The sequence below is a fragment of the Mesoplodon mirus genome (genome assembly GCF_964341445.2).
Source record: "Mesoplodon mirus genome assembly, chromosome: 8".
NCBI lineage: Eukaryota > Metazoa > Chordata > Mammalia > Artiodactyla > Ziphiidae > Mesoplodon > Mesoplodon mirus.
The window spans coordinates 10,045,240-10,621,955 of record NC_138984.1 but is presented as its reverse complement, the minus strand read 5'-3'; the positions used below and the strand labels follow the sequence as shown (position 1 = coordinate 10,621,955).

Sequence of the window (576,716 nt, the reverse complement as noted above, 5' to 3'; positions counted from 1 at the left end):
GAGTACAAAAATTTTAAGAAATTATTTTTCTGAAGTCCAAGTACAAAGATATTTTTAATGGAAAATATTCCTCTGTATCCAAGTGATCTAATATAGATTTCTTTTTGGCCTTGGCTACCTCTTCATGTTTTTAAAAAATGTACAATTAATGCACGGCTACTATGTGTTTGATGCTCATCGAACTTCACTGTGTGTTTTACATCTTTGCCTCAATATAATCCTTATAAAATTGCTTCAAATTGGATATTACTTATGAACATTGTTACAGGGAGGAGATGATGGAAAGGGTGTTGTTGAATGCATTGGTCTTGAAAAATGGAAAAAAAATTGAAATTTCAAGCTTACTTCTGACATTTTTAAAAATTGGGCTCCCAATTGCTGCATATATTATACCTCTGAATACAACGGACATGCAGAATATAGTTGTAACACATATATATACCATGTAAATAAGACATGCAAATATGGGACAACTATGCTTAAACTGTGTACATATTCTAAATGTACATGTGTACATGTTATGATTCCCTAACAGAGGCTTCTGATTTAATTTTCAAGTCTTATCTCTGCACCCAACGTCTCCTTGTCAGCTTCTGTATTGACCTTATTCAAAATAGATTGATTGAGGTCCTCTTTTTTTTTTTAATGGGTCTCTGAACCAGAAATCAGGTAAGCTTTGTAAAACTTTCTGCTGCTCTAGACTATGACTTTTCCAGCTGAAAGGGAAAAGAACACAAGGGCTGATGCAAGGGCTTTGGCTCTCATCTGATAACCATTTGCAGAGGGCACAGAAATGTGAAGCACTCTTGTTTACCTTCTGGGCATAGTCTTATTAGTGTTGTCATGTAAAGCATCTGGATTCTCTCACTTTGGGCTTCTGTTAAAGATGTACACAATGTGAATTTAACGCCAAAACAGACCTATCAGAAGAACTGACAGTGAGTGATGAGCGGTTATAAAATGAATTTGGTATTTCCCATAGGAAAACCCTTGGAAGGGGGGTTAAGGGGTCGGGAGAGACAATTCTTTATGTACTGGCTATTCCTTTCAGGATTCCTGTGAAGTTGAATTAATTGACATTTGAAGATACATTTTCATTCTCAGGAATAACTTTAACACACGTGGTTTTAACAATTATTCAATGTTAACCTCTTATTAAAGGTCCTGAATTTGGGTTTTTAACTGAACGTCTGTTTGAGGTCTCAGACACAAGGAATATTACTCCAGGAAGAAGAGTGGAAGAAAAGAGGCTTTGACATTCTAAAAAACTCTGCATTTTTCAGCTGTGCACTAGAAGTCTATAAGCTTGGCACTAGAATCTTGCCTTCATCATAAAATAATAATAATATTTGATGTCAGATTTCCATTTGATCCATTTCAGTGAGTATTTAGTACTTAATCCTATGGTGTTGTGAGAAGCTATAAAATCATACCGTTCCATGCATATGAGCTCTTGTTGTGACCAAAGGCCTGAGCATTCTGTAGGGAAAACCTAAAAAGTGAAGCAGAATATGAACTTGTAAAGATGTTCACCGATGCCGAATGCTGTTCCAAGGAGTCTAGACTAACTTTCAGAAAAATCTCTCCTGATATTGAGCTAAAGACTACGTCCCCATAACTTCCACACACCAAAGTATGGCTTCTGTCTTTACCATGAGGACGAAGCTCCTACCCCTCAGGCACTCTTCTTCAGTTCAAGGAGAAAGGAAGGGAGAGACATTTTTTTGCATAGGAAGCAATTATGTGTCAAAGTGGTGGTGATGTGTATGTGTGCACCAGGGCAGGTAGATGTCAAAGAAACAAGCTATAGAGCTGAGCAGGCTGCCGTCCAAGCAGCTGATCTGGGTTTGATTCCTGGCCATCGTGTTAGTTAGGGCTGGAGAGAGCCAAGTTCCTGAGTTTGGAACCAATTGGATGAGAAGCAAATACCATCCCTACTGTGAATAAGGTTGAATTGATAATGTGGCTTGAGCATTGATCACAGAGGGGCTCCCTGACATGCTCTGATAAGATTAGGGGACTAATCAGCAGAGAAGATCTGTGTCCTTAGAGACCAGCCTTTCACAAAGTGATAGAAAGTCTTGAAAGGGCTGAGACATGTAAGCTGATTTTTTTTTCTCCCAATGTCACCAGTCAGAAAAGTCATTCTTCCCCTCACAGGGAGAAATGAGAATGGTAGTAAAATGAAATAGAACAGAAGTTTTCTTCCCATTCATTACCCTCCCTCTGTGGCAACAGACGTTTCCTCCCCTTTAAGGAAACATGAAGAATGGAGGAGAAGAACTCTGCTCTAATATTAGTAGCTGCAAGAAACTTTGTATCTTTAAAATCACTTTAATATACTCTGATATGCAAATATATCCTATCAGTAGTGGTGAAATCAGAATCATCCAGAGTTTGTAAAAAAAAACAGATGCCAGGGCTTCCCTGGGGGCACAGTGGTTGAGAGTCCGCCTGCCGATGCAGGGGACACCGGGAGGATCCCACATGCCGCGGAGCGGCTAGGCTCGTGAGCCATCGCCGCTGAGTCTGCGTGTCCGGAGCCTGTGCTCCGCAGCGGGAGAGGCCACAGCGGTGAGAGGCCCGCGTACCACACACACACACACACACAAAAACAGAAGCCAGAAACCACTACATTTTTAATAATTACTCCCCGGGTCCACTCCTTTTGCTTTTTTTTTTTTTTTTTAATAAATGTAAGTTTTGAAGCTTCATTCATCCTTCAAGAATCACTGCATTTGAGCATTTAAACCAATTTTGCTTTAATATTAACAGTGTTTACTGAACCCATGAATTCTGTACCATAGAATCACAGAGGAAGTTGTAATTGACCATGGAATCTGGCTTCTGATTCTCAGAATGCTCCTTTAGTTATATTTGTATGTGTACATCAACGTAAAAAATAATGAGACGTTAAACACAGAGATAATCATAAAAGTCAGTGGGCTTCCCTGGTGGCGCAGTGGTTGAGAGTTCGCCTGCCGATGTAGGGAACACGGGTTCGTGCCCTGGTCCGGGAAGATCCCACATGCCACGGAGCGGTTGGGCCCGTGAGCCATGGCCGCTGAGCCTGCGCGTCCAGAGCCTGTGCTCCGCAACGGGAGAGGCTGCAACGGTGAGAGGACCTCGTACGGAAAAAAAAAAAAGTCAGCAAAAATGTTTAGTGTTTCACAGTGTTTTAAGTAAGTGCAACAAAGTAAAGAATGTGTCTCTAATCAGAGACTTTGTTTTCTGCCTGAAATAACATGATGATGAACATGTCCTGTCTTATCCTTCAAAAGTGAGTATAGGGCTTCCCTGGTGGTGCAGTGGTTGAGAGTCTGCCTGCCGATTCAGGGGACACGGGTTCGTGCCCCGGTCCGGGAAGATCCCACATGCTGCAGAGCGGCTGGGCCCATGAGCCATGGCCGCTGGGCCTGCACGTCTGGAGCCTGTGCTCTGCAACGGGAGAGGCCACAACAGTGAGAGGCCCGCGTACCACAGAAAAAAAAAAAAAAGGGGGGGGGAGTATAATTATAGTTGCTTTAGAGAAGCACTCTTCCATAGGAATTTCTGTAATGAGGGAAATACATTATATCTGTGCTATCAAACATGGAAACTACCAGCCACATGTGACCGCTGAGTTCTTGAAAGCCCACAGTGCAACTACAGGACTGAAATTTTAATTTCATTTAATTTTAATTAATTTAAATTTAAGTAGCCATATTAGACTACTGGGTACAACGTTGGAGAGTAAAACCTTAGAGCATATTTTTCAAACTATAGGTTGAAATGCATTAATGGACTCAGAACACTATTTCATGTTTCATGCCAGCATTTTTTTTTTTCCCACACTGCCAGGCTTGCAGGATCTTAGTTCCTTGACCAGAGATAGAGCCCGGGCTCCTGCAGTGAAAGCACTGAGTCCTAACCCCTGGACCACCAGGGAATTCCCATGCTAGCATTTTTTAAAAAGGAATTAAATAGTATAGATAATATCAAAGTTCCTCACTTATAACAAAATAGTTTCTGTGTGAGGAGAGAGAAAATGAGTCCCAGCTCATGGTAGAAAATGGGTTTTGTGTGATTCACTGACCACTGCCCTCCAAGGTCAATGAACTAGTAGGTGTAATTTGGGGAGCAAACCAAAGAAGCGACAGGAAAACTGCAATATTAGCTTTGCTTGCAATGAGGGAAGAGCCAGTGAGAAACTATGTGATGATGGCTCCCCCTTGAGGTTTGGTGATAATATTTTAAGAGGGGGAAAACTAAAAAGAAACAGTAGAGTCAAATGAGAAGAAACACATTAATTTCCTCGTGTTTACACACAATACTTTCCCTTTCTTCTGCGGTCCTCAAACAAAGCCCCACCTGTGCCAACCTTCCAGAAGTTAAATTGGCCACTTCAAATATAGGTGTTTTTGTTATTGTTGTTTTTCGGTACGCGGGCCCCTCACCGCTGTGGCCTCTCCCGTTACAGAGCACAGGCTCCGGACGCGCAGGCTCAGCGGCCATGGCTCACGGGCCCAGCCGCTCGGCGGCATGTGGGATTCTCCCGGACCGGGGCACGAACCCGCGCCCCCTGCATCTGCAGGCGGACTCGCAACCACTGCGCCACCAGGGAAGCCCCAAATATAGGTTTTAAATAGTGTCTGTGTTAGTAGACAGAGCCAGTCCGCTGATGCTCCTGCCTATGTTCTGGTTCAGCTTTTTGATGTGGCATTTCAGCGAGAGACATAAAATCCCCCTGGGCTTTAGCTCAGAGTGAGCTCAAAAGTAGCCTTTGAAAGTGGCTATGAATTTGAGACGATTAATACTGTACGTCTCACTGTGTGGAGAGATGAAAATTACTAAACCCTCAGAATGTGGTACAAATACAGAAGTATGACATCTCTGTACTCTGAAGTTGATTATGTCGTAGTCGACCAATAGAATTTGTTGTTGTTGTTATTTGCTTATTATGTAATTGTATTAGAGAATCTGGGGGAGCAAGTTTTTGAAGAAAGAGGAATAGATTCCATATGAGACAAAAGGAAATTGTTTTTCTTTATTGAGGTTTAATTTATGTTAAAGGAAATGAAGTGCTCTTGAGTGCTCAGTGAGATGAGTTTTGACAACTGTATATAACAACCAACCAAAACGAGATAATGGACATTTCCATCAACCCAGAAAGTTCCCGTCTGCTGCTTCCCCATTTAACCCCTGCCTTGCCATAGACCATCACTGTACTGTTTTCTAGCATCAGAGACTAGTTTTGGCTGTTTTGGGAGTTCAAATAAATGGGCTCATGCACTATCTACTCGTATGTGTCTGACTTCTTAGGCTCAGTGACATGTTTTGTGATTCATCCTGGTTGTTCCACATGTCATTAATTCATTCCTTTTTCTTGCTGAGTCGTATCCCATTCTATGAATAGGCCACCTTTTGTTTATCTAGTATCTGTATGGTCATTTGTCAGTTTTTAATTTTTAAAAAGTCTGCTATGAACACGCTTGTGCAAAAAAAAATTTTGTATATGTGGCTCTGTATTTTCTTTTTGCTCAGGTAAATACATAGAGATGGAATTTCCAAGTCATATGATAAAAGCATGTTTAACTTTATAAGAAACTGCTAAAAAAATTAGCATAGAGAGGACTCCAAGCCTAGATGAATTCTATCAATCATTTGGTAGGAGTTCCTTGTACATTCAGGATACCAGCCTTTTGTCAGATATAAGTATGACTAAGAATATTCTGCAGCCTGTGGCTTTGCTATTCATTTAATTTGGGTCCTTTGATGAGTGAACCTTTTAATTTTGCTGAAGTCAAATATATATACCTATATATTTTTTCTTTTATGGTTGAGGTAAGATTGTTACTATTTGTTACCTGAATGTTTGACAGAAAGCCATCTGGGCTTCTTTGGGGAAAGTTTTTAATTGTGGATTTAACTTCTTTTTTTTTTTTTTTTTTTTGCGGTACGCGGGCCTCTCACTGTTGTGGCCTCTCCCGTTGCAGAGCACAGGCTCTGGACGCGCAGGCTCAGCGGCCATGGCTCACGGGCCCAGCCACTCCGCAGCATGTGGGATCTTCCTGGACCGGGGCACGAACCCACATCCCCTGCATCAGCAGGCGGACTCTCAACCACTGCACCACCAGGGAAGCCCAACCCACACAATTTTTGATACATCATATTTTTTAACCTCTATCTTAAATATAGTTAAATATATCAATTTCTTTTTTTTCTTTGATCCTTGGGTTATTTAGAAATGTGTCATTTAATTTTCAATTATTTGGGAATTTTCACATATATTTCTGTTACATTGCTAATTTATCTGCACTGTGGTCCAAGAACAGACTCTATTTGATTTTGATCACCTGAAATTTAATGAGAAGTTATATGGTCCAGCTTATAGAATATATTGATAAGTGCTTCAGGTGCATGTGAAAGAATTTTGCAGTGGTGGGTATAGAGGTACATACGTGTCAATTAGATGAAGTCGTTTGAGAGTGTTGTTCAACTATTTTGTATCTCTACTAATTTATCAGGTTTTTCTATTCAGTATTGATAAAAAAGAGTAGTAAAATCTTCAACTGCATTTGTGAATTTGCATATTCATCCATATGTTTTTATCTATAGTATATTCTATTGTTATTATAATTATGCCTTATTGTGGAATCGACATTTCTGTCACTATGAGGTATCAGTCTTGGCTTTTCTCTAGTAGTACTTCCTTTAAATATCTAATTTAAATATCCTCTAAATACTAATATAGCCACAGCAGCTTTCTTTTGCTTAGTGTTTCCAAGATAGCTCTTTTAACTTTTTGATTTTAACATGTCTGTGTTTTGCATTTACAATAAATGTGATTTTCTTGTAAAAAGCTCATACTTGCAATTTTTTTCCATACTGAAAAATCTTTTATACTTACTTGCATTGTTTAGGCTACAATCTGTTCTCCACATTAGCAATCAGAGTTATCCTTGTAGTATATAACATATTTCATTCCTTTGGTCAAACCATCCATTGGCTGCCTGTCTTAACTCAGAGTAAATTCTGAAGTCTTTACAATGACCACCCAGGCCTTTTGTGATCCATCCTCAGCTCTCACCCCAGCTACATCTCTGCTCTCATCTATTCTCTCTCTACCTTGATCACTCTACCCCAGGCCTCCTAGCAACACATCAAATACACGAGGGACACTCCTCCCTGCTATGTTCCCCTTCCGGATTTCTCTATATCCCCCTCCCTCGCTTCTTCTCAGGTCAATGTCACTTCCTCTCTAGAAACCTTCTCTGACACCCATGCCTAAAATAGTACTGCTTCTCCCATAACTGTATTCCTTTGGCCTTGAAACATTTTATACCACATACCACCCGCTTTCGTGTCATATATTTACTAATTTAATGTATATCTCCCCTACTATACTATAGGGCTCATGAAAGCAGAGGCACTATTTTGCTGACTATTGTCAGTGTCTAATGTGTAGTAGGGGCTCAATCAATGTGTTGCATTGAATGAATGAATAAATGAATGAAACAGTATTCTCTCAAACCCCATGAATTCAACTAAGGTGGTCCCGCTACATAGAAAATCACCACCACTCTTTCCAATTTTCTAGACAAAGACCTATAAAACAATTCTGTAACTGAGCCAGATTCAATATTAAATATATTTAGATTTTCTAGGGCAACTTTTTTAAAAATACACTGTTCCTTTGTATTCAGACATAAAATAGTACTTGATAAATGACATGTCCTGAATTTTTTGTTTTAAAAAACAGCCTTCATATTTCTAAAGACCCTTCTAGCTGTGGCCTTCATTGTGAATGTTAAAAATGTCTCCTATTTATGTGGACCCCCCAAACAAACACCCCATCTCAGCATGGTATTGTGAAAGCTCCTCCTGTATGGTCCCCTGCTAAGTATCCTCTGATTTAAGTATCCTGTGATTCCCTCTAGAAGGGAATTTATATTATATTTTAATAATCTGTTTACTTTTCTGACTTCCTAACTAAACTAAGAGTTTAATATGGACAAAATTCATATTTTCTTGATCTTTCATTTTCAGTGACTAACCCTGTATATGGCACATAACACGAGCTCAATAAATTTTTGTCTGTAAATGAATAAATTCCATTTATATAATACTATTCTTTCAGTTTTACCACAACTTCCTTCTTTTAAAAATGGAAGTAAATTACCCAAGATTTGAGTTAGGTGATATCTGAATGGCATAATCCATGATAGTTATTCTCCCAGCCAGAGATATAGAGTCTGAGCACTTGAGTTTAAAACTGAGTCACATCAGCTGACATAACATATATTTAATGATGTTTTATAGCACCAGTTATCTTAGGACTTTTAATTCTTATGAAGTATTCTTTCTAACTTCAAATTTCTGAGAATTTCCTATGGTATCTCATATGCAAAGAGCCCTCAAAACCAACAGGAGTCAGACTTGAATGTACATAAAAACTCCTGGGGGCCTTGTTAAAATGCAGGCCCTGGTTCAGTAGGTCAGAGGTGGGTGGGTTCTTATCATCTGTGTTTCTGGCAAGATCCCAGCTGATGCTGATGCTACCAAACCTTGGACCACACTGTAAGTAACAAGGCTATAAGCCACGATATGCAGGTGTCCACTAAAGGTTCTTCATCACAATTTGACTTAGAACAGAATCAATTTCCTCCATGGAAGTATAGAGTGGTGTGTTCACCCAATCCCCTGACCAGAGGAGGTGGCTTCAAGGCTAAAATACATTATTCCAGGGACATTTAAAAGTAAATATCTTGTAGCCTTAAGATCAGAATCTGAACTTCTAGATGGGTAATTGATTTTTGATAGAAAAATACACTGGAATCTGACCTTTTCATCATTTTATAAAAATATAATTTGTTAAAGTCCAAAATTATGGGAAGTTTTGGGAAAAAATGTCATCTGGACATCAATAGCACATCAAGATGTCTCAGAATATCTTGATCTTTTATAGTATTTCTTCTACATTCTGCAATTAAAAAAAAAAGTGAATCAGATATTGCCATTGAAAATAATATAAAAAATGTTTGAGTCTTCCCAGGTGGCGCAGTGGTTGAGAGTCCGCCTGCCGATGCAGGGGACACGTGTTCGTGCCCCGGTCCGGGAAGACCCCACATGCCATGGAGTGGCTGGGCCCGTGAGCCATGGCCTCTGAACCTGCACGTCCGGAGCCTGTGTTTCGCAACGGGAGAGGCCACAACAGGGAGAGGTCCGCATACCGCAAAAAAAAAAAAAAAAAAAAAAAAAGTTTGACCAGGAAAGATCATAAAATCAGGGCTGCTAATTAGGGCAGCTGCCTCAGTTAGGAAAGCAGTTTGAGGATATTCTGTTAGCTGGATGAAAAATATGAGGCAGGTGATACCACCTCTGTTTTGACTTCACTGGCCTGTAAGCTAAATTTATGGTGTGACAAGTGCTGTTTGAATTGAATGTGAAGACAAAACCAAATCACAAATGTGGTGTTCCAGAAGAAGGAGGGGGGAAGGGGCAGGTAGAAATTTGGGTGAGGGTAAAGGAGCTGAGGGTTTGTCTTATCTTTGATCTTGTGTCTGGTCAATGGAACATCCGTGACTGACTGTCGCAGAATCCCCAGTCAAGGCACAAATACTGTGATGACAACCTCTGTATGATGGAAAAGGTTTTAAGGGGGAGGCCATAGGCTGAGAAAAGATGAAGCTGGACAAAGAAGAGCGCTTTCTTGCATGAGATTAATTTACTGAAAAATTAGCACAGCAAAAGGGAGTCCTTTCAGAGATTTTGGTTTTGAATCCTCATTAAAAACATACACTGCTTGGGAATTATATAATTTTGCAAACTATGTGTTTCCCTTAGCTAACATTTGCATGACATTGCAAAGCAGTTTACAAATCAATTCAGCAAAAGTTATTTCTATTTTAGAGGTGAGAAAATTGAAAGGTAGGCAGATTGTGACTTGGCAGGCAGAGATAAAAACACTAATATTATCTAGATATCTCCAAAATCTGTTATCTTTTTAACAAATTATGTTGCATGTGCATAGATGTCCACATACCATGTTTTTGGAAAGTTCCAACTTTTGAGATCAGAAACTTATACCTTACAAGCTTCATTTTAAAACATTTACTATATCATCAATAGTCATCATGTTAAGAGTTCCAGCACTACAGAGTTGAAATACTAAGATTCGTGTTTACACAGCTAATGGATGGGGATTTTTGTCCAGGACACAGTTATGTATTGGCAAACTAGAGAACTGAATAAATCCTATCTGTCTCTGCTTCCTTGAAGGAGTTCAGTTCCATTTCTAATCTGGCAGCCAGTCTTGCCCAAAGTATTTGGAGCTTGCAGCAGCCTCCAGACACCTGGTGAGTTTTTCCACAGGAGTGCATCCAGACACTAGCCAGATGCACGCCTTCCTTTTCCTGTCTCCTTGCATTCCACCAGCAGCTGGACCAAAGATGACTCATTCATGCCAACTATCAAAACATGATGTTTTGCTTCTTCAGAAATCACAAGGCTCTGCAAGGATCAGGACATATTTTAAAGTAGTTTAAAAGGTGAGTTTCTGAAGAAGAAAGTGCTTATTGCAATTATTCAGGATTTTTTTGAAAAGAAAGTTTTGTACCGATCACAGACCATCTTATTCAATTACTGGACAAATTCTCCACACCGTTTCTTGTTAAATAACATTTTCCAGGTTAAGAAAAAAAACTTTGCATGCCTACGTATCAGAAGAAAATATAAGTCAGAGAAAAGTGTTATTGCAATAATGTATTGTTTCTCCATTTACAAAACTAACATGGAACCATGAAGAGAGATGTAGGTTTTTTCCTAGCCATACCTAGAAATGCTGATCGTGATGTTTGCTTAAGGATCTGCATATATATCTACAAAATACAAGGTGAGTCTTAGACTGGGAGTTGGGGGCAATGTGTTATTGGCCACAAGTACACAGAATAGAACTTCTGTTACACTTGATTCGAGTCTGTGTGTGTGTTGGGAATGGGGGTGAAGACGGTCATAGCACAAATGCCAAAGACTCTTGCTGTTCCTATTAATATTTAGTAGATGTTCTTAAATGAATGCTTTTTTGTTTGCTGTAGGTCCTTGGGACAATTTCTAGTGACATTAAATAATTAACTTATTTTCATAATACAATTTTCACCAGTTATGATTGTTTCACCGGGGTAAGGATCCATGGAACTCCTCACACCACCATTTCAGAAGTCTTTTCTTTTTTTTATTTCAGTTTTTTTATACTTTGATTTTCAGTTTGAGCAGTTGCTCTTGCTATATGTTAAAGTTCATTGATCTTTTATCCTGCAGTGCTTAATTCGTTGTTAAATACCCAGTGAAATTTTCATTTTATATATTACATGTTTTATCTCTGGAAGTCCTATTTAATTCCTTTTTGTATCTTCCATTTCTCTCATCATTATATTTATGTTCTCCTTGAAAACTTTGTTTATATTTAGTACATTTATAATAACTGTTTTAAAGTCTTTGACTGCTAATGCTATCATCTCTGTCATTTTTGGTCCACTTTTATTGACTTATTTTTCTTCTGGTTATGGTTCACATTTTCCTGTTCTTTCGTATGTCTTGTAGTTTTTTATTACATGTTGGGCACTCCAAATTTTATATGCTTGGACTCAGCTTGGAGTCACTTTTGTGTACCGTGGTCCAGGGTGTGTATGTATAGGCAAAAAGCCATGATTATGATGAGACTCACCTCGTACGTTTTTTTCTAGAAGGTGTAGTTCTATGATACCTGCAATCCAGTATCTAGAAACACTTGTTTTATATATTTTGTCTTGTTTTCTAGTTCTTTACAGTAGAACATAAGTCTGGTCCATTTATTACATTATGAAATTAAATCATCTGAAATTAAATCATCATGACAAAATTTTAAGAAAAGGAGCCGTTTTGTGAAAGCAAAAGCTTAAGAAAATGGGTTTGAAATTGGTGGACAAGGAAAAAAGTACAAGTCAATCCCTGACCTCAAGGAATGCACAGTTTAACGTGAACTTTTCAAGATTCTTCTTTTAAAATGTATCAGAAAAATGTTTCCTCATTTTAAAGACTTTCTTGTGTATTTCTATGTCCTGTACCAGTGATCTCCATAACTGACTATAAAACAAAATCATTGGAGAACTTGAAAATAAATTACAGATAACAAGGCCACACCCCAGACAGCTCTGATACAGTTGGTCTGGATGGGACCCAGAAATCTATATATATATATATTTTTTTTGCTTTATAACAAATTTAATCAGTTATACATATACATATGTTTCCATATCCCCTCCCTTTTGCGTCTCCCTCCCACCCTCCCTATCCCACCCCTCCAGGCGGTCACAAAGTACCGAGCTGATCTCCCTGTGCTATGCGGCTGCTTCCCACTAGCTATCGACCTCACGTTTGGTAGTGTATATATCTATATTTTTAAATAATCTCCTCAGGTGACTTTTACATACCCAAACTTGCACATTCTGAATGCAGACTTAATTGCTTTACATTGTTTCTGGGAACCATATAATTCTCAAAGTTGTTCCTGATGAAGTAGATACCAATCTGGGGACTCTTTTGCCTTCCTCTTCTCTCTCCTGAGACTATCTTATTATTCAGCTTCTAGACGTGTTGTAATATTTCGTGGAAAGCTTAGGTGGCTCCCCAACTTTCCAACCTTTGTAACACAACCCATATCAAGTCACATAAGGAGATTTGCAGATCCGCCTCATTCCACTACCACTGCTCTTTGGAAAAGCATCTAGTGAGTTCCACTCAACACTTCTGTAAAATGTGGGTTTATCCAAATGAAAGCCTTTTGCCTTTGCAGCTGGCCTTTCTGCTTGAATGGCTCTCACGCTCTGGGGCCTGAACATAACTCCAGAATACCATTTCATGACTCCGAAGATCGCCAGGACGCCTGTTCCCAGGGCCCAGCCTTTCCTTTAGTTTGACTCTGTTTACCTTTCATTAAGACCTAACAGTTTGGATTTCTTTTTCTACCAACACTATTTTCTAAGGAAACCCCAAATTGACCTCTGCTTTTAGAAACTTTAATAGGGAAAGACAATTGGCCTCTTTCTGGGTCCCCTGGATGAGCCAGCTGGCCTGCATTCCCTCTTCTGCAGCTGTGTGTAAGCTCCATTTGCATTTCAACCTTCAAACCACAAAAAGTCAATTCTGATCTGTGTAGTCGGCCAGTGTCCCTTGGTAGTGAATCATGTCACCTTATCTTTCACGTTTGATCTAGGAAACCATTTAAGTTCAACTGGATAATAAGAAAGGCCAAATAACTTCTAAAGTCGCAATTACAAACACGTCTCAACCAAGTTCAGTGCCGACCTAAGTCTGAGATTTGGGAATGACATGATAACGGACTAGATATGCCAGATGTGTGTTTTCTGAGCTTCTTTTTCAGCTCATTCTGACCAACAAGAAAGTAAACCCTGGCAATATTATAAGGATAAGAGAAGACCATATGCTAATTTCCAGAGGGAATTTCTGCTAATTGAAATATTGATGAAATGGGATGAGAAAGATGTTCTTGAACAGCATGTCACATGCATTAAACTCTGAAACAAACAAAAAACTGTCCCAAAAAGGAAGGTAAAAGTAGTTTGCTTCAGCACTCTCCTCCCTTTGCCTATACTATCTGAGGTATGCCCTGATCATAAAAATGGGTAGCCCTCTTATTAATTTACATTAATTTTTTTCTGAAGCCATCCACTTACCTCCACCCATATCCCTACCAGTTTCTATCTTAATCCATTTATTCGGAGACTTGAAGTGACTAAAATCAATAAATATAATTACTAAAAAATTAAGGAGAATACAAATAGGTGTATTCCAACCAAGGCTTGCTGGTTCCATAAGGAAAAGTTTTGAGAAAAAGTATAGTGGTGGAAGGAGAGTGTGCTTGTCATGTATCGTTCATTCTTTCATGCATTCAAGTATTTATTTTGCAAAGTACTTGGTACACGGCAGTCAACAAAAGAGATCCCGTCCTCACAGTAGAGGGAAAAAATAAAAAAGTAAATAAAAACAATTAATACAAGTGTCTTTTAATATCACATCTTATCATGAGTGTTTTCAGTGAGAGATATTATTTTGCCTGAATATAATTTGTTTCTGTGTTTTGAAGAGTGAGAAGGGAAAGTTCGGATGCAAGGGATGTATCTAAAAATTTATTCAATTCTGTTCAGGTCCTGAGTTTTCATATCAAGAGTTAGAATAGCAAGAGATCAGGTACCATAGATACCTGTGCTTGCAAAATATGGTAGATATCATGTGGGAGAAAAGCAGGGCAAGGTGGTAAATAACAAGGTGGAAGGCCTGATTTAGGGTGATCAGAGGACTCCTCTCTAATGGGGTTATATTTCAGAGATCTTAAGAATGAGATGGAGCTAGCTGAGTGAAAAGTGAGAGGAATGTTTTCCCTTCTGACAGTCTTTGGTGTTCAAGTCAGTTAAAATGCCATGTGCAAAGGCTCTCAGAAAAGAGTTGGAAGAAAACCAGTGTGCTTAGCGTGGGGTGAGGACCTGTGTTGAGGATGGAGATACGGGGAGATGACTGACATTGCAGTAGCCTGTAGGATTGGACCAATATCTGGATTTACTGTAAGGGAAACAGCTAGCCACTGCAGAGTTAGCCATTTCCCTGACAACTTGAAGATACAAATAGTAGCATAACATCATTATAAACAGTATTAGATGCTTCAAAAGCAGGGACCAACTGCAAAAATCCAATGAGGCAAAAGCAAGGCTGAAAGTCTGTTTCAAACTGGAGATGAAGAGGAAAAACAAAAGAAGTGAAAACCAAAAAAAGAAAAAAAATAGATATTGTGATCAGACCACAGAGATCTAACAGGCAGATAACTGATATTACTAAAGAAGGAATAAGAAAAAACCTTCTTAGACATATTAGTAAAACCCACTATGTTCTGTTATTTCTGGCCATGTCATAATTAAACACCGAGTGGGGCACATTTAACACTTATGATATGGTTGAGATTTTGGTCCCTTTTGTGTGTATTTCTAACTGCTTTGTTTTTATAGGTTTCATTGCTGTTATTTGCCATACTATCTTTCACATATGAAGAGTACCTTTAAATCAACAAGAAAACAAGAATATACTAACAGAACAATTGAAAAGGAAAGTAAATTTTTTCTACAAATATGAAGAAATAAAAGCATGCAGTAAATAGATGAAAAATGATACACCTCACTGTTAATGAAACACAAGTCCATGAAAAGGAGAACAGTTTTCATCAATTTAGTTGGTAAGGTTTTAAAAATTATAATATCCTATTGAATCAAAGATGTGGGGAAATGAACATGTAATACACAGCATGCACAATCAATGCAACCTTGTTGGAAGGGAATTTGGGAATATATTTAAAGAGCTACCAAATACTTATATTATTTGACCCTTCAATTAAAGAATATTGAAAAACTTTTAAAAATGTACTATTGTTAAGAATAAATAAAGATTGTCTTGAGGGGAAAAAAATGGAATCAGACTCCCTGACTTCAGACTCTACTACAAAGCTACAGTAATCAAGACAATATGGTACTGGCACAAAAACAGAAATATAGATCAATGGAACAGGATAGAAAGCCCAGAGATAAATCCATGTGCCTATGGTCAACTGATCTATGACAAAAGAAGCAAGGATATACAATGAAGAAAAGACAGTCTCTTCAATATGTGGTGCTGGGGAAACTGGACAGCTACATGTAAAAGAATGAAATTAGCACACTCCCTAACACTACACACAAAAATAAGCTCAAAATGGATTAAAGACCTAAATGTAAGGCCAGACACTATAAAACTCTTAGAGGAAAACATAGGCAGAACACTCTATGACATAAATCATGGCAAGATCTTTTTTGATCCACCTTCTAGAGTAATGGAAATAAAGACAAAAATAAACAAATGGGACCTAATGAAACAAAAGCTTATGCACAGCAAAGGAAACCACAAACAAGAGGAAAAGACAACCCTCAGAAAGGGAGAAAGTATTTGCAAACAAATCAACGGACAAAAGATTAATCTCCAAAATATATAAACAGCTCAAGCAGCTCAGTATTAAAAGACAAACAACCCAATCCAAAAATGAGCAGAAGACCTAAATAGACTTTTCTCCAAAGAAGACATACAGATGGCCAAGAAACACATGAAAAGCTGCTCAACGTCACTAATTATTAGAGAAATGAAAATCAAAACTACAATGAGGTATCACCTCATACCAGTTAGAATGGGCATCATCAGAAAATCTACAAACAACAAATGCTGGAGAGGGTGTGGAGAAAAGGGAACCCTCTTGCACTGTTGGTGGGAATGTAAATTGATACAGGCACTATGGAGAACAGTATGGAGGTTCCTTAAAAAATTAAAAATAGGATTACCATATGACCCAGCAATCCCACTACTGGGCATATACACTAAGAAAACCATAATTCAAAAAAACACATGCACCCCAATGTTTATTGCAGCACTATTTACAATATCCAGGTCATGAAAGCAAACTAAATGCCCATCAACAGACAAACGGATAAAGAAGAAGTGGTACATATATACAATGGAATATTACTCAGCCATAAAAAGGAATGAAATTGGGTCATTTGTAGATTCGTGGATGGATCTAGAAACTGTCATACAGAGTGAAGTAAGTCAGAAAAAGAAAAACAAATATCGTATATTAACACATATATGTGGAAACTAAAAAAATGGTACAGATGAACTGGTTTGCAGGGCAGAAGTTGAGACACAGATGTAGAGAACAAACGTATGGACACCAAGGGGGGAAAGCCACAGGGGGTGGGGGTGGGGGTGGGGGTGTGATGAATTGGGCTATTGGGATTGACATGTGTACACTGATGTGTACAAAATTGATGACTAATAAGAACCCGCTGTATAAAAAATAAATAAAATAAAATTCAAAAATTCAAAAAAATGAAAACAAAAACAAACAAAAAGAATAAACAAAGATTATTAAACAATCATGCTGTCTATCATATATTGACACAAATATGTATAATCACATAGCTATTAGATGATGAAAAGGGGGAATTCAAAAATTCCTGAATGCTTTTTTTTTTGTATTACATGTAATTTATGTATTCTTTGTGTTCTTTATAGCTTTCAAATTTTCCAAAATAAACATTACTTTTTTAATATATGAGATTAACTGGGCAAAAATGAAATAGTGAAGAGAAAATAGTTCCCAAGTACTAGGCCTTATAAATTCAACTTGATCAAAGATAAACAAGGACATGCTATATATGTACAATGTAAATTATAAAGTACATTCAATGGGAATCCGCCTTTGGATTCTGTAGATAGAATAAAAACCTCCCATAACACACTATTTTTTAAAAATTTTGAGTGGTTCATACGAAGACATTAGACCATAAATAATACTGAAAAAGTTCCAAACTGTCAAATATTCACACCACATACTGTCACCACAGTGTAATTGAAATGGAAATGTTATTAAGGTAAATCTATATGAATAAGAAAATTCTATGAATTGTAGTTTTTAAAATACTCTAAATATCTAGTTGGCTGACTCTCACATTGGCTCACAGATTTGAAGGCCATGGCCAAAGGTGAATTCAGAGTTAAATCATTTATTTACACTTTCTTCTCTTTAAAAAAGTGGATCAAGTATTCATCCTTCAAAATGTGAAAATAATCTAAAACTCTAAAAAAATTGATATAAGTTTAAATGATGAATTAATAAATATAAAAGAATTAGGGTAGTAACACGAAGAAATAATATGGGAGGAAAAATAACCTCGAGCCTTAAATCAAATTGAAATGAAAGGGTGATATAAGTGAACTTATTTACAAAACAGAAACAGACTCACAGACTTAGAAAGTGAACTTATGGTTGCCAGGGAGGAAGGGTGGGGGGACAGGATAGTTAGGGAGTGTGGGATTGACATGTACACACTGTTATATTTAAAATAGATAACCAGCAAGGAACTACCCTATAGCAGAGAACTCTGCTCAATATTGTGTAACAATCTAAATGGGAAAAGAATTTGCAAAAGAATAAGTACATGTATATGTATAACTGAATCACTTTGCTGAACACCTGAAATTATCACAACATTGTTAATCAACTACACTCCAATATAAAATAAAAAGTTAAAAAGAAAAAGAAAGGAAATGAAAGGGAAAATAACTGACAAAATTAGATGCAAGATGTGGACTTTATTTTTAATAAGACATTAATTTTCTGTTCTAATACTTCTGCCTCCCAAACAACTGACTTGACTTTTCTGACATATTAAAATGAAGAAATGTAACCAAATGACCCCAAAAGTCACATTTAGCTTTTTTACTTTTGGGATTCCAGCTGTCTTTAACGCCGAAAAGACTGCATGTGTAGTACCTGATTTCGAACACTAGAGGGCAGAACAACAAAGGAAACGTGGAGGCAGGCGAGCAGGCTCCACCAGCAGGAAATACGGTCGGATGCAGGGAGGAGAGGCAGTCCGCATTATGGAGACCGACTTACAGTTTAGGCACAAGCTCAGCCCCGGAAGGTTCCAGATAACAGCAAAAATAATAGTCAGGCCTTGTCGAGCAGCCTCTATTACCAGGAGCCTCTCTTCTCACCATGCGTTCATTTTGGGCAAACGCAAGAATGAGCAACTAACTATAGATATTTAACCTGTATTCTGTTGGCTTTGTATGAATTTTGTGAAGCAGACTGATCTGTCGCCTCTCTCTGCAGACAGGACAAAAGTACCATCTTGACCCTTGATCTCTTCTCCTTCTAGTCTCTTTGGCAGGAGTCGCTTACTAAAAACAACGTTTTTGTTCTTTAGAAACCTGTTCTGGCCTTTATTCAGGACCTTAGTGCCATACAATGGGGTGAGTGTGATGCAGGGAGAAGAAGCGGAGTTTGGGAACTGTGTGTCTTTGGAGGTTGAAGAGGGCAGTGCCTCTGCAGAAACAGCCTGAGGAGGCCAGTTGAGAGTTTCTGCAGAAACGGAGACCCCAGATTTGGACCAGCTCTACCCCTTAAGGTGGCAGGACCAGGGGAGGTCAAGTCTGTGTGAGTGAGGGCTAGAAACCAGTCCAGTGACCTTGGGAGCCCCCGTGAAAGACCTGCCCAGGTCCTCTTAGTGGAGAGGGCTCCTGCGAGGGTGTCCTGACCCCAGAGCAGAGCAGTGGTGTCTGGTGCACCTGCAGGAAGACCATTCCACCCATGTTCCAAGCCTAGTATGCCCACCGGTTCTCGTCTAGAGAAAATATGTGGGGAAAACTCTGACAAGTTCACTTTCGCTGAACTTGATGCCTGAATTTCAAAACTGGATTCTATTTTGCCTAAGTCCAGGCAGAGGCCCAGAAGTAAGAAAGGAAATAGTCAAGAGAAAATGTGCTTTTATTCTTAATGTCATAACTTATACTGTGGTTTATGAACACAGCTTAAAATTAATACATTTTTAATGGAAAAAATCACAGTGAAATGAATTCTTTTAGTATCATGAAACACTTAACACCTGATAAGCATCCTTATCTCGCATAATCCCTGGGGCATGAGGGAATGATTCTCATCTACTTTATACATGTAATAAAACAGGAGCCTATGGGGTTTAAGTAAATTTCTCAGAGTCACCCAGTATACAGCACCGGGCTGTCTGTTGGTCTCTTAACTCTGCACAGAGGTTTCAAAACTTCTCAAGAAACACGGAATCAGACACAGCTGCCTGCTGGAATTTTTTAACACAGAAGAAAAGGCCCTCCTGACCCACTGTGCCCACCCCCCAGGCAGGTGTCCTGGAGCCTCCTCCGGGCTCACCATCTCCCTGGGCTCACCTGCTGCAGCCTGAGCGCTCTGGGCTCTTGGCATCTGAATGCATCTGGCTCTGTCTTTGACTGGGTCTAAGAGGAACATGCTTTCTCCCCAGGACCGTGGGCAAAATCTCACAAGAGGGGAGGGCTCTGTAAATGTGCACGAGCTTCAATTACTGCATCCCCAGTGTTTTTGGGGACAGAAGAGGTGCACCCAACTCAGCTTGGGAAGGCAAGTTCAGAGGTGAGAGGGAGACTCTTGCCTCGGTCCTAAATGCATGAGCATCTACGGACCAGGCTTGGGGGAGTTGGGGAGGGGAAGCCTGGAGGCTTTCCCCAGCACAGTGAGCATCCTATGATTGTATTCTGGCATCATTTCCTTGTAGTCTAGGGGATCCCCAGAGACACTGGCCTGGGGTGGAGCTGAGTGGGTGTTGACAGGTGAGCAAGAACATTGGCTCCTCCCCCAGCACTTACTCCTTGCTACCACTATAGGGTGACGTGAGCCCATTTATCACATCCATCCCTGCCTCCAGGCCACACCCACCCTACATCTGGACTAAGAGATGACCTTCATGGGGATGGCTTCTGCTTTATGGCTACATTCGTGTCCAATCACAAAATTGTCCCAAAGCCAAGCTTTTCTGAATAAGTGGTTTGCAAATACTCATAGTATCAGAATAATATTAACCACATTTAAAAGAACTCTTTGCTACTTTGCTTGGAATATACCAGGCACAGTGCTAAGTGTTGTCTACGTGTGATGATTCAGAACCTTCATAAATGCTCCACAATGCGGAACGTCTTGTTATACCCATTTGTCAGATGGAGAAAGTGAAGCTCAAAGAACCAAACGTTTCGTCAATTCATGCAGCCTCGTTGGGTGCAGCCGACGAGCTCGGTAGCCATCCTAACCTCCACACTCCACTCCCAGCAGACGGTAACAATTAGGCGTTGTCTGGGGGCAGCAAGAGGGAAGGATTCCCTTAGGAATGAAGGAAGGATGGGCCAGACAGTAGAGACCCTGGGATCAAAGGATCAGAGGAGAGAAGAGGCATGGTGTGCTCGTTGAGCTATCACATGTGTGATTTTGCTGCGGGAAAATGGACTTTGAACAGGGATCATACTGACCATTTTGGTGGCTAACCTGAGCCACTCTATTCCAAATATCTGTCAAGTTCCTTCTAAGTGCCATACCCGTTTCTAGGATATAGGGGAAAAGGAAGAAACACAAAGCAACAGCAACAGCAAAGCAAAGATCCTGGTCTTCCTGAAGCTTCCATTGCAGCTGCAGGGAGAGTAGAGGTCCAGAAGTGGAGTGCGGGCAATTCAAATGCCACTCAAATTTGAATTTCAGAGAAGCAACAGATCATTTTTTAGTATAATTTTGTATCACACAATATTAGGGTCATACAAAAAATCTTTGCTGTTTAGTACAAGAATGTGTCAAATATTGCATGGAACACACTCACACTAAACCTTAATTTTTTCTTTGGCCAAGCCTTGGGGCATGTGGGATCTTAGTTCCCCCACCAGGGATCGAACCTGTGCCCCCTGCAGTGGAAGTGGTTATGGAGCCCTAACCACTGGACAGCCAGGGAATTCCCTAAACAATTTTTTTGAGTGTGTATCCCAAATATTGCATAAGACATATTTATACTAAAAAGTTATTCATTAATCATTGGGAATTCAAATTTAATTGCAGCCTGTATTTTATCTGGCAATTTATTTGGAGGGTGAAGAGACACATAAGGAAAAATTTAATAAGACATGGTAATAAGTGCTGTTGAGAAAAATACAGCCCTTCATTTAGAGAAAGGAAAGGAGTCATGTTATGGGTCTAAATACCAGTCACGCATGGGTCTCTCCTTATCCCCAGCCCTTGGCCCTCTTATTTCCAGGGGCAGATTATTATGTCCTAGAAAGAGGGAAGATGTTCTGAAATTAGCAGAGAGTGGTGAAAGTATCCAGAGGAGAAGTCATTTCTCTTTAGGTGAAACTGTTTCAAAAATTATATTTTGGATCTAGTCTAGAAAATCTGAAAGCCTAAAATCCCAATCATGTGAAGCAAACATAGGAGATAAGTTAGATCTCCTAAGCATTCTCCCAGCTTGGATGGTCATGTCTTTTAGATTTTTATTTGATATTAAAACCCATAAAGGTCAAGGATTCTGTCAACAGGGCCTGGAACCACAAATGTATCCCTTCTCTGCTTTCTCCTAAAAGCACATCATAAAAACTAGAACTGTTTATTAAGGGCTCAGGGTCACTGAGGACTGTTTAATCAAGTCTGCTCTGCTGTGTCAGAGACTCAAGAGAAGCTCTGATAGAGTGGAATTCCCAGGAATTTGGATTCTTCCTCGGTACCATGCACGGTGCAGTATGGCTGCACGTGAGGTGAGGCCCCTCACATTGCTGTTACTACTACTATAGGTACGGCTTAAGGTTATTTCTACCTCAAGAATTTTATTCAAAATCACAAAATACATAGGAAAATGCTTTAAAAACTGTAAGCACTAACTAGCTACTAGGTATTATTGTTACTGCTAGATGCAGCTAGGGATTCAGCATGGATCAATTTGAATGATGTTAAAAGCTACTCAATATTTACAGGTTTATGAGAGCTTTTCCCTAATAAAAATTAAATTACTTATATATCTAAACATTGATGTGACCTAGATGTGTTTAGGGTCTCCATGAGTTGCAACTTGATACAAGCCATTAACTGATCCTATATTCTAGAAGGACCTGATGGAAAAGCTAAGTGTATCATCTGGGGTCCAGCCTGAGAGACAGAAGGCACACGGTAATTAGAATAAGGAAAGGTTAATGTAAAGAACTAGTAGCTATAACAGAGGATTTGTGTAAGGAGGGACTGGTTTACTCAAAGAAGTAAAGAGAACTGTGAAGACTAGAGAAGTAGCAGGTATTAGGAGCAGCTATGCCCCTTAGGTCTGAGACAGAGTACCCAGGAAAGAGGTTCCCCCACCTCTTCACACTCCTCTGGGCAGAATCCCTGTCTTTATTAGAGAGGACGTGCCATGGCTCACTGGATCGCAGAGAAGTCACAGAGTTTCTATACAGGTGCAACTTGCTAGAAATCTGACTTCAGGGTTGCTGGGAAAATCTGTCCACAGAAAGATGCTGTACCTGGAGACTTACTGCAGAGCTGCTGGAGGGAGTGAAGGGTTCACGGGGTGGGGGGTGAGGGTGGCGGGGGGGTAGGGTACCCATGCACTCTACTGTGATGATGCCCAAGGTGGTGTCAGGGATGCTGCTGACTGGACAGTGCTGGCCACCCTGCATGGACAGTGCTGTATGTTGGAGGGTCACACCACAACCAGGAAGAAAGACCCCTCCATCCTACAGCATCCTGCAACAGCATGCTCCGCTGACAACTTGGTGCCAGCCGACACAGGAGAACATGTACAGGGCCCACCTCCTTACAGTGGAATAGGGTGATGAAGGGTGATGTGGAGCTGAGAGGCAATACACTAACTGCCACAATGTGTGTCAACATGAGGTTTTGCTCTTTAGGAATAAACTACCTGAAGACAGTAAGCAACAAGGTCTAGCATGGGACTCGATCATTGCTTCTAAAGCTCTAGCATGCATGTGAATCACCTACTGAGCATGTTTAAATAAAGATTTCTGGGCCCCATTTCTTTCTGGGAGTTTCTGAAACAGGAAGTGTACTACAGGGCCTGATCATTTACCTTCCTTACCAATTCCCAGATGATGCTGATGATGTCAATCCCCAGAGAAGTATTCTTCTCCCTCTCTGTCCTTAGGAGGTTTATTCTAAATGAAGAGCATCTTGTTTTTAACACTTGGTTTCATAAGCAGGATCTCACTGTAAGTAGCTTTCTATTAGTCCCCATATTTAGTTATCATATATAAGCAGCAGAGAACCCTCATCTTTCTTAAGGCACATATTTGGATTGTTTTTTAATAATATTATTCCCATCCAGTTGTGTACTTGATTATTTTTTCTTAATTATCTATTTTAATTTGGGATTTTCTGAATGGGTTTTAAAAAGCAATAACTTCAGCAATATTTTCTCAGTTATTCTAATGAAAGGACTATTCAGATCATTCTTTGAATATGAGTTGGAATTGACAATTTCACACATGATTTAGCAGCAAAACAATTTCTAAAAACCGCAAAAAACTATTACAGATAGGTTTTTATATTGAGAAATTGTGATGAAATGGATACAAAGCTTTGGGGAAAAAAAGTAAAAAGTGTTTTTGGCAGTTTCTTTCCTTTTCTTCAATGTGGGATCGGGTGTTAAGACCGAAGATAATTCAGCCTAGCTCTGTTTTTCCTATATAATTCCTAGGGGTTATAGAGTGTTTTTCTTTCACATAGCTAAAAAGTACAGCAACTATGACATATATCATTTGCTTTAATGAAAATATTAGTTATATGACAGTAATGAGCTTCACTTTGGGCTGAAGCACTGCCCTGAGTTTATGTCTCCAAGATTTTCTTTTCCCCTCCAGGCAGCAAACCTCACTTTGTACACGTAATGTTATTTCATGGGACCTTTAATTTTAGTCCATAAGATAATTGAGCTTGTTTCATCTTGCTAATTATTTCCATAACTTCCTGACTCACTCTCCAATAAATTGGTGAGATAGTTTTCTTAACGAATGAAGCCAAATTACAGAAAAATCCCTGGCTGTGAGTCACAGTTCCTGGGGTTTTAATCTGAACTTAGTAACTAGCAATGAGGCCTTCAACAATTGCTTATAATATGTTTTCCTTTCTGGGTTTAAGTTTTCTCACATGCAGAATGACAAATTTAAAGAAATTATTTGTAGGCAACCCTCTACCTCCCAGATTCTATACATTTTTATCATAATATCTTTAAAATATAATATTGATTTCATTAAACAGAGATAATATAACAAGGTCAATAAAATTATTGGCATTTTCTCTTTAATTGTGATTTAAAAAAATAACTTTATGATTCTTTTGTTGGATAGATGAACAGTGCTGAATAATCATTGGTACATGCTAATATCTGGATGGTCATTGCTCTGATTTTTAAAAAACATAACAATACTTACAATGGCAAATAGATTGTTCTAGCTAGTGTACCATAATAAAATGAATCACTGGGTGGCAGTATAATGCAGAAAATCATAGACATCAGGGATCTGTAGCTGTACACCTAATGAGGTGTGCTATGTCACATCATCTTTAATGTGAATTACTTAACCAATAAAAACTATAGCAAACTAGTGAATTGAGATATATTACTATAACTCTCTGATTTTAAAGATAGCATTTTAAACTTTATGGTGGAATTCATTCCAAGAAATAATTCTGAAATGTGGGGTGGGGATTTCTCAACATTTCAAGAATTTCACAAATTTATTGGAAACGTATAACAATCAAGTACAATGCGTTTTTTTAAATAGGTGCTGTGAATTATTATTGTGGGAAAAGGATATGGCAGGAGAAAAAGGCTTATTAATTTTTTATTGTTAATTTATTTTTAAGGTTGGGCTGGTGAAGAATCGTTCACCTCGTTATCACACATAGTGTGATGTGACATGCGTCCAGTGATCCCAGGCTCAGGGGATGACCTAAAGCAGAAAATGACACATTCTTGAATCATGGAATGATCATCACTGGGCTCATCCATCTTCCCACGGATTTCCTGAAAGCCTCCAGTTCAGACCCGAACACAACCACCACTCACCTTTTTCCTCCATCACCAAACACATTATGGGGGGACTGAGGCAAAGTGGTGAGTTCAGTGTTCATGGGAGGTTGTTCCTCCCTTCCAATGGGAATGTGGGATTATTTCCCCCAAGAAAGGGGAGGCCCCAAAAGATTCACTCATAAGGTCCCGGGAGAGCTGGCCCCAGTTGAGGTAGAAACTCAATTACCGCTAAGACCCCCTTTGCAGAGGGAGCAAAGATTGTGGAGGATTGCAGCCCAAGAAGGCTCCATGCAGCACAGCCGGGGGAAATTATGGGAAACACACACATTTCACACTCATAACCCAGTGAGTTGAGATTTCTGAATACACCTTTCTTGCAGTGTTGTTCTATGTAAAGCTAAATTTCAGCTTCTTTCTAATTTCCTATACAAGCAGCACATTGGTGGGTTTGGATTTTGTGGTAACTGTACTTAAAGATGCACTTTGAAATTCTTTGCTTGTATGTCTCACTTTTTATCTGGTATCTGGCACAGAAAAGGCACTCAAAACAGTGCAGAACTAGAACAGACCTAGTTTGTGTGTTCGTGTGTGTTTGTTTCCTCTGGATCATGCTGTTTGTGTTACCCAATATCTTGTATGCTGTCTCTCAGGCAGCTCTTGCTAGAACAAACTCACGTTGTAATCAGCCTTGGAACTTTAAAAAATGCTGATGCCTAGATCCTTTGTTCAGAGATTTTGATCTAACTGCTGTGAGTATAACCTGGAGACTGGGATTTTTTTAAGTTTTCGGAGATTCTAATATGCAGCCAGACTCAGAACTACTGTCTAGGTTAATTCTTTCTTCAGCTGTATCTGATCTACAATTTGACCTATTTTTTGAGAATTAAATTTAAATGACTATGCTTTCTTTTAATTTCTAAGACACACATTTTAAAAAATGAATCTGCTTTTTTGTTGTGGTGCCATTGTTTTATGTTCTTTACATCTTCTTTTATAACTCTAATAAATTAAGATCTATTTGACAGCTTCTATTGGATACTTATTTATCAGAAAATCTCAGGATTCTACTCCTACTTTTTGTCATGTGCTATTTCTTGCTTATGGTGGCTTGTTCTCCTGCATGTTTTATAATTTTGGATTGTGAACTTAACTTAGGCAGAGCTCTATCTGGGAATCCTGGTGGCATGGATCTAAAGCAGTCTTGCCTTTTCTTCTGACAAAGGAAAAGTAGTATTTCCACAGTCCTGGGAAACCTGTACACAGTTTTAGGAAAATTTCTGGTATTCTGTGTCACTGGATCACAGATATTTGCACTTTCCTATTACAAACCACGCTTGTGGACAGGGCTTGGTTTTAGAATTCTCAGGGGAGCATTTTCCACCCAATGGCCCCAAAGGGTAGAAAAGGTTAGTCACTGCCTTCTCATTTGGGTGCATACATTTATTTGGGGATCATTTTCCTCAAGGATGCAGATGTTTTCTTAATCATGACCTGCTTCATGCAGGCTGAAGGCCTCTATTCTTGGTTGCACAAAGAAATGACAGTCCAGTCCCCACTTTGGTCACCATCCCTCCCTGACACACACCACCCTCCCAAGAAAATTGTACCTCTGCTCACCTTTTTTTCTCTGTGGTTTATTTCTGCCACACAGGGATTTTCCTTCTTTCTTGGCACCTCAGCTATGCAATGGACATGATGCTTTCATCACTTTACCTAGCATTTCTGTGAGACATGTCTCAAGAGACATTTTTTTTTTTTGGCTGCGTTGAGTCTTCATTGCTGCACGTGGGCTTTCTCTAGTTGTGGCGAGCGGGGGTTACTCTTTGTTGCGGTGTGCAGGCTTCTCATTGTGGTGGCTTCTCTTGTTGCGGATCAGGGGCTCTAGGCACGCGGGCTTCAGTAGTTGTGGCTCGTAGGCTCTAGAGCTCAGGCTCAGTAGTTGTGGCGCACGGGCTTAGTTGCTCCGCGACATGTGGGATCTTCCCAGACCAGGGCTCGAACCCATGTCCCCTACACTGGCAGGCAGATTCTTAACCACTGTGCCAGCAGGGAAGTCCCTCAAGAGACTTTTCAGATTAGCCTGCCTTCTTGTATAAACCAACTCCCATCTTATCCCCACCCCATTATATATAACACATGCTCAACATTATTTTCTGATTTCAATGTCTACCCAGCCTCACTTATTCCATCAGTCCCTAATATCTGCTGCAGCCCTCAGTTACACTGAGAAACATCCATCTTCCCTTTACCTCCCTTATGATTTATTAATTCAATTGCTTTCACGTATATTCACAGCACTTAGAGTATCAGAATTTTCAGGTTACTAAGCTTGTTCTCTTTTATGCATGAAAGAGTTTCTTGAAATTCCACCTTACAGGACATGGAGTGATCATTTTAAAGTAGGAATGAATTTTTAAAGTCGTTAATAATTTAAAAAAAAAAAAAACACAAGCCTTTCTCTACCTCTACTCCCAAAGCAGTTTTGCATGGATGCATAGCCTCAATTAAATGAGTTCCACAAAATATATGAGATTGCTACTATTTTCAATGTATTTTTAAGTAAGTCTGGTCCCATACCATGTATTTTACATTATAAACTAAAATAGAGGCCTGTGCCATTTGTTATATATTGAAATTTGGTGAGTTTGTGGATGATGATACTAGTGAACTATGCTGAGACATTTTTCTTTATTGATCGCACATATCTTAAAGAGTAGAAAGTAGTTTATAACAGACATCTTAAAGAACTTCTAGCAAGGTATTAATAATAAGCAAAGAGGTAATCTCTCCTACATGATGTTGGGGGAAAACACAGTCATAAAAATAACTGTAGTATAATTGGAAATTAACTTTTAAATTGCATTGGTTTACTTAGATTTTCAAGGGACAAAGGAAAATAAAAGATAATGAAAGTAACATTCATTATCAGATTTCTCAGATTGCATGAACATGTCCCTGCCTTTACTTAAAAAAAAAAATCAGTGCCTCTCACATGTGATCGACCAGACTCGGTTTTGATTGTATGCATTATGATCTTCTTGTTAGAGTGTAATGAGATTCAGTCCTGCACATGTGAATACCCACCGCCTGTCACTGAGCCATCTGTCTATGACTTAAAGGCAGGAGCATGCCGTCTGCAGGGAATAGAGAAAAATGGAAATTTATATTAGAACTGTTCTCTTTGTCCTTTGTTCATGATGTAAAACCACCTGGCATTATTCACTGGGGCTCAGACGTTTAACAAGTAACCTATCCAGCAACTTTAAGATGTGTCCCAGAATCGGGGTATATTTTGACATCTGGACAGTGGCCAATCTGCCTCCTGCACCAGGTACTTTTTTAAGGAAGTCCTTTTTTTTTTTTAAATTATAAACTTTATTTTCTAGAGTAGCTTTAGGTTTACACAGTAATTGGCCAGAAAATGCAGAGTTTCCCTTCAATCCTCCCTATTATTAACCCCTTGCATTGGTGAGGTATATTTGTTACAGGTGATGAACAAATATTAGCACATTATTATTAACTGAAGTCCATAGTTTGCATTAGGGTTCCTTCTTTGTGTTGTACAGTTCCGTGGGTTTTGCCAAATGCATAATGTCAGGTATTCACCATTAGAGTATCATATAGAATCGCTTCACTGCCCTAAAGTCTGGTGTTCCACCAGTTCATCCTCCCACTTCAACCCCTGGCAACTACTGGTCATTTTTACTGTCTCTATAGTTTTTCATTTTCCAGAATGTCATAGAGTTGGCATCATACACTACGTAGCCTTTCCAGACTGTTTCTTTCCTTTAGCAATATGTGTGTATCAGCTTTTAATTACCTTGAGTATATCTTTCATTTCAGACCTGTTCATTCTCTGTTCTTCTAATTCTTCCTCCTTCAGTTGTGATATTTTTACTCTCACTAGTCACATCACTAATGTCCATCATCAGTTAAAAAACAACTAATCACGAAAACATGTAAATAAATTGCCAGAGTAAGATTTTAAAATGCACTTAGTTGCTCTGCTTATATAAATAGAGATAAATAAGAAAGGCAAATAAAACAGAGGGTGATGATGGGGGAAAAGAGACATGGGCACACCTTTTTGCCTGTCTGAGCCTTGGTCTCTTCATCACTAGAATAAGGATATTATTACTGTGTTCCAAATTCCCCATGAGGATTAACCCTTCCATGTGGTGTATGTAGAAGGCACTCAGTGACAGAGAAGGAAACAGACAAGAAGTAGAAGAGAAACAGGAAGAAAAGGCTGAAGAAAGATACAGGAGTAAGAGAAGGGTGCAGATTTCGCCATGCCCCAAATTAGAGGTTGTTTCTGAGGACAAGGTTCCATCATCAGGGTATTAAATTTTATTAAAGGGTGTGAAATAGAAAAAATGTTTACCTTTCAGAAAGTCCCCATGGCTGTTGGAACCCAGATGATTTTTCTGAGTCATTTCCCAAAGTCAACAGAACAGGCATGATATTTAAGACCTATTTCTCTTCCCTAATAATTCTAAAAATAAATATAAAGGGCAAGAATTTGCCTACCCATTGTTGAATAAAAGTGATGATAAAATATAATATTTTAGCTATTTCAACTGAAAACACCTCTTTTTTTGGTTTTCCATCAGTCCCATCTTTAGAGATTACGTTTCAAAATGACGCCATTCGTCTTCTTAAATATTGTTGAATATTTTAGATCAATGTGGATGAACTCTTTTGACCTGGCCTTCTTCTCATCACACTTTACTAGTAATCCTGGGAATAAGAATTTGTATAAACCTAGGAGATATCAAAAGGCCAATAATCGGTGGACATTCTGTACAACTAGATAATGTATTTTCCAGGAGAAACGTTGCTTCTTTACCTTAACAAAACTGATTCCATCCATCCTGGCCATCAGTTTTCCCAGTGGCGATAGTTCTTGGGAATCTTGCCTGAGGAGAAATATGGGAAGTCTTTTGGTATTGCGGGCTGTCATCCTTGACTTCCCAGAGTTGCCAGAACTCTGCATAGTCCAGAGGAAACGTTGTGTTTACAGCCTCCCCTACTGAGAACAGGCACCGAACAGAGCAGATCATTCACAAATGGATGAGAGTGAGTCTTGTACCCATAAGCCCCCAGCCCCTAAGAACTCCTATCCCTGAATCCACAAAGCCCAGCTACGCTCAGGGTGAAGAATTAGCCTGCCCCTTCCTCCTCCAACTGGGGATTCTCGGTGACCATCCTTGGGTATGTCCTCTTTCTCAGTGTTGGCAAAACAGTGCTCTGTCTGTGATGATCTTCAGAGTCTTCTAGCTCATGTACACTTATGATTCCAGGGACTGGTCAGGGTGTCCTTTTTTCTCTCAGGTGAACAGCTAAGAAGCTCCATGGTAGACTTCTCTCTCTCTTCAGTCTCTGCAGGAGCCGATGCAGATGTTCCTTATTTGTGTTCTGGGGTTATGCACACACCGAGGTGTGCCTCTAAGACCCCCTTGAGGACCACCTCCTGGTGAACAGTGTGATCAGCTGATGACTTCCTGCTGTTTTTTATTCAAGATTCGTCCCAGTTCATGCTCAGGGCTCCCTCCAGACACTGGTTGAGCAAGATCCCAATCATTTCTGCCCAAGGCAGGTCAGGTCTCATGGGCAAGCTTGGCCTTGGAGCGCCCCATTGGGCTGCATAGCCTGTGTCAGTCCTTACCTAGGTGGGATGACACCCTCTGCCCAGTCCTGTTCCTGTTCCTTTTCTTTCCAAGCTGTTTCTCCTCAACAAGTCTTTTGGCCCCCTAACTCTGCCTCTGGGTCCATTTCCTGTGTCAGGTATTAGCTGCACAATTAATTAAGCAGGTATTTTACTGAAGAGGGTGAGACCCATGCTGGAGCCCCACCATCATGACTAAATTAGTGACTAGAAGGCGGGGCTAAATGTTCCTTACCACACACAAGGATTGTATATGGTAACCTTCCAATAAAGGCTTGTTGGATTCAGTTTAACAAGAATTCATCTTCGGCTACATTTATTTTCTTTATTAACATACTCTTTTCCCTTCCCCCCAAAGCATACGTACATATATGTATACATCAGCCTGGAGGTCTACACTTTAATTACATAAGTGTGATTGTGCTGATTAAAAATCCCCAGGTAAATTCAGGTTAACAGCTTGACTGCTGAAACCCTCCTGCTTCTCACAGGATGCAGAAGGCGGCCCCTGCTCCTCAGCTTCCCTTTCCTGGCAAGGCAGAGTATCTTGGCCGCTCTTTTGGCAGTCTGTGCCGATATGTCATTTTCTAAGAAAGGGATTCACTTCTAATGCAGCTGACTGCCACCTTTATAAGTTGAAAAGTGTTTTGGCAGCTACGGCAAACAGAGATCAGGCGTAGGCTGCTCTCCCTTTGAACGCAACTTGCTGAGACGGTGAGGGACCCATCTTCCTTATTTCAGGACACGTGAAGTCTAATGAGTCACATGTGAGCCCTGAGATTTCCATTCACAAAAGGATTGCTTTGGGTGGGCTGCATACTATATGGTGCACTTGGTGCAACCTTTATAAATAAGACACTTCTTCATGGTGATAGGGGGTTATTTTCCTTGTAAAAGTTGTGTTCCCTCCCTATTCATTAGGAAGCTGTTGGGTGATAGAATGAGAGATCTGGGAGGTTAGCCTCGACTTGTTCTTTCTGAGGCAAAACTTCTAGGTAATCAACATCTGCCTCCCCTATGTCATGTCTGTTTGTTGTGGCCTGAATGTCCCCCCAAAATTCATATGCTGAAATCCTAATCCACAAAGGTGATGGTGTTAGTGGATGGGGTCTTTGGGAAGTGCTTAAGTCCTGAGGTTAGAGCTCTCATGGATAGCATTAGTGCCTGATAGAAATAGGCTTCAGAGAGATCCCTAGCCCCTTCCACCATTTGAGGGCACAGCGAGAAGGCACTGGCTCTGACCCAGGAAGAGGGCCCTCACCCGACCCTGCTGGCACCTTGATCTTGGACTTTCTGCCCCCAGAACTGTGAGAATTAAATTTCTGTTGTTTATAGGCTTCCCAGTCTGGGATATATCACTATAGCAGCCCAAAGTGACTAAGACTCTACCAGTCACTTTTCTTAACTTCCTTGCTCCAGTGCATGTTGTAAGCAAACAAGAACTGTTTACTCACATGTTCCAGCGCTGTTTTTTTCTGCTCTTTTTGTATTAATCTCTCTTAATACTTATTCTAAATCTCTCCTACCTTTTCTAGTTTGATATTCTGCTGTTTGGTTCTCCTTTCTCTTGAATCCTTTCACACCTTCTACCACCTAATGACAAGCATCCTCTGGGGTTTAATTTTAGGATAATTATTCTGTTATCAGGAATTTACTCTCATAGTTTCCCAATCCACATAGCATTCACTGATGCTCTGGATTTAAATCCTATCTTGTGTAAATGCCTATTTAACTTTATTCAAGATTTCCTACTATCTATTCACAATTCATGATTAATTTGGGATAGAAACAGGTCACTCAGAAATGCAGCGTGAAGTCAGTAATTAAAGCTCTGGTTTCCTTAAGAAGGTAAGCTCCCTTCAGTACCCTGAAGTCTTCAGGGTTTTTGTGGAACCCTGGCCCTCACTCCTGCTGTTTCCAATGAGGAAGAGAATTTTGAGCAATCTCTTGGCTTTATTTCATCCCCTCACTGCTCCCTTGACATGGGACCGGAATATCTGAATTTAAGTTAAAAAATAGTGAACATGCAGCTCGATCAACATCCTCTTTTTATTTAGGAGATGCCTGGCTATCTCCCAGCCACACTGTAAACTCTGCCCAGGCAGACGCCCCTGGTGGTCCTGAAAACATAGATTGGTTGACAGAGTGTTTAAATCTAGATTTACTACTAACGGTCCCACTTGGTGAACACACTGCAGTCCTGTTGTCCAACATCTGCATCAGCTGATTTATTATCCTTTTTTTAATTGAGATATAATTGGCATATAACATTATATTAGTTTCAGCTGTGCAACAGAATGATTCAATATTTGTACATATTGGGAAATGATTATATTTCTTTTTTTATTGGAGTATAGTTGATTTATAATGTTGTGTTGGTTTCAGGAGCACAGCAAAGTGATTCATATCTATCTATCTATAGATATATATACTCTTTTTCAAATTCTTTTCCATTATAGGTTATTACAAGATATTGAATACAGTTCCATGTGCTATATCCTTGCTGTTTATTTTGCATACAGTAGTTTGTATCTGCTATTTCCAAACTCCTAATTTATCCCATCCCCAACCCCCCTGGTAACCATAAATTTATTTTCTATGTCTGTGAGCCTGTTTCTGTTTTGTAAATAAGTTCCTTTATTAGATTCCACATGTAAGTGATATTATATGATATTTGTCTTTGTCTGACTTACTTTGTTTAGTATGAGAATCTCTAGGTCCAACCATGTTGCTGCAGAAGGCATGATTACATTCTTTTTTATGGCTGAGTAATATTCCTATATATATATATATATATATATATATATGCCACATCTTCTTTATCCATTCATCTGTCCATCTGTCAGTGGACACTTAGGTTGCTTCCATGTCTCGGCTATTGTAAATAGCGCTGCTATGAACACTGGGGTGTATCTTTTTGAATTGGAGTTTTTGTCTTTTCCAGATATATGCCCAGGAGTGGGATTGCTGGATCATATGGCAACTCTATTTTTAGTTTTTTAAGGAACCTCCATACTGCTCTCATAATTATAATTCTTAATTTTATATTTTAGATGTCTTTCTCATATCTAATTTTATTTGTATTTTATTTCCTCGTTCAACGTTTTATTATGAAAATTTCAAACACAGCAAAGTTAAAAAATATTTTCCAGTAAATACCTATATACCATCAACATTTTATTGAACATGTTTTAACACATAACCATCCATTTCTCCATCTCTCTAGCCACTAATTAATCCATCATATTTTTTGAGGTACATAAATGTGATGCCTCAACATAACACTAAACTTTCCCCTAAGTTCTTTTCAGTGTACACACAGTTACAGTTTCTTTTTATTTTGATATAAACTAAACAATCCATGAAATGAACACATTTTAAATACACATATGTTGAGTTTTGACAAATACACACACTGATGTAACCAAAACCTCTGTCAAGTTGTAGGACATTACCATCAAACCAGAAAGTTATCTTACACCATTTTCCAGTAAATTCTTACCACCTCGCCTCAAGAGCTTCTGATTTTTTCCCACCATAGATTAAATGCTTGTTCTGGAACTTTATATAACTGGAATCACACATACAGTATGGACATTTGTGTAAAGGATTTTTCTATTAGCATAATGTTTTTGAGAGTCTCCTATTACTTTTTTTATTATAGCTGAAGAGTATTCCATTTTAGAAATATGCCATGGTTTATCCATTCTCCTGCTGATGAATACCTAGGCTGTTTCCAATTCAGGGCTACTAGGATAAATATACTATGACCAATTTTGCAAAAATCTTTTGGTGAACATTCATGTCTTTTGAGTAACTGCATAGGATTACAATTGATGAGTAGGTGTATACTTATATTTATAAGAAAATGTCAGATCTTTATCCAAACTGGTTGCTACATTTCAATTTCCCACCAAAAATGTATGAAAATTCCAGTTCCTCCACATTCTCAACAACAATTAGTGTTATTCATCTTTGTATTTTTAGCAATTCTGTTGACTATGTAGTAGTATTTCATTGAGGTTTAAATTTGAATGTATCTAATGACTCATTGTGTTGAACATTTTTACAGGCTTATGGGCCATTTTTATGTCTTCTTTTGGGAATGTCTGTTTGAACTTTGCCCCAAATTTATGGGGTTGCTTGTATTTTTGTTACTAAGTTATAAACGTTTTATAGCCTGGATCCCAGTACTTTGTCAGATATGTTTTGTGAACATTCTCTCCAATTCTATGGCTTGCCTATTAATTTACTTAATGGTGTCTTTGATAAGGATTTTTAAAAAATGAAACCTAACTCTTACTGCTTTCCTTTACTTTGATTATGTTCTCAATTATTTGCCTCTTTTCTATTTCATTGCTGTTTGCTTTTATTATCATTGTTGTAATAATTTTCTTATTTTTGGTTTACTTGTAACTCTCATTTTTGGCCTCCTAAGTTTCAGTATTTGCATAATATTTTGTCTTTTCTTTTGTTTTTTTCCCAGATGAGAGTATATAAAGCCATGCATGTCTCTCTATCCAGCTAGCTGCATCTCACAAATGTTGAAATGTATGTGCACTATTATTCAGTTAGAAATATTTTCTACTTTTCTTTGTGATTTTTTTCTATGGCTTGTTTATATTGTTTAACTTACAAACATTCTGCTTTCCTAAATATCTTATTATTATGTATTTCTAGTTTAATTCCATCTTGGTAAGAGACTCCGTGATTTCAGTTATTCTAATTTAATGAAGCATGTTTTATGGTTCAGTATATGGTCTATTGTGATGAACTTATCCACAATTAAAAAAGAATGTGGGGGACTTCTGGGGAAGATGGCAGAAGAGTAAGACACGGAAATCACCTTCCTCCCCACAGATACACCAGAAATATAGCTACACGTGGAACAACTCCTACAGAACACCTACTGAACGCTAGCAGAAGACCTCAGACCTCCCAAAACGCAAGAAACTCCCCACGTACCTGGGAAGGGCAAAGCAGAGAGATTCCCGCACAGAGGATCGGTGTCGACCGGCACTCACCAGCCCGAGAGGCTTGTCTGCTCACCCGCCGGGGCAGGCGGGTCTGGGAGCTGAGGCTCGGGCTTCGATCGGAGCGCAGGGAGAGGACTGGGGCTGGCGGCGAGAACTCAGCCTGAAGGGGGCTAATGCGCCACAGCTAGCCGGGAGGGAGTCCGGGAAAACTCTGGAGCTGCCGAAGAGGCAAGAGACTATTTCTTCCCTCTTGGTTTCCTGGTGCGCGAGGAGAGGGGATTAAGAGCGCTGCTTAAAGGAGCCCCACAGATGGGCATGATCCGCGGCTGAAAGTGTGGAGCCCAGAGACGGGTGTGGGATGCTGGGGCTGCTGCTGCTGCCGCTGCCAAGAGGCCTGTGTGCGAGCGCAAGTCACAGTCCATGCCGCCCTTCCGGGAGCCTGTACAGCCTGTCACTGCCGGTGTCCCGGGATCCAGAGACGGCTTCCCTGGGAGAACACACAGCACGCCTAGGGCTGGTGCAACATCACACCGGCCTCTGCCGCTCCAGGTTCACCCTGCACTCCGTGCCTCTCCCTCCCACCCGGCCTGAGTGAGCCAGAGTCCCCGAAGCGGCTGCTCCTTTAACCCTGTCCTGTCCGAGCGAAGAACAGATGCCCTCTGGCGACATACAAGCAGAGGCGGGGCCAAATCCAAAACTGAGACCCGGGAGCTGTGGGAACAAAGAAGAGAAAGGGAAATCTCGCCCAGCAGCCTCAGAAGCAGCGGATTAAAGCTCCACAATCAACTTGATGTACCCTGCATCTGTGGAATGCATGAATAGACAACAAATCATCCCAAATTGAGGAGCCAGGAGTCAGTGCTATGCCTCTGAGGTGGGAGAGCCAACTTCAGGACACTGGTCCACAAGAGACCTCCCAGCTCCACATAATATCAAACGGTGAAAATCTTCCAGAGATCTCCATCTCAACACCAGTACCCAGCTTCACTCAACGACCAGCAAGCTACAGTGCTGGACACCCTATGACAAACAACTAGCAAGATAGGAACACAATGCCACCCATTAGCAGAGAGGCTGCCTAATATCATAAAAAGTCCACAGACACCCCAAAACACACCACCAGACATGGACCTGCCCACCAGAAAGACAAGATCCAGCCTCATCCACCAGAACACAGGCACTAGTCCCCTCCACGAGGAAGCCTACACAACCCACTAAACCAACCTTAGCCACTAGGGACAGACACCAAAAACAACGGGAACTACGAACCTGCAGGCTGCAAAAAGGAGACCCCAAACACAGTAACATAAGCAAAATGAGAAGACAGAAAAACACACAGCAGGTGAAGGAGCAAGATAAAAACCCACCAGATCTAACAAATGAAGATGAAATAGGCAGTCTACCTGAAAAAGAATTCAGAATAATGATAGTAAAGATGATCCAAGATTCTATTTCCAAGATCCAAAATCTTGAAAATAGAATAGACAAAATGCAAGAAACAGTTAACAAGGACCTAGAAGAACTAAAGATGAACCAAGCATCGATTAAAAACACAATAAATGAAATGAAAAATACCCTAGATGGGATCAATAGCAGAATAACTGAGGCAGAAGAACGGATAAGTGAGGTGGAAGATAAAATAGTGGAAATAACTGATGCAGAGCAAAATAAAGAAAAAAGAATGAAAAGAACAGAGGACAGTCTCAGAGACCTCTGGGACAACATTAAATGCACCAACATTCGAATTATAGGGGTTCCAGAAGAAGAACAGAAAAAGAAAGGGACTGAGAAAATATTTGAAGAGATTATAGTTGAAAACTTCCCTAATATAGGAAAGGAAATAGTTAATCAAGTCCAGGAGGCACAGAGAGTCCCATACAGAATAAATCCAAGGAGAAATACGCCAAGACACATATTAATCAAACTGTCAAAAATTAAACACAAAGAAATCATATTAAAAGCAGCAAGGCAAAAACAACAAATAACACACAAGGGAATCCCCATCAGGTTAACAGCTGATCTCTCAGCAGAAACTCTACAAGCCAGAAGGGAGTGGCAGGACATAATTAAAGTGATGAAGGAGAAAAACCTGCAACCAAGATTACTCTACCCAGCAAGGATCTCATTCAGATTTGATGGAGAAATTAAAACGTTTACAGACAAGCAAAAGCTGAGAGAGTTCAGCACCACCAAACCAGCTTTACAACAAATGCTAAAGGAACTTCTCTAGGCAAGAAACACAATGAAGGAAAAGATCTACAATAACGAACCCCAAACAATTAAGAAAATGGGAATAGGAACATACATATTGATAATTACCTTAAATGTAAATGGACTAAATGCTCCCACCAAAAGACACAGATTGGCTGAATGGATACAAAAACAAGACCCATATATATGCTGTCTACAAGAGACCCACTTCAGACCTAGAGACACATACAGATTGAAAGTAAGGGGATGGAAAAAGATATTCCATGCAAATGGAAACCAAAAGAAAGCTGGAGTAGCAATTCTCATATCAGACAAAATAGACTTTAAAATAAAGACTATTAGAAGAGACAAAGAAGGACACTACATACTGATCAAGGGATCGATCCAAGAAGAAGATATAACAATTGTAAATATTTATGCACCCAACATAGGAGAACCTCAATACATAAGGCAAATACTAACAGCCATAAAAGGAGAAATCGACAGTAACACAATCATAGTAGGGGACTTTAACACCCCACTTTCACCAATGGACACATCATCCAAAATGAAAATAAATAAGGAAACACAAGCTTTAAATGATACATTAAACAAGATGGACTTAATTGATATTTATAGGACAATCCATCCAAAAACAACAGAATACACATTTTTCTCAAGTGCTCATGGAACATTCTCCAGGATAGATCATATCTTGGGTCACAAATCAAGCCTTGGTAAATTTAAGAAAATTGAAATTGTATCAAGTATCTTTTCCGACCACAATGCTATGAGACTAGACATCAATTACAGGAAAAGAGCTGTAAAAAATACAAACACATGGAGGCTAAACAATACACTACTTAATAACGAAGTGATCACTGAAGAAATCAAAAAGGAAATTAAAAAATATCTAGAAACAAATGACAATGGAGACACGATGACCCAAAACCTATGGGATGCAGCAAAAGCAGTTCTAAGAGGGAAGTTTATAGCAATACAATCCTACCTTAAGAAACAGGAAACATCTCGAATAAACAACCTAACCATGCACCTAAAGCAATTAGAGAAAGAAGAACAGAAACATCCCAAAGTTAGCAGAAGGAAAGAAATTATAAAAATCAGATCGGAAATAAATGAAAAATAAATGAAGGAAACGATAGCAAAGATCAATAAAACTAAAAGCTGGTTCTTTGAGAAGACAAACAAAATTGATAAACCATTAGCCAGACTCATCAAGAAAAGAAGGGAGAAGACTCAAATGAATAGAATTAGAAATGAAAAAGGAGAAGTAACAACTGACACTGCAGAAATACAAAAGATCATGAGAGATTATTACAAGCAACTCTATGCCAATAAAATGGACAACCTGGAAGAAATGGACAAATTCTTAGAAATGCACAACCTGCCAAGACTGAATCAGGAAGAAATAGAAAATATGAACAGACCAATCACAAGCACTGAAATTGAAACTGTGATAAGAAATTTTCCAACAAACAAAAGCCCAGGATCAGATGGCTTCACAGGCGAATTCTAACCAGCATTTAGAGAAGAGCTAACACCTATCTTTCTCAAACTCTTCCAAAATATAGCAAAGGGAGGAACACTCCCAAACTCATTCTATGAGGCCACCATCACCTGATACCAAAACCAGACAAAGATGTGACAAAGAAAGAACACTACAGGCCAATATCACTGATGAATATAGATGCAAAAATCCTCAACAAAATACTAGCAAACAGAATCCAACAGCACATTAAAAGGATCATACACCATGATCAAGTGGGGTTTATTCCAGGAAGGCAAGGATTCTTCAATATACACAAATCAATCAACGTGATACACCATATTAACATATTGAAGGAGAAAAACCATATGATCATCTCAATAGATGCAGAGAAAGCTTTCGACAAAATTCAACACCCATTTATGATAAAAACCCTGCAGAAAGTAGGCATAGAGGGAACTTTCCTCAACATAATAAAGGCTATATATGACAAACCCACAGCCAGCATCATCCTCAATGGTGAAAAGCTGAAACCATTTCCACTAAGATCAGGAACAAGACAAGGTTGCCCACTCTCACCTCTCTTATTCAACATAGCTTTGGAAATTTTAGCCACAGCAATCAGAGAAGAAAAGGAAATAAAAGGAATCCAAATCGGAAAAGAAGAAGTAAAGCTGTCACTGTTTGCAGATGACATGATACTATACACACAGAATCCTAAAGATGCTACCAGAAAACTACTAGAGCTAATCAATGAATTTGGTAAAGTAGCAGGATACAAAATTAATGCACAGGAATCTCTGGCATTCCTATATACTAATGATGAAAAATCTGAAAGTGAAATCAAGGAAACACTCCCATTTACCATTGCAACAAAAAGAATAAAATACGTAGGAATAAACCTACCTAAGGAGACAAAAGACCTGTATGCAGAAAATTATAAGACACTGATGAAAGAAATTAAAGATGATACAAATAGATGGAGAGATGTACCATGTTCTTGGATTGGAAGAATCAACATTGTGAAAATGACTCTACTACCCAAAGCAATCTACAGATTCAATGCAATCCCTATCAAACTACCACTGGCATTTTTCACAGAACTAGAACAAAAAATTTCACAATTTGTATGGAAACACAAAAGACCCTGAATAGCCAAAGCAATCTTGAGAACGAAAAATTGAGCTGGAGGAATCAGGCTCCCAGACTTCAGACTATACTACAAAGCTACAGTAATCAAGAGAGTATGGTACTGGCACAAAAACAGACAGATAGATCAATGGAACAGGATAGAAAGCCCAGAGATAAACCCACACATGTATGGTCAAATTATCTTTGATAAAGGAGGCAGGAATGTACAGTGGAGAAAGGACAGTCTCTTCAATAAGTGGTGCTGGGAAAACTGGATAGGGACATGTAAATGTATGAGATTAGATCACTCCCTAACACCATACACAAAAATAAGCTCAAAATGTATTAAAGACCTAAATGTAAGGCCAGACACTATCAAACTCTTAGAGGAAAACATAGGCAGAACACTCTATGACATAAATCACAGCAAGGTCCTTTTTGCCCCACCTCCTAGAGTAATGGAAATAAAGACAAAAATAAACACATGGGACCTAATGAAACTTCAAAGCTTTTGCCCAGCAAAGGAAACCATAAACAAGACCAAAAGACAACCCTCAGAATGGGAGAAAGTATTTTCAAATGAAGCAAGTGACAAAGGATTAATCTCCAAAATTTATAAGCAGCTCATGCAGCTCAATAACAAAAAAACAAACAACCCAATCCAAAAATGGACAGAAGACCTAAATAGACATTTCTCCACAGAAGATATACAGACTGCCAACAAACACATGAAAGGATGCTCAACATCTTTACTCATTAGAGAAATGCAAATCAAAACTACAATGAGATATCATCTCACACCAGTCAGAATGGCCATCATCAAAAAATCTAGAAACAATAAATGCTGGAGAGGGTGTGGAAAAAAGGGAACACTCTTGCACTGCTGGTGGGAATGTGAATTGGTACAGCCACTATGGAGAGCGGTATGGGGGTTCCTTAAAAAACTACAAATAGAACTACCATATGACCCAGCAATCCCACTACTGGACATATACCCTGAGAAAACCATAATTCAAAAAGAGACATGTACCAAAATGTTCATAGCAGCCCTATTTACAATAGCCTGGAGATGGAAACAACCTAAGTGTCCATCGTCGGATGAATGGATAAAGAAGATGTGGCACATATATACAATGGAATATTACTCAGCCATAGAAAGAAACGAAATTGAGCTATTTGTAATGAGGTGGATGGACCTAGAGTCTGTCATACAGAATGAAGTTTGTCAGAAAGAGAAAGACAAATACTGTATGCTGACACATATATATGGAATTTAAGAAAAAAAAATGTCATGAAGAACCTAGGTGTAAGACAGGAATAAAGACACAGATCTACTAGAGAATGGACTTGAGGATATGGGGAGAGGGAAGGGTAAGCTGTTAAAAAAAAAAAAAGAATGTGTATTCTGCAGTTGTTGGTGAATGGTTTGTAAATACCAAGGGTAAGGCAATTGACAGCATTGTTTAGATTACCTATTTTTTCTTCTGATATTGTGCATTTGTTCTTTAAACTGCGAAAATAAGGGAGTTAAAATCTCTTAAAATTGTCTATTTTGCTATAGAATTCTGTCAATTTTTTTAATATTGTTTTGGAGTACTATTACTAGATTCACACATTTTTATGATTATTATATGCTTCTGAAGAATTTAACATTTTTATCATACAAAGTGTCCCTCTTTATCTCTGGACGTACTCTTTTTCTTTTAGTCAATTTTATCTGATATTAATATGACCACTTCAGCCTTCTTAGGCTGTTTGCAGGCTACATCTTTTGCCATCCATTTACTTTTGAACTATCTGTGTTGAAAGTGCATTTTTATAGGCAGCATATAGTTATGACAATTCCCGCCTTTTAACTGTAGTGCTTTGATCATTGCAATTAATGTAATTTTTGATATGGTTGCATATAGGTCTAGCATATTATTGTTTTCTGTTTCTCCCTCTATTTCTTGATACAGTTTTTTACTGATTTTTTTCTTTTCAAAACATTTGAATATATTTAGAATTCTACATTAAAGCTTGTATTTGCTCTTCAATTATACTCCTTTGCATTAGTTTTTGATATTTAATCCTTGGTTTTTCAGAGTCTAGTTAGACTTAATATACACCACTTCATGTTAAATGTAGAAAACTTGCAACAGTATATGGCCATGCATGCATCCCCATATTCTTTGTGCAAATTTGTCAAATGTATTAAAATACATACAATATAATTTCCACATAACAATATTATAATTTTTGCTTTTAAAGAGCTGCGTGCTTTAAACAGATTAAAGGGAAAATGTAGTCTTCTTTATTTATCCATAATTTTACCATTTTCGCTGGTATTCACTTTTTCTTGACTATCCAAATATCAATTTGGTATCATTTCCTTTCAGCCCATAAAATTTCCTTTGACATATTTTGTAGTGTTTATCTACTGGAGAAAATTTCACTTAGTTTTATTTTATCTAAAAATGTTTTTATTTCAATTTCATTAATAAAATATATGTTTGCTTAATATAGAATTTTGAGTTGATGGATATGTTCTTTCAGCAATTAAAGATGTGTTCTACATTATATCAGTATTATAGTTTCTATGCAATCTTAAAGTTCATCTGAAAAGCTGTTCCTCTGTATGTAATATGTCACTTTTCTCTAGTTTCTTTCAAGATATTTTCTTTATAATTGGTTTTTAGCAATTTGACTTGATGTGACTGGACAGTTTATTTACCTTTATCTTGCTTGATGTTTACTGAACTCTATAAATCTGTAGATTTATTACTTTCACCAAATATAGGAACATTTTGACCTCTATATTTTAAAATAATGTTTGCACCATTCTGTCTCTTCTCTACTTCTGGAACTCAAATTATACACATACGTTAGATGTTGATATTATCCCACTGGTCTGTGAGGCTCTGTCAGCATTTCTTTTCAGTCTTTTTTCTCTGTCATCTTCAGAGTTGATCACTTCTATTAACTCAATTCCTGGCTCACTTTATCTTTCCTCTTTTGATTCCATTCTGCTAATAAGCCCATCCTATGAGGTTGTTATGACTGGAATTTCCAGTTATTTCTTTTTATAATTTTGCCTCTCTACTGGTTTTTTCTCTTATTATTCATTGTAATTGTATTTTTCTTTTAGCTCATTGAGCATAGTTTGATAGCTGCTATAAAACATTTGAATGCTCATTTCAGTATCTGATTATTTTGGAGTTGTGTCTGTTAATTTTCTTTTCCCTTGAAAATGGCTCACATTTTCCTGATTCTTTGTATGTCAAATAATTTTAGATCATATCTAGGCATGGAGTTAGTTCTGTTAAGAGCCTCAAGGGTGTTGATGTTTGTTTTGTTTGTTCTAGCAAGAAATTTGCTTTGTTGAATTCAAATGTAAATTATGTGCCATTAGTTAACTAGCAGTTTAAATCTGAGTTCCGTTCTTTTATCCTGAGCTGGGCTGCTTTGAGTCTTTGCGTATGCATGATTAAGAGTTCATGCACAAATTTTACTAGTTTATAAACCAATTTTGAGATGCCCTCTTTCTGGCTTGCTTTGTAGTGATGTCCCTACCTCACTTACCAGCAGCTATTGTTGCCCCAAACTATGTTCTGTTTTTTTCAGATCAAAAATATTGAAGCTTATTTAGAAAAGCTTTTCACTCCACATATCACTGATTGTAGCCTGCCTCCATGCTAACGGTAAAGCTATAAAATGGGAAATGTATCCCATGCTGTTCCCTTCTTTCAAATGTTGACTCTGGAATTTTCCTACTCCTTCTAGTGGCTTTGGGTAGCTTTTTTTCATACTTTCTCCAGAGTTTGTGGTTGCTCTCTGTGGTAGGATCAGTCTGATAAGAACTTAACTTAGCCATATTAAAAACAAACTCCTTGTAGCAACTGATATTTTAATCTCTGTCTTCTTGATTCTTGATATCTCTCCATTTTTGAGTAGCACAAAATTTGAACCAGATATTAAGATGTGGCAATAATTGTGGTAAGTAAGACAGAAGGGGTTGAACTGGAACAATGTCAAAAGGAACACAAAGAAGAGATAGATTTGCAATACTATAAAAAAAGAAAATCAATTGGATGCCAGGTAATATATTAAATTAGTAACAAGTTAGTTCTTAAACTGAGTGTTAACTTCATAGATATTCATCTTATTATTATTCTTTAAAAAGAAGATACATATTTTAAGAAAAAGAAGAATACTGAAAATTAAATACATTGGATACAGCATCAAATTCCAAATTGTCTCATATTACATTATATCCTGTATATTACAAAATCCCTTAATGTTACCATAACTTATTTTGTAAATAGCATCTTAAATTCCATTAAAAATGTCCTCAAACTTTAAAAAAAAAATCCTGAAAGTACAAAGAGAAAGAAAAAGTTTCAAAAAGTTCTATTATGTAGCATGTCTAATTTCTCATAGAGGAGGAAATAATAACAGATACTTAATTTCTGGATACAAATATATTAGTGAGGAACAGAACAAAGAGACCTAACTAAGGGAGCCTTCTCAGACACAGTGAAACAGCTTGTGCCACAAAAATTTTCCTGTTTTTCCTCTAGGGAACTCAGATGCTGACCATATATGTTTTTCCAGACTAAAAATAAATATTAGGCTTATGCTTCAACTGAATATTAGTCCAGCCTGTCCTGATGGAAATCCAACTGCAGATCTAAGAGTTAGTGAGCATTCGGGAAGTGTTTCACCCATTTCCTCTGCTTCCTTGTGAATTCATTTTTAGTAGGGAGTGTATTTGTCATATTTAAGGAATTATAAATAAGAATGAAAAGTAAAAACCAAATGAACCAGATGGAAACACATCAAATTCAGAACAGAGATGTTGGTGGATGGGTAGCGGATGCAGAAAAAACTTCCATCAGTAATGTTTCTTTTTTAAGCTGGCTGGTGTGTTGAAGGGTATGCACTGTATCATTGTATATCTCTTGCACATCAAAAGTATTTTATAAAAGATTTAAACCTTCATATTATTTAAACAAGAAACTCAAAACTCTGTCAAGAAATGATTCACTCTGTCAAGATTTATTATGCACCTGCTGTGGTCAAGTCTCTGCAATAGGCATTTCTTTTCTGTGGGAAATGAAGAGATACAAGATCAGAACTTGAACACTAAAGAGGGATAGACTTAAGTACTTAAATAACTCTGACACGTGTCCTGTGTCTTATGTGCCTGGAAAGCAGTGTAAACACAGAGCCATAGATATTCAACAGGATGTGGTTTTTCTGGTGAGAAAGGGCTGCATGGAGCAGTTGTCAATTCACTTGGGATTTAGCGATGAGAACATTTTGCATGGAAATTATTGAGCGTGGGAATGATTCCAAATAAGTTCAAGATAGCATTTGATTTTACTAGGGAGTGTATTTGTCAGAATATTTGTAAGGGCATACTGAGCAAGACTGTTGCTTGGAATACCTCTGGAAAACATCATTTTTATATTGTAAAAGGTAAGATATATGGCATGAGATGAGCTGGGCCCTCCTCCTAACTATGTCACTTATTAGAGGTGTGACATTGGGCAAGTTACTTAATCTTTGCAAAGCACACTTGATAATTAGGAATAATGGAAACATCACCCTCAATCCTCTTTAAAAAAAATGATGTATGAACTCTGACATTGTAAGTTGAAATAAATGTTAATTTTATCTGTAAACAGTAGAAAAGAGGACTGGAAAAGTAGATTTGGACATTTGGTGAATTGGCCATGTGGAGATAGATTTTACAGATTTTTATGATTGATTGAAAGTGGAAGGGAAAAATTGCAGAAAAATGAATGGTATTAAACCAGATTAATTCAGAGGTTAATAAACTGTGGCAAGAATGATATGGAGGAAAGGAAAGGACTGGTTTGAAGGTCATGTCGAGTTGGAGATATCAACAGGATACACAGCAGAGTTGTGCAGGGATCCTTGGGATGTGTAAGGAAAAGATCAGGACTAGAGAAAGTATCTCTCTCCTTTCATCAACCCCCTTTTCTCCATAGAACTTCAGTGACTGAGAGATATAAGCCTAAAACCAAAATGGCCATGATTGTTGAAACTACAGAATTGGTGTCAAGGGTAGAGTGAAAAGAGATTTAAGAAGAGAATACCAAAGTCACAACATGAGGAATGTTCCAGAAGGAGGGATGAAAACTAAGAAAGAAAAAAGTGAAAGAGTAAAGAATAAAATTGGAACAGTGCTGGGGCATGGAAGACAAAGGTGGGGAGGGAGGAATGTGAGGGGACAAAGTAGGTGTTAGAAATTGTGCAAAACATGACAGATTAAGGCTAAAGATGAAGAAGTTAGGAAAAGGGATTAATTTGGGTGATTTCCATGGATTGACTTCAGTTTGGTAATATCAGTAGAATAATTCAGATTGCAAGATCCTACAATGAAAACAAGCATCTGAGGAAGGATGTTTCAATCATTATTTCAAGAAGTTGCATGGTAAGGTGAAGGTCAGGGTAGCAGTGTTAATGGAAGAGGAAAGAAGCACATTAGGAAAATATCAAATAATCCAGAGTTTATTGTATTCTCTTATCCTAGCAGCATGGAGCACAGCACAGAAAATGCTTGTACAAGGAGAAATATGGTGGATTTGATGCTCAAAGGCTGGTGTCAGTGAGCCTGTTAGTAAATTTATCAGTCATCTCTTCTCAGACCCATGAATCTCTAGACCTGAATGTTTTTCACAAGGACACGTTTTCGACCATCTTGAACAAATTCAAAACAAGCCGCATTGATGCAGTCTCCTGGTGACACACTATTGTTTTTCCATCTCATGTCTTATCAGGCTGTGTCAGCATTTATCCCAAGGTGCAAGAAGCCTTGTCAGCCACTTTTGCTGTGAGGAGGGAAACCATCATCTCAGCAGAACTGATCTATGGAAAAGAGAAGGTTAATGAAGAAACAGACATATTTGAAAGATGTTGGATCCAGTTACTTTTGCTTTTGGTGCCCAGATGAAAGATTTTAAAGTTGATGTCAACATGATTAAGATTTCCCTGGTAGTGAATTTAGCAAAAAAAGTCAACAAATCTTGGCTTAAAGGAAATGTGAGCACTAGTGTCCGACTGGCATATCCAGCTCAGATTTTTGAGCTTATCAAGGGTTATCCAGGTGGGGCTTATATGCAATCATATGTGTTATTGTAGGAGAGAGGCAGGGTGAGATTTAACCACACGCAGAGGAGATTGTAATGTGAAGAAGGAGCAGAGAGAGATTTGAAGATGTGACCTTGAAGTGATACAGCCACAAGCCAAGTAGTGCTGTCAGCCACCAGAAGCTGGAAGAACCAGGAAACAGATTCTCCTCTATAGCTGCTGGAAGGGAGCATACCCCTGCTGAGACCTGGGTTTTGGACATCTGACCTCCAGAAGTTAGAAGGAAGTTTTGTTGTTTTAAGTCACCAAGTTTGTGATCAGCCCTGGGAAATATACACTGAGTAACTTGTTGGGAGTCCCACATAACTAACAGAGCCAGAGCTGGGTCCCAGGTCTTTCTGATTCCAAAGTGTAGTCCCTGCTTGAGTACAGTTTAGTATTTCCAAAGTTAATGGAGAAGGATAGTATGAAGGGACCACTGAAGGACAAAAGGCAACTGGTTCATCCTTCATTCATTCAACCACTATTGGGCATCCATTACCCCACTTCTTTTCTTTAGAAAATCATGTGTTAAATGCACCACTTTCCTTCCTCACCTTCACCCCATTTCTTTCTACTTTGGAGTGATCTTCAAGAAAATGTAAGGAAAGTTTCACATATAAACTTAACTCTCTGCCCACTTTCTCACCTAGTGCAGTTGTAAAAAAAAAAAAAAGGTGATGAATTTCAACTTATACCTACCTTTTCAGACATCTGGCAGATGCAGTTTTAGTAGAAAATGGATTCAGCTGGAGCAGGGTCACCTTTAACATTTTTGCTGAGCATACATCACAAAAAGACCTCTGATCAAAGTAGGCTAATCCCTAAAATTTAAAGCAAGTTTTAAGTAATTGCTTGTCTTTCAGAGCTAACCATTTCCCAAATTATGTTTGTGGCAATCAGTCAAACAGTCTTAGATCACAGTCATTAGAAATCTGTCTCAAACATATTAAAAGGTGATAGGCCCAGGGAGGGAAAAAGGTTTGAAAAACTCTGAAATTAGAATAAATCATCTATCAGTAACATTACCACACAGGGTGGCATGCATTGCAAACTGAAGCACATTCATCACATTTATTAGGTTGGAATATATAGTTGTTTGAATAAGGTCTGACACCCTTCCACCAGCTTTTCTTTTATTCTGTCAATTGTTCATTCATTCAACAAACAGCTGTTACAAACTTGCCACCAAACTGAGGACAGGAGTTTTATCAGGATAGAGGATCAGGGAGAGTTACACAGGGGGCTTCAATTCTATTGTTAATGTAGGCATGGAATATTATTATTATTATGTTAACCATCAATAGATATAAATCATTCCACAATAAAGTAGTAACAGATAATGAGAGGTGCTGTCGTTGAAGCAGGTGGCAGGGAATGGAACCTGCCATGGGGTCTTCATTCACACACTGTAGTCCCTGGAGGAGGAGATTTTACAGTCACATGACTAGACCATATTTATATTTTCTTTTCTTTTTACCATTTTCTTTTTCTTCTACTGGGGTATAGTTGTTTTACAATGTTGTGTTAGTTTCTACTATACAGCAAAGTGGAATTCCCTGTGCTATACAGCAGGTTCTTATTAGTTATCTATTTTATATGTATTAGTATATATATGTCAATCCCAATCTCCCAATATTTTCATTCTGCTTTAGCACCCTTTGTCCTCACTGTCTTAACATTTTTTTTTCCTAAAGGCATAATCTGTAAGAATCTTGGTCACCTTTTCACAATCTCTCTGTCATCCTTCAATCCTCAGATGGCACGTCACATGACAAGCCACGCTCACAGGTACAGAGGCTGTCAGCTACCTGGGTAATAAACATATATCCCACTGGATTTTGGGTGGACACCTGACCTAAATTAGGCCAATTAATGGCTATTTGGAATTAGACCTGAGATCTAGTCCAGTTAGTCCAGTATGGACTCTTCAAAGGGAGTAAATGAGCCTCACAAACTACTGGGTGACCATGTACTGCCTGCCATATACAGAGGGGGCAGCACAAGTCTGTCTGCTCAGTCCAGGAGGCAGAGATAAGACACAGAGGTGTAGCAATGACAGTTTTACAGACAGTTCCTGGTCCTAGTTCCCATGCCACCGGTTGACATTCCTGAGTTCCAAGAGATAACCTTGCTTCCTTTTAATGAGTTCCCATCTCATCGTCAGCCAACTAGCTGGTTTCTGTTACTTGCACATCTTGACTAAGATTCCCAGGATACACTTTCCCAAATGCTAAAATATGTAATGTTTATAGCACAGCACTCTTCCTTCTGTGAACCTTCTCGTCACACAATTTCACATTCCTTCTGTGAGAAAAACTGTTTCAGTTTTCCAATAGTGACTCATATATATATTTTGAAGAACTTGCCTTTGAAATACGAGGACTACCTGTTCTGCTTTTACTATTATTTCTGCTTCCCTTTTAAACAAGTACATAAACATTTTTTTTTACTTCATAAAATGTCATAAGAGACAGAACTAATAGTGTTTATACCTAATCTGGCAGCACAATTTGGATTGAATCAGTCTCTCTCTGACTCAAAAGGTATTTTCTAAAAGCCATGAAAAACAGTAGTTAAAACGTTTTAAAAAGGGAAACGAAGCAAACTCAAATTCATTATGATTCTAGAAGGATCACTCCAACTTTTCCTCTAGTTTCGTGACTATAAAGCTTTCAAAATGAAAGATGTTCAGCCTGGAGATTTTTTTAACTGCTAATTTCTTCACAGATTGACCAAGAGTTCCCAGCAGGATGGAGCTCCTGGGTGAGTAATTTCCAGTTAGGTAATTTAGCTAAGGGACTGCATTCTTTGCATGCTTCCCAGGTTCTCTGGTTCTCCATCTGCAAAGGCTCTTGTTTTCAACTCCTTGAAGTCTTTCATTCCAGCAACATTCCTGCCTTGTAGCCAGGAGGCTGGTGGAATTGTGTCACTTCTCCTGGTGTGATCTGCCAAGGTTCCACATGGCCACAAGCTGAGCACAGAGACGTGAACTCATTAGAAATGTTTATTATGTTTTATGATTTCAATTCATTTCCTGCTCCTGTAAAGTTACCAAGCTATTTGCTGGAATATGAAAGTATACAGGAGTCTTCCAGTGATGAAGTAATTAATATTTCTGGTAAAATATTCTCAAAGTTTTCCAGTTACTCACTCATCAAAAAGGAGCATTCACATTGGACGCAGAGAACTCTAAGCTCTGGCTGACAGTATTTGAGCAAAATGCAGGGTCTCTGAAAGAGATTTCAAAGGACTCAGGTGTAAAAGACCCCTTGAATAAAATTCCTTTTATGAAAACTAAAAATCAAAACAAAACCAAAAGCTATTGATTTCTTTTACTTAGTGAGATATACAGATATATGGATATCTATGTGCATATATATATATATATATTTAACACCCCACTACTGCAGCTCTAGCACTGTACAAGCAGTGATACAACTTAAAGATCATTCCAGATCTTCCTTTTAACCCCCTTCCTTTTATTATAAAATATGTTAGTTTTTTATAGATATGTATAGAGAAGCAAAGAAAATAATTTATTTATTTATTTATTTATTTTTTATCGTTTATCTTTTTTTTTTTTATTAGTTTCTGCTTTACAACAAAGTGAATCAGTCATACACATACATCTGTTCCCCCATCCCTTCCCTCATGCATCTCCCTCCCTCCCACCCTCCCCATCCCACCCCTCCAGGCGGTCACAAAGCACCGAGCTGATCTCCCTGTGCCATGCGGCCGCCTCCCACCATCTATCTACCCCACGTTTGGTAGTGTATATATGTCCATGCCTCTCTTTCGCTTTGTCACTGCTTACCCTTCCCCCTCCCCATATCCTCAAGTCCATTCTCAAGTAGGTCTGTGTCTTTATTCCCGTTTTACCCCTAGGTTCTTCATGCCATTTTTTTTTAATTCCATATATATGTGTTAGCATATGGTATTTGTCTTTTTCTGACTTACTTCACTCTGTATGACAGACTCTAGGTCTATCCACCTCATTACAAATAGCTCAGTTTCATTTCTTTTTATGGCTGAGTAATATTCCATTGTATATATGTGCCACATCTTCTTTATCCATTCATCCGATGATGGACACTTAGGTTGAAGAAAATAATTTATAATTTCACTTCACAAGCACCTTTATTACTAGTAACAGTCAAAGGAAAATATGTATGGGGTTAGAAAAATGCAAACATTTAACAGAAAAGTGCAAAATAAAAATTAGAACCCCCCATCCATTTCCATTCTTGCATCCCAAAAGTAACACTAGAAGTAATTTTTTATCATTAAAGAAAAAACAGTTAACACATGTGAATAGACTGACAAAAGAGAACATTTTTTAATAAAAGCAAACAACCCTTTAAAAAATTTAATATATCTGTGACATCTTTCCATATTACGAATTATGAACTGTTTTCATTATTATTCCTTGAAAACATGTATTAATACCTGTTTAACCTAGTTACCACTAAGATTTCTCTCTCTTCTCCCACCCCTACCTTGAAGTCTCCTGTCAGTTCCCACTTTTTTTTTTTTTTTTTTGAGCATCTTCAACTTGGTTACAAATTCCAGGAGAAAGAGTTTAATATTTGCACATTGAATGTGATGTTAGCTGAAGGTTTTTGGTAGATACGCTTCATTTGAATGAGGAAGTTTCCTTTTATTCCTAGTTTGCTGCTTTTTAATATGAGTCTATTGAGACTCATATGGTGTGTTCCTTTATCCTGTTAATGTAGTGACCTATATTTATCAATTTTTGAATACTAGCCTCATCTTGCAAAGATTCCTGACAGAAACCACATTGATCATGATATATTATCCCTTATAAAGAGTATTGGATTTGATTTATTACAATTTTGTTTAGGAGTTTTGCCTATGTTCATGAGAAATTTTAGCCTGCAAATTTTTTTGCAATGTTCTTGTCAGTTTTACTATCCAAGCCATGCAAACCTCAAAAATGAACTGGGCAGTTTTATATCCAATTCTATTTTCTGGTAGAGTTTATATAACATTTGTGTTATTTCTTCTTTAAATGTTTGAAAAATTTACCAGTGAAGCTATTCATATCAGGAACTGTGTTTGTGAAAAAAAAAATGTTAATTTTCCATTCAAAGTATTTAATAGTACAGGAATATTCATATTTATTATTTCTTCTCATTCAATTCCTTTGTTTTTCAAGAGATTTGTCCATTTCTTCTACATCATAAAATTTATTCATATACAGTTGTAGATAATCGTGGTAGATTGAATTATGGTCCCAATATTTCTTCTGCCTCTGTGCACTCACCCGTGTTTTGGGTTTTTTTTTTGAATTTTATTTTATTTATTTTTATACAGCAGGTTCTTATTAGTTATCTATTTTATACATATTAGTGTATATATGTCAATCCCAATCTCCCAGTTCATCCCACCACCCCTCCACACCGCCATCTTCCCCCTGTGCACTCATTTGTCATAGCCTCCTGGCTGAGCACAGCCCAGTCAGCTGAAATCCAGCAGACCCCACAGACATATGAGAAACAAGAAAGTATTATAGTTTTAAGACACTGAGATTTGGGATGAATTATTTTACAGTAGTCAACCAATAAAATAAAGTCTTGTAATTAGTTTTGCAAATGTATGTGAAATGGATAATTTATCTTTTTCTTGATCAGTCTTGCTAGAGATTTAAGTTATTGATCTTAAAAAACATTTTATTTTCTATTGTGTGCCTGCTTTCTATATCTTAGATCTTTTGCTCTTATTGCCTTCCTTCTACTTTCTATGGGTTTAACATGATTTTTTTCTTAATTGAAATATTGCTTCTATTCATCCTTCCAAAGTAGAACTCCTATTACATGCATGTCAGACTTTTTTGTTGGGTCCTAAATGCCTCTTATATTATTTTTCCTTCATGCATAAATGTGTATTCTTTCTGAAGACATGTCTTCCAGTTCACTCACCCTTTACCCTGCTGTTTATGAAATTTCATTACAGCCATCTAATAAATTGTTAGTTTCAGTCTTATATTTATCAGTTCTCAAATTTCCATTTGACAATTTTGATGGATTCTGAGTCTCTAATGGAATTGCCCAAATTTTCTCTATCTTCTTGACATACCCCAAATTATTTTAAATATTCTGCCTAAAAATTCCAGTATATGAGTTATCTATGGATCTGTTTCTATTTACTTATATTCTCCTTTATTTCCATTTTGTTGCTCTGTATTTTGGTATATTTCATATTTTTTGATTAGATGCTAGACATGTGAGTAAAAATTATAGTGATTCCTTTAAAAATGCTTTGTTTTCTGAGAAAGGTAGGTAGAGGTCTAGTGGATCACCTTGGTCCTGTTGAAGTTTGTTTTGGGTTTTGGTAGGCACAGGCTATTTCAATATTGACCTTTTTTTCCTAGAGCATAGTCCTTCTGAGGTCTCAAGAGAAAACTTGAGTTGTTTACCAAACCCACTGTAGTGGGTAGAACAATACCCCCTCAAATATATCCATGCTCTAATTTCCAGAAACTGTGAATACATTAGGTTATATTGAAATGATAATTAAGTTTGCAGATGGAATTAAGTTTGCCAATCAGCTGACCTTGGTATGGAGAGAATATCCTGAACTATCTGTGTGAATTCAATAAAATGACAAGAATTCTCATTAGTGGAAGAGAGAGGTAGAAGAAAGAGATGGAAGCAGGAGGAAGACTTGAGCAGCCATGGATGGCTCTGAAGATGGAAGGGGGTCATGGGCCAAGGAATACAGGTAGCCTCTGGAAACTGGAAAAGACAAGAAGATGGATCCTCCCCTGGAACATCTGGGAAGAAATGCTGCCCTTCTGACTATTTGGTTTTAGCTCACTGAGACCCATTTTAGACCTTTGACTTCTGGAACTGTAAGATAATAAATTTGTCTTGTTTTAAGTTTGTGGTCAATTATTACAGTAGCAATAGGAAACTAATACCCATTGCTAAGGACTAAACTCTTTCCTCCCAAAATTATATGTTGAAGCCCTAACCCCACTGTGATGGTATTTGGAGATAATGCCTTTGGGAGGTAATTAGATTTAGGTGAAGTCATGAAGGTGGGGCCCTTATAAGTAGAGACACCAGAGAGCTTGCTTCCTCTCCCTCTGCCATATGAGGACACAGTGAGAAGGCAGCTGTCTGCAGACCTGTAGGAGAAGCCTCACCATGAAGCTGATCATACTAGCACACTGACCATAGACTTCCATCCTCCAGAACTGTGAGAAAACACATTCCTTGTTTAAGCCATCCAGTTGGTGGTATTTTGCTATGGCAGCCTGAGCAGACTAGGAAATGAATAAAGTTAGATGGACTCAATTTCTCATTCCTCAGCATCAGGAAGATGTTGAAATCTCTGTTCAGCACCCTAGCCTTCCAAATTCCGTTCTGCAGGGGTTTTCTTGGAATCTTACCATGTACATATAGATAGATAGATAGATAGATAGATAGATAGATAGATATAGATATATACATCTTAGGAGTCTGCTTTTAGCTTATCAGCATCCCCCACCAGAGTGGTACATTTGTTACAATTGATGAACATACATTGGCACGTGTTATCATCTGAAGTCCATATTTTTCAGTAATGTTTATTTTTTTATTATTATTATTATTTTTTTTTTTGCTGTACACGGGCCTCTCACTGTTGTGGCCTCTCCCGTTGTGGAGCACAGGCTCTGGATGCGCAGGCTCAGCAGCCATGGCTCATGGGCCCAGCCACTCTGCGGCATGTGTGATCTTCCTGGACCGGAGCATGAACCCGTGTCCCCTGCATCGGCAGGCGGACTCTCAACCACTGCGCCACCAGGGAAGCCCAATAATGTTTACTCTTGATGTTGTACATTCTATGGGTTTAGACAAAATACGTAACAGCATATATCCCGCATTATAGTATCATGCAGAGTTTGATAGAGTTCACTGCCCTAAAAATCCTCTGTTCTCCACTTATCCATACCCTCTCCCACAACCTCTGGCAACCACTGATCTTTTTACACTCTCCACAGTTCTGTCTTTTCTAGAATGTCATATAGTTGGGAATCATACATTATTTAGCCTTCTCAAATTGGCTTGTTTCACTTAATAATATGAATTTAAGTTTCCTACATAAGTTTTCATGGCTTGAAATTAGTACTGTATAATATTCCCTTGTGTGGATGTACCCTCCTTTGGTTCAATGGAATGAATAGAGTGTTTGCTATAATGGCTCACAGAACTCAGGGAAATAATTACATACCGATTTATTATAGAACAGAGGATGTGATACATAAGGTGAGGTCTAGATGTATCCTGAACACAGGAGCTTCTGTCCCTATGAAGCTGGTGTTTGCCACCCTCCTAGCACTTGAATCTGTTCACAAAGCCAGAAGTTCTACAATCCCTGTAGTTAAGAGATTTTTGTGTAGGCTTCATCATGTAGGCATGATCAATTATTAACTCAATTTCCAGCCCTTTTCCCCTCCCTGGAGGGTGAGGGAGGGGTGCGGCTGAAAGTTCCAAGCTTCTAATCATGGCTTGGTCTTTCTTGGGACCGACCTCTATCCTGAAGTTATCCAGGAGCTTACCAAGAGATGTTCCCACCACACAGAAAATTCCAAGGGATTTAAGAGACCAAATAGTAGAATAAAAGATGCTCCTAACACCTCTATCATTTAAGAAATTACAGAGGCTTTAGGAACTCTGGACAGGATCCAGGGACAAAGACTAAAATATATATTTCTTTTATATTACAATATCACAATCACAGATTGGAGATGTGAAATTCTTGCTCTATTGGTTATAGAATTTGAGAATCTTGCCCCAGCATGACTCTTTTCTTATACTATTAGAACTTGCAAACATATCCTAGTGCACCTCCTGCCAGGTTTTATTTTGATTGAATGCATACATTTCCTAATGTACTTTGAAAGCATTCTGGATTGGTTGTAATTCCGTGAAACTCCATAGGATACTACAGTAAAGTTTCATTCTCAAATCACTTTCCTGTTTTTGAATGGGCTATTTCTTTTAAATATTTATTTCAGTGGCCCTTTTGATTAAGATTTTAAAATAATCTTCCCCATTCTGTAAGACCCCAAGCTAACTTCCAAATAGCAATGAAATTGCTAGACTTAGAAGCTAACATCTTTCAAAAGCAGGAATGTACTTTCACCATTCTAGGTGTTCAGGAGAAGAAAAGTTTTTCTAGACAAGTGAGAGAGGTGGGGAGAATATTGGTTTTTAACTAAAAGCCATTTTGTTGTAGTGAAGAAAGGTGAAAAAGATAGTGAGGTATGGTGGCAAAAAAGAGCAAGATCCAAAATGTTAAAGAAAAGACCTACAATAGTCTTTTAACTAGTTTTTTTCTAACATATTCAAAAGTGAAATTCCATAAAAGGAAATAAATAAAATGTTACTTTTGTGAATATAAATATGAACCATAAAAGAACACAAAAAGGGAGAAATAGCATGTATATAAGGCACTTGAGATCCATAAAACACACGAAAGTTTTGATAAAAATGAATTTTTGTATATTGAAACATGACATTGATATATATGCCTGTCTATCCCTTACATCTAGTGAAAATTTAAAAATAAAAGCCCTAGTGATACATAACTTAATTGTAAATAATTTGAAAATTATTTTTGCTCTAACTTAATTGTAAATAATTTGAAAATTATTTTTGCTCTAGAATAAAATATATTTTAAAACAAGAAAAAACATACCCTCATTATATCCATTTTGAAACACTAGAGAAGACAATGTCTAATCTATGATATTCATATAATAGATCTTTTTCTGCCAGTGAATCTTTTTTGATTTAGTTTGAAGAGAGCATAAACGTCCTTGGCATAGACAAGAAAAATTCTTTGTGGTGTTCTGGAAACATAAGAACAGCATCCTTAATCCCCACTAGGGTTTAATGCTGTAATTATAAAGGATGTCTTTTATTTTGAGAAACTCATTTTTCCTTAGTAAAACAACTGCGTAACTATATTCACTTTGAATTAAGCTACTCTAAACCTCCATACATTTTCCCACACTCTCCATTACAACTGGAGAGAAATTCATTTCCACTCCATTACATATTCTTGTATCTCTGTGTTTTTAAATCTTAATTCTTTCAAATAGTCATTTTTATGTGGTTTGCAGCTCAGATAGCTCTTTCTTCATTTCAGATTCTTGCTGAAATAAATTTGATATTTTTATTTTGTCCTTTCTAGTTTGCCACAAGTAGTGATAAAAGCATTTGATCTAGGTTCCATTACCTTCCTTTCTTGTGTTATTATGTGTTACAATTAGTATCCAATGGTTAATTTATTTAACTTATAACCAACGTTTTGGAGACATACTTCGTATCAAGCACTTTTCTTGGTGTTGGATATACATTTTTTTAGAGGCACGGAGAATGCAAGCTATTTAGAAACATAGGAAAAATAATTTCATATGGTATTTAATACATTCATTTGATAAATTCATTTCCATTACCCTTTGGATGATATAAGATATAGAGGAACTAAAAATTCTAATATCAAAATATTTTTTCTTTGTCTATAAAAAACCTTTAAAATGGGAAAGGAGGGTTAAATTGTTTTAACCCCAAATAATTAGTATTTTAAGGCATAATCTCTCATTTCTGATCAAGCCAAATTTTTACTGTGACCCAGTATCTCTAATTCCATCTTGTGGATATGAAGTATTTTATAGTTTTTAATAACGTGCCAGTAAATTTTATTTTTAAATGAACACAGATTCTTGCCTAACTCTTCTGAGTAGTATTTAAATTGAGAATTAAAATAATATTAAATTTAATTCTATATTAAATATTCAGCAAAACATCAAGAGTCTGAGTATACACCATGTAGCAACTGTGTCAAAAATAAGAACATAAAAATAAAGCATAATGTTGAGACAAGCTGCCCTAGAATCAGACATGGATTTTCCTTCACTGAGTATGGATTTTCCTTCACTACTTAGAAGCTTCTTGGTCTAGTCACTTCACATCTTGGTGACTCTATAAATTCACTTTTAAATGTTGAATACAACAATATGTATATCAGAGGATTGATATGAGGATTAAAAGAACTAATGTATATAAATCATGGTGCCTATGTGAATTGAGTGAAGCCTAAATAAATGTCAGTCATCATTATTAACATTATTGTTCTGAGCATTGACAGGTCATTACCGTTAACCATCACTTTGTCATTTCTAATTTTCATAGGCTTGTTTTTTTGAAATATAGTTGTTGGGTCAGCTTTTTATCCCCCTAAGGCTTTTAAAAAATTTCTAGATTTATCAACAAGTTATAGAGAGATACTATGCCAAAGGGCCAACACATTTCAGCTTCTCTAACACTCACAGGGCAATGGGTCTTGAAATTACATTGCTATAACAACATGAAAACCTTAATTTTTTCTACCCAGAGAGAGGTACATATGGAGAAGTAACTCATCTTAGGACATCTAGTAAAGGGATGTCCATCCAGCATTCTGCAAGGCAGTTCTCAAGACATGTTCTCCTAAGTATCTGCAGATGATCCTTCTCTTCCTTCCAAAACCCCCTCTCTTCTATAAACAGAGAAATTTAGCAAGTTACCAGTACCACAGATGACCTAGGTTTTTCACCATCTCATGGCTACCCACACAATTTTCAGGATCAGAGGAACCTCTTAGGCTTCAATTCCACCAACCAAGATAGGACTCAGGGAAGCCCCTGCTCACACAGGGTAAGTTGAGTGGAAATGTGTGCCTAGTGTTTGAAATGTGTTTCTCATAAAAATATCACATGCGAGGCTTTGTTTACTAAATGGCACTGTCAACATTACACTCCATGCACAACGCCAGGTTTATAGTTGTTTCAGACTAACCTGAGGACCCAGTCAGTACTTATCACATCATTTCTAAGGAGAAATGAGTTCCTCTGCCAGAGAAGCACCTAAAAATTTAACTGTTTGAAAACACAATCTCTTCTTACATCAGGGTCTCTTTTGTCTTCAATCCCATATTCCCAAATCAGATATTTAGAAGTATCTGCTCCTCTGCCACTCTACAGTCCAAACTTTGCTTTTCTAGAAATCTGATATAAAACTGTAAATATATCATGAAGAATCATTATTAGTTTTCCTGTAAAATTATAAGGAAAAAGTATAGAGAGAGATGCTTGTATCCACTGCAGAAACTTTGCTTTCCTCCTCACCTCTACTCATTGATGACTACGGTACATTTCTCCATGCATTAAAAGCATTATATATGCAAACATGCTGAGAATCCTACCTGTCCAAGCTTTGACACCTTACTATTGCTTCTCTTTTGAGTAAAAGTTAAATTTATCTCTTAAATCTAACAACAGAACTGTCTTCACGAAGGTGTGGTATGAGCAGGGCCCTGTGCTCAGAAGGACCCTATGTTTGGTTTCAAGTTTTGCTTTTGTGGTCTTGAAATTCTCAATTTTATCTTTGAACTTGTCTTTCATAAGTGAAGTATAATAAGGCGATGGAGCACACATGTGGTAGAGGATAACCACTCAATCAATGTACGTGCCCAGGGATTCTGGATGTCCCATTCCAGTATAGCACTTGCAAGGTGTCAAGAACACAGAATTCCAGTGGACCAAAAATGTGTGGGAGCTCAGTGTGAGTCAAAGAAAGTACAAAGTAAGTGTGGTATGTCTGTAACTGAGTAGGCAGAAACACTGACAGCTGGGAGACACCAAGCTTTTGGTTCAGACCAGAACTTGTTTTGAATCCATAAAGAAGGCAGTGCATTCTAAGAAACACAAGTGGCCATGGAATCCTAATATGTTCATTTTTTTCTCATGTTACTTCCCTATATTAGCTAACCACCTATAGATGGAGCAACCCACAGTCCCTTTTCCTCTAGGTCCTTCCTTACTCACCACTAGACCAAAGGTAGAGAATTTTGGTAGAATGTATGCTTGTCAAAAAGTGCTATAAAAACAGCTGAGTTAATTTTGAGCAGCATTCTCACCATTCTGATAAGAATGCAATACATATGCATGTTCATGCTATGGAATAAGGATTGTGTCATTTTGACGATTCCACATATCAGTTAAATGCTCTAAAAATACGCAAAGAAAGCTGGCCTTGCACAATATAAAGATGAACTAAAAAATTCATACTAATAATTTAAATTTTTAATTTTTCTTTACTTTGAATGACTTTAACTAGCAAACAAAGCACTGTGACAAGTCAAGAGAAAAATCACAGAAGGGAAATCTTTATACATCAGTACCTTAATGACACTATTTTCCTGTTTGGGAACAAGGGGCCCCCTACATTTTTATTTTGTGCTGGACCTCACAAACAGGGTAGTCAGTTCTGACTAATAATGTATGTTTCAAACAGAATTATAATGGGTGTCTCTACTTCATTTCCTCCAGAAAATTAATATTATAAAAGTTGTGAACGTAGCTTCAATTACACATAAATAACCATTAATCGTTATTCATGAAAAACCTGAAATTTGGCTTTTTTCATTGTATTGATTTGATCTTTTTAACCTCCGTAGTGCATTTGTTTGGTTCCTTCACCACCACACCCCCTGGTATGTGATTTCAAAGCACATTACAATGTTTATCAAAATATGCTACATCTTATTTTCTTTGTTCTTGTTATTGGGAGAGGAAATGCTGTGGGATACAGGAGGGAATTAAACTACAGTTGGCTGTCTTCTTCCCAGATTCCATCCATACCTGCTTTCCAGAAAGTGCCCAGCAGGGAGGATGCTATTTTAATACCAGAGCAGAAGGCAGACAGCACATACCTAGCATCAACCATTGTGCATCAGTGATGCATTTATGTGGATGTGCAATTTCTTTGTTCCAGATTCCAAGAATTCCATTAAATTAAAAGGTTTATCCCTTTCCCCTGCCTATTTCTTCTGGCCTGGGGTGATCCCAAACCAAATCCTTTAGAATTCTTGAATCTGCAGACTTCAATCTGCAGATACTTACTCCCAACCCATAACTCTATGTTTTCCTACATTCCCATCTCTCTAAATGCCAAACCTGGTCCTCTGACTCAGCGACTCAGCATGGCTTGAAACCTCTCCAGCTTTGTCCTGAGACCTATCTGAGGTCAGCTTTGCCCTTAGAACTGGAGGAAATCGTCTAACCCTACAGGCCAGTACTTATCCCAGGAGTAAATTTAGGTACCACTTGTCTCTGAGGTGAACCACAGGGAGGACAATGATGTACTGAATCAGGTGAGGGTGAAAGTAATGTAGAGCAAGAAGGAAGATGGAAGCGATTAAGGGTGTCTTTTAATAATTTGCTCTATGTCATTCAGTCACTCACGTATAACATTTATTGGGTGACTACAATGTTGTAAATTCTAGGAACATCATGGTGAGGAGATGAAAAACAAAAATGTCTTTGTGGGATGTACAGTTTAATTCTACCAGACATTCAAATTGAAGACACAATACATTGTGTGCATTTGTTTTCAAACTTGGATTTCTACCCCATACATGTGGGAAAGAGTGAACATAGAAATAAAACCAAACCCAAACAAAACAAAATAAAAAGTCATAGAACTGAGACATAAAGCTGATTATGTGAATTTCTCCTTGGAGGACCTCGCTAGAAAAGGAGAGATTGAAGTACCAATTTTAAGAAAGGATTTGCTTCATGATTCCATTTGGGGGAATAGTTGAAAAAGGCTAATGGTAAGCTTTCAGTAGCATTTAAAAGAACCATGACAGCATCCTTAAAAAAACAAACAAACAAAAAAACAGAAAACACCTCTCATCACAGTCATTAATTATTATTTTGGCTTCCCAGAATCCAAGCTCCTTGTGGAATCCCTCATTATGCAAGTTTTGGTGGAATCAATGTGAATATTTTCAATGCCTTTGAAGGAGGCCTTTGTGTACAGAAAAGATTATTCAGAAGACAATGTTTTTAAAAAGAAGTAATATTTAATTATTAAAAATCCAAATCCCCAAAACTAACACATCTTTAAATTTTAACTTCAAATTATGAATCTTATTATTTCATTTATTAATCAAAGAATTTTTGGCTAACAGTTTTTAAAGGACCCTGTGGTAACTCTTTGGTCTTATTTATAAATTTGATTCATCATGTTCGTTGAAACAATTTTAACTAAATTTATAAATTTAGCGTTGCTGATTTTCTTTTTAGGCACTACTTTTTGACAGAGAGAAAAATCAAATACTATGGTAAATTTTACAATCTAATGAATTGAACATAAATATTAAAGTAACTTCTCAGACAAATTGATTCAGAGCCAGGGTCTAAGTTTTTCTACAAGGGAAAGGCTTTCTAAGAAATTCAAAGATTGCAACTTAGTACAGGCATTTTGTAGTAGGAAGAAATGATTAGAGAATCATTTTAGACTGGATTTTTAAGATTCTTGTTAAGGAGACAGCAAGACTGGATAAACAGTGATTAAGGTCCTGAGGCATTTCACCAGGCTAAAGTCAGCTGAGCTGTTCTTAGAAGAGGTTCTTGAGCTAATTAACGTCTATCAGAAAATTGTTCAAGCATTTAATCATGTGGGTTAATAATTATCTCCCAGAAGGGTCTCTTGATCACATCACACCACAAAGTTCTGCCTCATCCCAGGATTGGAATAATTCTCTTTCTCAAGATAGTGATTCTTAAATGAACATTCATGCTTCAATGTCATAGTAAATTTCCACTGAAAATTTCAACCACATAAATTACCTAGTTAAACAAGTTTTAATTTGAATTACTCTATCACAGCATATTATCTTTGAGACAAATATTTAACATGCTGATTTGCACAGAATCCATCTTAACACGAAAGGGCTAATACTATCCATTTGATTCCCCTAAATGTTTCCTTAGAAGATTAGATCTTCCCAAGTTTGAAATATACTTATGTGCTAGAGAGGCACTAAGCCTGCTGACTTGGGTTAGTTACTGACCAGAGATCTCAGCTGAGTTTGAGGTGTGGGGCCTTTACATGAACAGGATTTCCCCCCCATAATAGTAATACTTGCTGAGTCCTTTTTTATAGTCACTATGTCCAAATTTTTGAGAGGTTTGCTCTCCTCATCCACATGGCCCATGTCCCCAAATTTAAAACTTAGAATTACCTAATTCTTCCATCTACCAGTGAAGGTCTGAAAGCTCCACTAAGACTATGGCTAACTTTGTTAGAAGGAGCTACATTTCTTTCGCTCTTATATATTGAACGATTTTCTAATAGAGTCTTTTCATGGTCCAACCTGGAGGTACCTGGCAGCACTACAGGAGAAGCCATGGTGCTGGAGGCACCATGGGGTGGTGATCATACAGGCCATGATCTTGTCCTGTATGCAGTGGTGATGGCTGTGGCATCCACACCAGTGTGCTCCTATGGCATGGCTTTGCAATAGTTCCTGCCAACTAGCTTTCTTTGATTCCTGATCATTTTTCAAGTCTGATTCTCCATCTCAGTAGTTCCTAATAGACTTCTAATATATTAAGTTTACGCTTAACTGTTTGCAGTCAAGAACTCTGATATGTAAAATTTTACTTGAAGTAGAAAAGCTTAATGAAACCTTAGTTGATAACATTGGGGTTTAGTGTTTAGTGACACAATAACAATTTGTACCTAGGTATTTCTTTAAGTCACATTCTAACTAAAGTGCCACTTTAAAGCATTTCATTTTATTTATTTATTTTTATTGGGGTATAGGTGTTTTACAGTGTTGTGTTCGTTTCTACTGTACAGCGAAGTGGAGTTCCCTGTGCTGTACAGCAGGCTCTTTTTAGTTAACAATTTTATAAACATTAGCGTATATATGTCAATCCCAATCTCCCAGTTCATCCCACATCCCCCCCCCCACTGCTTTCCCCCTTTGGTGTCCATAAGTTTCTTCTCTACATCCATGCTTTATCTGCTTTTAGTATAAAGCATTTTATACTAAATAGTTAATCTGTTGCTTTGATAAAAATTAATATAAATATGTATAAAACCTGGAATATGCAAAGCAAATTATTGAAGGTAATTATCTTTGTGTGATGGAATTAGAGATGGCTTCTTTTCTTGTGTGTATTTTCCAATTTCCTAAGATAAGTATTTACCACCTAGGTAGTTTTTAATATTTTAAAGTTGTAGAAAATAGTGTTTGTGAGTTGAAAAATATTGCTATTTCTTTTGATATTGCTATTGTTTTTTAAATAAATGCTTATAAGTGTCAACCATTGAGGACAGTACCCAAATGATAGACACAATACCTAGGAGAATTTAATTGGCATCTCTAGGGCAACCATGGAAATTCAAATATATTTAACTTAAGGAACCATGACAAAATCTCATAAGACTCTTTCGTAAATCTCTGCAATAATAAATTGCCTTGTTCCATTATTTCAGGTTATGTCAAATCTATTCTGCATTTTTAGACAATGATAATCTTGTTTCTTAATTATATGTGTGTACTTACAAAAACTATCAGAAATAGCACAGTATAAGAAAAATAATACTATTTTAACCTGCATTTCATTGCTCAACCAACCCTTAAGCTTCTGGTTCATCATTATTACCTGAGTGTAGTATTCTTGGAAATTTAATTTGAGAAATGAATGTTAAAGAGGAAAACAGACATATGTAGGGACATCGATAAACCAAGTGTGAGTGATAACATTGTAAAATATTTCAGGAAAACAAGACTACTAAAAGAGGACTTAAAGCTATAAATTTATCTCTAATCTCTGCTTTAGCTGCATTCCATACACTTTTATATGTCAAATATTCATTAACATTTAGTTCAAAACCTTTTCTAATTACAATTTCCTATTTGACTTATGGATTATATAGACTTCAGGCAGCTGAATAAATTGGAAAACATAACATCAACAGAAAAACCAGCTGTCATTTTTTTCCCAAAATAATTGTGAGCTTAAGGAAATTTTAACAGATAGGCCAAGAGGATTTAACTTGGCATCTCAAAAAATAATTCATTAGTTGTCTGGAAAAATAAAAGAAGCAAAAATAGCCAACGATTCTCCACTTTTCCATAACTGTCAATTTTACACATCTGTTTTAAAATAAGAGTTTCTGGGTGTTACTTCCCCAGCATTGGAGTTATCTGGACACCTGTGTTCTGCTTCCAGCTCTGGACTGGCTGACTTTGTGACCTGGGACAAGCGACTTCCTCACTCTTGGTCTCTGCTTCCTCTTCTAGAAGATCCCCAAGTTTCCATTGTCACCTGGAGCATACGTCTTACAGTGTAGTGTTGTAGGATTTCCTGACAATAGGTGACATGCAAGTTCAGGTTAAGTGATATGGAGACAAGGAGAATTATCCAAGTCCTTGTAGCTTTCCTTGCACCCAAGGGAGCAGCCTGTCCAAATGACCCCCCCCACCCCCATGGAGGCTTCCCCACTCCCATGCAGAGCCCGTGTTTTAGGGAAAACCAGCTGAGGCTTATTGGGCAGGGAGTCATGGCAGCAATGGATCTGGTAGCTGGTAGGGTGTGAGAATCTTTAGTTAAGACAGGCCCCTCAGATGCCAGGGGCCTGGGCATAGACCCAGTCCTGGGTGTGGCCAACCCATAGCTGATCCTATTTGCCTTCTGGCCAGACATCTCAATAATTTCACCAGGTATGGAGATTACAGACTGCAATGCAAGGAATTTTCACATTTGATATTTTAAGCATTTTTAACATGAAAGTGACCATAACCAATTAGAATAAAAGGTCAGTTTTGTAATTCCTTTTCTGAATACAGAAATGAGTAATGTGGTTTTTTTTTAATAAATATTTTATTTTAGTAGAGTTTTAGATTTACAGAAAAAATGGGCAGATAGTACAGAGTTCCTATGCACCCCACACACAGTTTCCCCTACTATTAGCATCTCACATTAGTGTGGTACATTTGTCACAATTATTGAACCAATATGGATATATACTTGACTCTTGAACAACATGGTTTGAACTCTGCAGGTCTGCTTATACATAATTTTTTTTCAATAAATATAGTACCTGTATTTTCATTTTACAGATCTTTAAATTAAGTGTGTGGAAAAGTTTGTGTTTGATTAGTGATCACAAACGTGGAATATGAAAAACTAGGGTTTGAGTCCTGCTTTTACCCAAACTGTTTCAGCTTCCTGTCTTTGGGTTAGTCATTTATCAATTCCTTTCTTTTTGAGACAGAGATAGCAGTACATAGCTTTTTCACTGTGTGGGAGTCGGCATCCCTAACCCTTGCTTCGTTCAAGGGTCATCTATATTCTTATTAACTCAAGTCCATACTTTTTCAGATTCCCTTAGCTTTGATTCCTTTCATTTTTATGTTTTATTTTTTGTGTGTATTTTTCCACTTTATGTTTCACCCAGGATGGCACATTACACTTAGTTGTCATGGCCTCTTAGAGCCTCAGTTGATTAGGTTTTAAGATGAAGCTGAAAATATCCTTGCTTGGCAGCAGGCATCCTTGAGGTCCCCTCCAGCTCCAAAAGCTGTGATTTTATCTAAAAGCCACTTGTGGGCACACGGTTCTCTGAGAGCAGCCTCAGCTTTATGATGATAGTGCATGCGTGATTCTCAAGGTGGCTTTGGACCACAGATGAAAATGATGCTCCAACAGCACCCCAAGTCTTGAAGACCTCAGGAGATGTTAGGGGCATAAAAGCCAGGCACACAACTTGGAAACAGTCGACACAAAGAAAACAAGGATGACCTTCTCTCATGACACTTTGTTGTGCATGTTCTACCTTCATTCAGTGCTGCAGAGAACTTTTATCACATTAAAATTAGGCAGCTGGGTAAGGCAGTCATGTTGACACAGATGAACCTAACATTTGAATGTATTTTTTCTAAAGTATATGTTTTTATTATCATTGCTGGCTATCTGAAATATTTGGAATGAGAACTATCTCCAGTCAAACGTTGCTGGTATTACACATTGTGTAATAAGTTGAAAAGACTGTGATTGCATCTGTATGAAAGGGCGCGTTTGTGCTGTTTCCTCTTGGTGGTCTGTAGGTAGAGATGATGCTGATTGTGAAAAAACATTCAAAGGGTTATGGGTCCCTACAAGGATTTGTTCTACAAAATAGGCACAGATCAAAAGAATATCAGTGTAATTTTTCAAAACTGCAGTCTATATTCTGGGATCCTTGAATTAGAAAGCATGAGTGAATGTAAAATCGCATGTATGTTGGACTGCCTCTGATTCATAACGTATGCTTTTCAAGACAAGAATTTATATATCTATAGACACACACACAAATATGTGTGTGTACCTGTGTGTCTGTCTATAGGTACACTTCTGTTTGTTGTTTGTTCTAATGACCATTTGTTGAACACTCAGCTGTGCCCAACACTGTGCTAAATGTATGATATGAGTTATCTTGCTTAAGCTTCCCCACAGCCCTGAGGGTGGTTATCACTTCCTCTCACTGATGTCAGTATATTAGTTATTATCTCATATCTAGACTAGATGGAGACTAGATCAAAGCCTAAAACCAGTTAAATGACTACCTGGGCTTTTATCAAACAGGTGACATAATGCTTGTAGAACAGGGGTTCTTACACTGGGTATATGTCCTGAGTTTACACAAGACTCTCCAAGGTCGGCACAGGCACAGGTAGGTGTATGCAATCAGTGTCCTAATCCTTGACTCTTCCTTATGAATTCTTTCCTGAAACTGATGTGCCCAAGGAAGCATAGCCTGTTGAGGCATCTTGAAGGTTCTCCTTTTCCATCCCCACCTCCATCACAACAGTGCTTATCCATGCCTGCTATAAAGGTACACGTCCATCCATCTCAGATCTCCTGGATCTGAGTTGTCAGCTATTTTCTTTTCTTTAGTGTTTACACTGATGTTTGTCTATGGTTTTACCAGATACTGTTTTGTTCTTTCTAACTTTGTTGGACAATTTTTCCTAACAGAGAATGAATAGGATCGATACTTCTAGGAAGTGTTTAAAGCATTTGCCTCTTACAATCACTATGCTTCCATTTTTCTTGTTCTTTTCCTTTTCCACACCGAGAACCGAAAAGAAAAAAAAATTTCATGCTGCATGAGATTTGGATCCCAACCAATCAGGTGACCATTTCCTGCCCCCAAATCAGGAGAGCCATCTTGGGGACATGTCACCCCCTTCCTAACTGGTTAGTCCAGCCTGGAACACAGTGGTTCCACATTAGAAACTATAAGAATTTTTAAAACTTTTTAGCAACTCCTAGAAGACATTTTTTTTGGTTTTTAATTTTCTGCTATAGGACCGATCATTCTTAAAAGGGATAAATACTTTTTAAAAAATATTTTAGAACATAATCAAAATAAACAGAAATCAAAATAAACAAAATACCTTATGTGTATTCTAGGATTCATTCAGTGCTTCCCTTACATTCTCTGTGCTAACTGTGTGCTGCTAATATCGGGACTGTACCCACCCCCAGCCTATGCAGACCCCCTTTTTTAAAAGAACAAGGAATTACAGTACACTTTCAATCTTTCAGGCTCCTATCTCACTGTGGCTCACTCAAAAATAATACGTTAGAAAGGTAATTAATATTTGGAATTGGAGTTGAAGGGATCAAAATAAGTACAGAGACTATGGACAACCTGACACAAGTTAACTGGGTCAGCACAAGAAGCGAAAATTAAGTAACTTGACCACAGTAAAAATAAAATAAAAGCAAAATGTGTTTCATTTCACAGGCATTAAAAATCCATGCTTCTGGGCCTCCCTGGTGGCACAGTGGTTGAGAGTCCGCCTGCCGATGCAGGGGATACGGGTTCGTGCCCCGGTCTGGGAGGATCCCATATGCCGCGGAGCGGCTGGGCCCGTGAGCCATGGCCGCTGGGCCTGCGCATCCGGAGCCTGTGCTCCGCAACGGGAGAGGCCACAACAGTGAGAGGCCCGCATACCGCAAAAAGAAAAAAAAAAAAAATCCATGCTTCTGATACAAAGCCATCTTAACAGAAAGCAAAATTGAGAAAATCACAAGACTAAGTGTTCATCACACAAACATTTTCATTTCAGTTTTATGTCATAGTCTTTAGAAGATGAACGACTTTCCACCAGGATGAAAAGTATTTGCAGAAATAGACACCATGTCTCTTTCTTGGCATTATGAATGATGGGGAAACCTGACGGTGCACTGAAGCCTAATTATTCTCTGGAAACCATGGTTGGAAGCAGCTTGAATTGGTACCAAAACAAGCATTAGAAACCCTGCAGGTGTCTCTCCAAATGGAACCTTCATTTTCCAAGCAATTAATGCTGATTCAAGCCAATAGGACAATAACAAGGGACTGCACCTAGAGAAGCTTGCTGCCTCATACAACTGCTTCTGCTAGAGCAGCTCAGACAAAAATCCTGAACAAGACAGCTCCTGGGGAGTGCATGCAGCATAGAGGGGCCATAATCCTGCTCTCTGTGAGAGTCTGGGGGTCAGTCACAATTATTTATTCTGATAATTAACTCCTGGTTCCCAGGAAAGACCAGGACCCTCTTCCGCTGCAGCCTCTCTTCAGGCATAACTCACACATACACACACTCATGATGATTATGATAATAACAATAATAATAATAGATATTACTGAAAACCACTAAAAGAAAAATAAGAGCAAAGAGCAGCCCATTGACAGCCAACATCAGGTGTCCTATGACTAGAAGAATGAGATTATACCGTATAGATCACATCTCAAATTAACTCATTTTCTGATTTGAGAACCTCACACCCACATAAGGTAAGGTTTCTATTTCTGGTTGAATCTTAACAACAGCAACAAAAATCTATGACTCATTCATCAACAAGTATTTATCAATCCCCTAATTTGCATCTGATTATTATGCAGTTCTGGAAGACAGCATAACAGTGATCAAAACAGACCTGCCTCGTGGTGTTTACAGTAGTGGGAGTGAGAGACAGTCTCCGGTTACACAAGTCGATGCAAAGTATGTGTATGCTGATAAAACCTAATAATGTTTGCTGTGTCCATGGTGTTGTGTGCTACGGCTAAAAAGGAATTGTGTAGGAGCCAAGGAGTGCTGGTGTGGAGGTCAGGGATGGGGTTGCTCAAATGTCCCCCTTGGACAAGTGGACCCTTGAACACAAATCTAAGGAAAGTAAAGCAATAACTGCTCCCATAACTGGGGACAGAGCTGTCCAGGCAAAGGGCGTGGCAAGGCTGGGGGCCTGGAGGCATGATGGCCAGACTGTCTGAATAGTAAGTATGTGGAAGCAGAGAGAACAGGGGTGAGCACAGATGTGGGAGAAGGAGCCAAGGGGTAGAAGAAGGTGATAGGAATTGGGAGGAAGATAGATAATGTAACCTTGTAAAGACCTCAGCTTTTCATGTGGTGAGGTAGAAGACAGCTATGGCAGGTCTATGAGCACAGGCATGGCAGGATCCAGCACCTCATGCCCCAAGCATTAAGACCATGGAAGCATTATAACATGGAGACACCCGATGCAAATAGGAACGAAGTACTGACCCCTAGAGGTAGATCCAAGTTTTGTTTGACATGAATCTCATAATTTCTGAATGCATGGGATTTCTATAAGAAAAAAGGATATGCAGTTAGGAATAAAAATTAGGTATAAAAGTGATTTTGTTAGAACAAAAACAGAAATCACAACAAATTCAAAAAAAAATTTTAAATAACACAAAAGAGTTTTGAAAACATTGCCTTCTTAATTAAGTGCCTGATACACCTCTGTTACTCTTTTTGGGTGGCGGGTGGGAGCGGAAGGGCAATATTTTTGACTGAGTACTTTTCGTCACCTCTTTATATGACAACTTAGGAACATTTTTTTCTGTGGAGAGAATTAAAAGATAAATTAGTCACTTCTCTATTTTATGAATTGAATGGTGTCCTCCAAAAAAGATTATGTTGAATTCCTAACACCCAGTATTTCAAAATGGGATCTGATTTGGAGTTAGGATTGTTGCAGATATAATTAGTTAAATTAAGATGAGGTAATACTGGAATAGGGTGGACCCTTAAGCCAGTATGAGGGGTATCCAAGTGAACACACAAAAACACAGGGATAAGACCATGTGAAGGGAGAGACAGAGATTGGTGTGATGCTGCTCCAAACCGAGGAACATTTGGGGTTACCAGATGCTAGAAGAGTCCAGAGAGAATCTTGCCCCAGAGGCTTCAGAGGGAGCGTGACCCTGCCAACACCGTGATTTTGGACTTCTGGAATTACTCCAAAGATGTGAGACAATACGTTTATATTGTTTTAAGTCACCCAGTTTGTGGTACTTTGTTATGGCAGCCCTTGGGAATTTATTTATCTAGTATGATTAATCAAAATTTGTTTTTCTATTACAGAGATTTTAGGAAACATACTTTTTAGCTTTGCAACTCATTAATGGTAACATGTTGAAAATGTTTATTATTGTGTTGAATTTGAGAAAACCTCTATCAACTTTCCCTCATATTGACTTGTTACAGATGATTTCATGTGATTTCTGTGTGTATGTACGCATATACATGTATTTTTTAAACACACTTCATTATTGAAAATTTTTGACATGAAAAACTTCTGTTTTGACCAGGTATCAATGAGAAATCCTTCGTTTAAAATTCTGCATGTCTGTTGACTGAAGGATTTTACGCAGATTAAGTCCAGGCTCTGTGGACTTCAAGTCTTGTCTCCTTTCCTTTTTTTTTTTTTACTTTTTCATAGTGCCAGGGACATGATTTACATTCACATTGTGGTACAACCTTTGGTCAGGCATGTTCGTAACGAGATGCTTGGTAAGTTTGTGCAGTGGGTGGTGGAAAAATTCCTGAGAGCCATTTCTGCCCTTGGAATAGCTGCAATATCTTGCCTCTACCCAGGAAATAGTCGACTGAGAACCGTAAGAAACACACAGCGCCAAACTCAAACTATAGGTACCTCAACTTAATTTGCCCTTAACTAGATTCCAAAAATGTCTTTGGACATTACAATACTTCTAACCAGTAGGTGGAATATGAAAGAGGATAAATTAAAGTAGAAAGAGGCAGCAGTCTTGACCAATCAGAAGTAAATATCTTACATGAACAACTTGTACAAAACCATATGAACCATACTTTGTTATAGTTCTGTCCAGGGCCTTGGAAGGTCCCTTGTGCAAGTGAAGGCTGGTGTAACTTGTGTCTCATTAGCTTAGTGGTAAATCTGCTTTTGTGTCTCCGACTTGCTGTTAGGGACCTGCTGAATGTGATGGTTAATTTTGTGAGTCAACTTGACTGGGCAAAGGGATGCCCAGATAGTTGGTAAAATTATTTCTGGGTTTATCTGTGAGGGTGTTTCTGCAAGAGATTAGCATTTGAATCAATGACTTAGTAAAGAAGATCATCTTCTCTAGTGCAGGTAGGCATCATCCAATCTGCTGAGGTCCTGAAAAGAATACAAAGGTGGAGAAAGGTTAAATTCTATTTTTTTTAAAGATTTTTTTGATGTGAACCATTTTTAAAGTCCTTATTGAATTTGTTACAATATTGCTTCTTTTTTTTTTTATTGCTTCTGTTTTATGTTTTACTTTATTGGCTGCGAGGCATGTGGGATCTTAGCTCCCCGACCAGGGATTGAACCCACACCTCCTGCATTGGAAGGAGAAGTCTTAGCCACTGGACCTCCAGAGAAGTCCCAAGGTTAAATTCTTGCTTTTCTTCTGAGCTGAGACATCCATCTTATCCTGCCCTTGGGCATCAGAGCTCCTTGTTCTCAGGCCTTTGGATTATGGGACTTACACCAATTTCCCCCACACCCCAGTTCCCAGGCCTTTAGTCTCAGACTGGGAGTTACACCATCAGTTGTGACTTGGACTGCCTTATACTATCAGCATTCCGAATTCTCCAGGTTGCATGGCATAACGCAGCTTCAATAATGATGTAGGTCAATTCCCATAATAAATCTCTTCTTAAATATCTCTACATATGCTATTGGTTCTGTTTCTTCTGAGAACCCTGATCAATACACTCAGTCTTGTAGATTTGCCTTGTCTTTCAATTTGGCACAATGTTCCTCAAAACACGGTGTGTGTAAGAGTCACTGTCCAGGGTTATATCTATGAGACATGTATTTTGTAAATAATGTAAGGGATGTTTTAAGGTAGTCATCAGAAGATAACCCCCATTTCATGTAGGTGAAACTCCACAGCTAGTCCCTTCTAAAATCAGATATTTCTACAATTAAGCAGTAGAATATGAACTCTGAAAAGAATGATATTAGATCTACACATTTAAAAATAAGATTCAGAAAAAGGGAAATCCTCACTTACTGATATTAGAAGAAGGCAACTGACCTTTGCCTATCTTTGTCTTTTAAGTGATAAAGCCTCTTAAGAGGGAACACTTTCTCAAATCCTTTTACTGGATAAATAAAGGCTGGATATTCAACATTAAAGATCAGATTATTCATTGAAAATGTTACATTTTTATGATATGTGAAAGTAACTGTCTCTAGTATTTATAACACTATAATACTATAAGAAATGTTTTAGTCTAAAATGTCTTGTGTTAAATGAAGAATTAAGCAATGTAAGTAATTCATCCAAGGTCATATAGTGAGGTTCTTTTTAAAATATCTGCTAATGGTAACAAACAAACAAATAATAATAATTTCAGAAATTATATAGTTCCCAGCAATTACCAAAACTCATCCTTGATCAGTGAGAAAATTTATTTTCTGCAGCTCAAATTCAGCCATAATGCCCATGGGACCTGTAATTATAGTGACTCGTCCTTGAAAAAGCTATTGTGAGTAGTCACTGTTCCTACAATAGTGCATTTTTTTTTTGCTTATAAAATTCCCCCAAAGTTAAACCAACTTAGAGATGATGATTTTGGTGCAGAAATTATTACATCAGGGAAGTCCATAGACAAAGTGTTTCAGCACAATGGCTTTTACATTTTTCTTGACTTTTTTCCTCTTAAGATTTTTCTCCTGCTCTTCCTCCAACCTCGTTGTTTACTTATACAGCCTTTCTGTTCAGTTGAAATCATGGGCTTCATTATTTCTATTGTGACTTTACTGAGGATAAAATACAATACAGTTACCGGATTCTTAAAAGACTGTAGAAACAAATCTGATTCAAACTCTTAGTTTTAGAGATTAGGCCACTAAAACAACAGAAGTGTCTTCCTCAAAATCACATTTAGGAAGACCTCCCTGGTGGCACAGTGGTTAAGAATCTGCCTGCCAAAGCAGGGAACACGGGTTTGATCCCTGGTCCGGGAAGATCCCACATGCCGCGGAGTAGCTAATCCCATGCACCACAACTACTGAGCCTGCACGCTAGAGCCTGCGAGCCACAACTACTGAAGCCTGAAAGCCACAACTACTGAAGCCTGAAAGCCACAACTACTGAGCCTGTGCTGTAGAGCTCACATGCCACAACTACTGAAGCCCCTGCACCTAGAGTCCATGCTCCGCAACAAAGAGAAGCCACCACAATAAGAAGCCCGTGCACCTCAACGAAGAGTAGCCCCCGCTCACTGCAACTAGAGAAAACCCACGCACAGCAACGAAGGACCAATACAGCCAAAAATAAAATAAATTTATAAAAAAAATTTAAAAAGAATCACGTTTAGGGAATATGGACTAGGACTTAAATCACCTGATGTTTATCCTGATCTCTCCCATGTGTTATGTTGCTCTTCGGTGTCAGACAGAGAGGTCAGTCTTCCTGAAGCTTTGGTTTCATGTTGTTGTCCTTACTTCATCCAGGATAAAATTTGGACTTCTAAGCCTGACATTCAAGACTCACCCCAATTTGGTGGAAATTATTGCACTAAACTAACCATATTCACCATTAGTCCTCTGCATAGTATGCTACTGAAGTCAGTTTGATCTTCTCCTATTCACAGAACACACCCTGCTGTCTGTGCTAGGTAACAAAATAGGTCAGAAAGATCTATAAGACTGATGAGAATGCCACATAAGCAAGATGTTAAAGCAAAGAATTTTACTATTACATCAGTTAACAGGGAGAATTAAGCTCATAAAATCGAAAAATCAATGGGCTCTGACTCAGAGAGCCCTATAGTGCTGTAAAACAGAAAATTGAGAGGTAGAAAGAAAATATTATTTAAACGGGCTGGCATCAACATGTCATCAGTTATAAAAGCCAAGTGGCCCCAGGATGGAGACACATTCTAAAGGGGGGTGTAAATTCTAAAGGAGGGTGTCAAGATCAACCTTCAAAGTTCTGAATAAAAAGTGGAAACATGCACGAAGTTAACACTTCATAAAGATGTGTAGATCTGCATTCAAGTCATCAAGATAGAACTGAATGAGACGGGAAAGGACATGAATTATAGAAAGGGAGACAAGGATAAAGACCCAGGTCCAGGCTCTGATAACAAAGTGCCACTTGTTGACAGCAAGACTATGGCAGTTGAAACAGAGACAGTGACACTTTTAACTCTGGTCTTCTTAGTCCTATGTAATCAAAATTGGCAAGTATTTCTTGATGGGCAAAGAAAGACAATAATTTTTTCCCCAATACTTCTGGGTAGCCAGGGGTCACAGCAGAAGTTTGAAGCAAAAAAATGTAAACGCACACATACACACACTTAAAGACAGCTGTGCACCAACCATTTCCCCTTCTCCCTCTCTATCCAAGTTCTACTTTCTTTTGTTGTTTGAGGTGAGAGGATACATGTACACTATTATTTTGTGCACATGTTCATCCTGCTGGTTTCATCATTGATATCTGCATTGTTTTAAGATCATTCACATAGTTCCTTCAGAGAGGAGATTCAAAAGGAAAACTAGAAACTATAAAGAGCAAGACCCAAGTTCAGTTTATTTAAGTGCGCTGGTATTTGATTTCAAAAAAAAAGTAGAGCTCTTCCAAGTTTATTGGTATTGAAAAAAATGTATAATTTGGGGAGATTTCCATCATCCCTTTATGTATACTCATCTCAGTCACAGAGAAATGAGGTAAAGCCAGAAACTTAAAAGCAGGGCTCTACATATAGACTGCTTTAAAAAAAATATATTGCTAAGGGTCAGAAGAACACAAAACATCAGGAAGAGAAGAACAAGAGACATTTATTAGAAATATTCATAAAATAGACAGAGTACCAATAAAATGTATTACCTCTAGTTTAGAGGAAACCATAAGTAAAACCTCATGCTAAGACATGGCTACCTAAACTGTCTTTGAAATGGAAAAAAAATGGGGAGGTATTAATTAGATCTCAGTAGTATTTGTTGGAAAAAGCATCATAAATTTTTCATATCAACAGTGCATTATGTTTATTGTATAAAAACCGTGGCTAGGGCTTCCCTGGTGGCGCAGTGGTTGAGAGTCTGCCTGCCGATGCAGAGGACACGAATTCGTGCCCCTGTCCGGGAGGATCCCACACGCCGCGCAGCGGCTGGGCCTATGAACCATGGCCGCTGAGCCTGCGCGTCCGGAGCCTGTGCTCTGCAACGGGAGAGGCGACAACAGTGAGAGGTCCGCGTACTGCAAAAAAATAAAATAAAATAAAATAAAATAAAACGTGTCTATATTCTGTTCAATACATAGAAATACTTATATTTTAAATATTAAAAAGTGAGATACTTAGGATAATGAGTAAACCCCCAAATTCTTAGGGATCACTATTATGTTAATTTTTAGTTTTCTGCTAAGAGTTAGAATTTAAGAAAGCAACCAGTTCCCTCAGAGTTATAAAACCACATTCATTTGTAAGGTGAGACTTCCCCATGTTTGACTTTGCACAGGAGTTGTATGCGACTGACTCGAAGCATTATTCATGCTGTCTCAGGCCAGCGCTACAGAAGGATGGCCTTTTGCCCTCAGGCCAAGCTCAGCTCAGGCAAAATTAGTATGTACAAGATGAGCACATCAATTTGGGGCAAGAGGTTAAATAGAATATGAAAGGAAGGCACATGCTGAGGTACCTGCTTCAAACTGTCTGGACTCCTGTCCTTCCAAGGGTGTTTGCCAGACATGTGGAAGTATTAACCGAACTAAGATTTACTGTCTCATCTCTCCTCGCTGTCTGCTGTACACTTCTTCCACAAGGCAAATCTGTTTTCTGCCTTCAGTCTGTCTGATGACCAGAAGAGAAGGGAAGAAGCAAGAAGAGAGCCAAAAGCTCTACACAGGTTTTTAATCAAAGGGAAATAGCCTTTCCTGGTTGGATCCAAATACAGAAATTTTTAAGAGAAAAAAAAATAACTGCTATCTTTACAATCTCTCTCGCTAGACTTTATTTGTAGTCCTTTGAAGAGACTCTATTTCCTTATTTGCCAAACTGGCCTATTTTAAGGGTTCTTTCTTGAGTCGCTAAAAGAACAGAATGTCCTGTTCATTTACATACAGTAAACAGATGTTTCCTCCAAACAGCACGAAGTTGGGAAATAATTCTGAAACTCAATCCATTCACTGAAGCTTTGAAAAACCTGGCTAACAAGAATCCCCAAAGGATGAACTGCCAGTTGTTTATATGAGCGGATTATGTTATAAAAACATGTTTATGAAAGACCATTCATCTTTTGTCTCCTGCATACTGAGCTTCAGTTTAACTACAATTTCAGAGACAAGCATTATGGGCTTCTATTATTTATCTATTTGTGTTGTGATAAAACTGGGATTCATAAACAGACTGGCAGTATACACGTCAAACTTACTTTATTGTCTTGGTTCAGTTCTATTTCAGAAGTTGAAAATAAAATATTAAAGAGAAATATTGTCTTCCAGAAGTCATTGTCTAATCTTCATTCATCTGGCAGAGATCATTTCCTCTCTGTGTCTTTCATTCTGTAAATTAGGAAGAAGGAAAAGAATTCTTCCAACTGTTCTGGGATTGTCTTTTTCATTCCCATCAATTATCTTGGCCAGTCAGCCATGTGAGTATTCTCTAAATCCCAGATGGAACAATAGTTTATACCTTGATGTTGAACATTAACAGATCCTAAAGTAGTAAGCAACAATGGACATAAAACATAGAGTATATGGAATAATTGCTCAGGTCTCTATAGGTTTTGTTTTGTTTTTAACAACTTAGCAAACTAGGTTGTGCAAAGCCTAGCAAACCTAGAAGTGCAAACTAATTGTAAAATGGAGCAATGATCCTGAAACTACCTTCCCCACCCCGTATCTGACCCCATATCAGAGGAAGAAGACAAATCCTGGAATAATCCTAAAATGAGAACACTAGCCAAAGTACGTTTTGGATTTTCAGGTGGTTTCCCAAGATGGTCTCAATTCTAGACATTACCTGATACTTAGTTGTTTCACCAAGTGGGAGGTTAGTACTTGCTTTATTGGTGAGGCAGCATTGAAGAATAAAAATGTAGAATAAAAAATCCAACCTTGGACACAGCCAGAAAGTAAATAACCTGTAAATAACCCTAGTGCCAACACTGCTTGAGATCTATGAGAAGACATCGCTGGACTTTTCCCAACTACAGAAGAAAGGCTAGAATATTCTGAGGTGAAAAATCTATAGGCACATTGCTTTTATTAAACTGAGATTACTTTACAGGCATTTATTAAGCACCTACTATGTTTCTAATACTATTCTAGCTGCTGGGAATATAGTCACAATCAAAACACAAATTCTTTACTTTCTAGCTGGGGGGAGACAAACATAAACAATAAAATATAAGATATGTTCAATGGTAATAAGTGCTCAGGAAGAAAAAATACATCAAGGATGTGGTATATAAAATGTCAGTGGGTAGCACTTGAGACAGGGTGGATTGGGAGGCTTCCCTGAATGGGGGATTTTGAATACAGCCTGAGTCCTCCACAACGTGAAAGGGCTCTGTGGATGTTAACACAAGAGTGTTCCATACAGAAGAAAGTAGGTGGAGAGGAAGGGCCCTGGAGTGCTCAAGTGACAGTAAGACGGTGCGGTGGCCACGAAAACACTATGGTTGGATTTCCTGCTGTGGTGGCAATAGTTGGCTACAGCCCCAGCTTTCATTACCCCTGGATTCCCACCATGTTCACACTGAAGCCACGCTTCCCATAGACTCTTCCCAGCCAATGACTGACAACGGTGAGGGCACAAGTGCAGGCCCCGACCTGTGGGATGGGGACTGCTTTCATTATACTTTGAGGACTTTGAGGACATGTGAGGATTCCCCATCAGCCTGGCCAAAACTTTCTTAGACTGACTCAGAGTCTGACACTATTCTAACCCAATTCTCTTTCCTCTCCCGTATCAGACCTGCAGACCTGGTGTGAAAACTCTGCCTACCTACTCCTTCTTCCTCCCCTTAATTCTCAGGCATTTTTGAGAACTGCAGAATTCTCTGCAGACCCATATCAACACGGTCCAAACCCCTGCATGAAGAGACTTGACCAAACCGTAGCATGACTTCTAGCAGCATAAGGTGTGTCTCTAGGATAACTCTAGCCCCCTATTAAAATGCCTGCCTGAGAAAACTCAACACTGCCAGGAACATTTACTATTTGTTCTAGCCAACAGCTGATGATAGGTCCAGATCACCCTTACTTAGATTTACTGGAAAGGGCTTACAGTTGTGACTATGTATCTTAAACAACTCAGAAGCATCTTTCTCAAGGACCTGAAAGCCATTCCTTTGCAATATTATCATCAAAAAATAGGATCTCTGCCTTCCAGGTTCTGTGGGGTGATAGATTCTTAACTTCAATAATTGCTGGCCAACAAACACAGCTGGCCTAATCACATTTACACTGACAAAGCCTTTGTGATTTTTCACTTCTCTGACTCTCTTGAGCACCTGCTCGCCTCTCTCTTTTACTCTCTCTTTAAAATCCAAGCAGAATTAGAGACACAGACATAGAGAACAAATGTATGGATACCAAGAGGGAAAGGGGTGGGTGGGAGGAACTAGGAGATTGGGATTGACATATATACACTACTGGTACTATGTATAAGATAGACAACTGAGGGGAACATACTGTATAGCACGGGGAACTCTACTTAATGCACTGTAGTGTCCTAAATGGAGGGAATATATGTATATGTATGGCTGCTTCATTTTGCTGTGCAGTGGAAACTAACACAACATTGTAAAGCAACTATATCCCAAGAAAAAGTAATTTTAAAAAATGTTCAAAAACCCCTGTACAAATCTGAATGGAGCTCATCTATTTTCCCTACTGCCAGCACTTACTGAATAAAATCTGTTTTCATCACTTTAATAAGCTGTGCTTATCTTTGACAATCTCCACCAATAAATCTCTTGTCCATCTTATTCCATCTTGAAGTCTTCTTCTTGAAGAAACTAAACTAACACAGGAGCCCAGTGTGGCTGGAGTCTCTAAAAGTGGGCTAGGTATGGACGGATGAAGCCAAGGAAGCAGCAGTGGATCAGGTCACGGTTAGAACTGAAACCTTTTATTTTGAGTGAGATGACGATGAAATAAAGAGTTTTGAGTAGAGAAGTGAAATGAACTGTCTCTATTATTTTTAAGACTCTTCTTAGATGTGGACCATTTTAAAAGTTTTTATTGAATTTGTTACAATATTGCTTCTGTTTTTTGTTTTGTTTTTTTGGCTGCAAAGCATGTGGGATCTTAGCTCCCGACCAGGAATCAAACCCACACCTCCTGCATTGGAAGGCGAGGTCTTACCCACTGGGCCACCAGGGAAGTCCCTGTCCTTTTAAAAAAAAAACCAGGGTTTGTCTGGCTGCTCAGGGGAAGCAAGACCAGGAGTCCGAGGGGATGCTACATTAATAATCAACAGGAGGGGTGTCTTGTATCAGGATGGTGTCGGTGGGGGTAAGGGGAGATGGTCAAACTCTAGATATATTTTCAAAGCAGAACTAAAAATATTTGCTGATGGAACAATTGTGGGTTTTAGAAGTAAAAGAAAGATCAACTGAGAAAATAAGGCCATCAATTTGAGCATCTAGAGGAATGAAGTTATGAGTAAGTCTGCAAGAGGATGTGTTTTGGAGCAGAATATCAGGAACACAGTTTGAACCATGATATGTATATGTATATATGGCTAAAAAGTATCTGAAAGTATTATCTCTTAGTTGCACATGAAGATTTCCAGTTGAGGAAATGAAGAGATAAGTGAGAGAAGAAGTAAAACATTCTCAGTAATGCAAATAACCAAGGGAGAATAGCTAAAATAATATGTTATTTGTTCTCAGTTAACAATTGAAATTTAGCTCCAGATGAAGATCACTGAATTTGCAATTTGGCAACATGTTGTTCTGATGGGGATCCCAAAGCATGAGCAATGGGTACATTCTGTCTGGGCTCCAAATAGTCTCTTTGTTCAAACTCCAGAGATTTATAATCACAAACATCAGTACCTCCTTCAGCACAAATTAACTTGTCAGGATGGTTCGTCTTAAGAAATATCTCAAAATCTCATTAAGTTCAATGTTAATTTTTTGGTATCTTTATTTATATAGTTTATTTTCTCTAAAAGTTATCTTATAATACTTTTGATGTCACCCTGTAATCTATAATTAAATCCCTCGCTTATGCATCCTTGAATGTTTCTTTATCAACCCACCCTCAAATTCTTAGCTTAGAATTAAGATTTATTGCCAGTAAAGTGTCTCCAACCTTCGCCTTGGTTTAATACTGGGCGTCATCCGATCCTCCATATCTCAAAAAAGTAATTTATTCACTTGATCTGGAATATACACATTAAAAAACTTTATTTTAAATCTTATTCCTCTTATCTAAAATAAAAAGAATAATAAAGTCAACACTTCTCTTAACTAGCTTAGAAATGGATTCTACTGAATAGAATATTATCCCACATAGCCCATGGCTTATTTTATTGTCAGAAAGAGGTCACTCTTCTTTTAACTGCCTGATATTAATTGTTATTTGATTTGTAACTGTATGATATTTAATAAGGGTTTTGAAGTTAGAGACATTGGTTAAAATATTGGTCTACCACTTTTGAATAACATTTCATAAACTTCAGTTAAGATGGGATATGAAAACTGTGAAGTTTGTTCAACATAATTCATGGCTAGTGCTGAAAGTAGAGGACCCTCACCAACCCAGCTGAGGAAAAACAGTAGCTAAGGCAATGAGCATAAAGCAGCATCAAGGAAGACTTAACTTACAGCTGGAGCCTATGCCACAATAACTTAGACATTGGAGGTGAAACTTTGAGCAATATCTGTGAACCCAGAGAACCAGACTGTGAACCTGAAGAAACAAGATAGAGGAAGCTCCACTGATGTGCTGATAAGCCACAGTGAGGTAAGGTTAACACCATAAACAATCAAGGGAGGAGAGGGAAGAAAATCTGGGTGAGTGCTCTGTGGCCTCATGGTCAGGGAGAAGAAGACTCTGGATTACAGATGATACAACATCTGAAGGAGCATCCAGGGGTATTTCCTAAGAGATTTCAGTGTGTGAGTCAGTGTAAGTCCTCTCATACTTCTCATAACAAAATAGTCATCAAGATATACACACTATTATATATAATAGAGATAACCAACAAGGACTTACTCTATGGCACAGAGAACTATACTCAATATTTTGTAATAACCAATTAGGGAAAAGAAACTGAAAAAGAATGCATATATATATATATATATATATATATATATATATATATATATATGAAACTGAATCACTTCCCTGTACACCTGAAACTAATACAACACTGTAAGTCAACTATGCTTCAAAAAAATAAATAAATAGAGAAAGCTAGTTAACAAGATTAATTAAAACTAAAATATGCAATTCCTCATCTAGGAATTTATTATAGATGTGCAATAATAGGACACTGATTAAGTGCATTATGACATAATAGATACATAATGTGCAGTAGAATATAATACAATAGTTAAAAAGAATGTGGACTTCCGGGTAAGATGGCAGAAGAGTAAGACGCGGAGATCACCTTCCTCCCCACGGATACACCAGAAATACAGCTACACGTGGAACAACTCCTACAGAACACCTACTGAACGCTGGCAGAAGACCCCAGACCTCCCAAAAGGCAAGAAACTCCCCACATACCTGGGTAGGGCAAAGCGGAGAGATTCCCGCACAGAGGATCGGTGCCGAGCGGCACTCACCAGCCCGAGAGGCTTTGTCTGCTCGCCCGCCAGGGTGGGTGGCGCTGGAAGCTGAGGCTCGGGCTTCGGTCACAGAGCAGGGAGAGGACTGGGGCTGACGGCGAGAACTCAGCCTAAAGGGGGCTAATGTGCCACAGCTAGCCGGCAGGGAGTCCGGGAAAACTCTGGAGCTGCCGAAGAGGCAAGAGACTTTTTCTTCCCTCTTGGTTTCCTGGTGCGCGAGGAGACGGGATTAAGAGCGCTGCTTAAAGGGGCTCCACAGACGGGCGCGAGTCACGACTGAAAGCGCGGAGCCCAGTGACGGGCGCGGGACGCTGGGGCTGCTGCTACCGCCGCCAAGAAGCCTGTGTGCGAGCGCAGGTCACTGTCCACACCGCCCTTCCGGGAGCCTGTGCAGCCAGCCACTGCCGGAGTCCCGGGATCCAGGGGTGGCTTCCCTGGGAGAACGCACGGCGCGCCTCGGGCCGGTGCAACGTCACGCCGACCTCTGCCGCTGCAGGCTCGCCCCGCACTTCGTGCCCCTCCCTCCCGCCCGGCCTGAGTGAGCCAGAGTCCCCGAAGAGGCTGCTCCTTTAACCCTGTCCTGTCTGAGCGAAGAACAGACGCCCTCCGGCGACCTACACGCAGAGGCGGGGCCAAATCCAAAGCTGAGACCCAGGAGCTGTGAGAACAAAGAAGAGAAAGGGAAACCTCTCCCAGCAGCCTCAGAAGCAGCGGATTAAAGCTCCACAATCAACTTGATGTACCCTGCATCTGTGGAATACATGAATAGACAACAAATCAACCCAAATTGAGGAGCCAGGAGTCAGTGCTGTGCCTCTGAGGTGGGAGAGCCAACTTCAGGACACTGGTCCACAAGAGACCTCCCAGCTCCACATAATATCAAACGGCAAAAATCTTCCAGAGATCTCCATCTCAACACCAGCACCCAGCTTCACTCAACGACCAGCAAGCTACAGTGCTGGACACCCTATGCCAAACAACTAGCAAGACAGGAACACAACGCCACCCATTAGCAGAGAGGTGGCCTAAAATCATAAAAAGGCCGCAGACACCCCAAAACACACCACCAGACGTGGACCTGCCCACCAGAAAGACAAGATCCAGCCTCATCCACCAGAGCACAGGCACTAGTACCCTCCACCAGGAAGCCTACACAACCCACTAAACCAACCTTAGCCACTGGGGACAGACACCAAAAACAACGGGAACTACGAACCTGCAGGCTGCAAAAAGGAGACCCCAAACACAGTAACATAAGCAAAATGAGAAGACAGAAAAACACACAGCAGGAGAAGGAGCAAGATAAAAACCCACCAGACCTAACAAATGAAGAGATAATAGGCAGTCTACCTGAAAAAGAATTCAGAATAATGATGGTAAAGATGATCCAAGATTCTATTTCCCAGATCCAAAAACTTGGAAATAGAATAGACAAAATGCAAGAAACAGTTAACAAGGACCTAGAAGAACTAAAGATGAACCAAGCATCGATTAAAAACACAATAAATGAAATGAAAAATACTCTAGATGGGATCAATAGCAGAATAACTGAGGCAGAAGAACGGATAAGTGAGGTGGAAGATAAAATAGTGGAAATAACTGCTGCAGAGCAAAATAAAGAAAAAAGAATGAAAAGAACAGAGGACAGTCTCAGAGACCTCTGGGACAACATTAAACGCACCAACATTCGAATTATAGGGGTTCCAGAAGAAGAAGAGAAAAAGAAAGGGACTGAGAAAATATTTGAAGAGATTATAGTTGAAAACTTCCCTAATATGGGAAAGGAAATAGTTAATCAAGTCCAGGAGGCACAGAGAGTCCCATACAGAATAAATCCAAGGAGAAATACGCCAAGACACATATTAATCAAACTGTCAAAAATTAAACACAAAGAAATCATATTAAAAGCAGCAAGGCAAAAACAACAAATAACACACAAGGGAATCCCCATCAGGATAACAGCTGATCTCTCAGCAGAAACTCTACAAGCCAGAAGGGAGTGGCAGGACATAATTAAAGTGATGAAAGAGAAAAACCTGCAACCAAGATTACTCTACCCAGCAAGGATCTCATTCAGATTTGATGGAGAAATTAAAACGTTTACAGACAAGCAAAAGCTGAGAGAGTTCAGCACCACCAAACCAGCTTTACAACAAATGCTAAAGGAACTTCTCTAGGCAAGAAACACAACAGAAGGAAAAGACCTACAATAACGAACCCAAAACAATTAAGAAAATGGGAATAGGAACATACATATCGATAATTACCTTAAATGTAAATGGACTAAATGCTCCCACCAAAAGACACAGATTGGCTGAATGGATACAAAAACAAGACCCATATATATGCTGTCTACAAGAGACCCACTTCAGACCTAGAGACACATACAGACTGAAAGTAAGGGGATGGAAAAAGATATTCCATGCAAATGGAAACCAAAAGAAAGCTGGAGTAGCAATTCTCATATCAGACAAAATAGACTTTAAAATAAAGACTACTAGAAGAGACAAAGAACGACACTACATAATGATCAAGGGATCGATCCAAGAAGAAGATATAACAATTGTAAATATTTATGCACCCAACATAGGAGCACCTCAATACATAAGGCAAATACTAACAGCCATAAAAGGAGAAATCGACAGTAACACAATCCTAGTAGGGGACTTTAACACCCCACTTTCACGAATGGACAGATCTTCCAAAATGAAAATAAATAAGGAAACACAAGCTTTAAATGATACATTCAACAAGATGGACTTAATTGATATTTATAGGACATTCCATCCAAAAACAACAGAATACACATTTTTCTAAAGTGCTCATGGAACATTCTCCAGGATAGATCACATCTTGGGTCACAAATCAAGCCTTGGTAAATTTAAGAAAATTGAAATTGTATCAAGTATCTTTTCTGACCACAATGCTATGAGACTAGATATCAATTACAGGAAAAGAGCTGTAAAAAATACAAACACATGGAGGCTAAACAATACACTACTTAATAACGAAGTGATAACTGAAGAAATCAAAGAGGAAATTAAAAAATACCTAGAAACAAATGACAATGGAGACACGACAACCCAAAACCTATGGGATGCAGCAAAAGCAGTTCTAAGAGGGAAGTTTATAGCAATACAATCCCACCTTAAGAAACAGGAAACATCTCGAATAAACAACCTAACCTTGCACCTAAAGCAATTAGAGAAAGAAGAACAAAAACATCCCAAAGTTAGCAGAAGGAAAGAAATCATAAAAATCAGATCAGAAATAAATGAAAAAGAAATGAAGGAAACGATAGCAAAGATCAATAAAACTAAAAGCTGGTTCTTTGAGAAGATAAACAAAATTGATAAACCATTAGCCAGACTCATCAAGAAAAGAAGGGAGAAGACTCAAATCAATAGAATTAGAAATGAAAAAGGAGAAGTAACAATTGACACTGCAGAAATACAAAAGATCATGAGAGATCACTATAAGCAACTCTATGCCCATAAAATGGACAACCTGGAAGAGATGGACAAATTCTTAGAAATGCACAACCTGCCAAGACTGACTCAGGAAGAAATAGAAAATATGAATAGACCAATCACAAGCACTGAAATTGAAACTGTGATTAAAATCTTCCATCAAACAAAAGCCCAGGACCAGATGGCTTCACAGGCGAATTCTATCAAACATTTAGAGAAGAGCTAACACCCATCCTTCTCAAACTCTTCCAAACAATATCAGAGGAAGGAATACTCCCAAACTCATTCTACGAGGCCACCATCACCTTGATACCAAAACCAGGCAAGGATGTCACAAAGAAAGAAAACTAAAGGCCAATATCACTGATGAACATAGATGCAAAAATCCTCAACAAAATACTAGCAAACAGAATCCAACAGCACATTAAAAGGATCATACACCATGATCAAGTGGGGTTTATTCCAGGAATGCAAGGATTCTTCAATATACGCAAATCAATCAATGTGATACACCATATTAACAAGTTGAAGGAGAAAAACCATATGATCATCTCAATAGATGCAGAGAAAGCTTTCGACAAAATTCAACACCCATTTATGATAAAAACCCTGCAGAAAGTAGGCATAGAGGGAACTTTCCTCAACATAATAAAGGCCATATATGACAAACCCACAGCCAACATTGTCCTCAATGGTGAAAAACTGAAACCATTTCCACTAAGATCAGGAACAAGACAAGGTTGCCCACTCTCACCACTCTTATTCAACATAGTTTTGGAAGTTTTAGCCACAGCAATCAGAGAAGAAAAGGAAATAAAAGGAATCCAAATCGGAAAAGAAGAAGTAAAGCTGTCACTGTTTGCAGATGACAAAATTCTATACATAGAGAATCCTAAAGATGCTACCAAAAAACTACTAGAGCTAATCAATGAATTTGGTAAAGTAGCAGGATACAAAATTAATGTACAGAAATCTCTGGCATTCCTGTACACTAATGATGAAAAATCTGAAAATGAAATCAAGAAAACACTCCCATTTACCATTGCAACAAAAAGAATAAAATATCTAGGAATAAACCTACCTAAGGAGACAAAAGACCTGTATGCAGAAAATTATAAGACACTGATGAAAGAAATTAAAGATGATACAAATAGATGGAGAGATATACCATGCTCCTGGATTGGAAGAATCAATATTGTGAAAATGACTCTACTACCCAAAGCAATCTACAGATTCAATGCAATCCCTATCAAACTACCACTGGCATTTTTCACAGAACTAGAACAAAAAATTTCAAAATTTTTTTGGAAAAACAAAAGACCCCGAATAGCCAAAGCAATCTTGAGAACGAAAAACGGAGCTGGAGGAATGAGGCTCCCTGACTTCAGACTATACTACAAAGCTACAGTAATCAAGACAGCGTGGTACTGGCATAAAAACAGAAAGATAGATCAGTGGATCAGGATAGAAAGCCCAGAGATAAACCCACGCACATATGGCCAACTTATCTTTGATAAAGGAGGCAGGAATGTACAGTGGAGAAAGGACAGCCTCTTCAATAAGTGGTGTTGGGAAAACTGGACAGGGACATGTAAAAGTTTGAGATTAGATCATTCCCTAACACCATACACAAAAATAAGCTCAAAATGGATTAAAGACCTAAATGTAAGGCCAGAAACTATCAAACTCTTAGAGGAAAACATAGGTAGAACACTCTATGACATAAATCACAGCAAGATCCTTTTGGACCCACCTCCTAGAGAAATGGAAATAAAAACAAAGATAAACACATGGGACCTAATGAAACTTCAAAGCTTTTGCACAGCAAAGGAAACCATAAAGAAGACCAAAAGACAACCCTCAGAATGGGAGAAAATATTTGCAAATGAAGCAACTGACAAAGGATTAATCTCCAAAAGTTATAAACAGCTCATGCAGCTCAATAGCAAAAAAACAAACAACCCAATCCAAAAATGGGCAGAAGACTTAAATAGGCATTTCTCCAAAGAAGATATACAGACTGCCAACAAACACATGAAAGAATGCTCAACATCATTAATCATCAGAGAAATGCAAATCAAAACTACAATGAGATATCATCTCACACCAGTCAGAATGGCCATCATCAAGAAATCTAGAAACAATAAATGCTGGAGAGGGTGTGGAGAAAAGGGAACACTCTTGCACTGCTGGTGGGAATGTGAATTGGTACAGCCACTATGGAGAACGGTATGGAGGTTCCTTAAAAAACTAAAAATAGAACTACCATATGACCCAGCAATCCCACTACTAGGCATATACCCTGAGAAAACCATAATTCCAAAAGAGACATGTACCAAAATGTTCATTGCAGCTCTATTCACAATAGCCCGGAGCTGGAAACAACCTAAGTGTCCATCATCGGATGAATGGATAAAGAAGATGTGGCAAATATATACAATGGAATATTACTCAGCCATAAAAAGAAACGAAACTGACCTATTTGTAATGAGGTGGATAGACCTAGAGTCTGTCATACAGAGTGAAGTAAGTCAGAAAGAGAAAGACAAATACCGTATGCTAACACATATATACGGAATTAAAAAAAAAAAATGTCATGAAGGACCTAGGGGTAAAACGGGAATAAAGACACAGACCTACTTGAGAATGGACTTGTGGATATGGGGAGGGGGAAGGGTAAGCTGTGACAAAGCGAAAGAAATGCATGGACATATATACACTACCAAACGTAAGGTAGATAGATAGTGGGAAGCAGCCGCAGAGCAAAGGGAGATCAGCTCGGTGCTTTGTGACCGCCTGGAGGGGTGGGATGGGGAGGGTGGGAGGGAGGGAGATGCATGAGGGAAGGGATGTGGGAACAGATGTATATGTATGACTGATTCACTTTGTTATAAAGCAGAAACTAATAAAAAGAAAAAAAAGAAAAGTACATACATAGGTAGGAGAATAGATGAATTTAAATATTCAAAAAAAAATAATAATAATTCAGTGTGTTTTGGGGGGGAAGGTTGGTTTTTTTTTGTTTTTTGGGGTTTTTTTTGCTAAGCATGCATTCCTTTAAAATAAAATCCATATTACTACAAAAAAGTAGACAAGTTTACAGCCAGATAAATTTTCAAAAAGGAAACAAATTCCTGCAACACATACACAGATCAAGAAACAAAAATTATCAGCCCTCTAGAGGATCCCCCTCATTTCCCCTTCTATTTATTTATTACTACTCCCATGGATAATCAGAATCCTTAACTTCTAACACCATAGATTAGCTTTGCCTATTTTTGAACTTCTACATTAATGCAATCATGTAGCATGCCCCGTTTTGCTTCAGACTTATTTTGTTCAACATTGTGAAATTCATGTATCAATACATTTTTACTTTACTATTAGTTTATTTATGCTCGATTCAGTCTAGTTTTTATTATATGAACATACCACAACTTATCCATTCTATTTTTTGACATTTATATTGTCTTCAGTTTGGGGGCTGTACAGGTCAATTAATCTTCGACAAAGGAGGCAAGAATATATTGATACAGTGGGAAAATGACAGTCTCTTCAGCAAGTGGTACTGGGAAAGTTGGACAGCCACGTGTAAATGAAGTTAGAACACACTCTCTCACCATATACAAAAGTAAACTCAAAATGGCTTAAAGACTTAAACATAAGACATGACACCATAAAATTCCTAAAAGAGATCATAGGAAGATATTCTCTGACATAAATTGTACCAATGTTTTCTTAGGTCAGACTCCCAAGGCAATAGAAATAAAAAAAAAAAAAAAAAAAAAAGAATGTGAAAAATCTTGTATTTCATAATCAATATTTCATAATAACTGTAAATGGAGTGTAGCTTTTAAAATTGTATAAAAATTTTTAAAAAATTTAAAAGGAAAAAATAAAGACTACCCATAAGAGGACAGTCACAAATGAGTTAAAATTAATAACATAATAATAAGTGATCAATAGCAACATTTACAGTTATTGGTTATAATAATATGTTTAATTCTTACAATAACTAATTTACCAGTAAAACACCACATACCATATTAAAAAAAAAAATGTGGAAAGTCCCATATGGTTCAAATGGAGAAAGGAAGCCACAGTGTAATAGAGTCTGGAGAGAAAAGCAAGGGCCAGTAAGACAGAAATTTTAGGCCATATTAAAAATTTTGGAAACTATTAATTGACTTTTACCCAAGGAAGGTTTAAGTTCAGATTTAAACTTTTAAAATTTACTGCAAGTAAAGGTAAAAAAAATCTCCTGAAGCTGGGCAACAATTGATGCAAAGAGATTAGTTAGAGGTTATCACAAAGTATTAGGCAACACAGGATGGTGGCCTGGACTAGGTAAGAGGATTAGGGTTAGAAAGAATTAGGTGTGTTTGATTTGCAAATATTTTCTCCCATTCTGAGGGATGTCTTTTCATCTTGTTTACAGTTTCCTTTGCTGTGCAAAAGATTTTAAGTTTAATTAGGTCCCCTGTGTTTATTTTTGTTTTTATTTTCATTACTCTAGGAGGTGGGTCAAAGAAGATCTAGCTGTGGCAATGGACAAAGGATTAATCTTCAAAACATAGAAATAGCTCATGGAGCTCAATATCAAAAAAACAAACAACCCAATTAAAAAATGAGCAGAAGCTTTTGTGTCCAGGAGTCCCACTGGGTCCTGCTTGATTTCAGTAGGGGTTTGGAGCCAGGCAATTTACATGCATTTATTCTCCCAACAAAACCGAGTGCTAACCCTGACTTTGTTCTGAAGATGGGTAACAGGTTCAGAGAGCAGTGTGTCTGACAGGGTCTTGGTGTTCCAACTGGGTGTCAGGCCTGAGCCTCTGAGGTGGGAGAGCTGAGTTCAGGATATTGGTCCACCAGAGACCTCCTGGCTCCATGTAATAGCAAACACTCTCCCAGAGATCTCTATCCCAACACTAACCCCAGCTCCACTCAACGACCAGCAAGCTACAGTGTTGGACACCTATGCCAAACAACTAGCAAGACAGGAACACAACTGAACCCATTAGCAGAGAGGCTGTCTAAAATCATAATAAGGTCACAGATGCCACAAAACACATCACCAGATGCCGTCCTGCCCACCAGAAAGAAAAGATCCAGCATCATTCTCCAGAACACAGGCACCAGGAAGCCTACACACCCACTGAACCCACCTTGGCCACTGGGGGCAGACACCAAAAACAACGGGAGTTACACACCTGCAACCTGGGAAAAGGAGACCCTTAACTTAACAGTAAGTTAAGAAAAATGAGAAGACACAGAAACACAGCAGATAAAGGGGCAAGGTAAAAACCCACCAGCCCAAACAAATGAAGGGGAAATAGGCAGTCTACCTGAAAGAGAATTCAGAGTAATGATAGTAAAGATGATCCAAAATCTTGGAAACAACATGGGGAAAATAAAAGAAACAATTAACAAGGACCTAGAAGAACTAAACAGCAAACAAACAATGATGAACAGCACAATAAATGAAATTAAAAATTCTCTAGAAGGAATCAATAGCAGAATAACTGAGGCAGAAAAACAGATAAGTGACCTGGAAGATAAAATAGTGGAAATAACTACCACAGAGCAGAATAAAGAAAAAAGAATGAAAATAATTAAGGACAGTCTCAGAAACCTCTGTGACAATATTAAATGCACCAACATTCGAATTATAGGGGTCCCAGAAGAAGAAGAGAAAAAAAAGGGACTGAGAAAATACTTCAAGAGATTATAGTGGAAAACTTCCCTAATATGAGAAAAGAAATAGTCAATCAAATCAAGGAAGCACAAAGAGTCCCATACATGATAAACACAAGGAGAAACACACCAAGACACATTAATCAAACTATCAAAAATTAAGTACAAAGAAAAAATTTTTAAAGCAACAAGGGAAAAGCAACAAATAACATACAAGGGAATCCCCATAAGGTTAACAGCTGATCTTTCAGCAAAAACTGCAAGCCAGAAGGGAGTGACAGGACATATTTAAAGTGATGAAAGGGAAAAACCTTCAACCAAGATTACTCTGTCCAGCAAGGATCTCATTCAGATTCGATGGAGAAATCAAAAGCTTTACAGACAAGCAAAAGCTAAAAGAATTCAGCACCACCAAACCAACTCTACAACAAATGCTAGAGGAACTTCTCTAGGCAGGAAACACAAGAGAAGGAACAGACCTATAGTAACAAACCCCAAACAATTAAGAAAATGGTAATAGGAACATACATATCAATAGCTACCTTAAATGTAAATGGATTAAAGGCTCCAACCAATAGACGTAGACTAGCTGAATGGATACAGAAACAAGACCCATACATAGGCTGTCTATGAGAGACCCACTTCAGACCTAGGGACACATACAGACTGAAAGTGAGGGGATGGAAAAAGATATTCCATGCAAATGGAAATCGAAGGAAAACTGGAATAGCAATTCTCATATCAGACAAAACAGACTTTAAAATAAAGACTATTACAAGAGACAAAGAAGGACACTACATAATGACCAAGGGATCAACCCAAGAAGAAGATATAATAATTGTAAATATTTATGCACCCAACATAGGAGCACCTCAATACATAAGACAAATGCTAACAGCCATAAAAGGGGAAATTGACAGTAACACAATCATAGTAGGGGACTTTAACACCCCACTTTCACCAATGGATGGATCATTCAAAATGAAACTAAATAAGGAAACACAAGCTTTAAATCATACATTAAACAAGATGGAGTTAATTGATATGTATAGGACATTCCATCAAAAAACGACAGAATACACTTTCTTCTCAAGTGCTCATGGAACATTCTCCAGGATACATCATATCTTGGGTCAGAAATCAAGTCTTGGTAATTTAAGAAAATTGAAATCGTATCAAGTATTTTTTCCGACCACAACCTTATGAGACTAGATATCAATTACAGGAAAAGAATCTGTAAAAAATACAAACATATGGAGGCAAACAATATACTACTAAATAACCAAGAGATCACGGAAGAAATCAGAGGAACTCAAAAAATACCTAGAAAAAAATAACAATGAAAACACGACAACCCAAAAAATATGGGATGCAGCAAAAGCACTTCTAAGAGGGAGGTTTATAGCAATACAATCTTACTTCAAGAAACAAGGAAAATCTCAAATAAACAAACTAACCTTACACCTAAAGCAATTGGAGAAAGAAGGGGAAAAAAACCCAAAGTTAGCAGAAGGAAAGGAATCATAAAGATCAGATCAGAAATAAATGAAAATGAAATGAAGGAAACAACAGCAAAGATCAATAAAAATAAAAGCTGGTTCTTTGAGAAGATAAACAAAATTGATAAACCATTAGCCAGACTCATCAAGAAAAAAAGGGAGAAGACTCAAATCAATAGAATTAGAAATGAAAAAGGAGAAGTAACAACTGACACTGCAGAAATACAAAGGATTATGAGAGATTACTACAAGAAACTGTATGCCAATAAAATTGACAACCTGGAAGAAGTGGACAAATTCTTAGAAAAGCATTCTTAGAAATGCTGCAAGACTGAACTAGGTATTAATAGAAAATATAAACAGACCAATCACAGCACTGAAATTGAAACTGTGATTTAAAATCTTCCAACAAACAAAAGCCAAGAACCAGAATGATTCACAGGCTAATTCTATCAAAAATTTACAGAAGAGCTGACACCTATGCTTCTCAAGCTCTTCCAAAATATAGCAGAGGGAAGAATGCTCCCAAACTCATTCTACGAGGCCACCATCACCCTGATACCAAAAGGAGACAATGATGTCAGAAAAAAAGAAAACTACAGGGCAATATCACTGATGAACATAGATGCAAAATTCCACAACAAAATACAAGGAAACAGAACCCAACAGCACCTTAAAAAGATCATACACAATGATCAAGTGGGGTTTAACACAGGATGCAAGGATTCTTCAATATATGCATATCAATCATTGTGATAAACAATATTAACAAATTGAAGGAGAAAAACCATATGATCATTTCAATACATGCAGAAAAAGATTTTGGCAGAATTCAACACACATTTATGACAAAAACCCTCGAGAAAGTAGGCATAGAGGGAACTGACTTCAACATAATAAAGGCCAGATATGACAAACCCACAGCCAACGTCATTCTCAATGGTGAAAAACTGAAACCATTTCCACTAAGATCAGGAACAAGACAAGGTTGCCCACTCTCACCATTATTATTCAACATAGTTTTAGAAGTTTTAGCCATAGCAATCAGACATGAAAACAAATAAAAGAAATCCAAATCAGAAAAGAAGTAAAACTGTCACTGTTTGCAGATGACATGATACTATACATAAAGAATCCTAAAGATGCCACCAAAAACTACAAGAGCTAATCAATGAACTTGGTAAAGTAGCAGGATACAAAATTAATGCACAGAAATCTCTTGCATTCCTATACACTAATGATGAAAAACATGAAAGAGAAATTAAGGAAACACTCCCATTTACCATTGCAACAAAAAGAATAAAATATCTATGAATAAACCTACCTACAGAGATGAAGACCTGTATGCAGAAAACTATAAGACATTGATGAAAGAAATTAAAGATGATACAAACAGATGGAGAGATATACCATGTTCTTTGATTGGAAGAAGCACATTGTGAAAATGACTATAATACCCAAAGCAATCTACAGATTCAATGCAATCCCTATTAAAACACCAATGGCATTTTTCACAGAAATAGAACAACAAATTTCACAATTTGTATGGAAACACAAAAAACCCTGAAGAGCCCAAGCACTCTTGAGAAAGAAAAATGGAGCTGGAGGAATCAGGATCCCTGACTTCAGACTATACTACAAAGCTACAGTCATCAATACAGTATGGTACTGGCACAAAAAATATATATAGATCAATGGAACCGGATAGAAATCCCAGAGGTAAACCCATGAACATATGGTCACCTTATTTTTGATAAAGGAGGCAAGAATATACAATGGAGAAAAGATAGCCTCTTCTCTAAGTGGTGCTGGGAAAACTGGACAGCTACATGCAAGAGAATGAAATTAGAACACCATACTCAAAAATAAACTCAAAATGGATTAAAGACCTAAATGTAAGGCCAGACACTACAAAACTTTTAGAAGAAAACATAGGCAGAACACTCTATGACATAAATCACAGCAAGATCCTTTTTGACACACCTTCTAGAGAAATGGAAATAAAAACAAAAATAAACAAATGGGACCTAATGAAACTTAAAAGCTTTTTTCACAGCAAAGGAAACTATTAGCAAGACAAAAAGTCAGCCCTCAGAATAGGAGAAAAGATTTGCAAATGAAGCAACTCACAAAGGATTAATCTCCAAAATTTACAAGCAGCTCATGCAGCTCAATACCAAAACAACAAACAACCCAATCCAAAAATGGGCAGAAGAGCAAAATAGACATTTCTCCAAAGAAGATATACAGATTGACAACAACACATGAAACGTTGCTCAACATCACTAATCATTAGAGAAATGCAAATCAAAACTACAATGAGGTATCACTTCACACCGGTCAGAATGGCCATCATTAAAATATCTACAAACAACAAATGCTGGAGAGGGTGTAGAGAAAAGGGAACACTCTTGCACTGCTGGTGGGAATGTGAATTGGTACAGCCACTATGGAGAACAGTATGGAGGTCCCTTAAAAAACCAAAAATAGAAGCACCAAACAACCCATCAATCCCACTACTGGACATATATCCTGAGAAAAACATAATACAAAAAGAGTCATGTACCACAATGTTCATTGCAGCTCTATTTATTATAGCCAGGACATGGAAGCAACCTAAGTGTCCATCGACAGATGAATAGATAAAGAAGATGTGGCACATATATATAATGGAATATTACTCAGCCATAAAAAGAAATGAAATTGAGTTATTTGTAATGAGGTGGATGGACCTAGAGTCTGTCATATAGAGTGAAGTAAGTCAGAAAGAGAAAAAGAAATACCCTATGCTAACACATATATATGTGATCTAAAAGGAAAAAAAATGGTTCTGAAGAACGTAGAGATAGGACAGGAATAAAGACACAGATGTAGAGAATGGACTTGAGGACACAGGGAGGCAGAAGGGTAAACTGAGACGAAGTGAGAGAGTGGCATGGACATATATACACTACCAAATGTAAAATAGATAGCTAGTGGGAAGCAGGTTCATCACATGGGAGATCAGATTGGTTCTTTGTGACTACCTAGAGAGGTAGGATAGGGAGGGTAGAAGGGAGACTCAGGAGGGAAGGGGTATGGTGATACATGTATATGTATAGCTGATGCACTTTGTTATAAAGCAGAAACTAACACACCATTGTAAAGAAGTTATACTCCAATAAAGATGTTTAAAAAAAAAAAGGGCCGAAGACCTAAATAGACATTTCACCAAAAAAGACATACAGATGGCCAAGAGGCACATGAAAAGATGCTCAGCATCACTAATTATTTGAGAAATGCAAATCAGAACTACAATGAGGTATCACCTCACACCAGTCAGAATGTCCATCATCAAAAATTTGCAAACAATAAATGCTGGAGAGGGTATGGAGAAAAGGGAACCCTCTTGCACTGTTGGTGGGAATGTAAATTGATAACAACCACTATGGAGAACAATACAGAGGTTCCTTAAAAAACTAAAAGTAGAACTAACATATGACCCAGCAATCCCACTACTGGGCACATACACTGAGAAAACCATAAGTCAAAAGGGCACGTGCACCCCAATGTTCATTGTAGCACTATTTACAATAGCCAGGACATGGAAACGACCTAAATGTCCAACGATAAATGAATGGATAAAGAAGATGTGGTACATATATACAATGGAATATTACTCAGCCATAAAAGGAAAGAAAGTGGGTCATTTTAGAGATGTGGATGGACCTAGAGTCTCTCATACAGAGTGAAGTAAGACAGAAAGAGAAAAACAAATATTGTATATTAACACATATATGTGGAATCTAGAAAAATGGTACAGATGAACCTATTTGTAGGGCTGGAATAGAATCATAGACGTAGAGAACGGACATGTGAACACAGAGGAGGAAGAACAGAGTGGGACGAATTGGGAGATTACTTTTGACATAAATACACTACCATGTGTATGATTGATAGCTAGTAGGAACATGCTATATAGCACAGGGAGCTCAGCTGGGTGCTCTGTGATGACCTAGATGGGTGGGATGGGGGGCAGTGGGAGGGAGGCCCAAGAGGGAGGGGACATAGATATACATATAGCTGATTCACATAATTGTACAGCAGAAAATAACACAACATTGCAAAGCAATTTTACTCCAATAAAATAAAGACCCTGTGTAGTCAAATAAATAAATAAATATTTTTTTAAAAAAGTAAATGTATTCAATATGAGTCAGACTTTGGTAACTTTTAGATGGATGGAAGTGGTGAGAGAGAAGAAGTGAAGATGATGCTGAAGTTTTGACTTTAACTAGATAATTGACACAATCATTTCCTGACATTAGAAAAATGAAAGGCAGAAAAAGTTCAGTGGGAAATATCACTTTGGACTAGTTCATTTTGAGGTGTTCAAAGGTACTTAGGTGAACATGTCACATAGACATTTGAGGTATTGGTTTGGATTTCCAAAAGCAGGCCACGACTAAGACATGGATTTGGGAGTCACTGTCTACCCAATGTTCACCTTCCCCTTCTCCATTGCTAGCAAGACTCTAATTTTGTTTAGTGAAAATATGCCCAACTAAAAATGCACATCTTCTCAGACTTATTAATATACAGGGTTGGTCAAATAACTCAGATTGCTCCAAAGAGACATAAAAGAAACTCTTCTAGGAACTGCAGGGAAGGTCTTTGCTTTCATGACACGAGCATAACTTTTTTACCCACTTGCCCTTCCCTTTCTTTGCCTGAGGAACCATGATCTATCTGGAGATACAGCAGCTATATTACAACTACATTCCTAGTATAAGTGGTAATTGAGTGATGAGAATGTAAGAGAAACAGAAAGACGGTGTAAAACTAGAAGTGCATATGTTCACAGACAAATCCTAAGAAAATTCAAAATTGAATTTTGATTAGAGGAGAAAATGCTAGATGAAAAAAATGAGGATGAGTAGCCAAAGATGTTGGGAAAAAATGACAGAGTGTGGAAGGAGAGAAGATGAGAAAAGAAAATGTTTTAACAAGGAAGAAGTGGTCAATCGTTTTAAATGCTCTTGAGAAATTAATACAAATAGTTGATATTTTCCATCTAGAGAATCCAAGGTAAACAAGTGAAAATTAATAAATCTATAGAAGAGTTCAATAAGTGGATCTGATCTAGGATAACAATGAAAATGTACCCCAGTTGAACCTTCGACCCATCCTGAAATATGAATGCCCCTTGAATATTACTTTTTCCCCTTTGACTTGACTGTTCTATTTTTTTCTTTATTTTATCACCTTCCTGGAGAATCCTTTCACAGGCATTGCCAGATAGTCAGTGATATCCGCACAATGTTATTTGTACCCTCTCAATGCCACTTGCAACTCATTTACAGCAAAATGAATTTTTAATATTTGGGACATTTAAGTGATTGTTTTATACATTTTTTCCCTGAGATAGTGAGGCTTTAAAAGTCATTATTCAGGGCCTCCCTGGTGGCGCAGTGGTTGAGAGTCCGCCTGCCGATGCAGGGGATACGGGTTCGTGCCCCGGTCTGGGAGGATCCCATATGCCGCGGAGCGGCTGGGCCCGTGAGCCATGGCCGCTGGGCCTGCACGTCCGGAGCCTGTGCTCCGCAACGGGGGAGGCCACAACAGTGAGAGGCCCGCATACCGCAAAAAAAAAAAAAAAAAAAAAAAAAGTCATTATTCTGCAGAAAATCCTAGAATATCACATAAAAAAAATCAGTCCTCATCTGACTGAGAAAAATCTCACAGCGATATTGAAATGAAGCAGATCCCCAACCAGTGTTTCATAATTTTCCTTTGTGACTACCTGAGCAAAAAATTTCCCAGCACAAGCACCATCTAAGAATATGACCACAATTATTTACTTATCATTACTGTTGAGAGACAGCTAAAAAGATGAATTGCTGGATCACTTCTATGGTTAGGGAGAATGCATTTTATAAAGATGAATGTCATAGAACATTTATTTTTACTTCAGGCCATGCCCACTGTATGGGAGCCAATAAAATATTCATTTTCTGCTGTCCTTCCTTTTTGGAGGGTAATGGGCTGTTATAAAGGGCCATAAAGCATCACTATGCTAGGCAGCTTCGTGACAAAAGGAGCCAACTCACTTCCTCCTCAAGTCAGGAACTAGTGTCTATGTGGCATGATTGTGTTCCACATGTTTGATGACCAGACTAGTCCCCAAGACCTGGAGAGCCAGGGCCTGGTCAGCAAGGGGAGGGCACCGTGACAATGAAGAAACATGGTCCTGGCTGCCAGGAATTCTCCAATGTGATCACAGAAAATATGTCCCATGTAAGCTTCTGGTTGCTTTGCCTTCTCTGCCTTTTCCCTTCAAAGTGCAATTCTGGAAGCTTAGAGAGGTGGGATCTGGTAAGTAGTGTTTTATAAGTTGTTTGGGTAGATGGCTTGCCTTTTGGGAAAACCAAATCGGTAACTGCTAATATAATGCTGTATTCTTTTTTTTTTTTTCACTTTGTAACAAATTACCACCAACTTTGTGTCTTAACACCCATTTCAAATCTCGCAGTTCCTGTAGGTCCAAAATCCAGGCATAGCACAACTGGGTTCTCTGCTCGGGGTCTCATAGGATTGAAATCAAGGTGTCCACTGGCTATGATCTCATCTGGAGTTAAGTGTCCTTTCCCAAGATCTTTCAGTTCCTAATGGTTGTAGAATGGAGGCCCCCGTTTTTAAACTGTCTGTCAACCAAGGTAGCTCTCAACAATCAGAGGTCACCCCCAGGTCATAGTTAACCTATTCCCTCCAGAGATGGTTCACTGCATGGCTGTTTGCTTTCTTCCAGGCCAACAGGAGAGGACTTCTGACTTCTGAGAAGGCCTGGACACTTTTGTTTGTTTGTTTGTTTGTTTGTTTGTTTGTTTGTTTTTGCGGTATGCGGGCCTCTCACTGCTGTGGCCTCTCCCGTTGCAGAGCACAGGCTCCAGACACGCAGGCTCAGCAGCCATGGCTTATGGGCCTAGCCGCTCTGCAGCATGTGGGATCTTCCCGGACCGGGGCATGAACCCGTGTCCCCTGAATCGGCAGGTGAACTCTCAACCACTGCGCCACCAGGGAAGCCTGCCCTGGACACTTTTAAAGAATTTACCTAATTAGATCAAGTTCACCCAAGAAAGCATCCCTTTTGATTTACTCAAAGTCAACTGATTAGGGATCTTAATTTTACCTACAAGATCTGTTTTGCCATGTAATGTAATATAATCTCAATAATGAAATCCTATCATATTCACAAGTCCTACCAGCACTCAAGGGGATGAGATTATCCAAGGTATATATATCAGGAGGAGGAGATCTTAGGGCCCTCTTTAGAATTTGGCCTCCCAGACCATTCTTACCATATTTGACTTCTTGAGACAAAACTCCTCCTTACTCTGCTTTATTTTTCCATAACACTTACCCACTGTCTCATAACATATTGTTTATGTATTTACTTATTTATTAATTATCTCCCATTAGAATGTCAGCTTCCCTGGACCTGGGACTTTGTGTCTCTTGTTTCACGTACGGATAGATCTGCCTTCACATAGTAGGCAGTCAGTAGATATTGGTTATTTGAGTAAACTAAAAAAGGAGTGAGTAAATGAGTGAACAGGGAATCAAAAATGTAGGGTTTCTACATCCTGATAGGTCCCCTTTCCCTGCATGCTGCCCACAAGAAAATGAATAAAGTCCCACCAGCCCAATCCCCCTCTCCTTGGAGAATGGAGTCTTACAGACGACCCCCTAGATTCACACCAGTGCCAGCATGAACTTGATTTCTAACACTGCTCTGAGATTAATTATTTCACTAACCTTGCCTTTCATTTTCCTCTTCTGGTTTTAATTTCTGAAGTTAATTTTACATTTTTCTCTAAATAATGCATACACAGAGCTAAAAGTATTTGATGGCACCAAAGTCATGCATACAAGTGCACACACACACACACACAGACACACACACACACACACATAAGCAGGCTCTTCCTTTTCCTTCCACACATCCACTCCCAGAAGCAGCTTTGCTTCTAACATATTTAGAAATAATGAACTTCTGCTGTTACTTCTTGACATGGCTTCTGGGGAGTATCTGCTGTGGTAGTTGAGGACTCAACTCCAGAATTCAAACATGTGGTGCAGATTACCCAGCGGGCAGCTTCCTTTCTTTGGTATCCTGAGATTCTTTCAATATAACAGCTTCTGCATGAGGCTGAACCCCGGAGAGGTCTGAGGCTTTAGCTCATTAGCACAGAGTTCCCAGAAGTGGTAGAATTGTGGTCTCAACCACCTGTCATAAGATGGTGACATTTCTTCAGGAGAGTTGGATTGATTTGGAAAGTTGCTTCTATCAGGCTGCCATGGAAGTAGAGGGACATACAAACTGACATTGAATAATTGAAGCATTTTGTTACGTGAGTGACTGCTAACCTGGCATTCCTTCTCTCCTGTATGTGGCTCATTTGTCATTTTCTTTATTCTCTTACACATTCTGAACTTGTTCTCCAACATGCTTTCCCCACCCTCAGATCACTGACAACATAGGCTCCCTCTTTCCCTAGCCCATTTCTGCTATTCTTGAGTTTTTAATCAACCTGTCATCCTTTTGATTGCAATCCCAATGACTGACATCCTTGCTCAGTTGGCATCTTGCAAGGTATTTCACTTTATGTAGCTTCTCATTTGTGTTTCAGTTTTGAAATTAAGGCACTTTGTCGCACTAGGTTAAGTCATTCAAACTCTCAGATTCTCTGCTCTTTAGTCTGTAAAACCTGGATAAAACAGTCCTCTAATTACTTCACAGTGCTGTTGAGAGGGTGAAATATTAAGTGCTTAAAAACTTTTCTTGTTAGTCATTTGTATATTTATCTTCCTTATGACCTTGAAAGCTTGGGCAGCTGTACCAATACAACTTTCAAGGCCAAGTTGTCTTTGGAAACTGAATGACATAGACTATCCAAAGCTAGCCAAAGGAGGAATAAGGAAAGAAAGGATGAGAGTAGGCATGCAGTAAATATAAACACAGTGTGAAGGTCCACTTAAGCTTAAAATTTTTTAAATAGTAAAATTCTTTGACAACTAATTCTCTAATGGAAGTTTATATTGTACATTGAGAACAAGGACTGACCCTTTGCAAACATGTTCACTGAAAGTCTTTGGTGGCTGAAAATTATTAGATTAGAACACAGGAGGGACACATAGAAAGCACATCTGTTTCTGTTAGTTCATCAACACAGAGACAGACAAGTTATAAAGTGAGCCAGTGTCCATCTCTAGTGCTACCAGACAGGAATGTTTCCATGGAGGTGAAAATTTCTGGCAGTAACACATTCTGCTGGATGTGGAGCAGAACAAGGGCATTGGCTGGGGATGGGTAAGATCTTTCAAGTGTCTTTGATCATGATGGACTGAAAGCAATCTATTTGACCTTTTATTTTGCATTATGACCCTGTAAAACCACACACATACATACACACACACACACACACACAGAGACAGACACACATGACTGAAACAAAAATTTATAGAGCAATATTTAGCCTTGTAATATGTGATTCTGGCTTGCATTTTCTATTCCATTCTCTTTCAGTTTTTATAAAATATGATGATGACAGACTACATTCGGTGTGACCCTCTGAAAAATATGTCCGGGAAAATATTCTGAGAGTTATGATGGATCTGTCTTGCCTTCTTTGTGCTTCCTTGGAAGTGAAGTTTTGCCTTTTTAGAAGAGTTGAGGTTGGGGTGGGAAGCTCTGATAGTAAATGTGTGCAGTGTGATTTCAAAAACACCAAAGAATCAAACCTTTCCTCATCACTTTTCAGACACATGCAATTTATCATCAGTTTCATCTCCTGCTTCAATAGAGGTGTAACAAGCGTCTGTTGTATGTCAGGCACTTTTTTCTTTATGAGGGAACTCTGGGTGGTCATTTTCTCTTTTCTACTTTTTGATGGTTTCCTTTTTCCTAAAAAATGCATTGTCTAAAAAGGAGGATGTTTTAGAATTATTTTCAGTGACATGGAGGAAAAATACATTGATTTCTAGTTATTCAAAATGTTTTTAACTGATAGAAATAGACATTTAAATTGTGGCTTTAATGTTCAAGGTTTAGTTTAATATTCTGGAAAGGAAAAGGTGTGTGCATGTGAGGAAACCTATAATAATACCATTTGTGTCCAAGCCAGCTTTCAAATTACATAATCCATCACCTAGACCTGTCTGTCCATGAATTTCTAACATCTTACTCCCATGTGGGAAAGCAAAAATACTTCATTGGCCTTTTGCTGATAGAAAAAAAAGGCATCAATAATCGCTGGACACTTGCTAACTAATAGAATCTTGTCCATTCTCAATTTCTAATAGTGTGTCAAGTTGTCAGCCAGGATAGAACGACATAAAATGATCTGAATCTTTTGTCTGTTGATTTATTTTCATTGGCATATTCAGAAAATCAGTCTGAATGGCTTGTCTTACCTGTCATAATAGCCTAATGTTTTTCAAGGTCCCATGTAATATTTAGGTGCTCATCAAAAATGTTATTCTTTCTCACCTTTATTACTGCACTAGCTTTTTTTGACTGGTTTCTTTCTCCTCCACATTTATCCTTCTGCAGTTTAGCCTACTTACTATTCATATCAAAAAATATTTTTTACAGCTTCTTATTCATGTCCTCAAATTTTCTAACTCTGTTCATTGCTACATGTAATCCTTCCTCTTGGAATGTCTTTCCTAACTTCAAGTGTTGAGGTTTACCAGTCCTTCAGGGATCAACTGAAATATTGTTATTCACTCAATGATTTATTCATTCAGCAATATGTACTTATTACAGGCTTATTAGATCCCAGAATTTCTGTTAGAGCCCAAGGATTGTTATATCTATAATAATAATAATAATATACTGTTGTTGTTGTTGTTATTTATTCCAAACTCTCACAGTGCTTACAGTCTAGTTGAGAAGGAAAGAGAGTAAACAGGCAATTGTATTACAATGTGATGATTACCATATTAAGGGAAGTACAGAGTGTTCTGAGTTTCCATAAGAGAAACAATTAAAACCAGTTTATTGGAATTAGAGAAGGTTGTAGAATAAGTAACATTTAGGCTAAAACTAAGATAGATGAAAGATAGTAGAGACCATAAGATAATGATCCAAATAAGGGGGAGAGCATGTATGAGAAATCTATAACTGAGTGAGTATAGCATTTTTAAGGAAGTAAAAACACTTAGTAATGGCAAGCTAAGTAAAAGCAAAATTGAGACTTGGAAACTAAGCAAAAAACAGAAAAGGAAGGACTCCATCCTGAAAGAAACATGGGGCCCTTGAAATATTTTAAGCAGGACAGTGGCCGAATCAGATTTGCATGTGAGAATAACAGTTTTGGCTGCTCTAAGAAAATCTTCTTAAAGAAGGGAAAACTTGAAATAAGAGGCTCTTACAGAAGTCCAAATGCAAAATGATGATGGCCTGAACTGGAGAAGAGGCAGGGAGAGAGAGTGAACTGAGAAGGTTTGGGACACTTAGTTTTGGAATGCAGGCTTTGCTGATGGATTTGGTGTGCAGGGAGGGAGTGAGGGAGGAGTGAAGCATCACCCCAGCGCTGTGACCTGGATGATGGGTCAGTTGAGGGTACCAAAGAGAACACACAGGAGAAAGCATGGTTTTAAGGTGAAAAATGGTTTTAGATTTGGGAATGTTAATATTACAGTCCTTGTGGGAAAGCCAAAAGAAGTAGGATATCAAGTAGGATATCAAGATCTGAATATCAAAAGACACTTATGGGTTTTAGCTGTGAACCTGTGAATCAACATTATTAGATGGTAATTCAAACCATTGGAATGTATAGCATTTACAGGGGCAGATAGTGAGAAGAAGATTTAAAACAAACTCTAAGGAACGCAAAATTTAGTAGCTCAGAAGAGTAGGAATCCCAAAATAATGAAAAAGGACCACCAGAAGGAAATGGGAAAACCAGGTGTGTTGTCACAATAGGGAAGAGGGTGCTTTAGAGAAGAAAGGGTATGCAATGTTCCTAAGTAATCAAGTCAGATAAGAACGGAGATGTAGCATCCCTGTAAGTACTAGTTTGCCCAGGAAAGTTCTGATTTTTGTTATTAAGGCATCATTATTAGTAGCCCACCTTTCACTCTCAAAAGCATCCCATTTTGGGTGATAAGTGGTAGAGTTATCATTGGTAAGGATAGTTTTAGGAGAATTGGGGAGTGCAAAAACTGGCAAAAAGTGGGTTGAGAACTGTGTTGTATAAATTGAAGTAGAAACACACTTAGCATAGATGGTTCTTTGGTTTGGCTGTGGCAGAGAGAAGGGGGGTGGGTTGGATTTGGCTGAGGAAGTCCTCAGAAATGATAATTTTATTCTAGACCATCATTAGACATTTGACAGTGTTCAGGCTAATCTATTTATATTTGTTTATATGAATGATATACATTTTGTCTACATTTTGCAGTCACCATATAATCATCTCACCCTGCCTGGAATATTTATCCTCCTAAGTGGGTCCATCCAATAGTTGCAGGTAAGTACATTTCCAGTCTTGGTTTGCAGACATATGTCTGGAAGTGCATTCACTTTGAATCTCTGCTTTTTCAATCTAGGAAAGACTGTTGACATGTTTTGGCGATGGAGGCACTGTCCAATAATCTGCACCTGGCCCAACCTTTTGCTGCAAATTCCCATGAGGATGGCAGTGCAGACCAGGCCAACTCACCTCAATCCCTACCCAAATGAAGTGCCAACTCATATGGGGGTCAAACCTTACAACAATGAGTGAGAGTAGCTATTATGAGAAGTTTAATTCAGATGTAATTCTCTTCCCTGATATTGCAATTTCAAATGACAATGAAAGACTCCAAAGACGGATGCAACCAACATGATGGTTATTTTCTTTCCTACTTCAGGTCTCACTTTCCCCTGTCATGTGCTCAGGAATGAGACTCACTCCATAACTCCGGTTTGTGAATGGCAATTTGTATAGTCCAATCATGGTGATTCCATGTCATTTGCCAACAATGAATAGGAGAATAAGCATATGACAAAAATTCTGGTCAACAAGGTGTAGGTAAAAATCTCAGTCTTCTGGAACACGTTTTATTCATTTTTAGGGAAAGATGTAAGAAGAGGCTTCAATGTTTTCCTGCCCCCGGTGAGGTTGTGTGTGGACAGTTGTCTAAGCGTGGGATACCTGAAGGCCAGGCTGCCATTTTCTGACATGAGGGGGCAAGTAGGATGATGACTGTCAGTGTGGTGCAGCCAGCAGAGTGGAATTAAGGAAAGGAACTGGGTCCTTGATGCTGTTGTCATATTGTTGAGCAAACTGATTCTGTAACAAATAGACTCTAGTCTCACCATTATCAGCAGCCAAAAGTATCTTATACTACCCTTAATTAATTTTACATGAGATAATTTTAATCTTTCATTCTCAGCAAGACAGGGTTCACTGGCAGTCCTTTCATTACCTTATGATAGAATGAATACCCACATGTCTTCTCCATAGAGGTAAAAGGTAGCATAAAAAGGAAAAAAAAGTAGCAAAGTACTATTGTCATTGAATCAGAACTTCATCAGCCCCATCAACCTCCTGACCCTCTGAGCCAGGAGCAAAACCTCTGCCTTTCAGCTGCCCCAGCCATCCTCCCTGAACAAGGCCACACATTTCCTAGACCTCAGCTTCCCCCGTGGCATTTCCTGTTTGTCTGGTTTTCCACACAATCCCAACCTCTGCCATGTGGTCTCATTCCACTGCCATTCACACAACAATATGGTATGGTCTCAATTTTGAGCTTGACTCATAACTTAGGCAGGAGTCAACGTACTCTCTGTGTCCTCAGCATCCACTCTAGAACCCCTAACAGTACCTGAAGATCAGAAACCTGAAACCAGAACCTGACTGAAAGGACAGTTTTCAACTCAGACACTGCATTCCTGCACTGCTGTAGCATGAATCTTGATGCTGTCTTGTCTTAGGTTCTCATTAATGAGCCAATTAAAGCTGTCAGCCAGCTTCTTACCCTCCTTTCCTATCTCAGCCTCCAACACATTCTCTTGATCCACATTGAGTCACTTAAGTCTTCCTCTGTTCTGATAACATTTAAAATCAATAATTAAATAACTTACTCCTGTTTTCACAAACTCTATTTAAAAATGATTAACTACTATTTTTCTTTTTTATATTATATATTAACATAGTACACATTATATAATGTATTTTATAATTTATAAAATAATTATATATTTTATGTTAAATATTATATATTATGTATATCTTATATTTAAAAGTTCTCCTGGGCTTCCCTGGTGGCACAGTGGTTGAGAGTCTGCCTGCCGATGCAGGGGACGCAGGTTCGTGCCCCGGTCAGGGAAGATCCCACATGCCATGGAGTGGCTGGGCCCGTGAGCCATGGCCGCTGGGCCTGCACATCCAGAGCCTGTGCTCCGCAACAGGAGAGGCCACAACAGTGAGAGGCCCACGTACCGCAAAAAAAAAAAAAGTTCTCCTGATTCCAAAAATTACCATCCTTTATTTTTCTAATGACTTCACTCTACCATCTTTTTGTATTTCTATTGTGAGCTAACTTTCCTGTATTTCCAATGCTTTTTTTTGTTTCAACCTTTTTCTTTTGCCTTTTTTTCTTAGTCAAAACCTTCCTCCCCCATCCCAATGACACCACTACTCTTAAACAATTGGTAAAGAGTAATCATCTTCCACTGTTCTTTTTTCCAGTGTTTGTGTGTGTATGTGTGCACACACGTGTGTGTGTGTGTGTGTGAACATGCACATACCTGCATGAGTTAAGGGACATTTTGAGGAAGAGAGTGAAGGAAAAAGGGGCTGATACTCCTTACACTCTCCACGTCAACCATCAACATCCTTTCTTTAGAAGTTCTAGCTGAATCAGTCTCTCTTTAGTCTTTATGTGTTATTTATGACCAAGACTCCATGACACTCCTGAATGTATATTAGGAATTTGACATCAGACTCATAGTTTACATACCATTCTAAGGGTCTAACTTATTTAGGTAGACATAGGAGCCAACTAAGCGTTTGAAAGTTGAATGTGATTCTGTCATATTTGACTTTAAAATCAGTCACGCTGGAAGCTGGATTTAAAATGTATTTGAGGGAGACACATCTGGAACACAGGAGGCCCTTTGGGAGACTGTGTCAGTAATCCAGAAAATATTTGATGAGGGTTTAAATTAAGGGAATAGTATCAGAAATGAAAGGAGTGGACGAATTTAAGAAATGCTTAGATAGTAAAGTCAGTGGGGGTTAGTCATTGATTAGATACAGAGAGTGAAGAAGGCAGAATCAGAAATGGTTCCCCAGGCTTCGAGCTTGAATTATGGGTAGGCAATAATGGCCCCCCCAAAAGAAAGAATAACAGTATTGAAATAATAATAATAGCCATCATTAATTGAGCACTTACATACCAGGCGTTCTTCAACATGAATTTTATTTTTTCCTTTCATCCTCACAACATCTTAAATAGATTAAATTTTATTTTCATCTTCAGAAGAAAAATGAGAGGTACAGAAATGTTAACTAGCTTACAGAAGTTCACACAGGCATGGAATGATGGAACAGAATTCATACTGAGACACTTTGACTTCAGAACCTGTCCTCAGAGTTTTACAAATCAGGGTTGTGGGGACTTGAGGGGGCAAGGAGTGATGGAATGATGAGTTCCATTTTAGAGATGCTGGATTTCAGATTCCAGAGTTTTTCTTAAGCAAGAGATTAGATATAAGAGTTTGAATCTCTGGATAAACTTAGAGATTTGAGAGGATCATTAACTTAACAGGAGCCATATTAGATAATATTTGAGTGGATGACATCGCTCAGAGCACTATAGAGTGAGATTTAGAGTGTGCTCAAGACAGAGCCCTGAGGAACAGCAACATAGAAGGTACCAGAATAAGAGAGCCTATGAATAAGAAGGAGGCAACTGTCAGGAATGTAGAAGCAGAAGCAAGAGACTATGCTGGAAAAGTTCAAGAAGGAGGTGAGAGCCATGCTGCTGGAGGGTCTAGTAAGATGAGCCCTGAGAAACTTCCATTCGCTTCTCAATGTGAAAATCATTGGTGGCCCCATCAAAAATAACTACCCAAAACTTAGGAAAAGTGCAAGGAGCAGAAGCCAGGTGGAAACAAGCTTGGAAACAAATGGGAGGTAGCCAGGTGTTAAGTCAGATTTAGATTAATTTTCCATAAGTTTATATAAGAAGAGGAGAGTAATTAGATGACAGCTAAAGGATGTAGAATCAAGGGAGTTTATTGTTTGTATCATTCATTTAGGTATCCATTTAGGGTGACAGAAAGTTAAATAGGCTGTTGCCTGTGTAGAGGGAGAGGATGAAGACAATCTAGGGATGGTTATGGAGGAACATCCCCCTGCCCCAAGGAGAGCAGCAGGGGATCAAGCCCATGGGAGAAGGTGGGCTTCCATGTAAATATGCCTCTGTGACTTCTCCCATTTTTTGGTTCACTCACTCCAATAACAGAAAGCCTAGCAAATAAACATAAGGGCAGTCTCTCCACATCTTTCTAAGGTTGGATACCACCTATCTGACCTATATTCTATCCTTGCCTCAAGAACTTAGATCATCAGTTACCCCTACCATCCACTGTACTTCCAGCCCAACTCCTCCATTAATACTTTCCTCCTGGTCTCAAAGAAAGCCCAGGAGATGGCACTCCTTTTCCTCAATTCTACTTTTCCCTCAAGTTTCCAACCATACAGCTTCTATTTTTCACTGCCAACCTTTTTTTTTAACTTTTTATTTTATATTGGAGTGTAGTTGATTAACAATGTTGTGTTAGTTTCAGGTGTGAAAACTAACAGCAAAGTGATTCAGTTATACATATACATGTATCTATTCTTTTTCAAATTCTCTTTCCACTTAGGTTGTTACATAATATTGAGCAGAGTTCCCTGTGCTATACAGTAGGTCCTTTTTGGTTATCCATTTTAAATACAGTAGTGCATACAGGTCAAGCTTTTAGGAAGATTAGACTACAGGCCAAGACTTCATTTCTTTCCTGCTCATTCTGATACCGACCAGCGTTCTTTGCCTTCCCCAATCAATAGAAATTGATAAGAGGCCAGACAAGAAATTCAGGCAAGGCTTTATTGGGCCCCCTGCTGCAGCAGGGGGGAGCAAAAACAAGTAACAGTTTCCCTTGCTCACTTTCTCAGAGGGACGTGAGTGTAGTGGGGGGTCCAGGTGTCAGGTTGGAGGGGCGGCTTAAGTGGCTTGTCCACCTTTTTGGTGGTGGTGAGTGCAGGGGGCATGTGCAGTACCCTGCTTTTGCTCCTAACACCCTGTTTTATCTCCCAGATCTTCAGAAATGGCAGTTGGGTGTTTGGTCTTTTTGTATCTTGTCCATAATTTGCCCCAACTGAACATGCATGTAGTTATTTTTAGTCCCTTATAGTTTCTTTGTTGCTCAAAAGGGTCCCAGGCCCCAGGGCACAGCCTGTCTCCATTCCTGCAAGTGTTTACAATTAGTCTTTAGATCCCATTCCTCTAGGATATTATTCTCTCAAAAGTCACTACTACTACTCCAGTTTCCGTATCTGGTGAATTGAAACCTTTAGTTCTTTTGCAACAATTGCCTTCCATTTTCTTCTGCTTTTCCTGTTTCTGATTGTACCTCTTTCACCATTCCTGGTAGTAATAATATTGACTAAAACTTCCTGAGTCCTTATTATATCCTATAGATTCATCTTAACAACATTACAAATATTAAACATTTAATGCACATACTTATTTATGAAGTAGGTACTATTGCTATCCTCATTTTGTAATTGAGCAACTGAAATTCATATCGGTTAATTAACTGACTCAAGCTACTGAGTGAAATAGTTACTGAGTGAAATAGCTACCCAGGCAGTGAAATAGCTACTGAGTGAAATAGCTACTGAGTGAAATAGCTACCCATGCAGACTGATTCAAATCCTGTGCCCTTAATCCCTAGTCAATGACACCTAGAAGCAGTCTTTCCAGCATCATTTATAAGGGTGACTATATATTTTGGTTGCCCAGGACCTTCCAAGTTTAGCCTGTTACTGCAGCATGATTTTTAAAGCAGCCCCCTTTATACTGAAAAATGTTCCAATTTGGGTGATAAATTATGTGGTCATGCTAACTTTACAGTCCCCTTTTCCTGTGTTCGCTAAAAAAGCTACCACTTCCAGAGTGCCCATTAACTGGACAAGGCATATCACACCCATCAATACTAATCCTTAGCACAGCATATTGTGCTTTGTTTCCTTATCCCCATGTGAAAATTGAGGTTCAGGTAATTAAGGCCATATATACACTAAGTGGCTGAAACTGGCAGGATAAAAACAAAGGTATGTGTGACTCTGAAACCTCTTCAGTGTATTTCTTCTCCCTCAGCATTCTAATCATTTCTTCACCTCTCTGGATTTCTCCCGATGATATCTTTTCTTCTGCCTTATGTTATGCTTGTGTGGTTGTATACCCGATGGAAATGGGAGGGCTCCATAACAACATGGACTGTGCTGCAAGCATTTTTATATCCCAAGGGCCCAAGACATTGTCTGGTCCTTGTAAAGTCCTTAGGAACTCTATTTTTTGTTTTGTTTTGTAGTCTCCCTACTATTCACATTTATCCCAAGTGTTGAATTTAACTCTCATGTTTTCTGGCTTTCCTAGAGGCAGGCTTCTCACATATTCATTCCACGCACTACTACATCCTCTGATATAGTCAGACACAGTCTGTTGAACACAATTTTCACCCAATGATTAGAAAAAGCAGTCCAATCTAAAGCACATCTGCCCCAACATCCTTTGTTATAATTTGTTAGCACTGCAGGTCACCTCTTGCATTCTGAAAGCACCAGCTTCTTCCTCCTACCCAAGCTGCAGAGACAGTGATGTTTCCTCCCTTGGCAAAGGAAATGTGTTTCCCTTTTGATGTTCACATGCAGCAAGTGGATCCTCCACTCAATCACTGGGGCTTTGCATTACATGGATTTAAGCTAGAGCAGTGGTCCTCGATGCTGGATGCACAATAAAATCACCTGGGGAGCCTTTAAAATATACTGGTCCTTGGACCCCACAGCAGACTACTTACATCAGAATCTCTGGATACCCATGTTTTATTAAACTCTCCCTCAGGTGATTCCAACATTCAGTCATGTTGAGAGATACTAAACTGGGGCTTCCCTGGTGGCGCAGTGGTTGAGAGTCCGCCTGCTGAGGCAGGGGACACAGGTTCATGCCCTGGTCCAGGAGGATCCCACATGCCGCGGAGCGGCTGGGCCCGTGAGCCATGGCCGCTGAGCCTGCACGTCCGGAGCCTGTGCTCTGCAACAGGAGAGACCACAACAGTGAGAAGCCTGCATACCACAAAAAAAAAAAAAAAAAGAAAAAAAAAAAAAAGAAAGAGAGATACTAAACTGAAAGGAATTTGTCTATCCCCATTCAGACTTCAGAGAATATTCTAAAAGGATCCCCAAATAAGAAAATCTCAAAATATGATTTTAAAAAAATGCCAACCTATTATCATGGTTCCAATTTGTGCCTATTTATTTTTTGTGCTTACACAGTCTTTGCTTCTACACAAATGCAGAGTCATATCCATCCTTACACACAAGTATTAGAGAAATTCTTATTTATTGTTAAGGTGGCAATTTATTGTTAAGATAACTCTACAGCTGCCATCCACAGATTGCTGTTCTCTTTCATCAATAAATATATAATTTTTAGTGAAGACATCTATATCACTAACAGATCGTGTTTTGGGTTGAATTGTGTCCTCCTCAAATTGATATGTTGGAATTGTAACCCACAGTTAGAGTGTAACTTCAGAATGTGACTTTTTTGGGGGAGAAGGGGACAAAGAATAGTGACTTTATTTGGAAAGCCTGCAGACCAAGAAGATGATGGACTAGTGTCCCAAAGAACCATCTTGCCTGTGTTTGGGTGCTTTCTTTCTTTTTTCTTTTTTAAGTTTTTATTGGAGTAGAGTCGATTTACAATATTGTGTTAGTTTTTGCTGTATAGCACAGTGAATCAGTTATACGTGTACATGTATCCACTATTCCTTGCCCCTACAAACAAAGAAAAAGAAAATGGGGAGATATTTTTAGTACCTGTCTACCAGGGTTGTTATGAGAATTAAATGAGATAAATATGTGCATGAGATAATGGGAGATCAAAAACTTAGCTCTGTGACTGCCTTATATCCAAGTAAGCATTTGTTAAATGCCAGCTGATATTACTTAAGTTGCTATTGAGCTGTAGTTAATAAATAAAAACATGTTTGATATTCCCGAGTCTTAAATAGGTAAACACTGGTTACTAAGGAAAAGAAAAAAAAAAGAATGTGACCTTATTTGGAGATAGAGTCTTTACAGAGGTAATCAAGTTAAAGTGAGGTCCTTAGGGTGGGCCCTAATTCAATATGACTAGTGTCCTTATAAAAAGGGAGAAATTGGACATAGAGATACACATGCAGGAAGAACACCAGGCAAGTAAAGGAGAGAGGTCTGGAATCGACCCTTCCCTCATAGCCTTCAGAAGGAATCAGTACCACTGACACATTAATTTTGGACTTCTAGCCTCCAGAACTATGAGAAAATAAATTTCTGTTGTTTAAGACATCCAGGTACTGTGTTACAGCAGCCCTAGGAAACTAACAGAAATAACCTTCAACTTTCAATCAAGTGGCATTAGACAAATAATTTCTGAGTCAATTATTTGTATTCAGAAGACAGTTCCCCATAGAAACAACTTAGACATGGACACTGGTTCCCAGGTGAGCCAGGAAAGTGCATTTAAACATGAAATGCACTTTTACAACTAGACTAAGGGGTCATGTGACAAGCGCTGCAAAACGAAGGAAAACTGTAGTAAAGAAAACTTGCAGAGGAGGTATATGGGTTTTCTATCCTTACATGGGAAGGCTGGGACTTAGATGTTGATAAATGGTCCATTCTAATGGTGTGGAGGGCGGGGGAGAAAGGTCCTACAGTTTGCCTCGTGAGTGTTTCCCAGCACAGTGAGTGTGTCAAAATCAGGGGCATATACATACTCAAGATCTGAGAAGAGCAGACCAAGATCCATATGCAAGAGAAAAAACTTTAGGGGAGCTTTGGAACCAGGAGGTGGGCTTCAGGGGTCTGATCCTGAAGGCACAGGCTTGAAGTTACAGAGAGAAGAGCAAAGATTGTATAACAAAGAAGCAGAAGGCTGGATGGTCAGGCAAGAGGGCAGCTTGGGCCAGTGTCCCAGGTCGGGGTTTTTGGGGGTCTCGTGTACCTTAGGGTCAGCTTCCCAATCTGTGGACAGGGCGGCTCCATGAAAAGCCCAAAGACATGCATCTTCTTGCCTCCTTTGAGAAAGACTATTCTTGGGCCAGACCACCACCATCGTTAGACCAACTATGTACTGACTTTTTCTTTTGACCTCATATCTCCTGCTGGTGTTGTGCACCTTTGCTACTCTTAAGCAAACAGAGCCTTCCTGTGGTTGGGAACACTTTTCCCACTCAATTCTGGTTAAATTCAATGTATTTCATGTTTTGAATCCTTCCCCATCTAAACTTGCTTCCACTTCCTCCAATGCAGGTGAATTCACACAGGGCATTGGATGCAACCTCCTACAATTAACTACAATCAGTCGGTGACTGACAGCCCATTAAAAGACATGAAGCTACTTGCATTATCCAATGTGGATGCTTACCAAACTAAAAGGATCTCTGTTTCATGAAACTTCAGAGGCTAGAATTGAACTGAGAAATCCATCAATTTGGGCAAAGCCTTAGGGAGGCACTAACAATGTGTGGCCTAGACAAGCAGGCAGACTAGTCCATCCCTCTAGTTTTATTGTCAGCTACTCTCACCTCTTCATAGCTTGCTTTATTCTAATTTCACAAATTTTTGAATAAACCCCAAATTTTCTGCACAATTGTTCCTACAACAGAGAAATCTGATCATGTAGGTTTTACCAGCTGTCTCTCAACACTAGACTCAGCAACACTAGTGAGTGACTAGTCTCTCACTAGTCACTTCTCTGACTTATGCCTTACGTCCCTACATATAAAAACTAAACCAAGGGTGAAAGTGGAGACCTGAGGAATAATTGAAGTGTTCCTTGGGTCCTCCCTGGGAAGATAGAAAGGTGGGCTTGAAGGTGAGGGCAAAGGTAGCTTTCTACTTTGTCCTTTGCAGATGTGTGCTTCAGGGCTGGTTTCCCTAATTCCACTCTGAACCCTTTGCTCTTGGACACATTTAGAAATACCAATAAATGTATTGTTAGGACTCAATGCCCTAAAATGTTGGTTTCCTTTCTTCCTTCTAACTCCATCCCTCAGGATGAGGAGTACCTAGGAAAGAAGGACTTCCTCACTCAAAACCCTCATCAAAGTCTAACTGTGAAGTATGATCATCTTGTTGCTGTAAAAGGGGTTTGAAGATAGATAAGCCTTCTCTGTTTCATTTAACACATTTTCCTATTTTCATTTGGATCAGGAAGGTGTATACAGGACACTATTGAAAAAGGAACCACCTTCAGCAGAAATTCTAGGAACAATTATTTCAACAGGATAAGGAGAAAAGCTGGTGCTGAAGGCCCCTATTTGTCAATAGGTTGAAGAATCCTGCCTGGGAGCCTTTGCCTGTTACATGTCCTGAACGCAGCAAGGCTGCTTTAATTAGTGACCGCTGATTTTGTTTTCTACTCTCTCATCCGAGCTCTAGACCTCCCTGTTAGGTGAAAGTCCAGCTCCAGTGATGACCTTGGCTGAAGTGTCTCTAAACGTCTTAAATGGCTTAAATGCTATTGGCAAGGGAGCCTGAGCTGTTATAATACAGTAAATTCATCTAGGCCATGAAAGCTGGGCTTACTGGCTCAATAAATAGACTCACATATGGGCACAATTATAAAAATCATCATCACATTCCTCAGAGGCCTTAATCCCACTTATGCATGCCTTCTAGTGCCATTACTTAGTTTACCTTCCAGAGCGTACTCAGCTGGGCAAGATAATTATGTCTGTGTCCCAAAAATGGAATATGAGAAAGTCTTAAAAGACCCATATTTCATATTAATACCAAATTACATATTGGGTGGGCTTTTTTCTTAGTTTAAAAAGAACTGGTGATGAAGGTTAATGATTTAATAAGTCCTTTGCCCACCCCAGCACCCACACTATCACCTCCATAGTGCACGGAGGCTGACACAGCTCACAGCAGACACTGGAAGGAAAGCATTCACAGAACAGCAGCTTGGATTTTTCAGTTGATGACAGTTTTATTATTGCATCTTGAACTAATGTCTTTAGCTCATGGAGTTGCAGGGGAGAAGCTCCTCTGATAAGGCTCAAGTACAATCTATGCTAGGAAAAAAACATGACTACAAGTGATCTATAAGGGAACCAAACTCTTCTCTTTGACAAGAACAAAGGTCTCATTCTTTACATAGCTTCACTCTTAACCTAACAGTCCAGGGTTCAAGGCCATTTTGTAGCCAATCCTGTATTCAAGGACAGCAGAAGTGGCTTAGATACTGGTTCTCTTTTCTCCCTGACATCTAGTGGCATAGCTCAGCCTGCATCTAATGAGTGAATGGTGGAAAGCAACTTGAACACAGGTCCTCTCTCCACCACTCACCTACCATGTAATCATCAGCCAGTTCATCCATTCACGTACTCCATTCATTCACTCAACATTCACTTATGTTCCTTTCAATGAAAGGAACATAAGCAAATGTTGAACATACACAAGGTACTTGAAATATGTCACTAAACAAAATAGACAGAGCTTTCTATCTTCATGGGGCTTAGATTCCAGGGGAGCAGAAAGTAATGAGAAAAAAATACATGAATTACATAGTTTGTAAGAAAATGGTAGAATATGGAGAATAAAAAAGAGTAGGGAATGGCAGCAAGGGGAAACGGGCATACAAATTGCAATTTTTAAACATGAGGGTAGGTTAGACATGATTGAGAAAGAGACACAGAAAGTGACAGATGTAGCCAGCAGACATCTGGGAGAGAAGCAGTCTGCATCAGTAACCCAAGGAAACAGAAAGAGTGGCAGATCTGGGTGAGCCAGGTGAGAGAAGACACAGTCTGAGAAAAGACAACAGCCAGATCAGGTGAGGCATGTCATCATTCTTTGTGGGTGGCATTATGAATCAGTATTATCCTCAGACTCTCTTTTTCTGAATGCCCAAAACTTCTGTGCACATGCATGTCACAACTTCCTTTGAGAGACCCCTTAAGACCCTAGATCTTAGCTCCTTCAGAGTCGTAAATGAGCTTTGCCCATAATGACCTTCCACACTTTCACTACCATAACAGACCACACTGGCCAGACTAGATGAGTTTTCTCTTCCCCAAGAAATCTAGTTTTCCATTTCCTTCACCCAGGCAGCATCTTTCAGCTTCCTTTATGGTGCCCATGGTTGCACTACTTTCCATCTACTCATATGTAATTAGCTGGTAATGATCCATTTTTCTCTACTCAGTTCAGTCCCCAAACTTAGAGTGAATTGTGATTATTAACTTCTTGTTAGACCATGTGGCTATGTAGAATAAGACATAGTCTTAACTGTTAATTATGAATGGTACCTTCTCTGTAAAATGGTTCTTTTGACATTAAACATGATCTGTATCCTTTTTTCTTTAAATGGGAAGATTCCAAAAGATTAGAATTCTAACAGAAGTTTTTCATCTTTGCCTGATCTCATAGAATCCCCAGGGTTTGCTTTGTTTGCCATTGATTCAGTGTAGTTTTAACATTTATAAATTTGGGGGCTAAGATACTTAGTAATTCTGGGAAGTTGTCATATAACAACCTTTATACTTTTTAGACATTTGTTAAGAAATCGAATCCAGAGGCATGACTTGTAGCTCCAGATGTCCCAAAAGACAGAAACTTGTGGACTCATTTATCATGACAGTATTGAAATTATGGGTAGAATTTCCATAAAAATGCATTATGTCTCATCTTTCCTAACTAACACTGACTCTGGTTTCTGAGTTATACACACGATACATTAGTAAAACTCCATAAATATACATCAGTGCTTTGTCCCACCCAAACTAAAACTGTTGTTTATAAACTCTGAAGATAAGATTTCTTCTAGTGAAGTAATGCTTTGAACTACAATTTTGCCTTAACTAACTATGAACTTTCATCTAATAAGAATTTAGTTACTATAATACTAAATTCTAAAAATTTTAAGAACGATTATATAATTAATGAGTTTATAATTAATGAATATATATATAAATTCATTAATTTTATGTGTATATAATTAATGAGTTTATAATTAATAAGTATATAATTAATAAGCTTCCCTAATCTCACTTTAGCATCACTAATAATCAAATTAATGTTTGTTAATACAGAGCTTTAGAAGTGTTATGAGTCTGATTCATGAGATTAGATTTCAATTTCCCTACCACATGATAAAATTCATGAAACCTGAAATTGTGTCTTCTGCTTTTTGGGTTTGTTTTGCTTTCTATAACACAGAAACCAGCCACACAGGGAAGATATGGCAAAGATTTTATTTTCTCTTATTTTTTGTCTCAACTCATCTGGGGGCCCAGAGAGGAAGATGGGGTGCTCTTAGCATCTGTGTGTGAGCATCTTGCCTTCCCACTGCTGAGTTCTCCAGAGAGCTACAATTTGGCCCACAGAAAAACATTATTAAAGTTCCATCCTCACCAGCTGCATTAATCTTCATTGTCTTTCAATCTCTTCCAACCTCTCCCCATCCATATGACTTCTAGGGGACTCAAGTTCATTCAAAGTCATGTGAATTTTGTCAGTAAATTTTATAAAATTATCAATAATGTATACAATTATTTCTAAATAGGCTATTAATAAAATTGTACTCCCTCTAAAATAATTCCCTTATGTCATCAAATAAATCCATATGGTAGTTTCTTTCAACATTAAGCTTCAGTCTGCTTGTCTTATGGTTTGATTGATATTCCTTTAGGGCAGGCTAAGATTTGGGAGAAAAAATGCAATTCATTTCCAAACTGGAATCCAGGCAGGTAAAATCTATTTCCCATATCAGATTTCAGACACATATCCACATGAACAATAAAATGAAGAGAAATAAAAAGGTCTGTGGTCTTCTGGCATGCAGTAATATTTGGGATGAAACATGCATGTTGGATGAATGTAAGAAAAATGTTAGGTGGTGTTTACATAATTGATAGAACAGAGCTGCATACGATTCTGAACTCATTAAATGGAAATATATATTTTGGCCCATTCAGGAGAAATGCTTCCAGAAGAAAATACTTGATATAGCACAAGAAGAGTGTTGGCATTCATATGACTATGATGTGACCTTTATTGAGGGGATAAAAAGCACGAAATGGTGATTACAGATGAATTACTCCATAGACTGGGATTTTCAAGAGGAATCTTATTTCTAAATCTTGAGACAGTGGGACCAAAGAGACGTATCTGTTTCTATTATTAGGAAGAATGTGAATCTCTGAATGAAAAACAATCTGCAACTTCAAAGAGAAAGAGCTGACAGCGAAATATTTGAATTAATTAGAGAAATACAGTGTTGTTCATTGGTGGGTACTTTTTGTAGGCATATTTCAAAACATCTGTGCTTGTTTCCATGGAGATGGTGGATGGTTTATTTTGTTGTTAATATACCACATGGGCCTGAAAGATATTCGAGGAAGCTACCTGATGGAAAACTAAATATAGACATTTCCAGACAGTCTTAGAGAAGTTACAACCTCCAGACCTAGGCAGAAGTTGGTTCAATTCCTTGATGAACTATGCCAAGTTAAATGAACTTTGGCTATTTTCTGAATACTTGCAGCCTTCTTAGAAATGATACCGAAAATATTAGTCTTGATGTCCACTGGATAGGGGTACTCAAGTTTGAAGAGTTCCAGAAAATAAAAATAAGCTCATCCATTTCAAATGTTTAAAAAATAATAAATAATAATAAGCCAACTCAGAATGTAAATCCCGCCTGTGAAAAGCTCAAATGCCCCAGGTTTTGTTTTCTTATACGGGCCTTCTACCTTTTCTCTCAAGGTCACCATTCTCCATTATTTTTCTATTTCCTTCTAAAGCAGAGATGTCCTCATGTTCCTTGGGTTATAATTTTCCCACCCAAATTTTTATCAAAGTGGAGAAAGTGGAACAGATATGAAACAGTTTTAGTACAGTTATTTTTTTTCCATCTTCTTTCATTCTGTCACAATCTCTTATTTCATTAACTGTGCCTCTTCAGATTTTGTCCATTAGTACAACTGAACTTTATCAATGGACCCAAGACCCTTCTACTTCAGAGTGTGCAGTGTTGAAGGGAATGGAACATTATGGTCTATGGTTTGGCATGTTCGTTCAAATTTCAGTGTAATTCGAAACTTAATTAGTTACATTGTTGGTCTAGCAAGCTTACATCCATGACATCACTTATTTACACCATTAGCCCATAAGAATATACGGTTCCAACTGAACCAATTATTAGTTTCAGAATTTCCTGTAAGATGGGCAGGTGTCTGCAGACGCCAAGCACTTTTGGGTTGTTTCGAATCTAATTAGCAATAGAATGACGGCACCAAATTAATTTCAAAAACTGCTCTGGAAATGTCAGTAGTCAAAAAGATTTAGTAATTTGATATCATGCTATTTAGAGAAACAGATGGAAGTTTCTCGACACTAGTGTTGATCTCAAAGTGTCATTTAATAAAAATCAATACTTGAACTAGGCTAAGTTATTTTTGAATTATTTTCTTTTAAAACACACACCATGAAGTTAAAAGTAGTCAAAGTTCCCATTAACTTTGTTGCTTAAAAGTTTACCTCTCATATTTGAAATACACTGGGGATCACAGTTCAGTGGGTGACATAACAAAGAGAATGTAAAATAAAGTACCAAATCCAAGGGTAAATTACTACAAACTCAGCACCGATTTTCTGTTAAATTCTCAACCATACAGATGGATGGAGAAAACATAATTGATCAAAGAAAATATTTATAGAAGTGATGGATTTTTAAATTCTCGGTCATGCTGAACTGCTATATACCAATAAATCTTGGAGAACATTTTCTTGAAGGGTCATTGTGACATAGTTCAATAAACAGAGCAGGAGACTGAGTGCCAGGAAATTTGGTTGTGTTCTAGTTTTGCCTCTCACTGGATTAAAAATATTTATTATTTTTTAAAGAATGATGTTATTTTCCAAATACATATTAGCTAAACTAAAAGAAACAAAGATAAAACAGCCATAAAAGTGACATATTTAGCACTTAACAATATGCCAGGCAGTATTATGATATCAGTATCAGTATTATGATAGCACTTGGACATTTTCATCTGTTGAAAAATTCTATGAATTAAGAATTATCCTCACTTTTCTCATGAGGAAACTGAAACACAGCAAAGTGAAGCAGCTTGTTTAAGAAGATAAAAAATGGTTAGTAGATTCATAGTTTGAAACTTGTTTCCAGAGTCTATGACATTGACCGCTGTGGTCCACAGCCCCTGAATAAGGATGGAAAGACTGGTCAGAAATTCTGATTAAACTTTTCCTGCTATCTTTACTTTACAGTGTTTTACATTTAATTATACTTGAATTTAAGAGAAGCAAAATATATTGCAGTGAAAGTGAAGGAATTGTTAAAATGCAGATACATCTTTCTTCATCATCAGAGATAATTGTTTATGAAAGTGTCCCCAAAATTTAAGAAAAAAAGGAGTTCATGACAATATCAGGATTCGCATGTGTTTATTATTTTAGTGTATATCAGTTGACTCCCTGTTATGAATGTAGAAGGAATAAATATACTTTGCTTCTCCCACTGCCCACCCTGATTTTTATGCTTTTATTATTATTATTATTAATAGCATTTAAATTCTGTTTTATAATTATAATTGCAAAAGTGATTAAACCTACCAATAATACTATATTTAAAAATGATGAATTTAGGGCTTCCCTGGTGGTGCAGTGGTTGAGAGTCCGCCTGCCGATGCAGGGGACACGGGTTCTTGCCCCGGTCTGGGAAGATCTCACATGCCGCGGAGCGACTGGGCCCGTGAACCATGGCCGCTGAGCCTGCGCATCCAGAGCCTGTGCCCCACAACGGGAGAGGCCACAACAGTGAGAGGCCCGCATACCGCAAAAAAAAAAAAAAAATGATGAGTACTTATCTCTGAACTCTGAATTCTTCCATGCTTGAGAATTTGTCCTTTGCCCTTATACTTGAATGCAAGCTTAACTAGGTATAAAGTTCTTGGTTATACTGTCCCTCCTTCCCTTCCACACCCATCACTATCAGAATTTGTTTTTTTAAATATTAACTCACCGTTTTCCAGCAGTGAATGGAGTTGTGAAGAATTCTGAAATCAATCTGCTATTTTCCCATGTGTTTGTGTGTGTGTGTGTGTGTGGGTGTGTAGGTGACTTACTTTTCAGTCTGCATGCCTATATAATTATCTCTTTTATTCTTGAATTTCAGAATATGTCTCATTGTTGATCATTCAATTTTAAATATTTTTCTCCCAGACACTGTGCACTTTCAAAATGAATTTTAAAAAATTTACTTCAGGAAAATTTTCTCCTATCATATCTGTCAGCATATTTTTTTTCAGGTTCATTATTCAGCTTGTATATTGGATCCCTGTGTCATATATCCACATATTCTCCATAATGATTTTTATGTCTTTGCTCTTTATTTATTTTAAGGTTGATTTGAGAGGCCAAGAAGAAATTTTTTAGTTATACTTGTTCTATTTTTTTTGTTGCTTCTAGTGTGCTTTTTCATCTCTCTAATATTTTTTGCTTTATGCTTCTTTGACTTTTTTTGTGCACAGCCAGCCTGCTTTTTGTCTCCTGGTTTTGTCTTATTATCTCTTCGTTGAATCCTTGAGTCTCTTCTTTGAGCTTTCCTTTAAAAAAATAGAGTAATAAATCATGTTGTCTGTTATTACTTTGAGACTATGAAATGCCATTTTTATTAATTTTCCTTACTTTTTTAATAAATAAGTCTCCTTTGTATTCATATTTCATTTTTCATTCAACTATTGCTTATGTATTTTATGTAGTATTTTTGGCCTTGTGCATTATGTTTTGGTTCATGTATTTTTCCTTTGTATTTTTCCTCCCAGTATCTGTGCTGACTCCTTCTATGTCATGGAGAGGGGAATTATCTGGAAGAGTCTGCAGCTCTTAGTGGATCTGGTTGTCCCAAGTGTCTCATCAAGTCAGACACTGTTGGTACATCTTTCTTCACTTTCCCTCCTTTGATCCATGAGGACATGTTCCCTCAATTTTGAGTATCCAAGAGCCAGTAACATCTTTGAGGAAACAGGCTCTATCTTCTTCCTCCTATCCTGCCTCACCTGTCACCTCCCTAGGCTAGTTGGTTGGGTCATAGTCAAGTGAAAATGATGTTGCTGGTGTGGATACATCAGTTGTGTTTCCCTGCAATTTTGTGGTTTCTAGAATGACACTTCCTAATTTTTCCAAAGGGTGACAGTGGCTCTAGAGCTCCCGGGTCTAATCAAAGGCTCTGTGACAAGGCAATCATGACTGCTGAATTTAATTCTGTTTCCAAGTTTCTTCACCTGTTTTAGCATAGAATTCACATTATTTGGAAGGTAGGCATCAAATAGGGTATGATTTTGGGTTATGGCCGTGTCCTTATTTCATTGAGGATATTATTTTTCTGTTACTTTCTATTATTTGTTATTTGTAGTGAACTTAAGGAGGAGTGAATAAACACGCAATTACTCCACGATCTTTATTTAGAAGTTGCTTTGAGGGACTTCCCTGGTGGCGCAGTGGTTAAGAATCCCCCTGCCAATGCAGGGGACACGTGTTCAAGCCCTGGTCTGAGAAGATCCCACATGCGGTGGAGTAACTAAGCCCGTGCACCACAACTGCTGAAGCCCACGTGCCTAGAGCCTGTGCTCTGCAATGAGAAGCCACCACAGTAAGAAGCCTGCGCACTGCAATAAAGAGTAACCCCCGCTCGCCGCAACTAGAGAAAGCCCGAGCGCAGCAACAAAGACCCAACGCAGACAAAAATAAACTGATTAATTAAAAAATACTATTATTATAACCGCCTTTTTAAAAACTGTTAAAAAAAAACAAAAACGAAGTTGCTTTGAATTCTTAGAGCAAATTGACCAATGAGGCCCAACTAAGTGTGTACAGAAGCCTGTTTGTTCTTTATGCTAATTGCCAATTTTCCTTTAGATTTCTCCTTAATTGTGTATTTCCTGCTATGCTTCCTACTCCTCTACTTCAGGGACCCCACCTCTACCCACCCCTCAATACACTCCTGACCCAAATAAAAGCAAGAAACTAGTAAAGGAATATGATTCTCAGAAAATCTTCCATCAGTAAGTTCTACTTTAATATGATTAATTCAGTGTGACCCTGTCCCTGAGATGTTTATGTTTATATTTGAACTATATATTTATATAGTTCTAGATGAAAGGCAATTGCTATATAGAAAAGAAATCCTAGGTATCAGGCAGAGGCGAAGGATAATTTTGGAGGCAAGGGGAGTTTTCTGGAACTCTGAAGATCAACCACTGGCCTATACCTAAGAGCAGTCTGACCTTTTGTTCTTCAGTTACAATATAGGCAAAACTTGCAAGCAACCTGTCACATTTCCTTAGTCATAAGTATTTTATGAGAAAAATGAGATCTTGAAGTGTTTTGGCAACTCTTCAGTACACAAAATAAATGTGTGTAAAATAACCATATGCAAATGAGGATTATTAAGGATTTCAACAAGCTCAATATTCTCTTGAGTATACTAACTTTCTCTGATAAGCATGGAGATACTATCAGATTGCTTAGAAAATCCTGCTTTTATTAAAAATAAGGCAAAGATAATCTTGCGGATATGGAAATTATCAGACTCAGAATTAATAAGGTTGTCCTATATCATAGTAATAATCATATTATATCAGTCATATAATGTACCTTATTATGATTAAACTAACAACTTCATAGCATACCTCATTCAAAATATACTGAATAGTAAATATTTAACAGAACAAATTTTAGTTGTGATATGTTTTATGATTTATGAAAATCGTGCCATTTTTCCAATTATTAAAGTAATATATGTTCAGGGTAAAACATATTAAGAAGAGAGATGCTTAAAAAGTTAAAATAATTCTTACCCATATAACCCACATGTAGTCATCATCAAGATGTGAGATATACAACCTTTGCAAATTTTCTCCATGTGTATGCTTTACAGTTATTAAGAACAGAAAAAAAATGGAAAACGTGAGGGCAGTCTTCTAAGAGTTGAATTATTACGAGAACATGCTTTTCTTTTGATATTGATAACCAAATTCAGGTTCCTAGAACATGTGTTCTTTTAGCCACAAGAAATATGGTTAAAACAAATTTCCCACAGTTTAGAAAGAAAACCAAGGCATGACAATACGGGAGTCAAGATAGCACTGGCAAATTCTTAAAATATGTTTAAATATCAAATAAAAATTACAAACTTTGAATTGTTTTCAGAATTGAGATTATTGATTTATACCCACAGCTAATTTTACACTTCGATGTTAACATGGACAGCATTCTTATCCTGGATTTTGCATAGAGCTGTTCGAACAGTAAGATATATATATGTGCATCTATCACAGAAGATTTGTGATTCACACGTCTTCAGGAAAGTCATGTGAAATGTTTAGTTTAAATAGTGTATTAGCCCAATGAACTATTTTACTTATGATTATTTCATATAGCTATCTCTTCCTTTGATTCCCCAATTATATAATCAAAAATTTTAAATTGTAATATTTGCTAAAATTGGAAATGTAAGTCACTTCAAAGAAATGATAAAGAAGTTGTACAGAGAGCACTAATTAGGAACATTGAGAGGTCATTTTGAGCCTTTCACATCAGACATGTAGAATACATTAAAATTAATGTGATGGAATATACTCACTGATATCTGTCACCCATTAACTCATTCGGAACACACTGAATTAAACTCCACGGGCTCTTTCAGCCTTTGCTTCAGGAAGGGCAGGCACTTAGGAGGGAGCTGGGTGCTCCAGGGACCGGAAGTCACATTCTAGTCGTCAGATACCATCTACTTGATCCAACTACCTGTGGCTCCCAGCCTCCAGTCCGGGGTAAGCACAGGATGGAGGCAGCAGGTTCATTATGGGACAGCATGGTTTTTCTCATTTGATAGGTGGTAATCATCATGGAACTGGTTATGAAACATTCACCAAGCATGCCTTTCTGTTTCTTAGCACAAACGACTCAATTGCGAGAGCATTCCCAAAATTTAATATGACTAAATATATGGTAAAACTTATTTTTATTTTTTAAATAATATTTTTATTTTAGAATAGTTTTAGATCTACAGAAAGTTTGTGGAGAGAGTTCCTGACAGCACATACACACTTTCCCCTACATTTGTCACAGTTAATGAAACAGTATTGATACAGTATTATTAACTTCTTCAGATTTCCTTAGTTTTTACCTCATGTCCTTCTTCTCTCTCACGGTCCTGTCCAGGATATCATGTTACATTTAGCTGTCATGTTTCCTTAGGTTCCTGTTGACTGTGACAGCATCTCACAGTCCTTGTTTTTGATGTTTCCTTGTTTTGACAGTTTTGAGGAATACTGGTCAGGTGTTTTGCAGAATGTCCCACAGGTGGGGTTTGTCTGATTGCAGCATATCAAGGGTACATACTATCAACATGACTTATCACAGCTGACATTGGCCCTGATTACCTGGCTGAGGTCATGTCTCTCAGGTGTCTTCACTGTGAAGCTACTCTTTTTTCCCACCCCTTCCATACTGTCCTCTTTGGAAGGAAGTCACTATACACACACAGCCCACACTTCACTGGGGAGTTCAGCTTCAACTTCCCAAAGACAAGATACCTACATAAATTATTTGGGATTCCTCTCCCAAAGAGGTTCACTTTTTTCTTTTTTAGGTTTCATTGTTTTTCTTTTTTTAATACAATTTTTAAAGGTTATACTCTGTTTACAGTTATTATAAAGTATTGACTATATTCCCCATGTTGTGCAAACATCCTTGTAGCCAATCTTATACCTAATAGTTTGTACCTCCCACTCCCTCACCACTATATTGACCCCCCCACACACACTGGTAACCACTAGTTTGTTCTCTATATCTGTGAGTCTGCTTCTTTTTAGTTATATTCACTAGTTTGTTGTATTTTTTAGATTACACATATAAATGATATACAGTATTTGTCTTTCTCTCTCGGACATATTTCACTTAGCATAATGCCTTCCAAGTTCATCCATGTTGCTGCAAATGGCAACATTTTGTTCTTTTTTATGGCTGAGGAGTATTCCATTTTTCACAGAGCTAGAACAAATAATTTTTAAACTTGTATGGAAGCACAAAAGATAGCAAATAGCCAAAACAATACTGAGAAAGAAGAACAGACTGACTTCAGAAGAAAACACTTCTTGACTTCAGATTATACTACAAAGATACAGTAATCAAACAGTATGGTACTGGCACAAAAACAGACACATAGATCAATGGAAAAGGATAGAAAGCCCAGAAATAACCCCACACAATGTTGTCCATTAATCTACAACAAAAAAGGCAAAAATATACAAAGAAAAGACAGTCTCTTCAGTAAGTGGTGCTGAGAAAACTGGACAGTTACATGTAAAAGAATGAAATTCTCTAATACCATATAGAAAAACAAACTTAAAATGGATTAAAGACATAAATGTAAGACCAGATACTATAAAACTCCTAGAGAAAAGCATAGGCAGAATCCTCTCTGACATAAATCACAGCAATATTTTTTGATTTGTCTCCTAAAGTAAAAGAAATGAAAGCAAAAATAAACAAATAGGGCCTAATTAAAAGTTTTTGCACAACAAAGGAAACCACTAACAAAACAGATAACCTACTGAATGGGAGAAAATATTTGCAAATGATATGATCAATAAGGGATTAATATCCGACATATATAAACAGCTCATATCACTTAACATCAAAAAAATAAAAATGGGCAGAAGAACTGAATAGACATTTTTCCAGAAAGGAAATCTAGAGAGCCAACAGGCACATGAAAACATGCTCAAAGTCATTAATTATCAGGGAAGTATGCAAATCAAAACCACAATGAGATATCATCTTATACCTGTCAGAATGGCTATCATCAAAAAGAACACAAATAACAAATGTTGGCAAGGATGAGAGGAAAAGGGAACCCTCTTACACTGTTGGTGAGAATGTAAATTGGTGCATCCACTGTGGAAAACAGTATGGCAGTCTCTCAAAAAACTAAAAATAGAACTACCGTATGACCCAGCAATTCTTCTTCTGGGTATATATATATATATAAAACCCCCAAAATATTAATTCAAAAAGATACATGCACACCAGTGTTCGTAGCAGCATTATTTACAACTGCCAAGATATGGAAGCAACCTGTGTCCATCAACAGATGAATGGATACAGGTGATGAGGTTCACTAGCTTTAATCTGCATCTCTCAATTAATATTTAAAATGCAAGTTGGTCATGACTTCAAACTGGAGTCATTACACATCTTAAACTGCCATTTACTGTCATTTTCTACCCAGTTGCTTAATTTCCTACATTCCTGGAAGACTGAGGCCACAGCAGGTCCCCATGGGGGTGGACTGACTTGAAACTCATTGAACACCTCAGAGGATGTGTTCTCTCTATTTTATTCCTTTCCATTTGCTCTTCCTTTGATGATAAGTCAGTGAAAAGTTTTTCTTTGGAAGTTATAGTCTTCTTTTTTTTTTTAACATTTTCAGAAGGTTTTAATTCATTGAAGGACACAAATAAAATTAGTCATAAGTTATTTTCAGTGGATTTGTGTAGTTTTCTTTCTGTTTACTGGCTTTTCATTTTCTACAGCTGAGCACAAAATGTTTTATTAACCCACAGCCTGATTCAGATTTAAAAGCACACATTCATACTTAGGTTATATATTTAGTAAACAAGTCTATTAAGAAACTTTTAAAACATTTTAGGTGAACCTAGAAAAGACTCTTGAATTTTATTGGCCTCAGTGTCCCCATCTATGAAATACAACTACTACTAATAATTTATTACAGTATATTATATAGGTACTATTTTATATATAAAATAGCATAGGTAATTTACATAAATAATTGGTATCATATATACCAATAAATAGTACATATTACTATAAAACAAAATAATAAAAATTTTAATGTATTTTTTATGGAATTCACATTTTAAAAAATATCATGCTTTCAATAAATTATTATGAAGTGTGCATTTTTGTGCTGAGTCTTGTGTTACAGGGGGGACATGAAGCAGAAATCAACAAGATCCTGTTCCCAAGAAATATCAATCTCATGGGAGTTCTGTCCAGGTAACAAACTCTCCATCCACATTGATCCAACGCAACAATCTGGAAATAATAACTCACAAAACTTACATAAGCCCTGCAGTTCTGCACAATGTTTCCAATCATTTCTGTAAAATAAAAGACAAAAGATGTTTCTGATTTTGATGTGTGTGGGTGTATCTTCTTTAAAAAAAGAAGTAAGAACAAAAATTTCAACTCACAAATAAATTATAAGTCAATTTGGGGGTGAAGAAGCTAGCAGAGGAAGCTTACAGAGAATTTATTATGATGTTTAAGTGCTTTGAAATGTGAGTTTCCTAGCAGAGAAAGCTTACAGAGAATTTATTATGATGCTTAAGTGCTTTGAAATGTGAGTTAGAAGGATAAGTACTGAAGGAGGCTAGATTTCTGTGGCCTTTTCAGTATAAATTCAAACCAACATTTCTTTGGGTCTTTCATCAGAGCTTCAAAGTCCCCCAAGACACAATCACATCCTAATATTCTTGATAAAAGTCTGAATGTTCAGCCTCAGATGCAGAATGAAGAGAAAGAAACTCTGTCTTCTAGGATTTTAGCACCAAAAAGCAAGCACAGGTGGGAAGGGGCTATGAAGAGACACAGAGAAATCCTTCCCTTCCTCCCTCTCTCCCGTCCTTTGAACCCCAAATTGCTGACATTTTCAGCCCAGCTCCATTTCCTCTCTCATAAACACCTGGTTGCTAACTCACCACTCAAACACATCAGGATTCAGCGATGCTATGTCCGCAAGGCCAGCTATAGAACTGCCTGCCAGTCACAGCGAAAAACGAAAATGCAGGACCCTTTGTGCACAATTATTGAGAATTTCAAGATGGCAACAATGGAGCCTTAAATCAAGTACCAGTCTCTTTTGAGGGTCTGACCCTGTGCCATTGTATCGTCACATGTCCCTGAAGCCAGCCCTGCAGACTGGACATGCAAAGTACCCAACAGGGAAAATTTTATTTCAGAATTCCAGAGTGGCTTTTTTTTTGGATAAGTAGTTGGAAGTAGGGAAGAACTACTGTTTCCAGGCTGCTCTGACCAATGGGAAATGTCAGGTGTTAGAACTTCCTTTAGCCAGAAGCCCCTTAATAAGAAGAGTGGGGAGCAGTGTGATGGGGAGGTGTCTATATGGGAAAAGAGAAAAGGAGAGTCTCACATCACAGCTGGGAGAGGGGTGTTTCGGGAACCAGAGAGGATGAGACTGGAGAGAGGTTGTTGTTGTCGCTGTTGTTTCCTTTAAGAATATGAGAAAGTTGGGACTTCCTTGGTGGCACAGTGGTTAAGAATCGGACTGCCAATGCAGGGGACACGGGTTCGAGCCCTGGTCTGGGAAGATCCCACATGCCGCGGAGAAACTAAGCCTATGCACCACAACTACTGAGCCTGTGCTCTAGAGCCCAAGAGCCACAACTACTGAACTCGCATGCCACAACTACCGAAGCCTGAGTGCCTACTGCCCGTGCTCCACAACAAGAGAAGCCACCGCAATGAGAAGGCCACGCACCACAACAAAGAGTAGCCCCTGCTTGCAGCAACTAGAGAAAGCCCATGCGCAGCAACAAAGACCCAATGTAGCCAAAATAAATGAATAAATAAATAAAACAAATTTATTTTAAAAAAAGAAAGAAAACAGTTACAAGAAAGTTTTAAAAACAAGAATATGGGAAAGTTGAGACAGAAAGGAAGATTGGGAAAAAGTTTGCTATGCATAAAGAATAAACTTCGGGGGCCCCGGAGGAAGATGGTGGAACAATAAGACGCGGAGATCACCTTCCTCCCCACAGATACATCAGAAATTCATCTACACGTGGAACAACTCCTACAGAACACCTACTGAACGCTGACAGAAGACCTCAGTCCCCCCAAAAGGCAAGAAACTCCCCCACATACCTGGGTAGGACAAAAGAAAAAAGAAAAAACAGAGACAAAAGAATAGGGACGGGACCTGCACCAGTGGGAGGGAGCCGTGAAGGAGGAAAGGTTTCCACACACTACAAGCCCCTTCGCGGGCGGAGACTGCAGGTGGCGGAGGGGGAAAGCTTCGGAGTAGCGGAGGAGAGCACAGCAACAGGGGTGTGGAGGGCAAAACGGAGAGATTCCGGCACAGAGGATCGGTGCCCTCAGGCACACACCAGCCCCAGAGGCTTGTCTGCTCGGCCACCGGGTCGGGCGGGGCTGGGAGCTGAGGCTCGGGTATCGAGTTTCAGTCGGAGCGCAGGGAGAGGACTGGGGCTGGCGGCAGGAAGAGAGCCTGAAGGGGTTAGTGCACCACGGCTAGCCGGGAGGGAGTCCGGGGAAAGGGTCTGGAGCTGCCGAAGAGGCAAGAGGCTTTTTCTTCCCTTTTGTTTCCTGGTGGGCGAGGAGAGGGCATTAAGAGGGCTGCTTGGGGAAGCGCCGGAGACGGGCGCGAGCCGCGGCTAAAGGCGCGGACCCCGGAGACGGGCGTGGGACGCTGGGGCTGCTGCTGCTGCCGCCGCCGCGGGGCCTGTGTGCGAGCGCGGGTCACTGTCCGCCCCGCCTTCCGGGGAGCCTGTGCACCCCGCCACTGCCGGGGTCCCGGGACCCGGGGACGGCTTTCCCGGGAAAGCGCACGGAGCGCCTCGGGCTGCTGCAACGTCACGCCGGCCTCTGCTGCCGCAGGCCCGCCCCACACTGCGCGCCCCTCCCTCGCCTCGGCCTGAGTGAGCCAGAGCCCCCGAATCAGCGGCTCCTTTAAACCCGTCCTGTCCGAGCGAAGAACGGACGCCCTCCAGCGACCTACGTGCAGAGGCGGGGCCAGGTCCAAGGCTGAGACCCGGGAGCTGTGAGAGCAGAGAAGAGACAGGGAAATCTCTCTGTGCAGCCTTGGAGGCAGCGGATTAAAGCTCCACAGTCCGCTTGATGTGCCCTGCGTCTGTGGAGTGCATGAATGGACAGCGAATCATCCCAAAATGAGGAAGTGGACTTTGAGGACAAGATTTAAGACTTTCCCCCCTTTTCCTCTTTTTACAACGAACTATCCCAAATTAAGGAGGTGGACTTAGAGAGCAAGATTTCAGACTTCTCACCCTTTTCCTCTTTTTACAACGAATTATCCCAAATTGAGGAGGTGGACTTGGAGAGCAAGATTTTTTATTTTTCCCCCTGCTCTCTTTTTGTGAATGTGTATGTGTATTCTTCTGTGTAAGATTCTCTCTGTATAGCTTTGCTTCCACCATATGTCCCAGGGTTCTATCTGTCCGTTTATTTTTTCAATAATTACTTTTTAATTTTAATAACACTACTATATTTCATACTTTATTCTATTTTACTTTACCTGCTCTTTCTTTTTTTCCTACCTTCCCTTCCTCCCTCCCTCCCTCCACCCCTCCTTTCCTTCTTTCTCTCTTTCTTTCCTTCCTCCCTCCCTCCCTTCTTCCTTTCACTCTTTCTTTTTCTTTCCTTCCTCCCTCCCTCCTTCCTTTCTTTCTTTCTTTCTTTCCGTTCTTCCTCCCTCCCACCCTCCTTTTTTTCTTTCTTTCTTCCTTCCTTCCTTTCTTTCCTTCTTCCTTTCTTTCTCTCTCTCTTTCTTTCTTCTACTAATTCTTTCTTTCTACTTTTTCTCCCTTTTATTCTGAGTCGGGTAGATGAAAGGCTCTTGGTGCTGCAGCCAGGAGTCAGTGCTGTGCCTCTGAAGTGGGAGAGCCAACTTCAGAACACGGGTCCACAAGAGACCTACCAGCTCCACATAATATCAAGCGGCGAAAATCTCCCAGAGATCTCCATCTCAACACCAGCACCCAGCTTCAGTCAACGACCAGCAAGCTACAGTGCTCGTCACCCTGTGCCAAGCAACTAGCAAGGCAGGAACACAACCCCACCCATTAGCAGAGAGGCTGCCTAAAAACATAATAAGGCCACAGGCACCCCAAAACACACCACCAGACGTGGACCTGTCCACCAGAAAGACAAGATCGAGCCTCATCCACCAGAACACAGGCACCAGTCCCCTCCACCAGGAAGCCTACACAACCTACTGAAGCAAACTTAGCCACTGGGGACAGACACCAAAAACAACGGGAACTACGAATCTGCAGCCTGCAAAAGGGAGACCCAAAACACAGTAACATAAGCAAAATGAGAAGACAGAAAAACACACAGCAGGTGAAGGAGCAAGATAAAAATCTACCAGACCTAACAAATGAAGAGGTAATAGGCAGTCTACCTGAAAAAGAATTCAGAATAATGATAGTAAAGAGGATCCAAGATTCTATTTCCAAGATCCAAAATCTTGGAAATAGAATAGACAAAATGCAAGAAACAGTTAACAAGGACCTAGAAGAACTAAAGATGAATCAAGCATTGATTAAAAACACAATAAATGAGATGAAACATACTCTAGATGGGATCAATAGCAGAATAACTGAGGCAGAAGAACGGATAAGTGAGGTGGAAGATAAAATAGTGGAAATAACTGCTGCAGAGCAAAATAAAGAAAAAGGAATGAAAAGAACAGAGGGCAGTCTCAGAGACCTCTGGGACAACATTAAATGCACCAACATTCGAATTATAGGGGTTCCAGAAGAAGAAGAGAAAAAGAAAGGGACTGAGAAAATATTTGAAGAGATTATAGTTGAAAACTTCCCTAATATGGGAAAGGAAATAGTTAATCAAGTCCAGGAGGCACAGAGAGTCCCATACAAAATAAATCCAAGGAGAAATACGCCAAGACACATATTAATCAAACTGTCAAAAATTAAACACAAAGAAATCATATTAAAAGCAGCAAGGGAAAAAAAAACAAATAACACACAAGGGAATCCCCATCAGGTTAACAGCTGATCTCTCAGCAGAAACTCTACAAGCCAGAAGGGAGTGGCAGAACATACTTAAAGTGATGAAGGACAGAAACCTGCAACCAAGATTACTCTACCCAGCAAGGATCTCATTCAGATTTGATGGAGAAATTAAAACGTTTACAGACAAGCAAAAGCTGAGAGAGTTCAGCACCACCAAACCAGCTTTACAACAAATGCTAAAGGAACTTCTCTAGGCAAGAAACATAACAGAAGGAATATACCTACAATAACGAACCCAAAACAATTAAGGAAATGGGAATAGGAACATACATATCAATAATTACCTTAAATGTAAATGGATTAAATGCTCCAACCAAAAGACATAGACTGGCTGAATGGATACAAAAACAAGACCCATACATATGCTGTCTACAAGAGACCCACTTCAGACCTAGAGACACATACAGATTGAAAGTAAGGGGATGGAAAAAGATATTCCATGCAAATGGAAACCAAAAGAAAGCTGGAGTAGCAATTCTTATATCAGACAAAATAGACTTTAAAATAAAGACTATTAGAAGAGACAAAGAAGGACACTACATAATGATCAAGGGATCGATCCAAGAAGAAGATATAACAATTGTAAATATTTATGCACCCAACATAGGAGCACCTCAATACATAAGGCAAATACTAACAGCCATAAAAGGAGAAATCGACAGTAACACACTCATAGTAGGGGACTTTAACACCCCACTTTCACCAATGGACAGATCATCCAAAATGAAAATAAATAAGGAAACACAAGCTTTAAATGATACATTAAACAAGATGGACTTAATTGATATTTATAGGACATTCCATCCAAAAACAACAGAATACACATTTTTCTCAAGTGCTCATGGAACATTCTCCAGGATAGATCATATCTTGGGTCACAAATCAAGCCTTGGTAAATTTAAGAAAATTGAAATTGTATCAAGTATCTTTTCTGACCACAATGCTATGAGACTAGACATCAATTACAGGAAAAGATCTGTAAAAAATACAAACACATGGAGGCTAAACAATACACTACTCAATAACGAAGTGATCACTGGAGAAATCAAAGAGGAAATAAAAAAAACACCTAGAAACAAATGACAATGGAGACACGACGACCGAAAACCTATGGGATGCAGCAAAAGCAGTTCTAAGAGGGAAGTTTATAGCAATACAATCCCACCTTAAGAAACAGGAAACATCTCGAGTAAACAACCTGACCCTGCACCTAAAGCAATTAGAGAAAGAAGAACAAAAAACCCCCAAAGTTAGCAGAAGGAAAGAAATCATAAAGATCAGATCAGAAATAAATGAAAAAGAAATGAAGGTAACGATAACAAAGATCAATAAAAGTAAAAGCTGGTTCTTTGAGAAGATAAACAAAATTGACAAACCATTAGCCAGACTCATCAAGAAAAAAAGTGTGAAGACTCAAATCAATAGAATTAGAAATGAAAAAGGAGAAGTAACAACTGACACTGCAGAAATACAAAAGATCATGAGAGATTACTACAAGCAACTCTATGCCAATAAAATGGACAACCTGGAAGAAATGGACAAATTCGTAGAAATGCACAACCTGCCAAGACTGAATCAGGAAGAAATAGAAAATATGAATACACCAATCACAAGCACTGAAATTGAAACTGTGATTAAAAATCTTCCAACAAACAAAAGCCCAGGACCAGATGGCTTCACAGGCGAATTCTATCAAACATTTAGAGAAGAGCTAACACCTATCCTTCTCAAACTCTTCCAAACAATTTCAGAGGAAGGAACACTCCCAAACTCATTCTACGAGGCCACCATCACCTTGATGCCAAAACCAGGCAAGGATGTCACAAAGAAAGAAAACTACAGGCCAATATCACTGATGAACGTAGATGCAAAAATCCTCAACAAAATACTAGCAAACAGAATCCAACAGCACATTAAAAGGATCATACACCATGATCAAGTGGGGTTTATTCCAGGAAGGCAAGGATTCTTCAATATACGCAAACCAATCAATGTGATACACCATATTAACAAATTGAAGGAGAAAAACCATATGATCATCTCAATAGATGCAGAGAAAGCTTTCGACAAAATTCAACACCCATTTATGATAAAAACCCTGCAGAAAGTAGGCATAGAGGGAACTTTCCTCAACGTAATAAAGGCCATATATGACAAACCCACAGCCAACATTGTCCTCAATGGTGAAAAACTGAAACCATTTCCACTAAGGTCAGGAACAAGACAGGGCTGCCCACTCTCACCACTCTTCTTCAACCTAGTTTTGGAAGTTTTAGCCACAGCAATCAGAGAAGAAAAGGAAATAAAAGGAATCCAAATTGGAAAAGAAGAAGTAAAGCTGTCACTGTTTGCAGATGACATGATACTATACATAGAGAATCCTAAAGATGCTACCAGAAAACTACTAGAGCTAATCAATGAATTTGGTAAAGTAGCAGGATACAAAATTAATGCACAGAAATCTCTGGCATTCCTGTACACTAATGATGAAAAATCTGAAAGTGAAATCAAGAAAACACTCCCATTTACCATTGCAACAAAAAGAATAAAATATCTAGGAATAAACCTACCTAAGGAGACAAAAGACCTGTATGCAGAAAATTATAAGACACTGATGAAAGAAATTAAAGATGATACAAATAGATGGAGAGATATACCATGCTCCTGGATTGGAAGAATCAACATTGTGAAAATGACTCTACTACCCAAAGCAATCTACAGATTCAATGCAATCCCTATCAAACTACCACTGGCATTTTTCACAGAACTAGAACAAAAAATTTCAAAATTTGTTTGGAAAAACAAAAGACCCCGAATAGCCAAAGCATTCTTGAGAACGAAAAACGGAGCTGGAGGAATCAGGCTCCCTGACTTCAGACTATACTACAGAGCTACATTAATCAAGACAGTGTGGTACTGGCACAAAAACAGAAAGATAGATCAATGGAACAGGATAGAAAGCCCAGAGATAAACCCACGCACATATGGTCAACTTATCTTTGATAAAGGAGGCAGGAATGTACAGTGGAGAAAGGACAGCCTCTTCAATAAGTGGTGCTGGGAAAACTGGACAGGGACATGTAAAAGTATGAGATTAGATCATTCCCTAACACCATACACAAAAATAAGCTCAAAATGGATTAAAGACCTAAATGTAAGGCCAGACACTATCAAACTCTTAGAGGAAAACATAGGCAGAACACTCTATGACATAAATCACAGCAAGATCCTTTTTGACCCACCTCCTAGAGAAATGGAAATAAAGACAAAAATAAACACATGGGACCTAATGAAACTTCAAAGCTTTTGCCCAGCAAAGGAGACCATAAACAAGACCAAAAGACAATCCTCAGAATGGGAGAAAATATTTGCAAATGAAGCAACTGACAAAGGATTAATCTCCAAAATTTATAAACAGCTCATGCAGCTCAATAGCAAAGAACAAACAACCCAATCCAAAAATGGGCCAAAGACTTAAATAGGCATTTCTCCACAGAAGATATACAGACTGCCAACAAACACATGAAAGAATGCTCAACATCATTAATCATTAGAGAAATGCAAATCAAAACTACAATGAGATATCATCTCACACCAGTCAGAATGGCCATCATCAAGAAATCTAGAAACAATAAATGCTGGAGAGGGTGTGGAGAAAAGGGAACACTCTTGCACTGCTGGTGGGAATGTGAATTGGTACAGCCACTATGGAGAACAGTATGGAGGTTCCTTAAAAAACTACAAATAGAACTACCATATGACCCAGCAATCCCACTACTAGGCATATACCCTGAGAAAACCATAATTCCAAAAGAGACATGTACCAAAATGTTCATTGCAGCTCTATTCACAATAGCCCGGAGCTGGAAACAACCTAAGTGTCCATCATCGGATGAATGGATAAAGAAGATGTGGCACATATATACAATGGAATATTACTCAGCCATAAAAAGAAACGAAACTGAGCTATTTGTAATGAGGTGGATAGACCTAGAGTCTGTCATACAGAGTGAAGTAAGTCAGAAAGAGAAAGACAAATACCGTATGCTAACACATATATATGGAATTTTAAAAAAAAATGTCATGAAGAACCTAGGGGTAAAACGGGAATAAAGACACAGACCTACTTGAGAATGGACTTGAGGATATGGGGAGGGGGAAGGGTAAGCTGTGACAAAGCGAAATAGAGGCATGGACATATATACACTACCAAATGTAAGGTATATAGATAGTGGGAAGCAGCCGCAGAGCACAGGGAGATCAGCTCGGTGCTTTGTGACTGCCTGGAGGGGTGGGATGGGGAGGGTGGGAAGGAGGGAGATGCATGAGGGAAGGGATGTGGGAACAGATGTATATGTATGACTGATTCACTTTGTTATAAAGCAGAAACTAATAAAAAAAATTAATGATCAAAAAAAAGAATAAAGTTCCATTTTAGAATATTTTTTCAAAAGGCATAAAGATTTGCATTTCTACAATTAAAGGTATTATACCACATTACAGTTTCAATGAATACGATTCCATACCAAAAAACGGCCATGTAGAACCCTGGGTTTCATAGGAGTTACATAATAAAAATATTATTAGTAAATTCCTAATAGATTACCATCAGTTTTTTTTTTGCCTTAATAGAAGTTCACTTGATGGACTTAGTAATGCAAGTCACAAATTAAGTCTTAAGTCAAAGATTCACCTGAAAGAGAGAATCCTGAGAACAAATTGATTAAAGTGTTGCGGGGATGCCATTCACAGCTTTATTCTTCTCAATGCTGCTTCAACTGGTGGAATAAATAGACCTCTCTGCTCTTATTAATATATTCCAAATTAGACAACAAAATAATATCTAGCCAATAAAAAGTGTTATTAGGTTAAAATAGTTTTACCAGCATCTTGATCTAATAGCAGCTCTCGGTTGGTGTTATTGCATCAAATATAGAATTTCGAAAGTCTAGAGAAAAAGACAAAATCATATTCTCCAGAAGGTTCTCCTCTAATAAACTTCCCTGAACTGGACATTGGGAAGCAATCAATTTAGGGTCTTAGGTCCTGACAACCCCTTGGAAGAGAGCAGAGCTAAGTGTTAGATTGACAGCCTCTTATGAAATCTGAGAAGCTGGACAAGAATATACAGGCTTTACGATAGTGTGAAAGCCATACGCATTCAGTAGAAACCTTCCATTGAATTTTGCATTTTGCCCTTTTAGTGATCTGCAGCACCATGGCTATTCCCTCGAGTGAGCTGCTGCTTCCACTCACCCAAACCATCACAAGGGTGAACAACTTACTACCATTCTGGACCCAGACAACCTTTCTCTATTTCACCTTCACTACAGTATTCAATAAATTCCATGAGATATTCAACATTTTGTCATACTATAGGCTTTGTGTTAGATGATTTTACCCAACTGTAGGCTAGTGTAAGAGATCTGAGCACATTTCAGGTAGATGAGGCTAAGCTATAATGTTAATTTGGATGCATTTTTGACTTATGATATTTTCAACTTACAATGGGTTTATTGGGATGTTACCCATCCTAAGTCCAAGATGATCTATATACCTGAATAGAAGGCTGACTCACATTCACACAAATCAGCCCAACCTTACAAATGCCAGGGAAAAATTAAGGTCTATCCCACCCGTGGTTTCACTTTTGTTGCTGAAATGTATAAAGAAGAGGGAAACAGAAAAATAGTACTAATCTCAGAAATTCTCTATTTAATTCTTTCCTCTATAGAACTATTTTCACTAAGTTGCACTTTGGCCTTATGGCACTGGTGTACATTGAAAACCAATAAAAATACCTCTTTGTTCACTCTAAGAAAATTGTTGAAAACGTCATTGTTGAGAACAGTCATATCTCTGACATAGGACCCTAAGGAAAAATGTTTCTTTGCACATGTTCTGAACAACAGATAAGTAAGGAGCTCCTAGTTCTGCCTTTGACGAGATTCTAGAGAGAAGGGCATCCCTTTCCTATCAGAATCATGTCTTCAATGGATATGTTTCCTGTAGGTCTGAACAAGGAGCAACATTCAGAATTTAGAGAACAGAGTTACGTTGGATAGGGATTATGGCAGCCACCCCCTGACAGTGTTAGTGGTCCCAATAGAGACAGTTTAGCTAGCAACATCATTTATAGGACAAGGCTGGTCCCCAACTCTATGGCATCTTTATACTTGAAATATGTTTCTAAAGGATGAATATCAAGGCAACTTTAAGGAGGAAATTAAGAAGCAATGGCAATAAGTATTCTGAGAAATGCAAGAAGGTAAAGAGAAAAGTTCCATCCACTTAAAGATGTATGTGAATGAAAGTGTACTAATGGGTTGATTGTGTATGTGAAGTGTCTATATGTATACATACACATAATTATATATTGTGTGTGCAGTGTGTATATACAGTTGTATGTATGTATCTACATACACACCACAAACACACTGTCAGCCCATTGGTACAGTTTCATACACACACTGATATATGATTTTACATGTGTACATACACATATAATTGTATAAGCATATATATATGATAGTATATGCATATATAGTTTTACATATATGATTGTATATCTATTTTATATATATTGTATATTTTTTATGTATGATTGAATATGTATATATACACATATTATGGCACATATATATGATTATATATGTGCATATGTATTTTATATATGTTTACATACATATATATGTGCATGTGTGTGTGTATATTATACATTTTTAGTTTTTAAAGCACTCAGCAGCAGTCTACCACATTATTCCTGAACTTGGTTACTTCCTTGACTTATCAACCAATGAAGTAAAAATGTAACCTTGATTCCCAGTATAAACCCAGGAAATCCCGATGATTCACCATGGACTTTGGGACTTATCTGACTAAGGTCAACGTGGTGGGGAATTAGATCTATTATGTATGTTATATATATATATATATATATATATATATATATATATATATATATATATATGTATGTACACATACACATTATGTATGTTATACATATATTATGTGTGTTATATATATATTATGTATGTTAATAAATTAACATATATTCATATGTTAATACTACTGGTTCCTACCTCCTGCAATACAGTATGATACAGAAGAAAAATAGTGTGACAGTGTCAGTCCCTTAACCAATCATAAATATATAAAACTATATATGCATATACTATCATATACGTGGAACTGGTTTTCACTACCCCTAGGATGAGGGTTCATTAGTTTCATATCACTTCAAGTTGAGGTGGAAAGTCAGTTTGCTGTCCTCCATGGCTGTGGTTCAGGGACAGTTAGTTTCAGCATCACTGAGGAATGTGTTGGAAATTCAGAGTCTCAGGCCCCAGTCTAGTCCTACTTAAGCAGAATCTCGGGGAACAGAACCAAGAAACAAGCTCTCCAAGTGATACACACCAAAATTTGGGAAGCAAAGATGCCTTAGAGGTACAAAACTGATGTGTTTTTTGCTGGATTACAGCAGGCTGTCAGGAAAATATGCAGTCTCCGAGGGAATAAAAGGGTGGGAGGCTGACTTACCTTTATTCGGGTAATTTGGGAATTAATAAATAGCTGAGGAAGATGAACACTTTGCAGTATAGTATTAAGATTTGTTAATTACCAAAACATCTAGGGAGGCAATATCCTGCCAGAGGCAGGGCTATGAGAGTGAAATGTTCTTAATACAGTTATATTTCCTGATGCATTTAAAAACATATCTGGTTTTCCTAGTTTCTAAAATAAAGCTGATAAGGAATTGGCACTTGTGAGTCTAACAAGGCCAAGAAGGAGATCACACTTTACCTGTTTTGCTTTTTCCCAAAATTGAACAGCTTTGTATCATAAACAGTTGAGCACTCATCCTGAAATTGTAAGGAATGACTGCCAAAAAGAGCATCCTGCTATGTGTTTCATTATTGTTGTTACTGATCATTTATGAGTAATAGCAAAAAACTAGGGATTATTCTGAACACAGGTTTGGAAGTCCATCTGGCCATTGGGCTCAAAATGCAAATGAGTCAGATGAGTGTCACACTTGAAGAGGAAGAGCAGAGGAGAAAGCTATCACGTGAAGCCACCAACTCCATGTCACAGACCATCTAAAGCATTTGGTCTATCACCTGTGTTTTCTTAATTCTAGTTTGCCAATGTCCAGATGCTTAAGCTACTTTCCTTTTCCTCATTCTGCTAGAATTTACATAGCACTTCAGAGCTATTAAGCTTTGCTTACCCCTGTTCAGTGTGACAATCAAAAAGAATTGCAGTTCTGTTTTCCTGGTAAAGAATCTAAAGCATTGACAGTTCAAATACATGAGGTATTTTTGAAACCATCACAGTGGCCAACAGCATTGATTTGGGGAACCTTAATTCTTTACTTACCATCTTCACTCCTGAACCGAAACACATTTTGCACATAAAATACCTGCATTGATTTAGTCATGAAATTAAAAGTTTACAGACGCTTTAAAAAACTAATCACCTCTCATCTGCTTAGGTTAGATCAGAAGGCTTAAAATCATAAAGCCAATCCTGGTTGAATAATTGAAAACCAAAGGGGCATAGATGCCAGTTGCTATGCTCCGTTGCCTACAGACCTCCAGTTCTGTCTGGGTAGCAATATTCACCATAATTACATGTAGCCCAAGCTCAATCATGGTGAGTCAGTTTCCTTTTGATGTAGGTTTGGACAAGGGACCAAGTTCTGGCAAACATGTAAGAGGAAGTCTGCTTGAAGTTTCTGGGAAATGTTTTCCTCCTGATACAAAAGTAAACAAGAAGAGAAAGCCCCTCTTGTCACTGCCACCTTCTTTTCTGCTTGGGACACTGCCCAAGAGAATGTAGATGCTTGCCATGCTGCAGCCATAAATGTGATAAACCATCAAAGGTGGAAGAACAGGATGACAGGAGGAGCCTGGTTCATGGATACTTGCTCCCCAGCCCTGGAATGCACCACCCCCAGCAAGCTGTTATATGAGATTAAGAAACACCTATTACTTAAGCCACAAGAGTGAGGTACTCTACTATTCACAGCCAAATGTGTTTCATTAATACTCTACAGAATAATATTCACAAGCCATTACCAAAACTCTACGTGACAAGTAAGAGGAGAAAATAAATTAAAATTTGATAGATTTTATCATAAGGTATAGAATACTTGGAAATTAAAGTTTCATGTGGCTTGTTTTTAGTTATCCACAATCCTTCTTGGAGTTCAGATTCAGTATAAAAGGACTCTTTTATGAAGTGAGACAGCATGGCTGAGATATTCACATAAGAGACAAAATAAGACTTTTTGCATCACCAGAATGTACTGGAAACAGCTAGCTGTGGGACATATGTTGAAGAACAAAAAGCAGAGAAACAGTAGGACATGTGATATAGATTAAAATCTGGTCTAATTAGGTGCCAGTTTCATAGCAAGAAAACTTAAGAGCAAATAAAAGCATTTTCCCCCTCAAGTTAATAGGGGAAAATCTCAGACTGAGAGATTTCTTTTTCCATTCCTGAAGTAAATCATAACTAATAAGTTTCTTTTTAAGTAAAAAGCACTAATACATTGCATCATATTTGTGATGTTTATCAAAGAAAATTGGAAACCATGAAGTGTAATAAGCAATAGTGCATCAGACTTTCAGAATGTTCTGCCCTTAGGGATTCAGAGAAGGTAACAAGCATAATATTATATGCAGGATGTTTTTGCTGCTATTTTTCCAAAATGACAGCTACGAGAAGCCTGGAGAGAGAGGGAAATAGTTCTTTGCACAGACACAGAATTGACTTTAGTTGGTCTGTGCCCACATACAGAGTCAAGATAGTGTCATATGGAAGGTAGATATGATCAGTGACCATGAAAGGAAGAGCCTGGAGAGGAGGTGTGTCTGATAAGTTAAAGATAAATGTAGAGGTGATTAGCTCAGCTGAATAACCCCTCAGCTCCATGAGTATTTGTCATAGGAATAATCATTCGACTCTTAACTTTACCATGATGTGGGGATAGAGCTGCTTGGAGTCAACTGAGCCTCAGTTTTCCCACCCTCAAAGCTCTACATCGGCTGAATGACTGAAAAATTCACTTAACTTCCCATGCCTTGGATGGAAGGATTTCCCAAGATGTGGGATTTTCAGTGCTAGAGCCAAGAAAACTCCAGGCAAACGAGGATGCACTGAATACCTTAACACTAGGTAAGCTCAATTCCATCTCCTTGAACCACTTCTATGTACGATAAAAATATGCTTCCAGTGTCACACCACTCTGGTGACATACAACCTCTGCAAAGGCACTCCATAAATGGCTGGGTCCCCATCCACTCACTGTTGGTGACACTGATGATCAGATCTTTCCCTGAGGGCTCATCCACATCTTCCAGCTCAGTCCACTCAGCAGGAACATAGGAGATTTCATGGCAGAGACTCCTTCAAAGGAAAAGTAAGGAGGGATGTAACTTTGTGTCCACTCGGAGCTGTAGCTGCCTGTGAAACATAGTCTGCAGAACATCCAGGGGCCTCTGCAACCACCACACCTAGTCAAGTTTATTCATAATGATGCTCTAAACAACAAGTAGCAGAAACCAGGGCAGGAAGTAGCCTCAAAAATAAAGAAACATATTATTAAACATACAATACTAAGAAGTAACAGAGTGATCAGGCATAATATTAAGAGTTGTAAAAATATTCCATTTTAAACTTTTTTTTTTCTGTCTCTTCTCTCTGTTTCCCTTAATAGCAGCCTCATCCTGGTCTCTTCATGGCTTCAAAATGCTGCCTATGAAAAGTTATGTGCTTCCTGGTCATGTTCAGTAGAAGACTGAGACATGAAAACATGCCCCTAAACATAACTATAAAGTTCTAAATTGTGTGCCCAGCCCTAAACCACGCACTATCATTGGGCTATGTCATGTCAACTAAATAAGACCACTTTCTGACACTAGGAATGAAGTGGATGGTTGAACATAAGTAGGACTCTGTTTTAAAAAAGGAAATGGGAAAGGATGACAGGTAGACAACTGCACTTAAAATCTGTTGTCAGGGGCTTCCCTGGTGGTCCAGTGGTAAAGGATCCGCCTTGCAATGCAGGGGATGCGGGTTCGATCCCTGGTCAGGGAACTAAGATCCCATATGCCACGGGGCATTTAAGCCCACCTGCCACAACTACTGAACTCACGTGGCTCAACTAGAGCCCACGTGGTGCAAACTACAGAGCCCATGTGCCCTGGAGCCCATGTGCCACAACTAGAGAGAGAAAACCCCGCCACCACTACTAGAGAGAAGCCCGGGTGCCTCAACAAAGAGCCCACGCGCTGCGAGGAAAGATCCCGCATGCCTCAACCAAAAAAAAAAAAAAAAAAGAAAAAAGAAAACAACTGTTGTCAACTCAGCACCATCCCTATCCCTCCAACTCTCCCTTATATTTCAATGGCTAAAATCCCTTCACTGCATCTCCCAGAAGCCCTCATTCATTGGATACTGGTACAAATTCTTCCAAAGTGAAACAATTCTGTGAAGAGTAGAAGGCAGAAGAGAAGCAGACGCTCTTATTCTCTTCTGGCAGCAGCTGACAGACTTGTGCACGGACTGCAGTCCCAAGGAGCTCGATGGCTTCCAGGGGTTCTGTGAATTACTTGTGGCAGCAGGCAGCAGACATAATTGGAGGCAACATCCTATGATTCCTATAATTCCTGATTTCCTAAATGTTAGCAAGAGTTTCCCTTGACCTTCACTTTCCCAACCCTTCCAAGTAGTGCTGCAAATACCTATTGTTTGGTACTACGTTCATTCCTGTTTAAAATAGCTAGAAGATTGTCATTGAAGAGTTATGGTCCAACTTCAACTCATTTCAAACCCAGCATCCACTACACCAGGAAAGGGAGGTTGGGAGGTGATATTGAAGAGAGTGACTCTGACGAGCATAAATGCTGCTCGATCAGTGGTCCCCAACCATTTTAGCACCAGGACCAGTTTCATGGAAGACAATATTTCCATGGTCGGGGGTCGGAGGGTGGTTCAGGTGATAATGCAAGAGATGGGGAGCGATGGGGGAGCGGCAGATGAACCCTCACTTGCTCGCCTGCCACTAACTTCCTGCTGTGCGGCTCGTTTCCTGACAGGCTGCCAACCAGCACCGGTCTGTGGGCTGGGGGTTGGGGACCCCTGTGCCAGATAATTCAGGGGAAGGAGTGCCAAGAAGGAAAGTAGTATTTGCACTGTCATTTCTAATCTCCTTCACAACATTTTACAGGATTAGTTTAGATGCTTAACTAACTTGTCAACATTCATTTAGTGACCAGATAGAGACCCCTTCGCATACCACACCAAACTTACTTACATTTGGCAGCCCCAGAATATACATGCCTGGAATCTCTCTGAATGGAACAAAATGAGAACCACAAAAGATAAATGAGACAGACTTGACAGGCTGAAAGTAAATGACAACATCTTTCTCTCCACTCTCTGTTCAAACCCTACTGTAGATGTAGCTATGGCTCCTAGCTTCCCTGCTACTTCTAGTCACAAGAATAGCCTCATTTAAATAATCAAAATGGCTATTTCATGGTAATAATCATAATTCTGAACTGTTCTTAAAGTTTTATCTTTCTTCATTTGGATAACGCCTCTTGTTGGAAAAGCTGTCATGACCAAGGGCCTAAGATCAACTATCCCTCTCTGCTTCTCTTGCTCTTGTACTTTCTTTCCCCTCCCCTCTAGCTACAATTTCGTCTTAGTCTTATAGATGAGGTGGTGAAGAATACAGTAAAACTGGATGGAGGTACTTGGAATCTGGCACCGATGCCTCAAGACTTTGAAGAGAAAGAGAAAGAAAGACCCCTTTCTCACAGTGCTTATCAGAGCTTCTTAAATATTCTGCCTAATCCATTTTGAGCTTATTTTTGTGTATGGTGTTAGGTAATGATCTAATCTCAAACTTTTACATGTCCCTGTCCAGTTTTCCCAGCACCACTTATTGAAGAGGCTGTCCTTTCTCCACTGTACATTCCTGCCTCCTTTATCAAAGATAAGTTGGCCATATGTGCGTGGGTTTATCTCTGGGCTTTCTATCCTGCTCCTCTGATCTATCTTTCTGTTTTTGTGCCAGTACCATACTCTCTTGATTACTGTAGCTTTGTAGTATAGTCTGAAGTCAGGGAGCCTGATTCCTCCAGCTCCGTTTTTCGTTCTCAAGATTGCTTTGGCTATTCGGGGCCTTTTGTTTTTCCAAACAAATTTTGAAATTTTTTGTTCTAGTTCTGTGAAAAATGCCAGTGGTAGTTTGATAGGGATTGCATTGAATCTGTAGATTGCTTTGGGTAGTAGAGTCATTTTCACAATATTGATTCTTCCAATCCAGGAGCATGGTATATCTCTCCATCTATTTGTATCATCTTTAATTTCTTTCATCAGTGTCTTATAATTTTCTGCATACAGGTCTTTTGTCTCCTTAGGTAGGTTTATTCCTAGATATTTTATTCTTTTTGTTGCAATGGTAAATGGGAGTGTTTTCTTGACTTAAATGTAAGGCCAGAAACTATCAAACTCTTAGAGGAAAACATAGGTAGAACACTCTATGACATAAATCACAGCAAAATCCTTTTGGACCCACCTCCTAGAGAAATGGAAATAAAAACAAAGATAAACAAATGGGACCTAATGAAACTTCAAAGCTTTTGCACAGCAAAGCAAACCATAAACAAGACCAAAAGACAATCCTCAGAATGGGAGAAAATATTTGCAAATGAAGCAACTGACAAAGGATTAATCTCCAAAATTTATAAGCAGCTCATGCAGCTCAATAGCAAAGAACAAACAACCCAATCCAAAAATGGGCCAAAGACTTAAATAGGCATTTCTCCACAGAAGATATACAGACTGCCAACAAACACATGAAAGAATGCTCAACATCATTAATCATTAGAGAAATGCAAATCAAAACTACAATGAGATATCATCTCACACCAGTCAGAATGGCCATCATCAAGAAATCTAGAAACAATAAATGCTGGAGAGGGTGTGGAGAAAAGGGAACACTCTTGCACTGCTGGTGGGAATGTGAATTGGTACAGCCACTATGGAGAACAGTATGGAGGTTCCTTAAAAAACTACAAATAGAACTACCATATGACCCAGCAATCCCACTACTAGGCATATACCCTGAGAAAACCATAATTCAGAAAGAGACATGTACCAAAATGTTCATTGCAGCTCTATTCACAATAGCCCGGAGCTGGAAACAACCTAAGTGTCCATCATCGGATGAATGGATAAAGAAGATGTGGCACATATATACAATGGAATATTACTCAGCCATAAAAAGAAACGAAACTGAGCTATTTGTAATGAGGTGGATAGACCTAGAGTCTGTCATACAGAGTGAAGTAAGTCAGAAAGAGAAAGACAAATACCGTATGCTAACACATATATACGGAATTAAAAAAAAAAATGTCATGAAGAACCTAGGGGTTAAACGGGAATAAGGACACAGACCTACTTGAGAATGGACTTGAGGATATGGGGAGGGGGAAGGGTAAGCTGTGACAAAGCGAAAGAAATGCATGGACATATATACACTACCAAACGTAAGGTATATAGATAGTGGGAAGCAGCCGCAGAGCACAGGGAGATCAGCTCGGTGCTTTGTGACCGCCTGGAGGGGTGGGATGGGGAGGGTGGGAGGGAGGGAGATGCATGAGGGAAGGGATGTGGGAACAGATGTATATGTATGACTGATTCACTTTGTTATAAAGCAGAAACTAATAAAAAAAATTAAAAAAAATATTCTGCCTCAGGTGATCTAATGTCTCTCCTTACTCTGGCTGTTTCCCTCAACCTCTGTGCAATGTCAATCCCCCCTCTACTGGGTGACTTTTCCTCTCTATGTGTCCCTTGTGGGTGGAATCTCTTTCAGGCTGGATTCTTTGCCTCTTCCCATTGTAAAGAGCCCACACCCTTGGCCGGCTGCCAGTGCCTGTGTAGTTGGCTACCCTATCGCCCTTTATAACTTTTCTCTGCCACAAGCATGTAACTCCAGCTTCAGGTTTTCATCTGTGGTCTTCAGGAGGCAGGAATCAAGGGTGTTTCTCTTTCACTTACTAAGACTGCATAAGACATGACCTAAAACTTACATGTGCAAAATGACCACTTATGTTGCTCAAGGAGTCTATGAGTCAGAGTTCAGACAGTATAAGGAGACTATTCCATGATGTCTGGGTATCAGCAGCAAGACTCAAATGTTAGGGGTTAGGTTCTAAAGGCAGTTCACTGGTATGTCGGGTGACTAATATGGGCTTTTGGCTGGGGTCTCAGTTCCTCTCCAAGGAACTATCTATGTGGGCTAAATAAGGCTTCTTCACAGCCTTAGGGCTGTATTCCCCCAGAACAAGTATCCCTACAAGAAGGATTCAGATGGAGGCTGGATCATAAAATAGAAGTCACACAGCATCATTCTGTTCTCTAATAGAGCAGGCACTTTCCACCCAGATTTAGTGGGAGGTCAAAGAGCCTCCTCCCTTTCCTGGCAACTGGTCAGGTTGTGGAAGAACATATTACTCTGGGCTTTTTAGGGAAAAACTATATGCTAAAAAGTCCTTACTTTCCAAACTCTATGGACAGATATCACATTCCAAAGCCCTTCTCACTTAGCCTGAGGTCAGGAAAAGCACCTTTATCCTCTCTTCCATGTGGGGAGTAGAAAGAGGAAAAAAAATGCCACAAATATCAACTACACACTCCAAAGAAATTCTCTTTTCAGCTTCCAACCTAGCCCTTTTTAACTTACAAGGTGGATGTTGGGCTAAGGACACAAACAGGTCTTCACATCATTTGCAAATCCTGTATAAGTGGTCTGGCACCCGAGTTTGGAAACTTGAGGAGGATGCATATTTTTTCTACCCTTGCTCTTTAGAGATACTGCTGAAATGGAAAAAGAGTCTCATATAAACATCTCATTAATTAGAAAGTAAAATCTGGCAGCACATAAAAGGAATACAGTCAAATTTAGTGGAGTTAATTTTAGAAATGCAAGGATGGGTCAATATTTAGAAATCTGTCAACATAATATATTTGTCACCCATAAAATACTGAGTGCTTTTACAAAACGATAGAAAAAGCATAGAATCTCATGGGAAGCAGGCTACGGATATAAAGTGGTAAAGGTCACATAGGCACACAAATACAAATAATCAATGGATAAATGTACAACCTCATTCAATAAACAAAGATTATGCAAATTAAAGTAAGTACTATTTTTAACCTAACAAAATTATAGATAATATAGAATATTGCTACTCAGGGTTTTTTTAATACTCTGTCAAGATTCAGATAATAGTGCCATCACTTTACTAAAGTTTTCAATGATTCCTCTAAAGGGACAAAATCCTGGTCCTTCTTCCCTCCCCACCTCCCCCATGCCCTTCACTGATAACACTTTTGTGGCATTTTCTACTATTCATCTTTGCTATTTGTGCATAGGTCTCATCTTTACCTCTAGATGGTATTTGCTTCAAAGGCAAGAACCAAGTCTTACTGATCTTTTGTATCCTTAATGGCACTTAGCTCAATACCTTATACAGCATTTATTGAATAACAAAGACAAAAACAATGTTAGTAATAAGCCTGATATTTATTGAGTTCACTGTGAACCCAGCGTCGTACCAAGCACTTGATGCAAATCATTTAAGCCTCACAACCTTAGAGGTAGATACTACTATTAGTCTAATTACAGACTAGGAATCAAAGACATAAAGAAGATAAGTAATTTGCCTATGCAAAAAACAAATCTCTTCATTTCAACAGCTTTCTTTTCTCTAATGAGCCTATCAATGAATTCTGGAGGTCTTAGAGTATTTTTTTTTTTTAGTATGCAATGATAGAGAAAGGGAGGAAAATGAGAAAATTTTCCGAAGAATAAAAATACAGGCAAAATAATTGTATACATATTCAAAGAAGGAACCAAGGATTTTATTCTAAAGCTATCTGAAATATGAATTAGAGAAATGGAGGAATGTAAATGTAGTAAATGTATAGTTGCTGTTTAAAGAGCGTCATCTTAAGAAAAAAAAACTGGGTATATCACTTTTAAAAATTTAAAACCATCTTTAAAATGATGGAAAAAAAGAAAAACACTAATTTACAGGTAGATCAAATGCGTGCCAGAATGCATTTTGTTTTCTAATTCTGCTTGAATGAGTGTTTAAATGAAATTTCTCTATTTTTATTGATTATAGCTTTTTGTAACTCAACCCATCTTCCTTTTAAAAGGAGTGTTAGTATGATAAGAACTAAAATTCTGTGTACTTTTTAAATTGACTCCCACAGCCCTATGCCTTTGAGGATATATAATTTGCATCATTCAGGGGGCAAAAGGACATGTTTTAAGAAGTTAGTTGTGGCCTTATCTACTTACTTACGGGATACAGTGCTTCTGTTCCAGAACAAAGGAAGAAACTGACTGTTTCTGCTTAAAAGTTCACAGGCTCAGAAGACTCCAGACAATCTAGGCATTCACCAGGCTCATATTGTGTTGGATGAAATTAGAACTTTGAGTCACAATTGAATGTAAACCTAAACCTTTCTGAATATAAGCAGCTAGGAGTATGTAATTCATGGCAGAAACTTGAATTTGGAAAAGAGGAATATTAGAAGTAATAAAAACAGGAAGAAATGAAGTGAGAATCCCATAGCCTTCCTCACATGCCAGAATAAAGTAGACGTGTGTTATATTCTTTCCTTTTGTGGGTCCCTTCCACACCTGTTGTTGCTTTCCTGGGGAATTAGCCAAAGTGATCTTATTTCTAAGCCCTACTGGGGAAAAATGATTCTGTCCCAGGAACAGGAAGCCAAGGTTCACGTTTTCCACCATTCTTCTTTTTAAAAAATATCTTTGATACAGGAATATCAAAAAATATCTTTGATATATGAATATGGTTCAGGGAAAGCAAAAAGGCCCCTACCATATGCACGCAGCACAGGAAAGTTGGTTAATATGTTAATGGAATTACTAAAACATCACTGTGGCTCGGAGCTAGGTGGTTTTTTGTTGTTTTGGTTTGGTTTGGTTTGGTTTGGTTGGTTGATTGATTATCGATTGCTTGGTGTTTTGGACATGTTTTGTTAGAGAAATGACCCCTAAGAGTTGAGCGGACTCTATCTCTTAATGATTTCATACATACTTAGTTGAAAATGGTTGCTCTTCTGGACACATGGTCCCCAAACAAAGTGCAGGCTCTGATTTTATTAAAGTAAAAAAATTCTTCTGCACAAATCATAGCCCATTTGTTAAGGTTTACAGGAAGAATATTTTATGCATGTACTCATTCTTCAATTCTGTTTTGCACACTTACATGACCAGCGCTGAGCTTTACCAAAAAATTGGAAACAGAAATTATCCCCAGAAAATCTAAAGGTAGCATGGGAGATAAAACAATGGTGGTCTACTTGAGATCATTATCACACATTCTTTTTTTTTTTTTTTTTTTTTTTTTTTTTTTTTTTTGCGGTACGCGGGCCTCTCACTGCTGTGGCCTCTCCCACTGTGGAGCACAGGCTCCGGACGCGCAGGCCCAGCGGCCACGGCTCACGGGCCCAACCGCTCCACATCATGAGGGATCCTCCTGTACCGGGGCACGAACCAGTGTCCCCTGCATCTGCAGGCGGACTCTCAACCACTGCGCCACCAGGGAAGCCCCTCACACGTTCTTGATAAAATATTATACTGCCAACAAAATCACTGTCACATATAAGTGTGTTTTTATTCAAGCAGAGTTGATTGATGTTTTTTTTTCCACTGTCACAATGATATCTGAAAGCACAATCATTCATCCATTCCCAGTTTATAACTCAATATTGTCACCTTCACCAAGTTACCTAGCCTCACCAGGCCTCAGTTTTCTCATCTAATAATAATACTTCCTGGATTTGATATGAGAAGCAAATGGGATAATAAAATGCATCTTTTCAGGAATCAAATAACATAGTTCTTTTCAACTCTGCAAGCATATCTCCATTACTAAATCATAGACATTGGTACAAAATAAAATATAATTCTAGCAGTCAGAGGTTTCCAAGACAGAATGGCACTGGACAGTCATGATTGCTGCAACTGGGAAGCTTTAATCTTATGATCCACTGGACGGAAGGCTGTAGGAGAGATCCAAGCATCAGATGGGTGTTTTGACTAATTGACTTTCAAGATCCCCTTCTCTAACTCTCTTATATTGGTCTGTTCATGTTTCATACCCTTCCCCTGGATGAAGTCTTTATTTCATTTTATACTAGAATAAATAAAACCAAAAAACAACAGCAATTTGTACTCTTGGCCCAAATGCACTGGAAAAGGCCATGAGCTGACCCTTCTGATATGCTCAGCCAGTAAATACAGATCATCCAAAAGAATGTGACTTTGGTCTCCTGCCAACCTGAATATATTCATCAGGATTGACAGTTTTATGTGGCTCTTTTACTTCTGAAAAGAAGATCCAAGTGCCAAATCTAGGTCTATCTGACTTCAGAGCCCTATTCCACATAACTTTCCAGATGTATTTGTGCACTGCCATGCAAGACTGATTCAGCAGTAGAAGTACAATTTCTCAGCCTGTCATCTTAACACAGCAAATGGGTACTAACCAATATTTACCATAAAGTTTGAGATCTCTACCAAAAAATGACATTGTAAGGGTTGAGGAAGAGGAGAAACTGACACCATAGGAAGTTTGATTCAGCTTGAAGAAATTTAACTCAGCTTGAGAAATATCCTTCTTGAATTTGATTCAGCTGGTATAGAGTTAGACATTTACTGTAATTTATTTTTCTTAAGCGGTGCTTGCAGCGGGCAATTCTAGATTTCTCTGATATCTGATGTACTTCTACTTCCAGTTAAATGAAATATCTCTTACCCACCACTATCCCCACTTTCAGTAGTTAGGCAAGACTGTGAAACTAGCTTTGGGCAATGAAATAGTGAAAGCTCTATGTCTTTTTTCCAGGAAAACTTTGTAATAATTGCTAGAACTTGACTTTTCAACCTCTCTCCCCCTGTCACAGGGCACCTTGATGATGCATGTGAGTCTGTGGTAACACAAAATGATGTGGAATAAATAAATAGAGCAGAACCTCCCACAGACCTGCAACTGACAGACACATAGCACGAGGGAGAAATTAACACTTGTGTTTCAAGCCACTGAAATCTGAGGTTTGTTTGTTCACATCTAGGCTGGTCTATTCTGACAGATACAATGCCCATGTATCTGTAATTAAAGGGGTTACAACAAACAGACTGCAACAAACAGAAACTTTGTACTCATTTCTTGCTCCAAAGCTATTGCACAGGTTTTTATTTTTCTAGAAACCTTTATAAAGGAAGCAAAATACTAGTGGAGAAATCAAAGACCAGTTGATAATGTGCTTGGTTCTTTCATTTCACAATGTGAAATGAAAGCTATCTCTATTATAGCTCTTTGTAATTAAATAGGCACTAAACTATGAGCTTTTGTAGGACAGAGAGTGAGACATACTTCTTCATGGGTATCCCAGTGCCTACCACAGAACTTTCAGAACAACAAATGCTTACTGAATAATTACTACTAAAAAAGCTTGCTCTAGGCTTCTCCTTCAAGTGCAAATTTCCATCTGTTGATATTATCCTTACCTTAGCTTTCTAAGTTAATTTGACGTGATTCTTGGGTTAGTCAGTAGAAAGTTTTGTCTATAATACTCCCCATCTGAAATGCTCTCCTTACTTCCCTCTGATGAATTTAATTCCACCTCCTTCAGAATCACCTCCAACTGTAATCCAACTCAAGCAGTTCTCAAACCTTGTGGTCTCAGGATCACTTAACACTCTTAAAAATTATTGAGAATCCAAAGAGTTTTTGTTTACACGGAAGATAGTTATTCACATTTATTGTTTAAGAAATTAAAACCGAGAAGATTTAAAAATACATATTTATGTATTTCCTTAAAATAACAATAATAAACCCATTACATGTGAATGTAAACAACATATTTTTATGAAAAAAACCCTTATATTTTCCAAATCAAAACATCTTTACTGAGAATGGCAGTGTTTTACATTTTCACAAATATCTTTAATGCCTGGCTTAATAGAAGACAGCTGTATTCTCTTATCTGATTCTGCATTCAATTTGTTGCAATATCCCACATCATATATCTTCTGAAGATTTTCACTGTATACTTGTGAGGGTATGAGAGTAAAAATGGAAAATGCCATCTTAGTGTGATTATGGAAATTGTTTTGAACTTGTGAAAGGATCTTGAGGACTCTTGGTGGTCCCTCTCTTTCTTCTGTGAAATGCTTTTGTATTAAGAAATCCTATGCAGAGTTTACTACTTGATTATTCTCCAAGTGTTTTATGTATATTAGACATGGTTCCCAACCTAAATTGTAAATACTCTGAAGGCAGGGATAATGAACGCTTACAAAATACAGAAAAGTGCAAATCCTGCTATAAATACAATCACAGAATTATGACACAGGATTAGCAGGTACTAAAGTTCCATTATTTTTAAAATAAATATACCATTAAAAATAATCTAAACTTTTAACTCTTATCTTATTCAACTTCTTACCCCCAGAGACAACCAGAATAATTAATGAGGTAGTCAATTTTACAATAAGTTCTTACCCTTTTACACAAATATATCTGTGTATTGACTTGTTTGAGTTTTCCTTATGTAAATATTGTTTTATGTATTTTGCTTCTTTTTAGCTCAGAATCTTGTTTTTGAGATCTATCCACATTGCTACTTACAAACCTTGTAATGTCATATCTTATTTTTTTCATTTCCTAGTGGTGGTAGACATTAAAACTTCTTAAATCATCATACATAGCATAAATGACGCTAAAATTGAGTATCCTTGTTCATGTTTCCTCAGCTTTTTGTACAATAATTCCTCTAGATTAAACTCTTAAAAATGGAATATCCGGTCCTTTGTACATGTGCACTTTTCTGTCTTTCTAGATGTAATCATTCCAACTGTATGCACCATTTTTTTATATTTCTACCACTAGGGTATGAGAGTTCTGTTTGCCACATACTCTATATTGTCAGATTTTATTTATGTTTTATCATGCCCTTTTGAGGTTAGCACTGTTTTAGGACATAGTGTGCCTTCAGCAAATACTTGTTACCTGAAGAAGCTCTAGCCTGAGGTTTGGACATTTGGATGTGGACATGCGTTACAAGCATAGGCCCGCTGCCTCTTTCCTTATCCTTTGTGATCCATGAAATGGATGAGCAAGCTAGATCTCAGGTAGACTCAACAGGGTAAAAAACACACTTGGAAGCTTCTTCTGTTTTCTTCCATTCCAAGAAGAACTTCATGTTCCATGCTTCATTTTTTTTTAACACCTTTATTGGAGTATAACTGCTTTACAATGGTGTGTTAGTTTCTGCTTTATAACAAAGTGCATCAGCTATACATATACATATATCCCCATATCTCCTCCCTCTTGCACCTCCCTCCCACCCTCCCTATCCCACCCCTCTAGGTGGACACAAAGCACCAATTTGATCTCCCTATGCTATGCGGCTGCTTCCCACTAGCTATCTATTTTACCTTTGGTAGTGTATATATGTCCATGCTTCTTAAGTACAGTAGCTTTGCCCTCTTGCCCATATCCTTAGCCTCCAAAGCAGCTGTCCTGTTTTTGAGGTCACACTCACCAAAGCATCCAGACAAGTCCGGCTGAAGCACTTCATCCTGGACAGAAGCTGCCAGAATCCCCTTCTGCAAACCAAACTTTACTGGGGGATGCATAGTTGTGTAGTGAGAGGCTGCTGTCTGCATTCAATTACTCTACTGTGAGGCTAACGTGATTGTTTCAAGACCATACAAATTACCAGATGTCGACAACCAACTCAAATGTGTTTCCCAGTCCCTATAAGCTGATGGAAAATGTAAAAATTGAGAAAGTGTTATCTCCTTGATGGTGGTTACTTCAAAATATATATGTATCTTCTCATTTGAGGGGAATAGTGGATGTGTGTATGAGAAAATGTGATGACAGTCCTGTTGTAACCCAGCTTGGCTTAAATACCTGTGACAGACTAAGTTTGCAACCATGTGCACATTCTACATCAAGAAATACATACTAGGGATATCAATGGGTGGTGTGGAATGACATACACTAGGTACTCCCATGAACTAGGTAAAACTAGAGTCCACATATCTTTGTGATTTTCCTATAAAATAAAACTCAAATTTGCAATGAAAAATTAAGTTACATAGCATGTAGGACATTTGAAAATACTATTATGATCATTTAAAAGATGAATAATGGTTATATTTGACAGAAGAGTTGAAAGAGAAGTGTGAAAGTCACTTGGCCAGACAGATCAGGATGAAGACCAGGACCCGGTGCCCCTGCACAAACATAATACCTGACTCTTCTCCCCACTTCCGTGTTTATGAACAGAAAGTTCTGGTGCTCATTTCTACTGAGCTTCCAGTCCCTCAATCATTTCCAGGGAAAACTCAAAGTTTACAGAACTTGCGATTTGACCCAATGATTTGCAAACAGTGAGTTATTTCTGCTGTTATCAAATATCCCATAGCTACTTCCCCAGGGGATTTAGTGAATGAAGTGATCTCTGGACTTTACAAGTTTCAAAATTGGAACGTCGTTTTTGGTTTTTTCAAATTTCATATTCTCTCTTTCTCATGCTAGAAGTTCATATGTTTATTCAGCCCTCTTTTCTCCAAACCTACTGAAAAATCTACTGGGTTTTAAATACTAGGAATGTCAATTTTAGCCCTATCAACAAAGACTTCCAAAGCTAAAGGGCTAATAATATTTGCTTTCAGTATTGTCTTAGGATATTTACAACTAATTTACCTTTCTTTCCCAAGAGAAAATAGTATCAGGAATAAGCAAACCTGGGGTAGCTCTACATTTAAATTTCTTACTGTTATTACATAAAAGTATTTTTTTGCATCCCAAATATACATTAATAAAGAGTTTAAAAATACACATTTTCTTTCAGAGCAGGAATTAGAGAAGGTGTAAAGTTTTGGTTTGTGAACTTCATGAGTTCTTTGAATTTTTCAGTTGGCATTGGTAAGAACATACTTTTTCTCAGAGACTTATCACAAAGTCAGATAATCTGTGTACATAATATAAAAACATTCCAAAAATGGTAAACTCATTAAAATACAATAAATAAATTTCACTTAATAAAAGCAGACAAGAAATTAAAAGGAACAAATATATCCTCAAGCTGGGAAAAATCATTTTAAACTCTCAAACATTTATTTGATATTATCTTTCCAAGAATAATGGAGCAAAAATAATCACATTCCTTTTCCTTTACATACTTTTGTTCAGAGAAACCAGATGCAGAATGAAGCTTTGCTTCCCTGCCAAACTGTCAACTTTGTTTAATATTTAAGTTTCATACAACATAAACAAAAGATGCAAAATTATTGCTAGTGGGGTAGGTTCTGATTTTGAATCATTTTTAACTGATCACTGTGTATTCTGAAAATAGACATACGTCCCCATATTCCCCAGATCTTTTGAGTGTTTCTCACTGTAATTCCAATGGTGATGAAAACTGGAGTGGTTTTATAAATGTGGGCATGCATACATACTTTATATAAATTTCAAGTGGTATAGTTTCCCACTATTGAAATTTCTCCATGTTCTTTGGAAGAAATATCTCTTTCAAAAAGAATTTAAAAGCTCCTCAAAGGACCCTCTTGATCATGACCAATTTCATATGAATCATGGACTGAGTACTCTTTTTACCTACTTCACTCCCATGATCCACTAAATTGGTAGTAAAAAGCTGATTATTCAAAATTATTTATCCCTGCCACATTGTGACCATGCTTTGCTCTAGATGACATATATTTAACTGTCCTGTTGACTTTGGGTTTGCCCATGTGATTTTCTTTGGCCAATGGAACAGGGGTGGAAGTTTTAATGCCACATTCCAAGCAGAGACTTTAAGTGTGCCTGCATGGTTTGACAATCTCTTTCTTGTGTTCCTGTTCTCTGCTTATAAGAACAACATGCTCCAGATACAAGTTGTTCCTTCACCCTGGGTGCCACAATGAGAAGACATGGGGAGCCCAGCCAAGCCATCATCATCAAAAAGAAACAGTGGCTGACCCAGAACCCTTATACAACACAAGTGGGAAATAAATCTACGTTGCAAGCCACTGAGTTAATGTGGTTGGTGGTTATAGCAGCAAAAGCTGACTGAAAAATAACAGTAGAAGAGGAAAAAAGCTATAAAACCACAACAATAAAAAGCTCTAGAGAGAGGCCATCTGAGGATAAAAAGTCTCAAAAATGTCTTCAAGGTGGGCAGTTGCTGGAAGAGTGTTGACTGGAACAGTTTAGGTGACACCGCAACTTACAACACTGCAGCCAGGTTGGAAAGGAACCTGCCTTGCAGAACTTGGGAAAAGCTTGGACCCAGAGATACTTGGGAACTCAAAGTCTATGAAGCCACTAACCTCACCTTCCAGTACTTACACAGCCTAAGCTCACTGGGTTAAGAAGCTCCACATGGGTGACGATGCTCATGGTTAACTATTGCCCCATTCTTGGATATCAAGAGATATCAGTCACTTGAGTAAAACCTGTGAGAGAGGCAAGAAAAAGACCATTATCATGGATAAAGCATATCCTTGAAGGAAAGAAAGATGATTCATGAAGAAAAGAAAAGTTTAAAATTACACGAATTAGTATTCTCAGAGAGATTTGAGAAGACACTACATTTATAAAAATAAAGAATAAAACAAAACAGTGTCAAGGAAAAAGAAAAATCAGACAATAATAAAGATGTTTTGGAAATACAAAATATTGTTTGCAATATTGGTGATGCAAAGTTTGATTATTTAATTAAGGTGGTGAATACTGGATATATCTATTGGAAAGATGTATCTTCCCTGATTAATGTAATTAAGAAATAATCCATGCATTGGTACTTTAAGACTGTAAGTATCCTCTTTCACAACCACTTTACATCCAAGCAATGGTTTTAGCCTCCATTAACAATCCTTGTCTGAATCAATTATTATATTGAAAATAGCAAAATGATATTTTCAAATATTATCATTCCTTTTACATTTATTGTCTGGTTCTGCCTTTCTCTCTCTCTTCACTAAGAAGAATATCACTAAGGGCTCACGGGTCTTTATTAATTTTTATATTAATTTTTAGTCAATGCATTGTTATCCATTATTATCATTTTTACCCTAGATATTCAAGTTGTCACTAATTTGGCTCTGGGAGCCCCTGTAAGTTGGCTCCTATAAATTATGTACTTTTAGATTAATAGAACATATTAAATGGCTAAAAAAAAAGAAAAATACAGAAATGTTAGATACATTATTGGGAGACAGGAACAACAAAAGAGTCTAAAAGTTTCCAGATTATAAAACAAACAAGCAAATAAATGAACAAAAAGATTTCCCGTCAAGTAAAGGGAAACAGATATTTTATCAATAATATATGAGGAAATTTTCTAAAGGAAAAATAATTTCAATCTTGAATTCTTTATTTATCCAAAGTATGAATAAAGCATTAAGGAAAAGTAGAGATATATCCAGCATGCAATGACTCAGAAAATTTATCCTGAGAACACCCTTTTTCTGGAAGCTCTATCAGGATGTATGTCTGCAAAATTAAAGAGGAAAGCCAAATAAGGAAGGTGGGATCTGGGAAGTGATAGCTGCAATGCAGGAGAGCAGAGACAGGACATCTCACCTTGTCCTTCATGCCACAGGCAGGGAGGGCACTGTGCTTAGCGTGGAGCTCGGCATTGGAGGCTTCCCATGGGCAGAACTCTAGGGAAAGACAGTGTCTTGTTCAGCTAGGGCTGCCATAACAAAATACCACAGTCTTGGTTGCTTAAACAACAGAAGCTCATTTTCCCATGCTTTTGGAGGCTAGGTGTCCATGATCAAGCCACCAGCAAACTCGGTTTCTGATGAGGATGTGCCATCTGGCTTGAAGACAGCAGCCTTCTTATTGAGTCTTCACATGGCCTTTTCTGTGTGTGTGTGTGTGTGTGTGTGTAGAGAGAGAGAGGGAGATCTCTGGTATCTCTTCCTCTTAAGAAGAAAACGTCATATAAGATTACAGCCCCACCCTTATGACATAATTTAATCTCTATTTCCTCTTTATAGACCCTATCTCAGTCACCTTGGGGTTAGAGCTTCAACATGTAAATTTTGGAGGACACAACTCAGTCCAGAATAGGGCAATTTTAGAAATTTGATACTTTCTTTGGAAAGTTACAACAATAATACCAGCTAAAGCATGTTAAGAGTGTAGTGTGTTTCAGGTACAGCTCTAACAGCTGTGTAAGTAGTAACACATTTAATCTTATAAAGTCAGTTAGTACTATCATCATTATACTCATTTTACAAATGAATAAATTGAGAAATGAAAGATTTAAATATAGCCCAAGGACACATAGCTAGTATTTGCTAAAGCTGGGATTTTAACTCAGGTACCTTGATCCTGGTATACTCGTTATGATGTTATACTGAAAGACCTCTAGAATGCACCAGAATGCAGTAAGGGCGGGTAATACAAATCAATTATGAAAACCAGGAAAAACAAAAAGGAAATGTAAACCTACTATATCACCTGGTTCTACAGTGGATAACATTTATATGATCATAATAATAAAAATACTGTTTATGGAATTTCAAATTTTGGAGTGAAGCTATAGACATAACATGAAGGGCTTAAATATGTTTATAGAACAGGATATAAACTTGATCACCCTGTCGATTTAAAAGTAGAAGACAGATTGTGAGAGATGGAAGGTTTAGAAGAACTTAAGGGCCAGGATGTTAACAGTGTCATCTTACAAAATGAAGTGTCCAAAGGCAATTTCTAATATTGATGGAAATGAGAATAAAGATATAATCATTGTTATGGGATGAGCTGTATCCCCCCAAAAAAGATGTGTTGGAGTCCTAACCCCCAGTACCTGTGAATGTGACCTTATTTGGAGATAAGGTCTTTACAGAGGTAATCAAATTAAATGATGCCATTAGGGTGGGTCCTAATCCAAAATGACCAGTGCCTTTATAAAAAGGGGAAATTTGGACAGAGAGACAGATATGCATCGAGGGAAGATTATGAGAAAATGCACAGGGAGAAGAGGGCCATTTACAAGCCAAAAGAACGTGCCTGGGACAGATTCTTCCCTCACAGCCCCCAGAAGGAACCAACCCTGCTGACACCTTGCTTTTGGATTTTTAGGCTCCAGAACTCTGAGAAAATAAAATTCTGTTGCTTTAGTCATCTAATTTGTTGTACATTATTATGGCAGCCATAGCAAATTAATAGAATGGTATAGGTTAAATTTATACATTTATCCAATAGAGAACCTGGGAATATTTATATCCCTATATGGGGGAAAGGAAGGAAAGGAGAAAATGCTTTACATTCACTTCATCCTTTTCTATCAAAGCAAAAAGGCAAGAGAGAATATCTGAAATTGATGAATAAAAAAGTGGCATTAAACACATGTTTAGAGAGATTGGAGTAACTTTCTCAATTATTAGAAACAGACTCAATTAATTTCCTCTGGGGACAGGATGGGGGTGGGAAAGGATGGGACAGGGAATAGTTCCTTTTTATTAAAAGTTTTTCTGTAGGAATACATTTTAAACTATGGCATATATTAATTTAACTAATTTTAAAATGAATTAAAAATAATAGTCACTTCAAAGTTTTTCGGGGGTCAACATTTAAGATCAAATTCTATGTAACCAAGTGTCGGTCTTTGTAAAAGAGATCTCTACACTATATACAAGTATAAGTTACATCTTTCAATTTATCAAAGCTGAAACCTCTCAGAGAATCCAAAGAACATAATACAGTTTGCCCCCAAATCAGGTGAAATCTCAGGCAAGTGAGGCTTTAAAGTCACAATGGTCTTTAAAATGAACAGTTAGTGTCATTGTTGAATGCTTAGATCTAGTGAATCATAGTAAGAACAGAAGTATTCTCAAACCTGCAATATGCTGAAGCTATTCGGGAAGAATAGAATAAAACAGTCTTGGGGAACATGCACGGGGAATTAGATGCAGTATGGTAAAGTGACATAAGAAGCCAATTTCATTGTATCCCATTCTGTAATTTAATCATACATAATTCAACTTCCCACCCATAGTAGGAATGCAGCCTGAAGGATTAATGGGATCAATGTTTAAAGATTAATGGAACCATGTCAAAAGGACATAGGAACTGGTTTGCAGGGGCTCCCATTGGCCAAACAGGGGAATATATGAGCATCAAACAGAATGACAATGATGGATTACAACACACATAATTTAAAAAAAAACAACCCATAAATGCATTGTTATAAGCAGAAAGAGGGAGGGTAGAGAGGGAAATGGAGAAGAATGTTCTTTACAGAAGAATATGAAAAGATTTACCTTGTTTTTAAATAGAAGAATATAATAAGGCTTATCTTGCTCTTAAATAGGAAGACTCAACATTTATAAAGATGTCAGTTCTTCACATCCTCATGATTTTAATCTATGAAGAGAATGCAATTTAATACAAATAGCTACGTGAATTCATAAGGAATTTAACAACAAGATGTTGAGTTCTATCTTGAAAATTAAGCTGATAAGAATAACCTGAATAATTCTAAAAAGTCTGTGCATGTGGGGTGTGTGTGTGTGTGTGTGTGTGTGTGTGTGAGAGAGAGAGAGAGAGAGAGAGAGAGAATTTAGATATTTTTACAAGAATACACTGAGCAATGAATGAAACCGAATTAAGTGTAAAAGTACACCTGGGATTTTATATATATTTAAATTTGCACTTAAAATTAGTGGGGGAAAAATAGAATGTTTAGTAAGGGGAACTGAGACAACATCTAGCTATTTAGAGTTAAAAAAAAAAAAGAAGCTGGATTTCCTCCCTTATTTCTGATTTTCAAATGAACTTTGAAAGTTTAAAAAGTAAATAAATAAACCATAATAATGGAACAAACTAACAGTATATATCTTAAAAGACTGAGTAGACAACATACTGGCCAGTGTCCTTATTTGCAAGTAACAGGAAATAAGTGGTCGACTGAAGATATAAAAGGATGTATGAAAACTTAGAATCACTGGGTGGGCTGGAGGAGCAAGCTTAGAAAATGAACAAGAACAAAGGAAGAGCAGGCAAAGCACAGCCTCATTCACTCTATAGAACCAGCCTGTGAGGTCTCCATTGCCACCACCTTGAGCATCACTGGGCTACAGGCACCTGGCATGGCTTCTCCCACAAGCACCATTGCCACAATGACCCTGAGCTACAAATGTTGCCACAGCTTCTACTTCCCCAGATTTATGTGTTTACTTCACTGGCTTCTGATGTAAAGTCCTGGGCAAGAGACTCAAACCGAATGAACCTAGATTAAGGTGATGTCACCAAGATAGCAACAGAGGTCGTTCCCAACTTGTCTCCTTCATAAGAAGACCAACTTGCAACTCTCCATAGATAAGACACCATGTGAAAATCCCCAAACCTGGGGGTGAAACCGAAGTACCCCACTGGACCACAGGGACCAAGAAGGACCACATTAGAAGGGTGAGAGGAAAGATTTTGCTGACCTCATCGCTCCTCTTCCAGGCCAGAACAATTAGAGAAGATGCTACTTATATTTGATCTGAAAGGATAGTAGCAGATGACCAATACGGAAAAGTCATCCTTAGCAAGGAAATAGCATGTGCAAAACATAGAGAAGTATCACTGGAGAAATAGCAAGCAGTTAGATGGGACTCAAGGTGAGGAGATGCATGGAGTAAAAGAAAGTTGGCATGGCATCAAAGGAGACTGAAAAAACAATTTGGTGAAGTTGTCTAGGGAGCTATTTTAGCTTCTAAACCAGTGTGCATCAGAATCATCTGGAGAACCTGTTGAACCACAGATTGTTGGGTCCCTGTATACAGATTCAGAGCAGATCTGGGTTAGGGCTTATGAAGTTGTATTCCAAAGAGATACTGAGGCTGCTCGTCCAGGACCATATTTTAAGAACCACTGCCCTATATATTTGCAATGTTCTAAAAAATTTAAACAGGGGGCTAAGATAAGAAAACTTTTGGTTTTGAAAGATTGTTGTAGTGGCAGATTGGGTGAAGGACACTGTAAGGGTAGTAAGCAAAGAGGTTAAATTGAAGGCTTTTGCCAATGGTCTAAATCAGAGATGATTAGGATGTGAACTTGATCTGTTTTTGAGGGGTGTATAATAGAGGATTAAGTTTTGGTACATATAGGAGTGAATAAAGATACACAGACCATGGTGATAATCTTGGCATGGGAATGAGAGAAAGGACACAGAGGAAAATAACCACAGATTTCTAGGCTTCTATAACTGGGTGAATTCTATTACCCTTAACCAGAAGATATAAAGCAGCAGATGATAGACAGATAGATGATATACAGGTAGATAGATAGATAGATAGATAGATCAATAGATAGTGATTATGTATATAATATTGATATGTTTACATACATGCACACAAATATAATAGGACAGATGGACAGACAGATATACATAATTAGATGTGGTAGGAAAGAAGACTAAAATTTTGTCTCTGTGTATTTTTGGAATTTGAGCTTAGGGTACCTGTGGATTAACCCCCATTTGAGTGTGATATCCTTTGAATCAGTTTGTCAAAGGATCAAAGATTTGTAAATTATTAACTGTGGGTGCTCAATGAGGGGGACCTGGGGGGAGGGGGAAGTGGTAGTTACTAATTAATGGGCATAAATTCTCAATTGTGAAAGACTAATAAGACTAGAGATCTACTCTATACCATTGGCCCTGGAGTCAACAGTATTATAGGGTACACTTGAAATTTGGTTAGGAGGGTAGAGCTTATGGTAAGTGTTCTTACCATGATAAAATAAAGCAAGCAAGCAAGAAAAAGAAAGACGGAAAGAAATAGAAAGAAAGAAAGAAAGAGAGAGAGAGAAAGGAAGGAAGGAAGGAAGGAAGGGAGAAGGAAAGAAAGAAAGAAAGAAAGAAAGAAAGAAAGAAAGAAAGAAAGAAAGAAAGAAAGAAAGAAAGAAAGAAAGAAAGAAAGAAAGAGAAAGAAAGGCATAAACTGTACGTCTCCCGGGCAAATCAAACTGTAAGGTCACCCAACCACTGAACACCAAGAAATTACTATTGTAGCACAGTCATGTGAAATATCAGTGGAGGATTCCTTTTCTGGCTCCCTGTGTTTTAGGTTGGCCCTTTCTCCCCACCACTCATTCTATCTCCCCACCCACCTCCACTCTAATTCTTGTAGACAAGCTGTATGTGCATAGATTTCTATGGAGACTGCTTAAACCTAAGAATGAATATTATTTAATGGAGATCTATCCAGCAATGTGAAATCAGCAAAAATGATTTCTCTCTCATCCCTGGAAATGCTGCTGTAAGAAGAAGGTGAGGGTGTGTGAAGGAGAGTGAAAACCACATGCCTGGCCTCCCCAACTTAGTGATGATGGGGGTCTGGGAGGGAAACTGGGAGACTCTCCCTTGACCTTTTGGGGGGATGCTGAACGCAAAACTCAGGTGGCTTCATATCTCAAGTTTGCAGAGTAGTGGGACATGCAGAGATGATCTAGTCAGTGTTGCTTGGCTATAGGGGAAGATAGCAGAGCAGGGGAAGAGTAGCACAGCTAGGTGAGAGAGGGCCAAGTCAGGCCCCACTTCCCATAAATCTATGTTTGTCAAGAGTCCCACGGATTTCAGAGCTTTCCATGGGTGAAGGGGGTGCCTCAGAAGTTGGCTAAAATCCTGAACCAGCCCACAGCTCTTCAGGAAACCATGGGAAGGACTCTGCTGGGGACGAGAAATAGAAACAGTTCTTTGTCCGTGGTAGCACACACCCAGGATGCTGATAGGTGCCTGGTTGAGTGCCAGAAGCTCTTTTAAAATCAGATGTTTTCTGAGCCACACAAGAGGGACTACAGTGGATACAAGCATCTGGACAACACAAGTACAGATCTGAGAGAGTTGGGAATTGAACAGTGGATGGAAGTAGACTCGAAAAAATAGGTACTTGAGATGGAAGTTACCCTAGATTATGTTTGAAAAGTGTGTCGTTGCTGAGCTAGAATAGGTGCTTCTAAAGAAATTGAGATCTATTAGCAAAATTAAACGTTTATCAATCTGCACTTCCGACTTGTGATGGTGCTGTGTCCTGTGACTTTTTCTCCCTTCCCATTTGACCCTTTACAATATTGCTTCCAACCGGAGTCATTGTCAGCTCACCTCCGAAGAATAGGGAGATTCTTTACACCTTTTTCACCTCTTGTACTTATTGCTTATTTATAGTTTGTTCTCAAGATGTCTACTAAATGCATGCAATAAAGACTACATAACAAGGATAGAAAGCCTTCTGCAAGTACACATGTTTGTACAAGAGTTAGTTCAAAGGCTAGGACTTGGGGGTCCATTCACTGACAGGAGTCACTTGGCCAGTTGATCTGATTAGAGAGGATTTTGTCTTTTTTTTCCTCTACACTGTTTATATATTCAGAAAGCTGGTCTTCATAAAAAAAAAATCCTTTTCTCAATTAAAGAACTGTTCCTCAGTTGAGGATATGAATGGATTTATTTCCCCCACTACGATCTCTAAAAACCATTAGATTTTTAAAACAAGTATAATTTGAAGTTAGAGCAAGTCAAAGTTTGATGAAATCAACACCTTGTTACTTGCTGCAAATTTTAACTTATCAGTGCTATCAGGAAATACCAAAAGTGTTAGTTAGTTATGATGACTATAAATGAATGCTTTCTCTGTAATCTGTTGAAACAAAAACATGTCCTCATGATTCACCAGTCAGATGAGGCTTGCTGCAAGCCAAATAGTGTTTTGGTCTTAATAAAGGATAATTATAATTTAGTAAAAACATCTGATAATTTAAACAAGCTGAGCACCACCGGCAAACACATGAGACCCCAGTACACAGTCCTTTTTTTCCAAAACATCAGATTGAGAAAATGATAAATATGGAGCATAGAATATAAAATACTTCACCATGTAGCTTGCAGATGTGTATCACACAACCCACATTTACAAACAGCCCACAGAAAACATTTTCAGTGTCCTGCATTATTAAGAAAGATTTCAAAAAGTACTTTTAGAATACATTAGAAACAAAGGAATTCCAAACAGAGTCCAAATATCAATAGATTCCAGCTGCTTTTATGTCGATGGCCAATATAACAGTGGTGGTAAGTTCCAGGGGTTACAGCAGGATTCTAAATTCTGATTTCTGATTTGAGTTGTGTGCCAGGTCCTTCCTTTGACCTGGAGTGTCATCTGGGACAAGTCATTCACCTCTCATGAGTTTCCTTATTATTTAAGGATTTCTAAATTTTATTAGCATTTTGACAATGTTAGAACTACAAGGAAGACTTTCATAGCCCTGGAGATGAGCCCTTCTCCTGTCTTGTAAGTTGGCTCTTTCACATATAATTTTTTTTGAACACTATGTTTAATGAATCTTGGACTCTTAGAACAGGAAGAGGGTTTGGAGATAAGGGAGTCTAGGACAAACGTGTCACAGAATTCTCATACTCAAAGCACGAAGTAAACTGATAAGACCAAATATTCTAGAGGCAGAGACTAAAGAGGAAGCCAGGTGTCCTAATTCTTTCCAGTACAGTCTTGTGCATCTTTGAATTGGTGGAGGGTATATGTAACTTAATGCTGGAACAGGGATAGAAGCTTAGAGTCAACTGGTCAACTCAATCAAGGTGAAATAAAACCTGTATCTATTATTTACTAGTTCTGGAATCTTAGACAATCATTAAGCTCACTGAACCTCGGCGTCTTCCTTTATAAAGTAGTTATGACAGTTCTTAATTCACACAAATGTTGTGAAATGAATTAATGCATATCAAAAGTTTGAGTAAATTATGATTGATATGAGGTGAGACATAATTCATTCCCTGCATCAGATTATTATTCATTCCTCCCTCTCTCTCTCTCTGTGTGTCTCTCCCCAGCCATGATCTCTTCCCACCTCCAACACCTTTCCTTATTTTTACTAAAATCCTCTTGTCGATAAGGCTCCAAACCACTGTAATAATGCCACTAATGCTCATACTTCATATCCAATCAATTTCTACGTCCTGCAAAATTGTTTTTCATGACTTCCTCCACTCCCTCCTCATTAGTTTGAGGGAGGTTTCCATTTAAAGGCAGCAGCTGAGTACAGAGGAAACAAAGTCAAAAATTGAGATATATAGGTCCAAAAAGATTATGAAGCAGATGTGAATCAGGAGCCAGAGTAAACCAAAGATGACAGGACAGGCAGAATGATGAACTCAAGAAGCAGCAGAACAGGAGTGTTAATGAGAGAGTCACCTGGCTGAATCCTAGAAAAAAGGCCTCATTGCAAGTGTGGATGACCTCCACTTAAAGCGCCAAGACCAAAGCAGAGCAAACTGAAAGACCTTTGAAGGTCATAACTCTGTGTATTTTATTTACCATATCTATAGTATGTATTCATGAAGGTGAGTTGAACTGACTCTGAGGACTACTTAACATACTGGATTCAGGAGAACTATGTTTTCTAAACTCGGTTTTCTGTTTTCTTACTCCTTCAATCACTCATTCAATAAATATTCATTAGGATGTGCCAGCATATAATTTGAAAGACTAAAAATGATGAAAAAGAAACATGAAGCAACAGAGATCTCTTTCTTCCTAACCTTATTTTTAATGTATTTATTCCATTTTTGTTCCTAACCTTTTTATGCATGCCTTGAATTGTCAGAAAAGATGATCTTGTGGTTGCCTGTGGACGTGTCCTCCTAGCTTATGTACAGAGGTAAGATTCCAGATTGTGGGGTATGGTGAGAACCACAAAATCTAGGGATGGGGAAACTTCTGCAGTTATCCCAAGGCCTAGGATAATCTAGGGCAAATCCAGCCTGAGTCTTACCATTTCAGAGGTGTAGCTTCCTGGGGCCCCTGTTGATCTGCTGAAATATCTCAGGACTTGCCATGCTTTCTGAGGACAAACGGGTGGGGGGAAAATTGCATTCTTCCAGAAGTTAGTGTGTACCTAAGTAGTTGAAGACCTAGACATCTACAGTACTTGTCTTTTTCTTAAAGATCATTTGTTTACTCCAGCCCCTATGTCTTAGCTTTCAATTGAATGGAAGGACCTTGCCTCCTGCTAAATCCACCCCATGGGTCTTCCCCTCTTTAAAGTGCAGCTTAAGCTCCAATTCCTGAGAAAATCTTCCTGGGTCATTTCACTCTGCAGCGGTTTCATGCTCATCTAAACTCCTAGAGCATTTGCTTCATTTATATTTCTAAATAACTATAGTTAATATTTATTGAGTACTGACTAATGAGGTGCTGCATTTTACATTCTATGTGCATTAACTTCTCTAATTCTCACAAAAATCTTATGAAATAGATACCATTTTTAGCCTCACTCTGTAGAGAAGGAAACTGACTCCAGAGCCCATGCTGCACTGCCTCTCACTAGAAGAGAAGTTAAGAAAAATCCTACTGACCTTCAGCACAAAAACTCATAGTATTAATAATACGGACACTTGCTTTCCAATTCGGGAATTTGTTTTGTTTTGTTTTCTCTTTATATGTAGGCAGGTCATAAATTCACTCCTGCTAGGCTTAGCTGTCCAAAGAAAGTGCAGCTTTATTTCATTTAACTATCCTGATATTTTTCACAAGTCCCCATTCCACTGGACAATAAAAAAGTTAGACCTGCCAGTGTGTACTATCTCAATGTCTGCTGTGTAATCAGTCTCTCTGTGTCTTTTCAGTCTAAAGCAGTCTTTTGCGGTTCTCTCTCCTCCCCCTGACCTCCCCAGATGGTGTCTGGCTATGTGTGGAAAGTAGGGCTGAGGTTCCATGTGGCAGGAAATGAAGGGTACAAACAAACCCTCCTCCCATTGGTCTTCCCTGGATCCTCTGTGGTAAGTACTGTGCAGCAGTTGGTCTGGTTTGCTCTCTGGAATGGTGAGCCCTGGGGGAACAGGTCAGTCCTGGCCTTTGAGATTATGAGGGGAGCCACTCACTGCTGGATTCTGTGGTCCTGGCCTACTGATGGTCCACTTGCAAATTCTCACAAGTGGAGACTTCCTTGTCCTGAACCCAGACTCTTACTGGTCTGCCATCTCCCTGTAGCTCTCTGTACCTTCTCACCAGGCAGTCAGTAAATGTTAAATTCCATGATTTCCCAGAAGCCCTATCTCAGGCTCCTAGTCAACCACTTCATCCCAGCAACCCTGCATTAATGTTCCCATGCCAGACTGCACGAGGCCATGGGGATGGGCGTGGGCTCCTCTGAAAGGCATTACTTTGTTAGTTATTATTTGACTTTTCTGCCCTACCTCTGTCCCTCTTCTTACATGATCTCCAAGAGAAAGAGTGAGCTTTGCCTGTTGTCTGACAGGAGCTTTTCTTCAGTCTTAATTGCAGACAAAGTGCAGAGAGAGAAAACAATATACCACTAGGGAAAATAAATTAGCAAGTATGGCAAATGCAAAATTGAAATCATACTACAACACATACCATCCTTAACACTCACTTGGCGTCTATTATAATAGATTACTCTATTTGGAATTCACTGAGCACATGAATTTATTAGATGGGATTTGTCAAATGACTCTATTATTCAGGATTCAAGATAAGGAGTGTTTGAGGCTTTTTATTTAGTTATTTCCTTTAATTTGATCACGAGAATTCATATCAGCAACATTAATCCTACATGAAAAAATGAAACACAAAACTTACCATGATGTTTAAACGTGATCCTTAATTTGAAACATAGGCTTGGATAGCTTTAAAAAAAAAATAGAGTAGCATGGAAGGGATGAAAGAGCAAATATTCCCTGGCCAAAAAAAAAAAAAGTAAAAATTTCAAACAATGTCCTTGAGGCAGTTATCTAGTCTAATCTGAGATAAGAATGGCCAAAAGGAAGATATGGGTGGAAGTAAGGGAATTGTGCTCTCTTATACAAGATTTGTGATGGAAAACACAAAGTACCCAATTACTATGATTTAAGGATATTGCTACAAATAGGCACAGACCAAGCATAAAAGTGCTGGTGTTGATGTATAACATCTGACCACCACCAATGAGATGCATTAAAAAATGAAAAGTTTCCAAGGAAGTTTTCCACAGCTGCAGGCCAATATAAACTTTTAGCTCTGCTAAACTCTTTTCTAAAAACAAAACAAAACATTAAAAAATAATCCCTCGGTACATTCCATAAGTTTTAGTTAACTGTTAATTTCAAATATATTTTTTGCTCAAAATAACTATCTACCTCTCTGCCCTCACTTTTAAGTCTAATAGTTCAACCTGTCATGTGTCAAGAACCTCTCAACCTTAAAAAACTCTGCCTTCTCTTTCAGGAAGCCTTCATATTTGGCCCGACTATCTGTTGAGAAAGCACATGTAGTAAGTTAATTTACTCATTGAGGAAACGGAATAATAAATATTTTAAATACTGCATTCAGCCACCAACTGGTCGCTAGCAGCAGTCTGCTATAAATGAAACTCATCTTCAGTTGGGCTTTCATCAGGAAAATTCACAAAAGCCTACTTTGCTTTAGAAACTGTCAGTTGAGGAAGTGGTTCAGAAAGTTAGAGGATCTCCTCTTCTCCCTCATATTGAAGCAAAAGAAAATTTAAAAAGGCCAAGTCAGTGCAGAGAGAAAGTAATCTAGGAATATGTTTCAAAGAGAATAAGGATTTCACTCAAAACTTGTCTATTGATTAATGCCTTATGGTTGTTACTCATTATTTCCTTACTTCATTTAAAATTATTGGATTAGTCCAAGACAGGAATAAAAGGTTAATTTCAGTTGGACAAGACTGAAAATTGATGTGGTTCATCCCACAATGTTCTTTCTTTTTTCCTTTTCAGAAAATCCCTCCTCTAACTAAGCATTCTTGTGACTTCTCCTTTTTTCCATGTATAAATGAATCACACAGTAAAGCAGGTGGAATAAGTCTAACTTTGTTCTTTGTCCTCAAGATTTTATCTATCTAGATCCTTTGGAATTACATATATCTTAAAGTCAATATATCAATTTCTACAGAGTGCTGAGGTTTTTTATTAGAATTACATTGAATCAAATTGACACTGTAATGATATTGATTCTTCTAAATCATTTCTTTAGGCCTTCATTAATTTCTGTCAGTAATATTTTGTAGTTTCAGGGTAGAGATGTAACATTTCTCTATATATTTTTCCTAGGATTTGACATTTTTCATGTTATAGTAAATGGTTTTATTTTCAAAAGTTCTTTCTCCAGTTGCTTAATGATAGTATATAGAAATGCATTCTTTCTATTGACCTTGTAGCACAGGATCTTATGAAATTCACTTCTGATAGTAGCTTGTTTGAGGATTATTTTGGATTTTTTACATACACAATTATGTGGTCTGCAAATAAATACAGTTTTACTTCATCCTTTTTCATCTCTATGCCTATTACTTCTTTCATTTTCTTTTTTATTGAAGTATAGTTGATTTACAATGTTGTGTTAGTTTCTGGGGTACAGCAAAGTGATTCAGATATATATATATATATAATATATGTTATAGGTTATTACAAGGTATTGAATATAGTTCCCTGTGCTATAGAGTACGACCTCATTGTTTATCTATTTTATATACAGTAGTGTGTATCTCTTAATACCAAACTCCTAATTTATGCCCCATCCTTTGCCCTTTGGTAACCATAAGCTTGTTTTCTATGTCTGTGAGTCTGTTTCTGTTTTGTGGAAAAACTCATTTGTATCATTTTGTTTCGATTCCACATGTAAGTGATTTCATATGATACTTGTCTTTCTCTGTCTGACTTACCTCATTTAGTATGATAATCCCTAGGTTCATCCATGTTGCTACAAATCGCATTATTTCATACTTTTTATGACTGAGTAATATTCCATTGTGTGTGTGTGTGTGTGTGTGTATACCACAACTTCTTTACCCATTCATCTGTAGAGGAACACTTAGTTTTTTTACTTTCTTTATTGAACTAAGAACTCCAGCCCAAATTTAATTTAATTTAATTTTAGTTGTGACTGGTAGGAGTAGATATCCTTAACTTGCTCAAGATCTTAGGAAAAATTTGTTCAGTATTCCCTCATTAAGCATGATAACAGTCATAGGTTTTGCATAGATATGCATTATCAGAGTAAGAGAATTCCTATGTATTTACATTTTACTGAGAGTTTTTCATCATAAATGGGTATTGAAATTTGTCAAGTAGATGTTTTGTTTTGTTTTGTTTTGTTTTTTGTGGTATGCGGGCTTCTCACTGTTGTGGCCTCTCCCGTTGTGGAGCACAGGCTCCGGACGCGCAGGCTCAGCGGCCATGGCTCGCAGGCCCAGCCACTCCACGGCATGTGGGATCTTCCCGGACCGGGGCATGAACCCGTTTCCCCTGCATCGGCAGGCAGACTCTCAACCACTGCGCCACCAGGGAAGCCCCAAGTAGATGTTTTTAATCTATTAAACTGAACATTATTCTCATTTATTCTGGTGTATGTGTGTGTTGTGATTTGAACCAATGGATTTTGGAATATTAAAAAAAAAAAAAAAACCTTGTGAAAAGCCAAAACAACAAAAGATCTTTCATTGATGGAATAAATTTCACTTGGTCATTAAGATATTACGCTTTTTATATGTTTCTGGACTCAATTTAACAATATTTTAAAGGGATTTTTTCCATCTAAAATCATAAAGTTGTTGGCCTTTAATGTTTTTTTCTTGTAGTATTCTACTTGGTTTTTAGCGTCAGAGTTATGCTAGCCTCACAGCTGGAAAGTTTTTCCACTCTGTCTCTGAAAATGTTTACTGGTGATATATTTTCATCTTTAACAAAGTCACCTGGGCCTGGAGTTTTCTTCAATGAATGATTTGGTTTTTGCAAACGTAATATCTTTACAACATATAAGAATATTCAGTCTTTCCATTTCCTTTTGTGTTAGTTTTATAAAGTGGATCCAACGAATTTGCTCATTTCATCTAATCATTGAGTTTATTGGCAAGAAGTTAACAACAGCTCCCTATTTTCTTTTTAAAATCTGTGCAATCTGTAGTGAGGTCCATCTTTCATTATAGATAACTATTTTTGTGGTCACTCGCTCTTCCTTGGGCACTCTCACTAAAGGTTTACCAATATAATTAATCTTTTCAAAGGATCAGCTTTTGGTCTTGTAGTTGTTTTTAATTTTCTGCAATGTCATCTTTATTTTAATTTAGTTGCTTTTTCCTCTTATTTTTATTCCCTTTCTACTTATTGGGTTTAATTTCCTCTTTTTATATCTCCATGATGTAGAAAATCAGATCACTGATTTTAGATTTGTGTACTTTACCAATGTATGCACTAAAAACTATAAACTTCCCACTAAACACAGATCTAACTGTACTCAGAAAACTTTAACAAGCTGTGTTTTCATTCTCATACGTTTAAAACCTTTTTAAATGTCTCTTAGGATTTCTTCTTTCACCCGTGGACTATTTAGAAGTGTGTTTTTAAGTTTCCAAATACTTGGGAATTTTCTAGTTATCTTTTGGATACTGCTTTCTAACTTAATTTCATTGGTCTTAGCATATATATCAGCATGTTTTCAATTCTTTGAAATTTGAAATCCTCTTTATGAGCTAGCATAAGTTTACTTTGGTGAACGTTCTGTGAGCGAGTAAAAAGACTGTGTATTCTGGATGTGAAGTGTTCTCCTAATGTCAGTTAGATCAATTTGGTTAAAAATGTTGTTCAAATTCTTACAGACATTTGCCTACCAGTTACTGAGATATGAATGTTTCAAGTAGAATTTTCATATTTTTCCTTTAGTTTTGTAAAGTACTGATTCATTTTTTATAAATATGTTATTTGATACAAACACATTTAGAATGTTTATATTTTCTTGCTGAAGTTCCCTTTTATCATTATGAGAGTTACCTTTTTTTTATGATAGTGTTGCTTATCTTTAAGTCTATTTGCTTATATTAAAAATAGCTTCGGGCCTCCCTGGTGGCGCAGTGGTTGAGAGTCCGCCTGCCGATGCAGGGGATACGGGTTCGTGCCCCGGTCTGGGAGGATCCCATATGCCGCGGAGCGGCTAGGCCCGTGAGCCATGGCCGCTGAGCCTGCGCATCCGGAGCCTGTGCTCCGCAACGGGAGAGGCCACAACAGTGAGAGGCCCGCGTACGGGGAAAAAAAAAAAAAAAAAAAAAAAAAATAGCTTCACCAGCTTTCTTATGATTAGTGTTTCCGTGATCTATAGACATTTTTCATAATTTTACATTCAATGTAAATGTCTTTATATTTAAAATGTTTCTGTTATAAAGAGCATATATTTGGGTAATTTCTAATCTATCCCTTAACTTTATGCCTTCTAATTGGAGTACTTGTTTATTTACATTTAATGTGCTTATAGGTGTAACTGAGTTTAAATCTACTGTCTTACTAATTTGCTCATTATCTTTCACATTTATTGTCTGTTCCTTTCTTCTTTCCTCCTTTTTTTAGATTAATGTGTATTCGTTTCATTATTGGCTTTTTATGTTTACCATTTTGTGATAATTCTAATGATTTTTCTAGAGATTGCAATATACATCTCAGGTTATCACATTCTACCATAAAATTATAACACCTGTTTATAGTTTGAGAAGTAAGAACACTCTGCTGTCACTGTCATATATTTTACTTCTGTATTTTTGAAAACTCCACAGCGTTTTATTATTTTACCTTTAAATAATCAGTGGTCCATTTTAAATGTTAACTACTTACCAACATTCACCATTTCTGGTGCTCTTTGTTTCTTCCTGGAGATCCATGTTTTCCTCTGGTACGATTGACCTTCACTCTGATTATCTTCCTTTAGTATTTCTTGTAATACAGACATGTTGACAATAAATTTTCTTAGATTCTGTTAGCCTGAAAATGTTTCTATTTTATCTTCATGATGAATCCCTTTGTTAGATGTGGAATTATGGGTTCATGATTTTTTATTTTGTACTGTCTTTTGACTTTTATTGTTTCTGTTGAGAAACCAGCTGCCATACTTATTTTGTTCATCTGAACATGGTTTCACTTCTTATTCTGGATGATTTTATGATTTTTTTTCTTTTTCCTTGGTTTTCAACAGTTTTGCTTTAATGTGTCTCTTTATATTTGTTCTGAATTCCTATTCACCTCTCTCTGATGTCCTGGTCCTTTCTTCGGCTGTCCAAAATTGTATTAAATCTATCCAATGACTTCTTCATTTCATATGCTTTAATTTTCAGTTCTAGAATTTCCATTTGGTTTAATATTAGATTTTTGGTTCTCTGCTGAAATTCCCTATCTGTTCATCTGTGTTATCCATCTTTCCTCTAAATGTTTTAACCATTTCATAATAATTACTTTTAAATTCCTTTTCTGTTTATTCCAAAATCAAGGAAATCCATGAGTTTGCCTTTTGATTATGGGTCACATTTCTCTGTTTATTTGTAAATCTCATAATTTTTAAAATATATATCACATATTTTTTATAAAGGAACACTAGAGACTAAAGTATGTTTTTGTTTTGTTTTGCTTTGTTTTTCCCTGAAAAAATTCATGCTTTTCTCTGCCAGTCAGCAAGTTTGAAGGCTGACCATTTAGGTATCATCACAGGCCAAAACTTTAATTAGTTTCAGTTCATATCTGGTTTCAAATGAGGTAACAGTCATCCCTCAGCTTCTGTGGGGGATTGGTTCCACGATCCCTGCATCTACCAAAATCCAGGAATGCTCAAGCCCTTTATATAAAATTTCATAGCACAGTAGGCCCTCTATATCCGTAGGTTCCACATCCGCAATAGGAGGGGCTGACTGTACATAAATCTCCCTTTGCATTTCAGCCCAACTCTTGAATTTCCCTTATTGCCTTCTGAAGGGATCATTTTTTTAATCTTATTAGAATTTGAGCTAGGAGGAAATAGGTTAGTTTCAGTTCACCTCTAGATTAAATTTCAGTCTTGTGTGTGATGCAAGATCTTCTTTTGCTCTCCTGCTATTTCCCCACTGGGAAATCAGCAAGATTCCCAGAGCATGAGAATTTTCAGAATGAGGGATTTATTTTGGCACTCATGCTTCTCCAGACTTCTATCTATCATGCCAGATCATTCTGTTAATTAAACTTTAACTCATTTCTCTTTGCCCAGAAAAGTGTCTCTGTTTAGGTATCTCCTTAGCTTCTGCCAGTACCAGGACTAAGGCAAAAGTGTCATATATGAGCGTGGCTACTATTCTTTACTCTTTTAGGAAAGGCTTAGCCCTGTCTGAAATTTAGTCCATTTAGACTTCTATTTATACACGGTACTTTGGTGGCTTTTTAAAAAGGTATAATTTTTAGTTTATCCATTGTTTTCTTGCTATTGTAATGGAAGTGATGTTCATTCTATCTTAAATGGAAGTGGAATCCACTGTGTTGTTTCTATTATTGAAAGAGCTAATATCTATACATTGAAGGAAATAACTTCTGTGAAGTAGCTATAAAACATAAAAAGAGCTGCCTATGAGGAGATATATAGAGTAATATGCATATAATCTTAAAGAAGTGTCTGTATGAGTACAATGAAAAATGATCAGTGTTAACAAAATGGTGGAATGAGGTTAGGAAAGAATTGAGCAGAAGCATAAATAAAAACTGACAAACTTGTTGGGAGACTGTATCCACTACAAAAGAATAGGTAAAAGAATAGGTATCTGATAATTAATAGGGAAACATAGAGAATATTCAGTAATATTTTCACCAACTAACCTTTAGTGGAGTTGCCAATATTTTGTCAAAAAGGTCCAAAGTTGGTTTGTTTCAGTATCTCTTATGTGTCTTGAAAAATGAGCATTCCAACTGTTATGGGCTGAACTGTGTTCTCCAGAATTCATATATTGATGTCTCAACCTCTGATTGCTCAGAATGTGACTATATTTGAAGATAGTCTTTAAAGAGATGAATAAGCTGAAATGAGGTATTTAGAGAGGGCCTTCATCAATCTGACTGGTGTCTTTATAAGAGGACATTTAGAGAGAGATACCAAGAGTGCACACACACAGAGGGATGACCATGTGAGGGTGCAATGAGAAGGTGGCCTTCTACTAGCCAAGGAGGGAAGCCTCAGAAGAAACTAAACCTGCTGACACCTTGATCATGGACTTCCAACATCCATAACTGTTAGAAAATAAATTTCTGTGGTTCAAGCCACCCAGCTTGTGGTATTTGTAATGGTATACCTAGATAAGTAATACATCAACAAAGAGTAAAAACCATCACAACTCATTTCAATCTAAAACCATAGGGATTCTCTAATAAAAATTTCAAGGGTATTTAAATAAGCAAACAGTGAAATCTCTAATTATCCTTTAGCTTAGTGGGGAGACTGATTACCATTTTTCTCATAAGAGCATAAAATCTGTTGGTTATGGTGAAATTAAAAAGAGAATGAGTATAAGCTTTGTCTCATGCTTATAGCCCAGACAAGGTGGTCCCAAGGCTGAGGGAAGGATAGCCAATATCATCTTTTAATCACAAGGAAAATAATTTGTGCTGGCTTCAGAGCCAAGAATTTAAAAACATAACCCTCTTGCAAATGAAAGTAGTAGTTACAAGACAACTGGGATCGTGTGGTTTTATGCTTTCTACCATTGTTTGCAAAAACTAAGGACAAAACATGTTTGTCCAGACAAGTCAGAACTGTCCTATGTTGTATAATTAACTCATTCAAGTAAAATTATACATTATCTAATGTATGGTCAGTCCTATTTCTTCATATCTGCTACAACCATGACTTCTTTTTAAAGTTTTTATTTTATCTATTTTAGAAACTATTTTCAAAGGCTGAAGGAGAAGAAGGCTATCTAGATTCTTCTCTAAGTACTCAGGCAAGACATAATACTCAAATATCTTAATTCTATTACAGTGTATCCAGAAAACGTCATCCAAAAAAAATTGTATCATTTATCTTAAGTAAACCAAGGATTTAAAAAAATACATATTTAGGGCTTCCCTGGTGGCACAATGGTTGAGAGTCCGCCTGCTGATGCAGGAGACACGGGTTCGTGCCCCGGTTCGGGAAGGTCCCACATGCCGCGGAGCGGCTGGGCCCGTGAGCCATGGCCACTGAGCCTGCACATCCGGAGCCTGTGCTCCACAACGGGAGAGGCCACAACAGTGAGAGGCCCGCGTACCACAAAAATAATAATAATAATAAATAATTATAATAATAATAAATAATAATAATTTAAGTTTTTGTAACCTAGATAGAACTTTGAGATTTAATTTTGGTTTATATATCAAGGATTTCCTTTCATACTGGAGCTTGCATATCCTTTTTTTGTATGGTATTTTTATTTACATTGATATGTAGTTCAATATGTAGTTTTTATCAATATAAACTTTAGATATACATCTATCTTTTATATTTGTATCTTGCATTTTGAAGACATATTAAAAAGTAGAAATAATCTCCATTATATTACCTTTTACCCATATCAAATGCTCTGTAAATATTTATTAATTTATTCAACTAAATTAATATTTTTCTTTTAATTGGTTAATTCTACTGTTTTCTCTTCAGTTTTAAAGGATATGGGTTCAGTTACAAATCAAAGAGTTCATTTTCACTGGTAGGGAACAAATCTTATTACCAGGCATTTTGTGGAATTTATACCACATAGTAAAATTTAATTTCCTTTAGTCTAGGACAATTTCAAGGTATTGTGGAAATAATGAACTGGAAACTCAACAAGCCTGAGTTTAAATCACCCCTTTTCATTTTACTAGCTAAAAGACCTTGAATAAGTTATGTAATTTCTCAGAGCCTGTTTCTCCACTTTTTAAATGGTGATAGTAATATTTTACAAGGTCATTTTGACATTATACATAGTGGTGAGCACATAGTTCTGGCTCAATAAATATATTTTCTTCCTATTTCCACACATCCTGGGGATCAGCCAATTATCTGTTTATTTAGCCTTTTCAAATGATCTTTATTTATTCTTTCTTTTTTTCCGAAGGATTTTTTTTTTTTTTTACTTTTATGTATAGAAAACTCAATAGTGTATACTTAGCTCAGTTTGATGGCCAGTTCTTTGATCTTTGCCTTTTCCAGCTTGGCAATGCAAGCCACCAACTTTGGACCCAGGATGTTGCCTCCTCAGTGGTGGCAGATTTCATCATATCTGTCATTGTAATTGGTCCTAATAGCTTCCGCCAGCTTAGCCTGAGGTCCTTTGTCTGCTGAGTTAACTCGTGTGAAGGCGACAGTGGTACAATTCTTCCTGTGGAATGGATCTCCAGCCTGACCTTCCCTTTCTAATGTGGTAGGGAACCCCCATCTTATGCCACAGGACAGGCAGGAAGACAACTAGCTCGATGGGATCCTCATCATTTGCAATCACCACCAGCTAAATCTTCTTCTCCACCAACGTAGTGACAGTATTAACCCCTGCTGGAAGGATAGGTGGCCCCTTTGTGGGGACATCCCCTTTGCCGGCAGTTTTCTCTTTAGCCTGAGCCAGCAACCTCTCCTTCTTCTTTTGCTTCATATCTGGTCTGCACTTGTGGGCCACCTTAAGCAGTTGAGTAACTCTTTGGTGGTCCAAGGCCTGGGTGAACTGGTTAATCAAGGGAGGCACTTTCAGCCACTTATAGAGGATAGTTCTTTGCTGCTGCAGCCAGATGTGGTCAGACCATTTGACAAAGTGGGTGAGGTCCCTTTTGGGCTGATGTCCTGTCCTGGTGTGTAAAGGGTAACACTATGAGTGATGCTCAAGTTCCTTGTCAAGTTCATGTTTAGGACCACTCAGAAGGGTATAGGTGTATCAGTGATCTAGGTGGTTTAAGATGCCATCACAATTCTGAATTATTCTTAAATTTCTCAGATTGAAAAAATTCTGGTGGATCTTTGAAAACTGTGTCGACACACACTTGCCAACTTACAGCTGCTCCTCAACGTACAGGCAGACCTCATTATATTGGGCTTTGCTTATTTACACTTCGCAGACTGCGTGTTTTTTACAAATTGAAGATTTGTGGCAACCCTGCATGGAGAAAGTCTATCAGTGGCATTTATCCAATAACATTTGCTCATTTTGTATCTCTGTGTCACATGTTGGTAATTCTTGCCATATTTCAATCTTTTTCATTATTATTATATCCTATGATATTCTAGAAAGAAAAGTAAAAAATATATATATTCCTACAAAGAATCAGGAACTCAAGTGACTTTAAACTCCTCAATAGCAACAAAAGGAACAACAAAAGAATGAAATCATGACTCTACAATGCCAAAGAAAAGTTAATTCCAACTGTGTATTCTATATTCCAGCTATCTGTCATCTGCCAGGGTAGCATAAAGCATATTTTCTTAATGCAAGTTCCCAAAACATTTACTTCCGTTACATTCTTGCTAAAGGGGCTGCTGGAAGATGATTTTCACCTTAAAAAAAAAGCAGACCAAGAAAAAAAGATGATGAGGGATTCGTAACAGAAAAGATACAACCCAGGAGGGAAGTGATGAAAGTCTTCAAGATAATGGTGGAGGGAGATCTCAGGGAGGCAACTGTGCCCCAGACATAGACATTCCTGGAGCAGTGTGACACAGGGAACAGACATGTGGAGGGCTGTCCACTCCATGCCCTCTGTAGAGATGCCATCTTTAATCTGATCAAATTACTGGAGGATGTGCTCCACACTAAGATAGTAAATCAAGAAAGAGCAAGGCATAACATCCAGAAAACAGCATCAACTTCCAGATTAATAAATTCCAAGGACAATAGTTCAGATAAGATGTAACCTGATGATAGCACTCAGAAGACCTGGAGCAAAACCAACCCAGAGAGAACAAAGAAGTCTCCAGGAGAAGAAAAGTCTGGGTAGACCAACTGATCTCATTGACCTTACAGAGAACTGTCCTATGGAGCTATTAGGAGGTCAGAAGAATTAGCAAGAAGTGCAAAGATAACCTGATAAATGAAAAAAACAAAGCAACTACTTCAATCTCAAGAAAGACAGAAAGTAAAGCAGGAAAACATCATAATCCACTGGATGTTCGACCGTGAATAATATTTGCAAAGGCATCAAAGGAACACTGGATATTCATTTAACTAAAAATTATAATATAAATCTATTAGGAAGGGGGTAAAGAGAAGTGGGGGTGGGATGGCAATGCAAAAGAGCTAACATAAAAGGAAATCAATATGAGATTATATGCATATATGATCTAGATGGATATCTGTATGTTCCAATAGGGACTTGAGGAAGAGAGGAGGGAGAAAGAGAGGAGACCTGGGAGCTAGCGGGTATGATGTCCTCCCCTCGAACATAAACTTCACAGAGCATCAACCTCAGACAAGGCCATTCTGTGCCTGTGATGGATCAAAACAAAAACAAAACCACTCCATAATCACATCTGAAGACAGACAGAACATGAGGATGGTTCAAGCCACAGAATGACTAAACTCCCCCTTCCTGCTTAATATGAGTGATCACTGCCTCTTTACTATTTAGCTCTAGCCTCACTCTAGTCTCCCCTTCTTCAAGATACAATTTATGATGATAGCCATAGAATTGCCCCTGCTTGCAGATAGCATCCAATCCAGAGCAAAGACCCACTTCCTTAAACCTTCCTTCAAATCACCTAATACCCCACAGATGGTGTGGGGTCTCCCTCGTGACAATGAATAATAAACCAACTCTTTCAACCACAGGTGCATTCCTGGTGGTCTTTGGCGGGCGAGCCTTTACTTATAGGAAGTATGGGGAGGGAAAACACTGGGTTTTGTTAAAATTCTTTTAGTACTTTTGGGCATGTGAAAGTATATAGGCATGCTACTTTGATAAAATACAAATTAATTTTTAAAAAGCTTATCACACACTACTTACCAAGGTGGGAAAGCATGTGCATATGCTGGCTGCATGGGGGGATTGTAATTGTTTTAAGAGGTGTCATCTTAAGAAGAAGGTCCAATAATTTCCAGTGAAGCTGAAAATAACTGGAACAATAACAATCCTCCCTGGTCCATAAAGGGCAACCATTTTAGACTCTGGGTCTGGTCAGCAGCAACAGGAAGGGGTTAACCTGTAGGAGAACTGAAACTGAATCCCTTTCACTTGCTTAAGGGAAGAGAAAAATGAGTATGGTTATTCCACAAAATTTGGATCACTGCTTAAATTAAGCTTGCAAGTATTTATTCATTAGTGATCCATGAAAATAAAGCACACACTTTAAAAGTCTAATTTAACATGTCAAGCATTGGGTGCACAAAGAAATGGATACCGTTTAAAAGTATCTGGTCTGTAGCAATTTGGGTTGATCTCTAATTCACACTTTGTTTCTAAAAATCCATCTACTTCTGTGGCTAATGTTAGTGGTTTCTTTTAATTACAGATTCTGATTCCTGGAGGTAATTAGAATGGCCCGATATTTTTTTAGCTGACATTAAAGCCTCTCTTAAAAAACAGAGGGAAAATGTAGCCACCCAGCAACATAATCATGATCTAAATAATCCCTAAAAGGCTTCATAGTATCGAGGCTCATGAGTCAGAGTCACAATTTTTAAATCTGCCAGGTTGTCATAAACAGACTTTAAGGGGAAAATCCCAAACATTAATTTCAATCATCCAGTTTCAATAACTTTCAACACATTGTCAATCCTGTTTTATTTATTCCCCCCACCCATTTCCCCTATAGCCCCAGAATAATTAGAAGCAAACACAAGACACCATATCATTTCATCTATAAACATTTAAGAAAATATCTATAGAAAGATAAGAGCACTTCTTTTTTTTAAGCATAAACATGATATCGTTGTTGCACAAAATCACTGCCAATAAACTTGTAATATCCTCAAATACCCAGTCAGTGTTCAACTTTCCCCCAAATGTCTCATAAATATTGTCACATAAATGTTTATACAGTTCATACTTTTGAATTGGGATAAAAATAATTCCACACGTGGCATTTGGTTGGTATATCTCATAAGTCTCTTCAATTCTATCAGTCTCTCCCTCTTTCGTTTTCCTGGTTGCAATTTATTATTTGAAGAAAACAGGGTTTTGGTCTTGTAGAATTTCCAAACTCTGGATGTTATTTTTTGAACCAATGTACTGTTTTTTTTTTAATGTTCTCTCCCCCAACACACCCCTCCAAGACTTTAAGACTTTTTAAATGTTAAGATTAATCAGTGGATTCGGGTGTTGTCAGCTTGATTTATCCATTATAAAGGTTTCCATCTAATGAATGCTGGAGAGGGTGTGGAGAAAAGGGAACCCTCTTGCATTGTTGGTGGGAATGTAGATTGATACAGCCACTATGGAGAACAGTATGGAGGGTCCTTAAAAAACTAAAAATAGGGTTACCATATGGCTCAGCAATCCCACTACTGGACACATATGCAGAGAAAACTCTAATTTGAAAAGATACATGCACCCCAATATTCATAACAGCACTATTTACAATAGCCAGGACATGGAAGCAACCTAATTGTCCATCGAGAGATGAATGGATCAAGATGTGGTGTGTACACACACACACACACACACACACACAATGGAATACTACTCAGCCATAAAAAAGAATAAAATAATGCCATTTGCCATGCTATTCCCAGCTTATCTTGTCCATTTTATGTCCCAGATCTGGAATCAGTCACTCTCCATGGTGTTTCTGTTTCTTGTGGAGACAAATGACATTTAGAAATCACAATCTGGATTGAACAGGTGTTCCTTGCTACAGATTGACCATTGTTTCCATGCTTTTTTAGTGGACAAAGATAAGCAAAAATATCATTAAAATGTATCCTGAATTCATACTATTATTTCCAGTTCAGATTTAGGATCAACTAGTTTTTACTTCATTTTGATCTTATGTCTTTTTTCCCTTATACTGAAAATCTTGGTTCCTAATAGCGTTAAAGTAATTACTTATTTGCTATATCATGTGTGTGTGTGTGTGTGTGTGTGTGTTTCAGATTCTCTTTTAGAGTCATTTATATTTACATGTTTAGAGTCATTTTAGAGTCATTTACATTTACATGTTTAAATATATTTAATGATATATGACAAACCAGCTAACTCAAAGATATATGTATATGTATAAAAATATGTATGTGTGTGTGTGTATATATATATATATATATACACATTACTCCTGAAGTCTAATTTTACAGAGATTCCAGATAAGGAGCAGAAACCTCATTTCACAGAGAGGCTATTGCATAGAAATTTTGTCATTTCTATGAAAAAAATTAAAAGTCTGAAACTAGATAATAGATACAGATGTGCTTGTCCAGATCCCAAGCTGGATGACCAGGACTGGTGATCTTTTTTCAGGTTAATGAGAGGGAAAAGAAGGTTAGGAAAATTCACAGTAATTTTTTTTTTAACTGTCTTGAGAAAGATGTCAAGTGAGATGGTTATGGACTATTCTCAGTGATGTCTGAAAATTTCAGAATTAGGTGTAGTAGAATGAGCTAGCTGAATAGAGAGTAGTAGAAAGGGGATATTTGACATTGAGATTGAGTGGTGATGGTACAATATCTAGGATATAACACTTTTAGTGCAGGGCCATGGTATGGTGATTGGAAAGGTACTAGGGCTAAAGAAGTCAAGGAAATGGGAATCCAGGTTTGGGTGGATCATCTATGTAGGTATTGATATCTTTAAGCTGGGGTGTGATCAACTCAGGGAGTGATTCAATTGAGATGTGGGAATAAAGTATTAGAATTTCTACTTATAACTGACAATTTCCTTTCAAGATTCCTTTCTAGTGCAAGTCTTATGTTGTACACTATAGTACAATACACTTTGTAGAGGGACTGATTTACATGAACAAGCAGCCAATTAAAGATTGGAGCTGACTGGGCCCTGCAATCTCTTTATAGTGGGTAAATTATACTCCATGGTATGGCTATGCTACCATAAATGTAACTCATTCCTTCTTAAGAGAATATTTGGTTTGTTTCTAATAAAAACAAAAATAAACAAATGGGACCCAATTGAGCTTAAAAGCTTCTGCACAGCAAAGGAAACCATCAACAAAATGAAAAGACAACCCACAGAATGGAAGAAAATATTTGCAAATGATACAACCGACAAGGAATTAATGTCCAAAATATACAAGTAGCACATGCAGCTCTATGTCAAAAAGCAAACCACCCAATCAAAAAATGGGGGGAAGATCTAAATAGACAGTTCTCCAAAAAAGACATACACATGGTCAAAGAGCACATGAAAAGATACTCAACATCACTAATTATTATAGAAATGCAAATCAAAACTGTAATGTAATCAAATCACACCAGTCAGAATGGCCATCATCAAAAAGTCTATAAACAATATAAATGCTGGAGAGGGTGTGGAGAAAAGGGGACCCTCCTACACTGTTGGTGGGAATGTGAATTGGCAGAACCACTATGGAAAACAGTATGGAGGTTCTTTAAAAAACTAAAAGTAGAACTGTCATATGATCCAGCAATCCCACTCCTGGGCATATATCCAGAGAAAACCATAATTTGAAAGAATACATGCACCACAATGTTCCTTGCAGCACTATTTACAATAGCCAAGACATGGAAGCAATCTAAACGTCCAGAGTACAGAGTAATAGACAAAGAAGATGTAGTATATATACAATGGAATATTACTCAGCCATAAAAAAGAATGAAGCAATGCCATTTGTAGCAACATGGATGGACCTAGAGATTATCATACTGAGTGAAGTAAGTCAGACAGAGAAAGACAAATATCATATGATATCACTCATATGTGGAATCTAATTTTTAAAAAAGATACAAATGAACTTATTTACAAAACAGAGGCAGACTTATAGATATTAAAAACAAACTTAAGGTTATCAAATGGGCAATGTGGAGGGGAGGGATAATCAGGAGCTTGGGATGAACAAACGCACACTACTTTATGAAAGATAGATGACCGACAAGGTCCTAAAGTATAGCACAGAGAACTCTACCCAATATTCTGTGATAACCTATATGAGAAAAAAACCTAAAAAGAATGAATATATGTATGTGTATAACTGAATCACTTTGCTGTAGACCTGAAACTGACACAACATTGTAAATTAATTATACTCCAATAAAATTAAAATATTAAAATTAAAAACAAATATTTGGTTTGTTTCCAATCTTCAGTATTATAAAAATGGTAAAATAAACACTTTTCTTACATATGTTTCTGCATAGCTATTCAATTAGGAAAAATTCTTAGAAACAGAATTAGTGGGTGGAAATTTATGGATTCCAAAGGTATATTATTAGCTAAATTTGTACATATAATTGGAAAAAATAATACTTATTGCCAAAATATCACCAAAAATGCTAATTGACTTTGTATTTTATGAAAATTCTTATCAAGTCATAAATAAAAGAAAATTGATTAATATGAGAAGGGCAGAGAAAAAATTTCATCAACACAAACACTGATGTACCTGATTTTAGGAAACCTAGAGAAATAAATATTTTGTGTCATTGATTCTACTTTTCATTTTTAATGATTCCCACTTTCCTAATATTTTTCTTTTATATATCTATTTTGTTACATAGACTTATTTGTGTGACTCAACTAAGTGGACGATTTATGTCTCCAGAATTATGGAAATTTCACTAAGCAGAACAGAAACAAAAAACTGGCTTTCCCTTTGCCACTCTTTTTTCTCATAGTATCTGGGAAGAAAGTACCATAAAATGTAACATGAGGTATACCTTCTCAAATTCAAGGTAGCTAACTATTCCTTAAACAACAAGAACAAACATCACCAAAAGCCCTCAGTCGATTTTTATTATTATTATTATTATTTTACTATTTTGCCATTTGATTTTTTACTTCTTGACACTGGTCAATGTTACTACATAATTTCAATTCATTGCTTCAGTTTTCAGATCTGGAAAACTCACATGAGATTTAGTTGGAAAATCAATGACATTCAACTTTAATATCAAGCTGACTGCTAACAAAATTGTCAGAAATGGCGTTTCCTGTAGAGGAGGAACCATTCCACTCATCCATGTAACAGAATGAGAATTAGCTTCTGTTTATGTCTTTAATTAGGCATGTTCTCTTCTTCCAGACTGACAATGCACAAAGGAAAAAAAAGAAATCTGATCATGCAGATGAGAACAGAAGAGTGCTTCTTAAAACATATTAACCAAGCGATGGAATTTCTGTGGTTAAAGTCATAAGTGGTCCCCAGAGACACCATTGATAATCGCCGTTTTGACTGAATGGAGTCCTTCAGTCAATGCATTCTGTTTTAGTTGTTGTCTTTTTTTTTTTTTAAATACCTGATTCACTGTTTTTGTTGTGGTCCCATGAGGCTTTGCCTTCTCCTGTGGAATTTTCTTGAGGAGAGTCTCATGAGATGACATTTCTTCTAATTAGATTTCTTGGCTGTTAGAGATTATTATGCTAAAAAAAACCCATTCTTTCCTCCCTCTTCCCTTTTCCATTACTACTATCCTGTTCTTGTGTTTTTATTTATGCAAGATGCAAGCCAGATGTTATATTCATAAGAGAGCTGATTTTCCTCAAGGAGCTATTCATTAGCATAGAATAGAATTGCAACTCTGCTGCAATTTCTGGGAATTCTTTAAATTCTTTCCATACATTTTTTTTTCATTTTAAGTAGTAAATTTTGGAAGATACACTTGAATTACTTCTGTTTACTGTGAATGTTGATGGAGATTTGGAGTTTTCACAATTAAATTTTAAAATTGAAGAGAGAATTAAAATCAGGAATTGTGGGGCCTCCCTGGTGGCGCAGTGGTTGAGAGTCCGCCTGCCGATGCAGGGGATACGGGTTCGTGCCCCGGTCTGGGAGGATCCCATATGCCGCGGAGCGGCTGGGCCCGTGAGCCATGGCCGCTGAGCCTGCGCGTCCGGAGCCTGCGCGTCCGGAGCCTGTGCTCCGCAACGGGAGAGGCCACAGCAGTGAGAGGCCCGCATACCGCAAAAAGAAAAAAAAAAAAATCAGGAATTGTATCTTATAAACATAGGTAGCATATCACATTTGATGTGTGTAAAATTTTGAAAACTTAATTAAATGGAACAAAGGTGCCATATCAGAGCAAGGGAGTATCTTACACAACAAAGTCCAGATCCTTTGTTATTTGAGATATACACATTAAAACACATAAAATTAGATGAGATTTTTATTTCTGTCACAAATGCTATTTTATTAAATGAATAATATTAAAACAAAAAATAAAGACCTTCTTATACTCTTCAGATGAATACATCTTCTAGGGCACAAAAATATATTTTTTAAAGACCACAGTTAAATTCATTATGATTCCAAAAATAATCTCTTAAAACAGACATGAGATCCTTAAACTCCCAAACAACCCAGGAACACTCAATAAAAGTTTTGGAAAGCTTTTTTTCATCCTCAAAAGACTTATTTTGTGTCTTCTTTCCTTGCTGGTTTAGGTTCTGCAACTTAAACTAACTGACCAGACAAAAGAGGTCATCTGAAGGCCATGACCACAGGGGTAAGACTTGAACCTGGAGAGCAATGCAGTACTTCTCCCTTTCAACAGGTTTTCCAGGCACTCATAACCTGTGTGTATTATTCATAAGTTGAAGCACCACCTTGGTTTTTATGCACAGCATATTTTTAAATCAAAGTGTATGGACAGCCCCAGCAAACACTGCTTGCTCCTCTAGCGCTAGAGCAGGTAGGAGTCGATAAGACTCATCCCTGACTTAATTAAGCCAACTCTAGTAGTAGTTATCTGTAACTAAAAATAAAGTCCTCACTGTCTCAAGAGCTATTAGACTTTTTATCTTATGTCTGGTTGTGCTAGCAACCACAGAGGTGGGGTGGACACTCCCTTTGCTCATCATGGGCCCTTCCATACCATTATCTCTTGGTCATCCTTAAAAACCTCAGCTTTTTTTTTTTTTTGATTTGATTTGATTTGATTTTTTAGCATCTTTATTGGAGTATAATTGCTTTACAATGGTGTGTTAGTTTCTGCTTTATAACAAAGTGAATCAGTTATATATATACATATGTTATCATATCTCTTAAAACCTCAGCTTTGACCTCCTGTCTGTCCTCCTTAAACACTTTTTGCTTTCCAGGATTCTAAACTCTGCTGTTCTTCCTACTTCACTGGCTGCTCCTTCTCAGTCTCCTTTGCTGATTTGTCTTCAGCTCTCTGACCTCTTATTATTAGAGTCCTCCAGAGTTCAGGCCTTGGACAACTTCCCTAACTACTACATTCCTTTGGTACTATCACCCTGGCCCATCTTTACATGCTGACTCCAAAATTTAGACCTTCACTCTGTACTTCTCCCCTGAACTCCAAACTTGCATATCCCATTGGCCACTCCACACTGCCACTCCGGTGTCTAGAGGCTTTGCAATAACATGCTTTAAACATCACCTGACTGCTCACACTTCTCACCTCCTCCGCTGATGCCACCCAAGTTCAAGTTATGACTATCTCTCCCTTGGACAATTACAATAGACTCCAAACCAGTCTCCTTAAGGATCTATTTCTGTCCTGCAGTCTATTCTTGACACTAGAGCCAAAGTGATCATGATAAAAAATAAGATAAATCATGTCACTCATCAGTTCATATCTTCCCATATCTTTCCAGCTCACTCAGAGAGAACCCCGATATATTTACACTGACCAAAAAGACCTGATCTCATCCACTGGGATTTTGCTGACCTGAGCTCATATCCTCTCACCCCTCACCTGACTTCAGTCACATTGGCCTCCCTGATGTTATCCAGATGCCCCTTGCCAGGGACTCTCCCACCTCAAGTCTTTTGTACATGCTTCTTTCTCTGCCTGAAGTGTTTCTCTGCCAATGTCTATGTGGCTTGCTTCCTCATCACCATACCATCCTACTTCATTTCTCTTCAACGCACTAGTTGCCATGTGGTGTATCAGATGTTTCATTTACTTATTTTACTTATTGCCTGCCACCCCACACACACACACAAAAATTTAAACTCTGTAAGGGCGGGAATTTTTGCCTTTGTTGTTCACTGTTTCCATATCCCCGAAAATAGTACCTGGCAATACAGTGCTTACTCAATAGATAAGTGTTGAATGAATGAATTTCAGGTAGCCTTGCAATCATAGATATTACCAGTCAATCTGTTGCCAAACATAAAATGACAACCTAGAGCATTCCTTAGTTGTGTATTCAGTGCTATGTTGGACAAATATACAGAATAACTGCCTTCAAAAGAATTATAAGAAGTTATATTCTACTTTGGGGTTTTAGACACATCTGTAGAGAACACAAACAAGCCAATGTAAGGACAACACATAAAATAAGAATCACAATTGCTTCTATATCACTGCTATCTTTTGAGACAGGACATATATCATTAAATACATCATTCTAAAACCTATTTTTTTAAAAGCAAGTTCCAACTCTATTCATTTGTTAGGAACAAATTCACACATCAACATACAGGTTGACCACAAAATAAATATTTGTTCAAATTTCATTTATTCAAACAGTTATTCAAAAAACAGATTCTGTGAGCCTCTCATGTACCAGACACTGCCCGAAAGACATAGGCTCTTATTGTGGATGAGAAGGGCCAGTAACTTGCACTTACAGAGCTTATCATGACTTACTTGGACTTTGACCTAACAGATGAAGGAAAACTGGAAAGTTTTCTTTGTTCTTGTATGCCACAGAAGCATGCTTCCCCTTATACCTGGAATTCCTTCAACATCTATTTGCCAAATATTGGTAAGTTATATGAGGAAGAGGAATAAGGGCACAGGGGCAGTGAAAGACAGTTTGCCTATTTCATGAAAAGTTAAATATATCCTTATCATATAACCCAGGAGTTTCAGTCCAGTAGACATGAAAGCAACCACAGAAAGACCTGTACATGGATGTTCAGAACAGCTAAACTAGTAATATCCAAACACTGGAAACAACCCAGTGTCCATCAAGAGCTCAATGAGTAAACAAACTGTGGTATATTCACACAATGGAATAATAATAAGTAATAAAAAGGGCAAACTGTTGACGCATGCAACAATTTAGGTGGATCTCAAAATTGTCATGATAAATGGAAAGAAAAAAGATGCAAAGAGAATGGTATAATTTCATTTATATAAATTCTAAAAAATGCAAATGATTCCATAGGAACAGAAAGCAGATCATTGCCTAGAGACATGGATGAAAGAAAGTAAGGACTGCAAAAGGGCTCAAGGAACCTTTTAAGAGAGATGGAAATATTTGTTATCTTCATTGTGGTGGTGTTTTATGGGAGTATACACCTACCAATGTTCATCAAACTGTGTTCTTTAAATACGTACTTTTTCTTGTACAAAAGTTATACCTCTATAAAGTTACTTTTAAAACTAGACATACCATACAATTTACCAAAAAAGAATTTTGGAACCACATCTTCCTCCAAGCAAAAGCACTGGCTGAAGCACCTAGCAGTGTTTGGTACATAGTGGTGCTAAATGCTAAATGCAAAAAATAAATATTTATAAATAACTGTTAGCACTTACATAATGCTTCCTATCTATCAGTAACACTTGTTAATATAATTAAGCTAATAACAAGTCTATAAAGCCATCTTTATTATTAAAAAAATTTAAAGAAATACTGTACAATTGTCCTCTATTTTAGGTTAGGACACTGAGAGCCTAGTCCTCAAGCTGGAGTCCTCAACTCCAGCTGGTGAGTTGCAGAACTGAGACTCCAATGCATGCAGTCTGTCTCTAGACGCATGTCTTTAGCTCCCTCAGCATACCACCATAGAAGAAAGGAAAGAAGGAATTAAAGAACTCAGAGAAAAGAGGCTTCTCTGTGTGCTTGGCAGTCAGAGAAGTCTTGTTAAAAAGACAGGATGTTTGCTGAGCTTTGAAAGATAAGGAAGCTCTGGAAAAGGAAGAGAGTGGACGTGCATCTCAGACAATGTAGATGTTGCCAGACATGAAAGGGCCTGAGAAGGTATTTGTCCAGTTTCTGGTGACATTCTTTACAGGGTGAGTTAGATCAAATTCCACTGACATTTTATCTTATAAATATTGCATGCAGGCTAGAAATAGCCACATCAGTGGCGAAGAAGGACAAAGGGAGGTGATTTCTCTCCTGACAGAGGTCCCAGGGCAGGAAAGGAACAGAAGATGGAGATAGAGCTGACTGTTTAATGATGAATGCAGCAATCTTTTTCTTTAACGTACAATATTATATGACTGAGAAAAGGGGAAATGATGAGGCTTGGCTTCTCATACCGACAGGGAAAAGGAAATATTGCTTTCACAGGGTCATGTGCCCACACCCAAATTGGTTGTCAGAATTAGGATTTAATAACAATAAAAATATTGCTCTTGTGATTTGACCATGGTGGTGAAGATGATGCTAACCAGGCATCCAGGAGAACAAATACAGTGCATACATTTACAGCTAAAGAAACCAAGAGATGTCTTTCACACCAGAGAACAAACTATGAGGAAAGGGCAGGCAAAGGAAGGGAAGGTCACACAAGGTTACTGAAGAAGCAGAGAGGACCAGATGCAGATCTTGAGAAAGCTCACAAAGCAAAACCAACAACTGAAGAATGGAATGAGGAGAGCAGACTTGTTGTGGAGGTGGAAACTGCCCTGAATCCATGCTGATACAAAGAGGATAAAAGAAAAGTGGACAGTAAAAGACATCACGCAGGTACACCCTATTTGTAGGAAGCGGTCTGCCAATGGAGAAGTGAGAGGAGACATACTCTGCATGATGAGCAATGCTGCTGCTACCAATCTGAGTGATTGGGAAGAATAACACTAAGTTCACTCTCATATAAATTATACATCATAAAAGAATTTCTGCTAGCCTAAAACATGGCCATTGCCCTTATTTCCATGAGCCTCCTGAAAATGGTAGGTCTAGGAGGAATTTAACTTATTCATATATGTGCAATGATCAAAAAAGTACCCACCTAAAAGTGTATTCAAAATAATTCTCAACAGACTATTAGTGAAGGATATTCGGCAGCACATTAAGCATACAATAATACAAAATAATCTAGTGACCTTTATTCTAGTAGCATAAGTATGGCTCACTGATAAGAATATATTAACATAATTCACTATAATAATTTGTTCAAAAGTAAAAATTTCAACACCCATTATTTATGAGAAAAAAATTTAAACCACGGTAAGAGAAAGATAAGCCTTTAATATGTCTTTATCAAACTAAAGGTCTGAATTATATAAAATGAGAAGCAGTGGAAAATTTCCTCTTAAAAACTGAGATGACCACTACCAATGGAAAAAGAATTGAGGTATAAAAAGTGGAAAGGATATGGATACAAGTATCATTAGTTGCAGATGATATAATCATTTACTCAGAAAACTCGAGAAACTCAAAAAATCATTAGAAGTAATCAAATCAGTAAAATCTATGTATTGGTAGCTATATCTATATCATATATTAAAACAAGAACCAGTCGGTATAATGAAAGCAAAAGTTACAAAAAAGAAAGTAGATTGTCAAAGACCAAAGGTTATAAGAAATATGAAAACCCATATTAAGAAAACTTTAAAACGCTATTTAGGTACCCAAAGTCTTAAAGAAAATATATATCATAATCTTAGATAAGAAAACTCAATGTCATTAAGCTACCAACTCTTTCTAATTTAACCTGTGAATTTATAACTCTCCCAAGAAAATGACTAGGCCTTAAAAAATAGACAAGCAAATTCTAAAGTTGATATAGAAAAATCAACAAGGAAAAATATCCACATAATATCTGAGTGAGGTTAATGAATTGCATTATAAAGCCTAATTGATTACTATAGTGTCTTATTGTGAATGGATAGATAGATCAAAGAAAGAATATATAAATAGAACCAAATACATGAAGGATTTTGTTTTAGGGTATTTCTATCAGTAGAAAAAATAGAAATTATTTAGTAAATGGTGATGAGGGAATTCGTTAGCCATCTAACCAACACTGAATCACTGTATCACTCTGCAATAAAATTCAGATGGACCAAAATTTTAAGTGTGAAAAGTAGAACCATGAAATTACAGTTTGTTTACTAGTAGAAAAGGCATTTCTAAATCAGATACAAAATCCAGGGAAGATAATTGGAAAAGCTGACTATTTGAAATATATAAACCCAAAAATGTCTACATGGTAAAAATTATCATAAAGATAAAGACAAAAATAAAATATAGAAAAGTAATAAACTATGGTCTTTAATGTTTAAAGCACATTATGCTAAGTGAAACAAGTCAGACAGAGAAAGACAAGTACCATATGATTTCACTTATATGTGGAATCTAAAAGCACTAACAAACAAAAATCCCCTACTTCCTAGATACAGAGAACAGATTGGTGGTTGGTAGTTGCCAGAGGGGTGGGTGAAATGGGTGAAGGGAGTCAAAAGGTACAAACTTCCAGTTATAAAATAAGTCATGGGATGTAATGTACAGCCTGGTGACTATAGTTAATATTACTGTATTGTATACTTGGAATTTGCTAAGAGAATAAATCTTTAAATTTCTCATCACAAGAAAAAATAATTTTGTAACTACATATGGTGATGGATATTAACTAGACTTATTGCTGTGAACATTTCACAATATATACAAATACTGAATCATTATGTTGTACACCTGAAATGAATATGTTATATGTCAATTATACCTCAATAAAAAAATTTTTTAACAATAAGGTAGAGCCCTTAACGTTTAAAGAACATTAATACAAATCAATGCAAAAATTTCAAAATGTCTAAGTGAATAAATAATTATATATAGTCTTTGGTTGAACCATATACCATTCTAAGTGCTCTATATTACATATACTATCTCACATAATTTCCCAACAATACTACTACTGTACAATACTTTACTATCCCATTTCACATATGAGACAAGAAGTTAAGTAACATGCCCAAGATGACACATATATTGAGTGACAGGACTGGTATTTGAATCCAGGAGAATCGTATTCCAAGTTCAGAGTTTGACCACCATACTATGCTGTCTCACCATGATATAATAATTAGTCTTATAATGAGAATGAGGCAGATCCCCAGGTAGCAGTTGGAACACTCCTCAGGATGTAAATTTAAATGGAAAGGGCCAAGTTCAGAATATGTATATAGATTCCACCATTAGTGTAAAAGAATGAATGGACTATAGACACACACATGTATATACTTACTTCTGCATAAATTATTCTTGGAAATATACTGAAAAAAAGAAAAAGACCTGGTACTTGGAGAGATAACTGGGTAGGTAAGGGTATACAGGAGTAAGGGGGACATTTTGCTGCATGCTGCTCTATGTTTTTGAAAGTTGTGCCATATCATGTATTAACCATTGAAAAAAATTAAATATTTTTCTAAAATAACACATATTTAATGTTTAGTGCACTGCATGGTTTATTGCAATCACACTCTTTGTAGTGAAAGTGCTTATAAAGAGTGAAATGGCCAAATGTTTACACATAGACAAAGAGAGAAGGCTTGAGCTAAACAGCTGTTAACAACATTTTAGCTTTCCCCCAGTAGCACAAAGCCAGTTCAGAGCTGGGACTAGAGTAGACAGTGAATAAACACTACCCAGGTGCCAGAAAGCTCAGTGCCCAACTTAAAGCTGGTCACACTAACTCCCTTAACCCTTAAGTTGACTCATTTGAGTTTTCCTTTTTCCCTTGGTTCTCACATTCTGTGTCTACTATATTCATTTTACTGTTATTTCCTATGTTGTAAACTTCAAATCATTTTGCAGTGACAGACTATTCATAGTTAGCATATATAAAAGCATGATTTTAAATGTTTGCTTACCAAAGCATTTCCATAAAATGGAACAAGAGAAATTGTTGCTCTCACCAGGCATGGCATTCAGACTTTCCAGTTAACTTAGTGAAATCACTCACCTGTAACAGTCTGTAATTTGCTGTTTTTACCAAAGCATTTTGTTTCTTTCCAGTGTTTGTGAAGTAGTAAATCAATTCATCTCCCTGAACATGAACTCTAAACTAGATGATCAACCAGTGTGCTCCTTAAATCTTAACTTGGAAATGATCGTCACTTTCTAAAACCACCACAAAATAACAAGAACCTACCCGAATGAAAAGGCTGAAATGTAACGAAGGCTTCGTGGTGCTATTTATAAATTGCTTAAGCATCTGCCGCCAACCAGAGTTTCATGTATTCTACGGCTGCTGAATTACATCTTTGTACACGGTAAGAAAGCACGTCTAGCATTTTTTACGTAGGGGAGATAAACCCTGTTTGTGAGCTCTGCAGTGAATGAGACTGAACTCAGTACTTGTTTATGGTCCCCCAAGATTGTTCAGCAAGCCTGAAATGTATCAAATAATTACCCACAGCAGTAGAAGCTGGAGCTGTGTTTTGTGTACTATTGACTCAAGTCAATTATAACTTCTTTCAAACTGCTCCATCACCTTCTGCAAATTGTAGCATATATCTCCATGACAGAAAGGAGGCTCATCTTTCATTTACATCGTACTTTTTCCAAAGCCTAAAGATAGAAAATCCTGCCTTGACTGATTATAAATATCCCTCCCCTCAGGATATGACTGAGAGACCGAAGGATGTCTGCTTTTCTCCCTCTTCATTGAAAGGGAGTTGCCATTCAATTAAATTGAATGTTCCTTTCATTTTCTATGGATGAGTTTACTTAGTATCTCTGCAGGCACATGGAGACATCCGGGTTGCTGCCTGTCTGGCTACTCAAGGCAGCACTGTCGTTTCACCAACCCAGTGGAAGCTGCAGGATCAAGCTGGGACTGAGTCATTGTAAGCAGAGCTTTATAATTTTCCCTGTTGTCCTCATTCTACTTCCTAACCACCAGGAAGCTTATTCCGGGACCCATTCAGACTTGGATCATCTAGGTTGTTCCTTACCCATTAAAAGTTACCAGTCTTGTTTCTCATTCTTATAGATTTACTAGACATTAGTGACTTACTCCATTCTGGCCAAGGTTAAAGAAAAGAGTTAACTGCTCATCAGCTATACTAACAGAAAGGCCTCTGAGTTGATTTTTAACAACCAGGGCATGGAAACCGCTAAACCATTAGAATGATTGCACTCTGGAAATTGAAAAAGACATTAAAAATTGTGTATTCTCCACATCCCATGTATTAGGAAATTGACGCTCGAAGTAACCACCTATAGAGTTAGTTAGTTGAAGATCTGAAACCAAAACTCAGGTCTCTTTTTCTTTCCATACTGATTTGCTGACTGCAAATCTTCAATAGTTTTTGAGGCTTTGAATTGCAAGATAACCCAAAAGTGAATCATTGCTGTTTGAGTCTCTGGCATATGTCTATCATATAATAAAAGATATAATATAAAAATAGACTATATATATATATATATATATATATATATATATAAAGAGACTATATATCTGTATTTATATCTGTAATTTATGTGTATGTTTCTACAACAGAATAATAGAAGATATCTACTAGATAATAAAGAACATGGAGCATGAGATAAAAATTGTCATGTGTGTTCTTGTGGGTGAAGAGGACTCATGGGAAGCAGAGTCCTTTCTCTTCATTGGAGTGTGCCATACGAAGATATGTACACTATGGATCATCCCCTTTTATTTTAACCAGATAAAATTGGCTTGAAATAACCAACATTTATTTTTGAAAAGAGAATTTGTTGACTTCTCCAAGCATCAACACTAAGGCTGTCCACTCAACTCTGTGAAATCATTCACCTGTAATAGTCACAAGTTGCATTTTCACAAGGACTGGAAGAGGAAATATCACAAAAGGCTTAGCTTCTTCTTAGGGAGGGCAGAAGAGTGACAATTTAAGAACATAGACTTTAGTGTTAAATAGACCTGGTTTTGAGCCCCAGTTTTGCTATTTATTAACTAAGACATCTTGAAATTTTCTTCTTTAGGATTCCATTGTTGGTGAAAGAGCCATCATAAAGAAAACCACTTTGTAGAAGTTTTCTAAAGATAAACGAGGTAACGAATGAAAGTGCTTAGCTCTTTGCCTGAGTCATAGTAAGCCCTGAATGAATATAGCATATTCTAACCAAAGGGGCTGTGGGAAAGGGAAGGAGCTGTTCCAGGTTTGTTTAGGTGGTAGGGAGTATTGGAGAAAGGAAGGTGTCTTGAATATATATAACAGGACAATAGCAGATGGGGCCCTAGAATGTCATGTCTAGTGTCAGTAATAGGTAAGTCATCTCCAAAATCACCCTGAATCCTTTCTAACTGATCTCTAGTCATTTTACATAGTTTCTCATCAGTGCCTTTTCCCATACAGTCCAGTCTACCTGAAGTGCTTTCCATTTCTCATTGCCACCCCAGCTATCGTGGTAAGGCTATATACCTTTTTTGGGGGGTCACGCCAGGGCAGCTTGCGGGAACTTAGATCTCTGACAAGGGATCAAACCCATGCCCCCTGCATTGGGAGCATGAAGTCTTAAACCCTGGACCACCAGGGAAGTCCTTCATGGTAAGGTTACATATTGTTCAGTCTCCGATTATCCTGCTGTTTCAAGTCCATCTCCTCAGTGAACTGAGCTCTTTAAGGGAACAGGCTATGGCAATGATAAAGGTTTTAATGTTATGCATATTTTTATTCCTAATACTTAGAAGAGTGTCTGATATATAATAGGTCTACAAACATTATTTGATGAATAAATGTATGAATGAACCACTCACTGCTCAGCCTACCTGGATTAGAACTCCTGGAAAAATTCTGCTGGCGTCTTTCTTTCTAAAGTGAAGAGCTATCCCATTTGCTCTTGAGTGGTTGTGACCAAGCACTGGGTATTCTGAGTGTCTATTTTTCCAACAAGTATACCTCCCCAAAAACAACAACAAAAAAAAAATTAAAAGAAAAAACTGGATGGTCACCTTTTTCACTGAATGTGACAAAGTGGTGTATTCTAAGAAACAACTCTTTCTAATAACCCAGTCAAAGTAGAAAAAGAAATCTAGTGCCTAACCAAGTTCAAGGACAAACTCTACTAAGTCTCCAAAGTTCACCCACTTATTTAGACAGACTGTGTGTTATATAATACTATTGTAGCACTGTCAAATTTCTTGGATCTAATAATGTTCTCCATCTTCTAATACATTTATGTCTGCAAGTCTATTCCTAGAGACTTCTTTACCATTTTGAGTAAATTCCTCATCTATGCCATGGCTCAATGTTCTCATCTATAAAATAGACATAATAAAAGAGCCTATTAGGTCTTCATAGGAAGGGTCTGAGGAAGAAATTAGTGATAAAAATAAGACATTCAAAACAGCACAATGAACAATTAATAAAGGTTAAATATGATTATATTAAAATATTTTACATTAATTTAGGGGATTTTATGGTTATAGTTACATAATTAGAGGTGTGTAAATAAGTGATTCTTGTAAACATTGGAAAATTCCTCCAAGAACTGAAGAAATTTACTTTAAAAATAAACATTGTATTTCTTACATTCCCTCATACGTTTTGGATGACTTATCAGAAAGTGCATTCTCTGGATTAAGAGGTGTGGGAAAGGAGGTCTTCCTTTTTGTGAATATTTCAGTCTACCAATGACCACTTAATAGCTTACTCTTTCTTTCTCTTATACTTCTTCCATTTTCTCTCTTCTTACATTTCTACCCCACATGCTAGTGTAGAATTAAAATTCTATGTGATCATCATTAGTGTATAGGAATGCAAGAGACTTCTGTTCATTAATTTTATATCCTGAAACTTTACCAAATTCATTCATTAGCTCTAGTAGTTTTCTGATAGCACCTTTAGGATTCTCTATGTATAGTATCATGTCATCTGCAAACAGTGACAGCTTTACTTCTTCTTTTCTGATTTGGATTCTTTTTATTTCTTTTTCTTCTCTGATTGCTGTGGCTAAAAATTCCAAAACTATGTTGAATAACAGTGGTGAGAGTTGACAACCTTGCCTTGTTCCTGGTCTTAGAGGAAATTGTTTCAGTTTTTCACCATTGAGAATGATGTTGGCTGTGGGTTTGTCATATATGGCCTTTATTTTGTTGAGGTAAGTTCCCTCTATGCCTACTTTCTGCAGGGTTTTTATCATAAATGGGTGTTGAATTTTGTCAAAAGATTTTTCTGCATCTGTTGAGATGATCATATGGTTTTTCTCATTCAGTTTTTTACTATGGTGTATCACAACGATTGATATGCATATATTGAAGAATCCTTGCATTCCTGGGTTAAACCCCACTTGATCATGGTGTATGATCCTTTTAATGTGCTGTTAGATTCTGTTTGCTACTATTTTGTTGTGGATTTCTGAATCTATGTTCATCAGTGATATTGGCTTGTAGTTTTCTTTCTTTGTCACATCTCTGTCTGGTTTTGGTATCAGGGTGATGGTGGCCTCGTAGAATGAGTTTGGGAGTGTTCCTCCCTCTGCTATATTTTGGAAGAGTTTGAGAAGGATAGGTGTTAGCTCTTCTCTAAATGTTTGATAGAATTTTTCTGTGAAGCCATCTGGTCCTGGGCTTTGGTTTGTTGGAAGATTTTTAATCACAGTCTCAATTTCAGTGCTTGTGATTGGTCTGTTTATATTTTCTGTTTCTTCCTGGTTCAGTCTCAGAAGGTTGTGCTTTTCTAAGAATTTGTCCATTTCTTCCAGGTTGTCCATTTTATTGGCATAGAGTTGCTTGTAGTAATCTCTCATGATCTTTTGTATTTCTGCAGTGTCAGTTGTTACTTCTCCTTTTCCATTTCTAATTCTGTTGATTTGAGTCTTCTCCCCACCCTTTTTTTTCATGAGCCTGGCTAATGGTTTATCAATTTTGTTCATCTTCTCAAAGAACCAGCTTTTAGTTTTATTGATCTTTACTATCGTTTCCTTCATTCCTTTTTTCCTTTATTTCTAATATTATCTTTATGATCTCTTCTGCTAACTTTGGGGAATTTTGCTCTTCTTTTTCTAATTGCTTTAGGTGTAAGGTTAGGTTGTTTATTTGAGATATTTCTTGAAGTAGGATTGCCATTTATCATTGCAACAAAAAAATAAAATACCTGGGAATAAACCTACCTAAAGAGACAAAAGACCTGTATGCAGAAAACTATAAGACACTGATGAAAGAAATTAAAGATGATACACAGATGGAGAGATATACCATGTTTTTGGATTGGAAAAATCAACATTGTGAAATTGACTATACTCCCCAGAGCAATCTACAGATTCAGTGTAATCCCTATCAAACTACCAATGGCATTTTTCACAGAACTGGAACAAAAAATTTCACAATTTGTAGGGAAACACAAAAGACCCCGAATAGCCAAAGCAATCTTGAGAAAGAAAAATGGAGCTGGAGGAATCAGGCTCCCTGACTTCAGACTATACTACAAAGTTACAGTCATCAAGACAGTATGGCACTTGCACAAAAACAGAAATATAGATCAATGGAACAGGATAGAAAGCCCAGAGATAAACCCATGCACATATGATCACCTAATTTATGACAAAGAAGGTAAGAACATACAGTGGAGAAAATACAGCCTCTTCAATAAATGGTACTGGGAAAACTGGACAGCTACATGTAAAAGAATGAAATTAGAACACTCCCTAACACAAAAATAAACTCAAAATGGATTAAAGACCTAAATGTAAGGCCAGAGAGTAGAAAACTCTTAGAGGAAAACATAGGCAGAACACTCTATGACGTATACCACAGCAAGACCCTTTATGACCCACCTCCTAGAGAAATGGAAATGAAAACAAAAATAAACAAATGGGACCTAATGAAATTTAAAAGCTTTTGCACAGCAAAGGAAACCATAAACAAGCCGAAAAGCCAACCATCAGAATGGGATAAAATATTTGCAAATGAAGCAACTGACAAAGGATTAATCTCCAAAATTTACAAGCAGCTCATGTAGTTTAATATCCAAAAAACAAACAAACCAATCAAAAAATGGGCAGAAGACCTAAATAGACATTTCTCCAAAGAAGGTATACAGATTGCCAACAAACACATGAAAGGTTGCTCAACGTCACTAATCATTAGAGAAATGCAAATCAAAATGTGTGAGGTATCACCTCACACAAGTCAGAATGAACATCATCAGAAATTCTACAAACAATAAATGCTGGAGAGGGTGTGGAGAAAAGGGAACCCTCTTGCACTGTTGGTGGGCATGTAAATTGATACAGCCACTATGGAGAACAGTATGGAGGTTTCTTAAGAAACTGAAAATAGTACTACCATACGACCCAGTGATCCCACTACTGGGCATTACCCTGAGAAAACCATAATTCAAAAAGAGTCATGTATCACAATGGTCATTGCAGCTGTATTTACAATAGCCAGGAAGTGGAAGCAACCAGAGTGTCCATCGACAGATGAATGGATAAGGAAGATGTGGCAAATATATACAGTAGAACATTACTCAGCCATTAAAAGAAACAAAATTGAGTTATTTGTAGTGAGGTGGATGGACGTAGAGACTGTCATACAGAGTGAAGTAAGTCAGAAAGAGAAAAACAAATACCAAACGTTAACACATATATATAGAATCTAAAAAAAAAAAAAAGGTTCTGAAGAACCTAGGGGCAGGACAGGAATAAAGATGCAGACTTACAGAATAGACTTGAGGACACGGGGAACGGGAAGGGTAAGCTGGAATGAAGTGAGAGAGTGCCATGAACATATATACACTACCAAATGTAAAATAGATAGCTAGTGAGAAGCAGCCACATAGCACAGGAAGATCAGCTCTGTGCTTTGTGACCACCTAGAGGGGTGGGATAGGGAGGGTGGGAGGGAGACACAAGAGGGAAGGGATAGGAGGATATATGTATACCTATAGCTGATGCACTTTCTTATAAAGCAGAAACTAACACGACATTGTAAAGCAATTATACTCCAATAAAGATGTTACAAAAAAATCTATGTGATCAAGAACATAATAAATGGCTTAAGTCTGAAACTCTTACATGCTGATTCTTGATAGAACATCCTTTCTCCCTCCACCCCTCCCGCCTGCAGGTAAATTTTCCCCTGATCTCCAGCTGCCACCTTGACAAAAACTGAACCCCAGAGCCTAGCATGTAGACCTATAATTTGTCATTTTATTTTTCAATCTCAGCATGGTGCTCCCTGGTGCCAAGCATTTCCCACTTTGAAATGAAATAGACCCCTGCAGAATTCTCTTACAACTGGTCCCTCATCCTGATGAAGAGACTGAATAGGACAGCAGAAATGGCTTACGGGATGATAGGGGAAAAATATTCAGTGATAGGAGGAGCTCCTGAGGTGAATGCCAAGATGATTGTTTTGTTCAAACGGTGGTGAGTCATGTCCCCAGGGAAAGGAAGGAAAACTAGTTCTTCGAAGAAAAAAGATTTTACTTTTGGAGTCTCTTTTCATTTTATTTGGCTAGGCCAACTTTATTCCATTTTTTATATATTTAACTTGTTTTCTGAGAGATCCGGTTGATCTAGGATGACAACACATTCAACTATATAGTTTGAGGTTCGGGTTGGTGCAGAAGTGACAATTCAATTGTTCATGAGATCTAACCTCAGAATGAAATGCCAGGAGCAATCTACTTTCTCTTAGTGCTTCAATCCCTTTACAACCCAGTCACAACTGGTCTTTATTTTTGACATCAAATTCACAATCAAAGTAATAGAACACTTTTTCTTTTTATCATCAGTCAATGTTTCCAGGCTCAAACACAGGCAGAAGATGCACCAAATGATGTCAAAATGAATATTATACCACAAGCAGAATGGAAGCAAATCATCCACCTATCAAGAAAGTTGCTATTACACTGTAGTTTTGCCTGACTTAAGGTATTGAAAAATGTGTCTCAAGGGAATGCTTTTGGGTCACGAGTAGCACCAGAGCTTCTCCTCAAAGACATTATGATACTCATTAACCTCACGTGCCACCATCCATGTCTTTTCGAATGCTTTCCTTTTTGGTTGTTTTTTCACACCTATTACAAAATATAAAAACCAAAGTAACCTGCTTTCACTCGGTTCAGAAGGGAAAGTAAAGAAGAAAGGACACCAGTATGGAAAAAAAAAAAAAGCTTTGCTTAAGTATACACTTTTACTTATTTATTCATGCAGTAAATATTTATGGAGGACTTACTATGCCAAGTGTGGTAGTAAGTACCGGTTTATACTGGGGAAAAAGACAGACAGGATTCCCGCCTTATGAAATATTCATTTGTCAGCAGGGGGGGAACGGACGATAAACAAATAAGTCCCCGTACATGTCAGATTTTAGATGATAGATTCTCATAGACAAAATTAAGCACCGTGAAGAAAATAAGACAGAGTGATGTGAAGTGGGGGGAAAGGGGAGGGAGAGGCATCTCCGATTAGGGTGACCAGTTCTCCCTGAGGGAATATTCAGCTGAGACTAAGTTTAAGAAGGAGCCAAACGCGCAGGATCCAGGCACACAGTGTTCCCAGTGGAAGGGACGGCAAGTGAAAAGCTCTGAGGAAGGAAAGCTCTTGGCCTTGGTGTCTGGAGCAGAGCCAGCTACGGGGGAAGCAGTGTGGGAAGAAATCTGAGACGTCGCCAGGGGCCGAACTGCACAGCCCAACGGAAGAATACAGCCATAACTTTCCCTGTTTGTGAAAGGGGAGGAGGGCAGAAAATTCAGCACGAATAGGAAGTGTAGCCTAAAGGTGTGTAAACATCATGCAAAGCAGAGGACAAGCGAGGTCATCAGACACTGCTCTCGCTTTGAACCTATCTCTAAAACTAGGACATCACCGCCTTGAGCAAAGTCACTTAGCAAATCTGTAACCCTCTTTTTCTTTTTTTAAAATTTTATTTTATTTCATTTTTTACATCTTTATTGGAGTATAATTGCTTTACAATGGTGTGTTAGTTTCTGCTTTATAACAAAGTGAATCAGTTATACATATACATATGTTCCCATATCTCTTCCCTATTGCGTCTCCCTCCCTCCCACCCTCCCTATCCCACCCCACTACGTGTTCACAAAGCACTGACCTGATCTCCCTGTGCTATGTGGCTGCTTCCCACTAGCTATCTACCTTAAATTTGGTAGTGTTTATATGTCCATCCCTCTCTCTCACCTTGTCACAGCTTACCCTTCCCCCTCCCCATATCCTCAAGTCCATTCTCTAGTAGGTCTGTCTCTTTATTCCTGTCTTACCCCTAGGTTCTTCATGACGTTTTTTTTTTCTTATCAGATGAATGGATAAAGAAGATGTGGAACATATATACAATGGAATATTACTCAGCCATAAAAAGAAATGAAATTGAGCTATTTGTAATGAGGTGGATAGACCTAGAGTGTGTCATACAGAGTGAAGTAAGTCAGAAAGAGAAAGACAAATACTGTATGGAACCCTCTTAACCATGTAGATATCAGGCTCTCCTTGCGCCGGTGTACTGGAAAGACAATATCCTAAAATGCTGTTTGAAAATAATATGTTCACTGTGGTTATAATGAGTAAAATATACAGGTATGAAGCAAAGAGTGGAAGAGCATGTGCCAAAGGAAAGGAAACTTTCATTCAGACGGTACCATAAGGAAATGCTTAGTTGTCTCTGGAATGTTATAATAACATTTTTAGAGTAAAGAAAACCCATTTTGGGCTTTTAGGGTATCAAAGCATACACTCGCAACTAGGAAGAAAAGCTTTCAATACTTGAAAAATAGAAAGCAACTTTGGTTTTTATTCAAAGTATTTCATTTGGTCTAGGTAACATAAAGCACCATGAGATAAAATGCTGGTAATTTGAGTTAATAGATTATCACTTTACAGAAGTCTAAGAGATTTTGAGAGAAGGGACAGGATTAAATGAGCATCCAGCTGTTCATCAGTTAATTAAGTCCTTTAAAATATTAGTAAGTGTTAGATACTGTTATAAAGAGTCTCAGTATGAATGAGTCACAGGCAAATAAGACACATGATGCCTGCTTTATGAATTTTGAGCTCAGCATGTTTTCCAACTGGCTTATATTCCTTAGGAGATAAGTTGTTCCCCAAATAATTAAGCATCTTTAATGTGTTTTTGCAATCTGGCCTAATGATGTGACAGAGGAAATAGTCAAAGTGTCATATGGCCTATGGATATGAAAATGTCCCAAGTGGCCAGCTGTCCTTCTGTCAAAACTTCTTTAAATTGTTTATCAACTTGTGTGTTTAGTATATAAGTTTTTGGAACTCTGAATTATTTTAGATATATTTTTTAATGTTTCTATCCAAGAGTAGGAGTTCTCAATAGGTGTAAGATTTTGAACAATGGTTTCTTAGATATGACATCAAAAGGACAAGCAACAAAAGGAAAAATAAATAAAAACTTCATCAAAATTAAACATTTTTGTTATTCCAAGTACATCATTACCAAAGTGAAAAGACAATCTTCAGTCTAAGAGAAAATATTTTCAAATTATACATCTGATAAGGGGCTTGTACATCGAATATATAAAGAACACTTACAATTCAATAATAAAAAGACAACCCCGTTTGAAAATGAATAAAGAATCTGAATAGACATTTCTCTAAAGGAGATATACAAATGGCTAATAACCTCATGAAAATATTCTCAATATTATTTGCATTTGCATTAGGGAAATACAAATCAAAACCACAATGAGATGTCACTTTACACTCACTAGGATGACTATTGTCAAAAAGTCAGACAATAACAAGTGTTGTCAAGGAAGTGGAGAATTTGGAACCCCTCCACACTGCTGGTGGGAATGCAAAATGGAGCAGCCTCTTTGGAAATAGCCTAGTAATTCCTCAAAATATTAACCATAAAGGGGACTTCCCTGGTGGTCTGGTGGTTATTACTCTGCACTTCCAATGCAGGGGCACGGATTCAGGGTTCAATCCCTGGTCGGGGAACTAAGATCCCACATGCCATGTAGCATGGCCAAAAAAAAAGGTTAAACATAGAGTTATGACATGACCTATCAGTTTCACTCCTAGGTATCTAAGAGAAATCAAAACATGTCCACATAAAAACACAGGTATGTATGTTCATAAAAGAATTATTCATAATAACCAGAAATGAAAATAATCCTAATGAGCATCAATGGATAAATGAAATGTGGTACATCCATATAATTGAATATTATTTGGCAATAAAAAGAAATAAAGTACTGATTCATGCTATAATATACATGAACCTTGAAAACATCATGCTAAATGAAATCAGCCAGTCACAAAGACCACCTATTGTATGATGCCATTTATATGAAATGCCTAGAATAGGCAAATCCAGGGACACAAAATGAGATTAGTGGTTGCCTAAAGGTGGGGATGGGGTGATTTGAGGAGAAATGAGAGTGATTGTTAATGGGTATGCACTTTCTTCATGGGATGATGATATGTTATAAAATTGAGTGTGGTAATGATTACACAACTGTGAATATACTTAAAACCATTCAATTGTACACTTTACAAGGGTAAATTATAGGATTATATGGTATGTAAATTATATCTCAATAAAGCTGCCATTTTTTTAAAAGTAAATGTGCTTAACAGAGATTATTGCACTATATGATTCCTATCCCGGCATATTGCTCCCCCAAAACGGAAGACTTCTAACATACTAAGAAAGAAATGGTCAAGTAATAAGACCAGAATTAACTGATCTCTCACTGAGCTACATATGCTGTTAATTAAGCCCTCAACGTGGATGTGGAATCTAAAGGGGACAAAAATTAAACAATTTTCCAAAATATACGATGGTGACAAAAGTAAAATTTACTCTTGCAGTATATTAACTCAATTACTATATTTACTAGGACTCTAGAATTATAGCTTCATAGGACACTTCAGCAATCACCTCATCAAACTTCCACCTTATAAAATAGGGAAACAGAGACCCAGAAAATTTAAATCTTTTGCCCTCAGGTCACAGAATAAGTGATAGATGGAGCAAGGAACAAAAGTCAGATCTTCTGAATTCCAATCCAGTAGAAGGTCAATTAGATTATCTATTTAATACATAAAGGTCTTAGATAACAGGTTCAGCCATTATTTTAAAAGGAAAAAGAATGTCTTTCTTAAAGTAGTGGTTTATCTTAAAGACAAACACTAGATTTAATGCATACAATATATTAAATTTAGTGTTCCATATTAAAAGAAAAGCTAGAATTTCTTTCTACCAGGAGTGATCAAGAGTGTTATCCTGGCGAATTCTGGCACGTGGGATTAAAGCCAAGGACACAAATGTATGTCCCCAGACACAGGTAAGGGATAAGAAATGGGTTGTGAGTATCCCTAGAGAGGTTCTTTTAGGTCTTGGGCAAATCACCATTTACAATCTGTTCATACTCTCTTGTCCCTTCCATCCCCTGGGTTTCCAGAAAACCTCAAATGAGGTAGGGCAAGAAAGCCACACAGAGAGTAAGAAGCTGATAAAAGACAAAAGCATTCTTTTGCCTACTTTGTGATTGGGGTGAGAAAGAATGACTGTGGATGAGCCTCCATGTTCTCCTATTTCCTATGGTCTAGATTGTTTCTCAAGGTAGGGACCAGCATCACTTTGTTAGAAAAGCAGACTTCAACCCCATCTCATCCCAGACCAATCAGAATCTGCATTTTCACAAGATTCCCAGGTGATAGGGGTGCACATTAAAAATCAAGAAGACCTGGAGAGCCAGGGGGTCTCCATCAGTTGTTTCTCTGAAGCACTGCCCAGGTGTCTGCATCTTGGGGGTCCAGGTGCCCATAGAGGCTTAAACAATTGGTTAGCATCTCTACATCCTTGGGCAGTTCTAGCTTCTGGGTTTGCATGAAAGTCATCCACTGTGGCTCCAACCAGAAAGAAGCTATGCTTGTAGTAAGAAGTGTTGTCAGCTGGCTACTAACTCAACTTCCAGTCCCAAGTAATTTTCCAGTTTTCTCCCTCTCTCTGTTTAAAAGCTCCTAACAAGTTCCTGTAGCATCTCAGTGAATACATTTTCATTACATTTCTGTGCTTTCATCCATGCAAAATAAGGGAGTTCTCCTTTCTCAGAAATGAATGTCATATCTCCTGTCAAACTCTTCATTTTCACAAGTTCAGACTAATTATGGCTGCAGATGGTACCGCTAAATAAAGTTCTCTGTTGTGGACACTTAATCATATCAGTATTCCCGATAGAAATGTCTGTCTTGTGGTAAAACCTGTTGCTGTGGGTTAGCTGAGATTTTAAAGTTACGTTGAGTTCTTTATCCTAATTTTATTCCAAGCCAAAGGTTGCTATGGAAACTCATGTGCAGGCTTAGAAATATCTCTTTAGGATTCCTGTTGTCTAAATACTAAAGAAAATGCTGACATCCCATTAGCATTTAAACACTACATGGCTTGTGCAGAGGAGCAAACAGCAGAGTGTGTAAAATCACATCCAAGTTCAGCTGACCAGTCACTGTATGGATGCTCATTTTTCCCCATCTACAGTTCATCTAGAACTCTTCTTCCAATCGCTAAACTGTCTTGTGACAATCTCATTATTCTCCAGCATCTCCACCAGAGGGTAAGTGGCTCAGAGGGGAAAAAAAAAAAAAAAGGAAAAACAAACAACGGCAAAAAAAGCAGTTAACGTTCTTTGTGAAAAACTGCCTTTCTGAGTAATGTTTTACTGTAGAAGGTTAAATCCAAGGGCTAAAATGTATCTTATGTGGTCACAGATTCTCCATTGTTCTTTCTTTCCTCTCATTGTTCACCTAGGCAATAAAGATCTGTCTTCTATGACTTAAAAAATCAGCATCAATTGCACTTAATTGTATCATATTTCAGGAAAAGATACTAAGAACTTGTTTTTTGTTTTCTTGGCCATGCACGTAGCTTGTGAGATCTTAGTTCCACTTCCAAGGATGGAACCTGTGCCCCCTGAAGTGGAAGAACAGAGTCCTAACCACTGGACTCCTGCGGAATTCTCAAGAATTTGGTTTTGATTTTATATTTTAGTGGCATGTGATGAACAAGGAGAGACTCGAACCTCTGTACCACCTGACAGCTCTGTACAAGAAAATGTCCAAGGTTTTCAACATAGCCAAAGAATTTCAAGATTCAGAGTTACCTTCTCAGAAGTTTATTTTCAATGGGATGAATTTAGATTATGTGGGAGATAAGTGGTAATTTATAGCTTAGGTGGGACTCTAAGCCAATATGAAGATCCCCATTATGGGTCATGGTCAAGTGTGGGCTCTCTCATAAGTGGGTGACCACTTGCTTGCTGGCTACTCCACGTAACTAGCTACCTTTACAGTTTCTATCCCCAAGACAATGGAGCCCCAGATCAAACATTTTGTTGGGGTCTTCACCAGAGCCACATTGGTCCACTAAACTCTCCCAGCTGTTTCCAAACCTGTAGGGTGCCCTTAGACATTCTTACTCTCCAAAGGATGGCTGCAAGCCTGTAGAGATGTGAGTGCATAAATCCAAGTAATGTTTAATTTATCACAATATATCTTGTTGCTGTTTTTTTCCCTGGTAGCTAACAAAAATAGCAATGCTGAACATTGAGCAGTCTGTATTCTGTCTCATTCAGTGAGAATCAAGCTCCCTGGCTTCCATTTCATCTCTACCACTTCCTCATCAGTTGAATTTTTAAAAACCACTCATCTCTCTGGGCTTCAGTTTCCTGTTCTACAAAATGGAGCCAAGCATTGTAGAAGAAGCAGATCTGCCTACCTGTAGAGACAGGGCCCCAGTCTGGTTCCTGGGCACATCTGCCCCCAAGTGTCAGCTCTGATCAAGTCATCAAAACACTATGCTTTTCAACTATAATATAAAACAATTATTACATTTATGGAAAATACTTGCTGTGTTCTTTCATGCAAAAAAGTGGTTCCCAGCAGTTAAACCATTTACATATATTTCCTTTTAAGTGAGCCCGAAATTTCTGTGCCCTCAGTAGGCTCTGTAAATAGGTTGTCTTACACTGGGGACATAAGTTTGTGAAAAGAGATGGATTTGCCTTCTATAGGTTCATGGATAGGAATAAAATGTTTTCTCATACAACAAAATGTGTAACCCTACACAGAAATATCTATGAAATATCTATGTCCATCTCCATCCCTATCTCTAACCTTACCCCCACCTCCATCTCTATCTCTGTAACCTCTGTCTCCATCTACAGCTATACTTCCTTGAAGCATGCAGATCATGCTCCCCATCCAGAATTTTTCTTTTCTGATAAAGACTCTACCTGGGGGGAACTTCCCTGGTGGTCCAGTGGTTAAGAAACCACCTTCCAATGCAGGGGGCCTGGGTTTGATCGCTGGTCAGGGAACTAAGATCCCACATGCTGCAGGGCAACTAAGCCCACGTACCACAACTACCGAGCCTGTGCACTCTGGAGCCCACGCTCCACAACTAGAGAGAAGCCTGTGCGCCCAACAAAGAGCCCAGTTGCTGCATAGCCAAATAAATAAAATAAATAAGTTGAAAAAAAAGACTCAACCCGGAAAACTAAACTTTAAGAGTGCAGAAAACACTTACACAGAAGCATTTGTCACTGCTGTTAAACTAGTTTCAAGATAAAATCTTGATAAGAAATATAAATAACAACTTTTCCCATTTAACCTGAAATGCATTTCCTACTCGCTTAAATATAACAAAGTTGCTGATAATTTACAATTGAAATTAAAATGTTGAATTGTTCTGAAAATGTGGTTTTTGTTTATTCTGTTTGGCAGATTGACCTGATCCCTGAATGCTGAATACCAGGATGGGATGATTAGGTTTAACATTTAACATACATGTCTATAAACATAGATCTGGACACAGACATATACAGCAAGGTTTCAACTTAGGAGAAGAACATAGAACAATATTAGAAAAATAATATTTTCATGAGTAGGCATTATGGACTGATTTATGTCCCCCTCTTCCAAATCCATATGTTGAAGCCTTAATGCCAATGTAATTATACTTGGGTCTTTAAAGAGATAATTAAGGTTAAACTAGGTCATTGGGTGGGGCCCTAATCTAATATGACCAGTGGTCTTATAGGAAGAGGAAGAGATATCATGGATGTGTATGCATTGAGGAAAGACCATGTGAGGAGACAGTGGTACCATTTACAAGCCAAAATTAGAAGTTGCAGGAGAAACCAACCCTACCACCACCTTGATCTTGGACTTTCAGCCTCCAAAACCGTGAGAAAATAAATTTGTTGTTTATGCCCCCCACTCTATGGTATTCTATTATGGCATCTCTAACAAACTAATACAGTAGGTTATCATCAACATGGAGTAGAGGGAAAAACTGGAAATAGAGAGTCCTTCTTTCCATTACAGACTCAGAGAATACCACTTTTGTGACCTTGAGCAAGTCTGATATGCTTATCAGTAAAATTAAAAACTTGGGCTAAGAGAGCTCTGATATTTATTCTTGCTCTTGTTTTGTTTTGTCCTATAATGATGATAATGATAATAATAAGAGTAACAATTGTTTGAAGCATTCTATGAGCATAGCATTCTTCTCTCAGTGCCTTGACATACAAGGATGCTGAAACCATTGCCCCTTACAGCTCTCTTAGGCTGCAACTCTACAACATTTTTTACATTGTTAGCGTCTCTGCAGAAATAAAGAGACTTTATTTACATAATTTTATGTATGCCTTTCAACAGCTGTACAGTGTTTCTAATCATCTACCCTTCAAAGAACACCCAGAGTTAAAAGTCTGAATATTGTCATGCCATGATTTGAAATTTCCTATGTTCTCAACAGTACACACATACATACTCCCTCACATTGTAGAAACATGCTTTTGTGTGGTGTATTTTGAAAAAATCACCTAAACCTATTCATGAAAATGATAGCTAATATTTTATGTACTGGAAGCTTTGTTAAGCAATTTATATGCATTATCCATTCTTTGAATCCTCCTAAATGGTGAGGTAGGGAATATCAACTTCATTTTAGAAAAGAGAAACCAATGCTAAAATGGAAATATTCAGGAGAAATTTAGCTAGCAAAAGGCAGAGCAAGGACCTGAACCAGAAGAATCTGCTTCCAAAGCATGCATGTTTAATACATTATGCAATTCTGCTTCTCTGGAAGACTTCTAATTTCTGGGATGGGCTGCTTTTGGTTAATATGTAGAAACAAACCTTCAACAACAATAAAACTCAATAAATTCCATTCCAAACATCACTTCTTCCAAAAGAATGTTTAAAAGATTTCCAATCTTTGACAGTTATCATTTAAGGATCTAAATAAGTTCACATACATTTCTTTCTATATCCTCTACATACAAAACCAAGCTCTCCTTGCTGTGATTTCCAACAAAACCTCAAGCTGACAGCTGCATTTAGCACTTAATCTCCATCTAAATAATGTTGGCCCTGCCAGATCCAGAATTTGCCATGGACAGAAGAAATCACCCTTCTCTCCCCAGCCCTATGAACAGCCAGCCAAGATCATGTTCGAGGTAAAACTGACACCTGACTTTTACCCCAAAGAGCTGCCTACTCCGGCCATGGCTTCACCAAAAGAAACTAACATCCTTGATATGCAATATGTACCAAGTTAGTATGTGGGCCATCAGAGGACATTATGTTTCTTCCAGGTCTGAGAATGACAAGTTTGGCCAAATACAGTAGTGCAACCAGCCAGAATGCTCCATTTCTTTTGAAAGTTATAAAATTATTTTAAATCTACATAGGAATGTTTTAATCTGCACAGTAAAATTTTCTAATTTACCTGAAAAATGATATTCCTTTAACACTATTGCCCTAGATTTCTTTTTAAATTAAAGTAATATTTGCACATTCTTTAAAAAACCAAATGGTATTAATAGGCTTATAAGAGGAACAGCAGTATCTTCTCAGATTTCATTCTACCTCCGTTTTGCACTCTATTAAGGAAATCATACACAGCATCCTGCTATCTCTTTCAAATAACATTTTCATATCCCAGCTATTTTTTGTTTGTTTGTTTTTAGACATTATACAGGATTTTCTGCTGTCAGCTCACACCACCACTACCTTTCTCATTTAAGGTCAAGAGCTATGTTCTCCAAAGTCACATATCCTGTGTGGTCCAGGTTAGAGCTTGCCATCACACGACCCACAGACATAGAAAACAAACTTATGGTTACCAAAGGGGAAAGGGGGGTGGGGGGATAAATTAGGAGTTTGAAATTAACATATGTACACTATTATATATAAAATAGATAACCAACAAGGACCTACTGTATAGCACAGGGAACTATGCTCAATATATTGTAATAACCTATAAGGAAAAGAATCTGAAAAAGAATGAATATGTGTATATGTATAATTGAATCACTTGCTGTACACCTGAAATGAACACAACATTGTAAATTAATTATACTTAGATTTAAAAAATAAATAAATAAAGTAAGAAATGTACCAGAATTGATTATTCTGGGAAGGTGGACTGGTCAGATGTGTGTGCAGACATGAGCTTTAGACTGGTTCCTGCCATGTGTATAAAAAGTGTCAGGTGTCACTCAGCTGCTTCAGACATATCTTAACTGCCACATCCCCACCCTTCTGCAGCTGCCCCCTGAATTTTTGTAGCAGTTTTACTGATGATCACTCTCTCCTACCCGCTCCAGCTCTTCCTTCAGTACCACAACTTCCTGATTCTATACAAACATTCTACGTCCAGAATTCAGAGAGAGGTTTCTGTTTTCCTGCCTGAACACTGACTGATATTGTTGTTGGTAATGGAGTTGATTCCAGGGAAATAGAACCTTAAGGCTGAGAATCTGGATGTGGTTCTCTGATGGGACTAGATTCTAAAATAAAAGTAACAGTGACCTATGTCTTGTAGCAAATGGGAAGTCATATGATCTGCAGAGGGAAAATGACTGTTAAACTATCACCTCTAGTCACCAGGAATGAAAAGCCAATTAGAAGGCTTTCATCCTTAAAAGATGAAATTGCTAACTTAATAGAACACTATAGTAGTAATTAGAGTGTAAAACTGTGAGGTTGGTTGATTGCTTCTGAGTGAGCCAGTAAATGGAGCATAAGAAAAAAAGATGAGCTCAGTATTGAAAATTTCCAGGCCATGGTTCAGATAAAGAACCAGCGTGATCCTATAACTTGGCTGAACAAATTCCTTATCTTCTGTAGCTATAGGGCCACAATTTCTGAAAAACAAATTCAAAATATGATTCTACTGGTGGACAAATTAAATTCAGAATTTTGTGGAGTCTCTTATGTTGAGGTTAAGGCTTTGATCAGAAAGGGATGAGATTCTGAAAATTAAAATAAGATACATGAAAATTACAATGAGATTATATGAAGATATACCTTGAACACTCAGATCCACCATGCCACCCTTGATGGGAGGAGCAGCCTTTCCTTTCTTATCTGAGGACATTAGCCCCTCTTGTTTTAAAAACTCATATTAAACTGTCCTAATGTAGCTGACTTGCAGGGAGAGTAATGATCCTTAAGACTCACCCTCACCACCACTTGTTTCAAGACTTAAACCAGACGCATATCCCAGCAAGCTCCAATACGACAGGAATAATGTATGAGCTAGCTGGAGGTCACAAAAACATGAAAACAATTTAACCTTTTTACAATTTATGTTGGAAGAAACCTGAATAATGTATATGAGAATGGATCCTAAAGATAAACTATGATGGAAAACTGAAAATATTGGATTGGGTTGAATGTATTGATTTGGTACACAATCCAGATAGTCTAGATTCAATGAGATAGTTTGGCAGGGTGTGGCTCTAATAGTTTTCTTGGAGACAATCGTGGCCTATGTTAAATGAAGTTGCAATACCCAAAATTCCTTGGTATACTCAAGAAGAAAGGATCTAAGGATTTAGGAAGCTATCTAAAAGCTTAGGGAAATAAGAATGTTGAAGTAATATTATTATCATCACCTACTTATTTAAACTTTAACCATGGTCCCAGTATATTCCAGAAGTTACCCCACTTCACAGAGTTTTAAGAAATACATTTGTGAGGGGAGCACCAGAATCCATGAAAAGCTTTCTAGTGAATGATAGCTTTAAGCTAGGAACAAGAGTGAGATGTTGCTGTAAAAATGAGGTTTGTGAATTCCATGGGATTGATGGGATTCCAGAACGGCAGGAGCCAAGGGATGGGGCTTAACCTATAGAGACAAAGTGGGCATGGTCCCTGTAATGGGTACCAGGACTGAAGCTGTAATCAGAATGGTTTGACTTGCAAAGTTCTTGGTGATGTCCCTGGGACAGAAATATATGGGCAGTCTATGGAAGTCTTACTTGACTTCTACAAGTGATGAACTCTTAGCCTTGTGAACAGAAATCTGACTTGAATCACCACAAAAGAATCAAGATGCCTTAGCCAGTTTCTAGACATGACCCAGTTCACTAACTCAGAGTCCTCTGAATGGAAGCCTGGTTTCCCTTAAAGAAATGTCCTGATACAATGCCAAAACTTTGCATATATTTTCTTCTTAGTCTTCTCCAATGGGACCCAGAAAAACTTAACAGGGCAGTAAATTGAATAAAGGAAAATACTCATAAAATTGTGGAGTGGGGAGTAGATTACTAGACACTGACTTAACTGACTAGACTACACTTAATTATGAGGCTTAACTGATGCTAATTCCAGGGACTCAAATAAGATTAAGGTCAAATAAGATTAAGGTCTATTAAAGTCCAGAGTAGGGGCCTATGAAATCCAGGTGATGATGGAGTTTGCCTTTGATGCAGCTCACATTAGGTCTCTTGGGTTGCTAAACCCACTGCATAGTTATTTTTCTAGTCCTGGAAAGCATTATTGCAAAAGACATACTCAGCAACTGGCAGATTCCCCATATTGTTTTCCTGACAAACAAAGTGAGGGTTATTTTAGTAGGAAAAGCCAAGTGGAAGCCTCTAGAACTGCCTCTGCTTGTCAAAATAGTAAATCAAAATCAAAACTGCCTCTCTGGAAGATTGCAGAGATCCCAACCACATCCCCATTCAATTATCCTAGTTAGCCTATGTGTAAGAGGAATGAAGTGTATTATTGAAAATTTAATCAGGACTTCCCTGGTGGCGTAGTTGTTAAGGATCCGCCTGCCAATGCAGGGGACACGGGTTCAACCCCTGGTCCCGGAAGATCCCACATGCTGCGGAGCAACTAAGCCAATGTGCCACAACTACTGAGCCCGTGCCCTAGAGCCTGTGAACCGCAACTACTGAGCCCACACGCCACAACTACTGAAGCATGTGCACCTAGAGCCCTTGCTCCACAACAAGAGAAGCCACCACAATGAGAAACATGTGCACCAAAACAAAGAGTAGCCAAAGACCCAACCAATTAAAAAAAAAATTAATCACATGGCAAACTTAAACTGAATATGATGTTCTGGATGTAGTTTCTTTGCTGGAGCAAATCAACCCAGTCTCTATTCCCAAGTATGCAGCTATTGGTCTAATGAGTGTTTTTCGCCTCTATATTAATATATACTACAAAAAGTAGTTTGTCTTCACCTGACAAAGACAGTAATACCCTTTCACTGTACTACTCCGGGGATACATCACATCTATAGTTCTGTTATAATCCAGTCCAGAAACACTTTATCTTCTTACATTCCACAAGAGATGATGCTAATTCATCGTATTGATTATAGCATGCTGATTGAATGTGCCGAGGAGGAAGTACAAATATCCTGGCAAAATACATGCAAACCAGAGAGTAGGAAATAAATCCAACAACATTTAAGCAGTCCGCCACCTCAGTGAAACTTCTGGGGCTTGAGAGGTCTGAGGCAGGTTGAGATACATCCTCCAAAGTTGGGTACTAGATGCCAAGTTATTGCATCTAGTATCTCCTTCCACTAAGGAGGAGGCACAATGTCTAAAGGATTGTTTGAATTCTGGAAGCAACATACTCTCATATATATTGAATAAGAAGCAAATCATTTACCAAGTACTCTGTAAGGTGGCTAGTTTAGAATGTTTCAGTGGGCCCCAGAGTAAGATAAGTTTTATGACAGGTCCACACTATTGTGTAAGCTGCCCAGCCATTTGCACTGTATGACCCAGCAGATGTAATAGAACTTGTAATGGATACAGCAGATCTGGATGCCATCCCAGTCTTTTTGGCCAGTGCAGTTAATACCTTTGGTTTCTTTACTCTCTTTATAGCGGACTTTTCAGGGGGGAAAAGGGTATGCATTCAATCCGTCCTATTTAAGTATAACTCCCTATCATAGCATTTTACAAGAGTTGATCTTATGGGAATTGAGGACTGAGTTAAGTAATAAAATGCACTTATTTATTTTTATTTTTATAATTGTTACAACCCTCTAAAATACAATTCTAAGTCAGTCAATGGATTAGCCAGTGCTATAGTTCTTCCATGTACACTCTGCTTGTGACAAGTACACTACTTATACCTTTCTTAAATGGAACTCGACTGCCTCAACTCAAATTTTGTTAACATGATAACTAGAGAGTTGGCCTCAGACTTAGTGTATGAGGGCTGCTATTTCTTTATTATAGGACCCTCGATAAATCACTTGACCTTTCTGTGAACCTCATGTTTTTCTTATCGAAAGAGTAACTGAAGTACTTGTCTTTATAAAGCTGACTTGAGGATTAATATAAGATAATGCACATAAAACTTCCTATATATACAAGTCCCTCAAGTTGGTAGAATTTATGGAGCTTTTGGAATAAATAGGAAATGGCCAGCATTGCCATTGAGATGGCACCAAGGAGAAGAAAATTTCTCTTTGTTGGTTAACTACACCTCCTGGAAAATACCTAATAAAGGACCAGGATGTGGAAAGCACTCTATCGTTACTATTAGTCCTTTGAATGAGGACAGCAGCAGCAACAAGAGATCCTCCAGTAATCCCCAGATGACACACAATGTGAATCCAAACAAAGGGGCCCAACCCTTCTTGGCTTAAAAATACTTTACAGCTAATAGTGGTGAATGCTGAAAAGGGAGCCAAAGGGTCAGTAGGCTGCCAGCAAATGGAAATTTTATTTTTTGAAAATAAAATATTAATTATTGACAAAAATTCTTTTAGTGCTGATACTGTACTTAGGGAGACTAAAAAGACCACTGCCAAATTTGATATTGCAGGATAAGTTGTGGAAAAGGCCCATGAATTTGTTTTTGGCAAATTTTTAAAAATTTTTAAAGTTTAAGAAATGAAAGACGACTGATGCATTAAAATCTATTGTTAGAAAAAAACAGCTGCTGACAATTTGATAAATTATTCATCCAAGAGTTTCAATAATCTAAAACAACTTCTCCCACATATGTTGACAGGGGGAGAACTATCTAGCAAAAAAGATGAAACAGAATAATTTTAGGGTATTTCTAAAATGATTAGAAAATCCGTTTGTCTTCTAAGCCTCGTTCTTAATTTTAAACTAAAATTATTGAACATTTCTGACAAGGACTTGATGTAGCTTTAAAAAAATATTTGTTATACACAAAAATACTATTTTAGCAGCACAGCAGAATTTAACATATATTACAGTGATCTTTTATAACAAAAATAGAAAATCTGGACCACTTAGAAGAATATGATTATGCCATTGCCTTAACTAAGATTTGGGTAAGAAAAAATTGTAGAAACTCAGTAAACACAGTTGCACAGCTCAGGTCCCCTACAATGAAGGATGTCCTGTCACCTCCTGCAGAAAGCCACTGGGCCCAGGCCATACCCTTCACATGCTGTCCCAGGTCCCATGACTGACTAATGGAAAGGAATTATAAAGGCTGGGCCATTTCAACCTAACATGGGACAACCCTGACACAGGCCATTTCAGCTTCAGAGCTCCCTGAAGGTTTGGCTAAAATTATCACAGAGTATATAACACAGCTCAACTCTCCCTGGGCCTAATCCCACTTCCTTCTCCTCCCTTCCAAGGATACTCCCTAATAAACATCTGCAAAATAAATTCCGTCTCCTAATGTGCTTCCCAAGCAAATGATCTGCAAAAAGGAGAAAATGGCAGAAGTGAAAAATCAACTTTTCCATCATTCATTCAGTAACTCTACAAGTACTAATTGAGTGCCAGTTATATAGCAAATTAGATTGCGATTGTTTGCAAGGAATGAAATAAAGTCCCTGCCCCAACGACTTCACAATCTAATGAGGATGACTGAATTGCAATGGAAACTGAATCACAATAAAATAAGTGCTATGAAATCTTTTTTTAATGTTTATATTTATTTTTCTTATTAGTCATCCATTTTATTTTTTTTTTAATTTTTATTTTTTTATTTTATTTATTTATTTATTTATTTTTAGTCATCCATTTTATACACATCAGTGTATACATGTCAATCCCAATCTCCCAATTCATCCCACCACCAACCCCGCCCCGTACTGCTTTCCCCCTTTGGTGCCCAAACATTTATTCTCTACTTCTGTGTCTCAATTTCTGCTCTGCATACTGGTTCATCTGTACCATTTACTAGGTTCCACATATATACGTTACACTATACTTGTTTTTCTCTTCCTGACTCACTTCACTCTGTATGACAGTCTCTAGATACATCGACATCTCTACAAATGACCCAATTTTGTTCCTTTTTATGGCTGAGTAGTATTCCATTGTATATATGTACCACTTCTTTTTTATCCATTCGTCTGTCGCTGGGCATTTAGGTTGCTTCCATGACCTGGCTATTGTAAATAGTGCTGCAGTGAACATTGTGGTGCATGTGTCTTTTTGAATTATGGTTTTCTCTGGGTATATGCCCAGTAGTGGGATTGCTGGGTCATATGGTAATTCTATTTTTTGTTCTTTAAGGAACCTCCATACTGCTCACCATAGTTGCTGTATCAATCTACATTCCCACCAACAGTGCAAGAGGGTTCCCTTTTATCCACACCCTCTCCAGCATTTGTTGTTTGCAGATTTTCTGATGGTGCCCATTCTAACTGGTGTGAGGTGATACCTCATTCTAGTTTTGATTTTCATTTCTCTAATAATTAGTTATGTTGAGCAGCTTTTCATGTGCTTCTTGGCCATCTGTATGTCTTCTTTGGAGAAATGTCTATTTAGGTCTTCTGCCCATTTTTGGATTGGGTTGTTTGTTTTTTTTAATATTGAGCTTCATGAGCTGTTTATATATTTTGGAGATTAATCTTTTGTCAGCTGCTTCACTTGCAAATATTTTCTCCCATTCTGAGGGTTGTCTTTTCATCTTATTTATGGTTTCCTTCATGTGCAAAAGGTTTGAAGTTTCATTAGGTCCCATTTGCTTATTTTTGTTTTTATTTCCATTACTCTAGGAGATGGATCAAAAAATATCTTGCTGTGATTTATGTCAAAGAGTGTTCTTCCTATTTTTCCTCTAAGAGTTTTATAGTGCCTGGTCTTACATTTAGGTCGCGAATCCATTTTGAGTTTATTTTTGTGTATGGCGTTAGGGAGTGTTCTAATTTCATTCTTTTACATGTAGCTGTCCACTTTTCCCAGCACCACTTATTGAAGAGACTGTCTTTTCTCCATTGTAGATCCCTGCCTCCTTTATCATAGATTAGTTGACCATAGGTGCATGGGTTTACCTCTGAGCTTTCTATCCTGCTCCATTGATCTATATTTCTCTTTTTGTGCCAGTAACATATTGTCTTGATTACTGTAGCTTTGTAGTATCATCTGAAGTCAGGGAGTCTGATTCCTCCAACACCGTTTTTTTCCCTCAAGACTGCTTTGGATATTCGGGCTCTTTTGTGTCTCCATTCAAATTTTAAGATTTTTTGTTCTAGTTCTGTAAAAAATGCCATTGGTAATTTGGTAGGGATTGCATTGAATCTGTAGATTGCTTTGGGTAGTATAGTCATTTTCACAATATTGATTCTTCCAATCCAAGAACATGGTATATCTCTCCATTTGTTGGTATCACCTTTAATTTGTTTCATCAGTGTCTTATAGTTTTCTGCATACAGGTCTTTTGTCTCCCTAGGTAGGTTTATTCCTAGGGATTTCATTCTTTTTGTTGCAATGGTAAATGGGAATGTTTCTTTAATTTCTCTTTCAGATTTTTCATCATTAGTGTATAGGAATGCAAGAGATTTCTATGCATTGATTTTGTAGTCTGCAACTTTACCTAATTCATTGATTAGCTCTAGTAGTTTTCTGGTGGCATCTTTAGGATTCTCTATGTATAGTATCATGTCATCTGCAAACAGTGACAGTTTTACTTCTTCTTTTCCAATTTGTATTCCTTTTATTTATTTTTCTTCTCTGATTGCTGTGGCTAGGACTTCTAAAACTATGTTGAATAATAGTGGCAAGAGTGGACAACCTTGTCTTGTTCCTGATCTTAGAGGAAGTGCTTTCAGTTTTTCAACACTGAGAATGATGTTTGCTGTGGGTTTGTCATATATGGCCTTTATTATGTTGAAATAGGTTCCCTCTATGCCCACTTTCTGGAGAGTTTTTATCATAATTGGGTGTTGAATTTTGTCAAAAGATTTATATGCATCTATTGAGATGATCATATGGTTTTTATTCTTCAATTTGTTAAAATGAAGAAATGTATCAAATGTATCACATTGATTGATTTGTATATATTGAAGAATCCTTGCATCTTTGGGATAAATCCCACTTCATCATGGTGTATGATCCTTTTAATGTGTTGTTGGATTCTGTTTGCTAGTATTTTGTTGAGGATTTTTGCATCTATATTCATCAGTGATATTGGTCTGTAATTTTCTCTTTTTGTAGTATGTTTGTCTGGTTTTGGTATCAGAGTGATGGTGGCCTCATAGAATGAGTTTGGGAGTTTTCCTTCCTTTGCAATTTTTTGAGAGTTTGAGATGGATGGCTGTTAGGTCTTCTCTAAATATTTGATAGAATTCACCTGTGAAGCCATCTGGTCCTGGACTTTTGTTTGTTGGAAGATTTTTAATCACAGTTTCAATTTCCTTACTTGTGATTGGTCTGTTCATATTTTCTATTTCTTCCTGGTTCAGTCTTGGAAGGTTATACCTTTCTAAGAATTTCTCCATTTCTTCCAGGTTGTCCATTATATTCCATAGAGTTGCTTGTAGTAGTCTCTTAGGATGCTTTGTATTTCTGCAGTTTCTGTTGCTACTTCTCCTTATTCATTTCTAATTTTATTGATTTGAGTCCTCTCCCTCTTTTTCTTGATGAGTCTGGCTAATGGTTTATCAATTTTGTTTATCTTCTCAAAGAACCAGGTTTTAGTTTTATTGATCTTGGCTATTGTTTTCTTTGTTTCTATTTCATTTATTTTTGCTCTGATCTTTATGATTTCTTTCCTTCTGCTAACTTTGAGTTTTGTTTGTTCTTCTTTCTCTAGTTCCTTTAGGTGTAAAGTTAGCTTGTTTATTTGAGTTTTTCTTGTTTCTTGAGGTAGGCTTGTATAACTATAAACTTCCCTTTTAGAACTGCTTTTGCTGCATCCCATAGGTTTTGGATCATCATGTTTTCATTGTCATTTGTCTCTAAGTATTTTTTAATTTCCTCTTTGATTTCCTCTTCAGTGATCTCCTGGTTTTTTAGTAACGTATTGTTTAGCCTCCATGTGTTTGTGTTTTTTCCGTTTTTTTCCCTGTAATTTATTTCCAATCTCATAGCATTGTGGTCAGAAAAGATGCTTGATATGATTTCAATTTTCTTAAATTTACTGAGGCTTGATTTGTGACCCAAGATATGATCTATCCTGGAGAATATTCTGTGAGCACTTGAGAAGGAAGTGTAATCTGCTGTTTTTGGATAGAATGTCCTATAAATATCAATTAAATCTATCTGGTCTATTGTGTCATTTAAAGCTTGTGTTTCCTTATTAATTTTCTGTTTGGATGATTTGTCCAGTGGTGTAAGTGAGGTGTTAAAGTCCCCCACTATTATTGTGTTACTGTGGATTTCCTCTTTTAGAGCTGTTAGCAGTTGCCTTATGTATTGAGCTGTTCCTATGTTGGGTGCATATATATTTATAGTTGTTATGTCTTCTTCTTGGATTGATCCCTTGATCATTATGTAATGTCCTTCCTTGGCTCTTGTAACATTCTTTATTTGAAAGTTTATTTTATCTGACACGAATATTGCTACTCCAGCTTTCTTTTCATTTCCATTTGTATGGAATATCTTTTTCCATCCCCTCACTTTCAGTTTGTGTGTGTCCCTAGGTCTGAAGTGGGTCTCTTATAGACAGCATGTATATGGGTCTTGTTTTTATATACATTCAGCAAGCCTGTGTCTTTTGGTTGGAGCATTCAATCCATTCATATTTAAGGTAATTATCTATATGTATGTTCCTATTACCATTTTCTTAATTGTTTTGGGTTTGTTTCTGTAGGTCCTTTTCTTATCTTGTGTTTCCCACTTAGATAAGTTCCTTTAGCATTTGTTTTAGAGCTGGCTTGGTGGTGCTGAATTCTCTTAGCTTTTGCTTGTTTGTAAAGCTTTTGATTTCTCCATCTAATCTGAACGAGATCCTTGCTGGATAGAGTAATCTTGGTTGTAGGTTCTTCCCTTTCATCACTTTAAATATATCATGCCACTCCCTTGTGGCTTGTAGAGTTTCTGCTGAGAAATCAGCTGTTAGCTTTATGGGAGTTCCCTTGTATGTTATTTGTCATTTTTCCCTTGCTGCTTTCAATAATTTTTCTTTGTCTTTAATTTTTCCAGTTTGATTACTATGTGTCTCAGTGTGTTTATCCTGTATGGGACTCACTGTGCTTCCTGGACTTGGGTGGCTACTTCCTTTCCCATGTCAGGGAAGTTTTCGACTATAATCTCTTCAAATATTTTCTCGGGTCCTTTCTCTCTCTCTTCTCCTTCTGGGACCCCTATAATGCAAATGTTGTTGCATTTGATGTTGTCTTAGAGGTCTCTTAGGCTGTCTTCATTTCTTTTAATTCCTTTTTCTTTATTCTGTTCTACAGCAGTGAATTCCACCATTCTGTCTTCCAGGTCACTTATCCATTCTTCTGCCTTGGTTATTCTGCTATTGATTCCTTCTTGTGTATTTTTCATTTCAGTTATAGTATTGTTCATCTCTTTTTGTTTGTTCTTTAATTCTTCTAGATCTTTGTTAAACATTTCTTGCATCTTCTCGATCTTTACCTCCATTCTTTTTCTGAGTTCCTGGATCATCTTCAGTATCATTATTCTGAATCCTTTTTCTGGAAAATTGCCTATCTCCATTTCATTTAGTTGTTTTTCTGGGGTTTTATCTTGTTCCTTCATCTGATACATAGCCCTCTGCTCTTTCATCTTGGCTTGTGCAAGTTTCTTGGTGGGAGGGACTGGTCAATAAGTGCTATGAAGTCTTTATGAAGAGACCTGTAAAGAATCTCAAGTATATGTGGAAAGACCTCTAAAGAATGGACGAATCTCAAAAACATTATGCTAAGTGAAAGAAGCCTGACACAATAGCCTGAATAGTATATCATTCACTTATATGAAATGTCTAGAAAAGGCAAATCTGTAGAGAAAGAGAGTAGATTTAGTGGTTACCTGTGGTTGGGGCTGGGAATGGGGATTGACTGCAAATGGAACTGTGGTCTTTCTGGGATAACAAGTATTTGTGAAAATTGATTGTAATGATGGTTGCACAGCTCTATAAAATTACTAAAATTCTTTGTCTTCTACACTTAAAGTGGGTGAGTTTTATGGTATATAAATTATGCTTTAATGAAGTTGTTAAAAATAAAAGATATTTGACATTATTTTTCTTTAATGTCATGCAATAAGTCCGAAAACTTAAAAGTAATTTTTCAATTCCTTCATCCAATCCTCAAAATCACCAGAAGAAAAACTTATTTATTCCAAAGGATGATCTGATATAGTCATGGTCTGGAGCATCAAACAAGAAAAAGCACAAGAATTATGAACTAAATGTGAAAAGTCCCTTTGCCTCAAAATTGAGCATGTAATTTACAGACAGCTCAATTAGCAGAAAAGAGAGCTTAACATGGCCCAAACATAAAAATGGTCATGCTGCCCTCCCAAATTAGTTCTTGAACAGTGACTTATTTGTTCATTCATCTTAGCTGCCATCTCCTTCAGCATCTCATTTAAGACCCACATGTACAAAGAATCTGTCCTTTCCATGAGGACGTTTTAAATGGAAAAATTAAACCTGAAGTATTAGTTCATCCCATTAGTAATTATTCAGGATCGCCTGGGTGCCCATAATTTAAATCTAATTTAAATCCAGTGATGGCTCAAAGAAGAGAGAACGTTCATATATACTTATTTGTCAGGCATTTCGTTACTAGAGTTAGAAATAATTTCAGGGACATAAGGATACATTTCATCACATCAGAATAGAAGTGTTAATACTACTTAGGATGTGACTTTATCTCATAAATTCTCTCTCTCTTCCTCTCTTTCTCTCTCACTCTATCTCTCTCTCTCTCTCCATCTCTCTCTCTCTCTCTACCTCTACCACTATCTCTCTCTCTCTCTACCTCTACCACTATCTCTCTCCATCTCCCTCTCTCTCTCCCTCTCTCTCTCTCTCTCTCTCTCTCTCTCTCCATCTCTATCTCTATCTATCTCTTGCTCCTCCTCTAATTTTCTCCCTCCCTCTCTCTCATAAGTAGTATTTGACAGACCAGCATTGCTATATTAATTACTCCAAAATATTTACTGCACTCCTCCTATATGTGGTGTTGTCATTTAATACTGAAAACTTAACAAGATAGCTCTGACTTCAAGGGCTTTTCAATTTAATGATTTAAGTTTTAACCCAAACATTGCTAGAAAATATTCCTAGAGAGTGTGTGTATAATAGATCAATTTAAAATGTGTGTTATTGGAAAGTGATAAATAACTTTTCTTGTTATTGTGTTTTCTGGAAAATTCCAAGCTATACATATCCATGGCTATTTTTTACTAAGAAAGTATTTCGATTATATTTTGTATAGATTTCTTCATTAACGATATTTGATGTCTGTATTGTAGTTTTAATTTTGCAAGGGGATTTAATAGCTCTTATTTTACACAGGCATTATTATTTAACTGCATTTTTTGATGAAGAAACTGAGGCTCTAGGAATTAGCATCTAAAGCCCTGTCCTCATCCAAGGACTCTGTTTCTCTTCAGTATTACACATGTTCTCTGCCATCTTCACTCTTGGTTGATAACATCAAAAATTTAAGCAATTATTTAAGCAAGTAGGAAAGAATGTCGACAGATTCCACCACTACATCTGCAGGCTTTTCAGCATCTGTCCTCATGAACTCACCATCCCTTCTGTTGTTAGAGATGAACTACCCGTATGCCTACTTAAAGCAAATCCCCCCATTCATGCACTTGATTCCATCCCTTCTTTCCATCCCAAGCATGTTGTTTCAGAAGTAATTCCCTTACTTTTCTGTGGTATCTATGTTTACTTCTCTACTGGATCATTCCATTAGTATACAAACATGCTACTGTTTTTTTCATTATTAAAAAAGAAATCCTTCCCCTGGACTTCTCTTCCTAAATATTGCCCCATTTCTCTGCTCTAATTTGCAGTCACCCCAAAATGTTGTATATACTTAAATATCTGCCTTTGCTATTCCCATTCCCTCTTTATTGTCCTCATAACTCCATTAAAACACCTTTGGCCAAGGTCACCAATGACATATCACAAATTCAACTAATTCTTAGCTCACAGCCTACTGGATCTTTTACATTTTACACAGTTGATAAACAGCTCTTCTTGAAAGCATTTTATTTACTGGGATATCAAGAATGCACATACGTTTAGTTTTCCTCCTACCCCATTGATTGTTCCTTCTATGATTCCTTTGCCCCATCCTCCCTAACCTCTCATGTGGAGTGTCCCAGGGCATGGGGTGCTCTCTACACTCACTCTTTGGTGACTGTTCTTGTTATTTAGTTCCTGAGTCTCACCTTCAGGCGAGTATTACACCTTTGTAATACTGAGCTTGGGATTCTACAAACCACATTCTCCTTTGCCAGCTGGTCCCATTTAGGTTCTGCCAATAGGGGTAAGAGATAAATTGGAAGATGAGAAGAGGGAGAAGAAACCTAAATGGTAGTGGAAGAGAGACAGACAGACCCTGGAAGAGAGCTGATTCCAGTAGCAGCGATTTGTCCCAGTTTGTAGGGTTTCCCCCCACATATTGCTGGAATCAGTCCTCTCGGAAGCACTAAGCAAATGATGCCACCTCCTCAGAGGTCTGAGTCCCATGGGCCCCTCTTCCAAGACTTTACATTTCATTAATCCCAACCTCTTCCCTTTGCTTCCCCAGCAAAGGATTGGTGACTACTTCCTGAAGTTGTGTCTTCTTGCTGCCTTTTCAGTTTTCTAATACCTGGCTACCATCCTCTTTATGTTACATCTTCTAGTTAAGATCATTAATGTGGTTTCTGGTTCCCAATTGAACCCTGGCCTATACAGCAATCTAATCTAGTCACATAGCTTGAAATACTACCTTTATTCAAATGATTTCCAGACCTTTATTCCAAACTCCAGACTTGTATCAGGTCAAATGATACAAAATTGCTATTTTTACAGTTATACAAGTTGAATATCAGCAATTACATATGGTTCAACCCTAATATAAAACTAATAGGCCCCTCAATGTTAACAATTTCATAACAGAATTCCTCCCCATCATCTTTGAATGAATCCCCCACTTCAGTTTGATGGTGCATTCACACCTTTGGTTAATCAGGCCAAAACCCTCCAAGTTTCCTCACCTCTTCTCTTTGTCTATACCCTGACTTTAATTTGTAAGCAAATACCATTGGTCCTGCTCTCAAAATGTATGCAAAATCTTGTCATTTATCATTATCTGCAGCATTAGTCCAGACTGAGTCCTTATAGAGAATTCCCTGGTGGTCCAGAGGTAAGGACTCTGCACTTCTACTACCAAGGGCACAGGTTCAATCCCTGGTCCGGGGAGCTAAGATCCCTCAAGCCATGCAGCATGGCCAAAAAAACCCAAGAGACCAAAAAAACAAAACAGACTGAATCCTTATCAACTCTCATCTAGTTTATTGTGATAGCCTCACAACTAGTCTCCCTATGTCTATCCTTACAGCTGTTCTCATCAAAACAGCCAGAATGATCCTTTCAAATCAATCTCACTCCTTTGCTCGTAACCCTACATCGGCTTTGATTTTACTTAGAATAAAAACTCTACCACCAGTGGTCTATCAGATATGACTTGAACATTCCCAGTACACTCCTGCTTAAAGCCATTATGCTGCAATTAGTGGAATGTTCTTCTTCGAGATGTCTACCTGAATAATTCCCTCACTACTTTCAAAACTGAAATATCACCTTCTCAATGAAGACTAGCCTAACCACTCTATTAAAATGGCAACAACCCTACACTTTGGCATCCCATACCCATTATGCTTGTTCTGTTTTTCAGTTGGTTGGCTTATTTATTTTTCTCTTTGTAACTAATAATTTCAAACAAACTATATATTTATTTTACTCAGGACATACTGGACTGCAACGTGTAAAGCCAAAAGTATCTATGCCAAAAGTATCTAAGAGCCAAACACAATAAATTTTGTGTGACACATGAAACAGACCAAAGTAGTATTCCTTATAAGAGGGAAGATTTTTTTTTTCAGTTGTGATTCACTGATTGGCTCTTTCTATTCTGAGGCACATCATCCCCTAGGGACCTGCAATTTATTTTATTTTTTATTTATTTATTTATTTTTTTGTGGTACGCGGGCCTTTCACTGTTGTGGCCTTTCCCGTTGCAGAGCACAGGCTCCGGACATGCAGGCTCAGCGGCCATGGCTCACGGGCCTAGCCACTCCGTGGCATGTGGGATCTTCCCGGGCCGGGGCATGAACCTGTGTCCCCTGCATCGGCAGGCTGACTCTCAACCACTGTGCCACCAGGGAATTCTGGGACCTGCAATTTTTATGTATCCAAACAATAGAAAACAAAATATAAAAGGATATGGAGGGCCATATCAGCCTTGACCAGGAAATGGCACACATCACTTCATATCATGTGGGCAAGAACTTAGCCAAGTGAGCACACTTAATTGCAAGAGCACCTTGGTGCTCAGGAAAGACAGAAAATATTGCAATAGAGTTCTGGTGGACAGCTATCAATTTCTGACACAGCTAGCTAATTTCTTAGGTTTATTGTTCAATATTTGTTCCCCTTAATATCCATGAGGGCAAGAGATTTTGTAGATTTTGTTTATTCATTTACCCCATGAACCTGGATTATGCCTGACACAGAGTAGTCACTCAAAAATATTTGTGTAATAAATGAATGAAGACAAGATGTTTTGTGAGACAGAAAAGGAGAAAGGATTATCCATAAAATTGGAGAATTTTTTTTTCTCTTTTTGCAGGGGACAAAGCATTCCTATAAATATAAAAATAAAAGAAGAAAAACACAAGTTGACAAGTGGTAATGGGACACACTGTGTACATAAGGGTTGAGAGAATTCTTAGCCAAGGGAAAGGTCCAGCTTTGGCTTAGGTCAGAAAAGTGATGTGGGATTTGGTTTAGATTAGCTGAAAAATATAAATGCCACTCTGTGGTTTTCAAATTGCTCTGAAGAACTCCAGGGCTCTTAGAGATTTTATAGGTTCTTAAAATAATAAAATATTTCTATAAAATTTATTTAAAACCTTCTATTTCTGAGTAATTGTTAGGCAAGAAGCAGTGTTAAATAATTTTTATACATTACTTCATTTAATCCTTAAAACAATCCTATAAAATTAATATATTATTTCCTTCCTACCTAAGAATTTAAGAAAATAGAACTTCAATTTCAACAATAAAGTTCTATAATTCTCTCCATGAAGATTTGTAAGGATTAATTACTAGATACTTCACTATTGCTATTGTAACTTAGATCTTTTTGTACATTAGTTACATTTTTAATTTAGCTATGTAACAAAAGGCATATATGTGTCCCACATATGTATACTGATCTTATATCCAGCAACTCTTTAAGCAAGTTTATGCATTATATTAATTTGGCAATATATCCTCTTAATATTTTTCATGCAAATGATCATGTATCATAAAAAAAACATTGTCTTTTTCTAGCCAGTCCTTACATTTCATTTCAGGTTCTTTCCATTTCATTTCAGATATATGATGAGAATATCCATTAAAATATTTAATACAAGTGAAAAGAATGGATTGGCATTCTTGATTAGTTCCTGGATGTAAAGAAATACATTGTAAGATACTAAGAGTTTTGGAGGATTGACTTCATCATGTTAATTTCCTTTCCCCTTTCCATTTTTAAAAGTGGAATTCACTGTTGTTCCTTTTACTCAGGACTTAGTGTTGGATTTCATTCACCATTTTTGCTATAACTACTAAATTGATTTCATATTTTCCTCTTTATGTGTCAACACTGCAGGCTATACCCAAGCAATTATTCCAGGTCTACCTCACTAAAAGAAAATTGATTTTGTTCAGGTATAGGGAGCTTATGTAGTTCATGGTCTGGATGGCTCCCCAGCTCCTACAGTGAATTTTGATTAGTCTAAACAAGCTATAGTAATTCTATTATCTCTCTCGGTGGTTGGTTTAAACATGGTGGAGTGACGTGACTGTAGCCAATGACATATAATGTATTCTGCTTGGGGAACTGGCAAAAGGGTATGGCAGGGACTCATCCTTCTTTTGAATATTTTTAGTATTTCCACTACCATCTTGCAACTATGCAGAGAATCATCTACACATTGAACACTGCAGAGAGAAAAGATGAGTGGAACCTGGTTTCTTGATAACACAGTGGTGCTCCAGAATTAATCCTGAAACTGCCCAACCTCTGAGCCTCTTGTTTTGTGGAATAATACTTGCTACTTTTTTGTAGGTTTCTTTCTTACTTGAAGCCAAAGGCATCTCGACATGTGATTTACTTTTGTAGGTTTCCTAATGTTAAACCATTCTTGCATCTCAGAACACACCCTATCTGATCTTGATGTGTTTTATTTACTTTATATCATCCAAAATTAAGGTTGGTCAAAATTTATTTAGGCATTTGAATCTTACTCCATAGTAAGATTGCCCTATAATTTCTCTTTTTATATTGTCAATATTCCAAAGACATAATAGCGCCATAAAAGGAGAAGGAAAAAACTCTCTCACTTGCTTTATTTTTTGAAGAGTTTTTATCGAACTTGAATTGCTTATTCCTTGAACATCTGCTGTAACTTGGCTTACTGTCTGGGGCTGGTGTTTCTTTTGCTTGCTGTGTTAGTTAATGTGTGTATTTTTGTGCATACATTTTGCAGGAGGAGGAATAGGTGCTGCTTTGAATACTAGTTTGATTTTTTAAAGGGTTATGAGAAAATTAGATTTTCTATGTTATCCTGAATCACTCGTGGTAATATATGTTTTAATATTTTTTAAGAAAAATATTGATTTCTTCCAAATTCCAAATGTGTTGGCATAGAATGTTTTAGTATATACTCATAATAGTAAAACATTTCCCCATTACCCCTTGTAATGTTCATTATTTTCCTAATATTCTTATTTTCTTTTTATAGCTCAATCTTGTCATACATGTGTATGTTTTATCCATATTTTAATGCACTCACTTTGAGCTTTGTTGATCTTCTCTTGTTTCTTTGTTTCTATTTCACTGATTTTTGTTCTTATTTTTATTATTACTTTTTTTCTTTTCTTCAGAGTTTTGCTGTTATTTTTTGACTTAGATCCTTAAATTATTAACTGTTAATCTTCGTTTCTAATGCATACATTAGAGATTTCTGCCTGCATATCACTTCAGTTGCATCCTGCTCTATTTGATATGTGGTGTTTACATTTACATTCATTTCTATGTATAGTATGTTCCAACTTCCATTATAATATCTACTTTGACCAATAAATCATTGAAAGTTTGATTTGTTCTTGCTGTTAATGTCAGAGTGATCTAGTAAGTGGCAATCAGGATTTGAACCCAAGTTTTCTGGCTCAGAGTCTGTGTCCCTAGCCATCAAACATACTTCCTCTCTATCACTCTGGCTTTGCTTTCTCTCCTAACCTGTGGAATATCGGCTTGGCCATTTCTTTCCTTGAGGTGATGTTTGAATATATTTTTTGTTATAATTTATCTAGTTTTTCTATATGTATGTAGTGGGAGATAGGTTCCTGTTAACCCATTCACTATGTGGCAGAAACTAGAACTTTCTCCCAGCTTATATTTTACACACCAAACACCAATTTTTCTGTGGCTAGCAGAACTTACTACAGTTCTAGATGATCAAATATTAACACTCTGTGTTGCTATTGTCTTGAAATAAATTAGATGAACTCAATGGAAATCTAGAGGAAAATGTGAAGACATTGATTCTAGTCTTCCCATTTTGTTTGTTTTTCCTGGAATCTAGGTGAGTTTTCTGTAAGCTGATGTTCATGCTCAGCTGAGTGTGGTTGAAAGTCAGAAAAGAAGGATGGCCCAGGTAAGTGTGTGGAGGCCCAATGCCAATTTTGCAGGTCAAATAGAATTTACTGGATCCACTAGCTTTTAAAAAGCATCCATAAAATCAATTTTAGATGAACATGATTTTCTTCCAGGAAATTAAAAACACATCTACAGACCATCTTATTTCCCTTCAGAATTTCTCTGTAAGCAGACACTGTAAAGACTTTACTTTTCCCACTTTATTCAGGAAGAATCTGAAGCTCAGTATCTGAGGCCTATTCCCTGATGAAGAATCCAGGGTGTCATTTATAATATAGCTTAATGTATGGGAAGTATCTCTCCAATATTGGTTTGTTTTTTTTTTTTTTCATGAAACAAGACATTCTTCAGAGATACACTTGTGAAGAGGCTGCATATTTTTGGAGCAAAATTTGAGCCCTCCTTGTGTTTTATTCCTTTTTCAAATAAGATGCAGATTTATAACAGGGCTAGGAAAATGTTGTCGCATCTTTCCATCCCACTCTGTACCATATCTTTACATAAGTAGCTTTAAATGACTTTGTTGGTAGCCACACAGACAGAATCTAGAGTGATGAATATATTTTTTCTCTTCTATTTTTACCATGAGGATGATATCTTCTTCAGTTACAAAGAGGAGCAATTACATAGTCTTAGAGAAAGTAGAATAATGGCTTAATGCCATTTTCAATATAGTAAAACCTCATTTATTTGGCCTATAAATAAAGAATTTGACAAATAGACAGTACTTATCCTGGTGTTTCTCATTCCCTATGGGTCAGGAATCATTTTAATAAATAACTTTATGATGCAACCATATGTGGAAATAGTATTTAAAATCTGTAGGAAAACACATTGTTTTCAAATACTTCATGTATAAATAATTGATACTCTATTAATAAGTCAATCTATTCAAAATATACTGCTTTAGAACTATGGTAGTCTGTATTTGACTTAGTGGCTATATCTAGAAGCAAATAATTGGGAATGTCTTTTGAATTTCAACTGAGTATAAGTTTGTGAGCTTATATTGTATTAATTGACATTTTCCTTTAAGAAGTGGCTATTCATTTTCCTTTAAGAATTGGCTACTTTCTCTTTGTAACTCAAGAGCTCATTGTGGGAAAGCTGAAGGAAGCTTAGACCCTCACCCATTATCTTCCTCTAGCTTCTCTCACTGTCTACTCTCTACACAGAGTTCAGAATCAATACCTGATTAGATATAGTCAAATCAGCAAAATAGCAAACACATCATTTCCACCTTCCTGTATCAAAATGACTCTAAGTGGTCTGCAAGAAAATAAACCATCATCTTCTCCATTACTTTAAGGATCTTTTCCTCAAAAATCAATATCTATTGCTAAGGACTTTATACTCATGTATCTTTTATTTACCTCTGGAATGTGTAAATACTCTTAGAACAGGATTGAAATGCTCTGCTCATTATGTGTGTGTCTGCTACATCTCCTACTACTACATTTTTATCAAGGATCTTTGGATTTTCAATAGAATCTCACATAAAGAACAATTTTAAAATATGAACCATTCACAGCCTTTGCAAAGAATGTTACAGACCACAGATCTGCTGGGATTTGGTAGCAGCGATATTTTATAGCATAAGAATATAGCAGAGCTTTTTATGCTAGTACAGTAGTTGGACACATGGCTTATGCCAGGTGGTGCCGAATAAATAAAACAAGATTGTTGACAAGAGAAAGACTATTGCAACTGAAATCTTACACCAGTGGAACTGCTGTACCACAGCACAGTAGATACAGTCTATTCTGTAGTATCAGTAATGTCCATATTTCAGTCAAAATGAGTAATATTTTTGTATCTTCAATTGTTCTTTCAGGGATTACAGAAGGAAGAGTTAGTGGATATATTTATTGATCTGCTTAGCTGACTCATTAGGGGGCCATTTATAAGAAAACTGTAAGAAAAACCTCAGCCCCAGACATCAAAGAATATCAATATGCCACTTTGTGTTCTAATCATCTGCACAACTGTTTTATCTGTTTTAAGCTTTTTAAATGAAGTAAGTATACTCTTATCTTAATAAATCTCTCACTTTTTAAAATATCCTCTGTTCCCCTTTATCTACTGGATTTATTTTCTCATAACTTAAGGAAGAAGCTCAAGATGCATGCACACTCAATCAGTGGTACTGCAAAAAGAGAAACACCCCGCTTGACTTCCCTAGCCAAAGTGTAGGCTGCAATTTTTTGGAAAATATGTATGTATCCCGATGTGTGGTTTGGGTTGATTTCATCTGACATTTTTAACCTGACAATAGTCATGGATAGATCAAGCGATATAACTGCAGAAGGGGGAGCAACAAGGGGAAAAAATCCTGTCTTTTGTTTGCTGTATCATAGCACAAAAAATTCATATATTTCATATCTATCCATGGAAGAGACATGAGAAGCAGCTCTGCATTATCACAGGAACTACTGTTGCCATCAAATGAGGTCATGGAGGGCAGAACTATTTTTTTTAGTGAACAATTCACTCTTGCATAAGCAAAAAAGGAAAAAAAGCCACAACAATGCATCTGCACGTAACTTCCATCCTCAGCCACAAATTGATTTGGAAAGCCTGTTTAAAATCATAAAGCTGAAGAAGAATATAGAGGAGAAGTCATATAAAGCAACCTAATGGAAGAGATTGAGAAGCATTTAAATAAATTAGATGCCTTTGTTAATTGGTTGAAGAATTGAGGGGGAAAGGAAGGACTGCCCTGTCCTGCAGCATGGAGAGCCCTAAATGTCAAAGAAGTGAAATGCTTTTGAGCAGCAAAAAGGCACAGAAGTTAAGAGCACAGACCCCAGAGGTGTGAGGCTCTATTTTCTAGCTGTGTGACCTTGGCTGACTTGGACAGCCTCTCTAATGATTGGTTTTCTAGACTGTAAAGTGGGGGTGACACTAGTACCGGGGACCTCCTCTGCTGTCACCCACACCTGAACATGCCAACCACCTCTGTCTCAAGGCTGTTGTGCTTTTATTCCCTACAGCATAGAATGTTCATCACCTAGAGAGCCTCATGCTTCACCCCCATATTTTCTTCAATTTATACCCAAATCTTTCTCTTTCCTGAATTCTGAATTAGTTTTCTCTATAGCATTATGCATTTATTTTCGTTGCCTGTTTCCTCCACTAGAACATAAGGACCAATGGAACATGGACTTAATATATTCACTGCTGGAGCATCACCTGTGTGCTTGGTACATATGTGCAGAATGAATGAATGAAAAGCTAATGGATGAATGAATGAAAGAAAGAAAAGAGTGTGTGGAAAAGGAGAGAGTAACTTCACTGAAGCCTGCAGAAATCAAACCACACAGGCTGTGTAGACTGAGTTGTGGAATTTATCCTTCATCCCCAAAAACAGAGGGATGCAATTTCCAAGGGATGTTTGAAGATTAAGTGACAGATGGAAAGCGATTCAGCCTGGAATCAAAAACATCTTTACTCAATTCATGTCAATTACCAATATATTATTAATGAATGGCCCAATTAATTTGTTGCACAGTGGGCTCACCACTCAAGTATTTATGGGAGTTGCCACCTTCCCTTCCAGAACCTTACAGTTTTCATAAGAAAATAGAGTATGAAATCCTCAGGTCAGTTGCCATTCAAAACTGTTACTCAGACCTTCTAGACCAGCTCACTGGAAAGACAGTTTGATAAAATCTGCCCTCCAGCGTGCCTAAAACCTCGTATATTATGGTCATTTAAAAGAAAAAAGGTTCTGCCAACATGAACAGACTGTCACCTTATTCACTTTCTTGCTAAAACAGAGTCTAGTAGGTTGAATATTTGGATTAGCTTCCAGGCATGGCTCATTTACTAAGTCTCAGGCACTGTGTTAAGCATTTATAAAAAGTATTGATTAATCAACATAATCCTCACAAAGACCCTATAAGATAAGCATTATTTTTATCTGCACATTACAGATGAGGAAACTTAAGGGCCAGGGAATCTCAATGAAACAATCTGCCCACAGTTGGCCACAGTACATGGCAGAGCTGTGGGTTCTAGCTCTAGTGATCATGAGTCCTCTATTATTTTGTCTCTAATGCAAGTAAAGTGAGGATCAGAGAAGTTAACGAAGTTGTTGAAGTCACACAGCTGTGAAGAGATGGAGCCTGGAATCAAGTCCAAGTATGCAGCACCAAAATCTGTGTTGCCAAATCACCTCCTGACTAGTCTTGTGTGCTCTTCATTAATCTTTCATGATTTGAAGAGGGAAGAGATATGGGGATATATGTATATGTATAGCTGATTCACTTTGTTATAAAGCAGAAACTAACACACCACTGTAAAGCAATTATACTCCAATAAAGACATTTTTAAAAAAATCTTTCATGATTTGGGTGCATTGGCAACCCCTCCCCCTTCAATGCAAGTCAGGATGTATCACCTTTCAGAGCTGCACAAAGTGCAAATCAGTGTACAGATGGACCGTGGGCTCAGAAGAGTTATGGATAAACTTTTGATTTGTATAATCTAGCAAGATTTCAAGTTTTCATTCCCTCTCACATGATATAATGCTTGCACATGCATCTGCAATGCAGCTTATAAACACTCATTAGTTCTTCATAAGGTGGCATTTCTGCCTTGAATATGATAATTGCAATTAATCCTCAGCACTTCTGTCTTACCCGGCACCAACAGAGCATGAAAAAGGAAAGGAAAATGCCAGTGTTGAGTGACAGAAATTATTAACTCAAGTAGCTCTTTTACTCCTGGAATGAGAAAATTTGAACCTTAGAGAGACTTATTTAAATGAGCTATATGATAACAGCACTTGAGGATCTGGGACGGGATGTTCACTTGGAACTTACCCAGTAAAATAGCAAGGATCCAGTTTCTTCAAGAAATTTCTTAATGCGAGAATTGGCTCAAAAACATGATAATTGTGGTTCTCTCTTTTCAAGCCAACAGAAATGGCTTATAATCTTAGTATCAGCTTCTCAAATACATGTGTTTTCAGCTTGCTTTACCAGCCCCAGCTGGTCTTTATTGGATAAGGTATATCCAGTCGCTACTGTTAAGCCTCCTAGAGTTACAAAAAGTAAAAAGATGATAAATCCAAGAAGAAAGGATTCTGGTCTTTTTTTTTTTTTTTTTTTTGCGGTACGTGGGCCTCTCACTGTTGTGGCCTCTCCCGTTGTGGAGCACAGGCTCCGGACGCACAGGCTAAGCGACCATGGCTCACGGGCCCAGCTGCTCCGCGGCATGTGGGATCTTCCCGGACCAGGGCACGAATCCATGTCCCCTGCATCGGCAGGCGGACTCTCAACCACTGTGCCACCTGGTCATTTTTTTTTAATGACACATTACTTCTCCTTTTGATATAACTTTCTAGGCTTCCATCAAGGATTATTAAACCATTATCAAAGCAAGCCAATGCCTCAGAACATTTCCCAGCCATACACTAACAGTTAAGAATGGGTCTTCTCATTGCAAACAACTGTCATTACCTCATCCTTGTCCTAAATAGAATGTCATCTCTTCCTTTGATGAGACTGAGTTATCTAACAGATAACTTATTCTTTTCACTCTATCAGTTGAGATAATTCTCCATTAAAAAGAGTTTGATTCAAGTTCACAAAACTTTGATATATGCAGCCACCATTGAACCACACAGCCAAGATGCCATTTTATATATTAAGCCAGAGAGACCCTCTGTCAACTCTCAATGTCCCGGTTTTCCCCATTACAACCTGAATACCATGGGAGGTTCGTGGTAACAGAAATGAAGAGAATATGGACACATCCTGATGAACATAAAGGCATTTTTTACTTTCTTGCAAAAAGGTCTTTCCACACTCTTAAAAAGAGGAATACAAGCAAGCGAGCTGAGCTCTAATTTTTCTTTTTGGGAAAATCTGGAATTTGGTACTGTTTTTTAAAAATGGGCATTCCATCAGCCCTAATTACTGTTGGAAATGATTCCGTTGGAACTACTTGGTAATTCAATACAGAGTTTCTCTCCAGACCACCAGTTCAGAATTGGCTCCAATGAGAAAGAATTCTGAGTTATTATCAGATGGTGTCTGCCTGCTAGGATGAGAGAGATTAGGGGAATTGATCAGTCTCCATGTAAGGGTGCAGGGCCATGTGAGTCAAATGTCATTAGTTTCAACCCTTCATCACTCATCCCCTCCCATCCACCTCCCACAGCACCAAAGCCAAGAAATGGGTTGATATAAAGACTAAATCATTATTTTTGTTCCATGTGTGGTCCTATCTTTCAGAGATAACTTCAAGGCCAAGAGAACTAGTGTCAACAGTTATCATTGATATGTAAGTCCCAAGAACTTCTGCCAAGCCAGCGTGTTGGTACATGAAAAGTCAGATGATTGTATCTCTGGATCTTTTGAGAGTCTAAGGACTGAAAAATTTGACTGTATCATGCACACACATATCAATTGAAATGAAAACAGATAAAACCATGAAAGTACAGGAAATTTAACAAAATACAAAGCTGAAACATTTTAAAATTATCTATTTCCAAATATTTTTCTCATTTATAGGGGATTCCTGCTTTGCTGCTGCCCCAAACATGCACATAGGCTGCATGATGGATATTACAACAAATGGTGGGAGACCCAGCGTGTTGAAAAAGTTCTAAATATGCAGTCCAGAGACCTATGTTCAAGGTTTGACTCTATGGGTCAAGAGGTAGGGACCTCGGGCAAGGCAATGAACTTCATGTTACCTCTATTTTCCAATCCCTAAACCAGTGATAATAATTATTAGGATGTTGGGAGTATGATGCAACTTGCCATAGGGCACATGATTTGTAAATAGTAGAGTACCATACAAATGTTAGGTTTTAATATTTTAGTTACAATTTAGGTCTTTCTCTGTGTCTTATTTTGAAATAATTTTTAAAAGATTCTTTCTGTTTTTTTCCAGTTTGCTTAAGTATAAAATTACAAACAACGCTCAGCCATTCTGCCAGTAAACTTTTGTTAGATTCATTTTAATATACATTGAGTAATAAAATATTATTAATTAATGAATGTTAAGTTAGTATACTCTCTGACTAATGATAAATACTGAGAGCTGGCCATGTACCAGGCAGTATTCTCAGTTCGTTACTTATGATAACTCATGTGATTCTCATAACAACACTACAAGGTAGATATTATACCCGTTTTTTAAAAATATGAGGAGGGCTTCCCTGGTGGCGCAGTGGTTGAGAGTCTGCCTGCTAATGCAGGGGACACGGGTTCGAGCCCTGGTCTGGGAGGATCCCACATGCCACGGAGCAACTAGGCCCGTGAGCCACAGCTACTGAGCCTGTGCATCTGGAGCCTGTGCTCCGCAACAAGAGAGGCCGCGATAGTGAAAGGCCCGCACACCGCGATGAAGAGTGGCCCCCGCTTGCCACAACTAGAGAAAGCCCTCGCACAGAAACGAAGACCCAACACAGCAAAAATAAATAAATAAATTACTAAAAAAAATTTAAAAATAAAAAATAAATAAAAATATGAGGAAATAAAGGTTCAAGGATGAATCTAAGGTGGTGTAACTAGTAAATGGCAGAGCTGGGATTTCAACTCAAGCTACTTGTTTCAGAATATAAATTACTCAATTATACTGACTTCCCATAAAGTGTGATTTTTTTTCTTTAAAACCAGGTGAAGGAGACAATGCTATATCATGTTTTCATTTTAATGTTTTCATTCATTTACTCGGTTTTGCATTATGCCAGCCACTGAGGATACACAATCGTGTTATCTCTAGTGAGGGAGACAGACAAGAAATAAAAAAAACAAATAAGCAAGAAAACAAGGAAGAGATATATGTTACCAGGAAAATGAACCGGAATTATACAGAGTGATTATTTAGTTGAGGAAGACACCTTTAAGATAATGACATTTGATCCAAGATTGGAATGTCAAGAACAAGTCCACCATGTGAAGATATGAGTATTCCAGGCAGAAAGAACTGCAAGGGCAAAGACTTTGAGTTGAGAATGAGCTTGGAAAATAATTTCCAATGTAGGTAGAAGTGGCTAGGTGATACAGATTGAATGTTTGTGTCCTCCCACAATTCATGTGTTGAAAACAATCCCCAGTGTGATGACACTTCGAGGTGGAGACTTTGGGAGGTAAACAGGCCATGAATGGGATTGTGTCCTTATAAAAGAGGTATCAGAGAGCTCCCTCGCATCTTCCACCATGTAAGGTTAAGTGAAAAGACACTGTCAGTGATGAAGCTCAGCCTCACCGGGCACTGAACCTGCCAGCAACTTGGTCTTGGATTTCCCAACTTCCAGAACTACGAGAAATAAATTTCCATAACTTATAAACCACCTAGTTTGTGGCATTTTGTTATAGCAGCCTGAATGGACTAAGACAGTAAGGAAAGGAAGAAAGTGGAGGGAGATAAGGAATAAGAAGATAGCCAGTGTGCCTAGAGAGTGAGGATGAGAAGAGGATTCAAGGGCAGGTGGAGGCAGACAAAGCAGGGCTTAGAAGGCCATGCTCAGCCTTGAAGAACAATGAACAACCAAAGTAGTGTTTGCAGTAGTTAGGTAATGTAATCAGATATCTTTGACATGTTTTGAAGACTTACTCTGACTGCCCAACAGATAAACAAATGGAAATCATAAGAATGAGAGAAGGGAGAGTAGTCTGGAGACTATTTCAAATAGCAAAGACAAGAGATGGTTTCCTGGTTTCCTTGACTCAGGTGCTGGTGATGGAGATAGTAAAACATGGACAGATTTGAGATATACTTTGGATGTAAAACTGACAAGTCTTGGCAGATGTGAGAAGGAGGTATTAAGGTTGACTTCTAAGTTTCTAGTTTTTATTATGGAATGAATATATCATTCTCTATGTGCACCAAATTGGGTTGAAAAAATTCTGAGTTTCACTGTGGACCTTTGAGGTCAAGAAAGGTATATTAGTGAAGGATAAAAACTAAAAAATCTAATGCGTTTGATTAATAGTTATTGAATGATTAAAGTAACTTTCTTTCCAGTTTTCTGACCATGGATCATCACCAGTTACATACATGCACATACAAAATTTTGACACTGGAAATGTTATGGACTGAATGCTTGTGTTCCCCCAACCTGACAATTCATATGTTGAAGATTTAAGCCCCTATGTGATGGTATTTGGGGATGGGGATTTTAGGAGATAATAAGGGTTAGATGAACTCATGAGAATGGGGCCCTCATAATGGGATTAGTGCCCTTATATAAGAGACACCAGAGAGCTTGTTTCCTCTCTTTCTGCCCACACAAAAAGAAGAGGTCATGTGAGCACAGAAACATGATGATGGCTACCTACAGGCAAAGGGAAGAGGCCTCAAAGTGAAACCTATCTTTCTGGCACCTTGATCTGGGACTTTTGGCCCCCAGAACCATAACAATAAATTTTTGTTGTTTAAACTAACCATCCAATGGTATTCTGTTAAGGCAGCCCAAGCTGACTAAGATGAAATTAACTGGTGAAGTGGAATTTAATGAATTGACAAATTCCAGATGCCATTTCCATTCTGATTAATCCCCAGATGATTTTATTGAAGATATCATCTAAAACCCAGTGGAAGTATCTCTACATCCTCTGCACGTGGCAATATTCAGAAAATGTCTACTCCCTATCCATTGGTCCCTACTTCTGGAAATGTCTCAGAACAGACTTCGTTTCTAAGATGAGAGAGGGAGAAAGAACAAATATTCACCTCAACGAATTAATCTCAGTTTACCCAGATGAATCTAAAGATAGATTTGCTGTAAGATATATTCCAGTATCAATTACCTCTGTTGACTCAGATGATTAAACTAATCAACTGCCTCTTCCTGGTCTTATTTACTAGTTAGAGATTACAGTAAGTCCCTGACATACGAAGAAGTTCCATTCCCAGCGTGTGTTGGTGAGTCCAATTTGTTCATAAGTCCAACAAAGTTAGCCTAGGTACCCAACTAACACAATCGGCTATATAGTACTGTACTGTAATAGCTTTATAATACTTTTCACACAGATAATACATTAAAAAAAACAAACACAAAAAGTAAACATTTTTAATCTTACAGTACAGTACCTTGAAAAGTACAGTAATACAGTACAACAGCTGGCATACAGGAGCTGGCATCGAACTAACAGGCAAGAAGAGTTACTGACTGGAGGAGGGAGAGGAGGTGGTTGATGGTAGAGCTGAAGGATCATCAGCCATAGGAGATGGAGGGCAAGATGCAATTTCATTCATGCCTGACGTTGATGGCACAGGTTCTGGTTCCACTGATTGCTGGATTCAATTCTATCTACCTCCCTTAAAAAACGATCCAGTGATGCTCTTTTTTTCTCCTCATAGATGACACGGCAGCACTGGATCACATTCTAAACAGCTGCTGCAAACTTCGTGTAATATTCTACGTTTGGGTTCTGTGCCTCAAAAACTAACAGTGCCTCCTCAAATAAAGAAAATCCCCTTGCTATTTCCAGTATCATGAATCTCTTCAGTTCTTCAGTTATTGCTTTCTCTTGTCTCTCTTCATCCTTTCTCCAATTCCATCAGGTCTTCATTAGTAAGCTCCTCGTGTTGCACAACAATAGTACTGTACAGTAAAGTACACAAAAGCACAACCACTAGAGGATGCATCCACATGAAAATGTACACCAGACACGTGAACTAACTTACGTGACTGGACATATGAACACACGTTCACATCTTTGAAAGTTCTCAACTTGAAGGTTCATATGTAGGGGATTTACTGTACTCAATTGAACAAGGAAATCTTTCTAATAGAAGAGCAGTCAGAAAACTTTTTCTGTAAAGGACCAGAGAGTAAATATTTTCAGCTTTGTAGACTAAGTGGTCTCTGTCACAACTACCCAATCTGTTGTAGAGTGAAAGCAGCCACAGACAATAAATTAAAGGACATGGCTGTGTTCCAATATGACTTTGCTTACAAAAGCAGGCAGAGGTCAGATTTGGCCCATGAGCTATAGTTTGCCAATCCCTATAATAGAACATTGTTTTGGTCACATATTATGTTTTCAGATAATTTCACAATTACTTTAACATATTACACATACATTGGGCAAAAGCTGAAATCATAAATGCCTTTGTAATTATTACAGGGCATAGCATATGTATATAAATATGTGGCTGTCTGTTAATATCATTCCCAGAGTGTCATTCACTATTTATCTGGTAAAAGTCCAATCTGCCCTTGGGAAACCACTTCTTCAAATTACATGGATTCTGGTGTGGCTCTCATAGTTTGCCTTCCAATAATCCATGAGCAGCCTACACAGGCCAGTTAAAGCATTCCATTCTGCTAGTCAAAGAAAAATTAGCTCAAAGATAAGAGCAAGTTACAAAACTTGGATTATGTATGCATAGAGGGAGAGATAATTTTGTTCCTCCTCTAAAATATGAGGCCATAAAGATGATGTAATGTGAGACTCATTAGAATCATCTTCCAAAGCTACATGAATGAAGTCATCTATAGTATCAGCAAATGAGATCAATGAAATAAAAGAACAGAACTATCCAGCATTGCAATGACAGAATCTGAGGCCCAGGATCAAGCCTTCCATTACAAAAACAATAAACTCCTCTTTTTCGTATCTACTGGAAAGTGGATTTCCAATGCTTGTAAACAAAAGGATTTGGAAAATAATATTTCACTACAGATATTACAAAATCACAATGAAATGAGGCAATTTCAAAGAGTAAGACACACCAGTATCATAACTGTATCAATGGTTGACTTGAATAGGGAAGAAATAAGTAGTAATTTGGGGGTATAGTCTTGTAAGAAAAATTACAGAATGCCAGGCTGCTAGGAAAAAGTTTTATGACATCACATCTGAATTAATATTTAAGAAGTGCAGAATACTTCATAGACACAATGGATCATAGATATATGGATCATTCCCTAGTGTAGTATAACTTTATGGACAGGCAGAGAATGAAAGCTTTTGAAGTATTAGTGAAGTACACAAAACAGAAAGAAAAATACAAGTGCAAATACACTTTAAGAATACAGAATAGTCCCCAGACATGAAAATCTTCAGTGTAGCCTGACTGATTTTATTGACATGTCTAAAAGAAGAATGTTTTAATCATTAGGGGAATATGATGAGCCTTGGAGGCAGAGTAAATGAAAGTAGCAGCTTCCACTCAAGCACAGCATAGAGAGAAGGAATATTTAACCTTGTAATTTCCATGTTCAAGTCCTTTTGGCAGGCATTGCCAATATTGAGACAATGACAATGAGCTATAGCCCAGAAGACAGTGTAAAACCACCTCTATTATGAGATTATAAAATGAGATGAAGCCTGAAGTCACTGTGTATTCAGCCCATCTAATTAATTCCAATCAACCATACACAGTTTTTTTTCCTGATTTCGGCATACTGAGACTTCAAATTATGCCCTATATTACTGTGGGAAAGACTTTGCCAATAGAGAGGGAATTTCCTGACCATTGTAGTCTTTAAATATTCAAATTCCAGTGAGTGATTTCTCACTATAAATCGATGAATCAGAATTCTGATTTTATGAATCAATAGAACGTGTTTGGCTAATGTTATGTCTGCCCCCGGAAAATGAAACGATTCTCTGCAAGCCCACAGAGTCCAATTTGTGAGCCTCTGGAAAGGAGTAAGATCCAGACTCTGAAATAGTGAATCCTCTAAGCCAGTAAACATGTTCCTTCTGCAGTCCTAGGTCCTTCACAGCCACTGAAAAGGGAGCCTGCCAGGTCTATCCACTGGAAACTTCCTCAACAAGACCACTCATGGTCCTGTCTCTATTCCTGTGTCTCTTGGCTCTGTCCTCTAGGATCTTGGTTCCAGGCTGTGGATCATCCTGCCTTTGCCTTAAATAATAGCCTGTATTTGATGGAGTCATTATTTTTATAGTATTTCCTGCCTGTGGAATTAAAGATGTCAAGAACTTCACATTTTGTACTGTCTCTATCCCTTTTAGCCTGCGTTAATGGTGTTTCTGCCAGTATAATTTCTTTAAAACGTTGTGGGGTTTCTGTGAATTATCTTTTGTTGCTCAAGCCATTCAAAACACTTAATATTCAATAATCTCTTTGAGATAGACTTTCTTCATCCAGGGCCCCTTGTGAAGCTGCAGTGGGATAATTCCCTTAGATTGTTTACCAGAGAGTGTCTGCAAGGTATATCCTTTAGATGGTTAGGAGGCCTTTGCCATCAGAAAGGACCCCTGAGGCACTACCTTAAATCCTTTCTATGGTTTACAAAAGGTTTTACAGTCACACCATTAGCTTCATCCTTACTCCAAGACTATTTTCCTGATAGTGCTCTGAATTTGATCTTTGCCATGAGTTCTTTCCTTACTTTGAAAATCTTTTGCCATCTGGAGAGGCTTGGAATTAAACTCAATTAAATTTTCCAACCCAGAAAGTCACGGTTTTATTTATCTTTCTACTAAATTTTTCTTGAAAACTAAATATTTCCTTTTTTACCTTATCTCTCTCTTTTTCTACATCTTATGATGCATGACTAAGAGAAGCAAGTTGGTAGTTTGAATATTCTGCTTGGAAATTTCATTAGGAAACCCATGAATTTATTAGGCTTATTTTCTATTTTCTATATCACCACATGATAATTTGAATACTCAACTGTGTTGTCAAACTTTTTTCTAATTTCTCATAATAATTTTACTGACCTTCCAGCTTTTATTAATATATTCTTTGACGTCCTTCCAAATTTTCTTAACAGAAGCCTCAAAACTCTTTCGTTTTCCATTTGCAACCTAATCTCAAACACAGTAACAAGTTTTAAGTTTTTGTTATGGGAACACTCTGTTCTTGGGTGAATTCTGTTACAATTATCTATTGCTGCATTAAACGCACTCATAAAACATTGTGGTGTAAAGCAACAACCACTTGATATGCTCACAGATTCTGTGGTCATGAATTCAGGAAGGGCTCAGAAGGGATGGCTCTTCACCTCTCATGATGTTTGGGCCACAACTGAGAATACTGAATTGACTAGGCATGACTCTTGTATGGCCAGGTACAAGAATCATTTGAAGGTTACTTCAATTAGATGTCTGACACTATGCAGGGGTGACCAGCAACCTGCCCTCAGTTGGGATTGTTTACCAGAACTCCTATATATGTTCTCTCCATGTAGCTGGGCCTTCTTGAAACAGAAAAGCTAGGTTTCAAGAAGAAACATCAGGAGAGGAAACATTTCAAAAGACCCAAATGGAAGCCCTAAGACTTTTCTGACCTAGTCTTAAGAATCATACAGTCTTACTTCCACCATGTGCTATTGCTCATTGTAATCTTAGATCTCATATATTTTGTTGATATTTTTTCTGTAAACAGAATTCGTATTGAGTCTCTGAGGTCAGCCCAGTTTCAAGTGGAAAGGATTTAGAGTCCAGTCATTAATGTGAAAGCAGGAAGCTCACATCACCAAAGAGGAGGTCAGATGGAGATATTATTAGACCTTCTTTGGAAATATGTCATAGACCATTGAATTAAACCACTGAATAAGAAGGAAAATATGAGAAAAGTAACTGTGAAGCCACAAGCTTATGAAGAGAAGAAATGCCGTAAGCTTATGAAGAGAAGACAAGTGACTACAGAAACTAAAATGAAGCTTAGTATTTTTGGAGAATCACAGCCCCTATATCTTGCCACAAAATTCCATCCTTAGAGAAAAAGATAAAATAACATACTAGGATAATACTAGGATAATGTTTGATACCTTACTCCCCACAGGACTAGACGTATTTTACCTTCATCAAGAGATAAGGAAACAGAAGTTGAACTGGAGTGAGGCAACTCTGTTTTCTCTCCTGCTGTTGGTATGACAAGAGGAGACTGGTTTACCTCCATTCAAAAGGCAGGTCACACTTCAAGAACCAAGTAAGACCAGGATGAAGTCCTTGGAAGAAAGAAAATTAATTTGGTTGATCAAGCATGGGTCTGGTCAAGATGCTATGGAATAAAGACAAAACTATTCAGTGGTAGGGATTGGGGAAGTGCTGGAATTGATCATCAATCATAGCAACACTCAAATCACAAAGTATGTGAACACATAGATATTTAGATTAAACATTGCTTATAATGTCTTCCTAGTTGCTGCTCTTAAAAGCTTTAAGGAAGCTATCCAGATGGCAAATGAGTACAGTGGAAAAAGCAAAAAATTCCCAGGATAGGAGAAGTTTGCCTCAGTGTGACCTTTGTAACTGTAGTGCTTACTTAATTATTCAATTGTTTATTCAAAGTTTTCCAACTTGGTGTTTCCATTGGACACAAAGGATAAAAGCTGGATTACACCACTGAGGTGAGATGGTTCCTCTAAATCTAGACCCACATTATATCTGAGGAAGGAAGCTTGATGAGTCATTCCTTCTTTGAGTTTTGTGCTTAATAACTCTACCATTCACTTTCATGCTCACTTGGTCAGTACTTCCCATCAGTAACTATTTCTCCACTGGTTATTCTGCAGTATAGCTCTTGTTCTACTGTTTACACTGAAGAGTTGATGGTGATAATCAGAGCAAGACCACAGGTGAATGAGGATTTAACGTGGAAATCTGAAATTGTATGTTTTTGTGGATATTTATTTATAAAACAAGAATTCCAAAGACATTGCTTGCCATAATACTCTGTTTCTTTTTCCATTACATCTCTGAGATACAACTGTAGGGGTTTTTTTTGTTTGTTTATTTTATTCTGATGCCAAAACTGAAATGCTTACAAAAGAGCCTAGCAAAGTATGCTAGATAGATAAATTAGCTGAGTTCACAGTTCAAGTAGCACTTAAGCATGATTATGCCAAAGAAGATGTTCAAAAAACTATACAGGACTCCCCAAAAAGCTATTATCCTCATAAATGTGTATAGAAGATGAAAGGTATCCTCACTAATAAACTAATTATACATAATCTTTTCTCAGTTATGAGGGAAAGACATGTTTTGTTCCTAATAGCATTAAAGAGTCATTAAGAATTTTATTAAGAAGATGGTGATTCAGATGGTAGTCATCACTATTTTTAGGATGCACGTGTTTCCATATAAACACCAATGTTCACTGGAGTAGGTTCATTTGCAAAAGCAAAAGGCAGTAGAAGAATGTACTGAGACCCGTAGCTGCTATCAGGACCACACCATCTGAGCACATGTGCTACTATGTCTGTAAGTCCATATAGGTAGAGGTACTGGTCAGTCAACAACAGCATTTTATTCTAAGTTCTAGTATTCATAGCCAGTTTATAAGTGCCGTCCTCCCCAACTCCATCTCCATTTTTGCCCTTACTAAAACATAGTCTCTAATGAATATTTTAGCTGTATCAATAAAATGCCTCACATCTAAGGTAAAAATGATGGTTCAAGGTTGTCAGTCTTGGTATGGTTTCAATGGAAATGAAAAATTCTTGTCAGTTACAAACCATCTTGTAGCCAAGTCACAGGTACAAAGAATCAAAGATACAAAAGAGAAACTTCCAGAAAATCTTTTTAAAATTATTATCATGGTGCTTATGTGTTCTAGACATGTCCTTAAATACTTTTGATAAGGCAGTCCAGAAACAACAATTTAAAAAGTGGACAAGCCCAAAGAGTGGCAAAGCTCCTGGCACATCACCTATGAAAATGAGGCAAAAGCAATGGTTATTCCACCCAGTCTCCATAATTATTGCCTTGTCTGTTCTGAGCCTGATTTTTCTCTCCATTCACTCATTAGTTTTATAAATATTTATTGAGTGCCTTCTATTTCTCAGACACTTTTCTAGGCACTTAGGATATAATCAATGATCAAAGCAAAGCTTCCTGCTCTTGCTGAGTATTCACAGTTGGATCAGAGTAAAGTGAGGAAGTCATACAATAAACATATATAATAGATAAATAATGTGATATTTAAGATGATGACAAAGGCTATGTAAAGAAGGTATTTGAAAATGTAGGGATTGGTGCCTAGTAGAGTTTTTAACAGGGTGTTCATGATAGACCTCCTTGAGAAGGTGTAATTAGAACAAAGATTCCAAAGAGTCAGCAAGTGCACATGAAAAGATGGTCAACATCAGTAGTCGTCAGGGAAATATAAATCGAAACCAGGTAAGATACTCCTTCATACCTACTAGGATGGCTATAATGAAAAGACAGAAAATAACAAGTGTTGGTGAGTATGGAGAGAGATTGGAACCTTAATTCACTACTGGTGAAAATGTGAAGTGGTGCAGCTGCTTTGGAACACAGTTTGGCAGTTCCTTAAAAGTTAAACATAGATACCATATGCCTCATCAATTTTGCTCTTAGAGAAGTGAAAACCCAAGATAAATGAAAACATAGGTCCACAGAACAACTTGTACATGAGAGTTCATAGCCACATTGTCTATAATAGCCAATAAGTGGAAACAACACAAATGTTCATCAACTGATGAGTGGATGAATAAAGTATGGTGGCACATTATTCAGTAATGAAAAGTACTGATAAACATTATGCTGAGTGAAAGAAACCAGTCATAGAAAGCCACATATTACATGTTTCTACTTGTATGAAATGCCCATAATAGGCAAATCCATAAATATATAAAGCAGATTGGTAGTTCCCTAGGGTTGGTGGTGGAAGGGAATAGGGAGTGATTACTAATGATTATGAGAAGTCTTTTTTTGTGATGGTTGCACAACTTTGTGAATATAAAGCCATTGAAATGTACACAGTAGATGAGTGAATTGTATGGTATGTGAATTACATATCTCAATAAAGCTACTTTGTGTATACATATATGCACATATATCTATGCACACACGTGTATATGCACACATGTGTGCACACACACACTCACATAAAAGAACCAACTAGGTGGATATTTGAGATGACAAGAGTGCATTTTAGGCAGACTGGACTGCTAGAGCAAAGATCTAAGTTAGAGACAGAAAAACAAGGAGTGGCCAGCATGGCTGGTACAAAGGGAGTGAAAAAATAGAAGAGGCCAGAGAAGGGGCAGGGAGCTGGGCCACGTGGCCTGGTATGTTTTAGCAAGGGTGTGGCTTTTACTCTGGATAAAATCAGAGCATCATATATTTTTGAGAAGAGGTACACCATGATAAAAGTCATGCTTTTGAAAGGATATCCTTGATCTCCCATGGTCTTTCCTGAGGATAGTATAGCAGAGGCCTTTCCCTTGGATTTGGGAGGCAAAGGATAGAAGCAGAGAAACCTGTTGGGAGGTTATGAAATAATCCAGGTGAGAAGGTAGAACCCATAGGATTTGCTGATGGATTTTATATGAGGCATGACAGAAAGAGAGAATTCAAGGATGACTCCAAAGCTTTTCGCCTTGGCAACTGGCAGGATGGAAGTACCAGCAACCATGTGAGGAAGGACATGGGTGGAGCAGGTGTGAGGGGCACAGAAACCAGGAGGTTAGTTTAGGGCGTGTTGAGCTCCATATGCTCTTTAGAGATCCACGTAGATATTGAGTAGGCTGATATTGAATAACATTGAGCCTTACCGAATTTTACCTTTTCACAGGAAAGGCAATGGGAAATATATATATATATATAGAGAGAGAGAGAGACAGAGAGACAGAGAGAGACAGACAGAGAGACAGAGAGACAGAGAGACAGAGAGAATGATGATGAATAAGAAATGGGTAGAAACCAGGGCAAAGTTTAGGGGAAAGGGAAACAGCAGGAAGTCTGAAGACAACCGGCTGATTGAGGCATAAAATTAAGTATAAAGTAAAAACCTATTTCGGAAAATATACATTCATTTTCAGAAAAAGATTTAAACCACTTTAAAAATTAGCAAGAGAAATATTCATTCTACTGGAGCTTCAAAAATTAAAGAAAACTGGAAATCAAGTGTTACAGAGTTAACAGACTTTGTTCTATCACTTACAGTAAAATACCCGAGAGCAACCTTAAACCCAGGGAACCAGCAAAGAAGAAGAAAATTAATAAAAGAAAATGAGGTTCTTAGCTTTGAAAAGACTATACAGAAGTAGAAAAGAGAAAGGTGTTAAGTCAAGAAAGCATAAAAAAAGACAAAATTGGAGCAGTAATTATGGGTATGCAAGTGACTACTTCCCAAAGCATATGTGGTAGGTTAAAATATTACTTTAAATAATGATTTAGAAATTTGCTTTTTAAAAAGCTCTTAGTGCTTATCTGGTGATTCTCTTTGAAAGCACTCCAAGCAGGTCCAGGGACCATGGAAGACTTTTCCCACACACCTATAGCTGCCACACGCATCTCCAGTGGGCACTGGGTCTCTGGTTATCTTCCAAAGAAAAGCCAGCTGACATTTTGTTGTATGGTCTTAACATTTATTTTTTGCTAAGTAAAATGAAAACAAATCATCTCTTGAGTACGGCAGGCCTCCTAGGATAAATTTGGCCTATTATACACTTAATTGATTCAATTTGCCTTTGATTATTTGGCTGGCATTTCCACAGAAAACAAGTCTAGTGCAGAGATGACCCAGTTCTAAAAAAATTCTTGCCACTTAATATAGAGTAAGCTGACAGAAGCAATGTTTACAAAGTGCCCACATTATGGTAAAGTGGTAGCAAATCTAGAAAATTGGTTATTGTTAGCTTTAAACTGTTATTTGGTAATGATTGTTATGATTTTGTTAATATCTGTTGTGATGAACCAACCACTTCCATCTTGCCTAATAATATAGCGTGCAACTACTCTTTTCTATTTACTAATGGATCAAGCTAAATCTCAGTTATCTACAGGCATCTCCATGAAAGGTGACCTAAGTATAGCAGGCGATTATTTTTTTAGCAATTCTGTGGTAAAAAAAACAGAAGTCAGCACTAGCTAACTTACACACAAAAATAAGTTATTGGAATGCTCTCGAAGTACTCATTTAGTTAAATAGAAAGTTGTACAACTAGTTCTGGGAAAGCCGGTGCTACCCAGGGTGGCCCAGAGGTCTTAGTTTCAAAGTCTGTAGGAAGAGGGTGTAAATGGCCAAAATTGGGTTATATGCTCAACATTGGGGGGGAGGAGCAGGGAGAGGAGAGAGTTCTGGAATGCTGGTAGGGAAAACAGCAGACAATGATATCCACCACCTTTACCCTAGCTCTTATCAGTGACAAGTTCTATCCTACCTCAGTGCCTTTATAACTTGTTGGTCTCCCTGCCTGGAATGCAGATGTTAGCTTAACTGGTTCCATCACGTTATTAAGATTCAGCTAAATGTCCCCTGTACAGAAAGCTCTTCCCTAATTATCCCAATTGTAATTGTCACAAGTACCCCTTTTATTCATTGCACTTATCAACTCCTGACTTATTATATACTATACTGGGATACAAACTCCACAGGAGCAGAGATGGTCCTGAAAGTCCAGGGTGAATGAATGAATGAGTGAGTGAATGAATGAACACATAAGGAAGTGAACTCTCAAGGTCATTGGAATATGCCTGATTACAGCCTTGCTGACTTCTCTGCCTCTCTCTTGGTGCCCTTTCTCCTACCCCAATGGATATAAACAGTATTCAATATGGGCCAAGTTTGTCTCTGGGGCTTCTACTCCAGGAGTCGGTTTCAGGGGAAGTGGGGCTGATGCTGGGCCACGGCCCTGAACTGGGGGACCTGAGCTCTGGTTCTGCCTCCCAATGTGTCCTGGGGAAATGACTCCACACACACACACACCCCAGTACAGTTGTCTCATCTCTAAAAGGAAGCATTGGGACTGGCCCAGTGGCTCTCAGCTGGGGAGCAGTACCGACCCCTAGGGAGCATTTTATAAAGCTGTGATAGTTTGTTCTTTTTCTTTTCTTTTTTATCATCAAGTATAGTCATTCCTAAGCAGTTATATGTTGAAATATATAATACTGTGAGTTAATTTCCAATTATGCCTACTTCAAAGTAGAGTTAGGGCATTAAAATGTTTGAAATTATGTTTGTGTGTAGGTAGGTTACACAATCTATTATTTTAATTCAAGAGAGTAAAGGAATTGTATAAAAACATGTGTTTTGGGCCTCCCTGGTGGTGCAGTGGTTGAGAGTCCGCCTGCCGATGCAGGGGATGCGGGTTCGTGCCCCGGTCTGGGGGGATCCCATATGCCGCGGAGCGGCTGGGCCCGTGAGCCATGGCCGCTGAGCCTGTGCGTCCGGGGCCTGTGCTCCGCAATGGGAGAGGCCACGGCAGTGAGAGGCCCGCGTACCTCAAAGAAAAAGAAAAAAAAAATGTGTTTTTAAAATAGGGAGCTTTAGAAGAGGAAAACAAATACCATATACTAACATGTATATATGGTATCTATAAAAAAAATGGTTCTGATGAACCTAGGGGCAAAACAGGAATAAAGACGCAGACGTAGAGAATGGACTTGAGGAGACGAGGAGGGGAAAGGGTAAGCTGGGACTAAGTGAGAGAGTAGCAATGACATATATACACTACCAAATGTAAAATAGATAGCTAGTGGGAAGCAGCTGCATAACACAGGGAGATCAGCTCGGTGCTTTGTGACCACCTAGAGGGGTGGGATAGGGAGGGTGGGAGGGAGGGAGACGCAAGAGGGAAGAGATATGGGGACATATGTATATGTATAACTGATTCACTTTGTTGTAAAGCAGAAACTAACACACCATTGTAAAGTAATTATACTCCAATAAAGATGTTAAAAAAAAATAAGGAGGTTTGGGACTAGTGCTGCATGGCCAGGTGACTCCTGCAATGAAAACACAGAATGCATGGCTTTCTCCTTCCTCCTCTTCAGAGTCACCTCAGCGTGGCATCATGGCCTTGTCTATTGCAAATCCTCAGACCAGACACACCCATGAGCAAAAACGAATGCAAGCAGGGGCTTCCCTGGTGGCGCAGTGGTTGAGAGTCCGCCTGCCGATGCAGGGGACACGGGTTCGTGCCCCGGTCCGGGAAGATCCCACATGCTGTGGAGCGGCTGGGCCCGTGAGTCACGGCCACTGAGCCTGCACGGCCGGAGCCTGTGCTCCACAATGGGAGAGGCCACAACAGTGAGAGGCCCGTGTACTGCAAAACAAACAAACAAACAAACAAACAAAACGAATGCAAGCACATCTTCCAAACATGGACATCAAGAGAACTGAAACTCTGGATGGTGACCCCAGCCTTTGTGCAACTTCTGGGGCAGATCTGCTAAGACCCAGGGGCCATGGTCACAGGAGAAGGAGGGCGAGGATGGCAGGACAAGTCTGCCCACTGATAATGAAACCCTGCATGCCATCATGACAGCCCTTCTCCAATCTAGACCTCCATCCACACTTTCCCCAGCTCTCCTGGTCTATCAATGAACTCTGAACTTTATCTACCATCAGGATGCTCACTGCCACTTTATATTTTCTACTTTCAGACCCCTGGCATGTACTCTGGATAGAGTAAAAGTTCTTGCTTTCCTCCAATGTATTCCTCATTTATTGCCAGAATGTTCTTTCTCAACTGAAAATCTCATTGAGTGCTGATAAATAGTGAAATCACCCAAATGAAGGACACTAAGGAAAAAGAAACAAAAACAAAGCATCTTAAGATCTGCCCCACACAGATTACCTGCCATCCGCTGATTACAAAGACAACACATGCTCTGGGACACCTCTGAAATGGTGTTATTGAATATCACTTGAAACTGTGTGCTTGCAGCGGGGGCCTGGGCCTCTCTTGTCTGGAGAGATTTCCATTATCGTGGTATTGACTGTGCTATGATTTGATTTGTACTGTGCATGGACAGGATTCTTAGGTTATGGGAATTGCTTGATAAAGACTTGTTGGCTGTTGACTGATATGAAGCAAATAAAGTATCTCATGCAGGAAGATGATCTTGCCCCAAACCTTCCCCAAATGGTGGTATATCTGAAACATCTTCATTTATACCATTTATCACATATCCAATACCAAACTTTTTTATAGAAAGCAAAGACTAGGTGGTATAAGGCTCTTATCCTGCATAATTGCCAAATATAAGGCTCAAGTGTATTAGTGTATTAGTCTTTGCCTGGAATCTTTTCCTTTGGGGAATTTCCTTCTCCCCATGTCCCATGGTCAGGCTCTCATCACAGGGTAGGTCCATGACCAAGTTAGGTCTTTCTTATGACTTTCATTAGATCAACTGAGAAAGATCTGCTCATTTTAATCTGGAACTGTGTGTCAAAAGTCTGCCTGAGAATAAAGTCAACCAAGAGAAAACCAAAGAAGAGTAGGAGAAAGAGAAATGAGTAACATTATTTGACCTTTGTATTCTGGCCTTACCTGAAGCCCATGGTCATTTTGAATTTTACTTAAGCAAGTTTGAGTTGAGCTTCTATCACTTGAAATTAGAAGTAAATATTAACCAATACATATGGAATAAATACTAATAATTACAGAGAAACAGCTTTTACTCTAAACCACTCTCATTTTCACTCTTTATTCTGTTGTGATATGAAAAGTTCAGTACACATGGATCTAAGCATTTAATATATAATTTAATCTTTAACATATGAAGAAAATTATTTTATTATGTCCTTTACAACTGCACCATCTCAGACAGCTAGTCATTTTCAGAGCTGTGATTCCTTCTTGTTCTTCTCCGTCATACAAGTTTGCCTCCCTGAATGCTATCAAAACTTTGACCTCTTTCTAGAAGGTCAGGAGTCATTACCTCATTGCACAAGGGTGAGAATTTTCCAGCTATTCTACACCCGTGTTCCACAAACAAATTCCTATAATATTCACAGGAATGTAGAGATATGGCTTGATGGGCTCTCCAGCATTTATTAGATCAGCGTTGAAATTCTGATTTTGCCTTTTATTCATTGCATTACATGAACCTATGTATCATTTTCCTTTCCTGAAGAAAATGCCATACGACTACTACCTACCTCAAAGAGTGGTTGTGAGATCTAAGTGAGCTAAGGTGCAGGAGGCACGGTCCATATAGGTACAGGGCAAGTGCACAGCAAATGTCACCATCAGGACAAGACCATTTGTCACTCCAGCACAGCCCATCTCTTCAGTACAATCTACCACACCTGCCCCTATTTCTGATACTGTTAGTAATCACTCTGGGCCAGTGTAAACCTACTCCTCCCTAAAGCCTCTGAGTCTATTTTTCTCATCTCAGTCAGTCATCACACAAAACTTGAGTCATTGTACTTGCTGGAAGAATGCTCCAGAAGCCTGCCCACCACAGTCCTCAGAGCCCGTCCATGAATCCTCAGAGCTGCTAAAACAAGGAGCTTGTCCCTGGAGAGCCCATGCGGTTCCTCTCCTCAGTGTTTATTATCTGAGAGTCTGTTTCCCTTTTGCCAATCGCCTAACATGGTCCCGCTTAAATAAGGACCATCTGACTATGAAACATGCAAGAAGAAAGAGGTCACAGAAACCAAGTTCTTGTAGGGAGAAGGATCTTTTTTTTCCTTTCTTTCTTTTTTTTTTTTTTTTTTGTTTGTTTGTTTGTGTTGGGTCTTCGTTGCTGCACGCGGGCTTTCTCTAGTTGCGGCGAGCAGGGGCAACTCTTTGTTGCGGTGAGCTGGCTTTTCATTGCAGTGACTTCTCTTGCTGTGGAGCACAGTCTCTAGGCACGCAGGCTTCAGTAGTTGTGGCACGTGGGCTCAGTAGTTGTGGCGCACAGGTTTAGTTGCTCCACAGCAAGTGGGATCTTCCTGGACCAGGGATCGAACCCATGTCCCCTGCATTGACAGGTGGATTCTTTTTTTCTTTTTTTTTTTTTTAGTTTCTGCTTTATAACAAAGTGAATCAGTCATACATATACATCTGTTCCCACATCCCTTCCCTCATGCATCTCCCTCCCTCCCACCCTCCCCATCCCACCCCTCCAGGCGGTCACAAAGCACGACAGGTGGATTCTTAACCACTGCTCCATCAGGGAAGTCCCGGGAGCGGGACCTCAATAGGATTTCTCAACCATCATCTAGTTGCTAGCACCATGAAAGGTAGGTCAGACCAAACCTGATCAGTCCCTTCAAGTCTGGATCGTTAAAACTAGACGAGGCAATTTTCCTAAGGCCACATAATGCCCTAGTCTATGTTTTAAGTGCAGGATGTGAAAGGAAGAATTAAACTATTGAATAATTTACTCAGAATAAAATGATGCAACCTCGGCTGGATCTGTAACAGCCTGGTAGACACACAAGGAAGGAACATCATGTGCCAGCCTTCATCTTCTGGAGCTATATGTCATCCCTGCCAAAGCCTACAAATCCCTCTTCCACCCCTTCTGCCTGAGTTATCTACAGTTCACAGAGTCTTGCTCACTTAATTACTCTGTTTAATGCATCTTTGAAAAGGCATTAAATGAGTGCTTCTGAAAGCTTAGGGCATACCTGCTTTCATTGCTACATCGCCCCCAACGCTGTGTTGCGCAAACCTTGCCCCACCCACCCCCAGTGCCTTCTTGGATTGATGGCCCTCCTCCCTTGGCTTCTGCTGTCTTCAATCGCTGGGACCACGCTGTGTGTCGAGGTTCAATAGACGGCATCCCTTCGTGACAGTTAATTAATACTTTTTCCAATTCATGATAATGTTTCTAAAATTTGAAGAATCTAATTTGCATGAAATCTGTGAAGAATTCAGACTAAAACTAAAGGGCTTGTGTTTCAAAAAATATGATATATCAATTTTACTATATTAAGACATTGTAATATATTTTTAAATGTAATAAATAATTATATATTTGTATAATGCAATGTATAATAATCATTATATTTGAATATATTAAAAATTAAAATATGAAATTATTTTTATTACATAAAATATAATATTTATCAAAAAATAATTTTCTAAAACATGTATTTATTGATATTTCTGAAAATACCTTCAAATCTTTCATTCTCTCCTGTCTATTAATTTCTATAACTAATACCAATAACAGCGACATATTTAAGACTTTTATTTTTTTCCCCTGTACCACCAAATGCTTTTAGTGTCGTCCAGCTATGGACTTGCACACTACTGACACTGACAATGAATTGTGTTAGTGCTCATTATGCTGACAAAGCATTTATGTACAGTATAGGTGCTAAAAGATTTATGGATGTGAGTTAATGAGTAAACAAGTGAACCGATGATCAGATGAATGGATAAACCAATGAATAGATAAACAAATGGATGGAGATGGTCCCCTCTCAATAGCAGCCCACACTAGGTGTCAGTCCCTGCATTAATAATGACATGGATATTATCTCAATCTCTTCTCACATCAACCTTAGGAGGAGGAAAAATTTAATTGTGTCTCAATTTACAAATAACTGAGCCCAGTTCATTTAAGTTACTTGTGTGAACTAAAAATGCCACCTGTCATATCATTAAACAAAGGATGTTGCAGCCATCAGCCACTACAGCTACCTTCCTCCCTCCCGGCACAGTGACCCCTGAGGGAACTCAGGATGGAAACATAATGCCCACCATCGAATCATCAGATTGCAGCCGCCCCTGACAGTGCACGCTGAGGAAACTCAGGATGGGAAAGAACAGGATACTGGCCCTGGATGGCTAGGGTACATATCAAAGGAATGATTTCAGTGAGCCCAGACTCTTGCATCTTCCCATACATAGAAAAGCTCTAAATTCCTTAACTTGAGATGTCTGGTTTTCTTTAATTAACAGTAATCTTTTGATGTTCTGTCTACCTGATCTTTGTTGCAAAAACTCCTATATATATCCTGGATTCCACCTTGCCTCTTCAGAGCAGTCCCCCAGAGCTATCTGAGATGCTGTGTCCTGGGCTTAAGTCCTCAGTTTTGTCCGCCAAGTAAAACATAATTCTCAACTTGTAGGTTGTGCATTTTTTTCAGTTGACGCTTGCAGAATGTCACAGCTAGAAAATGGGCTTTGTCCAAAAGATTTATCTGACTCGAGAGTCCTTGTTTTTTCTACCACTTTAGCGTTTTTCCCAGCGTTGAACCATGATATATATACCCCCACCACCACACACACTCCATTTCACACCAACAGAGAGTGACTGTGTGTCCCTAAAGGCACTCGGAGAATAGCTTAAAGAAACCAACTTCAATTTCAATTTCCTTTAAAGCCTTGTAGTTTACTTAATAATCCATGTAAATTTTGCCCTATATTCTGAAACAGGAATGCATTTCATTACTATCAAGAGAATGTGGTTTTGCTGTTGCTGTTGTTATTTTTTCCCCAGATAGTCTAATAAAAACCATTGCCCCCACAGAAGGGCCACATTTTCACTGTGCATGTACGGAACAATCTCACACCCACCATACCAACCAGAAGCACTCCAGGTGAGAAGCACAGGGGGCACCTCACTCGTGCATTTTGATAAGGGATCAAGGAATATGGCAGCACTTTCCATGGATAACTGACATCTGTGGGGTGCCACACTCAGGGGCTCTGTATATGTAAGACACAGCCCAGGAGTCCCGAGATCCCGAAAAAAACAAAAAGCACAGAAATGGAAGATGAAAACAGCTAGTATGAAGTGCAGGGCAAAAAAGATTTTTTGTTGTTGTTTATTTGTTTCGCTGTTGGTGAGGGGTAAGTGTGGGGTGTGTGAATGAAAAATGTTGCCTGCCATATCAGCAAACAAACGATGATGCGATGCGGTCATCAAGCTATCAGCCACTGCTGCTGCCCCCAACAGTAAGCCCTGGGGGAACTCAGGATGGATACAAACAGGCTGCCCACTGCCAAGCCCTCAGCCCCTGCAGCCACCTGCAACGGTGCACCCTGAGGAGACTCAGGATGGGAAAGTACAGGATATGGTCCTAGATAGCTGCAGTGCATAGCAAAGGAATGATTGCAATGAGCTCAGATTCTTGCATCTTCCTGGACATAGAAAAGTGCTAAATTTATTAACTTGAGTTATCTGGTTCTTTAACTATCATTAATCTTTTGATGCTCCAACTATTTGGTCTTTGTTACAAAAGTCCTATATATCCTGGCTCCTCCCTTACCTCTTCAGAGCAGACCCTCAGAGCTATCTGAGAGACTGCCTCCTGGGCTTGAGGTCCTCAGAAATCCTGCTGAATAAAACATAATTCTCAGCTTTTACATTGTGCATCTTTTTACAGTTGACAGGTAATCGCCAGGATCTCTTTTTCCCAAGGTCTGACGTGTCCTTCCACGCAGAGAGGCTCTGTTACTGTAGCCTTCCCACCTCCCTCCTTCCCTGGGAGAGGAAAGCTCTTACTGATGAGGTTCAGAGAGGAACGGGACATGTGGAGCCCTCCCACTTCCTTTCCCTTTGCTTTCCAGAGCCACTGTACCCAGGAAGTGTGGGTTCTGGTCTGTTCCACCATGCTGTGTTAAAGTGACAGTCCCACTGTATGGGGATACTTATGATGGTCCAGCCCTCCTGCAACTGGTGGGTATATCTGGAAATTCTGTGGTTCAGTTTGACAAAGCTCATTTCCCCCCAGACATATGCCACATTCTCCAAAATCAGCATTATTGTAAATTAAGATAGTATTTTGGTCAACCATCTGCCTTATTTCCCAGTTGGTTCAGAACTTGGATAAGGAAGAGGGGTGCTATTCATTGGGCCCCTCTCAAGCTCCAGCTTTTTTGTGGAGGGCCAGAAACTTTCAGAAAGAAGGAATGGAATCTGTGGGTCAAAATAGCACATAGAGAGATGTAGATGAATTTGAGACACATGGCTTTGTTCCTTGAACTTCGGTATGTAATGCATGAATGGGATGTTTTGACTTTGCAGGTTGAGCTACTCTTATTGGACCATTAAGTTGAAGGTAACCTGAGTTTGCAATTGACTTTTTACTCTTGAGACCTGATAGACAGTTGAAGTTTAGTTGTGTGTCACTTGGAATTCTCACCTTGGCAGATCACTGCATTTGGATGGTGATTCTGTTCACAGGAATGTAGCTGTCTTGATAGAGTAAGGGCTATGCATGTTAAGTCTAAAGCAGGTGACTTTAAGACCTTACCTGTTTTGGGCAAATCCAAGCACTTCAGTAGAGGCTCAGGCCCCAGGGACCAAGCCAGATGTTGACAAGGAACGTGGCCTTTGCAAGAAATAGGGCTATAGCCTGACTTATAAAAATATGCAAGCCTTTTCTTAAGCTTTTCTGAAGACAATATAGCTAAGGCAAAGACCCATTATAGGGAAGAGCATTTTTCCATATACGAGCCTTTCAGACATTAATGAACAGAAAAATATATGCCATTTTCAAATGGGAAGGCCACCAAGTACTCTATGATCTATGAAGCATTAGTGAGAATCAAGATCAAACCTTTAACTCTAGACCTAGGAATCCCAAATTCTGTTCTGCTTTTAGAGTCAAGGTCGGAATTATGACAAGACCAATCTCAGATTCATGTGCCTTCTCCACAGGTTCAGGAGTTGGGAAACACTCCAAATCAAAAGAAGCATGTAAGGAAAAAAAGGTATTCATTCCAGCAAACAACAGCTGTGTTGAAGAAGGGAGAAGGCTACCTAACCAGCAGGTAAAACTGTTACTGTTTCATCTGGATCATTCTGAAGATGTAGGGAATGAGCATCAGGAAATCAATCAAGACACCTCCCACTTCTGCACAAGAGGTGTGGAGACAGAACAGCAGCAAGACTTGGGGAGCACTGTCCACTTGGCTCTGAATTTTGGAATTATTAAGAGCAGTTTGAACTCAGGAATCAGGAAACAGCCAACCCTAGCTGAAACACAGATGAGGGTGAGGGGAACCTTCCCTGGGAGGCAGGTTTCACAGGCCTCTCTTACGTCATAGAAAGAGAAGACTAGGACTTAAGATGTTCACTAATGGGCTATACTGTGTTCCCCCAAAGTGTTTATACTGAAGTTCTAACCCCCAGTACCTCATAATGTGACCTTACCTGGAGATAGGGTCTTTACACAGATAATCAATTAAAATGAAGTCATTAGGAAGGGCCCTAAGACTGGCCTTATGAAAAGAAGAAATTTAGACAGAAAAATACATAAGCAGAGCATACCATGTGAACATGAAGATGACCATTTAGAAGCCGAGGAGGGAGGCCTGGAACAGATCCTTCCTTCATAGCCCTCAGGAGGAACCAACCCAGCCAACATTTTGATTTTGGACTTGTAGCCTCCAGAACTGTGAGGCAATAGATTTTTGTTAAGTACCCAGTTTGTGGTACTTTGTTACAGCACCCCCGTCAAAATAATATGTCTTCACAAGGACGTATGGACATTAGGCCACTGGATCAAACCTTCACTCTACCTAGTCTTTGAGAGCTGAGAAATAAAAATTGAGACTTTTGATAAAGAAAAAAAAGAAATTCAAATTAAACCTTGTGAATGGTGCTTCTGCCATTGCAAATTTCTGAGCTTTGCAAGAAGGTAACATTTCTAATGTGCCCTGTCAGTACAGTTGTGTAATTTCCTGATAAATAAGGTAAGTGCAGAGTATCTAGGTTTACCTCCTGCTGAGAAAGTTCTCCCAATTCAGCTTAAGTTCACAGGTCATGGCGACTGGCTGGTCACTGGCTTAGGTTGATAAACATCGTGGAGAAGCTAAAAACTAAGTTTTTGTCCTTTTACCCTCATTTTAGACTTCAATGATTATTAGTGTTATTACTTTTTACTCTACTTCCAAGGTGATTTAAGGTTTCCGTAGGAAATTACCAAGAGAAGAGGACTTATTTTGACATTTGAGGCATCTAATATTGCCATTTTAAAATTGGAATATACTTATTGCACGAGCTCTTTGACAATCTCAGAGAGGTTGATTTGCAGTCGCCCAGACATATTTTGGGATCAGAAATATAATAGGAGTGAAATTTTAGCCTTGGGTAACAAATGGCCATAGGATTTGATCTGCATAATACACTGTTCTGACCCATCCCCAGAGGATCTAGGAGAGTAAACAAAGGCAGGAATTAGTATTGGGAAGGGGACTGGTGGACCAGCTCACTTTTCAGACCACACAGCCCTAGGAGTCAGCCAGCGTTTCTAGATTATTCAGAAGGCAATATTTTAAAAAACCGGAACGAATTCCATTAGAAAAGACTGTCTTAACGAGACTCTATTACTGGGAGACAATTAGATTAGACATGCTTCTCTAACCCTCTCCAGAAAACAATGGCAACACTCTTCCCAGGAAGCCAAGTTGACTGTCACCCTCCTGCACGTGCAGCAGCTGTTTAAATTCACAGCCAGTTTTTAAAGAAGAGTTATAAGATACTCAGAATTGCCTGTGATCAATAAAGTGGGAGATGAGCCACATCACTGGAATTGCTGGGCCCAAATTGAAGCACACCTCGAGAACCATATGAAACACCATTTAATGCAAAGTCGTGTGCCCACTACTCACTGAACCCATTTTCTTCTGGTTACAAGGGTTCATCTCAAGGAGACATGCTGAGGTCAGCTGGAGTTCTGCCTGCCGAATACAAAAAGTTCTGTTTGCACTGGCCGACCAAGGGGAAGGTGACAATCTACCTGAAGTGAAAAAAGACACAGAACAGTCCCTGGATCCAAATTTGGCCAATACTGTTCAGCTGAGCTGCCAGGAACCCACACGACATGCTCATGAAAAGTGATCTGTCCCTGCACAGGCTCGCCCTCCATGGAAATGACCAAAGCTAAACAGAGGTGCATTTCCACCAGTATTACTCCCAACACAGATCAGAACAGAACTTGTGTCTCAGCAACACCCAAAGTGTGGATGTTTTGTATCTGAACAGTGGGTGGGTTTGAACATAGATATAAGGAAAGACGGAAGAATACAACGAGGCCATCAGTTTCCAGTGTAGCCAATTAAAACCTTTTCTTTAGCAGAGTAAAGCAAACATGTGGGAATAAAAATGGCAACAAGTAATTGCATTTCAAAACTGAGGCAGCTAAAAGCTGTAAGTATGAGGAATTCAATTATAACAATGTAACAAAAAATAAATAGGGCAAGTAAACACATATTTGCCAGAAATTATGATGCTCACGCCAAGCTGATTCTGCAGTTGCAGTTCCAGTGCCGGTCTAATCACCCAAAAAGAAATAAAATAATGATTTCACTAACCCTGAATCCTGATCTGAATTTTCTTCCAATCACTTGGATCATCTCACAGAGAGAAATAATTAAAAAATAAAAGATCTAACAAATGGTCCTCTTCTAAGTTTAATGAGAAAGGTTATGAAGCATTCAATCTGAACATCTAACTTTAAAAGAGAAATGCCTGTTTGTTTTTTTTTAATTCAAGAAAGATAAATTTAGAAAATAGAAAAGTGAATAAAAGTAATGGGTAAATAAATAACTTATTTCAATATTCAACAAAAATTAACATTGGTATAAACTTCCATTTTTTCATATGCATAGAAAATCTAGTATATATAATGTTAGTCGTGTAACATACATTATCATTTGTGTGTTCGCCTTTTACTTAACATTATATCATTAGTGTTTTTAATGTTGTCTTCCTAGCCACAATTTTTAATAGCTGCACAGCATGCCTTTAATAGATGTGCTTAATTTCCCTCATATCATATTGAATAGTTATTTTTTCTTTCCTTGTTGTTTTCCCATTAGTATTAGCACTACTGATATTTAATAATAGCAAACACATATACAGTTAACCCTTGAGCAACATGACTTAGAACTGCATGGGTCCACTTATACATAAATTTTTTTCACTAAATACGTACTATAGTACTATACAATCCACGGTTGGTTGAATCCACACAGGGCCAACTGTGAAGTTATGTGTGAATTTTCAACTGCATGGAGGGTCATCACCCCTCACTCCTAAGTTTTTTGTTCAGGGTCAACTGCATACTGATCAGTATGTGAGATGCACTTTATATATTAATTCAATCCAAGGGAGGGGACCTTGTGAAATGGGTGCTTTTATCCCCATTTTACAGATGAAGAAACTGAAGCACAGAGCATTCACCCAGATACTATAGCAGAACAAGGTTTCTAACCAAGGCAATCTGGCCCTGAGTCCATGCTTCTGATCATTACACTATGTGTAGACATAATTTTTTTTCTCTTCTTACTTAGGATTGTTTTTCTTAACATAGATTTTCTGAGAAGTAGAATAAGTAGACAAGAATGGATGAACATTTCAAAGATTCTCAAAGTATTATCACTGAACTGCTTCCCCAACTGTTATGAATATTGTACCATCATTTTCTCCTAAATCTACACATTCTGAAACCATGTATTCAGTTCTAAATATTCAAGACTATCCTTTCTTTATTGTGTTTTCCTTTGATCAATAGAAAATGACTCCCCAATTTTTCTATTAAATATTTTTCTACTAATTAACTATACTTGTCTAACTTTAATGCTATTAGGTTAAATTATTTTGTTTATTGGTTGTTATTTGTGTAGATTTTTTACATTCATCTAGTTTATACTTGTCCAGTCTTTTACTTTAACCTTCCAGTGTCTTTTTGTTTTTGATATACCTCTTATAAGTAGTAAATTATTGAATTTATTTTAAAGGTCCAATGAATTTATATTGTTTTTCCACCACTTTTATACCACTATACCTCTGGTATCACTCAGGATATCATATATGTGTTTATAATTAAAATTGATCTACAGATTGATTAACTTCCATCCAATCTTGTCATTTTGGATACCTGAATCTTATTTATTTCTTAGAATTAATTTGAAAATTTCTCAGATTTCCTATGTTGGAAAGTTTAAATGGCATGAGAATAATCAACTCACTGACTATCTGAAAGAACTCAAAGTAAAACTTTCTGGACCCAGAAAAATTGAAGGAAGGGAGAACACAGTACTTTTTTATAATGAGTTTCAGTGTATTTCATAGTTACGTGTCAATTCAGATTTTAAAAATTCTTCTTGAAGCAATTTTACAAATTTGTATTTTCAGTAAATTGCCTATTTAACCAAAATTTAAACATGTATTAACATAAATTTAAAACAATATTCTTTCATAATTAAAAAAAGAACCTTTACATTTCTGGTTATATCTCCTTTCAAATTTATGGTGCAGTGTGTCTATGGTTACTCATTTTACCTCTCAGTTATTATCCCACTTTATTGGATTTTTCAGACCACTGGGACTTAAAATAGTTCACATATTTCAATATTTCTTGTCTTTTGTTTATTTATATACTTCACTAATTTCTGCTTTGATCTACAGCAATGCTGTTTTTTTCTCCCTAGGAATGTGTTACAGCTGCTTTTCTTAGCCTCTTGAATTGAAAACATTCTTTCTTCCTTCATTCTTCTTCATTCTTTCTGATTAAATAACAAAACATCAGCTACATTCCACAAATATTGATGTTATGTGATTATAATCATTATATTTAAATCAGTTTAGTGTGGTGCTTTAAAATGTGTTCACTATGGAACACTCTCTTCAAAAAGTGGAGCCTCATTTGTCTCCTGTTAGGTGTGGGCTGTTCTCAGTGAGTCACTTAGAATGAATAGAATAAGGTGGAAAGGACAGGGGGTAACTTCTGAGATAGGTCATAAAAGCTTGCCTCTCTCTCTCTCAGTTCACTCCCGCTGAGCTGCCATGTTGCAAGCAGCCCTATGGAGAAGCCCATGCGGCAAGGAACTAAGGCCTCCTGCCAAAGCTATGTGAATGTGCCATCTTGAAAGTGGATCTTCCACGTCTAGTCAAGCCTCAGATGACAGCAACCTTGGTTCCCATCTTGTCTGCTCATGAGACACCTTCAGTCAGAACCACCCAGGTAAGCTGCTTCTGAATTCTGAACCACAGAAACTGTGAAATAATAAATGTTTATTGTTTTAAGTCTCTAAGTTTGGGGGGTAATTTGTGATACAGTAGTAAGTAATACAACAAAAAAATCAGTTTTTTATTTTTTCTTTGACTTTAGATTTGAGGTTTTTTGACCATACCTCATTGGATATACTTGTGTCATGGTTCTTGTAAACCTTTATCTAAGGCCTTTTTGATAAGAAAGTAAATTTTATACAATTTCAGCTATTTATAAATTATTATATATAATAATGGTTTAATATATAATCAAATTTTTGGTTTAATATATAATCAAATTTTGTGAATACTGTGTGGGTGCTGAAAAAAGTGATGTGTATCTATGTTTATGACACCAATCTGATAAATTAATCTGATAAAGTATATTATTCAAACCCGATATAAACTCATTTATATTTTATTTACTTCAACAACTGAGAGTGCAATGATAAAATCTCTTGTAGGTATTGTATTTCAATCCATTTCATCTTGATTTTGAACAAATTTTTATCAGGTAATGTTTTTGTGAAAAAGTTTCTTAGTAGTTATATACTCATTTTAAAATGAATTAGTTAAAATTATAAGAGAAACTTTTGGAAAATTAGTGTAATGAAAATTCCCCATTGATTTTTATTATATTTATTGCATTCCTAATATTAATACTGTAGTACTCTACTATTACATTTTCCTGATACAGCTTTCCTCATCTTTCACACCTAACTTTTTAGCCTTTGTTATAAAGCTGTCTCTTGTAAATAGCATTTAATTGCTATACTTTGATCTGAGAGCATTTGACTTTTAATTGGGGGATTTAATCAATTCACTTTTGTTTTTATAATCATTTAGTGCTAAGCTTTCCTCTTTTCCTTTAATTGTTCATGGATATATTTTTTTCTGTCTTTTAACATATGAATTTTTTTTGTTTTTCTTGCTAGTCGTTTTGTTTAAATTAAACAATGTTTTTAAGGATCTCTATGCTAGTAATAATTTGAAGAGTTCCCTTTAAATTTTTCATAAGTGCTCCTTAACTTACATTTATCTAAATATCGAAGACCAAAATGAAATGTTCACTTTTGGTTCTCTTTATGTGAAATCAATAGTTTAGTACACTTTCACTTTCCTTCATCTATTAATATATTTGAAGTTTTAGATCAAGAATATTATATTTGTTCCATGACATGGAACCAGACTGCAACATAAGATGAAGTTTTCAAGAGTTTTTCTTCCTTATAATGAGTGTCACTTCTTTCTGTAGTCTAAGACTTTTAAAAGTTGCTCTTTTAATTTTCCCATCAGGGATATTCTAAGAGAAATTAGGAAAATCTGTATTAGAGAATGTAGTGAGAGCCCATTTCCCATTTTCCACTAGATATCTACTTAAGACCATTTTGAAACTCCTCTACTTTCCTCTATCACATCTCCATTCATTCTTAGCAGATTAATCCTTCTCTTATTTCACAAGTAGACGGAAAAATCATCAGACAGGAATGCTCGCTATTTCCTATGACCGTATTAATCTTTTTGATTTCATACAGTTCTTTTTTATTCTACCCTTGTAATAAAGTTATGTTTTGTTTTCATTTATCTTCTGCAAAAAAAATTAGAAAGTGAATTCCTCTTGGTATACATATTATATGTATATATTACGTTTATATGTTTATATTATATGTATATATTACATTTTCAACATCCAGTCTCAAATAAAATAACTTTAATGTGTTTGGTACTTCTGACTTGGGTTTATATAATCTCATTGTAAAATGAAAAATAAAAGATTCCTCTCAAATGTGAACATGGCTTGAATTTTAGATAAAGTTAAGGAATTACATTTTTGGTGGGATTATGCTATTGCATTTATGTTTGGCTTAGAAGTCCTTATCTTTTAGATATGCATATTGAAATACTTATTAATAAAAGTATATTGTCTTGGGTTTGTTTCTAAATCATCTGGTGTTAGGGAGAGTGGGTTGGAATACAGAAAAAATCATACTGGGCTTGGGTTGATAATTGTTGAAGCTGAGTGATGGGTGTATGGGAGTTCATTATGCTATTTTCTCTTTTTTTATATATACTTGAAATTTTCCATAATGATAAGTTAAAAATAATCACCTTAACAACATCTTAAACTGTTATACCCCTACAAGTATATAAACACATATGAAACTGATTTTAACAATCACTATCAGGTCCCTACTGCTACAACTTCTTTTCTAAGTTTCTAATCATTTGGTGAACAAGTTCACCTCTTTGGAAAATCTTCTTCAGGAATTATTACAGATAGTATGTTTTCAGACAGGCTGAATCTGAGTTATTTATGAAAGCTTAATATGAAAATGTGTCTGTTGTCTTCATCAATTGACTTGGATATTCTTGAACCCAAGAAAATTTTACACTGGCATCTGGTTTACTTGTATAAAGTACTTGTGACTTGATAAAAATATCCTCTGCTTTAGAAGTAACAGGGACCAGTGCTTGACAATTGCTTCGAACAATTTTCCCACTCAGAACTGCTAAGTCAAGTCTTGTGAATCACAAAAGCATATTCACTGTGACCTAGAAGAGTTAGTCAAGTTATAAAACTGCATTTATTCCTGTTCATAACCTCTGCTTGCAGAGTTAAAGCAAGTTGATGTTTTTTTCCTGTGATGCTACTAATATTTTCTTCTGTTGACCCACAGATCTCAACACTTTAGTTGACTAGACCAACACAAAAAGTGGAACAGTTTTGTGAGAAGCAGCATTACCAAACTACACTTCTTCATTATCTTATTTGATAAAATCCGAGAAATTGTAAGGTTTTTATTTTTCTCACTGTCCTATGTTAGTTTTGATTTTCTAAAGGAAAGTTACAGATGTGTGTGTGTGTGTGTGTGTGTATTGTTGGTGGTGGCATTATAAATTTAATAGGAAAACATGTATTGGGTCATACTGCATCCATACTTTCATTAATCCATTCCTTTAATCAAACAATTTTACTGAGTGTTTAGCTCACTAAGTGGTAGCCTCCATCCCTGCCTTCATAGAATTTTTATCATAGTGCAAGTGAATCCTTTGAGGGAGGATAAGAGGATAAATACCTAGACTGAGAGGTCAAAGAAATTAGGATCTATCCCTCATAGGTTCAGAGAGAGAAACCCAAGCTCTTCCCTCGCCATGGTTCCCAGCTTAGTATGGCAAATGACTTAGACCAATCAGTTTTGATAAGGAATTCCTGGACCACTTATGGATCTTAGGAGGATCCATGTAACCAGTTAGTGCCTTGAGTATCCTTCTTGAGAGACGATCTATCTGGTTTAGTAAGACAAAGATTTATACTCAGTCCTTCCTTGACATGGCTCACTTTCTTTTGAGCTTTTCAGTTAATTATTAGAATTATTTATACTCATAGAATATGAGATTATGAGATTATGCTTATTTTAAAAAGCAAGAGAGTTTTTTTGTTTGAACTGTCAATAATCTTGAGTTTAGTGCAACAGTCCCAGATGATAAGAGTTTAGGGATTTTTCTCTTTTTATGTTTAATGCAGAATGTTTATTTGATGTTCATTAAACTTAGTTTCTTAAGCTATTGTTTGGCATCATACAAAGCATTCTTAATGTCATAGTAGAGATATAAAAGATCTTTACAAATTAAAATGCGATGCCCTTGTCCCCAAATATTTTAATGTCCACAAATGTGCTTTTAAAGTAAACATTAAATTCATGTTTGACACTCTAAATTTTGTGTAATCTCAATACTACCAATAAGTAAACTATATTATACAGATGTGGAAAAATCTAGTTAGTATATAAACAATACTTTGCACCATTAACAACTTTATGATGTGAAATTCACATATTGACTTAGGAAACTGTTTTGAGCCCCCAAAGGACCTTTGAAATATCATTGTATTACTACAAATAAAAATCACACTATATAATTGAAAAAGTTTTTGAAAATACCAACTGCCTAGTATTGGGCTATAACCCAAAGCATAAAACAAAATTCCAGAAGACCATACAGATATAAATAAATGTTGCATAAATAAATAAATGAAGGAGAAGAGGTGAATCTCCCATACAGAAAAATTTCACATAATTTCTCTAGATACTATGCCATCATGGAGGCAAGCATAACTCCCCACCCTGGTGTGGGCTTTGCCTAGTGACTGGTGACTTCCTTCCAAAGAAGGCCATATGGAAATAAGGAAAATAAAAGAGGGACTTTACAGTAAAGCAACCTGACCCTCCGCAAAGCCCCATAGCTTCAGGCTAATCATGAGAATGATGTCAGACAAATCCCAACTGAGTCAAAATACCTGACCAGGGCTTCCCTGGTGGCGCAGTGGTTGAGAGTCTGCCTGCCGGTGCAGGAGACATGGGTTCATGCCCCGGTCCGGGAAGATCCCACATGCCGCAGAGCGGCTGGGCCCATGAGCCATGGCCGCTGAGCCTGCGTGTCCGGAGCCTGTGCTCCGCAACGGGAGAGGCCACAACAGTGAGAGGCCCACATACCCCCCCAAAAAAAAAACCTGACCAGGACTCCTCAAAACTACAAAAGTCATCAAACTCAAGGAAAGTCTGAGTAACTCACAGCCAAGAGATGTCTAAGGAGACACAATGCCTAAATGTAATGTGGTCTCCTGAATGGGATCCCAGAACTGAAAAATGATGTTGCATCAAAACTAAGGAAATCTGAATAAAGTATAGATGAGTTAATAATAATGCATCAATTTTGCTTCATTCATTGTGAGAAATGTACCATACTAATTTAATACACTAACAGGGACAGTAGGTGCAGGGAATATGATACATCCTCATTTTTTTCTGTAAATTTAACACTGTTCTAAAAAAAGTTTATTTTTTAAAATGTTACCTGCTGAAAAAATTTTAATTTAAAAATGTAAAAAGAAAATTTGCCTTATATACAAAACAAAGACATCCTATTAGTCTCTGGAAGTACTTTCTGCAGAATCAACAAGGGCTTTTAATATGTCAGCAGTGTTACCTCCCCTCCAAATATCTTTCCAAATACCAAACCATTATTCACTGAATAACTTTAATTTCAATAAGATACAATGTTTTTAATGACTATATAAACACTTTATCTTCCATATACATAATTTTCTAAAATCTTTCAAAACAGAACCTATATAGTGATTTCATAACTGTGCTTACCAACCCCACGTTGGATTTCAGGCCCTGTTGCCAGTCCAGCCCGCTCTGTTGGTAAGACCCCACCCTTCCACTTCCCAACCCCAGCACTGTTTATGTTTATGTCAATAATTTGGCAGGTGTGTGCATCAAGTCATGAAACAGGGATGCTTCTTGAACAGCAACAAAAACCCTACAATACAAATAATCATGGCATTGATTTTAATTGCAGCATTTCCAAATAGATTTTTCCAGAAAGAACAAAGCAGGTAGAGAATTCCAATTGTTAAAATAAAAAAGAAAGCAGTCGGGATTTTCCTGGAGGTCCAGTGGTTAATACTTCACCTTCCACTGCAGGGAGTATGGGTCCAATCCCTGGTCGGGAAGTTAAGATCCCACATGCCTCACAGCCAAAAAACCAAAACATAAAACAGAAGCAATGTTGTAACAAATTCAATAAAGACTTTAAAAATGGTCCACATCAAAAAAATCTTTAAAAAGAAAAAAGCATTCAGAAACCCAAACTGAATACCATTATGAGACTCTCCAAGTGGGGCCTTCTCTATGCTCATTAAGAAGGCTTTGTTTTTTAAGAATGTCTTTTTTTTTTTTTTTTTTTTTTTTTTTGCGGTACACGGGCCTCTCACTGTTGTGGCCTCTCCAGTTGTGGAGCACAGGCTCCGGACACGCAGGCTCAGTGGCCATGGCTCACAGGCCCAGCCGCTCTGCAGCATGTGGGATCTTCCCGGACTGGGGCACGAACCCGTGTCCCCTGCGTCGGCAGGCAGACTCTCAACCACTGCGCCACCAGGGAAGCCCAAGACTGTCATTTTATGATTAGTTGAGCAATGGTAGAAAGGGAGGGCAATGCTATAGTTCCTGAAAGGCAAACTTACAGTGGAAAAATTCACTGCTATTTTAGGATGCTTACAGATTTATATGACCTAGTTTAAACCTAACTCTACTTCATAATTTCTAACCAAATCTCATGGAAAATAACACCTTTGTATACTCTTTCTGTTTGTTTGACTGGAGATAGCAAATTCTTTTTAATGAACCATATGGGTCATTCTCATAAGATTTTGTAGGACTGGCATCCACTACTGACTATTAATAATTTACTTCCTGTTACTTGCAAGCTTGGCTATAGGGTCTAGAGTTCTAATCTGAGTTTCTCTATTAGCAAATGTTTTGAAAGTTCTGCTCATAAATATGATCAAATTGGCCTTTGTCACTATATATTTTAAGTCACTCAAAAGATAGTCATCTCACCTGTTATTTATTTTACAAAACAACCTTAGATGTGCAATATTATTTCCTATTGAGAGAAAAATCGACTCTTCAACATATTGCTTCATTAAGATGAAATGAAATCTTGTTTTCACAGGGAATGTGAGTTACAGGAGTCTATCAGGACATGAACTGCTCTGTTCCTCAACTTATTTGACTGAGTTTTATTTCAAATTTCTTACCACTAACCATGGAGAAAAAAAGAGAGAGAGGGAGAGAGAGAGAGAGGTGGATAGGGGATCAGGAGGTAAAGAAAGAAGAAAAGGAAAGATAGAGGGAAAATAAAAAGTAGGGGAGGGAAAAGGGAGGTGATGTAGAGAGAGACAGGAAGGGAGCAGTGTAGAATATGGAAGGCTAGCTGAGAGGGAGCAGTCACTGTATAACCATGACAAAAAAAATTTCTTTGCAAAATATACAGATTGCCAACAAACACATGAAAGGATACTCAACATCACTAATCATTAGGGAATGCAAATCAAAACTACAATGGAGTATCACCTCACATTGGTCAGAATGGCCATCATCAAAAAATCTACAAACAATAAATGCTGGAGAGGGTGTGGAGAAAATGGAACCCTCTTGCACTATCGGTGGGAATGTAAATTGATACAGCCACTATGGAGAACAGTATGGAGGTTCCTTAAAAAACTAAAAACAGAACTACCATATGACCCAGCAATCCCTCTACTGGACATATACTCTGAAAAAACCATAATTCAAAAAGAGTCATGTACCACAAAGTTCATTGCAGCACCATTTACAATAACCAGGACATGGAAGCAACTTAAGTGTCCATCAACAGATGAATGGATGAAGAAGATGTGACACATATATGCAATGGAATATTACTCAGTCATAAAAGGAAACGAACTTGAGTTATTTGTAGTGAGGTGGATGGGTCTAGAGTCTGTCATGCAGAGTGAAGTAAGTCAGAAAGAGAAAAACAAATAACGTATGCTAACACATATATATGGAATCTAAAAAAAAAAAAATGGTCCTGATGAACCTAGGGACAGGACAAGAATAAAGACTCAGATGTAGATAATGGACTTGAGGACACAGAGAGGGAAGGGTAAGCTGGGATGAAGTGAGAGAGTAGTACACTACAAAATGTAAAATAGCTAGTGGGAAGCAGCTGCATCACATGGGGAGATCAGCTCCATGCTTTGTGACCACCTAGAGGGGTGGGATAGGGAGGGTGGGAGGGAGATGCAAGAGGAAGGGGATATGGAGATATATGTATACATATAGCTGATTCACTTTGTTATACAACAGAAACTAATACAACATTGTAAAGCGATTATACTCCAATAAAGATGTTTAAAAAAAACTTCTTTGCAAAGTTATTCAAACCAAAAACTAATGTTCTTGCTCATAGAATTGATCTATTTCAGCTTCAGGAATCAACATGGTACTGTTTACTCCTATGGCATAAATTCATTAAAGAAGGAACTTGCAATATTCCAGACACAGACTTCAGATTCAAATACTTCAGATTTCAAGTACTCTAGCAGAGTCTGAAAGCTTATTTAGTTTCTATTTGCAAATATATGGCCACCATATATACAATCCTTTTTACGGAGGATGTGGGAGGAGAATCCTTGCCTTTAAAAATTAGTATTATAATTTAGAGAGTTGACTAGGTAATAGATAACAGAATATCCAATAAAAAAAATCACCAGAGATCACATGAAATATTTTAACTCCCCTTTCTTGAGAATGTTCACTGATGAAATTGGTTATAAAACCTGTCCTTGAACAAATTTACAAATTCAATGAAGTTAAATGTTGAGAACATGTGAGAATCTTCAGATGACACGTTCTAGAAGTCTAAAATTCTAAGGTCTTCATATCACTCTACCCCTGTCTTTTAAATGAAAACACCAAATGAACTTTTCCTAAAAGGAACAATCTCTTGGCTATTCTTGCAAAAATGTTAAGGACTCAACTGAAAACTTTTAACAATGAACAATCTAGCTACTCTTGAATGGTGTTTTCACTTTATTAGTCATCCAAAGAAAGATAAATGTATTCATGCTTCTGTGCCTTTGTCTTTTTTGATAACCCCATTCCATGACATATCAGGCATACATTCTTCTTAAATGAGTTTTCTCAGCCACAAAATGACAATATCACAATAAAAAATTAAGAGAGCTTGCTCCAGTTAAAAAACTTCTTAGTAAGACTTTCCCTGTGGGCACATGTATGTTGTCTAAGCCCAAGCTGTATTCACCAAGAACATGCTGTTCCTTTCTTTCAAAACCCTTCCACTTGCGAGTGAAAGAAACGCATTACAGAGTGGAGAGGAACAGAAGCTGAGGCTTCAAAACTCATAATTTCATATTAAAATGGGATCAGTGAAACACAAAGCTTGGTTCAGAGTTGCAATTGGGATGCCCCATCTGGCAAACTGTACTTTCCTATCAAAGGTGGAATAGCACCAGTAATGTAAAAATGACTTAAACATAACAAATTATCACTAGGATGAAAATATGGTCACTTTTCTCTTGTCCTTCTCATAATTTCTTAAATAATCTGATGATTTTGATATCCTTTCTATAGCCAACTAATGCATCAGAATAAGTCCATGTGTGTACACACACAGACCCTCACCAACACCACACAAACAGGCAATTTCTAATTCTCCAGGCTCCTTGGAAGGTCTTCAGTGATTCTACTACAACAGTGAGTAAGCGAGGTGGTTTGACTGACAACAGACAGGTTAAATTTACAGGTGAGCATGTCAAATCAAAATGAAATGCTTTTCAAGTAAACATCATAGGTAAATGTTTAATTAGTACCTTTTAAATGTTTCATTGCTCTACTACACTTGTACTCTCCCAGGTTGCTCATTTTTAATAATCTGAGTAAATTTTTAAGGTGTCTGCAGTGATTGGTTGACTTTTTTATGACTTATCTAGTCCAGTACTATAGTTTCAGAAAACATACACACGTGTGCACACGCGCGTGCGTGCATGTACCCCCATTTGAGCACGTAAGCATCTCTCTTTGATTAGATGTTAGGGAGATTCCTGTGACTCTCTCTGCTCATTTGCAGTAGCTTTCTTTATTCTGATTAATGATTTCCCATCCCACCTCTGTTCCCCTTCTTTCATTAATTTTATCTCTTCTTTTTACTCTTCTTGCATTAGTAGTTTTTGCTTTAATTTTACTTGCACTTTTTAAATTTAAGCCACTTAAAATCCTTTTAGAAATAGGCATGATATGTGTATGTACCTGTGTGCCTGAGCAAACTGACACAAAGAGGGAAGAACAAATAATGCATCTTGTTTTATTTATTTTTTATTTTATCAATTTTTTATTGAAGTGTAGTTGATTTACCATGCTGTATTAGTTTCAGATATACAGCAAAGTGATTCAGTTATACATACATATATATCTATTTTTTTCAGATTCTTTTCCCTTATAGGTTATTACAAAATACTGAGTACAGTTCCCTGTGCTATACAAGAGGTCCTAGTTGATCATCTATTTTATATATTGTAGTGTGTATATGTTAATCCCAAATTCCTAATTTATCCCTACTCACCTCTCCCCTTTGGTAACAATAAATTTGTTTTCTATGTCTGTGGGTTTATTTCTGTTTTGCATGTAAGTTCATTTGTATCTTTTAAAAATTTCCACATATAAGCGATATCTTATGAATACATCTTTTTTAAATAACCCTCATGCAGGTGAGTCTGGTCTCTCCTTTCATAATTTATTCTAATATTTAGTAATCTTCTATGAGCTGGAAATTCTTTTTTACACAGTTGTATTGTGAAAAAAATAAATTTTTGTAATCAGAATCATCTTTTAAGTGTATTGGGGACAGACTCACCAGGGTTAAAGGAGGCTCTAGAGAACATTGATCACATCTCACTACAAAAACAGATTCCTAGTTTCAAATATTTACAGAGAGGGTTAACTTAAAGTTAACACAACTATAAGGTGATTGTACTATTTAGGGATTTTCCGTTGTAAACAACAGTTTTAAACAATAAAACTGTTTCCCAGCATTGTAACTATCCCCTAGGATGCATTTTTCCTTTCTCATTTTACCAATACAAGTGTTCCCTTTCCCAAATAGTATTAAGGCACAAAGAATCCCAGCTAAAGATTTTGTTTCCTACTCTCCCTTTTAGCTAAGAGTGGTCATGTGACTAAATTTTCAAAGATCAAATGCAAGAAAAAATTATCTCTGTTACTTCTATATCCTTCCTTAAAAAAAAAAAATCACTTGCCCTCCACTACTGTCCTCCCCTTTCCACAGGGTGGAATGTGGATATGGTGTCGGTGATCCAGCTTCAAATACTAAGACTAGAACAACACTCTAGAGATGTGAACATCAAGACAGAATCTAATTCCCTGCAAGACGTTGGGGAGGTGAGTTGCCTGATAGTTCTGAGTTACATTCATCTCAACTCTTACATGACAGTCAACATATTTGTGAGATTCTTCACTACAATAGCTTAGCTTGTATTATATACAATATTTTAATTTAATCAGACACTGGATTTATTGGAATTATATTAGGAAGTTCAGAAAATGGATAGAAATGTTCAAAACCAAGCTTGGAAAATAGTCAGGGACCAAGAGATATAGGACATGTCCCAAATCTTACCACAGGCTGCTGACATTATTCCTCTCTTCTGAATGCTTGAGTCTGTGGCAGCCAACCACAAGTGCTCCCTGAATATCCTCAGCTTTTAAATCATTCTTCTATGATTCAAAGTTTAGATGCTGGGCAGACAAAAATGACAATGTCCACCACAGTCTACCTTTGCCCATGGGAGAGTCCTACAAATCCTTTTCCTAATTCTTACGCTTAAAAAAAAAGTCTCCCACTGAAATTTAGCTAATATTCATATAGCTGCAAACATACCTTCTTTCCAAGACGAAGATCATGCATCCTGCTCAAAATCCAGCATCCTTTTCCAATTCTGAGGTGAGACCCATTTCTCTTCTATGTATGAGGCAATTCCATGATGATATCATGCACTGTGAACAAAATAATAACATTATTCAAAAGTATATTTGGCATTAATAAGGTAGAAGGAGTCAAAATCAAAGGGACATTAGTTAAGTGTATTAATATATATTTGACACAACAAGGAAGGAAATATAAGTTGATGTTTTACTCCACATATTTGTAATTATCATAAGGCCACAGTTGGTTATAAAGCTTTCCATCCTCCAATACCCATTCCATATTCCCATTGACTCAAAACACATTTCTGGTGGTTATGATGTTTACCTGGGACAACACTGAATGATTTATATAACCCCAAGAAAAGGTAGTCATTCACACTCTTGTCTCTAGAAGCTGCTCTTTATCAGCACACACACACACACAAAAATCAATAGCTATATGCCAGGTCCCAAGTGCTCTACTGATTTGTTCTAATAAGAAGACCACATATGGAGCAGCAGCTTTAATTGGTGTCATCCCCTGATTAAACTTACAATTACTAATGGGCTCTGCAAGACCAATCAATCTTCCCCACTGGTCAAGCTGGAAAGTTGAATGGACACATGGTTGCAATTACCACCCATGCAGCTTTCAAGTCTTGCATTATGGGGTTTCCCTCAACATCTTTCTCCCATTGAAAATGGGAGAAAGACGTTTTTCCCATTGAAAATGTTTACTTATTTTTTCTTCTTTTTTGACATTATTTTGAACTTACATAAAAGTTGCAAGAATAGCACAAAAGTCCTCTGATGCTCTTCACTCAGAATCATTTTATCCTTTCTTCTCTTTCCTGTCTTTCTCCCTTATCTTCCTTTTTCTCTTTCTCATTGTTTTCTCTCTTTCATTCTTATTTTTTTCTTAACGATTTCAGAGCAAATTGCACACATGGTGCCCATTTACCCTTAACTACTATGGTGTATATTTTCTTAAAGCATAGAATTCTCTTAATTATCAAAATCAAGAAATCAAAATCAAGAAATTAATATGGATGATATATTATCTAATTCCACAGCTAATTCTACAATAATGTCCTTCATAGTAAAAACAACAACAACACAGTAGAACAGATCAGTTATTTCATAGACTGTCCCTCAATTTGTGGTTGTTTGATTGTTCTTTATTTTTAAATTCAAATTATGCCTTATTGGCAGGAATGCAATAGAAATGAGACTGTCTTCTTAGTGCCTGATGTCAGGAAGAACATGCTGCTGATTAACCCAACTACTGGTAATGTTAATTTTGACCCTGTGGTCATAACGTATGATTTATACTTGAGAATGTCCCATGTGTGCTTGGAAAGAATGTGTATTCTGCGGCTGTTGGATCAGTAAATGAGTGTGAGAATGCTCATTGTTGCTGAATATTTTTATATCTATTTGTATATTTAGCAATTAGAAAAATAACTTTAGGATGAGCTCAAAGGTGGACCTAATGTGAGACAGACTCGGGTCAAATTTTCATTGATCACTTGACCCTTCAAATTCCAATATGACTGAAGTTTATTTCTGGATCTCTCTGAAAGTGTGAAAAAGAACCCCAAACCTCTCGGTGCAATCTTGTTGAATGGCTGCAAATCCCTTTAAAGTAGACCAAGCAAAGATCCATAGTACATGCATGTGATGCTATTGTGAGGTCTTTCCTTATGGATCTCTAAGTATTCGCTTTACTAGGGATTTGGATATGGAAACTGACTCAAATCTAGGAATTTAATAAGGTGCTGTGACTTTCAAGGAGGTCTAAATTTTTTTATGTTTTTTATTTTTTTTAATTTATTTTTAGCTGTGTTGGGTCTTCGTTGTTGCATGCCAGCTTTCTCTATTGGGGTGAGCACAGGCTACTCTCTTTGTTGCGGTGCACGGGCTTCTCATTGCATGGCTTCCCTTGCTGTGGAGCATGTGCTCTAGGCATGCGGGCTTAGTAGTTGTGGTGTACTGGGTTCAGTAGTTGTGGCTCATGGGCTCTAGAGTGCAGGCTCAGTAGTTGTAGCACAAGAGCTTAGTTGCTCCGTGGCATATGGGATCTTCCCAGACCAGGGCTCGAATCCATGTATCTTGCATTGGCAGATGGATTCTTAACCACCGCGCCACCAGGGAAGCCCCCAATTTATTTCTTCATATTTTGTTTAAGTTATACAAATCAAACAGTGCTTAGTGAGTTATCCTTAATTTCAGTCCCTGGCATTCCATGATCAGAACATAATAATCAAAGCTCACTTTCTGACAGTTAACTTTTCAGGACAGTTAGAATGTATGAGTGCTGATCAGAATGTATGAGTGCTTTTTCCATTGTGCTTCTAGTTGTCAGATGCTATGTATTTGTGTCTGAAATTCTACTTACTTTCATAGCATTGAAATATATAAAACAGATTATTTTAGCAGTCATAGAAAGTTTTTGAGTTTATGCCTTGAGACAAGAATATAATAATTTGAGTTTATGGTTCTTTTCAAAAGTATCCAGTGCTGTTAGTGTGAACACCCCACCCTGCATTCTTTGGATAATGCATGTCTTGATACTAATCTACAGCAGTTGTCGCTTAGTGGCCTTCAATGGGTACTCAATTCCAGTTGAAAACAGGCAATGATTTAATAAATCATGTTACTATCATATATCATAGGCTGACAGATCTTTATCCTTTAATACTGGAAGACTCTAGATTTCCATTACTTTCAGCTCTATGAAAGCCAGATAATAATCTGAGATTTCCCTGAACTCTAAAAAGAAACAAAATTCACTTCCTTAATTATCTCTGCACTATAAATCTTCGCTTATATTTGTATATATATATATATATATATATATATATATATACTTTTTTTTCTTTGTTTCAAAAAATAGAAATAAGCACTAGTTTAAACAAAAGACTTTGGCTGAAAGAATACTGAAAAACCCATAGGTGGTCAATTGCTTTAATGTCCTCAATTCTTCACCCTTCCCCGTATACACAGCCTTAGCCTTTGCAGTATCCACTCTCTGTGACTTGGCAGTTCCTTCCACAAGCAGGAGTGTATATTTTTCCACCCCACAGATGTTAGGCTTAACCACATGACTTACACTGACCAATGAAATGTTAGCAGATATACTTGCAAAATGCTTGCTCAGTTGGGCCTGCTCTTCTGCATTCTTGCCTCTCACCATTAGAAGGACATTCATCCAGTAGCTGCTAGTCGAGGGAAGATGAGAAAAATGTGGAGTAGACATGCACTTAAGCACAGCTTGGAGTCAAGCCCCATTAAGTCCAGCCTAGAAGGGCCAACCTCCTATCAACCGACATTCATAGGAGTTTGAAACAAATATTCATGTTAAATGTCACTGAGCTTTTTTGGAATAGGGAATTGTCATGCAAAATTATTATGGTTATAGCTTATAGATACATCATGGACTAATTAGAATAACTAGAGACCCAAGCTTGGGATAGAGACAAAAGCCTAAGGAAACTAGGAATGGCCAAGACTCCACCACAAAAATAGTCTATTTAGGATTCTACTGTAGGTGCCATTATCACTGGAGACTGGCTACTGTCACACCATATTTCACATTCCCCAGGCACACATGGGAGTCCACTATACTGTCAATCATACCACAGCTCCAGAAAATAATCTCTAGTTACCTCTGTTCTCATTCACCACTCTTCCATATTCAAAACCCAGTCTGGAGCATTTAATCAGCCAACCAAGGTCACATATCTCCATTCCAACACCAAGAAGTTGGGAGAAGGCATATCTGCCTCCCTGTGGCTTGTACCAATCTTGTGATTCCTGCCAAATATAAAATGTATTTAAATTCTGGGTAGCCAAAAAAAGACAGATGTCCGTTACATGGCTTTTTTTTTTTTTTTTTTTTTTTTTTTTTTTTTTTGCCTAAAGGGGGATGGAAATGCAATGGAACCCACAAGCCTATTTTCAAGACAGACCATGTCTAAATACAACAGCAACAATAACAGCTAAGATATACTAGGCAGGTACCAAACACTGTGCTAAAAGCATGATCCACACTTTTGTTATGGATAATATACCTCATCTATATATAGAAAATGAGGTTTAAAAAGTTTAAGTAACTTGTTCTAATTCACACAGCTCATAAATATGGTAAAGCCAAGAGGTAAACTAGGCTGGTAAGATTACAGAACCCTGACTCTTAAACACTGAGGTGCACTATTTCTCAAGTATTGAAGAATTATTTCCAGGAACTAATGAGCTCTCCATTTTTTTAAGGCTAAGAGAACTGGTGACTCCATAAACATCATCAACATCCTTCCCTAGGTCTTAATTCCACAGCTTGTTATTAGTTTTTAATTGCATCCATGTTATATTTTAAGCCAAGTTTCTTTTTCTTCCACTTGTAGAGGAAATGGGAAGTAACTGGTCTTTCCCAAATATCTGAAATCCTATTATTTAAGCTTTCTATCTTCTTCTCTTATCCAGATTCTTACAACTTATCTCTGTCTTTAAATGGAGTGTGCTATTTTTTTCTTTAATTTACTTACTTTAATTAATTTTGAGGGGTTAAGTGTACAAAGTTTTTCTAGAGAAATAACTTTCCATTTTCCCTAAGCCCTGACTACCCATGGAAGTTTATTGAGGTTGGTACTCTGTGTGTGTGTGTGTTTGTGTCTGTGGCATCCCCTATTGTTACTGTTGCTTTTATTTTCAATAGAATTTCTGAGAGGCCTGATCATTAAAATGCTTTTTCTGATGATACGTTGACAAACTACAAAAAAAGTTGCCATGATGGAGAAGAAGATGAAGAAAACAGCCAAGTGGACCAGATTCTCGTGGTTGAAATGCTTGTTTGGTCATTAACTAATTGTGTGTCATTGGCAACGCAAACAAATTATCTGATCATTTATTCCATTGTTTGCATAACAGGATAAAAAAGAAATAATGCCACATACAGAACAGGGCCTAATGCAAGTGGGTACTCAGTGATAGCAACTATCATCAGTATTGTTATTGTTTCGATATTATTGTTTTTTTCATTGTAATGGTGGTGAAAATAGCTATGGGTCTTTCAGACATATAGTCATTGGAGTCCATTTCTTAGAGTTTCTTTTCCTGGAAAACTAGCAGTAATAATATTAATAATAAAAGATAATAATCACTTTTTTCAAGAAATTAAAACTCTACTGAAGAATGCAGTAATATTTATTCCTGAATTTTTAAACTCATTGTTTTATGATATCATCCTCAGGTACTTTAAGAATTAGAAAGATATTAGTGTGAGCATTATATAACTTATCCATGCTGTTGTCCTTGTGTTACCACCAAATAACTAAGCTGGTTATAACCACTAGTGACCTAACTGGGATCTAGTGAAAGCCAGGTCCAGGATTAAAACATTTCTCATCATACTCTCTCTACTTGCCTCACCTTGCTGGTATTTCCTGCTGTTAAATCAGGAGCCCTATTTTGAAGAATTCCTTGTAAGTTAACCACTAAAATAGGGCCCAGAAGAGGCAGAAATGAGTTCACAACACTTTGGCTAAAACATTTGAGGGGAAATCAGTGAGGAAACACCAACATGTGTTGGTCAGAACCATTTTCACATTTATTATTTTCATTTTATTCAGCACCTGAAGCACAAAAAATATAGTAGTTTGGGAACTTGAAGCCAATGTGTTTCCAACAACTCTATAAATTATCTTTCTGACAACCCATCATATTAGATAATGGAATTACTGAGTAAATAAGGGACCAGATGACTCAAAGTGTTTTACAGTTGGGGACATCATGTCATATCATGGCAGTACAGAAAGTCAACTTTGTAAAAGTTTGGGATTTCTCCTCCTTAAGATATTACATTACACTTCAACTGCCAAGTCGCAAAGAAACAGGGAATTAGTGATGTCAGTTCAAAGAACTAGGGAGTGATTTTCCTTTGAATTTCATGATCTTCTCATCAGCTGCATAAGCAAGAAGTGAGATAATTTGTATTCATGGAGACAGAATTCCATGTCATAGGCAAGGAGAAAAATTACCGTGGCCTGGTTACACTAATAAAGGTTACTACCTACCTTCAGCCCTTTCAGAAGTAAGTAGGATATAGATCTTTAATACTTTAAGAAGAAAAGTGTTTTAGGTACCATAGCTATGAAATAAATCAGTAGTAATACTAAAGACTTTGGGTGGGGTTGGGAGGGGGACAAAAATATAATTTTATTATTGAATCAGAAATAAGCTAATTAGCTGAAGAACTTCAAAAAGGGTCTTGAGGGTTCATGCTTAGGATTAAAAATAGCCAAAGAGAGAGAATTAAAAATAAAAGTTTTTTTTCCTGGATAATACTTTCACTTTGACTAATGTTACTGTATATCTTCTACTTTTATTTTTTATATAAAGTGATATACAGTAGAAAAGATGCTCTCAGATGCCATTTGTTTGTCTCCTTCTGCAATATAAGTAACAGAGCCGAATTTGTGCAGCAAACAAAATAAAGTTCTTTTCCTCCAACACACATTCCATCAGGCATCTGGAAAACATTTGAGGTCACACTTCATGATCCTCAGATGAAAGAATTGATATGAATGAGAAAAGATTGTGTTCCTCCAAGGAATGAAAAGATTTGAAAAGGAGTTTTTATCTTCTTTCTTAGATGTATTTTCCAGTCCTTATTGAAGGCCAGCAAAACAGGCTCAAGACTCAACAGCAGAGCCCGCACGTAAATGAGCTGGGCTTGTGCTTCTGCAATCAACCAAATAATCACACTTTACCAGATAGTTCAAAAGACCGTTATCAATGCTCACCTTACTCACAAAGTTTTACAGTTCTTCTGTACAGCCTTGCCAGGAGGCAATTTTGGTACTTCTGTCACCACCTGGAATTATAGGCCCAGCTGTCAATGACCTAACAGCCCATTCATTCTACTATGATGAGATATATCAGTCAAGTTTTCCACTGCACATGGAGTGAGAGGAGACTGCAGTGGGACTGTCCAAGCCAGCCCATCATGGGACTATTTCTTGCACACTCACTAATAGAAGGTTCTCAACTCTCGGTGGACAATGAATACAATTACATTAATTCGGATGGCAAAAATTGTCTCTATTTTTTTTTGTTAACTTCTATTGAAAATTTAGCAATTCCTTCCATTTTATTTTTTTTATTTGCAACCTTAAAATATTGCTCTAGAAATATCAGAAAATGAAGTGTTATCTTCTACCTCATTTTATTTTCATTCTCTTTTATGTTCTCTCTTCATTTTTTAATCATATAATTTCAGCCAAACTGAGGGAACCCAGCCAGTTATGAATTCAGTTCTTTTCAGCACTCTCTAAGACAACTGAAATTCCAAAGCTTCAGAGTCATGTTTGCTTTTTAAAAACTTTCAGTGTAAAGGCTCCTGTTGCTCAATTCAGATAAGGACATTATACTGTGGAATGGTCTTTGAATAAACTCTATCCAAATATTGATCAACACATGATTATAAATAGGATTACTGGAATGCATTGTAGATAACTGCATCACCAATGTGATAACGTGGTTGAACTGTTTGGTAGAAAAAGACTATTGAGCATGGAATTACTATAGCTGCTGGTTACAATGTACAAGAATCTGCAGAGAAAATTGTGATTATGCATTGTGAAGGGACATGTTTTAAAGCCACTGCACAACATGTACTAGTGTGCTAAAAATCATTCTGAGAAGAGGTATTCTCCAGGCTCCCCAAAAGAATCCATGGAACAAAAATGATTAAGAATTCCTGCTCTGAATCACAGATAGTGGTTTGTCTTGAGCTTTTCTTTGGTGAGATGATGGAAGGGCTGGTGAAGCCAAGGACGTACCTGGAGCAGGGCTATCATTATGGACATGTGATCAGTGCAGTCACACAGGAACATGGGCTCATGCTCTACAATCACCATCCGGAAATTGGGAAGTTTGGTTTTGCAAACGAAGTTCACTCGGAAGATGAAGCATGCACCAAGGACTTGGAGTCTTGGCTCATGCTGAGTCCATGTTATACCCTATCTTTGCCTTCCTGACTCCCTGAGACAGGTTCTTGTCCATCCAGTCCCCCAACCTTGTCCTGCTTTTTGAACAAGAGGTACCACATTTTATTTATTTTTTACATTAAAATTTATTTATTTTTATTGATGTATAGTTGATTTACAATGTTGTGTTAATTATGCGTACAGCAAACTGATTCAGTTATACATATGTATACATTCATTTTTTATATTCTTTTTCACTACAGTTTATCATAGGATATTGAATATAGTTCTCTGTGCTGTACAGCAGGACCTTGCTGTTTATCCATTCTATATATAAAAGCTGACATCTGCTAATCCCAACATCCCAGTCCATCTCTCCCCCAAACCCCTCCCCCTTGGTAGCCACCAGTCTGTTCTCTATGTCTGTGATTCTGCTTCTGTTTCATAGATAGGTTCATTTGTGTCATATTATAGATTCCACATATAAGTGATATCATATGGTATTTGTCTTCCTATTTCTGACCTACTTCACTTAGTCTGATAGTGTCTAGTTGCATCCATGTTGCTGAAAATGGTATTATTTCATACTTTTTTATGGCTGAGTAGTATTCCATTGTGTATATGTAAGAGGAACCACATTTTAAATAAATGTTTCATTGTAGAGCAGTTTTTATTTACAGAAAATTTGTAAAGATGGTACAGAGAGATCCCATATATTCACTATTGAGTTAATTAGTAGTGGAGTTGGGATTTGAACCCAAGTATATTATGTCCCAATACTCACAGTCATATAAATTGATAGAACCATCACTTTCTTCCTGGCCAAGGGCATTGGGAGGGTATGTTGTAGACCATCTAGTTATCATTGAGGTTCTCGTAACTCAGCTTCCTCCTCCACCTAAATCACCTAACACTACTTTCTCTTCTTCCATTCCTGCCTTTGTAAGTTTTTCTTTGTGTTGTTTTCCATAGTTACCTTAATAGCAGCACAGGATTTCAATATATGCAGTGGCCAGGTCCCTAAAAACATGATTAGCAGAGCTTAGATCTAAAGGTGAGTGTTGAATTCTCTAATCCCACTCTTTTGGAAATTCAGAAATCTCCAGTATCCCTCAGAGAAGGAATATGGTAAGTCACTTTAAAGCAGGGACAGAGACTGTTCTAGTTCTGGGTGAAACACTTATAGAGAAATGATCCAGCAGATTCCTGCTAACATCTAACTCTTCCAATCAAACTGCCTTTCTCTGGCAGGAAATTCTCCTTTTCCAGCTCTCCTAAGTGTTGAAATAATCATTTGTTTTATTACCTATTGCAACAGTGTTGGCCATCAGTCTCATATTTGTGACTAGTTGACATCTGTTCCAATTAAAAAATTAAATCCATACTCATGATAGTCTATAACTTCTCTTGAGCTCCCACAAATGATCAGCAGTAAGAAGCATGAACAAGACTGTCCACAGAAGCCTACCAGCCCTGCCTGGCCTGTCCCCCTCAAGCCTGCAGCACACCCCCTCCCACCATGTGTCACTGCCACAGGAGGAGAACAGTAATTAAACAATATGATTAAAGCTCAGTTTGGCACTCATTCTGCATCCAGGTTAGAAGAATAGACATTAATCATGTTCTAGCTCTAGATTTGTTGGAGAAGAGGTAAAAAGCAACCCTAAGTGTAGCAGCGGAAAGTGTTCTGCTAGGTTAACCATCCATTTTTCACCTGTTACTATGGTTGGATAAGGCTGACCTCTCTCACAGTTAGAAAAATAGCCAAAAGAGCTCAAGATGTGAATTTGAGCATTTCTTCTTGTGGGTTTGCTTTGAAGTCTTTCTGGCATTTCATTATCCCCCAGGGCTCTGAAATATCTTGTGTTTCTTGAAGCTGCACTGAATCTGGAATCCATTACATATTCTTCTTCTTTTGGTTTGGTGGAAAATCATTTAATAACAGGTAGGATTCAAAATTAAAACCATGTTCACTAAGTCTGAAACACCAGAGAAAAGCAAAGGTATATAATCGAGGGAAGCTATTTTGATTAAATACCTTTCTCAAAATCATCCAATTTTTCTTTTCCCTTTTAAATGTTTCCAAATTACTTCTTTTCCATCCTTTATACATATCTTGCTGGGAGAGACATGGCTGAGGTCAAACAAATGATGTGATTTCTGGGAAAGAAAAGGAGACATACAACAGGGAACCTACACTTGGCAACCTTGGAATGAGAATCAGAAGTCCCCAAAACTGAGTTCTTCAGGAGAAAATGTTTGCTTTGGTGTGCTGTTTCCACAGGATACATGTGGTTAGACCTTGCAGCTGAAAGCACCTTAGATCCTATATTATCCTTAGTTCAGTTAGAGAATAGTATAAAGCCACAAATATCATTTAATAATAAGGGAAAATCTTTATATTACTCTTCCCCTATGGTTTCTGTCTTTTCAGAAGTTCAAACACATATTCAGAACATAAAAATAATCTACTCCATGAGTTGTGTTAACCTAGAGTTTGCTGATATTAAAACAGATGCCTAGTTTTATGTGTGGAGTAAAGATTTGTTTGTTTGTTTCCAATTTTCTTCTTGAAAATGTCCCAAAAGCAGCAAGAAAAATGAGAGAAAGAGTGTTAAGATGAAATTCAAAATGCATCATTGATGAAACTAGATAAAATTGGTAATTCTGAAACACATTATAAGAAGTGCTGCCAGATTCAGTGAAGATCAAAGATAAGTAAAAAGTGTGACTGGGTGAGTATCCTCGTGGCATGAAGTTTTGAGAAGCATGAAAGTAGATATGAATGAAGAATCACCTGGTAAATCAAATAACCCCAAAGCCATTAGCAAAGGTGGCAGGTGAAAGAAAAGAGACAGGCCTTCTCTGGTGAGGAGCCCTGCATCAGCTCATCTCAGTGAGCTGGGAAGGAGCAAAGGCCACATTAACTCACAAATATAACCTTGAATTACGAGGAGAATTCCCACTAGCTTATGACATGGCCTTTGCTACTTTATTAATTAAATTTCATAAAATAACTGTTTAAGAATAATTATGTCAATCAAGTCTGGGTAATGATGATTATTTATATTATGAATCTCACAGTAATACATATAGCTCATACTATGTACGAGGCAATATCCTAGGCATGTTACCTATATTTAATCCTCACAACAACCCTACAAGTTAGGTATTCCTATTATCCCCATTTGAGAGATGAGGAAACTGAAGCACAGAGAGGCTAAATAACAGTGGATTTGAGTAAGTTTCCCAGGGTCAAATAACTAGAAAGGAGTAGTCAGCGTGTGGACCCAGACAATCTAGCCCTAGAGTCCACACTCTTAACTACACAAGCACATCTCCAGTGTTCTGGTCTCAGTATCCCATCATGCTTTAAGAGTTACTAAGGATGTCAAAGAGCTTTTACCTTTGTAATTCATTTAAAATTAACAATAATAAGCCCATTACATTTTAACATGAATTTTAATGCAATATAACTATAATTTGCAAACCGAAAAAAGAAAAAATGTGTGAGAAGAGGGCATTGTTTTACATTTTTAAAAATCTTTTTTTTTAATTGGAGTATAATTGCTTTACAATGTTGTGTTAGTTTCTGTTGTACAATGATGTGAATCTTTTAATGTCTGGCTTAATAGAAAAAAAGCTGGATTCTAATATCTGCTTCCACATTTAATCTGGTGAGATATGTTGTTTTGGCTGGCATATATGAAGAAAATCTGGCTTTACACAATATGTACTTGGAAAAGGAGCAGTATTTTAACATAAGCTTTTTCAAGTAATTGTGGATATTCTTCTTTAATACGAAAAAATACTTGAAAAGTTGTAGTTTCTTAAAAGGTAGTTTCAGGGTGGAATATGAAACCACAATGAACTTTTCTTACAATCCATTGGTCTAATTTGCTCTTTGAATGACTCTTTTACCCATGCATGATTTTGTAACATGATGCACTGGTCATTTGGATCATTGAGTAATACAGATCTTTTAATTGTTGACTCATTTTATTGTGCAATATTAAGAAATCATACTGTCGAAATCACTATTAAACTCATCAGAAATGTTGTTAAGTGTTGGGAAGTTGTCAAGCTCAGAATGGCACAACAAAGTTTTTCCAAACTTCCAATTTTTGCTTGAAAGTCTGATTTTTTATTGGCTACAAATATTATCACTTATCTTCTTTCATGTGACAGTCTCACTTGATTTATTTTTGAGAAAATATCTGTCAAATGCTCAAATCTGAATAATCTTAGATTTTCTCTCAGTTATTCTTTCATGTAAAGATGGTATTCCATGAACTAATAAGAATCTGCTGTATAAAAAATAAATAAAATAAAATTTAAAAATTAAAAGAAAAAAGAATCTGCCTGCCATTGCAGGGGATATGGGGGGGGGGAAGATAGTATTCCATGAACAAGGAGCTTATTTTCTTTGAGTCAAACATCACATTTTCATACTCAGCAGAAGTGCTCGATGTGTAATTCTCATTTCATTGTGCAAAATATTTTAAAGACATGTACTTAAAAGATAAGATTAAATAGAATTAACAATTATTTCTGCTTCATTAAAAATATTCTTACAGAAAACTAAAACTAGGAATTTTTTTAAAACCATGGACTTATCAATGTGAAAATTACAGTGACAACCAGTACATATTGATGTTGCTGCCTTAATTCCTGCTAAGGACCAACAGTTTCAGCCACCAATGTTTTTGCACCATTGGTATAAATGTCAAAATAATGAAAAGGCAAATAAAGTTTTAGCAGTGTTATCAAAATAGTTTTGACCTTGCAGAACCCCCAAAAATGTTTTCAGGGACCAACGAGTCTGCAAACCACACCTTGAGAAACACTGAGACATATTATACTCCTTATAAAGTTTAAAATGAACAGGTACAGTGTATATATAAAGATATTACAAAAGAAAAGAAAACCTGTTATGAACTAAATGTTTGTGTCCCTTCGAATTTATATGCTGAAGCCCGCTTCCCCAGTGTGATGATATTTAAAGAGGGCTCCTTTGGGAGATAATTAGGTTGAGATGAGATCATGAGGGTGGAGCCTTCATGATGGGATCAGAGCCCTTATAAGAAGAGACAACAGAGAGCCACATCTCTCTCTTTGCCATGTGAGGACACAGTGAGAAGGTGGCTGTCTGCAAGGCATGAAGAGAGCTCTCACCAGAACCTGACCATGTCATCACACTGATCTCAGGATTCCAGCCTCCAGAACTGTGAGAAAATAGATTTCTTTTGTTTAAGACACCCAGTCTATAGTATTTTGTTATGGCAGCTTAAGCTGACTAATACAAAAAAGAATAGAAAAAAAAGCAGATGAATCTAGACCCACCAGAATTATGCTGCTAAGCAGTAGATTAATACTATAACTAAATGTATTGTCATGAACTTAAAACAGGGAAAAACTTAAGCTATTGCCTCTATAAAACAAGAGCTCAAATCTGAGATAAAAGGGTTTAGGGAAAATATAGGAATACCAAAAAAAAAAAAAAAAGATGAAATAAAACTGAAGAAAAAGAAGCAAAAGAAGAACAAAACTAATCCTAAGTCCGTTCTAGAACAACACAAAGGGAAATACAGTAAAACATGGGGAACACAGAACTGAGAAAAGATAATCAAACAAAATTAACATGGAGACAAAGTTTAAAAAGTTTGATTCCCTCAAAGAAGAAAACCAATGTGGTGAAAGAAAAAAAAATGTTTAAAGATACATTTAAAGAAAAATTTCCCAAAATAAAAGAAAATATGTCTCCACAGATTGAAGGCATACACTATATCCCAGTAAACACTGGAATAGAAAGTCAACATTACATTTAAGAGTACTGAGGACAAGTTATCTATCTTTGCAATAGAGAAGCTTTAGGAAGCCAAGAAAAAACATCCAATCACCATTAAAGAAAAAATCTGGTTGTCCACACATCATCTTCTCATTCCACATCAGGTGTAGAAGAGAATCAGTGCAAGAAGGTATTTGAGCACTCTCTACAAAGTCCTCAAGGAAAGAAAGCATTAAACACAAATTTTATACCAAGATACACTGCCATCCAAGGGTAAAGGTAACAAAAATTCTGGACATGTTAGGACTCAGGAATAAAGTTCTCATTAACTTTTCTCAAAGAAATTTCTTGATTAAAAATATCCTTGGGTAAATAATATATTTGAAGGGAAAAATAATAGGAAAATGATTCAAGTTGAGCTTTAAATATGCTGAATTACAGGACTTTGTCAAAGACAAATTATGGGTGTAGAACAATCTACACATAATAAACCTCAGCAATACAGAATTAAAATGATTAGATAGAAGCCAAGAGAGGAACTTGGAGAGAAGGTGAGATGGAGGTTTTACAAATATGCTGCTTTCCAATTAATTTATAGTTTGTGCTCAAAAAAGAGTATTTAAAAACCAATAAGTCAAGTAATAGAGACAAAAGTGTTATGTTTAAAAATATAAAGGTAAAAACTGAGGAAAATAATATATTCAATTAAAATTAGATAATTTTGAAGGAGGGGAGGGAAAGGCGGAAGAACCGAATATTGACAAATTTCATTATCATTCAAATTAAGGAATAAAAAATTATGTGTAACAAAATAGATGATTAAGTGTGTTATATAATGTTATATTAAAGAGAGCAACCAATAGAATGGAAAATAAAAACCTATCACAAAAAGTTACAAAAATAAAGAATCAAACTGATATACCATATATCTGATAGCATTTCAAATCAGTAGGAAGGAACTGGATTTAGACTTGTGGGTCAACTAGTAGCCATATAGGAAAAAATTAAAACGAATCCCTACCTCATATCTTATAAAGAAATGAAATCTAATACCAAAAAAATTTACGTATAAAAAATAATAGTGCTAAAAACAGCTTGAGAAACTTTTTTCTTATTATTTTGGCTCAGGATGACCCTGCAGGGAAAATGCCAGGTGAATTAATGCATTGACATCACCCTCTTCCAACCTCCAATCTCTGGCCAGTGTTCCCGATTAGCTAAAACCAGATGCTGCCAGAGGGTAAGTGAGCAGATGGATGCAATCCTTCAATACAGAGGACGTTGGAGAGTGGATAGGAGAGGAAATGGTCTTGGACAAAGGCACCAAGAATACATAATCAGGAAAGGATACTCTCTTCAACAGATGGTTTTGGTTAAACTCTGTATCCACATGCAAAAGAATGAAATTAAACACTTACCTTACACCATACACAAAAATCAATTTGAAATAGATTAAAGACTTTACATGTAAGACCCGAAACTGTAAAACTCCTAGAAGAAAACATAGGGAAAAAGCTTCATGACTTCAATTTTGGCAATGATGTCATGAATATGAAACTTAAAGCACAGGCGACAAAAACAAAAATAAACCAGTAGGACTACATCAAACTAAAAAGCTTGTCTGCAGCAAAGGAAATAATCAACAAAGTGAAAAGGCAACCTACAGACTGGAAGAAAATATTTGCAAACCATATAACTGAAAAGGACTTAATCTGCAAAATATATAAGAAAATCCTGCAACTCGGTGGAGATACTTAAAAATCATTTTTCCAAATCCTCTATCAGATGGATGGATGGAGGTTTCAAGGTGATTCTTTCTTTTTTTCTCATGATTCTTTTCTTCGTTTTCCATCTTTTTCTTCCCCTTCTTCTCCTCCTTGTTCTCCTTCTCCTTCTTCTTCTTCTTCACATTCACCACTAGGGCACCTAGAACTAAGTATTAAGCCCACATTTAGTCAAGTATTCAAAAGATGTTTGGCATTAAACTTATTCATCAATTTTCATTTTCCCTTTTGTTTTGTTTTGTTTGTTTTTGTTTTGTTTTTTTGCGGTACGTGGGCCTCTCACTGTTGTGGCCTCTCCTGTTGTGGAGCACAGGCTCCGGACACGCAGGCCCAGCAGCCATGGCTCACAGGCCCAGCCGCTCCTCATCATGTAGGATCTTCCCGGGCCGGGGCATGAACCCGTGTCCCCTGCATCGGCAGGCGGACCCTCAACCACTGTGCCACCAGGGAAGCCCTTCCCTTTTTTATTCATATATATTTGTATGTGGTATAGTGTGTACCTCTGTAAGATACTTGAAAACATTTTGGGAAAGGAGTGGTATATAAACAAATAAATATGAAAAGTGATATCTATTTTGTACATTTGTCTCTAAAACAAGTCAGCATGAACTCTGGAGCCAGACTGCCTGGGTTCGAATCTTAGCCCTGCCACTTAGGATCTGTGAGACCTTTGTTATGACATGTAAGTTTTCTGGGTGTCAGTTTCCTCTTTTGTAGAATGGGAGTAAATAAATGTTAGTGTTTCCCATAAGGTCACAGTGGAGATTAAATTAGTTGCTATGTGTTACACAGAACTGTGTCTAGCACTTACAATATGTATAATAACTAATACAATACTACTTATGGTTAATGTCAAACTTCCATATTATACTCTGTAGTACAGGGCTTGGGTTTAGAAATGATGTCCAAGGAATCACAGTTTGGGAAGAGCAGAGGGTTGGTGTAGAATAAGAAATGATCTGCAGTTCAAAGCTACTTTAGACATTAACTAGCATGGCTCATTATTTTAATTGTGGGAAACCAAAGCCTGAGATCCCAAAAGGTTACTTGCTTGCCTAGGCCACCCTCTCTTCTTCTAGGTGGCAGGGCAAGCCGCCCATATGAGTGAGTAGCCCCAGGCATATAAGCAGCAGACTTGCTATTATAAGAAGCAGGACTCTAGCCTGATGGAAAGAATGCTGGATTCCAGCCCTGACCCCATCACTGCCCCAGGGATTGTGGGCAAGTCACTGGACTTCTCTAGATCCCCATCTAAGAAAAAAGCAGTAAACTATCTTCAAGACCTTTCATTATTCTCACAACTTGTAATTCCAGTCATTACTGTTCGCTTTGGGCACATGCCTATGACTAAACTGGAAATATTTGCAATTTGGTAGAAACAGAGCTTCAACCAGGCTATGACCCTCTTCTGTACTCTTGCCCAATCTTTCCCGTGAAGAAATCTCTTTGAAGTTACTTTGACTCTGTTGAGTAAAGAATCAGTCGTTCTGATCCCCAGACTTTGATCCCCACACAGCCCAGATAGTTTAAACAGATGAAATCTTTGTCCCACAGTCACTGACCATACTTGAATGCAGAGAGCAAAGCGTGCTGCCCCACCAGCCAATCCTCAGCTGCTTAGTGAAAGTCGTGGTGAACCTCAGAAAGGTGGTCCAAGTCCACAGTCATCATACTCTAAGACCAAGTCATTAATTCATTCAGAAAGTATTTATGGGTCCCATCTAAGAGGCAAGCATTGCAGTAGGCACTTAAGGAATTTACAGTTCTTAGGGGAGTAGACAGCCATTATTTGTAGAGTCATGCCAATGAAAGGACAATTACAACCATGATAAGTGCTAGGAAGAAAATACACATGGTGCTATGCAAGTAGAGTACAATGTGGGACCTCTGACTCCTTCAAAGGCTAAAGAAGTATTCTCTTTGTCATAGGTGGCAGGTTTAAGACTAGAGGACTGTGGTCAGGTAGTGACACTGCTCCAGGCAGTATATGAAAGGCATGTATATGAAAGGCAGTACATGTTTATTAGCAAACAAGAAGAAAATTTTGGAAAGAACAATCATTCCCAAATCACATCAACATGAGAAATTTGCTCTTGACACGATGATGTATTGAGACTATGACTTCCTTTCTTCTCTGTTATAAACATATTTTATTAGATTATGAAATGAAGTTATAGAAGAGAAAGCCACTAAATAAAGCCAGAGTCGTGGGATCTACCTTGGAAATAATAATCTGGTTGTAAATATCAGCATTCTCTTTTAAAATTGGGAAATCAAAGATAATGATGAAGAAGAGATAATATTATAGAACAGCAGGGCCATCTCAGATTGATTTGTGCAAAAATGCTGATGGCAGATCAATATAATAGGTCCTGAAAATTGTATGTTTTTCTTTTCCCCCAGCCTCACCGCATCGCTTGCAGGATCTTAGTTCCCCAACCCGGGATCGAACCCAGGCCCCAGCAATGAAAGCACTAAGTCCTGACCACTGGACCACCAGGGAACCCCCCCCAAATTGTATAGTTTTAAAAATTGAACAGTAATTATGATACAGGGGTCTCCATATTTAATGCAGTCATGAATATTAGTGTTCTATCATTCAAGATTCATTGGAGTAAATGGTATGTTTGACTAAATGGCAGTGCATGAAATGACACATTTATAATAATGAGTGAGAAACAATCAAAGATCCCATTGTTAAGATCCAACTGTGCTCAGTACAGTTTCAGTACTATTTTTTCTGTATAGTCTGTTTATTTGGATAATAACACTAGACATTAGAGTCCTTAATTCATAATTGATTTTGCATTACCCCTATTGAACTTCTTGGATGAGAAATGAAACATTTTAAGGAAAAATGAAAAGGATGGTGTGTTATAGACACCTATAGTACCAACAATTTAGAGGTGATCTTTGCCATGTTATGGAAGATGACCTTTGTACAAAGGAAATCGGGAAGATGCCATCTGTACAAAGAATTGTCAGTCTAGCTATGCATAAAAGTGGGAGAAATCATTTCATATCTCTAGGTCTCAAAAAACTTTAACACCACATGGTATTAAAATAAGTAATATGTAAATGTGCCCAAAACATTTGGAAAATCTTCCTTCTCAATCTTCCATCCTTGAGAAATAAAGCCTTTGAAGTCGGCTCCAAGGTGTAACTTACTTTACCAGGACGAAAGGAGCTGGCCTGATAGAAGTGCAGGAGGAGAAAGCCAGGCTACAGAAATATCTTTGTGACTTACCTGAATGGAAGATGCCCTGTGCCAGGCCCTGAGCTAAGGGTCTTTACTCACTTGAGAAGCTGGAAAAGATATGCAGACTCAGGAGTCAGACCACCTCCCTAGAATGGTGACATTTAGCAAATATCTCTCTAAACTTAACTTCCCTCAACTATAAAATAAGAATAATCATAGTTCCCTCTGCATATGGGTTTTGTGAGGCATAGCTTTAGAAAATGACAGTAAAAAGCTTAAATCCTGATATATAGTAAGCACTCAATAGATGTTCACTTCTCTTTTGATCTCATTTAAATCTCACATAATTCAGGCTCAGGGTTCAGATTCCTGATGTGCATAGAAGGAGAGGAAGACTAAAGTGTATTTTCTGATTGGACCAAGAAATCACATTTGGGTTCCAGAGAAGGGATCAAAAAGAACCATCAGAATTGTGCAGGGCAAGTTAAGCATTTTTGTTTTGTGAAAAGGGGCCATATTGGTGACAAGCCATCTTGGGGGCTTGCTGGTGGCACAAGTGCTGAAAGTGAGGCCATGAGAAGTCACTGGTGGCTGGAGCATCAACAGCTTCACAGACAGAGCCGCTGGATCCTCAAGTGTTAGCACAAGGCACTTGGATCTGTTGGAAAGGCTTGGGACTCAATCTGGGAGACCCAAAGTCTAAGTGGTTGGACTGTGGCAGGTGGAAGTGACTTGAGAGTTTCCTTGGAGCATGTAGGTATCTCCTAGGTTTGGGGATCGAGTGCCCTGAGCTCAGTCCCAAGTCTGCTTCCTAGTAATTGTGGGCTTCGGCCAACTTCCTGAAGCATTTTCAAAATCAACTCTTTGTCCATAATAAGGGAATAATAATTCTGACCACGGGGGGTTCTGTGAGAATTAAAAGAAATGATGCAAAGTGCCTTGAACCTTGTATATGCTCAAAAGTATAAGACATTATTTGAGTTCCTTCAAAATGCTCTTCTCTCTTTAAACTCCACACTCAGCTCTTGGTGGAGTTCATGGAGCTACCAGCGGACAGTGTTGAGTCTGAAGGAAATAACTTGCTAATCACCATCTGGCACCTGACTCTTACTCCAGCAGCGTGTTCAGGAAGAACCTACAAATGTGCATTCCTGTGTTTTCCTTTCCTAGGATATTCTTAGCCTAAAAAGGAAAGCCTAGGATATATTACTTCACATCCCAGGTCCTAATGCTTAAATAGTTCCTAAGACAGCCACCAAAGATAGCCACCAACTGAGACTAGCTATATTACAGTGTCAGATGGATTTGCCTAAAATCAAAGAGAAACTTTAGCACTAGTAAAACTATTAAGTTGAAAGGAATTGCAAGGCTCATTAATTTTGCAGAGGAAAGGCGAAAGAAAAAGTTTCCCAAGTCCTCTAAAGGTAGCCCATTGTGGAGAAAAAAGATCTTCCTCTACAATGAAGCCAAAGAATCTGATTCTTCAGTGTGGCACAGAGCACACACAAGAAAAAGTGAGGCATATCGAGTCGTATGGAGCTGCAGACACAGAAATGTACCACAATCCCTGAGTTATTGGCAGATCCCAAAATCTGGCCTTCAAAGGCTTCCTTTTTTGGGATGTGGGGATTTTAGTTAAATCATACTGAGATGCCTGGAAAACACCAATTCCCAATGAAAAACACAAGGGGCTCCATGAGAGCATTAGCTTAGAGCATGGTTGGCCTGGAAAACTTGGCTTTAAGAGTTGGCTAATGTTGTCACACCCAGAAAGGGCCATCCTGCCTGTTTAAAATGTTCTTATTTTTTTAGTTCTCAAACTGCTTTTCTCTCACAACCTCATTTCCCTCAGCAGACAACCAAAACCAATGATTACCAGACACCAATGCAATAAAAGGAAACACTTAAAATAGAGAAATGGAAGATGGAAAAGGACAACTACAGGGGAATTTCATCTCCTTGAAATGCATGTGTATTAAAGAACCATGTTAATTTTATTTCACAAGGAAATTCAAAACACTTAAATGAAAATATACTTCAAAGAACTGTCTGCTCTGGCCTGTATAACCCAACCACAACTCTGGCTGGCCAAGAGAAACCAAGCCTAGACAAAGAGCACAGGGACAGGAGGAGGAAAGGTGTTGAATTTGGAGTAGGGCAAGGTCTACTCTACTCCGAGATCAAGCCCTGCTTTGCTCCTCTGAGCCATGAGCCCTGAAGCACGATTCGATGTTATTACCTGCTTTATTGTTATGGATAGAATTGTGCCCACCCCCCAAATTCGTATGTTGAAATCCTCATCCTCAGTATCTCAGAATGTGACCTTATTTGGAAATAGGGTCATTGCAGATGTAATTAATTAAAATGAAGTCCTAATCCAATATGACTGGTGTCCTTATTAAAAGGGGACATTTGGAGAGAGACAGGTAGACACACACACACACACACACACATACACACAAAGGAAAAAAAGCCACATGAACATGAAGACACAGAGCAAAAGTGATGGAGCAGTAGCCAAGGAATGCCAAAGATTGCCAGCAAACAACCAGAAGTTAGAGGAGAGCCATGGAACAGATTTTTCCTCACAGCCTCAGAAGGAACCAACCTTGCTGACACCTTGACATCAGCCTTCTAACTTCCGGAACTGTGAGACCATAGTTGTTTAAACCACCCAGTTTGTGGTACTTTGTTACAACTGTCCTAACAAACAATTACACTTACATACCTAATGGAGTTGTGCGTGTCCACTGTTTTATAAATGAAACCAGTATTTACAACTCCCTTTATGTGTCAGTCACTGAGGTGAGCTCTGTGGATGCAGAAGGCATTGGGCCATAGTTCTCACACACTTAGACTATGTCGTCTCAAACAGCAGCATCAGTCAGGTGTGGTTATTGAGCACTTGATGTGCTATAGAGTGAAAAATATATACTGGAAACCAAAGAGTTTTCTACAAGAATGTGAAATATCTCATTCATGCATTTTGTATTAATTATGTGTTGAAATGATAATAGTTTAGATATTTGGGTTAAAGTATATTATTAAAACTAATTTCTCCTGTTTCTTTTCAATTTGTTAATTTGACTATTAAAATGTTTTAAATTACATATGTTGTTGTCAGGATAGATTTATAGGACAGCATTACTCTAGGAGCTCCCAGATCAGGGGTGGAGTAAACTTAGAAGCAAGTAATAGCCTTGTGTTAAACCAGTTGTGCAGGTGTCTTTACAACTCTGTAGGAGCCTGCAGGAAGGAGGAGAATCAGCAAAGAGGGCAGCAGGGCATGCCAACGACCAGGGTCTGGTCCTCTGGAAGAATTGCAAAGAACCCTTTAGGCCATCCAGCAGGTCTCTGTGAAGGAGTAAGAGGCAAAAATAAGAACCCCCAAATAGTGGCATTAACTGAACACTCACAGGACGCCAGTGCAGTGTTAAGTGTTTCACACGTATTGACTAGTTTAATGCTCATTACAGCTCCATGATTTAGGTGCTTATTATTCTCATTTTACAGATGAGGAGACTGAGGTCTTGAAAGATTAAGTTCTTTGCCCAGGGCAACACAGAACAAGGGTTTAAACCTGGGCCTGGACTAGCAGGTGAGAGCCAGCTTGCCCTTGAAGGAGCTTGTTTATCATACTAACCTATAAAATTAAGGAAGGCGCACAGGAAAGGAAGGAGGGAGGGGGGACCTTAATTTGCTTATCTTGCAGACAATGAGGAGGCCATGGAAAGATTTTAAGTAAAGTTCTAGCATTATCAAATTTGACTTTTAGAACAATAGGCACTCTGGAGGCCTCGAAGAGTGGTGGGGCTGGAGTTTCTGTGTTCAGATAACAAGATGATTCTTTCTCCTTGCCCAGAAACAAGAGTAATCCAGAGAGCTTCCTGTTAGCATGGCCTTTGAGGGATATAGTGCTCTCAGGAGGCACCTGGCAGACAGAAGACAAAGTGATCTGAAGACACAGAGCTGGTCTGAGACCAAATTGTGGGTGATGCAGGGCTCTCTCCTCTCTTCTTCAGGAGCTGCTGTTCTTTGACATTACCCACTCTCGCCATGACACTTCCTGTCATGGAAAAAGCTTGTGTCAAGGGCAGGATAACAGAAGAAATAAGGTCCATCTCAGGACGAGAGTGATGCCAGGTTTTATCTTCAGGTTCCAGGGCTTTCTAGCTTCCTTGGGTTCCCCCAGAATGGTTTTTTTTTTCCCCATTTTCTGAGGCTTCCTAATGTGTGGAATGCATCACACGTTTCCTCCAAGAAATGGATCTCAGGAAGCAATGCTTTTGATTCTTTAAAACACGATTTTTCATACAATGGCACTTAGAATGTGATGACTCAAAGTTCACAATTGTTTTAATTCTGAGTCCAAAGGTTAGGCAACTTTAGATTAGATGGTCTTCTCTAAAATGTGATCTTAAGAGTTATTGATGGTCCCTCAGGTCAATGATGGTCCTTATGTGTCCTCTTTTGGTTTGTGACACGTGTGGTGTACGTGTCCAGTGTTTGATTTTTCATGTGCCTGAAAAATAATACATTTAAGAACCAAGATATGGGTAAAACTCATGGCTGCTGTTTTAAAGTGAACTATGAAAAATGTATCTACCCTGATAGAAAAATCATCTACCTTCTGAGAAGATAATTACACAAAGGCACCTTTCTTGGCTGATGGATTGTAACAAGGTACCTCTCGCTCTGAAATGACATCTCTCCTGGTGCCAAGGAACACACTCTGCTAGGGGAACACAGTCTGGTTTCCAGTGCTGCCCCCTGGTCCTCTCTATCACAAGCTCCATTCTGTGTGCTCTCACCTTCAGAATCTCATACACCACACAAACCAAGCAAACATGATGATCAGGTAGTTTGGTGGTGGATCACTGCAAGTCGTACACATATTCATTGGTCTGAAAAAGTATTAAATGTTAAACTTCGTATATAAACCAAAGCACGAAACATAATTGGTAATAACTGACTTTTTATATGATCTTGATGAGTTACTGAGCTTCTTAGGGTGATTCACAAAGATTTAGCATCCTGAAAATTTAAGGGAGGAAAAAAAACCTAGTAACAAAGAGAAAATGATTAAATCTTGATGATCAGAAAATAACTTCAGTTGAGATTTGAGAAGATGGCGGAAGAGTAAGACGCAGAGATCATCTTCCTCCCCACAGATACACCAGAAATTCATCTACACATGGAACAACCCCTACAGAACACCTACTGGACACTGGCAGAAGACCTCAGACCTCCCAAAAGGCAAAAAGGTCCCCACGTACCTGGGTAAGGTAAAAGAAAAAAGAATAAACAGAGACAAAAGAATAGGGACGGGACCTGCACCAGTGGGAGGGAGCTGTGAAGGAGGAAAAGTTTCTACACACTAGAAGCCCCTTCACGGGCGGAGACTGCGGGGGGCAGAGGGGAAAGCTTCCGAGTCACGGAGGAGAGCACAGACACAGGGATGCGGAGGGCAAAGCAGAGAGATTCCCGCACAGAGGATCGGTGCCGACCGGCACTCACCAGCCCAAGAGGCTTGTCTGCTCACCCGCCGGGGCGGGCGGGGCTGGGAGCTGAGGCTTGGGCTTCGATCGGAGCGCAGGGAGACGACTGGGGTTGGCGGCGTGAACACAGCCTGAAGGGGTTAGTGCACCACGGCTAGCCGGGAGGGAGTCCGGGGAAAAGTCTGGAGCTGCCGAAGAGACAAGGGACTTTTTCTTGCCTCTTTGTTTCCTGGTGCACGAGGAGAGGGGATTAAGAGTGCTGCTTAAAGGAGCTCAAGAGACGGGCGCGAGCCGTGGCTAAAAGCGCGGACCCGAGACAGGCATGAGACGCTAAGGTTGCTGCTGTCGCCACCAAGAAGCCTGTGTACGAGAACAGGTCACTCTCCACACCCCGCTTCCGGGGAGCCTGTGCAGCCCGCCACGGCCAGGGTCCCGTGATCCAGGGACAACTTCCCCGGGACAGCACACGGAGCGCCTCGGGCTGCTGCAATGTCCCGCCAGCCTCTGCTGCCGCAGGCTCACCCCGCCTCCGTACCCCTCCCTCCCCCAGGCCTGAGTGAGCCAGAGTCCCCGAATCAGCAGCTCCTTTAACCCCGTCCTGTCTGAGTGAAGAACAGACGCCCTCAGGCGACCTACGCGCAGAGGTGGGGCCAAATCCAAAGCTGAGCCCCGGGAGCTGTGTGAACAAAGAAGAGAAAGGGAAATCTCTCCCAGCCTCAGGAGCAGCGGATTAAATCTCCACAATCAACTTGATGTACCCTGCATCTGTGGAATACCTGAATAGACAACAAATCATCCTAAATTGAGGAGGTGGACTTTGGGAGCAACGTTATATATATATATATATATATTTTTTTTTTTTTTTGCCTTTTTCTCTTTTTGTGAGTGAGTATCTGTATGCTTCTGTGTGTGATTTTGTCTGTATACCTTTGCTTCTACCATTTGTCTTAGGGTTCTGTCTGTCAGGTTTTTTTTTACGTTAAAAAACATTTTTCTTAATAATAATTTTTTATTTTAATAACTATTTTATTTTATCCTACTTTATTTTACCTTCTTTCTTTCTACTTTTTCTCCCTTTTATTCTGGGCCGTGTGGATGAAAGTCTCTTGGTGCTGCAACCAGGAGTCAGGGCTGTGCCTCTGAGGTGGGAGAGCCAACTTCAGGACACTGGTCCACAAAAGACCTCCCAGCTCCATGTAATATCAAACAGCGAAAATCTCGCAGAGATCTCCATCTCAACGCCAAGGCCCAGCTCCACTCAACGACCAGCAGGCTACAGTGCTGGACACCCTATGCCAAACAACTAGCAAGACAGGAACACAACCCCACCCAATAGCAGAGAGGCTGCCTAAAATCATAATAAGGCCACACACACCCCAAACACACCATGAGACGTGGACCTGCCCACCAGAAAGACAAGATACAGCCTCATCCACCAGAACACAGGCACTAGTCCCCTCCACCAGGAAGCCTACACAACCCACTGAACCAACCTTAGCCACTGGGAACAGACAGCAAAAACAACAGGAACTACGAACCTGCAGCCTGCAAAAAGGAGACCCCCAAACACAGTAAGATAAGCAGAATGAGTAGACAGAAAAACACACAGCAGATGAAGGAGCAAGGTAAAAACCCACCAGATCTAACAAATGAAGATGAAATAGGCAGTCTACCTGAAAAAGAAATCAGAATAATGATAGTAAAGATAATCCAAAATCTTGGAAATAGAATAGGGAAAATGCAAGAAACATTTAACAAGGACCTAGAAGAACTAAAGAGGAAAAAAGCAATGATGAAAAACACAATAAATGAAATTAAAAATACTCTAGAAGGAATCAATAGCAGAATAAGTGAGGCAGAAGAATGGATAAGCGACCTGGAAGATAAAATAGTGGAAATAACTATTGCAGAGCAGAATAAAGTAAAAAGAATGAAAAGAAATGAGGAGAGTCTCAGAGACCTCTGGGACAATATTAAACACAACATTTGAATTATAGGGGTCCCAGAAGCAGAAGAGAAAAAGAAAGGGATTGAGAAAATCTTTGAAGAGATTATAGTTGAAAACTTCCCTAATATGGGAAAAGAAATAGTTAAGCAAGTCCAGGAAAAACAGAGAGTCCCATACAGGATAAATCCAAGGAGAAACATGCCAAGACACGTATTAATCAAACTATCAAAAATTAGATACAGAGAAAAAATTTAAAAGCAGCAAGGGAATAACAACAAATAACACATAAGGAAATCTCCATAAGGTTAACAGCTGATCTTTCAGCAGAAACCCTGCAAGCCAGAAAGGAGTGGCAGGACGTATTTAAAATGATGAAGGAGAAAAACCTGCAACCAAGATTACTCTACACAGCAAGGATCTCATGCAGATTTGATGCAGAAATTAAAACCTTTACAGACAAGCAAAAGCTGAGAGAGTTCAGCACCACCAAACCAGCTTTACAACAAATGCTAAAGGAACTTCTCTAGGCAACAAACACAAGAGGAGGAAAAGACCTACAATAACAAACCCAAAACAATTAAGAAAATGGTAATAGTAACATACATATTGATAATTACTTTAAATGTAAATGGATTAATGCTCCCACCAAAACACACAGACTGGCTGAATGGATACAAAAACAAGACCCATATATATGCTGTCTACAAGAGACCCATTTCAGACCTAGGGACACATACAGACTGAAAGTGAGGGGATGGAAAAAGATATTCCATGCAAATGGAAATCAAAAGAAAGCTGGAGTAGCAATTCTCATATGAGATAAAATAGACTTTAAAATAAAGACTATTAGAAGAGACAAAGAAGGACACTACATAATGATCAAGGGATCGATCCAAGAAGAAGATATAACAATTGTAAATATTTATGCACCCAACATAGGAGCACCTCAATACATAAGGCAAATACTAAGAGCCATAAAAGGGGAAATCGACAGTAACACAATCATAGTAGGGGACTTTAACACCCCACTTTCACCAATGGACAGATCATACAAAATGAAAATAAATAAGGAGACACAAGCTTTAAATGATACATTAAACAAGATAGACTTAATTGATATTTATAGGACATTCCATCCAAAAACAACAGAAAACATATTTTTCTCAAGTGCTCATGGAATATTCTCCAGAATAGGTCATACCTTGGGTCACAAATCAAGTCTTGGTAAATTTAAGAAAATTGAAATCATATCAAGTATCTTTTCCGACTACAACGCTATGAGACTAGCTATCAATTACAGGAAAAGATCTGTAAAAAATACAAACACATGGAGGCAAAACAATACACTACTTAATAACAAAGAGATCACTGAAGAAATCAAAGAGGAAATCAAAAAATACCTAGAAACAAATGACAATGGATACACGATGACCCAAAACCTATGGGATGCAGCAAAAGCAGTTCTAAGAGTGAAGTTTAGAGCAATACAATCCTACCTTAAGAAACAGGAAACATCTCAAATAAACAACCTAACCTTTCACCTAAAGCAATTAGAGAAAGAAGAACAAAAACCCCCAAAGTTAGCAGAGGGAAAGAAATCATAAAGATCAGATCAGAAATAAATGAATAAGAAATGATGGAAGCGATAGCAAAGATCAATAAAACTAAAAGTTTGTTCTTTGAGAAGATAGACAAAATTGATAAACCATTAGCCAGACTCATCAAGAAAAAAAAAGGAGAAGACTAGTCAGTAGAATTAGAAATGAAAAAGGAGAAGTAACAACTGACACTGCAGAAATACAAAGATCATGAGAGATTACTACAAGCAACTCTATGCCAATAAAATGGACAACCTGGAAGAAATGGACAAATTCTTAGAAATGCACAACCTGCTGAGACTGAAACAGGAAGAAATAGAAAATATGAACAGACCAATCACAAGCACTGAAATTGAAACTGTGATTAAAAATCTTCCAACAAACAAAAGTCGAGGACCAGATGGCTTCACAGGCGAATTCTATCAAGCATTTAGAGAAGAGTTAACACCTATCCTTCTCAAACTCTTCCAAAATATAGCAGAGAGAGGAACACTCCAAACTCATTCTATGAGGCCACCATCACCCTGATACCAAAACCAGACAAAGATGTCACAAAGAAAGAAAACTACAGACCAATATCACTGATGAATATAGATGCAAAAATCCTCAACAAAATACTAGCCAACAGAATCCAACAGCACATTAAAAGAATCATACACCATGATCAAGTGGGGTTTATTCCAAGAATGCAAGGATTCTTCAATATATGCAAATCAATCAATGTGATACACCATATTAACAAGTTGAAGGAGAAAAACCATATGATCATCTCAATAGATGCAGAGAAAGCTTTTGACAAAATTCAACACCCATTTATGATAAAAACCCTGCAGAAAGTAGGCATAGAGGGAACTTTCCTCAACATAATAAATGCCATATATGACAAACCCACAGCCAACATCGTCCTCAATGGTGAAAAACTGAAACCATTTCCACTAAGATCAGGAACAAGACAAGGCTGCCCACTCTCACCACTCTTATTCAACTTAGCTTTGGAAGTTTTAGCCACAGCAATCAGAGAAGAAAAGGAAATAAAAGGAATCCAAATTGGAAAAGAAGAAGTAAAGCTGTCACTGTTTGCAAATGACATGATACTATACATAGAGAATCCTAAAGATGTTACCAGAAAAGTACTAGAGCTTATCAATGAACTTGGTAAAGTAGTGGGATACAAAATTAATGCACAGCAATCTCTGGCATTCCTATACACTAATGATGAAAAAGCTGAAAGTGAAATCAAGAAAACACTCCCATTTACCATTGCAACAAAAAGAATAAAATATCTAGGAATAAACTTACCTAAGGAGAAAAAAGACCTGTAGGCAGAAAATTATAAGATACTGATGAAAGAAATTAAAGATGATACAAATAGATCGAGAGATGTACCATGTTCTTGGATTGGAAGAATCAACACTGTGAAAATGGCTCTACTACCCAAAGCAATCTACAGATTCAATGCAATCCCTATCAAACTACCACTGGCATTTTTCACAGAAGTAGAATGAAAAATTTCACAATTTGTATGGAAACACAAAGACCCCAAATAGCCAAAGCAATCTTGTGAATGAAAAATGGAGCTGGAGGAATCAGGCTCCCTGACTTCAGACTATACTACAAAGCTATAGTAATCAAGAATATATGGTACTGGCACAAAACCAGAAATATAGATCAATGGAACAGGATAGAAAGCCCAGAGATAAACCCACGCACATATGGTCACCTTATCTTTGATAAAGGAGGCAAGAATATACAGTGGAGAAAAGACAGCCTCTTCAATAAGTGGTGCTGGGAAAACTGGACAGGTATATGTAAAAGTATGAAATTGGAAAACTCCCTAACACATACATAAAACTCCCTAACACCATACATAAAAATAAACTCAAAATGGATTAAAGACCTAAATGTAAGGCCAGACAGTAGAAAACTCTTAGAGGAAAACATAGGCAGAACACTCTATGACATAAATCACAGCAACATCCTTTTTGACCCACCTCCTAGAGAAATGGAAATAAAAACAAAAATAAACAAATAGAACCTAATGAAACTTAAAAGCTTTTGCACAGCACAGGAAACCATAAACAAGATGAAAGGATGACCCTCGGAACGGGAGAAAATATTTGCAAATGAAGCAACTGACAAAGGATTAATCTCCAAACTTTATAAGCAGCTCATGCAGCTCAATAACCAAAAAACAAACAACCCAATCCAAAAATGGGCAGAAGACCTAAATAGACATTTCTCCAATGAAGATATACAGATTGCCAACAAACACATGAAAGAATGCTCAACATCATTAATCATTAGAGAAATGCAAATCAAAACTACAATGGGATATCATCTCACACCGGTCTGAATGGCCATCATCAAAAAATCTAGAAACAATAAATGCTGGAGAGGGTGTGGAGAAAAGGGAACCCTCTTCCACTGTTGGTGGGAATGTAAATTGATACAGCCACTATGGACGCTCCTTAAAAAACTACAGATAGAACTACCATACGACCCAGTAATCCCACTACTGGGCATATATACTGAGAAAACCATAATTCAAAAAGAGTCATGGGGCTTCCCTGGTGGCACAGCGGTCGAGAGCCCGCCTGCCGATGCAGGGGACATGGGTTCGTGCCCCGGTCCGGGAAGATCCCACATGCTGCGGAGCGGCTAGACCAGGCCCGTGAGCCATGGCCACTAAGCCTGCGCGTCCGGAGCCTGTGCTCCGCAACGGGAGACGCCACAACAGTGAGAGGCCCGCATACCAAAAAAAAAAAAAAAAAAAAAAAGAGTCATGTACCAAAATGTTCATTGCAGCTCTATTTACAATAACCAGGATATGGAAGCTACCTAAGTGTCCTTCGACAGATGCATGGATAAAGAAGATGTGGCACATATATACAATGGAATATTACTCAGCCATAAAAAGAAATGAAAGTGAGTTATTTGTATTGAGGTGGATGGACCTAGAGTCTGTCATACAGAATGAAGTAAGTCGGATAGAGAAAAACAAATACCATTTGCTAACACATATATATGGAATCTAAGAAAAAAAAAAGGTCATGAAGAACCTAGGGGCAAGACGGGAATAAAGACACAGATCTACTAGAGAATGGACTTGAGGATATGGGGAGGGGGAATGTTAAGCTGTGACAAAGTGAGAGAGTGGCATGGACATATATACACTGCCAAACGTAAAATAGCTAGAGGGAAGCAGCCGTACAGCACAGGGAGATCAGCTAGGTGGTTTGTGACACCTAAAGGGTTGGGATAGGGAGGGTGAGAGGGAGGGAGATGCCAGAGGGAAGAGATATGGGAACATATGTAAATGTGTAACTGATTCACTTTGTTATGAAGCAGAAACTAACACACCATTGTAAAGCAATTATACTCCAATAAAGATGTTTAAAAAAAAACAAAATAACTTCAATTTCATTGATTTTAATAGTGATTTTTCTATGAGAAACAAGAAGAGTTAGTCACTTCAGGGTTGGTTTTTTTTTTTTTTTTTTTTTGCGTGGGGGTCATGGTTAAGACCAAACATTTATACTAATTGAAGGTAAAGATATATGTAAATAATGCGTATTTTTTTAAAAGAAGCATTTTATTACTTTCAAGGGCTCTGAATCCTACAATTACATTAACCATCTGTTGCTATGTGGAGAACCCACTCTAATAAATCGAAAAGAATAGCTTAAAACCAGCAATCAAAGTCTCACTTTCAGCTGGACCTGCTTCTACTTGTGCTGAAATTACACTATGTCCGGTAAATTGCTATTTGAATATGCAGAAGCAGTGTTTTCCTCAATAGGTAAACACTTCCAACAACAACATTAATTCATCCTATTTGCTTATTAAAAATAAGCCTAAAACTTTAGCTTTTCAAGGCCAAAAGCACAAACTCTTAAATAGTTCCAGCTAAATTAATGAGGTTTTACTGTACTAATTTCTAAAAGTGTGGTTCTAAATCCTAGGAAAAGCTAGGAAAGATAATTAAAATAGAGAAAGGCAATAGATAATTTGGCAAAAGACTGAATTAAAGGTCTAATTCCATCCTAAGCTCCCAAATTAAAATGTTTTTATAACCATAATAGCATCTGCATGAAGTTAATCCAATTATGAACATAATAAAATTTATTATTAGATTATTTCCTGTGCAAAATTGGTATCAGAACCATTATGGTCAGACCTGTGATGAAACTTGGTCTTAGTTGATCCCAAGTTTACATTAAAAAGTGACCCTGGAATGGAGTCTGCTCTTGGCTCTTCCTTGCAAGTAGGTGTTTCCTTAAATGTTTCTCTTAAGTTTCCCCCCCAAGGACAAAGAACGTTCTGAAATGGTAATCAGGTCACGTAATTACAGGTTTGAAACCAAGCAGGTTCCATGTAGTGTCACATTTTATTTCACAAATCTGATTATGTTTTTAAATGACTCAACCTTGGTCTAATATGTATGCTTAGATAAAGGGATAAAACCATTTTTATTAAGAAAATAGTTGTTAAATGAAGTTATAGATATGAAAGTATGGACCATTATTGGGGATTTCTATGAAGGAGTTGAAAATATGTGTAATGCTTCAGTAATTCCATTTTCATAATACATCAGCACCTTGTAGTCGCAGCCTCTAAGCCAATCTATTGAAAAGTAGGAACTTGAGAATGTTTTTAAATGAAAGTCGTTAAGTTTCCTAAGCAAAAAACTATTCAGATTCTGTTTGAATGCCTAATGTTGGGTGCATAAGCAAAACCCAAGCTAATCTTACTAGGACATTCCATAAGAAACAGTTCCCCAAATGTCTCTGTGAATGCCAGCTTTGCTCAAATGTACAAGGCCACGTCTTAGATTCATTTTCAACAAATATAGTTTATTTGTAAGTACCCAAAATAAGATGGTTTAGATTTTTTCTTCCTCTTAGCAACTTGCTTTACCCATCAGTTGTTTTTCTTTCTAAGCTTGGGTTTATGCAATAAACATAGTTCTTTTCTGGTGACTATTATCAGCTGGCACCTCTTCAGAAAGAGCAGCCAAAGTTCTTAAGTTGAACAGTGCATCCCATAAAATTACTCCAAAAGCCCAATCTCAGCATCTAATAGGAAAATTTCTTGAATATCAATAAGAATATGACAATTAGGGGAATCTTTCCCCTCGCTGCTGTTTAGTCTAGGTTATATCAAGGAGATGAGAAGATAGAACACTTTAGGAATGCCTAAGAAGTAAATAGTAAGCTATGAAGAATTAAACTGTCATCATGTTCCATCTGACTGGAAAAAAAATAATAAATACGAGCAATTTAGGATCATCTGCAGGGTTCGACAATCTTGTCAAATTTTGCATCAATGGACCATGAACCAAAACGTGATCTCAGATTCAGAGCATACATGCTCTTCCCTGCTAAAATCAGAGAAAGTCTGGGATGTTATGATGTATATAATTAAATAGTTAAGGTAGGAAAGGAAGAAGGGAAGGAGGGAAGTCAAAGCGGAAAAAAAACAGAGAGGACAAAGAAAAAAGTATTTTCTGATGTATAAATTCGGGGAAAAAAGTTAAATTCATCTGCTTCATACTATCAGAAAAGTAAAACGCCCTCCCCCATCACTCTCTCTTCTCTTTCAGCAGCAGAAATAAACAAAGCAAATGTATGACAAAAATTCCATAATCTACTAAATGCATCTGCCTTAAAATACATTATCTGTCTACTTCCCTGGTATAACGTTTGTTCTATTTCAATCATATAGCTCACTTCGAACATTCTTCTATCTCTAAGCAGACACAAACTCGTTCTGGAATTAGGTAAGGAATGATGTTTTCCTTCAGTAAAAAGCCATTTGCTCACCTTTGAAGAAAGTGGGCAAGAGAGTCTCTAGGGTTCCGTCGAGGATTCAGGATTCTCTGCTAGAACTTGCAAATCAAAGCCTCACATAGTAACTTTTCCTTCCATCTGTCTCTCCCTCCCTCCATCCTGCTAAGAGAAACTTACTGAGTTCCCCTTAGATGACGGGTCCTGTGATGGAAGCTGAAGATAGAAAGTGAACAAAAAGGAAAAAAAAATCCCCATCTTAAAGACACTTCCGGGCTTCCCTGGTGGCGCAGTGGCTGAGAGTCCGCCTGCCGATTCAGGGGACGCGGGTTCGTGCCCTGGTCCGGGAAGATCCCACATGCTGCGGAGCGGCTGGGCCCATGAGCCATGGCCGCTGAGCCTGCGCATCCGGAGCCTGTGCTCCGCAACGGGAGAGGCCACAACAGTGAGAGGCCCACGTACTGCAAAAAAAAAAAAAAAAAAAGACACTTCCATCCCCAGAGGCTTAAAAAATATTTACATAATTATAAAAATAAATATGTAATTGAAAACTTCAATGGAGGACATGAAGGGAAATTACAGGCTGCTATAGAATCCTGTAATAGAAGGATTTGATTCAAAGTATTAACATGTCCTGAGAAAAACAAAACAAAACATGCATCTTGGTTTTAGGGGTAAAGAGAATATTTTGTCCATTGACCACAGCCAATAAAATACTTAAAGAAATCTCATATTATGTTATTTGTGCTCAAATAAAATTTCTTGGGCCTTTGTTTGCTTTTAAAACTTTTTCTCTTGCTACAAAAAAATGACTTTAAAAATGAATAGCAAAGGATATTTATTACTAGTGGCTTAGGATGCTAATTTAAGATAAGCTAGAGGGTTTTAAGAGGAATGGAAATAAAATATCCAAATTAGAGCAACAGCCCTGGATCAGAAGTCAGAGGGTTTTTGTCCCCGTCAAACACATCTGAGCCGTGCTACCTTGGCCAAGTTATACAATATCTCTGAACCTCAGTTTCTTCATCTCTAAAGCAAATGCCATATCTACCTTCAGTATCCTTCTGAGGGGCTTATGAGTTGAGGTACACAAAAGTGCTTTGTGCTCACCAGCTTAGAAAGTAGAGTATAAAAAGGGAGGAAACAAAGAGTTTAAAAAAATAATGAATTTGTGTATTTATCTCTAAATTGCTTACTAATCACTAAGCAAAAGCTATTGCCAATATTATCAGAGTCAACTAATTAGCATGTCACACTTAGTACCCTGAAAAAAAAATACCAGCAAATGCTTTCTGCAATAAATAACCATATGTGCACTTGCAATCCAAATTTTGCTGAGAGAAGAAAAGTGGCATTGTTTGGAAATACATGCTGACTGGGTTCTTTCTTTTCTTTCTCCCCCTCTTCAAAGCCTATTCAAGGACAGTGGAGTGAACCTGAAAATGAGAAAGTTCAACTTGAAAGAAAATGCCATTTTCATCGGAGGAGTGAGGTAGTAATTCTTCTTTGAGTTCCTCTCTTTAGCAGGCACCCGTATTTTCACTTTTGAAGCCTTTATATTCGGTACTGATTCCATGAAGAGTATTGCTCAAGACATACAGGCTCCATGGCCACCTGCCTTGCTTGATTAATGGGGCTGCTCTGAGAAATCATGGCCTGAAGGAGACATTTTAACCAGTTCTGTCAGAAGGACTCACTCTGTGTTTACCTTCCCCGATTTCAGTGCAGGTTCTCCCAAGAGGCACGTGAGATTTTATAAATAGCCATCATTTGTAAAATATTCCAGAAGACTCACCTCTGAAATAAGCCCATCGCACTAAATAACTTTCAGTTATTGACACGTTACCATCTCAATGAAGGGGCAGTCATTTTTACATATAAATAGAGCATTAGAAAATAAAACAAGATTTCTTTTTAACACCGTCAAGGAATGGGTTATTGTTGACCAAGTTTTAACATACTTTTAGAGAGAATTCCCTATTTATTCAATCTGATCTATTTTGTCCTTCAGGTTTTCTTTACTTAAAAAAGGAACGACATATAAAATATGAAACTCCTCAACTTTATTAATGCAAACATATTTTTTATTGAAGAGTGAATGCATTTATGCTAAAGAGTAGTTTACATTTGTTGTGAAGCAGCAAGCATATCTCCAAGAGGTGCATTCCCCTCAATATGACTCCATGCTTATTCTACATGCCTTAAGACTGGACCCACACTTGGGGGCACATGTACACACACACAAACGCATACATGGACACACAGATACACAGACCAAAACGCCAACACCACTGCTCTCTGGATTCAATAAACTCTCATTTAAGGCTTCTGTAAGGTGTCCTAGTGCCCCTAAAATTATTACCAGGATTCAAAACAGACTTTCAGAAAGGAGCAATACCTGGAAAACTAGTCATCTGCTCTCAGCCTTAAATGCATGGATTTTAGCCAATACTTTCAATGTCATTCAATATTGACTCTTTACGTTTATGATATTTAAAGATCCATCAAACTGAGAAAACTCAGTCTCTCTTAGTGAGAATTTCTCATTAGAAATACCGAACAAACTGGCAACTCTGACCCTAAGAGATCAATCCAATTGGAAGATAAGAAGGTCAGATTTCCCTTTAGAATAGACAGAGGTTCTCTAGATAAGTCTGGTTTATATCATTTGTTTCCTACTCGAGTGTAGTGTTGAGTGATGGGTCAAAGATTCCTTAGTGATACCAACTCAGATTTGAAGCTTTCCCTGAAAGGTTCATCAGAAAGGACCATCAACTAAATAAGTTACCATAAATCGGGGTTGAAGAAAGGACAGCCCACGAGGAGCTTATTCAGTCGCTGATAACTCATTCCCTTTTTCCAAACTATCTGTGGTGGTGGTGGTAGTTTGAAACTCCCACTTTGTTTGATTGTTTCTTTCATCTGCTTGGTTATTTTCTTCCCTTTTGGTGTCCTGCAGTGTAGGCTGAGGCTGCATCTCTGTAGGGGATGGTGGCGCGGACTGGAAGGGCAGAGAGGGAGGATGGGGCAGGTGGAGGAAAGGGGCTATTAGTAGTTGCAAGTATTCTAAGAAGATAGATGAAGTGAATACAATAAGAGGGTACTACTTGATATACTTATGTAATAAAAGCATTACCTTTAACTGTGAATTAACTGCCAACTATCAGGTTGTTAGTTGTAAAGCTCAATAACGGCTGTGCTGATTTGCTTACTGAGGAGAGAATCTGAAGCCAGCCAGGGGAGAGGAGCTCTCAGGATCAGCCTGAGGTGCTCCTTTAGTCCAGAGGCCTCCTCACCAGCAAGAGCACTCACCACCTCCCCACACAACTAGGGATCCTATAGGGGCATCTAACATTCTTGTTGGGTTTCATAAGGCAAGTTGGGATGGTCCACCAAATAAACAGCCGCAGTGTATTTGCCTGAGCGTGCTGAAAATCGGCATGGAGAGCTCCTACAGGGAGGCATTGGAAAATGAGAAGAAAAAAAAAAAAGAAGAAAAAGACCAGAGTCTAGAACTTTCCTCCCCAGCCACACTCCCACCTTCCTCATAGTCACAGCAGCAGCAGATTTCAATGTAATTACTTTAATAATACATTTCTTTAGATTTAGAATTGCTCTTCTGAATTTAAAAAGCTTGATCAGCCAATCATTTGGCAGTCTTTTCATCCCAAATTTGAATCACTGCTTATTCATCACTCGTCTTGAATTCCTTGACCAATGCTGCCTTTGCTGAAGCGTCCTCAGTTCACTCAGCCGTCATCGGATTCCAATTCCTGGGACACCTCTTCCGAGGAGCTGTTCCTGTGGATCCGGCCGTCGCTCTTCATACTGTGGAAAGTCTTCTTGAAGGCCTCCATCATGGCGTGGGCCAGCTTCTTGGCCTCCAGCTTGCTCTCGCACTCGACAGCGTGGCAGTCCATCTGGTAAGACAGGTCGTCATTAATCTCCCTGTAAACCCAGGCGAAGATGTCAGGGCTCACGTTGTGGTCGGCGGTGCAGTAGGCAATGCGGGCCACCTGGAAGGTATCCATGTGCACCGTGGCCTCCCCTTTGTGGTCGAGGTGATGGAGCCACACTTGGAACGGTCGGATTTCCAGGAGGGCGTTGGCTGGAAAGACGTCTTCTCGGGCTAGCGTGTGCTTTTTCCAGAGCTCGATGACCGGCTTTTCTGTGCAGCCTGACAAAAACTGCATGCCTGTGGTGGGGACCTTACCCAGATAGGTCACCTGCAGAAGTAAGAGAGGAAGAAAAAGGAAGAGGTCAGCAGTAGGCTCTTCATTCTAGTTGTTCACTGCTGTTCTCAAACAATCATGGCGTCACCCAGGAAGGATGGAGAGACATCTTTCTTGCTCCCTAAAAGAATAACTGTCATCAGAATTTATATTTTTTCTCCCTAACAAGTTGACCCCTTGGCAAAGGTACTGAAATTTAAAAATAGGGTTAAACTTTAAAAATTAGAGTTTTAGAGACCTACTCTCCCTCCCTCAGCCCCCTTTTAAACTCAAATTAGAATGAATGATTATGATCTTTTCCAAATTTGGCATTTCTTTGACACCATAAATCCACTTGAAGTTTATTTTCAACCAAATACACGCAGAATTTAATGATAAGAAGGAGTCAAAAGGATGTTGCATCTGAAAAACAAAACCTTTATTAAACTTATCTCCTACTCTGGTTCTCTTTCCAAATCACTAAATGTCTGATTTCACTTAAGCTACTTGCTTCTTGCAAATGCCAAGGACACAAAAACTGTTCAATTAAATTATGGCCTAAAACATGATTGTTTTCTCGCCAAGGTCATGTTTAAGCAATTTCTGAACTGATGGACATCTGGTTAGGGTGATAAAAAATGAAAGATCTACAGATAGGTTAAGATTAGAACCCTGGTTTATCAAGTAGCTAGACGGGCAATACTAAAACAAAGAAAAATAATTCCAGGTGGTTCAGATAGTGTCCTTTAAAAAATTGGTTTATGATATACCAAGAAAAGATGTTCATTCTCTCATTTTTGTTTTTTTTCACTCGTCAACATGGATAGACCCTCTACCACTGGGCACCTGCATTATGGAAACACATAAAACTGAAGAAATCATTTAAGAAGTAACACAAAATAGTATGTAATTTGGCTCAAAATTAGAGGCACGGATGTAAGTGCTATGAATTTTAGGGAAAAAAGACCAGAAAAAGGTCCAGAGAAATAGTGAGAACTGAGCAAGGACATTTAGCCACAATGATTCCAAATCAATGTTTCTGTTTAGTGGGACAATAAAGTCCACAGACAAAAAGTTCAGGACACAGACGTTAAGTCCTGTTGCATCTTTTTGTGTTTTGGTTAGCTCTTATACAAGAGTTCATTGGCTAGTCCCTTTAAAAAGATGACTTCTTAGTAAAGAGGCACAAGTGCTGCCCATTCTAGAAATATTTATTAGGAATCTATTATGTACAATGGCAATGTGCCAGGTGGGCATGGGGGAGAGGGAGGATGGAGAGGTCCAAAATCAGTGGGAAGAAAGTAGTTGAATATGTGTTCAGAGCACCGTCTTTGAGGCAGGTGAAGATGAGAATAAATCCCAGCTCCTCAGTTCACCAGATGGGTGGTCCTGGACAAACCACCAGCCCTTTGCACATGCACAGATACAACTATGATTCGAGGCAGCCCATGAAAAGGGTAGGCAAAGGGTACCACCAAGTACCCGGAGCATTTAGCAGAGCCAGTGATGGCACCCACAGTGCTCATGGAACACCTCTGGGAGGGGAGTCATTGGATTTCAAAGCATCAGAGCTTCAAAACCCAGATAGGAGCCCAGCAACTCAGATGGTGAGGGAGAGGAAGGAGCAGGAAGGCAGGGGCTGCAGTGGGGAAAGGCCTCACCTGTTTGGGTACATGGGGCACTTTGGCCCGACCACACATTTGGCCTAAAACAGCCATGAAGAAGAGACAGATGGTCCATGACCGCTGGATAAAAACAGGCTGAACTTTGAAAGCTGGCCTTGCATGCCCTCTGAGGAGTAAGGTCTTCTCTGCTCTTGATGGAATGTCACTGAGGGTCTACAGTCCAAGGGGTACCTGGATTTGATGGAGGTTGTGAACTTGGATGACTTGACAGATGCCAGGAAGAAAGACGGATGGGGAGAGCTGCCTAGCAGCAGAATGCTCAGGCAGGAAGTTGTTGCAGCAGCACAGCCAGGAGACAGAGGTGGCCTGACTTAGGAGCGGAGGTCGTGGCAAAGGACAGTGGGGACAGATGGGAACGAGATTCAGAGGTAAAACTGACAATACTTGGCAACACACTGAAGGAGGAAAATGACTCAGACAGACACTGCAAGTGCTTATACTCCCCAAGGAGGCGACTGGTTGAATAGTTCCTTGTCACTCTGGATTGGAGTCACACACTAAAGATGGCTTTGTTAGGAAATGCAAAAGATAAGGCTGTTGACTTATAATACTTACTGAAAATGTGTTTTCTGTATATGGTATTTATGATATCTTTATTAACTTATAACAATTTTAGTTTTTTAATTGAGGTGAAATTCACATCACATAATATTAACCATTTAAAAATGTATGCTTCAGTGGCATTTAGCAGTCAAAATGCTATACAACTATCAGCTCTGTCTAGTTCCAAAGTATTTTCATCACCCCCAAAGGAGACCCAGGCCCCATTAAGCAGTTACTCTCCACCGTCCCCTCGCTCCAGCCCCTGGCAACCACCAATCTGTTGTCGTTATGGATTTACTATTCTGGATAGTTCATACAATTAGAATCACAAAATATGTGACCTTTTGTGTCTGGCTTCTTTCACTAGCATAATGTTTTCAAGGTTCATCCAAGATGTACCATGTATCAATACCTCATTCCTTTCTATGACATCTTTACTTTTGGAAGTGGAAAAGTAAATGGAGTAAACTAGTTTTAGCGTTTGATGTGAAAAGTATTCGTTCTTACTCTCCCCCCAGAAACTAGAAATAACTATGTTTATATTTGTTATATTTGATAGAAACATTCTTCAGAGGAAGGGAATCTCTTTTGATGTGCTTTAATCTCTCTCTCTTTCTCTCTCTCTCACACACACACACACACACACACAAACACAATTTTTTAAAAAATTATACGGTGCTTCTATCATGATATAATTAAATGATGAGTTTTAAAAACTTTATTGTAAGTTGTTGATGGTTCCCTCCAATGGAAAGCAACTTAATAATAGAAAAATTTTGACAACTAAGAAAAAAATGTATTCCTCTCATAAATATTTATTACTTAAAAACTAAAGATTTTAAGGGAAACAAAGTTTTATTTTGGAAGTGTGCTTGAGAGAAGAATGGAGCAGGGATTATAACACAAAGAGTTTAATACAACAACAATGAAAGCTCTTTAATAATATGTAGACACTTATATTAAAAAAAATTTTTAAACACTGAGGTTCAATGCATATGTAGATGTAATCTCTTGGTACTAAACTTACTAGGAAAGTAATATTTATTTAGTGGCCCAGTTTCACCAGTATCACCTAAACAACACACTATGCACCAAGCATAAAGTCCCACATTGCTGTTTATATACATCTGAAGCTAAATCAAGCCACACACTGAATAGTAATAACTAATATTTGTATCACACTTTAGGTAAAAAGCACTTTGTATGCATTAGATCCATTGACAACCCTGTAGGTCAGGATGGAATATTATTATCACTAACCTGATTTTAAAGACAAGAACCTTAGATGGGGTGGTAGCACTGGGGTATTGAATTCCTAGACCACTTTGCTATTAGATGAGAGTCATTTCCTTGTAGTTTCACTTTTCAGCCACTTATTCATTTTTCCCATCTTTGGGCTGTAAGAGAAATTTTACCTTTGCATGAACACCCTAGAAGCAGTGGGTCCTCCCAAAGAAAGAATAGCATTCTGTTGTTTCATGCTTTTGTAAATAACACTCCCTTCCATGCCTGGGCATTTCTTTAAAATTTACTCTTGTTTTATAACTGCAGAAAGTAAGATTCAAAAACCTAAACTTGTCAGGTAAAATGGAACACAAAAAAATAAGGTAATATATTATATATTTATATGTTTTATATAAACATATAATATACACTTTTTGCAAATATTTTTTATATATTATATGTTTATAATATGTATATTATCTGTTTTCTAAAACTCAAAAACACATATAATCTATTTACAATGAAATCAAAGAAAAAAAACTTTTAGTCTAAAGAACTGCAGACTTCTGGCATCTTTCCAAAAGTTTTCTGTGGAAAGAGAGACATAAACAAGTTCTACCAGCACTAATCCTGAATATTCCATTAGCTTCATCTTGCAAAGTATTCCTAAACCTGCATATGGAGACGGGCTAAGAGCAGATTATGTGATGACGCCTCTCAACTTTGATATTGACAAGGGCCAACGTTCACACCAACTGTTCGTTGGAGTGCCACAACTTATGTCTGCTCTCAACTTGGATTTGCAGTGGAGGCCACGGAGGCTGTAGTGGACAGACATGCCCTTCCTCCAAGCACAGAATTAGCAAACATGCATCTGAAACGCCAGAGAACCGCTGATTCTCCGGTGATGGCAGCTCCAGTCCTGCTGCTTGAAAATACCAGCCTCTTGGCAAGGCTCTTAGTGAGTGTTCTCTGATAAAAATGCACTAACCCTGCCCAAACCTTCCTAAACAGTCCCGGTAATGAACTGCTCTCTGGTTACTGTAAGGTGTGGCCAACACAAAACATGAGTCAGAGGGTCTAATATACCACTGGGTGAACTTGGGAAGTCAATGAAATTTTGTTTTGTTACCTTTGGGGAGTTGATACCTTTGTCTGAAATCCTATGCGATTACATAAATACAAAAAATAGTGTTAACAAGGGTACTTCTTTTTTTTTAACATCTTTATTGGAGTATAATTGCTTTACAAGGATGTGTTTGTTAGTTTCTGCTTTATAACAAAGTGAATCAGTTATACATATACATATGTTCCCATATCTCTTCCCTCTTGCGTCTCCCTCCCTCCCACCCTCCCTATCCCACCCCTCTAGGTGGTCACAAAGCACCGAGCTGATCTCCCTGTGCTATGCGGCTGCTTCCCACTAGCTATCTATTTTACGTTTGGTAGTGTATATATGTCCTTGCCACTCTCTCACTTTGTCACAGCTTACCCTTCCCCCTCCCCATATCCTCAAGTCCATTCTCTAGTAGGTCTGTGTCTTTATTCCCATCTTACTCCTAGGTTCTTCATGACATTTTTTTTCTTAGATTCCATATATATGTTTTAGCATACGGTATTTGTCTTTCTCTTTCTGACTTACTTCACTCTGTATGCCAGACTCTAGGTCCATCTACCTCACTACAAATAACTCAGTTTCGTTTCTTTTTATGGCTGAGTAACATTCCATTGTATATATGTGCCACATCTTCTTTATCCATTCATCTGTTGATGGACACTTAGGTTGCTTCCATGTCCTGGCTATTGTAAATAGAGCTGCATTGAACATTTTGGTACATGACTCTTTTTGAATAATGGTTTTCTCAGGGTATGTGCCCAGTAGTGGGATTGCTGTGTCATATGGTAGTTCTAGTTGTAGTTTTTTTAAGGAAACTCCATACCGTTCTCCATAGTGGCTGTATCAATTTACATTCCCACCAGCAGTGCAAGAGTGTTCTCTTTTCTCCACACCCTCTCCAGCATTGTTTCTAGATTTTTTGATGATGGCCATTCTGACTGGTGTGAGATGATATCTCATTGTGGTTTTGATTTGCATTTCTCTAATGATTAATGATGTACAGGGAAAGAATTATCTGAATAGAGTTTCCCTAGAAATGGAATAAAAAAGAAATCTCTAAGTAGAGTTTCCTTGAAAATGGAATACAAAATGATAAAATGATGTACCAAGACACTCTCCCCTCAGAATGACCCCTGTAAATCAGCCCTGCTATCATCCTTACTGGCCCAAGTTCCAGAATCCTGACTCTGTGCACTTTCCTCTAATAAGTCAATTATTTACTACCTGCCTGCAGATATCTAATGATCCCATTAAGTTCTCCAGAGTCTGGCATTCACTCATATTGTTGACTATAAGTCACTGAAAAAAAAATATTCAGGCTTTAAAAATGTGATTTCTCTTTAATTTTTAATATATAATTTAATAGAAATGTGCCTTTTGACTCTGCTTTTCAAGGGAGATAGAGTAAAACCTTTTTTAAAAAAATTAATTATCTCAAAATACGAAAGATTCAGTTATGCTGTGCATGCAGCCATGCCCTCTGTGGTTATGGGACCACAGAATACATGTGTCTCAATAAATAGAAACCCTTGAAATACAGGGCTTTATCCATGTATCCTTTTATGTCAACACTCTTGCAGCGATTTATTCTAACTGTATATAGAGTTCCCTTCTTGCCAGTCTTCCTCATGTGGGAGACTTGCTTTCACACTCTCTGTAGGCACATCTTCCTTATGAGTGAAAACACAGGACTCAGTGTGCAAGGCTGCCTCGGGGCTTCCACCACTGATATAGCTGTGAAGCAACGTAGGGTCTGTGAATGAGAACCCTGTGATCCTGCCCGTCTATGAAAATATGAAAGAAGTGAATGTTTTCTACATGAATAAGTCCCTTCTGAGCCTCATCCTTAGGGGTTGCAATTTTCCAGAGCCACAAAGCAGACGAGAAACACAGAGTCATGAAATTGTTCCCTGCGTGTCCAAAATGGTAGACAGATTTTTTTCAAGATGACACCTCCCCAGGTGGTGGGAGAAAGGGACTTGGAAGACAGCAAGAAGATTCTTCAGGAGGAGTAACAACCCGTTGGAAATAAATACTGGCATCTCTTCCATGGTTGCAGAAACAGGCTTTGGGCAAGAAGCTTATGAATCATTCAGAGAGAAATAAACAAACAGAGCAAAGAAAAATGAAAAGTTTTTCCCTCTGTGTCATTCAATGGCATAAACTGATGCCCAGACACAGACGTTTGTAATGCGTGTGAATCGGCTTTGCCTAATCCCAGCTGAAGAAAGTATTCGAGGATATTCATGGCGTGTAAAAATACAGAGAGGCCACGGAGCCAAGGGGCCTGCCAGAGTGTCTGCAGCATTTACAGTGTCAGATCAGGTGAGACCAGCGTCCTCATAATTTCTCCTTCCCACGCATGAGTTTTCCAACACCCCAGCCAGCTCTCCATTCATGAATCACCATTCCCTTCTCATCTGAGGCAAAACAAACCCTGGTTGCCTGTCATGCATCCTTCTGGCCGAGCCAGCACCGTTCCATTCCTTCCTCTTGGTGGCCAGTGCATATTTCATTCTGGCCTGAAAAACCCTTGTTTAGGACCCTGATTCATCCTACCTTACACTGGACAGCCAGATGGAAAGGGTAAAACCGGTGTCCCTAAATGAAGATGTGAGATGGAGTGGATTGGATGATCACGTAAGAACCCAGGCACCTGGTTTCCTGGGGTCTTCCACCTTCCAGGCTGGATAAGCCCAGCTTCCTGACTTTGGAAGCCCGACTTTGGTTCAGTTTACTATGGGGTTTCTCCGGGATGACACGTCAAGAACAAAGATTCTCCAGAGGCCTTTCTTGGGATATAAAAGATCTTGTTGCTCTTTCATTGTCTGTAGGAGACTTCCTTTCCCCAGCGGACATAAAATAAGATGATATAAACACAGGATGGAGAAAACATAACTGGGAATCCCAATAGCTTTTGGGTTACAAGGCAAAAGATGAGAAGAAGGAAAGCCACTCCTACTCCTAGGCCAAATATCAGAATCAAGCTCTTCTGCTCTCACATTAATTCCCATTTGCACATTTCAGAGAAAAGGGAAAGGACAAAATCCTGAGATTTATGATGTAGGCTTGAACCTACTCCTTCCTGGCTGGTCACAGAGGAGCAAGAATTCACTAAGCACTTTGAAGAGTGGGGGTGGATCCAACAGGCCAATGACCTAACAATCCACAATGCAAAGACAGAAGTAATGCTAACCACGACCTCGAACTTGTATAATCTGCTTTAAGCCATGAAGACAATATTAAAGGATAAATACTGTGCACAGTGAAATCTATGAAGTTATTGTGAGAAAAATGAAATTGATTAGCCTTGGACTTGAAAATTAAATTTATTTACCTGTAATTTCATTTGATAAACATTCACTAAGCACCTACTGGGAACCAGGTATATCAGTGAATAAAACTGATAAAACTCTCTGCCCTCTTGAGGCTGACATTCCAACTACATAGAAGATTCTTACGACTGAGTTTACAGAACTCAGCATTACGTAGGCAAGTCTGGCGTCAGGGAGGAGAACATGCATGGGCCTCTGGGAATGTTTTTGATGAATCAGAAAATTTCTCTTGGGTTCAGAAAGGTCTTTCCTCTCATATGGCATAACTGGGATGAAAAAAGTCCCCATTTAGAGTCTATTGCTTGGGTCAAGCTGTATCTCATGAAGGCTTATTAGTCTTTACCTTCACTGTAGTTTGGCTTCCTGAGATGCTACCATGGTAGAGGACCAGGCAGGTCAATGTCTTTGGAAGAATGCCAAGGGAAAGGGAAAGTGAGTGAGGGCTAGGAAGTGAAGGAGGTAGGAGATACAAGGCTGACTCTGCCTCCCAAACAAGATGCCACTGGTAGCCTACATTTGCCCTGGCGACTAGACAGGTGGGGTGCCTGGCCTCACTTGACACCTGTGTTTTCACTCCCAGGATGTCCCAGGCACATCTAACTAATCTGCCTTCATTGAAATATCATAGTAAAATTATAAGTTGTTTTAGGCTGCCCAGCATCTATTCTAGTCTTCTCTGGTCTCTTCCTTTATTTTGGGGATCCAAAGAGCATGTTTTCCTGGTGTTCAAACTCAAGGTACTGATAATTATATTGCAATAAATTCCTAATGATTCAAAGGTATATCATCAGCATTATGGGTTTTTAGAGCTAAATGGGGCCATTCAGACCAACCTAACACCACCCCTTTGTTGCAGAGATGATGATTCTGATACTTGCCCTGAATCACACAGCTGGTCCCTGAAAGAGCAAGGTGTGGAATGAAGGTCTCCACCACAAGGCCAAGGTTCTTTTCACTACTCCAATCTCTTCTCCAGAAGAGGATCTGGACACTTTTTTTCATTCTTATATCACCTACTTCTCTCTGGCCATTTCTTCAAGTTTCCACACTGAGACCAAGGTCTGGTCAGGGACATGGAAAGGTGACATGCACTCTACCAGGACTTGTTAAACATTCTAAAAGGAGGTTGGAAGGAGTCAAGCTGCCCTTAACCTGAGATGTGTTTGCATAGCTCAGGGATTTAAATTATGATGTTAGCATCAGTAATTGAAAGAAGGTGACAGGAGTGCATACCTAATATTCAGATATCATATTCCTAAAGGACTCTGAAATGGTTCTTTACAAAGCAAACAATCCCTATTTCAAAGAATAATTCCAAAGAGTAAATAGTCAACATGTGCTAAGTGTGCCCCTACCCTGCTCTTTGTGGGTCAAAGAGCACGCCAGATGACAAGAGATGTGGAATAGCTCTAGGCACCAGGCACCATGGTGAACAGGCTTTGGCACAGCCCTTAACCAGGACAATCGTCCTGAGAGGCCTGGGCTCAATTCACAGCAGATCTGGGCATCCTTTCTCATTGTAATAGCTCGAAGGTCCTACTCCTCAGCCCTTCGGGCTCTTTTAAGTCATTCCTAAGAAGCCCAGATGATTCTGGATCAAAACTACAGTTTTCTTCTCCAGAGTGAGTCTTGGGTATCATTCTGGGGCCTATTTTTTGGCAGATCTAACTCATCCTCATCAGGATAAGAGGAGACCCAGCCGTCCTATGGCTAGACAAGGATGAGGACCAATTGTGGCCATTCCCCATAAGGCCATCCTTCAAAGTCTTTTGCCTTATACCTCTTTGGCCAGGCTTGGATGGCTGACCAAGAGGCAGGGGGTGAGCCTGGCTGCCTAGGGTAAGCCTACCTCTGACTTTAACAGCACATTTCGGTTATCCCTAAAGGGGATGGTGATGACCCAGAAAGGCTTATAGACTTACTCATTTTTTTCTCAGTAGTAGCAACAATGCTGGCCATAGAATGTAGATTTTCTAATATGCATATCCTCTGGAGCACATTTATGCATATGCCTTTGTTTAGTGCTATTTATTTATTTCAGTAGCTTTCCTAAGGCCACACATATTGATAATACTTTTTTTTATTGTTTAGCAGTTCTTCCCAAGTATTGGAATGGGTTATGCTGATATAATCTATAAAAATATTAATACAAATTGTACTGGAAGATATATTTTCTTTTTTATTATGTAAATGTATATCATGGGGGGGAAAAGCAAATTTACTAAGACCCAATATCAAGAAATAATTATGTGCTATTTTTGCATTCTAACAAAGAGATGAACATTGCTTCTGCTGTTAAATACAGCATGTGTCTCACAATTAGGAATTTAAGTGACAGATTTATTTCTATTATTCATATTACAGCTTAGTTCCACTGATGCAGAGTGACTTGAGACGCTGTGTCCCATCTTGCATTTATCAAGCAGTCCCAATGTGCAATTTGTCCTGTCAGTTGGCTCTTGGATGTGTGAAGCTTGGAAATATTGTCATTGTCACTGTCAAAGACAGAAGCAATTTATCTAGAAGGCACTGAAGTGTGCTTCGGAAGACAGTCACTTAATAAAAATGACATCACATTAAAACATACATTTCCTCATCTGGGCCCTTCTGGTGAGCTGGCCCAAGGATGGTAAAACCATTGTTCTACTCAGTGGCACAAGAACAGTTTATTTCAAGACAAGTCTGATATCTCCCCTTCTGCTTTCTAATCTGTGGAATATACCACAAAGGGAGAAATTCAGTAGAGCTCTCTAGGCCCTTAAATGTTCACAATGAGAAAACTTTCTAAATGATAAATCAGTATGAAGCACACTGACTGTGTGCTATCTTGACAAATGGATTCAAGGGACAAGCACTGGTGGCAGGTAAAAAAATGTCACCAATTTTTGTCCTTATAGCACTTTATCAATTCATTTTCCTTAGCACACAACTTGTTAGGAATGGGCAAGGAAAGGCACTAAACATTTAGAAATAATAACATAGAGACAACATTTGGTTGAAGGTAATAAAATAAACACACCAATCTACTGGCTACAAGTCTAGAGCTCTTATAGAAGGCCAGTGGAGGTTTGAAACAAGATAGGTACTGTGAGGCTAACTAAACATGGAATTACCAAGTAGTCCAGAAAAATGAAGACTTATGTTCAAACAAAACCTTTACGTGAACTTTCAAGGTGGCTTTATTTGTAATAGCTCAAAACTAGAATCAGTCCAGAGGCCTTTCAACAGGTGAACAGTAAATTGTGACACATCCATTCCATGGAGTACTATTCAGCTAGAAAAATGAACTATTGATACATGGAACAACTTGGATGAATAGCCAGGGAATTCTGCTGAGTGGAAAAAAAAATTCCAAAAGATTACATACTGTATGATTCCATTTATATATCATTTCTGAAATGAAAACATTTTAGAAATAGAGAACAGATTTAGTGGTCACCGGGGGTTAGTGATGGAGGTGAATGGTGGTGGTGGGGGGGATGGTTATAAAAGAGAAACACGAGTCATTATTGTGAGGGCCTTGTTCAGTGTCTTGACTGTGGGGATAGATACATGAATCTACACATGTAGGAAAATTGTATAGGGCTAAATACACATGCACACATAAATGAGTACAAGTAAAACTGGGCAAATCTGAATAAAATTGGTGGATTGTATGAATGTGATATTAAATTATAGTTTTGCAAAGTGTGATCATTGGAGAATACTGGGTGAAATGTATATGGGGTCTCTCTGGATTACTTTTTACAACTGCATGTGAATCGATTCTCTCAATAAAAATTTCAATTAAAAAATCATCTCATCCATTTCATTGAGTTAGTTTTTAAATAAAACTACCTTTTACTTATAATTGTTTATCAAAATTTGCAATATATTCATGTTGTTCTGACCAATGGATATACATACTAATTGTAAAGCTAACTCAAACCAGAGAAATATTTTAACTTACACATGTATTATATTTTAGAAAACAATTTTTGAAAATGTCAATTATTTATATATATATATATATATATATATATATATATATATATATAGTGTTGGCCAAAAAGTTCCTTCAGATTTTAAGTAAAAATAAAAGACATTTTTCATTTTCACCAAGAACTTTATTGAACAACGTATTCACCATTTTGTTCCACTACCTTCTGCCACTTTTCAGGCAACTTCGTAATTTCATCTTAGCAGAATTTTTTATCTTTTTGAGCAAAGAACTGTTCCAGGTGCCTTTTACAGTCTTCCAGGAAATTGAAATTTTTTCCATTAAGAGAATTTTGTAAAGACCAAAATAAATGGAAATCTGAAGGTGCAATGTCTGGTGAATATGGCGGATGAATCAGAACTTCCCAGCCAAGCTGTAACAGTTTTTGCCTGGTCAGCAAAGAAACACGTGGTCTTGAGTTATCCTGAGAGAACATTATGCGTTTTCTGTTAACTAATTCTGGACGGTTTTGGTCGAGTGCTGCTTTCAGTTGGTCTAACTGGGAGCAGTACTTGTTGGAATTAATCGTTTGGTTTTCCAGAAGGAGCTCATAATAGAGGACTCCCTTCCAATCCCACCATATACACAACATCACCTTCTTTGGATGAAGACCGGCCTTTGGTGTGGTTGGTGGTGGTTCATTTCACCTGCCCCATGATCTCTTCCATTCCACATTGTTGTACGGTATCTACTTCTCATTGCCCATCACAATTTGTCTTCAAAATGGAACGTTTTCATTATGTTTCAGTAGAGAATCTCATGCGGAAAAACAGTCAAGAAGGTTGTTTTTGCTTAACTTATGTGGAACCCAAATATCAAAGCGATTAACATAACCAAGCTGGTGCAAATGATTTTCAATGCTTGATTTGGATATTTTGAGTATGTCAGCCATCTCCCGTGTGGTATAATGTTGATTGGTCTCAATTAATGTCTAGATTTGATCGCTATCAACTTCAACTGGTCTACCCAACCGTGGAGCATCGTCCAGCGAGAAATCTCCAGCACAAAAATTCACAAACCAATTTTGACACTTTTGATCTGCCACAGCACCTTCTCCATATACTGCACAAATCTTATTTTTGCATTTCAGTTGCGTTTTTACCTTTCTTGAAATAATAAAGCATAATATGACAAAAATGTTGCTTTTTTTCTTCCATCTTCAATATTAAAATGGCTGCACAAAAATTCACCAATCTTGGTAAGTTTTTTTCAATGTATCCTGATGTGACAGCTGCCACAATACAATCTAACAAAATTATTTCGAATGAAGTTAAAGACAAGTAAGTGCTACTAGAGCCAGCATACGGAAAAAAAAAAAAAACGAACAAACTTTTTGGCCAACCCTATATATATATGTGTGTGTGTGTGTGCGTGAGATATATCAGAGGACATGTGACAGAGTGGGAAATAGATGATTAAACAACAGCTCTGAAATCCATTCTCTCCCTTTCTTCAGGGAGAGGGGAGATGACCCTAGAAAAGAGAGAAATAATCTCCTTGTCAACTTGTTAACAGCAGACCTGCTATTTGCTAGCAGGCAAGTCCTTATCTATGGAATACTTTATGTAGGATGTACTTGTTTGCCTAGAGTTGCTTGTGCTGGAGTTATGGCACATGGCTTACAGGAAAATGTCTCATAGGCTATGTAATGAAGTATAAAATGGAGATGTTTCATAATTCTGTGTAAGTAGTATAACTGCATATAGAATAAGGTATCTTCTATGTTAATTTGGGCTAGATTGTCTGTGATGCAGCAAGAAAGGACTGAAAGACACGCACTGACAGTCCCAGATGTCAGCTTATTTTGCCTGTGCCTTCTGATTATTTGTTTCCCTGAAATTATTAGCAAAGTTTGGTATGGGATGAGATTTCTGATTTGAATATCCAACACTGTATGTAATCTCACAGGGTAATAAATAGAAGACTTTCAAGTATACACTTATGTATATTAGGATGACATTCTGTGGAAAATAGAAGGGTTATTAGAGACCACAAATGAAATATGATAAAGTTTATGATTGTTAAAGAAGAGTTTGTTCATGATATGTTTTAAACTACCAAAAATAAAATAGCTAGCTAGTGGGAAGCAGCCACATAGCACAGGGAGATCAGCTCGGTGCTGTGTGACCACCTAGAGGGGTAAGATAGGGAGGGTGGGAGGGAGACACAAGAGGGAGGGGATATGGGGGTATATGTATATGTATAGCTGATTCACTTTGGTATAAAGCAGAAACTAACACACCATTGTAAAGCAATTATACTCCAATAAAGATGTTAAAACTAAATAAATAAATAAAGATTAAAAAATAAACAGATGCTGGTTTGGTATTTAGGTTATATTGACTACATTTTAAAAAGCCATGTAGCAATTGTATTTAAAATTACAGTATTTAAAATATGATCAAATTAAATCCTTTGCAACTATTTAAATGTATGATGGAAATATTTGCTATATACTTAAAAATGTGTGGTCAGCTACAACACTTACACATTTTGTAAAAAACTAAACGTAACCCCTAGAATATGTCTTACCTGATTGTTATGTAAAAGGTCTACTCAGAACTAGAGAAATGCAAACTAAAACTACATGGAGATGCCTTTCTCACCTATCAGGTTGGTGAAAATTAAAAAGTATGGCTCACATTGTGCTGGCAAGGCTCTGAAGAAACAGACACTCTCATATATTGCTGTATATGCAGTAAACATTGACACCAATACAGAGGTGTACTTGTGTGTAAATGCATACATTCACACACACATTCCTATTTCTCTCAGCAGTGACCACTGAGAGACTCTGCAGCAATGACATTCCAGTAACAAGGCACACACCTGAAACCCAAATCCTGGTTTCTAAATATCACTCTCCACTGAAAGGAACCAGCCCTTCTTAGAGAAATAGTTAATTCCAGAGCTGGCACATGAAAAGTATGAGATGATATTGAAATATGCTGTGCCGGAAAGTAGGAAAGTGCTCAAAGAATGACAGAAATATGTCCAAAGGACAGGGCACCAGCCTTTAAAGGGGCTCCTGTTAACCAAACTGAGGACAATTTGACCATCAAAATAAATAATGATAGTAATGATTACAACCCACAAAATAAGTAAGAATCCACGAGTCAATGTTGGTATAAATAGATAAAGTTAATGGGAGAGAAGAAAAGTTCTTATAATAGAATAAAAACTAATAAAGGCAGAGATGATGAGATTAGAAAATCACCATTTGGCAACCACCATAGTAATAGACGGTTCAAGAAAGAATAAGCATCAACGAACCCTAAAACAAGTGGCTAAATGTCTGCTGAGGAATTGGATACTTATATAACTTCAAAGTATCTCCCCACAAGATGTCTAGTAATTACAAATGGAGAGTAGTCAATTTTCAGGAGAGAAACTTAGCAGACCCCATCACAAGCAAGTGACAAAGTCATGTGCACTGTGAAGGACACAGCATCACTTCTGTGACCTCCCTGCTAATCACCTGAACCTGATCATGTGGAAATGCTGGACAAACCCGAACAGAGGGTACTGTTTAAACTTCAAAAACAAAAAGGTCAGAAGGACAGAAGGGAAAAAAAAGGGAATCTGCTCTAGATTAAAGGACACTAAAGAGACCAGTCATGTAATCCTGGATTGCATCTTGGGCCATCATTTATTTTTCTTTTGATATAAAGTACGTTAGTCCACAACTTTCAAAATATCAATAAGGACTTTAGATAACATAATAGTACTGTATAAATGTTAATTCTCTGATTTTGGTATTTTATAAGAGATTAACCTTATATATAAATATAGATAGATAGATAGATATAAGGATATACAAGAATGGTTATGTAAGATAATACCCTAGCTTCTAGGAACTACACCCCGATGTATAGGGGCATCATGTCTTATCATGAAAGGGGGGATGGGAAATGAATGATCAAGTAAATAAACACTTTAGAATCATACATATAGAAGTAGTTTATAATAACTTTTCAACATTTTTGTGTCTAAAATTATTTCATACTAAAATATTTTAAAGAAGATAAATGAGTATGTGTGCCCCTGACTCAACGCTAATTTAAGTAGAAAATAAAAAGATTTTTATGAGCATATGTAGTTGACTAAGCAATGTTCATCTCCTGAAGGGTAAGTTTGTGATCAAAATCCACCCCCTCATGCTGACTGAATTAATCTAGCTTAGTGACACGTGACAAATTCTACTCTAATCGTACCGATGCAGCTAAATCCAGGGATTTAAGTGGGCATGTGACAGGTTACATTTTCTTCCATAAGCAAGCAATACCTTTAGCAATCAAATCTGTAATGACTCAAGAGCTTTAAATGTCATATTTACCTTCTGTTTCCAAATAGAAACCAATGCATGATGTAAAGATCATTTTTAATCACTAGCATCATCAGAATTGTACATTCTTAGTTAAAACTTATCTTGGAAACATAGCTTTCCTGCTCTCTAACTCTTTGATGATATTGTTGTTATTTGTCTCTACACCAAAATTATCACACTGAAAAAAAATCCTATAGGATTTTCCTACTGGATTTCTTTTTAAGAAAGGAGAGTGATATCAAATATTTAGAAATACAGAAACAAGTACTTATAATATAGAGGCTTGTGTATTGTAGCTTTGAAGGGTGTATTGTTAGTCACAGGTGATGAGTATATTCTTGAAAGGAGAAAAAAGAAGGAAGTTTCTCTTTGAATGCTGGGAAAATAAGAATAAAGAATGAAGCAGAATCATAGGATCATTTTGAGATGAAGGACCACTTCAGCAAGTACATTTATTTTTATTTAGAGTGCACTTGCACTGGAGCAAACATTTCAAATCTTGATGGATTTAGGAAAAGCAAGAAGCTCTTCTACTATTTTTCAAGAAGCACCTGCTCAGTGGTCAGAGAGTCTTATTTTCAGCCACAGTGGAGTAGTACCAGCAGCGAAAAGGTGCAATCACCATCCAATAGACAGATTCAGAACCACTTCCCTCCAATTTGCTCAGCAGAAACTAAGAGCCATGGAGGCCATCAGCCTAGATCAACAGAAAATGAAGCCTGACAACTCGAGGTGGAGACCTGTGAACAGCATCAGAAGGGACACACGTGTGGACAGCAAAGGGAGAACAAGGAGAACGTCCTGTCCATAATTTTTGAAGCCCTTTTGCAAAGGGGCTTGTCTGACTCTCTAGACCCTGGAAGACTTCATACACATAAAGCAAAGATACAGAAACCATGACTCACAGATTCAGGCCAGGAAAGCAGGAAACCTGTTTAAAAAAAAAACTTACTTTCATTGTTTTAGTATCTCCTTATAAAGGTGAAAATCTTCCCTGTAAATTCACTGGATCTTACATATGGGTCTTGGCTTATTGATTTTTTTTTTGGTTGAGTGCATTCTCTTCTTCCAGTGCCATGTTCTCACTTTCTCTCCATCACCAGCCCAACAGGGAGGCTGAGATGCTTAGTGTGATGAGATCTAAAGGGACCTAAAGGACAGTCCATGGACATGCAGAAATACAAAGCCCTGTCACTGAGAGAGCTGGTGCTGGTTCATCCCATCCCTCCTCGTTCTCCCAGGAAGGTGGTGGGACAGTTAATTTTCTACTCACCTGGGTCCTGGAGTGTCCAGACACTGGCTCAAACATTACTCTGGGTGTGTCTGTGAGGATTGTTTCTGGAGGATATGAACGTGTGAGTCCTTAGACTGAGTAAAGCTCCCCAATGTAGGTGGCCCCATCCAGCTGAGGGCCTAGATAGAATAAAAGGTGGAGTAAAGGAGAATTTGCTCTCTCTGACTGATTGTCTTCAAGCTGGGACATTGGTCTTCTCCTGCCTTTAGATTTGGACTCAGGCTAGAACTAAACCATCGGCCTTCCTAGGTCTTAACGTGCCAACTGCAATTCTTGGGAATTCTCATAAGCCTATTACTTAGAATAAATCTCTTAATTATATATATAATACACAGAGGATCCCCAACCTGCAATGGTTTGACTTACAGTTTTTTGACTGTACGATGGTGCAAATGCAACATGCATTCAATAGAAACTGTACTTCAAATTTTGAATTTTATCTCTTTTTCCAGACCTGCAGTATGATTCTTTCTTGTGATGCCGCACAGCAGCAATCACCACAGCCCCTGCTCAACCAGACAACCACGAGGGTGAACAACTGACACACTTTCAACCATTCTGGACCCAGACAACCATTCTGTTTTTCACTTTCAGTACAATATTCAATACATTACATGAGAGAGTCAACACTTTAGTATAAAATAGGGGGTTTTTTTAAAAGATGATTTTGCCCAACCACTGGCTAATGTCAGTGTTCTGAGCACATTTAAGGCAGGCAAGGCTAAGCTACGATGTTTGGTAGGTTAGGTGTATTAAATGCATTTTTTATTCTTTTTTTTTTTTTTTTTTTGCTGTACGTGGGCCTCTCACTGCTGTGGCCTCTCCCACTGCGGAGCACAGGCTCCGCAGCCATGGCTCACGGGCCCAGCCGCTCCGCGGCACATGGGATCTTCCCGGACCAGGGCACGAACTCGTGTTCCCTGCATTGGCAGGCGGACTCTCAACCACTGCGCCATCAGGGAAGCCCAAATGAATTTTTGACTTATGACATTTTCAATTTACAATGGGTATATCAGGATGGAACCCCACTGTAAGTCAAGAAAGGTCTTTATATACATAAGTCTATCTATTAGTCTTTACCTGGTATGTTCCAGACAGAGACCAGCTGGGTTCTGGACAAAAGACCACTGTGAATGACTCTGGGGGATGAGCTGTCACTGAGATTGACATTGTCATCACAGCCTAATCCACACGCCCTCCCCTCCCTCCCTGTGCATTCTTACATAGTGGTCCAAAACTTTCATGCCATGAACAGTTCTGAAGAGGCAATCTGGATTGAAATAGGTGAATGTCCTCTTTCCAAGGATCACATACATAGAGATCCTGTGATCTAGATCTAGATACGTGCGCACACACACACACATTCTATTGGTTCTGTTTCTCTCGAGGACCCTGACTAATACAGGTAAGATCCACCACTCCACCACCACCTGTCCTCTCTTCCCTGCTCGCACCCCACAAATTCTCCCCCTCATCATCCCCTCTCCTTACTTTAGAGGTGACCCTGAATGTTCCTCAATTACTGCCAACTCTCAAACTCTACACAGTGATTCCGTAAGAGTGATTCTACAGAGAAGCTAAGTTGTGAAGTCTCTGAAGGGAAGTAGACTAGGGAAGTCACACTTGATTCTCCTTCATCACCAGCTTATACTTGGGGAAAACAATGAGATGAATCTTCATGCTCATCATTTCCTGACAGAACAGGTCATCCTCAGCCTCGCACAGGAAGAGCCCTGGCTTAAACTGTCAGGGAGTTCAGAGCAGAGAGGCTGTGCCTTCAGGAGGTCTTGGTACCTCTCTTTCTCAGGACTCTCTCTTTGTGCTTCTTGTGATGCTCTTCCATTTTGCCTTGTGTAAAAATGTCTAGGAATTGATAATAACAGCCCACTTTAGAGTGTAGACGCCTAGAATGCAGAGATGTGTGTTGTAATGACAGCACACTACACACTGCTTGAGCCCATTAAGTATTAAAGGAATAAAAAAGTCAGTTAATTCTCCTTAAGCTCCAACATTTCCATGGCATAATAGTATTATAATTTTCAAACTCTTCAAATTCACGCTAGTTTCATGTGAAGAGTTTCTTTTCCTTTTTGGTGTTGGTCTATTTGTAATGGCAAATGAATGATAATTTAATAATAATTAATAACAATTCAATGACTAAAATGAATGACCAGTATCCTGAGAAAATAAAGAAGATATCAAGGAAACCTGAAATACAGCCAACCTGATATTTAAGGGTCTTTTAAAATTAATTTTCCTTACTCACTGGTTTAAAGGAACAGGAGCCGGCAGAAGAGGTTAGGAGCTGCTGGTGGTTTTGTTTGTTTTGGTGGTTCTCTTGACTTGCTCAAGGTTTCTCTACTGTCAGGCCCCTATTATCACAGCTGGCAGTGTTGTCTTATTTTGTTTGGTCAGTGCTTTTCCCAAAACTTATGCACATGCTCACAAGGTAACATGAGCACCAGCACACATAGATGGGCTGCACAAGGAACAAAAAGATGGAGACCAGAGTTTGGAGTGGAAATGAGAGGCTGGGGAAGGCTTCCTTTTCTGAACGCAGCTACGAGGAAGTTTCAGGAAGCTGGGAGATTTCAATTAAATGGCAAACGTCTCAAGTCCAAGTCAAGATGCCGGGCCTGCACCCCCGCAGGACACGTCAGTCTTAGTCTCTGGGTCTCAGGCCAAGAGCAGCAAACCGCAGCAAGGTCACTTAACACGCCCCGAATTTGTGCAATCACAGAATTGGCAGATGAGGCCCCTTCTGTGATAGGAATGCCTCCACTGCCTTCCTCAAGGACCAACAGCTTAAATCAAACTCGACATCACCCATCTCTGTCCACAGTCAGTCTGCTTGGCCTGGTGGCAGTTCAATCCAGGGGCTAAAGGAGAAAATGGTTTCTCACTGATTCCAATAAAAAACCTACCCACCCTACCAGGACCCACACGGCAGTGAGGCGATGTTTCCTTCCATTGAACAAACAGATTCAGTAAAAAACTAAACAAGCTGGGAGTGATGCTACATTTTCCCACCAGTCAAACTTTAGTCCTAATACATAAACGTACACACTCCACCAACTTCCTAAAATTCTTTTCCTGCAAAGCTTTTTGTGTGTGTGAATGCTAAAAGGAATTCATTTATTTTTCTTGAGGTATAGTTGATTTACAATATTATATGTTTCAGATGTACAATGTAGTGTTGGTGTTCCCTTCACATACATGAAGGGAACACCAACGTTCAGGCCAAGGGCACTGCCCAGCTTTCAGCCATGGGCTTCCAGAACCATACAGGGTTAGAACGAACCTGGGAAAAGGGCCACCTGCCTATTCTGGGCCACCCTGGGTCACTTGGACCTACACAGCTACGCTCTGCACCCAGAGTCATGCAGTTTCTCTTGAGTTGATATTTTTACCTGGTCCTCACTCTTCCAGCAAAAAGAATTCAAATCCAGGCCAAAGGTCTGGACCAGAAGCAGACATCAGGCCACGCTTCTCTTTTCTGGTCAACATACCCAAAGAAAACTTTTCCATCCAACTCCAGCTCCAAATGGGAAACCCTCAGACACTAGGGAAGGGTAGGCAGGGAGGCGATTTCTGTTCTAATCACTTTGGGCCCCAGTTTAGCTGAGTATGGATGGCCTATTGACCCAAGAAAAAACAACAAGAAAAAAACAAAACAAAGCATAATCCTCTTCATTAAAGCCAGTACTGCACTAAGTAACAATCTGATTAGGAAAAAAGAAATAAACACAATATGAATTTTTTAAAAAGAGATAATATTCAGTTTTATGTCACCAGGAAATTAAGTTAAAATAAACTTATTAAGACTTTGAATTATTTATGTAAGAGTCTTATCCAAAATATAAAAATAATAATAGCATCTAACATTTATGGAGTGATAGCTATCAGTAGCCTTGTGAGATAAGTACTGTCATCATTCCCAATTTTGTTATTATCCTCAGTGGAACTGAGACACAGAGAGGTTAAGTCTCTGAGCCAGAGGTCACACAGGTAATCTGGATTCAAAGCTCAACTGTTAAGGGCCTCTCATATCACTCCCTTTGAATCAAAATAGTCTCTACATTCAGACGCTATATGGTCTTGGCTCGAGTGCCTGAACAAAGAGTTTTTAAAGGCTTGGTTTCAAGACTCTGCTCTACTTGTTAGAGCAAGACATCAACCAGAGGTGGTACAACGGCAAGAGGAAATAAAAAAGCAGTAGATCCTGCATACTAAGATTGAGGATATAAAGAAACCAAAAGGTCTCCTTATGACATATACTGTGACTTAAAACAGATTTTGCTTTTTAGGGTGAGCCCTATGGTGGCAGATTACTTCTGCTTGTGATATGAGGAGTGATGCTTTTATATCTAGTCTCCTTCTGGATGTGAATGAATGAGTTGAAGCCACATGGAATAGGATCTAGTGATTTTCCCCTCATTAAAAAACCCTCCTAATGGACCTAAGTCATGGAGAGTCCCCTGACCTAAGGGTCCCTTTGGAATAGCACTACGAACACATCCCAACCCTCTTTACTACCAAGATCTGTTCCTACCCACATGGTCTTGCCAACCCTCCCTTGGCCCTAGAGCAGCAGTCACCAACCTTTTTGGCACCAGGGGCCAGTTTCGTGGAAGACAATTTTTCCACGTACTGGGGTGGGCCAATGGTTTTGGGATGATTCAAGTGCATTACGTTTATTGTGCACTTTATTTCTATTATCATTACATAGTAATATATAATGAAATAATTCTACAACTCACCATAATGCTGGCAGGAGGTAGAGCTCAGGCAGTACTGAGAGCGATGGGGAGAGGCTGTAAATACAGATGAAGCGTCACTCACTCGCCCGCTGCTCACCTCCTGCTGTGCAGGCCGGTTCTTAACAGGTCACGGACTGGTACTGGTCTGTGGCCTGGGGGTTGGGGACTCCTGCCCTAGAAGAAGGGACCCTCTGAAAGGGACAGGTCTCTCAATTGCAAAGAGGAGTTAGATCCATCCTGGGCTGGCATTTATTTTTTCTCTCCTATATATACTTCTCCTGGTTAGGAAAGAGGAAACAAAGCAACACTTGCAACTCCAAGGCCCTAGCCAAAGACGGATCCTGAATGCCCCACTCAGGGGTGCTAACCAGGGCAGGAAGGGGCTGCAATCCCACCAGCACCATGGAGTCAAAGCGAAGAGCAGAAGCAGCGGCTGATGACATATATTAAAACCATAATGTGTGCTATGCTATTTTTTAATTTTTATAAATGTAAGATTTTACTTTGTTTTATTTTTATAATTTTAGACATACTTTCAATATGAACTCTCACAGCTTTTGTTTTATGAATTCTTTATAAATTTTTAAAGTAACAGTATTGTGGGTGTTATACAAAATTAATATTGCGATATAGGATACTGTCATATTACTGGAGTTCGGCACTCACCACATGACCCGAGAAATTAAATGCAAACTTGATTGTACATTTGCATTTTTCCAAGAGAGGAGTCGTCACTTTAATCAGATTCTCAAAGGGATTAGCAATGCAAAAGAAGACACTTTGCCTATAGTAAATTCCTAGAAGTAGAACTATGGCAGCAATGAATATGAATGTTTTTAAGATTTTTATGTATATTTTAAAATTGCCTTTCAGAAACACTTTGCTGGTTTTTTGGGGTTTTTTTTGTTTTTTTTGTTTTTTTGCGGTACGTGGGCCTCTCACTGTGTGGCCTCTCCCGCTGCGGAGCACAGGCTCCGGACGCGCAGGCTCAGTGGCCATGGCTCACAGGCCCAGCCGCTCCGCGGCATGTGGGATCTTCCCGGACCAGGGCACAAACCCGCATCCCCTGCATCGGCAGCGGACTCTCAACGACTGCGCCACCAGGAAAGCCCCACTTTGCTGATTTTTATTCCCGATAGCTGTGTATGAGACTCCACACACATACTAGACATTTTTCAACAATGGTGATCATCATCTTTAGTATCTTTGCCAGCTTAACAGAGGAAAAATGTTATCCTGTTGTTTTTTGATTGAAAGTAAGATTAATCTTTTATATGTTAATTGTCAATTTCTATTTCTTCCTTGGTAAATGACACGTTTAATTTCTTTGCCCCTTTTTGCTTCTACAGAGGATTATCTTCTTTTCAGTATTTGTATCTCACCTTGTTTTACATCTCACTCCGTTGGCCAATATGTTCAGAACAGTGCTAGTAATACTGGTGACAGTGGCAACCCTGGTCAGTTATTTAAAATGCAAGGCAATTCCAGAACATCAGAAACACACCCATGAGCAAACAGAAACAGCCAAATGCATTTCAACAACTTCTGTGTTACCTAGTGAGCAATTATCAGTAGCTCAGATAATTGATAAGCACGAGTGACTATACTATAAGATAATATAAGAAGCATGTTCTAATTTCTTTCCCAAGTTCAACATCTCAGAATACCTGAAATTAATTTTCTAGCACTCAGAAGATCAGAAGAAACTTTCTGACTATATGCATTGTTTTCAAATTCCATCAGAGTAGGGGAAAACAGGAGAGGTCATCTACAAAGATCACACGTAACTCTGGGAACAATTTGCTTCATTACAGTGACATGATATTGAATGGCCTTTTCTCAGAAGCACCTAATTCTCTAACAGTCAATTCAGCTTATCACAATCTTAGGAAAAAAATTACACACTAAGATATAAACATATATACATTCATATCTACATGCACACATTATGTATAATTAACCTTGTGCAGTCGAAATCCTACCAATATTAATTATGGAAGAGGGAAAATATGAAAGAATGCCAAAATAATAAGTCATTTGACTACAGAACTTCTCCAAGACAACAGCTCCTGTTTCTTTAGGTTACCTTTTTCTGAATCTCAACAGAAGTGCATTCCCGGAGGCAAGACAAGAGACTGTGAGAACCAGCCCACTGTACAAAAGGCCCTGCAGTCCTATCTGTGAAATCCCCCATTAGAGCACACGGTCATTAGCTTCGCATCTCCCACACATATTACAGAGTGGAATGAGGGCCATGACTGATGAAAACCTTGGAGATTCCTCTAGCTGCCAAAACGCAGAGCCTCTCCAGCAGAGTTCTAAAACGGCATCAATTCCAAACTGGGAAATCAAGGGCTCAGAACCACTGTGGCAGCAAATCCATTATTCTGAGGTGAGCCCAACTATGTCCATCTAGAGAGTTTTTCAGGCTGTGATGAATCAAGTCACTGGTCCTTAACTTTTCCTTTCTAAAAAAGTCCATCTTCCCAAATACTTACATGGTAAGTATACTCTTAGCTCACAGCATGGTACCTACCAAATAATGGTGGATTTGAAGCAGTCCCATGAATCTGTGGCCATACTCGTTAAGTGCTATGTGGATATTGGTGTGTGCATACAATATTCCAGTACAGGACCCTTGCAGAGACATACCTGTCCCATCACTACCCATCTAAGCCCTTCAGTGCCCCATCTCAAACTAGAGTGAAGCTGCATTTGAGTCATGGCAGACTCTCTAAGGAATAAGCCATGACACCATGATAAGCTGGGCAGTGGTCTAAGAGTCATACCTTAAGATCAAAAAAATCACATTCTTAAATGCCAATCACTGCTCTTCAAATCATAAATTTGTTGAGCATCTCTTAATATTTCCTATGAAGAAAACAATCATTTGCTATGCATAGTAGATTAGAAACCTGTCAGACCGGCAGTGCATACGATTCAAGAGAAAAGCTTGAACAGAAGCTAGGCAGGAGAGCCAACTGAAACAGTGGTCTGACTCCAGTGTCCCCCAGTTTCTAATTTTCTTTGAGGGTTCTCTACACACACTCCCGACTATCGCCACGACTCCTGATCTCTGTGGGAACTCTAGTCCAACTAAATCACTACTTCATGTGCAAACCCTTTTTCCTTTCCTTTTTCCTCCTACATGGAGGAAATAAGCTCAAACTGTCTGTAGAATTTTATTTATAAAAAGGAACAAAAAAAGAAACTAAGAGAAATTTATATTTCATTTAAACAGATCAATACACAAAAAACACGATACCTTTTGGATCCTAAGATATTTGAGTCCTTATTGCTATCTGAATCATGAATTTTATAGCAAGTAGTTTGGGCTAATTAGCTGATGCATGGTCTTGGGAAAATTAGTCAATCTTGGTTTCATCACCTACAAAATGAGGATTCATTTAACAAATGTTTGCATGTTTATGCTCTGTTGGAGGCTGAGAACACAGCAGTGAAAAAAAAAAAAAGACAACTGAAACTAACAATCGTTTATGTAATAAAAAATAATACCTATGATATAGGATTGTGACAAGGAGGAAGTTAAATGAGATGATGTGAATAAATGTCCAGCACACTGTAAAGTCTCACAGTAAAAAAAAAGCAGGGCTGGTGGAGGTTGCCTTTATGATTGTTACAAACTGATGTGACCCAGCTTACTGGTCCAACCTGGATTCTCTTCTTCTCCAGTTCCCAAATCCTCTTTCTCCCTGCTTTCTAGGCCATTGGAAGATAACATTTCCCTCCTGTAACACTGGCCTAAACCCTTCCCATCCTGTACATACAGACTTAGACTAAACAGCTTCCTTCAGAAAAGCTCTAGCTGCCTAGTGATAGATCAGGAGCATCCTTTAGTCTCCAAGCTCAGTGGAAGGACAGAGAAATGTGTGGCCTCAGAGTCCCACAAAAATCTGGAATCTTCCTGGCTTAGTCTCCGATTGCTGATCATGTCTGGAGGACACTGGTTAGTTCCTGCCCTCCACTGCCATTAGCAAAGGATAATTTTGCAAAAGCAATTTAACAATATTATAATGTCAAAATATTCAGTAACAGGAATTAACCTAATGTGTATGTGTTAACACCTGTGGCTCCAAAGGTTACAATGGCCCAGAAAAATTGTACAGACAGGAAATCATTTTCTTGAGGTTACTGGGGGAAAAAAATCACATAAAAATGCACATATATGTATGAGAGTGCTCATGTATGAGCATTCCTGTCAAAGTTTTAGACTTTTTTATAATGCTGTATATGGGGGAAACTCTCCAGTTAAATTTTCTATTTTAAAGATAGTCTTGGGCCTCCCTGGTGGCGCAGTGGTTGAGAGTCCGCCTGCCGATGCAGGGGATACGGGTTCGTGCCCCGGTCTGGGAGGATCCCATATGCCGCGGAGCGGCTGGGCCCGTGAGCCATGGCCGCTGGGCCTGCGCATCCGGAGCCTGTGCTCCGCAACGGGAGAGGCCACAACAGTGAGAGGCCCGCATACCGCAAAAAAAAAAAAAAAAAGATAGTCTTATTTTAACAAAACACGTTTAGCCATAAGATTCCATAATAAGTTTCTACTCCTCTGAAGGCTGATTGACCATGTCTCCTTGCTATCAAGGGCCTTCCTACCTAATGGCTGGGATTTGGCTTCTAGCGCCTCTTTTTCAACAAATAGAGATCGATAAAGCACTTGCTCCTCTGAAAACAGATTTATGCATTGGGCCATTTTCTCCTCCACAAGGCTTCCTACATGAAATAAATTTACTTGGTTATCCATTGTCTAATTTGACCTGTGGGAAATGTTCATTTCAAACAAGAAGAAAAAAAAATTGAACTGAAAACTACCTGGAGGTTACCTGGCATCTAGTTGATGTGAGGGAAAAAAGCATCAATAAAAATTTCAGGAGCTGGTACCGTGAGAAGATCGATGGGCTACGTAGACTAGGAATAAGAAATCAGCTGGATTTTACTTTAAGCTACTTGAAAGTTTTCCTTACAAGTAGGAACTGTATTTACTAAAGGTCTCCAAGACTAAAGACTAATATAAGTTGTCTCAAACAACTTATATTCTTTTATGGGATGCCAAAAATAATCATTGTGAAAACTGCATTGCAATTAGTAGATGATTTTAAATGGAATTTTAGTCAACTATGATTTGGAGCAACAAAAACTTGTGTCACAAAAATCTAATAGAACATTTGTAAACATATATGTAATGACCATTTCTAGGAAGAAAACAGATTTCTGTTTAAAACATCTGTGAGGCACATAAATGTATATAAATGTGTAATAAACACATGGCATACTTTTGTTCAAATTATATTAACTTCTTTTTTTGACAGGACATTTCTCATAAAACTGGGATTCTTATCTGAGTTTCTAAATCTATTAAGGGAAACAATTTGAACACCACCAAAATAGGATTTTCAAAAACTGTAAATTCAGAAACTATAAATATATTACACTGATTAGAAAATGAAAAACAAGCATTTGTTCATTCAAAAACAAACATTTCCTGAGCATTTAAACTATGCCAGATGCTACTGTAGGCATGCAGAGACAGACGTGAACAAAACAGGCAAAATCTCTGCCTGCAGGAAGGAAGAGAAAAATCGTACTCTCTTATCTGCCATAGTCCAAACTAGCACGGGGGGGGGGGGGGAGGGGGGGCGGTGCCTGCCTCACCTGGGGCTTCATCAGCCTCAGGAGCCTGGAGGGAACAGCGTCGGGTATCCACCCTCTCATCATGCACAGAGTCCAAATGCACTTCATTTTACACCAACTGAGGTAAACTTTTTACCTTCTAAACTGGACAATTGCTTTTGGACATAATATGAAATGTAACTTTGTGGTTGATAGATACATCGAACAGATGCTTTGAAGGGACTTAATAATGAAATAACAAATGACTGCTCCCAAGAAATATATTCTTTCTAAGGCGAAACCAGTAGTGAAAACCCAGTCAGTTGAGGCAGACCCATGATCAAGATTTTGGTATCTCTTGGGGGAAGGTTTGAGGATTAAGATTCAGAAAAAGTCCATTGCATCTTAGAACAACTTTAAGAAATGAAAAATTTCTCCATCTCTCCCCATTTATTCAATTCTTGTTTTAATCATACAAATGGATGGTAATCAAGATCAATAAGTATATAATGGGGGGTTTTAAATGCTCATAAAAGTGCAAGGTGAGATGCAACAAAAAAGAGTTTTCATACAATGAGGTACTACCTCACACTGGTTAGAATGGCCTCCATTAAAAAGTCTACAAACAATAAATGCTGAAGAGGGTGTGGAGAAAAGGGAACCCTCCTACACTGTTGGTGGGAATGTAAATTGGTGCAGTCGCTATGGAAAGCAGTATGCAGGTTCCTCAAAAAACTAAAAATAGAGTTGTTATATGATCCAGCAATCCCACTCCTGCATATATACCCAGACAAAACTACAATTTGAAAAATACATGAAGCCCTATGTTCATAGCAGCACTATTTATAATAGTCAAGACATGGAAACAACCTAAATGTCCATCAACAGATGAGTGGATAAAGAAGATATGCTATATATACAATGGAATACTACTCAACCATGCATAAGAACAAAATAATGCCATTTGCAAGAACATGGATGGACCTAGAGATTATCATACTAAGTAAAGTAACTAAGAAAAAGACAAATACCATATGATATCATGTATATGTGGAACCTAAAATATGACACAGATGAACATATCTAAGAAACAGAAGCAGACTCACAGACATAGAAAACAAACTTGTGGCTGCCAAGGGGAAGGGTAGTGGGGAAGTCAAGAATTGGGAGTTTGGGGGCTTCCCTGGTGGCACAGAGGTTGAGAGTCTGCCTGCCGATGCAGGAGACACGGGTTCGTGCCCTGGTCCGGGAAGATCCCACATGCCGCGGAGCGGCTGGGCCCGTGAGCCATGGCTGCTGAGCCTGCGCATCTGGAGCCTGTGCTCTGCAACGGGAGAGGCCACAACAGTGAGAGGCCCGCGTACTGCAAGTTAATTAATTAATTAATTAATTTAAAAGAATTGGGAGTTTGGGATTATCAGATGCAAATTATTATATATAGAATGGGTAAACAGTGTGGTCCTACTGTATAGCACAGGGAAATATATTCAATATCCTGTGATAAACCATAATGGAAAAGAATATGAAAAACGAGTATATATATATAAAACTGAATTACTTTGCTGTACAGCAGAAATTAACACAATATTGTAAATCAATTATACCTCAATACAATTTTTTTAAAATAGTGTTTTCAATCAAGTTGGAGTCAAAAAACATGAAGTGATCCCTGATAATACAAAACAACAGGGAATTGGGACTTCCCTGGCAGTCCAATGGTTAAGACTTTGCTTTCTAATGCAGTGGGTGTGGGTTCGATCCCTGGTCAGGGATCTAAGATCTCACATGCCTCATGGCCCAAAACATAAAACAGAAGCAATACTGTAACAAAGTCAATAAAGACTTAAAAAAAAATAACAACAGGGAATTAAGTGATGGGTTGTTTGTTATTGATATAATTCATACACACAACATGGGTCATAAGGGACAAGGTTTAACGAGGTTGAGGTGAACTGGCCTTCAACAGAGGGTTGAGTAGGTTTAAAAGGAGAGATTCCACAAAAGGTTCGGCTGAGGAATTAAACATGAGCCCATGTGGAGGGCAGAAGATTGTCTGGCTAAAGTAGGTTTGTGTTTTGGAGAAAAGTGGCACGTAATGCTGGAGATGTAAGAGATTATGGAAGAACTTGGTGACTGATACGAGTTCAGACTAGATAGAATCAATCAGGAAGCCAAGGAAAATTTGGCCAGAGTGAGTCAAATGATGAAAGCCATGCTCATGGAAGTTTAATCTGGTGGACAGGGTCAAAGTCAACCACAATGTGACCAGCCAGTCATAGAGAAAAATGCTGTGCCTCAGTGGAAAACTATGCACTGTCTAGACTCTAGAGAACAGCCCTCTGAGTTATCAGATTCTGGTTCTAAGGGAGTATTTTACAACTCTGACCTGTAAGTGATAGAAATGAAAGATAATTCTTGTGCAAATTCTGTCCTGTCAAGAAGCGATCTGAGTAACTTCCATGCCCTCTGGCGGGTGGGGTGGGGTGGATTTTGCCTCCATTTGTTCATTCATTTCAATATTCCTGATCTATCTGTAAGCCTGTTCTTCAGATTCTTTTTTGAACTGGCTATAACTTCTGCCTGGTTCCCTCATTAATTGATGAGATCGTAAATTCCAAACACATGTGCATTTTATGTCCATATGAAAGTCAGGGTTTTGCCTTTCCGGAAACCTATCCTGAAGGATAAAGTCATAGTGCAGGACAGAGGTCAGTACAAATGGAGAGAAGGGAGGAGATCAGACTCTTCTCAGAAAATGATGGACAAGACATGGTGGACTGAATAGATACTGTGAATAATTCCCAATTCATCACTGTGGTCTTTTATGTTTATCATTCATGATTGGTACTCATGCCCACAAAATTTAAAAATCTTCAGTCAACTGTGAGACCCTGCACAGGTGCCTGACACACGGAGAAGAGAGGCAAAGCATTTCAAGCGACTTAGTTTCCTGACATCTGCTACTTTTTGCACCTCCTGCCAGCTCCTCAAGAACAGCTGCTTTCCTGACACTGATGCCAAACACCAGTCTACCTGTGACTTATCTCGCTGCTTCAACCTTCCCTGAGGAAGGAGAGAGATAAGCAAGGGTAATTTAACAGGAGTGGGATAGGGAGGGTGGGAGGGAGGGACAGGCAAGAGGGAAGAGATATGGGAACATATGTATATGTATACCTGATTCACTTTGTTATAAAGCAGAAACTAACACACCATTGTAAAGCAATTATACTCCAATAAAGATGTTAAGAAATAATAAAATAAATAAAAATAAAAAAATAAAATAAAATAAGAGGCTTTCCTTGCGTCCTGCTAAGCCACAATTGAAAAGAGGGAATTCAAAAATAAGCAGAGGAGAGAATATTGTCAGGAAAAAGATAGAAGGTAGGTTTGCCTCAGGTATGTCCCCATTTGATTAATCTATATGTAGGTAATTAGACATAGACTCTGACCATAACTCTGATTTCTCCTGCTCATAGAATTAAAATAGAAGAAAACCAAATATTGGTGTCTTTTAAGTTATCTGTATAATGTAATACATGTTTGGTGCAATACACAAAATACAGCATGTGATAAATTGAAGACCATGCTTATACAACACCATGCTTATAGCTAAACAAGTAAACTCACCAATATATCTACCTATTTTGTTCTAAAAACCAGGATAGGGCCTGAGAATATAGCCATAGATGCTGGATTAGAACTTTTATAGGCACACAGTCTGGTCAATAACGATAATTCACTTGTAGCACTTTACAAGTGTACAAAGCATTTCCACATAGGGTATTACACTCAGCTTTAATCTTGTAAGTCAAGGTTCCCAGTTCACATATGAGCAAGGTGAGGCTCAGAGGTTGGGTGGCTTGCCCAAGTAGACACAATTCATTAAGAGCTGGAATTCAAACACAGAAAATTCTCAAATTCCAGTGAACTCTTAATTAACCAGAAAAGGCAAGTTATCTGTGCTCTGTACACAGTCTGGTTATTTTGAGTGACGGTGTGTATCTATTCACAGATGTTGTTCCTCATTCCCAATGAAATCTCAGTGGCTGCACTTAGGAATCCTTTTCATAGTTCCTGAATCCAGATTAACCAAAGAATAAGAATATTGTGGGAGTACAAAAGCCACAGAGAAAGACCCACCCTTTGGGAGACTGACCAATTCATGGCCTCAACTAATGGCCAAACCCTTGGCCACATATGTCCACAATATTGCTGTTTAACTAGCCACTGGGTTTGGGGTGATTTGTTACATAGCAACACTGTAGTCATAGATAACTGATACACTCTGTCTTCTGTTAGGCACACTACCTACCTGACTTTGACCTCTGAACATATCTCTCTGGGAAGAAAGACTAATTTGAATAATTAATTAATCTCTCTTTAGGAAACTGGACTCTGAAATGGTAAATGTAGCACATTAATATGACCTCAGCAAAATATCATATAAATGAATCTCCTTTAAAAATGAAAATTTATCTCTGACTACAGCCCAGAATTAAATTAATCTTTTTCAACTGATTTGCTTCTTTTCTTTCCTTCCCAGTACTAGCACCAAGCGATCTGATAGTCAAAGATGTTCACACACTTCTTGCTCAAATCACTTTCCAGGGTAATAAATTGCATTGCCAGCATGATTAAAATAAATTCACATCTAGTCCCTAGTGGTCCGTCCTCTAATATACTCTAATATTAGAGACCCATATTTCCTGAATGTTCATGACCTAAAGTGAAAAAAAGAGAAGCAGAATCACCTATGTACCAGAAGGGGAGCTGCTCCTTCCTTTGCAGGAAGAAGAGGCAAAGTTGTCTATTCAGCCAAAGAATCGCTGGCTTTACTGGACACAGTATTTTTCCAGGATGTTTTCTCCAAATGGAAAGTAGTATTAACATAACAGACAGAAATTATTATCTTTACTGACCTTAAGATGTGCTGAGTACCACTGAGGCAAAACCAGAAATAGACCAAAAAAAACCAACCCAGAAGAACACAAAAGTTAATAAAAAGACTCATTTTTTAATCTTTGGTTCTGTCTAGTGCTCCTTCCTCTTGCAAACAAGCATTTTGTTGGTTTGTTGTGTTTTGTTTTGCTTCATCAAAGTAAACACTGAAAATAGAATTAATCTAAGTGAGAAAATATCCTGCACCATGATAACTAAAATTATCTATGGAACTATATCAGGATTTAGCAAGTAAAATACCTAAATATTATGTTACAAATATCACTAGTGCATGAGAGTCTGGTTAAATGGTATTTCAGACTCTGTGAGTCAGTAGAACTGGTCAACCTTAAGAACTATCTATGGGCTTTTGTTTCAATGTTCCAGAAAGAGGTTGAGAAGGCATTTGAGAATTCACATGGAGAATAATGCTCATCTCAAAAAGTATTGTTGCACAGAGAATAGACACAGCGTTTTCCACCTGTATTCATTAAGAGCTGGATAGGAGCAGAACTGGATAGGAGCAGAAAATACTTAAAATCATTATTCAGTATGCATCGAAAATGGGACAGTGATATTTTGCTGACCTAAATGTTTACAAAAGAATTAAAAGGCAATTAGAAATGCAGAGCCTTTCTTCCTCCAAGGCAGGATACAATTAGCAAGGTCAATTATGTCATGCGGAATGGCTATGTGTCCCCTTAGTAAAGAGTAGGGAGAATAAATATAATTCCCATGGGCTTGCAAGGGCTGCTTCTCCGCCTGGACACCTGAACACCAAAGAACTATTTCCCAATCCTACTCTATATCACATCATCTCAGGACAGTTACACAATAGAATATTGAGGAATATCTTCTTGGGAAATCAATAAAAACACTTCAAGCATCTTTATCCACCACCTTTAGAGTATTCAAATCCACTACTAGAAAACACCACATTCTAAGGAGAGAAAAAGATGAGTTCACAGCAGGAACTCTTCAATGATCTTTCTTTATTCTTTCACTTGTCTTGGTTTCTTGTAGTGGCTGTTCATTTTCCAGCAGAGAAGGTACCAAGCAGTATCAGTAGTGATTGCAACTCAAGTGAGTGCTAGTGGGGAGAAAAAAGAGGCTCTTCTGGTTAAATGAATGTTCAAATTTATAAACTGGTCATACTGTAAAGATGTCCAGATGTCAGACCCTCCTGCTGACACACATTTGGGAACTCGCCTGGTGGTTTTCCTTAGTGTGTGTTGTAGAACTACAGCTCTTTGCCAGCCACTCATTTTCATTCAACTTCAGTGCTATTGCACTTTCCAAGAGACTTGATAAAAATGCCAAGTCAATAGATGTGCTTTTGATCACATTAATTAAGTTAATTAAATTGAGAATACATTTTTTTAAAAAGGAGGGGGTTGGACCTCCAGGAGGGCAGAGACTAAATCTGATTTTCTTCTACCACTGATTTGTATCATGTCCTTAAGATATATTTGTCAACCATGACATATGCCTACAGAGTAAAAAAAAACATTCCCACAGCTTCAAAAATCCATGAAAAGTGATGTATGTAGCCAAAAACCAAAAAGTGACGATACTTCAAAAAGGAGCCACAAGTGAAATTAGCTGTAAGGACATAACTCTGTCCTTCTTCAGTGTCAATATAATTTTTAAATATAAATTTGAAATTATTTCAAGATTCCTTAGCTCAAAACAAAACAAAGCTAACTTAGAAGTCCCTTCTTGAGGCTAAACTGCATTTTCTGTAGGATAAGATACAAAAGGAGAAATGGATGAGAAATGAGGCAATGGATGAGAAACATAGTAGAACTGATGAAAATGGGGTGTGTGTGTGTGTGTGTGTGTGTGTTTGGTTAAGTTGGTTAAAGTTGTATTATTAGTTTTTAAAGTAAAATGTGGACACTAAGACAGGACTGGTAAGTTATATAAAACACAATGACATTAATTCATGTAATAAATACTGAAGCATCTTGACCAAGATGAAATGTCAGTATCTTTAGCTCTCACTCATGACAATACATGAAATTGACATTTACTGACTACCTACTATGTGCTAGGTACCAAGTGAGGTGTTTTCACTTATAATCACACATGTAAACTTCAGGATCATTTCACCTCAGAGGAGGAAACTGAGTCTCAGAGAGGTCAATTGATTTGTCCAGTCCGCTAGGCTAAGGGATATCACTGGGCCTTGAACCCAAGCATTTTCTGAATCCAATTTCAGTGTGCTTTCATCAAACCATGCTAAAGGATATAAGAACTGAACACTAAATCAAATCAAATGATCTCAGCTAACAAGTTTACTATGTAAGTGCCATGATGCCTTCAATTCACATGAGGATTGTAGCAAATACAATTCAATAAACCAATGGCAAATTCTGTTGAATGACATTTTTATCTCACCTTGTAACATCCCCCCAAAATGGCATTTCCTTCATTCAACAAATATTCACTGAGTAAATACCATGAGCCAGGCATTTTCCTAGGCACTATGGATCTCACAGGGAGCAGAATCCCTGGCTTCACAAAGCTTACAGTCCAGTGGATGATACAAAGATAGAAACATACCCTTTCAATCAGTGTGCTAGGTGCTGTGTTCTAGGAAACACTAGGTGCCATGGGGCTCAGAGGAGGACTCCAAACCCAAACTTAAGCGAACAGAGGAAAGGGTTCAAAGCTGAGATCTGAAGAACTGAAAGAGGGGGGAGGACTTGTCGAGGGTGCAGAAGAGATTGGTGTGTAAGTCACAGGAAGACGTTCGCACTCTAGCTTGACCTCAGTGGCGCAGCCTTTCAAGAGTTTCGAGCAGGCAAATGGCATTCCCAGATCTTTTTATTTGAGAAGGAAACTTTCTATTGCAATGGAATGAATGGATTGGGGGACTGGTGGCAGGCAGGCGAGTTAAAAGGCTACAGCAATAGTTAGAGTAAAAGAAGGCAGTGGTAGGGCTTCCCTGGTGGGGCAGTGGTTGAGAGTCCGCCTGCCAATGCAGGGGACACGGGTTCGTGACCCAGTCCGGGAGGATCCCACGTGCCGCGTAGCAGCTGGGCCCGTGAGCCATGGCCGCTGAGCCTGCACGTCCAGAGCCTGTGCTCCTCAACGGGAGAGGCCAGAACAGTGAGAGGCCCCAACAGTGAGAGGTCCGCGTACCAAAAAAAAAAAAAAAAGAAGGCAGTGGTATAAATTGGCGGGGGGGCGGTGCTGAGAAGAAGTTAGTGGGAAGTAAAGTCAAGCTGATCACGATTGACTAGCTCTTGGTGATCATGGGGGTGAGGATATTGCGTGAGCCAGGTAGTGGGAGGGGCGTAGTGCCACTCACGGAAGGAAAAACAATTTAGGAAGAGAAATGATGAATTAAGTTTTGAATGAGCTGAGTTTGTGTATCTACCAGGCAGTCTAGAGGAAAGGGTATGGTCTGGGCTGCCTATAAATTATTATGCTTTTCAGGAAACTTTTCTGAATGGCAGTAAGCACTGAACTTTCTTTCAGCTTCCTCAAAGCATAATTGTCTCAGGATTAATTCTCTAAATCTGTAAGTTCTCCAATTTTTGACCAAGAAAGTTGCCATGTCAGAGAAGAAGAAGAAAAAAGAGCTTACTTGTTTGGGGTTATTGAAGAGCCACGCTGTACCTACATACTACTGTTAATGACTTAAAATTATCGAAACTGTGGCCATTCTCTTTTTGCTGAAGAGAAATTTTGGAAAGTCATGATCACAGGACATGATCATATTAGAATCTTTCATTCTAATCTCTTACTTGTGGGAGTCAAACATAATTAAAGAGAAAAAAAAAAACCCGACCTTACTTGGATGCTGGTTCCAAAGAAAGATATATTATAATGTAAGCTTTCTAAAGCTAGCATAATGGAAAATGTGCCGGAGTCATGGAAGGATATGGCAATTCCGTGTAGCAAACAGATGGTGGTTAGGAAAACTGTGAAATGTAAAAAAGCCTAGAGTAGCCTTTTAAGTGAGCCAGGCTCCAGAAAGCCATAACCAGATGCCAATCACTGGCCCCATGCTGATAGTTTGCACTTTACTTTAACAGCCTGCACAGATGGACAACACATTCTCAAGGTGCTTGGAAAGAAAGACCTTGGCTGAGCGCTAAGTAGCCGGGACTTTCAGAAAGTTTGCTTTCAATTTAAACTACTCTTTTTTTTTTTAATTTTTATTGGAGTATAGTTCCTTTACAATATTGTGTTCATTTCTGCTGTACAGCAAAGTGAATCAGCTATACGTATACATATATCCCCTCTTTTTTGTATTTCCTTTCCATTTAGGTCACCACAGAACATTGAGTAGAGTTCTCTAAGCTATACAGTAGGTTCTCATTAGTTACCTATTTTATACATAGTATCAATAGTGTATATATGTCAATCCCAGTCTCCCAATTCATCCCACTTCCACCCTTCCCCCTTGGTATCCATACGTTTGTTCTCTACGTCTGTGTCTCTATTTCTGCTTTGTAAATAAGATCATCTATACCAATTTTTTCAGATTTCACATATATGTGTTAGTATAGGATATTTGTTTTTCTCTGTCTGACTTCAGTCTATATGACAGTCTCTAGGTCCATCCAAGTCTCTACAAATGACCCAATTTCGTTTCTTTTTACTCATTTAGAGTACCCTGAGGGAAACTCCTCTTCTGACCTCCAGCAAGAATCCAGGATTCTAGGGTTGTCCTCTTTTGACAAATAATGTTAAGTTCTAGAACAGTCTTTAGTGAAATAGGAAAAAAATATACATTTTTCCAAAGCAGAGTAGACATAACATACATGATAAGCAATGTTGGTGACTGTTTTTCTCACTTTTGTGACCAATTAGATCTTGCACAGAGATTCTGTAAAAAAGTAGAAATGGCTGGCATGGTTGGCTGGAGGTCTCTGCTGTCATAAGGAATAGAAGTTCCATTTGCATTTCAATTTCTTAAATCCTTCCCCACTTGACATCCCCTATCCAAGTAAAACACAAATACACCCATGCAATGTACACACACACAGACACACACATGCACATCAATCCTTAAATTCAAAGAATTAAAACCATAAGGATACTTATCCAAGGTTTATTGAGATCATAATTTCCTCCTGAGAAAAGATTTTTTTTCTTTGTATGTCTTTTTTAAACTAAAGTTACAAATGGGCCTTTTGTGGTTAAAACAACCATATAATTACCTTTAAATAACTCTTTTGTGGGTTTTTTTTTTTTTGGTTTAAAGTAATTGCAGGAAGGTTGGGCTTATAAAAGACCTGCAAGGGTTCGAATTTGATGTGTCGGTAGCGGATGAGGAGGGATGGGGGAGGCATATCAACTTCACACCCAGCTGTTCTTTATTTGTCTAACTGAGGCCACCACCTGCCAGCCGCTGTAGCAGAAGCAACCCTCTCCGCTCCCCCTGCCCTACTCCAGGCCCTCAACGTCCCTCACATGTAGGACAGCAATAGTTTACCAGCTGGTCACTGGTCTCCTTGCCTCCTTCCGACCTGCACCCCTTCCCCCATCATCAATGAGAGACACCTCAAATGCCTCCCCACCTATAGGATAAAGTCTAAGCTCCTGGCATGGCAAATAAGACCTTCCTTCACCCTTCCATAGATTGCATCCATCTCCCCTCCAAGCTGTGGTCTCACACTGGAAGCCCTGTGATGCTCCCCCCAATCCTCCCCGCCCCACATCGTCCCCAGTGGACACATCCTCTGGGGCTTTGATCATGCTGTTCCACCTCCTGGAGCAGCTTCCTCCACTTTGTGCAACAGTCTCTCTCTATTCATCCTTCTGAAACAAAAGTCAGTTCCAGAGCCTTCCCTGAAATCCCTAACGGAACTCAGTTGTCTGTGCACTCATAACGTCCCAGGCAGAAGGCTGGGAAGGCTTCCTCTGCACTCAGCCCATACTATGGACCATCTCTTGTCTAGTTGTGCTGTGGAAAATGTCTCCACAGCATCCGGAGGTGGATGGCTTCAGGGCTTGTCTTTTATTCCTCAGAGCGGCATGCAGCAAAAAATAAGATATTTTACCAAATTACACTGTCCAGCTGTCATGACTACAGCACCTTGGCTTTGACTCAAGATGATTTCCTCTGGAAGGACAAGCATCCTTTATAAAAGTTGACAAGTAATTAAATCAGGGTGTCAAGTTTCCCTTCTGCTAGGTTATTTCTTCAGTTATAGGAATTTAGATAGAAAGTGTGTTTTTGATTCTCTTTTATCTGTGGGGAAACTGAGCAACAGCTTTCTGACTTAGTTGAGGTCAAAAGCATGTCTGGGTCTGAACATGAGCTCACCCCCGTGACGTCTGGCACTGAAGGAATGAGAGTAGCTGTGTTCTCTGGACACAGGGACCTGCTCGGATGGAGGGGTTGCTGGCAGCACACTCTGAAAATCGGGGACTTCATAGGCACCATCCATTTGCCCCTCACAGCAACCCTGCAGGTGGGAATTAGTGTCTACATGTTGTAGATGAAGAGAAACAGACCCACAGAGGCTAAGTAACTTGCCCTCTGAAGATCCTGCTGCTTTCAGGAAAATTAAGGCTGGGATTCCAACCCGGGCCTGACCATCTGGCTCCAAAGTCTAAGTACTTTCCATGGGCTGAGGCAGCCTGCACCAGCGCTGCCCTCTCAGATATGCTACTGGAAGCCCCGTCTTCTGTCCTTTTTCTCCTCAAGGAAGAGTATCTTTCTCATATTAACCAATCCTACCTCCAGTTTAAAAATGTCTTTTAAAGTTTAATTCCTAAAAATAACATAATTAAAATTTCTTTCCTTTCTTTAATGAGAAGGATTGAGGTGAGATGATGGGGGAGGGGGATATAGGGTCAAGTAGAGAAATTATATAATATTCTCCCGCATCCCATCTTTTTAAAAACAAAGGATTTTCCGGTAAGTTTATATAAAATGCAGCTGAATGCATTTTAAAGAATCTTTCCTTCAAGGGATAGTAAGCGAAGGGTTCCAATATCTCTTCTTTAAATAGTAAGGCAGAGTGGTGGCAGGCACAGCAGAGGGTATGGCTGTGGATGTGATATTGATGGTTGGGAATGAGTCAGAGTTCTAGAATTTACTATCTAACAAATCCTAGGCAATGGAGGAAATAGTCCTACCACACTGTCAGGACTGGAGTTGATAGGCATAAAGTAAATGGAACAGGATTACACCTAGTGGCTATTTCCCTAAGGTACAATCTATGCATTTTAGACATAGCTTGATAGGTATTGAACAACTCAACCAACATTCACTGAGAAATGCCCACGTGTGATGTTCGGCTGGTGCAGTGGGTGATACAGAATTCAAGAAAAGGTTGGCTTTGAATTCTCAGAACTCACAACCTGGATGGGAAATCATACACAGATACAAAGAGGTGTCATTCCAGCTACCTGTAAGACAACCCACCATGAAGTGCCAAGCATGAAAAGATCATTACTGCATTATCAGGTGAATGATATATTCCTTTAAGTATGTAATTTTTTTTCAAAAGTCTGGTCTACTATTCAAACTGATTTTTTCTGAGAGCATTTCACCCACAAGCACGAATCAGTAATTTCACAAGAGAAGAAAAAAAACAACAACCAGAAGACAGGAAGCACTCATTTCTAAACGTTTCCATATTATTTCGCATCAAGAAACATTTGTGGGTTGCCTGCTAGGCACAGGACCTGTGCGTGTTTGCTTAGGAGACAATTAAACCAGGCCATGCCCTCAGTGTATGAGGATTTGTTCAAGACTACAATATGCAGACAGCTTTGGATGTGTGCTATCATCTTTTTGAAATATGTGAGGGCTAAAAAGAGGAAATGCAAGGATGACTTCCCCAGTAAAGAGCCTTATAAAAATTGCATGCTAGGTTTATCTGAAAGGGAAGACAGCAGAGTACAGTGGTACCAAACCCACACTGCCTGGTTTCAAATCCTAACCTGGCCACTTACTAGTTATGTGACACTGAGATTGTTATTTCATCTTCCTGTGCCTCAGTTTTGTCACTGAAAGTGGGATAAGAAGGATTAAATGACTGTTGTGAGGATTAAATGAGATCATTAATCCTTGTAAAGGCTTAATACCCTACTTAGCAGAAGGAAATAGAATAATAATAAAGTCCTTCTGACAATATTTAGAACATACAAATAACATATAAAATGCAGATAAGAAGCTCTGAGAATAAATCTTATATCCAATCCTGTTGTGGCCACACTGCAGGAAGAGGGTGGACCTCCACCCAAATTTGGTTAGAATGCTGAGATTGAAGATGCCACACACACACCAAAAGAGTATGAAAAGGCCTTGTGGGGAGGGGAGGGCAGGTTTCAAAAGCAGGTGCAACAATGGCTTGAGAAGACGAGGAAGGGCACTGGCTTGAGGTTTCCATAATGGTGAGGGGTTGGGGCAGGAAGTGAGGATTCTGAGTGTGGTTTCCTGTCGACACCAAAAGAGGGAGCACCTGGGCTTTCTTATCAGCTTTCCCAGATGTAGAGAAGACTTAAAACCTGTCATCATACACGCTACTATATATAAAATAGATAACTAATGAAGACCCACTGTAGAGCACAGGGAACTCTTCTTAATACTCTGTAATGACCTATATGGGAAAAGAATCTAAAAAGGAGTGGATATATGTATATGCATAACTGATTCACTTTGCTGTACAGCAGAAACTAACACAGCATTGTAAATCAACTATACTCCAATAAAAATAAAAAAGGAAAAGAAAAAAAAAGCTGTCAGCAGTTAAACATCAAAAATTGGAGTCAGACTCTTCATTACAGGTATACACAAACCTTCCAGAACAATCCATATACAGCTCAGTGAAAAGAATTCTGCACCCTACTGCATGCTTCATACATTGTGATTTCCAGGAATCTATGTCTACTTTTAGATGTATTCCATCAAGGGAAGTCAATGTGGATATTAATGTTTCATTTCCTTGGGTTCATTTCTTGGAAAATAAATTGATATTATTAAAACTAAAGAACACGAGAAAATTATGTTCTTTACATGCATCTTCACTATGATTTTAAAAAATACCTCAGAGTAAGAGGCACCTCTGAGTTGAAGAGTGTTATCCATGGGCTTGCAGATGGGTTGTCTCTAAGCTGATGGGGAAGGAAGTTACAATTCCCCCCTTCAAAAGCCCATTCCATCTTTTCAGAGTCCTTGAAGCAACATAACAATGAAATGACAATATCACACTGGCTGCAAGTGAGGGTATTTCTCCTTGTTGAAGTTTAGTCCTTGTTGTTATTGTTTTTGTTGTGGTTATAATTTAATATTTTCTGAGCACTTGCTAATTACCAGGCCCTCTGTTAATGACTCTACATTCCTTAGTCATTTAATAACAACCCTATGAGGTAGATGCTATTATTATCCCATTTTACAGACGGGAAAAAGCTGAGAACAGATGGAGTCCAGCTGGCCTTTCCTTAACAGCTTCTATATACATAACCAGTGATGTTTTGTCTTGTTTTTTAAACGTCTTTCTGTCACACATGGATTTATAGACATGTTGAGTTTTATTTGATGTGATTAACCTCCCTCCCCCAGGAGGAATCTATAACTCTGAATTGGAAATTATATAGTTAGAAAAAAAGAGGGTATTGAGAAAAGGCCACAGTATGAGAAAACTCTCAGCATCTCCTAGTTTATAACCATAGCCAACTTTTTGAAACTATTAAAATCTATGGGGCAAAAGAACTTCCAGTGAAAAATAAGTAATGGCCCATTACAGGAAGTCCCTGTTTTATTTCTAAACATCATTTCTCAATAAATGGAAACATTTTCTACACCATGCTTACAAAAGTAATTTAATTTCTCTAACAGCCATAATACTGAAATTTTTTATTTGGTATTCTCAGATGGCTAGGATCACTCCTTATAGAGTGACCCCTGTGGGATCATGTACAAATCTACCAAATAATAGTTACAGTCTTCTCTTGTCAGCTGAATTTGCATTTTCAAAGGCACATATGTCTATCAATCTAGCAGTAGGAATGTGAAGGAATCAAATAATATAGCTCACTATTTCATTATAAACCAAACATTTTTCTATACTTTTTAAAAGTTTGTAAACAATAATAGGATAAGAGAAAATAATATATATTTGGAAATGGGAGTTTAAAAACATCTTACAAGTTGTACTATTATAAGTTTAATATCCAGATGTCTACTAATTTTGTATAAAGCTATAAATGTACACCTCAAATCTAGGGTGATAGACATTCAGGTTCACTGACATTTTAGCTGTGGCTTTAAAGTTGACACATTAAAAACATGTATTCTTATGGATTTGGCAGTTGTGCTTCTGCTGTTTTCAAGCCAATATACTCACCAAACTTGATGTAGGCTCTGAACACACCATGAACACTAAGACAGGAGTTTAATCAGGGGGAAAGATGGTAATAGGGTGCAAAAAGATCCTCTGGGAAAATAAGGAGCTTCTAAAAGGTATCAGAGTGCTTGCAAAATTGGAACCCAAGTTTAAAAGATCTCTTCATCACACCAATGCTGTCACATGGACAGCACTACTCAGCAATGTGCTTAAACTAAACTGCAGGGCCTAAAATGGGGTTATCTTCACAAACTGGGTAATTAGTGTCATCTTCAAGCTGGCATTTCACCAAATAACTATAGTCAGCTTAAAAGACAATTAATTGCAAAACTAAGCGTTATGCAAAACTGAGAGGATTAGGTTGTGGTTTCATGCATTGTCCTGCTCTATATGGATGGAGTTGGGAGTAAACATGTCTTCTCACAAGATCAATACTCTCCTGTCTTTAGTAAATTTGACACCATCCCTTTACAATAGGTATACAACTTGCTCTGATCTGACTTATAAATATTCAGTAGGAAGTCTAGACAGTATGCAGTACAACAGAACTGGAATCACCTTTTAAATAAATCAACAAACACTACTGCAGATCCAAACAAGTTTTTACTGGATTTAAGCAAAATTGAAGTTAACTTGCCCCAAGTTGGTAAATAAATTTTTATTGTTTAAGGCAATTTTGAAGAAAGCCAGAATATCTCGGTTCTTAAAGACTCTGGCTATTGGGAATACAGCTGAAAGAATATAAGTTTTTATCAAAACAAACCTTATTTTCTTATTTTAGTGGCTGCAAAATGACCCAGAAGAATCAGTATGTGTAATTACATATAAACAATATCATTTCCACACTACTGTAAGAAAGCACACATTCCCCTATCATGGGGCTACATTATTTCCCTGCATCATGCAAATTCAGTATATTGTTCTTAAGTCTCCTTCAAAATAGACACCATTAAAGCACAAATCAAGGGCTTACAGGCTGACAAACTAAGATTTACATTTAGGTCTTATAGGGCTTGTAAATGGCACATCTGATGGTAAAACCTGTTTATAAAAACAGTGCAAGAAGCTTCTGCAAACGCTACAGTCTGTTTGGTCAGTGATGTTTAAGATAGTCGATTTCTATGAACGCTACTCACTCCTCTAGGCTTTCTGGGACACAGACCCATCTCTGAAAACCCAGAGCAAAGTACACCTCAAGGGATAAATATTACTTAAATGAGAAAGAAGGATGAAGCAGCAGCAGTAAAATAGACGTAGAATTGGAGACTAGTGGAAACCGGGAGTGAGGAAGCGAGGGAAGGAAAAGAGAATGAGAAGCAAACAACACAAAATCAAAGTACATGGGAGCTTTTCATAATATATTTTTTAAAAGAAGATGTTGGGAGTAGGAGTTTATTAATTAATTTATTTATTTTTGCTGTGTTGGGTCTTCGTTTCTGTGCGAGGGCTTTCTCTAGTTGTGGCAAGTGGGGGCCACTCTTCATTGGGGTGTGTGGGCCTCTCACTATCATGGCCTCTCTTGTTGTGGAGCACAGGCTCCAGACACGCAGGCTCAGCAGTTGTGGCTCATGGGCCTAGTTGCTTCGCGGCATGTGGGATCCTCCCAGACCAGGGCTCGAACCCGTGTCCCCTGCACTAGCAGGCAGATTCTCAACCACTGAGCCACCAGGGAAGCCCCATAATATATTTTTTTAATGTAGTATTATTAGTAAAAATAAAATACAAAGAACTAATGAATTTAGGAGATGAGAATAATTTTTGACATTGAAATCTCACGATTCCTCATAATCCTTCAGTTAAGTGTGCCTAGATAGATACCAAGAGTTAGATGGCATTTATCTATTTTTAATTATTTAGGGTAGAAGTGACTTGATTAGACTGGTCTAGAACATGTCCAGCATATCAAATAGCTTTTAGGAATATGGTTTTGATGATAAATTATGTAAATAAATTATGAAAAAAAAACTAATAGCTCTACTTTCTACAAATGACTTATAGTAGCCTGTAAATAGCTGTTAAAATATATAGTGAGATGTCATGATGATTTGACCTTGCTGTTGAGGAAATCTAAGAAAAGACAGGGACAAAACTAGCTCAATCACTACTTGTTATTTTAAAAATTGTTTTCTCTCCATGTAGCTAAAAGCATAGAATTTGTAATTACACAATATATATGCATTGGGAGATTTTATCTATATTAGTATTCTAGTCAAATAGACTAGTATAATATCTAGTCACTCATATTTTTCACAAAAGCCTGGCTCATCTGTTATGTCATCCCATATTAGTAAACACTGATGGATTTATAGATGGATGCTTTTATAGAAAAAAAAACATCATTTTAAATGTTTGAATTTTGAAGCATAAATGCAATGAAACACTAAAAAGTCATTTGAATTATGTCTGCAATCAAGGTAGCCACACAACTGTGCAAGAGGTACAAAGAGCAAGTCAATGACGGCTCTGTATCAATACAGTGCAAAGTCACAAAGACAACAATCACAGGGAAGTAGGTTACCATTCATTGCACCATTTTCACACTTTCCTCCATTCACTGTCACTCAAACTGGGTGCCCAACCCTCATCAAAGATCAACTCAACTCCTAAGTCCTTCCTCTTTTCCCGAGAAATAATGCAAGGATACTGGTCTCATACATGTTCCTGTCCTTCCTGGTATCTTCCTTGTCTTCCACCACTGGTCCCTTCCTCTTTGGGTTTAAAGCAGAATCCCTTCCCCCATGGTGGCAGCTGCATTACCTTGCTGTTACTTCTCCCCACTGCTTTGTCTCTTGCCTTCCTTTCCCTGCTTCACTTCCAAAAGCAGCAGGATATACTGGTTGCCCCTGCTGTAGTATTTCTCAAAAAGTGGTCTCCAGACCACCTACAATTCAGAATCAGGAGGGATGCTTAGTTTAAAATGCAGCTTTGTTAAGCCATGCCAGGCCTCCTGAATCAGAATTTCTTTGGGTAAGGCCCAGGAACCTATACTTTTAACAAGCTTCCTAGATGTCTTAAGTAAATTTTCAGAATGACTGCTCTCTTTCCTCAACACTCAATCTCTCCTTAATCCTCCCAGGTATGGCTTCTATTCCTGAAAATCCTTTGGCTCTTTTCTTCAATCCTCAATAACTTCCCCAAAGTCAAATCCCAAGCCTTTTTCCCATTCACTCTCTTGGACTACCCTGATGAGCTTCATGAAACTCTCTCTTGTTCTCATTTTTACAGATGACACCATCCTTGTTTTACTTCCTACCTCTCAGAACATCCTCTCTTATTCTGCCCTTGTTTCCTACTAGTCCTCCCACTGTGGGTGGTCTCTGTGGCTGAATCCTGCTTTTTCTTCATCTCTCTACAACTCTTCTTTGTCATCTAAACCTCTCTGAAAGAATTCCTCCTCTCCTGACTTCCAAGATTTTCACATTGTCAGCTCACAAATGTACATCTCTAACGCGTGCATACACACATATCTCTCCTTTAAACTCCCAGATATTGGGGCTTCCCTGGTGGCGCAGTGGTTGGGAATCCACCTGCCAGTGCAGGGGACGTGGGTATGAGCCCTGGTCGGGGAGGATCCCACATGCCGTGGAGCAACTAGGCCCCTGCGCCACAAGTACTGAGCCTGCGCTCTAGAGCCCACGAGCCACAACTACTGAGCCCACATGCTACAACTACTGAAGCCCGTGCACCTGGACCCTGTGCTCCGCAACGGGAGAGGCCACTGCAGTGGGAGGCCCACGCACCGCAGCGAAGAGTAGCCCCTGCTCGCAGCAACTAGAGAAAGCCTGTGCACAACAATGAAGACCCAATAAATAAAATAAACAAACAAACAAAAACTCCCAGATGCCAAATGATCTATTTGACCTTTGCTTGTCCTTGTTTATCTGCTGTTCCCTCCTACCTTCAATGATCAAAATATAATATAACTCTCTTCTTCCCCAAGCTACTTACTTCTCCCTTGTAATTGAGAAATCTACATACACAACTCTAGGAAAATACATTTGTGAATTCCTCAAAGCAGTATCCCTGAGAAGCTACATGACACAGAACACCACGCTGACTGCAACCAGCTACACAAAGAGGCTTAGATCTTGCACTTAAAGACCTAAAGTTAGAGTAAGAGATAGGCTATAGATAATGGTATTAATACATACTCTAAGACTAGTGCAAACACTGCACGAGGAGTTTCAGAAGCAAAACGTGGATCCAACCAAATAGTCCCCATTCCCATGGCATAATAGGAAATGTGTTAATACTGAACCTAAGCTTTTCCAAGGAAGTAAAACTTGAAAATCCTTTTTATTGGCTGGTTACCTAATTAAATGTGCACTGATATCGGGTCATAATGAATTTTTACTCTTGTTCCCCAACTTTTTTGCAAAGAACAAACTTTCACTTTGCAGAGAATAATGAGGAAAACTGGGGAAAATGCTGAGGTAAGTGTAGTTTAAATAAAAATGCTTTTATAACATTAATTGAGTAAAACAAGCAACATTACATTTCCAAGGTAGTATTGTTTGCGATATCAAGTACCTGTGGGAATACTAGTTTAAAATACAAAGGGAGAGAGTTTATTTAAAAGACCCACTTTTGTTTTTATTTTTAAATTATTATAAATCAGAAACCAAAGCAATTTTGTAAATCAAAGCCCAGAATGAGCCTGAGCTTAAGTGAGGGGAGACAGGATTGGCCCTGGAATTGTTTTAGCTCCAGAAAAGCCCCTTTGGGGCATTTCTCATTTGCCATGATTGTTACAAGATTTGTTTTATTTGAAATATCTATTCATTGTTTCTACTCTGCCCTATATAACAAATCTTTTCAAGGATTTGAGGGTGTTTTTCTTTTCAACAAAAAAATCTCTATTAAATAGTTTTCTAATAGTTGCCAAGAACATATCCTCTGAGGAACAAAAGATGAGGAAGTGCTAAAAAGGTTTCATGAAACCATTTCCTTTGAGTCTCTTTCCTTCTATTACTATACCACCCACTGTCTTATCTTTTCTGGTTCCATTTGGGTTTTTATAATTTGTTCCCCCAAGTTCTCCACTCAAGCACAGGTACTTCCTGAGCGCCTGTGGCACTCAAGGCATGGGAAAGAAGGTTGAGTATTAAATGTTTCCTGTCCTTCCCTTACATTCAAGAGCCAGATTTTTAGCATCTCACGTTGTTCCATTTGTGGAGATAATAGTGGAACGTAACAAAGTAAGAGGAGGCAAATATTTCTCTGTATTCTTCCAAGAATCAATAAATCCAGAAGTTGAAAGAACAGAGCCTTGGACCAAGTGATTAAATCTCTCAAGTATTTATTGTTCCCCAAATGTACTTGAGGAAAAAAAGATTTCGAAGCAGAAACTGTATCAGATATTCCGGAGGGAGCAGTGAGGTTGAAGCCACAAGGAGGCAAAAGGAAGGAGATGGGTAAGGAACAGTCGGCGTGGAAGCCATGATGCAGGGTCCCGGCGGGAGGCTGACCTAGGAGTCTATTGCCAGAGGGAGTACGGGAGCTGAGATCCAGGCAGCTGTGCAGCCCAGCAAGAGGGGAGGACAAGGCAGGACCAGTCCTCTCCTGTGTCTACCTCCTCCAGCCCATCCTGCAGGGGGCACATTGCAGAGGCTCCAAGGAGCACAGGTGTCGCCAGCAGGCTGCCTGGTCAGTAGTAGACTCTGGCACATTCTCATCTTCCCGTGGCTCGTATGAAAGAACAAAGAAAGTGAAATACTAATCTCATCACATTACTTCCTGAAAACCCTTTCAGGGCTGCAAACTGTCTACTCGGCAAAGCTCAAAGCATTTGAGGCTTTTTCTAATCCAGTTTCTACCTCCACTTACAGCCTTATTTTCATCCCTGGCTCTCAGGCCCTAACAAATTAGGCACATTACGTTGATGGCACCACACCCTATACACACACCTCCATGCTTTCACGCATCCTGTGTTTTCCTCCTGGAATGGCTCTCTCATCCCCAATCCTAGCTCCAAGACACATGCTGTGATGCCCTCTCATCCTAAGACACATTCAAATACCAACTCCTCCAAGGTGCTTATCCAGCCTTCTCCTATCCCACCAGGTGGAATAAAGTTCTTTGACCTCTGTGCTCATACATCATACACATCTCAGTTAGAGCTCTCATCATAGAATTATGGAATCCATGTCTTTCTCCTGGAAGCCAGGATCTTCTCAAGGCCAGAAGTCACATCTATTCATCTTGCATCTTTCCATCATTAGCACAGTGCAGGAACACAGTGGGAACTCAATAAATATTTATGAAATAAACTGTAGATCGGTACATTAAAATCATTTCAGCCAACGTTTACTGAGTACTTACCACATGGCAGACCTATGCAAACCACCAAGTTATAAAGGGAGGTAAGACATGGCTAGTATGCTTAAGAAGCTTCGAGTCTTGCAGGGAAGAACAAATATGTAAAGTATAATTATAATGCAACATAAGATGTATGGCGCTAAGGTATATAATAGATTCAGAAGTAGTACATGGGAGAAAACATGGAGATATAACTTGAGTATAGCAGAGGCTTTAATCTAGAAAACAGGGAAAAATAAATTTGGCCAGGAGGTGTTAAGCTGATTTAGCAGCCAGCAGAGAGCCATTGCAGAGCTTGGGAGAGGAATGGCATGCTGATGCAAATGGTATTTTAAGAAGAACCATTTGGCCGCAGCATGATGAAATCACTGCGGCAGGGAGAAGGTGCAATGTGAGATCCCCTAAGCCTCCTTGTCCTGAATTACAAAATAAGACTTTCTACTTTATAAAGCCACCTTAGTTCCTGCCATGAAAGGTATTTATTTCAGCGAGGGAAGGCAAGAAGTTCATGTCGCTTTAAGTTAAACGCTGGACAAACAAAAGGTGTGATGTGTGCAGAAGATGGTGTATGTTGGCATTTACTGGGCCATGTAGTTAAAAGCACAAAAAATTTCCAAGTAGCTCAGGAAAAATAGCATAGGATTCTCAAAACGAGGAGAGTTTGGTGGGAGCAAAGTTCATCAAGAAGCACTTTCATTCTGGTACTTCCAGCTGTTTTTTCAGAGAAACTGTTTAATCTCAGCAATACTCAAGTCAATTGAGGAAAACACAAAATAATAAGCTCAATCTCACAGAAAATGTGCATGAAACCTCAGTATTCTTTAATACATCTCAAAATTGTACTTCCAAGTCTAGAGCTGCCAGTCAAGACCAGGAGTTCCTGAAATGTTGCCATGACACTGAGTAATTGCTCATGTCTGTAAGAGATTCAGAGCCTCCTTTAGACTCTGGAAGCAAAGAGGATGAGGCTGAAATGTGGGCTGTGATACTGAACAGGAGGAATGATATTGTGTAGAGGAATGCACATCCCTGCCAGTGAGTTAAAAAGAAAAAAACCTTCTCTGCAGTGAATCTGGTATTTACTCCCCCCTCACCTACTGTGGTAAGCATTCTAAGATGAATCCCCAGACTTCACTCCCTGGTGCTACTCTAGTGGTTATGTTACATTACAGGGCAAATGGGATTTTGCCAGTGTCATTAAGGTTACTTTCCAGTTGACCTTAAGAAAGGGAAATTATCCAGGTGGGTTTAACCACATGAGTCCTTTAACAGAGAATTTTCTCCCAATGTGGCAGAGGGGAAGTCAGAGAGATTTGAAGCATGAAGAGGATCCCAACTCTGCTGCTGGTTTGAAGATGGAGGGGGCTTCATGAGAAGGAATGTAGGCAGTCTCTAGGAGCAGAGAGTGACCCCTGGCTGACAGCCAGAGAAGCAACAAGGACCTCAGTCCTACAACCACAAGGAATTGAATTTTGAATTGAATGACCTTGATGTGGGTTCATTTTCAAGTCTTCCAGATGAGAAGGCAGCTCAGCTGATATCTTGATTGCAGGTTTATAGACCCTAAGCAGTGGGTTCAGCCAAGCCCACCAGATTTTCTGACCCACAGTCTGTGAGATAATAAATGGGTATTGTTTTAAGCCACAAAGTCGGTGGTAATTTGTTGGAGCAGCCACAGAAAACTAATAGGCCCTCCAATAATTATTATTCAATTGATATATATTAATTGATGTACATGAAGGTCTTTAAAATGAATAGAGACTTCATCCTAATGTGATTTCACAAAGCAATGGTACAGGAAGCAAAAAATCAGAAGATAAGAGAATAAAAGAGCATTGAGGATGGCAAATTTGGAAAAGGTAGTACCTGGGAGGAAATGTGGCCCCATAGGTACAATCTCTGCCCTGCGGTTCAGAGAACCCATTCCCTTCCATAATCCAATTTTCCAATCTTCTGATAACATGGGCCCCATCCAGTCAATCATTTATTTGTCCAATATGCATTTGACCAAGTGATGGAGTGACCACCATACCCAGACCAAGAGTGCAAGGTCATAGAAGGTTACTTTGCTATGCTGCAATTCATCACTGCCTATGCTATGTTAAGAAAAATGAGATCCAATGTTACCAGCAAATAGAATGTTAAGATAGGTAAGGAAAAGGAGTCTCAGAGCCTCTGCCCAAAAGGTGAATCAATGTTCATATAAACACTAGTATGAAGGCAAAGAACTCGAGGCAATCAAAATTAAAATGAAGAACAAAAGGTGTATTATTTAAAATACAAGTGTAAAGCATGATACTAGCAAACAAATTTGATTGATTCAGAACCATCTCTCTGGCTAAACAATCAAAATATGGGGGGGGGGGTTATCATCCTTTGGTGATTGTCAGAAATGATTCTGCTATGAAAAGATCTCTTGGTCCAATGAAAGTGAAATTGACCCAAGGAAGCTATTGGGACCTGAAGGTTATCTGTTCAGAGCTAACATGTTTATTTCAAGTACAACCACGGTTTAAAAACCCAAGTAAGCAGTCAGAGGTAATTCAGATTGCAACATTCTAGGTCATGTATTAGCTCAAAAAAGCCAGCACCACATGGGACCTGCCATGGGAGCAACACTCATGGCAGAAAGATGTGAGTGAAAGGTTGGCTGAATACTGAAGAAGTAGCCAAGGAATGCAAGATTGCCAGATTTTTACATTCTTTGTGTTCCCTTAGCCAGACAGTGAAGTTCAGTATCCTACTACATGCTGTCTGCATAATAGGAAACATTTACTACAGTGAATGATCATAAACAGAAGGCTCTTAAAACAGCTCACAGCCAATCAGACCCTTTCAATATTTACAGTCTGCTGGCTGACACAGACCCAGTGTTTATTACTGTGGTTGCTCCATGCAAGCTCTAAACGAGACCTACACACAGTGAGGTTATCTGGCTTCCCTGGTCATGCCACTGGCTATCTGGGGGTTAACAGGGCACAAGGTCAGACCTGAAGCCAAAGAATGCTCGTCTTCCTGCTATTGGCCACCTCCTGTGTTACTTCTTATCATTATTATTTATTCAGTGCCCACATGGCTATCATTGCATACAAAGTGGAAATATTCTCTTGGCATACCTTTATGGGCTATTTTCACTGTTCATCACGCCAATAGTGGGAAAAAATAAAACCTTTTCTTTCTAACTGATAATGGTGATGACAGCTCTCCGTATTGCCTCCAGGTTAACCTAAAATGATTGAGCTGACAATAATGATTTGACTCAGCTGGTAGGTTTACAACCATCTGAACTGGGACTGTCTCATCCTGGCCTGCCATGATAAATGATTTATTTTCCTTGCTGCAAACATAATTATGTTCTTGATTAATAACAAATGTTGAGACTCAGACTGTGAAGCGAGGCTAAGGCGACCGATTCTCAACCACCACATTTGTTTTTTAATCATTAAAAAAAAAAGGGTCCACCAAATTCAGAGCAGAGATGGCAAACGTTTCAAGAACAAAGGGCAAGATGGGGCTTTGCGGCAAACCCTAATATAACATCGCACGTTAGGTGAAATGCAGGGCATTGACCCTCAAGTCACTTGAGAAAAGCACATTTTCTCTCTAGTGCATTAAAGCTGCATAATTCACACAGCTAGCAAGCAGTTCATTTCCCTCTTAGGATATGGCCCAAGAAAAATAATGTTTTATTTGCCTTAGCAGTTCAAAGGAGATGGTTCATGCCAGTAGGAAATCAAGTCACCTCTTTTTAAAAAGATGTTTTCTTCTTCCATTTTGCTCTTTCCTTCTATTTTCTGGATTCTGAATACGTCTCTCTTTAAAGAACTTAAGACAAAGCTCCCTAACTAGTAAAATGGAATAAAATAATGTACCAAATGTTCTCTGTGGATAAACTCTCATGATTGCATCTATGTTATTGTGATTATTTTCACGATACACAGAGCTTAGAAACACCATATAATCCTATTGCATCCACAGCTCTCTCAGCCTCACACTCACTCTACATCCTTGTGAAAAACAAACAAGTGCTGTCTTTATGCAAATGAGGGAAACTTAATCACACAATTTGGATGTGACTTCCTCAGTCCTTCAGGAAGTTTATGAAAGATCTTGGGGCTTGATTTTAGATTTCTCTGATCTCCATGAGGGCATAAGTCTTTAAAGTCAGGAAAGCTGTCTCATTCATCTGTGTATTCTTGCCACCAGCCCCATACCTGCGCTTTGAAGCGGTGTTTAATAAAGGTGTGCTAGATTGAATTCAAATAAGAGAGAGCTGACTGGCCAACCAGTCAGGCATTCAGGTTCTGGAACATTTAAAAGCTTTAGGATGATGTGACTGACTATTGTGGAAACATTAGCCAAATTGTAGTTAGAAGATACCCATGAAGAAACACTGCTTTAAAAATGTGTATTTGTGATATCTTGATAACACAAGGAACCATTGACATAAATGGAAAAGCAAATTCCACCAATCAAGCAAGCTCCTTTGTCCTTCAGTTAGTCAATTAGATGCATGTTTTGTCACACCACAAAATTCATTTTAATTCCAGTTGATCTGCATTATACCAAATCCTGTTAATCCTTATGATACTATGAATCGGGCAAACTTGAAATTATTAGGTGCATGAGGAGACCTTCAAAACTGATTAAAACTTAGAAAAATCGATTTAGGGAAAAATTGCCTTTTATTTTAAAAAATCATACAATTTTATTCAGACCAACAACATTAAAAATAAGAGTCAATATTTTATAGACTCTACAATCCACACACTTTTTTGAGCTGCTTAATTATATTTAAATTCTGGACCTATTCAAAAATATAGGGAACATGAAAAAACAGCACATCTTTATTTTTAAAAGATAATTCATTTTGGATGATTTCTTATTTGTATTTTCTATAAGCTGAAGTTTCTCTTACTTTGAGAGGTTTTATAAAAGTAAAAACAGAGAGAATTTAAATGACATAAATGCTAATCCAGCAGAAAGTCAGATTTCACTTTTGTAAAAAACTTAAGGCCTTACTGGGAGTGAGACAGAAGTCCAGGTAACAGCTAAAAAAGATACACTAGCTAAAGATGCCAATTAAAGTCTCCTGCTGTGAGTGGCCAGACAGAGATGGTGATTTATATATAACATTTGTAGAGTTTCCTTTTTTAAACAGAAATACCACCTTTCAGGGTAGCAGACCTCATATTGGCAGAGCATACATATCCACACGATCGATATCCTTTCCATCTCACCACCCTTACACATGCACTCACATACACAAACACACACTGAAAAGGCAGCCAGCGACTACCATGAAATTTCCAACCACAAAGCGCTGTCAGAATGTTTACTGCATTTTAGCTTTTCAAATAACTAGAAGTATTACCAGATTAAGTGAAGATGACAGCTGATGTATTTAAGGTTTCACAGTTTAAGGCATCACATTACACTCAACGTTGATCAAATTCACTGCATAACTGCTCATCAAATTACACGAGGTGTCCCCCCCCATGAGAAAAATCTAGTTATGACACCAAATATTTGATACCAAAAAAAAAGAAGTCTATCACGATCTAGCGAATGCCTGCATTCTTCAAATCAGGTGCCGTGGAACCCACCATAATTTTAAGAGTGGCTGTTAAGGATGTGATGCTAAGTAAAAGAAACCAGATAGAAAAGAGTACTTGCTGTGTGGTTCCATGTAAGTGTAGTTCAAAAACAGGAACACCTCAATCTACACTGTTGGAAATCAGGATAGCGCCCATCCTTGGGAGGTAGTGACTGGAGGTGACAAGAAGGAGTGTGAAGGTTGTGATGGTCCATTTCTTGATCCCAGGCTGGTTGCATCAGTGCATTCACTTTGTAAAAATACATCTGACTGTACATATCCCATTTCCATGCTTTTCAGTATGTACATCATGCATCAATAAAACATTCCTCAGAAACAGTCACCTTTGGGTAACCAAGTATACTGTCTCCCAAGTTTCCCTTTCTCCTTAAAGCATGCACACACACACACACACGCACGCAAACACCCACACACAAAACATCAGGATGTCCTGAGCGAAAACTAAAGAAAGTGAACACAAAGTTTTGTCCTTTACACCTTGATTCTCAATTTGTCATGACCTTCAACATTGACACTGAAGATACATTCAAAAGCCAAGTCTTCACTTTGCATTTAAATTTTAAAAATATCATTGAGAATAGCTGTGCAGCCACAGAAGGCAGACTCGGGGAGGCTAGGAGCATGGCCGTGGTCTCACAGCCAAGGGGAAGGTCGGGATTTGGGTCTCAGATATTCCCAGCCTCAAAGCCAGCCAGCCGTCTGCTTTGTAGCAGGTTACTTGCCAGCCTACTGGAAGCACAGGGCAAAGTCAAGGCCTGCCCCATGGAAGAGAGCTGCAGAATTCTGAGACCATCGGTCTAATCTCGCTCTGTGCAGAAACCCCAGAGTAGAAGCTGCTGAGGGGTCTTTTCCTTCCGGGAGGCCCACGAGAACAGCCAAGAGCAGGAACTAAGTCCAAAAAGACAGAACTGAGCTCCTCTCACTAACAGCTTCTTGCAAACAGTTCTGGGAGTTTCTAAACGTCATCCATTCTGAAGGTTATAAAGATGCTTAATGAAACAGGTGGGTGGGTCTGCATGAAAGAAAAGCTATCTGGGGAAGGTCAGCAAGGATTTTTTTTTTCTCTTATACATGCCTTCATTTTGAAATGTTTCTTGAGCAACTACTATATGCCAGGCCCTGAGGATACAATGTGGAAAGAGGCAATGCTCTGGCTGCAAGGAATTCTCCCTAGTAAGCTGAGTACAGGAATGTAAGGAAATAAGACAACAGAGTATTAGTGATGAAATAAAGACGTGGACAGAGTAAATCCTCCTAGGAGAAACGAGAGCCCCTGAATGATAAGAAACACTCTCTCCTTCTCAACTTTCCATCATTAGAGAAAGAAACTTGGAACCATGGAGCTGAAATGGAGCCTAAATACACATAGTGTCAGCAGTTGAATAAATAGGAATTTGACCGTAGTTTTTAAAATCACGCTAAACTCTTAATTCTAATTGTGTTCTATTATCATAAACTACAAAAGAAAAAAAAAAAAACAAAAACAGAGGGGCAACAAATACACTGGAGCCCTGTGCTTCCTCCCTCCTGAGTAATTACCAAAAGACAGTTCACTATTTCCCGTGATTACTGCCTGAGATTGCATTCTTGTCTTTTCAGAAATTTATCTTTGTCCAGGTTCTCTTCTGTTTATATTTATAAGCCATATGGTAGCTTATAATGTTAGAACCACCAAAATAAATTCTTTTGCCTTTAGGATCAAAGAATTGTTGGTGCTGGCGACTCCCATAATTTTCTCAGGAGGCTCAATCTTTCCTCTTGAAAGTTCATTTGACATCTTAATTCTAACTTCAAATTGGCATACAGAAGACAGACAGGAAAAAGAGCCTTGGTTTTCATACTTGTATGACATTCAAAAGTAAAATAAAGGAGTGAAGGAGAGAGAGAAGAGGTTTCATAGTTTTTCATTCTTTTTTATTCCATCAGTAGCCATAGCTGGTCATCAGTGACTTTTCCACTGGCTTTTTGCCTGCAGCCCTTACTTAGCTGATACCAGTAAAGCTCTACATATTTAAAGATGGAGCAAAAGCATTGTCTTATTTTTACACTTCGAAAGGCACTGGATAAAATGTATTTTGGTATCTCCTCTCAAATCACTTAAACCCTATGGGTTAATCTCTACTAAGATTTTAGTTGTATCCACTTTGAAAAGACTGAGCTCCTTTAGAAAGAAAAGGTAATAATCAAGGCATTGGAATAACCTTGATCCCTAGACTCTGGCATTTACCTTCAGTGAGCAATTCTTACTGTCACACTAATTAAGTAAAAACATAAAGGCTTTCCCAATGCTTTACAGGAGGGAACTCTTCTGGCAGACTGTATTTTATGAAATCTGTAAAATGCTAGGAGGCATATCAATAACAGTAATGTTAAACATATATGGAATACATAATTAATTTTCAAATATGATGCACTTAATACTTGAAATCCTAGAGAGCCAATTCGCAGTAATTTGTCTAGGAAAGGAGCTTTTGTTTCTAAAGAAAAGCAAGATAGGTTTGAGACCACAGTGGAGATTTCTGTTTTGTCAGCTGGAAAATGTCTGTTATCAGCAACTAAAAGGTATATTTCTGTGTGGACTACAGTAAAGCACTCCACGGTGGATAAATACGGGCAGAAGGTAGAAGGAAATAAATGAGAGCAGGAGGTTAAAATCGAGATTGTGGCCTGTGGTTCTCTAGGTAAGTAAAAGATGCATTTGGTTGAAACAGTTTTGCACCCTAAATATGCAACATACGTGAGCAGCTCCTGCTGCTATTTCCTGGTCAAAGGTTATTTAATTTATCCTAGTTAAATCTGATCTCAACTGTAATTACCATGCAAAGCTTAAACTCGATCCAGACCCTTCAGTTCAAATCGCCCTAAAATAAAGACAATGACCCCAAACAATTTTCGCATGTGGCCCCCAATCAGAACCCCCGAATATCAGCCAGCTAGTAATGTATTCTTCCTTGTTATTTTATGTCTAATCAAATTAGTTAATCAACTTAGCAAGAACAGGATCTATAAAAACACATTCAAGTAAGAGAAACCAGGAATCTGTGGAATAACAGATTAATTAAATTCATTTTAGCCAACTTTTATTGAATACTTGAAAACATTCAAGGCACTGAATCAGGCACCAATGAGAATTAGGTCCTGGCACTCTCTACCCTCTCATGACACCTGGAAGAAAGGTGCAGATCATGGCCCAGTTGCTTTGGCTGTGTCTCTCTATCTCCACCTCATGGGAGGTGGGTTGTTGTCAAGAGGCAATTATAGTGTCAGTGGCTTATAGCTTCCACCTTCCATCCTAGACCAGTGTTCTTGAACTCAACAGTGCAAGGGCCCTCCTGAATTCCAACACTTCCAGTAGTTTTTCAGTACTTCAGCCCCTGTATTAAATCCTTTTCCACTTAAGACATTGGGTTGGCCAAAAAGTTCGTTCGGGCTTTTCCATAACATGTTACGGAAAACCCAGACAAAATTTTTGGCCAACCCAATATTTAGTGCTTTTTTTTTTTTTTTTCTGCAGTTAATCCTAATGAATGCCCCAGTGCTGTATTTTGGTAAACTAGTGCTGAAATGGAACAGCCAAGAAATGGGAGAAAAGTAGGTTAATGTGTTGTCATCATTCATTCACTCATGCATGCATTCATTACATGATTCACCCATACAAAAATTTATCAAGCATGTACTATGTGCCAGGCAGTGTGTTACTGCCAAATAGCTTTGACCTTTCAAGGAATCAGGGTAGTGATGGGAGTAAAAGAGAGAGCTGGTAACATCCATTAATGTCAAACCCTCTTGCTAAGGTCCCTCTACTCTGTCCCCGGTTTGAAAGCTCTGATAACTGGTTGGTATGCCTTCATCTCTGCATCGTTTACCCATTCTCTCTATTATCTGCTACAGTTTCTCCTGTGTACATTTTACACAAAAGAAAGCCCTGTGCAAGACTTTCCAAAGAGCTATTTCTCTTCTACATTGAGTTTTACTACACATCTTATAATACAAAAATAAGCATATTCCCAGTTATACACAATTAACATGATATGACTCATTAGGGATAAAATATAGTCTTTTATTCCAGAATATAAGAATTAAATTATTTTCTAAAAACATGTGCACTAAAATCCATATACATGTTTACTAGCAAAAAGGACATGCAATTGCCTTTAAAAACAGTCAGGTGTTTAGACTGCCATGAATAAGTAAAAGAGAATCTACTCAAAGTAAGAATCACAGAAGCTCCCTGTGGTTTTAAAAAAAATAAAGATGATGAGTTTTTACATTTTCAGGAAATATCAACCAACTCTCCAAAATTTATCAGATAGTCACATTAGTCAGACAATCTGCACATCAGCCTTGATATTCATCGTGACTGGCAATGGTAACCTTTTGGCTGGAATCCTTTTGGATTTTTATTGGCACGTGTGAGTGGCAAGGGTCTGCTGACTTGCTTTGTCCTTCATGAATCTGGTACAAACAAACACTAAAGATGCATAATGCCCCACTGCACGTGCAGCTAAATCATATCTAGCCTTGGAAGCCCCACGCACATCCAACCTGCTTGAAGCTAATGCCAATTACCCCGGCATATACTGATCTCTTGTCATTATGAGTGTCTATTGCTTCACAGAGAGATCTATCTGACAAGTTTACCATTAAGTTGTTTCCTACTCGTTTCAAGGATGGGTTTACAATTCTCAAGCTCATGTCTTAATATTTATGCATTTATTTAGTGCCTAGTCATCAAACTGCAAGTTGATAGTACAAGATGGAAAAACATAGAACCATGGCTTAAGAGATATACAGTCTAGTAAGGAAGTCAGACAGCGTAGCACAGAGAGTATCTGTCTGAAATAAGGGAAAAGTGTGAGAGAGGCTTAGACAATTCAACCAGCTAACCAACCCTGATTTCTTCCTACTGAAAAAGAGAAAACAAAGGGAAGACAGTGATGAGGTGAAACTAGTGAAAAAGAAAGACAGCCACCGTGGGTTCAGGTGAAGAGTTGCCTTGACGAGTCCCACAAGCCTTCTCTCTGGCTCCAAAGTGAGGGTGACACCTTGACCATGGTCCAAGCTGAGCAGCACTGTATCCAATCTCTCCTTCAACTAAATGACTAGGGGCTGCGATGGGCAAGACCCAAGGGCACTGCCAATCAAGTAAGGGTTCGGCATCTTCTCTCTTTTCCCAGTGCTGACTGGGGGCTCCTGAGGTCACATGTGCCTTCTGCTTATGTACCTAGAGCTCACATGGGTCCCAGCAGGGCTCCTGGAGATGCCCAGAAAACCAAATCACTCAGACTCATACCTCAAAATGTCCTTGCATAAAATAAAAGTAGAATACACTGCTCATGACACCATTTCTTAGGAATAGCTCTTTGTGTATCTTTCTGAAACTTTTTTTTTCCTTGCCAAGCTCTGGGTGAGAACAGTCTCCAAATCTTGTTTAAAGTTCTTCACCATGTGTTCACTCTCTTATGACCTGACTTTTGCTCCAATCCCAGTGCTTGGCCCCACTACAACTGTTCTCCATCAAAGTTAAGAATGATGCCCAAGTAACAGGTCTGTTTCTCATTATCAGCCCCCTTCTCACAGTTTGTGATACTCTCTCTCCTCTGGTTCTTTCTAAATCCTGTTACTCCCTCTGCTTTTCTAGTCTTTCTTTTCCCTCCTCTATATCACTTCATTTTTACTGTGTAACAAAAATGTAAGAAGCACCAGTGGACTGTAACAAGCACTATTTACTTAGCATGCATCTGCTCACTGGGGTTTAGCTAGGGGTCTGTGGATCTGTGAAACTTGCTCACGTGTCTGTGCTCTGGCTGGGGACTCTGCTCCAGGCTGGCTTGAGTAGGGGACCTTGACTGTTCTTTGTCTTGTTTCTCCTCCTCCTCATGGGACCACTGGGCTAGTTTGGTCATGGCCTTCTCATTTTTCCTTTTTATTCTTTTTCAAATTCTTTTCCCATTTAGGTTGTTACATAATATTGAACAGAGTTCCCCGTGTTACACAGTAGGGCCTTGATGGTTATCCATTTTCAATATAGCAGAGTGTACATGTCAATCTCACACTCCCTAACTGTCCCTCCCCCCCACCCTTTCCCCCTGGTAACCGTAAGTTTGTTCTCTAAGTCTGTGAGTCTGTTTTGTAAATAAGTTCATTTGTATCATTTCTTTCTAGATTCTGCTTATAAGCGATATCATACGATATTTCTCTTGCTCTGTCTGACTTACTTCACTCAGTATGACAATCTCTGGGTCCATGATCATGGCCTTCTCATGATGCTGGCAATAGTGTAGGAGGGCAAAGGGAGAGGTACGGCCCCTCGAGGCTGAGGGGCTGAACTTACAATCATCAATTCCATGTCACAGTGTTGACCTAAGCAAGTCACAGAGAGGAACCAGACTAAAAGGATCATATACTCTGTTTCTTTAGTGAGAGAAACTGTAAAATTACAAGGCAGAGGGCATGGACATAAGATGGTATGAAGAACTGGAGATCAAGGCTATTAACACAATCTATCCACTCCTCTCCCCAATAATTCATATACGTGTGCATGCATTTATGTAAATGTATGTGTATATCCCCTCAACATATACAAATATTCATTCATACACACACACACACACACACACACACACACACACACACACACACATTGCAGTGAATCTCAACCCAGAGCAATTCTGCCCCCTCCATCAGAGGACAGTTGGCAAGGTCTGGAGACATTTTTGGTTGTCATGACACTGGGTGGTGGTGGTCTAGTGTGATACTGGTATCTATCGTGTAGAGGCCAGGGATACTGTTAAACATCCTATAGTGCACAGGTCCTCCCAACAAAGAATGATCCAGGCCAAAATGTCTCCTGTGCCAAAGTTGAGAAACCCTAAAACATGCACTCACACACACACACACACACACACACACACACACACACACACACAGAAAGAAATGGAGAGTGAGAGAGATTTTCCTCTAAGTCTTGCAGTGATTGTTGGCTACGTCTCCAGCCATTTGGATCACTGATCTGGAAATGGTCCCTAAATCCACATCTCTCAGAGCTGATCCAACTGCCATCTTGCCAATCCCACTATAATGGTTCCTCGAATCTATGACAGAAACAGACTCTAACTGGATTTATCTCCAAACTGAAGTCCATGATCCTGGTTTGTTTGTTTCTGTGAGTGGTACCTCAGCACGGCCTAAGGAAAGCACATGGGTCCAGAGTCAGTGGGTCCTAGATGCAGGTCACTGTCTATCAGTTACCAGCTGTGTGTCTATTAGCCAAGCATTCAGCCTCTCTCAGCCTTAGCTACTGCATCTATAACATTACCTTTTCCGAGGTTGGCATAAGCATTTCAAATTAATTGAAATGTATGAAATTCAGTAAATATTAGTTCCTTCTCAAATAGTAAACCTTGGGCTTATCTTTGGTCCAATTAGTTACCAAGCTTGAAAAAATTCAAGAGCTATCACTCTTGAAGTTTTCTCATCTTCCAGGCACTCATTACCTGCTCACAGGAGGCACTTGTTCTGCTTATCTTTTGAGATTGTTTAATTGTACCTGCTCCATAAGATTGTTGTAAGTATGAAATAAAATGGTGTATGTACATCCTTAGCAAAGAGCCCGGTATGGCTAATAAGTGTAAGCTGCTATTATTTTCTTTACTCACATTATTATTATTTATTGATATTATGGAAAAAGGGCACCTTTTTGCTTCAAATTTTTTAAAGTACTGTTTTTTTAAAAAAAAAGATGTCAGGTCACCATTTATTACGGACCAGGTGCTATGCTGTCCACGTTATGTTACATGTATTGTTTGATAAAATCCCCACCACACCCTAATGATAGTAGCATCCTACAGATGAAGGCAATAATGACTGAGGAATTAAGTCGCATGCCAAAGCCACACAGCTAGTGAGTCTCAGAGCTGTGATTCCCTCTCATTTCCCACTTCAAAGGACAGGGAAGCTACTCTTCTGTGTCCTTCACTCATCCCTAAATCATACAAACCCAGAAAGACTCTGGTTTCCCCTATTAGAGACAGAAAAATGGAAAATACTTGGAAAGATACAGATATTAATGATTTGGTATATTACCTCTATCTTAGATTTCTGCATCTCAAGGCCAAGGTCAGAGAAAAGTGCTTAACACAAAGAGATGAAAGCTTCAATTCTCTAATGGCAAAATTCAAAGCATCACTGAGGTATCCATGTTGTGGTAGGTAATCCTCCCTCAAATTATAGCATTTAGGGAAAATTGCCCATTTTGCATTTTTGGACAAAGGTTATATGTCTTCATTTTTTATTGCACAAATTTGAAGTAATTTCTGATTAACGAATTCCTTTTAAATTGCTTGCTATGCATGTTCCTTCAGAAATCCAATTACAATTCCATTATCGGGAGGCATGAATTAGAAAGTAAAGACATGCTTACATAAAATTAACATACCAATAGTTTTTCTTGCATTGATAAGCAAATTTCTTTTCATATCAGAAACCATTCATACAAAGATGCTCATTATAGACATTAGAATCTGTCAGTACATCACACGCTGTACACCCCAATCATGCTGCACCCAACATTTGCCCAATTCAAATAGACTCATAAGTCCTTTACTGAAAAATGTTTCTTCTGGATATAGGCATAGTCATAAAAAATCTTTCATTTGTAGCCATAAATTTACCGCTCACCCTTAAATGTGTAATAATTATAGGATTTTTCTGATCTATTTGGTTCTACCCAATTTGATTTCCAAGTTTTGAGGTGAAGAAGAAGAAGACATCTTTGCATAAGTCCAATGTAAGAGAAAGTAAATTATATGAGCTTTATCTTATATGTGACTTTTCCAGGGGTAATCTGTAAGCACATCAAATGATGTTAGAGAACAGTCATATAAGTAATAGAGCAATGCCTATAAGCAAAGTCTATAATTTTGTCTATAAGCAAAATGGTTTAATTGTCTATAAGCAAAGTAGCCATATTTGTATTAGAATTACGCTTACAAGTTTAAGCAGATACTCATTTAGAAGCTGAATCTAAGGAAATATCATGCTTTTCCTTCTTTTGCTTTGGGGAAAAAAATAACAACTGTGATTAATTTGAATTAGGAAAGGAAATCACAATGCTAGCGTTTGCTGATATATTCCTTTATATGCTCATTTTATCAAGTAAAAGGGGATGGCACTTTTTGGACAGTGTCAGCATTAGTCTAAATAATTGGTTTTGGAGGCAATATCCCTGCTAAATGGAGTGAAGACAATTTGGAGCCTTCACTCAAAAGAAAGACTCTTCACTCGGCAATTTTCCCTTAACATATCATCAATAAAGACATCTCAGTTTCACCCACTTAAGGTCCATGTCATGGGGTAATTTCACTAAAAGCTGACCACATGACATAAAGAAGAGAGCTTGACAATTACACATCTGACTCAGGACTGCATTATAGTTCTTGACTTAAGCTTTAGAATTATCTTTCCCACCCAGTGGTTCAACTGGAAGATAATGATGTGAGGCTCTCTGAAGAGGATCAGACGGGTAATATCAAAAGCCCTGGAGTCCTAAGTACATGAATCTTTCAGAAATTCAAGTCTGGGTTATATCTCCATGGGAGGAAAAACATCATGCATATGTTTGGTCAGAAAAGAAAATAATTTCTGAACTGTGTCTCTTAACCCCTCACTAAGGATCCCTGTAATGTGCCTTTGTACTAATAACCCCACAGTTGGATCTCAAGAAGAGGGTCCTGCTTACAAGGAGGCATTCAGATGTGTCATGAAAAATAAACAAGTCAAAAATGGAAAGCAAAGTAAGAACATATGAAACACACCATAAACCTCCAGCACTGGGAACTCAGCTGTGAAAATAGCTTGTTAAAATCACTTCGTGTCTGATTAAAAAAAAAAAAAAAAAAAACCTTTCTACAAAAACAGCCACGTTTGAAGTCTACCACTGCTACAAGATAAAATGTAGCCTTTAAGAAACTTCCAATATAGAAATACATGAAGTGTTTAGGAAAACAAAGTTCTGTTGACCTTATGTGTGAAACTGCACTTTTGCTGGTATACAAGTGCCTTACTGAAAACTTCAAGTTGAGGAAGTTTGACTTGGTGGGAAATCATCACAGAAGCAACAAATGTCCTCTGTCCAATGTTCTCCATCACAACTGGCAATACATGGGGCTTCCCTGGTGGCGCAGTGGTTCAGAGTCCGCCGGCCGATGCAGGGGACATGGGTTCGTGCCCCGGTCCGGGAAGACGCCACATGCCGCGGAGCAGCTGGGCCCGTGAGCCATGGCCACTGAGCCTGCACGTCTGGAGCCTGTGCTCCGCAACGGGAGAGGCCACAACAGTGAGAGGCCCGCATACCACAAAAAACAAACAAACAAACAAACAAAAACAACAAATGGCAATACTGAGTTCTGAATACATTGAAGAAAGTAAGAGGAGACATAAAACAGGGTCTAGAACATTTTGACTAAAATTCTAAGCATATTAACTTGGGAAATCATTGCTAACATAGCTGTCTCAGCTTGTCTTGGCAGTTATAAGGGAAATATATGCCTTTAATTAGAGGTCACTAACTTTCTTTGCCGATTATCTCCAACTAAACCATGAGAATCACATAGTATATGAACCCTAGCTTTTCTTCCTAAAAGGATTCATTTACTTGGCACCATCAAATACAGTTCTCCTGAAAAAAGAAAATGGCATCTTAAAGAGGGGAGCATAATTAGGAATGGATTCCAACTAATTGTTATGGCTTCTTAGGCTCTTTCAAGCCATTCTGTAGAAGCACCTTCTAAACACATTTTCTCCTATAAATAACATTTATAAATTCCTCTTTCTTTCTTAATCTAACAAGCTTAAAGCTCTCCTTTCTATTCTTACTAAAGAAAATGTGCCTTGTGTTGAAACCACGATGGTCTGAATCTACAGAAAAGGGAAGCAATGGGAATTCCTCAGAAGATTTGCTTTCAGTAAGCAAAACCTTTGCTGTAAGTTAGATGGAACATGCGATTTATCTGGATCATTCTGAAATGCGAACTAGGAATTCTGTGAGGTCAAACTGTTGTTACACTGCCAGGGTCTCATGGGTCTCTTACCACAGGAATGAGCTTGAGGGCCAACAAAAGTGCAAAACCATCCTTCAGGGGCTGATTGAAGGGTGAATCTACTTTGCATGGCACCCAGAGTGCTCCTGCTGGGGGCTGGGACCCTTATCAGTCTCAGAGGCCAACAGCTAACAATGGTCGGGTTCTGTATAAAACACTGGGATTCTAACCTCACCTCAGTCCTTGAAGAATAAGGAATCTTGGAGAATTACACTTCCTTCTGGCCCATTTCTTCATTTATAAAATGAAAGCTATAGGCAAGCACTCCTAAATTTGTTTCACCAACCAATGTCTCTGTAAAAAGCAAAAGCCTAAAGGAAGGGGAAAGGTCTAGCATAGTTAAATACATTTGGAAAATGTTGTAAAAGGGAAACATTTGTTTTAGACAGGACTCCTCAGAGCCTTTAAATAAAGTCTATTTGTCTGATGTACTCATATCTAAACAACATTAAAACGTTCAAGTAGTTTCTACTTGCTAAAGTGGTAGGTGCCCACTAAGTGCCCCAAATTTTCTACTTCTCTCAGAAGAAACATCTTCTTTATGGTTAAAACATCTAGTAAATGCTGTTTCCTGGAGTTGGTGGAGAAGAAATTGTGATCCTAATATATCCTAAGTAAAGTTTCACATGCAAGAGTGACATTGTCATCTCCATTCATATCAACTCTTACAGCCACCTCCTCGATCTCATAATTCTCCCCCTTTCTGAGATCAGGTTCACCTGGCCTTTCCAAAGCTCACTCCTCCATTCTGTTTGAAAGCAGCTCTCCTGCTATTGGAATGAGGTTTCCTATTTAAAGCAAGTTAGGAGTTAACAGACTATTTTCTTTGGCAGCCTGGGGTAATTTGCTTGCACCTCGTTGATGCTTTTTTTTTCCCAGTTTTCTTTCTTCCTTTACCCAACTGAATCTCCATCATCAGTTTTTGGCTTTTTGCTCCACTGCATTTCTCTAATGCTAAAGGGACTGAGAACTTGCTCTCCTTCTGCCAGAGCAAACAGCAAGAGGGCTGGTTCCTGCCCAGGGCACTGTGGCCACACGGGGGAAGTTAGCTGATGCTGGGGAATGCTCAGGACTCAACGCTTTTCCGCATCACCTTTTAACCATGGGCACAGTTGAAAAGATCAGCCTCCTTCTCTCCAGCCCCCAGCCGCCCACTCCCCAAATCTTGCCCTATAAAACCAGTAAGTTAGAAACCAGGTGAGGAATTCTTAAAATATGTGTCTCTAAGAGAAGAAAATTTTAATTCAGAGAAGTAAGGGAGCGGAGGAGGTTGGGGAGAGGGTGGGTAGAAACACAGAATGGGCTCCTACTTTATTCCCTACCTTCTCACACATTAGGCAGCAGATGTGGTTTATATTAACCACATCGTGCAGGCAGATTTGCACCCACCAGCTTTGACATGACCATTTTGAGGCAGGAAATTCAATACCCGAAGGCAGGGCACCCATAGCATAACTTACTGGGGAATTCCATGAATGTTGAACTAAACACGTGAAAAGAAGTATATATATAAAAAATTCAGAGAAGTGAAAGAGTTCTTTGGTTAGAAACGTAGAGTAAGCACATTAATGTAAAATTTAAATCCCATCTTAGAATGGCACTCTGATTGAACGTGACTGTGCAACTGCGAGTTAAAGGTCAGCCAGAGGGCTTCCCTGGTGGCGCAGTGGTTGAGAGTCTGCCTGCCGATGCAGGGGACACGGGTTTGTGCCCCAGTCCGGGAAGATCCCACATGCTGCGGAGCGGCTGGGCCTGAGAGCCATGGCTGCTGAGCCTGCGCGTCCGGAGCCTGTGCCCCGCAATGGGAGAGGCCACAACAGTGAGAGGCCCGTGAACCGCAAAAAAAAAAAAAAGTCAGCCAGAGTGGAAGTGACATGAAAAGGCACATGTGATCAAAGCTTAAAATTTGGTGTTCCTTTCTAGAAGACCTGCCTCTTGGTCAAGATATCCTCTCATTGCTCAAAAGGATCAAGTTGAAAGAGTATAAAACGATAGGGGGGGAAAGACTTCATTGATCTCTTCTGCATTTGAAGGTGTATAACCCCCTCCTTTCTTCTATAGAAGTTTTTCTTCTTATATTGTAAAACTAGAACATCATACTATTATAATTATTTTATGCTGCAAACTCAGTTTCAATAGGATTGTAATAGTTTACAGTAAGATCATATATGTTAACAGCTTAATAAAATGTTTATATGTGCTAGTTTACAAGTTAAAATAGGTTCTTTTTTATCACAACAGACAACATTTTGTGTAAAGGGAATTAGAAAACTACAAAGGAAATGAAGCCTCCCTAATGATCCAGTGCATTTTTTCCCAAAGAATAAAAACCAGGCTTCTCACATACAACAACAATGCAACTCAGGTTAAAAAAAAAAAAAAAAAATCACTGCCTCTGTGTGTTTCTGACACAGGCAACAATAATATTTAAAGACACAAATTCACACACACACACATTCACACACACGCACACATGCACACACGCACACGAGGCCCGATTCCTCCTATTCCATCAGCTACTTCTATAGAATTTAGAGAAATCTCTGTGCCCACTCATAAAGAGGTATAGGTCCAAGATCCTTTAACTCCCCAAGATGATTTAGTCCACTAAAAGCCCTGGTGCTCAGATCAAATCTACCCCAGGCCTGCTTTGGCGATGGATAACTATTAAAATCAGAGGCAGGGTTTCCCTGGTGGCGCAGTGGTTGAGAGTCCACCTGCCGATTCAGGGGACTCGGGTTCGTGCCCCGGTCCGGGAAGATTCCACATGCCATGGAGCAGCTGGGCCCGTGAGCCATGGCTGCTGAGCCTGCGCGTCCGGAGCCTGTGCTCTGCAACGGAAGAGGCCAAAACAGTGAGAGGCCCGTGTACCGCAAAAAAAAAAAAAAAAAAAATCAGAGGCAGAGCTGGGTCCTCTCTGCCAGGGATGATCAGCAACAAAAGGTTCCACGTTGGAAACACTTCCCTGCACTTACTTGCTCCTTGGCAAGCCAGAGGCTCAGGGAAGCTGGACATCACAGAATAAGGTCTAGCAGCTAGACAGCCCTTTGATCCATCAAATAGACCCACTGCACTATCCACACGTCTCAAAATACAGCTAATCTGTTCCTACTGAAGAAATCCTCACGTGGTCTGTTACCTAGGAGATAGTCTGTGTTTTACACAATCCAAGCAATTGGTGAAGTTGATTGACAAGGGTCTCCTCCCCATGCAGAAACTTGGGGAGGATGGAAAACAGATCTCGGCCCTGGTGTGAACACAGGATACTGGACATGGGGTGAAAAAGCATCAATAGTGTCAGATCGGGGTGACAAATATAAACAGAGTTTCTACTTCTAAAAGGGTTCTCATGTTCACCTGTAAGAAACTTGAGAAACAACTTTGCCATCACCCAGAGAATGCAAAAGCCAACACAGGTGTATGCAGAAGTTAGCTTCATAGGACAAAGCCCTGCCCTGGGTGATCAACAATCATAATTCAATAATTACTAACAGCTAGTCTATCAGCTCTAACTATGGCCTAAATGCAATGCAAGATTTTTGTGTGCATTATCTCATTTAAACCACAATGATTCTATGAGGGCAGTCCTATTATCATGTCCAACTGATAATTCAAGGAAGAGAGGTATAGGGAAGATAGAGTTTGCCCAAGGTCACAAAGATAGTGATATGAAGCGAGAAATCCCAGACTTTCTGCTATTAGACACTGGACTCTCTATCAGCAGGTTCAGATGCCTCCTCTTAGCTCAAACTGTTGGTCTAAGACCACAAGCAAAGGAATTTGCAGAGCCAGTGGCAGGCAGGATAAAGGCCTCCCAAAAACATCCACATCTTATTCTCTGGGACCTTTAATTCCATATGTTAACTCTCCTCTACCGTGTAATATAACATATTCACAGGTTCTGGATTCACAGGTTGCTAATCATCTGACTTTAAAAGAGGAAGATGATCCTGGATTATCCAGGTGAGCCCAGTGTCATCATACGGGTCCTTTTACATGGAAGAGGAAGGCAGAGCACATCAGAGTGAAGCACCATGGGAAAGACTTGATCAGCCATTGCTGGCCTGAAAGATGGAGGAAGGGACCCACACAAAGGCATGCAGGCAGCCTCTAGAAACTGGAGAAGACAAGGAAATGGGTTCTCTCCTGGATCCTCCAGAAAGGAATGTAGCCATGCTGACACCTTGATTTTAGCTGAGTACCATTCCAGCTCTACAGAACTGTACTAGAATAAATGTGTTATTTTAATTGGTTAAGTTTGTGGCAGCAATAGGAAACTAATATAGAGCCCAAGACTCAGTCATCAGGGTTTTGAAGCAAGAAGCTGATCAAGAGAAAGAACCATGTGGGCCTCCAAGTAAGGCAGAAGGTAAGACCTAAGCAGAGATGGTTCCTCCCAGAACTAGTTCAGAGCTCTCACCTTATCCTCAGGGCAGAGAAATGAAGTGGAGATGAGAAGCTGCTCTGCATCGTCTCTGGTGCTTGACTCTAAGTAGGCAGGGAGATGTGTGTTGTTCTCTTCACAGGCTGAGGGCTCCGTCATTCTCATCAAATCCCAGTTATCTTAATAGACTCCACAGGAAAAGAACCCTCTCGGTATTGTTACACATAGCATCTGTCCAGGGAGCCCTCTACCTGACGATGAGAGTCAAGACTGATGCTCAGAGTGGGCAAAACCAGGCCCAGAGCACTCTGGGAGGATTCAGGCCAGCAAAACTGACTTCCATTTGCCATGCAGTCTGGAACACAGGACAGCTTCCGGGCAACCTTCAGTAAGGGACTGGCGGAAATGCCATCTCTCGGGGACTGGATGCTTTAGTTCCTTGAGTTGTAGCAGAGATGTTATCCAGTCTCTTGGCACCAAGGAAACCAATGAAGAGGGAGGTTATCTCCGTAGTCAAACTGCAGGTCTGACAGGCAGGGAGGATAGACCGTATTCATCAGATACATTAACAGAGTTTAACCTCTTGAGGGCTAAGAGTTTTTCCTTTCATCATGAAAGGATGCAGGGGTACATGCTGCAGAGATGGTAGATTTCTATCAAAAAAAAAAATCTAGGTGTGGGAGAGACTCTGGTGCCTAGCAACATAGGGTCCCCTCTTGGACTTGAGTACTCTGCTAGAGGACTGTCACCAGCCCCCTGCAGCAAGGTGTGGTCATGGTGTTGATGTAGGTCATCTTTAGGAGGATGCACAGGGTCCACATTCTCTCTTCTTCTGTCTGTCAACCAGATGCAAAGGATCCAGGGAAGGAAGCCAAGGACTCTGGGTGTGGTGAGCACAGTGACTAAATGGCAAGAGCTGAGATCCTAGACCCTGGAGAAGAGCCCCTCGTGGACAATCCATACTGGACTTTTTGCTGACACAAGAAACAAAGGCTCATTGTGTTAAACTATCTGGGTTTCAAGGCCACTGGTTATGAAAGTTGTCCAGACTAATATGCTGGATTTTACAAACCAAGGAACTCTTCCCAGACTGATGATTCAGCAATTGCTAAAAATATTGCCCACCCTTGCATCATAAACAACAGCAAGATGCTCTCCTGTATCAGATGGATATTTCTTATTAGGCTTGTTACCTCCCTGTTCAAGAAATTCTACCTTAACTGGCTTATTTCTCTTTTCTACAAGACTCTGAATTCCTTGAGTAGCTGTCTAATTTATCCTTCCACTTCCTCTGCTGAAGCAATGTTACCAAATGAGTGGGACTCAATCTGTATGAATGAATGAATGAATTCGCATCTTCTGCCACTGTCACTCACTTATTTGGTTCAGCTTATGTTATAGACAACCTTTCAACTAAATGTCCTCTGAATGGCCTCTGCATATACTGCTGTGGGACAGCTTTAATTAACCTGACAAAACAGCACTGCAAATGTAAATGTTTCCCAAAAATGTTTAATGTGAGTAGCATATGCTCACAATACAACTAAGAATAGACTAAGAATTGACTTCATGGTAAGCAACACAGAGTGTTATGAAGCTGTGAGTAGCCAACTATAAGTTTTATGTGATTTTTAAAAATACATTAGACTCAAATTAGTCTGAACTCATATAGCAATTATTGACTCACTCATTAGGAGTTAATCACGAACTGTCTTATGGCATCTCCCCTGTTGCTTTGAACTCAGTAAATTGTTAATTATCACAGTGAACTTCCAACTTACATAAACCCAATATAGGCAGTGCTCACTCAGAAATGCCCTGCTGAAATTCTTAGGTTTTTATCATGTCTCTATTGCTTCCTAGATATGAAACCTGGGAGAAGTGACTTACCCATAAAATCGGTATAATATTAGTGCTTAACTCATAGGGGTGGGATGAAATGAGATAACCCACATGAAGCATTTCACAGCCCACCTGGCTAAGGAGGCCATCCACCAATGTCAGCTGTAAATATCATGGGTGCAAGGTTTTAGGTGGGTCCCCAACTCTCTATAAACCTGAATTTCTTCACCTAGGAAAATAAAAAGAGGCACAGACACAAATGTCTCTGGCACCACAGAACCATGTGTACTGCTCTGACAAAGTTCCCAAACAGTAAACAGAACTTGTGGTAAACCAGTCATGGAGTCACCGGGACGCATAGGATGGTTATGTCTTGGGTGAATTTTTTTTTTAATGGTTGACAAGCTTTGAAATAAATTTGTGCAAGAAAGCCCACAATGTTGTAACATGCGATTGTTTTATTGATCTCAGTTGTAGAATAATAGGAAAGAATTTCCATAAGCCACGGAGATGGGGGCACTTCCTTTAGCCTGGACTCCAATCTGATCTGGGCACACTTCACTCAAACAGCTTCCTGCACTCCCAAGGGGAGATTCAATCAGCAACAAAGGGCTTCCTTCCGGCTGCGGGCTGTGAAAAGCTGAATAACCAATTCAGCCATGTTAAACCCAATCTCTCCCCTCAGGACAGAAGGAAACAGTCAATTTGGACATAGATTAGAACAAATCTCTTGAGATATCATCTATGGAAAGGGAAAAAAGAGTTCCTATGTCAGTGTGTGAGAGAGGAGGGCCCAGGAGTGTGGGCTCTGGGAAGTGTGCGCTCGCCAGCTATTATAATTGTTCAAATGACGCTGGTGACTTAAACTGCTACAAGGATTGCGGGTTCCCTGAGTCACCCAGAACCACACGCATGTCCAGGGCCCAGCAGAATGCCTGGGAGGGAGGCCAGAGCCTGAGCTACATACTTTATGTCCATCATTTATATCAGTCCTTACAAAAGCCCAGCTGTGTGCATTCTAAGAAAAAAAAAGCCCAGCCTTGTATGTATCAATCATCCCATTTACAGATAAGGAAACCAAGACCCAGACTACGAAACAGATGGAGCTGGCACTTGCCTCTAGTGAACATTACTTCTAAAAACATGCTTTTCCCATTATCCATACAGCCTGCTACCAAGATAGTGCTTAGTAAACATCAGCTTCAGAAAAAAAAAAAAAGAAAAATGCACCTCTTTTCAAGAAAAGGCAGGAGTCAGTGGAATCAAAGGAAAGACTGCCTAGGTTCTTAGCATATCTTCAGAAGGGTATTCCATCGAGGACTGCCTTCCCTCCCTATTTTGACATAATTATGAATAACGAACAGCTCTTCCCTCCTTGTGGCATTTTATATTTTACAACACATTTCATCATCAGTGCCATATTCAATTCTTATCAATAACATTGTTAAGTTGTTACAGCCAACAGCATCATCTATTTTGTGGGTACGGGAAAGTGATTTTCCTCAGACACTAGTCTGATTCTTGGTATGCCCATTAGAATCAGCTGGGAGCTCTGCACACACACCCAGACCAGGGCTGAACCCCAGACCACGTGACTCAGAATCATGTTGGTGTTGGTGGCCAGAGATACGTAAAGTAATACACGAAAGTAATATTTTTTTTTTTTTTTTTTTTGCGGTACGCGGGCCTCTCACTGTTGTGGCCTCTCCCATTGTGGAGCGCAGCTCTGGATGCGCAGGCTCAGCGGCCAGGGCTCACGGGCCCAGCCGCTCCGCGGCATGTGGGATCCTCCCGGACCGGGGCACAAACCCGTGTCCCCTGTATCGGCAGGCAGACTCTCAACCACTGCACCACCAGGAAAGCCCGACATTAATAATTTTGATCACATGTTGAAATAAAAAATATTTTGAATATACTGGGTTAAATAAAATATATTATTAAAATTATTTCCACCTATTTTCACTTTTTAATGAGTCTATCAGAATTTAAAATTACCAATGTGGTTCATATTTTATTCCTATTGGATGGAGCTGCTTTAGGGCAAGTCTGTGCTTATCATTTCACATGTATTTTCTTATTTCACCACCCCATCCACTCTATAACATGGAGACTCCAAATAACCCCATTTGAAGGCTAAAATAACTGAGGCACAAAGGGTGGAAGTACTCTGCCCAAAACCACAGAGTTGGTGAGAGATGGAGCCCAGATGTGCTCCAGGCAGATAGAGCCCAGTTTACGCTAAAGCAGGACACTATACAATGCATTCTCTCTTTTTCAGGCGATGGAATCTGTGTAGATTGGATAAGTAAGGAAGAACCTAAAGAAATAAGCTGTTGTCCATTATTTTGCTAAAGGATCTACTACCTACACATAAATTCAAGTTCACATGTTAGGACCAAAATAATTTGAAAATCCGACATAGAATATTGTTTTTGGCGATGGAATATTTCAATAGCAGTAATCTGGCACAAGATACATATTCTCATCTTTAAAAGCAGATATTTAGAATCATTTGATTCTGCTTTAGCTCTCATTGTCCACCAGTAAAGAGACTGCATATTCCTTTCTGTGCTCACAATTAGAATCTTGGAATCCTATCTACGCAATGATATTGATTTCTAGGAAAATCTGATTTTAACTGATTCTAGATCCTGAAATGAAGCCTAAAAGAAAAGAGCTAAATCCTGAGGGATGGCTCAGGGCCAACTGAGGTTCAGTATATTAAGAGACAGTGAAGCACCCTAGAAGGCATTAAACACCTTGTCCTCCATGTATTTTCTGCTTGTTAACTCATTTATTAACTAGCCATTGTTTTGAAAGATGAGGACAAATTCCCTCATCTCTAGTGGCAAACAGGTGGACAATATATTTACATCTTCAGGAGACTTTAGAGGAATGATACAATTAAGAGTTTTTTACTTCCATCATCTTGTTCCCTGTAACTAATTGGCCAGGGAGGCAGGTGGTGAAATATGAAACTTACTTTATGCAAGGAGAATAATACATCATGCTTTGTGCAATCAGATAGCAACTGAAAAGCTGTGTAGACAGTGAATTTTTGATCAATTGAATGATCTTTTCCAACTGCCTTAGAAATACTTTACCTTCACATCAATCAGCATTGGCTTCTAAATCTTATTATTATCTAAGTAATTAATGAATGACAAATCAAGACTGACAGGCACTAATAATCCATATTCTTGAAAAATGTCTTCATGTTTTCTGGAATGAGATGGCATAAAAATAACTGAGCAGATCAGTAGACTGCTGTCTGGACAGCTAGGTAGCTCGATCAGTGGGTAGGAAAAAGAGGAAGAAATAAATAAATAGAGGCCATTATCTGAAAGAAAGCTTACAAATGAAGGAATCCATCTGTAATAGCATTAAATGAGAGGTATCTCACAGTTGCAAAGATTAAATGAAAACTTTAAAAAAGTTCTTTCCACCGATTCTGCCACATATAAAAAGCTAATACCTGTTCATTACTGTTTCTTTAATTATCATTACAGTTACTTGGGGGGATGGAACAATGGCGTTGGCATCTTCCCACCCACCTCCTCCAATACACAGAGGAGAGGGTTGGGAGGATGCACCTCCCACTCTGCTCTGCACAGAATAGGGTGTTTGTATGTATTACTCTCTTGCACCAAACTTCACATCCTGATTCCACAATGGATTCAGGGTACAGTGGATCAAACGGTATCTCCCAAAAAGATAGGTCCAAATCCCAACCCCCAACATCTGTGAATGTGATCTTATTTGGAAATGTATTCCCAATAAGATATATGAATGTATTAATGATCTAAGGACATCCTGGATTCAGGGTCCTAAATCCAATGACTGGTGTCTTCATAAGAGACACAAAGGGAGTAAGGCCATGTGAAGATGGAAGCAGAGACTGGAGTGATGCAGCCAGAAGCCAAGGAGTTCCAAGAGTCACCAGAAGTTTAAAGAGGCAAAGAAGTATTCTCCCCTGAAGGCTTCACAGGGAGCATGGCCTCATGGCTCTACCAACACCTTGACTTCGACTTCTGGCTTCCAGAACTGTGAGAGAATAAACTTCTGTTGTTTGGAGCCACCAAGTTTATGGTACTTTGTTACGGTGGCCCTAGGAAATTAATACACAGGGGTTTTCCAGAACAAATGGGGAAGATTTCCTAATATCTGGATACAAGGCTATTCTCCTACAAGCATATTCTATTCCCCACCCAATGGAAATGGGAGCCAATAAACTGGTTTCGGGAATGCCACAAAATGAACAGCTAACTCTTAGTAAAATTTTACTAGAGAGAATGGTGAGATGTGCCTCCTTTCACTCTAAACCCGACCACCAGGAAAAAGAGCTGAAGGTCATCAGGATGCTAGATGTCTTGTTTCTGTGCCTTGAGCTTGCTTGCCTAGACTCCAAAATGTCCTGCGCAAACCCAGAAAGACAACAATATGAGGTCTGTTCAGGTTGTTTATAATCAGATCATCTGTGGCGCTTTTCTACTTGAGCATTTTGAAACAGAAGGAAACAATTTTGTTTTAAAAGTCTCACCAGATGAAAATGCTGAGACACCATCTGAATGCTACTGCCTCGTGCTCTAAATGTGGTCCACGGACTGGTAGCATGGACGTCCCTTAAGAGCTTGTCACAAATGCATAACAGCAGGACCCTTGCCAGATCTACTGAGTCAGAATTTGCATTCTTAATTAAGAGCCCCAGGTGTTTGGTTGGCATGTGAAAATTTGAGATACCCTACAGTGGAGTATTTAGTTGACAGCTTTTTCAACAGCCATGAAATTATGCCATCTTAAAACAAAAATGGCCAGAAACTCATGGAACATGCACACCCACTCACACATGCTTTACCCTTCTCAGCTCTTTTGACTTTGGCAAGAGTACAGTACACAGCCTTGAAATTTAAAAAAAAAAAAAGGAAAAGAAAGAAAAAATTGAAAAAGAATATTTTATGGGTTTCATTGTATTTACTGAATGTAAAATTTTCTAGCTGGGTTAGACTCCTAAGAAAGAGTTAGACCCAGAAATCCAAGGGATCAGAAGCAGCACGTTTTTTAATTATCTTTTCATTGTGTGGCTTTGATCTATTATTAACTCAGTTTATTAGAAGAAGTCAATGCTCCCATGACAGCTCAGCTGGTGATCACCCTCTGAAGCCACCACTTATGAGCACACTGCACTGGGTGACAGATGACTCTAAGGCATTGGTAACAAATGATGATCTCACCCTGCACAAAGCAGAGGAGACAGAGACATGGTCAATTTCAGCATTGATAGGCAAGTGCTAACATAGATGGGGGTGGGTGCCCCCAGGTACAAAAGGACCCACCTGGGGCGACCAGGGAACACTTGCTGGAGGAAGCAGGGTCTACACAGAGTCACAAAGAATGAGTTGGAGGAGTCTTGGCAAAGAAGGTAGGGAAAGTCAGTCTGGGGGAGGGAACAGCATAAACAAAGACACGGAGGCATGACAGAATCTGGGTCTGGTAACCAGGGAGCACAAAGTAGGAGTCAGAGGGTGATGGAAGGGGCATGATGAAGCTGGAGGGGGCATTTAGGGGCCAGGCCATGGAGAGAGCTGTGTGGTCCATGCTTAAGAGCAAGGGTATTGCTATATGAGTGATGGTCAGTCCATCTTCCTGCTACTGGTGGTAGGAAATAAAAAGCCTGAACTCTTCCTTTCTGGAGAATCCACAAATCAGACTTTATAATGGAGTAATGAAACTGTGAGTATCCTTACTACAATACAGTATTAGAAAAAAATGGGGGACATATATACACTACCAAACGTAAGGTAGATAGATAGTGGGAAGCAGCCGCATAGCACAGGGAGATCAGCTCGGTGTTTTGTGACCGCCTGGAGGGGTGGGATAGGGAGGGTGGGAGGGAGGGAGATGCAAGAGGGAAGGGATATGGGAACAGATGTATATGTATGACTGATTCGCTTTGTTATAAAGCAGAAACTAATAAAAAAAATGGGACACTTCTAAAAGGAACACTTTTATCAATTAAATTTTTTTTTTTTTTTGGCGGTACGTGGGCCTCTCACTGTTGTGGCCTCTCCCGTTGCGGAGCACAGGCTCCAGACACGCAGGCTCAGCGGCCATGGCTCACGGGCCCAGCCGCTCCGCGGCATGTGGGATCTTCCCGGACCGGGGCACAAATCCGTGTCCCCTGCATCGGTAGGCAGACTCTCAACCACTGCGCCACAAGGGAAGCCCTTATCAATTAAATTTTATGTTGACAAAGTATATAGGAAATGCTTAGGTCATATCCCATGGTTAATTCAGTGTAATTAATAATAATGATAATAATAATAATTCAGTGTAATAAAATGTTATGAGAAGAGGCTAATACCAAGACTTGTAGGTCTTGCTGATTCAACAAGGATAAATGCAGACAATGGAGTTCAGTCCTTAAAATCATTTTCTGCTAAAAAATCATCATGAAAGTCATTGTGGTGATTTGGCAGCCAGATCACCTATTTGAGGAGATCCTTTGAGCCTTCTTTAACAGAAGGCACTGGATGCCTTTGGGGGCACATACAAGCTTCTCCAGGCTGCAGAAACCTCTGAGTTCTAATACAGTCTGTACTTGTGTCTTCATGGCAAGAAGTCAGAAAAATAACATGGAATTTTCCAGGTAATTAGGGAGGTAGAAAAGCCGGTGTGTCAGCCACACACTAGTTGGCACATTAATGTACTGGAGGTGGTGTTGCTGAATCCCACGTGGCCCAGTCCGTAGACACAAGCTGCATCATTACCTCCCAGGAGTGATCCTACAAATGCATATTTCCCATCGCAGGAGGCATCAGGCAAGAGACGATGGGTGATATAGGACCTTCATCAGTATCACCCTCAAAATCACCACTGAAGGTGAGTGACTGAGCGTGGGTGAGTGACATAATCTTCATGAAAAGAAAAGTGAAGTGTGATCTATTTTTATGATTATTTGACATAATCCTATTTTATATGTTTAATTAGAGCACATGCATCCAAAGAACACAGATGCAGTACCTGGAATCTACTACACCATGGCAAGGCTTGGTGTCCTGGGCGTTTGAAGGAAAAGCAATCCAACCGATCTGTATCTGGTGAGTAAACAGCAGCTGCATAGATGGTCTGGCCAGGACTGCAGTATATCGGGGAAAGCAGATTCAGTCATTGCAGCTGCCCTATGTTATAAACCCATTGTTTTTTCTTTAAAAACCCAAGCTGTTTAAAGTACTTTACCTCATCATACAAAACATATTAACAAGGACTCCAGCTAGTTGCTTTATATCTGGAGGAGATGCTCCACCTGTTCGTGTTCCTTGGAAGGATCTGGGGGAATGTCTGCCTCCTCTGCTGGGCAGGTGCCTGGATTTCACCCTGCAAGACATGCTCAGACCCTAGTGCCTTTGGAACACAGCAACACTCTTAGGTCGATTTTAAAGGCTCTATGACAGAAGCAGCAAGATCCTTTGGTTTTATGTGCTCTGTATCCTTGTTCCTTGCCTTCTGGCACATGCCAGGGATGCCCTGGCATCTCCCTGGACATGGGGGTGGATCGGGACTCAGCTGGGCTGGAGATCCAGGAGGCAGAGCTGGGTGTGGGAGTGACAATGATCCACCCACTGCTGGGAAAGACGAGCCACCAGGAGCCAAACTCGGGAGAGGTTAGGACAAGGATAAGAGTCCCACCTGACCGGAAGAGTCTGTGCTGGAGGAAGGCAAGGTTAAGTGAGGGAGGAGCAGGGAGGAGGGGTTCCCTGAGAAAATGGGAGGAAGAGCCAAGGGGCAATTCCTCGGCTACAACAGTGGGGAGAGCATTCTCATGGGGCAGAGACAGGCAGATACAGTTTTGCCATTAGAGCAGAAAAAGATGTAAGAACTGAAATTAGAAAGTTGCAAAACTTGGGGCTTCCCTGGTGGCGCAGTTGTTGAGAGTCCGCCTGCTGATGCAGGGGACACAGGTTCGTGCCCCGGTCCGGGAGGATCCCACATGCCGTGGAGCGGCTGGGCCCGTGAGCCATGGCCGCTGAGCTTGCGCGTCTGGAGCCTGTGCTCCGCAACGGGAGAGGCCACAACAGTGAGAGGCCCGCGTACCGCAAAAAAAAAAAAAAATACTCCCTAACCTATTACATTTGGGGAACGGTCTAGTCCTTGCTGGGGTGTGAGGAGTAATACCAGTGGGGTAGTGAGGATGGGTGGTCAGTGCGATGGGCCTGCTCTTACTCTCTGCATCCCTTCCATCGTCCTCCCTGCCCAGACTCACCTGGACAGTCAAGAAGGAGCCTGAGGCGGCGAGAAAAGATGGCAGAATGGCATGTGCTAGCAGCAGGGGAGGAGTCACCCCTCCAGATATTGGCACAGAAGGGCTTCAAGTGGAGAAAAAATTTCAAATAAAAGTACTGAGGCATCTCCCATGGATCTCCATTACAGAACTGACATCCACTTAAACTGGAATTTTTATTGTCTCAGAAGTTAAATCATAATAAGATACAGTGATAGAGCGATATTTTCTGACCCAGAAAATCTTCAGTTAAAGTGTTGTATATTTATTTGAAATCTGCCTTTTAAAAAGCATAAAAAGGATGGAGGAAAGATATGGGATAAGGGCAGAGAAATTCAAACAGGGCCACTTTTCACTCCCTATATCTCAGCTTAAGTAAAAGAAAATGAATTCCTTTTCTGATCCTTTTTTCTTCACAGACTGAATACTCCATGTCGAGGAAACAACAGAAATACTATTCCAAAATGAGACAGAGGATTAAAATTTTTAATGGACTTATTTTAAATCCTTTAAGCCTTTTAATACGGAATCTATTGATTGAGAAGTAAAACAGATTTAAAACAGCTTGTCCAAGGACAGCAGTGAGCCTGAAGTCCTGATTATGTGATAAATTAAATGACATCAAAATAAGAATGAAAGTAATTTGAAATAACTTGGAAATGATCTTTCTAAAGATTGTCTCAAAATGTCAGAGACAAAATTCTAGTGACCTTAGCAAGAAAAGAGAAAAGGTGGCCAAAAGCTTCAAAGATGAATATCATGCTCGGATTGCTGTGATTGAGGGAGAAGATTATAGTTTGAAGGTCCTAAAATCTTTAGAGCTGTATGACAGTGAATTGTACAATGCTCCAACCACTGTATGGCATGTGATAACTGATTCACAAATGTCCACTAGCCCCGTTAATAGCTTCTCATCTATCATTTCAATGCTAAAACTATTTCATCCATACAAAGCTCTCAGCTCACATTGGTCCACATACACTTTTGGCAAAACAAAACTAAACAAAATCTCACCCTCGAAAAGGTAGAGAATAACGAAAAAGCTTTGAGTCTATCAGACATTTTCCTAGGTTCTCTGACAACAAGAAAATGCTTCTGATGATCACCTTTTCCATTAGTGTCAGGGTTCACAACTAAAACTTCTAAACTTCCTAGCAATATACTCAGCAGTATCTATGCACTTCACATCTAGAAACACTTGTCTTAAATAGAAGGGGTGAAGTGTTCCTAACATGTTTTTAGAAAACTGAGCCACTCTGTCTATCTCTGAAAGCCTCACACCTGCTGGGGAGCAAGTCAACTAAAAAAACTCAGCTCACAGATGCCACCGCTGCACATGAAACCTCCCTCCCCAGAATGGGTTGATTCAGCCTCATAACATGAACAACGTTTCACTTTATCTGTGGTCTCGGAAGATTCTCTCTCCATACCAAGGATCTCTGCCACACGAAAATCCAATATTGTAAGCTAATATCATGCCGGCCCACCCTGCATATTTTAGACTTGCCAGCCTCCGCAATTATGTCAGCCAATTCCTTTAAGTAAATTTCTCTCTCTTCTCCGGAGAACTGTACACGTTACAAACTTGAATTTATAATCCAGATCTTTGTTTCTCGCTCCTTAAGGATGCTTTTGAGAGGTGTAGCCGCCTTTTCACTGCTCATTTTCTCTTGCTCTTCCTCCCTCCGTAGTGTACCTGGACCACTGCAATAGCATCTTTTTCAGTCCCCCTGCCTCCAGACCTGCTCCCCACTCTAAACCCTGCCACAGATGACCTCCCATGATACATAAATTACCTACTAAGCAACTGCTTGAAATTCTTCAATAGCTCCTTCGCTTGGCCTGCAGCTCCTTCATAATCTGTCCTCTCTACGGTGACATTCTCCTCCATTCCACTAAACGCAACTTCGTGTTAAACGTGCCAAACGACCCCTTCCTCTGAGTCTTTACTCTTCACGTTGACTATTCAAGGTGACTCAGCTCACGTTATTATATCCTCTGTGAGTCCTTCCCTATACCATTCCACGTTCCTCCTCTGAGTCCCTAAAATCCATCTGTGTAATAGAAATTATTTCCTTCTTTTGTAATTATTTGTATCGACTTATTGAAATGTGAAGTACCTGAAATCAGAACCTGTGTCTTAAGAATCTCTAAGAATTTGCACAATGTATTTTCCATTAATTTTTGTGGCAGCTATAGATACCAACTCTCCTGACTCTCAGCCAATAATAGACCTAATTTAACTGGAAAGGTAAAATTTAGTTATTTCCTCCCTTTATTTATTTTTCACATGTTATTCCTGAGAGATTAAAAAAAATCAGAGTTTAGATTTGCACTCATATTAATTCTTTGAAAGAATAATAAATATCTGGAATTTATATCCAAGTGAGAATCCAGTTTCTTGTTTTACACTGCTCCTTTATGCAAAGAACTCAAACAATCAACCAAAACAAGCAGCTACACTGTTCATTCAGCTGTTCATTCACACTGTTTATTCAGTTCACGCAGTTCTTAAGAATGACGTTCTATAAAACCAACCCCAAGTTTGAGCATTTTCAAAAATTTACTGTAAGCTATACTCTTCAAAGTAGAATTTAAGGAGAGGAAATACATAGTATGAATTCTTCAAGTAGTATTGTTTCCTAATCTGTATTTAAAAATCTTTCACCGAAATCTTTTTTTGAATTTTATTTACATTTTTTTATATAGCAGGTTCTTATTAGTTGTCAATTTTATACATATTGGTGTATGTATGTCAATCCCAACCTCCCAATTCATCCCACCAAAACCCCGCTTACCCCCCGTGGTGTCCATACTTTTGTTCTCTGTGTCTCTATTTCTGCCCTGCAAACCGGTTCATCTGTACCATTTTTCTAGATTCCATATATATGTGTTAATATACGATATTTGTTTTTCTCTTTCTAACTTACTTCACTCTTTATGACAGTCCCTAGGTCCATCCACATCTCTACAAATGACCCAGTTTCGTTCCTTTCTATGGCTGAGTAATATTCCATTGTATATATGTACAATGTAAACTTTCTTTATCCATTTGTCTGTTGATGGACATTTAGATTGTTTCCATGACCTGGCTATTGTAAATAGTGCTGCAATGAACATTGGGGTGCATGTGTGTTTTTGAATTATGGTTTTCTCAGGGTATATGCCCAGTAGTGGGATTGCTGGGTCATATGGTAATTCTATTTTTAGTTTTTTAAGGAAACTCCATACTGTTCTCCATAGTGACTGTATCAATTTACATTCCCACAAATACTGCAAGAGGGATCCCTTTTCTCCACAGCCTCTCCAGCATTTGTTGTTTGTAGATTTTCTGATGATGCCCATTCTAACTGGTGTGAGGTGACACCTCATTGCAGTTTTGATTTGCATTTCTCTAATAATTAGTGATGTTGAGCAGCTTTTCATGTGCTTCTTGGCTATCTATATGTCTTCTTTGGAGAAATGTCTATTTAGGTCTTCTGCCCATTTTTGGATTGGGTTGTTTGTTTTATTAATATTGAGCTGCATGAGCTGTTTATATATTTTGGAGATTAATCCTTTCCCTGTTGATAAGTTTGGAAATATTTTCTCCCATTCTGAGGGTTGTCTTTCATCTGTTTATAGTTTCCTTTGCTGTACAAAAGCTTTTAAATTTCATTAGGTCCCATTTGTTTATTTTTGTTTTTCTTTCCTTTACTCTAGGAAGTGGGTCAAAAAAGATCTTGCTGTGATTTATGTCAAAGAACATTCTTCCTATGTTTTCCTCTAAGTGTTTTATAGTGTCCGATCTTACATTTAGGTATTTAATCTATTTTGAGTTTATTTTTGTGTATGGTGTTAGGGAGTGCTCTAATTTCACTCTTTTACATATAGCTGTGCAGTTTTCCCAGCACCACTTATTGAAGAGACTGTCTTTTCTTCATTGTATATCCTTGCCTCCTTTGTCATAGATTAGTTGACCATAGGTGCGTGGGTTTATCTCTGGGCTTTCTATCCTGTTCCATTGATCTATATTTCTGTTTTTGTGCCAGTACCATATTACCTTGATTACTGTAGCTTTGTAGTATAGTCTGAAGTCAGGGAGTCTGATTCCTCCAGCTCTGTTTTTTTCCCTCAAGATTGCTTTGGCTATTCGGGGTCTTTTGTGTCTCCATACAAATTTTAAGACTTAATGTTCTAGTTTTGTAAAAAATGTCATTGGTAATTTGATAGGGATTGCATTGAATCTGTAGATTGCTTTGAGTAGTATAGTCATTTTCACAATATTGATTCTTCCAATCCAAGAACATGGTATATCTCTCTATCTGTTTGTGTCATCTTTGATTTCTTTCATCAGTGTCTTATAGTTTTCTGAGTACGTCTTTTACCGCCTTAGGTAGGTGTATTCCTACGTAATTTATTCTTTTTGTTGCAATGGTGAATGGGATTGTTTCCTTAATTTCTCTTTCTGATCTTTTGTTGTTAATGTATAGGAATGCAAGAGATTTCTGTGCATTAATTTTGAATCCTGCAAATTTACCAAATCCATTGATTAGCTCTAGTAGTCTTCTGGTGGCATCATTAGGATTATCTGTGTATAGCATCATGTCATCTACAAACAGTGACAGTTTTACTTCTTCTTTTCCAGCTTGTATTCCTTTTGTTTCTTTGTCTTCTCTGATTGCCGTGGCTAGGACTTCCAACCTATGTTGAATAATAGTGGTGAGGGTGCACATCCTTGTCTTTTTCCTGATCTTAGAGGAAATGCTTTCAGTTTTTCAGCATTGAGAATGATGTTTGCTGTGGGTTTGACATATATGGCCTTTATTATGTTGAGATATGTTCCCTCTATGCCCACTTTTTGTAGCATTTTTATCATAAATGGGTGTTGAATTTTGTCAAAAGCTTTTTCTGCATCTATTGAGATGATCCTATGGTTTTTATTCTTCAATTTGTTAATATGGTGTATTACATTGATTGATTTGCGTATATTGAAGAATCCTTGTGTCCCTGGGGTAAATCCCACTTGATCATGGTGTATGATCCTTTTAATGTGTTGTTGGATTCTGTTCGCTAGTATTTTATTGAGGATTTTTGCATCTATATTCATGAGTAATATTGGTCTGTAATTTTCTTTTTTTGTAGTATCTTTGTCTGGTTTAGGTATCAGGGTGATGGTGGCCTCATAGAATGAGTTTGGTAGTGTTCCTTCCTCTGCAATTTTTGGAAGAGTTTGAGAAGGATGGGGGTTAGCTCCTCTCTAAATGTTTGATAGAATTCACCTGTAAAGCCATCTGGTCCTGGACTTTTGTTTGTTGGAAGATTTTTAGTCACAGTTTCAATTTCATTACTTGTGATTGGTCTGTTCATATTTTCTCTATCTTCCTGGTTCAGTCTTGGAAGGTTATACCTTTCTAAGAATTTGTCCATTTCTTCCAGGTTGTCCATTTCATTGGCATAGAGTGGCTTATAGTAGTCTCTTACGATGCTTTGTTTTTCTGCAGTGTCTGTTGTAACTTCTCATTTTTCATTTCTAATTTTATGGATTTGAGTCCTCTCCCTCTTTTTCTTGATGAGTCTGGTTAATGGTTTATCAATTTTGTTTATCTTCTCAAAGAACCAGCTTTTAGTTTTATTGATCTTTGCTATTGTTTTCTTTGTTTCTATTTCATTTATTTCTGCTCTGATCTTTATGATTTCTTTCCTTCTACTAACTTTGGGTTTTGTTTGTTCATTTTTCTCTAGTTTCTTTAGGTGTAAGTTTAGATTGTTTATTTGAGATTTTTCTTGTTTCTTGAGGTAGGCTTGTATTGCTATAAACTTCCCTCTTAGAACTGCTTTTGCTGCATCCCATAGGTTTTGGATCATCGTGTTTTCCTTGTGATTTGTCTCTAGGTATTTTTTGATTTCCTCTTTGATTTCTTCAGTGATCTCTTGGTTATTTAGTAACGTATTGTTTAGCCTCCATGTGTTTGTGTTTTTTACATTTTTTTCCCTGTAATTGATTTCTAATCTCATAGTGTTGTGGTCAGAAAAGATGCTTGATATGATTTCAATTTTCTTAAATTTACTGAGGCTTGATTTGTGACCCAAGATGTGATCTGTCCTGGAGAATGTTCTGTGCGCACTTGAGAAGAAAGTGTGATCTGCTCTTTTTGGATGGAATGTCCTATAAATATCAATTAAATCTGTCTGATCTATTGTGTCATTTAAAGCTTGTGTTTCCTTATTAATTTTCTGTCTGGATGATCTGTCCATTGGCATAATTGAGGTGTTAAAGTCTCCCACTATTACTGTGTTACTGTCAATTTCCTCCTTTATAGCTTTTAGCATTTGCCTTAAGTATTGAGGTGCTCCTATGTTGGGTGCATATATATTTATAACTATTATATCTTATTGGATTGATCCCTTGATCATTATGTAGTGTCCTTCCTTGTCTCTTGTAACATTTTTTTTTTTTTTTTTTTTTTTTGCGGTGTGCGGGCCCCTCACCACTGTGGCCTCTCCCATTGCGGAGCACAGGCTCCGGACATGCAAGCCCAGTGGCCATGGCTCATGGGCCCAGCTGCTCTGTGGTACGTGGGATCCTCCCAGACCGGAGCACGAACCCGTGTCCCCTGCATCAGCAGGCTGACTCTCAACCACTGCGCCACCAGGTAAGCCCCATTCTTTATTTTAAAGTCAATTTTATCTGATATGAGAATTGCTACTCCAGCTTTCTTTTAATTTCCATTTGCATGGGATATCTTTTTCCATCCTCTCACTTTCAATCTGTATGTGTCCCTAGGTCTCAAGTGGATCTCTTGTAGACAGCATATATATGGGTCTTGTTTTTGTATCCATTCAGCAAGTCTGTGTCTTTTTGTTGGACCATTTAATCCATTCACATTTAAGGTAATTATCGATATGTATGTTCCTATGACCATTTTCTTAATTGTTTTGGGGTTGCTTTTGTAGGTCCTTTCCTTCTCTTGTGTTTTCTACTTAGAGAAGTTCCTTAGCATTTGTTGTAGAGCTGGTTTGGTGGTGCTGAATTCTCTTAGCCTTTGCTTGTCTGTAAAGCTTTTGACTTCTCCATTAAATCTGAATAAGATCCTTGTCAGGCAGAGTAATCCTGGTTGTAGGTTCTTCCCTTTCATCACTTTAAATATATCATGCCACTCACCTCTGGCTTGTAGAAATTCTGCTGAGAAATCAGTTGTTAACCGTATGGGAGTTCCCTTGTATGTTTTTTGTCATTTTCCCCTTGTTGCTTTTAATAATTTTTCTTGGTCTTTAATTTTTGTCAGTTTGATTACTATGTATCTCAGCATGCTTCCCCTTGGGTTTATCCCACCTGGGACTCTCTGCGCTTCCTGGACTTGGGTGGCTATTTCCTTTCCTATGTTAGGGAAGTTTTCAACTCTAATGTCTTCAAATACTTTCTCAGGTCCTTTCTGCCTCTCTTCTCCTTCTGGGACCCCTATAATGCAAATGTTGGTGCATTTAATGTTGCCCCATAGGCTGTCTTCATTTCTTTTCATTCTTTTTTCTTTATTCTGTTCCATGGCAGTGAATCCCACCATTCTGTCTTCCAGGTCACTTACCCATTCTTCTGCCTCAGTTATTCTGCTATTGATTCCTTCTAGTGTATTTTTCATTTCAGTTATTGTATTGTTCATCTCTGTTTGTTTGTTCTTTAATTCTTCTAGGTTTTTGTTCTTCAGTTCTTCTAGGTCTTTGTTAAACGTTTCTTGCATCTTCTCAGACTTTGCCTCCATTCTGTTTCCGAGGTCCTGGATCATCTTCACTACCTTTATTCTGAATTCTTTTTCTGGAAGGTTGCCTATCTCCACTCCATTTAGTTGTTTTTCTGGGGTTTAATCTTATTCCTTCATCTGGTACATAGTCCTCTGCCTTTTCATTTTGTATATCTTTCTGTAAATGTGGTTTTCGTTCCACAGGCTGCAGGATTGTAGTTCTTCTTGCTTCTGCTGTCTGCTGCCTGGTGGATGAGGCTATCTAAGAGGCTTGTGCAAGCTTCCTGATGGGATGGACAGGTGGTGGGTAGAGGTGGGTGTTGCTCTGGTGGGCAGAGCTCAGTAAAACTTTAATCTGCTTAGCTGCTGATGGGTGAGGCTGAGTTCCCTCCCTGTTCCTTGTTTGGCCTGGGCCGACCCAGCACTGGAGCCTAGAAGCTCTTTGGTGGGGCTATTGGTGGACTCTGGGAGGGCACATGCCAAGAAGTACTTCCCAGAACTTCTGCTGCCAGTGTCCTTGTCCCCACGGTGAGCCACAGCCACCCCCCCACCTTTGCAGAAGAACCTCCAACACAAGCAGGTAGGTCTGGTTCAGTCTCCTATGGGGTCACTGCTCCTTTCCCTGGGTCCCGATGTGCACACTACTTTGTGTGTGCCTTCCAAAAGTGGAGTCTCTGTTTCCCCCAGTCCTGTCAAAGTCCTGCAATCACATCCAGCTAGCCTTCAAAGTCTGATTCTCTGAGAATTCCTCCTCTTGTTGCCGGACCCCCAGGTTGGGAAGCCTGATGTGAGGCTCAGAACCTTCACTCCAGTGGGTGGACTTCCATAGTATATTTGCTCTCCAGTTTGTGAGCCCACCACCCAGCAGTTATGGGATTTGCTTTTACTGTGATTGCACCCCTCCTACCATCTCATTGTGGCTTCTCCTTTGTCTTTAGATGTGGGGTGTCTTTCTAGGTGAGTTCCAGTGTCTTCCTGTCAATGATTGTTCAGCAGTTAGTTGTGATTCCGGTGCTCTTGCAAGAGGGAGTGTGTGCACATCCTTCTACTCTGCCATCTGGAACCCGAGCTCCAATCTTGTCTCACCTAAATCATGTTGTTTATTTTAATTTTTTTATTGTTTGGCCACACCACAAGGCATGTGGGACCTTAATTCCGCAACCAGGGATCGAACCCATGCCCCCTGCATTGGAAGTATGGAGGCTTAACCACTGGACCACCAGGGACATCCCTAAATCTTGTTCTTTACCCTCTGCCCTATTCATAGGCAGGACTCCAACATCTATCAGGAAACCATGGGAACATTATTTCACAAAAAAGACACACCCGACATGCCCAACTTCATCTAGTAATACTAGAAAGGCTATTTTCAATATTTTATTTTGTTAAGGTCTTCAATTTAATAATTCGAAAGAGCATTTATAAAAAGTTACTACGTGGATTTTATGTGGCCCAAAATTCAGAGGCGAGTCAACTGAGTTCAGTTTTTAATCACTTCATGTGTTTCCAACTGGCTTCCAAGTGAAACTCAAAAAAATAAATCATTTTGATCATTAGAAATATTCAGTAGGGGGAATTCTACATAATTTAGAAATGAGGCATTGAGATATTAAAGAAAAATCACATCCTGAGACTTTCTACTTTAGTGTTCAGTCCAGTTTGAGTTGGGTTATCCACTCTCCTCATGGTACCACACCCTCCCCCTGCCCTCAGCAACATCTCACACATATTCCTTTGCCTTCCACAACATCACTTCTTCCTGGCTTTTGGCCTGCCACCATGGTTCCTTGTTCTCAGTTTCCTCTCTGAGCTTCTTCTCCTGATCTCTAAATATTGCCTGAAACTCTGTCACACCTACCCTAACCCTTACCAGACATGATCTCTTATAATGGCACATCTTAACAGACCAAGCATGCATTCCTTGGGGCATGACCTGGGCCCTCCTCTTCTCTCATCTGGCTTTTCTCTTTGATGACCCCATCCCCTTACATGGTTTTATATACCATCTATAAGTGGACAGCTCAGCTATGTATATTTTCAATCTAGTTCTCTATTCTGAGTCCTGGATCAATACAGCCAAGATCGATGTCTATTTTAGTGGCTCACATATCAAACTTAGTTCTTCCAAAAGATAACTCTTGTGTTGCTGCCCACCCCTAAGAAAAAACAAAATTGTTCTTCCAGGCATCCCTTTATCAATAGATGGAATCATGTCATACCCCCAAGTCTCCCATGCCCCCATCCAAGAGTCACAACCAAAATTTTCCTCTCCCTCAGGCCTCACCTCCAATCAAGGCTGCCTTCAGATCCATCATGCCTCTCTCCACTGCCACACCCCCAAGTCAAAGCCAACATTATTGCTCCCCTGGATTACTGCCAAAATCTCCTAATAGGTCTCTCATGCAGCCCTGCCTTTCTCCATCCTTCCTTTCTCTGCAGCCAGAGTGTTGACACCCCTGTCTGCTCTAAGCTTTTTAATAATTTCCCACTGTTCTACAACACAGGTCAAAATCTTCTGCATCATCATCAAGGCTTTTGCAAGACCAAGACCAATGATCGTCAGTGGCTCTTACCTGCTTATCTCTGTCATCTCCCTCCACTTGCTCTCTCACTTCAATCTCTGTGTGTCTCAAATATGCCAAGATTCTTGCTGCCTCAGGACTTTTGTTCATACTCCTGTCTGTCTTTGCCTGGACTCTCCGTATCCCTCTACCACCAAGCATCCACCACCTGCCACCTCCTACCCAGATTTCTAGTCTTAACTAACAGCACTTCTTCAGGAGACTTCCTGAACTCCCATGTTCAGTTGAGACGCCCTGTTACAGGGGTTCATGGTACCCTGTATTTTCCTTTCAAGCATTTACTCTTGTTGCAATCATTGTTACTGAGCACTTAATAATCCACTGCCTGCCTGTCTCTCTCAATAGATAGGAAGTTCCATGAGGCTGGAACAGTTCCTATTTTCTTTACCCTTTTATCTTCAGTGACTTAAACAGAACCTGGCACATAGCAAGCACTCAAAAAATACTTGATGAGAAAATTAATACATGGACAATTCAATGGGAAGGAAATGAGATTTGTTCAGTTTCTTTTTCTATTTCCTCCTTCTTTCACATCATCCATCTCTTTAGTCCTCCCAATGTAGACACAGGTTAACAAAAGGAAAAAAAAGTGGTGGCTTATCTGAAGATTCTCCCCTACTCAGGATTGGTAACAATAAACAATATTATTGACTTCCGGGTAAGATGGCGGAAGAGTAAGACGCGGAGATCACCTTCCTCCCCACGGATACACCAGAAATACAGCTACACGTGGAACAACTCCTACAGAACACCTACTGAACGCTGGCAGAAGACCCCAGACATCCCAAAAGGCAAGAAACTCCCCACATACCTGGGTAGGGCAAAGCGGAGAGATCCGCACACAGAGGATCGGTGCCGAGCGGCACTCACCAGCCCGAGAGGCTTGTCTGCTCGCCCGCCGGGGCACGCAGCGCTGGAAGCTGAGGCTCGGGCTTCGGTCAGAGCGCAGGGAGAGGACTGGGGCTGGTGGCGAGAACTCAGCCTGAAGGGGGCTAATGTGCCACAGCTAGCCAGGAGGGAGTCCGGGAAAACTCTGGAGCTGCCGAAGAGGCAAGAGACTTTTTCTTCCCTCTTGGTTTCCTGGTGCGCGAGGAGAGGGGATTAAGAGCGCTGCTTAAAGGGGCTCCACGGACGGGCGCGAGTCGCGACTGAAAGCGCGGAGCCCAGTGACAGGCGTGGGACGCTGGGGCTGCTGCTGCCGCCGCCAAGAAGCCTGTGTGCGAGCGCAGGTCACTGCCCACACCGCCCTTCCGGGAGCCTGTGCAGCCCGCCACTGCCGGGGTCCCGGGATCCAGGGGCGGCTTCCCTGGGAGAACGCACGGCGCGCCTCGGGCTGGTGCAACGTCACGCCGACCTCTGCCGCTGCAGGCTCGCCCCGCACTCCGTGCCCCTCCCTCCCTCCCGGCCTGAGTGAGCCAGAGTCCCCGAAGAGGCTGCTCCTTTAACCCTGTCCTATCTGAGCGAAGAACAGACGCCCTCCGGCGACCTACACGCAGAGGCGGGGCCAAATCCAAAGCTGAGACCTAGGAGCTGTGAGAACAAAGAAGAGAAAGGGAAACCTCTCCCAGCAGCCTCAGAAGCAGCGGATTAAAGCTCCACAATCAACTTGATGTACCCTGCATCTGTGGAATACATGAATAGACAACACATCATCCCAAATTGAGGAGCCCGGAGTCAGTGCTGTGCCTCTGAGGTGGGAGAGCCAACTTCAGGACACTGGTCCACAAGAGACCTCCCAGCTCCACATAATATCAAACGGCGAAAATCTTCCAGAGATCTCCATCTCAACACCAGCACCCAGCTTCACTCAACGACCAGCAGGCTACAGTGCTGGACACCCTAAGCCAAACAACTAGCAAGACAGGAACACAACGCCACCCATTAGCAGAGAGGTGGCCTAAAATCATAAAAAGTCCACAGACACCCCAAAACACACCACCAGACGTGGACCTGCCCACCAGAAAGACAAGATCCAGCCTCATCCACCAGAACACAGGCACTAGTCCCCTCCACCAGGAAGCCTACACAACCCACTAAACCAACCTTAGCCACTGGGGACAGACACCAAAAACAACAGGAACTACGAACCTGCAGCCTGCAAAAAGGAGACCCCAAACACAGTAACATAAGCAAAATGAGAAGACAGAAAAACACACAGCAGGAGAAGGAGCAAGATAAAAACCCACCAGACCTAACAAATGAAGAGGTAATAGGCACTCTACCTGAAAAAGAATTCAGAATAATGATGGTAAAGATGATCCAAGATTCTATTTCCCAGATACAAAATCTTGGAAATAGAATAGACAAAATGCAAGAAACAGTTAACAAGGACCTAGAAGAACTAAAGATGAATCAAGCATCGATTAAAAACACAATACATGAAATAAAAAATACTCTAGATGGGATCAATAGCAGAATAACTGAGGCAGAAGAACGGATAAGTGAGGTGGAAGATAAAATAGTGGAAATAACTGCTGCAGAGCAAAATAAAGAAAAAAGAATGAAAAGAACAGAGGACAGTCTCAGAGACCTCTGGGACAACATTAAACGCACCAACATTCGAATTATAGGGGTTCCAGAAGAAGAAGAGAAAAAGAAAGGGACTGAGAAAATATTTGAAGAGATTATAGTTGAAAACTTCCCTAATATGGGAAAGGAAATAGTTAATCAAGTCCAGGAGGCACAGAGAGTCCCATACAGAATAAATCCAAGGAGAAATACGCCAAGGCACATATTAATCAAACTGTCAAAAATTAAACACAAAGAAATCATATTAAAAGCAGCAAGGCAAAAACAACAAATAACACACAAGGGAATCCCCATCAGGTTAACAGCTGATCTCTCAGCAGAAACTCTACAAGCCAGAAGGGAGTGGCAGGACATACTTAAAGTGATGAAGGAGAAAAACCTGCAACCAAGATTACTCTACCCAGCAAGGATCTCATTCAGATTTGATGGAGAAATTAAAACGTTTACAGACAAGCAAAAGCTGAGAGAGTTCAGCACCACCAAACCAGCTTTACAACAAATGCTAAAGGAACTTCTCTAGGCAAGAAACACAACAGAAGTAAAAGACCTACAATAATGAACCCAAAACAATTAAGAAAATGGGAATAGGAACATACATATCGATAATTACCTTAAACGTAAATGGACTAAATGCTCCCACCAAAAGACACAGAGTGGCTGAATGGATACAAAAACAAGACCCATCTATATGCTGTCTACAAGAGACCCACTTCAGACCTAGAGACACATACAGACTGAAAGTAAGGGGATGGAAAAAGATATTCCATGCAAATGGAAACCAAAAGAAAGCTGGAGTAGCAATTCTCATATCAGACAAAATAGACTTTAAAATAAGGACTACTAGAAGAGACAAAGAAGGACACTACCTAATGATCAAGGGATCGATCCAAGAAGAAGATATAACAATTGTAAATATTTATGCACCCAACATAGGAGCACCTCAATACATAAGGCAAATACTAACAGCCATAAAAGGAGAAATCGACAGTAACACACTCATAGTAGGGGACTTTAACACCCCACTTTCACCAATGGACAGATCATCCAAAATGAAAATAAATAAGGAAACACAAGCTTTAAATGATACATTAAACAAGATGGACTTAATTGATATTTATAGGACATTCCATCCAAAAACAACAGAATACACATTTTTCTCAAGTGCTCATGGAACATTCTCCAGGATAGATCATATCTTGGGTCACAAATCAAGCCTTGGTAAATTTAAGAAAATTGAAATTGTATCAAGTATCTTTTCCGACCACAATGCTATGAGACTAGATATCAATTACAGGAAAAGAGCTGTAAAAAATACAAACACATGGAGGCTAAACAATACACTACTTAATAACGAAGTGATCACTGAAGAAATCAAAGAGGAAATTAAAAAATACCTAGAAACAAATGACAATGGAGACACGACGACCTAAAACCTATGGGATGCAGCAAAAGCAGTTCTAAGAGGGAAGTTTATAGCAATACAATCCCACCTTAAGAAACAGGAAACATCTCGAATAAACAACCTAACCTTGCACCTAAAGCAATTAGAGAAAGAAGAACAAAAACATCCCAAAGTTAGCAGAAGGAAAGAAATCATAAAAATCAGATCAGAAATAAATGAAAAAGAAATGAAGGAAACGATAGCAAAGATCAATAAAACTAAAAGCTGGTTCTTTGAGAAGATAAACAAAATTGATAAACCATTAGCCAGACTCATCAAGAAAAAAAGGGAGAAGACTCAAATCAATAGAATTAGAAATGAAAAAGGAGAAGTAACAACTGACACTACAGAAATACAAAAGATCATGAGAGATTACTATAAGCAACTCTATGCCAATAAAATGGACAACCTGGAAGAAATGGACAAATTCGTAGAAATGCACAACCTGCCAAGACTGAATCAGGAAGAAATAGAAAATATGAACAGACCAATCACAAGCACTGAAATTGAAACTGTGATAAAAAATCTTCCAACAAACAAAAGCCCAGGACCAGATGGCTTCACAGGCGAATTCTATCAAGCATTTAGAGAAGAGCTAACACCTATCCTTCTGAAACTCTTCCAAAATATAGCAGAGGGAGGAACACTCCCAAACTCATTCTACGAGGCCACCATCACCTTGATACCAAAACCAGGCAAGGATGTCACAAAGAAAGAAAACTACAGGCCAATATCACTGATGAACATAGATGCAAAAATCCTCAACAAAATACTAGCAAACAGAATCCAACAGCACATTAAAAGGATCATACACCATGATCAAGTGGGGTTTATTCCAGGAATGCAAGGATTCTTCAATATACGCAAATCAATCAACGTGATACACCATATTAACAAACTGAAGGAGAAAAACCATATGATCATCTCAATAGATGCAGAGAAAGCTTTCGACAAAATTCAACACCCATTTATGATAAAAACCCTGCAGAAAGTAGGCATAGAGGGAACTTTCCTCAACATAATAAAGGCCATATATGACAAACCCACAGCCAGCATCGTCCTCAATGGTGAAAAACTGAAACCATTTCCACTAAGATCAGGAACTAGACAAGGTTGCCCACTTTCACCACTCTTATTCAACCTAGTTTTGGAAGTTTTAGCCACAGCAATCAGAGAAGAAAAGGAAATAAAAGGAATCCAAATTGGAAAAGAAGAAGTAAAGCTGTCACTGTTTGCAGATGACATGATACTATACATAGAGAATCCTAAAGATGCTACCAGAAAACTACTAGAGTTAATCAATGACTTTGGTAAAGTTGCAGGATACAAAATTAATGCACAGAAATCTCTGGCATTCCTATATACTGATGATGAAAAATCTGAAAGTGAAATCAAGGAAACACTCCCATTTACCATTGCAACAAAAAGAATAAAATATCTTGGAATAAACCTACCTAAGGAGACAAAAGACCTGTATGCAGAAAATTATAAGACACTGATGAAAGAAATTAAAGATGATACAAATAGATGGAGAGATGTACCATGTTCTTGGATTGGAAGAATCAACATTGTGAAAATGACTCTACTACCCAAAGCAATCTACAGATTCAATGCAATCCCTATCAAACTACCACTGGCATTTTTCACAGAACTAGAACAAAAAATTTCACAATTTGTATGGAAACACAAAAGACCCCGAATAGCCAAAACAATCTTGAGAACGAAAAATGGAGCTGGAGGAATCAGGCTCCCTGACTTCAGACTATACTACAAAGCTACAGTAATCAAGACAGTATGGTACTGGCACAAAAACAGAAAGATAGATCAATGGAACAGGATAGAAAGCCCAGAGTTAAACCCACGGACATATGGTCACCTTATCTTTGATAAAGGAGGCAGGAATGTACAGTGGAGAAAGGACAGTCTCTTCAATAAGTGGTGCTGGGAAAACTGGATAGGGACATGTAAAAGTATGAGATTAGATCATTCCCTAACACCATACACAAAAATAAGCTCAAAATGGATTAAAGACCTAAATGTAAGGCCAGACACTATCAAACTCTTAGAGGAAAACATAGGCAGAACACTCTATGACATAAATCACAGCAAGATCCTTTTTGACCCACCTCCTAGAGAAATGGAAATAAAGACAAAAATAAGCACATGGGACCTAATGAAACTTAAAAGCTTTTGCACAGCAAAGGAAACCATAAACAAGACCAAAAGACAACCCTCAGAATGGGAGAAAATATTTGCAAATGAAGCAACTGACAAAGGATTAATCTCCAAAATTTATAAGCAGCTCATGCAGCTCAGTAACAAAAAAACAAACAACCCAATCCAAAAATGGGCAGAAGACCTAAATAGACATTTCTCCACAGAAGATATACAGACTGCCAACAAACACATGAAAGGATGCTCAACATCTTTACTCATTAGAGAAATGCAAATCAAAACTACAATGAGATATCATCTCACACCAGTCAGAATGGCCATCATCAAAAAATCTAGAAACAATAAATGCTGGAGAGGGTGTGGAAAAAAAGGAACACTCTTGCACTGCTGGTGGGAATGTGAATTGGTACAGCCGCTATGGAGAACAGTATGGAGGTTCCTTAAAAAACTACAAATAGAACTACCATATGACCCAGCAATCCCACTACTGGGCATATACCCTGAGAAAACCATAATTCAAAAAGAGACATGTACCAAAATGTTCATAGCAGCCCTATTTACAATAGCCCGGAGATGGAAACAACCTAAGTGTCCATCATCGGATGAATGGATAAAGAAGATGTGGCACATATATACAATGGAATATTACTCAGCCATAAAAAGAAATGAAATTGAGCTATTTGTAATGAGGTGGATAGACCTAGAGTCTGTCATACAGAGTGAAGTAAGTCAGAAAGAGAAAGACAAATACTGTATGCTAACACATATATATGGAATTTAAGAAAAAAAAATGTCATGAAGAACATAGGGGTAAGACAGGAATAAAGACACAGACCTACTAGAGAATGGACTTGAGGATATGGGGAGAGGGAAGGGTAAGCTGTGACAAAGTGAAAGAGCGGCATGGACATATATACACTACCAAACGTGAGGTAGATAGCTAGTGGGAAGCAGCCGTATAGCACAGGGAGATCAGCTCGGTACTTTGTGACCGCCTGGAGGGGTGGGATAGGGAGGGTGGGAGGGAGACGCAAAAGGGAGGGGATATGGAAACATATGTATATGTATAACTGATTAAATTTGTTATAAAGCAAAAAAATAAAATAAAATTAAATTAAAAAAAAAAATAAAAAAATAAACAATATTATTTCAGCAGGGCACTAGAATATTATTTTCCATTTCTCCAGGCTTAACAAAGGATCCTCATGTCTACTTATTCACGTGCGTGTGTCTCAGAAGAATGCCAAGAGGTTGTCATTAGTATTATAACAGGGAAGGAAAAGATTCTAGCTCTGTTACTACAGCTCTGAGACTAATGGTAAGTCATTTATAGCTCTACACCCCAATCTTTCCTCTATGAAGGGGAAAAGCAATCCTACTGACCCCATATTTTGAGATGCTATGATGCAATGCTTTGGAACAGCAAAAGGAACAGGGAAGAGAAACCATTATCTGTCCCACACAAGTGAGAAAGCAATCAAAATCGACCTATGTGTTTGCTGGTCTATTCAAACAATGTTAACACACTGTTTCTTCACAGGAAAGTATTAACCATAAAAGGATTTAAAGTAAAATATATCCAGAAGGCAAAATGTGTCAGTCCTACCAAGAACGGCAGGATCTCTGCCAGTGTAATGTTGTTTCCTTGAGTCCGTAAAAAAACAAGATGTTGACCTGTGTAATTATGAAAAGAAATCTGGTATATCTCAGCAGCAAAAGAGTTTTGAACACAAGAATTTAGCCAATTTGATGAAACTCCACTTACCTGCTCAAAAAAATCCAACTGGGGCAGACTATTTCTCAAGTTACTTTCTAACTTATTATGCATAATTTGTTTTCTTTACCTGGACCACCTTTTTCACTCCAGGGGGAATATCATTTTCAAAGTTTCAGCTACTAAGGAGCAAATGCCTTGGACAGGAAGCTTGGGGTATTCACGCAGTCATTTTCTAAAGAAATAGAACTACCTCAAAAGTGTGTGCTGTGGACTTCCCTGGTGGTGCAGTGGTTAAGAATCCGCCTGCCAATGCAGGGGACACAGGCTCGAGCCCTGGTCCGGGAAGATCCCACATGCCACAGAGCATCTAAGCCCATGTGCCACAACTACTGAGCCTGTGCTCTAGAGCCTGTGAGCCACAACTACTGAGCCTGCATGCTGCAACTACTGAAGCCCACGTGCCTAGAGCCCATGCTCCGCAACAAGAGAAGCCACTGCAATAAGAAGGCTGTGCGCTGCAACGAAGAGCAGCCCCAGCTCGCCGCAACTAGAGAAAGCCTGTGTGCATCAGTGAAGACCCAATGTAGCCAAAAATAAATAAAATAAATAAATTCATAAAAAAGAAAAAGTGTGTGCTGTGGCAATGATGATATTACTTGCATAGAGCATTCTATAACAAAGCTTTTACATATATTGCTTCACTTATTTCTCGCTATCCATAGAGTAAGTACCATTTTCTCTATTTTACAATCAAGAAACTATGGCTTAACGATATCAATTCATTTGTCTAAAACCACACTGTGAGTACATGGCAAGGCCAAGATCCCCACAAAGTCAGTGTACTTCCTGTTGTATCATTCATCTCTACAAGAGTAATGTATTACTTTATCAGGACAATGCCTTTACATTTTAGCACCCTAAAATAGTTAACACCCTAAAATAGTCAGTGGGTGAAAATAGTTCAAATGCTTAACCTTGTGTTATTTATTCTTTATTTAAAGCCAATACTGATGGGAAACCACTCTTGCCTTCCTAAAGGAATGGTATAATTTCTCCTTTGATTTATCAAAATACCTAGAGAGGCAACTTGGGAGCATAGTTAGGTGACAAAGGAACAGCATGTACAAGAAAAGTCAATGATCTTGAACTAATTAGGACAAAGTAGGAATACAGAGCCTCCTCTCCCTACACCTCAAAATCTCTGAGTACCACATGGGCGATGGGCGTCTCAGCCAGTTATTGTTGAATCTCAAAGGAGCAAGGTTCCCCAACTGACATCTGGGTTATACTTAAAATATAGTATTACTCTATGGTTAGTAAATATCAGAACAGCTAAACATTCCAATGTAACTTAGTGTTTTTCTACACATTCTAACTTCGAGAATCATGCACGTAGGAATCACATCATCTGAGGCATAATCTTTGTTCTGTCACTTTCTTTTGACCAAGGGAAAGTCCCTTCACCACTTGGACCCTCAGTCTCCTCGTCAGGAAAGGGAATTGAATAAGAAGGTCCTTCCAAACTCCTACATTCCCTCTACTTCGTCAGTATGATCTAGGTTTCTGGAAGCTGGGTAATGAGTAGTTACAACTGAGAAATGGACATATTCATTCATTCGTTATAAGCTCTGTGGGGCTCTCTTCTCAAACTGTAGTTTGGGGAGAGGAGTGTGTGTGATACTTGTTTATTCATTTAATAAATATTTATTGAGTACCTACAAGAAGCCAGACACTGATCAAGGTGCTAGGGACAGAACAGCAAAAAAGATGAATAGGGTCCTGCCTTAATGAGGCTTACATTCTATGGAGGAGATATAAACAATATAGAAATAAATATGCAGCAAACAGGGAGTGATTATGGCTGCCAAGAAAACAAAGGACAAAGGGATAGAGAAGAATAGGGACCCTGAGGTTTTTGACAAGTAATCAGGGAAGGAGACTGCAAAAGGTCCCATGAAGAAGAGGTCTGGGGACTTCCCTGGTGGTGCAGGGGTTAAGAATCCGCCTGCCAATGCAGGGTACATGGGTTCAATCCCTGGTCCAGGAAGATCATGCTCCCTGGCAGAGCAACTAAGCCCATGTGCCACAACTACTGAGCCTGCACTCTAGAGCATACAAGCCACAACTACTGAGCCCGCATGCCACAACTATTGAAGCCCACACGCCTAGAGCCTGTGCTCTGCCACAAGAGAAGCCACCACAACGAGAGGCCCATGAACCGCAACAAAGAGCAGCCCCCACTCGATGCAACTACAGAAAGCCTGCACACAGCAATGAAGACCCAATGCAGCCAAAACTAAATAAATAAATTTAAAAAAAAAGAAGAAGAGGGCTGAATGAAGTAAGAGAATGAACTATACAAAGAGCTGGACTGTCATTTCTTTAAAAAATGCAATTTTCATAAACATCTCTGAGAGAATCAGTGTTTGCTTTCCTTATACAGTAAATTTTTACTGAGATAATAGTTTCCATAGCTGAAAAGTTAATGAAAAAGTTTATATACTTTATAACAATCCAGGTCTCTTTTGCACAAAGTGGCAGAGAGATGGTTTCTATGCAATTATTAATTAATTCAACAAAACTTATTATGTGCCTACAATGTTTAAATAAATGTAGTCCATACAATGTTGGGCGTAACGGCTTGAACAGTCACATCCATGTGTGTCTTTGCTAGAGAAAAGTCCAACAGCATTACATAGAGTGTGCAGTGGTACACAGCAATGGCTGAATGGTTTTCCACTGGAATCACAAGCAGGAAGTTACTCTTCCCTCTAAACGAGTTTTGCAACTCCTTTCCCCAAGGCCACCATGCCTAGAGAATGCTGATTGATCATTGGAGTGTGTGCCACCCTACAGTGAAACCAAGACCCAGACCAAAGGCACTCAGATTAGAGAAAGCTCTAGATATTTCCAGCATCACACAGCCAGCTGTGTTCACTGGTAAAGAAGGCAGACAGCATTTGTAGAGCATATTGAAGGAAAGCAAGTCTACCATAGTCACTCCTGGAAGTCAGGTTTGAGGGCTTCCATACTGTACTTCATCAAGCAAGTTCATTAGCAAATATTATGAACTTTTAGCAAACCTTCTGTCCTGAAGCAAGAAGTGAGACATCTCAGTGTGGATGTTGTGGAATGGAAAGGGAGAGGTGCTGAGAAGGGGATCACTGGAACAGATAAGAGCTGTTACCAGTTCCTTAGTAGGCAACTTTGAACCAGAACTTGGAACCCACCGGACAGCATTATAAACTACTGAGCCAGTACACCCTCACTGGCAGGGGGTTATATTTCGGTATTGGAGCTGGATGAAATTAATCTTACTTTAAAAAGAGAAACAGCTTTATTGAGATACAATTCACATAACACACAATGAACTCATTTAAAAAGTACAGCTCAGGGCCTCCCTGGTGGCGCAGTGGTTGAGAATCTGCCTGCTAATGCAGGGGACACGGGTTCGAGCCCTGGTCTGGGAGGATCCCACATGCCACGGAGCAGCTGGGCCTGTAAGCCATGGCCGCTGAGCCTGTGCATCCGGAGCCTGTGCTCCACAACAAGAGAGGCCGCAACAGTGAGAGGCCCGCGCACTGCAATGAAGAGTGGCCCCCACTTGCCACAACTAGAGAAAACCCTCGCACAGAAATGAAGACCCAACACAGCCAAAAATAAATAAATTAATTAAAAAAAAAAAAAGTACAGCTCAGTGGTTTTGGTATATTCACAGAGTTGTGCAACCATGACCACAATCTAATTTTAGAACATTTTCATCACTCCAAAAAAGAAACCCCATACCCAATGACCAGTCACTCCCCCACTACCTGACCACCCCTGTCCAGCCCCAGGAGAACACTAATCTACTATCTGTCTCTGTAGATTTTCCCATTAGGACATTTCATATAAATGGAATCATATAATATATGGTATTTTGTGACTGGCTCCTTTCACTCAGCATAATGTTCTCAAGGTTCATCCACATTGTAGCAGGTATCAGTGCTTCATTTCTTTGTATTGCCAAATAATTTTCCATTTTATGGATATACCACATTTTGTTTATCCATTTATCAGTTGATGGATATTTGGGTTATTTGCATTTTCTGGCCATTGTGAATAATGCTACTATGAACATTTGTGTGCCAGTTTTTATGGGGCATATATTTTTATTTCTTTTGGGATTTTTTTCTCTTGGATATTTTTTCCTAAGAATGAAATTGCTGCTGGGTGATAAAATAACTCTAATTTTTTTTTTTTTAAAGAAGATGTTGGGGGTAGGAGTTTATTAATTTACTTATTTTTGCTGTGTTGGGTCTTCGTTTCTGTGTGAGGGCTTTCTCTAGCTGTGGCAAGCGGGGGCCACTCTTCATCACAGTGCGCGGGTCTCTCACTATTGCGGCCTCTCTTGTTGCAGAGCACAGGCTCCAGACGCGCAGGCTCAGTAGTTGTGGCTCACGGGCCTAGTTGCTCCACGGCATGTGGGATCCTCCCAGCCCAGGGCTCGAACCCGTGTCCCCTGCATTAGCAGGCAGATTCTCAACCACTGCACCACCAGGGAAGCCCCAATAACTCTAACTTTTTAAGGTGATATAATAACTCTAGTTTAACTGTTTAAGGAACCGCCAGTGTGTTTTCCAAAATGGCTGTACCATTTTATATTCCCACTAGCAGAGTATAAGGTTTCCACTTTCCCCAGATCCTCACCAACACTTATTATCTTTTTGATTCTAGCCATTCTAGTGGATGTGATAGTTTTCTTGTTGTTTGTTTTGTTCTGTTTTGCTTTGTTTTGGGTGTGATAGTTTTGATTTGCATTTCCTTACTGTTGAAAGACTTTGAGCATCTTTTCATGTGTACATTGACCCTTTGTATATTTTCTTGGAAGAAATGGCTAATGACCTACCCATTTTTAAAATTGGGTGTTTGTCCTTTTTATTAGAGTTGTAAGATTTCTTTATATATTCTGGATACAAATCCCTTATCAGCTATATGATTTGCAATTATTTTCTTTAAGATGCTAGTGGACAAAGTGGACCAATTCCAGGTAATGAACTTCCCTCAGGAGATGCTGCCTTTGCAGGTCATATTTCTGTCAGACTCTGCTACATGGTAAATAAATCAAAGAAAAACTTGAGGATACCATGAGAGACTTTCTGTGTATGTGTTTGTTAAAACCTGGGGCAAAGACAAAATAAAATGAAATGTTTATTCTTCAGGCATCATGCTGAGTTAATTTTATTATTTTCTTTTTGACCTAAAGAGGAGTTTCAAAAGAGAAGTCTGGAGTTTTGTTTTTGTTGGTGGCTGCAGTAGACGGATATTAGGCAATCTATTTTCCTATCATAATCTATCTATCTATCCTGGGATGGCTCCATTTTATTGCTGTGGTGTTCCTTTTGACTTCTCCCAGGCAACTGACATTTTGCTTATTTTGGGTAAAGAAAAAATGTTTTTTAATTGTAACAAAAAAAGAAAAAAATTGATAAAAGATTATCTTAATTCTCTAAACAGTTACAAACAAGAAAGAACTGAGGTTATATCTGGCAGTAAATCTGATAGCATCACCTTTAATTCTCTATAATTACATGTTAAAGTCCTTTTCTCATGCTTCATATTTGCCTTTAGTCAGTTTAACAGACCCTGAAAATGAGACTTGTGACTATGTCTCACATCTATGGACATATTACTGATATTTGACTTGCTGTTCAGAAAGAAAAAAAAGAAAGGAAGAAAAATTTTTTTAAAAACCTAAATTTAGTCTGAGCTGCATTTAATTTATTTTTTTAAATGAGGTGACTAAATTAAATGTTCCCAGTTCAGAGATTATACTATGCTTGCTACTGCATAACTGAGTCTAGGGTGGAGGAATAACCCCTAAAACAAAATGCTTTACCACCACCTGTTGACTAAAGATATATACAATGGAATACTATTTAGCTATAAAAAGGATGAAATTTTGCCATTTGCAGCAACATGGATGGACTTGAAAGGTATTCTGCTTAGTGAAATAAGTCAGAAAAAGAAAGGCAAATACTATATGATATCACTTACATGTGGAATCTAAAACATAGAACAAACTAGTGAATATAACAAAAAAGAAGCAGACTCACAGGTCTAGAGAACAAACTAGTGGTTACCAGTGAGGAGAGGGAAGAGGGAAGGGGCACGACTGATGTAGGGGATTAAGAGGTACAAACTATAAAATAAGCTACAAGGATATACTGTACAACATGAAGAATATAGCTAATACTTTATAATAACTATAAATGGAGTATACCTTTAAAAATTGTGAATCACTATATTGTACAACTGTAACTCATATAATATTGTACAGCAACTATACTTCAATAAAAAAAAAAATATTCCTGAGTTGGAAGAAGAATCTAACTCTTTGTATATCTCCTATTCTGAACAGTGTATCTAAAATTGCCCCTCGTGAGACTTCTTCATTTTGCCTTGGAGGCCAATTTCAAAATTGGGCTTAGGGTTAAATGTCTACATGTGTGAGTGTGTATCTCTCAGGGTGGGATGGTGAAGAAAATATTACCACTATTTACTGCTATGCAGTTTCTGCTTCTGGTCTTCAGGACATCTCACTTCCCTGTCTCTCTGAGGTTGGTTTTAGCTATAAGACTTGCTCTGTCCAATAAAATTGAGCAAAAGTGATCTGTGCCTCTTTTGCTGAAGCACTGAAGAACCCATGTATGGTTTTCCATTCTCTATTCCCCATTACTGAGACCTGTGAAATTCCATATGCAGGAGCCTCTGGCAGCTGGGGTCTCAGAGTAAAGAAGACATGAGTCAGGGCCCTCCACCAGTGGGTATGTGCTGTAAGTAAGAAACAAACCTGCATCATTTTGGTTACTGACACTTGAGGAATGTTTGTTATCAGAGCATAACATTCTGTCCTGACTAAAATAGGCAGCAAAAAAGAACTGCTTTCATTCTGGGTCCAGTTCTTCCTCTGCACACTTAAAAATTCTCTATCAATTATCGAGGCAAATGACAAAGCAAATCAAACTTGATCTGATCAGTTTACAAAACCTGACTCTTGGAACTCGAAAACATCAAAGAAAAAACTGCCTAGAATATAGGTTCTACTATACTGAAACGTGTAAGCAGTTCTCCCTTTCCTTCTCCCCATCCCACTGTAAAAACAGACATTGTAGCCTCATATCCATGAAAATAAAGGATGAGAATAGACAATTTTGCTGAAAATCATCCCATTCTTTAAATATTTAAATATGGGCCATTGAGCGTTTACCTACTTGCTATGTACTAGCCAAGCTCATCTCCCCATGTGCATTGTATGCCTGTGGGAGGCTTGTCTTCACACAGGCAGCTGGTATACCATTCAAGGCTTTCTCCATTGAAGTATATTGAGCCTACTGAACAAAATGTGAACCTTCTGTCTCTCAGCAACAAAGCTCCTGCTAGGTTCCGAGATGGCTATGGACTGCACATTCTTTGGGTGCTATTTAGGGAGCAATAGAGGATAATCCAACTCTAATGTGTTTACCAGGTCAATTTCCTGCATAGTTACAAAGCCTAATTTCTCCTTGCAGCCATCCCACAAAGATCTTAAAATGTGACTACATCATGAGTTTGAAAGACTCTCAAAAGGAGCCACCTGCCAGATGCAATGGCAAATCTCTCTCTCGCTCTCAAAAAAAAAAAAAAAAAAAAAAACAGAAAACAAAACAAAAAAAAGTTTTCATAAAAAGATGCTCCTGCTCAAAGAGTCTATAAAATAATGATGATGCAGCCCCAAAGGATGTAGGATTTTGGTGAGAGAAAATTAAAAGAAAAAACTCATCTGAAGCCAGAGCACTGAGTTTTTCCTATTATGCTACATAAAAAACGATGGGTCTGGAGGCAATTTAACAAGTTTAAATTACAACTTGGAAAGTAATAAGCTTTGGCTCTTGAGATGCACAACCAACTGGGAATGGTCTGATAAAAAAAAATTCTGTCTTCCACATTTCTCAGCTAAATCCCAGACGCATATGCAACACTTAGCATTCAGGAGATAATATGTGAATTTATGAAACTGCAAGCAGGATTTAGGAGCCTGAAATCACTAGAATGGTGGTCTGAGATATAAATAAGCTTTCATCCACTGTGTAAAATACCGATAAAGAGGTCTTAACGGATGCTTTGATTTTAAAACATGATTCCAAATAGAGTGTTACAAATATAAACACCAGCAACTTCAGAAATGTCATTCATTTTGTATCTCTACACATCCAGTTGAGGTGAATCCCTCCAGAAAGATGGCCACAAGCCAAGTGTCCCCTCATGTTTGCACTTGTCTATTTCACTGTCTTATTAGTGAGAGCAGGCTAATAACTTCTTTAACCAACATTTTGGAGGCTTAACAAAATAAAGGTTTAGTTTTTGCGCCAGTAACTCTCCAAGGCTGAGCTTCCTGGTCAGACAGCTGTCCTCCAAGCAGCAGGTCCTCCCTCAGCCTGTGACTCCACCCTCCTCTTAGAACTTGGAGCCTCTCCGTCCGGATGGCAGGAGGAGAAGGAAAATGGAAGAACATTTGCACATTTCATGGGCCAGGCTTGGACAAGGAATACATCTCTTCTGCCCACATTTCAGTGGTCAGGACTCAGTCATATGGGATACCTACCTGCCAACGAGACTGGGAAGTGTAATCTAGCCGTGTGTCCAGGAGGGAAAGGGAAAGGATTTGGTGACTCCTTTGCTCCCTTGCTCGCTAAGACATAACCCCTCTGTTTTCTGTTCTATAAAATGGGCATAGAAATTGTACCTGCTTATTATTATTCTACCTCCATTTTTTCCCAGGGTATCCAAAACTGACCAGACTTAAAACTGACTTGAATTTTAAGAAACTTATGAATGAGCAAGTTTGCCAGCTTATTTCAATCGGGGGCTAAAAGTTATCAGTCACCAGCTAGGACACCCCTGTTGGGGGCTGAATGTTTGTGCTGCCCCAAAAGTTCTTATGCTGAAATCTAGTCCCCAAAGTGATGGTATGTGGAGGTGGGGGATTTGGGAGGTAATTAGGTCATGAGGTTGGAGCCCTCATCAGTAGAATTGCCCTTATAAGAAGAGCCCAGAGAGACTTCCCTGGTGGCACAGTGGTTAAGAATCTGCCTGCCAATGCAGGGGACACGGGTTCGATCCCTGGTGCGGGAAGATCCCACATGCTGCGAAGCAACTAAGCCGGTGCCCCACAACTACTGAGCCTGTGTTCTAGAGCCTGCGAGCCACAACTACTGAGCCCATGCACCACAATTACTAAAGCCAGCACGCCCTAGAGCCCGTGCTCTGCAACAAGAGAAGCCACCGCAATGAGAAGCCCACGCACCCCAACGAAGAGTAGCCCCTGCTCGCTGCAACTGGAGAAAGCCCACGCGCAGCAACAAAGACCCAGTGCGGCCAAAAATTTTAAAAGTTAAAAAAAGAAGAGGCCAGAAAGCTAGCTCACTCTTTCGACCAGGTGATGACACAGCAAGAAGGCAGCCATCTGCAACCAGGAAGAGAGCGCGCATCAGACACCAAATCAACCAGCCCCTTGATCTTTGATTTCTCAGCCTCCAGAACTGTAAGAAGTACATTTTTATTGTGAATAAACCACTCAGTTTATGGTATTTTGTTATAGCAGGGCAAGCAAAGACAACCCCTTTCTTGAGGCAAGGTGTCCAAACTGCAAAGTAAGCCGTCAGAAGGTGACATTCTGAGCAGGGGTAAGTGAAAAGGACATGTGCCAGTCTGAAGGTGTGTTTTTTTCTACATCAAGTATTTCTCACCCTGGCACTACGGAGCTTTTTGGCTGGACAGTTCTTTGTTGCAGGGCTGTACCACACATTGGAGGACGTTTGGCAACATCTCTGGCCTCTACTCACTAGATGCCATTAACGCCTCCCCAGTTGTGAAGACCAAAAATGACTCCAGACATTGCCAAGTGCCCCCTGCGAAATAAATCTGCACCCCTTAGCTTTCAGAACCACTGTTCTAGATCATAAAAATGTATAATGAACTAACACAACCCACCATGTGGCTGGAAAACTCCTATATGCCAGAGATGGTACCTGTCTATCTATCTGTCTGTTTTTCTGTCTCTCTCTCTCTCTCTACCTCTCAGACAGTCTGGAAAAACAGTGCCATGTACATCCTCTTTGGCCCTCCTTTCTCTAGCCTCCATGCACTTCATCTTCCTCAAAGGTCACATGCCTCCTTCAGATGTGTTGTCGCCATCGATGAGATTACACCTCTCTCCTCTACAGGGAAAGCTGTCAGAGGCTCTGTCTGTGTCTCCCATTCCCCCAGGTCACCAGTGTTACACATTTTGTTAGGGACTAAATTACTAAACAAGCTTCCAACCACAGGCAAATGGATTGGGACTGTTATACCAGTCCCCCTGCAAATGTCACTCACTTATTCTCAACAGCTAAAGGTGTTTCGAAGAAGGCAATAAGGAAACTCAACTTTTACAACCTCACCGTAGGGCACTTATTTAAAGCAAAATCCAGTTTAGGGAAATGCATTCCCTTAAATTTCCTCTGAAAACTCAAATAGAAAAATATTTTTAAATTTTAGTCCAAATAGTGATACTACATTGTCTCCCTTCAACTAACTGTTGCATCTCAGCAATTAGAGAAAGACTCTCTGATGTTGGTATAACCGTACAAAGTTCCAAGTGTTTCAAGTTGAAATGTGCAAAGGGACTTATTTATTACTTTCATTGCTCAAAGTATAATCTTTGATAAGGAAAAAAATGTTCAAAGCCAAAGAATGCTTTTATTTGAATACAGTGGACTTACTCTAGGATGATAATGCTTGGAAAACCCAAGCTATCTAATGAATATTACATGAACACTGCAGTAAAAAACTGTCAGCTTTCCTTCATTTCAATTTATTTTTAAACTAAAAGCAACAATAATAATAATAATAATAATCACCACCATGCATTGAGTGTCTATCATTTTTCAAGCCACTCTGTTCATTATCTCTGACGCTTACAAATACCCTGTAGACAAGTATTTATAACATGTTTTCAAAAGATGAACAAATTGAGGCTTAAAGAAGGCAAGTGATTTGTCTGGGAATGCACAGCTTGGTAAATACAGAACTGAGACTTAAAGACAAGTCCCCCTGACTGCAAAGCCCTCCATGTTTATGCTATTTCCACCAAACCATGAAGTTATGGGAAGTTGATTTGTTGAAAATTCCACATTGGCAATCACAGGCATGCCTACACAACAAAATCTAAATGTCACCATGGTAATAGATATTTTAATTTTCATTTCCTTGACCAGAGGTTCTCCTCAACTGGATAACATGTTAGGTTCTGCATAAGTAGATTAAATCGAACCCCAGCTATACAGAAAGTGTTCTTTCATTACTATCTTGGAAGAGTAGTTTATGCAAAGAGCATTACTAAGAAGCACATTTCTAATAACCATCTGATTTGCCTGTATCCCCTAAGTGAGTCATGGTCTCTTCCCTAAGAGTATAGGCAGAGGAAATGAAGCAGGATGCTTCTCTTTCTCATCTGTCCCCTGACACTTTACCCCCCGCCGCCCCCATGCAGTGACCTCATAAGCTAATGAGAGAGGTGGCTGCTCAGAAGAGCAGCACCCATGGCTGAGCTGACGTGTTCGCACTCATTACAATGAAAATCTGTCCTGCTGCTCAGTGGGCTCAAGTCACCATGGCAACCTACCAGCAACATCACTCACACAAATTACAGCAAAGAAGCATGGACTAGCTCCACCCGGAAACTGAAGCAGTCACACAGAGAAGGAAATATTTCTCAAGGACACTTTGCTCTTAAGTAGCCATTGGCAACCCTGCATCTGTTCAGCTTTATCACCAAAATAAATGTCAGTTCCCGTAAAAGTCGTTAAACAAAATACACTTGAACCTTCGTTGTGACTGAACTGTGAATCGAAGCTCTGAATAACTATGTCATGAAGGGCAGGATAAGGAGTTGTCTCAATAGCTTTCGAGCCCTCAACCCATCTGGAATGCTGCAGGCACACATGTGCCCTCGTGTTCCCAGGGTGGCAGAACTTTCCCTACCGAGTGTGCAGGTCCCAGCAATAGGTCCAGGGAGGAGAAGCCTGGAGCCACAAAGGAAAGGGACAAAGTGATGCCCGTGTGATGTTGAGGCAAGAAAAGGAAACTTGGTCCTTTTGGAAAGTTCTTGTTTTCTTCTTAAAAAAAAATACATATACATGTATGTATGTATGTGTGTGTGTGTGTGTATATATATATATATATATATATATATATATATATGAAAGTCTTTAAAAATATTATCTTTAAGAAATACCACATGAGAGGCAGAAGAAAGTCCTTTTTTACTGGAGGACAGTGGAGATGAAAGGAGAACAGCAGAGATTGAATAGTCACCGTGGAATGTGGTTGAGTAAGTCAATTAGGGAACTAGTAGCTTCTCAGACAATTTCATGGGTCCATTCAAGTTGGTGACTATGAACTTAGAAGGACACAAAACTTCCCAATTCCTTTCAGTCCACTTCCTTCAAGACACTGGACTCCTGGAAGGCTTAATTCCCTCTGTGTCATAGGCACCTAGCTCAGCTTCTGGCACAAAGTAAACGCTCATAAAAGGTAGCAGACCTCAACTAGAAATGGCACTGTCCCTAAGGTCTGATGTATTAGTTTCCTGGGGCTGCCGTAATGAAGTCTCACAACTGAGTGGCTTAGACAACAGAAGTTTATCGTTCCAATGGCCAGGAGACCAGAAATCCAAGATCAAGGTATCAGCAGGGCCATGCTAGGGAAGGGTCCGTTCCAGGTCTCCAGCCTGGCTTCTGGAATTTCCTTGGCTTGTGGCAGGATAACTCCAGCAGCCACATGGAGCTCTTCCTGTGTGCATGTCTGTGCCCAAACTCCCCCCTTTTATAAGGACAGCAGTCACAGTTGATAAGAGGACCTCCCCACTCTGATATAACCTCACCTCAAGTAATTACACTTAACCACGACTCTCTTTCTAAATAAGGTCACATTTGGAGGTACAAGGGAAATAGGACTTCAACATATTAATTTTGAAGGGATACAATTCAACCCATAACATCTGAGCATAAATAAACTTTAAATAAATACTAGACTGTTCTATGCAAAAAAAAGTATGAGAAGAGTAAAGAATCCCCTTGACACACAAAAATGACCATGGCAGCCAGACTTTAGGAGTAATTTATTTCCTATAAGACTATAGCTTAGGCAAAATATCCATTCTCTCAAAAGGCACCACAAATACTCATGCCAGACATGAATTCCACTAATTAATCCTATTTAGCAATTAAAAACCAAAGTCTCAGCATAGATCTGAATAAATCACAAAGGTCACTTAAGTAAAATTCCGTTCTTAAAGGGGCTTAATATTTTCTGAAAGAGGAAACAAACCTCGGCTTAGGTTGAAAGGAGTACAAAATATTTATCTAACTCAGAATCAATCACTGTCAAGCAATTTCCAGGAGAGACGAGGAAGAAGGCTGGTTATAATCTAGTAATGTCATCTTGAGGTCTGGGAGCAAACCCGTTAAGGAATCTTAGAAAAAAACAATGCAGACACTGACATCTGTATTGTTCTTGGAACCAATCCTTGAGTATTAACTTCTGTGTTTCCCAGGAATCCAGATGGTAGGCTGTTTTTCATTTACTTAATGGCACTTAGTAGGATCATCTCCTTTTAAAGGTGCACATCCTGCTCACTTCTGGGAGAAGGAAGGCTTAAAATTGGCTATAGGAAGGGAAGGATATACTTATCGCACAGAGTAAAGGGTTAGAAGATGAACACGGTCCTTTCACATCTCCAGTGACTGAGGACCACAAGCCCCAATTTCCAACTGACAACCTCAGCAAGAGGGAGTCCCCTTCCCACACTGGCCCCTCTGTGCTCATGTGACAGGTCGTCACCATCCCAGAGAAATTAAGTGAACGGTCAACATTACAAAACTGACTTTCAAGCCCACAATTCAGAATAAATAAATAAACACGAGAATTCCAGCTTTTGGCCGTCATTATCAATATATGCTTTTCTGGACTTGAACAAACCCTCTGTTTTGCTATTGGCATACACTGCTAAAACTCTGTAACAAAATGCTAGAAATTCTTAGTTTCTCTCTGATACATACCATTTTGAATTTTGTACAAATGAGCTCTAGATTCAGGTTACAAATTAATCCAAGCTCATTATGTAATTAAATGTTTGATTAGGAGCAAGAATTAACATCCTACACAAAGGCATATAATTTTATGAGACAAACTAGTTAACTTCAATAGAGAGATTCATCATGGTAACAAATTACCTGACCCATCCAATTCAATATGTAATTCAAAATAATTTTTCAAGTTATCTAAAAATGTAGTTATTAAAGAGATATATCAAAATGCATGCACTACCCTGTAGAATTTTTTTTTAATTACTTGGGCAAAAGATGAGGAGATTTTAAATGTACTCTTAAAAATATACAGAGAGTAAAGCTCAAAGCTGAAATTCAGAAAAAAAGGATGAAACGTTGACAGTTTTTTTGCAGCAAACACTGTGTGCTTGAATTTCTTTTTTTCAACTTGGTGATATTTGGAAATGGTGCATTTAATGCATTTTTCAGTCTTTCTGGTTATCTTGGTAAAAGGGAACTGGCTGGTAGCATTCAAACTGGAGATGGATTTGTTTTAACTGCCAGATACAATCTCTATTAATCAATCCGAGGTCTTCAAGTACAATTTTGTTTGCTACTTCAGGAGCTGGATGGTATACAATTGCTCACAGCTGTTTCTAATTACACCTTGATCCAATAATAACTAAATATTTTTTAAGATTCTGGCAGTAACTACTTAAGAAGATGCACAGATCAATAACTAAAAGTAACACTTCCAGGCATCAACCTGCATAAATTAGAACCTGTCGAAAACACAAACACAATTCAGCAGGTGGCACTATTCCCTCAGCCAGAATTCTCTTCATTATGCTTGACCAGAGTACTCTCTACATGGCAGTTACCTTTATTCCTTGCTTCCATGGAATTCCATGACCTAAATCAATATCAACATGCTAACCTCAAATATTGATATATTGCCTGGTTTCTTCTCATGATCCAGATTTTAAAAAACAAAATCGAACAGATAGCAGGTGTAAGAGGAAAGAAACAGCTTGATTTCATCATCAGAGTGCTACTTGAAAGTAAATTAATTCTTTATACCCACTAAAGACAACCCAAGTGATGACCTTTTCTACTGATACTATCCAATGAGCTAATTTAAAATATTTAAACTAACCAATGAGCAGTTTTCTCTTCTTCAGCACTATTGACATGTGGGCTGGATAGTTCTTCATTGGTGAGGAGGTAGGGGGATGACACCCTGGGCATTTTATAATCTTTAGCCGCATCTCTAGCCTCTACCCACTAGATGCCAGTAGCACCTCCCTGGTTGTGACAGCCAAAAGATATTGTCAAATGATCCTGCGGACAAAATCATCCCATCTGAAAGCCATCATTCAATGAGTGTTCTTCCTTTAAACTAAAGACAGATCTCTGGCTTCATGGCCCGAAATGGAGCTATTGCACTAGCACACTTTCAATAACAATGTTTATTATCCTTTTTTAGCTGATTCCAAAGGTTGATGCATATGCATTGCTGAAAATTCTGAAGACAGGAAAAGCACAATGAGGAAAACTAAAAGCACCAGTAATTGCCGCATACTATGACAATGACTGTTCTAATTGTATCACCTTAATTTTTTCTTCATGAAGATGCACACAGATTATGTATAATAATTATTTGGTTTGTTAAAATCTGAGGAAAATATAGCAGTACTATTTTGTATAAAAGAAGAAAAAAAGTCTTTTTCATCTCTAAATATATACTCTGGCATTAAATACTCAATTAAGCATGATTTTTCATGGCTGTAGATTATTCTTTACAAGAGATAAATGTGATCATTTGTTTTTTTTAACAAAGCTCTTGTACTGGACTTTTTTTTTTCTGATCCCAAAGGTTAATGTAAATTAATTTTACTACACTCTAGGGATAATCCCCACAAATAGGAAATTTTAGTACTAACCTATTTTAGTTCTACCGTCACACAAAGAGAACAAAAGCGGGAAATAAAGAAGTGAAAAAATGAAGAGCGGGGGACAAAGAGAGAAAGGAAGGGAGGGGGGGAGAAGGAGAGAGACTGAGAGGGGGAAAAGCAGGGTGTGGGGGAGGGGAGAAAGGGGTGAAGAGGTGCAAGAGAGCAAAGAGGGAAAGATGGAGGAAAGGGGTGTTAGGGAAGGGAAGCAGTTTCCGCGGAAGCTGATTTACAAATGAATTTGCTGGCATCCTTCCCACTGTTCTTTCTTCTCAGTCTTTCAATGGTTCCTGTGGTTCATCCTCCTACAAAGATGACACTGCTCTTGTCCAGCATTCAGAGAGCACACATGTTGAATTATTTTCCCTCTTACACAACATACATTGGTGAAATGGCTACGTGAAATAAAACTGAGAAGCCTTGAAAACATGATGATGCTAAGTGAAAGCAGCCAGACACAAAAGGCCACATATCGTATGATTCCATTTATACGAAATATGCAGAAAAGGCAAATTCATACAGACAGAAGGTAGATTAGTGGTTGTCTGGGGCTGGGGTGTAGAGGATGGAGAGTAATGGCTTGACTGGTAGAGATGTCCTTTTGGGGTATGAAGATGTTCCGGAACTAGACCGTCTTGATGATTGACAACAGGGCGAACGTACTAAACGCCACTGAATGATACACTTCAAAATGGTGAAAATGGGGCTTCCCTGGTGGCACAGTGGTTGAGAGTCCGCCTGCCGATGCAGGGGACACGGGTTCGTGCCCCGGTCTGGGAAGATCCCACATGCCGCGAAGCGGCGGGGCCCGTGAGCCATGGCCGTGGAGCCTGTGTGTCCAAAGCCAGTGCTCCCCAATGGGAGAGGCCACAACAGTGAGAGGCCCGCGTACCGCAAAAAAAAAAAAATGGTGAAAATGGTAAACTGCACAATATGTGTTTAAAGCAAAAGTCATGAATGAAATAAATAATAAAAGGATCTTTTTATAAAAGCATTTGAGTTGAGTTGAGGGGATTTAAAAGCTACATTAAAAAAAAAGCAAGAAAAATAATAGCTATTTTATTTACCATCCACTACCTGTTACTATCTTATTTGGCCTTCACAGCAACCTTGCCAGGTGAGTATTAGTCCCATTTTACATATGATGTAGAGAGACTAAGAAAATTAAGTTGCTTCAGGATAGGCAACTCCTTGCCATATGCTCCAGTACTCCCATTCCTGGGCATATATCCAGACAAAGCTGTAATCCAAAAAGATACATATACCCCAATATTCATAGCAGCACTATTTACAAGAGCCAAACCATGGAAACAACCTAAATGTCCATTGACAGATGAGTGGATAAAGAAGCTGTGGTACCTATGTACAATGGAATACTACTCAGCCATAAAAAGGAATGAAATAATGAGATTTGCAGCAATATGGATGGACCTAGAGATTATCATGCTAAGCAAAGTAAGTCAGAAAGAGAAAGACAAATACCACATGTTATCACTTATATGTGGAATCTAAAATATGACACAAATGAACTTATCTACAAAACAGAAACAAACTCACAGACATAGAGAACAGACTTGTGGTTGCCAAGGGGGGAGGGGGAGTAGGGAAGGGAAGAACTGGGGGTTTGGGATTAGCAGATGCAAACTATTATATATGGAATGGATAAACAACAAGGTCCTACTATATAGCCCAGGGAACTATATTCAATATCCTATAATAAACCATAATGGAAAAGGAAAAAAAAGAGGATAGGCAACTACTGCGAGGTGGAATTAGAATTTGCTTCTGACTCCAAAACTTTGTGACCAGGTTAAGTAGGTGGATAAAATCCTTGACTGTGGCCTTACCCATGCATTAACTTCCTGAGTCAATGAACACACCTCATCCACACAGTCATTTAAGAAAGGAGAAATGTCCTTACCCCGTCTGTGTCCTTGCCATGTCTCATCTCAAAGGAGGCACTATTTCTCAGCAGGAAAAGAAACAGGATGAAAACACAGAACATAGAATTCTAACTCCTTTTCCCACAACCGTCTCATGAGCAAAGTAGAGCTTAACCTCCCACTTCTTCCAAATGAGACATAATCAACCAAATTAACTAGCTAAGTCACTGAGGCCAGGAGGGAATATCATGGAAAAAAAAAAAAATAGACGGTTTCATACATCTATGACTGACTTCAGAAGTCATATTTTCTTTTTTTCCAGCTTTCTTGAGATATAATTGACATATAACACTGTGTCAGTTTAAGGTGTACAGTGTGGTGACTTGATACAGGTATATATTGTGAAATGTTTACCACAATAAGGTGAGTAAACACTTCCTTCATCTCACATAATTACCATCTTGTTATTGTTGTGATGGTGAGAACATTTAACATCTATTCTTACAGCAGCTTTCAAGTATAAGTACAGTATTGTTAACTATAATCACCATTATCCCTGGAACTAACTCACCTTACAGTGGAATGTTTGTACCCTTTGGCCAACATCTCCCCATTTCTTCCACCCTCCATCCCCTGGTAACCATCAGTCTGCTCTTTGTTTCCAAGAGTTTGATGTTTTTAGATACCACATGTAAGTGAGATCATACAGTATTTGTCTTCCCCTGTCTGATTTATTTCACTTAGCATAATGCCCTCAAGGTCCATCCATGTCATCACAAATGGAGAACTTCCTTCTTTTTGTGGCTAAATAATAGTTCATTGTATGTATATATACCACATTCTATTTATTCATCTGTCGGTGAACACCTAGGTGATTTCCATACCTTGGCCGTTGTGAATAATGCTGCAGTGAACATGGGAGTGTAGATATCTCTTCGAGGTAATGAAGAATCATGAATTTTCATGATGCTTATAGCCAAATAGCAAACAGACAGGGATGACTGACAAATCAACACACCTCATATACAGTACTTTCATTAACATTTCATTAGTTCACAAACAGTCAGCACCTTAGTCAGTTGCCTATTTTTTATCTTTGTTACACAGAAAAAGAAATCTAGCTGATGCTTCCAGCAGTGACTAGCTAGTTACACATATGCCAATATCTACTTCCCATGATCTGGGAGGGCTCTCCAGTGTGGTTCCTGTTGAGTTTGGTCAATCCTAAAATACACTGGCACCTCCCTCCAATCCTGATGGAACCTTCACTTTCAAAAAACTATGGTACTTCATAGCTTCAGAGTGTGAGCTCTGTGGTCTGCAAATGTATATCCCAATAGACTATCTTATGAAGAGATGGCATCCTCCTTGGTGGCACCTGATACAAAAGTTCTGTATAAAAATGCTTAGGATATAATTACAGCAAAACCTAGGGCTACAGAAAGGCTAGTCTCCAGCAGGTCCAGCTTTTCAAAACAACACTGAACGGGGGTGGGAGTCAAAGGAGTGGTGAAGGGAATGAAAGCATCTCATTGAATCAAGAAGGAACTTCGGCTGCAAAGCTGCAATGAGTGCTTTTTTTGTAACTCCAAAATGTGGCAATTAAATGAATTACTGTTCAGAAAATAAAAGAAGGACACCCAGAGCAGCAAAGAAGACCCAAAGATAAGGATGGGTACATTTTAAAGCAGGAAAAGAGTAATCATGTGAAATGCAGAACTCATTATTAGACAGTAAACAACAAGCTCAATTTATGCTTGTTGATTAATGGAATAAGGTCTGAAGAGCAGTCAGCAGATGTGGTTAGTAGTTGCTAAGATGGCCCCAACAATCCTCACTTCCCAGTATTCACATCCTTGTATAATCCTCTCCCCTTGAGTGTGGACCGGATCTTGTTGTGACTGGCTTCTAAGATGCCACTTCCAAGTTTAAGTTACAAAAAGACTCTGTCTTGTGTCCTGCTTATCCCCCCCTGCTCTCTCACTTGCTTATTCTGATGGAAGCCAGCCGCCATGTTGGAGAGCTGCCCTATGGAGGGGCTCTCATGGCAAGGAAATGAGGTATCTGGCAGATGCCCTCAGTCCAGCCACCTGTAAGGAGCCGAATCCTGCCAACAACCACCTGAGTGAGCTCGGAAGTGGAACCTCTCTCAGTTGAGCTTTAAGACAAAACTGCAGGCCCAGCCAATAGCTCCATCAATGACAGCCACAGGAGAGACCCTGATGCAGAGGCAGCCAGCCAAGCTGCACTCAGATTCTTGAACCTCAGAAACTGTGAGATAATAAATGTTTGCTGCTTTAAGCAACTCATTTGGGGGTAATTTTTATGCAGCAATGGATAACTAATATAACAGAGTTTTCTGATATTTCACTGGTTAATAGAGAATCACTTCATAAATTTAATATTCCTCCCTCTTGGACTTGGCCCCCTAACCTATTTCCTACATATGAAAATAGCTTCTTTTGCCTCTTTATGTGAATTAAGGATAACGGATTATTTACCCTCCACTAAAAAATCAACTAAGGATTGGCACTTTCTCTTGGATTCAAATCTACTGGCTGGTTATTCTGAACTTCAGGGGCATAAATTGACTAAGGAAATTATTAGTACTGTTTGACCCCTGAGAAAATTTAGATAACTATTTGCTCAAAATTCTCAGCTCTACCTTAACCTAAAATTACACACCGCAGTGATGCAAAACATTAAGTAGAAGGTTCATACATCCTATGCCAGATCTTATCACGTACTTTTTTGGTAAACATGTTTTTCTTAGAGAAATGAGCCATAAACTAAAGTCTACGCAGCAGAAAAATTCAACTCCCTTAAGACAAATGTCTATCTCCTACTACTAAGCTTTGCTTGTAACAGTGAAGGAAAAATGCAAGCGGAAGATGAGGGATTTCTGGTTTTTTTTACATTTAAGAGCTTTAATAAATTAAGTTCATGATCCTTTTTCTTTAATCACAAACCTTTGCATGTGTCATCAATTTCAAGTAAAATAAACTGCATGAGGCAATGCCCTTTTCTGATTCCTCATAAGTAGTTGTTCTATTTAATACATTTGGGGAAGTCCCAGGAACAAAAGCATAGAGAAAATGAAATGATTTCTGTCAAACATGCCATGCATATTTGTATGGGTAAGTAGGTGATATATGTGCTTTAATAAAAAGAACCAGGGGCCCTGAGAGTGGAAAATAAAGCATCATCATTTATCCTTTTATCATTCTTTATGATAAAACATATTTAAGTTAATTTCTAACAGTAAAGATGATATTTACCTCTTACCAGAGGACTGAATTTCTAATCAAGGACACTAAATTCAGTCTGATGTTTCCAATTAAATGTTAATGGCTTAAATATATTATGTGCTGAATGAAGGCAGAGAAATTAACAAAGGCTTGAACTCAAAACACTGTAAAGTAAGTCAGTCCTCAAGTGCTGAAAGACACAAATAAACAAAATAACAATAAAGACACATAGACACTTCTATGCGGGGATGAAGAGAATAGGTGGATTTAGGTCTAATGCATCTGCATCAATTACACAGGTAACTGAATCTCCATAAACCAGCACCAAGAGTTATGCTTTCTATAAATGATGCACTTTGCTTAGCTAATTTATAAATATATACACATCAAGGCCATTTGAAAACTGCATGGAACGGGCTCTCCATTGTTCTGTTTGAGAAACTGGAAGAAAGCAAAAGAGAGACTTTGATGGATCACAGGGAAATGCATCAGCCTTCCTCCGTGTAAGGCAGGCAAAGCTTTTCCTTTGTGCAGAAGGGGCACAGGTCTCCCTCCCACTGCACCCTGCAGAACACACTGGACCCTCAGCCGGTAGAAATGAGAAACGAAACGACGTGCCTGGAGAAAGGCAAACAAGTTCTTGGAAATGTAGAGGATAACGACAGCAAATGGCCTTTTGCTTCCATTGTCAAATCACAGCAGAAAGCAGCCCCCACACCACCCACCTCCACTTTTCTCCTGGACCCTCAGAAGGAGGCAGGAAACAGTGGTGATGGTCACGTCACAAGTGCAAAGACTAGAGCAACAAGTTGTCTTCTGAAAAAACCTCAGCACTTATAAAAATTTATTAAACATTTTTAGCTTTATTGAGGTATAACTGACAAATGAAAATTATTTATTTTAAGGTGTACAACTCTGATGCTTTGATAGATGCATACAATGTGAAATGATCACCACAGCAATGCTAATTAACATATTCATCACCTCACATAGGTTGTCTTTTTGTGGGTGATAAGAACACTTAAGATCTACCCTCTAAGCAAATTTCAAATACACAATACAATATTGTTAACTATAGTTGACTACACTGTACTGTAGATCTCCAGAACTTATTCATCTTGCAAAAGTGAAACTTTGTACCCTCTGACCAACATTTCCTCATTTCCCCCACTACCCACCCCCTCGGACCCTGGCAACCACCATTCTACTCTTTGCTTTGACGAGTTTGACTATTTTAGATTTTACTTATAAGTGAGAACAGGCAGTATTTGTCTTTGTGCCTGGCTTTTATCACTTAGCATAATGTCCTCCAAGATCACCCACGTTGTCCCACATTTCTCCGGATTTCTCATGCAGTTTTTCTCCCCTATCTGTCCATCACTAAAGTCCAACTGAAACGCCTGCTCTTCAAAATGGGTTCCAAGAGCCTCTTTCTTGCAGAGTTACCTGCATACCAACTCCGCATTCTCTAAAATACTCATTTGACTATTGGGTGATCATTGAATCAAAACTGGAGCAGAAACAAGACACCCTGTGGCCTAAGATCTAATGTTCTACATCATCATCTTGCTATTTGCTATAGACATATTTTTGTTGTTTCACTGTGCCAGTTTCCCCTTTCCACAGTCCTAACATATCTGATTTCCCTGTGGAAGTTCAGGTAGCTTGAGTAAGCTCCACCACAGAAGAAAATTCCCAGGCTGGTACCTTCCACCTCTAGACCAAGGTGATTTGCTTGGGCTGGGAAGGGAGTGTGAACCTATCTAATCAGAGGCCCTCGGTGCTTTTTCTGGGCAGATGAGATCCAGGGTATAGGAGGAGGGAAGGAAGCAGGAAAGGGGACAGTGGGAAAAGGGAAGAAATGGGTAGGAGAGAAAAGGGACTAAAGGGAAGGGTGGAATAAAGAGACAAAGAGAAAAAGAAGGAGAAGGAAAAAAGAGCTTCCTTACACCAAACACTCCTTCATAATACAAGAATTCTTAATCTTGCTTTGACATCATTGTCAAGGCACTTAACCTACCTTTATTCACACTTAAAAGAAAGAAAACAGGATACAACATCTCAAATACCACCTTATTCAGAGCCACAGCATAATCATTAGCTAATGAGTCAAATACTGAAGCCTAAAGACAAATCACTATGAGTTAATGAGTGAGGTGAAGAATCCATGTATCCTACATATACAGTGAAAATGACACTCTGCTTCTTTCACAGAATCCTAAATTTTCCATATTTCATATAGTGCTGATCTTAGCATCTTTCTATTCCAAAAACCTGTGTTGTGATCTATGGAACAAGAAGAATGAAAAACTCCCAAGTCTAAACACTCAGGCACTGAGAAAGTTTCTTCTGCTTGCTGCAAAGACATCTCGACCCACAAATGTGGAGTTTGCCCTAGTTAATGAACCATCTTGGCTATGATAACTGGCTGCTAGCTGTCAATAAATTTCAGAGTTTGGCCAAACCTAGATGAGCTGCATTTCATTTGATGTCTTTAACATCCACATGAGTGATTATGATTTCTTTTCTTATCTCTCCAGTGATACAGTAAGGAGGAGCAGTGTCACCAGATTGGCCCAGAAATGAAGAAAATGAAACAGTGAGGTTGATTTCCCATCTCTTTGTTAAGAATGTCACTCAGCCTGATGGGTCTAGGCTTTCTCACCTGCTGCATGGCCCAAGAAGGCATTTGGTCTAAATCTAAATATCTGACACCAGCCTATCACTTTTTCCTCCTGAAACAACAGCAAGTATCAATGAACGATCCTGGCATGCTCTTCTGCAAAGCCAAGAAGCAGCCTCAAGGTCTTTACCACTGTACTCCAGGTCCTTTGTCTCCAAAGTACACCCTGGGAGGTATGCAATAGAATCCCTTAGGTTAGGGATGGTATACCTTAGAATTTCTATTTTCAGTTATTTTGATCTTCAAAAATGTTAAATGAATTCAACATAACTCATGCTTAATATACAGACTAACACTGGCACCCTCAGCCAGTCCATATGTCAGATAACTAGTGTCACAAACAGAACAAGAAGTCTCCAAGGGTGTAGTTCTACCGTGGAAAAGGAGTTGACGGGGCCACCTCACTCTTGTGATCACTCAGAACATTACCATTCACATTTGCTCATCTCCATGAATTCATGGGTTTCATAGTCTGATTTTAACAAAGCCCAGCTGAAATTCCTGCTAATAAACAACAGATTTAAGATAATAAAAAGAATTCACACACAACCAGACGACAACAATAAAAATGGCAGAGCTGTTACATCTCCTTCTGTCATGTGATCTTTTCTACCTCATTCTAGGGTGAAAACTGATGATCTGATTAGATCTGAAAGGTTAGCCAAAGAATACTGAAGCCATCAAAGCCATTTGAAATTTGGTTTTACAGCTACTGTAATTAAAGAAGAACTTGCCTAAACTGATGATAATATGAAGCCATTGCAATTAAAAAGATATATACATAATATCATTTATTTCAGATTTAGTTCATTCTTCTAAAATTTCCATTTTATGTATTTTTAAATATACATAAATGTATCAGTAACCATTAATAGATAGATTTATCCTATACATTAATAAATTTATAGTTATCAGTAGTGAATGTTTATTTTGTTTAAAAGGAAGCATAAGTTAAAAGGAAAAATGCATAAAGTCCCTAGTAGGGATTTTAGTGACAGATAAACTAACTCATTTCATGAATGAATAAACTAATTTTTTCTTTGTCCTAAGGGGACTCTAAATTCCCTTCCTTTGACTCTCTTTTCTCAGAATGACACCAGTATACACGTGGCAGAATGAGTTATCTCCCTCCCTGCTCCTCCTCTCTTCCAAGGGGTGACCCTTGCTAAGAAGGACAAATGAAATCCAGATTCTGTTGGCATAGCTATGAATAAACCAGGTTTTTGCTATAGAAAAGAGTCAATTTTTATCCTCAAGATAAAAGTTTGTTGGGTGGCAAATTTATGCTGAGGGTCCTGAAAGCCCCTGTAGGTCCCCCCAATCCCAAACAAAATGCTCCCTGTCGGCCAGACCCAGTAGGGGATGGGGCTGTGAGGGAGGGGTAAGGAGTGGAAGGACTTTAGGACACCTTTGGAATGAGAATGAGGAAGAGAGAACAAAGAAGGGACTTGGACACAAGCAAGGTGAGCTCTGAACGAGCTGGTGAGCTATCCAAGGAAAAAAGTAAACACTTGTTTTGCATCATCCCATGAATACACTAATAGTAAGATGTCTCCGTGATCATGGACAGCACCTTCCCTGCCCTAGTAAATATTATAGGCACAGCTAGATGATGACAAATGAGAATTTTAACACTGCTCATAAGTGTCACAAAAACAAGTTTTAAAGAGAATGGATTCATCCATCAATGGTGTGGGGGAAAAACCTAATTTCAGTAGGATCATTAACTCACAAGGTAGTTTTCCTGTTTCCCAGGATGAAGAAACCTCATTTATCCCCATTACTTCCTGAGTAAATTATTTTATAATTCCCGGATTTGGCTTATGAAGATGACTGGTGACTCATAAACGCCAATCTAACTAATGTCTCACTCAGAGAACTCAGTATGCACGGAAGCCCAGACATCATTTCTCCTGCCAAGAAATGAATGTATAATATTTTCAGTAAAAACAAAGAAATGAACAGCCAGCACACCAAGGAACACATCTGCCCCTGTTGTCACAGTGGTTTTTATAATTACTTGCTTGTAGTCAGCAATTGAAATACACAGAGATGTAATAAGAAATAGCTGTTCCTATTTAAGAGCACAATTAATGACCTTTTCATGATCTGGGTAATTTATTGCCACTTTAACATCTAGATCTCATTTGCCACCATTTTGCCTATAGTTCATTGACCTTTCCATTCAAACCAAGGGGAGTTGTATTTGAATAACAATGGTACTTTATTTATACAGCTCTACTCTTAGGAAAAGTTCAAAGTACTTTATAAATATCTCTTTAAACTTGAAAGTAAGTTAAGGATCACCATTTCTATCTCAGATAAAAATATAAAACAAGGAAGTCTAAACAACTAAAATTAGCAACTTAGAGAGGGTTTAACAATTCAGAGAGGATTTCTGGATAAAGATGGCAAGTTGACCTTAAATATTTATGTCCTCTGCAAACTCCACTAAATTGATCATAATGGACATTTTTAAGTCATAAGTACAAAAGGACAAAATGAATGGGAGAGAACAGAGTAACATACTAGGGGCCCAACAAAGATTTGAAAGCTTGAGAAAACCCAGTGAGTCTACACATATAAGCCACATCCTCCAAAGCAAGTTTTATAAAGCTGGTATTTTTATCTGATCTATCTACATTGTTTCTTATTTGTCAAATGGTTTCAAAAATAGGAGGAGAAGGAGAAATTTTACTCAAGAGTCCCTAAAATACCAAGAAATAAGAGTCTCCAAATTGAAAAGATCCACTAATTTCCAATTAAATGAATTGGGGCAAGGGTGAAAAATTCACACCAAGACACAGAAGACACAGAAATCAATGGGCAGTGCCTTCACAATTTAAGAAATTATATCTAACTTATATTTCTATACCCAGCCAAAATTTCCAAAAGGTGAGAATAGAATGAGGAAATTTTCAGGCACACAAGGCACACAATTTTTATTTCTTAATATGTGTTCCAGCAAAATAGGAGAATAAATTTTTTTAAAAAGAGGAAGAAATCAGAGGAGTATCCACCACAGGACAGAGAAATTCCAGAGTTATAACAGTGAAGACTGCCTAGAAACAAATAGTCTAATCTGGTGCAGAAGCACCAGAGAGAATCCCAGGAGAAGATTATAAAGATTCACAGAACTTCTATAATTGACTTGTTGAGTAACATATTTATTGGCAGGTATATCCCAAATCTGACACAGTACTGGGGAACAAACTATACTAACTCTAAACTTAAATTATTAATTCAAAGAAAAGTGAACAACAAAAAAATACAATCAGGGTGTAATGATGGACCCGTTAGTTATTATGAACATATTGACTAAACTAAAATTTCAGAAGTAACTATATTAGGAAGATGGAGGAAGGAAAGTGGGTAGGGTTATTATATACCTAAATCTTTATCTACAAAAATACACAGAAGATTTCTAAAATAGGTGAAAACATAGTACTTAAAATATGAAAGTAGGGGGAAGACCTTCAAGATGGCAGAGGAGTAAGACATGGAGATCACCTTCCTCCCCACAAATACATCATAACTACATCTACATGTGGAACAACTCCTACAGAACATCTACTGAACACTGGCAGAAGACTTCAGATATCCCAAAAGGGTCTTGGTGCTCCGACCAGGTGTCAGGCCTGAGCCTCTCACGTGGGAGAGCTGAGTTCAGGACATTGGTCCACCAGAGACCTCCTGACCCCATGTAATATCAATCAGTGAGAGCTCTCCAAGAGATCGCTGTCTCAACACTAAGACCCAGCTCCACTCAACGACCAGCAAGCTCCAGTGCTAGACACACCATGCTAAACTAGCAAGACAGGAACACAACTCAGCCATTAGAGGAGAGGCTGCCTAAAATCATAAGTTCACAGATACCCCAAAACACATCACCGGACATGGTCCTGCCCACCAGAGAGAAAAGATCCAGCTGCATCCACCAGAACACAGGCACCAGTCCCCCCTACCAGGAAGCCTACCCAGCCCACTGAACCAACCTTACCCACTGGGGACAGACACCAAAAACAATGGGAACTACGAACCAGCAGCCTACAAAAAGGAGACCCCAAACAGAGTAGGTAAAGCAAAAGGAGAAGACAGAGAAATATGCAACACATGAAGGAGCAAAGTAAAAACCCACCAGACCAAACAAATGAAGAGGAAATAGGCAGACTACCTGAAAAAGAATTCAGAGTAATGATAGTAAAGATTATCCAAAATCTTGGAAACAGAATGGAGAAAATACAAGAAACATTTAACAAGGATCTAGAAGAACTAAAGACCAAACAAACAATGACGAACAACACAATAAATGAAATTAAAAATTCTCTAGAAGGAATCAATAGCAGAATAACTGAGGCAGAAGAACAGATAAGTGACCTGGAAGATAAAATAGCAGATATAACTACCACAGAGCAGAATAAAAAAAAAAAAATGGAAAGAATTGAGGACGGTCTCACAGACCTCTGGGACAATCTTAAGTGCACCAACATTAGAATTCTAGGGGTCCCAGAAGAAGAAGAGAAAAAGAAAGGGACTGAGAAAATATTTGAAGAGATTATAGTTGAAAACTTCCCTAACATGGGAAAGGAAATAGTCAAGTCCAAGAAATGCAGAGATTCCTATACAGGATAAATCCAAGGAGACACATGCCAAGACATATTAATCAAACTATCAAAAATTAAATACAAAGAAAAAATATTAAAAGCAGAAAGGGAAAAACAACAAATAACATACAAGGGAATCCCCATAAAGTTAACAGCTGATCTTTCAGCAGAAACTCTGCAAGCCAGAAGGGAGTGGCAGGACATATATAAAGTGATGAAAGGGAAAAGCCTACAATCAAGATTACTATATCCAGCAAGGATCTCATTCAGATTCGACAGAGAAATTAAAACCTTTACAGACAAGCAAAAGCTAAGAGAATTCATCACCACCAAACCAGCTTTACAGAAATGCTAAAGGAACTTCTTTAAGCAGGAAACACAAGAGAAGGACAAGAACTACAATAACAAACCCTAAACAATTAAGAAAATGGTAATAGGAACATACATATCAATAATTACCTTAAATGTAAATGGATTAAATGCTCCAACCAAAAGACATAGACTGGCTGAATGGATACAAAAACAAGACCTGTATATATGCTGTATACAAGACAGCCACTTCAGACCTAGGGACACATACAGACTGAAAGTGAGGGGATGGAAAAAGATATTCCATGCAAATGGAAATCAAAAGAAAGCTGGAGCAGCAACTCTAATATCAGACAACATAGACTTTAAAATAGAGACTATTACAAGAGACAAAGAAGGACACTACATAGTGATCAAGGGATCAAACCAAGAAGAAGATATAACAATTGTAAATATTTATGCACCCAACAAAGGAGCACCTCAGTACATAAGGCAAATGCTAACAGCCATAAAAGGGGAAAACAACAGTAACACAATACTAGTAGGGGACTTTAACAACCCATTTTCACCAATGGACAGATCATCCAAAATGAAAATGTATAAGGAAACACAAGCTTTAAATGACACATTAAACAAGATGGATTTAATTGATATTTATAAGACATCCCACCCAAAAACAACAGAATAAACTTTCTTCTCAAGTGCTCATGGAACATTCTCCAGAATAGATGATATCTTGGGTCACAAATCAAGCCTTGGTAAATGTAAGAAAATCGAAATTGTTTCAAGTATATTTTCTGACGACAACACTAAAAGACTAGATATCAATTACAGGAAAGAAACTGTAAAAAATACAAACATATGGAGCCTAAACAATATGCTACTAAATAACCAAGAGATCACCAAAGAAATCAAAGAGGAAATCAGAAAATACATAGAAACAAATGACAATGAAAACACAATAACTCAAAACCTATGGGATAGAGCAAAAGCAGTTCTAACACAGAAGTTTATAACAATACAATCCTACCTCAAGAAACAAGAAAAATCTCAAATAAACAACCTAACCTTAACCTAAAGCAATTAGAGAAAGAAGAACAAAAAAAAAAAAAAAAAAAAAAAACCAACGATAGCAAAAGGAAAGAAATCATAAAAATCAGCTCAGAAAGAAATGAAGGAAACAGTAGCAGAGATCAATAAAACTAAAAGCTGGTTCGTGAGAAGATAAACAAAATTGAAAAAACATTAGCCAGACTCATCAAGATAACAACAGAAAAGACTCAAATCCACAGAATTAGAAATGAAAAAGGAGAAGTAACAACTGACACTGCAGAAATACAAAGGATCATGAGAGACTACTAAAAGCAACTATATGTCAATAAAATGGACAACCTGGAAGAAATGGACAAATTCTTAGAGAAGCACAACCTTCCAATACTGAACCAGGAAGAAATAGAAAATATAAACAGACAAATCACAAACACTGAAATTGAAACTGTGATTAAAAATCTTCCAACAAACCAAAGTCCAGGACCAGATGGCTTCACAGGCAAATTCTATCAAACATTTAGAGAAGAGCTAACACCAATCCTTTTCAAAATCTTCCAAAATACAGCAGAGGGAAGAACACTCCCAAACCCATTCTATGAGGCTACTATTACCCTGATACCAAAAGGAGAAAAAGATGTCACAGAAAAGGAAAACTACAGGTTAATGTCTCTGATGAACATAGATGCAAAAATACTTAACAAAATACTAGCAAACAGAATCCAACAGCACATAAATAGGATCATAAACCATGATCAAGTGGGGTTTATCCCAGGATTGCAAGGACTGTTCAATATATGCAAATCAATCAATGTGATAAACCATATTAACAAACTGAAGGATAAAAACCATATGATAATCTCAATAGATGCAGAAATAGTTTTTGACAAAATTCAACACCGATTTATAATGAAAACTCTCCAGAAAGTAGGTTTTGAGGGAACCTACCTCAACATAGGCCATATATGACAAACCCACAGCCAACATCGTTCTCAATGTTCAAAAACTGAAAGCATTTCCTCTAAGATCAGGAACAAGACAAGGTTGCCCACTCTCACCACTATTACTCAACATAGTTTGGGAAGTTTTAGCCACAGCAATCAGAGAAGAAAAATAAATAAAAGTAATCCAAATTGGAAAAGAAGAAGTAAAGCTGTCACTGTTTGCAGATGACATGATACTATACATAGAGAATCCTAAACATGCTAGCAGAAAACTACTAGAGCTAGTCATTGAATTTGGTAAAATAGCAGGATACAAAATTAATGCACAGAAATCTCTTGCATTCCTATATACTAATGATGAACAATCTGATAGGGAAATTAAGGAAACACTCCAAACAAAAAGAATAAAATACCTAGGAATAAACCTACTTAAGGAGACAAAAACCTGTATGCAGAAAACAATAAGACACTGATGAAAGAAATTGAAGATGATACAAACAGATGGAGAGACATACCATGTTCTTGGATTGGAAGAATTAACATTGTGAAAATGACTATACTACCCAAAGCAATCTACAGATTCAGTGCAATCCCTGTCAAACTACCAATGGCATTTTTCACAGAACTAGAACAAAAAGTGTCAAAATTTGTATGGAAACACAAAAGACCCCGAATAGTCAAAGCAATCTTGAGACAGAAAAATGGAGCTGAAGGAATCAGGCTCTGTGACATCAGCCTATACTACAGAGCTACAGTAATCAAGACAGTATGGTTCTGGCACAAAAACAGAAATATAGATCAATGGAACAGGATAGAAAACCCAGTAAAAGAATGAAATTAGAACACTTCTTAACACCATGCAGAAAAATAAACTCAAAATGGATTAAAGACCTAAATGTAAGACCAGACACCATAAAACTCACAGAGGAAAACATAGGAAGAACACTCTTTGACATAAATCACAGCAAGATCTTTTTTGATCCACCTCCTAGAGTAATGGAAATAAAAACAAAAATAAACAAATGGGACCTAATGAAACTTAAAAGCTTTTGCACAGCAAAGGAAACCATAAACAAGATCAAAAGACAACCCTCAGAGTGGGAAAAAGTATTTGCAAAAGAATCAATGGACAAAGGATTAATCTCCAAAATATATAAACAACTCATGAAGCTGAATATTACAAAAACAAACAACCCAATCCAAAAATGGGCAGAAGACCTAAGTAGACATTTCTCCAAAGAAAACATACAGATGGACAAGAAGATGAAAAGCTGTTCAACATTAGTAATTATTAGAGAAATGCAAATCAAAACTACAATGAGGTATCACCTCACACCAGTCAGAATGGCCATCATCAAAAAATCTACAAACAATAAATGCTGGAGAGGGTGTACTTGCACTGTTGGTGGGAATGTAAATTGGTACAGCCACTACGGAGAACAGTATGGAGGTTCCTTAAAAATCTAAGAATAAAACTACCATATGACCCAGCAATCCCACTACTGGACATATACCCTGAGAAAACCATATATCAAAAAGAGACGTACCACAATGCTCACTGCAGCACTATTTACAATAGTCAGGACGTGGAAGCAACCTAAGTGTCTTTTGACAGATGAATGGATAAAGAAGATGTGGCACATATATACAATGGAATATTACTCAGCCATAAAAAGAAATGAAATTGAGTTATCTGTAGTGAGGTGGATGGACCTAGAGTCCGTCATACAGAGTGAAGTATGTCAGAAAGAAAAAAACAAATACCATATGTTAACACATATATATAGACTCTGAAAAGAAAAAAAATGGTTCTGAAGAACATAGGGCAGGACAGGAATAAAGACGCAGATGTAGAGAATGGACTTGAGGACACGACGAGGGGGAAGGGTAAGCTGGGACAAAGTGAGAGAGTGGCATGGACATATATACACTACCAAATGTAAAATAGATAGTTAGTGGGAAGCAGCCGCATAGCACAGGGAGATCAGCTCCATGCTTTGTGACCACCTAGAGGGGTGGGATACAGAGGGTGGGAGGGAGACGTAAGATGGATGGGATATGGGGATATATGTATACATATAGCTGATTTACTTTGTTACACAGCAGAAACTAACACAACATTGTAAAGCAATTTTACTCCAATAAAGATGTTAAAAAAATAAAATAAATAAAATAAAATATGAAAGTAAATATAAGAAGAAACTGTTGAAATAATTATAATTTCCCTTTGAAGCAGGGCTAGGGTGTGAGGGAGAGATATAGTTTATGTTTCATTTTTCATTATTATTTAAAGCTTTTATCCATGCAGATATTGCTTTGATAAAAAAAATTTGAGGCTAAAAAATCTCCTGCAAAAATAATTTTAGGCTTGTATGAGATTATAATCACAGTCTATATTGTCTAATGAGTCCTTATTTAATGCTCATTTTTCCATTTAACAAAGAATAAATTAAACTAGCCCTAGAGTATCAGTCAAAGTGTTGTTGTAACATTTCACTTCCTCATTATGGGTGCCTCTAATGTAAAAGGTAAATAGAACACTGGGAAAAAAATGATATAATGAAGAATGATAAGTAGAAAAGAAATATATATATATAATTGAAAACGTCTTTTAAACATTAACTAATTGTATTTAAGCATTATATTTACATAAAGCAGATTTTAGTTTGGAAGTTATAATAACCTTGTAACCATCTCTAACAAGTAGTACAATCTTTGCTGCAAACAAACCATAAAGCATATTTTAATGAGTTTTTGCCAACTTAATTGTTTTTCTGTGTGGTATTTCTGTAGGTTGCCTAACAGATGCAGTCTACCACAGAGGAACTATATTTTATCCACAGAATTAATCCAGGAAAACATGCAGAATAATTAAAATGTTTTCTGAATAAATGAACCCTAAATTCACATAATGATTAAATTTTCAGAACTAAACAAGTTGTTTCAAAGACAAACTGTCTAATGAGGAAATCATGAGAGAAAAAATAACTTCATAACAAGATACTTCTCTCAGGCACACACATCACACTGATGATAGCTTCCAAACCATCTTCAAAATTATCCTTTAAGCTTTGTTGGGAATGGGTAGAAAACATTATTCTCACTCCCTGTGGCAGAACTGTGGACGTTTTTTACAAACAGTGTTTAATATGCTCACTATGCTGAACCATAACGAAATACAAATGCTCACAACTTTGTGTGAGAAAGCTGACCCCCATTTAAAATGTTTCTTTTTCAGAAATATTGATAAGTAAATAAGACAAAGAAATGTGGCTCAACATAAGAGCAACCTTCCTCATTTTTCTATTTTTTAAGTAGTTTTCTGAATTCCAATGAAATAATTTTCTTAGGCTCAAGAAATAATAAACTTAACCTAAACAACTTATTAACTATGAATGTTATATTTTTGCCTGAAAGTTCTTACACTTCTAGAACTACCCATTTATAAGGGTAGAACCTACAGTAAATGAAATAATGGCCACCCAAAGATATTAGGTCCTAATCTCTGGAGCCTGTAAACATTATGAGGAAAAAGGGTCTTTGCAGATTTGGATAAATTAAGGATCTTGAGATGAGGGGATTATCCTGGATTGGCTGGTAGACTTTAATTCTGATCACATATGTCCTTATAAGGGAAAGGCAGAGAGAGATTGATACAGGCAGAAGAGGAGAAGACAGTGTGGCCAGAGACAGAGATCGGAGTGATGTGGCCACAAGTCAGGTAATGCCTGCAGCCACCATAAGCTGGAAGAGGCAAGGAACAGGCTCTCCCTTAGAGCATCCAGAGGGAGCGTGGAATTGCCGACATGGTGATTTCTGCCCAGTGAAACTGATTTTGTCTTCTGGCCTCCAGATATGTGTGAGAATAAATTTCTGCTCTTTTAAGTATTATACTAAGGTTGCCACCAAGCAACTCTGAGGAAACCAGTACCCTATCCTTGCAAACATATAAGAGTAGGATTACACTTATTATGCTGAACAGACCAGACTAGTCTGCCACCAGACAAGTCACAAGTTAGATGGAAAAATGTCACTTTTCCTGAAGCTATGGAAATTTTGATTTGGGCAGAAAGAAGAAACAAATGTCTAAGTTAGTGACTTGGAGCTTTTTGCCAAATGCTCTATGGAGAATGTAGTTTCTTACAGATAACCTTCCAGGCAACCTCCTCATCCAAGGAATTTTTTTCTTCAATAATTACTTTTAAAAACTAATTACAAAAGTAATATATGTTCATTGTTGAAAATTTATAAAAAGCAAAAAATAAGAAAATCAAAAGTTCTACCTATAATCTCACTATCCAGGGATCATTTCTGTTCATATTGTAGTGTGGTCCTTCTATTATGAATATTTGCATATAATTATTTTATTTTTATTTTATTTTACAAAAATAGGATCTAATAACACTTTGCAACCAGCTTTTTTAGTTCATTTAATACATTATGAACATTTTCCTCATCAGCATAATTTCTACAACAAAATTTTTAATGACTGCATGTTTTCCACAGTATTGTAGAGCAAAAATATTATAATTTCTTTCGTTTAGATTATTTTCCCACTTTTCACTGATGAGTCTTCGCTGATTTCCAAAGAGTTTTTAAAGGCAAGAAGTAAAGTAGGCAGTGACATTACAAATTTGGAAATACAGGACAATATCATCTTTGACATTATACGAAGGTTAAGCTTTAATGTCAAATCTAGTTCCCTAGAGTAAAATGGTCATTTGCAGCCACAGCCCTCACAGTGTGTGGGGCAGCAAGAAATAAATAGTTTGAAGGTATAAGGATCCCCAGAGAACCCCTCAATGGGCCATATCAATCATGGGAAAGATTAACCTCTTAAAGAAGTCTGCCATCCTACTCAACAAGCATTCAGGCAGAACGATAATCTACATTCTAAACACTTGTCAGCTGAAGTAAAGACACTTTCCAGGATGAAATGATTTTAGTCATCATATAAAAAAAGTGAGCTCATGAAGGATGAAGAACTTTATTGAAGTCACCACTGCTGTCAGGGGGAAGACTAAAGCGTAGAATTCAAAGTCGTAAATTAGGACTCACAGCCAAAAAGTTTACATTAAAACCATAAATGAAATCCCTCCACACTAGGTACCACAGCAACAGCGTAAGTAGCCTGTATCTTTTTTTTTTTTTTTTTTTTAGGTACGTGGGCCTCTAACTGTTGTGGCCTCTCCCGTTGCGGAGCACAGGCTCCAGACATGCAGGCCCAGCGGCCATGGCCCACGGGCCCAGCCGCCTCGCGGCACGTGGGATCCTCCCGGACCGGGGCACGAACCCGCGTCCCCTGCATCAGCAGGCAGATTCTCAACCACTGCGCCACCAGGGAAGCCCAGTAGCCTGTATCTTGAACACACATACAGAGACCAATCCTAAAACAACGTACAGGGGCTTCAGCTGTCCCTAGAGTTATATCCATTTTTCCTCCTGATACTTCTGAGAGTTGAACAGGATGGTGAGGAGAGTGGGCAATGTGCATAGGATGAAGAGGGAAGAAGAAGGCTGAGGCGTGATTCAGTGCCCTGTGGGGAGGAGAGCGTCCTCTGGTTTTCCTAATGCTCCTTTCCCAGTGATTCTTCTTTCTCTCTACCATCTTTAAACTGTGTGATTACATAATAGTCCTTACTCACCAGGTACTTGTGGAGATTAAATGTGTTAATCATGAAAAGCGCTCAGAACTGTGATTGGTCTGCCCAGTCGTGCTCAGCGTGTTATTGTTATTGGTGCTCACATATTTCACCAAGTCTAAGGTGGCCATTGTTTTTCATGTTTTAACACTCCTAAGAATGAGATGTGTGTTAGCGTCAATGGCATCATAAAAGGATCAGTGACAGCATTTTTCTTTTATGGTGGTAAAACTGGAAGTGTCTTAGATTCAATGAATTCAGCATGAGACCCTCTGCACAGGATGTTGAGATGCCTGAATCATGGATTTAAGCCCTGAAGAGTGTGTGCATATATACTGTGAACACCGTACTGGATTCTGCCAAAGAAAAGTCATTGAATAAATAAGCTCTGCAGTCAAAAAAAAAAAAAAAAAAGCATGATTATATGTGTAAGTTTATGTGTGGGCATGCCTATCTCACTCCTTCCTCTTCTCCTGGCCCCATTCTCCTTGAGAACATCCTCAAGACATCCATGAAGCTCCAAATCAATTTAACGAGATGCCCTTTGGGTGTTGCCACTGGTGGTCCCACAGACATCTCAAATTTCATAAGCTTGAACCCATTACCTCTTCCGAAACCCTGCCTCTCTTTCTCTACTCTAAACTGGACTAATGGGCTGCTACACAGAAACATCTTCCATAAGAATTCAAGGGAATGAGCTGGGCCATAACACAGGAGGAAAAGCAGCCCTTGCCCTGTGACCCGAGGACACTGCATTTTCCTCAACCACCATTGCCCTACCCTGCAAAGTATATGTGTCTCCCTCAAGGTCATTAAGCCTGAAGAACATTTTTGTAGTGGACACTTTTGTTCCCTCTCTTACATCTCCTGCCCTCTCCCCTCCTACTGGAATTTTCAGATTCAAAAGCAAATAAATGTTAATGATTTAAGTCAACTCAAATTAGTTTTCCTGTTATTTCAACCCAAAGCATCCAACACCACTGTTCATCTTTGTGTCCCTATTAATAGCCTGGAACATCTTGAGGGTGTGCAATATATTCTTGTGGATGAAGAAAAAAATGAGAGAAGAAAATCAGGAAGAAAGGAAGGGGGGAGGGAAGGGGGAAGGGAAGGAAAGAGAAAGAAAATTTACAAATCAACAGAGAATAAAAATTGCAGAAAAATAAAAGCTTGTTGATATGAACTAACAGATGTTAGCTCATATCAACTTTCACCCTCCTCCATTGGGGGAGACAAGCAGAAGTGACTGTGCTTTGATTTGTTTACAGGGAACTCTGAGAAAGAATGAAGAGAAAATAAATTAGAATTAAATATCATCCACTCTGAATTTAGAGGAAAATAACCCATAAAGACCATGGGCCCAAATCTTATTTCATATATCACTATTTCTTGTTTTATTTGCATACTGTCTTCATATCTAAATCAGAAACTTATTTTGCAAGGAGAAAGTCTCCGTAATTGGCATAACTGAGTTCATACAATGTCCAAAATGACCTACACCAAGAAAGGGCTGCAAATGCATTAGATAAGGATGACAATATAATCAATGCTTCTCCCTTCTGTTAGTGTGTAAAAACAATGGGCCTTTAGCTAAAGTGAAAAAACATAACTGTATTTCTAATAAAATACACAACTGATCAAATAAACACAAAATATAAGTATAGAAAATAGATACACATGATGCTAATTTTAAATATATTTAAATTCAAATCAGGAGGTCTTATTAGATAAGTGGGGTTGCTGGAATCCACTTCTAAGACTGGCCATTTCACATGTGCATGAAAGGGTAGGAGTTGAGGAAGTTGAGGATTTCCTGCTATGCTTTCAGTTCAGAAACTCTCCTCTCTGTCCCATAAAACTGTAAATCAACCACATCCTTCCTGAGAGCTAAGGGACTACGACTGGCATGCTTAAACACAGGAATCTCAAAGAGAGTAAAGGAAAAATGGTCATGGTTTATGAATCATTAACTCCTTCTTAGAGACTAGTTTGTTTGATGGTTTCTGCCCTCACAATTGGGAAGAAGACAGCAAGGGCCTTAGATGCCAGGCCAAGTGCCTCACTCAGGAGGAGGTGAGATTTGGGAACAGGAGCATCACTTGGAGAGCAGGCCCAGGTGAGATGCTGGTGGGGCCCACAGGGAAGGGTGAAGGGACGAGGCAGCTGAACAGCTACCAAGCTGCAGAATGAAGGCAAAGGCACCCTCAGCATAAACAATAAGGGAATGGAAAGGGAGGGGATTGGAAAGACACATCACATGCTTAACTAGCCCTATTCACCAGCAACTCCCAAAGCCTGCCTGGTGGCCAAAAGGAGCATCCCCTCTGGAGACCATCCCTCAAGACCTAGCTTAGGACCCTGGCTCAGCCCAGAGATGCTGAAAGCGTGTAGAGGAAGACAACCAGGTAAATCCAGAGTAAAGGCAGACAGACCCAGACCCAAACAGGAGCCCTATGTAAATAACTTCTAATTTTCCTGCTTTTCCTTCTTATCTCTTTCCCCACACATCTTCCCTTGGTATTTCTCTTCCATGTTACTTCCCTTCTTAGAAATGACCACTAATCACAAACTTTATAAAAAGTTTAAATAAAAGATAAATGTTGTAAGATGTCCCAAACCTCCGGTTATGTGTCAGTTTATTTGTTACAGCATTGCTGCTATTTTGCTTGAAAACTCTAAGCACCATGTAGCTGGGGACCATCTCTGTGGAATGGATGTTGTACAGGGTCCACATGGCTGTACAGGAACTCATTGGACATTTCATGGTTTGTTCCATATATATTTGTTACAAGGCATATGACTTCTCATCGTAGACTGTCCTTTCTTTTTTAAAGAAAACCAAATTTGGGACTTCCCTGGCGGTCCAGGGGTTAAGACTTCGCCTTCCAATGCAGGTGGTGAGGGTTCGATCCCTGGTCGGGGAGCTAAGATCCCACATGCCTCACGGCCCAAAAACGGAAACATAAAACAGAAGCAAAGATTGTAACAAATTCAATAAAGAAAACCAAATTTGAGAATCCAAGTAGTATATCTGGGATGAAATTATGACGCTGTTAGTACACTCTCCTCATCCTTCTGGTTTTTAGAAGCAAAGATAAGATTCTAATTCAATTAAACAAGGTAAATCCTTGACTCTTGGACTTTTAGGTAAGAGGATGCCTGATATATAATGACCCAGGTTAAGGCCTATGAAAGAGGCAGAAACTGAAACCTGCAGAAGAGACACTTGCTTAAATGCACATGACACAAACAGCCAACCAGTTTTAAGAGCTGTCTTTGGTCACTGAGAAGCAGTGGACTCTAGTGGGAATGAGCACAGGCTGTGGAGCCAGAGTGAGGAAATTCAAATCCAGGCTCTGCCAGTGACTCACTGGGGACCCTGGGACAGGCTGAGCCTCCCTGTGCCTCAATTAGCTCATCTGTAAAATGGGGCTACAGATGGCACTTGATCTGTTGAGTCGTCCTGAGGACTAAATGGCTCAGTACGATGAAAAGTACATAGGTGAATGCTTACTTATTGTACTAATAAACATTAGCTTTTTACTAGCATCTATTTCTGTAGTATTAGTATTTTATTATGATTTTTATCATCATCAGATCACCATTTCATGAAGGCTTTGAGGCCTCTGGTGAGTAGGCCCGGAAGTGAGTCAATCCAAAAGAGGACAAGCACTTCCTGTAGGACACGACACTGTACACCATGCTGTCTGAAGGGTGCACATCTGATACGAAAATGATAGAGCCCAATCTTTGCTTAGATGTCAGCCTCCTGGTCAGCTGTGTGGCAAACCCAGTCTAACCCCCCCAGTGCCAGCTGGCCACACACACCATTTCCCCACATCTCCCACTTCCCTACTGTGTCTCCATTTACGTCACTTATGTTGCTAGGTCCACACCCTCCTCTCTGGTTCAGGTCCTCAACCTCAAAGCACGTCCAGGCGCCACTTTCATGTAAATTACACATGCAATCTAAAGCGCAGGCTCTTGTTCCCACCAGTAAGCTGAGGGTCTGAATCAAAATCTTTGGAAAGAAGGTCCAGAAAACTGCCCTCCAGGGGTTTCTGTTACACATACGAGTATCGGAAGCACACTCAGTTTATCTGGGTGCTCACCTCATGCCTCCTACTTGACTATTCATTGCTTTACTCACTCACAACACCTACTTTGATTCCTTTCACCTCAATTCTATGTACACAGTAGGTTTTCAATGACTATGAATTAACTAAATGTTTGCTGACAAGCCAAAGCCACCTCAGGATCCCATCATGTTAGGCAGGGGAAGACGGGCAAGATAAGCCATCGTCTCTGCTGCAAAATCAGACACAGCCTCTGATACTCTGAACAGCTCCAACAAGCGTCCTAATGGTATGCGGTGGATTGTACAGTTAAATAACTCCACTCCCAAAAAAAAAAAAAAGAAAGAAAATGGCAGCAGTAGAGGAGAATGCACAAAGACCCAGCTGCCTGCAACATGAATAGCCTGGCGGGGCCATCCCACCAGAACCCATGGAGAATACAGATCAGAGGGAAACGGGAAATCTGAGAACAGCCAGGGCCTCGACCTCGCCAACCATAATCCATTTTCAACTCCCCTTTCCTTTGCTTCCCCTCGCCTCTGTCCCTCCCCAAACCTAAAGTTATTCAGCACCACTTGAGAGCTGTAAGGCAGAAAGAACCGGCACTGTGTGGAAACGAAGGGTCCCGATGCTGGCTCTGCAGCTGGGCCCCGGCTACATTGTGCTCATTATTCCTGGCGGGCCTGAGCCCAGGAGGGAGATCCTTCTGCAGCTGGCATTTGGTGAGCTAAATTACTAGCAAGAATCAGAGACGAAACACTGCACTTTGTTCCTGGGGGTGATCTGGAAAAAAAAAAAAAAAATGGCGGAGGCCTGAAGATTTTAAACAGAAATTTCAAGGCTCAAAGATCTACCTTTGTTTTGTTGTTTCGAAACCAAAGCATAGGACTCTGAACACAAAGGTGACATTGTCCCTGAGAATGAGAGGCTGTAACTCCAGGACGTTTGCAATTAAAATTTAAATATGTAAAGTGGATTACTGTATGCAATTTGAAGAATGATACATTAGAGGTTTTCTTCCTTGAAACAGAATCAAAAAGCTGGAAAGTACCTCAAGAAGTGTTGGCCCAGATCCCTGATTCCAGGATTATGATTATCTACACCTGGAATCTCCTCTTCAAGATTTCTAGAGCTGAAGAGGTCATAAATTTTTTATAGCCCAGTGGAAGTGGTTTTCACGTTGAACGCAAAAGTTCTTCCCTGTATCCAGCTGAAATCATTGCTGATTTCCCTTTGTCTAAGTAGCCCCACAGACTGACTCCAGGGCAACCCTCACTCTCTTTGGCATGCTCTTCTGAATTTCTTCTATTTCTTTTTCAGCATCCCTCTAGAAGTGAAATAAATAAACCTGACCTAAAGCAGTACACAGAAAAAAATAAGTCCGTGAACCTTGAACCCTATATTCCTTGTCAGAAATATTACAGCTTTTATTCTCCTAGCAAATATTTCTCTCTCTCTCTCTCTCTCTCTCTCTCTCTCTCACACACACACACACACACACACACACACACATATCTCTTTTGTATCTGGATTGTATTGCTAGGTCTTTTTATTTTGTAATTGCATTTTCCCTCATATTTAAACATGCTCTCTAGACCTTATCAAACTTATACTGGTCCTTAATTGACTTCATCTTGCTTTTGAGGGACCATTTTTCCCAACAGGAACAGAATTCAAAATGACTTTAGGAAATCTCTAAAGGAAATATAAGCCAATTTGATTTCTTATCACTTTCAAATTTAATGAGTAGCTTTATAATTCCTTTATATCACCAGTTCACCAAAAGCATTGCATACAATGGGACTGAATTCTGTGGGTCCACTCTCTCCCACTGAAGCAGAGCCACTGGCCACTGCTTTATGGAAACTGGAAGTTCACCTTAGCAGAATTACCATTTAAAAACACTTTTTTAAATGGAGTCATATAACTCACTTGCCTAATCCCTCTGATACTTCTCCATAGTACTTAGAACACAATCTAAACTCCTTGCCATGACATCAAGGCTCCCTATATCAGGATGCACACCAGACTCCACTACAAACCACAACTTTCTCACCTTCTCAGGTTCACTGGCCCATTGTTTTCCATCTAAAATGCATGAGACCATTTCCACCTCTGGGAATGAGCCCTCCTGCTCCTTCTGCCTGACAGATTCTTCTCCAAGTTCTTCACACACTGGCTTTCTCACCAGCCAATGTTTGTTCATCTGTGCTTATTCCTACCTCCTCCTCCAACTAACAGTTAAGCCCCATAAAGATGCCAGGTGGGGTCTTGCTCTCAGTGCCTCCAGTGCTAGGCAGACACTGAGCACCCAGAGTATTTGTGGGATGAATGGACGTGTGTGAGGTTTTGTACACACACTCAAGATTGCTGCAGGCTCCAATCTGACCACAGCTATGCAAGAACTGGGGAGGGGACGGAATACTGCAGCAGGAAAGATCAATGGATCTTTGCATCCCTAACCTGGAAAGCAATAAGGAAAGGAGCATACCTACAGGTTATAAAAGAAATCCACAAGCAAACATGCATTTTCCTGCCCGTTAATTTAATTTCACTACTCAAAACAAATTTCTGATGACAAAATATGCATAAGACATTTTCTTTGTTACCTCTAAACCGATGACTATATTCATCAACATATGCAAAAAAGAATATTGTGTGAGAAAGAAGCCAAAAGCTTACCAAAATTATGCATTACATTTCTGGGTTTCTTTCCATGTCAGCATTATGGTTTACATAAATGAGAAACGTTTTTTAAATGTATTCTGAGGCATGAATATTGGCATAAATTTTGAGAGCTGAAGAAAAACAAAAATGTAAAAATTACCCCCAAAGGATTTAGAAGTACAACCATTGAGAAACTTGTTTTGTTTTTTGATCTTTAAGATATATTTTATTCAGACTGCAAATACAAAGGGAGGAATTATCATTAAACACAGGACTTTTCTTGTCAAGTGCAAAGTTCCACAGGGCTACAGAAAATATGGTAAGAGTTGAGAGTGGTGAGCTGTTTGTGGTGAAGCTCTCCAGGGAGCAGGAGGCCAGTCAGCTACTCAGAAGGCTGCTGATCAGGGTTCTGAAGACCCTTGGGCATCACAGGGGTTGAAAAAAGGATGCACACAGGGAGATGAGAAAATGGAGGCCAAGGGAGTGAGCTATCTGTCCAAGGTGACACAAAGTACAATTGGCTGAGTCAGGATTTGATCACAGAGCCTGTGTTCTTCATCACTATGCTGAATTTCTTCCAATAAGCCTCTTCTTAACACAGACTATGTGGGATACATACAGGAGCACGTTGCTGGCAATTAACATGGACCAGCTGGACTGTCAGATAAAACAGACCTTCAAGATGGTAGAGGAGTAAGATGTAGAGATCACCTTCCTCCCCACAAATACATCAAAAATACATCTACATGAGGAATAACTCCCACAGAACACCTACTGAATGCTGGCAGAAGACCTCAGACTTCCCAAAAGAGGAGGAGCGAAAACCAAAGCTGAACCCCAGGAGCTGTGTGAACAAAGAAAAGAAAGGGAAATTTCTGCATGCAGCATCAAGGAGCAGGGATTAAATCCCCAGAGTCAACTTGAGGTACCCTGCATCTGTGGAATATCTGAATAGACAACAAATCAACCCAAAATTGAGGCAGTGGACTTTGGGAGCAACTGTAGACTTGGGGATTCCTGTTGGCAACTGACTTGTTTCTGATTTTTATGTTTATCTTAGTATAGATTTTAGCGCTTGTTATCATTGGTAGATTTGTTTATTGGTTTGGTTACTCTCTTCTTTTTCTTTTTTAATTACTTTCTTATTTTTTTATTTTAATTATTTTTTATTTTTCAATTTGATTATTTTATTCTATTTTATTCTATTTATATATTATTTTTAATTATTATTATTTCTTTCTTTTTTTCTCCCTTTTCTTCTGAGCTGCATGGCTGACAAGGTCCTGGTGCTCTGGCCTGATGTCAGGCCTGAGCCTCTGAGGTGGGAGAGCCGAGTTCAGGACATTGGAGCACCAGAGATCTCCCAGCCACATGTAGTATCAAGTGGCAAGAGCTCTCTCAGAGATCTCCATCTCAATGCTAAGACCCAGCTCCACTCAATGACCAGCAAGCTCCAGTGCTGGACACCCCCTACCAAACAACTAGCAAGACAGGAACACAATGCCACCCATTAGCAGAGAGGCTGCCTACAATCATAATAAGTTCACAGACACCCCAAACACACCACCGAACGTGCTCCTGCTCACCAGAAAGACAAAATCCATCCTCATCCACCAGAACACAGGCTCCATTTCCCTCCACCAGGAAGCCAACACAGCCCAATGAACCAACCTTACCCACTGGAGGCAGACACCAAAAACAACAGGAACTATGAACCTGAAGCCTACAAAAAGGAGAGACCCCAAACACAGTAAGTTAAGCAAAATGAAAAGACAGATAAATAACCAGCAGATGAAGAAGCAAAGTAAAAACCCACTAGGCCAAACGAATGAAGAGGAAACAAGAAAAAGAATTCAGAGTAAAGATAGTAAAGATGATCCAAAATCTTGGAAACAGAATGGAGAAAATACAAGAAACATTTAAAAAGTACGTAGAAGAACTAAAGAGCAAACAAAAAATGATGAACAACACAATAAATGAAATTTAAAATTCTCTAGAAGGAATCAATAGCAGAATAACTGAGGCAGAAGAACAGATAAGTGATCTTGAAGATAAAATAGTGAAAATAACTACCACAGAGCAGAGTAAAGAAAAAAGAATGAAAAGAATTGAGGACAGTCTCAGAGACCTCTAGGACAACATTAAACACACCAATATTTGAATTCTAGGGGTCGCAGAAGAAGAGAAAAAGAAAGGGACTGAGAAAATATTTGAAGAGATTATAGTTGAAAACTTCCCTAATATGGGAAAGGAAACAGTCAGTCAAGTCCAGAAAGCTCAGAGTCCCACAGGATAAATCCAAGGAGAAACATGCCAAGACATATTAATCAAACTATCAAAAATTAAATACAAAGAAAAAAAATTAAAAGCAGCAAGGGAAAAGCAACAAGTAACACACAAGGGAATCCCCATAAAGTTAACAGCTGATCTTTCAGCAGAAACTCTGCAAGCCAGAAGGGAGTGACAGGACATACATAAAGTGATGAAAGGGAAAAATCTACAATCAAGATTACTACATCCAGCAAGGATCTCATTCAGATTAGACGGAGAAATTAAAATCTTTACGGACAAGGAAACCTAAGAGAATTCATCACCACCAAATCAGCTTTACAGAAATGCTAAAGGAACTTCTCTAGGCAGGAAACACAAGAGAGGGACAAGACTACAATAACAAGCCCCAAACAATTAAGAAAATGGTAATAGGAACATACATATCAATAATTACCTTAAATGTAAATGGATGAAATGCTCCAACCAAAAGACATAGACTGGCTGAATGGATACAAAAACAAGACCTGTATATATGCTGTACACAAGACAGCCACCTCAGACCTAGGGACACATACAGACTGATAGTGAGGGGATGGAAAAAGATATTCCAAGCAAATGGAAATCAAAAGAAAGCTGGAGCACCAACTCTAATATCAGACAAAATAGACTTTAAAATAAAGACTATTACAAGAGACAAAGAAGGACACTACATAATGATCAAGGGATCAATCCAAGAAGAAGATATAACAATTGTAAATATTTATGCACCCAACATAGGAGCACCTCAATGCATAAAGCAAATGCTAACAGCCAAAAAAGGGGAAATTGACAGTAACACAATAGTAGTATGGGACGTTAACACCCCACATTCACCAATGGATAGGTCATCCAAAATGAAAATAAATAAGGAAACACAAGCTTCAAATAACACATTAAACAAGATGGACTTAATTGATATTTATAGGACATTCCATCCAAAAACAACAGAATACACTTTCTTCTCAAGTGCTCATGGAACATTCTCCAGGAGAGATCACACCTTGGGTCACAAATCAAGCCTTGGTAAATTTAAGAAAATTGAAATTGTATCAAGTATTTTTTCTGACCAAAACACTGAGACTAGATATCAATTACAGGAAAAAAAAACCTAAAAGATACAAACACATGGAGGCTAAACAATATACTACTAAATAACAAAAAGATAACTGAAGAAATCAAAGAGGAAATCAGAAAATACTTTTTAAAAAATTACAATGAAAACACGATGACCCAAAACCTATGGGAGGCAGGAAAAGCAGTTCTAAAAGGGAAGTTTATAGCAGTACAATCCTACCTCAAGAAACCAGAACAATCTCAAATAAACAACCTAATCTTACACCTAAAGCAATTAGAGAAAGAAGAACAAAAAAATCCCAAAGTTAGCAGAGGGAAAGACATCATAAAACTCAGATCAGAAAGAAATGAAGGACACAATAGCAAACATCAATAAAACCAAAAGCTGGTTCTTTGAGAAGATAAACAAAATTGATAAACCATTAGCCAGACTCATCAAGAAAAAAGGGAAAAGACTCAAATCAACAGAATTAGAAATAAAAAAGGAGAAGTAACAACTGACACTGCAGAAATACAAAGAATCATGAGAGATTACTAAAAACAACTCTATGTCAATAAAATGGACAGCCTGGAAGAAATGGACAAATTCTTAGAAAAGCACAAACTTCTGAGACTGAACCAGGAAGAAATAGAAAATAAAAACAGACCAATCACAAGCACTGAAATTGAAACTGTGATTAAAAATCTTCCAACAGGGCCTCCCTGGTGGCGCAGTGGTTGAGAGTCCGCCTGCCGATGCAGGGGATACGGGTTCGTGCCCCGGTCTGGGAGGATCCCATATGCCGCGGAGCGGCTGGGCCCGTGAGCCATGGCCGCTGAGCCTGTGCGTCCGGAGCCTGTGCTCCGCAACGGGAGAGGCCACAAAAGTGAGAGGCCCGCGTACAGCAAAAAAAAAAAAAAAAAAAAAAAAAAAATCTTCCAACAAAGAAAAGCCCAGGAGCAGATGGCTTCACAGACAAATTCTATCAAACATTTAGAGAAGAGCTAACATCTATCCTTCTCAAACTCTTCCAAAATATAGCAAACAGAGGAACACTCCCAAACTCATTCTACAAGACCACCGTCACCCTGATAACAAAACCAGACAAAGATCTCACACAAAAAGAAAACTACAGACCAATAACACTGATGAACATAGATGTAAAATCCTCAACAAAATACTAGCAAACAGAATCCAACAGCACATGTAAAGATCATACACCATGATCAAGTGGGGTTTATCCCAGGAATGCAAGAATTCTTCAATATATGCAAATCAATCAATGTGATAAACCATGTTAAAAAAACTGAAGGATAAAAGCCATAGGATAATCTCAATACATGCAGGAAAAGCTTTCAACAAAATTCAACACCAATTTATCATATAAACTCTACAGAAAGAAGGCATAAAGGGAACTTACCTCAATTTAATAAAGGCCATATATGACAAACCACAGCCAACATCGTTCTCAATGGTGAAAAACTGAAACCAATTCCACTAAAATCAGGAACAAGACAAGGATGCCCATTCTCACCACTATTATTCAACATAGTTTTGGAAGTTTTAGCCACAACAATCAGAGAAGAAAAAGAAATAAAAGGAATCCAAACTGGAAAAGAAGAAGTAAAGCTGTCACTGGTTGCAGATGACATGATACTATACATAGAGAATCCTAAACATGCTACCAGAAAACTACTAAAGCTAATCAATAAATTTGGTAAAGTAGCAGGATACAAAATTAATGCACAGAAATCTCCTGCATTCCTATACACTAATGGTGAAAAATCTGAAAGAGAAATTAAGGAAATACTCCCAACAAAAAAATAAAATACCTAAGAATAAACCTACATAAGGAGACAAAAGACCTGTATGCAGAGAACAATAAGGCACTGATGAAAGAAATTAAAGATGATACAAACAGATGGAAAGACATACCATGTTCTTGGATTGGAAGAATCAACATTATGAAAATGACTATACTACCCAAAGCAATCTACAGATTCAACGCAATCGCTGTCAAACTACCAATGGTATCTTTCACAGAACTAGAACAAAAAATGTCACAATATGTATGGAACCACAAAAGACCCCGGATAGCCAAAGCAATTTTGAGAAAGAAAAACGGAGCTGGAGGAATCAGACTCCTGACTTCAGAGTATACTACAAAGCTACAGTAATCAATACAGTATGGCACTGGCACAAAACCAGAAATATAGATCAATGGAACAGGATAGAAAGCCCAGAGATAAACCCATGCACATATGGTCACCTTATATTTGATGAAGGAGGCAAGAATATACAGTTGAGAAAAGACAGCCTTTCCAATAAGTGGTGCTAGGAAAACTGGATAGCTACATGTAAAAGAATGAAATTAGAACACTCCCTAAAACCATACACAAAAATAAACTCAAAGTGGATTAAAGACCTAAATGTTAGGCCAGACACTGTAAAACTCTTAGAGGAAAACATAGGAAGAACACTCTTTGACATAAATCACAGAAAGATCTTTTTTGACCCACCTCCTAGAAAAATGGAAATAAAAACAAAAATATACAAATGGGACCTAATGAAACTTAAATGCTTTTGCACAGCAAAGGAAACCATAAACAAGATGAAAAGACAACCCTCAGAATGGGAGAAAATATTTGCAAATGAAGCAACTGACAAAATCTCCAAAATATACAAGCAGCTCATGTGGCTCAATATCTAAAAAACAAACAATCTAATCCAAAAGTGGGCAGAAGATCTAAATAGACATTTCTCCAAAGAAGATATACAGATTGCCAACAAACACATGAAAGGATGCTCAACATCACTAATCATTAGAGAAATGCAAATCAAAACTACAATGCAGTATCACCTCACACCAGTCAGAATGGCCATCATCAAAAAATCTACAAACAACAAATGCTGGAGAGGGTGTGGAGAAAAGGGAACCGTCTTGCACTGTTGGTGGGAATGTAAATTGATACAGCCAGTATGGAGGTTCCTTGAAAAACTAAAAATAGAACTACCATATGACCCAACAATCCCACTCCTGGGCATATACCCTGAGAAAACCATAATTCAAAAAGAGTCATGTACCACAATGTTCATTGCAGCTCTATTTACAATAGTCAGGACATGAAAGCAACCTAAGTGTCCATTGACAGATGAATGGATAAAGAAGATGGGCACATATATACAATGGAATATTACTCAGCCATAAAAAGAAATGAAATTGAGTTATTTGTAGTGAGGTGGATGGACCTAGAATCTGTCATACAGGGTGAATTAAGTCAGAAAGAGAAAAACAAATACTGTATGCAAACACATATATATGGAATCTAAAAAAAATAATGGTTCTGATGAATGATTCTGGAATAAAGATGCAGACTTAGAGAATGAATTTGAGTACACAGGGAGAGGAAAGGGTAAGCTGGGATGAAGTGAGAGAGTGTCATGGACATATATACACTACCAAATGTAAAATAGATAGCTAGTGGGAAGCAGCTGCATCCTATGGGGAGATCAGCTCGATGCTTTGTGACCACCTAGAGGGGTTGTGTAAGGAGTGTAGGAGGGAGATGCAAGAGGGAGGGGATCTGGGTATATATGTATACATATTGCTGATTCACTTTGTTATACAGCAGAAACTAACACAACATTGTAAAGCAATTATACTCCAATAAAGATGTTAAAAAAAAAGAAAAGAAAATATGATGAGATTACTATTTCATTCACACATACCAAACTTATGTCTTTATGTGAACCCCAAAATGATGAAGAGTGCTATATCATCAAGAAAAATAAAGCAGGGTATGGATTCAGACTACCATCACTCAATGAGCTTATTCTGTTCGTTGTTTGATATTTTCATTCCTAAAAAAGTTATCAGTTTGAACAAGAGCCTTAAGGGTATACATCCTTTTGTCTGTCCCACCAGGAGGTTCCCTGATGGCCATGTGCCTCATACCTTGCAGCCACTATGATTCCTGGTCTTCATCAGGGGCGTGGTGGTGCACAGCTCAATGGCCTCAGGCTCATGGAAAATGACTGCTGGCAGAGGTTCCTTTTTCAGTGTTAGGACATTCAACTTAGACTTCAGCATGGTCTGAAAGTGCTGGAAAGCAGAAAAAAATAAGCCAGAGTTAAATCATTTGGAATTATACAGGGTGTAACTGTACAGCAAACCCAGTAGCAAAATCTTTGTTTTATGAATTCTGTTTTACTAGAGCAGGCCAAAAGGTATCGAGTGAAATAGAAGGAAAAAACTGTCAGGATACCACCAAAATGAAACTGTGAGAGACAGCCAACCCCTACACAGATGCCATGAAAACATGCGGCAGTGGTAGAGTCACCAGCACCTTGCTCTGAGAGGTTCTTCCAAAGTGATACGTACAGATGAGATTCTAGACATGTAATCCATGCTGAATTCAGCAAAATAAGTGAAGATATTGGGAAAGGGATGTTACAGAAGATACTTTGGGGAAAGTCTAGAGGTAATGAAAAAGGAGAAGAGCTGATGAAACACACACACACACAGAGAACTTCTGTTTTCTGCTTCTCTACTTCTGCCATGCATTGGCTGTAGAACTTTACAAAATTCGTTGTTTCTCAATGGACCATTTTATCTGCTGCCCCAGGCCAGGACTCTAAGTAAATATTCATTCTATATGCAACTCCTATTGGCACTACTTTTGAAATATGCCCAGAATCCAACCATGTTTAATCACCACTATCTATCTATATACCCAATCCAGGCACCATCATTGTTTGGTCTATTATAGCAGCTTCCAAACTAATCCTGCCATTTCCAACCTTGCCACACAGCAGCCAAAGGGGATCCTTCTAAAATCCCACCATGGCTGTCACCCTTCTGCCAAAAGTCTCCCAAGTCTTCCCCTCTTCTCACTGAAAAATTCTAAGTCCTTACTTTGGCCTTCAAGCCCATGCATGATTCAGGGACCCACAGTGGCTCTAACCTCATTTTCCATCCATTATCCTCCCATTTACTTGGGTCCAGTAAATGATGAATGATAAATTCATGTCAATAATCTAAAATTTAAAAAAATTTTTAAACTTAGAACAGGATTAAACAGCAAATTAAAAAAAAAAAAAAAGGAAGAAAAACCACCATGATTCCAGAGAGAGATTCATGGAAGAAAAGAAAAAGCTTTATTGTCAGTACTTTTAATGGCACTTTTTCCTACTTTTTGAATGGAGGGCATTGATTTTCATTTTATACTGGGCCCCACAAATTATGCAGCTAAGTTTGGTACACATAAATACTCATTACTGTCTAGTCCCTTCCCCTGCTTTATTATTCTTATCACTACTTATCACCACTATAAAGTGTATTTTATTGTCTTTCACCATCCACTAGAATATAAGTGCCATATAAACAGAAGCTGTTTGAATCAATGAACTCTCCCAAGTACCTAAAACATCACCTGAAACCTCACAGATGTCCAACGAGTATTTGTGGAAGGAAATGCAGGTAATAAAGTGAAAGAAAAACACACAGCACAAATGTAAAAATAATGATCTCTAAACCAGGGTTCATGAAGTATACCTGCTCACTACTTCATCCAACTTGATCTTTCTGGACCTGCTATGGATTGTGAAACAAACACAGTACTGAAAGAAGTGAATGATGACATATATACACAAGTACATTCACCTAAATATAAATGACCAAAAACAGTTTCCATACAATTCAATATAAAGGCAGTAGAGGTTTTGAAATCTGTATCAAGATTTCAAGGCCTGTATTTCACAAGTCCACACAGAATCTACTAGAACTCCCACTGACCACATTGATGATCAGTTTACATGTTAATTTGGCTAGGCTACCATGCTCAGATATTCAATCAAATACCAATCTAGGTACTGCCATGAAGGTACTTTGTGAATGTGGTTAAAGTCCATAATCAGTTGAATGGAAGTAAGAGAGATTATTTTAGATAATCTGGGTGAGCCTGATTAAAACAATTTAAAGGCCTTAATAGGTGAGCTGAGGCTTCCCTGAAGAAGAAATTCCACCTGTGAATAGCTATTTCAGTCTACATCAGAGTTCCAGCCCACCCTTCCTGACAGCCTACCCTAAGGATTTCAAACTTGCCTAGCCAGCCCCTACAATCACATAAACCAACTCCTTGAATAAACCTCTTAATATATATCTCCTAGTACTTCTGTCTTTCTGACTTAACCCTAATTGATAAAGCCACTTTTTAGAATACAAAGTTGCCAGCTCTGATATTTTTTAAATGGGAGAGAGACTTGCACGTAGGTCTCCCAAGGAGTAGTGATTTGCAGTTTTTTAAATGTAAGGAAATCTTCATATTAATTGCATAAATGCAAGTCTTCATGTTAATCTGGACGTTTCTATCTTTGCTCTTAATGGATTCCAGTCCAAGAGGGTGCAGGTTTAGGGTTGCAAAGTGGTCTGGGAAGAGCAACAGAGATCACTGGGAGGGACAGCTGAAGTTAGTTTGCCTCTGTGAGCAACTATCTGGAGCTATGGGATGAAGATGATAAAGGGAGAGGGGCTCAGAAGACAAAGTAATGAGCAAGTGGGAACACTCTCCCTTGGCTGCCATTTGCTGGCACTCTATGAGAGGTACATGAAATTGAAGCTCAACTCAGCCTGACTCGTGCCACACAGGAAGGTCCCAAAGATGGCACTAGAAGTGGCCCTCTTCTCATGCAGGTTGGACAATCAAACTGCCCAGAAGTTCTGAGACTGTCTTCCTGTCCCCATTGTAATTCCTGTCAGAACCAAATGGTTCAATTACTAGGCACACAGAGAGACTGGAAGTTACAGATGGGCACATGTAAGGCCCCCTTGCCTGGGAGCTAAGTAAAAGAAATAAGCTTAGGGATAGGAAAATAAGGGAGTTCAAATTCCAACTTCAACACAGTGTGGTGTAACCTCAACTACATAATTCTTCAGAGTTTGGGCATCTCCAGCCAGGTAGATAGCTGCCCTGTAATCACTCACCAATCCAACCATCCACCTTTACTCAACAACCCCACTCAGGCAGCACTGTGAGAGGCATAGCTGGAACAGAAATAAAATGTGAACCTCTGCTTGAAAGATTTCTCACAATCAGTACAGACTGTGAAATCAAATGACAACTATAATTCGACATGAGAAGTTCCTTAAAAGAGCTAAAGAAAAAGGCTAAGACAATATTTGAAAGTGAAATAGAGAAAATGTTTTTTTAATGTCTTTAAAACATTAAAGAAAAAAAGTGTTTTTTTCTTTAATGGCATTGTCTTTTTTGTCCACTGTGAAAGGATGAAAGCAAAGAGGGAAATAAATGTAGATTATGTGATGAATCATTGAGTCTACAACAATACATATTTTTACAGAAAATTAACAATTTTTTTTTTTTTTTTTTTGTGCGGTACACGGGCCTCTCCCTGTTGTGGCCTCTCCCGTTGCGGAGCACAGCCTCCGGACACACAGGCTCAGCGGCCATGGCTCACGGGCCCAGCCGCTCCGCGGCATGTGGGATCTTCCCAGACCGGGGCACGAACCTGTGTCCCCTGCATCGGGGGGCGGACTCTCAACCACTGCACCACCAGGGAAGCCCGAAAATGAACATTTTTATGTAACTCTGAGTCTGTCTTGTAAACCTTCAGTGGTCGGAGTGTAATAGCTAAAGCTGCTCCTGATAAGAACACTCTTCTGACCCTTCCTTAGGGAAACTTCTCCACTACCATATGCTGCTTTGTGAAATGGGGCTGTCATTCATCATTCCCCACCCCCTAACATTGGGAAAGAATACGTGACACAGGCTGACCATCTGAGCACCCCCATGTACCTGGCCAAAGGAATCAGTTCAGATGAAACTCAAGATTGGCTGAACAGAATCACCTTGGAGGTTGATATGTAGGTTTGCTAAATGGGGGTAAAGAGTTCAGAGCTGCTGCTGACCTTCTCTTCCCACAAGGTCCATCTGTGAATGATAATACCACACAGAGACAACAGGAGAGCTTAGAAATGGAAAGTCACAGAGGACAAAGCTGAGCCCCTGGATCCAGCTGCATCTGACTCAGATCTATCCACAGACTTACTGACAGAATGAACCAATACAGTGCCTTTTATGCTTAAGTGAGCTTGAGTTAGGTGTCTGATCCTAAAAATTCAAAGAGTCTCACCAATATAAAACTACTTTTTAATAAAAAATCATCTGTAAAAATAAAACGTAGATAAAAATTTTAAAAGGACCTCATAAATGTTAATCTGCATAAATGAATAGCAACATTATCTTTAAAAAAAAAAAGTGAATCTTGCACTTAGTTATTTGAATAGGCTGAGCCTTAATGACCAAGCACCAAATAATAATCCAAAGAAAGTGTTATAGTCCCTAGGTTATTAATATTGAAGACAAAGCTCTCTGAGCTACTGCCAAAATAAGATGAATCCCATGTCTCAAGAGACAGTCGAATACTGTACCTGCAATAATACACAATTCTTGCTGAGTAGCCAAGACCCATTTGCTATAACCAACTCTGTCAGAACTGCATGGCCTTATACTTCCTGGGCCTCAGTTTTCTCATCTGTCAACTTTAAAATGTTTGTTATGACCAGTCAAAAATAATATCACTTGTTCTTTGCATGGACATACAAGTGCAATAAAGAGAATGTAACCTCAAATAACATAATCCAGTAGCATCATAAAAAGGCAACACAAGAGCAATCTAATAGAGTAGCTTGGAAAAGCTACAGTCCCCAAATGACGGATGCACAGGGTTCCATAAAGAAAATGTGTTATTCGTCCTTAAAGAAGGGACGTGAACAGTGTTGTAGAAAATTAGGGCACTGCCTAGGACAAATTAAACAAAGCTCTGCTTTCTACATTTGGTGCTTTATGTGTGATCCTAAAATAGAGCCTCTAAATCAAGCCCCATTATGCAGATGGGGTAATCGCCATGCCCTGTATAATTTTACAGTTGGCGCTTCCTACTCCTATTCAGACATTAATCTCTGACAGTTTAGTAGGCAGGGATTTACATATTTTACCAATTCAAATCCAGTGTATCTCACCTTTGTATTGATTCTGTATCCAAAATACAGAACTTCTTTGGAAGGCAAATCCTGCCTCCTCTTTTTCTAAGATAACTGGAACACTGTCTTCACACAAATTAGAGGGAAGGCATTAAAGGTTTTAATCCCTGGCTCATCTTTGCATCTTGAAGGCTGACTAAAATGGTCAGTTTTAACTTGCAAATTACTGATTCAGTAATGCCCTAATCAAGCTTCAAAAATATTGCAAATGTTCTCAAGAGAACCACAAGGAACAAGTGGGTGAATGGAATTAATGGAAAAAAACTCAGTACCCCAAACAAATGTTAATTTGTACAAGTGTACAAAAATCAGTAGGGCTTTGACTTTCTACGCATAATCATTTTATTACTTTAGGGTTCTGTAAGAATTAGTGGAACTCAGTTGTGGTTTCCTTACATTGTATACCACTTGTCTTTTAAAAAATCAAGTGTATTCAGGCCCCACATATGAATAAAGAAACAGGTGTGATGACTTTTGTTTCCTTTAATAACTTAGATCTAATAATCTTTTGCTTATATTTAATGTATATTCTCATATTTCTGCTTTTAAATATTTATTCTAGCACTTTAACCAAAAAAACCCATAAAAATGAGAAAAATATTTTGTTAAATAAACAGCAAATGATTTGTTAGATGATTAGGAGTAATTACATGAGTGAATAAAAGAAAATTTTACTTAAATTCAACTTTCATTTAAACACATTTTAGTGCAAAGGTTTTGTTTGTTAGTTTTTGTCCTTTTTAAAAGTAAAGCAGGGTTGGATAATCTCCCCAAATCTAGTAGTCATATACAAAATTGCACTATTTTATTTCAAGAATTAAATTTTTAATGCAATTTGTGTTGATCTGGTATTTCAAGAAAAGAAAGACATACACCAATTTGGCATGAAGCTTCTTGCTGCAAATTATCCTATTAACTGCCATATTCAAAAAAGTTACAGTTTAAAGGCCTACATCCATATATTCATCAATTTAAAAGACTGTCTATGTCTATTAAACTGATAGCTATTATTAAACTAACTTAAAATACTCATGTTCACACACCCATATTTATTCATGCAGTTTTAATTATGGAAGCATTTCTTTTGAACATCACAGATTCTCTCAAGAGATTATGTGGGAGAAGCGTAAAAATAACTCCATGCCCACAGAGTATGCAAAAAGCCCCCAAAGCTTGTGAAAGACTCACTCAGGGGAGTGTGTGTATGTGTGGTTGTGTGTGTGTATCTACTTATTTATTTTTTGTTACTGATCTGAAATACATACATATGCACATGCACACACAAAAAATACCTATGTGCTGTATCCCTAGCTTCAGTGGTTTCTGTAATTTTCTAAACCATTTTTGTATATGTTAACAGTTAAACAATTTATTGTTGAACACAGGTTGCAAGCTCACAGCCTGAAGGCATACTTAGCCTGTAAATAAGCTTTATTTGATTCACAGACTGCTTTATGATCAAAATTTGAAGTAGTATTTGAAAACTGAGATACATATGATTAAAATTTGCATTTCTACTTCTCTTGAAAGATCAGAATATCTACAAAAGCAACTTGCATTACCTCAGGGCAACAATGAGCTCCAGCTGGTTGTTGCAAACGCCCTTATTTACTTAGGCATTTTCCTCTGCAATTCACCATGGTCCCTCCTTCCCCCAGTGCCAGATTTCCCTTCTATACTAAAGACCAGTGGGACTACACTGGTGGCTCAATGGTTAAGAATCCGCCTGCCAATGCAGGGGACACGGGCTCAATCCCTGGTCTGGGAAGATCCCACATGTCACAGAGCAACTAAGCCTGTGCACCACAACTACTGAGCCTGCGCTCTAGAGCCCACGAGCCACAACTACTGAAGCCCTCGAGCCCTAGAGCCTGCACACTGCAACTACTGAGCCCATGCCCCGCAACTACCGAGCCCGCGTGCTGCCTGCATGCCTACAGCCCATGCTCCACCACAAGAGAAGCCACCACAATGAGAAGCCTGCACACTGCAATGAAGAGTAGCCCCCGCTCGCCACAACTAGGGATAGCCCATGTGCAGCAACGAAGACGCCACGCAGCCAAAAATAAAAAATAAATAAATAAAGACCAGTGACTATTTATGCCTTACCAACTTCACTCCTATACTTGCTTGACCCTTACAGGCATTTGAATTTGCAACCCCTGATGGAAAACAACAAATGCTAGGAGCATAGAACAAAAATTCCATCCACTCATGAAAAAAATCCAAGTACAGCTGAATTAACTCATACCTATATTTAACTTATGAATATTCAACTAACAGAGTGTGAGTGAATGATAGAGAGAAGTAATAATAAAATGGGCCAATTGTCTGGTCATTCCACATAATTAAGTATGGGATAGAAATAAGCATTTAGAAAGCTGTTCTTCTCTAAGTTATTCCCACATGCTCCTGGTGGTATGAGTGTCTTATTGAACTGAATTCAATTAAACTGCTAAAGATCAATAATTTTTACTTTGTTTTCAATCCAGATGGAGTAGCAGGAACCAAAGAGATCCTGCTACCTAAAACAACCAAATAAACTAGAAAAAGAAATGAAGCAACAGTTTGTGAGACACTGGATATCAGGCAATGAAGGACAGTGATCTCTGAAAGATGTGACACAAATGAGATAAGTTATACAATTGTCCAGCTTACTACCTTGAAGGAGTTTGCAGGCTGCCATGAAGGGAGGAGAAGGGCCCAGCAGAGTCCCTGAGCTAAGGTGACAGAGATGAAAGCTCAGGGAGACAAATAAAAGGAGATATCTGCACACAGAGAGAACTTTGGAAACCTGCAGAGTGTCCCGTTAAATATTCAGTTGTGTACTAATCAGAGTATACATGAAAGGAAACTAACCAAAGGAAAAGAACCACTGGAAAGAACTAGAGATGAACGTGCTGGTGCTCACACAGAACGAGCAATATTGTCTGTTTCCACCAATGAATGGAAAAACTCATGAGTCATAGGGCACTGGGTAGAGTACTCAATGTCTAGTCACAGTAGTAGGAAATAATTAGCACTAGACTAAATGCCACTCTGATTGCACCTGCAAATCTTTAAAAGATGATCCAAAATAATCAAAGTGCTTCAGAGTAATTTACCTGAATTCCACAAAAATTGCTGAAAAATATTTATAGGATTACAAAAATATCCAGCAACCAACAAGGTAAAATTCAAAATGTCTAACATCCAATCAAAAATCACCAGGCATGCAAAAAGGCAGGGAAATAGAACCCATAATAGAGACAAATCAATTAATAAAAAAAAACAACCAAAAATGACACAGATGTCTTAATGACCAGGTAAAGACATTAAAACTGTATTTCATATATTCCAAAAGGTAAGTAGAGATATTGAAGATGTAAAAAGATCCAAATTTAACGTCTAAAGATAAAAACTATAATGGTAAAGGGGAAAAGCACACTGGGTGCTACTAACAGATTCCATTATAGAAAAAAAACATTGGTGAGCTTGGAGACATAACAATAGAAACTATTCAAAATGAAACAGAGAGAAAAGAAGAAAAAAAATGCATCAGGGGGCTAAGGGGCAACTTCAAATATCCTGATACATGTATAACTGGAGTCCCAGAGGAGAAGTAAGGAAAAACAAGAAAAAAACTGAGGGAACAGCTACAAATTTTCTAACTTTGAGGAAATTATAAACCCACAAATACAAGAATCTCAATAAGCCCCACGCAGAAGAAATAGAAGAAAATTACACCACAGCAAATCAAGAATTCTGGGTACAGAATGAAGGTAAAATAAAATTGAAACAATTCATTGCCAGTGGACCTTTTCTATAAGAAATGTTAAAGAAAGTCAGTTAGGCAAAAGAAAAGATGAAAATATAGATCTATAAAAGGGAATGAAGAGCAGAGAAGAGGGTAACTATATGGACTAATAAGTTTCTTTCTAATAATTTAAAATTCATTCAAAGATAATGAATAATTATCTATAATGTATAATAATTATCAGATAATTTTGACTATTCAAAATTACTAAAAATAATAACAATGTGGTATGGGATTTTAGCAGATATAAAAGTAAGATGCATTCCCACACTAGTACAATGGTCAGAAAAGGTAAAAATGGAAGTATACTATTGTAAGGATCTAACAGTATATATGACATGGTTTAATATCATTTGAAGGTAGGTTGTAATAAGTTAAAGGTGTATACTATAAACCATAAAGCAATGACTAAAATAACAAACCAAAGAGTTATATATAAGTATAAAGAAGATAAAATGGAATCATAAAAAGAAGGCAGAAATAGAGGAAAAAGTTAACCAAAAAAAAGATAAGACAAATAGAAAACAAATAAGATAACAGATTTAAAATTAAATGTGTCAACAATTATATAAAATGTAAATTGCCTAAATATCCCAAATAAAAGGAATATATAGTGAGATTAAATCAAAAACAAAACCCAACTCTAGGCTGCCTATAAGAAATTCACTCTAAATATGAAGAAGCAAATAAATATGATAGACCACAAGGATAAGTAGACAAAAAACACAAATACGATTGGCAATTTCAATACTGCTCTCTCTAAAATTGATAGAATGAGTAGACAGAAAAGCTGTAAGGATATAGAAGATTTGAATAGCACTATCAACCAACCTAACGTGACTGATAATTATAAACCACTTTACCAAAAAACAGAATTCAAGTGTACATAAAACATTTACCAAGACAGACAAAATACTGAGCCACAAAAAATGTAAATTTAGGATTCAAGCTATACAAAGTAATAACAGAAAAATACCTGTAAATTTTCCAAATATATGTAAACTAAATAGCACACTTCTAAATAACCCATGGATGAAAGAAGAAATCCAGAGGTAAAATAGGAATTAGTTTGAACTGAATGAAAATGAAAACATAATACATCAAAAATTCTAGGATGCCACTAAAATGGTACTTAAGGGAAATTTTATAGCATAAATGCCAGTATTAGAAATATTAGAAATAGATTAGAAATGTAGAAGAAAGTTCTCTATTCAATAAACTCAGCTTCAAACTTAAGAAAAAAAAGCAAAGAATAAATGAAGCCCAAAAGTGAGTAAAAGAAACCAAATAATAAAGACAAAGGAGAAATCAATGAAATATGACACAGAAAATCAATACAATCAACACAGTGGCCTATCTTCAAGTTCACTTATTTTTCCTTTGGTTGTGTCGAGTCTACTGATGAGTTCATTATAGTCTGTCTTCCTCTCTGTTACTCTGTTGTTGCTGTTTTTGTTCTTGTTTTCCTTAGCAGTTCCATTTGGTTATTTCTTACAGTTTCTCTTTGCTGAAATTCCCCATATGTTCATGTATGCCCTCCATTTTTTTCTCTAGAGCCTTTGACATACTAATGACATTTATTTTAAACTCCATACTCAGGTTGCCACTGAGTCTGGTTTTACTAATGGCTTTGTCTCCTCACAATGCAGAAGACAAATTGTTTTTTCTATTGATTTTTTGTACATCTTATATTTTTTACTGAATTCTAGACATCATTTCAGTAGTGTAGTAAATGCATTTATACCGGAAATGGACCACATTCCTTCTACAGCTTAGTGAGCATTAGTGCAGTGTGTCAAGTCAGTCTAGCCTGGAAATAGTCTGGGTTTGGGCTTTATTGCTGTAGTACAGACTTCAATTCCACCAGCGTTTCTTTGTCTTCAGGGTAGGGTCTAGTTTGCTGGGAAGAATGTCTCAATATTCCTGCTCCTCCCTCAGCTTTCAGACTCCTATGTACACCTGAGTGAGAGAGTCTCTCTTGACACTTCTTCCCTGCCTCTAAAGGTTGACTGAAATTTCTTGATACTAGTTGCTTTCTAGGGCATGTCCTGTGTCCTTTAGTCTTGGAAATCATGCTCTCAATTATCTTGACTTTGCTACAAGGGACCTCTACTGTTCTGAATCCAGGCTGGTTTCCCACCTTTCCCCTAGATGTAGAGGATTTTTTCTTTTCCTCTCCACAATTTACAATGGGTCTTCACCTTCAACTACCATTCCTTGACTCCTTCACCTATACCTTCACCTAAGGTAGGATTTGCCACCCTACCTTAGCTGTGAAATCTTATGCTTCTTAGGGAGAAGATTGAGGTGAGGCTTTGTGCCTGATAACCACGTGTCAAGGGAGGCTTGCTCTGGCCTGTAGCCTTCCTCTCAATCCCTCTCCTGAGCCCCAGTGGAGGTCAGTTTAGAGAAGCCTGCAAGATGGTGTGACTCCCCCATGGGTATACAGCTACCTTGGGTTCTATACCCTTGTGCTAGCCCATAATTGACCTTTAGAAGATTGTTAATAATTTTAGCTGAATTTTTCTTTCCTTCTTGTATCACAGGCCATCTTCCTCCCATCCTCTTCCACAGGTGAGCCATAACTCATATGTAGTCGCTTTTTGGAGGCTTTATTCTCCGTATATTGCAGGCTGGTTGGATGTACTATGACCCTGGCTCTTTGATGGATTCAAGAGAAGCTATGATTTTATAAACTATCTGACTTTTTCTTGTTGATAGGATGAAAATGATGCATCCTAGGCAAAGGCATAAGTCAATTCATATTTTTAATCAGTTAAAAACTAAGTGCACTGAAGAATGCTTTGTGTTTGGGAGATACACATGAAATGTTGTGAAGTGCATATTAGCATCATCTATCATTTCCAAAGGTCCTTTCCTCCAGACCCTGTTTCTTTCCATCTCAGATATTTACGGTTTCACCAATGCTGACTACTATCTGACTGTGGTCAGTTTCCTTTCACCAATGCTGACTACTATGTGATTGTGGTCAGTTTCCTATCTCCCTTCTCAGATACCTCTTCTTAGAGATATATTGGTCCTATCCTCCCTCATAAATAAATGTAGAAACATAAGCCATGAAACTCTGTGGGAGGAACTAGCCAGCAATACAGACTACACCTTCCAGATGAACTAGACCAACTCCCTCATTTCACTGATGAAGAAAACAAAGCCCAGAGAAGTGAAGATTATGTAAGATTCCGAAGACTGTTTCTCACAGTCCCCCAAGGGACTTCATTCAGGCCCTGACTGTGGCCCCAGGGGCACCTAAATGTTCCCATTTGAGATGCTTGGCTTTATGGTGTCAGTAAATACCCTGCTCCTCAGGACCTGGCAGATAAATGTTCTGAACACACAGACATTTACGTCTACACACATTTGGTTTTATTTTCACTTCATTTTTGCTAGACAAAATTCCTCTATAGGACAATGTTTTGGTTGATGCAGGATTGAACATTATCTTGGCAGGTTGGAAGGAAACTTAAAATAATTTTGTGCCCAGGCTTCAAATGGTCAGGAAGGTGACATGCCAGAGCTTTGGCAAGACCAGAGTTTGCTTTGATCAGGGGTCAGTGGAGAGTTGCAGAGTCATCTACAGAGGACTGAGAATTCATTTGCTATACATGATACCTTTAGGAGAGTTTTTTAAAAAGAGCAAAAATTAATCCACATTGAGGGAGACAGCAACTTTAATATTTTGTCGACTGTCCTCTCAATTATGATCACATCTATAAAGGCTTTTCTGAAACTCCTCACCTCCCAGCCCAGGTAGAATTAACCTCTCTGTCTGCTTTATGCCTGAACCATACCTGTACAATAGTATTTCCATACCACCTATAACACCTGAATGTACTGTTTACAAGGTTGTCTTTTCTTTGTAACCCTCGTCCCTCACAAAGCACCTGACACAGAGCAGTCACGAAATAAATATTTAATGAATAAACGAATGATTAAGTGAGTAAAGAAAAACAACATAATTGGAATTTAAAAACAAAGCCATCAAATTACACACATGCCCAAATCACCCTGTTCTCACCTTCCTTCACTTCCTTCCATTTCTTGACTCCACACTACAGCTCACTACCATCAACTAGACTGTTGCATTCTGAAAATCACCTTGGTAATGATCTCTGGTCCAAGTCCACAACCAGACAACAATCCAGCCTCATGTGTAGGATGCTGACAACTCTCAGCCAAAAGAACCATTACTAATGGACATACTTTGTTCACAGAAATCACACAAATTTCCTTGGAAAGGAAGGGCTCTATGCCTGCAGCCCCTCAAGATCCAACATGTAGGAGTTGTAGGCCATCTCTCAGGCCAGTTTCACCAAAATACAATAGCAGAAAAGGCTCATCTCCACCCAGTCCTGGCAGAGATGGCAAACCATTTCAATGAGGAAAATGACTCCCTCTTGAGTAACAGTCAAAAGGTCCAAACATCTGAAGAGGGGTTTTCTGCTATTCTCCAAATGGTTTAAGAATGGAATTTCTGGGCTTCCCTAGTGGCGCAGTGGTTGAAAGTCCGCCTGCTGATGCAGGGGACACAGGTTCGTGCCCCGGTCAGGGAAGATCCCACATGCTGCGGAGCGGCTGGGCCCATGAGCCATGGCTGCTGAGCCTGCGCCTCCGGAGCCTGTGCTCCACAATGGGAGAGGCCACAACAGTGAGAGGCCCGTGTACCGCCAAAAAAAAAAAAAAAAAAAGAACACATCTCAAACCTGTGCTGGTTTATTTTGATACTTATTCATTAATCCTCTCATTTGTTGAATCAGAGACTCTGCTGGGTATACAGTGTTGAATAAGACAAGCATGCTTCCTGTATTCATGGAGCTGAACTTCAACCAGGGAGACTGACATTGAGAAAGTAAGAGTTCCCCCATTCCAAACAAAAAACATTCGTCACCTTTCTTCCTATTATTCTAGTCACAAAGTGCTAAGAAAGCCTACAGCTGACACTCCTGGTGCCCTGCCTTTAGTCCTAAGGCCTTCCCATGTCTGGCTGCCCTGTGACTTCACCATCAGTACCTGCTTCTGTCTGCCAGGGCCCTTTCCCAAAGCCAAAGAAGCAAGTGCAGTGGATGAACATCATTGGGAGTCCTCAGTCAGTGAATGACAGAGAGCCAGAGTATAAATACCCCAGCTCCCCATCCCTACAAGTGGTTTAACTCTGAGTTGGGGGTACTTTTTTGTTTCGGTTTGGTTTTAGGCTTGGTTTTCCACATTTCTGAGAGCTTCCCGCAGGATTAAGCTTGATGACACAGCTCACTGCCTCCTCTCCTTTCCTGCCCCACCTCCCTTCTCCCCTCCAATGTTTCCTGAACTTCCCAAAAGGCTACTTGCACTTAAATCTCAGGGTCTATTTCTGGAAGAACCCAAGCTATTATAAAACCTAATTTCCCTTTAATTCATTTTTATTCAATTCACTAACTATTGATTACAGGCATTCTATTGGTACTTGATAATATTATGAAGTTCATAGTCAGATAAGGGAGAAAAAGCCGAAATACAACCAGCTTAAATACACTGCAGACATACAAATGAAATGTCTATAAGTATATAACAATTAAGTTTGCTGGAATTGGGTTAGGATAGGCTTTATGGAAGAAAGGACAGCAGATCTGGGCTGAAAGTAAAGCTGTGTCTCTCAAAGTTTTTTACATAATCAGCTACCTAAGGAGCCCTTTTCAGACTTTTTTTTCCCTCTAATTGCCTCCCTCACCCCCCTGGAATTTTAATAGAACAGGTATATTGTGCATCTGTTTATGTTCTGTGGTACAGATATTCCCATTATAATATCTAAGTTTTTTCCCATTCCAAGAACCAATTTTTGCCTCCATTGAAAATGCATGAAGTAAAAAAGAGGGAAGGACGATACAGGTAAAGAAACACCTTGAGAAGTGCGAAAAGATATGAATGTGAATAGCTTACAGAGGCAGAGATAAGTAGTCCAATTTGGTCTGTGATAAATCAAAAATGGCTGTAAATTCTTTGACACTCCTCACCTCAAGAGGAAGGGTCTACGTCCTTCTGGTTCAACCTTTAAGAGACTGGCAGCTTCCAGCTATTGTCTCTTCAACAGTAGGTCTTGGAATCTAGCCACCATGCTATGAGGAAGCTCAAACAGCCCCAAGGAGAGAAACATGCAGACAGGAAACAGCACAACCCAGCTGTGCTCCTAGCCAACAACCAGCACCAACTTGCCAGCCACACAAACAAGCCATCTTGAAGTAGATCCTTTAGCCCTTGTTGAACTGCCTCAGCTGACCCAACAGAGCACTGTCCAAATTGCAGATTTGTGAGCAAAATAATTGGTCATTATTGATCTACACATCTAATTTTGGAAATGACATGTTATACAGCAATACATAACTGGAACATGGTGCTTGTAACCACTACTCTAAGCTACCAAATCTCACAGCAAAGTCACTAGACATTCACACACCACAATCTTAACCAGGCTTTATTCATTGCTTTTGACTGAGCTGCATACTGAGAAACTCAAGCAAACGCTGGGTAAACAAGTTGGGTAAACAAGCTTAAGTGACTGACTCATTAATATGGTTACAGGTCGTACTTTGCTTGTTAAATATATAATTTTTTAAATTTTAAGTAAGGCTGTTCTTGTTTAAGAGTCTATTAGCTTGTCAGTAAAAACTATCACAAGTCTTTGTGAACAACAACTTTTTTGTATTTCCAAAAACCAGGAAGATAATAAATATTTTCAAGTAATAAAGAAAATAAGCCACCAGCCCTGAAAGAGTAGTTCAAAACAAGACAGAATCAAGTGGAAAATATTTTCAATTACACACGGTGGGCAAAGCTTTTCCACCCTCATCCTGGAGGACAATAGAAAGAGGGATAAAGGAAAGGAGTAAATAAGTGATTCTAATACACTCTCACCCTCATGTTACCCTAATCCCTCTCCGAGGGCTGCTGGTCTTAAATTATCTTTTGATCTAAAACAAACAAGACCATTTCTTATCATTGCTCCCATTCACCACCTTCAATCAAATATTGACCTAAACTTGGGCCACTCAATATTATGATTCAGTTATTTAAAAAGGTATTTTTACAGGAGTAACATGAATAATCATGGTATCACAACTGCATGATACAAATGACACACATTTCATTCATTTCCTCTCTCAGGAAACAGACCCAAGTGGACTTTCCAATTTTTTGCAACCAAAAGGAGCGTTTGCGAAAGGTCTTTTCTTCCATAAAATCTCCCGCTAATGCCAGCTGGACTTTTAGGGGGAGAGGGAAATTCTGCGATTGCTTAAGATGGCTTTTACTACCCCATGCTCATTGCCTTCCATCATGCCCCTCAAGTACAACACAGCTCCCTGCACTTGTTCCAAAAAATAATATCTATCAAAGCTACAAATTCAAAGCAGGTGCATATTTAGCATATAATTTTAGAGCAACTTTATATTTCCTTAGTTGCATTCAGCGTGCTCGTAAAATCTGGATTTTTGCAGTTTCGTCCAAAGTTCCTACAACCTTTTTCTCCTAAAGACAATTAGCAAATTAAATTAAAAACAAGAAGGATAAAAAAACTTGACTCCCACCAGTGAACTGGCTTGGTAAACAACCTTAGGTCCACATCTAAGTATACATTAATTGGTTCCATTTGGCTCAGAGATCCCCTCAGCTCACAGTCACACACCCAGCAGATTCTGGCCTGGGGACATATGATTTTTAGTTCCTGGATTCAGCACACATTCCAATACAGCTTTTGCTATATGTTGTTTCTATTAGGTAACCAGGTCCTCAAATTCAAAAGCCTACATTCTGGCAAGTTTCAAAGACTTTAGTTGACGCCAACAGCACAGATGATACTAACACAAGATCTTTTCCTATAACCTTCATTCTGCAGATGAGCCATGGCTGGCTTCAATAATTCTTGAAGGATGTCTGCATCTACTATGTCATCTGTTAATGTTTCACTCAACCCTACCACGAAAAAGAGAAAGGAACTGTAGAAGCCCTAAATACCTAAATATTTCTTGTGTATGACAGACATCTTCACGTGCTTTTTTCCTAATCATGCAATTAGCAAAAGGAAGCAAAATAACCTATTGTGGGCCAGGAGGAATGCACCGGTGGGTCAAGAATACATTTAAGGGCTTCCCTGGTGGTGCAGTGGTTGAGAGTCCGCCTGCCGATGCAGGGGACACGGATTCGTGCCCTGGTCCGGGAAGATCCCACATGCCGTGGAGTGGCTGGGCCCATGAGCCATGGCCGCTGAGCCTGCGTGTCCGGAGCCTGTGCTCCGCAACGGGAGAGGCCACAACAGTGAGAGGCCTGCGTACCACAAAAAAAAAAAAAAAAAAAGAATACATTTAAGAAGCTTCACTTCTTCCACGACCGTGAGGGTCACTTGAATTTAAATGTTGGTTCCACCTCTTACTAGATGCATGAACTTGGAAGTTCACATAACCTTCCAAGCTGCAGGCTGCTCATCTGTAGATGGGGACATTTATAGTGCCTACACTTCACTGGGCACAGGTCCTGACTCAGGGCAAGAGCTGGGAAGTTAGCCATAATTGCAATGCAAATCATTACATAATTAATGTCATTCATTACTAGGCTTATTTCTTCTTTCCTTCCTTTGGTTTTGGGTTTTGCTTTTCTCATTTCTCAATTCTTTGTCATGTTACTTTTCTTTCCTTATTACACTGATTTCAACATTTCTTCTTTTCATCTCTCTGAAACACCAAGTGACCTATTTCCATTAGTGACCTATTTATTGATGGGTGAATTCTGCAGATTGCTGCTTTTGCCCTCCAATAAAGAAAGGATTAACAAGAAAAGATGCTGATTGGACAGGCCAGGGAGAATGACTACCCAATTAAAGCCCTGACATTTTACATCATCATCATCATTGTCATCATCATCTCGCCTAACATTTATTGAACTGTATTTCAGGTGCTCTTTGAGGTGTAATGACTCAGGTAATGCTTAAACCAACTTTGCAGAACTCACAACTGAGAAACAAAGAGATTTGATAACTTAGCCCACATGTACCCAAAAGTCAAAATGCCCAAAACTGGACTCCTTGTCTTCTCCAGGTCCCCTCCAGGAAACTTCTCCTCTCTCCAGAGTACCTGTCTCAGTCCCAGCATCAGCAAAGACATCAAAGAAAGAGATTAGGAATGCATTTTACTTCTCTTTCTTTCCTAAACTGCATATCCACTGAATCCGACTATCCAACCAGTTCTTTTTATCAAATCCCTCCACTAATATGTTTTTATATTATCAGAAGCTAAGGGGAAAAGGTAGAACCTCCCCTACTTGAGGTGGTCCTGAATTTATGTTGTGATTTCCCCCTCGGATTCTCTATCCTCAGGAGAATGACCACAATATCACAGTGAGGAAGGCCAGGAGTGTGGCTGCTCACAACAGGCCATCTCCTGTGTCCTGTCCCTTCTGGCAGTCATTAGCTCTTGTCTAGCCTAAACCAGTGAGCTGTGATCTCAAAAGTCATCTTGATTAACAGTGGTATATAAAGGTTTTAGCATATTTGCTTCAATTCATTTTTTAAGAAAAAAATAAAGGTAATTCTTTTGTTGGTGATTATCCTATTTTCTCACATTTAATTTTTATTGTTTACCCATCTTTTTCAGTTACTCAAATCCTCCTTGAAATCATGCCTTAAACTCCATGGTTCATTTTTCTATAATTGGCCAGGATGAAAACATCCCATTCATTTTGCGTATATGTTTGTTAATTACACTCAAGTAAATGTATTTTATTACTTATAAAGGCATTTTGAATTGCCCAAATGGAAATTAAACCAAACCACTTCGGTTTCAAATACAGCCAAACTATGTGGTCGAGGCTATACGTGCTCTAAAAATTCAGAGGGAAGACTCTCTTACGGTCTGGAAGCATCAGAGAAAGATTTGAAAGAGAAGTGGACCTATCCATGTGCACTGGGCATGAGTCAGGAGAGGGAGGGACGGCAGGAGATGTACACTGACCACACCAAGAGCCAAGACAACTCAGGATGAGGCTCAATTAGACTTTACACAGACTGAGGCACCAACCCAAAGCCAGACCCTCTCTATAAAGATCAGATACAAAAACTCCATCCAAAGAAATTGCGTGTCATCTTCTTAACCACTGGCTCATTCACACACTCACCCCTCTGGTTTGCACTGCTTGGAATGGAGGGTGAAAATTCACTCCCCACTTGGTCCCAAGACCTTCAGTAACTCTTGCCACCCGTGAGCTCAATTCTGCTTCTCCTCAGCCTAAGGGTCTCAGCCCCGCCTTATTCACACAAGGAAGGAATGCCAGTCCAGAGCTTCCCGCAACCCTATGCAAAAGTGGGGCGTGGGGTGGAAAGCTGACCCAAGATTGGTTGGTCCTCAAAGACGGAACCTGCAAACTGGGGACCCTCACAGCTCCGATTAGCCCACACCTGGTCTTGAGAAACAGAACTAATTCACTTCCATCTCTTCTAAGACACGAGCAGAAATCTGGGCTCCTCCCACCCCTGTTCTTATGCCCCATGAGGAAAGTGCTTCTCACCCAAAGCTACAAAGTCAAAACGTTCAAATGGAGTGATGAACAGGAAACACCAAAGGTAAGTTGGGAGAGACACATGACTCAAAAGGAAGATGAAAGAACAAGACACCCTTAAATTTTTACACCATTTATATACAGATGATGGCATCCCTTTAAAAACCCGAACCATTCTCATTACTAATCTATTAAAATGATATTTTCCCTTTAATGCAACATTATTATAAAGCTCAGTCATGCAAGATTCCCAGCTTCTTCTTTTTTTCTTAAATTCTCCTAAAAGCAAAGGTTGCTAGATACAAAGTAAATGCCAGATTTTATCTGGCTGTATGAGAACACAGTCCGTTGAGCTGATTTAAGCAAAGGCAGCTGTGTGTATGTCATTTGTTTGTCCTGGACTTAGCCCTGAATGCAGCAGCACAAAACTACAAAAAAGGCTGACCCCTTCTTGACCACGAGGACCTTTGCTCAGAAACAGCCCAATCTGCCTAGACTCACCTTGTCCCTCATCTCCTCAAGACAGCCCTTCAGAGGACATGCCCCGCTCATCTCCCTGCCCAGCACAAGCCCAAATAGGCACCAAATACAAGACCCAGGTCAAAGGGTCTGGCTAAGTCTCCTGTAGTTCTAATAAATGCCGTAATTACATCCACACACACTTAGTATACAAGTTCCAAATTTGAAGTCTCCTTCCTCTTTTAAATCTCTGCTTTATCAGATTTTACAGAAAGTTCAAATGACCTAATTTTTTCTGGAGTACCATAAAATTATGATTGACGTTTATAAGGATACACCTTAGGCAATGCATGAAACAGACATGCCAATTGATTCATCCAAGATTAAATTAACTTCAATGTGATTTTGAGTATTGTAAACATTGCGGTTTATTGGAAATGAATAATCTTTCAATGTGCGTAATCTGTGTGCATAGAGAAGACATTAGATAAATAATTATTGCTCAGTAAATATGTGCTAATATTATGTTTGCAGTGTGACAGAACAAAGCTTTAGCAGAAATAAATATCAACGTAACTAAGAAAAAGACTTTAAACCTTTAGCGTTGTGGCTCTCAAAATATAGATTCCAGACCCAGCATCAGCATCACTTGGGAACTCAGTGGAACTGCAGGTTCTCATGCCCCAACTCTGGGGATGGAGCCTGGTAATCTGCCTTCTAGAAACTTCTCCAGGTGATTCTGATATGCACTAATGTTTGAGAATCACAAGACTAAAGGGAAGCCTCATTAAAGAGACATCTTCTGATCAGGGCCTTGAAGGTCAGGTGAGCTAACAGGATGTTAACAGACCCAAGGACAGGAAGAGAAAGGACCCAGGGGCAGGAAGGAAATCTTATTTCTAGGAACCAGTAGGTGCTCTAGTTTGGCTAGAATATGTGGTACAAAAAGGTGAACAGCAAAAGATGATGCTGCAAAAAAATAGATATGGGTCAGGTGAGGAAAGACTATGCTATATTCTGCCATCCATGAGGAGTCAATGAGAACCTGATGGGAGGGTCTAAGAAGATCAAAGCTACCCATCAGGAAATATTTTGGGGAGTCAGATTTGCTACCACGTTATAAAATGACAAATGACAACAGTGAAGCCAAGAACTTACACTGATGCCTTATCTCTAAATATTCCTCTGAGGAAGACATCTCCACTGATAATCAAAAGATTCCAATTCATAGATTACAATATCCTTAGCATCTTAGTTTTACATTTAGAAGTCCTGAACCATTGAACTGCTATAGGTCAGCTTGGAAATGACACTCTGCTTTATTTATCTTTGCAAACATTACCAGAGATGTTTCTCCCCTAAATGATGAAGACGAAAAATATAACAAGCATCAGCTGTATGAACAGATTACTTTTTATAATGAAAATGAATAACCCTCTGAATTTGCCTAGGGTGAGGAGGATGAACACCATAATTAAAAGTAATACAAGAGGCTCCCTAGAACAAGAGTTATGTGATTTTAGGAAACGTATTTAAAATCTTAGGTACTTAAAGGTCACTAGTCCACAGCTCCATTTTAAGCATCCAAGTCTCTGACCATGATCTCTTATTAGTACCTGTGACCCTCAGCATCTTCAACTAGACAGGAACTTCAACCCACTCATCTGTCACCCGTTCCCTGTGACCCACCCTCTCATGTCCTCTCAGCCTTCCTTACCCAACTTAACATCCAAGGTCACTCATCATAACAATTCCCCTCCATACACCTTTAATGACCACTTCATCAAATTCCTTTGGAAAACCAACCCTGGTAAAATACCAACTTTCTGCTCAAGCCAAGGCTGCACACACAGAGATGCACATGGCTGGAAAACCCACACATCCATGCTGGCTGGTCTCACATGCAGCTCATGACCATGAACCACAAGCAGGCAGTTCAGGTTGCTCAGCATTCTCTGCAATTCTTTAATCATCAACTTTTCCCCCTCTCTTATGTAACTATTTTAACCTCTCCTCTTCTCCATCCTCATCCCCAGCTGAGTGTCCTGCTTCCTACTATGAGTTGAATTGTGTCCTTCAAAAGATATGCTTGAAGTCCTAACCCCTGGAACCTGCAGATGTGACCTTATTTGGAAATAGAGCCTTTGCATATATAATCAAATTAAAATGAGGTTATTCTGGATTAGGGTGATCCCTAAGCCAGTGACCCGTGTCCTTCTAAGAAGAGGGAAATTCGGACCCAGACACACATGGGTCTATGCCATGTGACAATGAAGGCAGAGTTTAGAGTGATATGTACAAGCCAAGGAATGCCAAGGACTGGCAGCAACCCCCCAAAGCCAGGGAACAAAGAGGTGTGGAGTGGACTCTCTCTCAGAACCACCGGAAGGAACCAACCCTACTAACACCAGGATTTCAGATTTCTAGCCTCCAGAACTGTGAGAGAATACATTTCTACTGTTTTAAGACTCTGTGGTGGTTAATTTTATGTATCAACATGACTGGACCATGAGGCGCCCAGATATTTGGCCCAACAATATTCTGGATGTTTCTGTGAGGGTGTTTCTGAAGGAGATGAACATTTAAATCGGTGGTAAAGCAAGTTGTTTCCCCAATGTGCATGGGCAGCATCCAATCAGGTGAAGGCCTGACTAGAACAAAAAGGCTGAGCCTCCCTGGCATAAGAGGGAATTCCTCCAGTCTGACTGCCTTGAACTAGGACATCAAACTTTTCCTGTCTTTGGGCAACAAACTTAAACATCAGCTCCTCTTGGGTCTCCAGCAGCGTGCCTCCTCAGCTCTTCTGGTTCTCAGGCCTTTGGACTCAGACTGGAGCTATATCATGGGCTCTCCCAGCTCTCCAGCGAGCTGTCTGCAGGTCTTGGGACGTTTCAGACTCCATAACTGTGTGAGTCACTTCTTTAAAATAACTCTGTTTCTATATCTGTATACGTGTTATTGGCTCTGTTTCCCTGGAGAACACTGACTAGCCCAGACACCTAGTTTGCGGTGCCTTGTTATAGTAGCCCTAGGAAACTAACACTCTTCCTGTATCTCTAGAAAGTTGATGCAGAGAGAAGAGAGCAACTCTAAGCATCTGTCCTGTGAGCCCCTGACTTGCCTCCAGTTGCCATAGATACCCTGCCAATACTCCTAGGTATCACTCGCTAATCAGTTCACTTGCTCACTGATCCCATCCCCTGCTACCTGCTCAGACACATCATTCCAGCAACTCTCCCCCTTCTTACATCATTCATGTTCCCCTCTCTACAGGATCATTTCCACACGCAGAAAACACACTATAATTCCCTCCAGCTAAAATCAAAATCCTCTTTGAACGTACGCCTCCTGACCCTACTACCAACATCTATTTTCCCATTTCTCTCATCCAATCTAAAGAAAAAGTGAGTTTTCTCAGTTTGTTTACCCTCTTCTCCAGTTCCCCTCCTTCCACTTTCTCTTAAACCCACTCTAATCAGGCTTCTGCCACATGCCTCCCATGAACTGGCTCAACAAATACTTGAATGACATACTGGTACTGCTCCATCACCGGGAATATTCTTATCCTTCACATTCCTATTCCTATTATTCCTACTGGTTTTTAAAACCATACCTACCTCATACACAGCACACATGACATGTCACGAAACACACAGGATCACAACTCACGAGCAGTATACCGGAGGTAAGTCATTCATTCTCTCCAGATTTCTTCATCTTTAAAACAGAAATGGTAAGAGTTAACTCTGAACCCTTCCTGACTTGACTTTCTATGACTGGCTTCCATTCATTCCCTGGTGGTCAGCTATGGACTACCAGTGCCTGACCCAAGGGGAAAACACTTCCATGATTGGAGACTTTGGGGTGCATGTACTTCTCCCCTGAAAGAAAGGGGAGGGAGAGAAGGAGTTGGAGAGGGACGAGAGGAGAGGAAGGAATAAAGCAAGAAAGGGAAAGAAGGCGGCACCACTCAGAACACTCTTCTGTTAAAGAAGTATTCATGTTTATATCCTTATCCTAGAACAAGAAATGATCATATGAAATAATTGCTCCTCAAATCTCTTGGTCTTTAGTAAGCATGCTTTTAAATATTTATGTAAAGTCTATTTTTCTTCTACACTCAATTTCTCTCAATGACAATTACTGGTAACTGCTTCTCAAGCACCCCTCAGAACAAAGAGAATATATCTAAGGCATATGTGACAAGATTGAGCTTCTCCGTTTACCCCTAAATCTTGACAAGAACGTGCAAAAGTCCTCTCCATATCCATTAACCAGCATCTCCTTTACCTTTATACAGACCAGCCGGGTGTGGTTGCATAGGTTACTCTTGCACAAGAGCAGCCCTTAGCCATGGATGGATGGAAATCCACTTGAAGGTCTGTTCACCAATCACACACCCAGGGAGCTGGACTCAACCTTACTTCACACAAACTTGACCTACGGACTACCTGGGGCCATGCACAGTCAGTGAGGACACATCTTCATTCAATCATTCCAGTGACAGACAAACATGGAGCCACTGCTCTGTGTGCACCAGGCATGGTGCTTGACACTAGGAACAAAAAGGAAATAAGAAACCTCAGATGGTTCTAGTTGACTACTGATGACACTGCATGGGTAGACAGTCAAGGGGCAGAAAAGGGAAGGGCACAAAATTACCTGGCCTTGCCTGACCAGTGTTTCTAAAACGTAGGAGAGACCCCTGGGGTACACGAGATGAGATGGTTTTTGGTGAGTACACAGATACAGCATTATATAGCATTCAGTCACCTTGTGAGGAGTTATGCCCACTTCAATTCTCTTTCAAACAATATCAAGGAGAAAGTCTCAGTTTGGTGCCCATGTATCCTGAATACTTTTCTTCCACGCTAATCTTCCTTTTTAGCCCAAAGTGTACTGGCTCCCAGTTCAGAGCCTTCAAAAAGCAATAACAGCTCATTAATTTTTCCCACTTTATTTTTATTGGCCCCATGTATTTATGGCAGTGCTACTGGTTTCCCATGTAAGGCAATGACATAAATATTTCACAACTTGAAGGTTCGTATGCAGGGGACTTACTGTATAGTATATTAAAATTCAGTGGGGAGGGTATCATTAGCGGAAAATGTCTAAATGGGCTCCTTAGGGGGCAATAATGAAAAAATAGGGTTGAGAAAACCTACTCCACTTTCTCAACTTCGGCACTGTCGACATGTGGACCACATAATTCTTTGTGGGGACTGTCCTGGAGTTGTTGGGTGTTTAGCAGCATCCCTGGTCTCTACCCACTCGATAATTGTTGCATCTCCCAGTTGTTTTCAGACATTGTCAAATATCTCCTGGAAGGAGGGCAAAATTGCCCCCATTACAGAACAGCTGGGCTAGAGGAAACTGCTAGCAGGTATCAAATGCAGGTAGGCAGTGACTCAGACACCTGGCCCAGGGCTCTGAGAAGAGGGACCTCCCAAGGATGTGAATGTCCTCTCTCAAGAGAATGGAAGGATATTCTTATGTATCCAGGTTCCTCTCCCAGGGCTCATTTGGCATGGCGCAGAGCCCAGCAACCCTCACTAAATCACACAAAATGATACATCCATCAGTGCCTCAAACAGATCTTCACCATGAATAAATGTGAGTCCAACCGCTAATGCACACCACACCCTGCAACCTAAGGCCTAAAAGGCTTAGGGGTGTTTTTCAATCCACTCAGCAAGTTCATTCATGAGCTTATATTTAGACACTCTTAACACTTCAACCAAAAGTAATAGGTTCAGAGCACCCGGGGGAAAGCCATGTAATACGTGAATCAGCACTCTTAAATTGGATTAAGATTTTTAAAAGAATTGGTACATCAAACCTAAGTAAAATCAATCTCGTCAACAAAAGAGCAGGCTTACAAGAAATAGTGAGGCATTTTACACATCAGAAACAAGGATTTCGAAGATGGGTTCAAAATCCAATTCCACCTTTTACTACCATGTGGCTTTAGGAAACCAAAATAACCTCCAAAATTTAAATGTTATGCGTTTTAAAATTTAAACCTGAAATAGCATATGTGCCATGCTAATAGCACGGGTGCTAGCACCTAGCAGAATGTCTGACAGGGTTAACGTTACCCAATGAATATTAGTGGTTTTCCTTCCTTCCTTCCTTCCTTCCTTCCTTCTTTCAGTGAGCATGAACACATGCTCTTTGTAAGTTTAAGTACAAAGATAAAGAAAAAATTATTAGAAGAAAATAGGGGACAAAAAAAACAAAAAAATACAAAGAATGGAGGGGCAATTCATACTTTACTAATAATTAAGATGAAGACATAGTTCTTTTATACACAAGACAGCTCACCAATTGGCACTGAAGTACCTTTTTTCCCTCTCTGCCAAGATCCATCTCGATGGACTATGTTATGTGGCAACTGCTGTAACCAGTATGTTTCTACTTGTAAGGCGTACCCCTCACTTTCAAGTGTGGCTCCCTTACAACATGACTGAAGACCAAAAGAGGAACCTTTTGATGTTTCTAGTTCTTTCTATTGTCCCAATATATAAACAGTACTGGGATAAACTGCACTAAAGACTCTGACATTCTCTTTACATAACTGATTTTACTTTACAACTTTGAAATTTCTTTTGGTACAGTAAAAATAATTCTTGAGCTTTCACAAATAGGACACTAAATCACAAGTGATGATTCAAAGAATCTTAGAATAATAGAAAACTAGAGTTTAGAAATATATATTTTATAGAGCATATGTGAGCAGTTTCCTGATTTCTCGAAGCTTACTTTCCCATCGGTAAACTAGTATTAATAATGAAATAATAATAATAATAGCTATAATTTACAGAATTGGTGTGGAAATTAAATTAAATAATGTATTAAAACACCTAGTTCAGTGCCTTGTACAATACCATTCAGTAAGTGGTTTCTTTTATTACACTGAGACATTCTTATTCTTATTATTATTATACAATTCTCTTTCTTTATATCTGAAAAAAAATAAAGTTCAAAGAGATCAGTCAATTTGCTCATAGTTACACAAGTTAGTAGAAACGCAACTGTAACTTAGACTTTCATGTTCCAGGTCCTTCCATGCTGCTTCCTCAATATACTATTTATTCATCATATTAAAACTGCATTTAAGAGATCAGTGTACATATTCTATTCAGGTTATCTTTTACTGCATAACAAATTACTCCAACATTTAGTTGCTTAAAACAACATCCTTTTTTTTTTTTACTAAATCTTATAATTTGGTCAATTGGGAATTTGGGCGGGGTTCAGCTGGGTGATTCTTCTGCTCCACAGGATGCTGATGGCTCAGTGATATTCAGCTGTGGACAGGTTGGTCAGAAAGGCTTCATTCACTTGTCTGATGCCTTGTCAGGCATGGCTAGAAGGCTGGGTTCAAGTGGGACTGCTGGCTAGAAGTCTTGCACATGGTTTCTCCAGGATGAACTCAAGGTCATCAGACTTCTTACCTGGTGGCTCAGAGCTCCCAGAGAGCGTGTTCTGAAAGGCCTGGGCAGAATCTGCTGCTGGAAAACTTCTTCTGACCCAGCCTCAAAATTCTCAAAAGTCACTTCTGCCACATTCTATTGGTGAAGTCACTAAAGCCAATTCAGATTCAAGGAGGGTGGAATTAGACTCCATCTCCCAATCTCCCAATGGGAGAAACAGCAACAAATCTGCAGCTATTGTTAGTCTACCTCACAGACTCCACGTAAACACAAATGATATTGTTACTGCTCTTGTGAGTCAGGTCTCTGGAGTATTACAAACAAGGGCTTTATTTTGTTATGTCTCATGTCATGTGTGAATGTGTGTGTGTGTGTGTGAAGAACTTAATTAACATGTAATAAATAAATACAACGCACTTAATAAAGTTATATTATAACCTTATTGGAAAATGACCTTTCAGAGTGGCTTTTCCAGAAATAAAAACAAGTAAAATTGATGTCAAGTACAATTTGCTCTCCCAGCCAAATTAAACACTGGTTTCACACAATGAAAGGAAAGCCATATGTTATTTTTCAAAATGGCCTCCCAAGAGGGCAGGTAATATTGTGAAGAGGCACTGAAGTTGTGAAATGGAACGACACTGTCAAAGAGGACTTATTACCTCCATGCATAATAAGAATAATCTCCAGTCCCTTGCCACCGAGCTATGGTCCACAAAGCCTAATGAAAAATTCTAAGAGGGAATTAAATTTAATTTGCTGTTCTGGGCTTCAGGAAGACCCACAGCTATTCCAAGGGTATACTGTACTTTCTGAGTTTTCAAAACATAATTTCAAAATGGCTAGTTAATCTCAAGGTCAGAAGAAGTAAAAAAAATAAAGGACATACACACAAACTAAGTAATTGAATTAAAGCAACAGAAGACCTAAGATGATTTATTACTAACTCAATCTTTATGATTTAGGCATTTCCCTTAAAAAGAAAATAAACTCACACAGAGCCTTTCAAAGATATCCTAGAAGGAGAGAAAGAGAAGGTCATTCTAAAAACTTAGATGAAGGAGGCAGGCTTTCACATATTGCTTACTATAAAAATTTGAAGAAAATTTTAGAAAACCATTTTGCAAGTTCACTAGCATATAAGATGACATCACCTCTAAGAAACAAGGAATTTAAAAACAAAAAAATATGAATTTTGAAATGAAATGAAAATAGGATTACATTAAATACAGAGATATTTCTAATTCAAATTCAGGATTATATGGTTTACATTTAATCCTTCAAATGTATATTTACTAAAATCTTGGTTCCTTAGTGACATGAACATAATCACTAATTTGGTTTATTTTATGATGTGTACAGAAATATATAATAAAATATAATATATATCCTACTATGTGTGTGTTAGTATATGTGAGTGTATGAACACACAAGATAAAGTAATAAAGTAATGAGTAATAAAGTATAAGATATTGTACAATAAGAAACATTAAAGTGATTACTTATACAAGTATTATGAATATATGCATATACATATATACTATATGTAAAAATACATGTATATATTATACATACACACATACACATATATACATGGAATCCTCAGAATAACAATGCCAATATAATTACTATAAAAAGATTAGTAAAACAAATGATTAATAAAAACATTTCAATATATCTTTGCAGATTTTTTTGGTTATATCTCACTAGTAATGGACAAACAGATGAAAATGTTTTAGTCATTTGACATAATTCTTCTCCATGAAGTTAAATCACCAACTTGATACAAAGTTACCTCATTGTTTAAATTTTGCCTTCAGATTTTAGAAAGTACACATTTTACTCTGCTTTAATTTTATCTATAATTATGTAAAATATTTACATAGTTTTGCAAAATTTTTTATATTTAGAAAATTCTAGTTTCTATCCCTGGCCCCTCTATCCTGTCCCTCCTTCCTCTATAGTAACCCGATTTTTTAGTTCTTTGGTTTATGCAAAGAATTTGGTTTTGTTTGTTGTACACACACAACACGTACATATATATAACACATACATGCTATACATACATATACACATGTATATTCATATTTCTCCGTTCCTTCCTTAAACAATAGGATACTTTATACAATCTTCCCCACATTGGTGTTTTTTTTAGCTTAGCAATATGTACTAGAGATAATTTTTAATTTCTTTTCATAACTGAATAGTATTCAGAGCACGGGTATTCCATAGTTTATTAAACTGGTCCCCTCCTTATGGACTTTGAGATATTTCCAGGCTTTTGCTAAAACAGTGTTGTAATGAATAGCCCCAGGGTTATGTCTTTTTCTATTTTCAGCCAGAGCAATATAGAATTTTGATAAAAACAATGAAGAATCCATTCAAGAGGTCATTTATATAGATTGCAAGTGCTTAGAATATATTGCATTGACATTTCCTTCTTTTCTTATAAATGTACCAAGAGATGCAAACTGAGAGAAGCACCAAAATTAAGAATCCAAGAATATACAAACAAAAAAAAAAGATACATGATAAGAATGTGGCACCACTTAGCAACAGTAATTAGGAGTTATGCTTTAACCTATCTTATGTAACTGTACACTATAAATCATGTTTCTTTCTTTAGGAACAGATGAAACAAAATTTGTTGTTATACATGTCAAATAAATATAATTAAATTATAGAAACAAGGTACATTTAATGTTAAATACATTGTGTTGAATGGTAAACAATTACAATCCAGTACCATGACAAACTAAAAATTTCTTATCATAACAGAGTACAGCTAATATAATTCATCTTGCCTTTATTTCTGAGATTCATAAAGTTGGAGTATGAAGACACCCATGCCTTGCCTACAGCCTAAGCTATACATTTTCTTTGTAATTCTTCAAATAATGAAATATTGATATTTATTGAATCATTTTTCCTTTTATGACTGTTTTACTACCATTTCAAATTCATTTCCTTCTTTTATTAAAAATAACAAAAAGAAAACTCTGAAAAACTCAATCAATTCAACATCTAGTATTCTGGCTCAAAAACCAAGGTTATAAAGTGGTGGTAGCACTGAACAGCTGAAATGAAATTTTTCTGAGTTCTTGGTGCAAATCCATCCTATGACAAATAAAAATCCTGATAGCTTTCAGGTTTAAAGTAATAGGAGGCTAAAAAAAAAAGTGGGACAAAAAGTAATAGGAGGCTATAAAATGTTGGCACACTAAGAAAGCAATCTCAACTTTTCAAACAAATATTTTTTGGAAACTATAGGCACAAATCGCCTCCAAATTTATTATCCTTCCAATGGTACTAGGAAGATACAAAAATAAGACACATGAGGTTTTTGCCTGAAAATTTCATAATTTATTAGGGAATTATTTATGCAGCATAAATAGGTTTCAAACATTCACAGGGTGTAAGACAATAATCTGTTCTCAGCATCTGTCCTCGGCAGCAGTTGATATGGTAGCACAACATTTCAGGGTCTAGTTTAGGAGAATCCAGCAAAGAAGCTCTGTTCTCAGACCGTCTCTCTGTCCAGAATCTCTCTCGGGTAATCTCACTATTGTGCCATGGTTTGAAACCCCAGCTATATTCCAATAACTCTCAAACGTATATGCCTAGAAAAGACCTCTCCCCTGTGATCTAGATTTGTATATACACTTGCCTTCTCAGCATCTTTGGTGTCTGAACGAGTATCTCAAAATTAATACGGCCAAAACAGAATACACAGTTCTTTCCCTAAAGAGAAACTTGCCACCATCTCCTCCCTCCCAACTCAGTGAATTTGCCTCTTTGTTTAAGCTAAAACCCTAGGAGACACTCTTGAGTCCTCTCTGTCTCCAAGAGCCTACTCCTTATCTATTAATAATTCTATTGTATCTATACTCAAAAGAGATCCCAAATCCAACCATTGCTCACCATCTTCCCCTGATAGAGCAACATCTCCTCTCTAGATTTAGTATAGAAGATTCATAACTGGCCTCCCCGCCTCCACTTTTGTTTGCTACAACCCATCCTCCAAAACAACAATCAGACATGTTCTTTCTGCAAAAATAGATCATCTGTCAGCTTCCTGGTTAAGGTCCATCACCAGCTTCCCATCACTCATGGGATGAAATTCCAAACTGCCTGCCACAGCATACAAGGTCTAACTCCTGACTACTTTCCAACCTCATTGTCCTCTTCTGTCCTGTCCCCTCACAATGTGCTAGACACTGTGACCAAGGTTGTTCCCAACCCAAAGCCCTTGCAGGTTCTGTCCCTTCCGCCTGCAACGTACTTCCCCAAATATTCATGAGACGACCGCCTTTTCATTACTCAAGTTTCAAAGAGCACCTTCTCCGAGAGGCCTCCCATCTCTTCCTGAGCTAAGTATCACATTACCTATATTTTATCTTCTATGCAGTACCAGCACTGCCTAATGTTAGGTTATATTATATTATTGTACTATGTTATTTTACATTTTCATTTTTTGTTGGTATGTATACTGTACGTCTCCCACCATGGTAATAGCAGCCCCTGGAAAGCAAGAACTCTCTTGTTTTCCATCAGAGTTTTATTGGTACCATTGTTCTGGTACCTAGAACACTGCCAGGCTCATGGTTGACTTTTAATAAATACACATTTTTGTGGTTGACTATAAAACAATGAAATTAATTTTTTCAAATAACAAAGACACAGATAATAAAATAAAGTACAACTGAGGTTACTTAGGGTATGCTTCCACAGGAAGTTTTGAATTTATGAAATCTATAAACTCTCTCCATGACTGAGTTGGAAAGAAGCTGCTTAATGTTCCATGGAATATATCTCTTTAAGATAAATAGGAAATTTCAAATTTAAAAAAATAATGTAAAAAATAAGGATATCTTTCTATCAAAGAAAATCAACAGTATTTTAGTATTCTGCAAATCAGAGCTTGCCTGTATAATGAAACACATATCATAATCAAAGAAATTTAATTTTGCAATCAAGTAACAAAATGTTCCTACATATGCTATACACACACATACACCCAAATATAATTTCTGTCATCAACACTTTTAGGAAGTCAACTTGAAACTCATGCTTCTTATCCTCATTCTGGCAGGAGGCACAGATTCCACTAGGGAGAACTTGGAGAAGGGGACTGGATTCATTTGTGAAGCTACTGAACTGAGTGGTAACTCTGCTGCTTCACTCCCCCAACTCATGCTGGGTCCAGTGGGAACAGAGGCCCTGGCCATCTATGAAGCTATTATAATTCCTTCTCAAGTAAGCAAATCAACCTGCCCCTCCCTTCTTTACTGGGGCCAATCAAGTGAAGACATATGGAGAGCTGTTCCCAGGAAGCGTATACCAAAGCTTGGGTTTTTTTTTTTTTCTTTTTACCAAACAGTCTCTGAGAAAATAATTGATGGTTGAACTAACATCAGTATGGGGCCCGTACATATAGATGCTATAATGGTATCTGTTGAGAAGCTGGTCCAAATCTCTATCTGTTGTATATCTCACTGTAGCATGTCTGTGAGTGACTGTATCTGCCTCCCCCACTCCACCAGCAGCTCCTCTGAGAAAAGGAAAAAGTCTTTTCAACCCAGTATCACCAGAAACCAGGATACATTTTAGTACATGGTAAGCACTCAAGGCATGCTTGTGGGATGAATAAACAACTCATAACCAGACTCTGACAGGCTCAGCATCTAAGAAGAACACAAGGCCTCTGCTGGATGTTCTCCTGGCCCCAAACTTCCATGTTTATCAGTTGCCACTGCCTCTGCCACCAGCCTGAACTCCAATGCCCATCATGCAGCTCCCATTCTGCTAGGACTTTCAACCACATTGCTCTTTTTATGAATTAATTTACTTCCATCATCAGAATGGCATGATGTTTATTGAAACATCTAACAAGCTCTTAAATTTATTCCTAGCTGTTAAAAAGACAAACATAAAACTTATATTATCATGGAATTATATCATTTGACATAATTCCATGATAATATGCCAAATGAGTGGGTGGGTCACAAAGCAGAATGCATCACCTGTTTCCTGTATTGTAAGCACATGCGTGTGCCTATATATATGTGCATATAGAAAACGGAATGTAGCATAGACCCCAAAGCATTAACAGCAGAGTTTTAATGAATTTTGCTTTCTTTTTCATACCTTTCTATACCGTGAAATAAATTTCTTACTATAAAATTTCTTACTATAAAAATACCATTGCTATCAAACCAAAAACAAAACAAAATAAAGCAAAACAAAACCCAACAAAACAAAAAGTTTAGACTATTTCAATTATTTGGACAAAAAAGTATCCTTAACCTGGTAGAACCTTCAAAGAGAAAAAGATAAATCTTGTTTTGAGCTCTACTGCATCATCCACATCTTTGCCAACACCCAGCATAGAGGGACAATGAAAAAATATTTGTTAAATAAATGGGCTATTTCTCTTTGTTGAATGCTCACTGAGGCGTCTCTATCAGCAGGCCTCAGCCTGGCCCGAGTCACCGCACTCTGCGTTCTCATTTAAAAGGAGTCTTGGTAAGATTGTTGTTTTCCATGTCTGTGAGTCTGTTTCTGTTTTGTGAATAAGTCCATTTGTATCATTTTTTTAGATTCCAAAAATAAGTGATATCATATGATATTTGTCTTTGTCTGACTTACTTCACTTAGTATGACAATCTTATGGTTACCAAAGGAAAAGGGTGCGGGAGGGAACAATTAGGAGTCTGGGATTAGCAGACACACACTACTACGTATAAAGCAGGTAAACAACAAGGACCTACTGTATAGCACAGGGAACTATAGTCAATATCTCGTAATAACCTACAATGGAAAAGAATCTGAAAAAAGAATATATATGTGTGTGTGTTGTGTATTGTGTGTGTATGTGTGTGTGTGTGTGTGTGTATATATATATATATATATATATATACACACACATATATATATATATGGGAATCACTTTGCTGTACACCTGAAACTAACACAATATTGTAAATCAACTATACTTCAATTTTAAAAACTTTTTAACTATAAAATAAAAAAATTAAAGATGTCTCCAGCCCACAAGAGACAGACAACTAAGAAAGACATTTTTTAATTGTGTGAAAACATCTTTAAATCATTTTTTTCTCCAATTTTTTAATTGTGGTAAAAGACACATATAGTGAAATAAAATGTACTCTCTTAGCCACGTTCAGTTCAGTGGTGTTAAGTACATTCATGTTGCTGTGTAACCATCACCACCATCTGTCTCCAGAACTGTCTCCATCCTGCAAAACTGAAACTCTGTACCCATTAAACAATAACTCCTCCATTTTTCCCTCTCCCCAGCCTCTGGCAACCACATTTCTACTTTCTGTCTCTATGATTTCAACTACTCCAAGCACCTCATGTAAGTGGAATCATACAGTATTTGTCTTTTTGTAACTGACTTACGTCACCGCATAGAATGTCCTCGAGGTCCGTCCCTATTGTACCATGTGTCAGAATTTCCTTCCTGTTTAACGCTGAATGACATTCCATACGTATTTGCCACATTTGGTTTATCCCCACATCCATCGATGGACACTTGGGTTGCTTTGACATTTTAGGTACTGTAAACTATACTGCAACAAAAATGGGTGCACAAATATCTATAAGACTCTCAAACATAGGCAGAACACTCTATGACATAAAACACAGCAAGATCCTTTTTGACCCACCTTTTAAAGAAATGGAAATAAAAACAAAAATAAACAAATGGGACCTAATGAAACTTAAAAGCTTTTGCACAATAAAGGAAACCATAAACAAGATGAAAAGACAACCCTCAGAATGGGAGAAAATATTTGCAAATGAAGCAACTGACAAAGGATTAATCACCAAAATCTACAAGCAGCTCATGCAGCTCAATATCAAAAAAACCCAAACAACCCAATCCAAAAATGGGCAGAAGACATAAATAGACATTTCTCCAAAGAAGATATACAGATTGCCAACAAACACATGAAAGGATACTCAACATCACTGATCATTAGAGAAACGCAATTCAAAACTACAATGAGGTATCACCTCACACCAGTCACAATGGCCATCATCAAAAAATCTACAAACAATAAATGCTGGAGAGGGTGTAGAGAAAAGGGAACCCTCTTGCACTGTTGGTGGGCATGTAAATTGATACAGCCAATATGGAGAACAGTATGGAGGTTCCTTAAAAAACTAAAAAGAGAACTACCATACGACCCAGCAATCCCACTACTGGGCTTATACCCAGAGAAAACCATCATTCAAAAAGAGTCATGTACCACAATGTTCACTGCAGTTCCATTTACAATAGCCAGGACATGGAAGCACCCTAAGTGTCCATCGACAGAAGAATGGATAAAGAAGAGGTGGTATATACATACAATGGAATATTACTCAGCCATAAAAAGAAACAAAATTGAGTTATTTGTAGTGAGGTGGATGGACCTAGAGTCTGTCATACAGAGTGAAATAAGTCAGAAAGAGAAAAATAAATACCATATGCTAACACATATATATGGAATCTAAAAAAAAAAAATGGTTCTGAAGAACCTAGGGGCAGGATGGGAATAAAGACACAGACCTACTAGAGAATGGACTTGAGGATATGGGGAGGGGGAAGGGTAAGCTAGGACAAAGTGAGAGAGTGGCATGGACATATATACACTACCAAACGTAAAATAGATAGCTAGTGGGAAGCAGCCGCATAGCACAGGGTGATCCGCTCGGTGCTTTTTTGACAACCTAGAGGGGTGGGATAGCGAGGGTGAGAGGGAGTGAGATGCAAGAGATATGGGGATATATGTATATGTATAGCTGATTCACTTTGTTATACAGCAGAAACTAACACACCACTGTAAAGCAATTATACTCCAGTAAAGAAGTTAAGAAAAAAAAAAGACTCTCCTTTCATTCTTTCGAGTATGAACCCAGAAGTGGAACTGCCAGATAATATGGTAATCCTATTTTTAAGTTTTTGAGGAACTGCCACCCTGTCATCCACAGCAGCTGTATCATTTTACATTCCCACCAAGAGTGCACATGTTGCAATTTCTCCACATCCCCACCAATGCTTGTTCTCTCCTTTTCTTTTTGATAGTAGCCAGCCTAACGGGTGTTAGGTGGTAGGTATCTCAGAGTTTTGATTTGCATTTCCCTGAGGATAAACCATATTCATGTTTGCTTCAATAGCACTTTTTTCCTGACTCTGAAGATGAAAGGTCTTTCCTGTCTTAACCAGCCAAAGCCACATTAGTACAGCTCCTGCAGTATTTTTAGGCCTGAGCTTCCACTCTGCCACCTGCTATTACCTGAAGAGACATCGAAGGGAAGCTGGTAGTTCAATTATTTGTATCTTCACCCACAGAGAGCACCTGACAACTCCAAGGAACAACTGTCAAATATTTCTTAAAGAGAAAAGTGCACCTAATCCCTAAAGAAAAACTACCTATTAATTTGACTGTCTGGAAAGACAGAAAACATGTCTGAAGAATATGAGGTTCTTATCACCACTCTGCAAAAAGTCCTCATTACCAAGAAGTTTTAGAAAACTGATGAAGCTATGAATCCAGGGCAGGCATCAGTTGGGCTTTTATTTGCTTCTCTCTTTGAACCTCAACGTGGAATTTTTCTTAGAATTAGAGTCAATTACTTTGATAACATGATTATTTCATCTATACTGACACCATGTCTGCTCTGAGTTATTGATGCCTTCTTACCACTTTATCCCTATGAAAATGAATGAGGTGTTTGTCATGAGCGCAAAACTTCCAGGGGTATTGGGATGGGATGACTAATTGCCTGAAGGGGTTTTCAGGTTCCCTGTTCTACTAAAAGAATGTAAGGTGTCTGCACAGTCCACCTCAGGTAAGGTATAAGTAATGTACTTCTGCATCTATAACATCAGCTTAATCTTTCTGTAAATGTCACCTGTACATTAACTATTATTATGTTTTAAGTGCTATTGGCAAAGTATCTAAAATCATATTCCGAAAGTAGTCCATTTTTTAGTTTGAAAGTAAAAATTGTTTATTCGAATAGTTTTCCCATTAGAATATGATTTCATCACACTGCCTATGAATTCAATCCATTTACCTCCCAAGCTCAAAAGGTAACAAGTGTATGGTTACAACTAATGTCCTTCATTTCAGTCACAAGAACAATGGCTCATAAACTCTTTTTGGATTTCAGACCCCTTTGAAAATCGAAATAAAACTTTGGATCCTGTCCCCAGAAAACTGACAGAAGCCAAAACTATAAAACAGTTTCAGAGGTTTGTTGATCATCCCTCTATAAACTCCATGTACAGAGCCTATTCTACATCAGCATCCTTTGGGATGCCGGGTACAACAGAAGACTTCTGAGTAGGAGAAAGTCATCTCCACTTTTAACAAAAGCTCCTGTTGATTCTAATGAACACCAATACTTGAGAGCCAGTGTCTTAGAGGATGACAGACCTTGACGTTGATAGGGCCAGGTGAAAAATTCCTGATAAAGAATGTAGGGCCACAAGGTAATGGGATGGGTTGGTAGCTCTCTGCAGAATCAGTTTTATTATAATCACACCTGTGGAAGGGATGGGGGAAGGAAATCCCAAATCTAAGACATACGAATATAGTAGAAATAAATCATATACGTACATATGCTTTCTATACCAGAGATACTGGGCTATACTACTACAATTTAGCATTTCTAGTGAAGGTGTCTTCCCTTGAAGTGGTTAACCTGCTAACATTCAATGGATGCAAATGTGAGCAGTGGAATGTGAAGAAGCCTGCACACAGGTGAACCCTGCTCGCAATCTACACATGGATGGATGTACCCAGCTGCCTGAGCATCCAGCCCAACCCTCATACATCTTCTCATCCCCAAGCATGGAAAATAATGTCTGTTTACCGTGGATGCTCAACACATACCCTTTGGATTTGTTTAATATGTCTCTGCTAACAACTCCATTCCAAATCCAACCATGTGCCTCATGATAATAGACTGTATTGAGGTCCATTACAGTATTAAAATGGAATTTAATAAAGCTGAAAATTTGACAAATCATACGTGTTCTTCTCTTAATTCTAGAAGAGCCCTGATCAATACACACTTGCCCATACTCGGTCCCTTCTAAGATGATGAACTTTACAACGGTCAGAAGAGGTCAAGGCTGTATATCTGTTGCTGATTGCCAAAGCTGCCAGTTAGGAGTGGAGTATAATTTACATAGAGTGTAAATTACTAGAGAGGAATGAGAGCAACTTACAAGTGAGTACTTAGGAAGATCAGTTTCTTAACTTCAGAATCATGTTTACTATACAAATATAATAACGATGATGATGAAAAACAGCACATGTTCATCCACTCCAGTATGATTAGACATGCACTAAGTTAATGATTTGGTATAAGGAAAAAAGACCTTTGGGGAAAGCACAGACCACTTAAAGAATCAGATAAACTAGATTTGTGCCAAGGAGCACAAGATTTACACAAAATTTTCACTTTGTGTCAAGGAGTTCTCTGATCCCTGGAAGCCCATCAGTGCCTACAATTTTGTTTCAACAGCATTTGGTAAGTTTGTCCATGACAGTCATGACAGCAGTACAGAGGGGAAAGAGGGACACGAGGAGCGAGGTTACATAGATTTTGATCCTGTGATACAATACAACAGATTGGTGTTCATTAGAATCAACAGGAGCTTTTGTTAAAAGTGGAGATGACTTTCTCCTACTCAGAAGTCTTCTGTTGTACCCGGCATCCCAAAGGATGCTGATGTAGAATAGGCTCTGTACATGGAGTTTATAGAGGGATGATCAACAAACCTCTGAAACTGTTTTATAGTTTTGGCTTCTGTCAGTTTTCTGGGGACAGGATCCAGAGTTTTATTTCGATTTTCAAAGGGGTCTGAAATCCAAAGGGGTCTGAGATCTGGACTCAAATAATCCTGCCTTGAGACTTGACTCCATGGCTTTATAACCACAGAAAAACCAGGACTTCTGTAAGGATCAAGCAAGTTAAGCTGATAGGTACTCTCTGGCTAGTAAATGCAGATGTCACTTTCATTAAACAAATATTATATATTTTTTATTACATAGGATCCTAGATGTTAATATCTTTTAGGTCATACTTATGGTATGAAACTTCCCATATTGCAATCAGAAGTTTATAAAGTTACCTTATTTAAGTTATTAAGACCCTTTGAACACAAGTCAAGAAAAATGTGACAATACCAGTTCTATCCCAAAACAAAAAGAAGAAATTTATCTTCTTTACATAAATAGAATAACAGTTGTATAAATTTCTTCTTAAGAGAAAGCCAACATCATCATTCATAAAAAGGTGGATGTTTAAAAAGTGACTAACATACACATCATTAAATTACATCATAAACATTTACACTGCAAGCCAGCCACTGACACACACACCCATCACACATACATACCATACACATACACATACATGCACACATATATTTTTATATCAATCTCTATGTGTGTGTATGAAGCATCATATAATCTTCATTTACTTTTCATTTCCTAAACTCTGCCTGGCAATAATTGACTTTCATCTACCAATTAAAATCTACTGCAAATTCATGTCTTCTACAGACTGACATGCTTTTCAAAAAAGAACATGTAACCTGGTGACAGGGGGATGGAGAGATTTTGCTCAATTAGAGTTTTAATTAAATCATTATTTTCTCACAGTGTTTTATCAGAAACAAATTACTTTCAATCCTAGAAAGATATTCTTTGTTCGTGCTGTATCAAGAAAATTTACTTACAAGATCAGTAACAGCAAGCCCAGGATTTTGTAAGGTAAATACCACCATTTCAAATCCCAAAGTCAATTCACAGTAGCGATTTAAGAGAAGCAAAAGGCCTGGCAAGAGTATTTATTTCCTCCAAGAATCCTCTGCAAGCAAACTGTCCATTCAGCAATTCTGCAGGCTACTGTTTCACCATGCGACAGGCCCACTTATTCATAAACAAATCATTAACATTCTTGACATAAATCCATAGTGGGCCATTAATCCCAGCTATGATAATGTTTTAGAACATTTGCTCTGCCCATCATGAAAGGGAGTGTTGTTTCCCAGAACCCATCCCTGACAAATAAGAGACAAATTATGCCCCATGAGAAAACTTGGAGAATGAACGGCTTACACACCAATTATTGTCTCATTATCAGGCTGATGCCGAAATAGATCCTGTGTGCTATGGGTGAAATGTAGATTTTTCTTACTCAGACCAAAAATACAAGTATATACAAAACTATTTGCCAAAGTTATTTCCATTGCTTGGATTCTTCTGCAAGCCACACTCTGGGGATATTCCTCATAAAAACAAATTAAAAATTATTGGCTAAAGAAATAAATATTGCTAATAAGTGATTGTGGTTGCTTGCCTAACTACCAAAAAATGCCAAGATCCTAACAACTATAATAAGAGATGATTAATATGGCCTTTTAGCATCTCAATGTTCGTTATATTCTGCCTAAGAGTCATCAGGAAACGGATATAAGTAATAGAGAAACAATAATCAGGGCAAAAAAACCTTATTTCAGTTAAATAGATTCTGTGTCCTGACAAGTCTCTTAAATTCAATTTATAGATTCTCCAGCAGAACATCAACAATAAACCTCTTCACAATCAAAAGGCATTAGTTATGCACGCATAAGAAGTACTCTGCTGTATGTTTTTTTTTTATGTTCCAAGGTAAATGGATCCAATTCTAGCTCTTTAACCCTGACATTATAAGTTAAATAAATATGCTGACAACTCAACAAAAGCAATCCAATCAAATTTTTAATTTTCTATATCAGTACCCTTAGTATGACCAACAAACCATCTCCTGGGCTAAACTCCAGGCTTCTGCTCTGTCAACCATCACCTCTCACATTTGCATGGGCAGGGACAAGATGATGAGCCTGTTTATTTCTCCATAAGGTATCTGGTTTCCAGCAACTGTTCAGTATTTCTCAAACTTTATGTGCATAGGCATCACTGGGGATTTTGTTAAGATGCAGATGCTGGGTCAACATGTGTGGGGTGGCACCTGACAATAGTCTGCCTCCCTAGCAAGGTCCCAGGTGATACTGATACTGCATCCTTGGCCCATCCTTTGAGAAGCAAGGTAGGAGGTGACCACGTTTTGATAATGGCTTGGGAGATCGATAGCTTGGTTCTCCTTAGGCATGAAATAGAAGCTCTTCTATTTAATTCTGCTTTTCCTATTACTAATGTAGTTATTAACTTTAATAAATAAAAAATTTTAAACCATGTTTTATATGATTCAATGTAAGATTTAAAGGGCAGAAATCTAGAGAAATACTTGTACGGCATTGTTATAGGGTCATCCTACTGATGACCTGGATTTGAATTTTTTTTTTTTTTTTTTTTTTTTGCAGTACGCAGGCCTCTCACTGTTGTGGCCTCTCCCATTGCAGAGCACAGGCTCCGGACGCGCAGGCTCAGCAGCCATGGCTCACGGGCCCAGCCACTCCGCGGCATGTGGGATCCTCCCGGACCGGGGCACGAACCCGTGTCCCCTGCATCGGCAGGCGGACTCTCAACCACTGCCCCACCAGGGAAGCCCTGGATTTGAATTGTATTCTACTCTTCCATTAAACAAAACCATGAGGCCATAAACGTGGCACTAAACTTCTCCTGGCCTCAGTATCCTGATCTGGAAAATGTGAATGGAAAACACTCACCTCGCGGTGTTAGCATAGGATGAAATAAAAACATATGAATACTGTTTTAGCATAGGAGATGCTCAACAATGAGTTTCTTTTTTTGCTGTCTTTGATTGTTATCAAACCTTACCAAACATATCAAACACTTTAACCCTGGCTCCAGTAGATGATCTCAATCTGCAGTAAAAGATGCAGCTGGATTTGGACCTGGATCTGCTATTTATGAGCTATTCATCCTTAGGCAAATCACTTCACCCAGTGGTTCTCAGATGTGGATTGTCAGACCCACACCAAGCCAGCTGTATAATAATCACTTGATAAAAATTCAGAGTCCTCTGCCTGCCAGCTAGGCAGAGCTGTTTTCATACAAGTCTGAGATAAAACCTTGGAGTCTGCATTATTAAATACTTCTATAGTGATTCTGATCTACAGCAAAGACTGAAAAACACTGTCTTCATATTTAGAGCCTCGGATACCTTGATTATGATGCCTTACCCCCTATCGCCGGGTTTTTAAAACAGGGCTTACTTAGTAAACAGCAAGCTGCTACAGCATTTAAGACTGAGTTGTCATTACTACCCTCATCTATAGGCTCAGAGGATTAACTCACCGTAACGCCCTTTGGCTCTGAGTATTGTGTGCCTAAATGCACCCCTCATTTCACAGCTCTAGCCATACCTGGATCAAAAGCAACTTCAAGCCTCAGTTCCCGGTGTTCTTCTTTTTTAATCACCACCACAATCTGGTTCCTGATGGAGATGGCTTCATTGTGTCTTTCTGCCTGTGAGTTCAGTGAGTGAGGCCTGCCAGGTGACCTCCAGACTCTGGCTTTCTCTACCATGACTTTGCAAAGTAGAAAGACAAGCACCCCATCACTACCCAACCAGTCGCATCTCTAGAGCAAGGGCTTCGTAAATCCCCATGAAAAGCCTTTTCAGTCAGAAGGGAAGGATTTTCTCTCAGCTCACTGCCATGTCTCATCTCTTTTACCACTTCCCTTCTGGACATACAATTGGTCCTGGTAACAATTATCACAAAAAGAAACATATATTTCTCCACTCTCGTTTTACAGGATTAAGATTCCATTTCCAATTACAAATCTTAGATAGAATAAAATGGAGCTTATAAAACATATTTATGCAGAATGCAGCTAGGTTTTTATGCAGAGACCCAGAAGAGTTTTTTTCTTTTTTTTTTTTTCCAAAATCATAGAATGCATTCCCTTCACTGTTTCCTTCATTTCTCTTCCTCCCCCTTCTCCCTCCCTTTCTTCCTTCCTCTCAACAGTAATTGCAATTCTATAAACTCACCGAAGCCATTCCTAACCAAACAGAATATTATTTCTTAGACCTATCTACGTTATAGGTGAGTGTCTCCTATAATCCATCTGGTATAATGAGATAGAGAAAGAGAGAAAAATAGAGAAATACAGATAGATGATAGATAGATAGATAGACAAATAGATGATAGAAGAGAGATAGAGAGAGAGACTGAGAAAGAGAGACAGAGACAGAGATTGGGACTGTGTATCAGTGTTCTGGTTTCCAATCTTGGAGTCATGAAGGAATTAGAGAAGCAGGTCTGGTATAAGATGATAAGGGCAACCGATGCTTGGTTTTCTTAAGAGACAACAGGGAATGCTATGGCAAACAAAAGAATGCATGTCCACTCAAAAGGCAGTGTCTCCCACTCAACTCTAAACAAAAATGAAGCAAGAATAGAAGTAAACACTGCCAGAGAGTCACATTTTTCAAGAGAAGCCAAGAGGCCAGATATTTATATAAAATCTCCTGATCTTTTGGTGTTTGTTACAGTTTAAAACTTCTACAAGCACTGTGTTGGCCAAAGGAAATACATCAGCAAGGCCAAGGTGGCTCACTGGCCAACTGCTTGCAAACCTTCGCCTAGATAGCCTCTGTGGCAGGGATGCTGGCTGGTCACCAGAATCTGTTTCCCCTCCTTCCTGGGTACTCAGTTGAACCATGTCTCTTCACATTCCTTGTAATTAGGAATGAACTGATGGTTGAGTTCTAGCCAATAGAAAATGAGCAGAAAGGACACATGCCTTCTTATGAGCAAAGACTACAAAGAAGCAGCTGTGCCTCCTCGTGCTGTCTTTCCACTTCTACAAAGAACAACAAGCCCTAAGGGCAGTGAAACCAAAGGAAATAAATGATCTTTTAAAAAATGTTTAAAATATGGAAAGACATTGGGAAGATGGGCATTCTAGATTAAAAGGAAGAGTTTGCCAAAAAAACTTAGAGTGGGAACGTGGGAAGGCTTCAAGGCACTTTTTCCAATACGTCTTGCTGCATGGGTAAAAATAAAATTCAAAGAATGTAGCTTTTTGTCTTATAATTTTGTTTATTTGCATGCAGATAATTTGTTGAGAAAGTGAGAAAAAAGGCTGAATGCCATATGCCAATATGGCGCTAGAAGCCAGCAGTGAACCATGGCTGCTCTGGAAATAAGATCCAACCCTACAGACAGGCTTTATATGTGCCAGGCAGTCCCCTCCAGGCAAGGCATCTAAAAGCTTGGTGAAATCAGTTAAAGAGGGTTAATAACTTTTTCCATTTACTTCCAGCCAATAAGATTTCATTAAGTGTATTTTAATTAAAATTTAATCACGCTTTTTGTGGCTACAGACAGCCTCTGCTGAAAATTTCATTAACTAGTATTTTCTAAAACTACTTTCCAAATCTGCCTAATAATGAAGAAATATTTATTGTGGTGATGCATTCTCTCCTCAAAAGTGGGGGAAGGAGTTGAGGTGGGGGGCAGTGACATGATTATATAAAAGAGATTATACCACAAAAATGTGTGAACAAATATGGGAGGCTGGTTTGGGGGAAAAAATTGATCCATAAATCAGAGGATTAAGCAAAGGAGCATTTGCTAGATTCAAAATTAGAGTAACACTTTGTCTATGTAAGTACTGAGAAATGAGGTCTCTGCATAATCTAATGTCTGTATTCTTTCTGGCCTTCCCTCATTTATTCATTCAGTACATTCATGGACAAGAACTGTTCTAGAAACAGTAGTCTAAATGGCAAGCTGATGTTTCCAAGTGCCAAACCTTCAGATGACTGTGATGAACAAAACATCTTTATTTGCATACTTGTCATTTTCTTAAAGAGTATAAGTAAAATATAGTTGTTTATTGATCACGTTTACTTCTGGTATGGGCATAAATTATACTACTCAGCTTAAGTAGAGAAATGCTCTCATGGGTCATTGAGAAAGGTATGCTTCTCTGTTCCGAAGCCACATGGTACCACATTACAGTTTCGATTTATTTGTCAGGCTCTCTATCACCTCCACAGAGTATGAAGCATGGGCTTTGTGGTATGAGGCCCATGGGGCTTTCTCAAATGCTTCTGGCCAGACCCTGGTAGTGTTCGGGATGGATGAGGTGATCAGAAATGTAACTTTTTAAGAAAAACAGCGTCACAACGCAGCTTTATACATACCTTCCAACAGCATCGTAATGAAATGTTTGACGCTACTACCACATTTTGGTTAATCGGAATTTTAAGAAAATTATACATTCTAATAAATGAATACCTTCGTCAACTTGAGGTTGAATACAATTCTGAAAATAACTGAAGATTTCTCTAACATATATGAAACTTAGTGGGTTTCAAGGTCACTCTTTGGAAATCAATTTTAATTTTATAGTTTCTCAAATATAGAAGGTGTCCTACTAGCCTAGTGTGTAACAACCCCAGACCCTCTAAGTCTGTGTTTTAAAGCCAGGCCTTTATTGTGGCCTCTTTTTCTTAGAATTTGCCTTTTACAGGGGAAAAAAAAATAGAAAACAAAGAGAAAATACCTGGTTAAGGGTTCTACCTATTTAGTTTCTTTTTTCCTATACCAATGTGCTTCCTAACTTAATTTAAAATAGATTTGTCCTCAATGCCCTTGAATCAGGTGTCCAAACGTTTCTTCTGGAGAAATTTCTAATTCCCTTTCAAAGGACAACTTTTTGACGTTCACCTAGAGATTAAGCAGTAAGCCATCACAGAGAGATGTTTTATAGCTGTCACATGTTATGTGACTTCTTTATTTTTTACTCCTCTGTCAAAAGAAACACAGCCCAAGTTCCCATGTGGCAAAGAGGAAACTCCTATGAGAATGTCACTAAGAATTGGAGGCAAGTCCTAAGCAGCTCTCTGCGTTCGACCTGTAGCTGGAAAGGGGGCTAAATTTGTAGAAGTGTGCTTTCCAACGTGCTATTTTAAATCTATTTCCATGCAAAGATAACTTTGTAAAAATGCTAATAGGAATAGGCCACAAAGATATTCCAGAAGGTTTCTCTTCCAAGGGCTGGACCTCAGAGTTATTGCTGCCATTGAAGGTTTATTAAGCAGAGTAGGGGCATGTGCCTTTGGCCAAAAACTATGTGAGGCCTTTTATAGGCTTCTACTATTTACTTTTCACATAAACCCTGCTAGACAGGTAATATAATTTCCTTTTACATATGAGAAAACTGAGACTTAGTTACTTACCCAAAGCACAGCAAGGCAAGTGAGACACAATAAGAAGCAGGGCACCTAAGCCCCAGATCACAGTCATCCTCCTTCCCTGTGCATCCCAGCTGACCCAGCAGGAAATACACATCTCCCCTCCCCCCTGCCCCATGACCCTGAGCTCCTTTTCCAAACTCACTCTCAAGTCTAATCCCCTTTGTAACCAACAACAGAAACTAATGACACCAGGGGAAGAGATTAAGTACCCACTCTGGGTTCTTGAAATAAAGAAGTTAACCAAGGAGACCAGAGGGAGAGAGAAAAAAAAATATGAGTTAAGCAGCAGGTGAGACCTGGACTCCGTCCAATCCAGGCTCTGTGACTTTCCAACTTTAGGCAAGTAAATGAACCCCTCTAAGCCTCCACTCTTCATGGATAAATGCCCAGCTTCCAGGGTATCTGTGAGAATTGAGTGAGATGAATAAGCCAAGCCAGGGGGCCAGCGTGCAGGGGGCAGCCTCCTCTCCATCCTCAACACCAGACCCAAACACAGCCCTCGTTCAACTCATCAGGCTCCCCGGCCATTTCAAGGGTCATGTCTCTCAAGGGATACATCTGTCCACAGCATCCATCCGCCTCCAGGGTTGGCTTTTTTCAGTTAGGAAAGTTAAATTCAGAGGATCTCAGTCAAACACAAAGGCAAAACTTAGAGACCAGAAAGGTAGAGAAAGTGTTGACTCAGGGAAGGGCGTTTTCCCATCTTAAGCTCTAGGGCCCCTCGAAAGAACAACAAATCACTCACAATTTTCCTCCGACCACCTTCTCAGTCAATAACATGTTCACTGCCATAGTCCATTTTATGGGCAGCCCCTGACCCCAAATTCTACAAGTCATATGGCAGAGGCAGACACACTTCTCAGAGGTGGACATTACGTCTTCTTTCCATTCTTGATCCTCAGCACAACAAATTCTTGACAGGACTAGGTACAGAGCATGTATGATTTTTATCAGTGAAAAAAAAACACCATAAATCATGTAATGTGCCATCACTTAAGCTAGCCAAAGACCCTTGACCCAAAAGTCAACTCAATAGGGCTTCCCTGGTGGCGCAGTGATTGAGAGTCCGCCTGCCGATACAGGGGACATGGGTTCGTGCCCCGGTCCGGGAAGATCCCACATGCCGCGGAGTGGCTGGACCCGTGAGCCATGGCCGCTGAGCCTGCGTGTCCGGAGCCTGTGCTCCACAACGGGAGAGGCCACAGCAGTGAGAGGCCCGCGTACCGCAAAATAAATAAAGAAACAAATAAATAAATAAATAAATAAAATAATTTTAAAAAAGAGTGTACCAGAAATGCAGATTTTAAATATCAAATTTTGAACTGGAAAAGGTGTTCCATTTTATTCTATCCAACCATCTTAAAGGTAAGAAAACTGAAACGTAGAGGTGAGGTGGACTTGCCTATAAACATAAAATGAAAGAATAATATCCGATGTGATTAAGACTATGTTCCAGGGTCCCTTCTAAGTGTTTTGGAAGTAGTATGCCTTGTCATTCATATAACCCAATGCGGTTGGTATTTTTTTCCAGCTTTATTGAGATATAATTAACAGCCCCATTTCACAGATGCAGAACAGAGGTTGAAAGAGACTAAATAATCTGCCCAACTGCATATCTCTAGCAGTTGGTAGAGCCAAGTCAAACCCACCTCATCTGACTCACAGTCCACTTTCACAACCGTTGCTCTCAACTGAGAACCCACAGTGTGGATCCTCCCACCAGGGAATAAGACGGGTGTTCTCACAGCCCCACCAACCCTGCTGTGGAGAGTCCAGTGAGCCGTCAGGATGGGTCAGTCAAAACATAATCACTTCTTAAGAAATAAGTTTAAAAAAAAAGTAATAAAGAAAAGAAAAGAAATAAGTATATCTGAAGGCTATGGAAGCCTTGGTCAATTAAAAAAACTACAAGTATTTAGATTCTTAAAAAAATAGAATTCTGGAATCAAATATGGGGAAAGATTGGGGCATTATTAGAGAACGATTGAGAAAGAATGGAGGACTTTTTATTAGTTTTACTATCACTAAAGATATCCACATGCTCGGCATAAAAAAGGAAATTGAATTAACACAGAAGGGCAGATAGTGAAATACAAAAGACCCCTCCTCCTTCTCTGAACGTTAATGTCAAATCCCAGAGTCAATCCCTATCAGCAGGGTGTTTATTGCTGTTTTACTTGTGTTTCTTTTGCAGCTCTTTCCAGAAATGTTCAGGGCAGTTAAAGAATAAGAAGATTTTTCTTTTCTGTTTCCTTTTTTTTTTTTTTATAAATGTGATAATACCATATTACTATTTTATAGCTTACTTTTTTCTCTTACTATATATTGAATACATTCCCCTAATAGCAACACACAGCACTTCTAATCACTCTCTCTGTCATTCTCTCCCACTCTCCTCTCCTCTCCCTCCCTCCCTCCTTCCTTCCCCCTCCCTTTCTCCCTCCCTCTCCCCCCCTCTTTCATTTCTCTAAGTTCTATAGTGTTCCATTAAATCGTGGCTACATACTTTCACTAATCACATAAGGATATTGAGGTTGTTTCTTGCAGTTTGGGTACATTGTTGTTACTATTACAAACAATGTAGAAAAGTACAGGTGTTGGGGGCAACTGTGAAATCAATTTATACGAGGGAAACTGCTGCTGTCAAAAGAACGTGCCTTGTTTTTCTGGACACATCACCTAAAGCCTCCAAAAAACAAAAAAATCACAGCAGCAATTTACAATTGTACAAAGAGCAATGAGGTCTGAAAGTGATGAGTATCCCTTCCTCCTACTGACACCTGGGGGGAAAGACTGCTGTGGGGAAGACTGACTACTGCTACACTGTCCACTTCTTTAACAGAATGAGCTGACCATCTTCTCGCATGCTTACTGGAAATTGTACTTTCTTTCTGTGACCCTATTTATTTAAGTCTTTTGACCATTTTTCTACTGGATTGCTTGTCTTTTCCTTGTGAAGTGTGAAAGTGATTTGAACTGAACAAAACAGACTGGTGGTCAAACGTTTTGCACTAGATTTTCCCCAATGACTTATTTAACTTGAGGTGGTGTTTAGGGTAATTCTGCCTTAGAGTCTGAAATGCTTATTTAATCAGTATACTAGATTACAGAACGCCTCTTTTTTTCCCACAAAACCACTTGACCACGAGCAGAGCATGGACCATGCAGGGGCACCTAGGCCCTCTTGGCATGTAACCGAGCATTCAATCATGCCACCGTCAGGTGTTGTCATGACAAGGGCATGTGTATGGACAGGTGCAGGCTTGAATTCCAGAACAAATTGTGTACAGCTGACTTCTAACCAGGGACGCATCTTATCCTAAGTCCAAACATGTGCATAGACATGACAGGAGAAATTTTATTGTAAAGTCAGAAAAGCTTAAATGAAAAAGTTGAACCTGCGGTCTCTGAGTAACATACCGGTGGTCTGCAACCTGTTAAAATGTAATCCATAACACAGCCGACCATTTGTACCGCCTCGCTACTACGGTTTCTAAGCAGTGAAAATATATCCTGAGTCACCTCTGCTGATGTGGTTTGGAAATCACTGGGCACCAGGAAGGGGCCAGCAGAACGTCTCTTTTCCTGTAGAAGACGATGTGCCCCTCAGTACCAGGCTTTTCTCAGTTTTGACAGCCAGGCACGTGGCTTTGAGAACAAGAGCTCCCAAAAGGTCAAATCATTAAAACTTGGCCTTGTGACCTGGCTCGTAGTATCTTAGGCAGCAGAATAACAAAATACGAAGATAACTTGTAAAAATGGCTAACAGCAAATACACGGCCTGTCATGCGGTGTCACTCCCAGGGGCCACGCACATAAGCGCCTGTGTGGGGGCAGCAGACACGCATATTCACCTGATGGTTTCTCCTCCAAGTTGAAATCGTGATACTGCCAGTCCGCTTCTCAACTCCAGCCATTGGCATCCCTGTCCCTTGTGGGTTTCTGTGGCTTTAGCTCCAAAGCAATGAGATGAGAAAGCAACACAGGGACTCAGGGAGGAGACTATCCCACCACCAAGATGGCCAGCATCTGAGTAACCACACGACCCAGAGAAAAGATCAGGAAGCTGACGGAGACGCTTTCAATTAAAGATGAAGGTCTTCGATTTTGATCTTGCAACAAATGTGTGGGTAATCCTCAAGTTGTCAAGTTCTTAAACATTAATGACTCTTGCTGCTGTGACACCTTAAACAGTTTTTTTTTTTTTTTTACAGAGCATTCATTAAATAGTATTCCACTATGGAGGAAAAAATAAACCAGAAACAAGACCCAGAAGTAAAAACCAAAAACCTAGCATGCCACAATTCAAAGGAGGAGACTGATACACAAAAAAATAGAAGAAATTGACCCAAAGCCACAAATGATATGATTATTGTCATTGTCTCTTTGATTTTCAAGGTCCTCTCCTGAAAAATATACCTCAAATTTCTTATTAAAAATAAAGAAGGAAGTTTTGGGGTTTTTTTTTTTTAATAAACAGATACCTTTTTTTACTTAGAATTGGTATTGAGGTACAATTTACATACAGTGAAATGTACAGGTCTCAAGTACAAAGAGACTGAACTTTTAAATAGGCAAACAGATAACAGCACTATCTGACCACAGCCCAGAGGTCCATATCCCAGTCTCCTGGGACAGGCTGGCCACAAGTGTCATTCACTTTCCATTGGCCCCTCTGCTGGAGCAGCCTTCTGGGGGCAGAGCCCATTTCTATCCAGGATCTACAGGGTGACCCATCAGAGCTCTGCGATGACCTCAGAAAACTCTACTCCAGATAGTAATGCAAAGCGTGGAACACTCCATCAAAATGAACATCTGCACTAGGTAAGCTCCAAATTTAATTTATTTTAATGCTGATGAGGCTTACAGGTCTTTGAAAATATGAAGCTCAGACGTTTAGGATTTGCTTTGTTTCTTTTGCTCTAATTAATGACAGTGCCTTTCTGGAGAGGAAACCAGCACCGAGAAGAAATACAGTCGTAACTGATCTCTTCAAAGCCTCTCCTTTGGCTGTGGCCCTGAAGGGAACAAGATTCATTAATCTCCCTCGGAGTCAGAGAAGCGGGGGCAAAGGCAACAGGTGTTTCCACCTGTAGACAGGGAGGCTACGAGATAAAAGATGAGACCCAGCTCAAGCGCCAGGCTAGTGGAAGAAGGTCAAGGCATGGCTGGCGGCTTGTGGAGAGGAGCCAGGATGACTGGTCTTATCAACGAAACCTCCTAAAGCTTCAAACAATACTGAGATACCCAACATGAAAGTGTCAATAGTTACTTCCCAAGCTCCTCTCAGTCAAATCTCATTAATTTAGACTGAACTCATTCCAATTTTGCAATAATTCCCTGTCATCACGGGACAATCTCCTTATCCCAGCATTCTAAGGCACTTCTAAACCTGGTCCAGCTCTATCCCACGGCTTCATCTTCTACTTCGTCTCATGAACCCTCCAGTCACCCCAAACCAGTCCATTTTGTAAACATGCCAGGCAGTCCTTCACTCCTCCAAGCTTTGGCAATAGTGTTTCCTCTCCCTAGAATGTCCCTCAAGATTCAACCTAAATGTCACTCGCTCGGAGAATACTCCCCAAGCCCCACTGCAAGCAGTTGGCTGTCTCCTCTGCTGTGCACCCCAAAACCTGTGTACATGCCTCTCTAATAGCCCTTTATTTTCAATATCTGATTATTCTCTCCTCCACTAAAGTACTAATTCCCTCTCCGTGGCCAAAAAGGGGCCTGAGACAGTGCCTGCAATATAGCAGATGGTTGAAAAATGTATGATTAAAGATGAATTAAGACTTCATATGACATACACTTGTACAGATTCTCTCCTGAAATGCTTTTCCTTCAATGACCTTCTCCACAAGTTTGTTTTGGGGCGGAGGGGGGAGAATCATAATAATAAAAGAAATATAAAAAAGAAAAATCACTGACCATCTTCTCCTATTTCCTTTCCTTTTGTTCCCATTCATCCCAGGTCCACACAAGGTCAAGTTGTATGAATTATAATCACAGGGTAAGTCTTGCTGCACGTACTTTAGAAAATCAATAACAGAAACAAGACAAAGCCTGGGCAGTGACAGAACTGGACAGAGCAGAGGCCAAGGTCAGGGTCAGTCACTACCTAGAGGGCAGAGTGGTTGCCTCAAAGTGGGACAGTGCAGACAGGTCTTGGAGGACAGATCCAGGATTTGGGATAGAGTGGATAGGCCCCATCCAGAACCAGACTGCATGTTTGGAGCCCTGAGATTCAGGGGAGAAGACAGCAGTGGATGGATAGCCAAGGTCCAGAGCACAGGCCAGACTCAGAAGTGGGGGAGAAGGAGGTACAATAACAAATAGAAGGATGGGTAGTGGGGATGCAGGCAAAAAGCCCAAATTTTGCCTAATTTATTGATTTGCTGAACAGAAAGCTCTCTGTACAGATATTCCCAGAGTTTGATTAACTTATCTGATCCATATCCCCTTCTTTGTAGCCTTCTTGAAGTCTTTTTTCCTCAACTAAATTCTCATTTTCAAATGTCAGGATATATTAAACTGAAACCTTCCCTTGAAGTCATTCTCTCAAGTCACCGCATAAACACACAATTATTCACCTTGGTCCAAGCTTCAAACAGCACTAGGAAAAATGCATTAATTCAAGAACCGGACAGGACCCTAGGGATCGACCAATTCAGACCTTTCTTTTTGTAGGTAAGGAAATGGAGGGTGAGAGAATTGCCTAAGGTCATGTGGTTAATAAGCAATTGGGACACAACTAATGATAATAATTAGCACAGACACTGCGCTTATCACTACATTCACGTGATTGACTCTAAACCACCCACGCGGCATCTTGCAACCTCTTTTCCAGAGAGAGCTGAGGCCCAGCAATGTTGGGTGGATTGTACAGACCTAGCCAGTGGCAAGGAGCCAAGTGAAAGAGCCCCAGACAGAAGAGCATCTTTGCTTCACAAACCTTGTCCTGAATGCTAACAAAAGGACTGTACAAGGAAGGAGGGAAAAGAGTCACAGAGAATCAGAGGTTGGTCCCAAGCCCACAGGGCTTGGAAACCAGGAGTCCAGTGGCCCACGCTCTCCAGGGAACCAACAGGCAGTGAGGCTGGGGAACCCTGGTGAGACTGGGGGTCTGGAACTCCAGTACCCAGGAGGTGGCAGGAGTCACAGCCCAGCCGAGGGAACAATGATTCCATAGGTACCATCAGCTCTACTAGATGACTTGGGTCTTTTCTAGGACCAAGGGTCTAGGAGCCCTCTGTCTTTAAACTCAGTGCTTTCACTTATCAAACGGCACACCACTTCCCCGTTACTGCAAATTAATGAGGTGTGGTTATAGGATTTTTATTCCCCATTGTGTCAAATTAAAACTAAATAAATAAAACAGTAACTGGAAAACTCAAATGGGGAAGCCATTTAGTGCAAAACTGTCAATGTTGACACCAGTGCTTTCCTTTCTACGGTTTTATTGTGCCACTCTGACTTGATTTTTTTAACTAGAAATTTAAAAGAAAAACAACTTCTTTTTCCCGGAATTTCACCAGATTGCTTCAACCCAAAAATACTTTCAAAAATATTCCCAAACTCTCCATCCCACTAAATTGGCAGCTCAGCTTAGCCTTGTTCCCTTGTGTTGCTACTTAACTGCATTATGTATATACATCTGGTATCCTCGTCCAGGCTTAATTGCTCTTAGAGAACGGATATTTTAGCTGACACATTTTGTATAGGTTGTGTGGCCAACTTGTCCTCATTGGTCCGGGACTTTCCCGATTGGAACATTGAAAGTTCTGGATCCTGGGAACGCCCCGAGTCCCAGGCAAACTCTATCTCTGAGCCTTTGAAAGTCCTGCATACTTTAGAGTCATGTATCTGCCTCATCACCTCCATTTTGTTCTTCCCTCTCAGTCATCTGGGTTCTGCTCCCATCCTTCCCCTCTCCATGTTCCAGTGTAACCTGTTCGGTCCAAGGTCCAATGACCTAACCAAAGGCCTCCAATGAGGCTTCAGCCTTCTGGACCCACAGCCTTGTTCAGCCCCACCACCCACTTGCTCTTTCTTAAGACTCTATCCCCGTTCCATTTCCACACATACCTCCAACTGCTCCTTCTTCAACTGCTTCCTCTTTCCACCCATCTCTAGACCTCAGACCTTCCCAGGGTTCTGCCTGCAGCCGTCATCTTCTCTCCTGAGGCAAACATTCCCTGGACATCCTCCACTCTTCCAAATGCAACCACGCCTGCAAGCCAAGACGCCCAAGTTCCACCATCACCACTTCCCTGTCTCCCAAGGACAAGACCTGTATCCCCGCTGTCTAAGGACTGCACTGCAGGACACCATACTCCCAACACGTTCAAAATGGAGCCAGAATCTTGCCTCTCTTCCCACTCTTCTAAATAGCATCCCCACCCACGCTAAGAAGGCAGCCTCCTCTCTCTCTTCTCTCTCTCCCACATTCCCACGTCTGAGCACTTGACAGAGGCTCTCAGGTGGCTTTCTCCACTCCTCTCCATCCCCACCCTGCTCAAGGCTCTCATTACCTCCTGCCCAGGCCATTAAAAGGCCTCCTAAGTACATCCCTCCCATTCTGAAGCTCTCAGTGCTGTCAGAGTTCCCCAAACACAGATTTAGTTATGACATTTCCAATGGTTTTTCCAATGCCCCTAAGGACAAAGTTCAAACAGTTTATGATGGTATCTGAAATTTTCCGCAACTTGGCTCCCACTTACCTATTCAGCCTGATCTTGGGACACTCCAGTTCACACACCTAGAACTCCATGTGCCAGTGTAAACATCTCATGTGTTCACAGGTCTCAGGTGAACCCCTAACCTTCCCATCGTGTTACATCCATTATTTTTATTTTTCTGTATTTACTCTCGATATTAATCCCTATATGGACTTTATTGCAGTTAAAGGCACAGAATAAATAAATTTTTTCATTCCTTTTTCAATTGACATCATTAGTATCCTTATATTACTGTACAGCTTCCATAATTAATTTGATGACTATACAGACCCATAATTCACTGAATCTTTTCCCTGTTTGGGGACCTTTAGGTGGCTTCCAATAGTTTGCTATTATAAACATTACTGCAATGAACATTTTTTTACACATGGCTTTCATTGCCTTTTTAATAATTGCCACAAGATAAATTCCCAGGAGTGGGATTGCTGGGTCAAAGGGTGTGGAAATTTTATGATTCTTCAAAACTGTTGCCAAATTGCTTTTTCAAAGAGGCCATGCAAACTCCACAGCCACTATACCAATGATCTCATAATTTCCCTAGCTTTGGTCTTCAAAACCAAAAACAAACAAACAAAAACTATTATTCATTTGAGGCATGTAAAATACCACCTCATTATTATTTTAATTTGCATTTCTTTTATTATTAATAAGCTTAAAATTTTGCAAATTTGTTTACTAAGCACATTCTAATGTGCTAATTCTAATTCATATTCCTTGTCCATTTATCTGCATGCTGTTTCTTATGCATCAGTTAAAATATTTGCTATAAAATATAACCCTTTGACTGTCATATGTGATGCAAATATTTTCCCAGTTGGTTTACTGTTGGCTTGCAGCTACATGGTTGTTCATTTCATAGAAATCAACAGGTTTTCTAGAAAAGGAACTGCTAATTCCTTTCTTCATGGTGTCCTAAAGGTCAGGATGGAAGTGATCCTAAGACCCCAGGGCAGTTAACAGCACTGAATCTGGAGTTAGCATGACAAAGACGAAGGCTCTGGGCTGCAGTATTGTCTGCCACGGGACACAGGCAGGTTTCTGGGCCTCAGTTTCCTCATCTGTGAAGTGGGGAGTAACCCTTTTAAAGCCCCTCCACTGCACCTGGCATCCACTAATTGTAATACCTGACAACAGTATCACCTCCGCAGTGTCATCTCCCGGTCATCACTCCATACATTAAGCATTTATATCAAACTCTGGAATGAATTTTGGTATTTAGTATATCATATAAGTTTCAAATTATTTTTTTCAGAAATTGCTACTCATTTATTCAAATATTGTTTTCCTTCCTCTTGTTTTTGATTCACACATTATTCACTGCTTTTATAATGGACCATCACGGTTTGTGGGCTTTCCTTTTCTTTTTTGTTTTGTTTTTCAATATTTATTTATTTGGTTGTTCCATGTCTTAGTGGCAGCAGGCAGGCGCCTCACTTGCAGCACATGGGCTCCTTAGTTGTGTCATGCAAACTCTTAGTTGCAGCAGGCGTGTGCAATCTAGTTCTCTGACCAGGGATCTAACCCAGGCCCCCTGCATTGGGAGTGTGGGGTCTTATCTGCTGCACCACCAGGGAAGTCCCTGTGGGCTTTTCAATATGAGCAAAATGAAACAGTGATCTCTAAGGTGAAATGGAGGCTACTATTTAAGCAGAATGTCTATATAACATGTTTTTGGTTTGGTTTGGTTTGGTTTGGCTTGATTTAATTAAACTGTCCTGTTGCCAGCATCTTCTAATTAGCAACGGGGTATAATTTGCCTCAACAACTGACTCAGAATCAAAAAACCTATATTCACATGCCAGCTCTGAGATAGTTTTGTAGCAGGTCATTTCGCCTGAATCTTTGCTCTTTTCATTAGTAAAGTGAGGATAATAATACCTAGCCTTTTAAACCCCCGAGAATACTGTGAGGGTCAAATGCAATGACGTCTGGAAACATAGGGCAGGGGCATTCATCCCACTATTATGATTATGATTGTCTCCATAAGGTTTGATTACCATATTTTTTCACCTTCTGATACATCTTCATGGCCCCTCTCACAACACAGAAGTTAAGAGCTTGGACTCCTGAGTTGGTCATTAACCAACTGTTGGATTTGGGGAAATTTGCATCACTTCCCTGAGCTTCAAAATTCTCACTAGTAAGGCGGAGACTGTAGGGGATGAGGTTGGCTAATGTATGTGCAAGTATTTAGCAGCTTGTACACACACAGCAGCACTGGCCACATTACAGTCACGTGTTGGTTATTCCTGTTGACCCTGAAGAGCCACTGTCCATCCTCTGTGGATTGTGTTCTTCACTTGCCCCCAAGCTTCTGAGAGGTGCCAGGCAAAGGGAAGGACAGGAAGGAAATGAGAAGCAGCTGGAGAAAGATACAGTGTTTATTCTCTCACTCTTCTTCCAGGGCTGGGGTCTTCACAGTGGCCACTCACCTCGATCCAGGGCCATACCTCCTATTCAGCAGCCCCTCTCCCGAGGCTAAGGCTCCACTGGGCCCTTTTCAGGCCTAGAGGCCATACGAGCACCCCATGGATGCCGGCCTCTGGTGCTTCATTATCTATCTCCTCTGCATCCCATTAACCCTGTGCACCCTTGTGTAGACAGTCTATTCCTAAAGCCACCGCAACTCATCCTTCCAGTACTTCATCTTTTGTTCAGCTGGGACACTGATACGAATCTTAGTCCTTGTTTTAATTGTTGAGCAAGTCTGTCATAGTCCTTCAAGTACTGTAGGTCTGACAAAGTCAGTGTCCACATCCCAGCAAGAAGTGTGTCTCAGTCAAAAAGCAAGCACTTCTCATGTTTCCCAACTTTCCAGAATTAGTTTAATGGTTAAGGGTATAGAATTTCATGTCAGAGAAAGTCATCACTTTTGTTCTGAATATCATAGAAAGCGAAGGATGCGTTGTTATTGAACCTACAAGGCACATGAACATTCTAACCTGGAGGCTAAGCTGATGTGTTGCTGTCATATTTCCTGACAAGACTGAGCAGGGATGACACCGTCCCCATCCGCGTGACTTGACCAAGATTCCAGAACTCTGAGCTCCAGCGATGTTTCCCATTAGCACATCTGAGGTCTGTACCCTTCCAGCTTGGACATGTTCACTCCATCAGAGCTTTGGCCAAAGAGTACTGCCAGAACCTCCACCAACACCCACATATACAAGGAAATCAGAGCTGGGAGGACTCCCAATACTGAAAACTCCCTGGTCTCCTCTAATATTTCTTTCTCATGAAACTTGCCAGGAATAAAATTAAATCCAAAATAAACTCACACATTTCAGAAATTGGGACCATTTCATGGGGGGAAGCACATTTTCAGGTAATACGACAACAGACAGCAAGGAACCAAATTGTTAGAACAACTGCCTTTAAGGATCATTTTGTCCCAATATTACTGTCATAGTGCTGACATGGACAAAAATGAGGTGTTTAGTTGTTGTTGTTTTTTTTTAATTTGCAGTGGCATCATTTTTTTTTTTAGCTACAAAAGAGCAATCTCCAGAATAGAAATTTTCTTTCAAAGAAATCTGTGCTAAGCCAGAGAAACTGATCTTTGGGCTAACTTTACAAAGCAAAAATAAATAAATACAAAATAAAGACAGACACACTGGAAAATAATCATTTTGCAATATCAATTTTATAAAATCACACTTAACCACAGAAGGGCTTGATTTTTCAAATGTCAGCATTGCTCCTCAAAATTATTCAAATAACTTTAATGAAAAAACTGTGTTACCTAATATGGCAGCCGCTAGCCGAGCCACATATGACTATTTAAGTTTATTAGAGTTCAATACAATTTAAAAACTCTGTCACAATATTGACACATTTCAAGTGCTCAATAGTCACATGTGGACAAAAGCCACCATATTGGCTAGCACAGATTATTAAATATTTTCATCACCCCAGGAAGTTCTACTGGAGAGCATTAAGTCAAACTACTTCATTCTATGCACTATGCACAGTTACATTTTCATTGATGGCAGATCAGTAGCAGCAATTACAATTTATTGAGGTTGCAGACCCTGTGGGTGGCAGCAATTATCCATCCCCCTCTGCCTCAGCCTTCCTCTTCAGAGGCTGGAAATGCTTAATAGGCCTGGTAGGCTTGGGATACAATGCCAGACAATAAGATATAGACAGAAGTCTACTGGGGACTCCAGGGAAACCTTGTATTTTCCTCATAAAGGTATGGCTCCTTCTTCATCTTTGAACATAAATATGATGACTGGAGTTGCAGAAGCCATCTTGCAACCAAGAGGTAAATGCACTAAGATGAAGGGCAAAACACCCAATTCAATAGCATAAGAAGGCAGAAAGAACCTGCAATTATGATGGCATAGCTGAGGAACTAATCACACCAATACCACCAGTCACTCATCTCTTGTTACATGAGGAACTGTATCCTAGTTAAGCCACTGTTAGAAGCATTTCTATTAGAAGCAGTCATGGTCTTGTTACAATCATCAATCTACAATGGTGAGGTTCCATAAACCTGAGTTTCCTGAGCTCTAAGATCATTCATGTCACTGGAATCATTAAGTCCAAAACAATCCAACTGCTAATAACAATTTGTTTTTATATTTACTTTCATGCTAAGGCTCACACAGATTTAAGCTGATAACATAATCACCAAAAAAATGATTAATTAAATTCTACACTTACTATTTAATATGTGCATTTATATATTGCAAATATGGAAAAATATTTTTAGAGTATGATGAGAAATTAAAGATCAAATAGCAATACACTGAAGAGTTTTAACAAATATCTTTGAGTGCAAGTATATGGATAAGTTTTCTGTTTTAGAAATATTCTTTAATGAGCACATACTCCCTTTCTGTGTATATATGTGCAATTTACAAACACCCAGGACACATATGTGGATAGAGATTTTCATTCTCATATTTAAACAAAAAGGGATCTGTTAAAACTATGCTGGTAGTGTTTTCCTGAGACAATTTTAGAGATTAACGGAAAGATCCCTTTATAAACAGAAATACCATGTGTTGGTGCCTTAAATCTCATCATCATAAATATCTCTGGCTTAAGCAAAACAGGAGTTTTGAAGCCTGTTAAAAATATAATTTTCCTTTAGGCGAGAACGTATCCCTTGTTGGTTGTTTACATTACATGGTACAGGAAATACACCTTATCTCAAAGAAACACTAGAATGTTGCTCTGGGGGCAGTGGCTTGGAGTCTCATCAAAGTGGAATAACGGAGAAATGACAACTCCCTTTGCCAACCTAGTCCCAGTGTCATCTGGGACAGCCTAGGGCCATCACAAGTTTCTGTGGGTAGTAAAACTGAGACTCACAGTGGGAGCTGAGTAATGATTGGTGAGTGAATGAATGAATGACCAGAAATAAAACCCACCCTTTGCCCTGAACACAAAATTTCTCCAATACCCCCTACTCTCAGAAGGCTGTCAGTAAGCTAACCTTGAAGGCACTGTGGTCTCCTAGACTTCACGCTGCATTTTCTGCAGTTTTGCATCATGTTTATTTTCACCCCAGCTTGAAAGTTGATGGGCTATCCTTGCGTTGTCCTAAATACAAGGAATGTTTAAAAGCGACGTTATGGCCAAATTACGGTGATAAATAAATCATTGTATAATTTTCCTCATATCAAAATGTTCCACCATGCAGACAACTCAAATACAGGATGTCCACAGATTTTCAGGTGGGCATCTTTTATCTTCCATCTGACTTCTCCCATCTGTGCCTTCTTTCCTGGCAGAGCTACACCTTGTCTTCAAAATTTCAAAAGCAAGAAGCCCTCTTTGCTTCAGGTGCCCTATATCATGACATGCTGATTCTACAAAGAGCACGTCTGAATCTGGATTAAAGCAGATGTTTTATTCAATAACCCCACCCAGGTGATCTATTAATTTAGCTCTTCTATTTACACATATGGTACATATTAAGACTTTTTTTTTTTTTTTTTTGAGGTACGCAAGCCTCTCACTGTTGTGGCCTCTCCCGTTGCGAAGCACAGGCTCCGGACGCGCAGGCTCAGCGGCCATGGCTCACGGGCCCAGCCGCTCCGTGGCATGTGGGATCTTCCCGGACCGGGGCACGAACCCGTGCCCCCTGCATCGGCACGCGGTAGACTTTTATAAAGACACAAAGAATGCTGGGAGAAGGCTCTGCTAGGACTTTATGAAGTAAAACAACTGTCTCCATGCACCCAACTATTTGATATTTTTCTGACACTTTAATTCATTGCTTATACACTTCTCTGAGTAATTGCAATGTTTAACCTTGGCCTGGGAAAGGGTGCCAGTCTAAAAGAGAGTAATCATTTCTAATACATGGTAAAGGAGTTTTAGGTCTGAAGGTAAATTAAAGGTGCTTGGAATTGTAATTTGGTGCTAAAAGCAGGTACTATATTGCATTCCACCATCAGAAAGAAAGGAGGAGAAAGAAGAGGGGAGGGAGGGAAGAAAGAAAAGAAAGACAAAAATAATAAACCTTGGTCAGTGAAGCATAGACCACTAGTGTTCTGAAGTGCTGAAATTCTGCAGTAAGTCCTGTGTTTTGCAATATGAACCCTTCTTGGCCCTCACCACACACTGCGATTAACACCACTCAGATCCAAAGCTTGTTTATCTCTTTTACAATTGGAAGTTTTTCTGTGAATAACTTCTAAAGCCTCTTTGGTATAAAGCTCCCCTAAGTTGTTTGGTATGTCAGCTGTACAATTTCAACATTTGTTTCACAAGCTTGGACCCTAATGGGATTTAAATCAACAAGAGGAATTTATTGCTACCTTTGGGGCTTTGGTAATATATGCTTGTGAAGCCTTGTGTGAGTTACTGGGGATGAAAAAAGTTCATCTTTTTTTCATTTTTTTTATATCAAATCACAGTCTCCTTTACAAAATAGAGCACACTGTAATTTCTAAAGGGATATATTTTACATGCACAAACATATACACTCTAGAAACATAAATGAATATAAACGCAGGCCCTCTTGTGCATATATACATATATATATATTATGCTATCAATCCTCTTGATTTGTTTCTCTTTGTTTTGTGTAACACTTAGCAATGTTTATTAAGCTGAAAAGTCTCATCAGCACCTCCTCATAAGACAATCATCAAAACGAGTAAACTCCTCTTATCTTTTTAACTAGGAGGGCTGCCCAGTGATGGGGAGACCATAGCGGTGTGAGGCATTGTGTTCTCACCCCAGCCAGTGTCCCAGCAGAAACCCAACCCCCAGTGTCAGGAACAACACAGGACATCCACACCTCAGTTCACCCACGTGGCTAGAAAGAGGATTTGAGGACTTTGGAGATCATGGCAAACGCTCACAGTTCACAGGCAGCCAATGAGGCCAAACCATGAAAGGACCAGGTCTATTCAAATAAACCACACAGGTTCTTGAACCCAATAAACAGATCCAAGCTGTCCCTTTGGTCTACAGGGAACTGTTCTCCAAGCCCCCGTATGTGGCCTTCTTCTGTAATTTTCATATTCCAATGTTCCTGTCCTCCTTAAAGCAGATCCCTTTGCTCATTAAGTCATCTTGGGATGTACCATCACAAAAAATATGACTCACTGGCTTTCAAGACCAAACAATGGCTGCCAATTACTTAACATCCACCATGGAGTAGGTATTTCATCTGTGGTCTCTCTAACCCTTCAAGGCAAGGATTAGCAGTCCCATTTTACAGGTGAAGGCAATGGAGCTCAGGCACTCTGCAAAACCTGCCCAAGGTCACTCAGCTGATCAACAGCAGAGACATAAATGAACCCAAATGTGTGTGGCTCCAAAACCACACACTGTCAGGTGAGTTCCCAAACATGTGTCAGTTCTCTCCCATAAATGTAACAGAGGAAAAGCAGAACAAACACCACGTTGGAACTGCCTCCCTCATTCTTTAGCTTATGTACTCTATTACTCTAGCCCTACACATAAGGAGTTAAATATTAGAGAAATGTTGCTTGTGCCCAAATAGCTCATTAAGTTCCCTGAAAGAGTTCCCATCCCATGGTCCCGAGCTAGTTATGGCTACCACTTGTTATAGATGAGTTTGATTTTGGCCCAGAAACCTTGCTAATAAGCAGAGAAAAGAATGGTAGAGTAAAAATAACTGCTAATAATTTGAAGTTTTTGCATGAGATTTAGAATCCAGCCTACGTAAGCAAGCAGAAGAACAAAGAAATGTGTTGTGCTTCCCTTGAAGGCCAGGTGGCTCCAAGGAGTCTGCACTCCACCTTTACCCTTTAATCTTGAACCCTCCTGCTTCCCCTTTCCCTTAACATAAAAGAAGCCTGAATTTCATTCCGAGTTAAGATGGTTCTTTAGGACACTAGTCCGCCACCTCAGTTTGCTGGCTTTCTGAATAAAATCACTATTCTTTGCCCCAACATCTTGTCTCTTGACCTACTGGTCTACTGTGTGGCAAGCAGTAGAAGCTTGGACTTGGTAACATAATCATGTTTTCATAATGTGAATTGCCACTGATGTGTCTCAATGTTCCAGACGTGGGGTGCCATTTTCCATAACCCACTTCCCACACCTCTTGTTTAACCTCCTCCTTAAACCATGCACATGGGGACAGAAGTCACAACTTAGTCCCTCCCATCCTCTCCCATCCACACTCCACCAAAAATATGTAAGTGTGCATATATATATTTATACACACACGTGTGTATGCATCTACTCACACTCATGCTTACAGGAGAGAAACTGCTGGAAAAAGTATGAAATATGAAATGCAAACTAAAGCAGCAGAAAATCACTCTGAATTGAGTCAGGAGGATATGTTTATTAAGTCCACTTTTTAATAGCATCACATGGCCACTAAAACAAATGTGTGCTCTATGTATCTATAAGGCCAAGTTGTAAGAGTTCAGATGGGAAATGCCAAGATACACTTATGAACAAGAAGGGCAAGAGAAGACAGTGGATTTCTTCACAAACCACAGCCCCTCAGTTTAAATTTTTAAAATAAAATTTTTGTTACCAAAAAAGAAACCAGAATAGTTAAAACTGCCTATCAGTTTTTCATAATATAATACAAATTATTCTAATCAGATTACTTGTTCAGTGCCGGAAGGAGAAATGTTAGATATGAAGGAAGAGCGAGGGGATGAGAATAATAAATTGTGTAATATGGGAACATTCAGAGGGTGACAGGCCAGCCAGCAAGCCATCACAAGGGTTTTTAAATCACTTACGGGTTCTAGATGTATACATGGGCAGGGTGGGTGTGGGGGTAATGGAGATGGGGACCAAGATGGGAAAGAGTTACAGAAATGGAAGGTCTTGAAGTCTTGGTAACCAAAAGTACCCCTTGTGCGAGATTTTTGATGGCTACTGTGCAATGAGGAAACCTCTACTACCAAGTATATGTCTCCATTATTTTTAAAGGATCACTTTCAGTTAGTCAATCAGAAAACATGAATTTAACATTAACTGTGGCACATGGTATTGGAAGATCCAGAAAAATGTCTTTACTCTCAAGAAGTGTATATCTTGGAGGGCTAAGACTTATGCAAGAAATACCCAGAAAATAAGGCATAATGCCTAATTAATAAGCTGAACACTGTATGTCAAAGATTATAAGTGCTATGGGGAAAAATCAGCATACCGCCCAGAGTTGCCAGAGCTTCCTGGAAAAGGTGTAACTTAAATTTAACTTTGAAAGATGAGGAAAAATTCGAGACCTTGAGACAAGACAGGTAATCTTGTAGGTAATCAAGAGAACACAGCAAGTACACACAGCCTTGAAGGTCGTCAAAGAAACACAACAAGGAATTGGCTGGATTACAGGTACAGAATCCAAAGTTGGATAGGTGAGCTCTGACTGCTAGATTTTGAAGCTGAACTTTGGGCTTGTAAGAGGGATGAAAGAAAGCCACTGTAATCCTTGGGCAGAAAAAAAAGAGATGAAATAAAAATTACTCAGAAAGATGCATCCAACAGCATTGTGTAAGTTGAATCAAAAGCCATGTTTGTCATTTAACACCTTCCCTTCCACCACCTCTTTCTGACTGCAGCTTGAGAAAGTCCTCTGTTTTTAAGGTTTCATTTGGTTCAGTGGGCCCCATCTGGGTGATCCAGGATAATAGCCCTGTTTTAAGATTCATAAACTTATTCATTACATAGCAGAAGTTCCCTTTGCTATGTAATGCAGAAGTAGGCAGAATAATGCCCCCAACCCCTGAAAGATCCTAATCCCTGGAACCTGTGGATATGTTATATTACAATGCGAGGGGGAATTAAATTTGCAGATGGAATTAAGGTTGCTAATCAGCTGATCTTAAAATAGAAAGAGTATCCTGGATTACCCAGGTGGGCTCAATGTAATTACAAGGGCCTTTTAAATGAGGATGAGAGAGGAAGAAGAGTCAGTGTCAGAGGGATGCAATATGAGAAGGTCTTGACCAGCTTTGAAGACAGAAACGAGCCATGCGCCAAGGGACGTGGGCCATCTCAGGACGCTGGAAAAGGCAAAGCAACAGATTCTCCCCTTGAGCCTCCAGGGGGAAGTCAACCCTACACATTAATTTGAACCCAGGGAGACCCATTTTGGACAGTAAGATAATAACCCTGTGTTGTTTTAAGCCACTAAATGTGTGATAACCTACTACAGCAGTAAGAGGAAACTAACACATATAACATTCTCTACTTCCAGGTATTAAGGTGTAGACATTTCGTTGGTCTGCTACAGGTGTGTGCTCATCTCTTTGACTGAATAGCAAACTAACGGGACCAGGTAGGCAACCCTGGAATTTCTGATGGCCATGTTATTGGACCTATTTGTTTTTTTACATCTTTATTGGAGTATAATTGCTTTACAATGGTGTGTTAGTTTCTGCTTTATAACAAAGTGAATCAGTTATACATATACATATGTTCCCATATCACTTCCCTCTTGCGTCTCCCTCCCTCCCACCCTCCCTATCCCACCCCTCTAGGTGGTCACAAACCACTGAGCTGATCTCCCTGTTCTATGCAGCTGCTTCCCACTAGCTATCTATTTTACGTTTGGTAGTGTATATATGTCCATGCCACTCTCTCGCTTTGTCACAGCTTACCCTTCCCCTCCCCATATCCTCAAGTCCATTCTCTAGTAGGACCTATTTTGAAAGGTCATTTTATTATAACAGATTTGGGTATTTTGGTGTACCTAGCATGGGGTCTAACCCATACAACCCTCAATCAATATTAACAGTTATTTTTACATTACTAGTGGTTGCAAATCCAGTTTTCTGCATCCTGGTCATCCAGTACACCATGCTTTATTATAAATGCTGAAATACCTGTCGTGATATGTTATTTCATACTCTAATCAACAGCTTCCCTCCACCCCAACCCCGCACATGGCTGACCCTCCCCCAGGCTTTTCTCTTCCCTCCCATCCTCAACACCCTCCCCTCAGACGTTCTCTGCTCCCCTTTACCACTCAGCTCATGGATGCATTTCTCCACCCCCAACCCCTCGTCATCAGAAGGTTGACCCTGGTGGCAGGAGGAGCCCTCGAAAGCAGTGAATCTCTCCACTGAATTAAAAGAACAAGTTCAGGAGGAGAAATAAATCAAAACTGCCGCCAGCCCTACTCATAGTAGCTGCAGGCAGAGCTGAGGAGCTGCCCAGAGGCTGTGGTCCTGAAAGTTGCACTCGGGAGCGACACTGCGGGAAGTCCTGAAGTCTGCAGTCCAGGACGTCTGAAGATGGCAGCTTCCATGGAGATTTGGTAGGAGGGAAAGATGCAATTTAGCCAACAGCAGCCAGGTGGATGTTTTCTAGTAAGTTCATAATTTTTTTCATTTGACGTTTAAGATTTATTTTCACTGACTGTTCCTGACTTTTGAACACTTCTTTTTTTAAATGCTGATATTAATCCTTGAAATAGCCACTGGAACCCTGGCATTATCATCTTCCTCCACTGTTTCAACAGCTGACCCATATTAGCATTGTTCTTGAGCAAGGGGATAAGCTCATGACAGTGACACTGTAATACTATCAGGTACTTCAAATGCATGGGCCAGAGGGATGAGGGATTAAAATCATTCAAGGAAACTGGCTGATAGTCACTGCAGTGGGGAAACCTAGACCAAAAGGACCTCCATGAAAAGAGAATCAATGTGATGGCATACAAGTATCTGGAGGGCGAGAGAAAAAGGGGCTCATGGTCAGCTGGACACAAAAAGCACTAGGTGGCAAACTTGGAAAGATACATGAAGACATTTCTTCTTCAGTAGTTCTTCAATGGAATGGAAACCAAAGCCTTTATTTTGGAGGAAAAAGTCTGAATATCATCTTAAAACAAGATTCCATGAGAGCTGGTGGCAATACATCACCCCAAAGATGACCTGTACAAGGCTGCAAACAATTTGCTCTATGGCTATATTAGTTTGTGTCAGATTTTAAGAAAACCATGTACATGTAAATAGTCACTGAAGGGGTCATTTCAGGTGTAAACTTTGAAGAAAGAGGCCCTCTTTTATGAACAGAGGTCTCTCTAACATAAACGCACCCCAAAGAAAAGCAAGTAACAGAAGGAGGAGGCACCTCATGACGGCAGGTCCAGAAATTTCTATGGGATTCGGAGGGGCAGGGGAGGCCATTCCAGATGGAGCAGTCAGTCAGAGCTTCCTGGAGATGCTTCTCTCATAAGCCCAGTTGTTTCGAGGAGCAAAACCTCTGCTTCCCCCCCTTACTAAGAAACAGCCTCCTTTATCTAAGAAGGCTATTCTTTTCTACTCTGAGTGCAACTTCAGGAGGGACCCTCCTGGAATGGTAAAGGAGGACGGGGAAGCTGATGGTCAGAGCAACTGAATACACCCTGGTTATCGGGGAGGAAGAGAGGCTGCAGCCAGGTCACCGTCACATCCTAGGAACCTTCAAGGAGCAGCGTTCTCCTTGAACAGATAAGAAAGCATTCTAAGATGAGGGAGACAGCTTGAACAAAGATAGGGAAGAAGGAAAACACAGGATCCTCTTCGAGTAGAAGGAAAAGGTGAATAGGTTGAAAGGGAGGAAGGCAAGTCATAGGGCAGATAAATCTAAAGCTATTACTACTGTAGAGCAGGGGTCAGCAAACTACAACCCAGAACAAACCAACCCTATTGTCTACGGCTGTTTTAATACTGCAACCTCAGAGTAGTTACAGCAGATTATGGTCCACAAAGCCCCAAATACTTACTGCCTGGCCCTTTGCAAACACACACACAAGTTGCTGACCCCCAGTATAGATGATGATCTAAATGCTTTTGAAATATTATAAAATCTCACCCTAATATGAATAAATTAAAACACACAGAAGAACTCACTGGTAGGTCATGTGTAAGGAAGAAAATTATCCACTGTGGGAACGTAGGAACCCCTTTACCTCCAGAGAGCAAAAGTGGAAACCCAATCCAAACTTTTACTCGTTCAGTGAATATGTGAAAGGGCTCAGGAGAAAATATGCAGTCATCAACAGTAGTCAGCATTGCAGAATGGGTAGTTGGCCCATTAAAGAGCACTACAGGTCTGAATGACTTGGATGGAAAAGAAGAAAAGTAAACAAATGTTATGTGAACACTTCCACTTACCATTTTTTTTCATTTAAGAGTGTCCCATAAAAATACTGGCATAGCAAACTGCCCTAACAAGCATTATCCTCTAGATAGCACACAGTTTTGATTAGAGAGGTAGCAATAATTTGCAGTGACCTGCTGTGCAATAGAAAGAGAGGAAAAGTCTTTGAATCTCAGGCAAGTGCAAAGCTGGTCATTTGTTTTGACCTGTATGTGATATGAGAAAGAGAGGGGAACGGATGTAGGTACACAGGAAGAGGATGAGGAGAAACTTTACCATTCTCAACAGATATATTGCTTAAAATTAAAGGCTACCCTAGTATAAGTAAAATTTGGAGTTAAGTGACATTTCTTAAGTCACTCTACATTTCTATGCCCTTCAATACCCACCCCCTCCCCACATACACAAAAGTGTTTCTGAATTCTTAGGAACATCTGATAAACTCTCAATTACTGAAGCAAACCATGGAAAGGAGGTCCATGGAATTACTAACAGTGGAGTTAATTTATGCTTACATTGGAATTAATTTATTCTGACTTACACATAATAAAATTAGTCATTCCAATTTTAATTAATGTCCTTCTTTTAGACTCCTCAACCAAATGGAATCCACACAGTGGGAGGGGTGGGAGCTAGCATCAAATTAATTAGTAACTTTGAAGGTTCACTTAAGTTTCTACTTTCATGTTAAAAAATGGTGACATTAAATTTCAATTTAGAGAGCCCTTTTCTCTCCATTTATTATGGTTTGTCTTACTTCTTTAAAACTCTCTATTTCCTTGCTGGTCCAAAAAGCAAAAATATCTTGGAGGTAAAATAAATCCCTCAATTACCAGGAATGGACTTTGAAAACCTGCCTCTAATCATCCAATAAAGTTTTTTTAAAGGTAGGGTTATCCTGCATAACTCGGCAGGATAAGGGCTTCATTCAAGCATTAATTGCCTTCGGAATCATCCAGCTTAATACTGTATTAACTGTTTAAATTGCCAAACCACATCACTGCTCAGTTGATCTTGGAAAGCTTCAAAAACCACAAACTAGAGCCCAAAGATAAAAGGTCAGTGAATTGGTTACTTCCAGAATTAGATAAATTTTTGAAAGAAAACAGGCTATAAAAATTTGTTTGCACAGGGCATAAAGTATAACATTCAATCTACTTAATCAAAGTAGCTTCGGATAGTAACTTGGGAGAGGGGGTAAGTCACAAATGAGTAAGACAGACATGAGCTTGCAGAGACATGAACTTTGGCTCCACTTTTTGCATTTACAAATAGATCTCTAGCCTCACAGGGGACATACGGGCAGGGATGGGAGGAGAGAGACATTGTCTGAAGTCTCAGATAACATTACCAAGCGGTTCATGACATTGTTGCTAGGACTAGTCTGGCCAGCATCATAATCCTGACTGTCCAACTAAATACCTTGACCTTGGCCAATTTTTTCCCTAAACTGATTCCTCACTATAAAAGCAATCACATTAGTACTGACCCCAGGAATATTGTGAGAATTAATGGAGATAAGTCATGCAGAGGGTTTGACCTACAGAAAAATATTCAGTAAATATTAGGTTCTATTATTTCTTTGTGAATACTACTAATTGTTGTTATTGTTATTATTTAAAATATTTCACTTGATTTGAAAGGGGATCAATCAACATCCTGCCACAACCATCGCTAAGAACTTTTGAGTTCTGCTTTACCTTTGCTGTTGGATAACAAACAGGATGGAAAAACTATTCAAAAATGCTTCCTTATTGTAGGGCAGTGCTTCTCAAACCTGAGTGAGCCTCAGAATCACTAGAATCACCAGAAGAGCTTATCAAAGCACAGATTGCAGGGCTCCACTCCCAGAGATTTAGTATGTTGGTGGGAGGGGTCAAGAATTTGTATTTCTTTTTCCTTTTTTTTTTTACAACTTTATTGGAGTATAATTGCTTCACAATGGTGTGTTAGTTCCTGCTTTATAACAAAGTGAATCAGCTATACATATACATATATCCCCATATCTCCTCCCTCTTGTGTCTCCCTCCCACCCTCCCTATCCCACCCCTCCAGGCGGTCACAAAGCACCAAGCTGATCTCCCTGTGCTATGCGGCTGCTTCCCTCTAGTTATCTACCGTACGTTTGGTAGTGTATATATGTCCATGCCTCTCTCTCACTTTGTCACAGCTTACCCTTGCCCCTCCCTATATCCTCAAGTCCATTCTCAAGTAGGTCTGTGTCTTTATTCCCGTTTTACCCCTAGGTTCTTCATGACATTTTTTTCCTTAAATTCCATATATATGTGTTAGCATACGGTATTTGTTTTTCTCTTTCTGACTTACTTCACTCTGTATGACAGATTCTAGGTCTATCCACCTCATTACAAATAGCTCAATTTCGTTTCTTTTTATGGCTGAGTAATATTCCATTGTATATATGTGCCACATCTTCTTAAGAATTTGTATTTCTAACAAGTTTCCAAGTGATTGATGCTAAAGATCTAGGGATCACCAATTAGAGAACCGCTAGAGAAGAAGTTTATAGTCTTTGGTTAGGTATCTTTGGTTTAGAAAGAAAAGAGACTGAGATTCACAAATTTCTGGGGGAAATGAGAGAAAGAGAGAGCGAGACAAATTTCCTTCGTATTCTTAATAGCCACAAGCAAGAAGACAAGCACAACCTCACATATCAATCAATGTTAATGCAATGGGAGCCTCAATGTGGTCCACATGGAGATCTCAAAGTCAGCCATGGAAAGGGAATATGTTAGATTTCTGGGGATGTGCTGAATGGTTAGATTACTAGGGATGCTGTGACAGGACTTAGGAAGGAAGAGGAAATAAGGAAAACAACCAAGTTCAAAACAAACCTTTTGAATGATGATCTCTTCAGCTCCATTTTCTAGTATACTCAAAAGAGGTTCATGTCACTGAGTAGCAATGAAATTTTTCAAGAAGTTGAAATTTTATTTTAACTAGAAGGCTTAAGTCAATTACAATGTAGTTCTGGACTACCTTTACAACTTGCTTTTTTGTAGCATTAAATTACAACATTTCATGTTTAAACTCCACATAAGACTACACATAAATACTCATAAGACAGAGACAAAAAGATAATGATTTCATTGTAATACAACTCAACCTATATTCCTGGCACTATTATACTCATAAAATATGCATTGAGAACTCTAGATGGCAGTTCTATTTTCATCTATTGATAAACAGTCTAAAGAGGCAACACTGAACAATTTAGCCCTGCTGGAAAATATTTCACCTGGCAACAACCCAAAGCCATTCAACCCCCCAAAAATGTGCTATTAGAAGGAAGAAACTGCAAGGTAGGTAAAACTTCACATTTTCATTATTACAGACATAAATAGATTTGCATCCCCAAATCATTTTATCCTGGAAATATCACGAACATAAAAATGAAGAACAAATAATATCAAATTCCATTCCCAAAGTTTAGCATTTCTAGAAATGTTTTACAAATAAAACTAATCCCCTGAGACATCCTGTGAATTAACAATTTATGGTTTTAAAGAAAAAAGCTCAGAAATTGGCAAACGTGATATCCTTTTGTAGGAATTTCCGATTTACTGAGAAGTCATGTAACACAGAAACCTGTCTGACTTTGTCTGATTCAGAGCTTCTCAAACTAAGTAAGCATAAAGTTCTGTTTTTAGGCACATAGTATGATCTTCCCCGGATATAGAGCTGAGGTTTGACAGACTGTTCTTTCTTCATTCTTTTGGGGACTGCAATTACATGTTTCTTTTATTGCTTGATGTGTCTCACAATTTGCTGAGGCTCTATTAATTTTTTTCAATCACTTGTTGAATTTTGTGTTCTTCAACTGGATTAACTTTTATTGATCTGTTTTCAGGGCCACTAGCCTTTTCTTCTTCCTTCTTCTATCTGCTGTTAAGTCCATGTAGGAAAATTTTCCATCTTAGATATTTTGTTTTTCATTGCTAGAGTTTTCATTTTGTTTTTTATAGTTTCCATTTCTCTATTGATATATTCCATTTGTTCACTCCTTGTAACAAAAACTTTAGTTCCTTAAACATATTTTAGTAACTGCTTTAAAGTCTTTTTCTGCTATTCCAACATCTGTGTCTTCTTAGCGTCTGTTTTGACTCCTATTTCTCTTGGCTATATGTTGCAATTTCCTGCCAAAATTTTTTATTTTACACTGAACACGGTGGATGACACATTTTAAGACTCTGGACTCTGTTGTCATTCTATCACAACAAGAATGTTGATTTCTGCTTTAAAAAGCAGTTACATTACTAACTAATAGCCTTGTACTTGTGGAGGCTTGGTTTTTCACACTTTGGCATGTTGGGTCTGTTTTAGTGTTGCCCTCAATCCAAGGGCAAAATTTTTATTTTACCCAGGAAAAAAAGCCTACAAAGTACTGTTTACCTAGTCATAGGAAATCTGAGTTGCACAAATAAAACAGAAAGAAAGCATTCTTCATGTGAACACAGGTTTTCAAGGTGTCCAATTCTTCCATTATAATCCTGAAAGATACTCAAACTGTTTCATTCTAAAGAGTTGGTGAGATTTTAAGTAGTACAAAAATCACAGAATGCATAAATCAAGCTTTATCTTCCCCATATGGGCAAAAAAGATTAAATGACCAGACTTAATGACCAAATAAGAACCAAAATACCTTACAATTTATCTGCTGCAATTAAAATAGTCTTTTTTATTTTTTGAACAATTTTTCAAGAATCAAATGTAAGAATATGCTTGCATGTAATACATACCTAATTTGATACCATCTTCACTAGTTTTGGTAAATTTCTTAACCTCTAAAAGCATGTTTCCTCACCTGCAAAAATTCATAACAGGTACCTCTTAAGCACAGTGGCAGGTACAGAGCTATTGTTCAGTAAACACTTATGTTTAAAGGCAGAGACTTCTGCCTTTAGATCATGAGGTGGAAAAAAGATTTAATCCAACAACTAAAATACAGTTTTCCTGTTCTGCCTAATTAGAGACCAGCTCAAATCAAAACTCACACCACTTGCTATGACTCAGCACACTCCACATAAAAAAACAACTAAAAACTTCACGCCCACAAGCTAAAATATTTAGTTACAGGTGGGGAAGGAAAAGTCATAATTCTGACCCCACCCTATCCCACTGCCACCTGAAATCTGCTCCTTCTACTACAAAACCTGGCTGACCCCATATGCAGCATGACCTTCCATTCAACTGCCCAGGCTAGGGACCTGAATATCACCCTCCACATTTCCCCTCTCCCCAATCCACTATCAATCTATTCTGCCTCTTAACTCTCACTCAAACCCTCTGCCACATCCTCACCCCCCAACAGTCACTGCTTTACATGATATTTTCATCCCCTCTTTTTCTGCACCATTTCCAACAGCATCCTCATTTCCCGGCTTTTAATTCATTTTCTAGGCCACAACCAGAATGACCTTCCTAAAACCAATATATCTGAGTTCTTTGTCTCCTAAAAGCCACCAGTGGTTTCCCAATGCCTAAAAGATGAAGTCTATGCTCATAAATAACGCATACGGGGCTTCCCTGGTGGCGCAGTGGTTGGGAGTCCGCCTGCCGATGCAGGGGATGCGGGTTCGTGCCCTGGTCCGGGAGGATCCCACGTGCCGCGGAGTGGCTGGGCTCGTGAACCATGGCCGCTGAGCCTGCGCGTCCGGAGCCTGTGCTCCGCAACGGGATAGGCCACAACAGTGAGAGGCCTGCGTACCGCAAAAATAAATAAATAAATAACCCATACGAGGCCTTTCCCAATTGTGCCTCAGCTACATTTTGGCTTTTTCATTCTTTTACCCCAGTCCCTCTCCTACTCCCCAGCCTCAAGAGATGTGCTCACTCTTGTCTGGACAAGCCTGAGTTCGCAGCTCTGAACACATTCTTTCCTATGCCTAGGGTAATCTTCTCAACCTAGCATTCCCATCTAGCACAGGGTTCATAACTGTCCCCTCTCTGTTTGTACTACAGCAGGTATGTACTGTAATTGACATGTTTGTATGTTTATTGCATTCTCAAGACTATGAGCTCAGCATAGTATCTGGCTCATAGTAGGTGCTCAATAAACATCTGTTGAACTAATAAGTGCATATCATCTTTTCATTTCTGTAGCTAGCATTCTACAGATATGTGGCACTGGAATATTAAAGCCAAGAGGTGAAAAACAAGAACGGAACGAAATATTTTGCTCACAGTACATCCCATCACCCAAGGACAACAATCAGGAAAACAAGAAACAGGGAGACTTAGATTAATCGTAATCATTGTTATCTGCATTCTTCCAATACCAAGAGGAAAGAAAATCTTTTCTTTTATAAGTTCAAAGTTCTATCTATACTGGTCAAAGCCCAGTTTAGTAACACTCAACTTTTCCAAGCTCTGATACATTTTAATTATAATGCTTTCTTTTCAGATCTTGTAAAGTTAAAAAAAACCTTAACTTGGTTTTTGTCAAGCAGAGGTTAACAGTGGATATTTGAATCACAAGACTCATGTTTGGCATTGGAACTTGGCAGAAGGCCTCACGTGTACTTTCTCTGGGACTAAATTGCTCCTTTCTAATACAAACAGAAAAATAAAGCAAAAACCAGCATTGCGTAAACAAAACATGTCACTTTTTAGTTCTCAACAGAAAATTAGCGCACCTTTATTTAACCACTATTTCAATGCAACTTGGGATTTTAATGTAAAGTAGGGAACCCAGGACTCCTCGTCAAGCATTCGGCAAAGTCCAAAGGAACCTCAATCTGGTAGTCTTTTTCCAGTCACACTTGTAAGTAGTCTGGCATCCTTTTTTTCCAAATACAGAACCAAGTAGCCTTGATTCTTATCGTCATCCAAACAACTGCAAAAACCAGAACTGGGGATGAAGTCTGCCTGCAGGGAGCCCCTCAAAACTACCAAGCGTGACTGTTTCATCAACAAATATTCATGATCCTCTTTCCTGAAATCCTAACTTTGCATACCACCTCATTAAAAAAAAAAAAACAAAAAGACTCAATCCTTCAAAATTATTTTAACTCAATCAAAATTATGTAACCTCTTCTAAGAAAACCAGTTATCTTCACTTTTTGGTTTGCAGTTTGTGTTCCCCAAACAATGTGTTTATTACAAACACAAAATATCTCTTTCTATCCTCGTAATCTTGATGTATCATCTAATCAGCAAAAGAAATTTCCATTCTTTTAAATGTAAAACTATGTACTCTTCCTTTCTGACTTCCTCAGAAGAGTCTCATTTCCCAGACTTTGCTTTCTGAATTCCCATCAGAAGGGTTCCTACAAAATCCTCCTCAATCCATGCTTTGTTTCTGGCAATATTAGGTATGACATCTGGTGTTGCATTAGTCACTTTGGTGCTTAGAGAAATAGGGAAACCATCCTGTCAAGTTTCAAAGCTCCAAAACCAGAAGCTTCAGTTAATTTAAATGGAGCGTTACTTGCTTTTCAACTGCCTAAGATCAAAATCCCACATATAGGTCTGTCATGTAACCAAGCCCATCTGTGCCAATAGGCATGTTTTTCTTTACACTTAAAAGAGGTGTCCAAACTAATTATGGCATTTGCATCTTCTCCTGGACACACTTAAAAATCCACCTGTTGTTCAAAACTCTTTTGCATGACCAAGTCTCTTGCACTACTCTTTCTCTGTGTTGTCTGAACACACAAATTTGTAAAGCTTCTCTCTTGGACAAGTGCCTCTCTATTCCAACCAAGGCCAAGGTGAAAACGATGCTTCCTGTAACACCCCAAGCCTCGTGGTAAATGCCACAGTTGTCTCTACATACTTAAGTGCAAGGGAAAAAGTAGATTTGTTGTACTTTGCCAAACTTCCCTCTCACAATGTTTCCACTAACAGTAGTAATCCTGAAGATATGGAAATGCTACTCGTTTTAATCAGAGTATATTTTTGCACATTACATAAAAATTCTGACAAATTCTTAATCATTACTGTTACCTAGAGCACAAACTACAGTGCTCCATGCCAGGAAAATCAGTATTGGAGGTCTGGGGGAGGACAAACCACTGCTTTAATTAGCTGACTGCTAAAAAGTACTTGAACATATTTTACAGGTTACAAAACACTTTTACATATACGATCTCATTTCACCTTCAGAAGAACTCAATTATTAGACTCATTTTACTGAATAGGGAAACTGAGACTCAGAAGTTTATGTACTTCCCCAAGGTCATATAAAGAGTACTCAGTGGGGCTGAAATTTACATGAAAATTCCTAGTCCTGCCCTGTTCCCATCATACCAGGTTCACTTAAGCTGGGAGAATATTTAAATCATTTCTATCATGCATCGCTCTACATTTGGGTTTTAGTTTTAACTTGTTTAGTTGTTGTTTCCTTTGGTGTTTTGTTTGTTTTGTTTCGCAGACCAAAATGTGATAGAAATAAGTTAGTTCTCTTTTTTCTGTAGGAATAAAATAAAAGTTTACATACAATAGCAATCACTGATTCTTGTCAATGCTGAAATCAAAGAGCTGGAAGACCTCATTCATGGCAATGCCAAATATCATCCTTTACATTCAGGTGATTATCAATTCTCTTTCAGATTTATATTAGCCAGGGCAACGGGAGTCAATCCCGCCCACCAGAAGGAAAGTATGCTTCAAACTACAGAGCCGCCAGGTCATGAATTAACATTATTATGGGAATTATGCAAGTAAATACAATCTGCATCCATGCAACATTTTAAAAATAAATGCTTCAAAGGAAATAACTGAACACCATTCAATATCCCTACAGGGTTCATTTTTAAGTTCCTGAATTTCAATGCACAGAAACACACCTACATGTAATTGAGGAGTTGAGCCCCATTGCTTACATACCAGTCTAACAATAAACAAGCTGAAAGTCAGTTTCTCTATTTATGTTGTCCTGTGGGCACACACACCCATCTATTATCTGTGGGAATGAAGGCACCACAAACCTTAGTGGCAATAAATAGCTCCAAAGGAAGAACTGTCCAGTGAACAAGTACAAACATGAGTGGATTCCAAAAAGTACAAAGATTTGCTAAACAAAACTCACCAAGCAAAGGAGCACTTAAAAAATCTGCTCCGAATCCTTCCACTGAAGTAAAATGTTTTTGGCAACTAGAAATAGTTAAAATTTCCTTTTTTTTCTCCTTATTTCAAGTGCTTACCTCTGCACACCCAGTCTCCAACTTGGTCTGTCAGGACAAGAAATCTCCTAGGAAAGCCAGTCCTCACAATCTTTGCAGATCAATTTAGCAATTTGTAAAACGGAGGTTTGTCATGACAGAGGAAAAAGGAGGGCATCCTCAGCATGAAAAGCACCCCAAACCACAGATACTAACCCACGCACTCAAAGACAGAAAGAGAATCCCTATCACAATAAGAAAAATCCCACTCAGGGAAAACAGAAAGAAGAAAAAGAAAAAAAAAAAAAAAAAAAGGCCAGAGCATTTCTATAGTTAATGTGTATATGGGACAAACTGAATACAAATCCCCACAGAGGAACAAAAATTCAATAGCGATGATTTTTAGAAAGTATAGTGTATCATTTAGGATTCACTCCAGCTGCAAATGAAAGAAAAAGCAAAAGAGCAGTGGTTTAAAGACAGACGTTTACATCTCTCTCACATAAATGAGGTCTGGAGGAAGCAGCCCCGGGTGAGCATGGCAGCTCCCTGGCATCAATGTCAGCCACTTCTCTTTCTGTTCTACCATTCTTAGCATAGGGCTCCCCGCAGATGGTTTAAAAGGGCCTCTCAACACCCAACCATTACATCCATATTCCCACCAGAACAGAGAAAGAAGGGTCAGAGAAGCAGGTGTCCTCCCTTTAAGATCCCTTCTGCTTACATCCCACTGGCTACAACTTTGGGTGTTTTTTGTTGTTTTTTTTTGTTGTTGTTGTTGTTGAGCCGTGCCACAATGCATGTGGGATCTTAGCTCCCTGACCAGGGAGCCAACCTGCACCCCCTGCACTGGACTCGAGGAGTCTTAACCACTGGACCGCCAGGTAAGTCCAGCCCACTGGCTACAACTAACTTGTTACACGGCCATAACTAGCTGCAAAGGAACCTAAAAATGTCTTTACAACTGGCATTTGCAATTGTGCCAAAATCAGTATTCCACAGCTCGAGGGGCTTCCGGGCCCTGGGGTTCATGCAACCGTCAAACAAATATTTCTTACCTGCCTACTTCTTTCTACCAGGCTCTGTACTGGGTGTGTGGTGAGAAGCAAAGTAGAATAGCCCCTGCCCTCATTCTTCAGACATTCAGCGACCACTGCTCCCCAAAACCACTAGAAACCACATTTGTGGACACATGGGTGTTTTTCTTTAACATTTTATATTAAAATAATTTCAAATTTTCTAAACATAGCAAGAATAGCTATGCCTTCAGAGAGTAGAGTGGTGGTTACCAGGTGCTGGGGGTGCAGGAAATGGGAAAGATTGGTCAAAGGTCACAAACTTCCCGTTGTAAGACTAACAAGTTTGGGGATCTAATTATACACTGTGATTATAGCTAATAAGACTGTATCACATATTTGAATGTTGCTAAGAGAGTAGACCTGAAATGCTCTCACCACAAAAAAGAAATGGCAACTATACAATGGGATGGAGGCATAGCTAGTACAATTTTGCAATTTATAAATGTATCAAATCAACATTTTTACCACCTTAAACATACTCAATGTTTATGTGTCATTTATATCTCAATAATAAAGCTGGGGGCTTTCCTGGTGGTGCAGTGGTTAAGAATCCGCCTGCCAATGCAGGGGACACGGGCTGGAGCCTTGGTCTGGGAAGATCCCACATGCCGTGGAGCAACTAAGCCCGTGTGCCACAACGACTGAGCCCGCGTGCCACAACTACTGAGCCCGTGTGCCACAACTACTGAGCCCGTGTGCCCAGAGCCCATACTCCCAATAAGAGAAGCCACCACTCGCCACAACTAGAGAAAGTCCAGTGCAGCAACAAAGACCCAACGCAGCCAAAAGTAAAAACAAATAAATAAACAAATTTATTAAATAATAATAATAATAAAGCTGGGAAAAAAAGGATAGTTATACCTTTTACCAGCTCTCCCAGCCATCAACACTGAACTACATTTGCTTTAAATGTATTCCCATTCTCATTCATTTACTTCCTCCTGTCTTTCTTTTTTCCCCTTTGCCATTTCTCCCTCTCTTCTTCCCTTCCTCTCTCCCCATCTTCCTTTCCCTCCTATTTCCCTCTCCCTTCTTTTCTCTCTCCCACTCCTTCCCCTCCCTCCTCCCTCTCTCCATCCTTCCCTCCTGTGTATTTGAAAATAAGATACAGACCACAGAAGTCATTCCCCCTTCACTCCTAAAAACTTCAGTATGTATTTCCCAAGAACAACAATATTCTCTTGCATAACCATGGGAAAATTATATATCACCAACCATCTCAATGAAATTCTTTGTGCAAATTTTTTTTTCCTGGTCTAAGATTCAATTCAAGAGCACACTGCATTTGGTTGTCACATCTGGAACCGTGCCTTGGCCTTTCTTTGTCTGTCTTAGCACTGAGAGTTTTGAAGAGTACAAGCTGTTATTCTGGAGAACATACACTCCTGGGACAGAAATAGTGTGCAAGTGGTCCTTCTCAGAGCACCATATCAAGAAGCACATGATAATGGTTTGCCCCATTCTGGGTGATGTAAACTTTGATTATTTGTTTAAGGTGATGCCCTCCTGATTTCTCTGCTGAAAAGTTACATTTTCCCTTTTTTCCAATTGATAATTAGAAATTGGACATTTTCTCTTTTTTTTCAATTGATAATTTGTAGGGGGAAACTTTGAGATTATGTAAACATCCTGTTCCACATCAAACATCCAGCAACTAGTTTTAGTATTCACTAATGATAGTTGCCTGGACCAATGATTACTATGATGGTTGCAAAATGGTGATTTTCTAACTCTATCATTCCTGCTTTATTTATTAGTTGATATTCTACTTTAAGGAAGAACTTTCCTTCCTCACCTATTTATTTATTTGTTTGTTTGCATCAGTATGCCCTCATAGATTCTAATTTTATTTAGGAATATGATCCACGACAATAGTTATTTATTTTGAGGCTCAACATGTACTGTATTTGGCCAATGGAAGCCAAGCTGGATTCTGTGCTTCTGTATCCTTTGGAAATATCTTTTTTCTTTTTCTTTTTTTTTTTTTTTGAGAACTTCCTATCTATCACAACAAATAATTATTTAGCTAAATAAATATTTAGCAGTCCTGGAGGCCTCCAGATTTCTTGATGATGCCCAACTGGAGTTCACTGTATCTTCCATAAGGAAAAGCAAGCTGCAGATTTCCCCTGTCTAAAACTCCACTATAATCAATGACCAAGAAACAGAAGTAATTCTAAACAAGGCAGTTTCTACACTTTATATTTTCAACTAATTATCATTTATTATAAATAGTCCTGACTGTTGACATCTCTTGCATTCCAGAGATTAAATATAACAAAGATAATAATAATAAAATAAGTAAGCAGGCAATAATTTATGTACAAAATAGATACAATGTATGGCATGTTGACTTAAATGTCAAGGAGATCAGGACATTTTCCAAAGAGCTTAATATAGGCACACAGTTGTGTGCTTCCCCATTAATAGCTGGCTGTAAAGAAAAGTATAAGAAAGCCTCTCTCTCTCTCTCTCCCCACCTTGCTCCCTACCTCCCTCCTTCTTTCAATACAAAAGTCAAGCTCTACTCTTAACCATCCTCCCCAGTTTACAACGGCATGCATACCATTCCACCTCTCTATTCTCCTTCCACAGAAATTAAGAGAGATGGCAAACAAATTGTAAAATACCATTAATTCACTGAAACACTGTTCAATAAATATATTTATTGGGCTTTTATCGTGTTCTCAGATTTATATCCCAAGCATTATGCCAGGTGCAGTCAGACATACGATGAGGAACAAAGACCTGGTCCCTAACCTCTAAGGCTCAGAGGCTTTTAGGAGATGGAAATACACCAATAATTCTAATAAGAAGAAAAACTAGAATGAGGTAAGGGGTATAAGTGAGACATAAGAACAAACTGTGGACATCCAAAAGAAAGGGATGATTCATTGCAACCGGAGATCAGGAAAAGCAGAAGAGAGACAGTCTCATCTGTACGGGAGGAGTGTAATCTCCCAGGCAGAGCATGAAGGTGATGCAGAAGGATATTTCAAACTAAGGAAACAACATTAGCAAAGGCATCAGATATCAAAACACACAAAAGTGTGGAAAATAGTCCACAGCACATTAAAAGATGTAGAGACAGATGAAAATGGTACATGACCTGAACCAAAGAATCAAAGCAGCTCCTTAGCATCTGATAAGGATGCTTCTTTACAAGCACCAACCACACAAGGGAAGGAAGAAAAGGTTCTGCCTAATCACTAACACTTTAGTTCATTTTGCCTCATTCCATACAATTTTTTCACATCCAATGTGTAGAAAGAGGAGGAAAAAAGGCTATGCAATATTGACCAAATGACATTTTCCCAAATAAGAAATTAGCCAAATAGCATCTGTCCAAACAAACATACAACTTAAATTTCGAAACCCTCAGATGCGATTTTTATTTTAATCACAAAGAAAGTCGTCCTTTCTTAGTACTCTTGTAATTCTCAACACATGCCATTGGACAAAATGCTTTTATTGAAAGATGGGCTAGAAAACCATCTGATACCATATTAGAGGAGCATCAACTGACTGTTGAAATCAGAGGACTCTGTCGATATCAGTATGATTAATCCAAACCACGGGGAGGAAAAGCATGAAGGTTCTAAGGAAAATTTTAAAAGGAACAGAATCTGGGGATACCATATCATCCATGTCTACTATTACTTTAAATTTAGCACCTGTGGGAGGGATGGTGCATCACCTGCCCTGGTTCCCTCTGGCCATAGTAACAGAACCCCAACTCAGTTCAGGGCAAAGTGCCCAGTGAAAATATCTGCTCTCCCAAGCAATGGGCGAGCATAGTCCCCACCCCTGAGATATTAGAATCCTCCTGGGTAGGACTTGAGGGAAAGCATCGTATTTAGAATAAAAAGGGACAGGTTACAAAGGCCCTCATCTTTTGCCTTTCACAGCATCTTAGGATGGAAGTCTCCCCCATGATGATAACTTAGTATTTAACTGGTTGCAACCTTCTTGAGCACAGGACCACTTTTTAGACCCACCTTAGAAATTAATGCAGCTCCCTCACCCAAGAATAAAAGGTCAATAAACACTTGCTGAAAGTAAAGCCTGTAAGAAAGGGACATGAAGAGAAGCACTATGACAAGTCTCAGCCAGTCAGGGTATTCTTCTCGCGTATTTGGCATTCATGAAATCTACAGTGCTTGACTCTTTCAAGTATCACAATCTTTTTTAAATCCAAAATGCTGCTGATTCACACAGAGGAGTTTGGTACCCACTAGTGGAAAAGGTGCATGAAGTCCAAGAGCCACTATGAATCAATAATGATTTCAAATAAATATTTCTTTAAATAAAGCACATAGGATTTGAAAAGTAGTTGATTTGGGGCAAGGTATATTTTTGGAGTCTATAGAAAATGTATAATGCACATCAGGTTCATAGATATCTTAAAATAATTCCATGACCCTCGTGAGTTCCAAGGTCCACAGATCAAGAATTATTCATCCATAATAAGAGCATTTTAGTTGAGTCTATTCCACTGTCAGTCCACTATCCAGAACCCCAAGGATGTGAGCTGTAACAGAGCCATGGCTTTGCCTTCTGCTTTGGCCAACATTAATCTAGTTTTAAATTTCTGAAGCAGACTTCTGCTCCTATTTATAATGTGAAGTTAAAAAAACATGCTAACACTTAAGAAATTGTTATGCTACATAAAAATTCTCCTGAGTCTGACATGCCCACAGAAATGCGAGAGATGAAGAATAATTTTCCCTAGCACACATTTTTATTTACCATGATGCATTAACAGCTTCAAATCAAACTTAAATTTCCTATCTAGAGGGGCCAATAATTGAAATAAAAAAGATAAATCACCTCAGTCCTTTAACATGACAAAAGCAGGCATCTGCTCAGCTCCAAACTAGACTTCCTAGTGCATTTTACAAGAAATCAACAATATATCCATTTCTTCCAGTCCTCAGATCAAAATGAATCCATTTGTTCTCTTTATCCACAATCCAAGAAATGAGTTTTGATGACTATCTAATGCAAAGATAATACCCTCTTAACCATAAGCCAAAAAAGAAAGAAAGTTAAGAAAAAAAGAAAGAAAATCCCTGCAAATAAGCAATGGCTTTGAGCCACAGCCAAATTTGTTTTTGTCCAATTTAGCTGTGACTTCCAGCTCATCAGGAGCCTACAGTCACTGAAACAGGAAGATGGGAGAAAAGAGAGGTGATGATCACCCCTTGGGAAAGCTATAAAAAGTGTCTAGGGCTTTCCTGGTGGCGCAGTGGTTGAGAGTCTGCCTGCCGATGCAGGGGACACGGGTTCGTGCCCCGGTCTGGGAGGATCCCACATGCCGCGGAGTGGCTGGGCCCGTGAGCCATGGCTGCTGAGCCTGCACGTCCGGAGCCTGTGCGCCGCAACGGGAGAGGCCACAACAGTGAGAGGCCCGCCTACCGCAAAAAAAAAAAAAGTGTCTAAAGACTCAGCAGTTAGCAAGAGAGTTCAAAGAAATTCAGGAATGGAAAGAACTCCACTCCCAAAGGAGGAGGAGAGAAGCAAGAAAGGAAGAGGCTCAAAAAATAAAGAGAGAAAACACAGATGTGGCCCCAAATCACAGAGCAAGCCTACCTCACGTGTAAAGTTGAGGTCCCTGCAAATTAAGTTTTATTTCCAAAAGACTCCAAGTTTTCATTGAACGCTTGCCCTGCTCGTAGGTACCCTGCCAGCACACAGGCCCTTCTGTTCAGAGCACACACATATCTCCCGGGTCAGCCTCTGTTCAACAAGGGCATTCAACTACATTATGAAGAAAAACGCCAGTTCTCTGGGCCAAGGAGTAAAGAAATCAGCCTTGAGCCTGTGCTATTTACCATTAACACAGCAGAGAGCAGGACACATCAATTAGCAGGCTTTTTAGACTCTGTATTCTTCATTCTCTAGACCGCTCTACTTCCAGAAAACCATTGAGCTGTACCATTCAGACAGTCTGTCAACATCCTAAAACAGATACTGGCTGTTTAATGAATATTTAAATATAATTTCAATTTCCCCAAAAGGATTCCCACAGGGGGAATGCTGATTTGAATTTTCTTTGGTTGTACAACACTCTCCCAAATTTGCACTTTTGCAAAGCCATTCATTTTCTACAAAGCATCCAGCTCCTAGAGAAAAGACAAGGGGGTGGGGTGGGGAAGGGGGCGGGAGATGCCCAAGCTAACTGATGCCAGATGAACTTTTCCTGGATCCAGAGAACTTTGTTTTGAAGATTTCCGCCTTGTATTAAATCAAAGTGGCAAAGCAGGTCTTGAAAACTAGGGAACTGCATTCTCTACCCAGAAGGTCAAGACTGCCAAACTTGTAGGTATTTAACTTTCTGGGCTCAAGAATCCACATTGTCCTAGAGTGAACTTACAGAGCCATTCACATTTTTAACCAATAATTACAAATGTTTCTCAAGAACTGAGGCTCAGACAGCCTGAGACCATGTCTTTTCAGCTATTTTGGCCAAAACAGCTGTTTGTGTCCCCGACACCACTTCTACCCCAGGCTCCAGAGACAAGAGACAAGAGACAAGAGGGATTCACTTGACTATGTGAACCAAAATACTTTATTTGTTTTGGATGCAGTAAAAGCATCATTACTTAACATGACGCTCTGCTTTTTCAGTGCAGAGATTTGGCAGGAAGGTGAAAATGACATCCAAGTTATAAAAACCTTAAGATTTGTAGCAGATGCCAATAGCAGGGCTACACCCTTATAAACAACCAAGACAGAAATCTTTCTCCAGTGATAGGCCAGAACTTGGAAGCTGTGGGCCAGGACTATAGGATAATTAGCATTATTTTTGTTCAGTGGCACTTACTAAAGTAAGGGTATATGCATAAGAAATTCCGGGGTGGGGGGAATATTTGCATCCATTCTTCAGTAAGCATGTACAAGTTTTACAAAGAAGGTGCACCCACAAGAAGGGGCATGTGTGCATCCCTGGGTTTCTGGTTGGTATCTTGGAGATCCTTCAAGCATGGCTCCCTCACTTTCCTCCACACATACGTTCTGTTCTACATATCACCTTCTGTGAAACAGAGTTTGAAGACTGAATGTTAATCGGTTCAAAAAAAAATCTACCTGTATATCAGTCAGAGTTTTGTAGTTACAAGCAATTGGTACCAACTCTGGCTCGCGGGGGCAGAAAAATAAATAAATAAATAATTGGAGTGACACTGGATTAAAAGGAGGGTCGAAGGACCAAGCTCAGAAAGGACAGGTATCACATTGCTCCCAGGGTCCATGCAGGAGGACTACAGAGTTTCTACAGATCACGGTGAGTAGAATTACCAGGTTTGGACTACTTTCAGCCTTTCTGCCACCCTGCTCAGGATCCCACTTTTGGGAGAAATTGTCTGACTAATCTAGACATTTGGGGTACACATCAACCCCATAGCTAAAGGAGGGCACACTGATTGCCAGGCCCCTCTGAATGAGGTCCCCCCCAATGGACCAGGGGCAGAACAGTTCCCAAAAGCAAAATCAGGGTGCTGTTAGCAGAACATGGGAAATGAAGACGGGCAGAAAAAAAACACAGATGTCCACTTCGACATAAACAGTCTTAGCATTCCTACTGAATTGTTTATTTTTTCAACTTCTAAGGACAACTTTGGCAAAAACTACAAATAATGCTATTGCCCAATAGTCGGTGTTATGATGTCCCACATGTAATTTCCAGGGTCTTCAATTTAGGAAAATGTCTGGGGCTGCAGATGAGCTGATGTACATCCCACTCTTCTATTAGGTAATGAGGGCCAAGTAATTCATCATGTTTCTCTTCTTACTTAGGCTTCCAGGAAGCTCAGAGCTAGGAGTTTTAGTTTTAGTGGTAGCACCTGTCCTTCGTCTAGGTTTTCAAGTACAACTAAATCTCTCCCTTCATGATATGACTAGTATTTGAGGAGTTTTACTTCAGTCTTAGTTTAACGTTTCAAAGGCATAACTATCTTTTATTGAAGAGTACTTCCAAAGCATTTGAATTTTTTCCTTCCTAACCAAAAGTCAACCTTTTCATAACTCTGTAAGTATTTAAGGTGTAATTATATTTTCTGAGCTTGTAGATTGACCAGGACTTTCGTATTCTGCAGCCAGAATCATCCCTTTCCTTTTTTGCTAGATTCAATTAGAGTAGATTAAATTAGAAGAATAGATAGATAGATAGATAGACAGATAGATAGATGATAGATCTAACTCTGGGTCTGATTAGAGTGTGCAATAATTTTTAGGATAGTTATTAATAAAGTTCATAAACCTTTATTGGAAGATCAATAGGGAACTGTCTCAAACCTATAGAGAGCCTAACCCAGAGGGATGGTCGAAAACTAAGGAACCAGGAAGTGCTCAGCACTTGTGCTTTCAATGAACCGAGTAGATGATTGAAGGTTGCAGGTCTAATTCATTGTTTTATAGCTCAAGCCACTGTCTGAGTTAATTCCAAGCACTTTTAATACCAAAAATAATCAGAATCCCCTAATGCTGCAGGAAATGGGCAGAGTTAAGTAGAACAGTGGCAACATGGGAAGGTAAATGAAAGCAGCAGCAGATCTACCCCCAGGATGATCAGAAAACACTTGCAAGGTGCTTTTGGGTGTGTTTTTGGTGAAACGGGGATTCTTAATGATAAAGGTGTTGCCACCCTTACAGATGTCTTTCAGTTTGGGTTTCCTAAAATAGCATTTGAATGGTTCTTCATAGGTTGATAACCTGTGGCGAAAAGGTGGAGATCCATTCTATTTAAAACTACTCTCCACCCTGTAAATTTACCCCCTTTTTTGGAAGCAATCTGTTCCAATGTTTGGCAGTAAAATTGCTCCCAAAGAGCCAATGCCATAACAGTGAGGAATTTTAGTTGCCTGGTGTGGGAGATGTAGGAACCAGGTGGCTGGTGTTTAGTGAGAAGTAGGAGGAGCCTCCCACTTCTGCCTGGAGGCCCCCGCCCCCCCAACAATGTGCTAAAGGGCAGAAAATGGGAGGAGGAACCCCACTTCTAGAGCTGAGGGTGGGCTCCCAGAGTGGTGCCGGGAGAACTATGGACGGTGCTAAACAAATAAACTTAGTCACACAATTATTTATCACATTGGCCTTTAAGAGTCAGGAGACTGGGACTTCCCTGGTGGCGCAGTGGTTAAGAATCCGCCTGCCAATGCAGGGGGACATGGTTCGAGCCCTGGCCTGGGAAGATCCCACATGCCGCAGAGCAACTAAGCCCATGCGCCACAACTACTGAGCCTGTGCTCTAAAGCCCGTAAGCCACAACTACTGAGCCCACGTGCTGCAACTACTGAAGCCCACGTACCTAGGGCCCCGCGCTCCACAACAAGAGAAGCCACCACAATGAGAAGCCCGCGCACCGCAACAAAGAGTAGGCCCCGCTCAATGCAACTGAAGAAAGCCTGCACGCAGCAATGAAGACCCAACGCAGCCAAAAATAAATTTTAAAAAAAAAAAAAAGAGTCATGAGACCAAGGATCTGGTCCTGATTCCAACAGAACATGAACTTGGCATTCAATTCTCTCACCAGTCAAATGAAGTTGCTAAGCTGGATCGGGGTCCCCAAACCCAGTACCTGCAGAGCCCGGCAGGCAATGTGGTAAGTGAGACGTGCTCCGTAAGGCCTGGGTGGAGCTGGAGGCCACACCCTACCCCAATGGAGCAGTGTCTGGTCAGCGATCACTATGGGAGAAACTGGGCCCACGATGGTTGGACTGTCCGAGTTTCTGAGAGAATCAGAAAGACCAGCTTTCTTCATAAATTCCTCTAATTTTTCAATCCTGGAGACTCATTTGTGATGTTTTTATATACACTGAAGGGGCCAAAGGAAACATTTTTGTAAGCTAGAGCCAAACCTCAGGCCCACAGTTTGTCAACTTTAAGTTCAGGTTGTATATTGAAGTGCCCTGGACAGTGGGTGCGCCTATATATAGGGATTATCTTCTCCCTTCCTGTGGAAATTCACAGGGCATTGGCATCTTAAAGGCTACAAGAAGTCCTGTGCTAAACCGGACTCCTGTGCTTCACCTAGTGCTTCCCAAACCTGTCCAAAGACTGAACTCTTTGTGGCAAGACTCATAAGAGCAGCTTGTGCTTCATGGAACAGACTTTGGGAAACACAAAACTTATCTGCTTGGTTCCGAAATGCTAGGCTGCTATTCCTAGTTCACTCTTGGATCTGAAGTAGGGGAAGAAATTAGTATTTACCAACTCCCAGTAACGTGCCAGATACCATGTATCCCACATTTCAACTGACACTCAGGAGCTAAATGTCATTATCCACATCTTAAAGTTGAAAAAATATAAATCAGAGGCCCTGAGGTAACCCCCAATAAGCAAAGCAGCCAAGATTTGGATCCGTGGGTGATTAAAAATCCCATGGTCTTTCCACTATTCAGTAGCTTTTAGGCGCCACAGGCAGCCTGATCTGTACCCTAAAGAAATACAGTCACCATCCGTACCTGCGGGTTCAGCATCCACAGACACGCAGGGCCAACTGTACTGCATCATTTTATATAAGGGACTTGAGCATCCACGGATTTTGGTACCCGCGGAGGTCCTGGAACAAACACCCCCTCAGATACTGAGGGACAACCTTATTCTCCCATCACCTTCCATTTCTCCCTTACTGCTCACCCCTGTGGCTTTGGATCTACCTTTTTTTCCCCTCAAAGTTTCCAGGCTCTTCATCTGAAAAGAATTGTTTTTCCAAGAAAGCCAGATAACCCACCAAAGCATCACTAAGCAGGTGTGAGCATCTGATGCCTTTGCTCAAAGGAATAACATATCAAAGCCGAGCGCTGCATTGAAGGTGTGACAGGCAGCTAATCTTTGTGGTGCAAGCAGACATGCCAGTCATGGTGCTCACTCCTCCCACTTCCCTTTCTTCCTCGTTTTGTGTCTGCCCATCCTTTACCCCCTCAGCTCCCCAGTCTCCCCTCTGCTTGACTTTCTCACCCATGTGCCATCCCTCACCTCAACCCATTTCATTTCTTTCCTTCACGCCCAAAGTAAACAAAGGAACAGAAGTCTAGCATTTTATGTGTCACACTCAGGAGTGACCACACATTCTGGTTTGCCAGGAGACGGACTCACAGTTCATGCCTGCTGTTCTTATTAGTTATTAATAGCGCCCCATCACCTCAACAGGACCTCAGATTGGACAAGAGGCCACATGATGTCATTATATATTTATTAAACAAAGTCTTCTATTCCTTGCCCTTTAAAAGAGATGAAATCAAATTCCTCAGATTTTCCTCCCTGAGGGGAAAAATGTTTTCTAAACTAAAGTTATTTTCACATGCTTCTCAATAGCTTTTTACTAAAGTTCAATGGCCATTGGCAAAGTTGGTGCATCTTATCTAAAAATTTTTAGTTGCTATCTTCTTGAGAAAAAGAATTGTTCCATAAGAAATCCAGGCCCTATATTTGCTAGGCATATTACATCCGCAAACTAGACTCAAGACCCACAACTGGTTTTGCAGAATGTATTCTCTCTGTGTTTTCTGTCACAGGAGGAAGAATGGCAGGAAGGTGGCCCGACCAGCTGCAGGGATCACAATACCAGAAATTCACCCTTTCGATAGCAAAATCTCCTGAGTCTACTGGCCACTTGGGGAGGAATCAGATGCTAACATACAGGCCTAAAAAGGGCCCAGAGGACTGGGGCAGCTGGAAAAGTCAGCTGGAAAACCAACCTGTTAGAAAGAAGCGAGGAATGCATCCCTGGGAGGATGGAGGATAAAGGGGCCATCCTGAATGAGGAAGATCCACCAAGGCATCACCTTGAACGCTTCATCCTTTGGTCTGGATTTCTTCTCTTGCTCAACTACTAGCTTCTCTCAGATCCTTGGGCAAACTGAGATGGATGGCAAATGTCATTTCAGGAAGTAAACAAAGAAATGTTTGAAAAGGAGAGAATGGAACTCTAAGAAAAATATAGAGTTCATTATTTACATTCTGGGCTAGAATTTTAATATCCAGTTAAAAGAAAACAGAAACTACAGAGAATTGCAGAAGTGAGAGCAGAAACTAGTATTATTGTTTAGTTCCCCAACACCTGGCACTGTGCCTGGCATACAACAGCTTTAGGTATAAATGACGTGTAGTACACTGCACAAGTTTGTAAGTTTGGACATATGTACAAGCCCATGAAACCATCACCATAATCAAGATGCTGAACACATCCATCACCCCCAGAAGTTCCTCCCACCCCAGGCTCAGGCAGCTGTAATTCTGATTGCAGTCATGTTACATCCCCACCAGCGGTGCATGAGAGGTCCGGCTCCTCGAGGTCCTCGCCAACAACTGGTACGGTTGAAGCCTTTTTAATTTTAGCTGTTCTATAGTTGGGCAGTGTTATCTCATTGTGCTTTTAATTTGCATTTTCCTAATGACTAATGATGTCTTTTCATGTGTTGATTGCCTATCCATATAACTTTTTTGTTCAAATCATTTGCTCATTTTCTTTAATTGGGTTGTTTATCTTGTTACAGTATTGAGTTTTCAGAGTTCTTTATATATCCTGGATACAAGCCCTTTATTATAAATATACGATTTGCAAGTATTTTCTCCCAGTCTGTGTCTTCTTTTCATTCTCTTATAAATATCTTTAAAGAGCAGAATTTTGATGAAGTCCAATTTACCCAAGTTTTCTTTTATTCAATGTGTTTTTGTTATTGTTCTAGGAAATCTCTGCCCAACCCAAAGAAACTTTTGGGTGTAGTGGATCTGTTCATTACCTTGACTGTAGTAATGTTTACACAGATGCATACAAAGATTTTCTGCTGTTTCTGTCTAAAAGTTTTATGGTTTTATGGTACTCCTGGGTCTATGATTCATTTTAGGTGAATTTTTGTATAGAATATGTATGAGGTACAGACTGAAGTTTTGGGTTTGTTGTTGATGTTATTGATTTTGCTGTTTTGCATATGGATTATTTCCACATCATTTTGTTGAAAAGACTATCCTTTCTCCAGCAAACTATTTCTTTACACTTTTGTCAAAATCACATTCACTTTTGATCAAAAAGCAGAACTCTCAAAAAAGGCCCTCGCTGACAGCTGCTAAAATATAAAACATGCATCCTCTTTGATTCAGCAACTCCAATTTTATCAGTTCCATCTAAAGAAATACAAGCACAATGATAGTGTGCAGATCCTTATAACAGTATTATTTACGGGAGGAAAACAACAAAAAAAAATGGGTACAACCCAAATATTCCCTGATACAGGAAGGACTGGATAAATTACAGTCCAGTTCCACCACAAAATTTTTTTTTTTTTTTTACGATACGCGGGCCTCTCATTGTTATGGCCTCTCCCGTTGCGGAGCACAGGCTCCGGACGCGCAGGCTCAGCGGCCATGGCTCACGGGCCTAGCCGCTCCGCGGCATGTGGGATCTTCCCGGACCGGGGCACGAACCTGTGTCCCCTGCATCGGCAGGCAGACTCTCAACCACTGTGCCACAAGGGAAGCCTCACCACAAAATTTTATGTAGGGAGTAAAAGGAATGAGTTGGGGCTACATGTACTGACCAGAAGAGATATCCAAGAAACATTCTGTAAAGTGAAAAAAATTACAGAGTTTTATATGTATAATGATTATATTATTTAAACAAATGAGAAAAACCTAAATATGTATCTATATATTTGTATGTGTTTTCAAAAACCTAGGGAAAATTATGGGAAAAAAACTAACAGACAGATCACATGAGTTTCCTTCATGGGCAGAATTGAGAATGAGAACAAGATTATCAACTTCTTGGTACCCTAAGCAGATATTATTTTGTAATTTTTGAGTCAAATCAAGTCTAAACTAGTAGCCATAAATTTGCCATGCAGAGGATATGCACCCTACTCCATTACACATCTGTACCACCACTTGGAAAAAAAGTGGGGTTTTTTGGTGGTTGGTTCTAGTAAGGAGAAATATTTTGGTACATGAGGGATAACCCCCCCAAAAAAATTCCACACTAAGTATTATAGGTTGAATTGTGTCCCCAAAAATTTCATATGTAAAAGTCCTAACCATTAGTACCTCAGAATGTGACTTTATTTGGAAATAGGATCATTGCAGATATAATTAGTTACATTAGAACGAGATCATACTGGATTAGGGTGGGCCCCTAATCCGATATGACCGGTATCCTTATAAGAAAGGAAATTTGGGGCTTCCCTGGTGGCACAGTGGTTAAGAGTCCGCCTGCCGATGCAGGGGACACGGGGTCATGCCCCGGTCCGGGAAAATCCCACATGCCGCGGAGTGGCTGGGCCGGTGAGCCATGGCCGCTGAGCCTGCGCGTCCGGAGCCTGTGCTCCGCAACGGGAGAGGCCACAACAGTGAGAGGCCCGCGTACCATAAAAAAAAAAAAAAAAAAAGAAAGAAAGGAAATTTGGACACAGAGAAAAACACATGGGGAGAACACCATGCAAAGCTTCAGCTGGAGTGAAGCTGCCACAAGCCAAGGAATGACGAAGATTTGCAGCAAACTACCGGAACCTGGGAGGGAGGCATGGAAAAGATTCTCCCTCACGGCCCTCGGAAGCTATTGACCCTTCACGCAACCTGATTGGAGACATCCATCCCCTGAACTATGAAACAGTACATTTCTGTTGCTTAAGCCACCCAGCTTGTGGTACTTCATTAGAGCAGCCCTGGGAAACTAATACACTAAGCTCCCAAGCAGTTAAACCTAAAGCAGAAAAAAAAGTAGCAATAGCCACTCATCAGCACCACGGTCCCACAGCCCCCAGGTCCGTGCCTAGGGAGCATCCTCAGAAGACACAGAAAGTAAACAGCAGTATCTACTGTCCCGCATTAGAGGTGGCTTGTACACCAGGATGCTGTACACACCTGAGGGAAAGCTGGTTCCTGATGTAAAGACATCAAAGCATGCGGTGGGCAGAAGGGGCTACAGAATCTGCGTGTTTATCCCCAGACCCACAATTACACAGAAACCGTGGGGAAGGGTTTGTCATGAAAGGATTAGGGTGGATCTACTATTAAGAAAGGATAACGATTAAGGAGCCCCTTTCTCCTGGCACCTCTCCCTCCCTCTCACATGTGCAGCATCCTTCGCTACTGAGGAAGAGAGTGGAAAGTAAAGCAGCCTTTCAAAGCTTGAGTGACTCTCAGTATCCTGCGATAAACCATAATGAAAAAGAATGTGTGTGTGTGTGTGTGTGTGTGTGTGTGTGTGTGTAGGTATAACTGAATCACTTTGCTGTACAGCAGAAATTAACACCACATTGTAAATCAACTATACAGTAATAAAATAAATTAAAAAAAAAAAAACTTGAGTGACTCTTCACTCTAAGAAATGTAAATCCAACGAGCAGCTGTGCAGCGATCCAGGCTCCTTACCCTCGTCAGGACTGGAAACCATCGTGCCGTCGTGGCTACTGTATGAAAAAGAGGAGCTGGCCCAGAAAAGCGAGTACTATGACTCCTAATGACGTTTATTTTATCTTAAAAGTGAGTTCCAGCATAGGCATGGATACGTCATTAAAATAATTTATGCAGTCACCAAGTGAAAAACAAAAACAAAACAAAATATCCAACCAGATACGAATAATCAACCAGACATGCTCTGAAGCTGTGCTGGAGGTTGATTGGAAAGGGATTCAACATCAATCTGCAGTTGTCCTTGCTGGGAAGAGGCAAATCCCAGAGGCTGGCTACCCGGGCCCCTGCAGAGACGGACAACCCAGATTGTTTGAGAATAAAACCCTGGGCCTCCCTCGGTCCTGCCTGTCTGGAAAAGTGTCACTGAGATCCTCCTTGAAGTGACTGTCTTCCACACCCCAGCCCATAATTTTAAGTACCAGCGTGAACTATCTCTTGAAGCATATTTACTTCCAGAGGCCCTCCCTTGGCAACAGGGCACACATTCCTCTCAGTGTTTGCTTCATTTTCCCAGGATGTTGACCAGAAGTAGATGAGAGAGAAAGAAGCAGCATTTAATTGTTCTCTAATGTCTGTTTTCATTATTTTTCAAATCCACCATCAACAAATTCACACTCAGCACAAAAAGCATGCTATACAGAAACACTGATTTAGTCCCAGTATATGAATGTCAGGCACACCTTAGCCTTCGGAAGAACAGTGACAGAACACAAAGGCAGCAGGTTTCACGAATGTACCAGCATGTTAGCTTCCTAGGGCTGCTATAGCACATCACCACAGACTGGGTGGCTTAAAACCACAGAAATGTACTCTCTGACAGTTCTGGAGGCTGGAAATCCAAAACCATGATGTTGGTAGGGCCATTCCCCTCCAAAAGCTCTAGGGAGGAATCGTTCCTTGACTCTTTTAGCCTCGGGTGGTTGCCAGCCGTGCTTGGCTTTCCTTGGCTTGTGGTAGCATAACTCCACACTCTGTCTCCGTCTTCGCATGGCCCTCTTCCTCGTGTTTCCTCTGTGTCTTCAAATCTCTCCTTATAAGGACATTAGTCATTGAGTTTAGGGCTCACCCTAATCCAGTATGACATCGGCTTCACTCAATTACATCTGCACAGACCCGATTTCCAAATAAGGCTACACTCACAGGTCCCAGGGTTAGGATTTCGACATATCTGTGTCGCGGGGGGTGGGGGTGGGGTGGGGGGGGAGTGGGGGGAACAGCTCAACCCATAACAATGAGTAAGACATAGAGACAGGCTCTGAATCTGACTCTTGGTCCCTTTGTAGCCATGTCAGTTAGGAAAGCCAAGGGTGCAAGTAATAAAAGACCCAACTAATACATAGGCTTCAAAGAAGAGAAGGAGGTGGTATTTTTCTCACTACTGAAACCTCCCTTATCAAATTAAGACCTCAGTCACAACACATGAGGGGAGGAGGAGGCCTGGGCTGTCTTAATGGGAAGGAATACCTCGGCAAATACCAAGTGGCATCAGTACTAAGTGAGAGAGCCTACTGTGACCCTGGTAGCATTGAAATATGCCAAAGGCACAAAGCAAGTCTGTGCTTTATCCTTGACACCATCCTATTCCAGTTCTCGCCCTGGGGGTTTGGACCTGGTGAATATTCTGATGCTTTATCACTGGAAAGCAGCTAAATTAGGATCACAACCTTTTTTTTTTTTCAGTTAACATAAAATGATAGTAACGAATTCCACGAGACTCTAAGGAGGCCTTTGGACAAATATCTCAAATATTTCTTCTTGCTCTCCTTAGATAAAGCCTCCGTTTAGATTTGTGCCCCAAGGTGGCTGAGCAAAGCACACTGCAGCCATTGAGTGCTTCTGGACTGGTTTTATTTGCTGACCACTAACAAGTCCCTAAACTGCAGCTAATTCGAGCAGTCAAAATAGCCCTGTGCAAGGGAGCCTGATGGCCAATAGCCGTGGGGCTGTCCAGTGTCAGCTGCTCCAGGATCCAATTTACGGGACAAATTCATACGGTGGAATGGGAGAGAAGGCGGGAAGAGAGAGATAATCTGGAACATCAAACAAAATGCAAAACGTTGCCTAATGCTCCAAGATAACCCAGGACAGTCAACATTAGGCAATGGGTAACCAAGGGACGGAGAGTTTTTTTTTCCCAAGACTAGCATTTTGCAAGTCACTTAGTAGAGATTTTGAACTCTCCGACCTCCGACCTCCCTTCCCCCCCAGTTTTGGTCTAAATGGGGAACGACTGCAGAAGTGATCAGGGTTATTGACAGCTTTTAAGGTCTCTAGTTTGTCAAAACTCCAGGAAAGACCCAATGATATAAGATAGCATTTTACTTCTGCGAAACCTCAAATTAATGACAAGTCCAAGTTTTCTTTAGGAAGGATAAGGCCCAATGCTTTGTGCTTGCTCAACTATGAGGGCTGAAAAGAACAGCAAAACGTAGGATCGATTTAGTGAGAAACCTGTGTGTCTGTAAGAGCAGCTATTGCTCATTTCTAAGCAATCGCTCTCGAACTCTCCGACCTCCTCCCTCCCTTCCTCCTATTTTTGGCCTAAATGGGGAGCAACTGCAGACGTGATCAGTCTTTATTGCAGTTTCAAGGTCTCTAGTTTGGATAAATGCCACGTGCTCCAGCTTAAGAGACTCTTAAATGGCACTTGGGAATTTCAGCTTGAGGACGACACAGCAGTTTACTTCCCCCAGAGATTTGGGCCACCAAAAAGAGGGTAGCCCTTGGTCCACGCAGGCAACCACACGGCTTCAACAAGAGATATGAAAGTAGCCTCTCAGCGCCGATGAGGCCACCACTGTTGCCATTCTATTTATTAATGACAACAGCACCCACATGGGTGCACCATCCTGCGGTCTCATCCTTCTAAATAACAGGAAAGCGGTGATGGAGATCCGGAGCAAACCTCCTGCTTCGAATTCCAGCTCAGTTCATGTCTGGCTGCCCAACCCTGGCCAGATCATTTAAACTCTCTGCCTTTCAGTTTCTTTATCTATAACATGGGGATAAACGCGGTTATGGAAAGTAAATGAGCTAGATAATTCAAATAAAACCCCTTAGCGTCGTGCCACACACACAGCGTGTGCTCCATAAAAGCTGGCATTGTCATGATCTGCCTCTCTCTGTTTTCCTCCTGTCAATCTGGTCTGCCAGGAAAAATGACAGATTTGCCCAGGTTTTCTCTCTGCCTGATGGGCCCAGTCTAATGGTCTCCAGCTGATCTTTTAGAAGGTTCTTCCATCTCTCTTCTCAGGGGAAAAGCGGAAGTGGGTAATGATAGAGAAATAAGTCACGAACGATCGACGCTCCAGGCCAAGGCAAGAGCTGCCCGATATGACAAGGCAGAGAAAGGGCAAGATGATCCTGGGGAAGAAGTGCTCATACCTCCTCAAATCTCCAAATATTGGTTAGGCCAAAAAGTTTGTTCGGTCAATGAATACGTTGTTCGAGAAGGTTCTTGGTGAAAATGAAAAATGTCTTTTATTTTTACTTAAAACCCAATGAACTCTTTGGCCAACCCAATAGTATTTAGTCACAAATGTAAACCTTTTTTTATCAGCCAAACATTTAACAAGAAACTAAAAGAAAGGTTCTTCAGGATCTGGTTTCCTCCTTACCCTTCTTCATTTCACCCTCTTGGAGGTTCTAAGGTACAGCCATTGACCAAAATGTGAATGAAAGAAAAAAAAAAAAAATGGTGAGGGGGAAACACGGTCCAGGCTGAGAAGCCAAAAGCCAGCTTTATTGATAAAAGTTCTGTATTTTCTGGATCTGCCATGAAGACATTTTAATTTCAGGAAAAACAGGCAAATTACTAGGACCTTTATAGAATGCCTCATGAGAAGACGGTCACACACAGATCTACTCCACAATTAGAATTTGCTAGAACTTTCTTCCATACCTTTCTACTACCACTACCACTATCTATTCCGTCCTTGTAATGACTACACGACAGGCAAGGATGCATTGATCTCCTTTGTTCCAAACTCAGTCTCCAGTCATCTTTCTCCTGCTCTCCACCTTTCCAGGGTTCCAAAAAATGTATCTGGTAGCACCCTGAAGACAGACGCTCTGGGGAAACGCACGCTCCTCATGGCTGAGCCCACACTCCTGAGTGGATGAGTCTGTCACTTCTAACGCCTCTGCCCGGCCCAACAATGAAGACAATCAGGCAACCCATGAAAATTGTAAAATATCGAGGCCAGAAGTAATCTCATCTCTATTTTGAAAAACCAACACTTAGCCTTTTTTACTGGAAAGTCCCCTTTCACTTTTCTGAAAAAAAGCCTGTTTCAAATCTGCTTCTTAAAAAATCTATAACTCTCCCGAGTCCCTCTAAGGAAAAAAGTCTGCTGTGCAAAGGAGAAGGTAAAAAGGGAAGAATTCATATTTATTCCATTTTAAAAGCTGGGATGGTAATTTAAATCTTCACATCCCCTTTGATCCTACTATATTTTGAATGGCAGAAGCTCCCAGGGAGGGCTCGAGTGGGATGTAACCAAAGTTTTGTGTTTTTTTTTATGCGTCTTTTTTTTTTTTTACATCTTTATTGGAGTATAATTGCTTTACAATGGTGTGTTAGTTTCTGCTTTATAACAAAGTGAATCAGCTATACATATACATATATCCCCATATCTCCTCCCTCTTGCGTCTCCCTCCCACCCTCCCTGTCCCACCCCTCTAGGTGGTCACAAATCACCGAACTGATCTCCCTGTGCTATGAGGCTGCTTCCCACTAGCTATCTATTTTACGTTTGGTAGTGTATATATGTCCATTCAGGGGAGGAGGTGAACTTGCCCCAGTCTGTGTGACTGAATGAGAAATTCCCCAGCTCAGCCCTGCTTGGGGCAACAGGTCACTTTGCCTGCACCGGATCTGGGTCAAACAGCAAAGCCTCAGATCGGACAATATCAGCATTCGTTCGTTTGGCAAAGAAGTGGGGTTTGATAACAGTAATCCACCCTGACCAAAGGTGCCATTTCCTGAGCAAGAGAGCGGGATACTGGACTCACATTAGTTAGAGGATGACTGTCTAGCCTAAACAAAGTTCAACCACACTCCCTCCCTGGGCCACAGACCTTTTGAACGGCATCATCTAAGAGGACCTAATAAAGTCAGTTAAGGAAAGATGTCCTTTTCTTCCCTCACCTCTTTTGTTTCTAGGTATTTGTACAAGAAATTGACTCCTTAGTCCTGTTAGGAAGCTCTGGGAACACTTCCTTGAAGCATTCTCTTCACTCAAGCTCATCTAAGTTAGAATGTTTGCATTAAAAATGAATGTGGAAAAAAACCAATGAGGTGGTATGAGAAAGTTAAACAGATCTGTGTAAGGAGGGTGGGGCTTTGACTCTCTTACAGACTGGGATTCATCATTATTTCCCCATCGAACACGCTTTCCATTGCATTTCCATGGCCACAACATCTGGGCACGTGAAGCATCCCATTCACTGAGGAATCGGAAACCAATGTTCCTATACAGTGGTGCCTTGAGGGCAAAAAAGGGGAGAAAAAATCGCAGACGGGAAACAGAGCCCAAGTGACAAAAATAACCACAAGGAATGTAAACAAAGTATCATTACAAGCAACTCACTCACCACGTCACCCTCAACAGCTCCCTTCCCCAGAAGCAAAAAATAAAAACATACAAATCGTGTTGTAAAGAAGAGCCAAGCTGCTATTAGGGAAGGAGCCATGAATACGAAGATTTTCCTCCATGTGGCTCACTTTTATAATTGCAAGGCTTGAGATATACTTTTAAAAGAGAACCAGGTCTGGCTGCTAATTTAAATTAGGGCAGCAGGAAGTTAAGCCCTGTGTCTATAAGTATCTTCCAATGGTGACTTGATCTTAGTCAGTGACTAGGCATGTTTACTTGAGCTTTCAAAAGCCAAAAACGCCTGCTCTTTCAATCTGACACTTCAAAATGAAACAAATGCATTGCAAATGCACACTGTAATACACCAGGCTCATGCCAAATGCACATGTGTACATTTCACAGAAGAGCCAGGACATTTCTAGCGAGGAACGATCGCCATGCGGAACGCAAGCCAGAGCTAGCTCCTGCCAAGGGTCACGTGCTGTGGAGCACACAGGAGTCCCTACATGAAACAGACCGGTAGAAATAACTTCAAGAGACAAAAATCTACAAACTCTGCAGAGGCACGGATCCCCAGGCCATAAAAGCCATCCCCAGGAATTCTGACCTCACCTCTCTAAGGACCTCCAAGAGCTTCTCTCCTCACTTGGATGGGAAGCCCTCCACCCCTGCTCAGTCACTCCTTCCTTTAAAATAAATTCACCACCCTGAACTGAAGGAAAAATGCACACGTAAAACTGGTAACTGATGCCAGTGCTGAAATACATTTACATCACCTTTGGCCAATCATTCAGAGCCCAATATTGACTCTCTTAATAAGAGGAGAGAGTTAGGAGGCTGGTCACCCACCTCCCTATCTTCAAGGCTAAAGATCTCTTTTCTTGTTCAGTCCGTTTGAGACCCTAGGGGATGGGCCTGGTGTCTCAAGCTCTTACTGTGAACCACTCCCCCCAGACTGCAGGCCCAGGAAGGCTTGGAAAGGGGTTGTGAGGCATCTATTTCTGCTAAAAGCAATGCCCTCTGCAGGTTAATCCTCAGTATGAGAACTCACAGGCAAAGGTTAGACTCTCCTAGCATCTGAGAGACAGTCTGTGTTTGGCCCTTTGAATTTTCATTGAGAAACCTCCAAAGCCAGTGAAGGCTCCTGGCCTCCACTGACCGAAGTCTTCAGATGCATTCAGCTTCCAACGGTGCTGTATTTTACCACTTAAACACTTCTTCAAAGTTTACTATGAAACAGTGTGGCTCTAAGCCTGCCAAAAGTTTAACTGCAGGATTCAGTGGATTTTATCTGGCAGAGTAGCTGCCCATCCTCCTGAGAACATTTTCCAGCGAAGCCAGTCAATCAAACCTTGCAGTCAGGGTGATTTCGGGGTCCCGAGTGTCACTGAATGAGCTCCTCTCTGAAAACGCCCCTCTTTCTCACTTTGACCGCCTTCCCATCTCCCTGGCTTCAGAATCCAAAGTAAAAGCAGTTTGGCATTTCAGTAGACAGCAATGAAAAACTTTTCACGGGATGACCCAGGGCATAACTATTCCTGGCTGAATTTAACTTTTGATTTTCAAATATGTAGGGGAGCTTGGGTTCAGGGGAGACGAAGGGAGAGCTCCAACAAATAGGAGAAAATAAAATAGAATAAGCAGCATACCATGACCAAGCCAAACCAAGCTTGATATTTCCAAATTATATTGGCAAACGAATGCTTTCTCAAATCATTTGTTCTGTCTTTCCTGGAGACAAAAAGGAAAAAAAAAAATCTGGATGCAAAATTCCTAACCCCAGACCAGTAAATTGTGTCAGTGGAATGCATTCTAAAATTGCTGGTCATAAAGTCCAACGTTATATATACCTATAGGCAACTAACCCCCAAGGCAAAAGTTGCGCCGCCCGAAGCAATGCGTTCGTCAATTTCATCACCCCCCTCACCCCGGCCAGGTGCCCGGCGCTGGGTTAAGCCGACAGCATCAGGTTCTAATCCTTGCGTTCACACACGATCGCTTTGGGCAAATCCTTGGCAGTGGTCAGACGCGCTACCTCTGCTCCTCCGGTGCGAGCACCTTCTCCTCCAGGCTGGCCCCCGGTCACCCGGTGCCCCTTACCTGCAGGCGCTCCGTGGCCGGCTGCCACATCTTCCAGCGGCGGGGTCTGGCAGAGGAGACGCTGGCGAGACTCTGTCGATGGCGCCGGGGGGCGAGGGGCTGGGGGGCGAGGGGCTGCGGTGCCGCTTCACATCTGGGGTGGGCGTCCGCGGGATGTGCTTCCAGGGGCCGGCGACCGCCGCGGGGTGGGCGCTGGGGGGCTGCGAGCGGGGGGAGGCGGCGCGGCGCTCGGCTGCCGGCAACTTGTGGGCACGGCCGCGAGCCGCCTGTCCTGGCGCAGCTGCGAGAGGACTGCGCAGCTCCGCCCGGGCCCACGAGCGCACGGCGACGGCGGCGGCGGCGGCGGCGGCGGCGGCGGCGGCCGCTCCCTCCTCCTCCCCCGCCGCCGCCGCCCGGACCTGCGCGCTCTGAGCATGCCCGGGGCCGGCCCCCGCCCGCCCGGGAACCCGCATCCCGGCCGCGGGGGACCCCGAATCCCGGCGAGGGGAGTGTGCGGAGGCCAGAACCGGCGGCCCTGCTCCCCGGGGGAGCCCCGGGTGGAATGGGGTCTGGGCGAGGGAAGAGCCTGGAGAGGGGGGGCTTCCTGAAGCCAGAGCCCATAGCCCTCTCTGGGGTCTCAGTCTTCCTGTCAACAGGGATCTCCGAATCGCCTGGGTCTTGACGGGGGCACTGTGCTGGGCCACGGAATTCCATTCATTCCTTCCACTGGAGTTAACTGAGCATCTATTAGGCTCCAGCCCCTGTGCTGGATTCTGAGCATACAGTGGCACAGAACAGAAGACAAGAGAATGTTCCTCGTCTCCTGAGCTTCATTCTACTTGGGGGAGACAGTCAGTGACAGAGGAAACACCTGAAAGGGCGCTAGGTCAGGTGGTGAGACATCTTGGCAAGAAAATAAAACAGGGGTGATGGGTGAAGAAAGGGAGAGGAGAGCTTCTTTGAGGGGGGCCCAGGGATGTCTGGGGTAGGAGGGAAAGATGGACCAGGTGAGAGATGACATGCGGGGCAGAAGACTGGGGCTCCTACACCTGGGTGAGGAAGGTAGCACAAGATCCCCCACCCTCCATCCACCCTGAGATCTGCCAGGTGCCTCAGGAAGCTCTGTGAACCCAAAGATAAGCCAAGGGCCACCCTGGGCTCCCAGGCATGGAGGGTGGTGTGGGCCACTGTGAAATAATTATCTTTCCTAAAGAAGCCCAGCTCCTCCCACCCTCTTGACAGCTGGCCAAGGTGAGTATGAACATTCCCATCATTTGGATGACACAAATGAGGCTTGCGGAATCTAGGTGACCATTCAAGTCACACAGCCAGTGAGTGGCTTCGAGATGACTTGGAGGCTGGGGCTCTTACCCTGCTCCTCTAACTGCTCTGCCGTGGGAAAAGGGCAACGTTCTGGGGCTGGAGGCTGGGAGAGCTTGGCAGGATGGGGAGGCTAAGCTGATTCTGGAGGCTGATGAAGAGGGTGGGAGGAGAAGTGGTGGGAAACGCTCAGGGACAGAAGGAACAGATAGAGGGGGAGGACCACACCATCTGTGTGGGGAGCCCAAGGCTCCTGAGAGATGGGGCCCACGGAGCAGCGGGGACTGGCGGGGGAAGGGTCCCCAGGGCATACCACACTGCAGGTGCACCGCCTGAGTCCTGAGCTACTCGGGCACTACTGAAATCAACACCCCACGTCTGGAAGGATCTGCCCATGGTCATGCACAGGTAGAGTGATTTCCAGATATCAGAGCACTCAGCTCACCAGACCCTCCCAGAACTCTCCAAGGGACAGAAACCCTCATCTCCCAAGGCTTGGGGAGCACAAGATTCACAGAGTCACCCAGAGGAGAGTCACATAGTGGCAGTGCCTATCCAGGGCTCTTTTCCAGGGCTCCGGATGGCTTCTTCCACACCACACAGTTGCTGGTTGGTGCCACCCACCCAGGCAGGTCCAGACCCTCAATGCCCTAGGAGCCTCCAGCAAAGCCACAGAGATGCTTCTGAGAGGCTGGTCTCTATCTCCCCTGATGACCACGGGACTCTCCCATTCCTGCCGGAAAACCACCAAGACTTTCTCAGCTACTTCCCCAGTCCCTGCTACCTGCTCTGGACCTACCAGTAAATCCCTTCTGATGAGGGGTTGGTATGTCAGCCCTACATGGAAATACATCTCAGATGCTTGGTCATGTGGTCTCTGTTTTGAGATGATATTTTTACTTTTCCAATAACTCTTCATGCACACTTCCCACACCTAGAAAATTCCTGCTGACAATAATAGACCTTCTCAGCCTCCTAATTCTCTTTTTATAAAATCCTAAAGCAAAAAGAGATGCACTTCATTACGAAAATCTAGAAAATCCAAATGTGCATATTAAACCTCTCAGGAAGCTAAAACAGGACTATTCAGTTGCCAGGGATGTCTTCCGACTTGAGCTTTGAAACCATCCTTGGTTGCAGATGCTTCCGTGGAAAAGTGATTTTGTTTTAAATAGCAGCGGGATGAGATAACGGCCTAAATTCAAATTGCATTAGAGCGTTAAATCCTGTCTTCTCACCACCTCCAAGTGTAATTAATTGTTATGACTCAGTAATACAGCTTTTAGTTCAGAGTATGATGCTATTTAAGGAGAAAAGGCTTCAGCTCTGTAGAGATTGCTTTCAGTTACTAGTCCCACGTTGCAAACATATTTGGTAAAGTAGTGTTTAAACTCAAAGGACACTCCTGTTTTCATTACCTTTATGCCGGGAATCAGGACACTACGTCAGGGGAAATGAGAGTGGAGGTGGAGCCTGGTAGAAGGTGACAAAAGGAACAACCCTCCCACCTTCAGTTTTGCTTCCAAGCCTTCCCATTCAGGAGGAACCTGTAATAGAGGGTGAATGCAATAGAGACATCTACTGGTCAGAGCCAGGACGTGCATCCTGATCGCTCCCAGTCCCGTTGTGGGACGTGGCAACCTCAACCTCCACCTCCTGGTGAGTCTGAAAGTGTAAACAGGTTTGTTTTGAGCAAGGAACAGCTGCTGAAATAAGCAGGAGTTGTTTTGGAGCAATGAGTAGAAATATTAGGCACATGAGTACGTGCATAATTTCATGTGCTTAATCTCCTGTAATTATCTAAGCAGGTCTAATCTTATTAATAAATACCATTTCAAGGAAAAGGACCACACACACACACACACACACACACAAATTGGCAAGGCCAAGGTGAATTATAAACACAACGTTTTGTCCAGAAAAAGAATTCCAACCATCCCCAGAAAGTTTTGTAAGCCAAATTTAATCTAGTTCATGATTCTGAGTCTTAAGGTAAGCAACCTAGATGTCTACATCAGGAGAATGGTGAATTAAATTATGGTCCAGCATATCACAGAAATATTAAAATATTAGGCAGCCATTAAAGAGGATAATTATGAAGCTGCATTGCAGCTTTAAAATGATTATGATATGATTATAGATTTGTTTAAGCTTCAGTGTACATAATTTTAATACATTTATAAAATATGTATCAATTTCAATAAATATGGGAAAGGACCTAGGACAATAAGGGTACAGGCTGAATCCCAGCCTTTGAACTAGGTGAGGGCTTTTGGCAAGTCATTGACCTAGCTGAGCCTCAGATTTCTCATCTGTAAAAAGGGTGATAATATTACATAGTACTTAGAGTTATTGGAGGCCATGAATGAGTGAATGTGTGCAACATGCCTGGCACATAGTAGGTGTGCAGAAAACTTTAGTTTTCATCCCATTACTTTTCTATTACAGAATGATCAAATTCTCACAAAGTGGCCTATGTTTCCTGTGGTCCAATCATTTCCATTTGGAATGTTTGTGGACTTCAATTATTTGATTTAGTTTTTCACATAAAAGTGATAAACCATATTAAAGTTCATTTCCATTTTTAATTTAATCAGACTGTGACATTTATTATGGTCGCATGTTTAGCAGAGCAAGTATTGGAAAGCCCTTCTGGTATCATTAATTTCATTTCAAAATCACAAAAACAGCTGTAGATGAGCCATATAGAAAATTCATTAAACCTCCCTATAGTGATGGAGCCAATGGCTCTTGTCCCTATGTAGTGATAGGTATTTATAAGGGTGTTCAGATAACCCTTTCCCTCCCTCAAAAGGAAAACTTCACAGTTGTCTTTGCAAACTGGGTTAAAAGGCAAATGGGGCAGGACTACTTAATACCCAGGACATGTGTTGTCATTCTCCTACTCAGGACCTCCTCATACCCTCACCAGCCTTAGAAAAGTGGCAGATTATTTTCAAAGGTGGCCACAAACATTCTGCTCCTCTCAGAAGCCATGCCCTTTGCA

At 39.0% G+C, this 576,716-nt stretch overlaps 1 protein-coding gene and 1 pseudogene across 3 annotated transcripts; both read right to left on the bottom strand.

Moving 5' to 3' along the window:
• Nucleotides 1–182,841: 182,841 nt before the first annotated feature.
• LOC309809829 (large ribosomal subunit protein eL8-like) lies at nucleotides 182,842–262,650 on the bottom strand (annotated as a pseudogene). The gene is made up of 2 exons: nucleotides 262,496–262,650; nucleotides 182,842–183,663 (listed from the first exon to the last, which is right to left on the bottom strand). The product of its transcript is annotated as a large ribosomal subunit protein eL8-like (transcript).
• A 56,131-nt stretch (nucleotides 262,651–318,781) lies between these two features.
• PID1 (phosphotyrosine interaction domain containing 1) lies at nucleotides 318,782–572,730 on the bottom strand. 2 transcript variants are annotated; one of them, XM_082631497.1, is made up of 3 exons: nucleotides 572,411–572,730; nucleotides 470,283–470,429; nucleotides 318,782–320,966 (listed from the first exon to the last, which is right to left on the bottom strand). In XM_082631497.1, the coding sequence occupies exons 1-3, from the start codon at nucleotides 572,438–572,440 to the stop codon at nucleotides 320,490–320,492; spliced, it is 654 nt and encodes a 217-aa protein (XP_082487623.1). In that variant the 5' UTR covers nucleotides 572,441–572,730; the 3' UTR covers nucleotides 318,782–320,489. The 2 variants fall into 2 exon arrangements, with proteins under 2 accessions (XP_082487623.1, XP_082487624.1); XM_082631498.1 differs by lacking the exon at nucleotides 572,411–572,730 and adding an exon at nucleotides 572,346–572,366.
• Nucleotides 572,731–576,716: the final 3,986 nt, after the last annotated feature.

What these genes read in the sequence shown, in the direction of transcription:
- PID1 (XM_082631497.1), bottom strand. Translation starts at nt 572,440, where the DNA reads ATGTGGCAGCCGGCCACGGAGCGCCTGCAG. An exon ending in CGGCCACGGAGCGCCTGCAG is followed by an intron (nt 470,430 to 572,410) that starts GTAAGGGGCACC and finishes TCTGCTTTCCAG; the next exon opens with CACTTTCAGACCATGCTGAA. An exon ending in GGAATCATAGTGGCTGCAAG is followed by an intron (nt 320,967 to 470,282) that starts GTATGAGGCACA and finishes TTACTTCTGCAG; the next exon opens with GTGACCTATCTGGGTAAGGT.